General features: G+C 41.5%; 3 protein-coding genes and 1 long non-coding RNA gene across 9 annotated transcripts; 1 reads left to right on the forward strand and 3 right to left on the reverse strand.

Annotated features, from left to right (window-relative positions):
• Window positions 1-740: 740 nt before the first annotated feature.
• Window positions 741-336556, reverse strand: LOC110533514 (opioid-binding protein/cell adhesion molecule). Of its 2 annotated transcripts, XM_021617800.3 has the most exons (8): window positions 336190-336556; window positions 175290-175365; window positions 84933-85168; window positions 50038-50163; window positions 6491-6625; window positions 5543-5663; window positions 4153-4304; window positions 741-1274 (listed from the first exon to the last, which is right to left on the reverse strand). In XM_021617800.3, the coding sequence occupies exons 1-8, from the start codon at window positions 336248-336250 to the stop codon at window positions 1171-1173; spliced, it is 1011 nt and encodes a 336-aa protein (XP_021473475.1). In that variant the 5' UTR covers window positions 336251-336556; the 3' UTR covers window positions 741-1170. The 2 variants fall into 2 exon arrangements, with proteins under 2 accessions (XP_021473475.1, XP_021473474.1); XM_021617799.3 differs by lacking the exon at window positions 336190-336556 and having other exon boundaries at window positions 175290-176020.
• On the forward strand, window positions 330447-332153 carry LOC118966720 (uncharacterized). The gene is made up of 4 exons (XR_016483621.1): window positions 330447-330764; window positions 331017-331158; window positions 331360-331488; window positions 331642-332153. It is a non-coding gene; the product is annotated as an uncharacterized LOC118966720 (long non-coding RNA).
• Window positions 336557-439664: 103108 nt separating the features above from the next.
• panx3 (pannexin 3) lies at window positions 439665-454371 on the reverse strand. Of its 2 annotated transcripts, XM_036989919.2 has the most exons (6): window positions 454171-454371; window positions 453438-453629; window positions 451538-451680; window positions 444106-444320; window positions 440819-441567; window positions 439665-440320 (listed from the first exon to the last, which is right to left on the reverse strand). In XM_036989919.2, the coding sequence occupies exons 2-6, from the start codon at window positions 453619-453621 to the stop codon at window positions 440262-440264; spliced, it is 1350 nt and encodes a 449-aa protein (XP_036845814.1). In that variant the 5' UTR covers window positions 453622-453629; window positions 454171-454371; the 3' UTR covers window positions 439665-440261. The 2 variants fall into 2 exon arrangements, with proteins under 2 accessions (XP_036845814.1, XP_090042290.1); XM_090186164.1 differs by lacking the exon at window positions 439665-440320 and having other exon boundaries at window positions 440584-441567.
• Window positions 454372-456129: 1758 nt separating this feature from the next.
• On the reverse strand, window positions 456130-574545 carry LOC110533517 (homeobox protein PKNOX2). 4 transcript variants are annotated; one of them, XM_021617805.3, is made up of 12 exons: window positions 574445-574545; window positions 550373-550460; window positions 502818-502925; window positions 501563-501699; window positions 474972-475143; window positions 469978-470163; window positions 465748-465883; window positions 464622-464719; window positions 460843-460962; window positions 460125-460201; window positions 459629-459804; window positions 456130-459238 (listed from the first exon to the last, which is right to left on the reverse strand). In XM_021617805.3, exons 3-12 carry the CDS (start codon window positions 502902-502904, stop codon window positions 459009-459011), a joined length of 1419 nt encoding a protein of 472 aa, XP_021473480.1. In that variant the 5' UTR covers window positions 502905-502925; window positions 550373-550460; window positions 574445-574545; the 3' UTR covers window positions 456130-459008. The 4 variants fall into 4 exon arrangements, with proteins under 4 accessions (XP_021473480.1, XP_090042289.1, XP_021473481.1 ...); XM_090186163.1 differs by lacking the exon at window positions 574445-574545 and adding an exon at window positions 554422-555701; XM_021617806.3 differs by lacking the exon at window positions 550373-550460 and having other exon boundaries at window positions 574445-574528.
• Between the last annotated feature and the right edge of the window lie 1443 nt (window positions 574546-575988).

Below are 575988 nucleotides of genomic sequence, written 5' to 3' on the forward strand. Positions count from 1 at the left end.
GAGATGCACTGCAGTACTTAATGCAGCTGGTGGCCACACCAGATACTGACTGTTACTTCTGATTTTAACCCCTCCTTTGTTCAGGGACACATTATTCCATTTCTGTTTGTCACATCTGTTGAACCTGTTCAGTTTATGTCTCAGTTTTTGAATCTTGTTATGTTCATAAAAATATTTACACATGCTAAGTTTGCTAGAAATAAACGTAGTTGACAGTGATTTTTTTGCTGAGTTTATATCCTGTTGGCATCATGTTGTTTTTATTTAACCACTTGTGTTTTGTTTGTAGACACCAACATGAGCTAAATGGTATATTGTGGGATGACACTACAGTATATAGCCAGAGGGAAACCGAATTGTTTGTGCAATGAATAACCTGTTTTCATAGGACATTTCTGCCTGTGTATATCAGCCTTGTCATTCTCAACTTCCTTTCAAAAAGCTGTAAGCCAATTTCAGACAATGTACAGTCTTGGACTATGCAGTCCTTCTTAGTGACACCCCCCCCAAAAAATATATCAGTATTTTTTATGTTTTAATCATGTTTGTTTTGCAGTGCTTGGACTTCATTTGTGACAAAAATTCCATAAATATTTTATATTGTATTGTTCTGCCTCAGAAATGATAGCACACTATGTTACACTGAAGTTGACATTGTTTATATTGAATGGTCTGTTTTTGTTATTATTCTGTTGCATACAACTGTAAAAATACAGTAAATTCAACAATCACAATGTATGTTTTCATTTTTTTGTTGTTTACTTAAGAAAAACTTATGTTATTGTACAGAGATCAAACAGGACATGACACACCAGTAATCCGAATGTACACCTCAATATTTGGGTAAAACCAGTCAACTATCAACACATACATGAACTTTTTGTTTCCCTTTTTTACATATAAAAGTTTAGATTGACACAAACTCTGTAGTACTACCATCACCTCAGATCAGCATCCATGTCGACCCTCTCCCTCCCCACCACCCTAGACGTGTCCCGTCTTCTGGTTTTTGTCCAAATGAAGACATACCGCCAATGCACACAAAAAAAAAAAGAAGAAGGGTGAACCAACGATGTTATTGGTAGTTCCTTTTGTTACTTTTCTTCTTCTGGGACCAAGAGTCTTGTTGTTGTTCAGTGCTGAGTAAAGCTGAGGATGAACCGTGTTGCATCAAAACTTGAGCAGGAACAACAAGAAAACAGTCAGCAGGAGGCAAAAGGAGCAGTGGGTCGACAGGGCAGCCCTGTTCACATCATGCATCATAGTCCCAGGACCTGTTGGGAAAAATAGTTTGATATTAACGTCACTAAGGCATCTCAAGAGGCAGTGCTTCTTATACCTATCTTCCCCTCCACAACTAAACCAGTGCGGGTTCTATCGGCTTTAACTTACAACTTTAGATGCCTGATTGTTGGCTTTACAGCCCTCTCCTGAAATGTAATTTAGGGGATGGACTGCAAAGAGGTCATCATCAGCAGTAACGATAGGCATAGAACCAACAAGATGGATTCCTCCTGCACATTGAATAGGACTGGTTCCTTTGAAAACTGAACACAAGGTCCATCAGACACTGGTCATCTTAACAAAGCATAGCAAGGATCTCAAATAGCTTTTTCCACGCAAACACATCATTCATATCAGAGATGACATGGCATTCTATCCCCTTTGATGATCAAAAAGAAGAAAGCAGTACAAAACAAACATTCCCCCAAATCCCTTGGCATGTGAACTGAGGAGCACGACTAGGCTAGGCTAGATTTGATTTTTCATGATGGGCCTTTATAACGTTGAGAATAGAATAGTGTAGGATGACTAAAATGGCTTCTTAATGTGTTTTTCTTGCAGTCTGTTAGTCTTTGTAAACTGCTGGAACTGCAGTCAGAGGAAAAGTTGACCAAACATTGTGGATGACCTGAAATGCTACCCTAAGAACAAATTTGTATACTGAGCTATTGTATTCGCTCAATAGCTATTGTATCCAACGAGGCTCAGCTCTTTCACATTATATGCCCCTAGAGATAATCAAAATAAGTTGCTGCTTTTTGTCCTATTTATAGTAACAATGTTAATTTATGGCTTTATTCTACATTACATAACTGCAAGTTTGGTTCACTGTGGAGTATTCTCCCACAGATTAATAAGACCACTGACAAACAAAATGTATCTATTTGCATTACACCCCACCCCACAGACAGACACATCTACATTTAGGCCAAGATTGATTCAGATCAGCGTTAACCCGCAGTTACCGACAACTGCACAGCATATCATTGCTTTTGTTTAGGCGATGTTGGAGGTTTAACTGCAGCCGCAGCTGCTCTTGTGGTCATTGTCACAAAACCACACAATATACAGTTGAAGTCGGAAGTTTACATACACTTAGGTTGTAGTCATTAAAACTTGTTTTTCAACCACTCCACAAATGTCTTGTTAACAACCTATAATTTTGGCAAGTTGGTTAGGACATCGACTTTGTGCATGACACAAGTAATTTTTCCAACAATTGTTTACAGACAGATTATTTCACTTATTTCTCTGTATCACAATTCCAGTGGGTCAGAAGTTAACATACACTAAGTTGACTGTGCCTTTAAACATTTTGGAAAATTCCAGAAAATTATGTAATGTCTTTAGAGGCTTCTGATAGGCTAATTGAAATAATTTGAGTCAATTGGAGGTGTACCTGTGGATGTATTTCAAGGCATACCTTCAAACTTAGTGCCTCTTTGCTTGACATCATGGGAAAATCAAAAGAAATCAGCCAAGACCTCAGAAAAAAAATTGTAGACCTCCACAAGTCTGGTTTATCCTTGGGAGCAATTTTCAAATGCCTGAAGGTACCACATTCATCTGTACAAAAAATAGTACGCAAGTATAAACACCATGGGACCACACATCCGTCATACCGCTCAGGAAGGAGACATGTTGTCTCCTAGAGAAAAGTGCATCAATCCCAGAACAACAGCAAAGGACCTTGTGAAGATGCTGGAGGAAACAGGTACAAGAGTAACTCTATCCACAGTAAAACGAGTCCTATATCGACATAACCTGAAAGGCCGCTCAGCAAAGAAGAAGCCACTGCTTCAAAACCGCCATAAAAAGCGTGCAACTGCACATGGGAACAAAGATCGTACTTTTTGGAGAAATGTCCTCTGGTCTGATGAAACAAAAATAGCACTTTTTGGCCATAATGACCATCGTTATGTTTGGAGGAAAAAGGGGGAGGCTTGCAAGCCAAAGAACACCATCCCAACTGTGAAGCATGGGGGTGGCAGCATCATGTTGTGGGGGTGCTTTGTGGCAGGAGGGACTGGTGCACTTCACAAAATAGATGGCATCATGAGGCAGGAAAATGATGTGGATATATTGAAGCAACATCTCAAGACATCAGTCAGGAAGTTAAAGCTTGGTCGCAAATGGGTCTTCCAAATGGAAAGTGACCCCAAACATACTTCCAAAGTTGTTGAAAAATGGCTTAAGGACAACAAAGTCAAGGTATTGGAGTGGCCACCATAAAGTCCTGACTCAAACATATAGAACATTGGTGAGCAAAACAGAAAAAGCGTGTGCGAGCAAGGAGGCCTACAAACCTGACTCAGTTACACCAGCTCTGTCAGGAGGAGTGGGCCAAAATTCACCCAACTTATTGTGGGAAGCTTGTGGAAGGCTAACCAAAACGTTTGACCCAAGTTAAACAATTTAAAGGTAATGCTATCAAATACTAATTGAGTATATGTAAACTTCTGACCCACTGGGAATATGAGGAAAGCAATAAAAGTGGAAATAAATCTTTCTCTCTACTATTATTCTGATATTTCACATTCTTACAATAAAGTGGTGATCCTAACTGACCTAAGACAGTGAATTTTTACTAGGATTAATTAAAAACTGAGTTCAAATGTATTTGGCTAAGGTGTATGTAAACTTTTGACTTCAACTGTATATATAGATATTTTTAACTAGGCAAGTCAGTTAAGAACAAATTCTTAACCTTTTGGTTACTGGCCCAACGCTCTAACCACTAGGCTACCTGCCGCCCCAATAATATATTTATATTATTGCATCTATAATTGCTATAATTGCATCCCAGTGCACACAATAACATATATTACAGCGATATTGTTCTACAACAGTAACAGTAGGCAGTCTTACCATAGAGGATTATGCTTGCATTGGTGATCCCCATGGTGTTCATGGCCACACACGTGTAGTTTCCATAGTCCTCTTCAGAAACATTCAAAAACATAAGCATGGATTGTTTACCTTGGTTCTCTATCTTAATCCCATTCAGTCCATTTAGGAGTCTGTAAAGAAGAAAATACATTCTTAAAATATGAATTCTGTAATCCCATATCTATATGTTTATCAATAATAAATCCCCATACCCGTGAAATTGAAGGGTATATCTTATAACAATCAAATTTGGCCCGTTAGGCCAGCGAATCTCAACTGATGGGGGAGGTTTTGAATGGGTTGTGTCTGAGTAAAAAAACAGAGAGAAATAATAATTTAAAAAAAAGTTTATGAAAAATACTCCTGTCTGAACTTAAATTACTAAAACCAGTTAGAAAGTGTGTAGAAATTACAATGAACCTAAAATATATTTTTTAAATAATTTGACCTCTGAACTATTTTTCTTCAATCACAATATTTTCAATTTACTGTACAGTTGTTAGCAGCTGGTCTCAAGCCCGTGATCTTAACATTCATATGGGCAAAATTGAAATTGATTATCCTAATACCATAAAAAAATAGTTTTCCAGATTTCATTTTGGCCGCAGAAAAATGGGATGCGAATATTGGATCGCGACTGAGACAAACTGGTTAAATTTTGGTCATGAGGCAAAACCAGTTGAGAACCACTGCATTAGGGGATACGATTTGAAGGTGTAATCTGTAAACAATGTCAGTATAATCCAGTCAGGTTTGACTGAACAAGTGCCATTGAGGTCGTTGCTGTGTTGGCATTTGTGTATGTCCTTGAAGGGTTCAGCACAAGTACGAATGCTACAGTTGGTAAGGACTATTAGTCTCGGGAACTTATGGACAAAAATACTTTTGAAATAAGTCTCTAAAGCCCTAAAACCAAACACAGCTCATTAGGTCGTGCTGAGACGACTGCTCTGCATCGCTGTACAACAACCTGCGTTGTGTAACATTTTCTCTTTGGCTGCACTGCTAATATTCCCCACGCTTCACTGGCTTGTGCCAGTTCTTTGGGAAACAATAATTTTTTGAAGCGTAGTCATTCATTATAAAAAACCCTGTACTTTCTCAGAGGTTGTCCAAGCAACGCAGCCCATTGACAGAAACGAATTATGCAAAGAAATGCAACTCGCCTTTGGTGGCCATGATGGTTTAGATTAGAAATTGTTCTCCAAAGAAAGTACTTTTAATAGTCGGTTCTTAGTGAGACAAAATTACATTTTGCCAGTGGAGAATAAAAACAACTGTGGGATTTACATCTCCTTACAACCAACAAAGGCCAAAACTGAGACCCTTAAAACCTAGACTCTTTTCTAAAAGATCTATTAGGACTTACCTGCGGTCCTCTTTGTACCACTCAAAATCTGCACCAGGAACAGCAGAGGCCTCACATTGGAGCACCCCTTTTTGGCCCACTGGGGTACCTGTACTCCCAGCCTTCAAAATGAAGGGAGCATCTGTAAGATGTATGAAATTGAGGTTATTTAATGAGTTTTATAGCAGTGCATATACATTTATTAAAAATAGACTCAGCAACATGACATCATCACATACAGCAGGGCAACATCCTGCTTACAGAAATCAACAACAACAAAAATCTGCCACTATTGGGTCTTCCTAATGTGGGTATTCCTCACAGGAGGGAGCACATTGGAAATAGCCTGTTTTGGCAGTCTTGACAGATTGAAATTATGCTTTTGATTTCTGCAGGCAAGAATTATTTCCGCTGTGTATGATGTCATATTGCTGTGTCTAACTACCTGATAACCATTACTTTGATGTCCTTTAAAGTGAACTGTTTCAAACAGGTGAAGTATCTACTATCCTGAATAATCTGTAAGGTGCGTCAGTATATTTTCTGTTGATAACAATGTACACTCGAGCTAGCATGCTAAACTAACAAGAGGCATCTAAAATTATCTTAATAACACTAATTTAAAAAAAACTGGGCTCCTGAGTGGCGCAGCAGTCTAAGGAACTGCATCTCAGTGCAAGAGGTGTCACTACAGTCCCTGGTTTGAATCCAGGCTGTATCACATCCGGCTGTGATTTGGCCCGGTGTCATCTGGGTTTCACTGGGGTAGGCAGTCATTGTAAATAATAATGTGTTTTTAACTGATTTGCCTAGTTAAATACTTTTTTTATTATAAGCTTTTAAAACAAGCTTGGATCAACAACTTCCTGGGAAAACCATGTGGCTGATAAAATAGCAACAAATAAGATGACCATTTAGCTTTGTTTAAGTGTTGTGGTGCTTGGCATCATTGTTTGTTTTCATGCTTACAATTGACTGTGACTTTCACTGTCTTCACATCTGGGGCTGAGATGTCATTGGAGGAGATGCATTCATACGATCCCGACTGTTCTTTAGTGATCGCTGTCATATCAACATATTCCCCTTCAGTGACAAATTTGTGTCCTGAAAAATAACACAATAACATCTGTTTTTAAAAATAGAAAGCATACAGAGGTGCATAAAGTATTACCAAACCCCCCACGATTGAAGTGCAGTTTCTATATTTTTTTATATTTATTTTTCATCTAAAATATATCCCAAAAAGCCACATGACAAAGTTGGAAAGAAGTGGAGTGTGCTCAACTAAGGTGAGTCGAGGTGCAATTCAAAAATATAATCATAATTGAAAAGGAAAAGGTGCAACACTTGCTCACCATGAAACATTACTTGTTTTATTTAATGTTTCGCCTTCTGATGAAGGCCAATGAAGGCCGAAATGTCCATCTTTTAACATTGCCTAAATAAAACAAATAATTTGTAATGGTGTTGTTATGTTGTGCTTTTTATATTTTTATATTTTTAATATAACAAAGAACCATAATAGATTCATAGCAGCAGCAGCTCTTGAATTCGACACACACATATGCAAACATACTTCTGTTTTCTAACGGTCTAGCGAGCATGAAACATTACTTGCAACCAGGTTAAACAGGTGTGAGATTCAAGATGCATAGAAATCACCCTTTCAAATGGTCTGCAGCATTGACCAAGGTAGCGTGTAGGCTATACATCAGACACTACAACGTGATATTTCTACACCTGTTGGTTGAACATTTGAAAGAAGGAGCCACTCAAGGTGGAAATTCTCAAGAGTTACAGTAGCTGTGTCTTGTACACAACAGCAGCAGGTACCACATTACAGAAACACTGGCCCTCAATATGTTATCAAATGTCAACACACATCACATAAAATTAAATTTCCCCAGACATCAGCAGTACTGTGGTTTAATCTCTACCCACTGCTCCCGCGAGGGACATCATAAAGTCTCTAAGGTCTTGCTATTCAAAGAAACTTGCCGGTATCAGTTATTTCTCCTCTCTCTCTGTGTGTGTGTGTGTGTGTGTGTGTGTGTGTGTGTGTGTGTGTGTGTGTGTGTGTGTGTGTGTGTGTGTGTGTGTGTGTGTGTGTGTGTGTGTGTGTGTGTGTGTGTGTGTGTGTGTGTGTGTGTGTGTGAGAGAGAGAGAGAGAGCAGGAGGCAATGGGGCTGAGACTGAAATGGAGCGGCACCTTTACTTGGAGATAACCCATTCCCAATCAGCTGAAATGTCACATACAGCAATATCTCGACATTAGCATGATCTCATTACTTTCCCCAAGCCCTGGTCCCACCAACAGCTACTGCTGCTGCAGCTGACAAGGGACTGACTGGAAAGGTTGTCCTGGCTGGGTTGTTTCTTTTAACTTTAATGTGCTGGGCCATGGGAAATGGAAGTACAGATAATTTAACATTTTATAATGTGTTTCTATCTACATTATGCAGATTGAGGCGAAGAAGTGGAAATTGAGTTATTGGCCATTACTGTGTTATTTTATGGTTGCAGGCGGTGATCGGGTGAGTGATGGCAAGGTTAACCTATGATAATGCAGATGGCAGAATCGGTTATGCCTGTATTTTCAGTCAAGTCGATAAAATAATTAAAAGTTTGGGTAATGTCTTAAGATTCGTGATTCAGTCACTCCTTTGTATCTGCAAACCCAAGGAAACATGGCACCATTTACATGGTGCAGTGCCTTCAGAAAATATTCACACCCCATAACTTTTCCAAATAGTGTTGTGTTACAGCCTGAATTGTACAACTTAATAACACATTTAAAGCTGAAATGTCTTAAGTCTATAAGTATTCAACCCCTTTGCTACAGCAAGACTAAGTATGTTCAGGAGTAAAATGTGCTTAACAAGTCACATAATTATTTATTTTTTTATTTCACATTTATTTAACCAGGTAGGCAAGTTGAGAACAAGTTCTCATTACAATTGCGACCTGGCCAAGATAAAGCAAAGCAGTTCGACACATACAACGACACAGATTTACACATGGAGTAAAACAAACATACAGTCAATAATACAGTAGAAACAGGTCTATAAACGATGTGAGCAAATGAGGTGAGATAAGGGAGGTAAAGGCAAAAAAAGGCCATGGTGGCAAAGTAAATACAGTATAGCAAGTAAAACACTGGAATGGTAGATTTGCAGTGGAAGAATGTGCAAAGTAGAAATAAAAATAATGGGGTGCAAAAGAGCAAAATAAATAAATAAATAAATAAAATAAATACAGTAGGGAAAGAGGTAGTTGTTTGGGCTAAATTATAGGTGGGCTATGTACAGGTGCAGTAATCTGAGAGCTGCTCTGACAGCTGGTGCTTAAAGCTAGTGAGGGAGATAAGTGTTTCCAGTTTCAGAGATTTTTGTAGTTCGTTCCAGTCATTGGCAGCAGAAAACTGGAAGGAGAGGCGGCCAAAGAAAGAATTGGTTTTGGGGGTGACCAGAGCGATATACCTGCTGGAGCGCGTGCTACAGGTGGGTGATGCTATGGTGACCAGCGAGCTGAGATAAGGGGGGACTTTACCTAGCAGGGTCTTGTAGATGACATGGAGCCAGTGGGTTTGGCGACGAGTATGAAGCGAGGGCCAGCCAACGAGAGCGTAAAGGTCGCAATGGTGTGTAGTATATGGGGATTTGGTGACAAAACTGTGATAAGACTGCATCCAATTTGTTGAGTAGGGTATTGGAGGCTATTTTGTAAATGACATTGCCGAAGTCGAGGATTGGTAGGATGGTCAGTTTTACAAGGGTATGTTTGGCAGCATGAGTGAAGGATGCTTTGTTGCGAAATAGGAAGCCAATTCTAGATTTAACTTTGGATTGGAGATGTTTGATGTGGGTCTGGAAGGAGAGTTTACAGTCTAACCAGACACCTAGGTATTTGTAGTTGTCCACGTATTCTAAGTCAGAGCCGTCCAGAGTAGTGATGTTGGACAGGCGGACAGGTGCAGGCAGCGATCGGTTGAAGAGCATGCATTTAGTTTTACTTGTATTTAAGAGCGATTGGAGGCCACGGAAGAAGAGTTGCATGGCATTGATGCTTGCCTGGAGGGTTGTTAACACAGTGTCCAAAGAAGGGCCAGAAGTCTACAGAATGGTGTCGTCTGCGTCGAGGTGGATCAGAGACTCACCAGCAGCAAGAGTGACATCATTGATGTATACAGAGAAGAGAGTCGGTCCAATAATTGAACCCTGTGGCACCCCCATAGAGACTGCCAGAGGTCAGACACACTGAACTCTATCAGAGAAGTAGTTGGCGAACCAGGTGAGGCAATCATTTGAGAAACCAAGGCTGTCGAGTCTGTCGATGAGCATGTGGTTGACAGAGTTGACAGAGTCGAAAGCCTTGGCCAGATCAATGAATACGGCTGCACAGTAATGTTTCTTTTCGATGGCGGTTAAGATATCGTTTAGGACCTTGAGAGTGGCTGAGGTGCACCCATGACCAGCTCTGAAACCAGATTGCATAGCAGAGAGGGTATGGTGAGATTCGAAATGGTCGGCAATCTGTTTGTTGACTTGGCTTTCGAAGACCTTAGAAAGGCAGGGTAGGATAGATATAGGTCTGTAGCAGTTTGGGTCAAGAGTGTCCCCCCCTTTGAAGAGGGGGATGACCGCAGCTGCTTTCTAATCTTTGGGAATCTCAGACGACACAAAAGAGAGGTTGAACAGGCTAGTAATAGGGGTGGCAACAATTTCGGCAAATTTTAGAAATAAAAGGGTCCAGATTGTCTAGCCCGGCTGATTTGTAGGGGTCCAGATTTTGCAGCACTTTCAGAACATCAGCTGACTGGATTTGGGAGAAGGAGAAATGGGGAAGCCTTGGGCGAGTTGTTGTGGGGGGTGCAGTGCTGTTGACCGGGGTAGGGGTAGTCAGGTGGAAAGCATGGCCAGCCATACAAAAATGCTGTTTGAAATTCTCAATTATAGTGGATTTATCAGTGGTGACAGTGTTTCCTATCTTCAGTGCAGTGGGCAGCTGGGAGGAGGTGTTCTTATTCTCCATGGACTTTACAGTGTCCCAGAACTTTTTTGAGTTAGTGTTACAGGAAGCAAATTTCTGCTTGAAAAAGCTAGCCTTGGCCTTTCTAACTGCCTGTGTATAATGGTTTCTAGCTTCCCTGAAAAGCTGCATATACGGGCGGGGGCTGTTCGATGCTAATGCAGAACGCCATAGGATGTTTTTGTGTTGGTTAAGGGCAGTCAGTTCTGGGGAGAACCAAGGGCTATATCTGTTCCTGGTTCTACATTTCTTGAATGGGGCATGCTTATTTAAGATGGTTAGGAAGGCATTTAAAAAAAATAACCAGGCATCCTCTGACGGGATGAGATCAATATCCTTCCAGGATACCCCGGCCAGGTCGATTAGAAAGGCTTGCTCGCTGAAGTGTTTCAGGGAGCGTTTGACAGTGATGAGTGGAGGTCGTTGAAGACAGCAGAGGTGTATTTAGAGGGTAAGTTGGTTAGTATGATATCTATGAGGGTGCCCGTGTTTAAGGCTTTGGGGAGGTACCTGGTAGGTTCATTGATAATTTGTGTGAGATTTAGGGCATCAAGCTTAGATTGTAGGATGGCTGGGATGTTAAGCATGTTCCAGTTTAGGTCGCCTAGCAGCACGAGCTCTGAAGATAGATGGGGGGGCAATTAGTTCACATATGGTGTCCAGAGCACAGCTGGGGGCAGAGGGTGGTCTATAGCAGGCGGCAACGGTGAGAGACTTGTTTTTAGAGAGGTGGATTTTTAAAAGTAGAAGTTCAAATTGTTTGGGTACAGACCTGGATAGTAGGACAAAACTCTGCAGGCTATCGTTGCAGTAGATTGCAACACCGCCCCCTTTGGCAGTTCTATCTTGTCAGAATTTTTGGTGGTCTTCCTAAGCCAGGATTCAGACACAGCTAGAACATCCGGGTTGGCAGAGTGTGCTAAAGCAGTAAATAAAACAAACTTAGGGAGGAGGCTTCTAATGTTAACATGCATGAAACCAAGGCTATTACGGTTACAGAAGTCATCAAAAGAGAGCGCCTGGGAAATAGGAGTGAAGCTAGGCACTGCAGGGCCTGGATTCACCTCTACATCACCAGAGGAAAAGAGGAGGAGTAGGATAAGGGTACGGCGAAAAGCAATGAGAATTGGTCGTCTAGAACGTCTGGAACAGAGAGTAAAAGGAGGTTTCTGGGTGCGATAAAATAGCTTCAAGGTATAATGTACAGACAAAGATATGGTAGGATGTGAATACAGTGGAGGTAAACCTAGGTATTGAGTGATGATGAGAGAGATATTGTCTCTAGAAACATCATTGAAACCAGGAGATGTCATCGCATGTGTGGGTGGTGGAACTAATAGGTTGGATAAGGTATAGTGAGCAGGACTAGAGGCTCTACAGTGAAATAAGCCAATAAACACCAACCAGAACAGCAATGGACAAGGCATATTGACATTAAGGAGAGGCATGCTTAGTCGAGTGATCAAAAGGGTCCACTGAGTAGTGAGGTTGGTTAGGGTCATGATGATTCAGACAGCTAGCCGGGCCATCGGTAGCAAGCTGGCATAGGATGGAGGTCTGTTTTTAGCCACCTCATGCGTTTCCGTCGGTAGGATTAGTGGGGTTCTGTGTGGTAGAGGGGATCAATCCAATTCACAAAAAAAATAGTATAGTTTTAGAGGCCCAAGAAAAAAAATGGTCCGATAGGTCTATTCAGATAGCAGCCGATAAGACAGCTAACGATTAGCGAACCGCCGTTCAGGTAACGTTGCGACGGAGGAGCCAGCTGGATAACTCCCTCGGGCAGATAACGTCGGTAGTCCAGTTGAGAAGGCTCGGTGGGGCTCCGCCTTGGCAGTAAAACGGGTCCGGATAGGTGATTGTAGCCCAGGAGTGACTGATGGAACTCTTCAGCTGGCTAGCTCCAGAATAATTGATGTTTGCTCCGGGATCGACGTAAGCCGATAGTCACACGGATAGCAGCTAGCTAGCTGCGAGATCGAGGTATAAATGTCCAGAGCTTGCGGTTGAAATCCGGGGACATGGAGAGAAAAATAGGTCCGGAATGTTCCGGTCCGAGCCGCGCCGTACAAAACTGGCGATAGATTTTCGAGCTAAAGGATAGCTGATGACCACAAACCGTGGTTAGCTGAATACTAACGATTAGCCAGTAAAGAAGCTAACTAGCTTCTGGCTAGCTTCTGATTAGCTTCAGGCTAGCTTCTGGTTAGCTTCAGGCTAGCTTCTGGTTAGCTTCAGGCTAGCTTCTGGTTAGCTTCAGGCTAGCTTCTGGTTAGCTTCTATGGAGGATTACAGATTTGAGGTAAATAATACTTTCTTTTGAACAGGCTAGTTTTGAAGATGAGTTTATGGAAAATAAAAAATATATATAAAAAGGTATGCGAAGAAAGTTGTAAATATATATATATGGGACACGACAAGACGAGGACAAAAGACATCTGACTGCTATGCCATCTTGGTGACAAGAATGGGCAACAACAAAAAAGGATGATAATGAGTAGCATGGACTCACTCTGTGTGCGTTAATAGTGGTTAATATGATTTTTGAATGATTATCCCATCTCTGTACCACACACATACAATCATCTGTAAGGTCCCTCAGTCATGTAGTGAATATCAAGCACAGATTCAACCATGAAGACCAGAGTGGTTTTCCAATACCTCATAAAGAAGAACACCTTTACAATGCCTCGGAAAGAAGGACAAAGATGGCGCCAGAGGAGATGGATGGCGTTTTACGGACTCCTAACCAATTGTGCTATTGTGTGCTTTTTCGCGTTATTTGTAACTTATTTTGTACATAATGTGTCTGGATATCAGGACAGTGATTACTCACCTTGTACTAGACAAAGATTTTTTCTTTCTGGAGTCGAACACAAAGGATTTACTTCAGACACCCGACAAGGCCCAAATCCTCATGATTCGTATGAAGAAGAGGCAGAGATATTTGGGACGTAGGTCGGGGTGCCTTGTAAGGATCCGACGGCGAGTGAGTAATCCCCCTCTATCATCAGTCCTATTAGCCAATGTGCAATCATTGGATAACACAATGGATGAGCTCCAATCAAGACTATCCTACCAAGGAGACATTAAACATTGTAATATGATATGTTTCACAGAGTCGTGGTTGAACGACGACAAGGATAACATATAGCTGGCGGGGTTTTCGGTCCATCAGCAAGATAGAACAGCTGCCTCTGGTAAGACAAGGGGTGGTGGTCTGTGTCTATTTGTAAATAACAGGTGGTGCACGAAATCTAATATTAAGGAAGTCTCAAGGTTTAGCTCACCTGAGGTTGAGTATCTCATGATAATCTGTAGACCACACCATTTACCAATAGAGTTCTCATCTATATTTTTCGTAGCTCTCTATTTACCTACACAAACTGATGCTGTCATTAAGACGGCACTCAACGAGCTGTATAAGACAAGAAACAAACAAGAAAATGCTCATCCAGATGCAGCGCTCCTAGTGGCCGGGACCTTTAACCTAATTTCTACCAGAATGCTAAATGTGAAACCAGAGGGGAAAAAAACTCTAGACCATCTTTACTCCACACACAGAGACGCGTACAAAGTTCTCCCTCGCCCTCCATTTGGCAAATCTGACCATAACTCTATCCTCCTTACAAGAAAAAACGAAGCAGGAAGAACCAGTGACTCACTCGATAAGGACGTGGTCAGATGATACAGATGCTAAGCTACAGGACTGTTTTGATAGAACAGACTGGAATATGTTCTGGGATTCTTCCAATGACATTGAGGAGTACACCACACCAGTCACTGGCTTCATCAATCGATGACGTAGTCCCCACAGTCACCGACTGTACAGTACAAACCCCAACCAGAGCTAAAGCTAAAGGCTAGAGCGGGACTCTACCCCGGACGCTTAAAATAAATCCTGCTAAGCCTTCCGACAAACCATCAAACAGGCAAAGAATCAATACAGGACTAAGATTGAATCGAATTACACCGGCTCCAATGCTCGCCGGATGTGGCCGGGCTTGCAAACTATTACGGACTACAAAGGGGAACCCAGCCACGAGCTGCCCAGTTACGCGAGCCTACCAGACGGGCTAAATGCCATTTATAATCACTTCGAGACAAGCAACACTGAAGCATGCATGAGAACACCAGCTGTTCCGGACGACTGTCTGATCACGCCGATGTGAGTAAAACCTTTAAACAAGTCAACATTCACAAGGCCACGGTGCCAGACGGATTACCATGACGTGTACTCAGAGCATGTGCGGAGTGTGTCTTCACTGACATTTTCAACCTCTCCCTGACTGAGTCTGTAATAACGACAAATTTCAAGCAGACCATCATAGTCCCTGTGCTCAAAAACGCAAAGGTAATCTGCCCAAATGACTACCGCCCCGCCCCGTAGCACGCACGTCTGTAGCCATGAAGTGCTTTGAAAGGCTGGTTTTGGCTGACATCAACACCATCATCCCTAGAAAATTCAGAACCTCCTTCAGGAGAAACCTTCATGTGAAATATTCACATGGGTTTGTGTAGTGGTTCAAAACACTTATTTGTTTTATTTGACAGACGTCTTGAAAAGGGGGAATGATTTGTTATCTTGTATTTATCCAAGAAGTTAGTTTTTCCTTGTCGCTGTTCAAACAAGTATTCCTGAAGTAAGACAGTACTGGAGCAATCAAATTTGTTCACATCTGTGCAGCTGAACAGATATCCTCTGCGATAAAACTATTTGCTAGGGATCAGAAAAACCTCTGACACAGGCAGAATTACATACACAGCTTCTTTCTCAAAGGATAACTGAGAGGGCAACTTGTGCTTGTTTGCTGACACATAGTACCATAGCTAACTGTACATGTGAAGAAGGTTATTTAAGCCCAACACAAGTGCATGAAATGCATAGACATAACTACTAGACTGTAGGGCAGAGTTGCACTTTGCATCACTACCCATTCCAGGAATAGTTTTGAAGTTTCAATTGAATCACACCACACAAGGTCAGCCAGTGGCTATATGTAGGTTATCCAGCCCTTCACATTAAACGTTGAATGGTATGATGGAATAGAAATCCTAGCCAATACTACAAAAATATATTAAACACTAATAACATATTTCACCAAAAATGTATCACTGAATCATATATCAGTGATTGATAAACACATTCATACACTATATATACAAAAGTATGTGGACACACCTTCAAATTAGTGGATTCGGCTATTTCAGCCACACCTGTTGCTGACAAGTGTATAAAATCAAGCACACAGCCATGCAATCTACATAGACAAACAATGGCAGTAGAATGGCCTTACTGAAGAGCTCAGTGTCTTTCAACGTGGCACCATCATAGGATGCCACCTTTCCAAAATTCACCAAATTTCTGCTCTGCTAGAGCTGCCTAGGTCAACTGTAACTGATGTTTTTGTGAAGTAGAAATGTCTAGGAGCAACAATGCCTCAGCCATAAAGAAGCGCAATGCCAAGCGTCAGCTGGAGTGGTATAAAGCTCGCCGCCATTGGAATCTGGAGCAGTGGAAACGCATTCTCTGGACTGACAAATCAGGCTTCAATATCTGGCAGTCCGATGAACAAATCTGGGTTTGGCGGATGCCAGGCAACACTACCTGCCCGAACACATAGTGCCAACTGTAAAGTTTGGTAGAGGAGGAATAATGGTCTGGGGCTGTTTTTCATGGTTCAGGCAAGGCTCCTTAGTTCCAGTGAAGGGAAATCTTAACTCTACAGAATACAATGAGATTCTAGACTCTTCTGTGCTTCCAACTTTGTGGCAACAGTTTTGGGAAGGCCCTTTCCTGTTTCAGCATGACAATGCCCCTGTGCACAAAGCGAGGTCCATACAGAAATGGCTTGTCGAGATCGCTGTGGAAGAACTTGACTGGCCTACACAGAGTCCTGACCTGTGTAACCCCACCGAACACCTTTGGGATGAATTGGAACACAGACTGCTGGCCAGGCCTATTCGCCCAACATCAGTGGCCAACCTCACTAATGCTCTTGTGGCTGAATGGAAGCAAGTCCCCGCAGCAACATCTATTGGAAAACCTCTATATTTATGCCCATGATTTTGGAATGAGATGTTTGACGAGACTGTGTCCACATACTTTTGATCATGTAGTGTAGCATACATACAATATTCAACTAGAATGTAAAATTGCTAAATTAATCACACAAATAAAATAATCCCACTGGGATTGATAAACACATATTTAATCAAGTTTAATTTCAGTAACACATTCTTGATTTTCTTCAGAAGACAGCACTAAAACAGCATTGTGACTCAAACAATGACAACATTTCTTAAATGAAAAACTGTTTTTCCTTGAATACTCCATCAACAATAGAACTGTAAATGACTGGAAATTGTCAACAGCTGCACAATATCTTTAAAGTTCCTGCAAAAATGTATGACAACAAAACAAAACCACAAAGCCTCAATCTGTATAGATCAAATCTACTATTTTCACTTCAACATACATTGATAATCCTTCCTATTCTAATGTGCATGGTTCTATGTAGAACAAAGTGATTGCATTAACAGGGGAGATAGGTCATCTGTACATTGTAAAAGTAAACAAAAAACTTATAAATAAACACCTAACAGGATAATGCAGCTTTTCATTGACTCCGATGCGTGACTGATCGCTGATTTGAGTTTGGGAGATGGAAGTGCAAACAAAGCCGGAGGCCCATTGCAATTACAGCCAACAGCCTCCCTTATAATCCTGAGGCCATTATGGAACTGTCTGTCCACAGTGAGAGAAGGCTTATTAGATTGTTAAAGGGGGGGTAGCGACTAGGAGAGCATGAGGAAAAATTAATAATAGAGCCATCTCATCCCTCCCCCCTCTGGTTTAAAGCCCCAGAGATAAGCTAGGCCCTAGCAACATTATTGAGATTAGTATCGACAACAAAAGGCTCTCCACATTACACTTCACATGGACTTCTTTGCATCAACCAACGAGTTCTCAGAGGGGGATGGAATAGGTTGATGAGAGTGGAGAGTGAGTGCACATTTGCTGTTGTAACAAAGCACACCTTGGGGGAAAACATCAACACACACACACACCCAACCACCCAGAGATAGCATCAACATAGACAGAAACTGATCTGTGGCAATTTCACTGGGGCTGGGAGAATACCAGTATCGCAATATTTTTCCATTGCAAAAAAAGAAAACATGAAGCAGACCAAACACGTTGGTAATTTAAAAACAAGCTGCATGTAAAATATTGTGTGATATAACATAATGATGTTTGTTTCCAACATTAGGACTGTTTTCCTAAAGAAGTTAAGTTGTCAAGAAATGTCTTGTTTCCTTGTCATGATAGTAATGAGCAGTGGCATAAAGTACTTAAGTAGTACGTATAAGTATTTTTTACTTAAGTAGTTTGTTTTTGGTATCTGTACTTTACTTTACTATTGATATTTTTACAACTTTTACTTTTACTCCACTACATTCCTAAATAAAATAATGTACGTTTTACTCCTTACATTTTACCTGGCACCCAAAAGTACTCATTACATTTTGAATGCTTGCAGGACAGGAAAATTGTCTAATTCACACACTTATCAAGAGAACATACTTGGTCATCCCTACTGCCTCTGATCTGGCACACTCACTAAAAACAAATGCTTCATTTCTAAATTGTTTCTGAGTGTTGAACTGTGCCCCTGACTATCCGTATATTTAAAAAACAAGAAAATTGTGTCGTCTGGTTTGCTAAAAATAAATACATTTTAAATTATTTATACTTTTTATTTTGATACTTAAGTACATTTAAAACCAAATATTTTTAGATTTTTACTCAAGTAGTATTTTACTGGGCGACTTTCACTTTTACTTGAGTCATTTTCTTTTAAGGTATCTTCATTTTTACTCAAGTATGAAAATTGGGTACTTTTTCCACCACTGCTAATGAGTATTGCGATACTGGTATTGTCCCGGCCCTAAATTTAACCATATACAGTTGTTACGTCTGTCGTTAGTGGTAGAATGACCGGACCAAGGTGCAGCGTGGTAGGCGTACATTTTCTTTATTAAATGTTCCACAAAAAAAAACAATAAACAACACAACGAACGTAAAGCTTCGGAGTGCAACACATGCAACAAACAAAGACTGCCTATGGGGCTGCCTATGTATGATCCCCAATCAGAGACAATCAGAGACAACGATAGACAGCTGCCTCTGATTGGGAACCACACTCGGCCAAAAACAAAGAAAAATAAAACATAGAATGCCCACCCAAATCACACCCTGACCTAACCAAATAGAGAAATAAAAAGGCTCCGTGACAACAGTGGGGTCTGAAATTATTGGATCCCTTGATAAAGATGAAGCAAAAAAGACTGTATTAAATAAATAATACAAATACTGAGCTTTTAAAAACTGCTCAGCGAAAGAGATTTTGTTTAACAAGTAATGATATTCATTTTTTAAGATAAAAAAAAAATGGATTGAATCCCCTGTTTTCAATACTCCTGCACCCTCCCCTTGCAAGGATAACAACACTGAGCCTTTTTCTAAAATGTTTTATGAGATTAAAAAACACATTGGGAGGGATCTTAGACCATTCCTCCATACAGAATCTTTCCAGATCCTTGATATGGTCAGATGACATGAAAATAGAGCTTTTTGACCACACACGCCAATGGTGGGTTTGGCCTTTCAAAGAACAATGCATATACAAAATATGCATTATTCACTTTTTAGCCTAAAACCTGGTTGCCTCTAGTAGGAGGCTGAAACTTAGACACAAGTGAATCTTCCAGCAAGATAATAACCTCAAGCACGCCAAGCAATAACACCCGACCACAAAAGCAACATTTTGCAATAGCCATCTCAGTCTCCGGTATTGAACCCTATGGAAAACCTGTGGTTTGAATTGAAGAGGTTCTATTGAAAACCTGTGGTTTGAATTGAAGAGGTTCTATTGAAAACCTGTGGTTTGAATTGAAGAGGGCAGTTCACAAGTGCTGAAGAAGGATATCAAGGATCTGGAAAGATTCTGTATGGAGGAATGGTCTAAGATCCCTCCCAATGTGTTCTCCAATCTTATTTTTCTTTTTAAAGGTACAGTGTAGTTATTCTCACGAGGGGAGGATGCTGGTGTATTATAAACGGGATCCAATCATTTTGAACAATGCATTTTTAACTGATATGATTCCATTGGCTATTTGAATTCTCGGTGGAAATGGAACAACACCATTTAAGCATTTAAAGTCAATTACTCTCAATTCATCCGATTTCTGCCAGTATTCATTTCCAAAGATAACAGATCCACCTATGTGAATAACTGCAGTTGATTTGAACTTAATAGACAGGCCTCAAAGAACGCTAATCCTTTATCATGCAATATATCAGGGATGGACATAATTTGGTTTTGCATCAGCAGTTTTTCTCTTGTTATGCCACTCACTGATAGTCAGTCAATTAGCCCATGTCAGCAAAAAAATGTTTTTGATTGGTAAGTTAGTTTTGCGGTCAGCTCTCTAAACTTTTATCATGGTTGAATTACCGGCTGGGAGGCCTCCATTGATTCTGTTAGTCAGTCTCACTATTCTCACTTAGTCAGTCTCACTCATATTAAAAACTGCAAACATTTCTCTCCACCCTATTGCAAATGTGTAGAATTGTTTGTGGCCACCACCTCCATCAAAGTTGCCCTCCCTGTCATATATTATATACAGTACATCACAACACTTAACAATGTTTTATTGTTACACTTTTTAAGCTATACTGTTTAATGAGTACTTGACATTCTACTGTGTGTGTTTTAATGAGTTGGTGTGAATTCAGAACAGCAAGCATCACTTCATCTTCTGCTCCATCTTGAATCAACAGTCAAAGCCGTTCCCAGATGACCAACTATCCATAAATCACCAAAAACGACATAATATCCTCAAGTCAGTCTTGAACGGCCATCTATTATGCAGGGGTGTCTGTTTTATCAGGCTAAAAGTTGAGGTGGACATTGCCCTTCTGTTCCAAACTGCCATTGAATTCCTATATGAGTTCTGCCATATGCCCTTTCAAGCTCAAGTGGCCGTTTATTATGCACCCTAAATATTAACAACCATAGCCTCACCCAATTACCATCTGTCCCCAGAATTAAAGTGACAGAACACACTTTCACTTCAGTTTTTGGGAAACAGAGAGGTTGTCTTTGATGTCTTATAGTCGTGCCCTTTTCTCTAGAAACACATTATGAGAAATATCTCAAAAATGTATGTCAATAGATCACTAGCTAAAGCTACAATGCAGATTCCACCCTTCTCTCCATATAGGTGCATCATAGCTTTGTTTGTGCTGACAATGTCAAGTTCAGTGTTTTCTTTTGTTATGTCCTTGCCAAAGCAACATACAGTATGTCATTTTAAATCAGACAGACTGTACTGTACTCTGTCCTTAATAATGACCACCAGGTTGCCATGGAAATCTCTGAAGATAAACAGAGCAAATAGAGTGTAGAAATGGAAATGCACACATAGTATAAAATAACAGAGATGAGGAGGCTTGTTCAGGCATGGAAGCTGTCCAAGGATGTGTCTCAAATGACTATTGCCTGTATAGTGCACTACATTTGTTATATATGTGGCTCTGATGAAAAACGGCGAACTTTAAAGGGAATAGTAGGGTTTCTTTATAAGACGTCATCCCTTAGCTATGGGGTGAAATAAAGTATGGCCAGCTGTATGTATAAGACATGATGAATAATAGATCACTAAAGTGAAAGCATAATATGTTTATGATATTCCTAAACCAAACATGGTCCTGCTAAACTGCGTCAACAATATCTTACTCAGTCAGTTGAAATGGTCCTTCACATACTATAACACAAATCTGATCTGAAGTCTGTCCTATGATTAATGCCATGGTTTGCCTTGTTGTATGCTCTGTATTTCCATAGTCCATTCTGCTTGCTAAGCTGGCTAAGGGGAACAGGGTTGTCTGTAGCTTTAGCTCATTTCTGGCCCTGTGGTTCGCAGTAAATGAATATCAACGCATTATAGGATGACATTCCACTTATAATGAGATTTCCGAGTGCTAATGATTTCATAATAAACCATTGACCATTATTCATGTTTGTCAACACATCTAATTGTGATATGCAATCATTGCCAGATGGAATGGCCCCTAATAGGTTTCAAAGCGTTGATTATGACTTTTGTCTGCATAAACCAATTAGGAGCCTGCTGACACACTTGATAAGGAGTGGTTATATTGAAAATAATGAGAGTGCACTGGGGACTTAGCTACTACTGTATAGCAGAGAGAAGAAGACAACACATTCTCCTAGCAGGATAGAGGCATATTCACACACAGGCACACAGTAAACTCACGTCAAGTGATTTATACCCTGGTTCTTTCATAACCTCACTATTTAGATGTCATATTTTTGCAGGGCAGACTAGGACACTGGAAAATGGTGCAGTTAAGAGTTAGGTACAACATTACCTGGAAATGAAACCAGTAACTCTGAAGCAGTTTGGCATTTATTGATATGACTCATATACTGGAGGTAGCTCTGCACTAGTGGTCACTAGCTGGTCATAAAATCTGATTTTAAACCTAACCTTAACCACACGGCTAACCCTAATGCCTACACCTAACCTTAAATAAAGACCAAAAAGCACATTTTATTTTCATGAATTTTTACGATAATAGCCAATTTGTACTTTTAGCAGCTAGCCCATCTAGCGGAAACCACTCAATTCTTCCTCCAGGGCAAGACTCATGACAATAAACATCAGCCTGTAACTCTGAATCCACTTTGTAGCACTATTACATCACAAGTTGCTGTTTCACATAACCTCTGATGAACCAAGTCAAAAAAAATGTATTAGTTCTTTATTTAATAACCAATATGTACAATAAAAACCAACGTTTCTGAAAAGATTCCTCTCATTGAGAAGTCTGGCCTCAACTCAATGCTCTGGGCATCAATAACAATAGCACATGCAAGTGTACAGAAAATGTGATTCCTAGACAAGAAATCAACTGTCTGTAAGGGAGCCTTGTTAATCATACTGTACATCTCACCATGTTAATTGGAAACGTAGACACGTATAGCTGTATGCTGTCAAAGCCTGTCAACGCAGTTATCAATATTTGTTGGCTTAATATTGGCTAATATAAGGCTTAATGATGTAAGTACTGTGTGTAGTATAGATCAAGATAATCATGAATTGTGAATAAATTATGTCTATCACAGCTTTTCATCAAGAGCTATTGTATGGATGGATCTCTGTTGTTATTATATTGTATGGATCTCGGTTGTTATTATATTGTATGGATCTCGGTTGTCATTCTATTGTATGGATCTCTGTTGTCATTGGTAGAAGCATTCCCAATTATTATACCTCACTACGCACTATTCTGTCACTCCATTACCATGCAATGACTAAACAAGTCCAATCTGGGATCTGTTGTCATAAATAAAAATCATAAGACCTTTTTCAAATGACAGAAAAATACAAACAAGCTATATATTTGTCAGCTCTTGTTTAATGAATTTGACTCTAATGTATTAGATTGACTTGTAATTTCCCCACCTGTCCAATTTGGGGGATATTTTCAAAAGCCTTGTAAAGTGAAATTGCTCTCTCAATTATCCTCCTTATTTCATTAATAATAGGCCTACATTATGAGAACTGGTCACCAGTTCAATGACTTTTATTATATCCTAATGGACAAACCTTTTCCATAGAGGTCAGAGGCACATATTGTGATGGAAATGATATTGTTACAGCTAGTGGATAATTGGAGACCTGAGTTGTATTCAGTAGGCACTAGACAGGAGAAAACATTTTGAAACGGGGAGTGAAATGGGGATATAATACCTGAAAGTGTCCAGTAAGAAAACAGGCATTGGATAAATGCCTGAGCCCTACTGAACACCAGATGGTTACTGAATTGGTTTCGCTACACACTAGCCTACTACTTCACTGTATCTGTGAAGCTGTGCCAGTTGATAACCGAACCAATTAAAACAATCTCGGAGCAGAAACCAATCTTTACCACATCATACAATAAGACTGCAGTAAAAACAGTGTAATTAGTCAATGATTTCAGGGGTCATATGGTTCGGTATCACTTACTAATTGAGATTCCCTCTTGAATATTACAGTATATTGAATTATGAATGAGGCAATAAAGCTTAATACTATTTTTTGAACTACCAATGCATTAAGTAGGCCATTACTCTTCAAAATATTTATTCCTAGCAGTGTTAACTACAGAATCAGAGCATATTCTGATACTTCTTCGAACAGTGATATGACAGGGAAATTCACAGAACATTGTTTTTGCCTTTCAGAAGAAGGAAATTACTTATCAAGAGCCAATTTAGGGAATGACATCCGGATATTAAGGGACATTACTGCGCATAAAGAGAAAACTGAATGATTTTGATTGTGTATCGAGCAACCATTATAAAATGCCAATATAAAGCAGCTATGCTCTAGTCTTGCTCGCTCAATGTCATCTAGCACTGGGATGGGGCGGAATCCACCCCAATCAGCTTGCGGATAAGTAACGGGTCACCATGGTTACGCGGTTCTGCCTGACTTATCATCACATGCCTCCCTGAACCGCCTTCTGCATCCTGATCTTTAACGAGGATCTGGGAGATGAATCGCCTCAGCTCTTTACAGTACAAATATATCTTCATTAGGACAGTCATCGCCCAGACAGGGTCTAATTACTGAGAGGTTTTGATTACTGACTGCCAATCAATTACTCTGATATAATTCCTCACCCCTGAGATGGGCTGGAGTGATTACTGCTTCATTGGGTATTGGTCTTTCTGTCTGTCTGAAGTTGTTGTCTGGGGGTTTTGAGACAAAGATACATACCTGTCAGAGCTAAAGACTAGTGGCAGAGCCGATCCATTCCCTGGCTGGCTTTTCGTTCTCTTCCATATCTGATCAGAGCATTTGAAAACATCCTTTGTACCAGAACTAAGAGACGTCGATAAGATTTACACACATTTACACATAGAGTGGCAGGCTTGACTTTGCGAATTGTGGGCAGTTAGTTAAGCATGGAGTGTCAGCACTGAGGAATAATGCCTCTGAGGTATATTGCTATACCTGGCACGAGCAATAGCTACATATAATAGGTAATATTACTTGAGAAGCTTGTTCAATTTAAAAGTTGTTGATTACAATCAATAGGTCCCCAGGCAATGTTTTTTCATGTGCATTATCAAATCACACAACTGCCAAACATTTAGAATAATCTGATAATAAAGCCTATAGAAAAATAAATGCATGAAAAAACCTACCTCTATAAAAACCGATAACTATTGTGCATATCATTGTGAATATCAAGATGTATTATTTCACTACAGTCTACCTTCCTAAAATCAAGCTGGAAAACCCTTTTTGAATTGACCTAGTTTTGGCACCCATCACGTAACAAGGCACACTCGATTTCCTCACTTGTGGCAATAGCATGTTATTCTTGTCAAGAACATGCCCACCCTTATCAACTATAGAGTTGAGGCGCAGACATCATAGACGAGAGCTACACGGCAGGATGTGAAATTCCTGGGGTGGTGTTGCATCAGCCCGCTAATTGTACCTGATGATAATTAATAATGATCCTACCGGGAAGGCGTTCCAGAGCTCCCTCTCGACAGGAACGGTCGTGGAGTGTGACAATGCTCCATGTTGAGATAAGAAATCACACATCTAAGTTTGGAAATGAGAAGATGAGAGGGAACAGGGAAGTGATACAAACTGGGAATACATGTCTCGTTCAGGCTTCATCAGGTATGCGACTGGTTTAATAATGTGAGGATAGAGTGATTGTGCATGAAACACAGTGTAGCATGGCTAGTGTAGCATGGCTCGCTAATGATGTGGGAGGCCGATGTGAGATGGGAGAGATAGGTAATGTGGGAGAAGTTTGGTGGGTATAGTGGAGAGAGACACAAGCCATTAGCCATGGCATAGGGGACCAAAGAGAGACAGTGTATTGAACTGTTCATTAGTGTTTTTTGGTGGCCAACAGCCAAGTAACGCAGGACACTTATTTTTATTGTATTTTTATTTAACCTTTATTTTATCGCGGAGTCATACTGAGACCAAGGTCTCTTTTACAGAGGAGCCCTGAATATTGAACAAAACCTACAGTGGGGGAGTCAGGTTGATGGTGAAAACACAGAGCAATGTGAGCAAGAGCTGACTTCCATTACAAAAGGTGTAAAACCCACGCACAAATATTTAGGCCTACTCTCCCATTGATTCACACTGTAGGGCTGACCTGAACCGTTCTGCATGGCACAGATATTTTCTTTTCACATTGTTCTTTACAGCAGCCAATACAGCTCTGCTTGGCTTGGCTCGATTTGGCCTTAGGAGTGAATCGGACAAAATAGTGATGTTCTCAAAACATGTCAGTATGATGTTTACTCTAAGTGAGAGATTAAGCCAAACAGATCATTGATGTCAGGATCTATAACGGATGCTAGATGACTAAATCTTTTTAAAGCTAATATCTCAATGACACATTTGGGGCACTTGATTTGCCTGGTGCTTAAATGCACTGGTACACTCAAACACATGATTGAAGTGAGGATCCCTGAAAAAACTAATAGGCATAAAAAAAAAGACATATGATACTTCTGAAGCCAGCTGACAGACGAAATTTATCGACGTCCTGATTTGCTGCTTTGAATCACAATTTCCCTATTTAGTGGCAGCCTTGACGGAATGAAACATTTAAACATTCGACTGGCAGCAATTCCCCCAGCGTGGTAGACTGCAGCCTCCCACCTAAGTGACTGTATCCTGGGCATTTTACAAAAGTATGACAACCACTCAGCGTGTTCCCTTTTCACCTGTCTCTCTGGCGGCCTTGGGAAGCCATGTCATCCACAGAGGGGTACGAGGACACCTGTCAGAAGGGCCACAGCCATAAAGAAAGCCTTTACTTAGCGGGGACATGGGAAAATGGAAATACCACGGCGGCTGACGAACATCTCCACCTGACGCCACCCAATGCGGCACACCACACCGTCCTATCTGTAATCACAGCGTGTTGTCGCCACTGAAATACTGACATTCACAGGCCTATCAAGTCCAAGGGTGTAAATCAACAGCCGTGTTGCTAAAAGTAGTGGAGGAGAGCATTTTCCACCTCCCTGTAGCCTAATCTATAGTGATAGGGAACATCTTATGAATATCGACAGGAATATGTGTTAGTTTCATCACTTGTGAGGTTGGATAAAGTTTGAAACCGGCAGCCCCACCACTGCCAATGATGGGGAAGGGGACGCAACACGTGATCAAACCTCTATTATATATTACCTCCTATTCCTCAAAAACAGAACCTTTTCAATGAAAGGGTTGTTTTACATTTAATTGAATACTTTAAAAACCCTTCTCCGTTCCTTGTGGTAATTACTCATCTGTATGTAAGTGGATAAGTGAAAACAAAACATCCATCATATTACTTTCACTAATCAAACCTTGTCAGATCTGTAACATTCAAAGAGAGAAGGCTTCCTTCATACTGAGCCCCACATCTTCAACTACCGTGCTACAGCTGTTCCTGTAGCCTGTGTTTTTTCTATGTATAGATAAAGGCCCAGCCATCATTGCTAAACACATTCTGAGCAGGAAACTATAGCGGACGACTCGACGCTACACGTTTCACAGTGGCAGTGCTCTTAGTCATGAGCTGGAGGATTAATCATTGTCTGCTGACAACCCTGCATTGAGCTCTACAACCCATCTGACACAGTCCTGACACACAGACTTCCCTTAACTCTCTGGGTCACTCTGCTACATAGATAGGGTTAGTGAACACACAAAGACACACAAGCATGCGCACACATGCGTAATCAGGCACACACGTATGCACGCATACAAACACACATACACATCATAAGACACGCACTCTACACACACATACACATGGGTTACGTGATAGTGGAGTAGTGGCCTGAGGAAACACAATGTATTGGGTAAAGTGTTTTGACATGTAATGTCCTGTAATATGTTTAACTGTATATTACTTTCTTAATGTTGCTGGACCCCAGGAGGAGTAGCTGCTGCCGTGGCAGCATCTAATGGGGATCCTTGATAAATACAAATACACACACAAACACACACACTCAACAGCCCCCCACTGTGCGATTACATCTCTAAAGATACATAGGCAGTGTTCACTGTAGACAACACAGACAGTAACATGAAGATCATATATTTTTGACATACAGTACCAGTCAAAAGTTAAAACACACCTACTCTTTATTTAGACTATTTTCTACATTGTAGAATAATAGTGAAGACATCAAAACTATGAAATAACCAAAAGTAACCAAAAAACCAAAAGTGTTAAATAAATCAAAATATATGTAATATTTGAGATTCATCAAAGTAGCCACCCTTTGCCTTGATGACAGCTTTGCACACTCTTGGCATTATCTCAACCAGCTTCACCTGGAATGCTTTTCCAACAGTCTTGAAGGAGTTCCCACACATGATGAGAACTTGTTGGCTGCTTTTCCTTCACTCTGCGATCAAACTCATCCCAATCCATCTCAGTTGGGTTGAGTTTGGGTGATTGTGTAGGCCAGGTCATCTGATGCAGCACTCCATCAATCTCCTTCTTGGTCAAATAGCCCTTACACAGCCTGGAGGTGGGTTTTGGGTCATTGTCCTGTTGAAAAACAAATTATAGTCCCACACTAAGCGCAAACCAGATGGGATGGTGTAGAATGCTGTGGTAGCCATGCTGGTTAAGTGTGCTTTGAATTCTAAATAAATTACAGACAGTGTCACCAGCAAAGCACCCCCACACATCCTCCTCCATGCTTCACAGTGGGAACCACACACACGGAGATCATCCATTCACCTAGTCTTCGTCTCACAAAGACACGGCGGTTGGGACCAAAAATTTCAAATCAGACCAAATGACAGATTTTCAATGGTCTATTTCCATTGCTCGTGTTTCTTGGTCCAAGTAAGTATATTCCTCTTATTGGTGCCCTTTACTAGTGGTTTCTTTACAGCAATTTTACCACAAAGGCCTGATTCACACTGTCTCCTCTGAAGAGATGATGTTGAGATGTGTCTGTTAATTGAACTCTGTGAAGCTTTTATTTGGGCTGAAATTTCTGAGGCTGGTAACTCTAATGAACTTATCCTCTGCAGCAGAGGTAACTCTGGGTCTTCCTTTCCTGTGGCAGTCCTTATGAGAGACAGTTTCACCATAGTGGTTTATGGTTTTTGTGACTACACTTGAAGAAACGTTCAAGTTCTTGACATTTTCCAGATTGACTGACCTTCATGTCTTAAAGTAATGATGGACTGTTGTTTCTCTTTGCTTATTTGAGCTGTTCTTGCCATAAAATGGACTTGGTATTTTACCAAATAGGGCTATCTTCTGTATACCACCCCTACCTTGTCATAACACAACTGATTGGCTCAAACGCAATAAGAAGGAAAGGTATTCCACAAATTCACTTTTAACAAGGCACACCTGTTAATAGAAATGCATTCCAGGTGACAACCTCATGAAGCTGGTTGAGAGAATGAAAGAGTGTGCAAAGCTGTCAAGGTAAAGGGTGGCTACTTTGAAGAATCTCAAATATAAAATATATTTTGATTTGTTTAACACTTTATTGGTTGATTCCATATGTGTTATTTCATAGTTTTGATATTTCACTATTATTCTACAATGTAGGTGTGTCCAAAATTTTGACTGGTACTGTATGTGCATAATGTTGATCTACATGAACCTGCTCCTGTAACGGCTTTCTTCCGCTGAAGGAGAGGAGGACTAAAATGCAGCGTGGAGTAGTGTTCAACATCTTTAATATAGACGATCAACGAGAACACTACAAAATACAAAAAAATAAATGTGAAAACCGAAACAGTCCTATCTGGTGCAATGACACAAAGACAGAAGACAATCACCCACAAAATACCCACAGAATATGGCTGCCTAAATATGGTTCCCAATCAGAGACAACGATAGACAGCTGCCTCTAATTGAGAACCAATCTAGGCAACCATAGACCTACAAACTACCTAGAAAGGAAACAGCCCCATAAACAAACAAAAACCCCTAGACCGGACAAAACACATAAATCCCCCATGTCACACCCTGACCTAACCAAAATAATAAAGAAAACAAAGATAACTAAGGCCAGGGCGTGACAGCTCCCTAGTTTTAAATATCTTTTCAGAAAGAGATAGTGCACACTAAGTCCTAGTGGGGGTTATTGGATAGGAACAACTTAATAAAACTACATTTTACAAGCCAAGCATGTCTTCTCGAAGGAATGTATTTGTGAATATTTGTTATTGTACAGTCCGGGCCAAAAGTTTTTAGAATGACACAAATATTAATTTCCACAAAGCTTGCTGCTTCAGTGTTTTTAGATATTTTTGTCAGATGTTACTATGGAATACTGAAGTATAGTAACAAGCATTTCATAAGTGTCAACGTCATTTATTGACAATTACATGAACTTGATGCAAAGAGTCAATATTTGCAGTGTTGACCCTTCTTTTTCAAGACCTCTGCAATCCGCCCTGGCATGCTGTCAATTAACTTCTGGGCCACATCCTGACTGATGGAAGCCCATTCTTGCATAATCAATGCTTGGAGTTTGTCAGAATTTGTGGGTTTTTGTTTGTCCACCCGCCTCTTGAGGATTGACCACAAGTTCTCAATGGGATTAAGGCCTGGGGAGTTTCCTGGCCATAGACCCAAAATATTGATGTTTTCTTCCCTGAGCCGCTTAGTTATCACTTCTGCCCTATGGCAAGGTGCTCCATCATGCTGGAAAAGGCATTGTTTGTCACCAAACTGTTCCTGGATGGTTGGGAGGAGATGCTCTCGGAGGATGTTTTGGTACCATTCTTTATTCATGGCTGTGTTCTTAGGCAAAATTGTGAGTGAGCCCACTCCCTTGGCTGAGAAGCAACCCCACACATGAATGGTCTCAGGATGCTTTACTGTTGGCATGACACAGGACTGATGGTAGCGCTCACCTTGTCTTCTCTGGACAAGCTTTTTTCCGGATGCCCCAAACAATCGGAAAGGGGATTCATCAGAGAAAATTACTTTACCTCAGTCCTCAGCAGTCCAATCCCTGTACCTTTTGCAGAATATCAGTTTGTCCATGATGTTTTTCCTGGTGAGAAGTGGCTTCTTTGCTGCCCTTCTTGACACCAGGCCATCCTTCAAAAGTCTTCGCCTCACTGTGCGTGTAGATGCACTCACACCTGCCTGCTGCCATTCCTGAGCAAGCTCTGTACTGGTGGTGCCCCGATCCCGCAGCTGAATCAACTTTAGGAGACCTGGCGCCCTGAAGCCTTCTTCACAACAATTTAACCGCTCTCCTTGAAGTTCTTGATGATCCGATAAATGGTTGATTTAGGTGCAATCTTACTGGCAGCAATATCCTTGCCTGTGAAGCCCTTTTTGTGCAAAGCAACGATGGCGGCACGTGTTTCCTTGCAAGGAACCATGGTTGACAGAGGAAGAACAATGATTCCAGGCACCACCCTACTTTTGAAGCTTCCAGTCTGTTATTCGAACTCAATCAGCATGACAGAGTGATCTCAAGCCTTGTCCTCGTCAACCCTCACACCTGTGTTAACGAGAGAATCACTGACATGATGTCAGCTGGTCCTTTTGTGGCAGGGCTGAAATGCAGTGGAAATGTTTTTTGGGGGATTCAGTTCATTTGCATGGCAAAGAGGGACTTTCAATTAATTGCAATTCATCTGATCACTCTTCATAACATTCTGGAGTATATGCAAATTGCCATCATACAAACTGAGGCAGCAGTTTAAATATTTGTGTCATTCTCAAAACTTTTGGCCATGACTGTACGTACAGTTGAAGTCGGAAGTTTACATACACTTAGGGTGGAGTCATTAAAACTCGTTTTTCAACCACTCCACGAATTTCTTGTTAACAAACTATAGTTTTGGCAAGTCGGTTAGGACACCGACTTTGTGCATGACACAAGTAACTTTTCCAACGATTGTTTACAGACAATTGTTACAGATTATTTCACTTATAATTCACTGTATCACAATCCCAATGGGTCAGAAGTATACATACACTAAGTTGACAGTGCCTTAAACAGCTTGGAAAATTCCAGAAAATTATGTCATGGCTTTCGAGGCTTCTGGTAGGCTAATTGACATCATTTGAGTCAATTGGAAGTGTATCTGTGGATGTATGTCAAGGCCTACCTTCAAACTCAGTGCCTTTTTGCTTGACGTCATGGGAAAATCAAAAGAAATCAGTCAAGACCTCAGAAAAAAATTTAGACCTCCACAAGTCTGGTTCATCGAATTTCCAAAGGCCTGAAGGTACCACGTTCATCTGTACATACAATAGTACGCAAGTATAACCACCATGGGACCACACAGCCGTCATACCGCTCAGGAAGGAGATGCGTTCTGTCTCCTAGAGATTAACGTACTTTGGTGCAAAAAGTTCAAATCAATCCCAGAACAACAGCAAAGAACCTTGTGAAGATGCTGGAGGAAACAGGTACAATAGTATCTATATCCACAGTAAAACGAGTCCTGCTCCAAAACCGCCTTAAAAAAAGCCAGACTATGGTTTGCAACTGCACATTGGGACAAAGATCGTACTTTTTGGAGAAATGTCCTCTGGTCTGATGAAACAAAAATAGAACTGTTTGACCATAATGACCATCATTATGTTTGGAGGAAAACGGGGGAGGCTTGCAAGCCGAAGAAAACCATCCCAACCGTGAAGCACGGGGGTGGCAGCATCATGTTGTGGGAGGAATGGAACTCTGTCAGGAGTAATGGAACAAAATTCACCCAACTTATTGTGGGAAGCTTGTGGAAGGCTACCCGAAATGTTTGACCCACGTTAAACAATTTAAAGGCAATGCTACCAAATACTAATTGAGTGTATGTAAACTTCTGACCCACTGGGAATGTGATTCAATAAATAAAAGCTTAAATAAATCATTCTCTCTACTATTATTCTGACATTTCACATTCTTAAAATAAACTGGTGATCCTAACTGACCTAAGACAGGGAATTTTTACTAGGATTGTGAAAAACTGAGTTTAAATGTATTTGGCTAAGGTGTATGTAAACTTCCGACTTCAACTGTATTTAGGCTTCATCAGTAGGCAATATTCCATGTCATGTTATGGTTAGTTTACATACCAGAGAAAATTACAGACAGTGCATAACTTGATTCAATGTTTTGTGAACTGCTTGGTAAAAAAATGGAACTGGGTGAATATTCCGATGTTCTCGGACTAATTCCACAACTAATGCTAATATGGATTTCCATAACAAACATACTTGCCAGAGCAAGTATCAGAATCCAGGCAGTGAGGCATAAAGAATTGAAACAACCTCAGTACTCTTGTATAAATAGCTACACTGAAAACAAAAATACTGCAATTGCTGTTTATGGCTGGTCTCCTTAAGACAATATTTAACAGAATGTTTCCTGAAGGGGAGAAATGCAGACGTATAAAGAGCGTAGATTAAGCCATTTATTCGGTGGTTATATAATAACCTCAAGGTTATTTATAAACTGGCTGGGTCAAGCCCTGAATGCTGATTGGCTGACAGCTGTGGAAAATCAGGCCATATACCACGGATACGACAAAACATTTATTTGAAGTGCTCTAATTAAGTTGGCAAGCAGTTTATAATAGCAGTAAGGCACCTCAGGTGTTTGTGGTGTATGGCCAATACACCATGGTTAAATCCAGGTACTCTGCGTTGCGTCGTGTTTAAGAAGAGCCCTTAGCCATGGTATATTGGCCATATACAACACCCCCTCGTGCCTTATTACTTAATTAGGCAATAGGAACAATAAAGACCAAAAAAGCTGTCATACTGAACACAACTTAAACCCTCTCTTCTACCTCCCAAAATATGCACACACAACCTCCAAAAAACAACCTCCTTGCAGACATAGTAAAAGGAAGAGAAAGAGAGATAAACAAAAATGGTCTGTTCTTTTGGATGCGTCTAGTTTAAAGAGTACATCTACTTGGTCTTGCATTTGCTTTTGACCCACATCCTCCCTGAGCAAAAAAAAGCTAAGAAAAATACATTTGCAGCCAAGAAAGTACTTCTTGGCATGGCTTTCAAAGACATTGACAGAATGGGGACAGTTTAAATGTGATATATGGTGATACAAATCTTGCCTTGTCAGCAGCGCATAACAAAATGATATAAAAAAATGGTCACACTTCTATTTCCACAATGCCCTAATTACAGGGAAATAAAAGCACAATTAGGTGGAAACCATGTGTCACTTTGCAGCTAACTAGGTTGCTTTAAAGTTTGATGAATAACATAAGGATAAACAAAAGTAGTCAGAAGGTGGCAAGTCGTGGAATGCCCCAGAAAACAGCCTTGCAAAGCAAAAAATTAAGAAAAAAAAAAATTTACTTTCCTATTTGCTCTCTGAGAGAACTGAATACACTATAACCATCACCTTGTAGAACAGGAGGACAGAAAAACAAAGATTTTCACACCTGACTCAGCAAAACTATTTGGATTTTTGTGACTAAAATACACATACAGTCGAAGAGATGATAAATTGAGTTACCGCAGTCTCACTCCTGTGCACATTGTAAAAGCAATATCATCATCGTATAACTTTCTGATTGCTCCTGATGTGTACAAAGACAAAAAATCACATCCCTCCCCCATAAGTCTCCCCTCTCGGAGACATGAGTTACAAGGCGGATTTACATTCACAAACATCATCACTAATACCATTTGAATGATCTACTCATTCTACTGTACCTGATAATCACTACCGGCCTCACATAATGCCACTTTATAAGCACTGAGAATACCATATTCATGAGTGACCACAGACGACTTCTAATAAAAGAGTAAATGTCACATTTCAATAAAGATCCGTCTGGCAATCAGAACCATTGGTGAACAGACTCTGATACCATTAAGAGATTCTCTATAAGCAAAATGAATAACATTTGTATAGGAAGCTCACATTTTGGTTCTAGGCTGCTATAATGTCTGCCACAATCTAACATATTCTCATCTCACCTCTCCTCAAAATTTGACTTCCCTGACACTTCCAATAGAAACTAGCTTTAGAATTCTCAGTGCACACACACTGGCCACACAACACAATAAGCATTGTATAAGGCAGACCAGGCATACAATATATCTTTTCACATCTTCAATTCAGGGCTAGATTATAATCTGGACCACGGAAGATCTGTGTTGAAATGTGCCTACGTGGCTTCGATATTGATAGTAAACAATTGCACTAGTTGCAAAATTGACTAAGATGTGTAAGTGGTAGAAATTTAGTCAAATAGTATCTTCCAAAAAGGAGATTTGCGAGATTTATGTAATCTAAGGTATGAAACAATTTTCCTTGGGATGTGTTAAGATTTAAATCCTGTCCACATGCCCACTTCTGGAAGTACCCAAATAATAATTGATTCGGAGCACAGCTGCAGAATCATCCTACAGCCCACCCTTTTCTGGACAGAACGCAGAGCTAACCAATTGAGGCATTAGTACACAGCATCTTGGGACTACTTTGATTGACATAACATGAGACAACGTACAAAACATACATTGGCACCAATGTTATGTTGAAAGAACGAGAACTGTTACTTATAAACAGCTTCTTTTTTTGTCTAAGACCCTCGTGGTCTTGTCATATAGCCGTAATTTACCACTTACTACTATAATTGACTTGTGGTGTAATCCTGGAGATGGCGAGATACAACAGCTGTGAGTTCGAAACCCACAAGGTTTTTCTTTGAGGAAAAATGCTCCACTGCTTTGATTATCAGAACGTCCTGTTGGATGCTTTCATGGAAAAGTTTTGGATGACGTCCAACTACGTCAATGATTTTAATTGGCTTATATGGAATTTGTTACCGGACATAATCATGCTTCTCACCTGATCGTGTTAGCACAGCGCAGCGCAGCACAGCACAGCACAGCACAGCACAGCACAGACAGACAGACAGACAGACAGACAGACAGACAGACAGACAGACAGACAGACAGACAGACAGACAGAAATCTTACAGGAAGCCTGGGGATCCTCTAAGGAGAGATGCATTAATAATCAGCTATGTTAAAAACACAGCTGTGTCTGCACCTGGGCCCAGTTGAGAAGATTCCTAGAGGTCTGTTGATAGTGCCACCTTGCCTTCTGTGTCTGCAGATGAGGCATCTGCAAGCTGCACCACAGGTAAAGCTTTATCACTGCAGTGCAATCTGGGAGACTCATAAAGGAGAAGGATTGTTTTCTTTTATAAAGTTTCCAATCTTCATGACACCATATTCAACTTATTTTGTGTCATTCTTTCATCCGTAGCACTCAAGTTTGCATGGACATTGTTAATATTCCTTATTGGAGGAAACTGGGTGGTTTTTGGTTTACTATTAAATCATAATTTAAGTATGAAAATATTTATGGGTATTGGGTGGGGTAATTGCACCATGTAGTACCCACTGTATCTTCGCCCTAACAATTTTAAAGAAGAAATTAGTATGATCTGTGCAGCAATCCTCATTCCTAACCATTCAACTAGTGCAATTCTTTTAACAAACAGCTGTTATTGTGGAATGTCTCACCTCTCAATCCAGAAAAGCTATTGCTATCACCTATTCATTCAAAGTTACATTATCTTACAAATGCATTATCTTAAAAGGTGTTTCCTTACTGCTCAAGGTTAACCAATATATATAAAATTAATAGCGTCGCCATTCAATTTGTTCACAGGAAATGTTTCCTCGTGTTTTTACTGGTTCTGTTCCCATCAAAATTCAGCTGTGAAGTGTTTAGGGCTGAAGTACTTGACTGATGTAATATTGCCAGAACAACAAGAGCCTCATCAACAATCGTAACCCAACACAAATTGCAACAAATGCGACTACGTGAAATAAAGCCAAACAACGCAGACGTACACCATGAAAAGAAATTCATCCTTGATTTGTTTACACTTCTCTGTAAAAAGTCAAAGCATTCACAAAAAACATTGATGCTTTAGGAGAGCGAAGGCAGGAGAGAAATATGGGGTGGCAGCGTAGCCTAGTGGTTAGAGCGTTGGACTAGTAACCCCTTACTACAAATCCCCGAGCTGACAAGGTACAAATCTGTCATTCTTTCCCTGAAAAAGGCAGTTAACCCACTGTTCCTAGGCCGTCATTGAAAATAAGAATTTGTTCTTAACTGACCTGCCTAGTTAAATAAAGGTAAAAAAAATACAAATACAAGACTACTTGTTGAATCCTAAACAGAACTCTAATCATCTGTGTACACCGAGTAACAAGCCTTTATAACTCAACATACCACTAGCTTAATGATAGAGCAGCTATTTCCATGTTAAAATGTTATGGGATGCATTTTCTCCATAGTTTTTAATGGTAAACCACTTGGGTAGGCCTACATTATGATCAATTAGCCTGTTACGGTTTTCTTCCGATGAAGGAGAGGCGGACCAAAATGCAGCGTGGTAATTTTTATACATCTTTAATAAAGATGAAAAACGAACAATACAAAAACAAAAAACGTAACACGAAAACCTAAACAGCCTATACTGGTGCAAAACAGAGACAGGAACAATCACCCACGAAACACTCAAAAAATATGGCTGCCTAAATATGGTTCCCAATCAGAGACAACGATACACACCTGCCTCTGATTGAGAACCACTTCAGGCAACCATATACTTTCCTAGATAACCCCACTAAGCCACAATCCCAATGCCTAACAAAACCCCAAGACAAAACACACCACATAATAAACCCATTTTGGCCTGACCAAATTAATAAAGAAAACACAAAATACTAAGACCAGGGCGTGACATAGCCACAGGAGCCTACTTGGCCACTGTTAAAACTGTAACTTTAAGTGGGTACACCCTCAGTGTTCACAGTAAATGCACGCTGGAAGTTGCACAGAATTTGCGCTTAGCAGACCTGAAATTGTCAAAAAAAATTAGAGGGAACATTGGATGTGATGCTTGTAAGGGAAGTGAACTGTACAGACAAAACTACAGTACATGTGGCTTCTGTAGGTAAGCCAGCACACATTGTTTTGTGGTCGGGCCTACGTAAGGCTGCAATCCATTCTACATGGTCCCCAGAGTGAGCTGAGTAACACGGTCTATGCTCTAACGTGGGGTGTGAATCCATTAAGGCTTCCCTTTATCTAGTTGCATGTCGATATTTTAATCCAACACTGGCCATTTTCCCAGCACTGAGAACCACTGAAGGTTCGAATGACTGGATATACTCCCTCACACCCTACCTCACACCCAACCTTAGGTTGTGGGTGTCTCTCAGAAGGCGCTTGCTCTGAAAGATTAGGAATAACTTAGGTGAGAAAGGACATTTAAAATGAAACCTAAACCTGATACAATGTTGCTACTGGTATGTTGAGTTATAAAGGCTTGTTACCTGGTGTACACAGATGATTAGAGTTCTGTTTAGGATTACAGTAGCAGCCATTGTGTGGTGTTCAATGTAGGCCTACAGACTTAAAAAAACAAAAACATGCAGGGCTTGACATTAACCTGTTTATCCAACTGTCCTTCAGACAAGGAGGTGACTGAAGATGGTGTTGTGTTGTTTGACGCAAGAAAGCACTTTACAAAATATAATGCATTATACATTTCCATACCATTATTACAGAGAATCAGACAAATTATGCTACCCTAATTAGCTATTTCAACATTGATTATGTTAACTAACAGTGATCTTTACTCTGTGGGCTGATAAAGTATTTATTCTGCATGGCAGTCTACATAGTTAGTATTGTTTATCTTCCATGGTGTTATGACCATTATGAGTCTACGGTGTTCAAATCCGTGATTCTTACAAGTAGAGTGCACTAAATAAAGGTGTGTTTAAGACAAAGGACTTTACTTTTCCTACAAAAAGAACTCAACAGGAGAGAGAATACTGGGGAAAATGGGTTTCGTACTTGGAAAAGGTCTAATACAAAGATGTCAATGTAACTAATATGATGATATGATGATGAAGGTATGAAGTGCACTGTAACTGCCAGATCTTTAAAAAATATATATATATATTTTATTTGACTTTATTTGTAGTTTCTTTGTGTTCCTACAATAAAAACAAAGTATACATATTTTTTTTAAATGTCTTGCTCATTCCCCACATGTCTAATAACAGTGGAAGTAACTTCATTGATTCTAAAGTATTTGAGAAATAAAAATGTATCAAAAATGATCCTTATCTAAGACACAAAGAACAGTTCTTGAGATGTATAAAATGTCCTTCTTATCTTCCTCAAGTAACTTCTTAATTGTATTTCAGTGTCTTTAAAATCAAAGGGGTTTTGGCTGGCCTGGCTCTGAGCGCTGTCGAGGACGGACATACAGTGATGAATTAGCCACGTTTAAAGATTAGCTGGAGCTTCACTCGGAGGAATAACGTTAGATGACATGTTATTAAGCTGTAATGAAGAGCCTCTTGAAGCCTTGAGATGCCTGGGTGCTCTGGGGGGAGGGGTTTTTGCCTACACAGTGGATGGGAGGGTGGGTGTGGTTGGAGTGGTGGGGGGAGGTGGGGGTAGCTACCACCGCCACATGGAAACCCCCCAGTGAACTAATCATGTCAAGAGATGAAATGATGAACCCCCATCTCCTCATCCCCCCACCCTCACGTCCCTCCCTCGCTCCTCGAACGAAAGAGGGGGAAAAAGCAAACAGATGCAGACTGCGGTCTCCTCTTGTCCTCTCTCCATTATTAATGATTAAAGTTCATATAGAATTAGCCGAGTTTGTCGATGATTTACAGTACCAGTCAAAAGTTTGGACACACCTACTCATTCAAGGCTTTTTCTTTATTTTGGCTATTTTCTACATTGTAGAATAATAGTGAGACATCAAAACTATTAAATAACATATGGAATCATGTAGTAACCAAAAAAGTGTTAAACAAATCAAAAAATGTTTTATATTTGAGATTCTTCAAAGTAGCCACACTTTGCCTTGATGACAGGGGAGTGTGAAACTTGTCCAGTAGAGTACTGGTTGCACCTGTCTTCCTGCTTTGCACTCCTCACCTGAAGAAGGGTTTGGTGTCGACACTGTTGAAAGGGAACGCTATTTCTACTAGTACGCTAATTTCTCCTTTTAACCTCCACAAAACCTTACCCATAGGTGTTCCCTCTTTCAGTGAGTCCAATTTCTCACTGCCTTAAGGTGCTTCAGTTCGGCTGGCGGCTAGCTGAAGTTCGCTAGGCGGGACAAGCGAGTGTGCTCACATACTCCCTTAAAAGACCTTAGCTCGAAAAATGGAGAAAAAAAAAGGTGTCAATAGTATATTTGTCCATTTTGAGACACCCGTAGCCAGTATTCACTTCCTCAAATAGTGTGTATTAATCTAAGATAACTCAAGAAATCTGTAATACATTTTTGCAAAGATCTTAGTCACACAATTTTATATCTAACTAAGGTCTTTGGTGCAGATTTCTCAAAGAAAAAATGTGCATGAAAACAAGACTACTACTGAAGAATCCCTACTGTTGACCAATCAATGACTTCAGCTACCGACATTGGCTAGCCTCAAGAAAGAATGTTGTGTGCCCAAACAACCGAAAAACCCTTTCCGAAGTCCAAAACTAACAAACACATCACAAAATGTCAAACTCAATGTCACTCCAGTAGGTCATTCACAACTACTGTCGCAACATTCCCTCTGAAAATGATTCAGGAAATAATATGTAAGCTATTGTACTAGCACCATTCTACTATACTGAACAGTTACTACTAAAAGGTAGCCAGTACTTTATAGGCAATTGATTTATCTTGTTTCTTCAAGATCAAAGTTCTAAGTTTTAGAGGCATTGGCAAGCATATGTTTTGGATTTGCCCAAAGAAACTTCACATTTATTAAACTTTTCGAGGCAGAAGGTTTTTTTCCAATCCCCTTGGCTTTTTTTAAGGCACGGTCAAGCAGATATTAATGCTTGGGATATTGTCCGCCACAAAGCCACTCTTTTCAAACCATAATTGAAAAAGGTTCTGTCTAAAGCAGCTTTCACTGGCCTTTCCAATAGCAAGCTAATAATTTCTTACCTTGTGTGTGTGTGTAGTGGAAGAATGAGATAAGGTGATATTCGCAACTGGTGACACTAGCAACCGGCAACACTAGCAACTGGGGACTGGCTGGCATGGGAGCACAGCATAATGGCACTTTCGGTGGCCTAGCGGTTAAGGGTGTGGGGCCAGTAATCGAAAGATTGCTGGTTCGAATCCATGAGCCGACAAGGTGAAAAATCTGTTGATGTGCCCTTGAGAAAGGCACTTAACCCTAGTTGAACTGGATAAGAGCATCAGACAGAAAAAAATTGAAATCAAGATTTATGACCTTGTTTTGATGACTGACCATTTGTGGGCTTTCACAAGGGTCAAACACACCTTATCTGTGGTCTTCTCGGTTGAGGGACATTCCCGCAGAACCTTGAGAGCACGGACAGTGTTGGAGGTGTGAAATATTCAAAATTAATGTTACTGTTTGATTTAAATGGTCAGGTTTCAAGAGTTCATAAAGAGCTACAGTATGAATTTGTATTTGTTTTATTGTACTGTAAGTGCTATGGATTTATTGTTACAGGGAAACAGTGTTTTTTGTTGGTTGGACGGAGGATAGTTCAAAGAGGAGTGACACTGGTGTGCTCCCATCATTTAAATTGAGATGATTCGATTAGAATCTGGGTGGGTTGTTCTTGCCTTTTGTTTTTACTAGCAAAGTGCAAAGAAATGTTCATGCAGATTGGGGGTGAGTTCTTGCTTGAATTTGGTTAAAAGGACAGTGAATTCACTTATGCTTTCAGGACTTGTTACCAAGCTCTTGTGTGTATCACACAGATCGTTTTTTATGTGTGAGATTATTCTGAACTGAAGACACATGTAACCACGTTAAGTCTTAGCCTATTGGTGATAGTCATTTACTTGGAGTAGTCTGTAATGTTTCATGTATTTCATGTGCACTGTGGTCATTTGAGTGTTAATTATTTTGTGACTAATAAATTATATTAGTTGAAGTGGGTAAATGCATTCCTCATTTTACAGAGTAATTATTTGATTGACTATAGGCTTATAATTGATTAAGTCTATTTCTATAGTTGTTATATAAACTATACATTGCACATGCTTCGGTACAACCTTGACATCTTTGATCCGTTTGCCTCAATATATTAATGCTAGAATATTGGTCGCCAAGATTAGCTATTTGTATCTAGTCTTTTAATAATTGCATAACAGTGCAAGTAAGATACATGTTCATTATAGTCATACTGAGAGGTGATGTAAGGCTCGCTACCTTGACTAGATTCCTCCAGAGATGTACAAGGCTTGTTGCATTTATTCACATAAATTGGAGTCAGATTGATTAATGTAGTTAATTATTATATTCAACATAATTTCTACATAATGGTTGTATAATTTCCATCCACTACATGTGACCACCTAATCCGATAACAGTAGTGGATATTTGTTGGAACACATATTCTGATTCCTTTGGAGAGCAAAATTTAGATTGTGTATGGTGTCCATATTAGGATACATGTCAATCGAAGTTGGAATTGGATGTGTGACTGTCCTAACATGGAAACAGTATAGGTGTCCTAGATTGATGACATCATACCTGTCCTGATGTCAGCCTCTGACAAAAAACGTGAACAAGTTTACATAAATAAATAGAGGTGTCACAACTGGGTGAGGTTGTCACAAGTTGGAATAATGGCATAAAATGTCTGTCACAGACATTGAAAATGGTTATGACTGTATACTTACTTACTTCGAGCAATATGCAAATCTCATTTTGAGAATGAATGGGCCCTCTTATTTCCTCCCAGCATAGTTCAAAATCATTAGAGGGAAATTTGAAACTGGGGAAGGATTCTCTGTATTTAGCACATAAACAGTATAATTGATACATGGTAATCCTATGAACACTTCCTGATTACAACACAGTCACACTACTGTGATTTTCATTGAAAACTCTGCTTCATGGACCTATGGTTATACTGCCAATAACAACCAGAAAATGAGATTAAGGAGGAATATTGTCAATGAAGGAATTACTGAAATACTAGAATGTTTTATTTTTTTGATGGCTGTTACCTATCTTATCATTTAATCTTGATCTTGATATTTCAGTGTATTCTATTTTTCCCTTCTCAGAGTGTTGCCAATATTCATATTTCATTTTACAATGGATAACATTTCTGCAGAGAAAACAAGCAGAGAGGACCCAGTAAATTAAATCCTACAACAGCATGAGCTCCAGAATATGATTTCACGCAGCACTGCAAGTTCAATTCATCAGAGATGAATATGTCGCTCTGCTTATGTATCCTGTGGGCAATCACAAATTGCATATGAATTGTTGAGTGCCATTTTGTAAAGTGCCAAATGCTTCAATGTCAAAGGAAAAGGGACAAATCACATCCTGAGCCATATGCTGTGAATGAGGAGGTCTGCAAACAAATTACAACAGCTGGCTTCTTGAAAAATAGTGTTTTCACTGAGGCTTTGGATCATTTTGGCTCTGCCTAATTCAATGGTCATTACGGAATATGAGCTTTTTGTAATGCCTATGAACAAATACACACACACGCACACACACACACACACACACACACCACTCAGTGTTAGTAATGTCTAAGTGTTGGACAAATATATCAAAAGCCTTTTCTGTGATTCTGGCAAGCAACTGTTTCAACATGGACAATATTGCTTTTCAATTCTTGTTTGCAAAAGAGAACAAGGCCATATGAAACATTGGTGTCATCTCTGACCAAATGACCTTTAGCAGAAAGAATTGATTGAATTGTTTCACAACAAACAGAGTTACAGGAAAGTGATCATAAAGAAAGCGACCAGTGGGACTGCATGGAAACAAAGGCACCTTGCTTGCCAACCTCATTTGTCTTTTCAGAGAGATCAGATTTCAATGTTAGATGCTCTTGAACAAACCCCCAGATATTATTGAGGGTATTCGATTAAACTGGTCCGGGTTGCACCGGGTAAAGCCTTGCTCAAATGGAACAGTAATCTGCACTGCTCTGTCATATTGTTAACAATGCAGCATGATGCATCGTTCAGAAATGTACATCATAGTTTTTCTTTAAAATATTGTATATGTTTGAATTTTCAAACTAGTTTTTATTGGGAATGCAGATAAAGCATTTGTATGAAAATCAATGAATTTAGCATGTGAAAACACAGAATCCTACTCATTACTCCATGTGCTTAACCTTCGCAGAGATAAAGAGGCAAAGCGAGAGGATTACTTCTGCCCAAAATCTGTCCAGGTAAGATAAGCAGACCAAGTGACCAAGTTATTTTTTGTATGGAGGTCTATGGGAGAGTGTTAAATACGTCAGGCTTATTTGATCTTATAGAAGTTACGTAATGTTTAGGCTGTTACAAATGTACTGATGTAAGTGGATGCACGTGGCATTCTGGCAACTGAGAAAAACAACTTACTAGTAGCCTGTTGTTCACACGTGTATCTGCCCTCTCCTTCTCCCGCCTGCCTTCCATTTTTGCGTACATGTATTTCCATTGTTGGAGCAGTCACTCGACTATCTTGTCATTATATTTGATCATACTTGACCTATGTCACTTTTGTTTTGGCCAACTGGTTTTCTGTTCAACCTGATAATTAATTGCACCCACCTGGTGTCCCAGGTCTTACACAGTCCCTGATTAGAGGAGAACAATGAAAAAATACAGTGGAACTGACTTTGAGGGCCAGAGTTGAGTTTGAGAGGGCTAATGAGCAAATGCAATGCATTGTCTTCCAAGACATGGCCTTTTCCAATGACCTGCTAGCCCTACAATTATTTCAAAAGTAACTGATAACTCTAATATCAGATTTACTCTCAAGTGGTTTCCAAAAGCAGATTGAAAAAACACCCGTTTATGCCAGCGCTGCCCAAACCTACTGTATTCCTTGAGCTCTAACATCCTGTAGGTTTACAGTGAAACCCTAATTTAGCACACCTGATTCTACTTATTAGCTGCTCACCAAGACCTTAACTAGCTGAAACAGGTATGTTGGTCTGAAAACCTATAGGATGGTAGATCTCCAGGAAGAGGATTTGGCAGCCCTGCTTTATGCCTTTAAAAAAAACTTCTGTAAAAGCATGAGGCAAATTTGGTCATGCTCATCCAAGACAGCATCAATAACTACACCAGGTCAAACCGTTTAGCCAGTGGCAGACAGGACGTTGGCCAAACATCTTAACCCAAACCTTACAAGAAACCAATGCCCATCCAATGCCCCCCAGTGCTGTTTCCAGAACTTTCCTACACCACTGGGTAAGGTCCCCAGTGATTTTGCCATCACTCCACTGACAGTGCTAATAGAACATTATTCCCATTGATAGACGTATCACAGCAAATGGCATGCCATACGTTTCCCCTGTATAATAGTCTGATTGCCACTCATCACGAGAGCTGCCACCAGTCTACAACATCAGTCCACAATGCCATAGAGCTGTCAATCATCTGCTGACACTGCCAAATTAGAGTGCACAGACCTTCAAGACTCCAACAGGAACTTTCCTAACTGGCAATTTTTCTCCCCCAAGACACAAATTACAGCGCGATTCGGAAACAAAAGTGGATCGGGTCAACTGAGCTAGACAGCATGATTGATGGCCGCTGTCACATCTGTGTTGTCCGTGATGTTTTGCAGTGTAAAAGTATGAATCTTACCACAACATTGGATGGGAGAGTGAATGAGAGGGCAAAAAAAGTATAATTTCAAGACATAAGGGAGCAAAAAAATTATCAAGCTGTTGATAAGATTGACAGTCCTGCAAGCACGGTGTAGGCCGCACATTCATTTTCAAACTGCATAGTCTTTAGTATTTACCATCGTTTTTAATGACAAATGCCCAGTATGATGTTTCTGACAGTTTGACGAATGGACACTCGTAACCTCCTCCATATAATGTGTCTTTAATGGCCCACATTGATCCATTTGGCCCGGCAGTGCATTGTCCTCACCATGCACTGTTTTCTTCATTCATACTTCTTCTAATCCTTTTAGAGAGCCTGGCAGCCAAGGATGAAGTGGAAAGCGTTGAATAATTCATTCACAGTTGTCCCCAAATGAATTGAAGTGGGGACAGGCTTTTGGTGCACTAAATCTAGCTGAATCGTCAATTGATTGCGTCCATATATTAAGGTAACCAGTGATGTAGTAGTAAAAAAATAGGTGGGTACACTCCCTATACTTTCAATGCATTTTTTTGAAAAACATTTCCTCATGTTCCTGCCTGACATTGAATGTGAAGCACTAGATAGAATAATACCCATCTGATGCCTTGGCGGTTTTCTCACAGATTTTTAGTCATGCTTGTTGAGCTCAGTTCGTCATGTATAATTTGATTTGTTGGATTTATTTTCAAATATATTGTCTAAATATAGCCAAATCACTTAGCAGTCACTTTAATACAATTCTTGCAGGCATAAATGCTTTATTTTTGGGAGTGGTTCATAATCAGAAGCGAGAGAGATGGAGACAAACTGGGAAAACAGTGAAGAAATGTCACTCCAGAACACATTTAGGTTTTTACACACTCCGGTGAGAATGTCTTTCTGAGCAGCCAAACATCCCTCACATCTTCCTCCTTTCTTTCTTTCATTAGAGCTTGCACATTAATGCCAAGTAAGATAACCCGCCATCTTCGCATCTCCCTGACATTAACAGACACTCTCAGCCACAGACATCGCTTATTGGTTTTCACAGAAGTGATTTCATCCCTTCATATTGGCAGCTTTTGTTGCCGCTTAATGTCAGTCTATGGTGTCTGTTATGACAACTAAATTAATATACATTTCCTTTCTCTGTTATTCCCCGATTCAATAGAGTAGAGTTGGTAGATCAACATTGCCATCATAATGCATGCATTGCATTAGAATAGAGTGTGGTTTTAATTACACTCAATTCCAAACATGGATAATGACACCATCTGGTTTATGCATACAGGCATTTCATTAAACAGTTACCCTTTAACTATAATTGTGATGTGCACTTCATATAAAAGTTAGCAGGAAACAGATGATATTCAATGTAAATATTGAAAAATCAGGGCAGTTGTTTTAGTGCGGTTGTTAAAGAGTGTCTCCAGTACTTTGATATACTTTTTTAACCAGTAGTTCTGAAAGTTGTATTTTATTTTTAAAAAGGTGCTCACGGTCCCCAAAAATTATGTGCAGATATGTGCACCACATCATTGCTCTCCCTCTCACTCTGTGTGTGCATGATGTGCCTCATGCTAACTGTCACTCACATGGAAAGGGGCTGAAGCTCATTGGTTGAACTCGAATTGCTAGGGGGCTGGTCCACGTGGGGGAACATGTAGGGAAAATGGCACAGCACAGCTTCCAGAAAAACAGTTGCTCACAAACTAGGGATTTCGTGGCTAATTGAGGTAAAACAGTAATTCTGCTCATAGGTTATACATGTATGAACTACACATTGACACATCCAGGCCTAAGTGCAAGTGTCACGTTCTGACCATAGTTATTTTGTGTTTTCCTTGTTTTAGTGTTGGTCAGGATGTGAGCTGGGTGGGCATTCTATGTTGTGTGTCTGGCAGGAGCAGGAGAGGCAGCGATGTCAGGATTTCTGGACTATACTACTTGGGAAGAGATAGACAGGTGGGCGGTCGACCCAGGGAGAGTGCCAGAGCCCGCCTGGGATTCGCTGGAGCAGTGCGAGGAGGGTTACAGGAGAATGGAGTTGGCGAAACGAGCACGGCGGCGCGGTAGGAAGCCCGAGAGGCAGCCCCAAAAATGTCTTGGGGGGTGGCACACAGGGAGTATGGCAAAGCCAGGTAGGAGACATGCGCCAACTTCCTGTGCTTACCAGAGAGCGAGAGAGACCGGGCAGGCACCGTGTTATGCTGTGGAGCGCACGGTGTCTCCAATGCGGGTGCATAGCCCGGTGCGGTACATTCCAGCTCCTCGTATCGGCCGGGCTAGAGTGGGCATCGAGCCAGGTAAGGTTGGGCAGGCTCGGTGCTCAAGAGCTCCAGTGCGCCTGCACGGTCCGGTCTATCAAGTGCCACCTACACACACCAGCCCTCCGGTGGCAGCCCCCCGCACCAGGCTTCCTGTGTGTGTCCAGAGCCCAGTACTCCATGTTTCTCCTCCCCGCACTCGCCCTGAGGTGCGTGTCCTCGGCCCAGTACAACCAGTGCCGGCACCACGTACCAGGCCTACAGTGCGCCCCGCCTGTCCAGAGCTGCTAGAGTCTCCCGTCTGTCCAGAGCTGCTAGAGTCTCCCGTCTGTCATGAGCCGCCAGTCTGCAAGGAGCCGCCAGAGCCGCCAGTCAGCCAGGATCCGCCAGAGCCGCCAGTCAGCCAGGATCCGGCAGTCAGCCAGGATCCGGCAGAGCCGCCAGTCAGCCAGGATCCGCCAGAGCCGCCAGTCAGCCAGGCTCCGCCAGAGCCGTCAGTCAGCCAGAAGCTGCCAGAGCCGTCAACCAGCCTGAGCTATCTCTCAGTCTTGAGCTACCCCTCAGTACTGAGCTACCCCTCAGTCCTGAGCTACCCCTCAGTCCTGAGCTACCCCTCAGTCCTGAGCTACCCCTCAGTCCTGAGCTACACCTCGGTCATGAGCTACCCCTCGGTCATGAGCCACCTCTCGGTCATGAGCTACCTCTCAGTCATGAGCTACCTCTCAGTCATGAGCTACCTCTCAGTCATGAGCTGCCCTTCAGTCCGGGGCTGTCCCTCAGTCCGGAGGAGTTTCCTCAGTCATGAGGCACCCCTCAGTCCAGAGGTCGCATCTCTAAGGACAATAAGGAGATGGACAAAGACAATGGTGGAGTGGAGTCCACGTCCAGCGCCAGAGCCGCCACCGCGGACAGATGCCCACCCAGACCCTCCCCTATAGGTTTAGGTTGTGCGGACAGAGTCCGCACCTTGGGAGGGGTAATGTCACGTTCTGACCATAGTTCTTTTGTGTTTTCCTTGTTTTAGTGTTGGTCAGGACGTGAGCTGGGTGGGCATTCTATGTTGTGTGTCTAGTTTGTCCGTTTCTATGTTTGGCCTGATATGGTTCTCAATCAGAGGCAGGTGTTAGTCATTGTCTCTGATTGGGAACCATATTTAGGTAGCTTGTTTTGTGTTGGGGTTTGTGGGTGGTTGTTTCCTGTCTTTGTGTTCTCTTCACCAGATAGGACTGTTTCGGTTTTGCCACGTTTGTTATTTTGTATTTGTGTAGTGTTCACGTTATCGTCTTTCATTAAACATGTTGAACACGAACTACACTGCATTTTAGTCCTCCTCTCCTTCGACGGAAGAAAACCGTTACAGCAAGGTTTAAAAAAATACTTGGCAGTCGCCAAAGTTCCGGAGCATGTCTTAAAAAGGGGATATTGAAAATCCTGTACTGTGAAGAAGAATTGGCTCAGCCGACGACATGTAAATGAGAGACAAGCATCTGGACTGGATGCATTCATGTTGAGTGTTCCAGGCAAAAAGTGTGTGATCGTATTGAAGCAAGCGGCCCATGATTCTTGGAGCATGTTTGCTGGAAACCAAAGGGCTGCTTTTACACGTAATTAGAAGACAAAACACGTTTACACACACACACACACACACACACACACACACACACACACACACACACACACACACACACACGCACACACGCACGCACGCACGCACGCATGCATGCACGCTCTCGTGGCTTGTGGTTGCCAGCCCAAACAGAAAAATAACTAAACTTATCCAACATTGAATGGCCTATGGCCAAGCTATTAGTATATTTGGCTGCAGGTTGGACCTACCAGCATTGAGGTTGCACTGTCTATACAATGCTTTGGACTTACTAAATTGAGTAAAATCAAGCGTTGTATCACTCAAACTCCAGTTTGATGTTAAAATGCTAGGTACAGATGGGACAACAATTTCAAAACATCAATAAATTGCCCTTTTAATGTAAATTCATCAATATGGCTGACAGTACAGCTGTTCTGCTAGCCTGAAACAACTATTTAGCCTATATAATGCAGGCAATATTCATGTGAATCAAGTGATGTTCTTTTAGAAGGCAGGTTGACACAAGACATTACATTTTAGATGGATAAATTAGGTCAGGCTGTAACAGCTTTGTTCGTCAGCCAAGGACTCCATACTTATTACACGGTCATGGAGCATTACAACAGTATGGGCGGCAGGTTAAAGCGGTGTGCCAATAACCGAAAGGTGGCTGGTTTGACTACCCGAGCTGACAAGGTGGAAATCTGTTGATGTGCCCTTGAGCAAGGCACTTAACTCTCATTTGTTATACGCCAAGCTCTTAAAACATCAGCAACACAGGTAATTAGAATTTTGATGACTAGAGACGATACGCTTTTAGAATAGATACACTGCTCTATTATACTCATTGATTGATTGTATGTTTTGACCTCAAAGGTTTGCAGTCTTACCTTTTGCAGAGCGATGTTTCCATATGATGTTAGGCTCTGGTCGTCCAATGGCCAGACACATGAGAGTTACATTGCTGCCCTCGTTCACTGTGATGTCCGTCGATATGTTTGTGATCTTCGCAGGTACTAAGAAAAGAGGAAACATAAACAAATGGCAAATATACCATTTATATGGCAAATATACCATTTCAATGGTATATGTCACATTGAAATGGTCACATAATGTCACATTGGTCACATAATGTCACATTCACAAGTAAAGTGAAATGCCTTTCTTGCTAGCTCTAACCACAACAATGCAGTAATCAATACCAATGTAATACTAAAAATAACAAGGTAGAACATAAACACACAAGATATAAAAATAAGAAGAACACGATGAAGTAATAAGTAAGCATACTATATACATGGTCAGTTCCAGTATCATATTTACAATGTGCAGGGATACTGGATCGATAGAGGTAGATTTGTATGGGGGTAAGGTGACTAGGAATCAGGATATATGATAAACAGAGTAGTACCAGCACATATGATGATTGTATCCTATTGCAACAACACACACAGTAGGGTAAAACTAACCTGTCTCACGACGGGTGTGTAGAAACAGTATAAATGTATGTGCATATTATGTGTGTGAGTGTAACAGTTTAGCTTCCGTCCCTCTCCTCGCCCCTACCTGGGCTCAAACCAGGGACCCTCTGCACACATAGACAACAGCCACCATCGAAGCATCGTTACCCATCGCTCCACAAAAGCCGCAGCCCTTGCAGCACAAGGGGAACAACTACTTCAAGGTCTCAGAGCGAGTGACGTCACCGATTGAAATGCTATTAGCGCGCACCACCACTAACTAGCTAGTCATTTCACATCGGTTACATGAGCAAATGGTGGAGTGAGTGTTTGCCTGTGTGTTGGAGTATCCGTGTGCTTAGTGGGTAGGGCCTTGTTCCTAGCCCTTTGTCATGTTATATTGTGCGCATATAGCACAAATCCTGTGGTACCTTATTGATTTTACAAAGCAGTAACCAACATATTAAAACAATAAATTACATTGTTCGCCTAAATACTCACTTCTGATTTTTCAGAGGGTGTTGATTATTTCTCAGTAAATGCACAGCAAAAAAATATATTTAATGGGTAAAAAGTAGTTCTAACATAAAATTGTAAAAAATATTTTCCCACCTACAAAAAGAAAGGATGCAAGTGAATTTAGCTTGTGAGCCAGTATTCATTTAGCAAACTTTTATCCAGCGTTGTTGCATGTCATTTCCGGCTCATTTAGTGACCACTAGCTAGTAAAATGTTCCCAAGAGGCGAAACCAAAAGTGTTGTAAAACAGTGTTACAACTTTGAGTTGATCTTTCAAAAGTCAAATTTAGAACATTATTGGCATTGTTGAATTTGATTGTTATAAGAAGTTAGCTAACATTTAGCAGCGATGCATAGCTAGCTAGTATTTTCCCAAGAAAATGTGTTACCAAGGCAACAAGCTAGTGCTGTGTGAATTTTTATTTAGACATTAGACTGCTATGTGAATTTGAACTTACAGTACATGTAACAATTGTCACATCCATTATTATAGCTAATCATGGTTATTAGAATGGATAGGGCAGACAGATACAGTGATTTCAGAAAGTGTTCACACCCCTTTTTCCTCATTTTATTGTGTTACAGCCTGAATTTAAAATAATTGAATCTAAGATTATGTCACTGGCCTACACACAATTCCCCATAATGTCAAAGGGAAAATATGTTTTCAGAAACGTTTGGAAATTAATAAAACCTGAAAAGCTGTCTTGAGTCAATAAGAATTCAACCCGTTTGTTTTGGCAGGTCCAAATAAGTTCAGTAGTAAAAATTTGCTCAGCCAAAAGTTTGGACCCACCTACTCATTCAACCTACAAATTTTCTTTATTTTGTATATTTTCTACATTGTAGAATAATAGTGAAGACATCAAAACTATGAAATACCACATATGGAATGATAAAAAAAAAAATTGTTGAACAAAAAATATATATTTTATATTTGAGATTCTTCAAAGTAGCCACCCTTTGCCTTGATGACAGCTTGCACACTCTTGGCATTCTCTCAACCAGCTTCAACTGGAATGCTTTTCAACAGTCTTGAAGGAGTTCCCACATATGCTGAGCACATGTTGCCTGCTTTTCCTTCACTCTGCGGACCAACTCATCCCAAACAATCTCAATTGGGTTGAGATCGGGTGATTGGGAAGGCCAGGTCATCTAATGCAGCACTCCATCACTCTCCTTCTTGGTCAAATAGCCTAGAGGTGTGTTGGGTCAGTTTCCTGTTGAAAAACAAATGACAGTCCCACACTAAGCGCAAACCAGATGGGATGGCGTATCACTGCAGAATGCTGTGGAAGCCATGCTGGTTAAGTGTGCCTTGAAATCTAAATAAATCACTGACAGTGTCACCAGCAAAGCACCCCCATACCAACACAGCTCCTCCTCCATGCTTCATGGTGGGAACCACACATGCGGAGATCATCCGTTCACCTACTCTGCGTCTCACAAAGACACGGCGGTTGGAACCAAAAATCTCAAATTTCGACTCATCAGACCAAAGGACAGTTTTTCACTGGTCTAATATCCATTGCTTGTGTTTATTGGCCCAAGCAAGTCTCTTCTTATTAATGGTGTCCTTTAGTAGTGGTTTCTTTGCAGCAATTGAGGCCTGATTCACGCTGTCTCCTCTGAAAAGATGATGTTGAGATGTGTCTGTTACTTGAACCGTGTGAAGCATTTATTTGGGCTGCAATTTCTGAGGCTGGTAACTAATGAACTTATCCTCTGCAGCAGATGTAACTTTGGGTCTCCCTTTCCTGTGGTGGTCCTCATGAGAGCCAGTTTCATCATAGAGCTTGATGGTTTTTGCCACTGAACTTGAAGAAACGTTCAAGTTCTTGACATTTTCAGGATTGACTGACCTACATCACTTAAAGTAATGACGGCCTGTCATTTCTCTTTGCTTATTTGAGCTTATTTGACTTGGGTCTTTTACGAAATAGGGATATCTTCTGAAAACCACCCCTACCTTGTCACAACACAACTGATTGGCTCAAATGCATTAAGAAGGAAATATATTCCACAAATTAACATTTAACAACTGTTATTTGAAATGCATTCCAGGTGACTACCTCATGAAGCTGGTTGACAAAATGTCAAGAGTGTGAAAAGATGTCATCAAGGCAAAGTGTGGCTACTTTGAAGAATCTAAAATCTAAAATATATTTTGATTTGTTTAACACTTTTTTGGTTACTACATGATTTCTTATGTGTTATACGTGTTTTGATGTCTTCACTATTATTCTACATAGTAAAAAAAATAGTAAAAATTAAGAAAAACCTTTGAATGAGTACGTGGGTCCAAACTTTCAACTGGTATTGTATATATACACTACCTTACAAAAGTTTGGGGTCACTTAGAAATACCCTTGTTTTTGAAAGAAAAGCACATTTAATTTCCATTAAAATAACATCAAATTGATCAGAAATACAGCGTAGACATTGTTAATGTTGTAAATGACTATTGTAGCTGGAAACAGCTGATTTTTAAGCCCATTATCAGCAACCATCACTACTGTGTTCCAATGGCACGTTGTGTTAGCTAATCCAAGTTTATCATTTTAAAAAGTTAATTTGATCATTAGAAAAACATTTTGCAATTATTTTAGCAGAGCTGAAAACTGTTGTTCTGATTAAAGAAGCAATAAAACTGGCCTCCTTTAGACTAGTTGAGTATCTGAAGCATCAGCATTTGTGGGTTCGATTACAGGATCAAAATGGCCAGAAACAAAGATCTTTCTTCTGAAACATGTCAGTCTATTCTTGTTCTGAGAAATGAAGGCTATTCCATGTGAGAAATTGCCATGAAACTGAAGATCCCGTACAACGCTGTGTACTACTCCCTTCACAGAACAGCGCAAACTGTCTCTAAACAAAATAGAAAGAGGAGTGGGAGGCCCCGGTGCACAACTGAGCAAGAGGACAAGTACATTTGAGTGTCTAGTTTGAGAAACAGATGCCTCACAAGTCCTCAACTGGAAGCTTCATTAAATAATACCCGCATTACACCAGACTCAACGTCAACAGTGAAGAGCCAAATCTGGGATGCTGGCCTTCTAGGCAGAGTTGCAAAGAAAAAGCCATATCTCAGACTGGCCAATAAAAATAAAAGATTGGCCCCAGGGATTTACCGCACTACCCTCTGCAGCGCCTTAAGGTCGGATGTCGAGCAGTTGCCATACCAGGCGGTTATGCAACCATGCTCTCGATGGTGCAGCTGAATAACTTTTTGAGGATCTGGGGACCCATGCCAAATCTATTCAGTCTTCTTAGGTGGAAAAGGTGTTGTTGGGCCCTCTTCATGGCTGTCTTGGTGTGTTTGGACCATGATAGTTTGTAAGTGATGTGGACACCAAGGAACTTGAAGCTCTCGACCCGCTCCACTACAGCCACGTCGATGCTAGTAGGGGCCTATTTGGCCATGCTTTTCCTGTAGACGACGATCAGCTCCTTTGTCTTGCTCACATTAGTGGAGAGGTTGTTGACCTGGTACCACACTGCCTTAATGATGGTGTTGGAGTCGTGCTTGGCCACTCAGTCATGGGTGAAAAGGGAGTACAGGAGGAGACTAAGCACGAACCCCTGAGGGGCCCCAGTGTTGAGGATCAGCGAGGCAGATGTGTTGTTGCCTACCCTTTCCACCTGGGGCGCAGTTTATAAGGTGTTTATAAAATAGAAACATTTCCTCATCAATCACACACAATGCCACACAATGACAAAGCAAAAACAGGTTTTTAGAAATGTTTGCAATATATATATATTTACATAAGTATAGTATTGCTATGAGACTCGAAATTGAGCTCAAGTGCATCCTGCTTCCATTGATCATCCTTGAGATGTTTCTACAACTTGATTGGAGTCCACCTGTGGTAAATTCAATTGATTGGACATGATTTGCGTTGTCATTATAGGGTATTGTGTGTAGATTGATGAGGAAAAAAGAAACAATTTTATTGATTTTAGAACAAGGCTATAACGTAACAAAATGTGGAAAAAGTCAAGGGGTCCGAATGCACTGTATATATTTGATGGGATGTATAGACAATATGGACAGTATATGGATAGAATATGTAGTATATATGAAGAATAGTATATGTACAGCAATAGTTAAATAGGATAGACCTTGACTAGAATACAGTATTTACATATGAAGTGGGTAAAACAGTATATAAACATTATTTAAAGTGACCAGTGTTCCATGTACTGTACATAGGGGAAAGGGGAAACAGGGTTACCTAGTCAGTTGTACAACTGAATGCATTCAACTGAAATGTGTCTTCCGCATTTAACCCAACCCCTCAATCAGAGAGGTGCGGGGGGCTGCCATAATCGAAATCCATGTCTTCGGCGCCCGGGGAACAGCAGAACAACATATTTTTAATTTAATTTGTCAGCTCGGGGATTCGATCCAGCAACCTTTCAGTTACTGGCTGCTGCCTCTAAGGTACAAGGTAGAGTAATAAGTTGCATGGACTCACTCTGTGTGAAATAATAGTGCTTAACATGATTTTTGAATGACTACCTCATCTCTGTTTCCCACACATACAATTATCTATAAGGTCCCTCAGTCAAGCAGCGAATTTCAAACACAGATTCAACCACAAACACAAGGGAGGTTTTCCAATGCCTCGCAAAGAAGGGCCCATATTGGTAGATGGGTAAAAATGAGGGATGCACGATATACCGGTGAACATATCGTAATCGGTCGATATTAGCTAAAAATGCCAACATCGGTATTGGCCGATGTCTAGTTTAACGCCCGATTTGCTAAATCGATGTCAAAGCTGAAGTGCTTACCTACATAACGAAGGTACATGACGTAATCACGCCACGTAAAATTTTGCGCTATACATGCAACACAGCATACCTAAATTAGCCCACAATGTCTGCTACTGGTCGAGCACCGGTTAACATTACCATTAACATTAAGTGCGCTATTTTTCCGATGTTGCCCTACCAGAGTTACACAGTAATAGCTTCACGACATACAGACTATGGAACACCGTTTGAGTCTTTGCGTGTCAAAAAAAGATACAGTAGCACTGTCAAAGCTTTACAAAAAAGTCAGCAAACAAGCAAACACCGGCCACAAATTTCTGGGGTACCTACAGTAGCAAGCACCAATACAACCAGCCTGAAAACAATGACCAGTAAAAACTGAAGTCATTTTCATTATTCTTAGCAATGATTTAGGAATCCTTGTGAGTAAGTATTAGCTAGGTTGACACTTGTTCTTAGCCTATTGAAATTGAACTTCAGTTCATGAAAATAAATAGCTAGCCAGCTACTTAACCCTGTTTCCTAAAGCTAACGTTATAAGCAGCTGGCTTCATCTGGCTAGTGAGGCTCGACCGGACTGAGTTATGTGTTGTGAAGCTAGCCACAATAAGGATTAGGCATAATAGTGGAAATTGCGGTTTGCCTTCAAAATAAAAAAAGCTAGCTAACTATATAGCTACTGAAACAGATTATGTTGTGTTATTTGACATGCCAAATAGTGCACTAAATACTAATACTAATACTGCAAAACATTTTTTTGTCCTAAATACAAAGTGTTATGTTTGAGGCAAATCCAATACAACACATTACTGAGTACCACTCATATTTTCAAGCATAGTGGTGGCTGCATCATGTTATGTGCATGCTTGTAATCGTTAAGGACCTGAGAGTTTTTCAGGATAAAATAGAAACTGAATGGAGCTAAGCACAGGCAAAATCCTAGAGGAAAACCTGGTTCAGTCTGCTTTCCACCCGACATTGGGAGATGAATTCACCTTTCAGCAAGACAATAACCCACAAATCTACCATGGAGTTGCTTACCAAGAAGACTGAATTACTTAAATCTACTTGAAAATCTATGGCAAGGCTTAACAATTGTTGTCTAGCAATGACCTACAACCAATTTGACAGGAGCTTGAAGCTTTTTGAAAAGAATAATGGGCAAACGCTGCAAATCAAGATGTGTAAAGCTCTTAGAGACTTACATAGAAAGACATAGCTGTAATCTCTGCCAAATGTGTTTCTACAAAGTATTGACCTGGGGGTGTGAAAACTTCTGTAAATGAGATACAGTGGGGCAAAAAAGTATTTAGTCAGCCACCAATTTTGCAAGTTCTCCCACTTAAAAAGATGAGAGAGTCCTGTAATTTTAATCATAGGTACACTTAAACTATGACAGATAAAATGAGGGGGAAAAAGTCCATAAAATCACATTGTAGGATTTTTAATGAATTTATTTGCAAATTATGGTGGAAAATAAGTATTTGGTCACCTACAAACAGGCAAGATTTCTGGCTCTCACAGACCTGTAACATCTTCTTTAAGAGGCTCCTCTGTCCTCCACTCGTTACCTATATTAATGGCACCTGTTTGAACTTGTTATCAGTATAAAATACACCTGTCCACAACCTCAAACAGTCACACTCCAAACTCCACTATGGCCAAGACCAAAGAGCTGTCAAAGGACACCAGAAACAAAATTGTAGACCTGCACCAGGCGTGGAAGACTGAATCTGCAATAGGTAAGCAGCTTGGTTTGAAGAAATCAACTGTGGGAGCAATTATTAGGAAATGGAAGACATACAAGACCACTGATAATCTCCCTCGATCTGGGGCTCCACGCAAGATCTCACCCCGTGGGGTAAAAATGATCACAAGAACAGTGAGCAAAAATCCCAGAACCACAAGGGGGGACCTAGTGAATGACCTGCAGAGAGCTGGGACCAAAGTAACAAAGCCTACCATCAGTAACACACTACGCCGCCAGGGACTCAAATCCTGCAGTGCCAGACGTGTCCCCCTGCTTAAGCCAGTACATGTCCAGGCCCATCTGAAGTTTGCTAGAGAGCATTTGGATGACCCAGAAGAAGATTGGGAGAATGTCATATGGTCAGATGAAACCAAAATATAACTTGTGTATAACTCGTGTTTGGAGGACAAAGAATGCTGAGTTGCAGTCAAAGAACACCATACCTACTGTGAAGCATGGGGGTGGAAACATCATGCTTTGGGGCTGTTTTTCTGCAAAGGGACCAGGATGACTGATCCGTGTAAAGGAAAGAATGAATGGGGCCATGTATCGTGAGATTTTGAGACTGCCTGTTACGCGAATGCAGTAAACCAAGGTAAATTGCTAGCTGGCATTAAACTTATCTTATTAAAATACAATCAATCAATCATAATCACTAGTTAACTACATATGGTTGATGATATTACTAGATATTATCTAGTGTGTCATGCTGAGCATACAAGTATCTAAGTATCTGACTGAGCGGTGGTAGGCAGAAGCAGGTGTGTAAACATTCATTAAAACAGTACTTTCGTGCGTTTTGCCAGCAGCTCTTCGTTGTGTGTCAAGCATTGCGCTGTTTATGACTTCAAGCATATCAACTCCCGAGATGAGGCTGGTGTAACCGAAGTGAAATGTCTGGCTAGTTAGCACACGCTAATAGCGTTTCAAATGTCACTCGCTCGCTCTGAGCCTTGGAGTGGTTGTTTCCCTTGCTCTGCATGGGTAACGCTGCTTCGAGGGTGGCTGTTGTCGTTGTGTTCCTGGTTCGAGCCCAGGGAGGAGCGAGGAGAGGGACGGAAGCTATACTGTTACACTGGCAATACTAAAGTGCCTATAAGAACATCCAATAGTCAAAGGTTAATGAAATACAAATGGTATAGAGAGAAATAGTCTTATAATTCCTATAATAACTACAACCTAAAACGTCTTACCTGGGAACATTGAAGACTCATGTTAAAAGGAACCACCAGCTTTCATATGTTCTCATGTTTCTGAGCAAGGAACCTAAACGTTAGCTTTCTTACTTGACAAATATTGCACTTTTACTTTCTCCAACACTTTGTTTTTGCATTATTTCAACCAAATTGAACATGTTTCATTATTTACTTGAGGCTAAATAGATTTTATTGATGTATTATCTTAAGTTAAAATAAGTGTTCATTCAGTATTGTTGTAACTGTCATTATTACAAATAAAATAAAATTGGGTGATTAAATCGGTATTGGCTTTTTTGGTCCTCCAATAATCGGTATCGGTATCAGCGTTGAAAAATCATAATCGGTCGACCTCTAATATGTACATGTAAGTATATAGATAAGCGATGGCGAAGGTGCAATAGATGGTATAAAATGCAGTATATACATGTGATATGAGTAATATAAGGTATGCAAATATTAAAGTGGCATTATTTAGAGTGCATTGTATGAAGTGACTAGTGATCCATTTATTAAGGTGGCCAGTGATTGGGTCTCAATGCACGCAGCAGCCTTTCTGAGTTAGTGAGTTCCTCGGCCTACACATCACTGACAATCTGAAATGATCCACCCACACAGACAGTGTGGTGAAGAATGCACAATAGCACCTCTTCAACTTCAGGAGGCTGAAGAAATTTGGCATGGCCCCTAAGACCCTCACAAACTTTTACAGATGCACAACTGAGAGCATCCTGTCGGGCTGTAACACCGCCTGGTACGGCGACTGCACCGCCCGCAAACACAGGTCTCTCCAGAGGGTGGTGCGTCCTGCCCAACGCATCACCTGGGGCACACTGCCTGCCCTCCAGGTCACCTACAGCACCCGATGTCACAGGAAGGCCAAAAAGATCATCAATTACATTAACCACCGGAGCCACAGCCTGTTCACCCCGCTATCATCCAGAAGGCGAGGTCAGTACAGGTGCATCAAAGCTGGGACCGAGGGACTGAAAAACAGCTTCTATCTCAAGGCCATCAGACTGTCCAATAGCCATCATTAGCCGGCTACCACCCGGTTACTCAACCCTGCACCTTAGAGGCGCAGGCTTATATACATAGACATGGAATCACTGGCAACTTTAATAATGGAACACTAGTCACTCTAATATCTGTTTACATACGGCTTTGCTCATCTCATATGTATATACTGTATTCTATTCTACTGTATTTTAGGCAATTCCACTCAGACATTGCTCATTCTAATATCCGAATATTTCTGAATTCCATTCTGTTACTTTTAGATTTGTGTATTGTGAATTGTTAGATACTACTACACTGTTGGAGCTAGGAGAACAAGCATTTTGCTACACCCGCAATAACATCTTCTAAAAATGTGTATGTGACCAATACAATCTGATTTAATAAGTAGTTTCATTGTAATGTTACATCTTTGAAAACTGATCTGCAGCCTGCTGCCTGCCGTGCCTTTAGCTAGCTATGTGCTTTTAGTAGGACTAGAGGTTATAACTGTTTGAACAGTAACAATGGTTACTTGCTTGCTGTTGAGGGACAACTTCATATTTATCATTAGCCTAGTTAGCTAGCTAGCAACTTGTTGTAACCAGGGCTTTCAGTGTCGAACAATTCAGTGCAGTAAAAAAAGCTTTTGAATAAGTCATGCGGCCATAGTTAGCTCTCTTGCCACTGCACTATGCACTGTCACTAGCTATAGCTAACGTTAGTAATAGCTAACATTAGTAATGCCTACATTCCTATTTTCCACAGCGGTGCTGGTCCCAACACTTCTCTTTTCTTCTGCTTCTCCTGATTTGTCACATCAGTTTATCTGTGTTGAGCTGATTCTGATTGTAATTTTCATGCTATGCAATATTATTTTCTACCTGAACGGTTACAGGCTGAATGGGTCTACTTTAGCTAGTATCATTGCATATAACCTGTTATGAGTAAAGTAATGATAAGCTGCACTCGTTGCTGTTTTACCTTGGCACTCCAATTTGATAAAATATGTGGAATTCTAGGTATCTACTGAAAGTTCACAAAACTCTAATTTGCTCTTGTTTTGGTTAATATTGTACTTCATCTTGTGTATTTTCAGAATCTATGTGAAGGAGTGTGAGCCGGAGGGGCAGCAGCCACATGCATGGCTGAAGAAGAATATACACGGTATGCTACTGTATGTTATCTTGACGTTTTTTTCTCTGCTGTACTTAGCTAATAAAGTTTCCCCTTCCTCTGAGTGCAGCAACACGTTCCCATATTTCCTATGCTTCACCAGCAAATTCATGTACAGTGCCTTGCGAAAGTTTTCGCCCCCCTTGAACTTTGCGACCTTTTGCCAACAACAAGTCGGACACAATCATGAAGTGGAACGACATTTTTGGATATTTCAAACTTTTTTAACAAATCAAAAACTGAAAAATTGGGCGTGCAAAATTATTCAGCCCCTTTACTTTCAGTGCAGCAAACTCTCTCCAGAAGTTCAGTGAGGATCTCTGAATGATCCAATGTTGACCTAAATGACTAATGATGATAAATACAATCCACCTGTGTGTAATCAAGTCTCCGTATAAATGCACCTGCACTGTGATAGTCTCAGAGGTCCGTTAAAAGCGCAGAGAGCATCATGAAGAACAAGGAACACACCAGGCAGGTCCGAGATACTGTTGTGAAGAAGTTTAAAGCCGGATTTGGATACAAAAAGATTTCCCAAGCTTTAAACATCCCAAGGAGCACTGTGCAAGCGATAATATTGAAATGGAAGGAGTATCAGACCACTGCAAAACTACCAAGACCTGGCCGTCCCTCTAAACTTTCAGCTCATACAAGGAGAAGACTGATCAGAGATGCAGCCAAGAGGCCCATGATCACTCTGGATGAACTGCAGAGATCTACAGCTGAGGTGGGAGACTCTGTCCATAGGACAACAATCAGTTATATATTGCACAAATCTGGCCTTTATGGAAGAGTGGCAAGAAGAAAGCCATTTCTTAAAGATAGCCATAAAAAGTGTTGTTTAAAGTTTGCCACAAGCCACCTGGGAGACACACCAAACATGTGGAAGAAGGTGCTCTGGTCAGATGAAACCAAAATGTAACTTTTTGGCAACAATGCAAAACGTTATGTTTGGCGTAAAAGCAACACAGCTGAACACACCATCCCCACTGTCAAACATGGTGGTGGCAGCATCATGGTTTGGGCCTGCTTTACTTCAGCAGGGACAGGGAAGATGGTTAAAATTGATGGGAAGATGGATGGAGCCAAATACAGGACCATTCTGGAAGAAAACCTGATGGAGTCTGCAAAAGACCTGAGACTGGGACGGAGATTTGTCTTCCAACAAGACAATGATCCAAAACATAAAGCAAAATCTACAATGGAATGGTTCAAAAATAAACATATCCAGGTGTTAGAATGGCCAAGTCAAAGTCCAGACCTGAATCCAATCGAGAATCTGTGGAAAGAACTGAAAACTGCTGTTCACAAATGCTCTTCATCCAACCTCACTGAGCTCGAGCTGTTTTGCAAGGAGGAATGGGAAAAAATGTCGGTCTCTCGATGTGCAAAACTGATAGAGACATACCCCAAGCGACTTACAGCTGTAATCGCAGCAAAAGGTGGCGCTACAAAGTATTAACTTAAGGGGGCTGAATAATTTTGCACGCCCATTTTTTCAGTTTTTTATTTGTTAAAGAAGTTTGAAATATCCAATAAATGTCGTTCCGCTTCATGATTGTGTCCCACTTGTTGTAGATTCTTCACAAAAAAATACAGTTTTATATCTTTATGTTTGAAGCCTGAAATGTGGCAAAAGGTCGCAAAGTTCCAGGTGGGCCGAATACCTTCGCAAGGCACTGTACGTGTGAAGATATACTATAAGTGTTAGAAAGGAGCAAGTTTTCCAGAGAAATGTACTGCAATTGGCATAATACCTATTAATAATTAATAATACCTATTGATGTTGAAATCTGTCCTTTACAAGGAGTACCGGTACCGAGTCAATATGCAGGGGTACGAGGTAGTTAAGGTAATTTAGGTCATATGTAGGTAGTGGTAAAAGAGTAGCAACAGCAGTATATGTAAAGAGTGTGAAAGAGTATGAAAGTGTCTATGTGTGAGTGTTTGTGTGTGTGTGGCATCAATATGCATGTGTGTGTTTTTTGTTGTTGTGTGTGAGAGTACTGTATGTATTGTGTGTGTGTTGGGTTGTCAGTGTGATGTGGACACCGAGGAACTTGAAGCTCTCGACCCGCTCAACTACAGCCCAGTCAATGTGAATAGGGGCGGGCGTGCTCAGCTCCTTTGTCTTGCTGACGTTGAGGGAGAGGTTGTTGTCATGGCACCACACTGCCAAGGTTCTGATCTTCTTCCTATAGGCTCTCATCGTCATCTGTGATCAGGCCTTCCACCATTGTAACGTCTCCAAACTTAATGATGGTGTTGGAGTCGTACGTGGCCATGCAGTCGTGGATGAACAAATAGTATAGGAGCGGACTAAGCACACAACCGTGATTGAGGGTCAGCGTGGCAGATGTGTTGCTGCCTACCCTCACCACCTGGAGCGGCCCGTCAGGAAGTCCAAGATCCAGTTGTAGAGATTGGTTTTCAGTCCCAGGGTCCTTAGCTTAATGATGAGTTTGGAGGGCACTATGGTGTTGAACACTGAGCTGTAGTCTATGAACAGCATTCTTATGTACAGTTGAAGTCATAAGGTTACATACACCTTAGCCAAATACATTTAAACTCCGTTTTTCACAATTCCTGACATTTAATCCTAGTAAAAATTCCTGTCTTAGGTCATTTAGGATCACCACTATTTTAAGAATGTGAAATGTCAGAATAAAAGTAGAGACAATTATTTATTTCAGAATTAATTTTTTTTTTCATCACATTCCCAGTGGGTCAGAAGTTTACATACACTCAATTAGTATTTGGTAGCATTGCCTTTAAATTGTTTAACTTGGGTAAAACGTTTCAGGTAGCCTTCCACAAGCTTCCCACAATAAGTTGGGTGAATTTTGGCCCATTCTTCCTGACAGAGCTGGTGTAACTGAGTCAGTCCTACTTGCTAGCACACGCTTTTTCAGTTCTGCACCCAATATTTCCTATAGGATTGAGGTCAGGGCTTTGTGATGGCCACTCCAATACCTTGACTTTGTTGTCCTTAAAACGTATTATGACTTAGATCCCGTTAACGGGATCGATATGACAACAGCCAGTGAAAGTGCAGGGCACCATATTCAAAACAACAGAAATCTCATAATTAAAATTCCTCAAACATACAAGTATTTTACACCATTATAAAGATAAACGTGTTGTTAATCCCACCACAGTATCCAATTTCAAAAAGGCTTTACGACAAAAGCACTACAAACGATTATGTTAGGTCAGTACCTAGTCACAGAAAAACACATAAATTTTTCCATCCAAAGAGAGGAGTCACCAAAGGCAGAAATAGAGATAAAATTAATCACTAACCTTTGATGATCTTCATCAGATGACACTCATAGGACTTCATGTTACACAATACATGTATGTTTTGTTCGATAAAGTTCATATTTATATCCAAAAATCTCAGTTTACATTGGCGCGTTACGTTCAGTAATGTTTTGCTTCCAAAACATCCTGTGATTTTGCAGAGAGCCACATCAATTTACAGAAATACTCATCATAAATGTTGGTGAATATACAAGTGTTATGCATGGAACTTCAGATAAACGTCTCCTTAAAATGTAACCTCTGTGTCAGATTTAAAAAAAGCTTTACCGAAAAAGCACACCATGCAATAATCTGAGTACACCGCTCAGACAACAAAACAAGCCATACAGATATACGCCGTGTTGTGGAGTCAACATAAGTCAGAAATAGCATTATAAATATTCACTTACCTTTGATGATCTTCATCAGAATGCACTCCCAGGAATCCCAGTTCCACAATAAATGTTTGTTTTGTTTGATAAAGTCCATCATTTGTGTCCAAATACCTCCTTTTTGTTTGCGTGTTTAGTACACAATCCAAACTCACAACGCGCGGGCAAGTCCAGGCGAAAGTTCAGATGAAAAGTTATATTACAGTTCGTAGAAACATGTCAAACGAAGTATAGAATCCATCTTTAGGATGTTTTATCATAAATCTTCAATAATGTTCCAACCGGAGAATTCCTTTGTCTGTAGAAATGCAATAGAACAGAGCTAACTCACGTGAGCACGCGTGATCAGCTCATGCCACTCTGGCAGAGCCCTGACTCATTCAGCTCTCATTAGCCCCCACTTCACAGTAGAAGCATCAAACAAGGTTCTAAAGACTGTTGACATCTAGTGGAAGCCTTAGGAAGTGCAATATGACCCCATAGACACTGTATATTCGATAGACAGTGACTTGAAAAACTACAAACCTCTGATTTCCAACTTCCTGGTTGGATTGTTCTCAGGGTTTTGCCTGCCATATGAGTTCTGTTAAACTCACACACGTCATTCAAACAGTTGTATAAACTTCAGAGTGTTTTCTATCCGAATATACAAATACTATGCATATATAGGCAACTGGACCTGAGTAGCAGGCAGTTTACTCTGGGCACCTTTTTCAACCAAGCTACTCAATACTGCCCCCAGCCATAATAAGTATGCTTGTGGAAGTATGCTTGTGGTCACTGTCCATTTGGAAGACCCATTTGCGACCATGCTTTAACTTCCTGACTGATGTCTGCGATGTTGCTTCAATATATCCACATAATTGTCCTTAATCATGATGCCATCTATTATGTGAATTGCACCAGTCCCTCCTGCAGCAAAGCACCCCCACAACATGATGCTGCCACCCCCGTGCTTCACGGTTGGGATGGTGTTCTTTGGCTTGCAAGCCTCCCCCTTTTCCTCCAAACATAACGATGGTCTTTATGGCCAAACAGTTCCATTTTTGTTTCATCAGACCACAGGACATTTCTCCAAAAAGCACAATCTTTGCCCCCATGCGCATTTGCAAACCGTAGTCTGGCTTTTTTATGGCCGTTTTGGAGCTGTGGCTTCTTCCTTGCTGAGCAGCCTTTCAAGTTATGTTGATATAGGACTCATTTTACTGTGGATATATATACTTTTGTACCTGTTTCCTCCAGCATCTTCACAAGGTCATTTTCTGTTGTTCTGGGATTGATTTGCACCTTTTGCACCAAAGTACGTTCATCTCTAGGAGACAGAACGCGTCTCCTTCCTGAGCGGTATGACGCCTGCGTCATCCCATGGTGTTTATACTTGCATACTATTGTTTGTACAGATGAACGTGGTACCTTCAGGTGTTTGGAAATTGCTCCCAAGGATGAACCAGACATGTGCATGTCAAGCAAAGAGGCACAAAGTTTGAAGGTAGGTCTTGAAATACATCCACAGGTACACCTCCAATTGACTCAAATTATGTCAGTCTAACAGAAGCTTCTAAACATAATTTTCTGGAATTTTCCAAGCTGTTTAAAGTGTATGTAAACTTCTGACCCACTGGAATTGTAATACAGTGAATTATAGGTGAAATAATCTATCTGTAAACAATTGTTGGAAAAATTACTTGTGTCATGCACCTAAAATATAGTATGTTAACAAGAAATTTGTGGAGTGGTTTAAAAAACGAGTTTTAATGGCTCCAACCTAAGTGTATGTAAACTTCCGACTTCAACTGTAAGTGTTCCTTTTATTCAGCAGGGAAAAGACAGTGTGGAGTGCAATAGAGATTGCATCATCTGTGAGTCTCTTGGGGCGGTATGCGAATTGGAGTGGGTGCAGGGTGTCTGGGATGATGGTGTTGATGTGAGCCAGGACCAACCTTTCAAAGCATTTCATGGCTACAGATGTTAGTAGGCAGCTTTGTGGTGGTGTGTGTCTCTTTGTTAACACCAGCTGGTGCGCAATCTCTAATATTAAGGAAGTCTCAAAGTTCAGGTTGCCTGAGTTAGAATACCTCATACTAAGCTGGAGACCATACTATTTACCAAGATAGTTTTCGTAGCTGGCTACTTACCACCACAGACCGATGCTGGCACTATTATCGCCCTCAACAAGCTGTATAGGACCATAAGCAAACAAGAAAATGCAGTGTCAGAGGAAGGACGTAAACATTGTAAGACTCAGCCAGCCAGGTCATTTACTGTTCTCTCTGTTACCGCACGGCAAGAGGTACGGGAGCATCATCAGAGGAATGTGGTCAGGAGATGGTGGATGAAGATGGAGTCTGGTGACAATCTTGTAGAGGGCTAGCTACTCTGGGAACTCTGTAGCCACTGGACTTCTCCTTCATAATGTACGGCACCCACTTGGGGTGTATGGCACCTGAAAGCTCTGTTCCGAGTACGAACTAGCTAGCCAGTCGTCCTCATTACGAGCCCTCTGCCTTAGCACTGCATTCCTCTACTGTATTTCCCATTACTCTCATGCTTCAGGTGACTCTTCTATTGATATACTGTATGCTTAGGCCTACGGTTAACTCAAGTTTACTCCAAATGCTAGCTACTTATCTATCTAACGTTAACCCAAAGCAACAACACTCTGGCATTCTGCTATAGTGAAAGGTCACTGGGTGGGGCTACATACAATCCTTTCCAGTTCATATGCGAAACCGTTACTGATGGTGGTGACCTTTTGAACGATCATCCAACTCGGAATAACAAGTCAGAAACTTAGGCATCATCCCAAAGCTCTGACTTCTACGACTTGAAAATCACTGATGTCACAATTTTTCACAGTCTGAGTTGTTTCTAATTTCCCAGTTGTCTTGAATGCACCAAAAGTAGTATGTTGTGGCCATGGTATACTGCATACTTTTTACTAAACAGTATGTGATAAATAGTATGTGACGATGAGTACATACTACGCAGATTAAGTATGTACTACGCTAGTATGGTAGTACGGCCATTGTCTGGTGAATAGCAGGGGGCAGAGACTGCTAAGTAACTAGCATGAAGGACCAGGTGACCATGTTCCTCTAGCTTAATAATGGCAGTTGCCAAGCGATTAAAACATGCTAGGTCACAGGGCCCTGATGGTAGTCAGGAGTCCAAACCCCAGGACATAACTCACTCGGGTTCATGTCAGCACAGCAAGGGCTGGCGCTGGTAATTAATTGAAAAAGTAGAATCAAGGATGTTGTGGATGTTGGGAGGAGATTTCTTTAGGGTATTTATGTCACGATGGAGCCTTCGCCCTCCGTGAAGGTTTATCAGCCTTCTGTTCATAAATAAATGGCTCTAAATGAAATAATGTATGCACAATTTATCATTGGATAACCTAAAATGTGAGCATAAAACAAAACTATAGGTAGCAACTGTAGTGTAAAACATTTTTAGAAGTAAAACGTAGATGGATTCTCAAGCTTTGTAGAGACTATTCGAACGTCCCAGGTTTTATAGCAGGATGCTCTATCAAGAGTCAAATGGCAGAGGAAATTCTGATGAGGTCCCAGTGGATCTCATCTGTCAAGCTATTATCACTATGAAACATAATTCTTAGCATATAATTGAAAATACTTTTCACTATCCATGATGATGTAAGTGAAGGTAAAGTGCAACCGTGACTTTACATCAAGGAAAAGAGAAGTATGAAATACATGGTCACGTTAATGTTTCCTCAGAAAACTTGGCAGATAAAAATGTGTGTGTGTGCGTGCACGCAGGTGTGCTGTGCCATCATTGCAATATCTGTGCAACCTTGATTACTTTTTACAGTGGACACTCGCTACCTATAATAGACTCGAAATCTATCTATTTCGATCCAATTCATATTTAATTTGTATCCGACATGAATGGAATCTTTTCCCTTAAAAAAATGACCATGTACTTTTGGCTATTTTGATACATTGACATTTCACTGCACATCAAAGGCATTGTTCCAGCTATGTTCTGCGAATGTATAACGGATCTTTTATAACCGATTAACATCAAACAGATCACTCAAGCTTTTCCAGCCTTTCTACTTGTACACATAGTCCCCAAAAACATCAGAGCCAACTTCTAGGATCTCACCCACATATATACAGTGCATTCGGAAAGTATTCAGAACTCTTGACTTTTTGATGTTACGTTAAAGCCTTATTCTAAAATTGAATAAATTGTTCGTTTTTTCATCAATCTACACACAATACCACATAATGACAAAGCAAAAACAGATTTTTAGATATTTTTGCAAATTTATTTAAAATACAAAACTGAAATCACATTTACATAAGTATTGAGAACCTTTAGTCAGTACTTTGTTGAAGCACCTTTGGCAGCGATTACAGCCTTGAGTCTTCTTGGGTACTCCTGTATTTGGGGAGTTTCTCCCATTCTTCTCTTCAGATCTTCTCAAGCTCTGTCAGGTTGGATGGGGAGTGTCGCTGCACAGATATTTTCAGGTCTCTCCAGAGATGTCCGATCAGGTTAAAGTCTGGGCTCTAGCTGGGCCACTCAAGTGTTGTCTTGGCTGTGTGCTTAAGGTTGTTGTCCTGTTTGAAGGTCAACCTTCGCCCCAGTCTGAGGTCCTGAGTGCTCTGGAGTAGGTTTTCATCAATGGTCTCTTTGTACTTTGCTCCGTTCATCTTTCCTGTCTGACTAGTCTCCCAGTCCCTGCCGCTGAAAAACATCCCCACAGCATGATGTTGCCACCACCATGCTTCACCGTAGGGATGGTGCCAGGTTTCCTCCTGACATGACACTTTGTATTCAGTCCAAAGAGTTCAATCTTGGTTTCATCAGACCAGATAATCTTGTTTCTCATGGTCAGAGTCCTTTAGGTGCCTTTTGGCAAACTTCAAGCGAGCTGTCATGTGCCTTTTACTGAGGAGTGGCATCCGTCTGGTCACTCTACCATAAAGGCCTGATTGGTGGAGTGCTGCAGGGATGATTGTCCTTCTGGAAGGTTCTCCCATCTCCACAGAGGAACTCTGAAGCGCTGTCAGAGTGACCATTGGGTTCTTGGTCACCTCCTTGACCAAGGCCTTTCTCCCCCAATTGCTCAGTTTGGCTGGGCGGCCAGCTCTAGGAAGAGTCCTGGTGGTTCCAAACTTATTCCATTTAAGAGTGATGGAGGCCACTGAGTTCTTGGGGACCTTCAATGCTGCAGAAATGTTTTGGTACCCTTCCCTAGACCTGTACCGCGACACAATCCTGTCTCAGAGCTAGCTCTAAGGACAATTTCTTCCAACATCATGGCTTGGTTTTTGCTCTGACATGCACACATTCATTCCAATTAGACTAGTTTGGATTTCTCCCTGACCTATATGGCTGCCATATTCACCCCATTCTGGAACATTGAGGTTCTATGACAACACGTCTAGTAATTTAATATGATTTCTATGGTCTAACTGTACCCTGATGTGAAAGTGTATTTCTTTCTCATAAAACACATCTCTAATTTAGTTGTGTGTAAAATCCTTTAATTAGGATTGTGTTTTTTATATCAAATTGCCATGGAAACGTGAAAAAGCAGGGAGCTATTGAAGTAGTGATCGACAGCATCCACTTGAAAGCAAACAATTCTCTGAGACGCAAGCTAGTGAATTTCACTTCAATCCCTGTCTGCCCCTGAGAGATGCCACCAGAAACCTAGAGAATGAAAACTAACTAGACCCCTCAACATTGATATTAAATCTGTGCATAGGCGATAGATGTATTTGTGGAGTTTATTATAATTACTTGCCTATTACTACCTCCGGGGGATCATGGAAGCTAAGCTGTTTGTGCAGAACATGCTGAGTGAACATAACATTGGGTTTGTGTGGCAATTGCCACTTCCCCTACACTCTAATAATGTTATTAATGGGGCTGCGTTTATGGCAGTGGAATGGGCTGCTGCTTCATCACCCCCGTTAAAGTGGGTCATTTGGGCTGCTCTCACTTTATTAGAGGTTCAGGGAAAAGCCATCAGCATGGACTAGTTAATTGCATTTGCTGTCTTTGCTGTTGTAAACAGCACGTCGCCAGTCTGTTGTAGATGTGCAGGCATTTGTCTGTGAAAAAAATGCTGACATTTGTTTACAAAAATTTATGATTTGTCGAAGTCAACATGAAAACTGTTTTAATCTGTGCTAGACTTCTTTGAGTTGATTTTGCTTGGGGAAAATATTCAGCTGTGTGACATCCATATGCTGTACGTGCCTTGCAAAAGTAGTAAGACCCCTTGGATTTCTTCACATTTTATGGAATGTCATTTATTTATGTCAACCAGGAAGAAAAATTGGAAATATTTCTTTTGAAAGATTAACAAAAATGTAATAACAAAAAAATAGTAATTGAATAACTATGCAGTTCCCAGTTCCCATGTTAGAAACACCTTTGGCATCAATTATAGCTGTGAGTCTTTGGAAAGTCTAAGAGATTTGCACACTTGGATTGTGCAACATTTGCCCATTTATTATTTTCCGAATTCTTGAAACTCTGTCAATACGTAGGGATCATGGCTAGAGTCCAAAAAGTAACTTGGCCACTCAGGAACATTCACTGTCTTCTTGGTAAGCAACTCCAGTGTAGATTTTGTCTTGTAGGTTATTATCCTGTGGAAAGGTGAATTCCTTTCCCAGTTTCCGGTGTAAAGGAGACTGAAGGTTTTCCTATAGGATTGTGCCTGTGCATAGCTCCTCCCGTAAATTTTTATCCTGAAAAACTCCTCAGTATTTGCCGATGTTAAGCATACCCATACCATGATGCAGCCACCACTATGCTTGAAAATAAGGAGGCAGTTGTGTCGGATTTGCACCAAACACACGGCTTTGCATTTAGGCCAAAAGGTGTATTCCTTTCCATTTTTTTTGCAGTATTACTTTAGGGCCTTGTTGCATACAAGAATATTTGGAAAATTTCTGTATATTGGCCTCATAGTAACATCCCTGAGCAGTTGTATTCCTGTCCTGAAGCTCAGTTCAGAAGGACGAATGCATCTGCCAATCAGTGACCTTCTTAATGAGGATTTTGAAAATCTCCCCGGTCTTTGTAGTTGAATCTGTGCTTGAAATTCAATACTTGACTGAGGGACCTTACATATTTGTGTGGGGGACAGAGGAAGGGTTAGTCATAAAAAAATGTCAACCCCTATTATTTCACACAAAATATGTAATTTGTAAAGCCACATTTTACTCCTGAACTAATTTAGGCTTGCCTAAACAAAGGGGCTGAATACTTATGCAACAACTACATTTGTTATATTATTTTTGATCTGTGAATGAAATTCGAAACAATGCTAGATAAAAAGCTATTGGGTTTTTAAAAAGTGTATTATCTTAATTTAAAATGTTTCCAACACGCAATGTAATTGTTCTGAACAGCAAGCCGACCCACGGGTTGAAAGAATGTTTTCATTCAGACCGCCAGCAGATTTTTATGCAGCTCACCATCTGGGAACCGTTGGTATTCTACCCCAAGCAGGACCCTACTAATGATTAGCAGATAGGCTGAAGCATGGGATTGCCTCTTTACAGTGCATTCAGAAAGTATACACACCCCTTGACTTTTTACACATTTTGTTGTGTTACAGCGTGAATTGCAAATGGATTACATGTAGATTTTGTGTCACTGATCTACACACAATTCCACTTTGAGATAATGGTGTATTATGTTTTTAGAACGGGTTTACAAATTCATAAAAAATGAAAAGCTGAAATGTCTTAACCCCTTAGCACTCACACCTGTAATCATGAAATTCTTTGAAAGGCTGGTCAAGGCTCACATCAACACTGTCATCCCAGACACCCTGGACCCACTAAAATTTGCATACCTCCTCAACAGATCCACAGATGATGCAATCTGTATGGCACTCCACACTGCCGTTTCCCACTTGAACAAAAGGAAGACCTACGTGAGAATGCTGTTCATTGACTACAGCTCAGCATTCAACACCATAGTGCTCTACAAGCTCATCACTAAGAGTAAGACCCTGGGACTGAACACCTCCCTCTGTAACTGGATCCTGGACTTCCTGATGGGATTCCCCCAAGCGGTGAGGGTAGGCAACAACCCATCCGCCACACTGACACTCACCGCGGGGGCCACTCAGGGGTGCGTGCTTAGTCCCCTCCTGTACTCCCTGTTCACCCACGACCACATGGCTACGCATGACTCCAACCCCATTATTAAGTTTGCTGACAACACAACGGTGGTAGGCCTGATCACCGACGACGATGAGACAGCCTATAGGGAGGAGGTCAGACCTGGCAGTGTCGTGCCAGGACAACAACCTTTCCCTCAACGTCAGAAAGTCAAAGGAGCTGATCGTGGACTACAGGAAACGGATGGCCAAGTACGCCCCCATCCACATCACTATGGATCTATCATGGTCCAAATACACCAACACGGTTGTGAAGAGGGCACAACAACGCCTCTTCTCCCTTAGTAGGCTGTAAAGATTTGTCATGGGCCCTCAGATCCTCAAAAAGTTAAGTATTCACTCCCTTTATGGCAAGCTTAAAAAACATTGACTAAATTGTGCTTAACAATAAGTTTCATGGACTAACTATGTTCAATAATGGTGTTTAACATTATTTTTAAATGACTACCCCATCTCTGTACCCCACACATACAGTTACAGTGCTTTCAGAAACTATCCATACCCGTCACGTTGGCATCAAGGATCAGGAGACAGACGCAGGAATGTGTAGTAAGGGTTTTTATTAAGCCCAAATTACGGCGTGCCGTGTAAAGGCACAGGGACGAAGACCAAACAAACACAACAAAACAGTGTTGAACACCAAACAAAAGAGAGAGGAGTGTAATGAATACTCAGGGAGAAAAAGGTGTAGATTCACGAGCAGAGCGCGGCAGATGTTTATTAAGCCTTCGCAGAAGGCAGGAATCGTGGTCACAGGCAGGCAATGGTCAAACGCAGGTAGGCAGTCAAAAACAAACAATACCTCACAACCAAACAAACAGAAATAACTAAATAGGGAGCTGATGAGCTGATAGGAAAAGAAAAGCAGAACCTTACAGGAGTACCTCGAATAAATAACAGATGCACACAATGATTAACCCACGGGACGAGACCCGTAATCATCTGCTCAATCCACAATGGCACGAAAGCCAAAACACACAGCACAGGTACTCACACGCACCAACGGACATTGTAAAAATAGGAAACCAAAGGGCACACTTATACAAGTACTAATCAGTGGGAATAGGAGACAGGTGTGCGTAATGAATGTTCCGGAGGGATCCTGATTTTTTTGCAGTATTACTTTAGTGCTATGTTGCAAACAGGATGCATGCTTTGGAATATTTTGATTCTGTACAGGTGTCCTTCTTTTCACTGTCAATTAGGTTAGTATTGTGGAGAAACTACAATATTGTTGATCCATCCTCAGCAACTGTTTTAAAGACGCCGTTGATAAATCCATGAGCGGTTTCCTGCCTCTCCGGCAACTGAGTTAGGAAGGATGCCTGTATCTTTGTATTGACTAGGTGTATTGATAAACCATCCAAAGTGTAATTAATAACTTCATCCTGCTCAAAGGGATTTTCAATGTCTGCTTTTTTAATTTTTACCCATCTACCAATAGGCACCTTTCTTTGCAAGGCATTGGAAAACTTCCCTGGTCTTTGAGGTGTAATCCGTGTTGGAAATGTACTGCTCGATTTAGGGACCTTACAGATAATTGTGTGGGGTACAGAGATTAGGTAGTCATTCACAAATCATGTTAAACACTATTATGTTTAACATTGCACACAGAGTACGTCCATGCAACTGATTATTTCAATTGTTAAGTTTAACTTATTTAGGCTTGCTATAACAAAGGGGTTGAATACTACATTTAATACATTATAAATTCAGGCTGTTAAAGAACAAAATGTGGAAAAAGTTCAGGGTTGTGAATACTTTCTGAATGTACTGTAAGGTCCCTCAGTCAAGCAGTACATTTCATGCACAGATTCAATGACAAAGATCAGGGAGGTTTTCCGATGCCTCGCAAAGAAGGGCACCTATTGTTAGATGGGTGAAAAAAAAGCAGACATTGAATATCCCTTTGAGCATGTTGAAGTTACTATTTACACTTTGGATGGTGTATCAATACACCCAGTCACTACAAAGATACATTCGCCCTTCCTAACTCAGTTGACGGAGAGGAAGGAAACCGCTCAGGGATTTCACCATGATGCCAATGGTGATTTTAAACCAGTTACAGAGTTTAAATGGCTGTAATAGGATAAAACTGAGGATGGATCAACAACATTGTAGTTACTCCACTTCCGAAAGCAACTCACGTTTAAATTCTGTCAAGGCCGCTAGCATTTCTTAATGAACCACATCTAAAACGAGGCCAAATCAGGAAGTGCAGTTGCCCTTTAAGCTTTACATCTGTGCATTGCCATGTGCTCCTGGTGCACGCCCCCTCTAATATAGTCTTACTATGTAAATGTTAATGGGAAAGCAGTGAGAAGCAGACCAAATAGCCGAAGAACTCAGTAGGTGAGAAATTGATGAAGAGAGCACCTTTAATGTGTTACACAAGCAAAAGCTTAGAAGCAGGCTCCAATTTCTATTCTCCTAATGTTGCCTGAATATTTCGAATGCCTCATTACTTGCTTTTGATGGACTAGAGAAGAGGCTCCTCTCCATCCAATAATGAGTCCTAAAGCTTATTACGTCAATGTGCATTGAATTGAGAGGCCAATCCTTTTTCTTTTAGACACCCCTTATGCTAGAGAGGACTCAGGCCTAATCTAAAAACACAGTCACATCATTACATTTGAGGAAACCATAGAGGATCCAGTAGTCTGTTTAGAGGGCTTTATAATTGAATTGATTTACACCTGCCCTTTGACACATCATATTGTGCGTGACATTTTTCTCTGGAGAAAGCATACGTTTCGAGGCCACCCTGGAATGGCCATCAGAATGAAAGGCCTCCTCACTATGTCTAATATGAGCGGCCAGTGCCATGCCAAGCACCCCACGATCAGGGTCTATGCACATTCGCCACGTGGGCCACCACGGTTGGGAAGGCTTAACAGATTAGCGTTGTCTTGAAGCACTCACCAAATCCCATTTACAGGCAATTGAATCAACATGTAATTTCTGTCAGATTTCTACATACTCTTATCTAAATTATAAATATACTAACATGTAAAGTTAGAGAACATAGAGCTAGTAGGTGCCAGTTACATGGTTTTAACTAGACAGCACATGTTAATATAGTATCTATGGAAAAATTATTTGAGATCAAACAACAACCTCATAGACAAACATTCCAAAATGCACTTGCTCTGTATCACTTATTAATAACTCATATTTAACAAAACAACATAAATCATTCATGTTAAACCAACAGATTTAAATGGCAGTCCCATTTGATTTGTATGGATTGTAGGGGTGTAACGGTTCCCCAAACCCATTTGGGTTCACGGTTTGGTTTCAATACAGCGGGAAAATTCACAATGTTCACAATGTTCAGCATTCCCAATGTTTCTGGCATTGTCTGTTGTGACCGGATTGTTATGTTGGGCCTCAAGTTTCCACTCTGATGCTGCCTTTGTAACCATGTGGGAGGTGGGAATCTACCAGTTGTTAAGTTGTAAATATCAGTTGGATGCAGTCATGTGATTTGAACTCGTTGAGAAACGCCAATTTGCTAATGGCCAACAAGCTGTGTCAACCATAAACTAAAAGTACAGCTGTTATGGTTTTAAACAAATTATAGAAAGAACATTAGTAGATTGCGTTTTATAAATATTATTATTTTTTGCATTCAATTGCTGAAAATGCTGTTATAGAGTCCATTTCCATTTAGGGGATGTCAGAGGTCACCATGTGGGAGAAGTGGGTGCTCAGGTTGATAGACAAGTTTCCCACTAGTAATTACCAGTTTGAGGGCCGTTTAAGTGGATTTTTCCCAGTCGTATGTGGTACATCCCCATATCCCACTTGGTTACGAACACACCATGACACTGCCTCCTTCAGTGCCAGATGTACACTTATGACTCTCATAAAGGAGTCGTGTCTCTCCCACTGAGGGGTAATGTGATGGGCACTGTTAAGTAAGCGCAACACAGGGTGCATAGGCCAGTTCATTGAAAACTTGGTTTGCTTGCATTATATAGAGCGGGTACTACCTGTTTGCTGAAATAAGTGCAAGAGGGAAGTTCGTAACGTGGCCCGAGCACTTTCACGAGGTGCTGAAACCCCATATTTGCAGCTATAAACTAAAGACTGTAAATTTCTTGTAATTTCTTGTAATTTCTTTGGCCCGATCAGAGTCAGCTACCAAGGGCTGCTTGAATACAGAGGGGAGACATGTTGTGTTGTTCCAGTATACTGGGGTGATGTCAACGTAAATGTGTCGACATATTTGAGGTGTTGGCAGTTGCATAGGCTATTCCCCTTGAGCGTGGTGACTTGAGCGTGGTGACCCATTCTAAATGATTCGATGTGTGACCCATTCTAAATGATTCGATGTGTGACCCATTCTAAATGATTCCCATGGGCACTGTATTGAGCATATGGTCAGCAAACCTTATTCCCTTTTACTTATGAGTCACTGTCTGCACTGGTGTGAGGGCAGTACATCCCATGGTACCAAAAGGGAGTTAAACATAGCAAAACACACCTGGCCCGTCTCTGCACCACAACTCAGCCTCATTTTCTAGCTGCTATTACCATGATTTTAACAAATCTGAGAATCAGAATGCACTCAAATTTGTAGGGCTATCAATTGATCTCTTTTCCACTCCTCACATTCCAGCTCTTTTCCACTTACATCAACTCTAGTACTGGATATAAACTTAAGGTATGCAGCAAAGAGCTTTACTTTAGATAACATATTCCTTTTAGTAGTGTGTCTTGAATGCAGTTGGCTCAGGTTTAGCTTCTCCGTACAGTCACCATGGAAGCAGGTGCCTTATTCCTGGTGGTATCAGTGGACAAGGTCACTTGGCTGATTGACGTTTCCCGCTGGACTGGAGGCCTTCCCTCTGTGCAGGTTAACATGGAACTCAATTTCAGTGGCGGTGGTAGACGGGAGGGCCTGTGGGGGCCAGAAGGACCACTAAGGCAGTACTGTCCTTATGGACTTCCCAATCGTTCTCTCTCCTGGCGTAAAGCTGGGTTGCTACTTGGTTGGCTGACTACAGTTTTTATTACTACTAATCCTATTACGCTGGCTCTGACGCTTGACTGATGTGGCAGGGCTTGCAAACTATCACAGATTACAAAGGGAAGCCCAGCCACGAGCTGCCAAGCGATGCAAGCATACCAGACGAGCTAAATGCCTTCTATGCTCGCTTCGAGGCAAGCAACACTGGACGATGCATGACGGCACCAGCTGTTCCGGACGACTGTCTGAGCTTGTTCTCCATAGCCGATGTGAGTAAGACCTTTAAACAGGTTAACATTCCCAATGCCGTGGGGCCAGACGGAATACCAAGTGTCTTCAATTACATTTTCAACCTATCTGTGACCTGGTCTGTAATACCAACTTGTTTCAAGCAGACCACCATAGTCTCTGTGCCCAAGAATGCCAAAGTAACCTGCCTATTTGACTAATCACCCCGTAGCACTCACATCTATAGCCATGGAATGCTTTGAAAGTCTGGTCATAGCTGACATCAACACCATCATCCCAGTCACCCTGCCCATTCCAATTCATATATTGCTTTAACAGATCCACAGATAATGCAATTTCTATTGCGCTTCACACTGCCCCTCACCCACCTGGATGCTGTTTATTGACAACAGCTCAGCATTTAACACCATAGTTACCAAGCTCATCACCAAGCTCAGGACCCTGGGACTGAACACTTCCCTCTGCAACTGTGTCTGGGACTTCCTGACGGGCCGCCCCTAGGTGGTGAGGGTAGGCAACAATCCATCCGCCAAGCTGACCATCAGAGCATGACCCCCTCAGGGGTGTGTGCTTAGTCCCCTTCTGTACTACCTGTTTACCCATGACTGCGCCGCCACACACGACTCCAACACAATCATCAAGTTTGCTAACGACACAACGGTGATAGGACTGATCTACGGCGACGATGAGGCAGCCTATAGGGAGCAAGTCAGAAACTTGGCAGTGTGGTACCAGGACAACAACCTCTCCCTCATGGGTCATTCCATGTAATTTCAGCAAGCCATGTCAACCACCATTTCAGATTGTTCTGAAAGCGTTTCTGTAATTAGAAACAGATAAGATTAGTATTCCTGAAACATTATTTGGTTGAATTTATAATTTAATTAAGCTAAATTAATTGCACCCAAAATGACAATTTTAATTTATAGGATTTATTTAATCTTCAATAAATATAGTACATAACCTCTGATTTGGACCATCATTCGTCCTAACAATGAGTAAGACATGAGGAATCCAATAAAATTATCAATAGCCACCCACAGACCCCTCACGCCAATTCCACCCCAACAACCAGTATAAAGTATCAGTTCTCTATGTCTGACAAGTACTATGAAGCTGCTGCTTGGAGTTTTGCTTCTTCAACCTTTGTAATGTATTTCCTGTGAATCTGGTGATGTTTTATTCCCCTGTTCAGAGAAACCAGTCATTGAAGTCACTTGCATTCTTTACCATAAATTAGTGTGAAAGTACCCAGCTTTGCCTACTAGATGCTGCAGTTCTGGCTATTCCCTTATATTCATTTTGCTGGTCTCTTTATGTTTATTAAATGGATCACAACATTTTCTTTGCAACTTTGGGTAGAAAACCAATTGCTTTTGCTCATGATGAAAATAAATTGTGTGGTCAAGCCAGTTGTTGGGGTGGGAATGGGGGGTCTTTGGGTGGCTGATAATAAAGTGAAATAGACCATGTTGATGTATAGCCCTCCACCATTTATTTTCTTCATATAATTAATTAGACTACATTTGTGAATGCAAACTGAACTCATTTTCACATTTCTGAAACATCTAGAAGCACACTTTTCACTTGTTAGTAAGAGTTCATTGGGTTTTCTTATAAAGAGACTTACAGACAAGTTGATCAGGTATGGAGTGCATCTCAGTATGAAATGCCAATAAAATAGGTTCAGCATCTTTCAATGTAAGGGTCACATGATTGTAATGTAATAAAATGTCTATACAGTACAATGCTTATTGTAGTAGGGATAAATGCCTTTGTAGAATGGCTTTTGTTGATGATATTCCTGAGTTGAGCTATTTGGTAATCGTTCTATTCTGCCTTTGTGGATTTATGCTAAAAAGCCATATCAATGTTATAACTCACAATAGATATACGTGGCGAGGCTTAACATGACCATGCCTCTGAGCAGTGTACAGCTGTAGGGTACTCCCGTTTCTCCTATGTTAAATTGCCTAGTTTACTCATAACCCGACAATGGCTGTATTCTTTTTTTTAAATCATTCTATAAACATTTTGGATATGGTTGGTTGGTCATTTTTAAACATACTTCCATGTCGTCTTAACACACTACATCATGCTTAAAAACACTTTGAACAGATATAGCTTTGCATGGAATATACGTCACAATTACCAACCAAAGAGCCGATTCCGACTGACTTTCTTCAACTAGCTAGCTAACCCTGCTTTTAAGATGCCGAAAAGCTGTTGCGTACCATTTTGTCTGAACAATACTGGGAGAAAACACCACCAAATTAAGTTTTATCAACTGCCCAGGGACCAGGTTAGATGAACCTCATGGTTTCCGCAATGATGATGATGATGATGGAAAGCTGTGGGCTACGGTTACTCGATACATTTATGTGTGTTCGAAGCACTTCATCACTAGTAAGTCGCTAACACTCTTTTGTATCTAACTAGCTATGTGTATTGCATAAAGTTTGTTAGTTATCTTGTGAAAGATTATTGGAATCTGTGTGGGTAGCTGGACAGGTAGGATGACTAACAATAGTGAAAGTGAACAGGTGGTCACAGGTCAGGTGACAGAAGAATGGATGAGACTGAGGCAGGAATTCCTTTAACCACAAAGTGGTATATTTACTTGGTAGTTTGTGTTGATTCATAGAAGGCAGCAAGGTCGGGCGGTGGAGGTTTCCTCCATTTAATGAGTTGAGATCTGTCGGACATTTCCACCTGACCTAATTAAAGCGCTCCTGGCCCAGCTGAGAAAGTGTCCATGAATTAAAGGATGATTCCACCAACTCCATTCTACAGCTTGTAGTAAGGACTAGTGAGATGAATCTGTCCAAATAACAGCTATAATATTCTTCAACACTTGGATATTTATGCAAACCTGGAGATTCCACCAAATAGGTATAGATATTGCCTTAGTCTACTTAGCGCCATTTGGTAGGGTTGTCTCCCCAGCTGGTCTCCGGCAAGTTGAATGGCCATATAGGCAAGCCAACAAGAATCAACTTTTCTAAATACCTAGTCCGTTCAAGGGCAGGCAAAGACTGGAAGTAGTTACGCAACATTTCTAAGACTAGCGAATTAGATCGAGATTAACGTCAGCTAACCGGTGAAACAGCAAGGGCTAAACAACCAGTGACAGAAGTATAATGCGACAGATTTACTAGGTTTACTGTCAGTGTTAGTAGGTCGGGTAACACAGAGTGGCAGAATTTGCATCAAGTCAATAATTTGTTGGTGTGACAGCCAAGTATGTTAATAAAAGATGTCAGTAGTTTGCTTAGGATGGGTGTAACGGGAGTACCCTACGGCTGTACCCTACTTGGGGGCGTGTTCATGTTATGCCACGACTCGCCTTGTGCATCTATGTGAGATCAGGTTTGAGAAACAAGTTAGAATGACTAAGAATTTTTAAGATATAATAACTAATAGAGATTCCAGGTTGAAAAGTATGGATGAAGGTTACAGCTATAACATTTTATTAAGAAACAGAAGTGAATGTTATGAAATTCTGACAAAACTTTGCTTCCTATAAAGTCTGGCTTTTCTGTGAATGTGGCATTGATGTCTTGTGAATACAAACTGTGATTCTCTCACTTCTCTCAGTTTTAAATGGTTGAGAGACAATTGTAGTCAAATGCTGCTTCTGCAACGATCAAATGACCTTGGTCCCCTTATAAAACCCTATTACAATGCTTCTTTGTGTTCTCTACAAAATTAAAAGCTCAAAGTTTGAGGCAAAATCCAAGTTTAAGGTTTCTGTCTGGGGCTCCTGTACATTCTCCTTCATTACTTGTCCCCTATTGAATTACTTCTAATCAATATCACAGATGGATGTTTTGGAAGTGCATGCAGTTTTCGGAAAGATATGGTTTTCCAGTTGGCTTCATTCTAAACCAAAATAGATGCAGTTTTGACATTACAGCAATATCCAAGCAGATCATAATCCAAAACATCCATTTGCAGAAATACATGTGTTTTACTGTAACTCTGCATAAGGTATACAGTAATTGTAGAGAGACGAGAACAATTCTACTCCTATTTCTTCCTTGTGTTGTATAAGTAGGCAGGAAGGCAGAGAAATCAGTGCCGTGCCGTTTTGAGCTTGCAGGAGAGAAATGTGATAGCATTTTTTTGTGAAGCATTTCATGGCTAAACACAGCATGAAATATTAAAGGCTGAGGTGCAGTGAAGGGCTGCCGTGCTGTGTTGGTTTCCATGAACCCATGAGTCACCTTCGCTCTCACACAGCAATTCTCAAGAGTGCTGCTCTCCAGGAGAAGTCTCTTTGGATCTAACAATAAAAGCACCTGACAAATTCAGCCATGTTGTACACACCAACTTAAGAGTTGTGCAGTATCTTAGAGGGTCACGTTTAGGAAAATTAAAAGTGAAGGAAAAAGTCTCATCATAAAACATGGAGTGTTGTTTTTTTAATCTGATTTCTTGTGTGAGTTTTTCTTTCTTTATCCTAGACCAAACACCTTTACAATCTAATAGTGACGTGTGCGAAAATATGATGAGGAAGAATTAAAATCAGTCCGTGCAAAAAGCTTCCACTTCTAAACCACAATAAATCAAATAAAATTTGATTTGTCACATGCACCAAATACAGCAGGTGTAGAATTAACCGTGAAATGCTTGCTTATGAGCCTTTCTCAACGATGCAGAGTAAAAAAAAACATATACGCCACCGTTCAAATGTTTGGGGTCACTTAGAAATCTCCTTGTTTTTGAACGAAAAACTCATTTTTTGTCCATTAAAATAACATCAAATTGATCAGAAATACAGTGTAGACATTGTTTATGTTATAAAATGAATATTGTAGCTGGAAACAGAGGCCTACTGTCAGCAATCATGACTCCTGTGTTCCAATGGCACATTGTGTTAGCTAATCCAAGTTTGTTATTTTAAAAGGCTAAATGATCATTAGAAAACCCGTTGGTAATTATGTTAGCACAGCTGAAAACTGTTGTCCTGATTAAAGAAGCAATAAAACTGGCTTGACCTCTTGCTCAGTTGTGCACTGGGGCCTCCCACTCCTCTTGCTATTCTGGTTACAGACAGTTTGTGCTGTTCAATGAAGGGAGTAGTACACAGTGTTGGACGAGATCTTCAGTTTCTTGGCAATTTCTCGCAAGGAATAGCCTGCATTTCTCAGAACAAGACTCGGCTGACGAGTTTCAGACGAAAGTCTTTGTTTCTGGCCATTTTGAGCCTGTAATCAAACCCACAAATGCTGATTCTCCAGATACTCAATTAGTCTAAAGAAGGCCTGTTTTATTGCTTCTTTAATCAGAACAAGAGTTTCCAGCTGTGCTAACATAACTGCAAACAGGTTTTCTAATGATATATTAGCCTTTTAAAATGATAAACTTTGATTAGCTAACACAACGTGCCTTTGGAACACAGGAGTGATGGTTGCTGATAATGGGCCTCTGTACGCCTATGTAGAAATTCCATTAAATATCAGCCGTTTACAGCTACAATAGTCATTTACAACATTAACAATGTCTACACAGTATTTCTGATCAATTTGATGTTATTTTAATGGACCAAAAAATTGTTCTTCTTTAAAAAACAAGGACATTTCTATGTGACCCCAAACTTTTGAGCGGTAGTGTATATATTAATACAAGGAATAAAATACACAAGAATGGAGCTATATACAGGGAGTACCAGATCAATGTGCAGGGGTATGAGGTATTTGAGGTAGATATGCACATGAAGGCAAGGTAAAGTGACTAGGCATCAGGATAGATAATAATAAGAGTAAAATAAAGTACAGAGTAGCAGCAGCATGTAATAAATTAATGACATATTATGAAGAGTAATTATACAGAGTAGCCGGAATTCCTTCCAATGATCTGTTAATTACAGTTTGGAATAATGATTTAAGTACAGTAATTTGTTCTGTGTTCACAGACTGAACTATTTTTATATATATAAAGCCGCTGCTAATTTTTAAAGTAAATAATTGCCTTTTTTTTTTTTTTTTTCCAGTAATTAGTGTCAGGGCTAAATTCAATAGGTTAATGAGTAACATATTGTTTTCTTAGAAAAAAGTTGCATTTTCAAATAAGACAATAAAGAACCCTTGGGGACTCTGTTGCGCAAGAAATAGACATTGCCAAATGTCTAATGTCAATTATTTTATGATTACATGCATACTGTCGTTTGTTGTGGCATTAGTCCCATTCTGAATGCAAGATCTTACATTATAAAAACCTGTCTAGTCCGTAGTTAATCTTGTTCAGTTTTAATTAAACGTCAAATGAGTGTGTCTACATGATCTGTACCACTAAAGCCGACAAAAGGACAGTGGTGCTAATTGTTTTTGGAAACTGAGCGAGAAGAAAATTGAGTTCACTGTAAATGATAACAAAAGTCCAGGTATCGACAGCTGATTTAGTAAGCCCTTGCACTGAAACGGGGCCACGGTATTCTCCAACTTGCTGTGTCCCCAAATCAATATCTATCAACGATCTGAAATTAAACCTAGATTAAATCCCAATTTCATCTCAGGGAATCACGTTTGGCAAGTTTCAGATAATTAGATCATCCTGGCGAAGGCGACTAAGAAGTTTTCCTTCTCTCTATCTCTCATGCCTTCCCACTGGTTAAGTCAAAACAATCACAGTCCCGATTTTGAAATATAGCATCTGTAAACTTAACACTAAAGTCAGTCAGACTACCAAGCAAAGACAGTGATATCAATTCAGCCCTATGCGTCTAGAAGGAAAATTGACAAATCACAAACCACAAGTGAACTATGTAAATGGACAGAATCTGAGAGAAGAAGAAGTGCAGTACCTTGAACGATGAGATGCACTTTGGATGATTTGGGTTTGTTGCTTGTGAGGATGGAGCACACGTAGGGCCCCTCGTCGTGTACATTCACATTCTGGATCTTTATGCTGTACTCTGTCACGGGTGTGTTGTCCATTCGGACCACTCGAGGGTCCAGAGACCACTTGTCAGCCCCCGCGTAGAGAATGGTGGTGCGGTTGAGCCAAGCCACCCGCGATACCTTGCTATCCACAGTACATCTGTGAGGAAAACAGAAATAACAGAGAGAGGATGAGTGTTATGCAATTCCAGCATAGTTTTACAGTGTTCTATTGTGTCCATTCTGTTGTGAAGCACAATCGAGTGATGGTTGAGTGATGTCTGACCGACCAAATCAAATGTTATTTTTCACATGCGCCGAATACACCTTACAGTGAAATGCTTACTTAAAAGCCCTTAACCAACAATGCAGTTTTAAGAAAAGAAAAAAAAAGTAAGAGATAAGAATAACAAATCATTAAAGAGCAACAGTAAATAGCAATAACGGGGCTATATACAGGGGGTACTGGTACATAGTCAATGTGTCAATGTGCAGGGGCACCGGTGGAGAGGTAATTGAGGAAATTATGTACATGTAGGTAGAGTTATTAAAGTGGCTATGCATAGATAATAACAGAGTAGCAGCAGCGTGGGGGGGGGGGGGGGGGGGCAATGCAAATAGTCTGGGTAGCCACTTGATTAGCTGTTCAGGAGTCTTATGGCTTGGGGGGGGTAGAGCCTCTTGGACCTAGACTTGGCGCTCCGGTACCGCTTGCCGTGCGGTAGGAGAGAGGGCAGTCTATGACTAGGGTGGCTGGAGTCTTTGACTATTTTTAGGGCCTACCTCTGACACTGCCTGGTATAGAGGTCCTGGATGGCAGGAAGCTTGACACCGGTGAAGTACTTGGCCGTACGCACTACCCTCTGTAGTGCCTTGCGGTCAGAGGCCGAGCAGTTGCCATACCAGGCAGTGATGCAACCCGTCAGGATGCTCTCGATGGTGCAGCTGATGCTGCTATTGTGTGACGATGTGGCTTTTGTATGAAGTTTTTGATCAAGTAAGACCTCAGGATTTCTATTACAATATAGGTTAGGAGTGTTCTTCAATACTGTTGCTGGGGACCCACATGATGTACAGGCGTTTGTTCCAGACCAATAGCAACACATCTGATTCAACTAACCACCATGCCCTTGAGCATTTCAATCAAGTATGTTAGCACTGTAATGGAACAACAGCCTGTCCCCAGGACCTTGATAACATAACTGACTACTTTGAGCTCTCCCCGAGTACCCCAACTGCACACATTTATGTTGTAGCCCCAGACAAAAACACCTGAGGTCGAGTGATGAGGTGTGTTCAGTTCACTTGATGATCGTTTGCTACGTTGCGCAACGGTTTGTACTAAACGCGCTCCGGTACCGCTTACCGTGCGGTAGCAGAGAGAACTGTCTATGACTTGGGTGACTGGAGTCAAAGACTTCCTCTGACACCGCCTAGTATATAGGTCCTGGACGGCAGGAAGCTTGGCTTCAGTGATGTATTGAGCCGTACGCACTACCCTATGTAGAGCTTTATGGTCGGATGCTGAGCAGTTACCATACCAGGTGGTGATGCAAATGGTCCGGATGCTTTCGATGGTGCAGCTGTAGAACTTTTTTGAGGATCTGAGGAACCATGCCAAATGTTTTCAATCTCCTGAGGGGGAAACGGTGTTATTGTGCCCTCTTCTTGACTGTCTTGGAGTGTTTGGACCATGATAGCTAAAAAAAAATAGATTAGGGAGTGGATCAGCTTTAAAATTACAGATAGATTGTTGTTTCCATCAATGTAATTGGTCTGCATAATTTCCAATCCACCATATATTTTTGGGGTGAATATATATATATATATACATAAACATCCATACACACACACACACACACACACGTGTGTGTGTGAAAGCATCAGCCAATACACATATTGGCTGTATATATATATAAAAATATATATATATATATATAATATATATATGCCCCAAAAATATATGGTGGATTGGAAATGATGCAGACAATTACATTGATGGAAACAACAATCTATCCGTGTATATATACACAGATACATACACATACCATGATAATTTGTTGGTGATGTGGACACCAAGGAACTTGACACTCTTGACACGCTCCACTACAGCCCCGTCGATGTTAATGGGGGACAGTTCAGCTCTCCTTTTCCACGATCATCTCATTTGTCTTGCTCACATTGAGGGAGAGGTTGTTGTCCTGGCACCACACTGCAAGGTCTCTGACCTCCTCCTTATAGGCTGTTTCATCGTTGTCAGTGATCAGGCCTACCACTGTTGGGTCATCAGTAAACTTAATGATGGTGTTGGAGTCGTGCTTGGCAATGCAGTCGTGGGTGAACACGGAGTACAGGAGGGGACTAAGCACGCACCCGAGGGGCCGCGGTGTTGACGATCAGTGTGGCAGATGTGTTGTTGCCTACCATTACCACCTGGGGGCGGCCCGTCAGGAAGTCCAGGATCCAGTTGCAGAGGGAGGTGTTTAGTCCCAGGGTCCTTAGCTTAGTGTTGAGCTTTGTGGGCACAATGGTGTTGAACGCTGAGCTGTAGTCAATGAACAGCATTCTCACATAGAATGTGTCCAGGTGGGAAAGGGCAGTGTGGAGTGTGATTGAGGTTGCGTCATTTGTGGATCTCTTGGGGTGGTATGCGAATTGGAGTGGGTCTAGTTTTCTTGCTCTATCATACTGGGCACATAGCATGAGAGATACACAGATTAAATGAAAACACTAGCACTGCAAACACTCAGAACAAAGAGAGCATTAGTGCCTGGACTTTGCAGTCTCCCTCTTCAAGCTCCCCTTCCGAGACTGGCTGCCTGTTGAGAACAAGTGACAGGCTGAACCTCCCACAGCAACCACATCCTCAATATTCCACACACCAGAATTCAGTATTTTAGTCTATGATTGCCATGTGAGTTTACAAAAAATCTGTGAAAATAAAATAATGATTAACTGTACCAAAAAAACATCAAAGTTTATTTATTAAAAATCTTAAATATTGCCATGTTGGTTTTCACAGCTGTTTCACAAGGTGTTCATTATTGTACATTAAGGTATCCTTTGATGGTATTTATTTGTTTCACATTGTTCATTGTTGTATCCTAGGACCTACAATAGATACGTATATATTCAACCACAAAGGTGTACTAATGAGCTATGCGAGAGAAGAAAATGAATCATAATAGAGGACTACTGAAATTACATTATTATTCTATTCACTCTGTCAATTAGGTTAGTATTGTGGAGTAACTACTATGTTGATCCATCGTCAGTTTTCTCCTATCACAGCCATTAAACACTAGCTGTTTTAATGCCCATTGGCCTCATGGGGAAATCCCTGAGTGGTTTCCTTCCTCCCCGGCAACTAAGTTAGGAAGGACGCCTGTAGCTTTGTAGCGACTGCATGTATTGATACACCATCCAAAATGTAATTAATAACATCACCATGCTCAAAGGGATATTGAATGACCCCTTTTCGTTTTACCCATCTACCAATAGGTGCCCTACTTTGCGAGGCATTGGAAAACCTCCCTGGTCTTTGTGGTTGAATCTGTGTTTGAAATCCACTGCTCGACTGAGGGACCATACAGATAATTGTATCGGTGGGGTACAGAGATGTTAAAATTATGTTAAACACTATTATTGAAAACAGAGTGAGTCCATGCTACTTATTATGCGTCTTGTTTAGCACATTTTTACTCCTGAACTTATTTAGGCTTCCCATAACAAAGGCGTTGAATACTTATTGACACAAGACATTTAAGCTTTTATTTTTGTATTAATTTGTACACATTTAGAAAACATAATTCCACTTTGACATTATGGGGTTTTGTATGTAGGCCAGCGACAATACATCTCGATTTAATCCATTTTAAATTCAGGCTGTAACACAACAAAATGTTGAGGTGTGTGAATACTTTCTGGAGGCACTGTACATTAGCATCTATTTTCATACATTCAGTGTGTCTATTGATTGGTGGTAATATTTGGCTTATGAATTGATTTTATGCACACTCAACACCAAATGACATACATGAGGCTCATTAGAAATGATTCAAGCATTCCATGGAAACAAAATGTATGCTTAGTATTTTGCTAATTTATTCTGTCACAATTATCATGATACATTGATTTAAATGTCAGCACCTGTGCTAAATTTCAATTTACAATGAGAATGTGCGCCAAGTCCGATTTGCATATCCTTGGCATTCTCCAGTAGGCATGCTTTGTGGAAAATTCCAGTCAAACCATTTATTTGAAAAAGAGAGAAGCCTCAACTGATTTCTCTCTGAGTCCCCAAGAGAACTGGTGGTAACAAACATGTGATTTGTATTCAGGACAGATTATTGGATCCTAACCTCTTTGCCTAACCTTCAATCCAATGAACTTCAGTGGAGGAATATCATAATGCTCATAATACCAATTCGACTTCCAGCGCATACCAAACGGGGACAAGGAAGAGCGAGTCTCCGTGGGCATATATCAAAACTATTGGAGAACTGTACAATTTGTGATGCAAATCTAAGACTAATGGTTAACGTGAGTGACTGAGTTCTTCAAAAAAGTATTACCGAAGGAAAAGAGAAACAACAATATTCAACAGTAAAACAAAAAAAGTTATATTCATGACAAAAGACCAATAACCTTTGCTCTGTCCAGCAATACAGCCTATTGGAGTGTTTTAGTTCAGTGACCCTTTGTTCGCTTTGCAACAAAGAGGAAAGCTTGCCTTAAAGGTTGTTTTGAAAGATTGGTTGTGCTTTTCTTTATCTGACATGATAAATAACTTACCATGGATTGCCTTATGATCTGTAAATGGTCATACCATCAACACTACCCGCTACATTCATTAGTCAACTACCTCTCCTTGGCATGCAGTTACTAGGTTGTCTTAGTAATCAATGTTCACATGTCTTTCATTAAGTTAAAGAAGACCGATTAGATGGACAGAGAGAACAGTATAAATCCTCCCGCTTCCCTTAAACCAGTTACTACTACCTTTGCTGTAAAAGTTTGTTTCTTGTTGCAGTTGACAACAAAAGCCTAGTGGTTAGAGCGTTGGGCTAGTAACCGAAAGGTTGCATGTTCAAATCCCCAAACTGACAAGGTACAAATCTGTCGTTCTGCCCCTGAACAAGGCAGTTAACACACTGTTCCTAGGCCGTCATTGAAAATAAGAATTTGTTCTTAACTGACTTGCCTAGTTAAATAAAGGTAAAATAAAATAAAAACTGGCAGTAAGTTGAATATCTACAGAGCAGAGATGTCCAACACTGGTCCTGGAGAGCTACTGATGCCTTCAGTCTGGACCATGATGAGTTTAATCCCTCTTCTTGTAATTTAAATACTATAACCACTCAAGTAATAAAATATTTTGACTGAAATACTTACAGGAACATCACATATTTGTTGTTAATCTAAATAACGGAAATAATGTTAAATCACATCACACTGTGACCACTTTTGTCATGAAAATAGTGCTCTATTAATATTCATCATTGTTCCATGAGAAGGTCACGCGTGGTTGTGGCATGTGTATTACTTTTACTCCAAAAACAAGGCAGAAAAATAATACAACAAATAATTATGATGAATTATTCATTAGGTATTCATTTATTCAAGAGAAAGGTCAGCAGTGTTGAATGTGTACACAGTCTCGCTGCATGTTACTGTATTATCACAATTAATGATAGGGAATCTATGATAGCTGTCAGAGCCACTTGTAACCCGGTGTCAAGGCTTTTGCTTCACAATGGTGGGTGTCAATGTGAATCGCTGATAGCACAAACCGTTAGCTTTAACTGTGTTCACCACATTCAATCATTATTTCAACAGGATTAAATGGCTGTTACCAGGGTAAAACATGGAGATGTCAAAAGTGTATGGAATGTTTGTAACACAACAAATAACCCATAGTTTGGGAGTATTCTGAGCTTTAAACATTTAAATAAATGTTGCAAAAATATGCAAATATCGCTTAGTTCAGATCACATGATTCCAGTACAGGCCAGGTAGTACAATGCCTAGTTGAATTATGTTTCTGATGAACTACAGTACGAGTGCAAACCCTAGCAAACCCCTCCTTCACAGAAAAATTCAGACACATCACAAGGTCAAAAGAGGAAAGCTAGCCCTTAAAGAGTAGTTCACTATTTTACAACTTGATGTTAGATGGTTCCTCGCCCTGAAAGTAGTCTATGGGCCAGCAGAAGTGTAGGCAATGTATTGGAACTAGAGGTTGACCGATTAATCGGAATGGCCGATTAATTAGGGCCTATTTCAAGTTTTCATAACAACCGGAAATCGGTATTTTTGGGTGCCGATGTGCCGATTATTTTTTTAGATATATTTTTTTTACACCTTTATTTAATCTTTATTTAACGAGGCAAGTCAGTTAAGAACACATTCTTATTTTCAATGACGGCCTAGGAACGGTGGGTTAACTGCCTCATTCAGGGGCAGAAAGAAAGACTTTCACTTTGTCAGCCCAGGGGATCCAATCTTGCAACCTTACAGTTAACTAGTCCAACGCAATAACGACCTGCCTCTCTCTTGTTGCATTCCACAAGGAGACTGCCTGTTACGCGAATGCAGTAAGCCAAGGTAAGTTGCTAGCTAGCATTAAACTTCTCTAATAAAAAACAATCATAATCACTAGTTAACTACACGTTTGATGATATTACTAGATATTATCTAGCGTGTCCTGCGTTGCATATAATCTGACTGAGCATTGATGTATAATATTAAGTTAAAACAAGTGTTCATTCAGTATTGTTGTAATTGTCGTTATTACAAATAAAAATGTTATTTTTATTTTATAAATTGGCCGATGAATCGGTATCGGCTTTTTTGGTCCTCCAATAATTGGTATCGGATTTGAAAAGTCATAATCGGTTGACCTCTAATTGGAACCATTGACAACCACAAAATTAAGCAGTTCTCAATGATACCAAACACTCTGACGTCGCTTGGCAATGACTGCATTCACAAACAAAAGTCTTCCCTCCCTTTTTCCCTCTGCTTTCCTCAGCTCACACCCTCTTGTTTCTAAAATAACTGTCATTTTGAGATTGTGTTTCGACTGCTGCAGTGAGGACAGCCATGTCTGTACGCCATCCAGTGTTGCTGCCTCTCCATTCGTCCCTAATGACTACAGTATGCGCTCTTACACCATAAATCCTTTTAACTGGAGCGGACATCCAGCAGGTTTTTACTGAGCCTATCAATTCTGTATCCAGAGGCCTCCATCAAAAACATGGCGGTGAACTCGAGCAAACCTCCATGTGTCCCTTGATAATAAGTGTTACTTATTGTGCCCTCAACTCTTCATTCAGGAATCAAGGCTGAGACAGATACTTATAGAGAGCTCGCCTACTGCCACAGAGACCAAGTCGAACTTGGACACACACAGTTAAATAAACAGCCAACAAAATCATCTGTTCCAGGGGGACATTGAAAGGTGATAGATACCGCAGAATAACGAGTTGATAAAAAGTAGGGGAGTGATGTCTGTGCTTCAACGGTGTTTGCAGAAACCAGAAGGCCACTGTTTTGCACCCCAAGCAACATTCTCATTATTGACTACGTGGGCTGGGCTCTTGCCTTGGCCTCTAATTGTGAGGCCACATTGCCATCGTACACCCTGAGCTAACAAAGTGTCAGCCACCTGAGTGGGGGGATATTTAATAGAATAACAACTATTCTGCTCGAGATTCCATATCACCATCCAACAGACAGACGCCATATTTACAGTATACAAAATCATCCTTAACTCTTCCGTTCATCTAATAATCATATAAGTTATATTAGACACCGTACAGTATTTACTTTAATTCATACGTTATGCATTAAACAGTAAAACCCAGTAAGTTATGCAGTAGAGAACATTAAACTACAATTGAGCAAAGCTCCATGGGAGTACTTTGGTCTGGTACATCACTTAATGATGTCTTTCATGGTTTAATGATAGTGAGTTGAATTAAATACAATAACATTCATGTACTGTGTTTTTCCTTGAGAGAGCTGCAGGGAGAGAAATATTTAGAAATATTAACAATTAACATTCTATGAACCAGGATATTTAAATGTACTGTTTGTTGGCATGGCCACTCATTGATTCAACAGACAAAAAAATTGCCTAAATTGACACCCTTAATCATTACGGGAACACAGCATGTGGTCGGTCTTGAGTTGCCAGCGACAATAGTAGAAGCAATTGTTCAAAAACGCAGGTCTTACTTATGTAAATATTACAAGCAAATACTATCCGAATCGGTTTTGTGCTGCAATCACCTAAGTCTTAAAATGACCTAAAATGAACTCCAATGGCAATATATGGCAATAGAACTCCAATGGAAATAGTTAGTTAAATAGTTAACCAATTTCTGTATTTAACCTTTATGCACTAATCTCTTTTGACATATCACATACAGTGCCTTCAGAATGTATTCATACCCCTTGACTTAGTCCACATTTTGTCGTGTTATAGCCTGAATAGAAAGCCACTCCAGTGTAGATTTGGCCTTGTGTTTTAGGTTATTGTCCTGCTGAAAGGTGAATGTGTCTCCCAGTGTCTGGTCGAAAGCAGACTGAACCAGTTTTTCCTCTAGGGTTTTTCCTGGGTTTAGCTCCATTTCATAAATTCTTTATCCTGAAAAAGTCCCCAGTCCTTAACGATATACTATAACGTGATGCAGCCACGTGTTTTGAAATATGGAGAGTGGGACTTAGTAATATATTTGAGGCAAATTCAATACAACATAACACTTTGTATTCAGGTCAAAAAGTTTTTTGCAATATTACTTTAATGCCTTGTTGCAAACAGGATGCATGTTTTGGAATATGTTTCATTCTGTAGAGGCTTCCTTCTTTTCACTCTGTCAATTAGGTTAGTATTGTGGAGTCGGTAACTGTTTTAAAGTCACCACTGGCCTCGGTGAAATTCCTGAGCTGTTTCCTTCCTCTCTGGCAACTGAGTTAGGAAGGACGCCTGTATATTTTGTAATGACTGTGTGTACTGATCCAAAGTGTAATCAGTACCCGCAAAACACAAGCCTCAATGTCAGCAGTGAAGAGGCGACTCCGGGATGCTGGCCTTCTAGGCAGAGTTGCAAAGAAAAAGCCATATCTCAGACTGGCCAATAAAAATAAAAGATTAAGATGGGCAAAAGAACACAGACACTGGACAGAGGAACTCTGCCTAGAAGGCGAGCATCACGGAGTCATCTCTTCACTGTTGACATTGAGACTGGTGTTTTGCGGGTACTATTTAATGAAGCTGCCAGTTGAGGACTTATGAGAAATCTGTTTCTCAAACTAGACACTCAAATGTACTTGTCCTCTTGCTCAGTTGTGCACTGGGGCCTCCCACTCCTCTTTCTATTCTGGTTAGAGCCAGTTTTTGCTGTTCTGTGAAGGGAGTAGTACACAGTGTTGTATGAGATCTTTGGTTTCTTGGCAATTTCTCGCAAAGAATAACCTTCATTTCTCAGAACAAGAATAGACTGACGAGTTTTAAAAGAAGGTCTTTGTTTCTGGCCATTTTGAGCCTGTAATCAAACCCACAAATGCTGATGCTCCAGATACTCAACTAGACTAAAGATGGCCAGTTTGATTACTTCTTTAATCAGAACAACAGTTCTCAGTTGTGCTAACATAATTGCAAAAGGGTTTTCTAATGATCAATTAGCCTTTTAAAATTATAAACTTGGATTAGCTAACGCAACATGCCATTGGAACACAGGAGTGATGGTTGCTGATAATGGGCCTCTGTACGCCTATGTAGATATTCAATTAAATATCAGCCATTTCCAGCTACAATAGTCATTTACAGCATTAACAATGTCTACACTGTATTTCTGATCAATTTTATGTTATTTTAATGAACAAAACAAATTGCTTTTCTTTCAAAAACAAGGACATTTCTAAGTGAACCCAAACTTTTGAACAGTAGGCTATATATATATATATATATATATATATATATATATATATATATATATATATATATATATATATATATATATGTATGTATATATATATATACACATACCTTTGTCATATATATCTTTGAAATTATGTGTATAAAAGTACCATGTATGTAGTATGCAAAATGTAATATGTAAAATGTATGTATGTATACGTAACAAAAAAAAATAATTAAAACAAGAAATATATATTTTTGTCCTCGGAAGAGGGGGATATATTTGTTACTTGTATTTTTTCCTTGTCTTATTATTTTTCTATTAATTCGTTATTTTTCTATTTTTTTCTCTGCATTGTTGGGAAGCAAGCGTTTCACTCTTAGTCTACTACACCAGTTGTTTATGAAGCATGTGAACTCCAATGGCAACGCAACACTGTAGTGTAAAATGACCTGTCAAACTGTCCATTTACATTTCCTTTTGTTACATGGTTTTAGTACGTTATAAAGTCATATTACGCTTCAATGGTGTTTACTATGGAATTCTAAGCTGTAAATCAGTGTCTCTTACTCCTACAATATTGTTCCATCCTGATTTGAAAATCCGACTAGACAGCAGCATCAATTTGTGGTAATTTGCTTGCGAATAGACAGCATGAACTGATTTTTACAAAATGTTTAGACTGATTTCGGTGTCCTCACATTTTCATTTCCCTTGTGCCACTTTAATGTCAAGTTGCGGAACCTCCTTGCAGTTTAAACTTCCCAAACTGATTGACTTCAGCATGCTTCAGTAGGTTAATAGCACTACTGGGAAATCTAAATTGTTGAACATTATTAATGGCCAAATGCAGATCCAATTTGGAGAGGTCTTGAATAGATAACAAATAAAATAGAGAACCAACCTGGCACAGCAGTGGCATAAAACGTTAGGGTGCAAGCAAACATATTTGGTTGATAAAGATATAAATACCTTGTTGCTAGCATTATTATTATTATTATTATTGATGGGATATTGCTTCATAGCAACATCTTATGTGAAACCCAATGTAAAAAAAAAAGAAGAGGAATCTGGTCATTGAGAGTTACATATCTAGAAAACAACTCCAACACCTTAACATTTAAAAATAACAACATCACTATCAGGGATAATAACGAGAGTTATCCCAATTATATGTATCTGCAGGACATGGATACTGACAGCTGGAAATATGGTAATATTAGGAACAGGATGCATTAGAAAGATCTCCATTTACCTGCAAAAAAAGACGGAGTCAGACAAACAATGTCTTCCAGAGCCTCAGATCCTCTCTCACTAAATATCCTTGTACAAGAAATGTTTTCACTCCAGTACAATGAGTGTCCCTTTAATTGTTAATCATTAACATGATGTTGGAGAAATCTTTAAGCATAAGCCTCCGTCTCTGTCGGGCATGTTAAAAAGCTACATGTTTTCTCAAAATGATGTGTACTAGCCTTCTTCTTATTTATATGTGGACTACGGATCTAAGATATGGATAGTGGACTACGGATCTAAGATATGGATAGGTCACCAAGTCGCAGCAGAATACTTTTAGTGATTGCAGATCATTGTCAGGAGCCCAGGCTGCTCCAAGAGCCCCAGCAAAGAGATAAATGATAGCCTGGCTCTAGTTGCTAGGTGGATTGATGACCGTCATTACATTGGCTGCAACGTACGGTAGCAACTTTGTTGGGCTCCCTCAGACAAGAGAGACATATAAATGATCTCACAACTATCTGGCGAGACAAACATGATGGAGCCTGGGCTGTGTCTGAAAACATTACTAACCATCAAATCCTTGCTTCCTACATCCTTGTTTCCTTAATTCCTCTCAAAAGTCATTGGAGGAAAGGATCGAAAGTACCTCACTGGGACCACCTCTTCCAATGAGCTTTGAGAGGAATTAAGGAAACAAGGACAGAGGAAACAAGGATAATGTTTTTAGACACAGCCTGTCGGTCTTTGTAAGGGGAAGTTATAACATAGCCAGACAAAACAATGACAAAAAACAATCAGGTTAAATTAAATAGCAGTTTGCTAATCGAGAGCCTTCAATTCTGTTTAAAATAATTAGCTAATGTCAGAGTGGCTAATTACCAGCCCTGTCTATTGTAATATGTATTGAGGAGGAGGCAATGACAAGAGGTGCTTTAAAACATCAATACTCATTGTGAGCTTGATTTGGGCATTAGTTTGAACTGTAATTATAGTGTACCTGTGATTATCTCTGAACTCCCTGTGTTGGTCTGTAGCAGGCATTCCCAAACTGGGGGGTACGTGCAATGCCGTCGGGGGTACGCCAAATAAAAAAATGATTCACATTTCTAAAAAATAAATAAATATAATAATCTTCACATTTTGAAACAATACATTTATATTTTCCAACGGGGCTATACATTTGGGTTAGGTTTTTTTCTCATCTGAGCAGCCTCGTTTCACTGCCAAAAATAAAATTAAACCATCTAGTGTTCAGCGAAATAACAACACAATGTCAAATACAGGTAGCCTAGTCAAATAATTGACATCCGTTAACCGTTAACCGTTACTCTCTCAGCCAAATGTAGCTGCGGCTCATGTTGGTATCTGTACTGATGGCGCAAAAGCCATGACAGGGAGACATAGTGGAGTGGTAACGTTTGCGCAAGCAGTTTCTCCCGACGCCACTTTGGTACACTGCTGCATACACCGAGAGGTTCTTGCTGCCAAGGGAATGGCTGATAGCTTGAAAGAATTTTGGACATTACAGTGAAAATTGTTAACTTTGTTAAAACAAGGCCCCTGAACTCTCGTGTATTTTCTGCACTATGCAATGATATGGGCAGCGACCATGTAACGCTTTTACAACATATAGAACTGCGCTGGTTATCAAAGGGCAAAGTATTGACACGTTTTTTTTTTTTTAAATTGAGAGACAATCTTAGTTTTATTTACTGACTATAATTTTCACTTGTCTGACCACGAGTTTCTCACACGACTGGCCTATCTGGGTGATGTTTTTTCTCGCCTGAATGATCTGAAACTAGGATTACAGGGACTCTCTGCAACTATATTCAATGTGCGGGACAAACACACAGGTCTTTCCTTCATTGTATGTTTTTTTGTGTGCAAATGAACTCAAGCTGACGGACAATGTCAAATGTGATATAGCGAAGCACCTGAGTGAGTTGGGTGCACAATTATGCAGGTACTTATTCAAAACAGAAGACAAAAACAACTGGATTTGTTATCCCATTCATGCTTTGCCGCCAGTCCACTTACCGATATCTGAACAAGAGAGCATCATCGAAATTGCAACAAGAGGTTCTGTGAAAATTGAATTCAATCAGAAGCCACTAGCATATTTCTGGATTGGGCTGCGCTCAGATTATCCTGCCTTGGGAAATCGCGCTGTTAAGACACTGATGCCCTTTGCAACCACGTACTTATGGGAAAGTGGTTTCTCGGCCCTCACTAGCATGAAAACTAAATACAGGCACAGACTGTGTGTGGAAAATTATTTAAGACTGAGACTCCGTTATGTGCACCCTTTCAAGCACACCTTTCTCATTAACCTGTGGTGAGTTATTCACAATTTCGATGAACAAATAAGGTTTTATATGTAAAATGGTTAAATAAAGAGCAAAATTATTAATTATTATTATATTATTATTTGTGCCCTGGTCCTATAAGAGCTCTTTGTCACTTCCCACAAGCCGGTTTGTGACAAAAACTCACACTCATTCTTATGTTTAATAAATGTATATGTGTGCCATGCTTACAATTATGGCAAAAAACAACATTTGAAAGTGTGCTGACCCTGGTGCTAGAAGGGGTACGCAGCTGGAGGTTGAATGTTTGAAGAGGTACGGGACTATAAAAAGTTTGGGAACCACTGCTTTAGAGCATGACCCCAGAGTGTAGGGAACAGAGATTCTGTTTTCCATTACCAAACACAATACAACACACTAGACAAAAGCACACGGTTTCAATAGTAAACAGACACTAACTTCTTGGTGACTGGGGGGCAGTATTGAGTAGCTTGGATGAATAAGTTGCCCAGAGTAAACTGCCTGCTACTCAGCCATAAAATCTAGAATATGCATATAATCAGTATATTTGGATAGAAAAGACTCTGAAGTTTCTAAAACTGTTTGAATGATGTCTGTGAGTATAACAGAACTCATACCTACGTGTCTGGTTAGACTGTAAACTCTCCTTCCAGACTCACATCAAACATCTCCAATCCAAAGTTAAATCAAAATTGGCTTCCTATTTCGCAACAAAGCCTCCTTCACTCATGCTGCCAAACATACCCTTGTAAAACTGACCATCCTACCGATCCTCGACTTCGGCGACGTCATTTACAGAATAGCCTCCAATACCCTACTCAACAAATTGGATGCAGTCCATCACAGTGCCATCCGTTTTGTCACCAAAGGCCCATATACTACCCACCACTGCGAACTGTACGCTCTCGTTGGCTGGCCCTCGCTTCATACTCGTCGCCAAACCCACCGACTCCAGGTCATCTACAAGACCCTGCCAGGTAAAGTCCCCCTTATCTCACCTCGCTGGTCACCATAGCAGCACCCACCTGTAGCACACGCTCCAGCAAGTATATCTCTATGGTCAAACCCCAAAACCAATTCTTACTTTGGCCGTCTCTCCTTCCAGTTCTCTGCTGCCAATGACTGGAACGAACTACAAAAATCTCTGAAGCTGGAAACACGTATCCCTCTCACTAGCTTTAAGCACCAGCTGTCAGAGCAGCTCACAGATTTCTGCACCTGTACATAGCCTATCTATAATTTAGCCCAAACAACTACGTCTTCCCCTACTGTATTTATTTATTTATTTATTTTGCTCCTTTGTACCCCCATTATTTCTATCTCTACTTTGCACATTCTTCCACTGCAAATCAACCATTCGTGTTGATTATTATTTTTTATTTTTTTACTTGCTATATTGTATTTACTTCGCCACCATGGCCATTTTTGCCTTTACCTCCCTTATCTCCTCATTTGCTCACATTGCATATAGACTTATTATTCTACTATATTATTGACTGTATGTTTGTTTTACTCCATGTGTAACTCTGTGTTGTTGTACCTGTCAAACTGCTTTGCTTTATCTTAGCCAGGTCGCAATTGTAAATGAGAACTTGTTCTCAACTTGCCTACCTGGTTAAATAAAGGTGAAATAAATAAAATAAATAAAGAAATATGGCAGGCGAAAACCTGAGAAACAATCCAACCAGGAAGTGGGAAATATGAGGTTGGTCGTTTTTCAACTCATTCCCTATTGAAGAAACAGTGGGATATTGGTCATGTTGCACTTCCTAAGGCTTCCACTAGATGTCAACAGTCTTTAGAAACTTGTTTGAGGTTTCTACTGAAAAGGAGGGGCTCATAAGGGCTCTTTGAGTCAGTGGTCTGGCAGAGTGCCACAAACTCATGACGCTCGTTCACGTGAGAGGTAGCTCGTGTTCCATTGCTTTTCTACAGACAAAGGAATCCTCCGGTTGGAACATTATTGAAGATTTATGTTAAAAACATCCTAAAGATTGATTCTATACATCGTTTGACATGTTTCTACGGACTGTAACGGAACTTTTTGACATTTTGTCTGCTCCTAGTGAATGCGCTTCATGACTTTGGATTTAGCTATTTGGAAGTAGCTATTTGGACATAAATGGACATTATCGAACAAATCAAACATTTATTGTGGAACTGGGATTCCTGGGAGTGCATTCTGATGAAGATCATCAAAGGTAAGTGAATATTTATAATGCTATTTCTGACTAATGTTGACTACACAACATGGCGGATATCTCTTTGGCTGGTTTGGTCTCTGTTGTTTATCTAAAAGTTCCATGTATAATAGTTGTATCTTTTATCAATGTTTATTATGAGTATTTCTGTGAATTGATGTGGCTCTCTGCAAAATTACTGTATGTTTTGGAACAATAACACGCCAATGTAAAATGAGATTTTTGGATATAATATGCACTTTATCGAACAAAACATACATGAAGTCCTATGAGTGTCATCTGATGAAGATCATCAAAGGTTAGTGATTCATTTTATCGATATTTCTGCTTTTTGTGACTCCTCTCTTTGGCTGGAAAAATGGCTGTGTTTTTCTGTGACTTGGTGGTGACCTAACATAATTGTTTGTCGTGCTTTCGCTGTAAAGCCTTTTTGAAATCAGACACTGTGGCTGGATTAACGAGAATTGTTTCTTTAAAATGGTGTAAAATACTTGTATGCTTGAGGAATTTTAATTATGAGATTTTTGTTGTTTTGAATTTGGCGCCCTGCACTTTCACTGGCTGTTGGTGGGGTGGGACACTTCCGTCCCGAATATCCCAGAAAGGTTAAGGGTGGTCAAACCATGCATTACTACTTCAGGGCAAATGCCTTCTGAAGGTGAAGGTAACTGGCTTGTGGACTCTGAAAACAGAGCATCATTTTTAGTCCAAAGCAATGGTTTGTTTTAAAAGGTCTGTTCATAACTTCATCTGTGTACTATTTATGATAGAAGTAGGATTATTATATTCACTATACTGTATTTTCTATAATAAAAAATATTAAGTTGAAATTAAACAGAGTTGTGATTTTATTACAGAACCCTTCTTTCTCAAGGATGAATTATGGAGTGCCCTTTCCTAATTATGTAGAGTGAACACATGACACTGAGCATAACGACAGTGTCATTTGTCAAGTCCCGGACAAATCTAGTCCAATGGAAAATACTAGATATGTGCTCCACTGGTGGGCTGTCTGTAGGGAATACAGCTGAATGAGGAATTTTACAAGTGAAGCAAGAAAACCATCAAATCTTCAATACACCTTTTCACAGAATGATTGGCTTTTCTTGTAATGTGAAAATGGCAGTCCAATCCTAGTTCCCTCTAGATCTGTCAACAAAAGAAGGGGGTTTGAATTATCTTGTACGATATATCAAGCTATGAGGCCATGTGGGGGCTTTGAGTCTGTTTTGCTATACATGATGGCTAACTAAAACCTGTTTATGTTGAAGTGCTGGTCGAAGAAGTAGAATGTTTGTGTATGTTATAATATTTATATAGGTCAGGATTCAAACCTGCTACTTCACTATGGACAAAATCCTTAATTAGGATTTGGCTCTTATACAGTATGTGCACCCTCTAGTTCAGGGTTATTCAACTCTTACACTAAAAAGTCTGGAGCCTGCTGTTTTTCTGTTCTATCTGATAATTAATTGCACACACCTGGTGTCAAAGGTCTAAATCAGTCCCTGATTAGAGGGGAACAATGAAAAAATGCAGTGGAACTGGCTTTGAGGTCCAGAGTTGAGTTTAAGGGCTCTAGTTGCTAGCTTAGTGATTTGCTAGCTCTGTTACTTGCTAGTTGCTATCTAATTTACTTGCTAGTTCCTAGCTTAAAGGCTAGCAGACAGACCAGCCAGCTAACATCTGTTTTCAGGGTTCAGCTATTGCATTATCATCACAATAGACCAATGACAATCAAACCTCACAACCTTCACCTTTCTGTATTCTTACATAATGTGACAATCCATATATCTTGTCCTCAAACAGATGAAAATGTATTCAGGTATTTGTGATGATAGGAATTTGACAAAGAGAGATTAATTTTGTCACAAACATCTATAAACAGTCTATATTGGGTTTTGAAATTAGCCATCCTGGCAAAGCACGGAACACAATGGCTCTCCAGAATAAGCAGATAGTAAGTAGCTTTGGGATTTTCATGGCTCATGTGCACAATGGCTGCGTTCACACAGGCAGCCCAATTCTGATATTTTTTTCCCTAATTGGTATTTTGACCAATCAGATCAGCTCTGAAAAAGATCTGAAGTGATTGGTCAAAAGACCAATTAGTGCAAAAAATATCAGAATTGGCCTGCCTGTGCAAACGCAGCCATGGGGGCTCACAATATCCCAGTCTTTGAGCATCATAAGAATATGCTTTGACGCACGCCTGAAAAAGCAGCAGAAAAAAAGCATCTTAAGCATCCAAAAATGATTAACTATATGTAATGATAAAACATCTATTCAGCTGTGCCTTTAATTCAATGAAACTGTTTTTCACTGTTCAGCTACTGTAATTAACCAATTCCAGCTACATTGTGTACTGGAATCCCCCGCACTGCTCCAAAGCAAACTGAGAGTTTCAAGTGTAACCATTTTGTTTTTCCTTTCTCGCTGCTAGAAAATGGGGTCTCTGTTGTGTTTCACCAACATTGCTTAATGATTCTTAACTAAAACAGAAAGTTACAATGTCTGGAATTAAGGAGAAGCTGAACCAAGATTCAATGTGATTTAGATTATACATACACTGCTGGTGCTTGATTCTAATCTGCTTACATTTCATTGGCTGTCTGGGACTACTGATGCAGTAAATCTTCAAATAGCCTTGAAGAGTCATTGAATGTGTACTTAAACAAACCAATTGTATTTTTAGTTCCATGTGTACAGTTTTCAAGTCAAAATCTGTACCTAGTGTCAAGGTATAAGAATAAACTTTAAGGCTCATATATATATATATATATACAGTGTTTTTGGAAAGTATTCAGACCACTTCCCTTTTTCCACATTTTGTTACGTTACTCTAAAATGGATTACATTTGAATAAATCCTCTACACATGAATCTACACACAATACCCCATAATGACAAAGCAAAAACAGCTTTTAGAGATGTTGCAAATGTATCAAAAATAAAACTAATTGAAAAAGATGATTTACATAAGTATTCAGGCCCTTTGCTATGAGACTCGAAATTGAGCTCAGATGCATCCTGGTTCCATTGAAACTTGATTGGAGTCCACCTGTGGTAAATTCACTGAATTGGACATGAATGGAAAGGCACACACCTGTAAATATAAGGTCCCACAGTTGTCAGAGCAAAAGTCAAGACATGAGGTCAAAGGATTTGTCGTTAGAGCTCCAAGATAGGATTGTGTCAATGCACAGATCTGGGAAAGGGTACCAAAACATGTATGCAGCATTGCAGGTCCCCAAGAACACAGTGGCCTCAATCATTCTTAAATGGAAGAAGTTTGGAATCACCAAGACTCTTCCTATTGCTGGCAGCCTGGCCAAACTGGGCAATCGGGGGAGAAGGGCCTTGGTCAGGGACATGACTCTGACAGACCTCAAGAGATCCTCTGTGGAGATAGGAGAACCTTTCAGAAGGATAACCAATTCTTGTTGCACTCCATCAAGCAGGCCTTTACGGTAGAGTGGCCAGAAGGAAGCCGCTCCTCAGTAAATGGCACATAACAGCTCGCTTGGAGTTTGCCAAAAGGCACCTAACTCTCTCAGACCATGAGAAACAAGATTCTGTATACCTCCGGCCCTTCTTTGGACACCTTGTTAACTAACCTACAGACGAGCTTCAGTGCCATACAACTCTCCTTGTGTGGCCTCCAACTGCTCTTAAATGCACGTAAAACTAAATGCATGCTCTTCATGCTCTGCATGCTCCGATCGCTGCCCGCACCTGCCCGCCTGTGCAGCATCACTACTCTGGACGGTTCTGACTTAGAATATGTGGACAACTACAAATACCTAGGTGTCTGGCTAGACTGTAAACTCTCCTTCCAGACTCACATTAAGCATCTCCAATCCAAAATTAAATCTAGAATCGGCTTCCTATTTAGCAACAAAGCATCCTTCACTCATGCTGCCAAACATACCCTCGTAAAACGGACCATCCTACCGATTCTCGACTTCGGTGATGTCATTTCAATGTCATTTCCAAAAAAGTCTCCAACACTACTCAACAAATTGGATGCAGTCTATCACAGTGCCATCCATTTTGTCACCAAAGCCCCATATACTACCCACCACTGCGACCTGCTCATTGGCTGGCACTCGCTTCATACTCGTCGCCAAACCTACTGGCTCCAGGTCATCTACAGGGTAGCCTAGTGGTTAGAGCGTTAGACTAGTAACCGGAAGGTTGCAAGTTCAAACCCCTGAGCTGACAAAGTACAAATCTGTCATTCTGTCCCTGAACAAGGAACCCACTGTTCCTAGGCTGTCATTGAAAATAAGAATATGTTCTTAACTGACTTGCCTGGTTAAATAAAATTAAAAAGTCTCTGCTAGGTAAAGACCTGCCTTCTCAGCTCACTGGTCACCATAGCAGCACCAACCCATAGCACTTGCTCCAGCAGGTATATCTCACTGGTCACCCCCAAAGCCAATTCTTACTTTGGCCACCTTTCCTTCCAGGTCTCTAACACTAATGACTGGAACGACCTGCAAAACTCACTGAAGCTGGAGACTCATATCTCCCTCACTAGCTTTAAGCACCAGCTGTCAGAGCAGATCACTGCACCTATACATAGCCCATCCAACTACCTCATCCCCATACTGTATTTATTTATCTTGCTCCTTTGCACCCCAGTATCTCTACTTGCACATTCATCTTCTGCACATCTACCATTCCAGTGTTTAATTGCTATATTGTAATTACATCGCCACCATGGCCTATTTATTGCCTTGCCTCCCTTATCCTACCTCGTTTGCACACACTGTATATAGACTTTTTCTACTGTATTATTGACTGTATGTTTGTTTATTCCATGTGTAACTCTGTGTTGTTGTATGTTTTGAAATGCTTTGCTTTATCTTGGCCAGGTCGCAATTTTAAATGAGAACTTGTTCTCAACTAGCCTACATTGTTAAATAAAGATGAAATAAATCCAAATTTAAAAATGTAAAATCTGGTCTGATGAAATCAAGATTGAACTCTTTGGCCTGAATGCCAAGCGTCACATCTGGGGGAAACATGACACCACCCCTACGGTGAAGCATGGTGGTGGCAGCAGCACGCTGTGGGGATGTTTTTCATCAGCAGGGATTGGGAGATTAGTCAGGCTCAAGGAAAGATGAACGGAGCAAAGTACAGAGAGATCCTTGATGAAAACCTGCTCCAGAGCGCTCAGGATCTCAGACTGGGGTGAAGGTTCACCTTCCAACAGGACAATGACTCTAAGCACACAGCCAAGTCAATGCAGGAGTGGCCTTGGGACAAGTCTCAATGTCCTTAAGTGACCCAGTCAGAGCCCGTACTTGAACCCGATCAAACATCTTTTTAGAGACCTGAAAATAACTGTGCAGCGACGCTCCCCATCCAACCTGACAGAGCTTGAGATGATCTGCAGAGAAGAATGGGAGAAACTTCCCAAATACAGGTGTGTCAAACTTGTAGCATCATACCCAAGAAGATTCAAGGCTGTAATCGCTGCCAAAGGTGCTTCAACAAAGTACTGAGTAAAGGGTCTGAATACTTATGTAAATGTCATATTTCAGTTTTTTTATTTTATAAAATTGGCAAAAAAAATCTAAAAACCTGTTTTTTCTTTGTCATTATGGGGTATTGAGTGTAGATTGATGAGGGGGAAAAAACAATTTAATCAATTTTAGAAGGAAGCTGTAATGTAACAACATGTGGAATAAGTCAAGGGGTCTGAATACTTTCCAAATGCAGTGTATATCTTGTCTAAATGACCTACAGTAGAGCAATGATCATGAGAGCATCTACTGTAGATACAGTGTATGTGCTAAAGATGGAATCCACTGTAGGGGAAACAGCGCCACAGACCGAACCAAGGCCATTTACATTTTTGTAATAATAATCCATTGGATTTGATTGGCATTTTTTATTGGTGCTCCAAGTACTTTAAATTGTACGGAGAAAATCACCTCATCCACGACCAATATGCAACACCCACCAGCCATGGCATCCTTTTTGAGCTATCACATTGGAGAGGTGCAAAACAGTGTGGTTACTGCTGCCACTGATAGTTCAAATTAGATACATAATTGGTAACCACAATGGTATAAAAGTTCACAAAACAAAGCTGTCAAAACAGCTTAGATGGTGGACACAGAGCTATACTGTATGACTTTCTACTAAGTCAATATTTTGCTGGCTTGCCACCACTGCTGAATGCAGCCTATTGTTTGTTATTGCTCTGGGGTCTCGTCTATGCTTCATTCAGATTGGTGTCATGCAACTGCATGGCCACACCAATATATACACAATACATTTGCATACTGTATACAGTATCTAATCCTGACCGTGTAAAACAGTGGTATCCAAATTATTATTATATATCCACTACCGTTCAAAAGTTTGGGGTCACATAGAAATGTCCTTGTTTTTGAAAGAAAATGAAAAAAATTGTCCATTAAAATATAATAGATCAGAAATACAGTGTAGACATTGTTAATGTTGTAAATGACCATTGTAGCTGGAAACGGCTGATATTCCATAAAATATCTACATAGGCATACAGAGAGGCCCATTATCAGCAACGATCACTCCTGTGTTCCAATTGCACGGTGAGTTAGCTAATCCAAATGTATGTTATCTCCAGCATGCAACAATTTTTTTTTTAAATGCACCACAACATGAAATGTACACAGTACTTCCAATTGCAACATCATTACTTTGTTTTTACCACACAACCAGTGATCTAAAGTTTAAATAATATTTTACACAAAATTCTATGAATGCGATAGCAACAAAAAGCAAGCTGTAGAATAAAACAAAAAGTCCACTCACCATTATGATTATCCTTTAAAAACGAAATCCATTCTATTGTCCTTCTTTATGAAATGGGCAATGGCAGGTTCATATAGCTTGTCTTCTGATTTTAAATTCGAAAGAAGTAATTTTTCGATTGTGATCAAAGCCAGGGCTGACAGTCATGCCTGTCCAGTGGTGTTCCTGGAATATGTCTTGATCCTTTTTAGTGCAGAAAATGTTCCTTCTACTGATGCAGTGGACACTGGAATGGTACAAACTAGACAGGTAAGCAGATACAATTGGTGCATACTATCAATTAGTCTCTTCTGCTGGTGAAAGTGGAGCAGATCAGCCGGGCTCTTACCCTCGAAGTCAGACATTGAGTCTTGAGTTCGCGTTTCTCTAGATATTGGGAACTTTTGTGGGTCAAGGAGGGCAGGGAACATGAGCCTTTCATGTTATTGTACCTGTTTCTTCGCTGAGTGACAATGCTGTCGATGATCGCACTGTGTAGTTGTTGGTACTGCCCACGAACGTCTCCTTGCATATGTGTTCTGCGCCCCCTTGGAACTCCGGTCTCACTAACAGTGTCCTCGTAGATGGAATTGAATGTTCCTTTTTCCATCTCTGTGGTGTTGCAGGAGTCGTCCACCGTGGATAAGTAGAGCTGTGTGTCAAACTCCCTGTTCTGCAATATTCCAAACAGAGCATTGGTGTATGCAAATATGGAGTAGAACGCGGATAGCAGGAAGCAGAATTCGAAGCTTGTCAGGTGCATCATGTATCCATCTGAGCTGTGAACAGTGTCTTCATCAGTCATCGTGATGGTCCACTATGTATTCAAAGAGTCCAATGAGTTACGCCTATTTTTCATACACAGTGCAAACTAAGCGTGAGGAGAAGTTCCATCGTTGTGGCGCCACTCAGGGTAGTCTTTGCTGGCATATTTCATCCAGTAGTTTTGTTCGTTTGACAAATCTTGAGAAAAACGCTGCTAGGCCACAAAAATTAGAAAATAAATCTTGCATTCTTTTAGTTTACCGGTACCTTGTGACATCAACAGATTAAGAATGTGGGCATAGCAATGAATGAACAGAGCTTGCGGTTAGTTTATTTCATCTTGGCTTGTACTCCGTTTATACCAGAGGCCATGACTGCGTCCCAATCGTAACACTGTGCCACAACTTTGGCCGTGCATTCACACTCCTCTAAAAAGCTGATAATTAGGGCAGCAAACGCTTCTGCCTGTTTATCCTCAGTTACATCCTCACATTTGAAAAACCTTTCCTTCACACCACCATCGGTAGTGTAACGCAACACATTAGATATTTGAGTTACATTGCTGATGTCTGTCGTCTCGTCAACCATGATGGTTCCAAAGCGGGTTTTCTTCAATTCTTCCTTCATGACATCTGTCATTACATTCGCAACCGTGTGTACTAGGTCATTTTGGATTTTGCTGGAAGTGCCTGTGAACACGGTAGCCGTAGCCAAATGGCAGTTTAACGTGCTGTCATACTCAGCCATTAAATCCAGTATTTCCAAGAAGTTTCCCTTATTAGCTGATTCTTTACCCTCATCATGTCCTCTGAATGCTAATTATTGCTTTCCTAAAAACACAACTGTATGAATAAGGCGCTTTAGAATCTCCCTGATGTTCCTGACTTCATTATTGTGAGCAAGTGTCTCATTGCGCCGCTGCTCGTTAAGAAAGTCTACTCTTGTTTTCCCAAATGTTTTTAAACTTACTGTAGCACACAGGTGTGAAGTTGAGTTTTGTTGTCAAAGTGCTGACTTTGTCAAACAGGCAACATCTTTGAAACCAGTTGTTCAGGTTGAGCTATTATTGGTGCTAAAGAGTAGGCAATTCCAACAGTAAAGCTTCTTTGTCAGCTCACAGCCGGTTATCCACGGACAGTATTCATAATTATTAACTTGAAAATGCCTTTCAAAACTCTTTCTTCGTTGTCCCAAACCAGGCAGTGCAGGAGTTGGTCACCCGGTCTGTACAAGATGTAACTTTTCATTAAAAGTTAGTCTTGAAAAGGGTGATGTGCAACAGTACAGCTTCCGTCCCTGTCCTCGCCCCTACCTCGAACCAGGGACCCTCTGCACACATCAACAACAGCCACTCTCGAAGCATCGTTACCCACCACGCCACAAAAGCCGAAAGGCCCTTGCAGAGCAAGGGTAACAACTACTTCAAGGTCTCAGAGCGAGTGATGTCACCGATTGAAACGCTATTAGCGCACACCCCGCTAACTAGCTAGGAATTTCACATCGGCTACAGATGCTAACAATTTAGCCACCACACCGTTCTCGATTACTCTCTTTGCAGTTGCCATCGTTACATACACTCACGTTACACTGAGCGTTGAGCCCAGCTAGATTATTTCTACCAAGAGACGACAAAAGAAAAATTCTGATTAGATATTTTTTTCTCTTGGATAATAACCCTTCTTTTTCCAACATAAACTGAAGAAATGTAATAGGAAGATCATTACAATTGAGAAGCCCCTGACTGTAGTGTGCAGTTCGGGGCCGTTCTCAATGTGGGCGGAGTCAAACACGTTTAACTTTAACCCAAACCCTTCCCTTCTCCATCAAGGTCACCCAAATTGGAGGTAAACGTTGAAGGTTTCAACGTCAACGAAAGCAGATCTTATCGAACCTAACCTACATGGATAAAAATATAAAACATGGAAGTAAGTGAGACTCATTATCCATAATGTACTTTGTGATATATGTTATACCAGTGCAGTGGTATATTTTTATGACCAACTGCCGCACCGATGTTAGCGTTAATTAGCACCCATTTGCACGTCAGCTAGCTAATTGCTCACAATAGGGACTCTTATTTGGACAAAGTTTCTATTTGAGTAGTAAGCCTATACAGTTATGTAATCGATTTGATCGTTGATTTTCTGTGTTTCTTCAATGTATGCCTTGTTGTGTTTGGCTGGCTCTAAATGTGTATCGTTGATGCCGTTCCCTTAGTTACACATAGCGAGTCTACACAGCCTACACATAGTATATACAATAATGAAATCACCTGGTCCCAACATACATAGCAAGTTAAGAAAAGTCATTGTAACTTGTCCACACTGCAAACTGAAGTTAAATAAGAACAACTTCAAAACACATTTACGAGGAAAGCATACACATTGCTTTGAAACAGTGTCCAGGGAAAGATTGTTGGCATGTGAGTGCATTGATATGAGAAATGGTGTGTTTGCAGTCGAAAATACATTTTCTGGTCCAGCAAAACCCAAACATGTTGTGAAAAATACTTGGGCTAATTCAGTTCCAACTGTGTTCAAAACTGTTATTGCTCATAATTTTTCTTGTTTATTATTCTTGACACTTTTTGGGACCTATTTCCTACAGTTTTTACACTACATACAAAATGCATAGATCAAACTCCTGCAGAGCTGGATGCTGATGTGACAGTCTGTTTTCTACATCCTGAAATGTATTGGTATTATTTACTATTATCATTATTGTTGTTATCAAACTTAACAGCCTATTATTTCTTAACTTACAGTACATTGCAATGGGAGCACATTGTCATTTCACTGAGGTATGTATAAATTATGAAATAGTCATCACTAGTGGATATAATGTTTTTTGGGATCCCTATCCGATTGTGTGATTTTCTTTTTCAATTGAAAACATGCAGCAAATTAGGCGATGGTCGTGCCTGGTTCTCCTGCAGAATTTTCCCATGCTGTAAGTCTTGAACAGTATAAAAACTTTTCATTTGCATCCTTAAAATCACTTGTTTCACTGTAGCCAGACTGACCTGAATATATTTTCATATTGAATGTATGTAATTCACTCACTAAGGTCTGAAGAAGAGAGGTTGAATGATCGAAAAAGGCGGTGAAAAAAACAAACACTACAGGTAGGTGGCATGATGAGTGGTATAGTCTTAAACCAATGTTTAAAGACTTAACCCCCCCTCCAATATATTTCATTTTTACCCCCCCTCCCCCCGTCCCTAGAGGTTACCTTACATGACTTAATGACCACAATCTGTTTTCTTTCTAGACGATACGGAAAACAAAATGCACGGCTAACTGGGAGCTGTGAACTGGGTATGTAGTCTACTGTGTGTATTACTGATGGTTTGATGCATGGCAAGATATAATAGTTGTGATTACTTGTTGAGTAGTTATAGATATCACTGAAAATCCCTTTAGTAATATTGGCTTTTGTTTGCATTGTGCTATTATGAAAGTAGGGTGTAATTTAGCTTGATCACCCAATGAGGCACTACTCTTAATATTTATTATTCCTTTTTCTTCAAGGAAGCAGATGTTCTTCTAGGGGACACCCTAGAGGCAGCAAGGTGGTGTGAACTCCAAACATTTAAAAGCACTATTTCCCTCCCTAGTGTAATTGGAATGGACAGGGAAGACCGCATTACAACCTTTAAAGAACTACGGTTGTATGATGGCCTGGATGAAGAGGAACATATTATCCTCAAGGAACCATTCTCGTTCCATTTACAGAGAGATTATGAGATGTTCTATGTGGAGCCAGTTGACAACAAGACAATTACTGTCTTTGCCTCTTCTGAGGAGCAGGTGTGAAGCCATTTTTGAGGAGTGGTCAAACCTTGTTTTTGTCTGCTGTGTTAAATGTGTTATGTTGTTTAGTAAAGATGACGTAGAAGTCACCCGAGCCTCTGATCTCTTTACTGGAGCTAGTATAACTTAATGTACAAAACACATTCAGCTTGTCAGTATGTCTATATGGTATAGTCTGTCTCCATTCTCATGAGGAAAGTAAATAGCATTATAAGGATAGGTAGTAACTGTGTGTATGTGTGTGTGTATATATATATATATATGCTCAACATTTATCAACACAATTTTAACAGTACATGACATACATAACAAGTCTGATCACTGCAACAATATCAGTAGCTTGTCTCAAAAATAGCATGAAGCAAAAAGTGTTACAACACATCTGCTGATACTTTATATAATATTTCTTACGATCTTCAAAAATAAAATACTTTGTATTCAACGTGTGCCTTGCGCAAACATGTGTGTTTGTATTCAGTGTGACTGTCAAACCTCAGATGGACAACAAGGTGGGGTCAAATGTGGGCGGGTTCAAAAAATGGGCTCCGCCCACATTGAGCCCTGCCCTAATTGCACACTGCAGTCAGGGGTACTTGTTACAATTAAGACAAAAAAGATTAAATCAATAAAAACAAAATTACAAATTATATTAATATACAAAAATATATACAGATTGGTATCTATCCTTAGGCCCTCTGAGGGCGTAGAGGGCCCTGATTGTTCCCCACTGATGGCTAGCTGTTCCCTCACAAACATTAAATATGGTAAAGAGGATTTCAAAATGAGTTGAGCACGGTTTTTACCGATAGGGTAACAGTTGGGGAGATACATTACATCTGGAGTGTATTTGTATAATTACAGATAGTGATCACACTTTATGCTAAATGTCTCTAAAAACCTATAATGTGTTGTATTAAAACTGGCTATCTACTATAGTGTTATCTATAACACAAATTCCTCCCAAAAACGATAAGAAATGTTGCATTGAACTGCAATGTTAAAAAGGCATCTGACAACTGTCTCTGTGCCTCATCATTTGGCAGCTTTGTACAAATTAGACAAATGATTAACAAAATATCTGTAATTACGCCTTAATGACAGAATGATAAGGTCAAAACTGTATTCTCAAAAAATTTGCTCTAACCCAGCAGCTTTCACTGCTGGAACGCATTCTTCGTGAAGTTAACAATTATCTTTTTCTCAGGCAGGTGATAGAAGCCAGATGGCTTGCTTTGGCTCTGATGCATATTTAATAAGTTGCATCTTGCCTGTATTCCTTCAAAGCTCTATTGTATTCTCTGGGACCTATTTTCCCACCCAGCGAGAAAAGAACATCTTTAACACAAAATTCAGAACTAAATATTGAGAAATAGAATGGAAACATACCAATGGATAATTAATGCCTCAAGAAGTGGTTTACACTACAAATATGTGCACAGATGGACCAGAAGATCTCTTTTGCAAACAAACGTACACCAGAGTTATATCTTGGAGTCTGGGTTTTACCATTTTTGGATCCCTTTTCTATCTACCTGCCCAATGATTATTGGCACTATCATATTGTTATGGACAAAAAAAAGTTGACATGTAAAATAACATAATTACGGTAGCCTAAAACGAGATAAAGGTGTAATTCTGATTGGGAGTTTACCACGACAATGATTTTGATGTTTGTTTTGTATAAACATGTCAAACAAAGGACATTTGCTTTTCAGAACAAAGCCAAAAAACACAATGAACAGAGGAACTAATTAGAGCTAATTCATCTAATTGATAAAGAAACCAATAATAATATGACGGTGTATAATACCACAATGGTTTAGTTTGTCCTTGGACTTGATAAGGAAGTCTGATTGGTGCACATTTGCATAGCAAAATGACCCAAAAAGGGTTTAGCAGACCATGAAATGGCAACGGTCTCAGATTACAAATAGAGGTATAACTACCACGGCAGATGGACATGATTATAGATAGCTAAACAATATTCTGCAAAGTTCAATATCTCCCATAACTGCCAACGGTGACATTTAAAAAGATTGTCAGTTATGTCAGTGCTTTCATATCATTGTCAGGTGCTTTACACAAATTGTAATCATCCAATCATCCACTCGTCCGAATATCATCATAATAAGGAACAAATGCTGACAGACGAGCGATATCATCTGTGGTTTGTCTGTTTGCAAATATGCATCCATGAGTCGTCGCATCTGCTATTCCCATTGTGAATCTCTCAGGAACGTGTCCATTTATCAGTCCATTGCCATAGCAAATCAAATCAATCAGCCAGGGAAAGGCCTTCACTTCAAAAAATACATTTACATAATTTGAATGGCAAAGCCCTCAATACAGCCCGACCAAATGTTTCCCTCAGATACAGTATATAGCATGAATATAAAGGCCATGGAAGAAGACTAAAAAGCCATAAAATTATCTCAATTAATTAAATATTCTATGATTGAATATTGATTATTTAGATTTTCATACATTTATCATAATGCAGATGATTATATCCATTAGTGCCAGTTGATTGACACTTGAGTTCCCATTGACATGTTTTGTCATGACATGACACACAAGATTGCAAACCGATGTCACTTCCGTCCATATGGAACAGAATATTAGCATGGTTGAAGTCATGCATATGGCCATCACAGTTTCTTGGGTATTTTTCTCACATTTTGGCACTGATGAGCCCTAACCCTACATATTGTAGCACGTATACTACTTTCTGTAGTGAATAATGATGCATAATTAGAGGGGATGCATTCTCCCTTTCAAAAAACGTGCAGAGCACCAGACAATCAGTATTAATCACCAGAGCTTTTCACAAACGGCTTTATGTTGATCAGTCCCTTTAATTAGCCTTACACACAATTAGCCATTTTCTTACCATGAACTCACGGTTTTTCCCCTCTCAAAGTAGCAATAGTAATTTGGGAGTAACAAGCTGCACACTGTGCAGATCAGGACAAAATCCAACTGGAATTCAGATTCTGAGCTATTTTTCGAACAGAACTAACCGCACAGCATACACTACATGACCAAAAGTATGTGGAGACCTGCTGGTCGAACATCTCATTCCAAAATCATGGGCATTAATATGGAGTTGGTCCCCCCTTTGCTGCTATAATAGCCTCAACTCTTCTGGGAAGGCTTTCCACTAGATGTTGGAACATTGCTTCAGGGACTTGTTTCCATTCAGCCACAAGAGCATTAGTGAGGTCGGGCACTGATGTTGAGCGATTAGGCCTGGCTCGCAGTCGGCGTTCCAATTTATCCCAAAGGTGTTCGATGTGGTTGAAGTCAGGGCTCTGTGCAGGCCAGTCAAGTTCTTCCACACCGATCTTGACAAACCATTTCTGTATGGACCTCGCTTTGTGCACAGGGGCATCGTTATAATGAAACAGAAAAGGGTCTTCCCTAAACTGTTGCCACAAAATCGTCTAGAATGTCAATGTATGCTGTATCGTTAAAATGTCCCATCACTGGAACTAAGGGGCTACTCAGCCGTGGAAACCCATTTCATGAAGCTCCCAACGAACAGTTATTGTGCTGACGTTGCTTCCAGAGGCAATTTGGAACTCGGTAGTGAGTTTGTGTGCTCGGCGATCCCATTTTGTGAGCTTGTGTGGCCTACCACTTTGCGGCTGAGCCGTTGTTGCTCCTGGACATTTCCGCAATAACAGCACTTACAGTTGACCGGGGCAACTTTAGCTGGGCAGAAATTTGACAAACTGAATTGTTGAAAAGGTGACATCCTATGACAGTGCCTCGTTGAAAGTCACAGAGCACTTCTGTAAGGCCATTCTACTGGCAATGTTTGTCTATGGAGATTGCATGGTTGTGAGCTCAATTTTATACACCTGTCAGCAACGGGTGTGGCTGAAATAGCCGAATCCACTAATTTGAAGGGGTGTCCACATACCTTTGTATATATAGTGTACATTGGTGTGCCTGAGCATTTCTCTGCTGCATTTTTGGTGTCAACACAGTCAGGCTGAGTTCAATAGCATTCTATTTGTGTCAGCCTACAAAAGATGATGGCTAACTAGTCAAGTGGATGATTGACCCGCAAGAGAATGTGGCGATACGCCCCTCTTCTTCTGAAGCCAGTCCGTCAATTATAACAAGAAATGGAAAATGGCCTGCCAATGAATGGGTATGTGTCCACAAACTCTAAACCACTCACCAAATGGGGATGTTTCATCGCACCATAGACCAAAAGCATTCTTGGCAATAGAACTTGATGCTGTACAGCTATCACCACACAAAATGGGTTGATGATATTCCTTTACAATAACCTAACAATCAGAACCTAACAAAATGCAATGTTAAAACACAGCTATAGCACAGATTGGAAATAACCCTCAATAACCCTATTGCTGGTTGTGCAGATTGGAAATAACACTTAAATAGCTTAAGTCTGATTCCATTCTACAAAGGTATAGTTGAATACAGTGTGTGAAGGAATGTAAGGATGGGAACATCGTGTCTCCACTTCATTACCTCAAAATAGCAGCTTGATATGCAGATGACAGTGACACAGATTCCTACACTGTGTTCTATGGGATTACGTTGCATTTGAGAAACACATTCCAAAACATCCAGAAACAGTTAAACATTTAACTGTGCACATAATAGTATATATGTAGTATAATATATATGCCAGATTTGAATTGATGCATACACATACAGTTGAAGTCTGAAGTTTACATACACCTTAGCCAAATGAATTTGAACTCAGTTTTCACAATTCCTGACATTTAATCAGAGTAAAATGTCTCTGTTTTAGGTCAGTTAGGATCACCACTATTTTAAGAATGTGAAATGTCAGAATAATCGTAGAGATAATTATTTATTTCAGCTTTTATTTATTTCATCACATTCCCAGTGGGTCAGAAGTTTACATAGACTCAATTAGTATTTGGTAGCATTTCCTTTAAATTGTTTAACTTGGGTCAAATGTTTTGGGTAGCCTTCCACAAGCTTCCTACAATAAGTTGGGTGAATTTTGGCCCATTCCTCCTGACAGAGCTGGTGTAAGTGAGTCAGGTTTGTAGGCCTCCTTGCTTCCACACGCTTTTTCAGTTCTGCCCACACATTTTCTATAGGATTGAGATTGTCTTCGTGATAGCGACTCTAATACCTTGACTTTGTTGTCCTTAAGCCATTTTGCCACAACTTGGGAAGTATGCTTGTGGTCATTGTCCATTTGCGACCAAGCTTTAACTTCCTGACTGATGTCTAGAGATGTTGCTTCAATATATCCACATAATTTCCCTCCTCATGATGCCATCTATTTTGTGAAGTGCACCCGTCCCACCTGCAGCAAAGCACCCCCACAACATGATGCTGCCACCCCCATGCTTCACGGTTGGGGTGGTGTTCTTCGGGTTGCAAACCTCCCCCTTTTTCCTCCAAACATAACGATGGTCATTACGGTCAAACAGTTCTATTATTGTTTCATCAGACCAGAGGACATTTCTCCAAAAAGTACAATCTTAGTCCCCATGTGCAGTTGCAAACCGTAGTCTGGCTTTTTTATGGCGGTTTTGGAGCTGTGGCTTCTTCCTTGCTGAGCAGCCTTTCAGGTTATGTCGATATAGGACTCATTTTACTGTGGATATAGATACTTTTGTACCTGTTTCCTCCAGCATCTTCACAAGGTCCTTTTCTGTTGTTCTGGGATTGATTTGCACTTTTCACACTAAAGTACGTTCATCTTTAAGAGACAGAACATGTCTCCTTCCTGAGCGGTATGATGGCTGGGTGGTCCCATGGTGTTTATACTTGTGTACTATTGTTTGTACAGATGAACGTGGTACCTTCACGCATTTGGAAATTGCTCCCAAGGATGAACCAGACATGTGGAGGTCTACAAAACATCTCTGAGGTCTTGGCTGACTTCTTAACATTTTCCCATGATGTCAAGCAAATAGGCACTGAGTTTGAAGGTAGGCCTTGAAATACATCCACAGGTACACCTCCAATTGACACAAATTATGTAAATTAGCCTATCAGAAGCTTCTAAAGCCATGACATCATTTTCTGGAATTTTCCTAGCTGTTTAAAGGCACAGTCAACTTAGTGTATGTAAACTTCTGACCCACTGGAATTGTGATACAGTGAATTATAAGTGAAATAATCTGTCTGAAAACAATTGTTGGAAAAATGACTTGTGTCATGCACAAAGTAGATGTCCTAACCGTCTTGCCAAAAATAGTTTGTTAACAAGAAATTTGTGGAGTGGTTGAAAAACGAGTTTTAATGGCTCCAACCTAAGTGTATGTACACTTCCGACTTCAACTGTACACTATTAACTTTACAATCAGTAAGTGGGGATTGACAACACTTGCTCTGTGCATCAAGGCAGCATGTTTGAATATGCAAATGTATGCATTCTTGTTTTGAACTTTGTTGAATATAAAAACCCAAACTTACTGCCATAAATATTCCCTCAGTTGACCCCCTCTGTGTACAACAGGTGTTAAAGTAGTAGCTTAACATAAAATATTTATTTTATCAACAGTCTACTTGTTACACCCTGACCTTTTAAGTCTCTATCTTGGTTTAGTCAGGGCGTGAGTTGGGGTGGGCATTCTATGTTGTGGGTTCTATGTTTTCTATTTCTGTGTGTCTGGCCGGGTGTGGTTCTCAATCAGAGGCAGCTGTCTATCATTGTCTCTGATTGAGAACCATACTTAGGTAGCCTTTTCTCCATTTTCAACCTGCAAATTGATGTGCCTCGCAGAGTGAATTCTGACATTCGCATTGGCGATGCAATGTTACAATGCAATGCACCCTGGACCAAAGAGGCAGACAAATAGGAGAAATATGGTGGCCCTCTGTTAAAATTACAACATTCTTGCAAAAATATGATCAATGGTTCATTTGAGAAAAGACATCCTCCTGCGTTATGACATTGACCAGTATTGAAATCTGACATGTAAACGTTTTCATGATCGAAAAGTCATATTCATAATAACTTCAAGTGTAGTGCGAGCGGCTAATCACAATGCTCCGTCACACCAGACAACATTTCTGCCTGCTTGAACGGCAATTGCTGAAATACATATGAAAACATGACATAAACCCTGGAATCGATAGAAAATTGCTCAGATGCACAACAACAATATGGGTGAATCTTTCCTTTAAGATCTGACGGTGTCCAAATAAAACCAAAGAACACATGCAGTTAGTAATACAGTGGCGTTCAGAATCATGCCCTGAGCAAGTATCACTCGGTTATTGGAAATCCTTGTCATTGGAATTGAACTACTATCAGTCCATTCCGATATGGGAGCATTGAGGTGGAAAACAGCCTTCCTTATCCTGGTTGAGGTAAAATTGATGTTTTGGGGATTTCCAATGCAGATAAAAGAGGATGTGTCTCCTGGATATATGGTGCAGAAAAATACAATGCCTTGCAAAAGTATTCAGACCCCTTGGATTTCTTCAAATTTTATTGTGTTACAAATTGGGATTCAAATGGATTTAATTGTTTACATTAAAAATGCATAACTGAAATATAATTGTTGCATAAGTATTCAGCCCCTTTGTTTAGGCAAGCCTAAATTAGTTCAGGAGTAAAATGTGGCTTACCAAATCACTCACTTGGTGTGAAATAATTTTGGAATGACTAACCCTTCTTCTGTCCCCCATACAAACAACATCTGTAAGGTTCCTCGGTCAAGTGTTGAATTTCAAGCAGAGATTAAACTACAATGTCCAGGGAGCTTTTCGAAAGCCTCATAAAGAAGGGCAGTGATTGGTAGATGGGTAATAATAACCAATCAGACATGAAATATCTCTTTATGCATGGTCAAGTTAATAATGATAATGTGGATTATGTATTAAACCACCTAGACACATCAAATATACAGTTGTCCTTCTGAACTGAGCTGCAGGACAGGAATACAACTGCACAGGGATGGTACCATGGTGCCATTGTTGATTTTAAAACAGTTACAGAGTTCAATGCCTGTGATTGTAGAACACTGAGGATGGATCAAAAACACTGTACTGACTCCACAATAATGATCTACTGTAAATGAGTGAAAAGAAGAATACAAATATATAGAAAGAAAATATTCCCAAACACGAAAGTAAAACTGAAAAAAAACACAGCAAAGGTACACACTTTTGAGAGTAAATGCAAAGTCTTATGTTTAGGGCATATCCAACACAACACATACCTTCAAGCATGGTGGTGGCTGCATCATGGTAAGGGTATGCTTGACATCGTCAAACACTGGGGAGTTTTACAGGATAAAAAGAAACAGGATGGAGCTAAGCACAAGCAAAATCCTAGTGGAAAAACTGGGAGAGCAATGCCCCTTTCAGCAAGACTATAACGTACAACCAAAATATGCACGAGTTCCTTAGCAAGAAGACAGTGAATGTTCCTGAGTGGCAAATGTTTTACTTAAATCTGTTTGAAAATCTATGGCAAGACTTGAAAATTGCTGTCTAGCCATTATCCCCAACATCTTGACAGAGCTCGAAGAATTTTGTGTGAGAGAAAGCGTGTGTTAGAGAAAGCGGACAGCTGTTTGTTGTGGAAGTTTCTTGTATTACGAGTCACAGCATAATTTCCATACACATGCTCTAGATTCATTCCATTGATACAAACGTGCATTACAAATGACAAAAAGTCCAATAGCAATAGCATAAACACGCAAATTCATTTGGCAATAACAGCATCTCACATTCTGTGTATGGATGCCATATCAGATTGCTTAATAATGACTGTTTTTTGGGCCTCCTGAGTGTCGCAGCGGTCTAAGGCATCGTAGTGCTAAAGGCATCACTACAGACCCAGGTTCGATCCCAAGTTGTGCCGCAGCTGGCCGCGACTGTGAGACACATGAGGCTGCGCATAATTGTCATCAGGGTTAGGGGAACGTTTGGCTGGCCGGGATGTTCTTTTCCCATTGCGCTCTAGCAACTCCTTGTGGTGGGCCGAGCGCATGCACGCCGACTCATGTTGTACGGTGCTTCCTCCGACACATTGGTGTGGCTGGCTTCCGGGGTAGGCGGGCAGGTGTTAAGGAGTGTGAGTCATGTTTTGGAGAACACATGACTCGACCTCCGTTGGGGAGTTGCATCGATGAGACGAGATTGCAATAGGATATCACAAAATTGGGGAGAAAAGAGGTTAAAAAAAATATATATATAAAAAATAATGACTGTTTATTGCAGTGATATACAGGAAATTGGTATCGACTCTGTACATTCATTATACAGTGCATTCAGAAAGTATTCAGACCCCTACTTTTTTCAAATTTTTCTACGTTACAACCTTATTCTAAAATTGATTAAATATTTTTTTCCCTCATCAATCTACACACAGTACCCCATAATGACAAAGCAAAAACAGCTTTTTAGAAATGTTTGCAAATGTATTAAAAATAAAACAAAATGAAAAAGATTATTTACATAAGTATTCAGACCCTTTGCAATGAGACTCGAAATTGAGCTCAGGTGCATCCTGTTTCCATTGATCATCCTTGAGATGTTTCTACAACTTGATTGGAGTCCACCTGTGGCAAATTCAATTGATTGGACATGATTTGGTATCATAGTTGACAGTGCATGTCAGTGCAAAACTCAAGCCATGAGGTCGAAGGAGTTTGTCGAGGCACATATCTGGGGAAGGGAACCAAAACAATTCTGCAGCATTGAAGGTCCAAGAACACAGTGGCCTCCATCGTTCATAATCGAAGAAGTTTGGAACCACCAAGACTTACTAGAGCTGACCACCCAGCCAAACCGAGCAATCGGGGAGAAGGGCCTAGGTCAGGGAGGTGACCAAGAACCCAATGGTCACTCTGACAGAGTGTCTCTGTGGAGATAGGAGAAACTTCCAGAAGGAAAACCATCTCTGCAGCACTCCACCAATCAGGCCTTTATGGTAGCGTAGCCAGACAGAAGCCACTCCTCAGTAAAAGGGACATGCCAGCCCGCTTGGAGTTTACCAAAAGGCACCTAAAGGACTCTCAGACCATGAGAAACAAGATTCTCTGGTCTGATGAATCCAGGATGAATCTTTTTGGCCTGAATGCCAAGCGTCACGACCGGAGGAAACCTGGCACCATCCTTACGGTGAAGCATGGTGGTGGCAGGGAGACTAGTCAGGATTGAGGGAAAGATGAACAAAGTACAGAGAGACCATAAGCACACAGCCAAGACAACACAGGAGTGGCTTCTGGATAAATCTCTGAATGTCCTTGAGTGGCCCAGCCAGAGCCCGGACTTGAACTCAATTGAATATCTCTGGAAAGACCTGAAAATAGCTGTGCAGCGACACACCCCATTAAACCTGACAGAGCTTGAGAGGATCTGCAAAGAAGAATGGGAGAAACTCCCCAAGCTTGTAGTTCCATTCCCAAGAAGACTCGAGGATGTAATCGCTGCCAAAGGTGCTTCAACAAAGCACTGAGTAAAGGGTCTGAATATAAATGTTTTCAATTTCAATTTTGTATTTTTAATACATTTTCAAAAACTTCTACAAATCTGTTTTTGCTTCGTCATTATGATGTATTGTGTGTAGATGGGGTGGCAGGGTAGCCTAGTGGTTAGAGTGTTGAACTAGTAAACGAAAGGTTGCAAGTTCAAATCCCTGAGCTGACAAGTTACAAATCTGTTGTTCTGCTCCTGAACATGCAGGTAACCCACTGTTCCTAGGCTGTCATTGAAAATAAGAATTTGGGGCCTCCCGGGTGGCACTGTACTGCAGCTGCTGCAGTACAGTGCCACCCGGGAGGCCCCAAATTCCATGGGGCGACGCACAATTGGCCTAGCATAGTCCGGGTTAGGGAGGGCTTGGTCGGTAGGGATGTCCTTGTCTCATTGCGCACCAGCGACTCCTGTGCCGGGCTGGGCGCACAGTGTTTCCTCCGACACATTGGTGCGGCTGGCTTCCGGGTTGGATGCGCGCTGTGTTAAGAAGCAGTGCAGCTAGGTTGGGTTGTGTATCAGAGGACGCATGACTTTCAACCTTCGTCTCTCCCGAGCCCGTATGGGAGTTGTAGCGATGAGACAAGATAGTAGCTACTATAACAATTGGACACCAAGAAATTGCGGAGAAAAAGAGGTTAAATTATTTATTAAAAAAAAAATAATAAGAAGAATCTTAACTGACTTGTCTAGTTAAAAAAAAAAAAAAAAAGATTGATAAGGGGAAAAGACAATTTAATACATTTTAGAATAAGGCTGTGATGTATCAAAATGTGGAAAATGGGGTCCGAATGCACTGTATTCCATCACACCCAACAACAATTCCATGTACAAAGGTTAATCAAATATACAAATAGATACAGTAAAGAAAGACTAAATTAGGGTAAATACCAGAAGAAAAAAACGGCATAAATCCGGTGATTTCAAATTAAACTATATTGCATTATAACACACTTTTACATACAGAACAGTGCATTAACACTGTATACACATGTGGTGACCTGCATCCCCTTTACCCCTTAGGTATACTTATACATTTAATTTGCTTTTCCATAAGCCTTGAAACCTTTGTTGTTCTCTGTTTCAAGAATTGACATTATTTAACACACATTCCGTCAGAGCGCGGGGTCTTTGCTGCTTTCAATCAAGTGCAGAAAACATGTCGCAAACATGCGTAACGAGGCAGTATTTCTTGCAGCGTCTGCCATGAATAGAAGCTAATAGAAGCCAGACGGTGTCCCTCTGGTGAATGTGTGGCCCATTGGAGATAACCTGATCGACTTCTGATTCGTGGCTGTCCATCATCCGGACGATACCATCGCCTTTTCTTTATCTTTAATAAATCTGAATTAATACGGATGGAGAGAAGGGCTGATAACTAGCAGCCAAGCCTAGCCTCAGGACATCGAGGCTATGGCCTCTCATTCTATGAGGGTTCTCATTTCCACAATGGATGTAGCTAAAACTGATTTCTAGTCTGAGAAGTGTCAAAATTAGAGATTTATTAACCGGACCACCTATCATCAATCATGTGATTATAAATGACTTATGGAATCTAAATGTATAATGTTTTATCAAAAATCTAAATGTATAATCCACACTTGTCAAGAAATGTTATCTATGGATCATCTACACACCATGGGTCACCATGCAACTAAACATGATTTCATAACCATATACTCCTAAACTGGAGTTTTATCCTCTGAGGTTATATCTGAAGAAGAGGGCAAGCAAATACCAAAATGTGTGTACACAACATTGTTGTCATTCTTTAGTTAATCAAATTCACCCACTGCTGAACTATAATCATATCTCAATCACACCAGACACTCACAGGTACTCTGCGAAGAACACCCTGAACACGTGATAATGAGTTATGAGGTAGACAATTAGCTCTAGATACATAGCACAAAGACTGGTGAGGGAGCAAATGAGGATACAGACGGTACATAGCAAAATACAGGGCTAAACTGTCTGAGACGTCTTCAAAATGGTGAGAGACAGAAAGTGTCTGCACATCTCTGGCAGACTCCCTCCTTCATCTAAGCTGTATGATACTTGTTAGTATTGCTGATTAATCTTCATTCTTTCCAATGTCATCTCCAACTTTCATCGGAAGCCAGTTGCTCTAAAAACACTGTCTGTGAAACATCTGTGAAGCATCTGTGAATCAAATCATGAACAAAGCAGCAGCGATACAACCAAACTAGAGCACACGAGTTGGAGCTGAGGAAACAGAACACATCACAGTAACTGGACAGCCTCCTTCCTGATGAGAGAATACCAAGTGGCCTCCCTTTAAAATAAAATCAATCGCTGCACGACTCAAAACCCACAGCACAAGCAATTAACTTCACCATTCACCCCAACACAGATAGATGAATGACAAGCTAACAAACAAAGTGGAACAAGCTAAATCATTGGTACGGCCTGACAGTGTAGCTTGTTGTGAAGGTGTATTATCATGTTTAGAATATGTACAACCTTCAAACATATGTATTACTTCCCATTCAATGTTAATTAATCTTACTTCATTAAACCTGAATTAATTTCAATTAAAAGTTTGTCTAGTCATGATCATTAATTCAATTTCTAGAGATAACTATTTAATGGAGCAGGACAGAAACAAACAAACAATTAATATACCTTTTCATGTGATGAACTATTTCTACTCCCACTACTAACATATCAGCATCTATTACTTCAACGATCATTATGAACTTCAAGGCAAGTCAAAGCAATATAGCGGAGAGTTCCGGCAACCTTCCTTTCAACATCACTTAAAACATAACAAACATGCTTCTTTCTCTGAGTCACAGTGATATGGATATTTTGTGCAACTCCTAAAAGTCCTTTTAGCCTTCAAAGTGCTATGGGGTTTGAAGGGGGATTTCAATGAAGCAGTGTCAATATGTTACCTCAATTGCTGAAGAAATTCTATAGAGAGTGATTGCCGATGTAGGAGTGAAAACTGAGAAAGAGAGCACTGTAGGTTTATGAAAGTGCAAGATGAAATGTTGACTTCAAAGAGAAAGAAGGTCATAATATTCTATGACATACTGTACCTGAGCGGGAAAAGCTTTCATTATGACTTCCTTAATTAGGTTGTGAATCGTGCAGCATAGAGAACCTTGACAGCAGCATTCACATTCAATGCCGATTCCTGATTGCTTGGTTACAAAAATATTTGATTTATATTTCCTCCTAAATAATGTAAGAGACTTTCTTAGCAATGCTTTTGCTGTGGGGTCCAATTCATTGGAAGACACTGTGGTACTGTAGGTCCAATAAAAATGTTCTAAAAATTGTTCTCATGTTTGTTTCGTCTTTATACATGTATTTAACACCAGTTAGAACATGGGAAAATTGCTCGCAACTTTCAGACTTTAAAATGCAATTAACCCAGGGATTACCAATGTTTGATGATTTTGGCTTTTTTCAAGCTGCAAAATTGATGTTTTCCAGTATCAAACAAAATTAACTGCTTATTAATTTAAATAATCTTATCTCGTTGGCCAGGAGAAAAAAGGTAATTTTTAACTCATATCCCGGAAAAACTAGTTCTGTTTGAATAAGGCCCACACCCTCAAGTACGGTGCATTCGAAAAGTATTCAGACCACTTGACTTTTTCCACATTTTGTTATGTTACAGCCTTATTCTAAAATGTATTATATTGGTTTTTTTTCTCATCAATCAGCACATAATGACAAGCAAAAAACAGTTTTTAGAAATGTTTGCAAATGTATATAAAAAAAATGAATATTACATTTACAGAAGTTTCAGAGGGCGGCAGGTAGCCTAGTGGTTAGAGCGTTGGGCCAGTAATCGAAAGGTCTCAGAACCCCTGAGCAGACAAGGTAAAAATCTGTCGTTTTGCCCCTGAACAAGGCAGTTAACCCACTGTTCCCTAGTAGGCCATCCTTGTAAATAAGAATTTGTTCTTAACTGACTTGCCATGTTAAATAAAGATAAAATAAATTCAGACCCTTTACTCAGTACTTTGCTGAAGTACCTTTGGCAGTGATTGCAGCCTCAAGTCTTCTTGGGTATGACGCTACAAGTTTGGCACACCGGTATTTGGAGAGTTTCTCCCATTCTTCTCTGAAGATCCTCTCAAGCTCTGTCAGGTTGGATAGGGAGCGTCGCTGCACAACTATTTTCGGGTCTCTCCAGAGATGTTTGATCGGGTTCAAGTCCAGGCTCTGGTTGGGCCACTCAAGGACATTCAGACCTGTCCCGAAGCCACTCCAGTGTCGTCTTGGCTGTGTGCTGCTTAGGGTCGTTGTCCTGTTGAAACCTTCACCCCAATTTGAGGTCCTGAGCATTCTGGAGTAGGTATTCATCAAGGACCTCTCTGTACTTTGCTCCGTTCATCTTTCCCTCGATCCTGACTAGTCTCCCAGTCCCTGCCGCTGAAAAACATCCCCACAGCACGATGCTGCCACCACCATGTTTCGCCATAGGAATGGTGCCAGGTTTTCTCCAGACGTGACGCTTAGCATTCAGGCCAAATATTTCAATATTGGTTTCATCAGACCAGAAAATCTTGTTTCTCATGGTCTGGGAGTCCTTTAGGTACCTTTTGGCAAACTCCAAGCAGACTGTCATGTGCCTTTTACTGAGGAGTGGCTTCCGTCTGGCCACTCTACCATAAAAGCCTGATTGTAGAGTTCTGCAGAGATGGTTTTCCTTCTGGAAGGTTCCCCCATATCCACAGAGGAACTTCTGAGTTTAGAGTGTGACCATCAGATTCTTGGTCACCTCCCTAAACAAGGCCCTTCTTCCCCTATTGCTCGGTTTGGCCGGGTGGTCAGCTCTAGGAAGAGTCTAGGTGGTTCCAAACTTCTTCCATTTAAGAACGATGGAGGCCACTGAATTCTTGGGGACCTTCAGTGCTGCAGATCTTCCCAAGATCTGTTCCTTGACACAATCCTGCTGTTTTTTAAAATAAATTTGCAAACATTTCTAAAAACCTGTTTTCGCTTTGCCATTATGGGGTATTGTGTGTAGATTGACGAGGAAAAATGTATTTAATACATTTTAGAATAAGGCTGTAACGTAACAACATGTGAAAAAAGTGAAGGGGTCTGAATACACTGTACATGCACAAATACAGCAAATATCTTCCTCACAAACAGACACACACCTGCAAGTAATCATGAGTCCGTTTTTAAACGCCTGTGGACTTGCTGTCAGTCAAACCAATCCTTGATTGTGGACAATGGTGTGCCAACCAGGCCCTTTCAAGCAGTGAAACAGCAAGTGTGACTAGACTCCCTGAAAACAAGCCCACACTGATAAGAATCAACAATGCCTGGCCTTCTTCCCTACACCAGGTCCGATTTGCATGTTAATGTGGGGAGTCGGTCTTGTGTAGACAAAAAAAAGCCTCCACGGCTCAGCGACCATCCTCACAAACAACTGGTTAAATGGGCCTAGTTTTTTTTCTTAATGCCCCATTCTGCAAAATGGGGACCCAGCAATACTGTAATTCAAGCTTAATCAACGCAGCATCATACACAGCCCTTCTAACACGCAGGTGTAAGAGGATCGCTGGTGCCCTGCTGTGCTGCGAATCATATTGAAATAATACTGCCTTCCCTCCCAGGGACCCCCTGGCTTCACAAGCTGCCAATTTGTTCTGAGATGTTTCACATGAAATCCACAGGTAAATCTCTTGTAAGTTATTGTAAGGAGGGGGAATTTGTAACAGCGCTCCCTGTCCACTCAACTGCCATAACCCAGAATGTTGAACACGGAGTGAAATCCTTTCTAGTGTAATGAACACGATGGGAGACAAAGAGATGGTTTCAAGCGCAGGGCGCAGCAGGTGTTTATTTGTAAAGGACCACAGGAGGAGGCAGGTAGCTGGGTTCAGGGGCAGGCAGAAGGTCATACACAGGGGGTAAAAAAAGGCAACAGTACAGGCAGGGGAAATGCTAGTAACGTCGTCTGGGAGATCAGGCAATAGGTTGATAACAGAAAATTCGATAGGCTAAAGTACAGGCAGGGAATAGGCAAAAGGCACAGTTAGTGAGGCAGGCCAAAACTATCATACACGGGAGGATTCAATCACAGGAAAAACAGAGCTCTGAATAGAAGTGTCACAAAAAATAAATACCTCACAATGATGGGTGCAAAGAACTGAACTACATAGTGTGTGATAATGACATACAGGTGTGTGAACAGTTGATCAGAATTCAGGTGATTGGGATCTGGAGAGTGAGCTGTGCAGAGGGGATCTATGTGTTTGAGGGTGTGAGTTGGAAAGTGGGCTGGAAAGGGAGCTGCGTTCAGTGATCTATGTGTTTGAGAGTGTGAGTTGGAAGCAGACGTTACATTGAGTGCATTGTGGCGACATTTTGAAATAAAAAATTATTACTAGTGATTATGGTGTTAATTTTTTTCAAGTCAAATGCAACGCCAAACTGATGTACAGTCTCCATGCAAATGTGATGTAAAACTACAACAGTAAGAATAGTGACAGAGAGGAGTTGTTTTAATCAGTCAATCAATCAATCAATCAATCAATCAAATGTATTTTCTAAGGCCCTTTTTACATCAGCAGTTATCACTAAGTGCTTTACAGATACCCAGCCTAAAACCTCAAACAGCAAGCAATGCCGAGGCAGAAGCATAGCGGCTAGGAAAAACTCCCTACAAGGCAGGAACCTACGAAGAAACCTAAAGAGGAACAAGGCTCCGAGGGGTGGCTCATCCTCTTCCGGATGTTCCGGTGGGAGAAATAAGAGTACATGTGGCCATGTACTCTTACATGGTCACAGACTGACTGCAAGCACCTTCACTTGTCAAATATTAAGATTATCTGTTGTGAAGGAAAGGGTTTAATTACATTAATTCCAACTCTATTTATTAATTCCCTCAGGGGCAATTAAGAATGCGTTGACAGATCATAAATAATCACATGTAATCATTTCCTCCACATGTAATACAAGTACTTCACAGACATCTCATTACCCGAATACATACATATATATATTTTGATAATCCTAAATGGATGCTACACATCCTGGTGACATAACAGATTGAAAGTGATACGTGCCAAAAATTATCTTTACAAAGATAACTCAGTGTTCAAAATCAGATATCAGATAATTTATGCATATCCTGATAAACATTCTGCACCATGCCCCTGTGTCTACATCTGTTACCTGCCCAGATGTCAGACTCAGAGAGATTACCAGGTTAGTTCTCCAATTCATTTTGATGTTGTGACTAATAAAATGTTTATGTTATTGCTTTCCATGATATACTAAGGTCTTGGAAAAAAAGTAGTAATCTCAACATGACCTCCTAAATAAAAATAAAAATAATAACTACAGTATACCTTTTTAAAACAGGTAGTTCTGTGAATTCAGCCCAAAAACATAGATTTATATTCAATGCTCTTGTTTGACAGTTTTCTATTCAACACTTCATATAAAGGCAAAAATGTTCAATATCGTTCAGAAAAACATTGTGTGAAAAGGTGTGTATGTTCTTGTGATGCTTTCTGACAACAGAAAAGGTCTCTCCCTCAGAAGGCTGTAATAATAAAACTGGCTACTTCTCTGCTCTCTCAAAAATGAATGCATTGGGTTTCTACTAGAATTCTTTCCAAAGCAGAATGAGTATGTGATTGTCATCCGTATTGACAGCCCAAAACATAATCAACTTTTGAACACACTTTCTCCCTCAACCCCTATCTTTTTTTCTTTCACACACACACACACACACACACACGCACACGCACACGCACACACACACACACACACACACACACACACAGACACACACACACACACACACACACACACACACACACTTTTCTTAATTACAGGCCATGCCATTGTCGGGGACAGAACAGCTTTTTCCTGTGCTCAGCAGACAACCTGGGAGGCTCAAATTGAAGATGGTTTTACACTGAGCTAGGATTCCTCTAGCAGTCAAATGTCTGGTGCCCCAGTAATAGCTTATCATTGTGCAATAATAATGTCAGAGAAAATAGAGCACCTGAAGCCTTTATTGCAACCATCTTATGGAGCCCTATTGTTGATCATTGTGTTGAGCTCTATCGGGAGAAAACGCAGGCAATCGGATATGAATCTGTTCACCTTGAATTACAAAGCCTATTGCGTTTACAGAGATGTTGCAATTTGGTGTCTAGCTAACAGCTCTATGACATATTGAGCTGTAGCAGTACGACACGTTACAGGTCAAGAAAGCCAGCCTTGATCACTCTCATACAGTCCGCAACTTATGAGGGTTAGCGGCTTATCAGCAGTATCTAAGACAGTGGTCTCCAAATTCTGTCCTGGAGAGCTAGTTGTGCAGGCTTTTGTTCCAGCCCAGGACCAACACACTTGATTCAGACTGAGTTGCTTGCACCAGAGTTGGAAACACATAGTTTAAAGATTGGAGTCAGAAAAATACCAGTGACTGTAAAATCCAATACTATTACCATTCCTTTCTATCACCATAATTGTGTGTGATGGTCAGTGTGACACAATATGATGGTATGTGATGTACTGTATATAGCTAATTGAATGAGTCTGGTTGTGCGGATAGTCCTTGAACACACCCTCCTACTTATCATTGGCCCAGGTAGATGGCTCAACTGGCTGGTGAAGGGGCCCCAGCTGCACCCAATAGACTTATCAAGACAGATTGAACTAGGAGAATTAGCCACTACATCTTGAACTAAAAGGTGCTGCTTCTAGTCACTGAGGGGAGGATGGCTCATAATAATTAGAGGTCGACCGATTAAATCGGCATGGCCAATTAATTAGGGCCGATTTCAAGTTTTCATAACAATCGGTAATTGGCCTTTTTGGACTCTGATTATATTGCAATCCGTGAGGAAACTGCATGGCAGGCTGACCACCTGTTACTCGAGTGCAGCGTCAAAAGGACCTTGTGGCTGCAATGAGCCAAGGTAAGTTGCTAGCTAGCATTAAACTTATCTCGTAAAAACAATCAATCTTCACATAATCACTGGTTAACTACACATGGTTGATGGTATTTCTAGGTTAACTAGCTTGTTCTGTGTTGCATATAATCAAGGCAGGGCCTGTTAATTCATCATCAAATCACAGCCTACTTCAACTTTGCCAAACCGATGATTATTTAACAAAAGCACATCACAAAAAAAAGCACATTCGTTGAACAAATGTACCTAACCATAAAGATCAATTCCTTTCTCAAAATCAATACACAGAAGTATGTTTTTTTTTAACCTGCATATTTAGTTAAAATAAATGCATGTTAGCAGGCAATATTAACTAGGGAAATTGTGTCACTTCTCTTGCGTTCAGTGCAAGCAGAGTCAGGGTATATGCAACAGGTGGGCCTTCTGGCTCGTTGCAAAATGTGTTTCTTCGTAACAAAGACAAATTAATTTGCAAGAATTTTACATAATTATGACATAACATTGAAGGTTGTGCAATGTAACAGCAATATTTAGACTTAGGGTTGCCACCCGTTCGACAAAATACAGAATGGTTCCGTATTTCACTAAAAGAATAAACGTTTTATTTTCAAAATTATAGTTTCCGGATTTGAACATATTAATGACCAAAGGCTCGTATTTCTGTGTGTTTATTATAATTAAGTCTATGATTTTATATTTGATAGAGCAGTCTGACTGAGCGGCGAAAGGCAGCAGAACGCTTGTAAGCATTCATTCAAACAGCATTTGCGAGCAGCTCTTAGCAATGCTTGAAGCACAGCACTGTTTATGACTTCAAGCCTATCAACTCTCAAGATTAGGCTCTGGCAATACTAAAGTGACTATAAGAACATCCAATAGTCAAAGGTACAGTATGTGAAATACAAATGGTATAGAGAAATAGTCAACGTGTCATAATTCCTATAATAACTACAACCTAAAACTTCTTAACTTGGGAATATTGAAGAACTGGGAATATTGAACCACCAGCTTTCATGTTCTAAGCAAGGAACTTTAATGTTAGCTTTTTTACATGGCACATAATCCACTTTTACTTTCTTCTCCAACACTGTGTTTTTGCATTATTTAAACCAAATTGAACATGTTAATTTATTTGAGACTAATTCTATTTTATTTATGTATTATATTAAGTTAAAATAAAAGTGTTCATTCAGGATTGTTTTAATTGTCATTATGACAAATATATATACAGTTGAAGTCGGAAGTTTACATACCCCTTGGCCAAATACATTTTAACTCAGCTTTTCACAATTCCTGACATTTAATCCGAGTAAAAATTCCCTGTCTTAAGTCAGTTAGGATCACCACTTTATTTTAAGAATATGAAATGTCAGAATAATAGTAGAGAGAATGATTTATTTCATCACATTCCCAGTGGGTCAGAAGTGTACATAAACTCAATTAGATAGCAATTTGATAGCATTGCCTTTAAATTGTTTAACTTGGGTCAAACGTTTTGGGTAGCCTTCCACAAGCTTCCTTCAATAAGTTGAGTGAATTTTGGCCCATTCCTCCTGACAGAGCTGGTGTAACTGAGTCAGGTTTGTAGGCCTCCTTGCTGGCACATGCTTTTTCAGTTCTGCTCACAAATGTTCTACAGGATTGAGGCCAGGGCTTTGTGATGGACACTCCAATACCTTGACTTTGTTGTTCTTAAGCCATTTTGCCACACCTTTGGAAGTATGCTTGGGGTAATTGTCCATTTGGAAGAGCCATTTGTGACCAAGCCTTAACTGATCAAATCACATTTATTTATATAGCCCTTCGTACATCAGCTGATATCTCAAAGTGCTGTACAGAAATCCAGCCTAAAACCCCAAACAGCAAGCAATGCAGGTGTAGAAGCACGGTGGCTAGGAAAAACTCCCTAGAAAGGCCAAAACCCAGGAAGAAACCTAGAGAGGAACCAGGCTATGAGGCGTGGCCAGTCCTCTTCTGGCTGTGCCAGACTGATGTCTTGAGATGTTGCTTCAATATATTCACATCATTTTCCGCCTCATGATGCCATCTATTATGTGAAGTGCACCAGTCACTCCTGCAGCAAATCACCCTCACAACATGATGCTGCCACCCCTGTGCTTCACGGTTGGAATGGTGTTCTTTGGCTTGCAAGCCTCCTCCTTTTTCCTCCAAACATAACGATGGTCATTATGGCCAAACAGTTCTATTTTTTTTTCAGACCAGAGGACATTTCTCCAAAAAGTACAATCTTTGTCCCCATGTACAGTTGTAAACCGTAGTCTGGCTTTTTTATGGCTGTTTTGGAGAAGTGGCTTCTTCCTTACTGAGCGGCCTTTCAGGTTATGTTCATATAGGATTCATTTTACTGTGGATATGGATACTTTGTGCCTGTTTCCTCCAGCATCTTCACAAGGTCCTTTGCTGTTGTTCTGGGATTGATTTGCACATTTCGCACCAGAGTACATTCATCTCTAGGAGACAGAACACGTCTCCTTCCTGAGTGGTATGAAGGCTGAGTGATCCCATGGTGTTTATACTTGCGTATTATTGTTTATACAGATGAATGTGATACCTTCAGGCGTTTGGAAATTGCTCCGAAGGATGAACCAGACTTGTGGAGGTCTACAATTTTTTCTGAGGTCTTGGCTGATTTCTTTTGATTTTCCCATGATGTCAAGCAAAGAGACACTGAGTTTGAAGGTAGGCCTTGAAATACATCCACAGGTGCACCTCCAATTGACTCAAATGATGTCAATTTGCCTATCAGAAGCTTCTAAAGCCTTGTCATCATTTTCTGGAATTTTCCAAGCTGTTTAAAGGCACTGTCAACTTAGTGTTTGTAAACTTCTGACCCACTGGAATTGTGATACAGTGAATTATAAGTGAAATAATCTCTCTGTATACAATTGTTGAAAAAATTACTTGTGTCACGCACAAAGTAGATGTCCTAACCGTCTTGCCAAAACTATAGTTTTTTAACAAGAAATTTGTGGAGTGGTTGAAAAACAAGTTTTAATGACTCCAACCTAAGTGGATGTAAACTTCTGACTTCAACTGTTATATAAAAAAAAAATCTGATTAATCGGTATCGGCGTTGAAAAATCATAATCGGTCGACCTCTAATTATAATGGCTGGAATGGAGTCCAATAGAATAGAATGGTAACAACCCAATGGAAACCTTGTCTTTGATGTGTTTGATAACATTCCATTGACTCCATTCCAGTCACTATTATGAGCCATCCTCGCCTCAGCAGCCACTACTGCTACATACAGTGCCTTGCGAAAGTATTCGGCCCCCTTGAACTTTGCGACCTTTTGCCACATTTCAGGCTTCAAACATAAAGATATAAATCTGTATCTTTTTTTGAAGAATCAACAACAAGTGGGACACAATCATGAAGTGGAACGACATTTATTGGATATTTCAACCTTTTTAAACAAATCAAAAACTGAAAAATTGGGCGTGCAAAATTATTCAGCCCCCTTAAGTTAATACTTTGTAGCGCCACCTTTTGCTGCGATTACAGCTGTAAGTCGCTTGGGGTATGTCTCTATCAGTTTTTTGCACATCGAGAGACTGACATTTTTTCCCATTCCTCCTTGCAAAACAGCTCGAGCTCAGTGAGGTTGGATGGAGAGCATTTGTGAACAGCAGTTTTCAGTTCTTTCCACAGATTCTCGATTGGATTCAGGTCTGGACTTTGACTTGGCCATTCTAACAACTTGATATGTTTATTTTTGAACCATTCCATTGTAGATTTTGCTTTATGTTTTGGATCATTGTCTTGTTGGAAGACAAATCTCCGTCCCAGTCTCAGGTCTTTTGCAGACTCCATCAGGTTTTCTTCCAGAATGGTCCTGTATTTGGCTCCATCCATCTTCCCATCAATTTTAACCATCTTCCCTGTCCCTGCTGAAGAAAAGCTGGCCCAAACCATGATGCTGCCACCACCATGTTTGACAGTGGGGATGGTGGTTCAGGGTGATGAGCTGTGTTGCTTTTACGCCAAACATAACGTTTTGCATTGTTGCCAAAAAGTTCAATTTTGGTTTCATCTGACCAGAGCACCTTCTTCCACATGTTTGGTGTGTCTCCCAGGTGGCTTGTGGCAAACTTTAAACAACACTTTTTATGGATATCTTTAAGAAATGGCTTTCTTCTTGCCACTCTTCCATAAAGGCCAGATTTGTGCAATATACGACTGATTGTTGTCCTATGAACAGAGTCTCCCACCTCAGCTGTAGATCTCTGCAGTTCATCCAGAGTGATCATGGGCCTCTTGGCTGCATCTCTGATCAGTCTTCTCCTTGTATGAGCTGAAAGTTTAGAGGGACGGCCAGGTCTTGGTAGATTTGCAGTGGTCTGATACTCCTTCCATTTCAATATTATCGCTTGCACAGTGCTCCTTGGGATGTTTAAAGCTTGGGAAATCTTTTTGTATCCAAATCCGGCTTTAAACTTCTTCACAACAGTATCTCGGACGTGCCTGGTGTGTTCCTTGTTCTTCATGATGCTCTCTGCGCTTTTAACGGACCTCTGAGACTATCACAGTGCAGGTGCATTTATACGGAGACTTGATTACACACAGGTGGATTGTATTTATCATCATTAGTCATTTAGGTCAACATTGGATCATTCAGAGATCCTCACTGAACTTCTGGAGAGAGTTTGCTGCACTGAAAGTAAAGGGGCTGAATAATTTTGCACGCCCAATTTTTCAGTTTTTGATTTGTTAAAAAAGTTTGAAATATCCAATAAATGTCGTTCCACTTCATGATTGTGTCCCACTTGTTGTTGATTCTTTACAAAAAAATACAGTTTTATATCTTTATGTTTGAAGCCTGAAATGTGGCAAAAGGTCGCAAAGTTCAAGGGGGCCAAATACTTTCGCAAGGCACTGTACCATACATAAGGTATCTCCTTGTCTGGTGATTCATTGTTTGCTTAAACAAATGGCTGGTTCCTGAAAGTCAGCACTACCCCAGACCTCCAGGTTCAGATTAGAGTACTCTTGGTATCAGACCTCACTCTTTGCCTCTGAGGCTCCATACCTCAAGACCCCGCCTAGCTCTGGTCCGTGTCAATGGCCCTCACAATAAGATCCAGGGGCATCCAAGCAGGACGAAATGTTTCCAAATGTGATCGTTCTAAAATCTATCAACAAACCCACAAAATGTATCCTTCTTTCTCTCTGCAAAAAAAGCTGAAAAAACTCCAACAAGCAACCCAGTGAGGCCGAGGTAAAAGGCTGCCACTCAACGGGTTGCCTCTCGGAGAACTTCTTCTGTGGTCAATCAGAGATCCGCTCAACCTTGGAGTATAAGTTAATACCAGGCCCGGCACTTCTGTTGTGTGGCTTCAGGTAAGACTGACAGGGGTCCCTTCACTGGGCCTGTACAGCGCCCCCCCCCCCCCCCCACCAAACATTATCTTGCTGAGTGACCATCATGCTCTCTGCCTCTATTTAAGCTGTCAGCTTTGACAGTACAAAACGGCCCCAAAGGATTCACACAGCATTTGCATAGCAAGATTGATGACGGCGAGCACGGCCAATGGAGTGAAAAGGTATGCAGCGTGGGCCTTTGTGTATGTCTGTGTGTACACATCATTTTCGTCAATTCCACTGGAGGCTTTACGACGGCAGATTAAATGACAGAATTAATTTGCCGTCAACCCCGGTGGTGGGTACAAGTTAAAATTGAATTTGTTCATGTGGCTTTGTCAAATTATTCAATATTCCCAAGTACTAATCATGCACACTTTTATTGGTGAGATATAGTGGCATTCAGGTAGACAAGAAAATATAACTGACATCTTCATACAGACACAGCGGTATTGTCAGGGGTGGAATTAGAGGATAGCTTGAAGGATATTTTCCAACCTCACTCAGTTTTAGTCCCTCGCCGTTCCATGACCAGAGGGGTTGCCTTGAGAGTTAGACTACCTAAGTTTCATACATTATTCTATCAAATAAACTTTCCAGTTCCCATCACTACCAACCTGATGTTGTGATGACAGGTGGTTAGCGTTAGCTACAGCAATCCCTTCTCACTAATCTAGTCTATGTTAAACCAAACAGACGTATCTGTCATTTCAGTTTAGAGTACAAATACAATACTGGCAAAATGTCCAATGAAGTTATCTATTGACGCTATAAAACAAAACATGACTACTACTCCTTAGCAATCCCTTTTCATGACTCAGAGAGAGAGGTGCTATAGCCATTTGAATCATCCTCATTGCACTTCAGAATAGTTTTCAGAGTGGAGAGCCAAGTAAAAAATACATCATTTCCTTTCCACTGTAATGCTAGACATGACACACTGGGAAAAGTGCTCTTACTTGTACGAGTGGCCCATTGAATAGAGCTAACTGCTGTCATAGTCTCATTGAGATTCTTTCTCCTCACTCTGAGATGACGATGAACCGATTAAGCACAAGAAACCCCCTTGGCAATGGGAATACAGTTAAATCTCTCTCTGCTCAGAACTTTTCCCATCATGCTTAATTATCCGCTTCCTAATGCTTGCAGTCCATTAGACTGGCTCACAGATTCTGAAGGGAACGCCAGGGAAACATTAATAGTTACATTGATAGTCTGAACGGAGTCACACGTGCGCATGCAAAAGCAAAGCACTCATACAGCATGCAGAACACCCATCGTAACAGGCTTCGTTTAGGCGGGGGAAAGGGAGAGTTGCACAGAGACAGGACTGCGTTGTGAACATCTACACAAACTCTTATCTGAGACATGTTCTAAACCTCATTGTACCTGGCTGCACTTACTGTACACTCTTAGAAAAAAGGGTTACAAAAAGGTTATTCAGCTGTCCCCATAGGAAAACCATTTTTGGTTCCAGGTGGAACCCTTATGGTGGGCTCCATGTAGAACCGCCTGTGGAAAGGGTTCGACATGGAACCCAAAATGGTTTTTACCTGGCACCAATAACGGTTCTTCAAAGGGTTCTCCTATGGGTTCAGCCGAATAACCTTTTTTAGGTTCTACACTGTACCAAAATATAAACGCAACATGTAAAGTGTTGGTCCCATGTTTCATGAGGTGAAAGAAAATATCCCAGAAATGTTCCATTTGCACAAAAAGCTTATTACTCTCAAATGTTGTGCACAAATTTGTTTACATCCCTGTTAGTTAGCATTTCTCCTTTTCCAAGATAATCCATCCACCTGACAGGTGTGGCATATCAAGAAGCTGATTAAACAGTATGATCATTACATAGGTGCACCTTGTGCGGGGGGACAATAAAAGCCACCCTAAAATGTGCATTTTCGTCACACAACACATTGCCACATGTCTCAAGTTGAGGGAGCATGCAATTGGCATGCTGAAAGCAGGAATATCCACCAAAACCGTTGTCAGAGAATTCTGTTAATTTCTCAACCATAACCCGCCTCCAACGTCGTTTTGGAGACTAGTAGAAAAAGGAGGGAGGGAAGCGCTACTAAGGTACACAATAGTACATTTTGGTAGATAGAAGGTGCTCTTTTGTAAAAGGGGTAAATTGGTCATCAAAAAGAACGGAAAACCAAGGCACTCTTCACATAATTGATTAAAATGCCTTTATTAGTATGGCATGTTCAATAGAAACTACGTTTTTTTTTTTAACCGACGCGTTTCGGCAGCATGGCCTTCGTCAGGGAGTACAAAAAAAAGGAATACAAGGTCCTCTTTTTAACAGCTTTACAATTAGCCCTAATTGGAAAGAAGGAGTGGTTACACAATTGATTGGACACATCTAGTAAGCAATACTATACACATTAAAAGGTGAAATACTGTAGCAATGTTATCATAAAAATACAACTCCAAACTAGAAGTATCAGAACACTAAAAGGTAGTTCTAACCTTAAATATGACTGGGAGAGGTGTCAAGAATAAGAAAGCTATATATTCCATAGTACACTGGAACACAGCAAAACATGAACAACAGTCTGACCATAGCTGAGGGAAATAGAGCAAAATGTCCACTAGATGACAGCAAATGGACCCATCACGACCCTACAGGAAGGGTGAGAAATCCACATCTCGTTTTGGAGACATTGGCAGTACGTCCAACCGGCCTCACAACTGCAGACCATGTGTATGGCATCGTGTGGGCGAGCGGTTTGCTGATGTTAATGTTGTGAACAGAGCGCCCCAAGGTTGGAGATGGGGTTACGGGATGGGCAGGCATAAGCTACAACTAATGAAGACTTGTTGTATTTTATAGCGATACTGTGACGAGATCCTGAGGCCCATTGGCGTGCCATTTATCAGCCGCCATCACCTCATGTTTTAGCATGATAATGCATGGCCCCATGTCGCAAGGATCTGTACACAATTCCTGGAAGCTGAAAATGTCCCTGTCCTAGAAAACGGTCACACCAGATACTGACTGGTTTTCTACCTTTTTTAAGGTATCTGTGACCAACATATACAGTTGAAGTCAGAAGTTTACATACACCTTAGCCAAATAAATTTTACCTCAGTTTTTCACAATTTCTGACATTCAATCCTTGTAAAAATTCCCTCATATCTGTATTCCCAGTCATGTGAAATCCCTAGATTAGAGCCGAATGAATTTATTTCAATTGACTGATTTCTTTATATGAACTGTAACTCAGTAAAATCTTTGAAATTGTTGCATGTTGCGTGGTACAGTTTTGTTCAGTATAGATAGCACTTTTAAAAAAAAATAAAAGTGTAGTAACCTTCACAGTTTTGGGCACAAAAACAAAAAAGCCATTAACTAAAAGTGTAAAAGAATATACATATCAAGGGAGTTAGTGGATGTTTTTGAAGCACTGTTAAAAGTCTCTGGGGGTCAGAATGAGCAGATGAGCACCTTTTTGTGAATAACTGATGATAATGTAGGCTGATATTTGGCCAGACCCATCCAGCCGAGTGGAGAGTGATGGTGGTTTGCGATGTGGGGAGGTGTTGAGGATAGATTAGACAGACCTCTCTCCGTGAAGCAGGCCCTGCCAATCGATAAGACAAACTTTAACACAGCCCCCAACAGATATTTTATTTACAAAGTAAGAGCTCCTCTATACAAGCTGTAGGAAGGACTTTCCAGACTTAATGTAATGACCGTGAGATGTGCCAAGCAATGAGAACTTGGGCCAATACCATCTCTTATGTCCTCCATCTGTTCACATGAAGTTTGCAGATGCTAAGCAATGTACATCTGGATTTTTATGTTGCCCACTTGCCAAAACGCTGTAGCCAATTTGGCTAACCACTCAACAGCAGAAGAGTTTGTACCTAGAATCTGACCTTTAAGTGCCATATTTTACTTTCTAAACCGTTAATAATATAGATTAGTATAGGCTGGATAACACTTCCGTGATTTTTTTCCTCCATTTTTTCAAGTTGTAAAGTAAGCACATTTCTCACTGATGACATTGTTACTGCAAAGCATTACTGCACGAGGGACAGCAGATGTTGATGAGATTTGTGGACACCTGCTTGTCGAACTTGTCATTCCAAAATCATGAGCATTAATATGGACCTGGTCACCCCTTTGCAGCTAAAACAGCCTCCACTCTTCTGAGAAGGCTTTCCACTAGATGTTGAAACATTGGTGTGGGGACTTTTTTCCAATCAGCCACAAGAGCATTAGTGAGGTCGAGCACTGATGATGGGCGATAAGGCCTGGCTCGCAGTCGGCTTTACAATTAATCCCAAAGGTGTTCGTGGGGTTGAGGTCAGGGCTCTGTGCAGGCCAGTCAAGCACTTCCACACCGATCTCGACAAACCATTTCTGTATGGACTTCGCTTTGTGCACGAGGGCTGAAACAGGAAAGGGCCTTCCCCAAACTGTTGCCACCAAGTTGGAAGCACAGAATCATCTAGAATGTCATTGTATGCTGTAGCGTTAAGATTTTCCTTCACTGGATCTAAGGGGGCTAGCCCGAAACGTGAAAAACAGCCCCAGACCATTAATTCTCCCCACCAAACTTTACATTTGGCACTATGCATTCGGGCAGGTAGTGTTCTACTGGCATCCGTCAAACCCAGATTAGTCTGTTGGACTGCCAGATGGTGAAGCATGATTCATCACACCAGAGAAGGCGTTTCCAGAGCTCCAGAGTCCAATGGCGGCGAGCTTTACACCCCTCCCCTCCAGCCGATCCTTGGCATTGTGCATGGTGATCTTAAGCTTGTGTGGGGCTGCTTGGCTATGGAAAGCAATTTCATGAAGCTCCTGACGAATAGTTATTGTGCTGATGTTGCTTTCAGAGGCAGTGAGTGTTACAACCGAGGACAGACAATTTTTACACACTACGTGCTTCAGCACTCACCGGTCCCATTTTGTGAGCTTGTGTGGCCTACCACTTCGCAGCTGAGCCATTGTTGCTCCTAGACGTTTCCACTTCACAATAAATTACAGTTGACCGGGCAGATCTAGCAGGGCAGAAATTTGATGAACTGACTTGTTGGAAAGGTGGCATCCGATGACGGTGCCATGTTGAAATTCACTACCACAACTTTACTGTTTTTAAATAACCATTGAGAATTATTCTTACATACACTCCATTTTGACATTGACATCCTTGATAAGATCTCAAGCTAATACATGAGAGACACGTTTATTTTGTCTGCTCTGTTTTACTCTCACTGTGGGTCAAATGGACGAAATGGTGCTCCCGAACAGCAATACAATTCAGAACCATTTCAATTCTAGTATTAACAAATGTCATTCGCCATATAATTGCATTAGCAGAACCAATTCAACCACTTATTCTCTTTCGAGAGTTTTGAGATTAAAAAAGGATATATGATGATTTGAAAGTTTCCACTTGTCTAAAAAGACACTTCAGGAATATTCTGTGAAGCGTTACCTGTCGAGACTCCAAAAATAAACCCACATTTGAACACATTTCAGCCCACTACTGACACCAATTGGCTACTAAAAGATGAGGTGTTTCGGTGATTATGGGGGGGGGTTCATCTTTCAGTTTAAGACTTTATGCTGCTGAACAATTTCTTGTTAAGTTGAAAAAATGCCCTTCTACCCAAGCCAATGTTCTCATGACCCACTTACTCATGCAAGTTTTTAAATTACAAAGGGTTCCGAGAGGCTTAACCATTGAGGCATCCTCATAAATTAGTGACACTGAGCAATGACAACTGCATTTGAACAGCACTGCAAGGTGTGGTCATAAACGGAAGCATAAAATTAAAGTGTCAGACTCTACCATCGAGCATCAGTCACCGCCGCACCGATTCAATAGCCGTGGAGTTCATATTTCAAATGGCAGCGCATAATGTTTATACTGAAATTTAGAGCAGGTTGAAGTAGTATAACTTGAGATTTTTCTTTTTTGCAAGCATAGTATAACTTGAGATTTACAGTTGCGTATGACCCATCTAGGTAGGACCTGGTTGGTCGGACCTCGTTGGTACTTGGATGGGAGACCACTCTGTAAAATCTGGTTATTAATGGATCTAGTGTTGATGAGCAACTAGGGCAATCTTCCCTGTGCTTGAAGGAGATAGAAATCCCCTCAGGCAGGGATGGAAACACAACAATGTAATGCAGTAGTGGTGTTCCAGATCGCCTATTTTCAGTCGTGCTGCACATCTCAGAAGATGTCCATAGCAATTTAATGTGGCGAATGAGACATTCCACACTGATAATCTGTGCAACATGACCACCAAATGGACAACACCATTAGTTTCTACCTATCCATTCCTGGGGGACCACAAGGGGTGCACTTTTTGTTCTCGTCCAGATTCAACTACTCAACTAATCACCACACCGTTGAACTTGGAGCAAGAGAAAAACACTACTATGCCTACTAGTGATGTCACTTGCATGATGGGCGATTCCATAGCAGCTGCACATACCCTGTGGATCTTCCAACTAATGTAATGGTGTCATCCTTAGGATGAGGTATTAAACCAGTTCTGACTCTGTAGTCCCGAGTAGGAGTCTTATCCCAGATCGACGGTAGCTGAATTCCCAAACCTTCCCCTCTAACTAGCATGTCTTTCCATACAATTCGGCCAGCTTAAAAAATTAACACAATAACACCAACTCTCCACTGAAATAGCTGCTGTGTAGCAGCCAGTCAGCCAGCTAGCCAGCCAGCCAGCCGTTCTGGGGGCATATGACAGCAGCAGTGGGTGAGGTGAGTCACCAATGAACAGTGTGAGACGCAGCGAAAAAGCTCTATGCAAATGCATTCTTTTAAAGATTGAAATCTGGAACTAAAACATAAAAATCCAAGTGGCTAAACGCGCCAACGTATGTTTAATTTGACCTTCTTGGGTACTACTCGTTGATGTGGAATATAAATGGGCATGTGTGACAATGTATTTCCCTGATTTGGGATTTCGCTCTCATACCACATTCAACTAAGTTTAAAGTCTCCCTAAACAGCAGGAGAATGTGGCTTGCCACTTAGAGAGTTACTGTCCCCGGAAGATAAGGGGCACAAATTAGGCTCTGCACATGAGACTCGCATGTCAAGAGCCTGGCTTGTGCCCTTTACAAAGCGTTTTATTAATAATCAAATATTTATGATTATTATGTAAATGTGTAAAAGATGATCGCACATGTGGGTTATTATAAAAACTGCGTGGGAAATGAATACAAAGCATGCACAAGTCATGTAATGAACAATCTACTAATTTGGTTTTCTTTCCCTCACAGTATGAGATGTAAGTGTTCTGTATGATTTTATGGATATGCATATCATTTTCTAAAACTATTAATTAGCATACCAAAAAGGCAGTAACTGCTCTTTTGGTCTAAAATGAGTTAATGTCATTTTTACTACATTAAATACATGCTTAATCATGTGGAGAAGTATCCTGCCTCTACTGTGTTTTGTAGAAAATGAGGGTCATGTTAGCAGTAACTGCATAAAGTTACTGTGAAAACAAGATAAATAAAAGCATTTTTTCTCAGTTCCACACTATGAGCAATTACTGCCTTTTCGCTTGGTAGGGCAGTACAGTACATGCAATTTTGGGCAATTATTTCTAGTGAATGTCTTAACTTCCTAATACAACATTATTTAGTATATATTTGAATCTTACCAGGGAATAGAACAATTTTAATGTAATGTGCAGTTCAAAGTAATTGAAGAGTTTCTTTCCAAAACGCTATATCCACCAATCTTTCACATGTTTTTTCACCAGAAATGATTGCTTATAGGTACCTTCATTGTGTGTGTAAAATACTACTTTTCTGAGATTCATAGATTTTAAGTGTCTATTAAAATCAATTTTTTTTGCAAAACGCTCTAATATCCACTGTTTAGCTGGAATGTAATGTTTGTATACAGTATATTTGACTGTTATATGTGGTTGTCTCGCCTAGTTATATTCAAGGGATACCTTTGGATAAAAGCATCAGCTAAATAACTAAAATGTCAACTGTAAATAAGTAAAATGTCAAATGCAAATGTTTTACATACAGATCTCATAATTGTATTGATAACTCTATCAATGTCACAAATGTATCATTTGAATAGTTCTTTATTAAAAGTGTAGTTTAAAAAAAAAAAGTTTTACATTTTCCAGTGCAAAACATAGCAATACTACTTATTTCTCTGATAGTGAAGTGGATATGTAGTGGTTTGCAAAAAAAACGATAATTTGTCTCTCTGAAATTAAACCATCAAGTGATAGATTTCAAACAAATACATGCCTGTCATTAAACAAGCGCATGCCATGATTACACAAATCTCTTTCATAAGTTCTTTAAATTAAAAATAAAAGCTAATTGACCAACATTTCTGCAAATGCTTATATAGCGTTTTGGAAAGAAACTCTTCAATTGTAGATTTAGTTCAGTCCAATCATCACGTACCTTTAACCTAAAAACACTAATTGTGTAGTATTATGTTTTGTAATACAAGAGAACCACTACCACTTGTTATATCTGAACTTATTTAAAGTTGAAGGGGTCTGGAAAATGATTTGCTTCTGTAATATGTCTTATACATTGAAATGGATTACTGAGATGACATGAGATCAATACAAAACAATCATGTACAAATGTCAATATTTCTAAAGCTATGTTTTTTAACATGAGGGGTAGAACTAGCACATCAATGAAGGAATAGGAATTTTTGCATATTAGGCTACTACTACAAAGACTAATAAAACAATTACTTCTACAGTATGTTTTAAGAAGCCAATGAACCTTCTGCCAGTTGCCAACTAATGTATTTATAAGGTCACAATAGACTAAACTTCACTTCAATGAAAGTGTTTCCATAACAACAATAATAATGAATTCTGTTGATAAATCTAATCCAAGGACCACAGCTGAACTTTGGCTGTGTTGACAACAATATTTGCATAGCTTGCTCACCAAATATCATAACATAATGTGTGATAATGATTTGGCATATAATTTGGTCAAACATTAGTCATTGTTAACCACAATCCACAAAACAATGCCTGATCTGAAAACATTTGCCAGACTGTATAGTATCAGTGCTCCCATCACATCTGGCCAAATGGACTGTTTGTTCACTATTGTTTGAGCTATTTATGATCCCAACATCTGACGGTATTAATTATTAACAGATATTTGAGATACATCTCTGGACATGACATTGGCTTGTTTGTGCAGACTACATAAGGTCACTTTAAAGGGGCAATCCACATTTGAAACAATAACAAAGCGACACACCGCCACTCTTTCAGTAAAAAACTGAGGGACGGGGCAACAGAAATGGAAACATTCTCAAATTCATAGACACAGCCGTGGATGAAAGGACTGACCATTCATGATACAGTATCAACATTATAGTTTGAAGCATTTTGCTAGGCATGTTTTGTTTACATTTAGGTTTTTTACCAACATTGGAGTACAACAAGCTTATATTTTGGGTGCCGATGGGGTACGACAGTTGAACTAAGGTTATGAGGCATTTATAAGTTATATTCTTCAAGAATCAATGGGTACATATAATTAATTTAAGAAAAAAAAATGGATTTAGCAACTGCAGATTGACTTTAAGCAAACGTATAAATGAGATTTTTCCCTTGGATACCATCACAACCCAAACCCTTATATTTAGCTTGCACCTGCTGTAGCCAATATTTCATCAAAAATGAACTACTCCAACAGTCCATTGCATGGGTTGGCTATTGACAAACGCACAAACTACAGGAGGTGCAGGCTTTTTTTTTTTACCTAACCAGGAAGATTACTGGAGCAAGAGAAAAACACTACTATGCCTACTAGTGATGTCACTTGCATGATGGGCGATTCCATAGCAGCTGCACATACCCTGTGGATCTTCCAACTAATGTAATGGTGTCATCCTTAGGATGAGGTATTAAACCAGTTCTGACTCTGTAGTCCCGAGTAGGAGTCTTATCCCAGATCGACTAGCTGAATTCCCAAACCTTCCCCTCTAACTAGCATGAAGATTACTTGGGCTAGGGATGCAACCTACTAACTTGAAGTTTTTATCCAAAACTATGGATTTCAGCACGCAGTTACACATGACATTCATTTGATGTGACATCAGAGCTCCAGTCCGCCCACACTAGTCGCCGCTCAACTCCATCGTAAATCATGGAGTTGAGTTGTTGGCTAGGCATGATGCAGAGCATATATGAGTTGGCATCTATTTTTGACAAATGACATTACAGTCATTTAAATATTTCGATAGGCTAAAAGACTAATTTGATTATGTTAATAGTTGGTATTTACACTAAATCAAATCAGATGAGAAAGGTCTACAAAGGACACTTAAGTCTGCACAGTAGTCCCTAAATGCAATGAATACCATTATACATGGTATTTCGGACATCGAATCTGAATTGATTAAAGGCTAGGAAACATCTACCACCTTTTGAATGCTGTACAAAGAGATTGATGATGTTTATCATGAATCCTATAAAGCTCCAGAGGTGCCTTCACAGCTTATTCATACTGGCCCTCTAAATCGATACCTGTAAGACTAGTCAAAGCTGATAGAAGCATGATTTGAGTCCAATGTGTTTGCTTTTTATACATCTGGAATTGAAGCATCTGGTATGCCCTCCACATCTATCCTTTGTGGAAATGAGTTTGAAACAAACCAATCGGTTGGCTGTAAATGGACTAGCCAAACTGTGGCTGGATGCATTTGTATTGTTAACTCCGTTATAGCTGGGAGAGAAAAAAGGGATGTGAAATCATTCTGTGGATTTGGACCCGGGGCCCCATCTGGCCCTGTGTTTCCCATCTCAAATAAAAATGGGAGAGAAAAAAAATACACAACAAGGAAATACAGAATATATCACACCAGGAGTGTAGCCTATATTCAAATAATAAGGACCTACCTACCTTCAATTGATCTGACACGCTCACAGATCCCATTTCCTCCTGGAGAATGATGGGGCCGTAACACATATGTTGTCGGGTAAACAGAGCCTGGGTGTTTACATGCTTTTTGAGATAGAGAGCATGAACCTTAAATGAAGATTCCACTCAAAAACGATATTTGGTATTCGTTAACTGTTGATACAGTCCCAAAATGTTTTGCATGTCAGCAATCAAGTTTTCAAGATCTATAACTCTTAAAATACAGAAAGTGTCACAGTATGTGTTTTTCATCATATGATATGTTTGTTTCATAAATTCTTTAGCAAAATCAATAATTCTCCGCATATTATGCACAGACTTGAAATTTGACCAGTCACACACAATTTCCCATAAAACAGTCAAATCATCACAAAATTATCGCATAACACTGACCCATCACTGCAGAACAAAAAGAGGGCTAGCAATTTCAACCAACTACTGCACAATTACAGCATAATATGGTGATTCTTCCCTCGTCCGCGCTTTTCTGCAACAGATTTGACAAAATCATTGCATAATGCCATACAAAATGTCTGAATTGCCTCAGCAAAATCAACAATTTTTGCCTGCAAATATCACCAAACATCCCCAAAAAATCATAGAGGGACTGATATTTACTGACTGTGAGTCTGTAAATGAACAGTAACAACTGCCAGGAAAAGCATGGTGCCCCAGTAATATGCATCAGGTCATGTAGATAAAGATAAGGTTGACTCATTCCTTAAATGTCATATTTACTGCACATCATGGTTGTTTACTGTAAATCTAGCCTACTTCAGATAAGAGCCACACGTATTGTTTTGGAATCTAAGTAGATTTTATCCTTAAACATGGCTTTTATGTAACTGTTCGGCATTAATATACATTTTCCGTGCCGCTTTAAAGCTGAGAAAAAAATGACAAAGCCTGGAGATACAGACTGCTGACGACAGCGAAACCGAGCAGACTATTGACAAGCATGGTTATCTTTACCCCATCGCCAATGGTATCTTCAAGGATTTTGATATGCATCACTCTTCAAGAAACCTTGGAGGCCTTCCTGCCTTTAGGAAGAGTGACCTATACAACTTCAGACGGGTACAGTTTGAAGTCATTTGCAAGGGATAATAAATGTAATTTTGCACTTCTCCTTACCCCTTGTGCCTCCCAGTCTGTCACAGAGCGTGGGAAGTAAGATAAGGCTCTTCAGTGATGGATCTAAATGAACACTCATTCGCACATTCATTTCCCAAGTGCTGTATGGCAATGGAAGAAAGGGGCACTTTATCTTCAAATTGCAATCTGTACATAATGTGTGTACGTTTGGATCTCTAGAGAGCAAAGCTTCACTGGAACATAAGTTTCCTGTGTAAATAAAGCAAGGCTTTGCTTTCTGACTCTCCAGTTTGAAACGTGTGGAAAATACACAGCCTAGAACTTAGGAAGAATTCTAGGCAACATGGAGAGAGTTTCAAATATCAGGGACATTTTATTTTTACTATTCTTTAAATGCAATATTGTGTAGCTCTGGTACAGTAGTTATTTCAAATGAAACACATTGACTTGCTCTTTGCGAAGCCTTAGTGTGCAGTAAAGATTAAAGTGTATCGTAAAGTAGAAAGCCCAGTTGTTTTTCTCCTTTTGACAAAACGCCTGCGAGAGGCACTGACATCAGACATGCTCTATTTCACCGGAGACCGGGCTGTAGGATTGAGAGAGGGTGGGAGAGTTGGGGAAAAGTTAAAAGTTCATCAGTAAGACAGTACGCTACTGAGGTTTATGAAGGTGGAATTGCTCGTCCTTGCTCCTGAGCTAATTTTATCAGATGTACCGACACGGTCTGGAAGCATTCTATTATTTGCAGGACAAATGTGCCACCCCTTAGGCAGACAAATGAGCGCAACACACTCTACTGAGAACAACACCATTGACCCATGCACCCTCGCAGCCATAGATTCTCCTTCAATGCGAGCTCTTACATCCAACAGGCCACAAACACCAGCCCATCCAAACGATTAATTAAACCGCTATCAGTGCTTATTCTGATATTAATCTTTCGGAGGGCACCTTCCTAAAGCATTTCACATGTCAGCAAATTACCATGTTATTTATCTCGTTATCCTTCCAAAATGAGACGCTTATCATTTATTATTTTATATCTTCCCTGCGCCACGGTGTCCAAAAAGTAAGAAATATTTCAGATGAGTACTGAAACATTTCATCCTTTTTGTTCTTCCTTCTTGAACATCTGCAAGATAGGAACACCATCCAGGGAAGAAGTAAAAGCTCTGTCACGCGGCTGTTGATGTAGAGAGATCACACTTGTGGGGATGCTTTGGCAATCCTTCACACTGACACACAGGGCAGGGGTGGCCACTTAAAAGTACATCATCCTGGCTGGCTGCTGCAAAAAAAGGACCTTGAGTTGTTCCTGTTATTTTTCCGCCTTCACGAAACTGGTTCTGAAACGGACATCATAGGCTACAGTAGAGGTACTCAAGTACTTTTTGAGAAGGTCTGGTCACACATATTTCATATGTGGCAAAGGCCCAGATGGATAATGTAATTTATCGGCATAGTAACAAACACCCACCTCCCAAACCATGCAACCCCAAACTGTTCACACCCCTCTTGTTGGCAGAGAGAAAATGTATGTATCCATGCAAGGTAAAATCATTTACATTAGAGAATGACTTCTGCAAGCAGGAATCAGTATGAAATAGTTAGAGCGTAAAGTAACAGACAAAAAAATCTTAAAGTAAACACAATCTGCTCACAGAAAGCACAAAAAAGTGCATGATAGGACAGCACATACTTGCTGGCATTCCATAGCCTGCCCTGCAAACAGGCAATGTAATTTACGTCCAGACAAATCCTTCCACCACTCTGTGTATAACATCCCTCCCAGAGAGAGAATATGTTGAGGATGTTATGATTTATCTTGTGGGTAAATTAACAGAATCACTTGGCTTCTTCTGGCTAGCAACTCACTTAACGACACTGCCCTTGTCCAAACAAACACTCGCTTTCCCTCCCAATTATATCCCATTCATGTTTATTTTAAAACATAAAACAGATATTAAAAATAACCAGATGGGCTTGACTGTAGATTTCGAGTGATCGTTTTGGTGTGCCGTCGCTATCGCGGACTAAACAGACACCTCCGGGCTAATTAAACAGTGATGGACACAGTTCCTTCGACCTCAGAGGAAGGTCACGTCTCACCTCCGTGTGAGTGCTGTAAATGTAATATAGGAGTCGGAGGGGTCGCTGTAAACAACCTGCCTTTTATTGCTCTCATTATTTCCAATGGCAAGTGAGGGACAATGGATTCTGCAGTTGAGGAGGTAGACTAGAGGCGAGAGCAAAAACAAAGTCAATAGGCAATATTTGTACGTTATGCTATATGCACATATTGCTATTGCCAAATGACTCTCCTATCAGCTGCGTTGTTGTTAGCTTGTCACAGTTATAGAGTAGTCTCTGCAATTTAGAGGGAACAGTTTGCATGTACAAGTGTGGATTCATTAAAAGGTGCAATACAATGCGGTCTCAGATAAGAGTCGCAGCGTGTCATAATTATGCACTACTCCCAGTCAATATGGTGCTGAAAAGGCATATGCACTCTTTTTCATCCCCCCCAAGAACAAAGTGAAGGCAAATGTATAATAATGATATTGAAGTTCAATGGCTTAATTTCCTCCGATAGTCTTTAGTGCTATTAATTGGCCTTTATTTTGAGATAAGAGGTTTGGGTGTGCGGAAGATTCTGATAAAAGAGGTTAAAAGCGAGGCCGGCTCAGGTTTGTTTACACTTTTGTTATGTAGCTTGTCCAAGACACCCTTTTCATTTAATGCATTCATTTCTTGTGAAAAGATTATGTTTTCTCACCTCTGAAAGGGTGATATGACAGATGGAAATGGCTAATTACTTTCATTGGTGGCTCTGTTGTACTATATTTCGAAAGCCTTTGAAAATGACTGCACACACACACACACACACACGCACACACACACACACACGCATCAATGGGAGTTGTCCAACAAACATTAAGTATCTAGCAATTCATCATACTCCCAGGAAGACTCATCGGCTCCCAATGCTTTAGCACTCTCACAATGACACTGTGAGGGCTCTTGAACTTCGTCAAGGCTCTGTAAATGCAGCCAGCACTGTTGTCAGAAAGAAACCTCTTATGTTGAACAAGTCAAGCACACAAAGTCATATAGCTTTTAATTTTAATCACGCACAAAAACATTTCTATCACAATTTTTCTATTTCTATCTGGAATTATCCATCCAGCCAATGACTCATGACAATATAGCAGCTAGCAGAGAATTAAAGTCATAATTCTATTGGACTTGATTTAAGGTTCTACTATGACAACCATATTGGAAGATGGGGATGAAAAATTCAATATTTAGTTTGTCTTGAAACCTCTTGCTATTTCGAGCAGAACAAGTGGCTTGGCGAAAATCTGCTACACCTCATTTGCTTTGACAGGATTGAGATGGCTTTTCTTCAGGGAATGTATAAATCACGACAGCATCTCCAGGTCTACAAACGTACCAGTGAAAATGACATATCATGCTGCTGATTGAACCCACCATTGCTCATGAATGGATGTATACATCTGCCTCTATTCACCTCATATGTTCTACACTAAAGCACATATACACTGTAGTGGTTCAGCTAGGTTAAAATATAGAGCATTTCTATGAATTATTTGATCCATGCATGGTTATCAAATAGTGTATGGTTAAACTGATTTTAAAATGGAATACAGAGATGGGTCCAATTTTGGAATAGATGCATCTGATTTATTTTCTCATTCTATATCATAAACTCTGGCTGTAGCTCGTAGCATGACTAAGCATGCAAAATGGATGTTAACAGCCATTGGGTCAAAAAGTGTCTTAATTAATGCTTCGTAAAAAGGGTTTAGCAAAATAGAGCAAAGAACCTGTAAAATAAGGCAAAACACGGTGCAGTGGTTAGTCGGATTGGAAAATACAAGGGAAAATACATGTGTAATTTCATTATCTTTAACAGCAATGGTTTGACCAACTTTAGTGTACTAGATCTAGTCTAAATGCTATTAAAAAAAATCCTGAATATCCTGCAAATTTTTGAACACGATTTCCAAATGAGAGCGGTGATAAAAAAAAATGTTGATTCATAAAAGGTAAATAAATTAAATTTAACCTTTGCCTGCAGTCACTTATTTGTCTAATGTGGTTTGAAATCCTTCCCAGATAATTGACTTCCACATCCATTTACATACACATTATTGAGCAACACCGGCTGATACTTGTTTGAAATAATTTGCAAAGACAACACATCAGTTCGATGTGCCCATGCCAGTAAAGCCTAACTACGTGTATTCGCATGTGGTATTTATTATACAAAGTGAGTTTCTAAAGGCAGTGGCGACCCCTCATTCAGGGCAGGTGCCCCACCTGTTTTGAGACCCCATTTGTGTGACATATTCATTTGTGAACAATGTTTTTTCCTTGCGTTAATAAAGCTGCATACAAACACGGTCACTTTCTTGAGTAAAGCAGCTCCAAAATACAGGTTTTTCAGTCTAGCTCCGTGCTTTTTGTGGTGGAGGGGCAGCCAGAGCGTAGGCGTTGGTGATCATCTCTAGTTGCGCCATGATTGGCTCTGTGTTCTGTCACTCATGGGGACACTACATCACTGCAGAATCTACAGTTCAAGCCCCCATGCTGCGATAGATTTACAGTAGATTTATAGTAGAAGTGCCTGTCCAAAAAGGCTGAAGGTCATTGGCTACAGATAAAAATCACATCATATCTACCTTAGCTTTGATTGGACGGTTCCTGTCAACATCATACATTCAAAATCTTAGCTAGCAAGCTAGAAAAGCAGTCATCATTATGAATCATATCGACAACCTACTGGCAAATCCTTTTCAATCCATGTCATATGAAGATAAATTAAAAATAAAATGTCTCCGTCCTCATTGGCTATTGGACATAAACATTACACAGCAAGTCGTACTAAGTGTATGTTGTGTAGTAAGCTGTTAGTAGCCCATGTCTCTGCCCTCAGAATTTAGCTTACTGTTCTGACTTGCACATGTAGCCTAAAGCCTGTTTTAGAGAAATGTCATCATCCAATATTGTAAGAGCTTTCATTGTCTGCTTATATGCCCCCCGTTATTTATCCTACGGTGTACAGGGAGAACCCTGCAAGAACGGCCCGTCACTCGCTGTCCATTTCAAAAGTGCTGAACAAATAGGAATATCGACAACATCCGTCTTAGCTCGCTCAATGTCTTAATCGAAATGATGGCTTACTTGCTGTCACACCCTGACCATAGTTTGCTTTGTATGTTTCTATGTTTTGTTTGGTCAGGGTGTGATCTGAGTGGGCATTCTATGTTGTGTGTCTAGTTTGTCTATTTCTATGTTTGGCCTGATGTGGTTCTCAATCAGAGGCAGGTGCTGGTCATTGTCTCTGATTGGGAACCATATTTAGGTAGCCTGTTTTGTGTTGGGTTTTTGTGGGTGGTTGTTTCCTGTGTTAGTGTTTCTGCCACACGGGAATGTTTTTGGGTTTTCACTTTGTTGTTTTGGTTATGTGTTCATGTTCAGTTTTCTAATTAAAAAACCATGGACAACTACCGCGCTGCATTTTGGTCCTCCTCTCCTTCCCAGGAAGAATCCCATTACACTTGCCTCTTATCCGCTAATTGTTCCCTAATGCCATAGTTTGTACATCTCAATTGTTATATCTTGCTTATATAGGTTTATCTTATTAGTATCTTATTCATCAATTTAACCAATGTTATAATGATGCATGTCATTGTTTTGCTTACTTAGTGTATTATACATAGCTCATGGGGATACTATATAATGTTGATGGCTCTGTAACCATGCTTGCCAGTCACAGACTCTTCCCATTCCAAAAAAAAATGTCAACAAAAGGTTCAGTACGCTAATAGACCCACGTACAGTAATTTCAGTTGATATTGTGTGGGTCTGTGCATCAGTATATTGTCTATTAAAGCAGATCCTTGTGATTGTATTTTCCTTCCTTTTTAGACCACATAGGCCTAATAAAATGCTTCAAATGGTAGTCTCTCTCTCTCTGAATGAATAGGCCTACCTCGTCACAGCTCGTTAGTTTGCAGTGTTATAATGATATAACAAATATTATGAATTTACTGAACATAAATGTCATCTGGTTCAATAGTTGAATATGGTTCAATAGTCAAAAATCATAAGCAATGGTTATTGAAGGAGAATGTGGTTCTCATCGAGTTAATCAAATCCACAAGGAGTCAGTAGAAACCATATTTAAGCAAGCAAGTCAGCCATGTCACCTATGGTTTTTAAAAAGGCAGTAACTGAGGCTGAATGAACTGTTTCACTGTCAGACGAGGCTCCGCTGATAGCCAGGTGTAGCAGTGGTAAGGATTCATTCCTTTGTGCTGAAAGGAACACTCTGCTGTTGGGACAGCTTTATGTAGGCCCTAACAGTTTGTGGGCACCTTTTATCACCATTATAGTGCAATTAATGTATTATTTAGTGTTTGGTTGTGTCTTTGCTGGCAAGCATCTAAAACATTTGGGGGAGTTCGCACCACCAAGATTGACATGCTAAAATAGTCACTGCACTGGGATATTATATTCTTATATTTGGATGACATTCCACCTTGGACTATTTCCAACAAAAACAGTCAGGTGTTCAAGTGTTCATTTTACAGAGTGTCAGAGACTGTTAAAGGCACCAACAGAGAGTTGTGATGTGACAGTTCAAATGTTTTCTTTAGTTGATGACTTATCTTTTCCATATTGTGTAATTTTTTTCTACCGTTTTATTTTTTTCATTTTAGGATGGCAAGCTTTTTTTGACATTCAAACACTTATTCTCTTGACACTCTCTTTTTCAGAAAGTCCTTTGCTTTAGAAAGAACTCTTATTTGTTGAAGTAGACTATGTAGTCTTTCTAGCTAGGCAACCAATGGAAAATAACTGATTGTATCCACAACAAAAATGTCAATTTGACTTACTTTATTTAAAATAGTTGGCAGTCTACAAGTTTTGGGTGTGAAAGAGAATCTACATTATGTGCAGTGAGACACTCAACAAAGACAAATGTATGCTAAATGAGGACATTCCTATACTGATTGGAGAACCAGATACTGTAACATACAGTATCTAGCATACAAAATCATCCTGTATGTCCCTCTCATTTTTCATAAAATGTAGCCACAAATCAAATGTTCCTCTGTTGCATTGTTTTGAAATGACAGCCGCACCACCAGTGATGGGTAAGATGGGTAATTCACATATCCCATGGGGGAATACTTGTCAGTTCTCTTATGTTTGATTGAGTGTCTATTTCATCCAGTATCAATATGATTGTGCTCCTTGTTGTATCATATCACAATTACGTGTTGCTAATAAAGCACAAGGTTATCTGTGGACGACATGACACATTTAATTGGATAATATGTATGTCTATGTTTAGCTACTCATTTGTCAAACTAATACTTGGCTATACAAAATATTAGAGGAATAGAAGTTTGCTGTAAATTGCTTCACATATTAAACATTCTCAGAACATCTGAATTGAATTGAAAACATGCTGTTGATGCATGTGACAGCTAAGAGTAAATGAAGATGGTGTGAGATAGACAGTGTGCATCCAGATTCCTATTAGCACACCTGGCTTTTGAAATAAAAAATCTCTCTGCTTTCTCACACACAGCTAGGCCTAATGTACATAATGTGTGACATTATTTTTACTTGCTGGTTAGCAAAATGCATAGAATATAATAGAACATTTTTGTAATTAGCAACAGAAGTGTAATTTGTCATTTCCCTCTTCAAACACATTCAGTAACATCATACCAATGCATGTACAGTAAAGGAAACAGAAGTGAAATAATGCACAGGAACGGTTAGAAGATCAATAGATTCATTACTGTGGAGGGAGTTAATTGCAATCATGAATAATGATCCCATTGTCTTGACTTCCTGATTCTAACTACATGTACTAATTGTTATCATTACATGGCATGATGGGGGACTGAATTAAATGTGCCTGTAATCATTCCTCTGGTAAGTCAACATCCTTCCTCCATCTTGTCTCTCGGTCTGTAAGTGAACAGAGGACCGAAGTGTAACTGTATAAGGTAAAAAATAAAAATAAAATCTTTGGGCCTTTGGTCAATACATTTGCTGAGGGTGAGTGTTATTGTCATATAACCTTCTAATATAGTTTTTTGGTCCTTTGGTCAATACGTTAAATTTGCTGTGGATACAGTATGTGTCAATGTCATAACTGTCTAATATTGCAGTTTTAGCCTTTGGTCAATATGTTTGCTGTGGATGTGTCAATGTCATGTGCAGGGTTTAGGTGTCACGCGTGCTCCCTCTCCGGCCTTTAGGTCACCAGGCTGCTGGTTATGGCGCACACCTGTCACCATCGTTACATGCATTATGACACTTACATGGACTCCATTACCTCCTTGATTACCTGCCCTATATATGTCACTCCCTTTGGTTCCTTCCCCAGGCATTATTATTTCTGTTTCATGTCTGTGCGTTGTTTGTGTTTCTTGTTTTGTATTATGTTTCATTTGTTTATTAAAACACTCACTCCCTGAAAATGCTTCCTGACTCTCAGAGCACATTGTTACATTAGGAGTGTATTTTGATTGTTTCCGGAGAATTAATTCATGAAAAGACGTTCAAAGTATTGTTTCAATAAAGTTATTATGGTAATTTGATAACAGGGTTATATACTGCCCATGATTAAATAAATGATGATTAAATAAAATACTATGGATTGAAAACACAAATATACTGTACGACTGACTGACTGTAAGGTGAAAAGGCAAAAAGGTATTTTTATGGGTGACTATAACAAATAAAACATGCTTTACAGTTTTTGCCGGATCACAGCAAAGGAGGGGGTTGTACAGCGCAAAGGTGTAATGGTGTTACATTGGATTCTTACTGACACCTACTCAAACTTAAATTCTCTCTCAATTCATCTCGCCCAGAGCCATATCTCTATCGAACTCATCTTGAGTTGCAAAGATGTGGTAAAACATGTTGCATTGTACTGTACCTATTGAATTGAGATTATCACATGTAATGAATTCAGTCAACAGCCAGTATTTTGTAACACTGCCGCTGCACAGATAACAAGTTGTATACTATTAGCAGACATCCTTGTTTAACCACAATAGGCCTCTGTTCGACCATGAAAATTGGTCGTGTTACGTACAAAAGGTCAATAAAAGTCAGAAGAAAAAAAGTTGGGCAGAAAGTAAGTAAAAAAGTGCAGTGAGCCAACAAGGAGGAGAGTGCAGGTGGCGAAGAGAGACAATTAGCCGGGGGAAAGTGACATGACGGTGTTGCCACTAATGAGAATTAATTATGTTGGAAAGGTGCAACTAAACATGCAGTAGAAATGGGAAGCGAGGACAGGACATAATGGATGCGGGCTGGCATCGGAACAGGAGCGGCTAGGATTGCATTGTAGTGCATAGGTGCCCGGATATATAAAACATGTATGACTCGATCTCCGTGATTTACAACAACACGAAAAAGCTGAAACCTAACTTGTGTAAGATGGATGTCACAGTAGGCTCCAACAGAAGATTGATGTGTGCTCAGATTACTTGATGCTCTTTCAGAGATGTAAACCACATAAAAAGAGGCACTCCTAGATAATGTCTAATAACTGCTTGTACAGCATCTCCATATAAAGTTGATTTACCTTCCTTTGAACAAAACAGTTGAAGGTCGTTGGTTTCATTGATGCAAAACCCCTCAAAATGCAAAGAATGACGAAGGTAAGATATCACCACCATTTCTATTAACTTGGGTGATGCTGAGGCACCAGTAATGCACCATCAGTTCGGAGTACCTTAAACTGCTGCATAACACTGACTCCAACACATTTAGATGCAACTTTGGGTCATACTGTTTCACTATAATTGAAATATTTTGGTCCAGATAATGTCAAATAAGATTTAGAGCTAAAAACAGTATTGTCACTCTTCGTCAATGTAGAATGTAGCTTGATGTTTATCTTGACATGATTTTGCCTAACAACAGTTATGGGTAAGATAAATGGTGACTCAAGCTCTGTATCATATCCTTACAAATGTTTAATACGCATTTTCCATCCAATGTTCCTCACATATTTTCAACTATTTGTTTATTATGATGCAAATGTTATCCTTTCAAAAACTGTTTGATTGCCGACTCCTCAGCAACCAACATTAAAATCAAGCCTTTAGAGCCCAGCAGCTTAAGCTAATGACACCCTCATTTAAGCACCAGGGGGTGTGTGGTGCCTCTGCATGTTCAACACTTTATTTTGTTTAATACTCTGAGTAATTTGGCCTCATAAAAATGATAACTCATATCCAACCAAGCTAATAATGGCAACCGAAGCCCGGTGACCATCTGCTCGTTCCTTGGATCCAATGGACAGTGTGACCAAATTGAAGAGGATGTATACCTGGCCTGCATGTGTAAATGCCTCCAGCTGCCAATTCTCATTGGTCGATATTATCAAAAGGGACATTTTCTATTTTGTGCTCTGACATTCACAACACACAGACAGGGATAATAAGGGAATTCAGGGAGATATGTGAATCTACAAATGTAGTGTAATTTGAGTAGTGTAATTTGGTAAAATTACCAAATTATTAATTTCACCTAATTGTAACATTGTCATAAAAAACATGTTTTCCCATCTTAAGAGATTCAATTAGTAAAAGTGAATTTAAAAGTAACTATTAAAGTGACAGGCTTGACTGTAACAGGTTTGACGATTTCAATCCATAACTCCCCTTGTGACAGCCTACAAGACTGGCTAATCAGACATTGAGAATGCTAATGAATCTGATCAGCCTGCCAGGAATAGAGCTCACCCACTGGATCATATGCATCAGCCTATAAGGCACTTTAACAGCTAATATGCCTGCAATGAGCTTTGGTAATGAAACAGCCTACAAGGCAGCATCCTGATTTATCAGTCTCTGAGGTTGCTATTGAATCTCATCAAGCACTGAGGCTGAAAGAGAATATGATCAGCCTGTAAGGAGTGGAGCTCACCCCTCTTTAAATGTAAATGTTATCGACAAAACATGAAGTCTCCCTTATAAATATACTCTATACACATACAAATTATGCAGGCTAACAACCAGCATAGATAACTCACAAGACTACCTAGCTAGATCACAAGACTAGATTGCCGAGTTAGCATGCTAAGCATCCCTGCTGTGATTGGCTCAGGTCTTGGGGGCAGCACGCAGCCTGGCAGACCAACTGTCTGTCAGACGTTTTTCAGGGCTTAAATGCCCCGCTAGTCAAAAGCCTGGGTTTGGAAATGGCTACTGCCACATGTTGTTGGGCAGCCATTTTGATTCTTCACACATTGGTAGTTCTCGTTTGGGCAAAAGTCCATCCTTTGTCCTCTCTCCTCCCTGACCCGGAAACCGATAAGTGGTTGCGGATTGTGTCAATTCTTTTAATAGGCAAATGGAAGATGGTCCTCCCCTCCTTGATAACCTCCTTTTGGCAAAGAAGCACGAGCGTTTCCTACCGCAGAAGTTTTGATATAATATGTTTAAAAACAATATGCTACTTATTGCTTCATCTATAAAATGTATTGCACAACTAACTTAACTTGTTCTTATTACTTTACACATTTATTTTGTGATCCACCTCTGTAAACGTCATTGTCCTGATGACACGTGAGTAGAGGACCATCTCATTTCCAACAAGTGCATTTCCGTCCATGATCCTTCTCCTCGTCACCACACCTCAATTACATCTTTCAAAAGGAGGCAAGCCGAGGACAGAGGACAGTGGACTTAGCAAAACCAATTGAGAAAAGGTCATTGTCTGCTGCTAGTCTGACTGGAATGCTTTTTTGAAAGAGCAAGAGTCAATTAGGTTGAAATTATTATTTTCTGTCTTAACAATTGTACCAACCCAACCAGGTGAACTTGTGAGTACCAAACACTGCAGAAGGAAAATGCTAGGAGGCCATATTGTTGCATGTGATTTGAGTTACTTCTATCTTTCTGGAGAGGGAAATTCAGTTTATTGTAAAGTAATTTTTTTATACCTTCAAAACCATTTAAAAAGTAATTCCCTACAGTTTATATTGAAATCCCGATACTGGTTGTAAAAACAACAAAATGTCTAATATTCCATTTGATTTAATTTCTGGAATCGTCTCTAATGAGTGTCGTATTAATCTTGCACAATACAACAGGCTCCTCTTGGTAATTCCCTCGTATTTCTTCCAAAGGTTAATAGATTTTCGTTATATCATGAATATGAAGGCATAATGTTGAATTCTGCCATGGGCTTTACATCTCTGCAGGAAATTGGGCATGGGTGCTCCAGATGTATGTTTGTGTGAGGGCATGGGTGTTCCAGATGTATGTTTGTGTGAGGGCATGGGTGTTCCAGATGTATGTTTGTGTGAGGGCATGGATGTTCCAGATGTATGTTTGTGTGAGGGCATACGTGTCATACGAGGCTTTCAATGTATGTCCGTTACCTAACAAGTTTGACATGATGATCTGTACCAATTGTTTTAATCTGACTCCAATGCTGATGAACTTTTCTTACGGTTACAAGTCAATTATGGGCCAAAGTGAGGCCTGTGATATTGATTCTCACTCTTCCCTTGAACAATTATTTAATGTACTAAGGGTGTACTGCAGACCACATCTTTTGCAATGTTGAGGTTCAAAAGGTTTCAATCATAGAATGGTTGTTCATTTGGGTGAATTATATTCCTATTATACTGATTTCCGGTAACCTTTCTATCCTGTGTTCTCAACAGCAAGCATAACCCACTTTCCCAGAATATGATTCCATATTACAGCCTGTGTTGTAATCATTTTGTTGTTTGCTCTTTAACCTGTTTCCAACGTGATATATAGCCCTAAGGCTCAGACAATAAGAAGACACAGTGGAAGAATAAATTCAATCACACCTTTGTTTCATCACAAAACCGGAGAGCAGCCTCTGTCCGGTGAAGTCCACAAAGCATATTGCATGTAACAAATAGTTAGATGACTTACAACATGGTCAAGCAAGTACATTTTTCGCACATTTTCGGACTACTAAACAACTATTGATTTAGAACCACTGAGAGTTAACGCAAGTCGCAAAGAAAACAGGAGCTGCCTTCACTATTCCTGCACCATTTCAACTTCATCATAAAATCACCAATGCTTTGTCTAATACAGTGACAACTAAAAGATACCAAAATTAATTTAGTCCGATCAACGTAAGTAAGCTAAATATGATGTGGCTGTCCATGGTTCTGATATCTGTGTGTGCATGCGTGCAAGTAGAAAAAACATGTTGACTCACCCTACTTGTAGAGAAATGGCAACGCCATCCTCCTCTATTTCATGTTGTCATACAGTACAGGTTTTTCATTTATGTTGTCCTAGGTTACATGGCTAAAATGCTTGCTCGCTAGCCTAACTTCTGTGAAGGGAAATGTTATGTTTGTGCTTCTCTAATAACCAATTCGACTGGGTTCATGCAAGTGACTTACTGTGCTTGGGAGGAATCCTCACCATCAGTATAAGAAATTTGGCAGTATGCCCAGAACCTTGCTTTGAGAATGTAAAGGGATATCTCAGTTTCAATGTCTCAGCTTGGAGAGAAGAAGCCGTGTGAGGTATTGGTCGGTTACATACATGAACCAAACGTTAATTATGATATAATTATCAATAATGTAAATCATGCAAATATAACTTGTCTGTGTAAGCAATATATAAGGAAATGAATGGAACTGCCCCGTCGGAGCTCCTGACAGACGTGTACTGCTTGGTACATTAAGTTTGTTGGAACCTCTCCAGCTTGCTGATAATAAAGAATTATTCATTTAAGATTGACCTCCAGTGTCCCTGGTGGTAATTTCCACAACACTTCCTTTCATGGGCAACGATTAGCCAGCTAGTTAACATTAGCCTATTAAATCTAGCTACATATTGAACTTCCATCCTGTTAGGCCAGGGGCACAATATATTAATTTATGGTAGAATCCGAATCGCCGTTATAATCATTGGCCAGTATGGAAAATTAAGAAAAACCCGAAGTACAAATCCCTATCTTCATCCATGGTTAATTTAGGAGTGCCAATTTTAGCTAGATAGCCACTGGAGAACAATGGTACAACAAGATGCAACAATTTACGTTTTTTTTTTTACGTCAATGGCGTTTTGCTTTAGATGTGATGTGATCAAGGGAGGCCAAATGATTGCAAGCTTCCCTTGCATTCAATGCTACGGGTGGCAACAATGTCAGTCTTTTTTACCGGGCGAGAAAGAGGGGCGCTGTTTTTCTCTCTCGTATGCTTTCTCCGGTGAGATAGATTTAGCCTCTTTGAATTGAAGAAAAAATATTTAACACAGAGACGAAATGCACATTGTTTTTATATATTTTTGTCAATTTTTTGTGCTTCCCTTGGCATCTATGAATACACGCCGCTGATCATTGCATGTTGCAGGAGTCTAGGATAATATGGTTATTGTCCCACGCAGTGTTCACATCCATCTCAAAGGGTTTTCTCATCCTTTGAATTGCTATGCATTTGGTTAATAATCTATTTTCTGCTGTGCTTCCAGTTGTCTTATTGAATGGTCCTTTCAATTTCCAATGTCTTGTTGAATGTTTGATATAAAAAAGCATTGATTTTCTGGTTGTCTTTTTGTTCTTCAAGGAATGGTCGAATGAATGGTCCTTTGTTTCTAAACCATTACGAGATCATCAATGTCATGTGGAGAAAAATGTTTCCGATGTGATTGAAATGTGAGCTTTTAATTTCTGAATTGTGCAAGATGAATTCTACTGACCATTTGATTCCATTTTATTACAGAAGATGTGTTACTATCTGAGATTTCAACTACTGGTATATATTAATGCCGTAGATTGGACAGTGATTACAATTACCTGCAGCAGTTGCCTACTTTTACTTTTTGCTGCAGCAATATCCTGGTTAGCCCAGAATACAGACCTAGAATAAAACACAAGGCTGAACCTGTGACTGTACCAGTTAAGCAACACTTTTCCCACGCCGGAAGGTATGTCTAATCGGTAGACAGTTCTTACTAAATCGCCATCCTTTTAAATACCAAGCAGTGCACAAGAAAGTATTGAATCCAGTTAGATGCTACCTGCCTACCCAGAACAAAATCAGACAAGGATTACAAACACATGTTTGTCCTAGCTAATCAGCCTCAAAATATGGGCGTCATGCAGGAAGTCGAACGGAGCAAATTAGCACAAACATTGAAATCAAATACTATTTTCTCGTGCACTCCTTGGTTTTGTTGGTAATTCCAATACATGTATCACTGATACCACAGGAGGTTGTTGGCACCTTAATTGGGAGAATGGTATCAAATACATGGTTGCCATGTGTTTGATGCCATTCCATTTGCGTCGTTCCAGACATTATTATTAGCCATCCTTTGTTTGAACTTGTTATCATTATAAAAGACTCCTGTCCACAACCTCAAACAGTCACACTCCAAACTCCACTATGGCCAAGACCAAAGAGCTGTCAAAGGACACCAGAAACAAAATTGTAGACCTGCACCAGGCTGGGAAGACTGAATCTGCAATAGGTAAGCAGCTTGGTTTACCTATTATTAGGAAATGGAAGACATACAAGACCACTGATAATCTCCCTCGATCTGGGGCTCCACGCAAGATCTCACCCCGTGGGGTCAAAATGATCACAAGAACGGTGAGCAAAAATCCCATAACCACACGGGGGGTTGTGAATGACCTGCAGAGCTGGGACCAAAGTAACAAAGCCTACCATCAGTAACACACTACACCGCCAAGGACTCAAATCCTGCAGTGCCAGACGTGTCCCCCTGCTTAAGCCAGTACATGTCCAGGCCCGTCGGAAGTTTGCTAGAGAGCATTTGGATGATCCAGAAGAAGATTGGGAGAATGTCATATGGTCAGATGAAACCAAAATATAACTTTTTGGTAAAGACTCAACCCGTCGTGTTTGGAGGACAAAGAATGCTGAGTTGCATCCAAAGAACACCATACCTACTGTGAAGCATGGGGTGGAAACATCATGCTTTGGGCCTGTTTTTCTGCAAAGGGACCAGGACGACTGATCCGTGTAAAGGAAAGAATGAATGGGGCCATGTATCGTGAGATTTTGAGTGAAAACCTCCTTCCTTCAGCAAGGGCATTGAAGATGAAACGTGGCTGGGTCTTTCAGCATGACAATGATCCCAAACACACCCCCCGGGCAACGAAGGAATGGCTTCGTAAGAAGCATTTCAAGGTCCTGGAGTGACCTAGCCAGTCTCCAGATCTCAACCACATAGACAATCTTTGGAGGGAGTTGAAAGTCCGTATTGCCCAGCAACAGCCCCAAAACATCACTGCTCTAGAGGAAATCTGCATGGAGGAATGGGCCAAAATACCAGCAACAGTGTGTGAAAACCTTGTGAAGACTTACAGAAAATGTTTGACCTCTGTCATTGCCAACAAAGGGTATTGAGATAAACTTTTGTTATTGACCAAATACTTATTTTCCACCATAATTTGCAAATAAATTCATTAAAAAATCCTAAAATGTGATTTTCTGGATTTTTTATAGGCCTCTCTCATCTTTTTAAGTGGGAGAACTTGCACAATTGGTGGCTGACTAAATACTTTTTTCCCCCACTGTACATATATTGCTAGCATTACTTTGCCCTTTTCCTAGGCAGACACATTTGACCTCATATCTTCAGCCTTTTCTAATGGCTATTATGTTTTAGATGGCAATCTGAGTATGACTCTAATGCAGTAGTCACCAACCTTTTCAAGCATAACATCATCTCAAGTCCAAACGTAAACCAAGATCTACCACTTGCAAAAATTGACAAAAAAACAAGGCCACAATGTAGTTCCACTTTGACATTCTTTATTTTGTTACCTGTCAGTGACACGATAAGTATTAATTTAATGTTACAAATAGTATAATCAGAAGTGCAACTATCATTCAACATTTTATAACAGTCATATTTCATTTTTCAATATTTCCACAGGCCTATTAGTCATTCACCATTTATATATTACCTCAAATCAGTCATTTACAGGCCTAAGACAATCATGAACAGAACTGTTTCTCTGTCCCTTTTTGAGCAACATAAACTCAGCAAAAAAAGAAAAGTTCTCTCACTGTCAACTGCGTTTATTTTCAGAAAACTCAACATGTGCAAATATTTGTATGAACATAAGATTCAACAACTGAAACAAACGGAACGAGTTCCACAGACATGTGACTAACATAAATGGAATAAAGTGTCCCATAAGGTGGGGTCAAAATCAAAAGTAACAATCAGTATTTGGTGTGGCCACCAGCTGCAATAAGTACTGCAGTACTTAATCCACCTCATGGACTGCACCAGATTTGCCAGTTCTTGCTGTGACATGTTACCCCACTATTCCACCAAGGCACCAGCAAGTTCCCAGACATTTCTGGGGGGAAATGGCCCTAGCCCTTACCCTCTGATCCAGCAGGCCCCAGACGTGCTCAATGGGATTGAGATCCAGGCTCTTCGCTGGCCATGGCAGAACACTGACATTCATGTCTTGCAGGAAATCACGCACAGAACGAGCAGTACGGCTGGTGGCATTGTCATGCTAGGAGGGTCATGTCAGGATGAGCCTGCAGGAATGGTACCACATGAGGGAGGAGGATGTCTTCCCTGTAATGCACAGCATTGAGATTGCCTGCAATGACAACAAGCTCAGTCCGATGATGCTGTGACACATCGCCCCAGACCATGATGAACCCTCCACCTCCAAAGTACAGGCCTCTGTGTAACGCTCATTCCTTCGACGATAAACGCAAATCCGACCATCACCCCTGGTGAGACAAAACCGCGACTCGTCAGTGAAGAGCACTTTTTGCCAGTCCTGTCTGGTCCAGCGACGGTGGGTTTGTGCAATAGGCGACGTTGTTGCCGGTGATGTCTGGTGTGGACCTGCCTTACAACAGGACTACAAGCCCTCAGTCCAGCCTCTCTCAGCCTATTGCGGACAGTCTGAGCACTAATGGAGGGATTGTGCGTTCCTGGTGTAACTCGGGCAGTTGTTGCCATCCTTTTCCTGTCCCGCAGGTGTGATGTTCGGATGTACCGATCCTGTGCAGGTGTTGTTACACGTGGTCTGCGACTGCGAGGACGATCAGATGTCTGTCCTGTCTCCCTGTAGTGCTGTCTTAAGTGTCTCACAGTACGGACATTGCAATTTATTGCGCTGGTCACATCTGCAGTCCTCATGCTTCCTTACAGCATGCCTAAGGCACGTTCACGCAGATGACCAGGGCCCCTGGGCATCTTTCTTTTGGTGTTTTTCAGTCAGTAGAAAGGCCTCTTTAGTGTCCTAAGTTTTCACAACTGTGACCTTAATTGCCTACCATCAGTAAGCTGTTAGTGTCTTAACGACCGTTCCACAGGTGCATGTTCATGAATTGTTTATGGTTCATTGAACAAGCATGGGAAACCGCTTAAACTGTTTAAACCCTTTCAAATGAAGATCTGTGAAGTTCTTTGGATTTTTACGAATTATCTTTGAAAGACAGGGTCCTGAAAAAGGGATGTTTCTTTTTTTTGCTGACTTCACAACACAGATCATATCCTTTTGTAAACAATATAGCCTACAACAGATTTCAAACGGGCAATACTCACTCTGATGGCTGTGGATCCCCTCCCCGCACAATGTGGCGGCTGTGATTGCACACCGTCAGCAAGTGCTCTGTAGTCTGGCTCATAGTTTGACACAGCAAGTTTGACACTGTCTGTGAGAGGTCTATTAGTTAGACAAGACCTGTTCTTTGACTTTATTATTTTAATCTGTGAAAAGGCCATTCAGAGATATGGTGATCCAAAGTAGGCCTTCACCTTAAGTGCGCAGGATGAAAGGAGGGAAAATGTTTCAGTGTTTACCCCCAAAAGACCCTAAAAGTCACTTTCTCTTGCTTTCAACTCAATGTAATTTTGCAAGTCAATTATCTCCATGTCAACTCTGATTGGTAAAGAAAATACCAGCTGCAATCTGGCGCACACATCAATCTCAACGGGGAGGAAAGGGTTTGAGATAAATGTAACAACCTCCCCTATGTCATTTAACTCCTGAAAACGCCTGTTGAATTCGGATGCCAGTTTCTCCAGGTCGGCACAGAATTCTAGCGGGAGAAAAGCATCTTTGTTTCCGATGTTTTGCGACCTTTTCTCCAAGTTTGGAAAGTGCACCAGAATTCCATTCCTCAGCTGAGAGGCCCACACACCCACCTTGGCCACACACCCACCTTGGCATTAAAGGCATTGACAGGGCTGATCAAGCATTTCGCTACACTCGCATTAACATCTGCTAACCATGTGAATGTGACAAATAAAATTTGTTTTGATTTGATGTGTGCCACGTCTTTGTCTTTTCCTTGAAGCTCATAGTTGAGCTCGTTCAGTTTTGCTGTTATGTCCGTGAAGAAACCCAAAGTTGACGTCGGAAGTTTACATACACTTAGATTGGAGTCATTAAAACTTGTTTTTCAACCACTCCACAAATTTCTTGTTAACAACTATAGTTTTGGCAAGACGGTTAGGACATCTACTTTGTGCATGACACAAGTAATTTTTCCAACAATTGTTTACAGACAGATTATTTCACTACATCACAATTCCAGTTGGTCAGAAGTTTACATACACTAAGTTGACTGTGGCCTTAAACAGCTTGGAAAAATCCAGAAAATGATGTCATGGCTTTAGAAGCTTCTGATAGGCTAATTGACATAATTTGAGCCAATTGGAGGTGTACCCTTGGATGTATTTCAAGGCATACCTTCAAACTCAGTGCCTCTTTGCTTGACATCATGAGAAAATCAAAAGAAATCAACCAAGATCTCAACTAAAAAAAAATATAAACTCTGCAAGTCTGGTTCATCCTTGGGAGCAATTTCCAAACGCCTGAAGGTATCACATTCATCTGTACAAACAATAGTACGCAAGTATAAATACCATGGGACCACGCAGCCCTCATGCCGTGCAGGAAGGAGACATGTTCTGTCTCCTAGAGATGAACGTACTTTGGTGCAAAAAGTGCAAATCAATCGCACGACAACAACAAAGGACCTTGTGAATATGCGGAAGGGAACAGGTACAAAAGTATCTATATCCACAGTAAAACAAGTCCTATATCAACATAACCTGAAAGGCCGCTCAGCAAGGAAGAAGCCAATGTTCCAAAACCGCCATAAAAAAGCCAGACTATGATTTGCAACTGCACATGCGGACAAAGATTGTACTTTCTGGAGAAATGTCCTCTGGTCTGATGAAACAAAAATAGAACTGTTTGGCTGTAATGACCATCGTTATGTTTGGAGGAAAAAGGGGGAGGTTTGCAACCCGAAGAACACCATCCCAATGGTGAAGCACGGGGGTGGCAGCATCATGTTGTGGGGGTGCTTTGCTGCAGGAGGGACTGGTGCACTTCACAAAATAGATAGCTTCATGAAGGAGGAAAATTACATGGATATATTGAAGCAACATCTCGAGACAGCGGTCAGGAAGTCAAAGCTTGGTCGCAAATGGAACAATGACCCCAAGCATACTTCCAAAGTGGTGGCAAAATGGCTTAAGGACAACAAAGTCAAGGTATTGGAGTGGCCATCACAAAGCCCTGACCTCAATCCTATAGAAAATGTGTGGGTAGAACTGAAAAAGCGTGTGCGAGCAAGGAGGCCTACAAACCTGACTCAGTTACACCAGCACTGTCAGGAGGAAAGGGCCAAAATTCACCCAACTATTGTGGGAAGCTTGTGGAAGGCTACCCTAAACGTTTGACCCAAGTTAAACAATTTAAAGGCAATGCTACCAAGTACTAATTGAGTGTATGTAAACTTCTGACCCACTGGGAATGTAATGAAAGAAATAAAAGCTGAAATAAATTGTTCTCTCTACTATTATTCTTACATTTCACATTCTTAAATGTGATTTAAATTAATTACTTAAAAATCATAATGTGATTTTCTGGATTTTTGTTTTAGATTCCGTCTCTCACAGTTGAAGTGTACCTATAATAAAAATTACAGACCTCTGCATGCTTTTTAAGTAGGAAAACCTGCAAAATCGGCAGGGTATCAAATAATTGTTCTCCCCACTGTGCGTATATATATATATATATATATATATATATATATATATATATATATATATATATATATATATATATATATATAGATACATATATATACACATATATACAGTGGGGCAAAAAAGTATTTAGTCAGCCACCAATTGTGCAAGTTCTCCCACTTAAAAAGATGAGAGAGGCCAGTAATTGTCATCATAGGTACACTTCAATTATGACAGACAAAATGAGAAAAAAATATCCAGAAAATGACATTGTAGGATTTTTAATGAATTTATTTGCAAATTATGGTGGAAAATAACTTCAGACGGGCCTGGACATGCGCTGGCTTGAGCAGGGGGACCTTGCGTGCGCTGCAGGATTTTAATCTATGACGGCGTAGTGTGTTACTAATGGTTTTCTTTGAGACTGTGGTCCCAGCTCTCTTCAGGTCATTGACCAGGTCCTGCCGTGTAGTTCTGGGCTGATCCCTCACCTTCCACATGATCATTGATGCCCCACGAGGTGAGATCTTGCGTGGAGCCCCAGGCCGAGGGTGATTGACCGTCATCTTGAACTTCTTCCATTTTCTAATAAATGCGATGATGATTATTTTATCAAATCAATCAACTATGTTTAATTATAACGATGATTAAATTAATCATGTAACAATTAACTCATTAGAAATCTTGGGGCACCACGGAAAAGGTTTGTTTAATGAGTTAATGTTTCCCGAATTAACTCAAGAATATCAGAATATATTGTCCATATTAGTCATCCATTAATTATTATTACCTCATCAGTCTGAACGTCGCTTAATCCGTTAAATCTGCACGAACCCTAGTCTACATGATGACTCAGTGATACACAAATTGGCTTAATTATTTATTTACTAAATAACTAAATCACCCAGAATTACATAAACACACACACAGGATAGATTATACATTGATTACTACATAATGCAATGAAAAGTCCCTAGTGGACTAACCCGATATGACGGCTGGTTACACAATGAAGGGGTGGGGAAAGAAAGAGTGTGAGAAGGAGAGACAAAGCAATTTAAATGTGGATATTTAGCACCCTAACAACCACTCATTCGGATTTAGAAATGCAATGTACATATTTACGCTTGTATATCTTTGTCTCTCTCTGTTGAATTCGCCAGATCAGTCTATGACAAATAGTTTGACAGAAAATGTCTGGTTGTGTAAGTGTCTGGTTGTCCACCAGAGGTCACCATGTCCTTAGTAGTTGTAGTAGGTTTCCTTTGTTCTTGAAGTGTCTGTTAGAATGGATACATCAGACGTCCAATGGTCTTTGATAGGGAAATGTTCTTCTTTTCTCGTCTTCGGTCGAGTTTCTTACACTACGTTACATGCAGAGCTGCAGGCGGTGCATATCTAGTCTTCTTCTCTGTTGAGTTTCAGAGGGTCTTACCATTTGTCTGGTCTGGTACAGTCTAACCATTTTACACGTGTAGCCACAGCTCAACGCTTTCTGGTCTAGTAGTTTTAAACCATTTGTCCGGCTTACCGTCCGTATACTGGTCTTTAGTTTAAAACTATTTCTCAGCCGTGTAGCCACCGCTCCATGCTGTCTGGTCTAATGTACATTTCGTTACGAGTCCTTTTATAAGCAGTCTGGAAAAATGGCCGATCAATCCTTTTGGCATAATGTCTGTGCTCACGTGGGAGTGGTTACTGACTGGGTAAAACTTTACATGAAAAACAATTGTCATTTAAAGTCACATTGCATCTTCTCACAAATAGTTGTATATTTAATCATATAAGTTTTACAACATTTAGATGTAACTGACAAACATTGTGAAAGCTCTTAAAGTTCCAATGTTTCCATTATAATGTCTTTAATGATATTTTTAATTCAAACCTTTATTTAACTTCGCAAGTCAGTTAAGAACAAATTATTATTTACAATGATGGCCTACCAGGGAACAGTGGGTTAACTGCCTTGTTCAGGGGCAGAACGACAGATTTTTACCTTGTCAGCTCGGGGATTTGATCGAGAAACCTTTTGGTTACTGGCCCAACGCTCTAGGCTACCTGCTGCCCCCTAGGCTATCTGTCGATATCACCAAACAATACATTATCTGACATAATAGTTATTTAAGTCCCTCCCGACCATTTCCCACATTCTTTGTGTTGGAAATATTGTTCCATTGTCCATTTTTGGATGTTGTAGTTTTGGCAGGAGGAATCTCCTTGTAACAAAAGGGTTCTTTCCCCTCAATACTGCATGGTCAAGGAGAGATAGTTCCTGCAAGGTATTTACGACCGTCATAAAACTGGCCAACTCCCCCAGGAGGGGGCGTCTTGAAACCTTTGGTTAGCCGGCACCTTTGATCTCCATCCAGGATGGCAAGTCATGACAACTGTATGTTGTGGTGTGGGTGCATTTTCCTGGCATGGTTTGGGTCCACTTGTAGAATCTATGCCAAGGTGCATTGAAGCTGATCTGGCAGCTCCTGGTGGCCCAACACCTTTAAAGAGACTTTATGTTGGTGTTTCCTTTATTTTGGTATGTGCTTGTGATAAAAACTTAATCCACAGTTATTTTTTTTATATTGATTTTCTGTGGATAAAATATGCTGCCTGGTGTATATTAAAAACATTGAGAGCCTGCTCCTGTGATTGGATACAACATTATAATAATAAAAATATGTATATAATTTCTATATTTATGCCTTCCCTCTTGGGCCCTCTACAGGCTTGGGGCCAGCCCCTGACTCACACAGTTGACCAGTCACATTTATTTATTATGCAATTTATTTTATTAACCAGTTACCCAATTAAGCCTCAGTTACTTCCTCTCCTCTCCACATCTGATGATTAGCAGAGTGGCAACAGGAAGCAGCAGGCTGTCTACACTCATTGAGAGCAGGCTCCTGAGTCCTACTGTGGTTGGCGGTTGCAGTAAAGAATATTTAAAATATATACACTACATAGTCTACATGACCAAAAGTATGTGGACATCTGCTCTTGAAACATCTCCTTCCAAAATCATTTGTTCCATGTTATTGATTCAGTTAATGTCATTTAAATATTTTTAAGGATGCTGTGGGCTTCGATACTGATATCGATGTGTGGGTAGGAGGTGGGATGGGGTCGTCAGCTGATCATAATGCAATATTATATTAACTGTTGTGGTATTGTTGTACAAACATTTAGATTATCCAGTAACAGAATAGAAAACAATAGATTATTCCATTATTTGTAACCAATCATGTCTGGAACCCATACAAAATGTATACAGACAGCTCTGTCTGTCAGTGAGTGAGAGAGATGTGATCAAATCCTATCTGAATCTCCCAATTCATGAAAGATATAAGCTAAGGGGGCATAGCTGACAAAGTGTCTATTCATGTCTTGGGTGACTGAAGGAAAAGTGGATCTTATGTCACATTCCAGCCCGGTTTTGCTAAGAGCCTGGTACCATACAAAGTAGGAGCCATTCTGGAGAAAAAGAGAATTGCCTGTGGTGGCCACTCCTGGACTCTTGGAGAGCCATCCCTGAGAGAACTTCATTTTGACCATAGAACAAAGCTGTCAACCTAAAATGGTGTTAATCAGCAGGCACGGATGATTAGCTGGCCAGTAGGGTGTGAGGTCCAGGTTGGGAACTGGGGTTAAGACCTGTACTCTTGAGAGGTGCCATGAGTTAGCACAGATTGATCATCATCTGCATTAAAGTGCTACTCTTTGAGTTTGATAAATGCCATTGACACTTGTATTAGAACCGGGGGATATGGTCAGATGAGACGAAAAGAGAGCTTTGGTCACGCACACCAGTGATGTGTTTGGCCTCGAAAGAAGGATGCATATGCAGAAAAGTACCTCATACCTACTGTAAAGATAGATATGGTGGTGGATCTTTTATGCTATGGGGATATTTTGCTTAACCTGATCCTGGGGCTCTTGTTAAGGTCAACAGAATCATGAACTCTAATAAGTACCAGGATATTTTAGCTAACAACCTGGTTGCCTCTGTCAGGAGGCTGAAACTTGGCCACAAGTGGATCTTCCAGCAAGAGAATGACCCCAAGCATACAATAAAATCAACAAATAAATGGTTAATTAGCAGCAAAATCAACATTTTGGCCATCTCAGTCCCCAGACCCTATTGAAAACGTGTGGTTTGAATTGAAGAAGGCCTAAGAATATCAAGAATATCAGATCCCTCCCAAAGTGTTTTCAAATCTCATAAAACATTATAGAAAATGTTATATGAGAAAACATTATTGAAAAAGGCTAAGTGCTGTTATCCTCACAAGGGGTTAGTTAAGTGATGTTATCCTCACAGTATTGAGTATTGAAAACAGGGGTGCCAATAATTTTCACCGCTATCTTTTTTAGATTATTACTGTTGAACAAAATATTTTTCTCTGAGCAATTGTATTAGTCGCCTATATAAAAATACAACTTTCCCATTTTTGTAGCATTCAATATTGCTAGCGCAGTATTTGTATTATTTATGTTATACAGTCTTTATCAAAGGTGCCAATCATTTTAGGTTGACAGCTTTGTTCTATGGTCAAAATGAAGTTCTCTCAGGGATGCCTCTTCAAGACTCCAGTATGTGTCCAGGAGTGGCCACCACAGGCAATTCTCTCTTTCTCCAGAATGGCTCCTACTTTGTATGGTGCCAGGCTCTTAGCAAAACCGGGCTGGAATGTGACATAAGATCCACTTTTCCTTCAGTCACCCAAGACTTGAATAGACACTTTGTTAGCTATGCCCCCTTCGCTTATGTCTTTCATGAATTGGGAGATTCAGATAGGATTTGATCACATCTCTCTCACTCACTGACAGACAGAGCTGTATACATTTTGGATGGGTTACAAATAATGGAATAATCTAATGTCTTCTATTCTGTTACTGGATAGTCAAAATGTTTGCACAACAATACCACAACAGTTAATATATTATAATATTGCATTATGATCAGCTGACGAGCCTATCCCACCCACACATCGATATCAGTATCTATGCCCACAGCATCCTTAAAAATATTAAAATGACATTAACCTTATCAATAACATGGAACGACAAAACTAGAGGTAAGTCTGCGTTTTGCATGCTATAGTGCTTGCTTGAGATTATGAAAGAATGACGCAGTTAGAGTTAATTATATATTATAAATAATAACATATTGCACATCATGCTTGCGAAGGATATTTGTGGATATTAAGATCACTGTAATGAATTCCCCCCCAAAATTGGCACGTGTTTTCGACTGTTATAGTCCTCCAGCACGCAATATGGCACGATTCGCCGAACCAATGACTTTGAAAGCATTGAATTAAGGTACAAATGACATGACTTACTTTAAGACGGCACTGTCCCCTTGTCTGACAGTGATGTTGTCCTTAGAAAAAGAATCCCCGCTCCTCGCTGGCACTCCTGCAGGTACAAGGAATAACAGTCTTACACCGATGACAACAAGGCATTTCCAAGGCGCCACAAAATAACCACAAATGCCCATTTTCCGTCAGTGCGCAACTTCCACAAAAACTTGAATGTCAAATACTCCTTGCTCCGTGCGAAATAGTGATGCCCACAGAAATTCAACTCCACTCGAAATGCTGTTGTGGTTGGTGGTCGACCTCTATTTGCTTGCCTCAACTATAAGGTGAGAATATCAAAAAGTAAGCTATATCTGTGCCTCTAGTAACCTATCTCCAAGAAATTTCCAGCTACAACAAGCTTCAGAGGAAAAAAGCGATGTGTGTTTTCTGAAAGCTGACGTAGACAGTCTCCCCAGCTTTGTGTATGTTATTTGTAATCGCCAAGAGATGGATGCTCGCGCAAAGATGCATCAGCAAAGTCTCCACTTGGGTAGTTCTCCCGATACAGCACAACACTGCAGTGACTCTAGAAACAAGTATGCTCTAAAATCAGTTTTGTATCCTTATTTATCAAGATCATAAACTAAATCCACCAACCAGCCAGCACCGCGGAATCAGGTGAAAGCATTCCTTGATTCGAGTGTGTGCCTCGCGTACAGGCAAGTCTGCAGTTCTCTCCTGCGCAGGTTATAAAACCATGTGAGCCATCCGCGCAGCATCCCTACTCCCGCTATTTTTAATACCCCATTGGATGATCAAGCAAGTGATTTGTAGAGATACATCTATAGGCTAGGCTGTATATGCCATTTAAACTATATCTTAGTCTGCGTTATAATGACAATAACCACCACAATGAATTGGTCAATCGGGTTGCCTAAGGGAGTAAACGTTATTTATAATAATGTTTACATGGAGAAAATCGGACCTCTCTGAAATAAAAATGGATTACACTACCTCCAGCAAAATAGATTTTAGCTACTCTCCGTGAACGCTTGAAAAAAAGTGACCCTCCTATATACCCCAAATAACAATTTAAACAAGGGGGATAGCAGAGAACATGTCTACCATTTACGCTCACGTCTTGGACCGACTAGAGCCTTCTGCAGTGTTAGAAACTATTCCTGGTGTTGGAAGCATGACATGGTTACACGTGTATTTTGATAGCGCACAGGGCTGCGGGCCAGAAGGTTGTGGGTTCGCAGACCACCGTGGACAAGAGTAGGGGTAGAAAGATTTCCTTTATAGTGAAAGCATTACATTAATCTATCATCGTATTTGCAGGTCCGATTAACAAAAAAAGCATTTTATAAACATTTCATGCAATTCTACTCATTTTACATGTAAACCGAATCTTTTTTTAATTACACACAAATGCTCGCGCAACGAAACTACTCCCTTTGCATATAATAGGAATCTGAGCATAGTACTTTCAAAAAGTTATGCCTACCATTCTACACCAGACAAAGTAGTCCTACCAATGCAGAAAGAAATTTAAGCTTTCATTTCTGGCTACTCTTCATCCGTGGGTTAACCCAACGAGAGGTCACAAGTGTTTTCCTGAAAGCTGTCTGGGTTTAAACATATATTTTTAAATATATACACTACCGTTCAAAAGTTTGGGGTCACTTAGAAATGTCCTTGTTTTTGAAAGAAAAGCAAAAAAAAAAGTCCATTAAAATAACTTCAAATTGATCCGAAATACAGTTAAGGGAGTAGTACACAGCGTTGTACGATATCTTTGGTTCCTTGTCAATTTCTCACATGGAATAGCCATCATTTCTCAGAACAAGAATAGATTGAGGAGTTTCAGAAGAAAGTTCTTTGTTTCCGGCCACTTTGAGCCTGTAATCGAACCAGCAAATTCTGATGCTCCAGATACTCAATTAGTGTAAAGAAGGCCAGTTGTGTTGTTTCTTTAATCCGCCCAACAGTTTTCAGCTGTGCTAACATAATTGAAAAACGGGTTTCTAATGATCAATTAGCCTTTTAAAATTATAAACTTGGATTTGCTAACACAATGTGCCATTGGAACACAGGAGTGATGGTTGCTGATAATGGGCCTCTGTACGCCTATGTAGATATTCCATAGAAAATCATCAGTTTCCAGCTACAATAGTCATTTACAACATTAACAACGTCTACACTTTATTTCTGATATATTTGATGTTATATTAATGGTCAATTTTTTTTGCTTTTCTTTCAAAAAGAAGGAAATCTCTAAGTGACCCAAAACTTTTGAACGGTAGTGTGTACAGTTGAAGTCTGAAGTTTACATACACATTAGCCAAATACATTTAAACTCAGTTTTTCACAATTCCTGACATTTAATCCTAGTAAAAATTTTCCCTGTCTTAGGTCAGTTAGGATTGCCAGTTTATTTTAAGAATGTGAAATGTCAGAATAATAGTAGAGAGAATGATTTATTTCAGCTTTTATTTTTTTCATCACATTCCCAGTGAGTCAGAAGTTTACGCACACTCAATTAGTATTTGGTAGCATTGTTTACCTTGGGTCAAACATTTAGGGTAGCCTTCCACAAGCTTCCCATAATAAGTTGGGTGAATTTTGGCCCATTCCTCCTGACAGAGCTGGTGTAACTGAATCAGGTTTGTAGGCCTCCTTGCTCGCACACGCTTTTTCAGTTCTACCCACACATTTTCTATAGGATTGAGGTCAGGGGTTTGTGATGGCCACTCCAACACCTTGACTTTGTTGTCCTTAAGCTATTTTCTAACAACTTTGGAAGTTGACTTGGGGTAATTTTTCATGTTAAAGACCCATTTGCGACCAAGCTCTAACTTCCTGACTGATGTCTTGAGATGTTTCTTCAATATATCCACATATTTTTCCTCCTTCATTATGCCATCTATTTTGTGAAGTGCACCAGTCCCTCCTGCAGCAAAGCACCCCCACAACATGATGCTGCCACCCCTGTGCTTCACCGTTGGGATGGTCTTCTTCGGCTTAAAAGCCTCCCCCTTTTCCTCCAAACATAACGATGGTCATTACAGCCAAACAGTTCTATTTTTGTTTCATCAGACCAGAGGCCATTTCTCCGGAAAGTACAGTCTTTGTCCCCATGTGCAGTTGGAAACCGTTTTCTGTCTTTTTTATGGCGGTTTTGCGGCAGTGGCTTCTTCCTTGCTGAGCGGCCGTTCAGGTTATGTCGATATAGGACTTGTTTTACTGTGGACATAGATACTTTTGTATCTGTTTCCTTCAGCATCTTCACAAGGTCCTTTGTTGTTGTTGTGGGATTGATTTGCACTTTTCGCACCAAAGTACGTTCATCTCTAGGAGACAGAACACATCTCTTTCCTGAGCAGTATGACGGCTGCGTGGTCCCATGGTGTTTATACTTGCGTACTATTGTTTGTACAGATGAACGTGGTACCATCAGGCATTTTGGTCAGGCATCAGGCATTTGCTCCCAAGGATGAACCAGACTTGTGGAGGTCTACAATTTGGCTGATTTCATTTGATTTTCCCATGATGAAATAGTTCCACAGGCACACCCAATTGACTCAAATTATGTCAATTAGCCTATCAGAATCTTCTAAAGCCATGCCATAATTTTCTGGAAATTTCCAAGCAGTTTAAAGGCACAGTCAACTTAGTGTATGTAAACTTCTGACCCACTGGAATTGTGATACAGTGAATTATAAGTGAAATAATCTGTCTGTAAACAATTGTTGGAAAAATTACTTGTGTCATGCACAAAGTAGATGTCCTAACCGACTTGCCAAAATTATAGTTTGTTAATAAGAAATTTGTGGAGTGGTTTTAATGACTCCGACCTAAGTGTATGTAAACTTGCGCCTTCAATTGTATATATACACTGAACAAAAATATAAACACAACATGTAATTTATTGGTCCTACGTTTCATGAAATTAAAGATGCCAGAAATGTTCCATATGCACAAAAAACTTATTTCATTACTCAGGTGCACATTGTGCTGGGGACAATGAAAGGCCACTCTAAAATGTGAAGTTGTGTCACACAGCACAATGCCACAGATGCCTCAAGTTTGAGGGAGTGTGCAATTGGCATGCTGACTGCAGGAATGTCCACCAGAGCTGTTCCCTGAGAATTTAATATTAATTACTCTACCATAAGCTGCCTCCAACGTCATTTTAGAGAACCAGCCTCACAACCGCAGACCACGTGTAACCTGCCAGCCCAGGACCTCCACATCCGGCTTCTTCACCTGCGGGCTTCTTCACCTGAGACCAGTCACCCATTTATTCTGATTGGCTAGCTCCCCAGTGGGTGGGCCTATGACCTCCCAGGCCCACCCTTGGCTGCGCCCCTGCTCAGTCATGTGAAATCCATAGATTAGGGCCTAATTCATTTATTTTAATTGACTGATTTCCTATGAACTGTATATGAACTGTATATGAACTGTAACTGTAAAACCGTTGAAATTGTTGGATGTTGTGTTAATATTATTGTTCAGTATATTTCTATATACAGTGCCTTGCGAAAGTATTCGGCCCCCTTGAACTTTGCGACCTTTTGCCACATTTCAAGCTTCAAACATAAAGATATAAAACTGTATTTTTTTGTGAAGAATCAACAACAAGTGGGACACAATCATGAAGTGGAACGACATTTATTGGATATTTCAAACTTTTTTAACAAATCAAAAACTGAAAAATTGGGCGTGCAAAATTATTCAGCCCCCTTAAGTTAATACTTTGTAGCGCCACCTTTTGCTGCGATTACAGCTGTAAGTCGCTTGGGGTATGTCTCTATCAGTTTTGCACATTGAGAGACTGACATTTTTTCCCATTCCTCCTTGCAAAACAGCTCGAGCTCAGTGAGGTTGGATGGAGAGCATTTGTGAACATCAGTTTTCAGTTCTTTCCACAGATTCTCAATTGGATTCAGGTCTGGACTTTGACTTGGCCATTCTAACACCTGGATATGTTTATTTTTGAACCATTCCATTGTAGATTTTGCTTTATGTTTTGGATCATTGTCTTGTTGGAAGACAAATCTCCGTCCCAGTCTCAGGTCTTTTGCAGACTCCATCAGGTTTTCTTCCAGAATGGTCCTGTATTTGGCTCCATCCATCTTCCCATCAATTTTAACCATCTTCCCTGTCCCTGCTGAAGAAAAGCAGGCCCAACCCATGATGCTGCCAGGTGTGTCTCCCAGGTGGCTTGTGGCAAACTTTAAACAACACTTTTTATGGATATCTTTAAGAAATGGCTTTCTTCTTGCCACTCTTCCATAAAGGCCAGATTTGTGCAATATACGACTGATTGTTGTCCTATGGACAGAGTCTCCCACCTCAGCTGTAGATCTCTGCAGTTCATCCGGAGTGATCATGGGCCTCTTGGCTGCATCTCTGATCAGTCTTCTCCTTGTATGAGTTGAAAGTTTAGAGGGACAGCCAGGTCTTGGTAGATTTGCAGTGGTCTGATACTCCTTCCATTTCAATATTATCGCTTGCACAGTGCTCCTTGGGATGTTTAAAGCTTGGGAAATCTTTTTGTATCCAAATCCGGCTTTAAACTTCTTCACAACAGTGTCTCGGACCTGCCTGGTGTGTTCCTTGTTCTTCATGATGCTCTCTGCGCTTTTAACGGACCTCTGAGACTATCACAGTGCAGGTGCATTTATACAGAGACTTGATTACACACAGGTGGATTGTATTTATCATCATTAGTCATTTAGGTCAACATTGGATCATTCAGAGATCCTCACTGAACTTCTGGAGAGAGTTTGCTGCACTGAAAGTAAAGGGGCTGAATAATTTTGCACGCCCAATTTTTCAGTTTTTGATTTGTTAAAAAACGTTAGAATATCCAATAAATGTCATTCCACTTCATGATTGTGTCCCACTTGTTGTTGGTTCTTCACAAAAAAATACAGTTTTATATCTTTATGTTTGAAGCCTGAAATGTGGCAAAAGGTCGCAAAGTTCAAGGGGGCCGAATACTTTCGCAAGGCACTGTATATAAAGCGCTGTTATAGATCACTTAATACAATCAGATCCATTTTATATTCTTCAAAATCTTAAGATAAAAGGGGTAGGCCTCTGCTTTTTGCCATTTTCTTAAATGAAAGGTATGCCTATGGCGTAGCCTCTCCTACCCCCTCAATTCGATTCCTGGCTTTAACAGCCCTTCACTGACACCGAGGTACGCTATTTAAAGAGTGCATGGTGGGTGGAGGAATTGACCATCAAATAGCCACATTTTGTCTGTCAAACAGGTAGACCTACCTCTTATTTTATTTATAAAAAAGCTAGAAATAAGCTCCAACACAAAGCCCTCTTGTTGTTGTTAAAGTCTAATTAAAATGAAGATGATTGAATTATGCCTACTCGAATTTGCCTACTTTCAGCACCATGAGCTGTCCGTTTCCAATGGATTGTGCCGCAGCTGCTGTTTCAAGTTTCAGCACTACAATGTAAGTAACTACAATCTGGATTATTGTTAGGTCAATCAACCTTTGACTCTCCGCCTGAACTGCCACCGTAGAGCAGGTTAGGGCTCAGTGTTAGAATTTTCATTGCAGTGTGTAGTTTTATTTACACCATCCCAGCAGCTATATTAGAAACATAACTTTGCTCTGTGCTATTCCAAGCATGCATTTCATAGCCTATAGCCTCAAGGTTATAGAACATTTGATTGAGACCATGCTAAATAGCCAATAGGCGCACTTGATATTGCGAGCCCAGTGGAGAATCATAGATGAGGGGCGGCATCAGGCACACATCAATATATAGCCTAATAAGCAACTCATTCTAAAACACTGCGAAATATTGAAATTCCATCAATTACAAATTACATGACCCTCCCCTGGACAAGATAAAGAAAATACTAAAGCCTCCCCTTGACTGAAAAGTAAAAAGCATGACCCTCCCCCATTTTCCTCCAGGTAATCATTATGTACATTTCGATTTGTCCCTATATCATTAGGCCTACCATAATGCAGTCAATTATTATTTCAATACTGTGTATTGGGAATGCTTAGCTAATCATCTGAAACGTACCTTCCTGAACATATCAAGTTGGATCTATGCTCTGCTCAATAGTATAAGTGGTAGGCTATACTATTGTATATCAGAACTGTAGCCTAGTGTGTGTGCATGTGAGAGAAATATTTTCTAATAGTGATATACTATTTTTTGTTTTGTGTGTTCAGCTCATTGTAGGCCTCAATGTCAATGTGTAAATGACAAGATATTTAGTCCCACTAAAGTTTGTGAGTATGTATTGTATAACAATGTTTTAGTACATGTTTTTTAAAAAAAGTGTAATTATGATTATATTTTTAACCTTTATTTAACTAGGCAAGTCAGTTAGGAACAACTTCTTATTTATAATGACAGCCTACTCCGGACGACACTGGGCCAATTGTACGCCGCCCTATGGGACTCCCAATCACAGTCAGATGTGATACAGCCTGGATTTAAACCAGGGACTGTAGTGACACCTCTTGCACTGAGATGCAGTGCCTTAGACCGCTGCGCCACTCGGGAGCCCAAGAACCCTGTAAATACATTCTACCTATACCTACAGTAGCTACCATACATCATTGTTTTGCAATGTACAAAATGAGTACAGTATATAGTGTAAACAATAGAAGCTGGTTGGTGAATAGCTCTGCCGAGACATCTTTCCATGGCATTATCATAAGCACGTATGTGTCCTCAGCGTCTTAGCGCCATGCAGTGCACATTACTGTGCTAGGACAACTGAGCATTGTTATTGTAAGCATGTTATTTAATTCTGTCCTGCATAGACCTACATCCAAGGGCTCCCAGACCACATATTAAAAGACACGTTCCATTACTCTGGCGACTACGTACTGTAGTATCTTTTTAACCTCCCGCTTTGGGCTGGATGTGTCAATGTGTAGTTCATACATGCATAATCTATGAGCAGAATTACTGTTTTACCTCCATTGGCCATTAAATCCCTAGTTTGAAAGCTACTCGTTTCTAGAAGCTATGCAGCACCATTTTGAGTCCTGCAAGCTTGGCCCACTTGAGCCAGCCCCCTAGCAATTTGAGTTCCAGCCAATTTGAGTCCCAGTCCATCGCCATTTGAATGACAGCTAGCAAAATGCACATTGACGAGTCTCACAGTGAAAGAAGAGCGCTGGCCTAGCCTGCCCCGCGTTATCCAATGAGGTTGCAATGGCTCAGTGACACAGAAGAGAGAGAGAGAGAGACAGAGCAATGACGTAGTGCACATATCTGTACATATATGACATAACACATCCAATGCATTGTCCCCCTAATTGTATCCACTGAAATATGCATATTTGTATACATGAAAATTGATTGGGTGTGGACTGAACTGGGGATATAGGGGTCACTGTTTGTTTTGACATGCACGCAGCCTCTTGGATTTACAGAGGTGTTGTTCAATTTATTATTAGGGCGATAGTGGGGGAATTATGATGATGACCCGAGCTGGAAAAATTGGGCTAAGATAAGAGTTAATTAAAACTCTATCTAGCCTGTGGTGCAACCTGAGTAGGTCTTCGTGCACTACGTGCAAATCGAACTCAATGGCATTTTAATTAAAACCCCTCGTTCTGACCTCAGCAAATCTAAGATGTGTGGTCTTAATTAGCATTGGTTGCTAGGTGGGGGGGGGGGGGGGGGGTCTTGGTGAAACACTTGTTTCTGAAACACCCCCAGCAGATTAGGATGACAACATGTTGTTGACTATAGACTGCCTATAACATCAGACCTGTCTATCAGCTTGAACGACCTCATCTTATTTAAAGGCCTACTCTGTGATATTTACAGACATTTTTATTAATGTAAATTAATGATATATTCAAATATAACTCATAAATGCCCCATGTCAGGAGCTTTGATCAACTGTTTAACCCCACCATAACCCAAAATATAAGGACGTTTTACATCCCTCAGTTTTATAGGAACCCAAGTGGCAATGTTGCTGTTTTATTGATTTCAAATTAAGGAGTTGGCCTTTAAGCTACAATACATAGGGCTGTGGAACATTGCAATTTTCACTGTATGGCTGAGTCAACCATTTCAATTACCTGGGGATTAGGAGTAAATTCACAAGTGTATCTGGGGGATTTACATTACTTTGAAAGAGTCTTTAGTCACAATGAGACTGGAAACCGTGTAATATACATAATCGAGCCAACCTTCATTGTTTTGTCATGAGAGGGTCAGATGCAGTGGATGACCTTGCTTTGTTAGCCAGCGATGTGTTTATGAGAACTGGTGCTGCGCTCTGTGAAATGACTAATTAGACTGGCATTGTGTGCTAGACTCCATGCATGGATCATTTCCCCACTGTGTACTACAAACAAGAGTAGGAGGGGACCTTAGACTTAGTCTGGTGCCCAAAGAAGTAACATTTGCATTGAATAAGAGCACACTTACATTAGTATCTGTTGAGTTGGGTGTTGCTTTATTGTAACACATCAAGGAAGACAGTTTATACTGTAGATTCATGAAATTCTATAGTAGGCTATACTGTATCTATATCAACAGTTTATGATATATATATAACAATTCTAAGAAAGGAAGATAACTATTTTTCATAGAAATGATTGAAATGCCTTTCTTCTATTGATGCCTTTACATTGAATGTATTTATGCATGCACTGACATTCAGGCCCACACTGACACTAGTCATTCATACTCATCACAATCCAGCACAGTACATCTTGACACCTTAGAACAATGGGCATGACACTGGATTGAACTCTCACTGTTCTCTTTCTGCTTTAAAGTTTTACAGTACATAAATAGTACATAACTAAATCTTTCAAAGTAATCAATGTATTTAGACATATGGTGCCCTTAAATGAATTGAATGTGCAGACATCTATCTGAATAGTCAATAGCTCTAATATTCACTCAGTTCCCTGGAGAGATACTCAATGTAGATATGCTGATACAGTACCATGTATCAGGCATTGGTGACTTTTACATGACTTCCCAGGAGGAAATTAAATGCATGCTAATTACAGTATCATTGATACTAAGGCCATTCTAAGGTCTTGACCTTGAGCTCAACTCTGAATAAAATACACACATTTGTTTAATTGTCACATACTGTACAGTGGATAGGCGCAGTGAAATGTGTTGTTTTACAGCCATACTGTAGTAGTATGGCACCCCTGGACCAAATTAAGATTAAGTGCCTTGCTCAAGGGCACAGACACATTTTTCACTTTGTCGGCTCAGTTATTCAAACCAGCAACCATTTGGTTACTGGCCCAATGCTCTAACAACTAGGCTACCGGCCACCCTACTGTATAAATTAAGAATTTCCTCTCATTTAGACGAAACATGCAAGAAGCATGCTTTATGGCAACTGTCTGAAAATTAACATTTGTCTGCATATGTAACTTTTGAAGACTTAGTAATAAGGATGTACTTTTTCTGGACATGAAAAGGTTTTTGAAGGCTCTAGCTTATCTTCGAAGCCATGCGGTCTACATTTATTCTGACAGCAGGTAAAGCAAGAAATACATCAGCAAGCACCCCAGTGGTACACGGCCTGGTGGGCACTATGGCAAATCAAAGTACTTCTTTATTCCTAAGAAATCCGGGGACAGCGATAATGGTGGTGTTCTCTCACTCTGAAAGGGCCAGCAAACGGTTCTTATTAGTGCAACAATAAGTGGTGTTTTTCCGCATTTGCCATTGGCTAAATCCAAGAAAAAAAACGTATTGCATAACTTTAGGTCTATGATGGTAGAGCAAAGTTTATCTAACCTGATAGTAAGATTAACTTTGTTTCAATGTCAACAAACAATTCAGAGAGATTTCTTACAACTGTGTCATATCTGTGGTAAGACATGTCCTGGAATGATTTGGATGATGTCTTTAGAAGTGCATTTGGACATGTACAGTATCTAAGGGAAACATCATAGTACATTGAGTCAATTGAAATTAAGTACTGATGCTGGATTGCTATATTGTTTCTCAGTGCTTGGTAATGTTTTCCGAATTACACTCATTTAGCATTTTATCAGGTCTACACTAGAATCAGTATTTGATCCTTTAGACCAGGTATTCCCAAACTAGGGTACGCGTATACCCAGGGGTACGCACAATGCTGTCGGCGGTACGCCAAATAAAAATGTGATTCATATTTCTTTTAAATAATAGTTTAAATTTGTTTTTGTAATAAAAAATACAATTCTTCACCTTTTCAAACAGTCCATTTATATTTTCCAACGAGGCTATACATTTGGGTGAGTTTTTTTCTCTTGCCTGAGTAGCCTCATTTCACTGCCAAAAATAAAATGAAACCATCTAGTGTTCAGCGAAATAACAACACAATGTCAAATACATGTAGCCCATTCAAATAATTAACATCCAATCACATTAACTGTTACTCTCTCCCCTAACAGTCCGTATGTTTCCAAACGTATAGTTGCTGCTCAATTTGTTTACTCGAAAATGGATAAATGGTTAAAAAAAGCAAGGCCCACTTCCATAGAGACACACACCAGCTCTACTGGCAGTACTGCTACTACCAGCAGTATTACACCTGCACCTGCTGACAACACAAGTTGTTCTGCTTCCACAAGCACATCCAATGGTAGCATCAGTAATTCTACAATTGTTGTTAGCCCAGCTAGCATGGACAATGACAGTTGTGAATCTGATGCAGCCGAAGAGCTACTGCCCCCTTACCTGGGAAAGCACAGAACAACAGACAGGGACAGTGTGTTATATGTGCAGTGTGTTATATGTGCAAAAGTACTATCTCACAACTCGATGAAACCTTCACTCTTGTGCAGACATTTAGAAACAAAACATGCCAATTTGAAAAATAAACCACGGCAGTTTTTTGAGCGAGAATTAAGACAAGTTTCGACAAGCAACAGATACCATTATTAATAAGATAGGGCTAGATGCGTCTTATATGGTGAGCTACCGAGTGGCTAGGATAGGCAAGCCCCATACTATTGTGGAGGACTTAATTCTTCCTGTTGCTGCGTATATGGCTGGGTCAATGCTGGGGGAAAAGGCCATAAGAACTATACAGACAATCCCTTCATCAAACAACACTGTTTCACAACACATCAGTGACATGGCAGGAGATGTTTTGAAACAATTACTGCTTCGCATACAAGTCAGTGAATTCTATGCGTTACAGCTGGATGTGTCAACAAACGTGGCGCGCCTGGCACAGCTCCCGGTATATGTCCGTTACGTTTATGGGGGGTCAATTAAGGAGACGACATCTTCTGCAAACCACTAGAAACCAGGAGAACAGGAGAGGATATTTTTAAAGTACTGGACAGCCTTGTGACATCAAATGGACTTTGGTGGTCAAGATGTGTTGGTATCTGTACTGATGGCGTAAAAGCCATTACAGGGAGACATAGTGGAGTGGTAACGCGTGTGCAAGCAGTTGCTCCCGACACCACTTGGGCATTGCAGCATCCAATAGAGGCTATTGCTGCCAAGGGAATGCCTGACAGCTTGAAAGATGTTTTGGACACTATAGTGAAAATGGTTAACTTTATTAAAGCAAGGCCCCTGAACTCTTGTGTATTTTCAGATTTCTGGATCAGGCTGCGCTCAGATGATCCTGCCTTGGCAAATCGCGCTGTTAGACACTGATGCCCTGTGCAACCACGCACCTTTGTGAGAGTGGATTCTTGGCCCTCACTAGCATGAAAACTAAATACAGGTACAGACTGTGTGTGGAAATGATTTAAGACTGAGACTCTCTCCAATACAACCCAACATTGCAGAGTTATGAGCATATTTTCAAGCACACCCTTCTCATTAACCTGTGGTGAGTTTTTCACAATTTTTGATGAGCAAATAAGGTTTTATATTTAAGATGGTTAGAGAGCATTATTGATTATTGTTATATTATTATTTGTGCTCTGGTCCTATAATCTTTGTCACTTCTCATGAGCCGGGTTGTGACAAAAACTCACACTCACTCTTATGTTTAATAAATGTATCGTATAGTGTGTGTTTGGCAGGCTTAGAATGATGGCAAAAAACAAAATTTGAGAGTGCGCCGACCCTGGTGCTAGAGGGGGTACGCAGCTGGAGGTTGAATGTTTGAAGGGGTTCGGGACTATAAAACATTTGGGAACCACTGCTTTAGACAATCATATCACAAAATTATCTTTTACATTAGATAATAAAGCCTTTGAAACAGAGATGAAACTTAATAAGCCCATAAATTACATGTTAACTATGCCATCACAGAGAGACATGATGTCTGAAATAGATATAGAAAGCTATGAACTTATTGCATCTGTTTTACCAGATTGTTTCTAATAATATTATATATATGTTTATAGGGCTTTCATAGAATCTCAAAGTGCTTCACGAGCAAAAATCAAGCAAGCATGATATCATGACAGTTTTTTGAAAGCTGCATCCTCCAAAGATGGAGCGGGTCAGTTCATGGCTTGAGCGGAGAGAGCTGGTCAGAGGATGGTAGATGATGGTGATCGAGTTGGCTGATGGTCTTGTAGAGGCCAAGTCTGGGAACCAGCCTGAGTCTTATAGCTAGCCACTGGACTTCTCCTCTTCCACTCTGTGTAGCACCAACTTGGGTGATGCCTCAGCAGTTCTCCTCACTACGAGCCTTCTGCCTCAGCACTGCTGCATTCCTCTCTCTCCCATTCCTCTCACGCTTCAGGAAACTCCTCCAATGATGTTCTCAGAAGATCAGGAATTGGCAGCCAGGTGAAACAGAAAAGCTGGTACTGTGTCCAGATGCATTTATCAAACACATTTTTTTGCCATTTAGCTAGCTAACTAGCCAAGCCAAAAAGTGTTAACCTGTCAGTCAATCTGCAAATCCGTGGCTCAAAAGCACCAGATATATGCAATTAAAACTCAATATTATCAAAACAAAAGAGCTGATTAAAAATCAACAATTAAGGGGGACAAAATGGCGCCGTAGAGAGAACAATGTGTTTCAGCGAGCTCCCGTGGCATTCGTAAATTTATATTTTTACATTAATCTCCTAGCTTGAAAAAGTGGTAGAATTGGCTAAATAAGTTATCCTATAATGAGTCTTGACGGCTATTTCGTAAAAATCTCCGACAACATGCCCAACAGAACTACTAAGAAGTCGACCAAAACCACCACCCCTGTGGATGTGCATGAGGAGCTAGCTAACGTTAGCGAAGCTAACATCATTGCGGATCCAGGCACAATGGACCTGGTGATTCAAAAGATGACTGATAACATTACTAAAGTGATCGATGTTAAGATAAGAACGGTCTTAGAAACAATAGCTGGCCATTCAGCTGAACTACAGAGGGTTGTGAAATGTGTTGTTGAGGCGGAAGGAAGAATTGCTGCAGTGGAAACTTCAACTACATCTATGGGCGCTAAGATAAAAGCACTTGAGAAACAGGTGCGCGAAATGGCGGAGCACATTGACGACTTGGATAATCGAGGACGCAGATGCAATATTCGTTGTTGTGGGACTCCCGGAAAATTCTGAAGGGACACGTTCAGTAAAATTCTTTGAGGAATGGATCCCTGGCTACCTACAAATGGACACTAAGGCTGGTCATGTGAAGCTGGACAGAGCCCATCGCTCTCAAGCACTGATACCCGGTCCCAACCAGCGCCCACGGCCGGTGGTTATAAAGTTCCACAACTTCACCGACAAGCAGCGCATCATGGACACAGCTAGAAACATCGGCTCTGATGGTAGTCAACGTAAAAGTCCAAAGGTCTCATTCTTCAAAGATTATTCCACTGCGGTTGTACGAAGATGCAAAGCGTTTGATGAGGTGAAGGCTCGAGAATGAAGATGGACTACGCACTGTTGTACCCGGCCACATTGAAGGTTATGGTCAACGGATCGCCTAAAAAGCTCTACACACTTGAAGAGGCTGCTGCGTTTATTGACTCTCTCAGGTAAATAACTTTAAGCTGCACCTCCGCAGCATTGGATAACTTTGTTTATTTTTGGTTGAATCTGATCATGAAACAGTGGTGTGAGTCCTCACGTACTCCGGCTCAGTAATATTCGTATCTTTATTATTTTTCTTGCTAAAGTAATAGCCACTATAGCTCAGGCTGAGATATGTGTGAATCCATATTGGTGCCCAGGCTTGGTTTTAGGTGGAAGAGCCTCAATCTTCTTCTATTGATTTTCTTTTCCATACATATAAAGGATGAGGCTATTGAGCGGCAATGCGGACTTAAGAGTCTACATTGGAGAGTTGAAATCCCCTGCATGGGAAAACTCCCTTTTGGATCTTTACATGTTTCATTTTTGGGTTTAGTATAGTTCGAGTTCAGGGTTCATATCGTTTGTTTATGCTCAGTGAGATAGAGGAGAATTCAACACATGGAAAAAGGTACCACCCTACTTTTACAGTAGGATCCAGTCTGGATATTGAATGGTGAAGAACACAATGGCAGGTAACGGACTGCATGTATGTACATGGAACATTAGAGGAAGCCATAACCCCATTAAAAGGAAGAAGGTACTGTCTTTTTTGAAAATAGAAAATATTGATATTGCCCTGTTGCATGAAACTAATTTGGATGATAAGGAGCACCTGAAATTACAACAAGGGGGGTTTGGTCAAGTGTTTTTCTCATCATTTACATCCAGAAGTAGAGGTGTAGCAATTCTGGTGAAAAATAACTTACCACTTAAGGTCTTGAATTGTGTGAAAGATAAATTTGGTCTCTTTGTTATAATTAATGGTACGTTACAAGGGCAGAACATTTCCATAATTAATATTTACTTCCCCCCTGCTCACCCCTCTGATTTCCTCACTAAGGTATTTCTAGACTTTTCAGAATTAAACTCGGACACTGCAGTGGTTGGAGGAGATTTGAACTGCTTGTTGAACCCCCTTATTGATAAGTTTCCCAGCGGTATAGTTTCACTCTCTCCTCAAGCTAAGTCACTTAAAGCAATTTGTGATGATCTGGGGTATGCGGATGTCTGGAGAGCTTTTCACCCCTCCAACAGAGAGTTCACTTTTTCCTCTGCACCTCATGGATGTCAGACTAGAATAGATTATTTTTTTATGCCCAGGACGTCCTTGCAGTCTGTTTTATCCGCTAGGATAGGAAGCATAGTCATATCTGATCATGCTGGGGTGATCCTGGACATAAAACTCAACGGTCAAGACATTGGAGTTTGAACACAACCATTCTTAAAGACCAAACATTCACATCATATTTTATTACAGAGTTTAAAGCATTTTTCTCTATTAACTCTCAATCAACAGATAACCCCTCACTCCTTTGGGAGACCTGTAAAGCATATGCCAGGGGTCTGATTATGTCATACACAGCTACTAAGAGACGGAAAAAGCGTGAAAAGCAAAAAATGTTAGAGGGTGAATTAGGAACCAAAGAGAAGGACTACATTAAAACTCCCACTCCTGCCCTATTAAAGGAAATATCAGTCATTAGATCAACGTTAGACTCTCTCCTAACACAGGATGCTGAAAAGAAAATTAGATTTGTCAGGCAAAAGCTATATGAACATGGCGATAAGCCAGAAAAGTTCTTGGCATAGCTAGCTAAAAAGAGAGCTGACTCTCAGTCAATTGCTATTATTACTGATTCTGATGGTAATCATTTATATGAAAATAAATTGATAAGTGACTCATTTAAGACATTTTATACAAACTATGCCTCAGAACTGCCAAAGGATGCACCCAAATTAATGGAGAACTTATTTTGTAAGATTGAGCTCCCTACTATCTCCGAAGAACAGAGGTCTCTCCTTAATGCCCGCAATTAAGAATCTGCAAAATGGTAAGGCCCCAGGACCAGACGGGTTTTGTTGTGAGTTCCATGGCCTGATCCGTGAGCCATTGCGTGATATGTTTAACCACTCATTTTCAAATTCCTCGTACAGACCAATTTCCCTTCTGAATGTGGATAGAAAATTGCTTTCTAAAATTATAGCCACAAGATTAGAGGACTCACTGCCACTAATTGTGAAAGGAGACCAAACTGGCTTTATTAAGGGCCGTAAGTCATGCAACAATGTCAGGCGGCTTCTTAATGTAATTCAAGCCTACCAACAAAGTGCTATGGATGGTCTTGTACTCTCCCTAGATGCTGAGAAAGCATTTGATCGTATGGAGTGGTCTTACCTATTATTTGCTCTAAATAAATTTGGTCTAGGGGACAACTTTATAAAATGGGTGAAAGTTTTATATGATGATCCTCAGGCTGTCCTTACTAATGGGCTAAGGTCAAATAGCTTCTCTAGACACAGAGGTACCAGACAGGGCTGTCCTTTATCCCCTCTCCTCTTTGCTCTCGTTATGGAACCACTGGCCGAGGCTGCTCATTGGTGATGTTCACCATAAAATAAGCTTGTATGCTGATGATGTCCTTATATTCATCTCTAGTCCCGAGACTTCAATTACATCTCTTGTTAATATTATTGAATTATTCAGCGAATTCTCAGGCTACAAGATTAACCTAACTAAGTCAGAGGCTATGCCATATGGTAGCCTACACTCTGTACCTAATACTTCTCCCCCCTTCCCTTTTAAATGGTATCCCTCAGGTTTCATGTATCTGGGTATATTTGTAACTCCTAAATTCCAGCAAATGTACAAAGCCAATTTTGTTCCCTTGTTTGATACAATAAGACAGGATCTGAAGCGCTGGAACTCTCTCCCGATTTCTTGGTTGGGTAGAATATCCCTCTTGAAAATGAACATTTTACCTAGACTACTTTACCCAATCCAAATGATCCCAGTATTACTCTCCAATAAGGTAATAAAGGATGTAAATGGATGGCTAAGTTCCTTTATATGGAGTAAACGCAAGCCAAGACTTAAGATGGAAATATTGCAGCTGTCAAGTTCTATGGGCGTCTTGGACCTGCCCAATATCAGGTTATATCAATGGTGTGCCCATCTTTGTTATATTTCTGACTGGATCACAAATGATGACTCCTCTATTTGGTTAGAAATTGAGACTTCTCTTTCAAAATACCCCTTACAGGATCTTTTATTTTTCAGAAGTTTCAAGTCTGTAGAAGATCACTGCAATAATCCCGTTACACTTAACACACTCAAAGTATGGAGGTCAGTTCAACGCTTCCTGGGAAGGTCCAAACTAACCTCAATTCTTAACAACCCAGATTTCAGTCCAGGATTGCGGGATGCTGGCTTTAACTTTTGGCTTAATAAGGGCATACGTAGGCTAAATTACTTATTTGCTGATAATATTATATTGTAATTTGAGCAGATGGTCGAGAAATATAGACTCCCAAAGCAGGACTTTTTCCGCTTCCTACAAGTAAGACATTATATTCTGAAGAGCATCACCTTAATTGGTAACCCTGATGTGTCTGTCATTGAAATAATGCTTTTTTTCCCACAAAGGAAAATGTCTGTAAGTCTGTTTTATGATACTTTAAGGTCATTTTCTGCTGTCAACACACAGAGGGTGAAACAAGTGTGGGAGAAAGAATTGCCTGTTACTATTGACGAAGAGATGTGGGAGGACATTTGGAGATATGCAAAAACAATATCTATATGTAATCGTACTAGAGCAATTCAATTAAGAATAATACACAGATTGCATATATCCCCAAATCGCAGACATGCTTTTAGCCCCACTTCCTCTTCCCCTCAGTGTCTTAAATGCAAAACTGATACAGGCACCCTAACACATTGTTTATGGTCATGTACCAAAATACAAAGATACTGGTCTGGTGTTCTGCAAGAAATTGAAAAGATCCTAGGGGTTGATCTATAATTGGACCCAGTTTCTTTACTGTTAGGTCTCCCTATTAGGCATGTTACTTCTGTGGGTAAAAGGAGGCTTTACAACATCCTTACCTTCGCAGCGAGGAAAAACATCCTTTTACAGTGGATTAGTGATAAGGTTCCTTCTATTAAAGATTGGCATAAGATACTATTTGAATGGGTGCCTCTGGAATATCTGACATGTACATTGCATTCTAAAACAGACCAGTTCTACAAAGTATGGGAACCTTATCTAAATTACCTAGAACCTGAGGTATCAGCTATTATGCTGCAAGGATTATCTTAGAATGGCGGGTATCTATGTATTTCAGAACTACACTGTACGTTCCATGTGTGGAACCTAACCTCTTGGTTTAAACTGAGCTTTTTTGTTTAATTTCTGTTTGTAAGTTTGTTTAAAATGTATGTATTGAGAGAAGCAAAGATGGGGATGGGGTGAGAGAAGCACCGAGCGGGAAGAGGAAAATGGTGTACGTATGTATGGGTGTGTGTGGTATGTATGTATGTGTGTGTATGTGTGTGCGTACGCGTATATATGTGTATATGCATGAGTGTATGTATATGTATGTGTATGTGTATGTATATATATATGCGTAGATATGTGTAGGTGAGTGCTGTTTTTTGTGTGTGCTTTGTCTCTGTTGTTGTCTCTTAATATGGGTGAAAATTGTGAAATTCCAATAAAAATACAGGAGGGAGTTCAATTTTTGATCCCCACAGGATACAGCAAGACCCGGAGCCCAGAAGACGGTATCCCGGAGAGGGTCTCTTGGGGGAGACCTATTCTTTTCTTTTGGACTATTATTTTAATACACACCTTTGAAACTGAGCTAATCCTACTCTGTCCGTGTCTGATCTGTGTAAACGTTTAGACCCAACCCCTGGTCTGCCACAAGTGGTGGAGAATGCGGGCACTCTGATAATGTGGTCAGACCAGGGTTGACGTTTACGCAGCATCAGCGTGGACGAGTTGATAGCTCAGTTCATCCGGGCCCAACAAGCCCAACAGGCGATTCAGCAACGAACGCTGGAGGAACAGCGGCTACAAAACTTCCGCCTCATTTAGGAAATCAGGAGGCCCGTCTACTGAATAATATCCAAGCAAGTTTTTAATCAAGCTAACAGAAGATGATGACATCGAAACCTACCTCTGTACGTTGGAACCGACAGCACTAAAGGAAGGATGGCCAAGGCAAAAGTGGGCCAGTCTGCTGGCCCCGTTCCTCTCTGGGAATGCCCAAAAGGTATATTGGGACCTGAACGATGAACAGGCTGCTAACTACGACGGACTCAAACGGGAGCTACTCAGCCGCTACGGGTACAGCCTGGCCCATCGGGCTCAACTATTCCACGACTGGAGGTTCGTAGCCGACGCATCCCCCCGAGCCCAGATGAGCGACCTACTCCGCGTCACCAGGGAATGGCTCCTAACCGACATATCCACCCTCTCCATCCTAGACAAAGTGGTCCTGGATCGCTTCCTACAGGCACTACCCCACAACATGAAGAGGGCAGCGAGTCTATGTGCGGCCCAGACCTTGGAGGGCCTCCTGGAAGCAGTGTAGATGCATCAGAACACTCAGGCCCTGCTGAGTGGGAGCCGGGCCGAGTCGGCGCCCGTTCGAGAAGTCAGAAGGACAGCCCCACTGCTGTGTACCCCGAACCGACAGTCGGCAGGGCCAAAGGACCGCAAAACCATGGATAGACGTCTGGGGTAGGGCCGACCCACCACCCACCACCCCAGGTAGATGGAGAGCAAAGGAGGTGTTTTGAGTGTTGTGCCCGGGGGCACAATTGCCCGGCTCGAGAGGACTCGATGCCATCAGCAAGCCCCAGCAGACGATCTCATCCCACTAGGAGAGGTACCGACAACTCTGGTACTGCACCCACCATCATCTGGCAGTTCCCTTGTGGAGTCATGATATTGGCCCATACGGTTGGATACCGCTTTGTCCATTTCCTGTGTTCACGGGGACACATCTCCCCACTACGTTTAGTATCCTGGTTCAGCAGGCTCGTGGTTAGGAGGGTAACCATACTTCTGGAGTCTAATAGAGCTTCCGTGTCATGTCCGTCAACCTTCACCGGGACCATGGGTGCAGTTGATTGGTGGTGTGCCCAACAGGAGGTGACGTAGTTTACTGCGTGGTCCTGTGGAGGCACGAGCTGAGGAAGAAGGTACGAGCTGGCTGAAGACGAGAGTGAGGATGACCCATCGTCTGTGCAGGCCCGGAAGCAAACGTTTGATCAACCTGTATTGATGGGTCCGGAGACGAATGGGGGGGCCGGAACCCGACCCCCTGGGGAACCATGGGAGGAAGAGCCCAGCCTCCCCCTCCTCGATTTCGAGGGGCCAGTCAAGACACCCCCTGGGGCCCAACTCAGGGGACAATTCAGGATGGCCCAGTGGGAGGATCCTAACTTGAAAGCCACCGCAGCCCTAGTGATAGCGGTGGATGGACAGCTACTTCCGGGGGTGAGTGACTGGCCATACCCCCATTTCCAAATCAAGAATAACCTTTTGTATCGGGTGTCGTGCCAACAGGGGGAACTTCGAGAGGTATTGTTGCTGCCCCGACGGTACGTGGTAACCGTTCTTCAGCTGGCCCACACCCACCTGTTGGGGGCGCACCTGGGAATGGAGAAGACCCGGGAACGGATCGCCGCCCGGTTCCACTGGCCCGGGATGAGGAGGGTGGCTGAAGACTACTGTAACAGCTGCCCGGAGTGTCAAATGACCACCCCAAAGGCACACTTCCGAAACTCACGGGTCCCCCTACCGATCATTGGGGTGCCCTTTGAACGCGTCGCCATAGACTTAGTGGGACCCCTGGTAAAAACAGCACAAGGACACCGGTACATCCTGGTAATAGTGGACTATGCCACCCGGTATCCCGAGGCCATTCCCCTACTGTCAGCAGTATTCAAGGGAATCGCCCGGGAGCTGTTCCACCTCTTTAGCCGGGTGGGTATCCCGAAAAACATCCTGACAGACCAAGGCACTGAGTTTATGTCCCGCCTAATGAAAGATTTGTGTGCTCTCCTGCAGATTAAGCAGATCCGGACCTCTGTCTTCCACACGCAGATGGATGGGTTCATCGAGCGGTTCAATAAAATGCTTAAACAAATGCTGTGGAAGGTCATTGAGCAGGACGGGAAGAACTGGGACCAGCTACTACCCCACCTAATGTTCTCAATCCGAAACGTACCCCAGTCCTCCACTGGGTTTTCCCCTTTCGAACTCCTCTACGGGAGGAGGCCAACGGGGCCTAAAGGAACTCGTCAAGAAGGTGTGGGAAGCCAAACCAACCCCCTTATGCAGCGTGGTAGAGCACATGGAGACGATGAGGGAGCGGTGGACAGCCATATAGCCAGTTGTGAGTGAACTTATGGAGAAGGCTCAAAGCTCCCAAGCCCAAGTCTACAATTGGGGAGCCCATCCCCGAGAATTCCAGGTGGGAGACAGGGTATTGGTCTTAATTCTCACATCCGAAAGTAAGTTCCTGGCAACATGGCATGGGCCTTACGAGGTGATCGAGAAGCTGGGACCTGTCATTTACCGCGTACGGCTGCTGGGGAGACGGAAACCCCAACAGATTTACCATGTGAATCTGTTGAAGAAGTGGCACAAGAGGACAGCCTTGGCCGTGTTATGGTCGGGACCCAGGTCGCCAACGGTACCAGTGGTGGTCCCGAGCAATGAGGACCCAGAAGCAAGAGCTCAGGGAGCTCGTTGATCGGAACACGGCGGTGTTCTCAGAGAAGCCGGGCCGCGCGACCCTCATTGAACACCACATCCGAACACGGCATGGGGAAACAGTACGAAAGAGGCCACATCAGATTCCGGAGGCCAGAAGGAAGGACGTGAAACAGGAAGTGGAGGCTATGTGGAGGATGGGGGGTCATTGAAGAGTCTCACAGTGCATGGTGCAGCCCTATCGTGTTGGTGCCCAAACCGGACGGTAGCCAGTGCTTCTGTAATGGTTTCTGTGGTGTGAACGACATAAGCTTATTCGACGCCTACCCCATGCTGAGGGTGGACGAGCTCATTGACCGATTGGGAAAGGACGGTACATCAGCACCATTGACCTGACCAAAGGATATTGGCAGGTACCATTGGCAGTCTCTTCCCGGGAGAAGACTGTGTTTTCGAGGGCTGATTGCTCACCAGCTGTACAACTCCCATAAAGCTGCCAGAAGGGCAGCACACAGGGGAGAGACTGGGGGAAGAAAGGACTCCCGTATAGTTGGGGAAGGTGCCAGAGGTAACAGGAGGGAGTTCAGTTTTTGATCCCCACAGGAGCAAGACGCGGAGCCCAGAAGACGGTATCCCGGAGAGGGTCTCTAGGGGGAGACCTTATTTTTTTCTTTTGGACTATTATTTGAAACTGAGCTAATCCTACTCTGTCCATGTCTGATCTGTGTAAATGTTTTGACCCAACCCCCTGGTCTTCACACTTACAAGAGTTCTGTGCTTGGGCTGCTACAAGGCTGCCATGGCAACTATAGAACTATTATATATGTAAAGGATAAACGCTGATGTCTTGTACATTATCTTGGAAATAATGGACAATGCAGTGGGACGAGTCCCTTTGCGGAGTTCATTTTTCCAAGGTAATGTACAGAACAGAGGGATTTACCCGTTTATACCACAGTTGCCAAAAAAATCAATATGAAAGAGCACATTTAGCCGTATAAACTTTTTTTTCTTTGATATTTTCATTTTTATAAGCAAATTCATACTTTCTCATCTTTTGGATGCTAGAGGCGCATTCTTTCGATTAGTTTGATATTTATGGGGTGACCCAGTTATTTGTTTGCCAAATAAAATAATACTGTAAGCACACATTTACCTTTAGAACTAAAACATTTCCGTTCATATTTTCATTTACAGTATATAAGCAAATTAATACATTCTCATCTTTTGGTTGCTAGAGACGCAACCCATTCGATTAGTTATTTATGGACGCGACCAAGTCGTTCGTTCTTTATGTTCTATTGCCATGCTCACTGGCAACGTTCTAGTTACTGGTTAACACAGTCACGACCTCTGCAGCCAGAATAACTGCAAAGTAGCTGCTTTCTATTGACATTCATTTGGATATATCCATAACAATCAGCTGATAATGCCCGATTTTTCCTGGCACACCTAGAAAAGTTTGCTTTCTCATCAGAACACTTGACACTGTTCATTACAAGAAGATCACATTGCATAACAAACACTAGGCTAGAAGCTATCTAAATAGCTTGCTAGCAAACCTTCCACTATGACAATTGAATAAAAACGTACATTTCTGAAAACAGCTGGTCAAACTAGAAACGTGGGAGGATTTGACAACATAGAGCCTCTTGCGTCATGACTGCAACAGTTGCCGAGACCAGAGAAATTAATCTTCATTACTCACCACGTTAGGTCATCAGATGCTCAAAATAAAATTATTTGTAAAAACAAATCAATGCTAGCTAGCTATTTTTTTCCCTCATTTGTTCTGGGTAGCGCCTTTAATTGTCTGGAGGCTCCTGAACATCCTCAGTGTGTGCTTGCCTCATTATAGCTTCTGCTATAGCAACACCTTCATCAACACTTTCCCTTCTTTCAGCCTGGGGTTTCTTTGCACACCCACCGTCCTCTACAGTTCCCTGTGTGTCACTCTCAGGAGCTCTCTGTGCCTGTCCTCTCTCGATGTTGTCCATGGAATGCATTTGGTTAATGTGACACCACCACATTATGTCTGGGCTCACTTGAACCTGGTAAGTTCTGGGTCCCGTTTCTGTACGGTCCCTCTTGTCCATTTCCCTTCCCTTCTGTAGTCTCACACCATCACTTCCTGTTCTGTTTGGAGATGGTGCTCCCGGCCACCGGAGAGCGTCTTGGCTTGTTTGTTCAGCACTTCATTACGACTGTTTGGCTTCATGATGTCCAGCTGTGTGCGGAGAGGCCTCTCGAACATCAGTGCGGCTGGACTTTCATTTGTCGTGGCATGTGGGGTGTTTCGGTAGGAGGCCAGGAACTTGGCCAGTTTTGTTGGCAAATTCCCTTTGTGTCCTTTGCTGCACGGAGTCCTTGCTTTAGGGTTTGCACAAAGCGTTCTGCCAGCCCATTGGTGGCAGGGTGGTAGGGAGCTGAGGTTGAGTGTTTGATTTCATTTACTGACATGAATCCTGTAAACTCGTCACTTACAAAAGCTTGCGCTTTGTCACTTACCAGCTGCAGCGGCAATCCGAAGCATGCAAACGTTGTTCTGAGACACTCTATTGTCTGAGCTGAGGTGGAGGAGTCAGTACAAAACACCGCTGGCCATTTGGAATGGGCATCAACTATAACCAGAAACACGCTTTTCAAAGAGAATAGCGTAGTCCACATGAATTCTCTGCCATGGCTGTGTGGGCCATTCCCATGGGTAGACTGGGACAGGAGCAGGCATGTGAAGGGTTTCCAAACATCCGCTACAGTTCTTCTCCATGTTTTCTATCTATTGATCCAGACCTGGCCACCAGAAGTGGCTCCTTGCGAGCAACTTCATTTTGACAATTCCAACATGACCTTCATGTAGTTGCTGCAAAACCTGATGTTGGCATTTCTGGGGTATCACGACTTTGAAGAACTCACACTTCTGTAGGTTTTCCTGTAGACCATACTGTTTCAGTCTTTTCAGAACCTCTTCCAGGTTAGCCAGGTGCTCTTTGTTGGTGAGTCCTGTTATGATCATGTCATCCAGGATACACTGGGTTCCTGGGATTCCTTGCTAAATCTGGTCAATAGTTTGTTGCCAAATGACTGGGGCCAATGCAATGCCAAAAACCAGGCAGTTATACCTGTATAGACCTTTGTGTGTGTTTATTGTCACGTACTGTTTGGAGCTCTCTTCAACCGATAGCTGCAGGTAAGCCTGTTTCAGATCGATTTTACTGAAGTGTTTCCCACCAGCTAGTGCAGCAAAGATGTCATCCAGACGTGGCAGGGGGTATTGGTCCACATGCAACATTGAATTCACAGTTACCTTGAAGTCCCCACACATTCTAACAGACCCGTCTTTCTTTACAATAGGAACTATTGGTATGGCCCATTTGCTTCGGTCCACTTTCGTCAGTATCCCTGTATCCTGCAAGCAATCGATTTCCGGTTGATTTTGGTCTCAGAGAGTATGGAACAGATCTGGCTTTGCAGAATTTTACTGCTCCCATCTGATCACTGAAAACTGTGTTGTATTTCTTCCGCAAGTGTTCCAGTGTTTGGTCTGTGCCTTTCTCTTTGGACTGGAAAGTGTGGAGCATTTTCAAGTCACACCAGTTCAGCTTAATTTTTGAAAGCCATTCCCTGCCAAATAATGGGGGACCAGTTCCAGGCACCACATACAGCTGTAACTGTGTTTTCTCCCCATAACTCACTCTGACCTACAACACCCCATTGGACTCAATCTCTCTCCTGAGTAGGTCTTCAGCAACACATTTGTGTACTACAGCTTGATAGCCTTGAAGTGCTCATTGTAAACAGTTGTGTAAATTATGGACACTGCAGTTCCTGTGTCCAACTCCATTGTGAGGGGTTTGCCTTCGATTTCTGGTGTCACCCATATTATGCTACTGCTGAGAGAAGTCACTGTGTTTAACTCCATTGTACCAATTAATCGTTCATCTGAATCACTGCCACTGTTCTCTGCTAGTGCATTCACAGACCCTTTCATTTTCTCAGTTTTCCTGTTGTGACTGAATTTTGCACTGCATGCTCTTTGAATGTGCCTCCTTCTATTGCATTTGTGACAAATTTCGTCTTTGAAACAACAGTCCTCTGCTCTGTGACCATCTCTGTCGTGCCTGTTGCATTTTTCGGCCACACGGGGGCGGTGTCGGCTGTGTGAAAACTTGTGCAGAGAAGTTTGTGATAGGTCAGTATTCCTTTTACTTTGCAACTCAAATGCATCTTTAGTCGTGATTTCCATAGCCACAGCAATTTCAAAAGCCTTTGCAAACGTGAGATCTGATTCTGTGAGCAAACGTTTTTGAATGTGTTCATGTTTCAGTCCACAAACAAATCTATCCCTTAATGTGTCCTTTAGGTTCTCTCCAAACTGGCAATGTTCAGACAGTTTCTTCAACTCTGCTACATATGTACTAACACCCTCCCCCTCATTCTGATCTCTTGTGGAAATGAAAACGTTCCACGATGAGGAGTGGTTTAGGTGATTGGTGATTTTGCAATATCTCCACAATTTCTGTGAATGTTTTATTGGAGGGCTTCAGAGGGGCAGTCAGATCTCTTAGCAAACTGTACGTTTTTGGGCCAATTAAACTCAACAACGCTGGTACTCTCTTGTTATCAGCAATGTCGTTTGCAATAAAGTACTGTTCCAGTCGTTCAATGTAAGTTGCCCAGTTTTATTGCGTGTCATCAAACACATCTATTTTCCCGATGCTAGCCGTTCTCTTTACCTCAGGCTCCACAGGTCTTTGATCTGTCGCCTCGTTCTCGTCAGCTCTCCCCTCATCGTCACTGCTTGCTAGCTGTTGTGCTACTGGGTCAAAATCGTCCTCTTTTCCTACGAGCTCCATCTGCATTCGTGATGCACACTGCAGGTAATTATCCTCGTCGCCATTGTAGTATCTTAGCTCTTTTTACTTATTTATATAATAAGAAAGACTCTGAATACAAGGAATTGAACTGGAGCTTCACATTTACTAAAACGAGTTAGTACCAGAATAACATAGAACAACACTGCACATGACCAAGTGTGCTCCATTCTTAAAGGGGACATGAGTAATTAACATAACAATAATGTATCCAATTTCAGTTTGTGTGGTTGTTGGTTTATGATTGTGTAACTTTGTAGCAAGTACAGTCTGCATGTGTAGGAGCTAATTGAGACATGATTGCAAGGTGTCCTGATATTATTTCTAACTGTCCCATTATCTGGTTTTAATGTCCATTCTAAAATGCCCTTCTAGCCAATCAGAAACGATTATTCAACAATGCTGTGGTATAATTAGTTTTTACTTATCTATCAATTTCATCAGCATTAGCCAGTTCGTATACATGTATGTAAATAAGTAAATCTGTCTTTAACCCAAAGTCAAACGCAATTTGGAGAAGGCTACACTGGCAACAATGTGCAATCTAAAAAGGAGTGAACCAGCTTGTGGTTATACTTAGTTAGGTGTAAACTCAACTGTCATCCTAAGATGAATTCCACTCACTTCAAGGTGAATGGTTCTTAGTTCTGAATTTCCATCAGAATGTTACTCAAATGGAACTAATACCTCAGGATGGATGGAATCAACCATTCAGATCAAATTTAGAGCTGGCATATGGCAAAGTTTGCAAAAATATGCGTAAGGTGTCAAATATTTCAAAAGAGGTCAGGAATAATTTTAGATGCATAATCGTCCAATTTCAAGAGAGGACACCATTGCAGTTTTGGTGGCGGCTCAGCCAATTGGCAGAGACGTTCAATAATGAATGACCATTCTAGGCCAATATAATGACCCTATACTGGACCACACTCAAGGTCGTTTCTAGCCTTTTGGGGGCCCTAAGCGAGATTTGGTTTGGTGGGCCCCCCATCTCAAGGTAAAACATTTTGGTGGTCCCCCTCTTGACAACGGAGAGCAACATTTTAGTTTTAAAGGTAATTTCCTGCAATTCCACCCATTTTGCCATCGGGTGGAGAGAAACTTTTGCAATTTTAAATCTAATTTCGTACAATCCTACACATTTTTCCATGACTTATGTAATGTTAATATGATATCTGAGAGAGAATGACTAACACAATCAATGGGGGGCCCCTGGAGTTCAGGGCCCCTGGGCACGTGCCCTGCATGCCCGGTCGGTATTCGGCCAAGTTTACATCGCTGGCAAGACTAATAACCAATCTACAAATGTACATGGCTGATTGCCAGCTAGTTGAGGGACTGACATAACAAGAGAAACTGTTGATGCACAACCAAATTTTGAAATTACACTGTGTATTCTACAATTTTTACTCTCAAAAGTAAGTTGAGACCCTGACAGTTCCTAAAAAACACTTATGTCGCTTATGCTTGGAGCTTCCCCTGACCAAACTGACAACCACAGTGCACACCTACCTTTGCTGTTGCTGGTGTTGACTTTAGTGACTTAGTAGTTAATTTTGTTTCTCATATTCAGCAGAAACCTACTGCCATGGTAACCGTATGTAGCACGCCATGCTAGACCTGAAGGCACTAAAAATGTTGATGATGAATGATGAATAAGACTACACAATGTTATTTACTATACACTTGCTGTGGCCATGCTAATCTTGCAGCAGAACATCAGATTGTGTATAAAGGAACATTTGCATACCTGGCCTATGTGTGAAGGTAGTGTCTATTGAGAAGGGATTTCTTATTAGGACATCGTCAGAAATATGAACATAATCGCAACAACAAATTATGCAAGCGACAGCTTGTTGACTTCCATTGAAGTGTGAAATTAGAAGATTGCCAGGTTGGCCTCCAATGCTTCCTGTAGAAGACGTTTCTGTGTAAGATATTTTTCTTTTTGTAGCACTTTAGAACAGGTTTATGAACAGGTTTGAAAATACGACTTTTGGAAATAAAAAGATGGAAAGGTGACAGTCTTGGCATTACTGGCCAACATTAATTGCTGTTCTTTGCAGTTGAAGACCAAAACGTACTATACAAACACACATCCCACACTGTTTGTGTGGTATCAAAGCTGCCATGCTCCGAAGATATAATCACCATGTAGACAGACTATTTCCCTTTTAGTTCAGTAATTGACCTTTTCTAGTGAAATGGGTAGATCACGCGTGAGGAGGCTCATCTATGCCTATCAGACACACACTACTGACTACTCTGGCATTTCCACAGGTCTGACATGTTTCATCCCTCAACCACTCTCTCTGCCACTCTCACTGAGACAATAACAAAATCCCAACCAAAATACGTATGTCGTATACCAAATGACGTAAAAAGCCTAGAGAGCCCACAATGACATGCAATTTGTTTCACTATTCTTCCAGACAGTTATCCTTTTTGAAGAATGGCTAGTAACTCAGGTAATGAAATTATATCTTCTTTTCATTTTCCATGTTAAGTGTAAGTGGATAAAGTTATTTTCCAAAGTTTTAAGTTACTTGCCTATTAAGCCAAAACTACCTTTATCTCCTAGAGTCACTAATATTTCCATATTTGATTATATTAACTCAATAAAATAATATTGCTTTCTAGCATTTTTCACGGTATCACAGGCAAAATTGCCCACTGGGGCATTGTGATTTCCTCCCATGTTATTTTCTTAGACCAACCAACTGCAAAGCACTGTTATATGAAAGACTTGGAGGCATAATTACAATTGGCAATGGAAAGGAAAATGTTGGTGTTGAGAAGAATAATGGGTTTAAACCTCTCTCATTTTTCTTATCTCTGGACTAGTCCAAGAGGCCTGAGATAGTATATTACATGAGCTACCCTGATGGTATCATGATCTACTTCTATAAACACCATAGTACCATATTTTGTATTTTTCACTAGCCTATATTGTTATTTGTTAACACATTTTTCTGGTGAAAGAAAGTGCATTTTAGAAACACGACAAGAAATGTATTCATAAAAATCTGTTAAAAGGAGCTGTGGGCTGGAATCTTTATTATAAGTCTTCTGATGCACTATGGGGTGATAGAAGGCATTATAAATGTACTTCAGAATACATTATACACAGTGGCTCATAGAGAGTGTTACTGAAACACAGAAGTGTTACCGAAAGTGTTTCTGAATCCATTATGAAGTGGTGCAGAAATTCCAAACAATCTTTATGTTGAAGAGTGGTTGGAGAATGGTGACAGATAAGATCAATGAAGTTTACTAAAAATGTACTTCAGTCAAACCCTCTCATTTAGCTTAGCATGGCCATGTAGATTGCAGGAATGGTTTATTATCCTTATGAAAAGCAAAACTGCAAGTTAACCATTTTTATTTTTGCTGGCTCTCTTTCAGCAGAAATGCCAGAAGGAAGCAGTGAAAGTGGCAAGACGCAGATATCTGAGAGAGTATATTGGAGAAAAGGCAATAACATGGTTGCAAAATCATGATATAGTATATAAAAGATTACACTGTAGCAGTCATATTATAGTCTTTCATCAAAGGAAATCCCTGTTTAAGTGTCTAATAAGCCGTTATTTGATAAAACCTACAGTGGAAGACATCCAAGACATCAATGGTTGACAGTTTTTTTTGGTGTTATAGCCATAGCAATGTTCCAGAAGTTGTTAATTTGTCTTTATTAGTGTGCTCTACTTGCCATCACAGCCAGGTATGATCAAATCAAATCAAATCAAATTTTATTTGTCACATACACATGGTTAGCAGATGTTAATGCGAGTGTAGCGAAATGCTTGTGCTTCTAGTTCCGACAATGCAGTAATAACCAACAAGTAATCTAACTAACAATTCCAAAACTACTCTCTTGTACACAGTGTGAGGGGATAAAGAATATGTACATAAGGATATATGAATGAGTGATGGTACAGAGCAGCATAGGCAAGATACAGTAGATGGTATCGAGTACAGTATATACATATGAGATGAGTATGTAATCTGTAATATGTGATCTGCGCTAGATCAAACATGAGATAATTGAAGAAGTTATTTTTTCAGTCATATAAGTCATATACTCTGTTAAAGTCACATACATTGCCATGCAAAAGTATTCAGACCCCTTGGATTTCTTAAAAATTATATTAGAATTGATTTAATTGTCATTCTTTTTCAACAATCTACACAAAATACTCTGTAATGTCAAAGTAGAAGAAAAATGTGAAGATTTTTAAAGCTGAATAAAAATCAAATATAGTCATTGCATAGGTATTCCTCTCCCTGAGTTCATACATGTTAGAAACATCTTTGGCAGCGATTACAGCTGTGAGTCTTCTTAGGTACGTCTCTAAGAGCTTTACACACCTGGATTGCGCAACATTTGCCTATTATTCTTTTCAAAATTTTTCAAGCTCTGTCAAGATGTTGAGGATCGTGGCTAGAAAGGGATTACCAAGTCGTGCCATGGTATTTCATGCAGATTTAAGTCAAAACTGTAACTTGGCCACTTAATAACATTCACTGTCTTCTTAGTAAGCAACTCCAGTGTACAGTAGATTTGGACTTGCGTTGTGGGTGAATTTCACTCCCATTGTCTGGTGTAAAGCATATTGAAGCAGGTTTTCCTTTAGGATTTTGCCTGTGCTTAGCCCTATCTTATTTATTTTTATCCCAAGTATTTGCCTATGTCAAGCATACCCATACCATGATTTAGCCACCACCATGCTTGAAAATAATGAGGCATTTACTCAGTAATGTGTTGGATTTGCCCCAAACATAGAGCTTTACATTTAGGCCAAAAAGGGTATTCCTTTGTCATGTTTTTTTTTGTCTGTTGCAGTATTACTTTAGTGCCCTGTTGCATACAATATGCATGTTTTGGAATATTTTTGATTATGTATATTTGTGCTCTTCTTTTCATGGATCATTATTGTGTACAATGCTGTACAATGCTGTTGATCCATCCTCAGTTCTCTCCCATCACAGCCAATGAACTCTGTAGCTGTTTTAAAATCACCAATGGCCTCATGGTAACATCCCTGAGCAGTTTCATTCCTGTCCTGCAGCTCAGTTCAGAAGGACAACTGTATATTTGATGTGTCTGGGTGGTTTAATACATAATGCACAGCATAATTACTAACTAAACCAAGCTTAAATTGATATTCAATGTCTGATTTATATTGTTACCCACTGCCCCTTTTTATGAGGCATTCCAAAGCTTCCTGGTCTTTGTAGTTGAATCTGTGCTTGAAGTTCAATACTTAACTGAGGGACCTTACATATGTTGTATGTATGGTGGACAGAGGGTTAGTCATTTAAAAATCATGTCAACCCTTATTATTTCACACAGACTAAGTCCATGTAACTTTTTATGTTAAGCTAAATTTTACTCCTGAACTTATTTAGGCTTGCTTAAACAAAGGGACTGAATACTTACAGTATGCAATGATAATATTTTTGTTATACTGTTTTGTATTCATCTTTGACATTTTGTGTATATTATTGACCAAAAAACGACTATTAAATCAATTTTAATCCCACTTTATAACACAGCACAATTTGAAGAAATCCAATGGGTCTGAATACATTTATAAGTCACTGTATGCTGTATGTGTTGAAAATGATTATAAAGTATGACAACTCAGTGCTAAACTCAATCAGCGTTCTTGAGAAAAGACCTACCTAAAAGACCTACTCCAAATTGAACTTGGTAGATGTTCATCATTCCTTCCAATGTCAGCTCTACTCACTTCAAGATCAGCTCTGCTCTTTATCAAAATACAAGACTACACTCCCCTTTCATTGAAAAACGTTTTCTGGAATCTTGAAATTATTGCAGGGGTATGGCATTAGCCTAGCATTTCCCCTCGTTATCAACAAATTGCTGTTCCATTGATAAACAGTAGAATCAGAGAGGCTGCTCCATCGAAGGTGCAAAATAATTATGCTATGGACATGAAAGGTGACCTAATAGAGATGGCTGCCACACAGATTGAAGCCAATCCCCTCAGGTGTGGAAGAGAATTTCAGCTCTCTCACATTAATATGACAAGACATTCCCTCTTTTCTCCATTTCATTGGAAGGTCTGCTGTATTGTTAACCTACAGTTCTCCATCTTGAGAGCTAGAATCAAGAACTACCTTCACTGGGACCTTTTGACCTAAGCCAAAGGTTGTACTTAGAGGAGTATGAAGAGTATGTATTATTGACTATCGAACACCTCTAGCTGTTTAGTGAACAATTTGAAAAATACAGTACAATTTGGGAAGGTAAAAAAGTCTAACCTTGCCACAGACTGAGAAATGTTCCGGCTTCAACCAAGATCAGAGTTGGTAGGAAAAAATGTACTAGTCAATGTCTCTTACATAGCAGTATTGAATACCTCTGTTCGATATGAATTAACTATTTAATTCCCATATCAAATGTTGATTAGGTGTTCAAATGTAGTTATAATGTCATTACAACAATTTTTTTTTGTTCTGGTGTATATTTTGCAGGTCATTCCTATGACAACATGTTTCTTCTTAGAACAGGAAGGAAATGAATGCTTCACTTAGTTCCCAATGGTTTGCTCTTTAACACTATTAGGCACAGTACAGTTCAACCCCATCTTAATTTAAGCTTTAAATTGGGCCTCTGCTAAATTGGGAAAGTAGACCAAGGAAATGGGATATGACTCTTAAACATCTTACTTTAAACTGCCCTCATAGTCAAAATCAGGCAAACCCTATCCGATATGGTTTGGGTTTGGGATTAAAAACATCTCAAATTACCTTTCTTCATGTAAGTGCCTCTGAGGTTTAGGCAACATGGGAAGTGTTAAGTGAAATTAGGTTGTTCTGTTGTCCATCTTCTGCCTGTAGGCATGAATATTGGAAACAAATACAGGCAAAGAAAATTAGAATGTCTTGAAGATAAAAATATTTGTCTTGGAGGAAAGTGGTAATGTTAGAAAAATATTTGTCTTGGAGGAAAGTGGTAATATTAGAAAAATATTTGTCTTGGAGGAAAGTGGTAATATTATTTTGGTGCAAAATGCTGTGACATTGTTCCCAGAAGCTACCAGAAACCAAAAACATCACGACATCTGTGATGGAAATAGGATGTTTCGTTATAAAACGGGAGGCAGTCAGTGGTGATCTTTGATGGTGGTCATATGCATTTTTTCAAACAAGCTGGGGGATGTTGTGTAAAGGTTTTTATGACAAATTCTGTTGACACCATATAGTAAATTAAGATACTTGAAGTTTTATATCAGAGACATGACTGGTTTATTAAATGTTATAGCAGCGCAGGGAGTTGTAGAGAAGCCTGCCCCTCTCTCATGTGGGGGAATTGTAGAATTCTCTCTGAAGAAGATTCTCCACACTCTGCTTTCATTGGAGCATCTTATACATAGTTGTAATTATTGATTCTCATCTCTGACATAACTAGGTCACAAATATACTTAATTGGGTACTGGTTGCAAAATAGTGTTTAGAGAGGGGAAAAATACATGTCCAATTTAAATTACAAACTATGAACCTGTAATTCATTATGTATGCCTCAGATGAATAATTAGTGAAATAATGCTGTCATGACGACTTGTCAAATTAGCCCTTGTTGACATTCATTGGATACATTACCCAGCAGTAATTTCAATTTAAGCTTCTTGCTGTGTCCAAAGGTGTCTGAGGATGCAGGTTAATATTATTTACTCCCAAGATATGGTATTCAGTTCAATTGTCCCTATAGAAAGTTTCAATTGAATATGATAAATGAAGTTTTCACAATAGTTAAGCAGAGTATAATAAATGTAAGAGACTCTTATAAGTCATGAGTATGCGTTATGTGGCATTGTGTTTCTCGCTTCTCATTTCAAAGTCACATCATAACACACTTTTCATATACAGTACAATGCATTCAACTTTTCACATTTTGTTCCGTTACAGCCTTATTCTATAATTGATTAAATACATTTTTACCCTCATCAATCAACACACAATACCCCGTAATGACAAAGCGAAAACCGTTTTTTAGAATGTTTTGCAAATATATTAAAAAACTTAACAGAAATACCTTATTTACACAAGTATTCAGACCCTTTGCTATGAGACTTAAAATTGTGCTCAGGTGCATCCTTTTTCCATTGATCATCCTTGAGATGTTTCTACAACTTGATTGGAGTCCACCTGTGGTGAATTCAATTGATTGGACATGATTTTGAAAGGCACACACCTGTCTATAAAGGTCCCACATTTGACAGTGCATGTCAGAGCAAAAACCAAGCCATGAGGTCGAAGGAATTGTCCGTAGAGCTCCGAGACAGGATTGTGTCGAGGCACAGATCTGGGGAAGTTGCAAAAAATGTCTGCAGCATTGAAGGTCCCCAAGAACACAGTGGCCTCCATCATTCTTAAATGGAAGAAGTTTGGAACAACCAAGACAATTCTTAGAGCTGGCCACCCAGCCAAACTTAGCAATCGGGAGAGAAGGGCCTTGGTCTGGGAGGTGACCAAGAACCCTTTGGTCACTCTGACAGAGCTCCAGAGTTCCTCTGTGGATATGGGAGAACCTTCCAGAAGGACAACCATCTCTGCAGCACACACCAATCAGGCCTTTATGGTAGAGCGGCCAGACGGAAGCCACTCCTCAGTAAAAGGCACATGACAGACCACTTGGAGTTTGCCAAAAGGCATCTAAAGGACTCCCAGACCTTGAGAAACAAGATTTTTTGGTCTGATGAAACTAAGATTGAACTCTTTGGCCTGAATGCCAAGCATCACATCTGGAAGAAACCTGGCACAATCCCTATGGGGAAACATGGTGGTGGCAGCATCATGCTGTGGGGATGTTTTTCAGTGGCAGGGACTGGGAGACTAGTCAGGATCGAGGGAAAGATGAACGGAGCAAAGTATAGCGAGATCCTTGATGAAAACCTGCTCCAGAGCGCTCAGGACAGACTGGGGTGAAGGTTCACCTTCCAACAGGACAACGACCCTAAGCACACAGCCAAGACAATGCAGGAGTGTCCACGGGACAAGTTTCTGAATGTACTTGTGTGGCCGAGCCAGAGCCCGGACTTGAACCCGAACAAACATCTCTGGAGAAACCTGAAAAAAGCTGTGCAGTGGCGCTCCCTATCCAACTGGACATAGCTTGAGAGGATCTACAGAGAAGAATGGGATAAACTCCCCAAATACTTACGTAAAAAAAAACTGTTTTCACTTTGTCATTATGGGGCATTGTGTGTAGATTGATGAGGGGAAAAAAACATTTTAGAATAAGGCTGTAACGTAACAAAATGTGGAAAATGTGAAGGGGTCTGAATACCTTAATGCACTATTAATAAGCCAAGGCCATTATGGGTGGGCCATGACGCTATATAACTTTGAGCAAAAATGCTAGGCAACCTGCGATGAGAATAGGGTTGTGAGTGAAGGATGTTGAACTATATACTAGAGTTCTTGGGGTTGCAGTATCACCGATTTCGCCCTCGCAAAATGGACTGAAGTCTGCTCGGATAAGCAGCTGTCATAGTGGTGCTATCTACTGACAGTTTGCAAGGCTCAGAAAAAATAGGATGGGATGTTTGTGTTATTAGAGAGGAGTAATCTACTCCCTGCTATCAATGTCTGTAGAGATGGACAACTTGGCTGTGTTCAGATTAAGGGCCACAGTCAATCATTGACTGTGAGCACAACTTCAGAGTCCATAGTCACAGACTTGCTTTATTTGAGAGTAGAAACAAAACACATACCCACATTCAGCATCTACTATATTATCTACCAACCATGTCAGAGAAATGTTCTTCAAAGGCTACCATATAATTTTGATCAACACAATTGAAGAGCATTTATAAGGAAAAAAAACAATGCAGTGTAGACCGGTCCCCAGACAGAACCACAGATGCCTCAAGTGCAATGACCTTGGAGATACAATCAAGGGTAAACTGGTTGGCAGATTCTGTCTAATTCAATCAGCATCTTACAAGAAATCAAGGGCTCGCATTTCCCTCGCTGTTCAAGCATAACGCCGTTACCTCTGAAGCCAACAAGCTGAAGGGAAATATAAATAATACCAATAGTTGTATACACACATGCGATTGTAGCATGTGATTTCTGTGATTGAATCTAGCTGTCACGTTGGCATCAAGAGATTCGGGAGACAGACGCAGGAATGCGTAATATTTTTTTTTATTAAGCCCCAAATTATGGCGTGCCGTGTATAGGCACGGGGATGAAGACCGAACAAACACGTACACAAAACTAAGGGTTGAAACCCAAACAAAAGAGCAAGGAGTACCTCAAATAAATACACACACGGACAATGATTAATACATTGGACGAGACCCGTAATCATCTGCTCAATCCACAAGGGCACGAAAGCCCAAAACACACAGCACAGGTACTCACACGCACCAACAGACATTGTAACAATAATCGGCAGCCCAATGGAAACCAAAGGGCACACATATACAAGTAGTAATCAGTGGGAATAGGGGACAGATGTGCGTAATGAAAGTTCCGGAGGGATCCGTGACACCAGCCAAATTTTACCCATTAAAATAACCACATGGGACATATACGGAAATTGTATAGTGTTTATAGTTGTTGGACAATCTGTTTGAAACATTCACCGTTCTCAAAAAACATAACCTATATGATATGTTAAAATGGTGCCCGCAAGCTAAAATACTGCTGATTCAATAATTGTCATTTGTGGGGGTTAATATTTGTGGGGCGGCAGGGTAGCCTAGTGGTTAGAGCGTTGGACTGGTTGGACTGGAAGGTTGCAAGTTCAATCCCCCGTGCTGACAAGGTCGTTCTGCCCCTGAACAGGCAGTTAACCCACTGTTCCTAGGCCGTCATTGAAAATAAGAATTTGTTCTCAACTGACTTGCCTAGTTAAATAAAGGTAAATAAATATATTAGACATGTATTTTACAGGAAAACTGAAAGTACAACAGGTTATTAATGCAGGTTAATATCTTGATCAAATATCTAATTCAAACAAAGGAACAAAACAAATAAGGGCATGTGTACAGTGCATTCGGAAAGTATTCAGACCCCTTGACTTTTTCCACATTTTGTTACGTTACAGCCTTATTCTAAAATGGATTAAATTAATTGTTTTCCTCATCAATCTACACACAATACCCTATAATGACAAAGCCAAAACAAGTTTTTAGAAATGTTTGATCAAAACAGAAATACGTTATTTACATAAGTATACATACCCTTTGCTATGAGACTTGAAACTGGACTCAGGTGCATCCTGTTTCCACTGATCATCTTACAACTTCATTGGAGTCCACCTGTGGTAAACTGAATTGATTGGACATGATTTGGAAAGGCACACACCTATCTATATAAGGTCCTTCAGTTGACAGTGCATGTCTGAGCAAAAACCAAGCCATGAGTTCAAAGGAATTGTCTGTATAGCTCAGAGAGAGGATTTTTGCAGCATTAAGGTCCACGAACACACACAGTGGCCTCCATCATTCTTAAATGGAAGGAAAATGGAAAACGCAGACGACACCATTCTGTATACATCTGGCCCTTCTTTGGACACTGTGTTAACAAACCTCCAAACAAGCTTCAATGCCATACAACACTCCTTCCGTGGCCTCCAACTGCTCTTAAATGCTAGTAAAACCAAATGCATGCTTTTCAACCGTTCGCTGCCGACACCCGCCTTCCCGACAAGAATCACTACTCTGGACGGTTCTGACCTAGAATACGTGGACAACTACAAATACTTAGGTGTCTGGTTAGACTGTAAACTCTCCTTCCAGACCCACATCAAACATCTCCAATCCAAAATCAAATCTAGAATCTATTTCACAACAAAGCCTCCTTCACTCACGCCGCCAAACTTACCCTAGTAAAACTGACTATCCTACTGATTCTCGACCGATCCTTGATCTACAAAATAGCTTCCAATACTCTACTCAGCAAATTGGATGTAGTCTATCACAGTGCCATCCGTTTTGTTACCAAAGCGCCTTATACCACCCATCACTTCGACCTGCATGCTCTCGTTGGCTGGCCCTCGCTACATATTCGTCGCCAGAACCACTGGCGCCAGGTCATCTATAAGTCTATGCTAGGTAAAGCTCCTCCTTATCTCAGTTCACTGGTCACGATAACAACACCACCCATAGCACGGGCTCCAGCAGGTATATCTCACTGGTCATCCCCAAAGCCAACACCTCTTTTTGCCGCCTTTCCTTCCAGTTCTCTGCTGCCAGTTTCTGGAACGAATTGCAACAATCGCTGAAGCTGGAGACTCATATTTCTCTCACTAACTTTAAACATCAGCTATCTGAGCAGCTAACCGATCGTTTACCTACCTCATCCCCCATATTGTTTTTATTTACTTTGCTGCTCTTTTGCACACCAGTATCACTACTTACCACCATCATCTGCTCATCATCATCTGCTCATCTATCACTCCAGTGTTAATCTGCTAAATTGTAATTACTTTGCTACTATGGCCTATTTATTGCCTTACCTCCTTGTGCCATTTGCACACACTGTATATAGACTTTTTTTCCTATTGTGTTATTGACTGTACGCTTGTTTATTCCATGTGTAACTCTGTGTTGTTGTTTCTGTCACACTGCTTTGCTTTATCTTGGCCAGGTTGCAGTTGTAAATGAGAACTTGTTCTCAACTGGCCTACCTGGTTAAATAAAGGTGAAATATTTTTATTTTTTTTTAAATCCCAGGCAGAACAGGAAAGACAGTGTAGAGCTTGACCAGTGTGACATATGCCCATCTGATAAGACATTTAACCGTTCATGTAGGGGAAGGTAACACATGCTAACAGCAGATATTGGCTCAGGTCTATGTTTGGTTTATGAGGTTGCCTTTATGATACAATCATTCCATGTTTTACAATTTCTGCAAGGGTTTTACCACTGAGGCAGTGCTCAAATAAAATCTTTATTTTACCTTCAACTCAGGCATTGGTAATGGCATAGGTCAACGGTGATAGTGAGTGAGCGAGGGACGTTTACTGATTCGATCCCATTAAGTACCTGGTGGTATTATCAACAAACTTGTGTCTATCAATCTATATTTTCACATTACCAAAAAGATTTTGGTAAAAGTTAGAGGGATATTAGGACTCAAGGTTAAGGCGGTAAGGGACCTCAGACGTGGCTTAGGAACTTGAGCTGAATTCGTGATAGCAGTAGCTACTGAGTGGATGTAAGGACACAGATAATCATGCTGAGGCTTTCCATGCCCCTCACTTGAAAAATCTGTATTAGCTTTTCCCATGGGAGAATTCCCAAACTAAAATTCCTCTGGGTTGGGAGGGAATATCTTAAAATTCAGCATTTTATGTATAAATTAATCTAACCACGAAGCTGTCTCCCGCGCCTTTCAATTAAATTGGGAAACGTTTCCCGCCCTCCTCAAAAATGAATTTTCAACAGAAGCCCAAATCTAATGGGGCACACAATAAACCCTCCTGCCATATGGCAGAACTGAGTAGCTGTGGATGTGGACCTGTTGAGCAGGAACTTGTGAGCCTAGCAGTGATGCAAGGCTCCTTTGAAGGATGACTGTCTGTTATATTAGGTTTGGGAAATTGTGAAGCACTTGACAGATCCCCTTGATCTTCATTGACTTTCATCAAAGGTTGTGGACTGCATAGGAAGATTGGAGGGATTACTTCAGAGTGTTTGTAGGCTTTGGTGTTAAATTAGACATGGCTTAGAACACAGAGAGCCTTCCTGCCATTTAAAGCTACACTTGTTTGGATATCTAGGAGGCAGGCTGCTGCTGCTGGGGCAAGGGCTCTGTGGATGAACTTTCCTGTGTACGCATGAACTGAGATCATTATGGTTCCCTATAGAGCATGCACTGCTCTCCTCATATACACAACCAAAAGACGATCAGTATAATCAGATGGATGCTAAAGAAGTCAATGTGGGATTGAATTTGACAGAGTATTGAATAACAAAACACATTCCTAATATCGAGTTGCACCCCCCCCCCCCCCCCCCCACGGATGTCCTTTGGGTGGTGGACCATTCTTGATTCACACGGGAAGCTGTTGAGTGTGATAAACCCATCAACTTTGCAGTTCTTGACACAAACCAGTGCGCCTGGCACCTAGTACCATACCCCGTTCAAAGGCACTTCAATATTTTGTCTTGCTCATTCACCCTCTGAATGACACACATACACAATCCATGTCTCAATTGTTTCAAGGCTTAATAATCCTTCTTTAACCTGTCTCGCCCCTTCATCTACACTGATTTTGAAATGGATTTAACAAGTGACATCAATAAGAGATCATGGCTTTCAACTGGATTCACCTCGTCAGTCTGTCATGGAAAGAGCAGAACAATGCACTATTACATTTTGTTTTTTGCCATTATGATCTTTAAGCCTTGACATTACACCATTGAACACTGGAGCTGAGGACAAGGTTGTCCTAAAAGCATTTTTTTTAAAGGCATACTGTATTTCCTACTACACCCCCAGAACTATTGACAGGTGTGTTGTTTTGATGCTCTAAATAAATAAATGTTAATTATCTTTCCTCAGAAAATTCTATCAGAGGCGTATCGATAAAAATGCTGTTGTGCTCAAGAATGAGTAATGTTGTTTCCTCACAAAGCATAAATACAGTATTGATTACCCATCTCCAGAGCTTTTGCTGTCATTTTTCTCTCTGGACACAGTGGGACTACTACTGGACAGTAATCACTTGGCACTCCGCTGGCACTAATGTCAGTCATTAAGGCTATACCGAAATAACGAACAAAATATGCTACTCCATAAATCACACGCAGTCACTTCCAGCAGATCCAGCTGTCTCGCCGAAAGATTTACCAAGTAGTGCATGGAATGGTTGACTTCACTCTCATTTGCTGGCCTGAGGACGAGGTCAGAGGATAGTTTTTTGATGTATCAACTTTTGGGATGCCGCGTATCACATTTCTACTAAGTCTTGTCTGTTTTGGAGTGCTAATTCACTAATTTGCCACAAACCAAAAGTGCCCTTGTCACGCAGACAACAAGATTATACAAATAAAGGCCCATGAGTTCGATCACTGTTAATAGGGTCTTGAGGCTCTCTTTGAATGGGTGATTTAAAAGGGGGCTTAGTCTTGTAATGACTCCTGTATTTCCCAAAAAGAAACACATTTGTAAATAGAAAGTATAAATTGGGTCTGGCTGTGTCATTGTTGAAGCCAACTGGGAGCAGCCTCGCTCTGTCGGGGAACCTAGTCTGAGGAAGAATGAGATGCAAGCTTAACATGAATATCTAATGTAGCCTACATTGGGGCTGAGGAACTGCAGTTACGCAGACATTGAGGTTCCGATTATATAAATAGAACTACTGAATTCTGAGCTGCCTGCTTTTACTTCCTGGTATGGGACATTCAATATGGTCGCTGGTCCACCTTTCATGGAACATGGACTTGAATGTCTATTAATTCTATCTCTATGGTTTTGATTAGTAACCAGACAGACCAGTAGAGAGGGAAAAGTAGAGAGAGGGGAAAACAATGGTTAGTCATCCTGTACCTATCCAGGGAGTTGTATCCAATACAGATCTGTGCTGCTCTGACTGACGCTGGCAGCCACCATGACAGAACGGCACAAACATCTCACATTTAATGATGTCATATCTGCCATCTGGTGGCGCGTACGAAGTGTCATGGTCCCGCATACTGTAAACACTGTTGTTGTTAAATCCGTTATTACTGGAGGCCTACAGTACACGACACCATTTCACTTCTTCATGACTGTTGTGTGATGGTGGCGGGGGTGGTGATGCAATGTGATGAAATCTCATAAACTGTGTTTTCGATGTGGTATCAGCTAGCTGGACAGCTTGTGAGTCAAATGACTATGACCATCATTCCCCCTGGCCAAATGGGCATGTGGTCCATTTGTGCCCACTTAGCCTTTCTGCTAATCGTTTTGTTACTTTACTCATTGATGCAATTTTCGGTTGTATGTTTCCAAACTAAAATAGATTACAGAAGATTAAAGAATCAAGCCCAAATTATGCTGGGGGTAATCACAAGGATTTTGTCCTTGGAAGACTAGAGTAGACTTGGACGAATATGACACTTGGAGTACAAGCTCTTCTGTGGGTTAAAAGAGAACTTAATAACCATGACATAACAACGTTAATTGAAAATCCAAATGACCAGCTATATATAGGACTTTGTCAAAGACATGCATCATTCAGTATCAATTACATGATTTTAGTTCTTACTAATGAATCTTAAATCAGAAGTATGACATTTGCATACATTTTTATTCATATTACTGCCTATCAGGCTTTCCTATTTTACCATACATGATTGATCTTAACATAGGGAATTTTTGCATTCCTTTGTTACAGCCTTCAGTATAGGTTTTGCTTTTAAAGGATATTGTTGGCCTCTTATGTGCATATCTGGAGTGAGGCGCTCTTTGCTGCTCTATGTGAAAGCTATTTGAAACAGTAAAATAGACATGTATCTGGCCAGGAAAGTGGGGATTACCATATATCTATTCAATTAATCATGCCCATGATACTGTATGTGTTATGATCTGATGTCATTATGACATGTTATTTTATTAAATCCCTTTGTATAGCTCTCTGAATACATTTTTGATACATGGGAATAAGAGCTGCGAGGGGAGAAGAAAAGAAGGAGAAAATGATGAGAATAATAGCCTTTATAGAGAAGAGTAAACCAGAAAGAACCTAATTAGTCGTTGTTCTCGCTGCACCTGTATCCAATTCTCCCCGACAGTAGCGAATTCATCTCTCTTCTCCTTACCTACTTCAAAAGACTTTACACTTTATTCTAACCAACTGAAATCACATTGTTTGTGTGCTGCTGTTTTGAGTTGTAAGATAGTGTCTGCAGGGTTTTGTCATCCCCGACTGAGACAGAATTGCCTTCACAATAAACGAAATGGATGATTCAATGTATACAATACCCCAACTGAAGCATTCCCAGAGCCAGGCGCTCCATCTTCCATAGAGGGAGAATAACATGGCGTCCATAGTGAGTGAGTGGCGTGCAGACTTGACATCGTTTTTTGGTAAGTTGTAATTTCATTGCACTCATTAGATATACAGATACAGTAGCTCTATATTATGTGAGAGCTATCAACAAGTTTGTCATATCCAGTGGTGCATTTGAATTCCCTTATATTGGTTCTATTCCATGTGTGGTATCTACAGTTGTCACGCCCTGACCTTAGAGAGATTTTTTATTTCTCTATTTGGTTAGGTCAGGGTGTGATTGGGGTGGGCATTCTAGGTTTTCTGTCTCTATGCTGGTGTGTTTGATTCCCAATCGGAGGCAGCTGTCTATCGTTGTCTCTGATTGGGAATCAGATATAAGTTTTGTGGGACCTTGTCTTTGTTTGTTGCTTTATTGTATGACTAGCTTTATGGTCGGTTTCAAATAAAGCGTGAATGTACGCCTACCACGCTGCACCTTGGTCCGGTCATTTATCATCCGACGACGAGCGTAACAACAGTGCCTTCAGAAAATATTCACTCCCCTTGACTTTTTCCACAGCTTGAATTTCAAATTAATTACATTTAGATGTGGCATTGGCCTACACACAATACCCCATAATGTGAAAGTGGAATTATATTTCCAGATTTTATTTTTTACAAATAAATAAATTGAAATGTCTGAAAAGTCTTGAGTCAATAAGTATTCAAACCCTTTGTTATGGCAAACCTAAATACGTTCAGGAGTAAACATGTGCTAAACAAGACACATAATAAGTAGCATGGACACACTCTGTGTGCAATAATAGTGTTTAACATGATTTTTGAATGACTACCTCATCTCTGTACCCCACTCATACAATTATGTTGCTCAGTCTGCTGTCCCTCCCCACTTGCTTCAAGATGGCCACCATTGTTCCTGTACCCAAGAAAGCAAAGGTAACTGAACTGAATGACTATTGCCCATAACACTCCCTTCTGTCATCATGAAGTGCTTTGAGAGGCTAGTTAAGGATCATAATATCACCTCCACCTTACCTGACACCCTTGATCCACAAACATTTTCATAACGCCCCAAAAGATCAACAGACAATGCAATCGCCATTGCACTGCACACTGCTCTACCCCATCTGGACAAGAGGAATACCTATGTAAGAATGCTGTTTATTGACTACAGCTCAGCCTTCAACACCATAGTACCATCGAAGCTCATTAAGCTCGGTGCACTGGGTCTGAACCCTGCCCTCTGCAACTGGGTGCTGGACTTCCTGACGGAACGCCCCAAGGTGACCAAGATAAGAAACAACACCTCCACTACACTGATCCTCAACACAGAGGCCCCATAAGGGTGCATGCTCAGCCCCCTTCCTGTACTCCCTGTTCACCCATGACTGCGTGGCCACGCACGACTCCAACTCAATCATCAAGTTTGCAGATGACACAACAGTAGTAGTAGCTGATTAACAACAATGATGAGACAGCCTACAGAGAAGAGGTGAGGGCTCTGGTGGAGTGGTGCCTGGAAAATAACATCTCCCTCAATGTCAACAAAACGAAGGAGCTGATTGTGGACTTCAGGAGACAGCAGAGGGAGCACGCCACAATCCACATTGACGGGACCGCAGTGGAGAAGATGGAAAGCTTCAAATCCCTCGGCATACATATCACTGACAATCTGAAATGGTCCACCCGCACAGACAGTGTGGTGAAGAAAGCGCAACGGCGCCTCTTCAACGTCAGTAGGCTAAAGAAATTCAGGCAAATGTTTTGGGCAAATCCACAACACATCTCTGAGTACCATTCTTCATATTTTTAAGCAGGATGGTGGCTGCATCATATTATGGATATGCTTGTCATCGATAAGGACAAGGGAGTTTTTTGGGATAAAAATAAATGAAATTGAGGGAAACCTGGTTCAGTCTGCTTTCCAACAGACACTGGGAGATAAATTCACCTTTCAGCAGGACAATAACCTAGAACACAAGGCCAAATATACACTGGAGTTGCTTATCAAGATGACATTGAATGTTCCTGAGTGGCTTAGTTACAGTTTTGACTTAAATCGGCTTGAAAATCTATTGCAAGACTTCAAAATCGCTGTCAACAACCAAGTTGACAGAGCTTGAAGAATTTTTTAAATAATAATGTGCAAATATTGTACAATCCAGGTGTGCCAAGCTCTTCGAGACTTATTCAGAAAGACTCACACCTGTAATTTCTGCCAAAGGTGATTCTAACATGTATTGACTCAGGGTAGTGAATACTTATGTGAATAGGATATTTATGTATTTCATTTTCACTAAATTTGCAAACATTTCAAAAAATCTGTTTTCACTTTGTCATTATTAAGGTGTATTGTGTCTAGATGTGTGAAAAATAAAGTATGGAATCCATTTTGAATTGTAGAATAGGAGTATAAATACTTTCTGAAGCCACATGCTGTTTATATTACTGTTTTGCTATACATAGAAATATGCGCTGCAATATGTTTTTTCTATCCTACACTGTTTTAGTGATCAACACACTATGTCTCTGTACTTTTGCTGTCAAAGTACAACATACTCTGAGGATGAAGCTATGGGGCTGCAGGAAGAACAGCTGCAATGGGCTGCACTATTAGGGGTTTAGATGTTATTTGAGAAACCTAAAATTCCTACTGATCAAGCTCCTTCATTAGGACACCCTGGCCCTGTGTCTTAGTTGTGATGGTCGTTGATTGAATTCTTGACGGGATCATATACACAAAAAACATTTCTGCTCTCACTGTACTGTAAGTCACTTTGGATAAAAGTGTTTGCTTTAGTAGTAGACTCTATTACATTCTATTGAATGGGAAAAGTGGCCAAGGCAAAGACAGACCCATGATTTGCAACCAGGCAGACTGAGTGCTAGTGCTGCTGCCACAAATGTTTAATTAAACCCATTTTACAGTGAAGGGAGAAAGGGATGGAAATTTGACTAAAAGCCACTTGCGATGTAGAACAAATCCAGAATAGGTCAGCACAATTCAGGATGTCCTTGTGACATATTTCAAGGCCACTTGATTGTAGGGTTGCATCTCTCTTCAATGCACCAAAGCATATGAGCCAAATTGGGAAGTGCCATGCAGAGCGCAAGCCCTTCAAAATATAAACACCATGATATGATGTGTTTTCTATGGCATAACACTTTGCTCCTGTCGTAAAATCCCCTGCTTTGCGTTAAGGCTGATTAGTTTGAGTGGTGATTCAGCAAGCCTCTTGCCATTTTGGTGGTAGCCCCACACCACCCTTTCCCTAAACCCTGACAGTTTGTTCTCTAAGGAAAGAGGGATGGATGAAGGGAGAGAGGGGAGGGCAAACCTCTGTCTGCTGAAGCGACACATACCTAGCTCAGTGAGGGCTGTAAGCCTCTTTCAGTTTCTCTGGCATATCAAATCTAATTTCAATTTTATTCGTCATATGCCTCGTGAACAACAGGTGTAGACTAACAGTGAAATGCTTACTTACTTTCCAGCAATGCAGAGAGAAAGAAAATAGAGAAATGATAGAAAAGTAAAACACGTAATAATAAATACACAATGAGTAACGATAACTTGGCTGTATACACAGGGTACAAGGAACAGAGTCGATGTGCATGGGTACGAGGTAATTGATGTAAATATGTACATATAACGAAGAATAAGTGACTGATAAAAACAGTAGCGGCAGTGTACGTGTCAAAACAGTTTGTGCAAAAAGTCCATGTAGTTATTACAAATAGTCCATGTAGTTATTACAAAAAGTCCATGTAGTTATTACAAAAAGTCCATATAGTTATTACAAATAGTCCTTGTAGTTATTTGGTTAACCATTTAACTAACTATTTAGCAGTCTTATGGCTTGGGGGTAGAAGATGTTCAGGGTTCTGTTGGTTCCAGACTTGGTGCATTGGTAGCACTTGCCTTATGATAGCAGAGAGAACAGTCTATAACTTGGGTGGCTGGAGTCTTTGAAATGTTTAGGTTCTCCCTCTGACATCGCCTAGTATAGAGGTCCTGAAAGCTCGGTCTCAGAGATGTACTGGGCCGTACGTACTACCCTCTGCAGCGCCTTTCGGTTGGATGCAAAGCAGTTGCGATACCAGGCGGTGATGCAGCCAGTCAAGATGTTGGCAATGGTGAAGTTGTAAAACTTTTTGAGGATCTGATGCCCATGCAAAATATTTTTTGCCTCCTGAGTGAGGAGAAGTATTGTTGTGCCCTCTTCACGACTGTGTATGTTGTGTGTGGACCATGTTAAGTCCTTAGTGATGTGGACACAGAGGAACTTGAAGCTCTCAACCCGCTCCACTACAGCCCATCCGTTTCCTGTAGTCCAAGATCAGCTTTTTTGTCTTGCTGACGTTGAGGGAGAGGTTGTTGTCCTGGTACCACACTGCCAGGTCTCTGACCTCCTCCCTATAGGCTGTCTCATCGGCTACCCACTGGCTGCCTGATCGCAAACATGAACGTGTGTGTGAGATAAGTCATGCTCCTCAGTGATTATGTCACAACCATTGCCTCTTTCCCTGCTGCTTTTGGATGCCTCTTTCCCTGCTGCTTTTGGAGGCCTCTTTCCCTGCTGCTTTTGGATGCCTCTTTCCCTGCTGCTTTTGGATGCCTCTTTCCCTGCTGCTTTTGGATGCCTCTTTCCCTGCTGCTTTTGGATGCCTCTTTCCCTGCTGCTTTTGGATGCCTCTTTCCCTGCTGCTTTTGGATGCCTCTTTCCCTGCTGCTTTTGGATGCCTCTTTCCCTGCTGCTTTTGGATGCCTCTTTCCCTGCTGCTTTTGGATGCCGCTGCCTCTATTTTGTGCCAGCAACAGTTTTCTCCTCTTTTTTAGGAGAGTTAATTGCCAGACAGTAAAAGAAGGGGCACAGAGACGGTCACGATAGCTCCAATGCCAGTACAGCACATCTCACCATCACAATACGCCCACATTCAAATGATATGTTGTGAGAAAGCCTCAGCACTAGGGCTCACATTGTCAGGCCTCACAATGCTTTATCCGCAGTCAACTTGGAATGCTTCTCCACCTGCCCATGTTTAGAAAGCCCATTATTTAGCCAGATAGCTCATTTATGAGTCACTCAGAGGGCGTTAATAGTTTAAGAACATCCAACCCACACTTTTCTCTCTCTCCACGTCTCAGCCAGCCAGCCTGTATCTCTGGCCAGTCAATTAACCCCATGCTACAAGTGGAAGTGGGTTCTATGCGTTCCTTTGTTTACGAGCGAACTCCGAGTGGCTCTCCATCTCCTACTGCAGTGGCTGGAAGGACACTGAGGTCAGGCACGCCCAACCGTTTGGCTTGCAGTGCTCCCCAGCGCCCCAATCTTTATTCACAGCTAAAGCTAAGCACATTACTCACCAAGATAACACTCCTGTACTCTATCAGTGGGGGGCACCGGAAGTGCGCGCTGGATAATCACCTTCATTTTAAAACCATCCAAGTGAAATACGTTTAAAAAAAAGCTTCAGTTTCAAATCTCACTCAGTGGTGAAAGAACTGTATCTACATTTTTTTATAATGCCTGCAATATGCTTTTGGTATCTCTGAAGCTGGAGGTTTTAGTATTTGTTATGTTTGTTAAATGTTTGGACAAAACTGATTTCGACTGTACTGTTCAATGACAAATACAACGTATATTCATTCAAATAAATTAACAGGGCATATTTAATATATAAATCATTAATAAGGCACAACAAATAGATCACAATTGCCAAATGCAGTTGCTTCAGAACTGGTTGGCAGCCTATTACAGATCCGTAGGATACATTTGGTTTGATACGTACTGTCTTACAGTAACATATGTGCTACACTGATGTCGTGGCGAAAGTTGAAGATTTTTGTGTTGTTACACTGGAAGCATAACTTTTTACAGGTGTGAGCAGAGCACCAGGCACTTCATCATGTGTTCTCAGACATGAGCCACAAGTTGAATTCTTGAAAATAGAACTAGAGCTAGAATTTTAAACTTAGCTCCGTGACCCTCTTGCAGGGCTGCACTGCTTACGGACAGTTTTGGGAGCATCTCACGCCCGGCAAAAGTCACATGTCCAGTGTAGCAGGCCTGTAAGCAATGAAGCTAGTTGGAGGCCCTACATTGTCACTGTTATAGCAATGACAGTTAAAGCTGCAACATGACTGCCTTTACTTATTTATCTAAGAGAATAAATACCAAGCTAGAGGAGAAGTTACCGAGAGATGAGATTATTATTGTTCATATATTGTCTAAGCCTCAAAATATCCGCCAGTACAGCCAACAGAACATCTCAGATCAAATGCTTATTTAAAATATTGCAGCTACAGAAACCGAAAAAAATGTGCTCATTATAATCAAAGGGAACATTTTGCTGAGTGTGGCATGTGCCATAGATATTGTAGCGACTGCCAGGTTTAATCTTGTCTGGAGTCTGTGGCTATTACACAAAGAAAAACAACCAACATATTGATTATCTCGACACAATTTCCTAGACAGAGAGCCAAAGAGTTAAGTGGAAGAGCACCCAGTGTGAAATACTTTGCTAATTAGCCCACTGCGGTGCTATTGGGCTCCCATTCTCTGTGGCACCAATCTGCCAGAACTGAGCTGATTCAATGCCCGCAGGACTGTAGATGAAGGGTGGGCATTGTCCCTGCATGCTATACTGTAGCTAGCTACTTCTGTCTTTGACAATCACTCTCTCTCACACTCTCTCTCTCTTCTCACTGTCTTTGACAATCACTCTCTCTCTCTTCTCGCTGTCTGTCTCAGTCTCTCTCTCTCTCCCACCCCGCTTCTCTTTCTCTCCTTCTGTCTCTCCCTATCTCTCTCTTACCATGCCTCCTCTCTCTCTCGCTCAGTCTCTCTCTCTCCAACGCCGACATCCTCTCCCATTAGATTAGCGGCAGCTGGATCTGCCTCTCTCGTCCTCTCCCACCTTATAATTGCCCAGCGGGAGGTGATTGACATCTGAATCGAACGTGTCAGAAAACTCTGAATATTAATCTGGGGTGTAGGTGAGTGCTTGTAGGTGTCTTCTCATGTCACCTGCTAACTTTCATTACCCAAAATCATTCCAGAACCCTACCCTTTTGATCCCTCCAGGAATTATAAACAGCCTGTCATGTTTCATGAGAGATATTGCGAATATTCCTCTCTTGCTCCAGTCGTTTGAGGGATGTTTGAGAACCAAAGAAGCAATTTGGTGAGACTATAAACTACATTTTGCTCCTGTCTCCTGGAGATGTCAGCTGCTCAAAAGGCCTGGTTTCAATATTTAAAATATTTAGTACTAATGCGATGTAAGCTGACCATTTTGGATAGACTTCACTTGTTTATGTCGAGACTATTACTTTGACATGACTCATTAAGACTCACTGAACATTTTCTAAACAATGAAATACCCATACTCAATAAATTATAATGGTCAAACTCTACACTGGAACTCTACTGGTCTAGCTGTTTGCCAGTTTGTTTTGGTTTCAACCAACTCCTCACCATGTTGTTGTCTTGTAAAACAATCTGGCTACAGCAGAAACAACCAGGCTTCTGCAGTAGCCATGTACAGAAGTATGGAGGGACTGCTATATTAAGTCTATAAAGCAGCTTAGTATACATGCAATCATCCACTTCAGACAGGAAGACCTGAAAAGTGGAAGATATTACATGAGATGTGGGCAGCAGTTATGTTGATATGACGTGTGCATGGAGTATTGCACACATAACAACCATGCTGAATAGAAGTGCCACTATAGAGTAAGTTAATGAGGTCTGAGTCCTATGGATTGAACCTTAATGACACCAACACACAGTACAAAATATGAGACATGCTCACACTATAATATGTGCCACAGCCCTCAGATAGAAACAAGGATGAAGTTAAAAGTGATTTTGTTTGTCTCTATTGTAAAAATATACCCAATGGGACTTTCCTCTTGTCTTGTCTGTTTGTGAGAAGGCTATTTCCCAAGCTGTGAGTAAGTGAACTAAGTGTTTTGTTTACCTCTCAAACCTATCTCAATGGATTTAACAATATTGACTTGTCTAATTGTTCTCAGTGGCTGTAAAAAACACACAACGGAATGCTGTTGACTAGACGTCGAATTGAAGAGTAGGCCTATAAACCGCCAATGCCCGTGTATTTTCTTTTGTAAATTCATCTCTGGAACTGCAAAATTAGTTTTGGGGGTAAACAACCAACAGGCAGAGGCTATGATGATCTAATGCACCCTAAATCAGAGGTTGACATTTGTCCGTGAAGTCGACAGGCTGCTGCTGTCTGTGGGGCTGAGCGCCGATGCAGCAAAGATGACAGTTGGCAAAGCTAATCCTCTGAAAAATGTTGGTCGATTGCTTTTTTAAAACTTTAGCATTCTCTTCCTCCTCCTTCCCCAACGACTTAAACACCTAGGTCCGATTTAACATGTACATTTCAAGTCTAGAACATTCCAAATAAAAATGCTGTCGGACATTAAGGAATAGCCCTGTTTTTTGGCCCCGAGTTTAAATTTCTGTGATATGCCAGATGTGAGACGAGAATTATTCTTTGAGATCATGGAATTGTTTGGACAGGCTGAGGGAGCCAACGGGAGCTGAGCCACCGAGCCAGAATATGCTTGCAGAGCTACTTCTTTGGTTTCGAGGCATCAACTGGTGACGGTGGATGGCATTATTTACTGGTTACCCGTCAGTACACAAACATCACAACATCTTTATTTATTATGTTCCCTCAACACCTGCAAAGCTAGGGAGGGGAATTGTTGTTTGTCTAGTCAGGTGAGTAAATAAACACAGCATTTAAAGGCAAATAAGTGAGGATTTAATCTTGATTTGTATATCTTTATTGCAATCCATTTCAAATGGAAATAATACATGGATATAGTATTGTGTTGGAGAGGAGATGTGGCTGTGCTGCTATAGTAGGGAAGAGATATAAAATACAAAGACATTGCAGTTCTGTAATTTTGTTCATAATGTCTGTACATTATATTCTTCGGGAAGGGTAAGTATCACCTCTTTCCCCTTGTTGTGGGTCATCAGTATGTTTGCAGTATAAGTTAGAGCACAAGGACAAACCAAATAGATTTGTTTTAAATAAAAATCTAAAAATCAAGGAAATATGAATTTATACAACATACAATATGTTTGGGGGGCAAATTCAAAGGATGAATTAGTGTACGACCCAGCTAATGAATAGATGGATTAGTCAGTGAACCCGATGTACAACCTTCTCATTATATTTGATAAAGCTAGGGAACTGTACACAACATCTGCAATCATATTCTATTATAGCACTTTTCCAAGTAGTTGGTTTGATCTCCTGCTCTATGGTATTCAGCTAGTATTTCCTGCACTATGAATGCTGTCTTCTGCCAATGCCATTTATCTGTTTGGCTGAATTGCACTCCTATATACGGATGTGAATTCTCTTCTGTATCCACAAAAGCAGAAGTGGATTTCTTTTGACGTCTAGCTTTCCTGCTGGAGTGCATTATTTCCCTGCACCAGACAACTGACTGTAAACAAGAGAGCTCAACTCCAAAGCTCGTCTTTAAAGTGAAGTAGTAAAGATCTAGCCTGTTTTATTTCAAAATAATAATAATTTAAACAGGCAAGTCAGTTAAGAGCAAATTCTTATTTACAATGATGGCCTACCCCTGGCAAACCTGGACAATGCTGGGCCGATTGTATACCGCTTATGGGACTCCCAGTCACAGCCAGATGTGATACAGCCTTGATTTTTAAAGTGAAGTAGCCTGTCTTTTTTTTTACCTTGGCAAGTCAGTTATGAACAAATTCTTATTTACAATGACAGCCCAGGAACAGTGGGGTAACTGCCTTGTTCAGGTACAGAACGACAGATTTTTTACCTTGTCAGCTCAGGGATTTGATCTAGCAACCTTGCACTTACTGGCCCAATGCTCTAACCACTAGGCTACCTGCCAGCCCACTTCTTTGAAATGAAGTAGTACAGATCTAGCCTGTCTTTAAAGTGAAGTAGCAAAGATCTAGCCCGTATTTAAAGCGAAGCAGAAAAGATCTAGCCTGTCTTTAAAGCAAAGAAGCAAAGCACCAGTGCTTTGAGTCTCGAGGCAAGACTTTCTTAGGCTGTCTCGCACTATAGCACTGCATCACACTGCATCACACGTCACTTGCAGTCTGCCGCACTGTGTTTTCCCTTCACAAACACCAAGAAGTAGGCTAAGGCCTTGAGAAGTCCCCCAAGTTACTTATCTTAGCAGTATAGCTGAGGATGAGCCTCCCCCTTCCTGGGATGACTAAAGTTTTAATGTCACACCGCTGTCTTGCAACCTGCAGTGTGTTTGAGAATAGTTGCACAGATATTGTTTTTCTACAAAGCAGCAGCACATCCTACAGAGTACACGTCGCAAAGAAACTAGATTATAAATCACTTGAGTCTTTGGGAATGCATTATTTAAAAGCACATTTCTCTCACGGGTTTGCTCATTAACAAGGGTTCTAGTTCTTAAAAAAAAAAGATTGAATACTCGTGTTCATTTGTAATATATTCAATGTGTATTATTAATAAACTAACCAGTCTCTTTTTATTTGCATAGAAGAGACTATTATCTGCATAAAAAAAGAGTTGGCGAATCAGCTCCATTGGAACACTATGTTCTTTCAATAGACTGAACAGACCCCTCGTGTCCTAGAGTGACCCCCAGCGCCACCCTGACTTCCATTCAACAAGCAGCTAATTTTCCACACGCCCCAGGCGCCTTCCATCTCCTCTGTCTAATCTGGACTGCCCCTGGGTGGTCTTTTCTTGCCCCAGTTAATGCTCACACGTCCTCCTCTCCCCTCCGTCTGGGCTGCAGTAGAGCACAGCAGAGCAGGCTGCCTCTGAAGATTTCAGACAGTCAGTAGCCCCATTTAGGTGCTCGCTAGCTGGAACACATTTCAATTTGCCTGCTTCCGGGTGCTCATGTTCATCAAGATTTCATGGAGGACGCAAACAATTAGCCGCAAACAACCCTAGGGGACAACCTAGCACCCCACTGATAGTAAGCAAACATTAAGAGTGGAATAAACTTAGTCATATTAATAACCACTCTCTCTACCAAACTATTTATAGTCCTTTCCCCCCTCATTGAAAGCAAACATGCTCATCTTGAGCCTGCATCTCTTTGAAGTGTAAGAGGTGGATCCACTCGAGGTGGAATATTTACAGCCATGTAGTTTAAATCTAGTTAAGTATCCATAAATGATCTCCCAAGTACCCAACCAACTGGACATTAGAAGAAAAAAAGAAACCATCGGCATCCATTTTGATGTTGGTGTGTTAGTTACTGCAAATTCAGTAATCCGGTGCATAGACTTCTGAAAGCCTCTGCCCTCTCCTTCCCCCTGATGTTGGCTCTGTCTGTCCCCTCTATTGATGGCTCATCATGGAGTCTGTTTGTTCCTCAGCAGTGTTTGATGCAGGGGCATTGTTAATGACATGCTTGGCCTTTCTGCTATGACACAGCAGCATTCGTGCTTGCACAGAGGATATGGTAATGAAATTGTATGTTTATGTGCACATACATATTTTTGTTCAAAGAAGGACAAATGCCTGAGCTCTGAGCACAAAAGCGTATGAAAAATAGGTCATTTCCACAACTTCTCAAAGTGTCCGTGGCGCTACTTTGCCCTCCAGTGGCGCAAAAGCAAGCTGCAAGTACAGATTTAATTTTAATATCCTGCAGGCTGTTGACATTTTCTGTCTAAGACCCTATGAAGTGAAATAATACATTGTCTTGATTTCAGTGGTCAAATAGGATGTGTCGGCACTCATATTGAAAAAGAACTGGTATGTGTATTAATGTATGGTGGACCTAATTGGCAAAGTATTCTTAGTAAAGAAATTCCGAAAACCATAATGTATAGGTTCCCCAAGATAAAAGTTACTGTTGTTGCAACTATTTTGACCCCTATCTAGCTCATATTCTATGCAGGTGGTGTGGTAAACAACTGGTCCCTTTAGGATGACCACATAATATGTAGATAAGCAAATGCCAAGGAATTGGGAGAATTGATATGTACCTTATTTTATGTTTCACAACTCAAATAGTCAAGAGCGGATTATTTTGTGGAATGCTTTCCACTTCACAAAAGAACACCCTATGATAGCACAAACACATGAAAAGCTAAAGATAAATGATAACAATAATAAAAAATGGGTTTTAATGACAGATGCTGTCTACTCCATTATGACAAAATGTATTGCTTATTGTCCATCTAACTGAGATGAGTTTATTTTCGCCTGAATTGAAATTATGCCCGAAGCTTGAGGTACCGACCAGTAGCAATATTAGCATGTAAATCTTGATAGAGCCAAAAAAAATAAAATAATTATAAGCATGCCAGCAAAGCCACTACACAACACAACACAAAATAATACATGAATTGGACTATAACTGTGACAAACGGTGCCCACAAACTGTTAGGGCCTACATAAAGCTGTCCCAACAGCAGAGTCCCAACAGCAGTCCCAACACCTTACATCTGCTACACCTGGCTATCAGCGGAGCCTTGTCTGGAAGCAAAACAGTTAAATCAGCCTCATTTACTGCCTTGGAAAAAAACATAGCTGTTATGGCTGACTTGCTTAAACAAATGTGGTTTCACTGACCATTGAGATGTACAAACTATGGCATAAGGGGACGACGAGCGGATAAGAGGCAATCCATAATTTTGATTAAGACATTCATGAGTTAGCTAGCACGGATGTAGTCAGTATAACTATTGGTGCAGCACTTTTGAAATGTACTGCGACAGAATTCAGAACATGGGCTGTTCTCCCTGTACACCAAGTCAGAACTGTAGGATAAATAAAGGGGGCATATAAGCAGACAATGTAAGCTTTTCCAATATTCAATGATTACATTTCTCTAAAACAGGCTATAGGCTACTTGTGCATCACCAAGTCAGAACAGTAGGCTAAGTTATAAGGGGGAAACTGCTCGGCATCTGACCGTAAGGCTCTACAGAGGATAGTGCGTACGGCCCAGTACATCACTGGGGTCAAGCTTCCTGACATCCAGGACCTATATACTAGGGGGTGTCAGAGGAAGGCCCAAAAAATAAATTCTGTATATAGCCTTGTTATATAGCCTCTACTTCCTGAACTGCATTGTTGGTTAAGGGCTTGTAAGTAAGCATTTCAAGGCGCATGTTACAAATACAATTTTATTTTATTTGAAAGGGAATAAATTATTAGAGTGAGGCACATGGGCTACTAACAGCTTACTACACAACATACACTTTGTATTATTTTCTTAGCTACAGTATACATATCTCCCTGGCGTATTACATAATTTATGCAGCAGCTTATAAGATATATTTGTACTCACCTTGTTGTGCTGTGCTCACTTGAACAGGAAGGTGGTGCAGTGGTACTTGTGGGCAAATTTTGTCATCAAAGTCTGGCATTATCTGGATTCATGATGCTTTCAAGACAACTGGGAACTCTGAAAACAAGGTTGAATCATGACGTCAGTGATCTTCTGGTCGGAGCTATAGAAAGAGGCCGAGTTCCCGACTTGGAATTCCGAGTTGGATGACCGTTCTAACGTATTTTCCCAGTCGGCGCTCATTTTTTCCAGAGTTCCCAGTTGTCTTGAAAGCGGCAGAAGTAATGCTGGATTGACAGCATGGCCAATGTTGAATGTTTATCCTTTTAAGCTTGGAAAAGAGACTCTTAAGCCAAGACTTGGACCACATATCCACTCCACTGAATAGCAGACTAGTGATTGCTTTGCAATGCTTGCAGTTAGCCACTGCTTCCTCCAAACCACTCATTGTTGAATTTGCAATTTCCAACTTGTGAAATGTTTATGTCCAATGGCCGATGAGCATCGATACGTTTTATCTATAATTTCTCTTCTTATGACAAGGATTGAAAAGGATTTGCCAGTAGATTGCCAACTTAATTCATGATGATGACTGCTAGCTTGCTAGCTAAGATTTTGAAAGTACGATGTTGACATGATGAGTCCAATCAAAGCTACTGTAGATATAACGTAATTTTATCTGTGGCCAATGACCTTGAGCCTTCTTGAATGGGCACTTCTAAAGTAATTCTATGGCAGTACCCAAGGGGCTTGAACTTTCAAGCTCTCCTCGTAGATTTTGCGGTGACGTAGTGTCCCCATTCGTGACAGAACACTGAGCCAATCCTGGTGCAACTAGAGAACATTACCAACCCCTACAGTCCGTATGTTCCGCTGGCTAACCCACCACCACAGAAAGCACTGAGCTAGGCTGAAACACCTGCATTTTGGAGCTGCCTTACTCAAGATAGCAAAAAAGAGACCATATTTGTATGCGGCTTTATTAACTTGATTATGTACATATTTTTTTTTACATTGTTTGCAAATTGATATGTGACACGTATTAATGCCAAAATAACATGTAGAACAGGCACACACACGCACACACATATATATACATATATATATATATATATATATACATATATATATACATATATACATATATATATATATATATATATATATATAACCCGGAATTCCATTCATACCTATTTGAATGCCGTGCTCCCTTTAGGAGCAATGCCAGCCTTCAAGAAGCATGCCATTGCCATCTCTTATTCCCTCATATTCCAGCAACAAGTAAGATATTCACATATTCATTCCAAACCACATCATCTTCATTTCCATTCTACTCTCCTACAACCATTTGAGATTCACAATATGATTGTGTTGTCCAGTTTTAGTAACTCAATGAGGATGGCTATGGTGTTGGGTCTTGAGTACTGAATCTAATCCGTGCTCAGTTTGAGACAATTAGGCTGTTCCAGACTGCTGTTACCCACTGATGAAGGAGAGGGTGGAAATGATAGGTATGAAATTCAAATAAAATGGGGTCCTCGTTAGAGGTGGAAGAAGGCAATCTTGTGCTCTGTGATTTACATAACATTACTCCACAGCTGCTTGGTCAGACAATGAGACAGACCAGGGTGGGATGTAAGATGTGGAACACAGTAATAACATTCACAATATTGCTTAAAATGTAAGCAATGCAGGATGGTATTTGTAAAGCATAAGCATGTCATAAAAATGCAGACATGATGGTATTTAATATTGTATGTTCCGGTTGTACTTTCTACTAACAAAAATATTAACTAAAAAACATGAACAAAATGACTGTTGTGTTTTTTTTGCATTCTCATTTTATCAATGCCATAAAGGTTAGCATTGTGTGGGATTATCATGTTCAAATACTAGCAACAGCACAACAACCAAACCGGAAGCTCCGAGTGGAGACTTGCTGAAAGGACAGATAGATAGTGACTGCTGCACCTGGAGAATGCTTAGATTCCTAAACACTGTGTGTTTCACTGTGTGTATCCATCTGTAAGTACTGTGTCTGTTGGACAACATTTCATACTGATAATAGCATGGCAGCTAGCAGCAAAGCAAATGGAGTTGGTTACCGTGGGTGACGACATGAGGTGACCTTATCAGACAGTGATAAACTGGAATTGGGAAAGAGAAATCAAAATACCATCACATACAGACAGGCTACCTCAGTTGCTGGATGGGCTTTTTGCCGGGGAAAAATGAATTGCCTTGTTGAAAAATAGACTGTAGGACAGACTACACCGCCCCCCCTCCCTTTACACCGCTGATACTCTCTGTTGTCATCATCTATGCATAGGCACTTTAATAACTCTACCTAGAGTACATATACATATTACCTCAATTTCCTCGACTAACCGGTGCCCCCGCACATTGACTCTGTACCAGAACCCCCTGTATATAGTCTCGCTATTGTTATTTTACTGCTGCTCTGTAATTACTTGTTTGTATATTTTTTTTAAACTGCATTGTTGGTTAAGGGCTTGTAAGTAAGCATTTCACTGTAAGGTCTACACCTATTGTATTCGGTGCATGTGACTAATACAATTTGATTTGATTCAATTTTTTTATTCCATTGCCTACACCAACACTTTATAGACAACTTGATTAAATCTGTATTTTGCTGTAGTATGTAACAGGCTGCCAGCATATAACATTCAGATACCGTCAACATATTCAAAATCAGAAAAATAACACATGTAGTAACATTTTTAACAGTGTAGAAAAGCTTAACGGGACATTACACTCCAAAACCAAAGTTTGTTATATGTTGTTGCAATGCCAGGGTGATTAATAAGTAACCTAGCATTAAAGACACTGCTAAGACTGAGGCTGTCCTAATATGGACACCATATACAGTGGGGAGAACAGTTTTGTAGGTTTTCCCACTTACAAAGAGGTCTGTAATTTTTACCATAGGTACCCTTCAACTGTGAGAGATGGAATCTAAAACAAAAATCCAGAAAATCACATTGTATGATTTTTAAGTAATTAATTTGCATTTTATAAGTATTTGATCACCTATTAACCAGTAAGAATTACGGCTCTCACAGACCTGTTAATTTTTCTTTAAGAATCCCTCCTGTTATCCACCTGTATTAACTGCACCTGTTTGAACTTGTTACCTGTATAAAAGACACCTGTCCACACACTCAATCAAACAGACTCCAACCTCTCCATATTGGCCAAGACCAGACAGCTGTGTAAGGACATCAGGGTTAAAATTGTAGACCTGCACAAGGCTGGAATGGGCTACAGGACAATAGGCAAGCAGTTTGGTGAGAAGGCAACAACTGTTGGCGCAATTATTAGAAAATGGAAGAAGTTCAAGATGACGGTCAATCACCCTCGGTCTGGGGCTCCATGCAAGATCTCACCTTGTGGGGCATCAATGATCATGAGGAAGGTGAGGGATCAGCCCAGAACTACACGGCAGGACCTGGTCAATGACCTGAAGAGAGCTGGGACCACAGTCTCAAAGAAAACCATTAGTAACACACTACGCCGTCATGGATTAAAATCCTGCAGCGCACGCAAGGTCCCCCTGCTCAAGCCAGCGCATGTCCAGGCCCGTCTGAAGTTTGGCAATAACCATCTGGATGATCCAGAGGAGGAATGGGAGAAGGTCATGTGGTCTGATGAGACAAAAATAGAGCTTTTTGGTCTAAACTCCACTCACCGTGTTTGGAGGAAGAAGAAGGATGAGTACAACCCCAAGAACACCATCCCAACCGTGAAGCATGGAGATGGAAACAATTCTTTGGGGATGCTTTTCTGCAAAGGGGACAGGATGACTGCACCGTATTGAGGGGAGGATGAATGGGGCCATGTATCGCGAGATCTTGGCCAACAACCTCCTTCCCTCAGTAAGAGCATTGAAGATGGGTCGTGGCTGGGTCTTCCAGCATGACAACGACCCGAAACACACAGCCAGGGCAACTAAGGAGTGGCTCCGTCAGAAGCATCTCAAGGTCCTGGAGTGGCCTAGCCAGTCTCCAGACCTGAACCCAATAGAAAATCTTTGGAGGGAGCTGAAAGTCCGTATTGCCCAGCGACAGCCCCGAAACCTGAAGGATCTGGCGAAGGTCTGTATGGAGGAGTGGGCCAAAATCCCTGCTGCAGTGTGTGCAAACCTGGTAAAGAACTACAGGAACCATATGATCTCTGTAATTGCAAACAAAGGTTTCTGTACCAAATTTTAAGTTCTGCTTTTCTGATGTGTCATGCAATAAAATGCACATTAATTAGTTAAAAATCATACAATGTGATTTTCTGGGTTTTTGGTTTAGACTCCGTCTCTCACAGTTGAAGTGTACCTATTATAAAAATTACAGACCTCTACATGCTTTGTAAGTAGCAAAACCTGCAAAATCATCAGTGTATCAAATACTTGTTCTCCCCACTGTATTTGACTGGTAATAATCCATCTCAGGAGTTCTACACATTTTTAATATTGACACCCCTCAAGACTGCAGAAGTTCAAGTCACTTGATTGATGTGCTTGTTTTGCCTTGTTGGATTGATGTCCTTGTTGACAGCTAATATGTCATATCTCCAATTATTTTCTCCAGTCTAGCTGACAGATTTCAACAATCTGAGATATTATGGATTTATTTGTTGTCCTCCTTGAGACTGAATGACTGATCCAAACAGCAAATATCAGCTCTGACACTTTGATATAAAAATCTCAGCTCAAACACTTTACTATAAGTTATTAATTTGATTGTTCTTGAATTGCGGTGGCATTTCCTTTGCCTTTGCAACCATGAAAAACATGTAAACATTTCAAATAGTTACACATCAATCAGGGTTGGGTAGGTTACTTTCTAAATGTAATCCAGTTACTAGTTACCTGTCCGATTGTAACCACTAAAGTAACTTTTGGATTGCCCAAACTCAGTAACATAATCAGATTACATTCAGTTACTTTTAGATTACTTTCCCCTTAAGAAGCATTAGAAGAAGACAAAAATGTATGTTACCAAATGAACCACGTGTATTGCACGATAAATCAATGTTAATGTTTACATAGCTGGCCATATACGGATGTTACATTTTACTTTGTGGGTTGGTTAGGTAGGCGTCTTCTAACCCATCACTTTCTACTACTTATAATATTATGACTAAATGATGTATATACTGACATTAAAAAACAAATCCTATCAGAATTCCAGTCATTCCAATAAAATGTTATAACCCTTGATCTTCAAGAATAGGACTTGGAAATATGGAATATAGATTAGACAAATTGTTTTATCTGAGCATAACCCCAAAACTAAGGACTTATTAGCCAGCCCTAGTCTGTTGTTTATGATTTTGTTGTCATGAAGGAATGATTGAGCTCACTGCTAGCAAAGGCTAGCTTTTCAAACAGAAATGTTCATCCTGTAGCACAAACTCCAAAAAGTTCTGGGACACTGTAAAGTCCATGGAGAATAAGAGCACCTCCTCCCAGCTGCCCACTGCACTGAGGCTAGGAAACACTGTCACCACTGATAAATCCGTAATAACTGAGAATTTCAATAAGCATTTTTCTACGGCTGGCCATGCTTTCAACCTGGCTACCCCTACCCCGGTCAACAGCCCTGCACCCCCCACAGAAACTTGCCCAAGCCTCCCCCATTTCTCCTTCACCCAAATTCAGATGGGTAATGTTCTGAAAGAGCTGCAAAATCTGGACCCCTACAAAATCAGCAGGGCTAGACAATCTGGACCCTCTCTTTCTAAAATGATCTGCCGAAATTGTTGCAACCCCTATTACTAGCCTGTTCTACCTCTCTTTCTTATCGTCTGAGATCCCCAAAGATTGGAAAGCTGCCGCGGTCATCCCCCTCTTCAAAAGGGGAGACACTCTAGACCCAAACTGCTACAGACGTATATTGTATACCCTGCTTTTCCAAGGTTAACAAACAGATCACTGACCATTTAGAATCCCACCGTACCTTCTCCGCTATGCAATCTGGTTTCCGAGCTGGTCATGGGTGCACCTCAGCACGCTCAAGGTCCTAAACGTTATCATAACCACCATCGATAAGAGACAATACTGTGTAGCTGTATTCATCGACCTGGTCAAGGCTTTCGACTCTGTCAATCACCACATTCTTATCGGCAGACTCAACAGGCCTGGATTCTCTAATGACTGCCTCGCCTGGTTCACCAAATACTTCTCAGATAGTTTAGTGTGCCAAATCGGAGGGCCTGTTGTCCGGATCTCTGGCAGTCTCTATGGGGGTGTCACAGTGTTCAATTCTCTGGCCGACTATTTTCTCTATATACATCAATGATGTCGCTCTTGCTGCTGGAAACTCTCTGATCCACCTCTACGCAGACGACACCATTCTGTATACTACTGGCCCTTCTTTGGACACTGTGTTAACTAACCTCCAGACGAGATTCAATGCCATACAACACTCCTTCCGTGGTCTCCAACTGCTATTAAATGCTAGTAAAACTAAATAAATGCTCTTCAACCGATCACTGTCCGCACCCGCCTGCCCGCCCACTCAGCATCACTACTCTGGACGGTTCTGACTTAGAATATGTGGACAACTACAAATACCTAGGTGTCTGGTTAGACTGTAAACTCTCCTTCCAGACTCACATTAAGCATCTCCAATACAAAATTAAGTCTCGCTTCCAAACCAACTGGCTCCAGGTCATCTATAAGTCTGTGCTAGGTAAAGCCCTACCTTATCTAAGCTCACTGGTCACCATAGCAGCACCCACCCGTAGCACGCACTCCAGCAGGTATATTTCACTGGTCACCCCCAAAGCCAATTCCTCCTTCGGCCGCCTTTCCTTCCAGTTCTCTGCTGCCAGTGACTGGAACAAACTACAAAAATCACTGAAGCTGGAGACTCATATCTCCCTCACTAACTTTAAGCACCAGCTGTCAGAGCAGCTCATAGATCACTGCACTGTACATAGCCCATCTATAATTAGCCCATCCATCTACCTCATCCCCATACTGTTATCTATTTTTTTTATTTTGCTCCTTTGCACACCAGTATCTCTACTTGTACACTCATCTTCTGCACATCTATCATTCCAGTGTTTAATTTGTTATATTGTAATTATTTCGTCACTATGGCCTATTTATTGCCTTACCTCCCTTATCCTACCTCATTTGCACACACTGTATATAGACTTTTTCTATTGTATTATTGACTGTATGTTTGTTTATTCCATGTGTAACTCTGTGTTGCTGTTTGTGTTGCACTGCTTTGCTTTATCTTGGCCAGGTCACAGTTGTAAATGACAACTTCTTCTCAACTAGCCTATCTGTTTAAATACAGGGGAAATAAATTGATAATTTGTGGAACATTGATAATTTGTGGATTTCTTCCCTTCTTATTGCGTTTCAGCCAATCAGTTCTGTGTTGTGACAAGGTAGCGGTGGTATACAGAAGATAGCCATATTTGGTAAAATACCAAGTCCATAATATGGAAAGAACAGCTCACATAAGCAAAGATAAACTACAGTCCATCATTACGTTAACGGTCAGTCAAGAACGGAAAATTGAAAATGTATCAGTAAAAATGTTGATGTAGCAACGACAGATCGCCCCTTTACGTGTATCAAAAGTGTGTGAGTTTGATCATGTGTCCATTAGGTCTATGGATTACATTTTTATATCAGCATGAATTAGAGCAATAAAAGCCCCACTTTGACCAAACAAATCAAGGACAAGGTCACACCGTATGAACACCAGAGATATGTTTTAGCCCCAATACTTTGGCACCCACATTAGTATTCAGAATGGTAATGAACACCAGGAAAACAATTTAGATCTAATTGGGTCTTAATGGCACCTGAAAAAACACACACCCACACACTCACACACTCTCAGCAAACCAAAGCAGTAATAAACTCATTCAATTTTCATCTTTCAGGCCAACAACTAAGGTCAGAGATGACAGTCTCAGTAGTTCAGAATGAATTCTAAATTGCAGCGATGCAAATCTACAGAGGTGCACAGACATGAAATAAGCTTTAGGGAGCAATCAAAGAGCTTGTCAACCTCTCCCACTCCACCAAGAGGGAGATGTGGAATAATTCACCTTAATAATGATTGCTATGTTTAAAAATCAGCAGCTCCATCTTATTGTACAATAGCGTTCTTGGTTGATAACAGTTCCACTGCGGATATGGAGAAAGCTTTCTTACCTAAGAGTACAAAATATTACAATCGGAGCTGGGAAGTTTGAACACATAAGTAGTGGAATATGAATGAATTGATTTGTTTTGTATGGAACATTAACTATCAATCCTCACATCCTCATTGTAAACATGAAGATCATTACTATCTCAATTAAGTTGTTTTCCTTTTTTTTTGTTTCCATATTGTCCCAGCAGATGTCAGTATTACTCAAGGTAAGTACAACTTGAGTAGATTACACTACATCTGCATTCGTCAGAAAACAATAATACCCTTCTTATAATACTCTTCTGGTTCAATTTCCTATCCAATTTGTGCAACAAGAATGGCTCCAACATTCTAATCAATTTCACCAACATTAATATGGAAAGTAAGTATGTCACTGTAATTTTAATTAATTAATGATAAGATACACCAGCAGATTTTTGCAGTTAGCTGTCAACATAAGGGGACATTATATTTCAGCCAACTACAACTTGTACTGCCCTTTTAAAGGACTAAGTCGGAATGAAAAATGTGATTTAATGGGTCTCATCATTGAAATCCTTGTCAGATTTTAATGAATGAAGCTGTGATTAACTGGTCCTGGAATTTTTCAGTAGCCAAGAGGTCATCATTTGATTAAAGATAAAGGACACAAGACAGAGAAGGAAAATGGCTAGACTGTTACATTTCTATCATCGTGGTTATAGGTCTTCCTTCTCCATCTCAACGTAAAGGGTAGTTACTGTGCCAGACAGCCACAACAACGAACCAGCGATATACTCCGTCCCTACTTCAGTCTTTCATTGTTCGAATGAAATGTTTTACTCCATTAAAGTCCTGCTGTTCAGGGGTCGTTTCAATTAATGACATAAAAACATTGATTATTGAGGAATCCAACTTAATAAAACCATAAAAGTTAAGCTTTGTACAAGTGTCTTATATTAAACAAAGTGGCAGGGCAAGGCTGTTGAAATGACAAATTGTGCCTTTAAATGCTTTTTATTTTTCACAAGTGAATGATTTTACAGCTATTATTTGGTGGGTAGAATAATGAAGTCCCCGAAGGAAGTTGTCTTGACAAAGGTCTATGACCGTCACATTAGTTATTGAATGTTTCCTCCACAACAACAGTGTATGAGAGTCTACTCTGCATTCTCTCTAAGGAAAGTATGGCTGAAATGATAAAGTCAAGATAAAAATAATTTCCCTCGTACAGTGTTCAAGCTTTTCTTTCTTTCATACCGTGTAATCACGTCAGTCATAAGCACTTAAACAACAATACATCTCAAGTGTGTGCTCCGTGGTCTGTGCATTTGGGCATTCTCCTGCATACTGTTTAATTTATCTTCCATCTCTCTGTGTTTCATAAATTTCCTTCAATTCACAAGAGGCTGAATGTATCTCACCGGAGAAAGCATCCGAGAGAGCGAAAGAGCGCCCCACTGTCTCTGTACGTGTAGCTTACAGTATCTATCTAATGCTGTCTGGTCAAAAATGACATTGTTGCCGCAAGTAGCATTGCATGCAAGGAAAGCCAGTGAGCATTTGGCCTCCCTTGACAAAAAAAAAAAAAAGAAAATAATAACCAATCAGCATTAAGCTAAACTAAGTGATCTCATCTGTGAAGGGTCCTGGTGCACCCCAAAAAAGTGTCAAGGGAAGCCAGTTTGGATTTGACTTCAGACCAATCACATCAAATCAGAAGCCAAAGGTCATTGACAGAAAAAAAAAACTTGAATTGTTACATTTTGTTGTATCGTTGTCCTCTGGTGGCTAGCTAGCTATTTAAAATCATCCCTTTCCTAAATTAGTCATGATGGAGATTTTTTATCTTCACATTTTGTTTTTTATTTTACCTTATTTAACTAGGTAAGTCAGGGATTTGATAAGGATTTGAACTTGTTGTTTTCTTCATTCTCTGTACTGGCCAATGATTCTAAAAGTGATTCTGAATCCAACCATGCATTGTGCCCCTGGCCTGAGAGGACGGAAGTTCAACATGTAGGTAGATGTAGTATGCTAATGTTAACTAGCTAGCCTGGCGCATTGTTGACCTTGAAAGGAAGTTAGGCTAGAGAGCAGGCATTTTAGCTATGTAGCCTAGGACAACAAAAACTAAAAGCGTGTACTGTATGACAGAGTCGGAGACCGCGTAGGCAACATGAGGATGGCATTGGCGTCTCTCTACAAGTAGGGTGAGTCAACATGTTTTTTCTACTTGCACCCACACGCACACGCACACACACACACACACACACACACACACACACACACACACACAGCCACATCATATTTAGCTTACATCGATTGGACTAAATCATTTTTGGTATCTTTAGTTGTCACTGTATTAGACTAAGCATAGGGGATTAGATTATGTTGAAATGTTGAAGTTGAAATGGTGCTGGAATACTGGAGGCAGATCCTGTTTTGTTTGCAACTTGCAGTAACTCTCAGTGGTTCTAAATCTATAGTTGTTTAGTAGTCCAAAAATGTCTGAAACATTACCTTGCTTGACCATGCTGTAGGTCATGTAACTGTTCGTTATATGCAATATGCTTTGTGGACTTCACCGGACAGATGTTGCTCTCCGGTTTTGTGATGAAACAAAGGTGATGTTGAATGTATTCTTCCACTGTGTCTTCTTATTGTCTCGGCCTTTAGGCCTATATATCAAGGTGGTAAGGCATATATACTAACAGGTTACAGAGCAAACAACGCAATTATCACAACTCATAGGTTGTAATTTGGCTTTTTTGGGGGGCCTTGATTCCCCAGTAATTTTACCCACGCACTGCTACTGCATGATCATAATTTTGTTGCTCACACCAAATAACTTCTCAGCTAGGCCCACTGTCAGTACTGAACCAAACAACCCACGGGTCTGCCGATTTCTACATCATATGTCACTTCCCTTCCTCAGGGACATGTGGTTGTGCAAATCAAACACACTTCTGGAAGTGCAGTGGAGAAAATCCACAATCTGCTAAGAGTGAGTTAAAGCCTTAGTCTCCGCACAGCAAAGTCAGTGTATGCCCAAGGTCCCATTAGGGTGGCACTCTCCACTGCTTTTGCCATTTCACCCCTCAATAAACAATTGATTTAGGCCAAGGGAAAACCAGGTGAGGAGATTCTTTAACAACCAATTATTTTAATTAAATTAAAGTGCTGAAACACAGAAAATGAACATCCACTAATGCCAGGACCAAGAAGGACATTTATTCACTTCAAGTCTCTTTGTGGTGAATCATCAAGTATCTAGGTACATATTTAAATGTACAAAATATTAGGAACTCTATCCATGACATAGACTGACCAGGTGAATCCAGGTAAAAGCTATGATCCCTTATTGATGTGACTTGTAAAATCCACTTCAATCAGTTTAGATGAAGGGGGGAAGACAGCCCCTTAAAGAAGGATTTTTAAGCCTTGAGACATTGATTGTATATGTGTTGAATGGGCAAGACAAAAGATTTAAGTGGTATAGGGGTATAGTAGTAGGTCTAGGGGTATAGTAGTAGGTGGCAGGCACACCGGTTTGAGTGTGTCAAGAACTGCAACGCTGTTGGGTTTTTCACGCTCAACAGTTTCCTGTGTGTATCAAGAATGGTCCATCATTCAACATGGGCCAGCATCCCTGTGTAGGAAGGTGTTCCTAATGTTTTGTACACTCAGTCTATACGGGACTGAATGGCAAATCCACCTATACTACATCAATATGTATATACAGTGCCTTGCGAAAGTATTCTGCCCCCTTGAACTTTGCGACCTTTTGCCACATTTCAGGCTTCAAACATAAAGATATAAAACAGTATTTTTTTGTGAAGAATCAACAACAAGTGGGACACAATCATGAAGTGGAACGACATTTATTGGATATTTCAAACTTTTTTAACAAATCAAAAACTGAAAAATTGGGCGTGCAAAATTATTCAGCCCCTTTACTTTCAGTGCAGCAAACTCTCTCCAGAAGTTCAGTGAGGATCTCTGAATGATCCAATGTTGACCTAAATGACTAATGATGATAAATACAATCCACCTGTGTGTAATCAAGTCTCCGTATAAATGCACCTTCACTGTGATAGTCTCAGAGGTCCGTTAAAAGCGCAGAGAGCATCATGAAGAACAAGGAACACACCAGGCAGGTCCGAGATACTGTTGTGAAGAAGTTTAAAGCCGGATTTGGATACAAAAAGATTTCCCAAGCTTTAAACATCCCAAGGAGCACTGTGCAAGCGATAATATTGAAATGGAAGGAGTATCAGACCACTGCAAATCTACCAAGACCTGGCCGTCCCTCTAAACTTTCAGCTCATACAAGGAGAAGACTGATCAGAGATGCAGCCAAGAGGCCCATGATCACTCTGGATGAACTGCAGAGATCTACAGCTGAGGTGGGAGACTCTGTTCATAGGACAACAATCAGTCGTATATTGCACAAATCTGGCCTTTATGGAAGAGTGGCAAGAAGAAAGCCATTTCTTAAAGATATCCATAAAAAGTGTCGTTTAAAGTTTGCCACAAGCCACCTGGGAGACACACCAAACATGTGGAAGAAGGTGCTCTGGTCAGATGAAACCAAAATTGAACTTTTTGGCAACAATGCAAAACGTTATGTTTGGCGTAAAAGCAACACAGCTGAACACACCATCCCCACTGTCAAACATGGTGGTGGCAGCATCATGGTTTGGGCCTGCTTTTCTTCAGCAGGGACAGGGAAGATGGTTAAAATTGATGGGAAGATGGATGGAGCCAAATACAGGACCATTCTGGAAGAAAACCTGATGGAGTCTGCAAAAGACCTGAGACTGGGACAGAGATTTGTCTTCCAACAAGACAATGATCCAAAACATAAAGCAAAATCTACAATGGAATGGTTCAAAAATAAACATATCCAGGTGTTAGAATGGCCAAGTCAAAGTCCAGACCTGAATCCAATCGAGAATCTGTGGAAAGAACTGAAAACTGCTGTTCACAAATGCTCTCCATCCAACCTCACTGAGCTCGAGCTGTTTTGCAAGGAGGAATGGGAAAAAATGTCAGTCTCTCGATGTGCAAAACTGATAGAGACATACCCCAAGCGACTTACAGCTGTAATCGCAGCAAAAGGTGGCGCTACAAAGTATTAACTTAAGGGGGCTGAATCATTTTGCACGCCCAATTTTTCAGTTTTTGATTTGTTAAAAAAGTTTGAAATATCCAATAAATGTCGTTCCACTTCATGATTGTGTCCCACTTGTTGTTGATTCTTCACAAAAAAATACAGTTTTATATCTTTATGTTTGAAGCCTGAAATGTGGCAAAAGGTTGCAAAGTTCAAGGGGTCCGAAAACCTTCGCAAGGCACTGTATTTATAAAAGACACACTGCAGCTTGTAGTCTCTCAAGTATATTCAATGGCCTGACATTCTAGCAGTCCTTTACAAGGAAATAACCCCAAGGCTGTCATTTTTTACAAATTAAGCACATCTTTACAAACTGACAGTATTTTTAAGTCTGGTACAGGCCAATCGTTGGCCACAGTAGTTAGAGCTCTAACAACACCACAATCTCCTGACCCAGCATCACTGTTTGCTCTCTGTCTGACCCAGTCACAGTGTCTGTGACACTGGTACGAATGAGTACTGGTGTTCACTTCATGCTGCTAGGCTTTGGACCCCGGCCAGGTTGGGACGAATGCCGCGGCATGAATCACTTGGCACTTACATAACAAAAATAGCACCCATTGTCTATGACTAGTGGGAGACGTTGGTCTAATATGGTACAGTTTTTTTATGCATTGACAGGCAAATACAGGTACAGTCGTGGGAATAAGGACAAATGTTGCACTTCAGAATGTATTCACACCCACTGACTTCTTCCACATTTTGTTGTGTTACAAAGTGGGATTAAAATGGATTTAATTGTCATTTTTGGTCAACGATCTACACAAAGTACTCTGTAACGTCAAAGTTAATTAATAATTCTAGCATTTGTAAAAAAATGAAAAGGTTAAACACTAAAATATCTTGATTAGACAAGTAATCAACCCCCTGAGGCAATCCATTTTAGAATCACCTTTGGCAGAGATTACAGCTGTGAGTCTTTCTGGGTATGTCTCTAAGAGCTTTGCACACCTGGTTTGTACAATATTAGCAAATTATATATTTTTATTTTTCAAGCTCTGTCAAGTTGGTTGTTGATCATTGCTAGACAGCCATTTTCAAGTCTTGACATAGATTTTTAAGATGATTCAAATCAAAACTGTAACTAGGCCACTCAGGAACATTCAATGTCGTCTTGGTAAACAACTCTAGCGTATATTTGACCATGTGTTTTAGATTATTGTTTTGCTTGAAAGCGGAATTTGTCTCCCAGTGTTTGTTGGAAAGCAGACTGAACCAGGTTTTCCACTAGGATTTTGTCTGTGCTTAGCTTTATGCCATTTATTTTTATCATAAAAGCCTCCCTAGTCCTTGCCGATGACAAGCATACCCAGAACATGATGCAGCCACCACCATGGTTGAAAATATGAAGAGTGGAATTAAGCAATGTGTTGTGTTGGATTGGCCCCAAACATAATACTTTGTATTCATGACAAAAGTTAATTGTCAAATTTTTAGCAGTTTTACTTTAGTGCCTTATTGCAAGCAGGATGCATGTTTTAGAATATTTGTATTCTGTAAAGGATTCCTTCTTTTCACTATGTCATTTAGGTCAGTATTGTGAAGTAAGTACAGTGCCTTGCGAAAGTATTCGGCCCCCTTGAACTTTGCGACCTTTTGCCACATTTCAGGCTTCAAACATAAAGATATAAAACTGTATTTTTTGTGAAGAATCAACAACAAGTGGGACACAATCATGAAGTGGAACGACATTTATTGGATATTTCAAACTTTTTTAACAAATCAAAAACTGAAAAATTGGGCGTGCAAAATTATTCAGCCCCCTTAAGTTAATACTTTGCAGCGCCACCTTTTGCTGCGATTACAGCTGTAAGTCGCTTGGGGTATGTCTCTATCAGTTTTGCACATCAAGAGACTGACATTTTTTCCCATTCCTCCTTGCAAAACAGCTCGAGCTCAGTGAGGTTGGATGGAGAGCATTTGTGAACAGCAGTTTTAGGTTCTTTCCACAGATTCTCGATTGGATTCAGGTCTGGACTTTGACTTGGCCATTCTAACACCTGGATATGTTTATTTTTGAACCATTCCATTGTAGATTTTGCTTTATGTTTTGGATCATTGTCTTGTTGGAAGACAAATCTCCGTCCCAGTCTCAGGTCTTTTGCAGACTCCATCAGGTTTTCTTCCAGAATGGTCCTGTATTTGGCTCCATCCATCTTCCCATCAATTTTAACCATCTTCCCTGTCCCTGCTGAAGAAAAGCAGGCCCAAACCATGATGCTGCCACCACCATGTTTGACAGTGGGCATGGTGTGTTCAGGGTGATGAGCTGTGTTGCTTTTACGCCAAACATAACGTTTTGCATTGTTGCCAAAAAGTTCAATTTTGGTTTCATCTGACCAGAGCACCTTCTTCCACATGTTTGGTGTGTCTCCCAGGTGGCTTGTGGCAAACTTTAAACGACACTTTTTGTAGATATCTTTAAGAAATGGCTTTCTTCTTGCCACTCTTCCATAAAGGCCAGATTTGTGCAATATACGACTGATTGTTGTCCTATGGACAGAGTCTCCCACCTCAGCTGTAAATCTCTGCAGTTCATCCAGAGTGATCATGGGCCTCTTGGCTGCATCTCTGATCAGTCTTCTCCGTGTATGAGCTGAAAGTTTAGAGGGACGGCCAGGTCTTGGTAGATTTGCAGTGGTCTGATACTCCTTCCATTTCAATATTATCGCTTGCACAGTGCTCCTTGGGATGTTTAAAGCTTGGGAAATCTTTTTGTATCCAAATCCGGCTTTAAACTTCTTCACAACAGTATCTCGGACCTGCCTGGTGTGTTCCTTGTTCTTTATGATGCTCTCTGCGCTTTTAACGGACCTTTGAGACTATCACAGTGCAGGTGCATTTATACGAAGACTTGATTACACACAGGTGGATTGTATTTATCATCATTAGTCATTTAGGTCAACATTGGATCATTCAGAGATCCTCACTGAACTTCTGGAGAGAGTTTGCTGCACTGAAAGTAAAGGGGCTGAATAATTTTGCACGCCCAATTTTTCAGTTTTTGATTTGTTAAAAAAGTTTGAAATATCCAATAAATGTCGTTCCCCTTCATGATTGTGTCCCACTTGTTGTTGATTCTTCACAAAAAAATACAGTTTTATATCTTTATGTTTGAAGCCTGAAATGTGGAAAAAGGTCGCAAAGTTCAAGGGGGCCGAATACTTTCGCAAGGCACTGTACATTGTTGTTGATCCATCCTCAGTTTTCTTTTGTCACAGCCATTTAACTCTGTAACTGTTTTAAAGTAACCATTGTCCTCATGGTGAAATCCCTGAGTGGTTTCCTTCCCCTCCGGCAACTGAGCTAGGAAGGACACTTGTATCTTTGTAGAGACAGGGTCTATTGATACACCATCCAAAGTGTAATTAATAACTTCACCATGCTCAAAGGGATATTCAATATCTGCTTATTTTATTTTTACCCATCTACCAATAGGTGTCCTTCTTTGTGAGGCATTGGAAAACATCCCTGGTCTTTGTGGTTGAATTTGTTTGAAATTCACTATTCGACTGAGGGACCTTACAGATATAATTTTTTTTGTGCAGTACAGAGATGAGGTCGTCATTCAAAAATCATGTTACGCACTATTTTTGCACACAGAGTGAGTCCATGCAACTTATTATGTGACTTGTTAAGCACATTGTTATTCCTGAACTTACTTAGGCTTCAGCTTTTCATTTCATTTTTTTAAAATCTAAAAACATAATTCCACCTTGACATTATGAGGTATTGTGTATAGGCCCGTGACACAACAAAATGTGGAAAAAGTCAAGGGTTATGAATACTTTCTGAAGGCACTGTATGTGCAGTATAATGATGTAACATGTCAATAAACATCATAACACCCATTTGGTTGAAATGACGTCGTTGCAATGATTTTTGACAGCTGGAAAAGGTCTATCATGTTGAATGTGACAACACATGGTTATTTTTGCATTATGCTCACTCAGTAGGGCGTGTGCCTTGTGTACTTGTGGATGATTCCCAATGCTGCATATTTTAGCTGATCATAGCAGGATCTGGCCACCTGTACCAACACAGCTGTGTAGCGCTGCCAGAGAGAGTCTGATTAGATTTTCAGTTTTTCTTCCCAAATGGAATTATCAAAGGCTGCAATCTCCATATTCTCCCAAAAGTACATTTCAAGAAGTCTGTTTTCCTCTTTTCTTCTCTAAGGGGCAGCAATTGGAGGCAAGTTGCAATCTATACCACAATTACTGCTGATTGCAGTCTGGTCTTTGATTTATTTATAATTACAAAGGCATTCACTGCTAGTAGTGAAGAGTTAAAATTTTTCATCGGAAAGTCAGTGTTACTTTGAAAGCAACTATTTGATCAAAGCAAATGCATTTACAACATTGTTAGACATGCAGTAAACTCTTACAACCCAGTCTAATTGTTACTACAAAACAGTTCAATAGATACTACATTTCTGTGCGTTTACTTGTCAAAACACTAACTTAAAGACAGATGTATTTTCACCAAATTCATTCATACTCACAGCACTGCTTCTGTGACACATTCATTTCATACTCGTTATCAAAAGTACATTTTCAATCCCATTTTTCTAAGTCAGTCATCAAAATCCTAAATGAAATAGTCAAGCTGTTTAAAATTCTGATAAGACAACCGTAATATAATTGTTTCAGTCCCTGCTTCACTATTATGCAAAACCATGTCCTTCACTCCAGGCAATGTTGAAATAATATTCCCCCAACAATTTGTCCAAGCTGGAGTATATTTGACAGAGAAGCTGAGCCTTGGACTGACTGAGAGACAATAGATCTAGGAGAGAGAAAGTGCAACAAACCAGACTGGCCATTGGAATGAAGCAGGCTTCATCCACCCCACATTTCCTCTAACTGGCACCCAGTCATATCTCACAAATGGATAAAAGCATAATGAACTCCCCTGCCATCGCATGATAAAGGCCCAAAATTCAATAACAAAAAGGCAAACGGACTATGTAAACAGAAGCCAGAAGCCCAAATGTTGTATTTTTGACAATCAGACATTTCAAAAAACCTAATGATCAACTCCATTATACTCCACTCTGTCTATGTGACATCCCTTTTTCTTCCCTAAAGCCAAATTAATGCTATGACTGGTTTGGACTAGACAGAGACTGGAGCCGGCCCTTTGAATCGGCGCTGACACACACAGACAGCAAATGTAATGACGTTTGCAGTAGAGGGAGCAATTGATGTGTTGCTAAGTGACTCCACTTGGACGTCTCTGATTTGATGCACATTATCATCCCATCATACAGGTACAGGTTAAATGTCACCTGGGGCCTACTTGAGTTCATTCTGGCCATGCACCTCTAGTACTGAATGTGTCTTTCTTGATTTGTCAGTCTAGAATACTTTTCCTAAAGGAAGGGAGGGACTTGCACTTTAATTTGATGTAATGGTTAGACCAAGGAATGATTGTTCCTCAAAAGTATGCATTTGATAAGCCATAATTACGTAATGTACATGCAAATAATTTCAAATGCTACATTTGATGTAATTTCACCTATATAACTGGAGCAGGTCATTGAAAAGTAAGGTACCCTCTCCTATTATTGCACCTATTTTTAAAGCCCATGTTTCACGTTAAACCCTACCAACAATAATGAGTAATGCATATTTGTATGAATCTGATGTCACTTTGTTTTCATTCCAACATTGTATATTGGAGATATAATCGATTATATACTTCTGGGCTGCATGATAAAAATATTAAATAGAACGTTGTCCAGGCTTGAAGTAGACTCAAGTGAATACTTTTGGAACACTGAGCCATTAGCTACACCAGATGGTAGTGTGCGAGTGTTTCTTTTGAAAATGAAGCACCAGACTATAGCCATATTATTTTGAATCTAGAAGAAGACCTATAGACGGGAGTAGGAAAGAAGGAGTCGTAATGTCTAGTTGGTCAGAAAAATATGGTAAATTACCAAGTGAGTGTCTTTGATAACTGCCTAGTTGGTTAGCTAGCTATTTAGCTGCATTTTACACTTAGCCAGCTCATTAGCTAGCTAGATAATGAACTAACTGCAATTATCATAAACCATTGTTATCTAACTATCTACAGTAGCAGCTAAATATTTGTTAGATGTAAAGCTAGCAGGATTATGGCATGTCAGAAACAATGCATGTTGGTTAGCTGGCTCACATTTTAGGTTCCTGAGTGCTGCAGCGGTCTAAGGCACTGCAGCTCAGTGCAAGAGGTGTCACTGTATACCCTGGTTCAATTCCAAGCTGTATCACATCTTGCTGTGATTGGAAGTCGATAAGGTGGCGCACAATTGGCAGTCATTATAAATAAACATTTGTTCTTAACTGACTTGCCTAGTTAAATAAAGGTTAAATAAAAAAATGTAAAAAAATTGCTAGCTCACGAGTTAACGCCTCGAGCTAACGACATGTAATTTGTCATAACCATTATCACAAAATGGTGTGCATATTTTTTATCAGGGCTGTTTTTTTCCACTAGTTACCACAGCCTCAAAGTCTAAATTGGCCCAGATCGTAAAAAATCATGAAACAAACCTTAGATTTTTGGTCATAATTTAAGGTTTAAGGTTTGGTATTAGGTTCAGTGTGGTTAGGTTAAGCTTAGGTTTAAAATCTGATTTTAAGAAGAGAAATTGTAGAAATAGGCAGGATGTATGACTGTCAACAGGAACATGGAGCACTTCTTGGCAGTAAGTCATGATATATATTTTTCCTTTACACTGCATTATACCATTCAAGAGCTAATACTACACTCATATAAGATATGGAGAAGCCCTATGCACAAAACAACGGTCTACTTCTGGAGTAACTCCCTGTCAGATAGACTGCGATAAGAGGGTTAGGCAGGAGACCCTGGGCCAGTGGTAGGTCAGGAGTGAATTCCCTTTTTTCAAGCACACTCACTACCTCTATCCATCTCTCTCCAGGTGCTACAGAGACGGACTGGTCCAAGGATCTTCAGAGTCTTCTGACCGATTACCTGTGATCTCTCCAGAGCACAGACAAGTATGCGTCACTCATACTAGAATACTTGTTGCACTAGCAGTCTGCTTGTGTGATGCTAGCATATTATCCAGGGCCAAAGGTAGGATAGGATTTACTGTTCTCCAAAATTCATGCTCTGTCCTCCCCGTAAAAGTCTCCCAGACTTTTATAAAAACTGACATATGTCCCTCCCCCTTTCCTCTAGGGGAGTCTGCTGGGCTATGGAACTCTAGAGCATAAAACACATAAAAAAACCTAACACCCTGTTGTCAGCTATCCGCAGACTTTCAATGGCCACATTTTGGGGATGACCAAACGCAATAAAGTTTTGTATAAACTACTAATTTTCATTTTTTTATTGTAAGATTACAAAACAATAACTTTTTCATAGCATGTTTGTCATGTTGGTTTTAAAATGTTTGCTAACTTCTGTGATAACTTAATCAAGACAAATCCACTAATACAAGTCTCATGTCCAGAGTGAATATATTTGTATTAATGTATATCACACAGGTGTCTCAACTAAAATATATATCCCAGACAAGATTAAAGAATAGGACAAAGTGAATATACAGTAAGTCGGTGCTTGTGTCCATAGAAGTTTGTATGAATTTGAGTGGTTACATACAATACATGTTGACAGAACGGCTGTGAGACAGAGAGACTGTTGCTGTACTCCCAGGTAAGGCTGTTGCTTCTGGAACGACTGAAGACCCCAGTATTGCTTGAAGATGATGTGTAACCCTCTCCATTCAAGCCCATGTCACAGCACGCAGTGGCCTGATAGGGACATGACAATAAATGCATAATGTACCTTTCATCACCAAAGCCATGTTCACTGCACATGTTTCTGCCCAATTCAACCCTTTTGTTAGTGTCAACTGATATATGGAAATTCACATACAAATATTCAGTACATAAGCGTCGACTGCAATACCTCCAGGGTCTTGTATTGGGCAACAGCTTTCTTCCTGGGTTCGTATTCACAAAGTTTCTTCAGAGTAGGAATAGGGATCTAGTACCAGATCCCCCTTGTCAATGAAATAATTCATTGTGATATAAAAGGCTAAACTGATCCTAAATCAGTACTCATACTCTAGATGCTTTGTGAATAGGAGCCTTGGTCTGTCTGCATGCTGCTTTTCTGATGATCTAACTCCCTCTTCATCTGAAATGATACAACACCAAAAATATGAATAAGAATTAGTCTAGTCAGTCAGTAACCTAATGAAACACTAATGTAAATGTGCACAAGCCTATTCAGCCAAATTATACCAAAACAACAAATTTTTCAGTCAGCAGTACATCAATAAATATGCAGGGGAACAAAGCCCAGCTTAATCGGCCCAGAAGCAGCCCTCTTTCGGAGGGCCGGAACTGATTGAATCGGCCCGGTGTCGGACGCGGCCCGGAATCAAAATAATTGACTTCCCAGAATCGGCACAAGTACATTGGGCCGTTCCTGTCTACCGGAATTCAGTCGACTTTGCCGGCATCTTACCAGAATCCCCCCAGAAGCGGTCCGATTCATATTTAAATAAATGTATACAAAACACCCCATTTAGTCATTTTAAATATTACTATTATAAATTTTATTCATACAAATGATACCCATCCACCCCAAAAAAAATTAATGTCGGAGGAAACACAGTACACCTGGTGACTGTGTCAGCGTGCATGTGCCTGGCCCTCCACAGGAGTCGCTACAGTGTGATGGGACAAGGACATCCCGCCCAGCCAACCCTCCCCTAACTCAGACGACACTGTGCCAATTGTGTTCTTCTCCTGAGTATCGAACAAGCATCATTCTAAAATGTGCAGTTTTGTCACACCACAGTGCCACAGAGTGTGCAATTGTAATGCTGACTGCAGGAATGTCCACCAGAGCTGTTGCCAGAGAATTTACTGTCAATTTATCTACCATAAGCCGCCTCCAATGTCATTTTAGAGAATTTGGCAGCACATCCAACCGGCCTCACAACTCGGAGACCACGTGTATGACATCGTGTGGGCGAGCAGTTGGTGGCAGTGGGGTTATGGTATGGGCAGGCATTAGCTACGGACAATGAATACAATTGCATTTTATCGGTAGCAATTTGAATGCACAGTGATACCGTGACGAAATCCTGAGGCCCATTGTCATGCCATTTATCCACCGCCATCATCTCATATTTCTGCAATATAATACACCCCATGTTGCAAGGATCTGTACACAATTCCTGGAAGCTGAAAGTGTCCCAGTTCTTCCATGGCATGCATAATCACCAGACATGTCACACATTGAGCTTGTTTGGGGTGCTCTGGACCGACGTGTTCGACAGAGTGTTCCAGTTCCCGCCAATATCCAGCAACCATTGGATAGGACTGGAACAGCATATCACAGGCCACAATCAACAGCCTGATCAACTCTATGCGAAGGAAATGTGTCATGCTGCAAAAGGCAAATGGTGGTCACACCAGATGCCGATTCACGCCACTACCATTTATTTTAAGGTACAGTATCTATGACCAACAGATGCATGTCTGTATTCCCAGTCATGTGAAATCCATAGATTAAGGCCTAATGAATTTATTTAAATTGTCTGATTTTCTTATATGAACTGTAACTCAGTAAAATCTTTGGAATTGTTGCATTTAGTGTTTGTATTTTTATTCAATATAGCTATTCGTTTTCCCCTTGGATGTAATGCCGCCTGATACAGCTTGTCAGTTGCTCGTAAAGTAGCATGAATAAGTCAGCTAGCAACGCCAAGTTCATGCCTTTTACAAACAAAAATCATGTACACGTATAAAAGAGACAATTACCTTCAAGCAGATAATTTTCGTTTCATTCTGGGACTTCCGGCAGAGGAGTAATAGCTACTTGTTTGTAGAACTTCACTAGATGTTGTTCCCAGTCAGCTCCAGCGTCTTCACCTGAACGAACGTCACAGGCAAAATCACGGACTGCGTCACGCACTTGAGGGGGCACCGTTTACTAGCGCACGTGCTTAATGTCTTTTTAATTTAGCAGCCTGAAAAATGAAAAAACACGCCCGTTTTTGGATTGACATCTACAAGGGGTATATATTCTATTTATATGGGCAAATTAAATAGCAACATGGCCTGTAAATTTAAATTATTGTGCACTACTCCTATGCATGTGTACCGATTTCCATTGTTTTAATCGGTTCTCCATACATCCACTTTGTGATACCACTCTAATGCATTTTGTGGAAAAGCAGAGAGCAGATGTTAAATACGAAAATAGATGCCAAAATACTGTGTAGCAGGATTACTCTTCATACTTGTTTCTATATGCCAATCAACTGAACATTTCAGTCATTTAGCAGACACGCTTATCCAGAAACAATTAGGGTTTAGTGCCTTGCTCAAGGGCACATCGCCAGATATTTTACCTAGTCTTCTCAGGGATTTGAAAAGCAACCTTTAGGTTACTGGCCCAAAGCTCTTAACCGCGTGGCTACCTGCCAATCTACTAAATTGTGTCATATGTGTGAAGGGAAAAGGCACTCAGATGTCTATGTTATAAGATGGACAGAATGTTTTCTCCCATAAACAGAGGGCTGACTATAGGCCTTACATTTATAAACATTGCAGAGCCTCGCTTAAAGGACGACCCCTCCCCGTAATTGAAAAAACTTCTTGAGATTCCAGTACACCCTGGGAATATGAATAATTTATATATAGTCCAACCCTAAACATGAGATCGAGTTTTATGCTTCTTCAGCCCACGGTTGTAGAGTCGACATTTATTCATATTCTTTTACAGTTCACCAGTCATGGTTAAAGTTTCATTTATCGTCCCTGGAAGAAATGGAATGTCAGTTGAGAGAGGAATTTGTAGGTGACAGGGCTAGTTCACCGGTTCACTGGTTCAACCCACTTTAGCTGATTGTAGCCCAACACCTGTGATCCCTATTTCCATCACAGGAAGATCCAGCAAGGGGGCTTTTAGAACGTGATTACTGTACTGGTATGAATAATGTAACTGATGATGCCATGAGATCGGAAAAACATATTAGACTTAGACGTGACACCAATATGTCCAAGAAACAGAAAGTCAACCAATCTTGACAATACTGCTGGCAGAATACAGGTGATATTGGATATCAAACAATAAGTTCTTTAAAAAAAACAGAACCCTGAACTCCTGATTTGAACTGCCCATTTAATTCTGTCTTTTTTATTTGTGTGTCTTGTTGTGTGCAAGCGACAGAACCTACCGGTGCCGCAAAAAGTTAGATACACAACACTTTTCTGTGGATACCTTATCTCCACTTCTTACTGTTAAAAGGACCAACAGCACAGATAACCTTTAAAGTAAGTTTAAATATCATTTTATTCAACATTCTGGCTTGTAGAGACTCTTGCGTCTTTTTTCTTGTTTCAGGCTGAATAACCATGGGGTAACCATGGTGACAGTATGATGTTTGGGTGAACTAGATAAATATTGTTGTAATTTAGAGCACTTCATATGAAATTGTTCGTGCTCATGCATATTTAAAAAAATACTTTTTTATATTTATAAATAGAGTACTACGTGATGCATTTTAAAAGATCAAAAGTAGGGAAATTTCACTTCCTTTTGTTTTAAAATACATTTTTACCAAGCAAAATAAGATTTGTCATGTTCTGAATCTTTCTGTGGGGTCCTTCTCTAACATATCATTAACATTATATCAAAAAGTCAGATTTCGTACCCTAATACATCCACAAATAAGCACCGAGCTCTGTTGACAGAGTGGTTCCACTTTCTCACAATGACTTTTGAGGATTTTACATTTTGTGGTAGCCGTTGCAAATAGCAAAAGTAACATGACACGAGCTGGATTAAATGTAAACGCTTTGAAAATAAAAAACTTGTGGTACGCACAGAGCTCCATTGACTTTGCACAGAGATATGCTTATTATTTTTATTTTTGTGAAAATTGATATGTATCTTATATTGCTTTATGTCCTCTGGATTCGAGAAGAAAGATGAGTTCAAAGGTCTGTATGTCAGTTAACCTTAATTCTCGCACAGTATCCAGCCTAGCTAATGCAATGCTATTCTCCATTGATTTAGTCACCCTAATTCTGGCCATCCTACGAGGGTAAAAACTCTCAAAACCTTTTGAACGGATTATGATAGAGACATGAGGTTTGGACCATCGGTTTTCACAGAGGAGAATCTACCCAATTACCATATTATTTCACCCATTGTTGATTTGTTGTTGTTGATTGGACACCCTATTAAAAGGGTTTTGTCATTGTATTCATAGTGTCAAGTTAAAAAGAATGCTGATAGATAAAAATGCACTGAGCCATTGTAATTGATAAAAGTGACAATACTGGTTTACTGAACAATTTTATGAGCTATGTAATTAGAGATATTGTGCACTTGGAAAATATTATTTTTTGTACCTATGTTTATGGTTGATGATTTTCTGTACAATATGAATTACAATTTATTTGAAACTAAAGCTACCTCTGTCATGGTTTCCACCTGTCACCAGAGGGCGGAAGACTGTCCTAGGGACATTAACGACACTCAGGTGTGTCCAATTTACTCTTTATGATTTCCCTGTTAAAAGAGGTGTGTTTTCTGTTTACCTTGTGCATTCGAGTGAATTTGAGACTTAGTGTTTGTTGTTTTTTTGCAAGTGTACAGTGATCCTGTGGCTACTGTTTCTCAGTAAAGTATTGCAGATGCAAGAAACAGTATGTGAACCCTTTGGAAATACCTGGATTTCTGCATATATTGGTCATCAAATTTGATCTTCATCCAGGTCACAACAATAGACAAACACAATCTGCTTAAACTAATAACACACAAACAATTATTTTTCATGTCTTTATTGAACACACTGTGTAAACATTCAGAGTGCAGGGTGGAAAAAGTATGTGAACTCCTGGTTTACCCTACTTTGGTAACAATCTCAACCAAAAAAATTCTGTAGTTGTGGATCAGACCTGCGCAACGGTCAGGAGGAATTTACAAAACTGTTTCAGTTCAGCAATATTCTTGGGATGTCTGGTGTGAACTGCTCTCTTGAGGTCATGCCACAGCATCTCAATCAGGTTGAGGTCAGGACTCTGACTGGGCCACTCCGAAGGTGTTTTTCTTCTGTTGAAGCCATTCGGTTGTTGATTTACTTCTGTGTTTTGGGACGTTGTTCTGTTGCATCACCCAACTTCTGTTGTATTGGCTGACATATTCTCCTGCAAAATATTTTGATAAACTTGGGAATTCAAATCAAAGTGTATTTGTCACGTGTACCGAATACAACCTTACAGTGGAATGCTTACTTACAGGCTCTAACCAATAGTGCAAAAAAGGTATTAGGTGAACAATAGGTAAGTAAAGAAATAAAACAGTAAAAAGACAGGCTATATACAGTAGCGAGGCTATACAAGTAGCGAGGCTACATACAGACACCGGTTAGTCCGGTTGATTGAGGTGGTATGTACATCTAGATATGGTTAAAGTGACTATGCATATATGATGAACAGAGAGTAGCAGTAGCATAAAAGAGGGGTTGGCGGGACACAATGCAGATAGCCCGGTTAGCCAATGTGCGGGAGCACTGGTTGGTCCGCCCAATTGAGGTAGTATGTACATGAATGTATTGTTGAAGTGACTATGCATATATGATAAACAGAGAGTAGCAGCAGCTAAAAAGAGGGGGGAGCACACAATGCAAATAGTCCGGGTAGCCATTTGATTACCTGTTCAGGAGTCATATGGCTTGGGGGTAAAAACTGTTGAGAAGCCTTTTTGTCCTAGACTTGGCACTCCGGTACCGCTTGCCATGCGGTAGTAGAGAGAACAGTCTATGACTGGGGTGGCTGGGGTCTAAGACAATTTTTAGGGCCTTCCTCTGACACCGCCTGGTTTAGAGGTCCTGGATGGCAGGCAGCTTAGCCCCAGTGATGTACTGTGCCATACGCACTACCCTCTGTGGAGTTAGCTGAGCAATTGTCGTACCAGACAGTGATGCAACCAGTCAGGATGCTCTCGATGTTGCAGCTGTCAAACCTTTGAGGATCTCAGGACCCATGCCAAATCTTTTTTGTTTACTGAGGGGGAATAGGCTTTGTCATGCCCTCTTCACGACTGTCTTGGTGTGTTTGTACCATTCTAGTGTCGTGGAATAATTATTCTGTCGATGATAGCAAGCTGTCCAGGCCCTGAGGCAGCAAAGCACCCACAAACCATGATGCTTTCTCCACCATACTTTACAGTTGGGATGAGGTTTTGATGTTGGTGTGCTGTGCCTTTTTTTCTCCACACAGTGTTGTGTGTTCCTTCCAAACAACTCAACTGTAGTTTCATCTGTCCACAGAATATGTTGCCAGTAGTGCTGTGGAACATCCAGGTGCACTTTTGCAAACTTCAGACGTGCAGTAATGGTTTTTTTGGACAGCAGTGGCTTCTTCCGTGGTGTCCTCCCATGAACACCATTCTTGTTTAGTGCTTTACGTATCGTAGACTCGTCAATAGAGATTTTAGCATGTTCCAGAGATTTATGGAAGTCTTTAGCTGACACTCTAGGATTCTTCTTTAACCTCATAGCGCGCTGTGCTCCTCCAGTCATATTTGGAGGACAGCCACTCCCAGAGAGAGTAGCTACAGTGCTGAACTTTCTCCATTTATAGACAATTTGTCTTACCATGGACTGATGAACATCAAGGCTTTTAGAGATACTATTGTAACCCTTTCCAGCTTTATGCGAGTGAACAATTCTTAATCTTTGGTCTTCTGAGATCTCTTTTGGTCTTGGCATGGTTCACATCAGGCAATGCTTCTTGTGAATAGCAAACTCATTTTTTTTTTGTTTTTAATAGGGCAAGGCAGCTCTAAACAACATCTCCAATCTCGTCTCATTGATTGGACTCCAAGTTTAGCTGACTCCTGACTCCAATTAGCTTTTGGAGAAGTCATTAGCCTAGGGGTTCACATACTTTTTCCAACCGACACTGTGAATGTTTAAATTATGTATTCAATATAAACAAGAAAAATACAATCATTTGTATGTTATTAGTTTAAGCACACTATGTTCGTATATTGTTGTGACTTAGATGACGATCAGATCAAATTTGATGACCAATTTATGCAGAAATCCAGGTAATTCCGAAGGGTTCACATACTTTTTCTTGACACTGTATGTTTATCCTTAACCACTGATTCCTCAGCTGGTCTCTTCTCTGCACCAGGGTCCAACCTTACCACGTCACAACTTCTTAGTGTGAATCCTTTCTATAGGGGTGTCGTGTCTTTGGCTATGCCGGATTAATTGATATGACATGCTATTCTATAAAATCCTTTCTCTGTAATTCATATTACCTGTTTGAGCTAATCATGTAAATGTAATTAACTAGAACGTCGGGGCACCACGAAAGAGTGTTTATAGAGCTGTTATCTTCCGAATAAACTCTGAAAGACCTAATAATATTTTTACATCAATAGCAGTCAATATTTATCGTCACCTTACTTCAGCTTATCTGAAAGTTGTAAATTCTTGGTTATCTTCATAAACCCTGGCTAACAAGTTGAATCAGCAATACAAAATTGGGTTTAATTATTTATTGACTAAATACCTAACTAATCACACAGAATTACATATACACAGAATGCAAATTATGTTATACAGAAAACGTCCCTGGTGGACAGAGCCGACATAATTTCTGGTTACACAAAGGAAAGGGGGTTGGGTTTGAGTGAAAGAGTGCGGAAGACTGAGGAACAAAGGGAGAAGCCATGCTATCGTGAATGCATTCTAAATTACCGCCCATTTGGAAAAGGAAAATGCAATAAATATTTACTCTGAGCTGCGCTTCGGAAGGTTGGTCGTAGATGCTGGCCGTGTTGGTCAACAGAGATCTTCCTGTCCTCGGAAGAATGTCTCTGGAGGTAAATTGGATACGTTGTAGTATCGCCGTTGTGTGTTAGACTGGATACGTCCTCCGCTGCTAACTCAACGGCTAGGAGGTATCACTTCTGTAGTGAATAAGAGTTCAAAGTGCATACCATTCGCAACCAAAGCTCACGCTGAGATTGGCTTAGTTCTGTAGTTGACATGTTAGTCCTTTTTAACGTATGGACCGTCTTCCTTTCGTCCTCAGAACTGAAGGTTAAATTTTCGTCAAGGGCTTATATAGTGGAGGGAGAGAAGGGTGTGTTTCCTAGTTCTCTAACCCATGTCTCTTCACAGGGGCAGGCCACTGATTGAGCAGAGCTCTAACCTTATGAAAACCCAATTCTCTCATTTGGAAGCTACAATTACATTTAATCTTTTCACAAATAGTTTCATAGTCAAACATTTAAATTGCACAACAATTCCATGTGAATCTGATAACAAGAATGTGTAGACTTTCTCAGATACTGTTTATGTCGTCCTGTCATCAGTCATAATGTCTCAGATGACAACCTAACTGACATCATATTCATTAAGTACCAACGCATATTTTCAACTGGTTCTATTACCGAAATATGGTTCCTTTCCCCCCACTTGTTTGATGTTCCCATACTCTCTATGCTTAACAAATGCTATTCAAGAGTCCTTCAGTAGAGTTAGAGAGAGGGGTATTTATGGGGGGGTATAACTCTCTCACAATCTGACCCAATCTGAATCCATTACCATCCAGACTCACAGATGTAGAATTACCTTTAACATATTCTTCAATCCTCTTTGAACATCATGAAGGAAGACACCAGCATGGTGTGATAAATACTCTTTAAATAATGACATCATACAAAATATTTTCTAAAACCAAAACCAAACCCTTGCTATGGAGAAAATAAGTCATAGGCAGATCTATACGAAAGAGTCTCACCTTTCTGCAGACTGTCGGGATGTCTGGGTGAGCTTCATAAAACAATTCAGCAATCTCTTAGCATCCTGTTATCTCTGTCTGTCGCTATGGGGAGCAGAAGCCTTTAGATTGGAGTGCGCTAATTAAGACAGGATAATTCACACAAGGCTATAACAATCACCTACTGCACTATATGATAGTTCACCCATCAGAAAGTAAAGCCTCTCTGCACACTGCAATCTATACAAAAAAAATAAAACAACATTTCAACTGTTGTCTTTATCCAATAAAATTGTATTAGTCACATGCGGCAAATATAACATGTGTAGTAGACCTTACAGTGAAATGCTTACTTACACGCCCCTAACCAACAATCCAGTTTAAAAAATACGCATAAGAATAAAAAATAAAAGGAACAAGTAATAAAAGAGCAGCAGTAAAATAACAGTAGCAGAAGTCTTATGGCTTTGGGGTAGAAGCTGTTTAGAAGCCTCTTCAACCTCGACTTGACACGCCGGTACTGCTTGCCTTGTGGTAGCAGAGAGAACAGTCTATGACTAGGGTGGCTGGAGTCTTTGACAATTTTTAGGGCCTTCATCTGACACCGCCTGGTGTAGAGGTCTTGGATGACAGAAAGCTTGGCCCAAGTGATGTACTGGGCCATACGCACTACACTCTGTAGTGCCTTGATGTCGGAGGCAAAGCAGTTGCCATACCAGGCAGTGATGCAACCAGTCAGGATGCTCTCAATGGTGTAGCTGTTGAACCATTTGAGAATCTGAGGACCCATACCAAACCTTTTCAGTCTCCCGAGGGGGAATAGGTTTTGTTGTGCCTTCTTCACAAATGTCTTGGTGTGCTTGGACCATGTTAGTTTGTTGGTGATGTGAACGCCAAGGAACTTGAAGCTCTCAACCTGCTCCACTGCAGCCCGTCGATGAGAATGGGGGCGTGCTCGGTCCTCCTTTTCTTGTAGTCCACAATCATCTCCTTTATCTTGACCACGTTGAGGGAGAGGGTGTTGTCCTGGAACCACATGGCCAAGTCTCTGACCACTTCCCTATAGGCTGTCTTGTTGTTGTTGGTGATCAGGCCTGCCACTGTTGTGTCATCGGAAAACTTAATAATGGTGTTGGCCGTGCAGTCATGAGTGAACAGGGTGTACAGGAGGGGCTGAGCACGCACCCCTGAGGGGACCCTGTATTGAGGATCAGCGTGGGGGATGTTTTGTTACCTACCCTTACCGCCTGGGGGCAGCCAGTCAGGAAGTCCAGGATCCAGTTGCAGAGGGAGGTGTTTAGTCCCTGATGAGCTTTGAGGGCACTATGGTGTTGAACGCTGAGCTGTAGTCAATGACCATCATTCTCACATAGGTGTTCCTTTTGTCCAGGTGGGAAAGGGCAGTGTGGAGTGCAATAGAGATTGCATAATTTCTCGTTCTGTTAGGACGGTATGCAAGTTGGAGTGGGTCTAGGGTTTCTGGGATAATGGTGTTGATGTTAGCCATGACCAGCCTTTCAAAGCACTTCATGGCCTCAGACTTGAGTGCTACGAGTCGGTAGTCTTTTAGGCAGGTTACCTTAGTGATCTTGGACACAGGGATTATAGTGGTCTGCTTAAAACTTCTTGTGACTCTCAAATCCGGGTCCGGGAGCGTAATCATCGCCTGACACTAATTAGCATAACGCAACGGACATACATCTTCCTAGAAAATCTTCCTATTCATGAAAATCACAAGTTAAATATATTGGAACACAGCTTAGCCTTTTGTTAATCACCCTGTCATCTCAGATTTTCAAAATATGCTTTACAGCCAAAGCTAGACAAGCATTTGTGTAAGTTTATCATAGACTAGCGTAGCATTATGCCTTGCTAGCAGCAGGCAACCTTGTCACGAAAATCAGAAAAGCAATCAACTTAAATCGTTTACCTTTGATGAACTTCAGATGTTTTCACTCACGAGACTCCCAGGTAGATAGCCAAAGTTCATTTTTTCCCAAAATATTATTTTCGTAGGCGAAATAGCTCCGTTTGTTCTTCACGTTTGGCTGAGAAATCGCCCGGAAATTGCAGTCACAAAAATTGCGAAAAATATTCCAAATTAGCTCCATAATATCGACAGAAACATGGCAAACGTTGTATATAATCAATCCTCAAGGTGTTTTTCTAATATCTATTCGATAATATATCCGTCGGGCCAATTCGTTTTTCAGTAGGACCGATTGGAGTAATGGCTACCTCTGTATTTTACGCGAGAATCTCTCTCGGAGCCACCATGTGACCACTTACGCAATGTAGCCGCCTACGGCTATTCTTCAACATAAATGCGTAAAACTACGTCACAATGCTGTAGACACCTTGGGAAATACGTAGAAAACGTAAGCTTGTTGATGGCACAATCACAGCTCGATAGGGACTCATTGAAACGCAGCACTTTCAAAACCTGGGGCACTTCCGGATTGGATTTTTCTCAGGCTTTCGCCTGCAACATCAGTTCTGTTATACTCACAGACAATATCTTTACAGTTTTGGAAACGTTAGCGTGTTTTCTATCCAAAGCTGTCAATTATATGCATATTCTAGCATCTTGTCCTGACAAAATATCCCATTTAAAACGGGAACGTTTTTTTCCAAAAATGAAAATACTGCCCCCTAGTACCAACATGTTAAAACAAGTTGGTATTATAGATTCGGACAGGGAGAGGTTTAAAATGTCAGTGAAGACCCTTTCCAGTTGGTCAGTGTATGCTCGCAGTACACAGTCCGTCTTGTGAATGTTGACCTGTTTAAAGGTCTTACTCACATCGGCTGCAGAGAGCTCGTCCGGAACAGCTGGTGCTCTCATGCATGTTATCAAGTCCTAAGGGTCGAAATGTTGTTTGGTAAACCACATGAGAGCAATAGATCACAGTTGTCACGCCCTGACCTAAGTATTCTTTGTTTTCTTTATATATTTTGGTTAGGTCATGGTGTGACATGGGTGATGTATGTGTTTTGTATTGTCTAGGGGTTTTGTAGGTTTATGGGGTTGTTTACCATCTAGGTGTTTATGTATGTCTATGGTTGCCTAGATTGGTTCTCAATTAGAGGCAGCTGTTTATCGTTGTCTCTGATTGGGAACCATATTTAGGCAGCCATCCTCTTTGGGTATTTGGTGGGTTATTATCTATGTCTATGTGCTGTTGCATGTTAGCACTCATTTTCTATAGCGTTTGTCTGGTGAGTGAGTGAGTGAGTGAGTGAGTGAGTGAGTGAGTGAGTGAGTGAGTGAGTGAGTGAGTGAGTGAGTGAGTGAGTGAGTGAGTGTACTTTGTGTTTTTTCCGTCTTTTCATTAAATCATGCATTCACACCACGCTGCGCTTTGGTCTCCTCAATACGATGATCGTGACAACAGTGAGCTTAGTCTTCTTTTAATTTTGCCGAACATATTCTTCAACACCTACTAAACTACTCAATGTGTGTATATAATCATTTCCTATACTACTGTGTCACTTCAAAAAACACATTTGCATTAAATTCAACACAGAAATAGTCAAATATAGCACTGTGAAATGTCATGCTTTCATATAGTACCAATTTCCATGGTAAGGATAACTGGATTCCTCGTCTGCAACAGCTGACACTGTAATGGGTACTGTTAAGCTTTTAAACATGACAGCCCTTTTGCCTGCTTGTTCAACTACAGGCACCCTTTTAGCTAACGGTGCTGGCCATGAAAAGCCTGCAGCAGACACTGATAGCCCTGTCAAGCGTCTCTGCAGCAAAAACTGTGTATTTTTCCCTGTACAATAAGTGCACATCCGAAGGCTGAATGGGGTTATGTGGTGCGTGTTTTCTACTCTCAAATAATGTATACAGTCATTTAACTGACTCAATGAACCAATTCTGTTTGCACAAAGAATCTCTTCTGTTCCATGTTGGCAGTGTATAGGCTACAGTACTTGTTCATTTAAATGTAATGTGTCACCATAAATGGGAGACACTTTTCACTTGTGGATGACATTCCTAAGCCAAAAAACTGTATTTACGAAATACTTAACCCTCCATGGGAAGCATTTCTGTGTCTGTGCCTGTGTTAGATGTCTTAGTGAGATCTGTGATCCATTTTAAGCCAAGTCCACATTTGGCACATTAGAACACAATTCATACCCTCACTATAATCCGTTAGCCGTAACCAAACACCTTAAGTGGGAATATGATTGGCATATAAGAGAGCTGTTAGCTTGTTAGTGCTAAAATCACCTTTAGATTGCACTATGAACACTACAGAGGCTGCGTGGGAGTCTATTGGGCCTGTGTGGGAAACTATGAGCAGTGTGAGGAGTCTCACCACTTCTAGCATAACAGCCTTCCTGCTGTCTGCAGGCTGTTCAGAGAACAATAATGCTCCCCTGTTGGAGGAGCGTTATTATATGACAACCATCTGGCGTGTCATGTGAGATTTTGACTGAGAAAAGGTTGAGTTGTCTTTTCCGTCGCTGCATGTGTATTATATAATAGTGGGCTGCCGTGTTTTCTGTCTCAGGGTTCAGGGGATTTGAGTCATTGACTGTAAGGTTTCGACTATTGAAGCAACTATTGAAGAACACATTGTAGATTAGTAGTCCTGGAGTAGTCTTGAGTACAGATTTGTTTGTCGTAGCCCTGTTTCAACGAGTAAACTAATCACCAAGCCCTTGACTAGTTGAATCAGGTGTGTTTCTCCAGGGCTATAACAAAATATTACTTTTGGGGCTACTGCAGATGACAACCACCATGGAGCAAGAGATTAACCAGTCACTCCGGAAGCAAAAGCTGACCTATTTAGCAAAGGGAATCAACCATGAGAGAACCAATTAGCAATCTGCTTGAGTCCACCACATCTGATTGACAGTGTGTAGAATACTGTAAACAAAGACATTCTGGTAACATAGAACTGTGCCCATGCTGGCCAGGAGAAGATCACCGACCAAAACATCCAGATTTTCCTCTTCAAACACACACTACTTTTTTGGAGATAGTTTCTGATTTTAAACCATTGTAGAGGAAGCCTTCAACGGAACCATATAAAACATGCAAGAATGATGCTGAAAAATACCAAAACAGACTGTACTTTTGGACCAGATCTGGGCTGAGAACTCAGTTCCGGTCCTCAAGGGCAGCAGTAGCCTGAAAGCTCGGGTCTTTTTCAGCCAAATTCTTGATTGTTTCATGTCTTGACTTCCTCCCAAAAACAATCTCTAAAAAATGTGCAGGGTGTGTTTCAATTATCAGTCTAATTTCAGGTTAAACCAACCACAATCATGTTATGTGAGAAAGTGAGACATTTGCTGATATTGTTTTGTGCTAAGATTGTTTTGTGCATTTGTTTTATAAGGACACCTAGCTGTTCTCCTTCTGGGAAAGCTGTGGGGAGGTGTTATCTCCCAGTGGCACGCTGTTCCCAGCTCCTGGGGAGCTTCCTCACTTTTCTATCAAATAATGAATTACTGATTGTGAAACAGAGAAGCTCAGCAGGACTTACGCCGAGGCTGAGAGAGTGATAGAGTCATAAATCAATGGATGACGACCGTAAGATGTTTACTCAGAGGTAAAATGGAATCACATTCTTTGCCTTTTGAGCTATAAACACTTAAATACCCTAATTATGTGATGTTTATGTACAAGAGCATTATACATGATTACATTTTACTCCATAGAGAACTGAATTTGAGACACTAATTATTGATGAATCCTTCTTGACGCTACAGTATTAGTTGATAATGTCATCACAACATTCAATAATGATTGGTTGATATAAAATTCCTAAAAGATCTATGATCTCTACGTAGATTAGTCAATGTATTTTCAAAATGCATGTTACACCGAATCCTTACATGAGACATTCAAAGTTATCTGAACACCTTTTTAAAAGCGTTATGAAACTGCAAGGAAGCTGCAGGGCGAAATATTATTTCCTCAATGAACATTAAATTATTTCACAATGAGGACAATGATGCCTGATTGGGCTCTCTGACTCCAAATTGCATGTAATTGCTGTGTGTTACCTCATTAGGTCTAGCCACTGGTCACAGGCATAAAGGTAGACTATAATTTTTCGACCCAGGAAACATCAATACAAAAACCAGGCCATTTGAATCAAACCTCTTTCAGGCCACTTTGTCACAAATTATGATGATCTATAGAGGGAAACTCAATTTTTTGTGCATATAAAGAAAGTTGGCTCTATGGGTTTTAATGTAAAGTGACATCAAACTTAGTCATTATTTGAATTTGGCTAATTTAGTCATAAAGTCTTGCAGTTTAGTCTTACAATTTGAACCCCAAATCTCTTAGTTTGCCTCCTCAAATACCCCAAATTAGTAGTCACTATAATTACCTCCAAAAGCTCGCCTGTGTCAATCCCACTCCTGTCTTATCCTCTGGCAGCCACCCCTGCTGTCACGTCGCGCAGGTGCCCCTGAGATTACATTTGCAGACTTTTACTGCTGAATTGCAGGTGCATATGTTCTACTGGCACATTGCCAACAACCAGTGCAACCTATTTAGGAGGCTTATATGTATTGCCTAGAACTTCTCTAATCATGCAACACAATTATATGCATTTTCAGCAAACAATAAGAAGCATTCATTCCCAAATACCACATGTAGACACTACAAATGGTTAAATCAACTATGAGCACCCTCAGTGAGCTACTGCTACTGCACTCTACCATTGCAACAACTCTGGGATGCATTCAGTAGTTTAAACTGGTTTCCTCTCTGTGACTCCTCATCTGCACTGATGTAAAAAGACAGGATGAAAGCATTGGTCACCCACTAATGGATTTGCTTTCACCTGTCCAGTTCTTTTAGATCAGTTTATATTAAATTAAGCCACAAAGAAATAAAGCCATTTTGGACTATGGAGAAACCCACATGGGAAGTCAGTAATAGGTCATATCTAGAGAATATTGATACTCAATGATGGCTGTACTGTAGGTCAGTAGCTCTTGGGCTGTGGCCTCTCAACACCGCGGCAATCAACACTGGCCCTAATAGATAATGGAAGCAATTCATAAATGGTGTCCCATGACTTTTAGCAGAGGCATCTAATACGGTTATAATCAATCAACTTGTACAGTATGTCTCCTTGACATCTCATTACGCCCAGCATGAATTGAAACCTTGATGATCATACGATGACAAAGTGCGTCCCTAGCTGGCGCACCCTAAAAATGTGTCTTTCCCTTTTGAGTGTGTCATCACTGAAGACTGACAAAGACTGCTTTTTAAAAATATTTTCTCTCAGTATTCTTTAAAGTTTCACTTGGAAGGTGTTCTCTCTTTTCAGTGTCTGTCTTACCTTTACATTCGCTCACTAATGAGGTTTGGGTCTCAAAATGCTGAGAAAGGTTTTGTATTATTATCTTTGTTTAAGCAGACAATTGTCTCCAAGAGGATAAAATAATGTTTGACAAAAATTAACTGGCATATTTCTATAGTCTCTTCATTGTGTTTGGGCTGATTCAGGTGAATCAATGGGCAGCTATGGACACAGGTCTGTGTTTTGAGCTTCACCTGTACAGTCTGTTATTTAATAATGACTCATAAGATCATTCATAAGATTTTTAATATAGGTCCTTTATAAACCATTTACTAATAATTAGTTAAGTCTTTTTGCGTGGCCTCATCTAAAGTGTGGGCTATTTATACTATAAATATTTGATAAATGTTTTGAGTGACCAGTGTAATATGCCATTGGTTGATATAAGCTGGTTTTATGCCAATGTTTGTAAACAAAGTAAATGTTATACAAACACTATAGCCTCAAAACAATCATTTTGATATCATGCTTGGTCAGTCCATGCATCTATAGTTCTATTCATGAATTTGATAGTGGTTACATTTCTCCAGCCCATAACTCCACATAATAAAACATTTATAATGGATTAGTAAATATATACTAATTACTCCATTCATAAGATGTTTAAAGCGGTAATCAACAGTAAAAACAATAACAAAGCATTCTCCACACAGCTGTTTCGCTAGAAAGCTGAGGTAGGATTATAAAGTGCTGCTCATTAGGAAGCTATTATAATGCATTATGAAGGGGGTATTCATAGGAAGCTTTATTGACCTGTTGTCATAAATGAATAGTTAATGAATATTTCTTGGCACAAAATTATGAACAATTTTGCTCCTGGTGAGGACAGGAGTGAAAACACAGTTTCCTCAGAAAGGCATAGAGCCTGCACTGCACACATCTTTAGCAGAAAATAAATTGTTCCATCAAATAAACAGACATGTTTAATATGAGGTTGTATATCTACTGCTGTCATTTATGAGCTCGTAAATCCTCAAAATGTAATTTAGATTTCATTACGTTTTCATGAGAAGAATGAGATTGCAAAATGTGCTTATAAGGGTTAAATTTGGTTGATAGGAGTAGGCTACTGTATTACAATATCATAGTCATTTGCATTGTTGTCAATATGAAATATAATTATTTACTCATCATTTGAATATATTCGCCTGAATTCCCATTCCCAAATAATAATATACAATAACAGTTCACAAATAAAACAACTTTCTTTAACAGCTTTTAAGATCATTACAATAGTCACGAATTAATTCAGTAAACTCCCTAGCAATGTAACATTCACATGACACCTTCCAGGTTCTAAAGTTGGGAGGAAAGTTTCAGGCCTTAACCCAGACTCGGACTGTGGATTAAATTCACGGGTGTCACTACCATCTCCCGGTTGGGCGCCAGACTCTCGCTGCTAGATTTATTCATCCTGTATCACCGAGGCATTGGGGCTTGTTTGATTGCTCAAACATGGGCTTGATTTATGTTGAATTTCAAGTAACCCAGTAGCCTCTTTTCTTAAACATTGTGATGTTCTTTTTTTTTAGCATTTGATAAAGATCAAAGTCGATGTTTTCTTCTCAGTTGTCTGTCAGTACGTGTCTCCTAAGGTGGATGTTATAGTTCAGTAGATGATTCAAAATAAATTTTATTTAACCCGGAGATTGATTTATTATGCATCTTCCTGATAATTTGCCGAAAATAGCCACTAAGTAATGCATGAAGTAGCACTTACACTCTGAAATGACATGCTTTCTTTGATTACAGAGGTGTAATTATGACCAATTACACAATGTCTGAGTTTTGAGAGGCACCTTGTGTTTTCAAGGGCTTTCAGGTCAAAGCATGCTGCCTGACATTAGGGGATATGTTATTTCCCAACAAGCCTCTGGCTCTTAGTTACAAAGCTGTAGTCTCTTTGAAAGTACTCAAATCCTGTCAGTTATGGTCTGAAAGATTTCCCCATGTTGTTACAGTACTTCTTTAAACTTGTCCACACAGTTAATAATAATGTTCAGAGCCCTATACTACGAATCAGATTTGAGAAGTTACCAAGGTAACTTTGGTCAACTTGGGATAACCACCTTTTAGCCAGGCACCTTTCTGTGGCAACAAGCCTTTAGATGAATCTGCTCCGGGGCAGGCTAACTCAATTTATCCTGAATGAAGTGTCTGAGCCTCGAGTTGAGGACCAATTAAATCAGATTCCCTCGCTCTCATAACGATTGCGCCAACATCCTCTTCATTTGACGAAGACAACTGATTAATGAATATATTTATTCAATGTGTTCTTTTTTGTGTTAAAAAAAAGTTGTGTTAAAATACCTATCACATTACATGTTTGGTAATGACAGAATGCAATTGAAACTTCATTCAGAGTAAAAGTTTTGCATGACTTAATAGAAGTATTTTATCAATAGGAGTGGGAAAAAAGGTGCTTGTGCATTGATAACACCAAAGAAGGCATTAACGATGAGTAATAAAATAAAGACAGGACTTCTAAAAGCCTATTTCACAACATAGCCAGCTGAATTTGCAAGATAACATTTCTTTCATTTTGATTTCAGCACAAATGAAAATGTGGCAGTGACTCGCCCATGGGTTGATGTTTCAGCATTGTCTCAATGAAGAGTTCGGCATTTGACTAGCTATGTATGACATGCACGCACAGTTACAAGCCTGCTAGAGTTAGCGGTAGATGGACGAGCAATAGGCACCGTTGTAGTACGGATAAAGCCTGAGAAAGAATGTGAAGCCAACTGAAGCTGCCAAGCTTTAGAAAACCCAGAGTAGATCTAGCGCCCTTCATAGCATTACCCCCAGGTCTCTTTCCCTTTCCCTTCTTCATACCAGAATCTCCTCAGCCGCTCAAAATAACATTGAGAATACCCTACAGTTACATTTGTGATATTTTATCTAGTATGTGCATTTTTCTGCCTCTTCTATCAACGAGTGCATTACCCAGACTGTTAAACAGAACATAAAGACAATACTAGCAATCTCTTTGCTTACCAACCAGAACTGACAACCTCTCCAAACACCTTTTCCCTCTGATCAAAGTGGCTGTACAGGCGCTATACACAATACTATTTTGGCATTTTTGTATTTCTGTAGATAAGTGTATATTCTTGTGTTTGACAGTTACTGCAGCTGACAGCTATACTGAACTGCACGCACGGGGGTAGAATGGAAAACATGTTGTATGTCAATTATAATGCATCTATACGTTTTGAAATAATTGCAATTTCTGGGGGCATTCTTAACAAACAAATTTGTCCGATTGATTTTTTTACTAAATCCTCTTATGAATTTTGAAATCCCGATGTGGCACTCGAAACAAAATGATTGTCCACCCCTGAATTCGAGGCAGTAATCAGGGCTCACGCTGGTGCCACCAATCGGAGGGCACGGGTCCTCCCACGCCTAGGTCTGCATGCCCGCCTGCATGCCTTTCATGCCTGGGTCTGCCTGCCCATGTGTTTGACATTTACTGCATCTGACAGTAAATGTGATAGAGAAAATTAGGTTTATTTTCCTATATTGAAAGCTGCAAGCACGGGGGTTGAATGGAACATTTTTCGGATGGCTCTTATACTAGTAGTTTGTCTCGGCAAACATCAACTTCAGTTACTGTATACATTGTTTGGCAGTGTAATGGTTTCTCTGGAACAGCAAATAAGAATTTGTCTTCATACAATAGGCAGGGTACTGACAAATAGGTAATTATCTGGGAAAGAAAAAGTGAAGGCCACTGTATTCTAAAGCTCTGTAGTATACAGACAGCGAGACAGACAGAAACAGACAGAGACAAACAGACTGACTTAGTGACTGACTGACAGAACGCGAGAGAGAGAATAGGAATCTAAAAGACAAGAATTGTCAACATCTAGTTTCAATTTAACTACCCAGATTGCTTTTTGGATCACTGACACAAAATCCCTTTTTGGCAGTAATATTGCCCCCAGGACTGTAAAACTGAATGTTGTCCCAAGCAATTGGATTAGCTATAGGGACATTCATAAATGCTCCCTTGAGTCTATAAAATATGCTTCTTTAACAGTCAGTTGACTATTCCTTTAAACATTCAAAGCAAAGTATTCAGCATTGCTTACCCATTTGCATATGAGCACAAGCAGAAGATAGCCAGTAAGCCTCTAAGCTCATCCCTCAACCAACAAGAGATCTTTAAATGTCAGTATTCTGACACAGCCCTCTGACACAGCCCTTTGTGTGTATGTGTGTGATTTTGTCTAGTTGTCCATGCTGCCTCTAGCCCTGTAGTGTGTGTGTGTCCGCTCATACGGCTTCTTACCCTGAAGTTTGTGTCTGCCTGTGTGTATATAGCAGTGCTACCTTTAGCCCTGTGGTGTGTGAGCTTCGGCACAGGTTGTGTGTGCTGGGGCCTGCAGGAAAGGCCTGCACTCTGGCCTGCTGTCTAATTAGAGCAGGGGTAAGCAACATATTCAATCTGGCCTGTGGGAGTTTTTAGGTAGGGGGGATGATTATTTCGGGTTAAAAAACACTTCAGGCCACTCTTGAACATTTAACTCAACATAAAATATGTCGGAATTATAAATAACTGCAATTTTCTGGCATTTTTCTTAACAAACAAATTTGTCCAATTAATTTTTTTCAAAATCCTCTGCTGAATTTTGAAATCCCAATGTGGCCCTCGAGACAAAATGATTGTCCACCCCTGAATTAGAAACAGTAATCATGGCTCACGCTGGTGCCACCACTATGAGGGCCCAGGGCCTCCCACACCTGGGTCTGCCTGCCCTTCATGCCTGGGTCTGCCTGCCAATGAATCTGCCTGCCCGCCTGGCCCCCAAGCCTTGGCCCCACACCTGTATATGCATGTCCACCTGCCTGACTGCCCCCCATGCCTGGGTACGCTCGTCTTATACCAACTTCACACTGTAAATCTCAGGACACTTGCAACCCCCCAAAAAATATCTATCAATAACGCAACCAGGGGTATGTGTGTGCTGAGGGCTGTCTGTACCACCTTCCTTTAGTCAGTCTCAAGACACTTGCAAATTCTTGAAAGGATTGCAGTCAACCCAATGATTTCCAGTCCGAACAATGTGTTGATGGACGATGTAAATGAACGTAGCTTTTGGACACAATCAACCCTGAGGGGTGAATATGAGCAAAGGCCATTCTCAAGCCTCTATAGTCTCCGCCTCTTGGTTCTCTGGGAAATGTGATCCATCTCTGGGAAACGGGTTACACATCCACATTGCGAAGGGATTTTCCATTTCATTAAAGAAACAAAGCATTTCACACTAGGACACACAATTCTTTCTCGTCCACCTCCAGGGTTGGTCAGCCACATTCCTCCATAATCGGATTATAGGTCTTTGAGTCTGTCTCATACCTAGCCTGTATGATCAAATGTTGATGTAATCAGATCAAAGAACACATGTTAATGCAGGGTGTAGATGTGGCATGAATCCATCCAGATTACAGAGCCTAGCAAAGCGTTTATTTTTTACGATTGTGATCAGTACTCCAGACACTCTTCTTGTGCACGTCAAAGTTTGCATATGGCTGCATGAGGCTTGAGTTGACTGCTGTATGTTTTGGCCTTTCATCACTCCAGCAAATGTCTGCCACAGTGTCAAAACATTTCCCAGTTTGCTGATTGTGGCTCTGATCGAGATAACTTGTGTGAATGTTTGATGCCAAATGCCAATCTCTGTTGTCATCCTCTTCCAAAAAGCCCATGAATTCTATGTGCACACGCATACAAACGGACACACGCACACGCACACACACACACACAATTTGGAAATTACCCTCTGCTACTCCTAAAAGCTCTTCTTTCTTCAACAAAGCTACAGTTTGTGGTTTATATCACTCTGACTGCAAAGTAGGGACCCAACTACTGTCCCCAAAGTGAAGTTGAAAATGTCACTTGTACATAAAGATCACAGCAGTCAATATTGAGTGGCCTAACTATTAAGGATTCTACCGTCTTGGGAGAGTCATATTGTATATTTATTAGATTGGGAAAAGGGGACAGCTTACAGCTTAATCTAATTACAGTTTATACTTATAGACATTTTATTTCATTTTCGACAGTGTTCCCCAGATGGAGATTGCCACCGCCAACAGGGCAGGAATTGCCACATGGTCTACAGCCTTGGTTGTATTTTCTCCCACCTTGCAAAATGTATCCAGCCTGATATATTTTACTTAAACACTGTCTGAAAGAGCTGATTTCCCCCGAGTCATATTACAAAATCTGTTGAATTGTTTTGCAGCCCCTTGAGTAATAAACTACCTCTCCGTGCTATCTAAAGTCCGACCTATTGCTTCCTCCCCCTGACTTCTCCCCATCAGCATGCGGTCTTTCCAAACGTTAGCACACCACCGGGACTCCTCTCTTTCTCACCAGTGCCAACACAAGGGCATTTCAAGCACCAACAACTAGTGAGCAGGTGCTGTCGTACGACTTCTATGATAGTATTGCCAGTGCCTTTTATTTGTTTGATGACAGAGACATTTGAGCTTTGTTTTCATAGTGAGTTTATTGCAATATCAAGTGCAACTAAATCTCTGGCGTAAGTTTAATTTAACCCACTCCACTACTTTCCAATTAGATCATTTCCCAATCTCAATGAATACTACCACATTTGGGTCCATCCGGGTAAGCTCTACTGTATGTACATACATACAGTGTACATACAGTGCCTATATAATGTCTACATCCACCTTGGATTTATTCACATTTTATTGTGTTACAAATGAGATTAAAATGTATTTAATTGTATTTTCTACACAAAATACTCTAATGTCAAAGTGGAGGAAAAATTTTAATATTTTTTAAAGATAAATGAAAAATGAATCACTAATATACCTTGATTAGATAAGTATTCACCCCGAGTCAATGTTAGAAACACCTTTTCAAGTGATTACAGCTGTGAGTCTTCTTGGGTAAGTCTCATAAGAGCTTTGCACATCTGTATTGTGCAATATTTGCCCAATATTATTTTAAAAAATGATCATGGCTAGACAGCAATTTTCAAGTCTTGCAAAACATTTTCAAACAGATTTAAGTCAAAACTGTAACTTGGACACTCAGGAACATTCACTGTCTTCTTGGTAAGCAACTCCAGTGTAGATTTGGCTTCGTGTTGTAGGTTATTGTCCTGCTGAAAGGTTAATTCCTCTCCCAGGGTCTGGTGTAGAGCAAGACTTTCTCTATCCTGAAAAACTCCCCATTCTTTGCTGTTGTCAAGCATACCCATACCATGTTGCAGCCACCACCATGCTTGAAAATAAGGAGGCAGTTACTCAGTGATGTGTTGTGTTGGATTTTCCCCAAACATAACAATTTGCATTTAGGCCAAAAAGTGTATTCCTTTCCTTTGTTTTTTAGTTCCTTGTTGCTTCTGTAAAGGATGTCACGCTGCTTGCTAAGCAAGTACAAGTTTCTTCCAATTCAGCTCATACCTAGCACAAACTTGGAACCTTTGCTTCCCAAACATACGTGACCATCCTCCCTCAAGCGTCTTAGCCAATCGAGCCCCCTCAAAGCTAGCTAAGGAAGCGACGCAAGCGGGACACTTCAGACTGACGAGTAAGTTTTACACATCCCTATGTGCTACCAATACGTATGCATGTTTTGGAATATTTTTATCCTTTTCACTGTCATTTAGGTCATTATTGTGGAGTCACTATGATGTTGTTCTCAATTTCCTCCTATAACAACCATTGAATTCTTACTGTAGCTGTTTTAAAATCATGGTGACATCTCTTAGTAGTTTCCTTCCTATCCTGTAGCTTGATTCAGAGGGAAAACTGCATCTTTGATGTGTCTGGGTGGTTTAATACATCATCCACAGCATAATTATTAACTTGACCATGCTTAAAGATATATTCAATGTCTGATTTGTCATTGTTACCCATCTACCAATCACTGTACTTTTCTATGAGGCTTAAGAAAAGCTCCCTGGTAGTTGAATCCATGCTTGAAATTCAATACTTGACTAAAGTACCTAACACATGTTTTATGTATGTGGGACAGAGGAAGGGTTAGTCATAAAGTCATGTCAACCCCTGTTATTTCACACAGAGTGAGTCCATGTAACTATGTCATAATTGTTTTGTTTTTTAACGTTTTTGTAGGGGTAGATCAGCTTTAATATTGAGGATAGATTGTAACTTCCATCAATGTAATTGTCTGCATAATTTCCAATCCCCTGTATAAATATATATATGTACATACTGTATGTGGTCTGCGGTTGTGAGGCCATTTGGATGTACTTCCGAATGCTCTAAAACGATGAGGCGGTTTACAGTACAGAAATTAACATAACATTATCTGGCAACAGCTCTGGTGGACATTCCTGCAGTCAAGGTGCCAATAGCACGCTCGCTCAAAACTTGAGACATCTGTGGCATTGTGTTGTGTGACAAAACTGCACATTTTACAGTAGTCTTTTATTGTCCTCAGCACAAGGTGCACCTGTGTAATGATCATTCTTTTGAATTAGCTTCTTGATATACACCTGTCAGATGGATGGCTTATCTTGGCAAATGAGAAATGCTCACTAACAGGGATGTAATCACATTTCTCAGGGGGCTGAAGACATTGAGCTTGGCACCTAAAACCCTCACAAACATTTACAGACGCACAATTGAGAGCATCCTGTCGGGCTGTATCACCACCTGGTATGGCAACTGCATTGCCTGCAATCGCAGGGCTCTCCAGAGGGCGGTATAGTCTGTCCAAGGCATCACCGGGGGAAAACTGCCCTCCAGGACACCTACTGCATCCGATGTCACAGGAAGGCCAAAAAAATAATCACAGACAACAACCACCTAAGCCACTGTCTGTTCACCCCACTATCATCCAGAAGGCGAGGTCAGTACAGGTTTATCAAAGCTGCGACCGAGAGACTGAAAAACAGCTTCTATCTCAAGTCCATCAGCCTTTTAAATAGCCATCACTAGCACTTTTGAGGCTGCTGCCCTGTATACATATACTTGACATCACTGGCCACTTTAATAAATGGAACACTAGTCACTTATATATTTTGCATTACCCATCTCATATGTATATACTGTATTCAATTATTTTCTAATGTATTTTAGTCTATGCCGCTCTGACATTGCTCATCCAAATATTTATATATTCTTAATTCCATTACTTTACTTTAGATGTGTGTATTGTTGTGAAATTGTTATATATTACTTGTTAGATGTTACTGCACTGTTGGAGAAACACAAGCATTTCGCTACACCAAAAAGAACATCTGCTAAACATGTGTATGTGACCAATACAATTGGATTTGTGCACAACATTTGAGAGAAATAAGCTTTTTAATAAGCTTTTCTCTGCTCTTTTTTCATTTAGCATTTTCTATTTTTGTTCAGTATAATTTAGGCTTGCCCAAACAGAAGGGGTGAATACATATGCAATGACTATATTTTATATTTTATTTTATGAATAATATAAAAGAAGAATAAAACAAATCTGTTTTCACTGACATTATGGAGTATTTTGTGTAGAGCAATGATCCCAAAAAATGTTGGGACCATGATCTTAATTCTGCAAGAATTGTTGAGGTATCATTGTCCATAATTACTACCTCAACTGGCCAGTGTGATTTGTTAGAGAGGGCGGGAACACCGTGACCTTGACCAAATTTATACGCTTAAGTTGTCAGGATTCGTTTACACTTCATGACTATCCATACAAGAGGCGTCTTCAACTACCTCCGGAGGGGGTCAGGAAGATCTAATAACAATCAGGTCACAATGCGTCTTTTGATTGTCTACACCTGTTGACAAATGTGGGCACAATCAGAATGTGGACAAGATCAGGAAAACAGACACATGCTAGAACCCGGTATAAACAAGGTTTTAGTCGATTTTTGTCTTGATTTGATATTGTGTTAAATAGAGACTCCAATAGAGCATATTTTGAACTCCTATGTTTTGCCTATTCTTCTTGACATTTCAAACCTCACAATAATTTGAGTGACGCATGTGGCAACCCTCAACTCAATAAACAAATGTCCATTTTAAGTCAACAAAGACTTATTTTTTTCATTTTCCAAGTCATTTGCATAGTCAATCTGCGGGGACACAATACACTCCAGAAGAGTCTGGATCTCAATGAAGACAAGGAGAAATGAAGGACAGAAAGCAATTATGGAGTTAGGTGTTTGGCTTGTCTTTCAGTGTCATACAGTATAGTGTAGTGACCTTGAATAAACCCTTGACTGACTGACACAGCTCTCTTTCCCAAGAGCAAAAACACACACTTTAATTTTTGAATAGCACTTCTGTACTGTCTTCCTGCAGTTTGAGCCCAGCCACTCTCCTCTCTCCTGAGATAGTGATGGATGGCAAAAACTTCTGCCGTTTCTGACAAGGTTATATGGCTTAAGCATGAAACTAATGACAAGGGAGCCACATCCAATCAAAAATATAAATCTTACCATTCTTGAAGCTTTCATACCAATGTTAACAGAATATATTTTATTTTCTACTGTACACACAGACACATACTATCACATTTCAATGTAATATCCAAATGAAGACTGTTTCAAAGTAACAATGTTTATTACAGCAACAGGGGCAGGCAAATGACAGATCAGGGCAGGCCGGGGTCGGTAATCCAGAGTAGTGGGGCAAAGCTAGAGGACGTCAGGCAGGCTCAGGGTCAGGGTAGGCAGAAAAGGTCAAAACTGGGAAAGACAGGAACAATCAAGAGACAGAAACAGAGGGAAAAATGCTGGTAGGCTTGACAAAACAAAACAAACTGGCAAGAGACAAACAGAGAACACAAGTATATATACACAGGGGATAATGGGGAAGTTGGGCAACACCTGGAGGGGGTGGAGACAAGCACAAAGACAGGTGAAACATATCAGAGCATGACACATACTGTCATTTCGAAAGATGGACACATCTACCTGTGTGGGATGTCCACCTGGTAGTCAAAATATACACGTTTTACTGAACAAGATAAAACTTTAAAAACAATAAACAAAAACTCAAAGACTAAAACATGATTCTATTAGACCATGGAGAAAATAGCTACATTGTAGATATACTGTAGCTATGTGGGTTCAATTGAATAGAGACCATGGTCATAGAAAATGTAAAGTCATGTAATATATCTATTCTCAAACCATCAAACTTTGAATGGCCAAGGTTACAAACATCTCACCCCCTATTGTGCCATGTTAGAACTAAGTTCTCGAACACAATAAACCACTTCCCGGTGCATCTATAACTTCCAGTCAGTACTTGGCCGGGTGCCACTGGTGCTTCAGACCTCCACCAATCACGACCCCCTCCTGTGTAGATGTCTCCAATCAAACATGATTAATTAATCCACTTTTGACAACCATGACAGGTCTCAGTAACAAGTGATGTCTCCAAACGTTCTAAGCGGTCACCTTCAGGAGAAAGCTTGTCTTTGACATGGTCATGTGCCGATATCATCTAAGGACTCAGAGTATTTGGGGAAGAACAGTAGAGTTTAAATATACTGTACATAGTCTGGCACGCTTGATGCGTTCCAGACTGAAGGGTGTTAGATGTCAGCTTTTATTAGACTTTGAGATGCATTTGGTCATTGTTGTAGTCAAGATCTAATACCTAATTGGTTTTCCCTTACCTATGAGGTTGGCTAAAATACATTTTCTGAACAGTTTAGACTTAACAACTTTATACATGAATGCTGGGTAGAGTTCGTTCCAATAACTCAGACATAATGAGAGTGTATTCAGTTCATTAGCTACTGTATAAAGCATTGGGATGAAAGTATTTTTTCCATTCTGAATACTTTTGAGTTTTGAATAGCTCCTTCCAACTTTGATATACTGTTCTTCGGTGACCAACTACCCTCACTTCAGGACAAAGCCATGTCATTTGAAATACAACAACATAAGTATACTGTATACCATTATTGAACAGCAATACATCATGATAGCCTTGACACATAGAGCATAATGACACAGGCCCATGTAAATAAATGGCCACAAATCAACCATCCACCTTATGCTGTATATGTCTAGGCCTCACAGTCCACTTGTCTGCTACTCCACAGCGGTCTATTGTCATTGGAGAAAACTCTGTTGCATCCATCTACCCCTCCACCTTTGTCTGTGGTGTTATGATTGATTAATGGGTTCATGCTCAAAAGGAATCTTAAACTGAGAGGAGGACCCCAGACGATCCTTTGAAGAAGGAAAGCTGATAACAAGGGGATAGGAGATGATGTGGAAAAGACTAGTTGAATGAAAGCTAACATTGTAGGAGTCTGCATGAGGCTTTCATTGACATGGTCGGGAGCTTGATATTAGCAGGTTATGCTAGACTTGTTCACAGCAGTTACTTAGCCTCTAAGTAAGTAAGTAGGTACTAACTTCCACTTAAGTCAAATTTCACTGTCATACATTGATGTCAATGGAAAACTAAGTGAAAATGTTACTCAAGCGAAAGTTAAGATTCGCCTTAGTTAGATCTTACATCTCCTACATTCACCTGTAATAGTAGTTTCTAGAAAAAGCAGAGTAAGGAATTCATCCCCGGCATTACTTTTGTGCAACTGCATTGTATGCAAAGACATTACCAATGCAACCGAGTGTATGTGGGCATCAGAAACAGGTAATGCTCCATTAATATTCTACTGCACTGTTTCATTACCATGGTCTTTCACTCTTTCAACAAATCTCAGACTAATATTAATTTTAATTTGTTTTCAGCACACACCAGCATGCAACTGAGTATGCAGGCAGCAGCTAGTAGCCATTTATGTAAATGATCCACAATCCAGGATCATTGCATTGCTTGACTCTTACAACTGTACACTACCGTTCAAAAGTTTGGGGTCACTTAGAAATGTCCTTGTTTTTTAAAGAAAAGCACATGTTTTGTCCATTAAAATAACATCAAATTGATCAGAAATACAGTGTAGACATTGTTAATGTTGTAAATGACTATTGTAGCTAGAAACGGCAGATTTTTTATGTAATATCTACATAGGCGTACAGAGGCCCATTATCAGCAACCATCACTCCTGTGTTCCAATGGAATGTTGTGTTAGCTAATACAAAGTGTATCATTTTTAAGGCTAATTGATCATTAGAAAACCCTTTTGAAATTATGTTAGAACAGCTGAGAACGGTTGTTCTGAATAAAGAACAAACAAAACTTGCCTTTTAAAGACTAATTGAGAATCTGGAGCATCAGCATTTGTGGTTTGGATTACAGGCTCAAAATGGCCAGAAACAAAGGGCTTTCATCTTGTTCTAAATAATAAAGGCGATTCCATGTGAGAAATTGCCAAGTAACTAAAGATCCCTTCACAGATCAGCGCAAACTGTCTCTAACCAGAATAGAAAGAGGAGTGGGAGGCGCCGGTGCACAACTGAGCAAGAGTACAAGTACATTAGTGTCTAGTTTGAGAAACAGATGCCTCACAAATCCTAAACTGGCAGCTTCATTAAATAGTACCCCGCAAAACACCTCAAATGTCAACAGTGAAGAGGCGACTCCGGATGCTGGCCTTCTAGGCAGAGTTGCAAAGAAAAAGCAATATCTCTGAATGGCCAATAAAAATAAAATATTAAGATGGGCAAAAGAACATATACAGAGGACAGAGGAACTCTGCCTAGAAGGCCAGCATCCCGGAGTCGCCTCTTCGCTGTTGACGTTGAGACTCCAGATACTAAACTAGTCTAAAGAAGGACAGATTTATTGCTTCTTTAATTAATCAGACCAACAGTTTTAATCTGTGCTAACATAATTGTAAAAGGGTTTTCTAATGATCAATTAGCCTTAAAAATGATACACTTTGTATTAGCTAACACAACATTCCATTGGAACACAGGAGTGATGATTGCTGAAAATGGGCATCTGTATGCCTATGTAGATACAGTTGAAGCCCGAAGATTACATAGACTTAGGTTGGAGTCATTAAAATTCGTTTTTCAACCACTCCACAGATTTCTTGTTAACAAACTATAGTTTTGGCAAGTCAGTTAGGAAATCTACTTTGTGCATGACACAAGTCATTTTCCCAAAAATTGTTTACAGACAGATTATTTCACTTATAATTCACTGTATCATAATTCCAGTGGGTCAGACGTTTACATACACTAAGTTGACTGTGCATTTAAACAGCTTGGAAAATTCCAGAAAATTATGTCATGGCTTTAGAAGCTTCTGATGGGCTAATTGACATCATTTGAGTCAATTGGAGGTGTACCTGTGGATGTATTTCAAGGCCTACCTTCAAACTCAGTGCGTCTTTGCTTGACATCATGGGAAAATATAAAGAAATCAGTCAAGACCTCAGAAAAAAACATTTAGACCTCCACAAGTCTGGTTCATCCTTGGAGGCAATTTCCAAATGCCTGAAGGGACCATGTTCATCTGTACAAACAATAGTACACGTAATAACGTACAAGTATAAACACCATGGAACCACGCAGCCGTGGAAGGAAGGAGACTCATTCTGTCTTCTAGAGATTAACTTACTTTGGAGCGAAAATTGCAAATCAATCCCAGAACAACAGCAAAATACCTTGTGAAGATGCTGGAAGAAACAGGTACAAAAGTATTTATTTCCTCGGTAAAACGAGTCCTATATCGACATAACCTGAAAGGCCGCTCAGCAAGGAAGAAGCCACTGCTCCAAAAACCCCATAAAAAAAGCCAGACTGCACATGGGGACAAAGATCATACTTTTTGGAGAAATGTCCTCTGGTCTGATGATAGAAAAATGCCACTGTTTGGCCATAATGACCATCGTTATGTTTAGAGGAAAAAGGGGGAGGCTTGCAAGCCGAAGAACACCATCCCAACCGTGAAGCACGGGGGTGGCAGCATGTTGTGAGGGTGCTTTGCTGCAGGAGGGACTGGTGCACTTCACAAAATAGATGGCTTCATGGAAAGGAAAATTACGTGGATATTGTGAAGCAACATCTCAAGACATCAGTCAGGTAGCTAAAGCTTGGTCGCAAATGGGTCTTCCAAATGGACAATGACCCCAAGCATACTTCCAAAGTTGTGGCAAAATGGCTTAAGGACATTAAGGACACATGACCTCAATCCTATAGAAGATTTGTGGGCAGAACTGAAAAAGCGTGAGCGAGCAAGGAGGACTACAAACCTGACTCAGTTACACAAGCTCTGTCAGGAGGAATGGGCCAAAATTCACCCAACTTATTGTGGGAAACTTGTGGAAGGCTACCCAAAATGTTTGACCCAAGTGAAACTATTTAAAGGCAATGCTACCAAATACTAATTGAGTGTATGTAAACTTCTGACCCACAGGGATTGTGAAGAAAGTAAAGCTGAAATAAATAATTCTCTAGTATTATTCTGACATTTCACATTCTTACAATAAAGTGGTGATCCTAACTGACCTAAGACAGGGAATTTTTATTCGGATTAAATGTCAGGAATTGTGAAAAGGTGTATGGCTAAGGTGTATGCAAACTTCTGATTTCAACTGTATTCCATAAAAAAATTGGCCTTTTCCAGCTACAATAATCATGCCAACAATGTATTTCTGATCAATTTGATGTTATTTATATGGACAAAAAATGTGATTTTCTTTCAAAATAAGGACAATTCTAAGTGACCCCAAACTTTTGAACGGTAGCGTATGTTTATATGTAACTCAGCAAAAAAATAAACGTCCTCTCACTGTCAACTGCATTTATTTTCAGCAAACATAACATGTGTAAATATTTGTATGAACATAACAAGATTCAACAACTGAGACATAAACTGAACATTTTCCACAGACATGTAACTAACATAACTGGAATAATGTGTCCCTGAACAAAGGTGGGAGGGGTCAAAATCAAAAGTAACAGTCAGTATGGCCTGCATTAAGTACTGCAGTGCATCTCCTTGTCATGGACTGCACCAGATTTGCCAGTTCTTGCTGTGAGATGTTACCCTACTCTTCCTCCAAGGCACCTGCAAGTTCCCGGACATTTCTGGGGTGAATGGCCCTAGCCCTCACCCTCCATCCAACAGGTCCCAGACGTGCTCAATTGGATTAAGATCCGGGCTCTTTGCTGGCCATGTCAGAACACTGACATTCCAGGAAATCAGGCACAGAATGAGCAGTATGGCTGGTGGCATTGTCATGCTGGAGGGTCATGTCAGGATGAGCCTGCAGGAAGGGTACCACATGAGTAAAGAGGATGTCTTCCCTGTAACGCACAGCGTTGAGATTGCCTGCAATGACAACAAGCTCAGTCTGATGATGCTGTGACACACCACCTCAGACTATGACGGACCCTCCACCTCAAAATCGATCCCGCTCGAGAGTACAGGACTAGGTGTAACACTCTTTTTTCCCGATGATGAACGCAAATCCGACCATGACCCCTTGTGAGCCAAAACCGCGACTCGTCAGTGAAGATCACTTTTTGCCAGTCCTGTCTGGTCCAGAGACGGTGGGATTGTACCCATAGGTGACGTTGTTGCCGGTGATATCTGGTGAGGACCTGCCTTACAATAAGGCCTACAAGCCCTCAGTCCAACCTCTCTCAGCCTATTGTGGACAGTCTGAGCACTGATGGAGGGACTGGGCATACCTGGTGTAACTCGGGCACTTGATGTTACCATCCTGTATCTGTCCCGCAGGTGTGATGTTCGGATTTTTCCATCCTGTGCAGTTGTTGTTACACGTGGTCTACCACTGTGAGGACGTTCAGCTGTCCGTCCTGTCTCCCTGTAGTGCTGTCTTAGGCGTCTCACAGCACGAACATTGCAATTTATTACCCTGGCCACATCTGCAGTCCTCATGCCTCCTTGCAGCATGCCTAAGGCACGTTCACACAGATGAGCAGGGATCCTGAGCATCTTTCTTTTGGTGTTTTTCAGAGTCAGCGGAAAGGCTTCTTTAGTGTCCTAAGTTTTCATAACTGTGACCTTAAATGCCTACCGTCTGTAAGCTGTTAGTGTCTTAACAACCTTTCCACAGGTGCATGTTCATTAATTGTTTATGGTTCATTGACCAAGCATGGGAAACAGTGTTTAAACCCTTTAAAATGAAGATCTCTGAAGTTATTTGGATTTTTACGAATTATTTTTGAAAGACAGGGTCCTGAAAAAGGGACGTTTCTTTTTTTGCTGAGTTTTATATATATATATGTATATACTTTATTCTATTCTACTGGATTTTAGTCAATGCCACTCTGACATTGCTCAATTTAATATTCATATATTTAATTTACTTTAACATTTGTGTGTATCATTGTGAATTTTTAAATAGTACTGCCCTGTTGGAGCTAGGAACACAAACCTATCGCTACACCCATAATAACATCTCCTAAATATGTTTATGTGACCGATTTGATTTGATTATGCATTTCATAAAATGTATCACTGCAAGTCATTCTAATTTTGTCAAAGGTGGGCACAGATTGAAGACTATATCCACTATGGTGCTCAAGGCCTAATACCCATTTAGTTGTACTAATTCAACTAATAGAACAAAGACTTTAACAATGTTCTGAAGATGATATTAAACCTACCAGCCCACAGTACTCTTGATAGAGAACAATGAGACATAAACAAAGGCTGACTGCAGACTAGAGAACAAAGTAATATTTCTGAGCAGTAGAAAACACCCCAAAGCATTCCCACCTATGCATGTCACTGTTTCACTGGTTGAGCATGATCCGGTCGGACAGCAAAGGAGAAATGGACGTGCCAATGTCCTTCTTTCTATAAGCACCATTGGCAGGGGACCTGGACTCTCTCTACAACAGCTTCCCTGATGTAGAGTACAAGTTTACTCCACTCACTGCCATTGCTCTCTCTAGTGAGTTGTGGCGAGGAACACAATAATACATGATACACACATCTGTTCCCTAGTGCTAGCGGCTCTTCCTCATTTACTGGGCCTACTTGCATGTAAATATTCTTTGCTATTTATTATACATTTTTATATGTGATATGTTTCATGACTGCTGCAAAATGATTTGACTCTCTAAGGATATTCAAATTTTCTGAATCTGAATATACAGTGGGGCAAAAAAGTATTTAGTCAGTCACCAATTGTGCAAGTTCTCCCACTTAAAAGGATGAGAGAGGCCTGTAATTTTCATCATAGGTACACTTCAACTATGACAGACAACATGAGAAAAAAAAATCCAGACAATCACATTGTAGGATTTCTAATGAATTTATTTGCAAATTATGGTGGAAAATAAGTATTTGGTCACCTACAAACAAGCAAGATTTCTGGCTCTCACAGACCTGTAACTTCTTCTTTAAGAGGCTCCTCTGTCCTCCATTTGGAAGATGTCATATGGTCAGATGAAACCAAAATAGAACTTTTTGGTAAAAACTCAACTCGTCGTGTTTGGAGGACAAAGAATGCTGAGTTGCATCCAAAGAACACCATACCTACTGTGAAGCATGGGGGTGGAAACATCATGCTTTGGGGCTGTTTTTATTCAAAGGGACCAGGACGAATGATCCGTGTAAAGGAAAGAATGAATGGGGCCATGTACCGTGAGATTTTGAGTGAAAACCTCCTTCCACCAGCAAGGGCATTGAAGATGAAACGTGGCTGGGTCTTTCAGCGTGACAATGATCCCAAACACAACGAAGGAGTGGCTTCGTAAGAAGCATTTCAAGGTCCTGGAGTGGCCTAGCCAGTCTCCAGATCTCAACCCCATAGAAAGTCTTTGGAGGGAGTTGAAAGTCCGTGTTGCCCAGCAACAGCCCCAAAACATCACTGCTCTAGAGGAGATCTGCATGGAGGAATGGGCCAAAATACCAGCAACAGTGTGTGAAAACCTTGTGAAGACTTACAGAAAACGTTTGACCTCTGTCATTGCCAACAAAGGGTATATAACAAAGTATTGAGAAACTTTTGTTATTGACCAAATACTTATTTTCCACCATAATTTGCAAATAAATTCATTAAAAATCCTACAATGTGATTTTCTGGATTTTTTTTCTCATTTTGTCTGTCATAGTTGAAGTGTACCTATGATGAATATTACAGGCCTCTCTCATCTTTTTATGTGGGAGAACTTGCACAATTGGTGGCTGACTAAATACTTTTTTGCCCCACTGTATATCACCACCACGACATGGAAAAGCATGCAGAGTTTATAGTAACCCCATGGTTCGCCGAAGTATATGTTACCTGGTCTTTGGCATCCCAACTCTATTAGCACAGCTGGCAATACACTCCTAAACCCCCGCGACCAGTGAGTACATAAAACATCCTCCAACCAGGCTGAAAAAGCATGGAGGTGCTCCTTAACTAGCTTTAATGGTGTGCCTCTGAATTTTTTTTAGGTGGAAAAATATGCGTACCATCTTAATAAAATAAAATGTCCACCACCATGCTAAGCTGGCTAATCGGTTGAGTACAGCATTCAACCAATCAGGTTGCGCCAGTCTGTTATTTACCCCTGCTGTACACAATGTCCAGAAGTAGCTAGCCTTCTTCTTGTGTACAGAAGGAAAATTGTGATTTATTAAGACAGTATGCATATTTTCCCTTGTTTTTATGGAATGGCCCTCCATTAAATTGAGTTCATAAGGAAACCAATGCCATTGTAGCCTGATAGGACGATAATTTATGTACCAACTGGTCGCCGGGGGACATGAGTGTATTACCGGCTGGGCTGATTGGGTCGACACCTAGAGGTAATACACAACGTCACGAAAACTATGCCCTCTAGGGATCCCGGCGCTAAGTTTATAGGCAGATGGAATACGTTTCTTATAACGCACTGTGGTTAAGTGCACAGTGATGAGTTTCATGCAAATTTACAATAAATATCAAGGTTATCATTTGAATGATGCTGGTGACATGATGATCGCTGCTTGGCTGCCAATTCTAAAAAAGGATCTTGCTTTTAAGATAAAAACAAGGTAAAAAGCTATGCAGTGTATTGGGAAAAGTGTTGGACTTCTCAGTTTTTCAACTAGTGACGCACCATTTCCAATTATATTACATGTGATAAAGCACTCTGAGCAGGTTGTGAAAATGAAATTTGGGGGTAATTTGATGGCCCTTATCCAGATAGAGGAAAATGTGTCCCTCCGAGAGTATTGAAGGCAGACGAGACCGGTTTGCTGAACAACCGCTTCCTGATGGGAAAAAACAGTGCATGTACACACTTCAATTTGAAAACCACAATTGCTGCTGTCTGTATAGGTGAGCGATTCATAAGGATCGGTTAGCTGAATACCAATTGTTTGGATGGAAATACTCTACTCATCTCATTATCATATCACTGATATAAGTTATGCGAGGATCATCAATTTCCGCTATACGTTTTCTAGACAGTTTGGGTTCCATTTCGCAATACACAAAAATATGCAGCTATACCGAATAAAAATATAAACGCAACATGCAACAATTTCAAAGATTTTACGACGTTACAGTTCATATAAGGAAATATAAGGAAATCAGTCAATTGAAATAAATAAATTAGGCCCCAATCTATGGATTTCACATGACTGGGAATACAGATATGTATCTGTTGGTCACAGACCCCTTAAAAAAAGGTAGGGTTGTGGATCAGAAAACCAGTCAGTAACTGGTGTGACCACAATTTGCCTCATGCAGCACGACACATCTCCTGCACATAGAGTTGATCAGGCTGTTGATTGTAGCCTGTGGAATGTTGTCCCACTCTTCAATGGCTGTGCGAATTTGCTGAATATTGGCGGGAACTGAAACGCTCTGTCGTTCACATCGATCCAGAGCATCCCAAACTTGCTCAATTGGTGACATGTCTGGTGAGTATGCAGGCCAGGAAAGAACTGGGAAACGTTCAACTTTATTTCAGTACATCCATTCTCTGGCAATAGCTCTAGTGGAGGTGCACCTGTGTAATGATCAAGCTGTTAAATCAGCTTCTTGATATGCCACACCTGTCAGATGGATGGATTATTTTGGAAAAAGAGAAATGCTCACTAATAAAATTTGAGAGAAATACGTTTTTTTTCTGGGTGGAACATTTATGATATATTTTATTTCACCTAATGAAACATGGGACCAACACTTTATATGTTGCATTTATATTTTTGTTCAGTGTTCCCTTACGAAAAAGATTACAGTCAGAGTGCAGTATAACTGCAGTACACTGCAGTATAACAGTAGTTAGAGTGCAGTATCCAGCAAATACTGCATCCAAAATAACAAAATGTTTTTACTACAGTAATGTTGCAGTCTGTACTGGGTTTACCAGTACAGTGTTTTATTTCACTAAATGTAAAAGTTGCAGGTTTAAAATATTTTCGTTTTTTTCGGCATTAGCCCAAGTTATAGCTCTATAGTTTTCACAATGTCATCAACAACCACAATGCTTTCCCAAAAAGTGGAAAAACAGCATAAATAACTTAATCATTAATGCCACTGACCATAAACAATTTGCCCTATGCCCTGGCAATTTTAGTGTGTAAATCTTAGTGGGATGAACCCCAAAAAATGTTGATGCATGCCAGCAAAGCCACAACACTAAACAATACATGAATTGCACTAGAACAGTGACAAACGGTGCCCACAAACTGTTAGGGCCTACATAAAGCTGTCCCAACAGCAGAGTCCAAAACAACAGTCCCAACATCTGCTACACCTGGCTATCAGCGGTGCCTTGTCTGGCAGCGAAACAGTTAATTCAGCCTAATTCACTGCCTTTGAAAAACAACTAGTTGATATGGCTGACTTGCTTAATAAACAAATGTGGTTTCTACTGACAAATGAGATGTACAAACTATGGCATAAGTGGACGACGAGCGGATAAGAGGCAAGCTGTAATTTCGATTAAGACATTACTGAGTGAGCTAGGACAGACATAGTCAATATAACTATTTGTTCAGCACTTTTGAAACGTACACCATCAGAATTCAGAACATGGGCCGATCTTACAGTATTCTCCCTGTACACCAAGGCTGAACCATATGATAAATAAAGGGGGCATACAGTGCCTTGCGAAACTATTCGGCCCCCTTGAACTTTGCGACCTTTTGCCACATTTCAGGCTTCAAACATAAAGATATAAAACTGTATTTTTTTGTGAAGAATCAACAACAAGTGGGACACAATCATGAAGTGGAACGACATGTATTGGATATTTCAAACTTTTTTAACAAATCAAAAACTGAAAAATTGGGCGTGCAAAATTATTCAGCCCCCTTAAGTTAATACTTTGTAGCGCCACCTTTTGCTGCGATTACAGCTGTAAGTCGCTTGGGGTATGTCTCTATCAGTTTTGCACATCGAGAGACTGACATTTTTTCCCATTCCTCCTTGCAAAACAGCTCGAGCTCAGCGAGGTTGGATGGAGAGCATTTGTGAACAGCAGTTTTCAGTTCTTTCCACAGATTCTCGATTGGATTCAGGTCTGGACTTTGACTTGGCCATTCTAACACCTGGATATGTTTATTTTTGAACCATTCCATTGTAGATTTTGCTTTATGTTTTGGATCATTGTCTTGTTGGAAGACAAATCTCTGTCCCAGTCTCAGGTCTTTTGCAGACTCCATCAGGTTTTCTTCCAGAATGGTCCTGTATTTGGCTCCATCCATCTTCCCATCAATTTTAACCATCTTCCCTGTCCCTGCTGAAGAAAAGCAGGCCCAAACCACGATGCTGCCATCACCATGTTTGACAGTGGGGATGGTGTGTTCAGCGTGATGAGCTGTGTTGCTTTTACGCCAAACATAACGTTTTGCATTGTTGCCAAAAAGTTCAATTTTGGTTTCATCTGACCAGAGCACCTTCTTCCACATGTTTGGTGTGTCTCCCAGGTGGCTTGTGGCAAACTTTAAACAACACTTTTTTTTTGGATATCTTTAAGAAATGGCTTTCTTCTTACCACTCTTTCATAAAGGCCAGATTTGTGCAATATACAACTGATTGTTGTCCTATGAACAGAGTCTCCCACCTCAGCTGTAGATCTCTGCAGTTCATCCAGAGTGATCATGGGCCTCTTGGCTGCATCTCTGATCAGTCTTCTCCTTGTATGAGCTGAAAGTTTAGAGGGACGGCCAGGTCTTGGTAGATTTGCAGTGGTCTGATACTCCTTCCATTTCAATATTATCGCTTGCATAGTGCTCCTTGGGATGTTTAAAGCTTGGGAAATCTTTTTGTATCCAAATCCGGCTTTAAACTTCTTCACAACAGTATCTCGGACCTGCCTGGTGTGTTCCTTGTTCTTCATGATGCTCTCTGCGCTTTTGACGGACCTCTGAGACTATCACAGTGCAGGTGCATTTATAAGGAGACTTGATTACACACAGGTGGATTGTATTTATCATCATTAGTCATTTAGGTCAACATTGGATCATTCAGAGATCCTCACTGAACTTCTGGAGAGAGTTTGCTGCACTGAAAGTAAAGGGGCTGAATAATTTTGCACGCCCAATTTTTCAGTTTTTGATTTGTTAAAAAAGTTTGAAATATCCAATAAATGTCGTTCCACTTCATGATTGTGTCCCACTTGTTGTTGATTCTTCACAAAAAAATACAGTTTTATATCTTTATGTTTGAAGCCTGAAATGTGGCAAAAGGTCGCAAAGTTCAAGGGGGCCGAATACTTTCGCAAGGCACTGTATATGCAGACAATGAAAGCTCTTACAATATTTGATGATGACATTTCTCCAAAACAGGCTATAGGCTACATGTGCACCACCAAGTCAGAACAGTAGGCTAATTTATGAGGGAAAAGGGGACCATATGATTAGGGTGATGCACATGGCCTATTAACAGCTTACTACACAACTTTCTTAGCTACAGTATACATATCTCCCTGGCACATCACATAATTTATGCAGCAGCATACAACTTTTTTTACCTACCTTGTTTTGCCGTGCTCACTTAAACAGGAAGTTGGCGTGGCGGTCCTTCGTGGGCAAATTTTGTCATCAAAGTCTGGCATTCTCTGGATTTATGGTGCTTTCAACACAACTTCGAACTCAGAAAAAAACTCTAACTCTAAAAAGAGGCCAGAGTTCCCAACTTGGATTTCCGAGATGGATGACCGTTCAAAGCTTATTTTGCCTGTCAGGACTTGTTTCTTGACCTCACTGAAGTCTGAGATTTCCCAGTTGTGTGTTTCCAGTTGTTTTGAACACGGCAGAAGTCATGCTGGATTGACAGTATGGTCAATGTTGAATGTTTATCCTTTTAAGCTTGGAAAAAACCTTAAACCCAGACTTGGACCACACACCCACTCCACTGAATAGCAGACTAGTGATTGCTTTGCAATGCTTGCAGTTAGCCACGGATTCCTTCCAAACCACTCATTGTTGAATTTGCGATTTCCAACTTGTTGTATAATGTTTATGTCCAATGGCCGATGAGCACCGATACATTTTATCTATAATTTCTCATCATATGTCAAGGATTGAAAATGATTTTCCAGTAGATTGTCGACTTGATTCATGATGATGACTGCTAACTAGCTAGCTAAGATTTTGAAAGTATAATGTTGCCATGGTCAAAGCTACGGTAGATATAACATGATTTGGCATAATTTTTTCTGACTTTTAGCCTCCGTGGATGGGCACATCTAATGTAATTCTATGGCAGCACCCAAGGGACTTGAATTGTTTAGTTCTCTCCATAGATTTTGTGGTGACGTAGTGTCCCCATGAGTGACAAAACACTGAGCCGATCATGGCGCAACTAGAGAACATTACCAAACTCCTACGCTCCGTATTTTCCACTGACTGTCCCACCACCACAGAACGCACTGAGCTAGACTGAAACACCTGCATTTTGGAGCTGCCCAACTCAAGAAAGCAAATGTATGCAGCTTTATTAACTCAACATTTTACATTGTTTGCCAACTGATGATAACATGCAAAACAGACAGGTGGAGTTCAAAATGTTCAAAATGACAGGTCACCACTGACCAAATGTGCCACAAATTGAAACTTAATATATTTTGTGAAGAGCCATAACACAGCGTGAATTCCAAATCCATGGCAAATTCAATCTAGTTAATGCTGCATGTCCATACATAATGGTGTAATACTTGCTAGTGCACCAATGTGAGTCGGCGGTGTCGTGGAGGCAGGACACACCATGACAACAACCCAGAAAGGTCTCATAGACCCAACCCCCAACTATGACATTGCCCAATGGAAAATTTTCCTTTTAACAGGGATGACATAACCGCCCTGGAGAACAGCTGGCTCCACCAATCACAGAGCCTCTTTGCGCACGGTCTGTGAAAGCAACCCCAGAAGTTACACCACACCAAATGCAATCTGACAGCTGAAAACACAAACAGCCAGCTGATTTGGCCAAAAATGCGACTTCCCTCAATGCTAGAATATTGAGTACAATGCCAAAAACAAGTCATTATTTTTAAATACACAAAAGGGCAAATAATGTTTGTGTTTCGGTAGTTCAGAGACTAAATCAACCATGACTGGAATAGTGATACAAGAACACTTGATTAAATAAAATCCCATTGAATATACTGCTAATTGAGATTATTTTAGGCCCACCTACAGGGCTGTTCTGTTCGTTAGTTGATGCATTGTGTAATAGTTCTTATAGCCCAGTCTAGATAGTGTCCTTGAATAACCTTGCTTGTGTGATGCCTTGTACACCAGGCAGGTTTCACATTCCTAACAGGATTGTCTGTCGGCCAAGATGGGAGCGTTCTCCTTGATGTAAGGGGTGGCTCTCCGTGAAATTGTTGTTTCATCAATAAATAGTAAGAGGCGGAGCGCTGCTGTCCTGTTTTCAGACTGTTATATCCATACTGCCGTTATGTTCCCAGTTGTTGGTATTTTATAGATGTGAAGAGAAGTTTGTTTGGTACGGAATATGCCACAAGTTCAGGGGGAATTCCGACCTGAGTTAAGAGCGCGTAAAAGTAACATACAGTAATTCCTTTTTTATTAACTTTTTTCTCTATGAGTATTCTCTCTATGCATATTCTGACCTTGAATTTAAGCATGAGAATAGCATGTTATTCACCCTCTATTTTTGGGGGGGCAGAGATCTAATAAATTAAGTTATACATTGTTGGTTCAAATCCTGAATGCTGATTGGTTGAAACTGCATTCCAGCAGGTGTCTATTCCACAAGTTACCACCAGCACAATCTATGGCATTAAAATGCCTATTTCTCTGTCTCATCAGCCCAGCCAGGTAATTTATAAACTTTATCTCCACTAGACATTATCTCATATTTGTTTTAGTCTAACATTTAGCTTTTAACAGCTGAGATTTGTATAAACCTTGCGGTCTGTCTCTCCGACATTCATTTGATCTGTATTCATCCAGTAACAGTCAATCATTGAATATTCTCTTTTTTCAAATGCAATGCACTACATAACCTTAGTTTGTCTTCTCTTAATTTGTATGGTTATTGTGGGGATAACACTGACGATTTACATTTAGAGCAAAGTGGAATGTTGTCATTAAGTCAACGTTTTGCTATGATATTAGCATTGTGATTTCCTGATTTATTGAGCTTTAATAGACTAACCCAGTTCACCAGTCTTCACTATGGGCCCGATTCCGACCTGAGTTAAGCATGTGTAAATGGAATGAAATTCCCTTTTTATGTACTTTTCTCTCTATGCGTATTCTGATGAATTTAAGCATGAGAATAGAGTGCTATTCACCTGCTATTCCTTTTGGTTGGAGGTGGAAAAAATGAAGGTATGGTGGAGGTGAGTGTACAGATACGCCATATTCTGACCTTGCCTTAGTTCCCTAATAATTCTACCACCTTTACGCGCAAGTAAACCATGAATAAGGTCTAGCAAACCTACCGGTTCCAAGTAGAAAAAGCATCTACTTAATTTTTTTCAACAGAAATACTACCATTCTCCATGCACTGTAATTTACAACTTGATAAGAGCTATTGACAAGAGCTAGGTAAATGAGTCTTAAGTTGGGATAAGGGAATTACACTTTTTTAGGTTTATTTTACCATAAAACCACTGGAGACAAATGTGAAACCAGTCATATGGCAGCAAACTGAAGCATATCAACATATCAACTTTCCCACATTAAATTTTAGGAAATGCGGTGCCATTATGCAGAATTTAAATTATACGGCCTTTTAACTTGCAGGAATGGGCACTCTCGAATGTCTTAATTATAGGCTACCCCGACTTTCTCTGTTTTGTCTTTCTATCATGTTAAATATTAGCCACTATCAGTATCGATAGTGGCTAATACTTGGCCGTGTCATCACACAGTTCCATGGTTAGTGCAGGCAATAGATGAGGGTAGAGCCTACTATTGTACACTATTCTCCCTATCATAATGATATGTACACTATTCTCCCTATTATAATGATATGTAAACTATTCTTCCAACATTACCATGGGTTAAAGAATTGAATGTGGCCATTTTCAAAGTTATTTCATTAGTGCATCAAGGCTCACCAATCCTGTTCTTTATGATTCATAAATACTTTCCTAAACTTCAATAATCTAAAAGATGACAGTATTGTTTAAATCTACCAATTGGTGCTGAAATGGAGATTAATATGTATATATTAGATGGCTTTCTTTCACAGATCCCTAATATTTTGAACCCAAAATTAAAAATAAAATGTTCCACTGTATTTAAAGGGATTGCTAGAGATAAATGTACTGAAACCCCTATTGTATGAAGACTCCACAAAAATATGTTGGCCTGCAAGTGGGAGGCTTTCAGCAGTTGAATGAAATGTATTCAGAGTGCACATGGTAGCAACACCAGCAGAGAGCTTTACACAACTGAATAAGCTATGTCTCAATACCAAATACTGAGAAGTGGATAGACGTACATTCCTAAGTTGGAATCGGCCCCATGTGAATATTGGCATATCTTTATGAAGTCAGGCAATGATGTTTAGATATTTGGAATATCAAACTATCACATATAAATCACTGTATCCACATGCCACCATCGTACTGCAATTACAATGGCATCTGTTAGTGACTTGATTGGAACACTGAATGAAGAAAAAAAACATGTTTATTTTAACAGATCAATCAAAACACTTTGGTTACACACTGAAAGTCCTGATGAAGCAAATGTAAAATATGCACAAATAAAATATAATAGCTGAATATCTTTCAAAGCATGCCATGTTTCTGGAGGCTTAAATGTTGTTAGTGCATGATGTTTTGGTCAATTATCACCTACTACTTTACTATAGTTTATGAACAACAATTTCTTTCTTACTGTGTTCTTACAATTATTATTTATTATTTCTCACACATTTGAACAGAACATTATGTGGCAACTGATAATTTGTACAATGAGGGGACAATGTCTGGAATTCAAATCTCAGTAAAAGACAGCTATGTCACCTTTCATCTCATTTTTTATCATACAATGGTAGAAGTCAACAGACAGCCATAAGGATGACAGTGTAATGTGTGATGCCTTTTAGTTTCCTTACACTCCACTGAATCTCTTTCTCATTTTCTCTCTTCTTTTCTCTCACCCCCGCCCTCTCTGCATGAGGCAAGTTCTAAAACAAAGTTATTTTCCTTCACATTTCTCTTCAACCCAGCAAGCGATGACATCTCTGACCTTTCTATCTTTTCATACACTACACCACCATAAGGTCATTCATGCATGAACAAAATTCACCCACAAGGAACTCGCTATATTGCTCTTTTCTCATATCTATGCCTTGGTGCATTTAATTGTGATTCATATAATAAAAATGATACTATTCTTAAGGCTCCAGGTAAAGATGATGGATCATCCCATAACGACCTTTATCCAATCTTGAATAATAGTCTTCTACAACTGTAAGGACGATTTAGAACATCCACTGGTTGTGTAGAATATCAAAGCACTTGCTAACAAGGAGGTTTATTTAGTATGATTGTGAAGACAGGGTGCATTATGTTTTGTTTTTAAGTACTGTAATTCAGCATTTTGTACCATGCTGGAAGACTACAGTGGTAAATACATGACCAAAAAAACAAACTTACATATTTTTCAAAGGGAAGAATATAACTCGTAATCAGAGCATTTCAGTCATCTAACTTATACTGAACAAAAATATAAAGGCAACATGTAAAATGTTTCATGAGCTGAAATAATATAATACATCCACCTGACAGGTGTGGCATATCAAGAATCTGATTAAACAGCATGATAATTGCACAGGTGCACCTTGTGCTTGGGACAATAAAGGGCCACTCTAAAATGTGCAGTTTTGTCACACAACACAATGCAACGGATGTCTCAAGTTCTGAGGGAGGGTGTAATTTGCATGCAGGCTGCAGGATTGTCCACCAGAGTTGTTAGCAGAGAATTTAATGTTAATTTCTTGACCATAGGCCACCTCCAATGTTGTTTTAGAGAATTTGGAAGTACGTCCAACTGGCCTCACATCCGCAGACCACGTGTAACCACGCCAGCCCAAGATCTCAACATCCAGCTTCTTCACCTGTGGGATGGTCTGAGACTGTCTGAGACAGCTGATGATTCTGTTTGTTTGCAAAGCCGAAGAATTTCTGCTGTCAGGAGCCGTCACAGGGAAGCTGCTCTGAGTGCTCGTCTTGACTTCCAGGGTCTTGACCTATGTGCAATTCGGAATCGTAACCGACTTCAGTGGGAAAATGCTCACCTTCGATGGCCACTGGCATACTGGAGAAGGGTGCTCTTCACAGATGCATCCCGCTTTCAATTGTACCGGGCAGATGACAGACAGCCCGTGTGGCATCGATTGAGCGGTTTGCTGATGTCAACGTTGTGAACAGAGTGCCCCATGGTGGTTATGGTACAGTATGGGCAGGCATAAGCTACAGACAACGAACACAATTGCATTTTATTGATGGCAATTTGATTGCACAAAGATACCATGACGAGATCCTGAGGCCCATTGTCGTGCCATTCATCCGCCACCATCACTTGTTTCAGCATGATAATGTACTGCCCCATTTCGCAAGGATCTGTCCACAATTCCTGGAAGCTGAAAAATGTCCAGTTCTTCCACGGCCTGTTTATTCACCAGACATGTCACCCATTGAGCCTGCTTTGGATGCTCTGGATCGACGTGTACGACAATGTGTTGCAGATCCTGCCATTATCCAGCAACTCCGCACAGCTATTGAAGAGTGGGACAACATTCCACAGGCCACAATCAACAGTCTGATCAACTCTATGCGAAAGAGATGTGTCACGCTGCATGAGGCAAATGGTGGTCACACCAGATACTGATCCACTCCTTTTTTAAAAAGGTGTCTGTGACCAACATATGCATATCTGTATTCTAAGTCATGTGAACTCCATAGATTAGGGCCTAATGCATTTATTTCAATTGACTGATTTGAACTTTAACTCAGTAAAATCTTGAAATTGTTGCATTTTGCATTTATACATATATATATGTTTTCAGTGTAAATTAATATGTTAACCTGTGAGTAAACCTTCTTGTCAAATAGATATAAATGTAAAGTGAGTGTGGTGCCCTTTAAATTATGCCTCTAGGGCTGTTTTCTGTAACTAACTTCCTCTCTTATGAACTGTAAGAGGTATGTAATCACAGACACAGATGGTGGGGCCTAATAGGCATAATAGGCATCATTACACTTGTGTTGACTTTACTTCCTGAATCAGGTTGAATGTAAACACTTGACTTATTCTGAGAAAAGGGTGTCTACTAGTGATGTACAGGTTATATCTGCGGGCAGGCACTTTTAAGCTCACAAAATATTGTCTGGATGAAGGGGTGGGTGTGTGTCAGGCGAGTTGAATAAAGAGGAAACAATATACCTTATAAAAATTCCATAAATGTATAGCGTCGGATGTGGTCCTCAGATTTTCACTTTATCACATGTAGTTGGATGGTTGCCAATTGGTTATTTGAAATTGAGAGCCGATGCGGGTCAACAAACAGCTGGCCCGCGCACCACTAGTGTCAACAATGTAAGCTTTCTGTCTACAATGTAACCCTTCTGCCCTCATCTGGGAAAGAGACTGGCACTCAGTCTCTGGTATTAGTATGTTAGTCTAGTCTTATTATCAGCACTCTCAAGTCAATCTTGAGTCCTGGGTCTGATAGTGAAGCTAGCTCTAGAACCATAAACATATAGTATGCAAAGGTCTAAGATAAAACGTCCTACAACTACTCAATATCAATGCATTTCCAGTCAAAGAGAGCATATTGGGTAGCCATTTAACGCTAATAAATATGACCCATTATAATCAGGGATGTAGCTCTGATCGATCACTATCCCGAGAGAGCATGATAATGCCTTGGTAATGGCTTACTAATGAGTTAATCATGGATTTCATCTTAGCTGAACTAAATCATAACTTCGAAATGGATGTGTTTGCCTCTGCCATGTTTAGAATCCCAAATAAGACCTAGTGAAATAACAGTATTCAACTTCTATTCAGGACTTGTTCATTTAAATCCTACTAATTCAAATCCGTGTTCAAGAAATGATCTATGTAGCGTTGACAGATTTGTTCCCATCTAATTGCCAGTTGTTTGCATGTCTAACCTGGAAACTGTTGTTCTGTTTATTCCAATGACAAATCACTCACTTCTTCTTGAGCTGGCCTCGTTCCCACTGTCCTTGAATAATGCTACAGGCAGCAGATGTCAAGATTGCTGTTTGAACAAAACTAAAAATTCCTCCACTTTAAATAATGACATTTTCTACAGCGGGAGTGCTTTCTTATGAGCTCCCCACTGCATGTCATTCTATCTGGAAACAATGTCAACTGTTGGATATTAGTCTGAGCATATAATCAACAGAATTACACACACACAAAGAGAAGCATTTCAAATGCTTCATCTCTTGAAGGTACTGATTTTCTCCAGTTAGATACATAACATTTATGCAATTATGTCTGGATGTCATGGATGATATTTACATTCCTCATTTTTGCTGGTTGTGATAATTGATTTTAAACATGCATTTGCAAGTACAGTGGGGCAAAAAAGTATTTAGTCAGCCACCAATTGTGCAAGTTCTCCCACTTAAAAAGATGAGAGAGGCCTGTAATATTCATCATAGGTACACTTCAACTATGACAGACAAAATGAGAAAAAAATTCAGAAAATCACATTGTAGGATTTTTAATGAATTTATTTGCAAATTATGGTGGAAAATAAGTATTTGGTCACCTACAAACAAGCAAGATTTCTGGCTCTCACAGACCTGTAACTTCTTCTTTAAGAGGCTCCTCTGTCCTCCACTCGTTACCTGTATAAATGGCACCTGTTTGAACTTGTTATCAGTATAAAAGACACCTGTCCACAACCTCAAACAGTCACACTCCAAACTCCACTATGGAGGACCTGAAGTGGCTCCACTGGGCCCCATGAGGCAGAATGATAGCGTGTCTGAGTGGAACTCTTGAATGCTCCTCCATCCTTTCAGGCATATTGCCTTCTCAGTCTGTACCTCCATCACATCATCACCTCCCCATTAATCCAGCTACAGTTACCAGCAGTATGGACCTGTAACTAAGCTTATGAGATTTATTAGTGGCTATGTTGTGCATGTAATGCAAAGCTCACAAGGTATTATAAATGTTATTACGATTATAAAGAGAGTGTTCAAATGAAGTGTGAACAAAAATAGACTAGTGACAAAAAAACAATACATTTTGGGGGCTTGAATAGCAGAACATTTGCATGCACTAAGAGTGTGCATACTATACATACTCTAGTTATGCTTCCTTCTATATGCATCCCCGGTCAGGGATGAAAGCCCTGCATCCTCCATGCCTTTCCTCCAACCAGCAGCAAACGGCTGGTGCTCAACAAAGTGAGGTCCTTTTGAAGGGCACAGGGTGTACACAGTGGCATATGGGGCTTGGCATTGAGCTAGTGTGCCTGGCACTCACTCCAGCATTTCTGCCCCAGCCCTCTATAATCATTGGACCTTGCAAGGATGAGTGGACAAATGTGTGTAATTGTTTTAATCCTATTTGGACCCTAGGAAGAGTAGATTCTACCTTGGCAGCAGCTAATGGGGATCCTAATAAATACTAAATATTAAATGAGTAATTGTAGATGTATTTTGTCAGGGGCGCTTGACACTTGAGGCAAGGTCAGGCAACATCAGGACACGTGACATGTTGGACTTAGCCATTTCTCCATTTCTCTTTGAGGAGAGATTCAAAACAAGAAAAGGCTGCTTTCACTAGCATTTCCAGCAGTGCACAATTCCATTAACATTTCCAATGCCATTTTTAATACAATGGATGACTGGAGAAAATAACAACCCAGGCATAATACCATTATCTCACAGCCTGCTAAGTAAGATGAGTGTTTCACTTCATCACAACACACACTCAAAGTAGTACAAAATAATACAGTGCATTAACATGTGCATGATAAACCTTGTGTTCACTCTGGAATGAAACTGGGTACAGTGTGAAAGGGACTGCTATGTCATTGAAGTCATCGAAACAAAACTGAAGTATATGCTTTATGATTATCTTGGGAAAAAAATCTTTGGCACTGCATAAGCCAAAGTCAATATTTTTTCAAAGAGAAAGTGTGTTTGTGTGCCCGCACGTGTGTGTTTGTCTGTCTCTGTGTGATTTTGCTATACACATTGTCTGGCATTCTAGTATTATATTAAATAGGGTCTCTCTGGCATTATCACTTCAGTATTCTGTGATCCCACTTAATTTTTCTGATGGTGGCTTTGTTAAACTTTTGTGGACAGAAGTATTGTATCTGTCTATTGGGCCTACAACAGTAGCACAGCAGTGCGCTACACCTATTTTCTCAGTTGGTCGGTTGATAGAACAACAGTTGAGTTTTATCTCACTCTGACTCACATGATCAATTCTCCATTGAATGACGATGCATTATCACATTCATTCTCATAGTTGGGGCATTCACTGGTACCACTTTACATTATTGTCAAGCGCTAAGCCAGACATCTAAACTGTAACACTCATCGAGCTATGATGCAATAGGACATTGCCTTTTCTCTAGTCTGAAACACAAATAAATAAATGAATGGACTGTACTCTCTAAGAATGTTAGTCAATGGTGGACAATGTCCTTACAGTATCAACATCACCATTAGTACTGAATGATGTGTCCCTCCTCTTTGAGGATATTGCCATCCAAGTGTGTGTGCAGAGTTTGGAGTGTGTGTAAAGTCTTATACAGTAACCCATTGAGATGAACACATCTCTTAGCTGGTCGGCCCTTCCCAGTAGAGCTGAGACATTACAGCATTCCCAGAGGAAAGGCAAGTATGCATCACAGCATCTTAACCACATACAGTGGGGCAAAAAAGTATTTAGTCAGCCACCAATTGTGTAAGTTCTCCCACTTAAAAAGATGAGAGAGGCCGGTAATTTTCATCATAGGTACACTATAACTATGACAGACAAAATGAGAAAATTGTAGGATTTTTTATGAATTTATTTGCAAATTATAGTTATATACCCTTTGTTGGCAATGACAGATGTCAAACGTTTTCTGTAAGTCTTCACAAGGTTTTCACATACTGTTGCTCGTCTTTTGGCCCATCCCTCCATGCAGATCTCCTCTAGAGCAGTGATGTTTTGGGGCTGTTGCTGGGCAACACAGACTTTCAACTCCCTCCAAAGATTCTCTATGGGGTTGAGATATGGAGACTGGCCACTCCAGGACCTTGAAATGCATCTTACGAAGCCACTCCTTCGTTGCCCGGGCGTTGTGTTTGAGATCATTGTCATGCTGAAAGACCCAGCACGTTTCATCTTCAATGAAAGGAGGTTTTTACTCAAAATCTCACGATACATGGCCCCATTCATTCTTTCCTTTACACGTATCAGTCGTCCTGGTCCCTTTGCAGAAAAACAGCCCAAAGCATGATGTTTCCACCTCCATGCTTCACAGTAGGTATGGTGTTCTTTGGATGCAACTCAGCATTCTTTGTCCTCCAAACACGACGAGTTTAGTTTTTACCAAAAAGTTATATTTTGGTTTCATCTGAAGCTCTCTAGCAAACTTCAGACGGGCCTGGACATGTACTGGCTTAAGCAGGGGGACAAGTCTGGCACTGCAGGATTTGAGTCCCTGGCGGCGTAGTGTGTTACTGATGGTAGGCTTTGTTACTTTGGTCCCAGCACTCAGGTCATGCAGGTCATTCACTACGTCCCCCCGTGTGGTTCTGGGATTTTTGCTCACCGTTCTTGTGATCATTTTGACCCCACGGGGTGAGATCTTGCGTGGAGCCCCAGATCGAGGGAGATTATCAGTGGTCTTGTATGTCTTCCATTTCCTAATAATTGCTCCCACAGTTGATTTCTTCAAACCAAGCTGCTTACCTATTGCAGATTCAGTCTTTCCAGCCTGGTGCAGGTCTACAATTTTGTTTCTGGTGTCCTTTGACAGCTCTTTGGTCTTGGCCATAGTGGAGTTTGGAGTGTGACTGTTTGAGGTTGTGGACAGGTGTCTTTTATACTGATAACAAGTTCAAACAGGTGCCATTAATACAGGTAACGAGTGGAGGACAGAGGAGCCTCTTAAAGAAGAAGTTACAGGTCTGTGAGAGCCAGAAATCTTGCTTGTTTGTAGGTGACCAAATACTTATTTTCCACCATAATTTGCAAATAAATTCATAAAAAATCCTACAATGGGATTTTCTGGATTTTTCCCCCTCATTTTGCGTGTCATAGTTGAAGTGTACCTATGATGAAAATTACCGGCCTCTCTCATCTTTTTAAGTGGGAGAACTTGCACAATTGGTGGCTGACTAAATATTTTTTTGCCCCACTGTAGCTAGTTCACACGATGCCCATCTTAGGACAGCCTCATGAGACTGACACTGTCCAGCTGAGGCTAATGTAGACTGTACTGCTGAGAGAACATTTTATTTAGAAGTCATCGATAGCAAGACTACCCACTGAGACAGGCTAATGCCTTATAAAGAATATGAGATTATATGTTTACTTCCAATTTATTGTAATAAGCACAGTGTTGGATATGTGCTGACCGAGTTGAGTTGTCTGTCTTATTAAACTGCCTCTGTAACAATTCGTAGCTGTCAATTCTACCATTCAAATCTAAAACAAAAATTATTACAAGTGCATCTAAACATCTCGATACGCTTCACAGAACACTTAATTTCCAGTTCTCTCTAATGTGGGTATTTTTGTCTGTAATGTGGATGGATTTTACTTTATTTAAAGCTGTGTACTTTAGAGAGAATATGCTATTTTGACAGACTATATCAATACTAAATACAACAGGATGCATTCACATAATCAACAGCTAATAAACTGAAGCCTCATTTTCACAGCCAATTTGATCCCCTGATCATAGCAATCCATCATGTCGAACCTAGCTGATCAGTGAGTAGAAACAACCTGTACTGTGTGTTAAGAGTAACAGGCTCTGAGCGTGATATTTTGATTAATGATTCTCTCAATTGAAGCTTAGAAAACTGGGTGGTTTGTGGTTAGACAGAAAAAAATACTTTAAAAAGTTTTTTGCAACTATGTCACTTAAATCAGCAATGATCACCTGATTCAACAAACAAGAATGCATAGATAGATTGATAGATTAGATTTAGGTTTCTAGATCGAATCCCCAAGCTGACAAGGTAAAAATCTGTTGTTCCGCCCCTGAAAAAGGCAGTTTATCCACTGTTCCTAGGCCGTCATTGTAAATAAGAATTTGTTCTTACTGACTTGCCTAGTTAAATAAATAAAAATAAATGGTGGTTTACGTCATAGAGGTGAAATGGCTCCATTGACTACTTCATTTTTTGATTAATGACAACCCACCTGACAATTATGAAAATAGACATGGCCGTTTTGTTAGCTATAACTTTCCGTATTTTTTTAAATTTCACCTTTATTTAACCAGGTAGGCCAATTGAGAACAAGTTCTCATTTACAACTGTGACCTGGCCAAGATAAAGCAAAGCAGTGCGACAAAAAACGTCAATAAAGGCAATAAATAGGCCATAGTAGCGAAGTAATTACAATTTAGCAAATTAACACTGGAGGGATAGATGTGCAGATGTGCAAGTAGAAATACTGGTGTGCAAAAGAGCAAAAAAAAGTTAATAAAAACTATATGGGAATGAGGTAGGTAGTAAGCCTTGTGACAAGAACAAACTCAAAATGACAGTTTAACCTGCTTTTTTGCAATAGTCACTGATCTGTCTTTCAAGTCTATGAAAATTATATTTTTGTTTCAAATTTAACCAGAACCATGCACATCAACTAATAGTGATCAACTTCTTGTAGCAAGCATTACAGAAAATGAACACAGGTCTCATAAACAATCTCTCAAACACAAGCCCAAGTGCTAGTGAGTAGCTAATCTTTATATTTCAAGTCTAGCCACCTTGGATCTATTTTTTTGCTAACAAGGTAGAACAGTTGACCTGTTATGAATACATCTTCTAGTTCAAATCAAATCAAAATCTGTCTACAACTGTTTGAACAACATAGCCTGTTCACTTTGTTAAGATACTGAAATCAAGTGGCCTACCTGGACAAGACGATCCATTATTCTGAGAATGAGAATGAGTTGCCAATTCCTTATATACAGTAAATGCTAATTTTTATGCTCATTGCATATTTATAAAACACAGACTAGACAGCTAGCACTACAGTCTGTGGCTAAAATGCTGCTAAATGTCCTGTATGTGGTACAGAAATGTAGCATTAATTTTCCACAAGGTTAATTGATACTCTGGTTTTAGTAGGGTCTGCTCTGTTCTACATTTTGGGAGTTGAGACATAAAAGGTTGATCATTAGATGTTCTAGTCTATTTCAGGAAAATAATGTCTCTAAGTCTTTCTGTGTCAGTATGACAGATTCTGTTGGACCAAACTGAAAATGCAAATAGCGAGATTAAACTGCTTGTCAGAGAGGAAGTTATCTTCAGTGTTGCCAACTAGTTTTTAAGGAAAGTAGTTGCTCCATTTGTGCTAGAAGTCGAGATGACATATGACTTAATACTGACTTAGTAACATTAATTTGAGCATAAGCATTAAAACAATTTGTTTTGTGCTTATGCTGTCTCTCAGTCTCTCATGCAATGATACATTCTCCAAAGCAAAACTAAATAGAATGTTTGATGGAGAACAACAAGGAACCAATTAAATAATGAAACAGCACAGATAAAAACAGTATGGTAGATCACGTTTAGAGAAAATATATTTTTTTGTACCTTAAAAAAAGTATTATTATTGATTATGCTTTGGAGAACTGTGGTATCATTTAACAACAAGGAACCAATTTAATAAATCCACTTTGCTCACTGCAGCAGTGGGGAGAGGACCTAGAGATAAGAGGCGGAAGGGGTGCAAGTGATAGGTGCACACACCAGAATGTGTGAGCTGAGTTGAGCCCACTCATTACTCAAGGATCAGTCATTGCGCATAGCATAGCTCCAGCGAGTCCCTTCCGCACTTTGCTAAAAAAAAATCTCTCAGTGCTCAACCCCCCCCCCCCCCCCCCCCCACAAAATGCTACTCCAAATTCATAGGCTATAGTAGGAAGCTTCAACATTTCAACAACATGTGGAATTAAACAAGGACCTACTTGATGATAGGCCTATGCAACAACTGTGTTAAAAAACAACCTACTTTTTCAATCTATTGAAGATCAGATACTCAAGTTGTAACTGTGAGCCCATATTTTACAGTTGTTAAACAAATTCAGCGCTTTACAAACATCATTTTTTTAAACAATAGCCTATATAAAAACCTAAACTTCCCCAGTGCTGCTGCATGAGCGTATTCCTTATCTTGCTATCAATTACACAGGCTGTGTGACATATTTCTTGGTTGGCTCATACCTCTGCACATTAGTGGTGGGGTAGGCTAAATAAATACAAGAGAATTGGCCTAATTAAAGTAACAGTGATGAAGGAAATGAAAAATGCCAGGCAGCTTGTGGCTGAGTGGTACCAGAGCGAAATTGGAGTAAGAGAACATTTTTAAATCTGCTCCATGCTCCAGCCAAATTACACTCTCTTCTCTCCACTACAACTCCACTCCGCAAACATCCTCTGACAAATGCAGCAGCCTGCGGAGGAGGGAGCAGACTAGTGGTGCTCCAATCAGCTGTTAGTTCACCATCACCCACCTACAATTGCTAATAACACATCAGAAACCACCCAACTACATGTGATCAAGTAAAAAAGTCTTTAAAAAGGAAGGCACCAGACTCTAACCCGCTAATGCGCTCTAAGCTACAGTCAGAGACAGCAGAAAGAGTTTGTGTCAAGCGGTGCTGGATTTTTTTAGTTGTTGCCTGATTTAGATGTTTGTGCTTACAATTTTCTACATATTGGTAGGCTATTTGTTAGTCAACTCTTCTCTACTAGAAAAATGCAGCTTCTATTCTGTCATGATATGTTGCCTTAGAATACTGATAATATCATAGAATGGATGCTTTAATCTAGTTTATGTCGGTAAATTTCTCTGTGATCTCTGCTTCTTTCAAGAAGCAAAGTTTAGGGACCTGGGAAGAAAATGCAATAGGCTAACCCCCAAAAAAGTGGAAAGATATTTCACCCGAAGATTTTGGATCAGTTTGACAGGTTGTAACCAAATAGAATGCTGTGAAAAACAATCAGTTGATGCAATCCATACACAAATGATTTGCGCAAAACCTTTGTTTCCACAACTACTGATTGGGAGAGACAAAACTACGGTGACATCATCGACAGGCTTTTACGACTGGACAGAGACATCAATCAACCTAATAAACCGTCTGTCATTAGAGTTGGGCAGATTCCGAGTGAAACCAACAACATTACTTGTTCAACATTGTCATAATTGCGCAATTTCTGGTCACTGGCAACAAGAATGTCGGGAAAGAAAAAGTGTCTTCATAAGAAGTGGTCAGGAGAGGCAGGGTCCGTCTAAAGGAAAATGGAAACAGGACAACAGCCCCAACGACACAATGCTGATGTGGAAATTGAAGAAGCTCTCTCCGGCTCAGCAGCAGAGTTTGCTGGATGCCTTGGCGGTAAACTAACAGACTCCCTCTTAAGTCCCATCTCAGCTGGTATACATATGAAATTGGATGGATTATATGTGAACATGATGCTTAACAACTTTGCAGTGGATTTTTTAGTAGATATGGGTGCTGAAGTCACTGTATTGTCCATTTCTTATGAAAAACATAAAAACTCAGCAAAAAAAGAAACGTCCTCTCACTGTCAACTGTGTGAATGTGAATGTTCCTGAGTGGTCGGGTTACTGGTTTGACTTAAATATTCTTTAAAATTTATGCCAATATCTGTAAATGGTTGTCTAGCAATGATCAACAACCAATTTTACAGAACTTGAAGAATTCTGAAAAGATCAATGGGCAAGTGTTGCACAATCCAGGTGTGTGGCAAGCTTTTAGAGATTTACCAAGAAAGTCTCATAACTGTAATCTCTGGCAAAGGTGCTTCTACAAAGTATGTAAATTAGATAATCTCAGCAAAAATGAAACGTCTTCTCACTGTCAACTGCGTTTCTTTTCAGTAATGTGTAAATATTTGTATGAACATAAGATTCAACAACAGACATAAACTGAACAAGTTCCACAGACATGTGACTAAAATAAATGGAATAATGTCCCTGAACAAAGGGGGTCAAAATCAAAAGGAACAGTCAGTATCTGGTTTGGCCACCAGCTGCATTAAGTATTGCAGTGCATCTCCTCCTCATGGACTGCACCAGATTTGCCAGTTATTGCTGTGAGATGTTACCCCACTCTTCCACCAAGGCACCTGCAAGTTCCTGGACATTTCTGGGGTGAATGGCCCTAGCCCTCACCCTCCAATCCAACAGGTCCCAGACGTGCTCAATGGGATTGAGATCCGGGCTCTTCGCTGGATCCGGGCTCTTCACTGGCCATGGCAGAACACTGACATTCATGCCTTGCAGGAAATCACGCACAGAATGAGCAGTATGGCTGGTGGCGTTGTCATGCTGGAGGGTCATGTCAGGATGAGCCTGCAGGAAGGGTACCACATGAGGGAGGAGGATGTCTTCCCTGTAATGCAAAGCGTTGATATTGCCTGCAATGACAACAAGCTCAGTCCGATGATGCTGTGACACACCACCCGAGACCATGACGGACTCTCCACCTCCAAATCGATCCCGCCCCTGAGTATAGGCCTCGGTGTAACACTCATTCCTTTGGCGATAAATGCAAATCTGACCATCACCCCTGGTGAGACAAAACTGCGACTCGTCAGTGAAGAGCACTTTTGCCAGTCCTGTCTGGTCCAGCGACGGTGGGTTGGTGCCCATAGGTGACGTTGTCGGTGATGTCTGGTGAGGACCTGCCTTACAACAGGCCTGCAAGCCCTCAGTCACAGTCTATTGCGGACAGTCTGAGCACTGATGGAGGGATTGTGCGTTCCTGGTGTAACTCTGACAGTTGTTGTTGCCATCCTGTACCTGTCCCGCAGGTGTGATGTTCGGATGTACCGATCCTGTGCAGGTGTTGTTACACGTGTTCGTCCACTGCGAGGACGATCAGCTGTCCATCCTGTCTCCCTGTAGCGCTGTTTTAGGCATCTTACAGTACGGACATTGCAATCTATTGCCCTGGCCACATCTGCAGTCCTCATGTTTCCTTGCAGCATGCCTAAGACACATTCACGCAGATGACCAGGGACCCTGGGCATCTTTCTCATGGTGTTTTTCAGAGTCAGTAGAAAGGCCTCTTTAGTGTCCTAAGTTTTCATAACAAAACAGTGTTTAAACCCTTTACAATGAAGATCTTTGAAGTTATTTGGATTTTTACAAATTATCTTTGAAAGACAAGGTCCTGAAAAAGGGAGGTTTCTTTTTTTGTTGAGTTTATGTTCTCAGTACACGGACAAGAAGATGAGAGCAACAGGAGTGGTGGGTGGAAGACAGATGAAGCAGACAATTTTTTTTTATTTTTATATTTGTCCATTGAAGATTTATAGCAGGAGTGTGGATAGGCTCCTTTGAACAACTTATTTTAGGCCTTGACGTTATTATGCAACTTGACACTACACTGAACATCTCTGAAGGAAAGGTGACGGGGAAAATTAGACAATTGCAGGGATCTACAGTTTAGAATCATCCTATTTGGACATGGAACCACAAGGTTGAGTCCGTTTGAGGTCGTCACAGGTCGGCCCATGTCACTACCAGGCACGTTAGATTTGAGAAAGGCAGATGTAAACTTTATGAGTGACACAATACTTAACTATTACCTACAACTTTCTAATGCAGGAGGGGAAGCAGACAGAGAAGTAAAAGAGGCGTGGGTAATTAATCCAGAGGGGGGACATGACGTAGTGCCAGGCAGTGGGTAATGGTAAAAAAATATGTAAGAGACACATTAGAGCCAAAATGGGAAGGTCCTTATCAAGTTTTGCTCATAACGAGGTCAGCAGTGAAAGTGTCACGGTCTTCCCCCTCTTCATCTGAAGAGGAGAGGCGAGAAGGATCGGAGGACCAAAATGCGGCGTGGTATGTGTTCATGATGAATATTTAATTAAAGAAATTACTGAACACTGAATACAAAAACAATAAACAAATAACGACCGTGAAGCTATCATAAGGACTGTGCTGACACAAGCAACTAACATAGACAATCACCCACAAACAAACAGTGAAACCCAGGCTACCTAAGTATGACTCCCAATCAGAGACAACCAATGACACCTGCCTCTGATTGAGAACCATACTAGGCCGAAACATAGAAATCCCAAAATCATAGAAAAACAAACATAGACTGCCCACCCCAACTCACGCCTTGACCATACTAAATAATGACAAAAACAACAGAAATAAAGGTCAGAACGTGACAGAAAGTCCAGGGCAAATCATGATGATTACATGTTACTCATTGCAAGGTTGTCCATTTTGATGACAAAGCGGAGCCTGGAGAATAAATAATTTTTTGATTAGCAGTCGGGAGTCAATCTCGGGTGAAGAAGCATAGTAAAATGATCAGCTTGATAAGCCTGCCTGATAAGCTTCTATGTTGTACACCGTAGTCACCATATTAGGGATATCTAGGTGAAATGTCCAGCTTTTCCTGAAAATCAGGACATGCTTACTTAGGGAAATCTATGTGAAATATACATTTCTCTTGAAACCAGGACATGTTTTCTTTCATGTTTTGTTTCCTTCGTTACAGGATATGAGAATATACTGTCTGAAGCTGCAGCAATACCCCTTGACCCAAGACCTGTACCTGAAACGATACAAGATCGCCGGAGAAGTGTTCATTAGCAACGTCCTTATCAACCAGTGGAACGGAAGAAGAATTCCTCACTACCGGCAGACTGTCAGAACATAATCTCTAATAGTTATCTTTGTAGGACTGCTGGTCAACATACAGGACTCTGTGAATGATTACCTTGCCAATAGGACGATTGAATAGTATTGTCTTGCAGACAATCATTTTTTTTATGAGTTTCCTCCTTGTACAGGATGTGGTAGGAATCGTTAGGGACATCATCATCACACCTGTTAATACTTATTTTCTATAACTTTGTGGGAATCTTCTTACTGTAACGGCAAGTAAAAAATGCCCTTTGTGTTGTATTGAAATTGTGAGTGCGAAATTACAAGATTATGTTAAAATACTGTTATTGCATCAAATGGTTGTTTTATGGAGTAGAATATCATTTTTAGAACACTCTAATCTGTGTGTGGTCTTCTGAGTTGGGCCTCTGGGGGCTTAATGCTGACAATGGATTTAAGATGACTTTGGTGATAAAAACCTAAAATCCGCATTCCATAGCATGAGTTGATGTTTGTGTGCTGGAAGGTACCAGGGAGAGATGGCTCGAGTATGGGTTTCTACACAATGAGAACAGTCTTTACAGCAGATACTGCCTGCTGTGAATTATTAGTTTCTTTCATATGAATCCTAACCTTGTGATCCATTCCATACATCTATTGTTTGTCATGAACATTCAGGAGGATATACTTTGCTATAAAATACCGTGGCTCAATTCCGCTTGTTGGAGTCTCAACGAATCATCTAGGGGTGGTTTGTCGACAAGCTTCATTACTGAAATAATTAATCAATATTATTAATATGTTTTGAATAAAGTCATATCCTGATTGTCTCTCCTCATTATTGATTAGTATTTCCATGACAAGATCTGGGTAATTGGGATCTCAGAAATTGGGATCTCAGGATTAACCACACTCATTATTGAGCAGCTGGACCCACCTATGATCTGAGAGGTAGCTGGCATGGGTGGATACCAGATCTCAGACATAGTATTGAGAGAGGTGAGCTTGGACAATCTATCAATAAGTGATGAAAAGATAAGAAAACATTTAAATAATAAAAACATAAAAGCCGCTGAGGGTACACTCAGAGTGAGGTCTTCCTTAAGAGGGCCACAGCTGAGGGCCACAACTGCATTGAGTTAATAAGTGTTCTTAAGTGAGGTATCCTTGGATTAAATTGTTAATTGGCCAGTTGCGGGCCACCAAATGTCCAGATCTGTAGTACTGGGTTGATCACAGTAGGACTGGTGAGGTTAATGTATTGAACGAGGAACTAGAGTGCAGGTGGCACCTTGCGAGGGCATCTGGCTTGGCGAAGTTCAAATTATAGTGCGTAATGTGTTGATGAAGTGTTTTGATAAATGAGGTAAACAGGTAAGCCCTGCGTTACTATTGTTAGAGGTTATTGTGAGTGTTTTGTTTTGGGACCACTAATTAGGCAATATTTTGACAATGGCATGGGTTTCCCTGTTCATTTAGACAGGGTTTAAATCTAAAAACAGCGCTAAACGGAGTTACACGTCTGTCTCATTCCCCTCGATGTCATTTGTTTGTGTTTTCTGTGAATGTGATATGAGAGTATGTGAGGATAGAAATAAGTGTTCATCTTAAATTTGGATAATCAGATATAGAAATGTACTAAATAAGATGATTGAAAGTTAGATAATACATTTTGATATAACGTTATCTTGGGGATCCGTACATCACTGCCCATCATAGAATATCACGGGGTGGTATTGAGAACGGGATGTTCATTTAGATAGTAGCAGCAAGTCTATAGTTTCTGGGAGGCTAGACTTTGCCGTGGTTTTTGGGAGGATAGAGAACCATCTAGGATACCATGATAGGGCAGGGCAGTGTCCCGGAAACTTAATTTTTTTCCACTGGGAGAATGTTTGCTGAGCCAATGGATTGGTTGATGTGAGTTCCTAAGAATTTCTAACGTTCTATATGGATTCTGTGAAGATATGAAAATATGTTGAATTTTGTGTGTGTAATCGATTACTAGAGATTTTATGAAATAATAAATTGACTAATATTCATATACTAACTTGTGCACCCAGAAGTTTTCTGAGTTGGTCCCTTTTATGGATCATTTGATAAAGATGAGGTTTAAACATTATTAAAACAGTTTACAAAGTCTGGGCAATAGTCTCAGAAACTGATTGGAGTGTGTCCCCTTTTGGTTAATTTACCCTAAGGATGTAACTATAAAATGCTTTTGGGATTTTTTCAGTCCAGGTACTATATTTAACATGAAACTGCCCATAAGAGGAGTTGCTATATTTATTGAATAAACCTTTTTTCCATACAGTTAAGATGGCATCTCGACGTAACATACAGTGGGGCAAATAAGTATTTAGTCAGCCACCAATTGTGCAAGTTCTCCCACATAAAAAGATGAGGCCTGTAATTTTCATCATAGGTACACTTAAACTATGACAGACAAAATGAGAAAAAAAATCCAGAAAATCACATTGTAGGATTTTTTATGAATTTATTTGCAAATTATAGTGGAAAATAATGATTTGGTCAATAACAAAAGTTTATCTCAATACTTAGTTATATACCCTTTGTTGGCAATGACAGAGGTCAAACGTTTTCTGTAAGTCTTCGCAAGGTTTTCACACACTGTTGCTGGTATTTTGACCCATTCCTCCATGCAGATCTCCTCTAGAGCAGTGATGTTTTGGGGCTGTTGCTGGGCAACACGGACTTTCAACTCCCTCCAAAGATTTTCTATGGGGTTGAGATCTGGAGACTGGCTAGGCCACTCCAGGATCTTGAAATGCTTCTTACGAAGCCACTCCTTCGTTGCCCGGGCGGTGTGTTTGGGATCATTGTCATGCTGAAAGACCCAGCAGCATTTCATCTTCAATGCCTTTGCTGATGGAAGGAGGTTTTTTACTCAAAATCTCACGATACATGGCCCCATTCATTATTTCCTTTACACGGATCAGTCGTCCTGGTCATTTGCAGAAAAACAGCCCCAAAGCATGATATTTCCACCCCCATTCTTCACAGTAGGTATGGATGCAACTCAGCATTCTTTGTCCTCCAAACACGACGAGTTGAGTTTTTACCAAAAAGTTATATTTTGGTTTCATCTGACCATATGACATTCTCCCAATCTTCTTCTGGATCATCCAAATGCTCTCTAGCAAACTTCAGACGGGCCTGGACATGTACTGGCTTAAGCAGGGGGACACGTCTGCCACTGCAGGATTTGAGTCCCTGGCGGCGTAGTGTATTACTGATGGTAGGCTTTGTTACTTTGGTCCATGCTCTCTGCAGGTCATTCATTAGGTCCCCCCGTGTGGTTCTGGGATTTTTGCTCACCCCCGTGTGGTTCTGATCATTTTGACCCCACGGGGTGAGATCTTGCGTGGTGCCCCAGATCGAGGGAGATTATCAGTGGTCTTGTATGTCTTCCATTTCCTAATAATTTCTCCCACAGTTGATTTCTTCAAACCAAGCTACTTACCTATTGCAGATTCAGTCTTTCCAGCCTGGTGCAGGTCTACAATTTTGTTTCTGGTGTCCTTTGACAGCTCTTTGGTCTTGGCCATAGTGGAGTTTGGAGTGTGATTGTTTGAGGTTGTGGACAGGTGTCTTTTATACTGATAACAAATTCAAACAGGTGCCATTAATACAGGTAATGAGTGGAGGACAGAGGAGCCTCTTAAAGAAGAAGTTACAGGTCTGTGAGAGCCAGAAATTTTGCTTGTTTGTAGGTGACCAAATACTCATTTTCCACCATAATTTGCAAGTAAATTCATTAAATATCCTACAATGTGATTTTCTGGATTTTTTTTCTTCTCATTTTGTCTGTCATAGTTGAAGTGTACCTATGTTGAAAATACAGGCCTCTCTCATCTTTTTAAGTGGGAGAACTTGCACAATTGGTGGCTGACTAAATACTTTTTTGCCCCACTGTATAACCTCGTACGAAGCTTAACTTAGGGTTTTTCATCAAACTCATTTTGATTATGGAGCGAATGTGATGTAATAAAGTAATTTAAATATGTCGCATGAGAAAAGATAATCCGTTATTATTAAAAGGCGCAAAACTTGGTTTTACATCAATGGACTGCTATGATTGCGAATAAATCCCCTTTTGCGCATGTGAAAATCTCCGTGGAGAAACACTTGGAGACAACTTTAAGGCAATTGTCTGTGAATTGTGTCATTACTATGTGCCAGATGTTAAGACTACAGACCATTGTAATTGGGTTATTTCTGGAATTTCTTTGTCATTTCAATAGCATTTGGTCTATGGTTTTGACAAAAATTTGGGTTTCTAATTATAATTCAATTGTGGATATGAATTGAATATATGCTTGTCAACAACAGCAAGTGTTTGTCTTACCTGTAGCCTAATCCGAAGTGATAGTTACCTAAATCTAATGCATTTTAATAATAGAGGATAGGCAATTACGACATGGCTGTGACCTTGATCATAATTGATATCTAAACATGGGTATCAATTTTTGCACGATAATACAAGACCACAACAGAGACTGACTACAACAGTGATGAACTGAGGTTGTGGGCTGGGAAGAGGCTCTTGTATTGTGAATTATTTTCGCTCCCTGTGAAATGTGTCTTTTCTTTGAGAATTGGCTGATGTATTTTATACATTTGGCGCATTACAGGTTAATCTTAAAATAATATACGTTTGTGAAGTGTGATGCAGAGGTTGGTATTAAACATATAGAGTAATATTGTTAGGGTAGACTACAATGTAAATGTTGCCTTCTAGTAAGAAGAGAATAATCATGTTTGGTTTCTTTTATTTTTTTAAAACTTATTATGGGTGACAGTGGCGAAGACATTGATAGGGAGGATTGATGTAAACTTAATGAGTGTTGATAGTATGTGAATGGTAATATGTTATTAGTGTTTTTTTGGATAGCACTCTAATGATGCAATATTTTAGAAATGTGTTTATTTTTTATTTGTTTTTTTTACCTCCTTTTTCTCCCCAATTTCATGGTATTCAATTACAGTCTTGTCCCATCGCTGCAACTCCCGTACAGACTCGGGAGAGGCGAAGGTCGAGAGTCCTCCGAAACGCAACCCAGCTTCTTGACACAATGCCCTCTTAACCCTGAAGCCAGCCGCACCAAATGTGTTGGAGGAAACACTGTACACCTGGCAACCGTGTCAGCGTGCTTTGCACCCGGCCCGCCACAGGAGTCGCTAGTACGCAATGTGACAAGAACATTCCTGCTGGCCAAACCCTCCCCTAACCCGGATGACGATGGACCAATTGTGCGCCGCCGCATGGGTCTCCCGGCTGCGGCCCACTGCGACAGAGCCTAGACTCAAACCAGAATCTCTAGTGACACAGCTAGCACTGCAATGCAGTGCCTTAGACCAATACGCCACTCAGGGGGACCTTATTTTAGTAATTTGAAGAAGCTGAGGTTTCAATACAAGGTTTAATGATTGAGCCTTGAGGTTGTAAAATAGATTAGCTGCGGTTGACCTCTAGCAGGCTGTAAGGGACACAGTGAGACATATGCAGCAGAGGTCTGAATAGTTGAATTGGAAACGTACTTTGACAGTTTCTGATTACTGTTGCTGGGTTTTATAGTTTAGGTAAAACCAGTGAATTTGAGCAGGAAGTTGATGTATTCTAAAATTATAATCAGTTTCCATTACATGGAACGTTGTCAAGCAATTAAAGTACATTGAAATAAGTATTGAATATTAAGCTGATAAGACAGCACCAACTTTTTGAAGGTCTTAGATTTGTTAAACAACAGCAACAAACAACTAAATTAATGCAACAGGGTTTGTTTATTTTAGAAGGGGTCGATTCCACTTCATGAAACACTATTATCTGATGTGTTTAAGTAGGATCCTTTCTTCAAGGACTGAATGAGGTCCACAACAGTATGTATGTAGAGGGAGACATAGGAAACCACATCTCAAACAACCTTTTAAGAGATGCCTGGGATCAAATATAACTGATTCCTTATGCTAAAGAAATGTACACTTTCTCTTCCAGAAGAATGGGGGTAGCCATTTTCTCTCTCTTTTAAATGTTTCCTGATGCTATGGTCTTGGGAGAGCAGTTAGTGAAATTTTAGTGAAGAATAAAGTTAACAAATGAAATAAGGCCCATTTTTTTTTTACCACACACACACACACACACCAGCACGCACACCCAACTTACTGGTTATGAAGATGGGTTAGTGCCGAGGTATCTTCAAGGGGCACACACATGGAATTTTCTGAAGATTTTATTTTCTGAGTTTAATTACACCCGTGAATTTTGATAGGAAATGTACTGAAGACTTACTATAAACCTGGGATACAAAATGTATGAAATGTTTTACATGAATTAGTCTAATAATTAGTCTATAGTAAGAATCACTTCTTTTAACTTGTTGAGGATAGGGGGAAGTATTTTCACTTTGGATGAATTGGGCGCCCATAGTGAACTACATCCTACTCTGTCCTAGATTGCTAATATATGCATATTATTAATACTATTGGATAAGAAACACTCTGAAGTTTCTAAAACTGTTTGAATTATGTCTGTGAGTATAACAGAACTCATAGGACAGGCAATCTTCCAAACAAGAAGTGAAATTCTGAATGTGGGTCAACTTTGACGTCATCGCCCCTTCCTTTCCCATAAAGATATGGATCTGGTAGCACTTCCTACGCTTTCCACTAGATGTCCTCATTCAGTAGAACGTGGAATTGAGCTTTTGCTGTGAACTTTGACCGAATGGGAGGGGAAATAGTCACGGTCTTAGCAGAATGCAATTTCCCTGTGACGCATTTCTCTGTGGGTGCCACCGTCGTTCCATTTGGCTGCAGCTGAAAACGTATGATCCGGTTGGAACGTTTTTGGATATATGAAAATAACATCCTGAAGATTGATTCTCTACTTAGTTTGACCAGTTTATTTGACCTGGAATATATATTTTTGAAGTTTTCATGCGAGTTGTCCTGGACCAGTGTCAGCATTTGGGCACGTGAGCTGAAAGTGGTAGCAAATGCAGCTAATTGGACACTAGTATTGGACATTATGGAACAAAACAACGATTTATTGTGGAACTAGGACTCCTTGCACTGCATTCTGATGAAAGATCATCAAAGGTAAGGGAATATTTATGATGTAATTTTGTATTTCTGTTGACTCCAACATGGCGGAGAAATACTTTTACGCCTGAGCGCTGTCTCAGATTATTGCATGGTAGGCTTTTTCCGTAACGTTTAAAAAAAATCTGACACAGCGGTTGCATTAAGAACCAGTGTATCTTTAATTATATGTAGAACATGTATCTTTAGTCAAAGTTTATGATGAGTATTTCTGTTATCTGGCGTAGCTTTCTAAAATTCCTCCGGATATTTTGGAGGCATTTCTGAACATGGCGTCAATGTAAACCGAGATTTGTGGATATAAATATGCATATTATCCGAACAAAACATAAATGTATTGTGTAACATGTCATATGAGTGTCATCTGATGAAGATTTTCAAAAGGTTAGTGATTCATTTTATTTCTAATCCGGCTTTTGTGACTCTATCTTTGGCTGGAAAAATGGCTGCGTTTTTCCTTTGATTTGGTGGTGGTCTAACATAAATATGTTGTGTTTTCGCTGTAAAACATTTTAAAAATCGGACCTGATGGGTAGATGAACAAAATGTTTATCTTTCATTTGAGGTATTGGACTTGTTAACCAGTTATGCATTAGCAGGCGCTATTAAAGATTTTGGATGAAAAACGTTCCCGTTTTAAACAAGATATTTTGTCACGAAAAGATGCTCGACTATGCATATAATTGACAGCTTTGGAAAGAAAACACTCTGACATTTCCAAAACTGCAAGGATATTGTCTGTGAGTGCAACAGAACTGATGTTACAGGCGAAACCCAGATAAAAATCCAACCAGGAAATGCCGCATGTTTTTAAACCACCTCATGCCAATGACTCCTTCTATGGCTGTGAATGAGCTACGAATGAGCTTACGTTGTCCACGTATTTTTTAAATTTTTTTAATGAGTATCTCTGTTTTTTAATTTGGTGCTCTGCAATTTCACTGGATGTTGGCCAGGTGGGACGCTACCATCCCACACCCCCTAGAGAGGTTAAATAATGTCTTTGAGTATAATAGAACTGATATGGCTGTCACACCCTGACCATAGTTTACTTTGTATATTTCTATGTTGTGGTTGGTCAGGGTGTGATCTGAGTGGGCATTCTATGTTTCATGTCTAGTTTGTCTAGTTCTATGTTCGGCCTGATATGGTTCTCAATCAGAGGCAGGTGTTCGTCATTGTCTCTGATTGGGAACCATATTTAGGTAGCCTGGGTTTCACTGTGTGTTTGTGGGTGATTGTTCCTGTTTTTGTGTTTGCACCAGACAGGGCTGTTTTGAGTTCTCACGTTTCTTGTTTTTTCGTTAGTTTGTTCATGTATAGTGTCGTCAATAAATTACAATGAACAACCACCACGCTGCGCTTTGGTCCGCCTCTACTTCACAAGAAGAGAATCGTTACAGAATCACCCACCACAACAGGACCAAGCGGTGTGGTAATGGGCAAAGGAAAAAGCAGCAGCAGGAGCAGCGCGAGGAGGTATGGACATGGGAGGACGAATTAGACGGTAAAGGACCTTGGGCTCAGCCAGGAGAGTATCGCCGCCCCAAGGAAGAACGGGAGGCGGCGAAAGCGGAGAGGCGCTGGTATGAGGAGGCAGCGCGGCGTCGTGGATGGAAGCCCGGGAGTCAGCCCCAAAAATTTATTGGGGGGGGGCTAACAGGGAGTATGGCTACGCCAGGTAGGAGACCTGAGCCAACTTCCTGTGGTTACCGGTGGGCTAGAGAGACCGGGCAGGCACCGTGTTATGCTGTGGAGCGCACGGTGTCCCCAGTGCGGGTGCACAGCCCGGTGCGGTACATTCCAGCTCCGCGTATCGGCCGGGCTAGAGTGGGCATCGAGCCAAGTGCCATGAAGCCGGCTCTACGCATCTGGTCTCCAGTGCGTCTCCTTGGGCCGGCTTACATGGCACCAGCCTTGCGCACGGTGTCCCCGGTTCGCCTGCATAGCCCAGTGCGGGCTATTCCACCTCGCCGCACTGGCAGGGCGACCGGGACCATTCAACCGGGTAAGGTTGGGCAGGCTCGGTGCTCAAGAGCTCCAGTGCGCCTGCACGGCCCGGTCTATCCGTCACCACCTCCACACCCCAGCACTCCGGTGGCAGCTCCCCGTACCAGGCTGTCTCTCCGGCCCATCCGTCCAGAGCCTTCCTCCTCTCCAGCGCTGCCGGAGTCTCCCGCCTCTCCGGCGCTACCAGAGCCTTCCTCTCCAGCGCTGCCGGAGTCTCCCGTCTGTCCGGCGCCTCTGCCGGAGTCTCCCGTCTGTCCGGCGCCTCTGCCGGAGCCTCCCGCCTGTCCGGCGGCGCTGCCGGAGCCTCCCGCCTGTCCGGCACCTCTGCCGGAGCCTCCCGCCTGTCCGGCGCCTCTGCCGGAGCCTCCCGCCTGTCCGGCGCCTCTGCCGGAGCCTCCCGCCTGTCCGGCGCCTCTGCCGGAGCCTCCCGCCTGTCCGGCGCCTCTGCCGGAGCCTCCCGCCTGTCCGGCGCCTCTGCCGGAGCCTCCCGCCTGTCCGGCGCCTCTGCCGGAGCCTCCCGCCTGTCCGGCGCCTCTGCCGGAGCTTCCCGTCTGCCCGGCGCCTCTGCCGGAGCTTCCCGTCTGCCCGGCGCCATCGGAGCTTCCCGTCTGCCCAACGCTGCCAGCGCCGCCCGTCTGCCCAGCGCCGCCAGCGCCGCCAGCGCCGCCCGTCTGCCCAGCGCCGCCAGCGCCGCCCGTCTGCCCAGCGCCGCCAGCGCCGCCCGTCTGCCCAGCGCCGCCAGCGCCGCCCGTCTGCCCAGCGCCGCCAGCGCCGCCCGTCTGCCCAGCGCCGCCCGTCTGCCCAGCGCCGCCAGTGCCGCCCGTCTGCCAGGAGCCGCCAGTGCCGCCCGTCTGCCAGGGGCCGCCAGTGCCGCCCGTCTGCCAGGGGCCGCCAGTGCCGCCCGTCTGCCAGGGGCCGCCAGTGCCGCCAGTCAGCCAGGGGCCGCCAGTGCCGCCAGTCAGCCCAGCGCCAGCGCCGCCAGTCAACCAGGGGCCGCCAGTGCCGCCAGTCAGCCAGGGGCCGCCAGTCAGCCAGGGGCCGCCAGTGCCGCCAGTCAGCCAGGGGCCGCTAGAGCCCCTCCGCCCGGAGCAGCTGTCCCTCTGTCCCGAGCAGCTGTCCCTCTGTCCCGAGCAGCTGTCCCTCTGTCCCGAGCTGTCTCTTAGGAGGGTCACCTATCTAGGGACGCTAAGGAGGTGGACAAAGACTATTATGGATTGGGGTCCACGTCCAGCGCCAGAGCCGCCTCCGCGGACAGATGCCCACCCAGACCCTCCCCTATAGGTTCAGGTTTTGCGGCCGGAGTCCGCACCTTGGGGGGGGGGTACTGTCACACCCTGACCATAGTTTACTTTGTATATTTCTATGTTGTGGTTGGTCAGGGTGTGATCTGAGTGGGCATTCTATGTTTCATGTCTAGTTTGTCTAGTTCTATGTTCGGCCTGATATGGTTCTCAATCAGAGGCAGGTGTTCGTCATTGTCTCTGATTGGGAACCATATTTAGGTAGCCTGGGTTTCACTGTGTGTTTGTGGGTGATTGTTCCTGTTTTTGTGTTTGCACCAGACAGGGCTGTTTTGAGTTCTCACGTTTCTTTAGTTTGTTCATGTATAGTGTCGTCAATAAATTACAATGAACAACCACCACGCTGCGCTTTGGTCCGCCTCTACTTCACAAGAAGAGAATCGTTACAATGGCAGGCGAAAACAAATCATAAAAAATATAACCTCCCAGATTGCAGTTCCTAGGGCTTCCACTAGATGTCAACAGTCTTTAGAAAGAGTTTTAGGCTTGTTTTTGGAAAAATGAGCAAGAATGTAGTGGCTCCCATTTTGGCTGTAGTGTTTTCATGCGAGTGGATGAGAACGCGTTTTTTGTTGTTTATCGTTTATTCACATATAAGGGTACCTGAGGTTTGATTATAAACCTTGTTTGACTTGTTTTGAGAAGTTTATTGGTAATGTTTGGGATTCATTTTGTATGCATTTTAAAGGAGGGAAACCGAGTGGATTATTGAATTTGTTGAACAAAAGGACCCAAAGGACCATTTGTGATGTAGCTGGGACCTTTTGGAGTGCCAACAGAAGAAGATCTTCAAAGGTAAGGCATTTATTTTATCGCTATTTCTGACTTTCGTCGTGCACCTGCCTGGTTGAAATGTCTTTTTAATGCTTTTGTGTGCGCGGCGCTGTCCTCAGATTATCGCATGGTGTGCTTTCGCCGTAAGGCCTTTTTGAAATCTGACACAGCAGCTGGATTAACAAGGAGTTAAGTTTTATTTTGATGTTTGACACTTGTATTTTCATGAATGTTAAATATTACTATTTCTGTCATTTAATTTTGCGCTCTGCAATTTCACCGGATGTTGTCGAGGTCGGTCGCTAGCGGAACACCTGCGCCAGAAAGTTTGATCCTTTATATGTATTCTACGTGTGAATTCATGTTTTTAAATCTTGTAATTTACTTTTAAGTTGAGAGAATTCCCAAAATGGGGGAATGTGAGTGTGAAATTACAAGATTATGTTAACATAATTGCATCAAATGGTTGTTTTATGGGGTAGAATATGGTTTTTAGAACACTCATCTGTGTGTGGTCTTCTGAGTTGGGCCACTGGGGGCTTAATGCTGACAGTGGATTTTCGATGCCTTCGGTGATAAAAACCTAAAGACCGCATTCCATAGCATGAGTTGGTGTTTGTGTGCTGGAAGGTACCAGGGAGAGATGGCTTGGGTATGTGTTTCTACACAATGATAACAGTCTTTACAGCAGATACTGTCTGCTGTGAATTATTAGTATCTTTCATATGAATCCTAACCGTGTGATCTATTCCATACATCTATTGTTTGTCATGAACATTCAGGAGGATATACTTTGCTATAAAATGCTGTGGCTCAAAACCGCTCATTGGGCTCTCAACAAATCATCTAGGGGTGGTTCGTCGACCAGCTTCATTATTGCAATAATTAATCAATGTTATTAATAAGTTTTGAATAAAGTAATATTCTGATTGGTGATATTGGTGATATTCTGACCTTGTCTCTCCTCATAAGTGATTAGTATTTCCACGACAAAATGCAAGGTGTTTAATGTGAATGATTTTATATTTACAGCAAATTTTTTCATACTGTCTATATTTTTATGTTTTCTATTCTGTTTTCTAAAAATAAATTTTAAGTATATTTCTTTTTAAAATGGTTTAAGGGGAGTGTAAGAATATTTGATGATAAATACACAATGCAGAGGACTAAAGTCTAGAGGGAATTCATGATCAATGGAATTAGTTTTTCTGTAATCGGGAACTGAAGATAAATGGGGCAGGGACACGGGAAGTTCATAGCTACATGTGGCAAGTTCTCATTGGTCTGAATTGTCTATACATTAAGCCTGAAACGGGATACTTGTTATTTGGCCATGTTCCCAATTTTACTGTAAGGAATTATATTTGGTCAACCACAGGCTAGGGTTGGGGTATAAACTACATTCTGTCTCTTTGTTCTGGGGATAAACCATTGAGGACAGGGAAGAATGAACATCTGCCATCTACTTTCCAGCATAACAACTATGATTTGTTCTCTTTGAATAAAAATATTTTCTCCTCCTGATTTGCTTTGGGGTCTGTGTTATTGAAGAATAACATCAACTGCTAACAGTAGCCTACTTCAAGTACTACTTGACTTGCAGCTACCCTAGGTAGCTGTATTATTTTGGTTTGGCTTTTTGATATGTTTCAGATATGGACTGATTTAGCATCCTCTTGAACAAACAGTGTGCTTACTTTACTGCGGGAAGACATTGATCTGTTTGTTGCTACCCTCTGGACAGTAGACCATTCGATTAGCTAGTAGGCAAAGTTTTGTAACCTTATAAAGTCCTACCTGCTATGGTTGGTTTTACAGTGCCTTGCGAAAGTATTCGGCCCCCTTGAACTTTGCGACCTTTTGCCACATTTCAGGCTTCAAACATAAATATATAAAACTGTATTTTTTTGTGAAGAATCAACAACAAGTGGGACACAATCATGAAGTGGAACGACATTTATTGGATATTTCAAACTTTTTTAACAAATCAAAAACTGAAAAATTGGGCGTGCAAAATTATTCAGCCCCTTTACTTTCAGTGCAGCAAACTCTCTCCAGAAGTTCAGTGAGGATCTCTGAATGATCCAATGTTGACCTAAATGACTAATGATGATAAATACAATCCACCTGTGTGTAATCAAGTCTCCGTATAAATGCACCTGCACTGTGATAGTCTCAGAGGTCCGTCAAAAGCGCAGAGAGCATCATGAAGAACAAGGAACACACCAGGCAGGTCCGAGATACTGTTGTGAAGAAGTTTAAAGCCGGATTTGGATACAAAAAGATTTCCCAAGCTTTAAACATCCCAAGGAGCACTGTGCAAGCGATAATATTGAAATGGAAGGAGTATCAGACCACTGCAAATCTACCAAGACCTGGCCATCCCTCTAAACTTTCAGCTCATACAAGGAGGCCCATGATCACTCTGGATGAACTGCAGAGATCTACAGCTGAGGTGGGAGACTCTGTCCATAGGACAACAATCAGTCGTATATTGCACAAATCTGGCCTTTATGGAAGAGTGGCAAGAAGAAAGCCATTTCTTAAAGATATCCATAAAAAGTGTTGTTTAAAGTTTGCCACAAGCCACCTGGGAGACACACCAAACATGTGGAAGAAGGTGCTCTGGTCAGATGAAACCAAAATTGAACTTTTTGGCAACAATGCAAAACGTTATGTTTGGCGTAAAAGCAACACAGCTGAACACACCATCCTCACTGTCAAACATGGTGGTGGCAGCATCATGTTTTGGGCCTGCTTTTCAGGGAAGATGTTTCAAATTGATGGGAAGATGGATGGAGCCAAATACAGGACCATTCTGGAAGAACTGAGACTGGGACGGAGATTTGTCTTCCAACAAGACAATGATCCAAAACATAAAGCAAAATCTACAGTGGAATGGTTCAAAAATAAACATCTCCAGGTGTTAGAATGGCCAAGTCAAAGTCCAGACCTGAATCCAATCGAGAATCTGTGGAAAGAACTGAAAACTGCTGTTCACAAATGCTCTCCATCCAACCTCACTGAGCTCGAGCTGTTTTGCAAGGAGGAATGGGAAAAATGTCAGTCTCTCGATGTGCAAAACTGATAGAGACATAACCCAAGCGACTTACAGCTGTAATCGCAGCAAAAGGTGGCGCTACAAAGTAGGGGGCTGAATAATTTTGCACGCCCAATTTTTCAGTTTTTGATTTGTTAAAAAAGTTTGAAATATCCAATAAGTGTTGTTCCACTTCATGATTGTGTCCCACTTGTTGTTGATTCTTCACAAAAAAATACAGTTTTATATCTTTATGTTTGAAGCCTGAAATGTGGCAAAAGGTCGCAAAGTTCAAGGGGGCCGAATACTTTCGCAAGGCACTGTAAATGAATTGGTATGCACACGTTTGAGGTAGAATTACTGTGTTCAGGGAAAGGGGCGATACCTAGTGTCGTGTCTTTACTATCATAAAACTGAAGATTAATCTTTATCAAATAACTCTCTGTAATTATTGTTACGTGATTAAACTGATTAATCATGTAACTGTAATTAACTTGGAAGTCGAGGCACTAAGGAAAATATTCAGATTACAAAATTATAATTTTCCTAATACATCTTTTCAGATATTTTCATATCTGATCAAAAGTCTTCTGAATTAATGAATTATTCATTTTACCTCTCAATAGTCTCATTCCAAACGTCGTAAATTGTTGGTTATCTGCATGAACCCAGTCTTCACTATGAGTCATCCATACATCACTTGTCTTAAATCATTTATTTACTAACTAAGTAATTCACAGAAATGCTTAAACAAACAGTAAATAGTTACAAGGAAATGATAACAGAGTTTCCCTAGTGGGATAAACTGGCATCCCGGCTTGGTGTAAAAAAGGGAAGTGGGGGTCGACTGAGATAAGACAACACACAGTTCATAATTATTACAATTGAAATGCTAATCCTTTGCACATGAACGCTCACTCATCATTCGGGAACAATTGCAATCAATATATATATTTACGCTCAGTGTGTCATCGGGGTCTCTGTTGAAAAGTTTGTTTCTGTTTGTCACTCCCTGACCTTAGTATTCTTTGTTTTCTTTATTATTTTGTTTAGGTCAGGGTGTGACATGGGTGATATGTGTGTTTTTGTCTCATATAGGGTGTTTTTATTGCCTAGGGTTTTTTGTAGATTCATGGGGTTGTGTCCATCTAGGTGTTTATGTAGGTCTATGGTTGCCTAGATTGGTTCTCAATTAGAGGCAGGTGTTTATCGTTATCACTGATTGGGAACCATATTTAGGCAGCCATTGTTGTCGGTCTTCGCGTTCAATGATACCGAATTCCTAGCTGCAGACTTGTAATTAATATCAAAGACTTGTTTTTATTCTGTCGGTATCGATAGTCTAAGACTTTAACCATGTGGTATGGTCAAAGGATTCAGCCATCTACTCAAACCTTGCCCCTCTCGTTATCGAGGTAAGCTGGTCTGCAACCTTTGTCCTCTTGTAATTGAGGGAAACATGGTCTGTTGAGAAATTCTCAAAGTGGGGGTTTTATTCGGGAGTTGCAGAAAAGGGCCTGTCCCAGGATGCCCGACCCTAACTGGGCTCATGGGCGGTCCTCTGATTTAGTTAAACTCAAAAGGGAATTGTAGTTTCCTTCATTAAACAGTCCAAAATCACATTACACAATTTTACAAACAGTGTAATCCTCATTCATCTAATACAACAATTAGATGTAAACCTAATATCTGAGGCTATTATATAAACAGCGTTATGGTAATGTGGTCGTATTGCTTCCCCTGAGTTTCACCAAATTGTACCAAACGGACCAGTTCGTAGCTGGATTCTTCACCGATCTTTCAACATAAATGTTGTTCGGAAGAAATTCCTTTGTTCTCTATGAAAATTCACTCTGCCTCTATACTGTGGCCATGAGGAGATAATCTCCTCCAGGAATTTACGAGCTCTCTCTGACCACAGCAGCCTGTGTGTAGGAGAGGGGGGTGGGGCTTGCTGTACCCAAAGAGGGCAACGTCAAGACACTAGTCTGTCCAAATGAATGTATTCAACTGAAATGTGTCTTCTGCATTTAACCCAGCCCCTCCAAATCAGAGAGGTGCGGGGGGCTGCCTTAGTCAACTCACTGTTCAACGAAGATGTGGATGTCAACTGCCTTGCTCAGGGGCAGAACAAACATTTTTACCTTGTCAGCTCGGGATTCAATCCAGCAACCTTCCGGTTACTGGCCCAACGCTCTAACCAGTAGGCTACTGGCTATCTAATAATATAGAACGCACGCTCCACAACTTCTTAAGGTATAGGGGGCAGCATTTCCACTTTTGGATAAATAGCGTGCACAATTTCAACTTCCTGCTAGGAATATATTATATGCATATGATTAGTAGGTGTGGATAGAAAACACTCTGAAGTTTCTAAACCTAGTTCAATCATGTCTGTGACTATAACAGAACTTATGTAGCAGGCAAAACCCAGAGGAAAACTGTTCAGAATAGTTTTTTTCCCTTCTGACCGTTCCCTCAGTTGTCTTTGCCAAGGGAAATTTCATAGCGATTTTACAGTTCCTACGACTTCCACAGGATGTCACCAGTCTTTGGAATTGGGTTGAAGTTAATCATTGGTGAAACGAAGAAGAGGCACATCCTGGAACAACGTTACACTGTTGATAGTTACACAAGAGGGAAAATGGTGCATGTTTTGTTTACTTGCTCTATTGAATACAGATTGCCCGCCTACAATTTGATCGATTATTAACGTTTAAAAATACCTAAAGTTGTATTACAAAAGTAGTTTGAAATATTTTGGCAAAGTTTATAGGCAACTTTTGAAATGTTTTGTAGTAACGTTGTGTTTTGGAAAGCTGTTTTTTTCCGGATCAAACCTGCTTTATAAATGGACATTTTGGGTATACATGGACGGAATTAATCGAAAAAAAGGACCAATTGTGATGTTTATGGGACATATTGGAGTGCCAACAAAGAAGCTCTTCAAAGGTAATGCATGTTTTATATTTTATTTCAGCGTTTTGTGTAGCGCCTTTTACGCTAGTTCACAGCTGGTTCAGGTGGGTGCATGCTATCAGATAATAGCTTCTCATGCTTTCGCCGAAAAGCATTTTTTAAATCTGACATGTTGGCTGGATTCACAACGAGTGTAGCTTTAATTGAGCACCCTGCATGTGTGATTTAATGAAAGTTTGAGTTTTAACGCGTTTTATTTGAATTTGGCGCTCTGCATTTCCCGAGGCTATTGGCCACTTGGGACGCTAGCGTCTCACTATCCTCAAGTTGATCTTCTTGACTGATGCCAAGGCGGTGGCTGCTATTGGAGCAGCTGCTGACCAGAAAACTGCAGCCAAGGCAGCACTAGTCCACACCTGTCTGTCGAGTGAGTACTAATGGTTGGTACTGTATGCTCCTTTAGGTTCCTCTTGCTGTGTAGGGTATTGTACTGGCCTGTGTGTTACAGTCTTTCACATGTGCAGTAGTGTTTTGCATTGTATTGCTTAATTTATCATTTGTGTCAACTTTGAATTCAATCTAAGCCACAGATTGTTAACTTCCTCCATTTTGTACTTGACCTTTATAGACGCAGACCCCAAGACGTTCAAGGAGCAGTTTGAGAGCAAACATCCCAAATCTCCAATGATCCCAGTACTGGTTGATGTTCATCCTTAGGTGACCACACACTCTCTATTGGACCTACTGTACAGCTGGGGTAAGATTCTTTCATCATTCACACACGGTAGACTTTGTGTAAACCACCATGTTGTCAACAAAATGCTGTCCTCAATGCTAAAGTTGTATTGTTTATGGCTCAATTTTGGTAAATACTGTGATCACTCATCGTTTTAATTGTTGTGATTCACAGATACACGATGACCACGATTTCAATGCTTGCAACTGAGATGGAATGTGACCCCGAGTATGTGACCCCGAATATGACTGGACATGAAATATGTGACAATGACTGACCTTAAAAGGGGTGCAGAAGCACACCAGCACCCCATTTTATGTTTATCCATCATCCCTATAAACCCACCCTACCTTGTTTATTTTCCCTATTCTGCTTCTTTCACTTGTTCTTCTCCTGATTTGATAACATCTAGACTCAGTAACACATTTAAAAGTGTTATGGTGTAGTTTTTGTTACCTTTTCCCCCCATTGTATCTCTGTCATCCTCCTGCTTTTTCTGAGGTTCAGACAATGTACGGTAAATGTGCTGCTCACAATTGACAGCAGAAACATAGATCTGTTTAATATACAAGAAGGATGATGATATAGCTGCGTTTAGGCATGGCTTCCTTGTTTAGAGTCTGGTAAGTGTGTTTCTCAATCTGCTGGAGTTGACCTAGTATTTTATATTAAACCTACCTAAAACATCCAGTTGTTTCTCCATTTGTAACTCACCCACCGAAAATCACAATATGCTGTTTTATATTTTGTGTTATTTGAGCTGTTCTGATTCATAAAATGGAAAAGCAAAATAATCTCTGCGCTCTTGGATGGTAATAATAGTTCATATGGTGTTCTTCGATGTCGCAGGTTTGTGACATTAATAAATTAATGAATCATTTAATCTTTACTTCAAGTGAGATGTGTATATGTTATTTATGAAAGGCTGAAGGAGAAATGGATCTGGTAAAATAAGGGTATATTGCTAACATCATCTAGATAGCTAGCTAGCTATTTTCTTGGCAAAGATTTAGGATAGTATTCTATACAAGACAAGACCAAATGCATAATATAAGCCAACAATTATTATTTAAATAAAATATGAAACAGTAAATTAAAATGTTCAATATATATTTTGTTTTGGATCAAGGTAGAAATTACGTGCAGGAGCTTTTAGGGATTTGTAGCCTTGCATGATGTCAACTTTCCTGCTAATTCGCATGTTCAAATCTAAAGATAAATATAGATGAATATATTGATTAAAAGTCACCTTGTCCAAGAGAGATTTGCATGGTTATCAAAACGTTACACCAGGGAAAGCCTACATGAAACACAGACCTTATATGTGTTGAAAAAACGATTGGAACCATTTCCGTGTTTGCCTGCTAGGTTTTATGGGTATTATGACGTGTCCACTGTTGGGCTCTATACATCACCCTGTAATTGAGGCAAGGATGAATACGATGAACATATCTCTTAGTGTGTTCAAAATAATCAGTCAGACACATTTCTGAGTAAATGCGCACCGGAGAATTCCACACATGCCCTTTTAAAAGTCTTCATTAGATGTGTTTGTACATTTGAGACGCTGTTATTTCAAGGCTCATTATCTTACAAATAGCTGAGAGAACAAAACATTGTGCTCCAGTCGCACAGAGCTGTCGAAGATAATGAATTGCATCGAGTGTGCACAATTGATAAGAACGCTTTGTGAATCAGCCGGCAAGTCTATAGCATTACTTTATGAAAATTAACAAGAGAACCCCAAACTTTAATGGGATCATATTAATCTTCCCACTCATACATATTATGAAAGCTTCCTGCAAGGACCATATAGACAGGTGGTTTGCGAAACACTTACGAATGCACTGCGTGGCCCCTTATAGTCAGTCTGTAGTCATTTACTCAGGGCAGGGCGGTATAATGTATTTTACTATATACACCGGTATTGATCTACACACCGGTGTGTATTTTATCAACAGTACCTTCTATATAGTTATTTTAATGTTTGAATTGTTATATGAACAATTGTGTAATGAATCAACAAAACGTCAGTCATCTGTTTTTTCCAGTGGTAAAAGACTGCTAACAGCTGAGCACTGCTAGATTATGGAGGATTCTCTACCTTCTCTGTTGCTAGCACAACAAGTAAAAAAACAAGGCTAAAAAATTGTGACACCGTATGTAAATTAGAACAAATGAGTGCAGGAAATTAAGGAATTACAAGTGAATTCTGGAATTGAACCAATAACTATGCAAATGTCAACCATTGGGAAGCACCAGAGTTTGAGGCTCGATTCCTATGAAATGCTATACAAATAGGACTGAATACTTAATTGTCAGGTTTGCACTCCTATTATTTTTGGTTAAAGTTTGGATGACCACTATAAAACAAATCAGAATTGAAAAAGCCCATTAAAACCACTTACAATCCATTTGTTGCCGTCCTAGAGTTATGCACTACCCATAATGTATGTTTACAACTTTTTCTATTCAGAAACATAAAATACCATCTAATACCGTTATACCGTCAGAAATGAGAAAAGTACTGTAATATGATATTTTGGTCAGATTGTCCAGTCCTAATTTAAGTCATGTGGTCTCTCGTGTCTAATCACAGTTACTCGATATGACAGGTCCTGGATTCTACAGGAAATCACATCCATTTCCTTCAATCATTCTCATCTTGAGGGAAGTGACCAGTGTTTCCCACTAAGGTCTTCCAGGCAATATCCAATGCAACCAACATCAACATTATCAACATTATCAGCAGGATGGGGAGTGGGGAAAAGGAACATGGACAACTCCTAAAAATACTTACTAGGGTCAGTTTCATACATTGAGGGAGTATAGACTACATTTCAGTGTATTTCGGCTGAGATGTAGTATAAAACAAGTAGACACAGAGAAGCAATAGAAATCTATGCCAAATAATATACAGTACACAATACTATTGATTGAGTGCAAAAATACAAAATGGATGCCACATTGACCTTAGCAGACAGAATCCTTCATACATCTGTGAATGGCCCAGTGCGCTTGTACTGTTTATGAAGCTGGTTGATTTGATGAACTTTGACAAGGATGTAACCTGCTCTGGGCTGTGACGGAGAGAGTACAATAGTAATGGTACTGTAGGGACAGAGCACACAGATTTAGCTTATTCAGTGTTCCTACCAAAGTATGACCATACACATTTTTGACTACATCTCATTCAAAGATAGGGTCCTAGTTGAGTAGTTGAATTCATGTTAATCACAGTGTATTGACATTTAAATCTTTAATTTCTATAATACATGGGGGGCTATGGGTAGGTGTGCTGGCATTTGAAAGACCAGGACACTGTAGATTTTCCATAAGATTATGTCAGTAGCTTGTTGTTGGCCAGGAGTATAAAATATCCTGCTATTTCTGTAGGAGTCTTAGGGTTGATGGAGGAGTTTGAGGGTCCATGGAGGAGTCATAGGGTCCATGGAGAAGTCTTACAGTCCATGCCTTAGCGTATCATTCAACATCCAAAAATCAATAGCCATAGTTGCAGTGGCAATGAATAATCCACCCATTTGGCTAGAAGAGTATCAAAAAGGACCCTTCAATATTGTACAACACCTTACCCACATTGAGTCTCCATTTGAGTGACTGCACTGCCTAGACAGCAGTGTTCTCCTGATATCATTGTCCCAGTGGCGGGCAGGGCCCCTACTATAGGCCCTATGATGTCACCGTGGAACAGATGGAGTCTGTTAGTCATGCCGGATTGCTATTGACCCCAAAGCTCTCGGTGAGTAGGGCCACCACATGCCATCTGCATTGCTAACTGTCCTGGCTTTGCTGCGTCTTCATCCAGTGCAAGCTCGGACACACCCCTGCAATGTAACTGTTTCAGCTTGTGCATGACTTTTAGAAGTGTGTGTATGTGTGTGTGCGTGTGTGCTTGCATGAGGAAGTAGGTACAATGTGGTATATGAGGATTGTTTGCATAATGTACTACATTGGGCTAATCCTGAAAAATATGACCTACACAATTTTCAGAAATGTAGAATTTTGCTCCAGTAATATATCCAATAACAGAAGAACAGAAGAAATAGAAATGTGCCTCAAGCACTTTCCAATTGTAATCATAGACTCTCTTTCCCTGAACATCAATTATGAAACACTCACTCTCCTCTCTGTTGATTAACATGTCAAACGCTGCACGTCTAGCTGCGACCGACACAAATTATCCAGACCTTGAAGTCATGGTGTGAAAAAAGCGGTTCCGTTAGACATGGCCCCAGAATGATCAATATTAATTTGCTTGGCTAGGCTCAAAATGGGACAAAACTGGTTTTCTGCACTGTATGCTGTTGCCAAAGCAAGCTTTTCTTTACGTTAGTTTCTGTCTACATCAAAACCCAATGGAAGCAAGTTTTGGCAAAGCTGTGGGAGCTTGTGAGGACACAAAATTGAGCAAGTATCTCCTTGACCTAAGACCAAAGCTTTTTAGTAGAATCAACAATGCCTGGACCACTTTCCTCCACTGTATTTCATCTGAATATTTTACAACAGCATATATGGACAGTAACAGACCAATTCTTGGGAGAGAGAGAGAGAGGGGAGAGTGAGACAGAGTGTGTGATTGTCAAATGTAGCTCCCCGTAGAACTCTGTTGCTATGGTTTATCACTTTGCAACATTAGTACCAATACACGAGCAAGAAAGCTGTAGATGGTGAGAAAGAAAAAGAGAGGGAGAGTAGTCTTACCTGGGAACACGAGCAGAGCGAACACCCATGACAGGATGAGGAAACACATAGAATTATACATTCTTCCAATTTAATCTGTTGACACCGTTGAACACTTGTGCTTCTTCTTCGCCGTCTTCTTGTATTGTAGTAGTGTTTTTTCTAACAGGAACACAGACAACAAGACAGTGATGTTTTGCTCTCTTTCGTAAATCTACAATTTTGGAGTTTTTCCTTCGACTGGTGTTCTCTGTGCTGAAGGTTATTTAAATCCACTGCAAATTGTAGCAGCATGCAGCGACGGAGTCCTCATTCAGTATTCTCACTCACACATACACAGGGACCAAGCCGAGGGAGAGGGGTGGTCTGTCTCTGCTCTCCCTCTATTGGCCGAGGCTTTTGACTGTCAGTGCCATCTGGCTTGCTTAATCTAAGGAATGTGAAAAGATTTATACTTTCGATACTTAAGTATATTTTAGCGATTACATTTACTTTTGATACTTAAGTATATTTAAAACCAAATACTTTCAGACTTTTACTGAAGTGGTATTTTACTGGGTGAGTAATTTTCTATTAAAGTATCTTTTAATTTTACTAGACGACATGTGTACATCTTGTTATGAATTGATGCTGTAAAACAACGTTACATTGTTAAAACTGGATCAGCATTCCTTGCCCAGACTGACCAGTTTGTGTAACGAATCTCTTTGTCGTCTGAGGAGGAGTAGGAAGGATCGGACCAATATGCAGCGTGGTAAGTGTCCATGTTAATTTATTAGACTGAACACACGAAACAAAATAACAAAGTGAATGGAAGAAATGAAACAGTTCTGTCAGGTGAATACACAAAACAGAAAACAACTACCCCCAAATCATAGTGGGAACACAGGCTACCTAAGTATGGTTCTCAATCAGAGACAACGATTGACAGCTGCCTCTGATTGGGAACCATACCAGGCCAAAAGCACAAATACAAAACATAGAACAAAAACATTGAATGCCCATCCCAACTCACGCCCTGACCAAACTAAAACAGAGACATAAAAAAGAAACTAAGGTCAGGCGTGACATGTGTAACCTATTAATACATTTACAGGTCTCATCTGCCTTTAGTTTAATTGGGTATTTGAAATTAGCCATTCAATGTTGTGTGAGTGAAAGTCCCTGTTAGACCCCAAATTGATAATTCTATCCCTTTTCATTATATTCTGAGAATCTCTATTTATTGCAATTGAAGAACATAGTCATAAGCATACACTACAGAAAATGTATTTGATTTTGATCATGTTTAATTTCAAGCTATCCAATTACAGTGTAGTATGGACAGGGATTGAACCTGAGGATTTTACTCACTGGCAAGCTGCATTTTGTACTAGCCGAGGTCAAAAATCTGTGCCGTCCAAAATCTGTGCCATGCGATATTTGAAAAGACCAAATATCTCTAGCTGGTGGGCTGCTGAGGCACTTTCTAGCCCGGTCTGAAAAGTACTAGCAACGGGCTAGCTCGCTTTAATTTCCATCCCTGTGTATGGAGCCATCGCCCATCACCATCTCATGTCCCCTCAAGTTTAGAATAACAGTACACCTTCACCCACATATAATTTCCTCCTGTGTGTTAATATCCCGGTCGTTTGTTCTCTCTGTTTTTCCAAGAACAAATCCCTGAGCACTTTGTAGTGTGCCTTCAAAAAGAGCTTCCACAGATAGTCTGTCCTCGCTAACAACACAGACCTGATTCCCCAGACATCCATACATTCTTAGAGCAGTACTTGAACAAGCAGGGACTTCCTTGTGAGTTTCACAGTACAGTACATAATGCCCCTTGGATGACTGCATTTGGGCCTTGTATAAATGATTCCTTTATGAGGGCTCTCCCATGTTGCCGCAGGGTGAGACTCAGGCCAGGCTTTGGGATGAAAATACAGAGTGGCAGGTTACCGTGGGGAGCGTCATCTGTAACATTTCAGAATCCAGTCCCTCAAGATTACTCTTCTGTCGACTTTCTGATGTGTGCAGTAGAAGATGCAAGCCAAGGAAAGGGTTCTGTAAAAACCTACACAAACTCATTGGTCGTGCTCCGTGCTGCCTAGGTGTCTTTGCAGTAACGAAACTAGGTCACGGTTGGTTATTCAACAAAGTTTGAGAGGATCTTATTATAGCGGATACAACTACAAAGCTTGTTTTCTTTTTTTCTTTTTTTCTTTTCTGTAAAAACAGGCACAAAGGCCTATGAGAATATAGACCTTTTTTAAACAACCTTATGAAAGCCAATCGGTTATGTAAGGGTTTCTGGTAGACTGAGATTTTCCAATTAATGGGCATCAATTGTTCATGAGTCCTCTCTGACAGGAGGATTCTTTCCTGGTCAGAATTTAAAGCAAGACATCTTTAACTCCTGAAATGTAGTACTTTCATGGCAGCAGATATCAGATGTTTTTAGAACCCCTAACAATGGTCCTCAGTGTATTGTTTCGCTACTGTATATCCTGAAAACGCTATTGTTACAATAAACGTGAAACTATTTCCTTGGGGGTGGAAAAATAGTAAGGCACACAGTTGCTAGTAAGGCCTAAAGTTGGAGAATAGTTTTAAGTTCCCAAACCCACGTAGTTCCTCTAAGTAAACTGTAATTACTGACCTGTTCTTGGTAGCAGCAGATAAGATTTAAAAAAAGATGAATTGCGTTATAATGAAAGAAAACTTACCTTAGAAAATGCAGATTAAGCAACTCAAAGAGTACTAATTGATCACCATAAGAACAATGTAATAAAACATGTTTATGTTTAAGCTATTTGCTCTTAAAGCCTGACTGCCATTAGGTACCGAGATGAGATCCTCAGACCCCTTGTGAGACCATATGCTGGTGCGGTTGGCCCTGGGTTCCTACTAATGCAAGACAATGCTAGACCTCATGTGGCTGGAGTGTGTCAGCAGTTCCTGCAAGAGGAAGGCATTGATGCTATGGACTGGCCCGCCCGTTCCCCAGACCTGAATCCAATTGAGCACATCTGGGACATCATGTCTCGCTCCATCCACCAACGCCACGTTGCACCACAGACTGTCCAGGAGTTGGTGGATGCTTTAGTCCAGGTCTGGGAGGAGATCCCTCAGGAGACCATCCAACACCTCATCAGGAGCATGCCCAGGCGTTGTAGGGAGGTCATACAGGCACGTGGAGGCCACACACACTACTGAGCCTCATTTTGACTTGTTGACATTACATCAAAGTTGGATCAGCCTGTTGTGTGGTTTTCCACTTTAATTTTGAGTGTGACTCCAAATCCAGACATCCATGGGTTGATAAATTGGATTTACATTGATAATTTTAGTGTGATTTTGTTGTCAGCACATTCAACTATGTAAAGAGAAAAGTATTTAATAAGAATACTTCATTCATTCAGATCTAGGATGTGTTATTTTAGTGTTCCCTTTATTTTTTGAGTAGTGTATATTTGGAGATTTCTGTTGACTCTAACTATTGTTTAAGGCAGAACAATGAATTTGATTATAGATCCAAATGTTGTAGATATCTATATACCAATCTATAGTTGGTATGGTCTGATCAGGGCCGCCTCTAGCAGTTTGGGGGGCCTAAGCGAGATTTGGTTGCCTTTCGTGGCTGGTCAGTAATCCAGCCTTGATTTCTACAAGGTTAAGTTAGCTGGCTAGACTAACTTACCTAGTAATCTATAAAATGTTAGCTAACATGGGCTAATTGATTGACTGTCAGTGACTGACATAATAAGAGGAAAACTATATTGCATGTTGCGTATTCTACTATGATATCTCTCAACAGTAAGTTGAGGAAATACGAGTCCCCGGCTGACTTCCTAACTCCAACTAATGGGCACAGAAAATACCCCGCTGTAAAAGAATGCCATTTTTGTCACGGCCGTCAAAAGAAGTGGACCAAAGTGCAGCGTGGTGGGTGTACATTTTATTTTATTTCAAAATGTAGCCAAAAAACTACAAACGAAAGAAACAACCGTGATGCTTACAGGGCAAAGTGCCACAAACAAAGCTAACTACCCACACTGAAAGGAGGGAAAAAGGGCTACCTAAGTTTGATTCCCAATCAGAGACAATGATAGACAGCTGTCCCTGATTGAGAACCATACCAGGCCAAAACATAGAAATAAAGAAACCTAGAAAACAAAAATGAGAATGCCTACCCCACATCACACCCTGACCTAACCAAATAGAGAAATACACGTCTCTCTAAGGTTAGGGCGTGACAATTTTTTTACCTGCAAGATAAGACCCAGGGCCTCCTAGTGGTTGGGAGCCATACGCTCAGCACATAGTCTGCGTATAGGCACTGGGTTTAATCTTACAGGTTAAAAAATGCCCATTCATTTTCTGCGGGGTATGTTCTGTGCCTATTAGTTGGAGTTAGGAAGTCAGACAGGAACTCGTATTTCCTTTGTAATTAATCAGTGAATATCAGACATTCATAATTAGGAGTAACACAATTTGTTCTACCGTTTGGAAATGACAGATGTTTTTAGTTTTTTTTTACCAAATGTGCATAATAATGAAATCAGATGTTTCCTGTTTTGTTCCCTGTCTAAATTGGATAAATAGATTTGAGGGGGATGATGTAAACTGTAGGTTTGAACCGAGGAGTCAACATGATTTTTTACCCTTAATTAACTTGCTTTTGTTTTTAACACTATCAAAAAAGTGGCAAGGGAAATCTAGCAGTAAGCCATTCTAGCTGATTGCAGGACTGTGTTTAGAGAAATTGATAATTACTAATCACAGGGGACAATCGGCTTGCACCTTAACTAGATTAGAGAATATGGGCTGCTTACAAATTGTTAGATGGGCAGAACTCCCATCTAATTCATCGCTAAACAAGTTTGCATAACATATTTATCATCTGATTGCTTTTCTGGGTCAGACGAACCAGAATGCGACTGAACTGTAGGGAATTTAATCAGCAAAGCACTCGTCGTTTCTCATTGAATTTGTGCGAAGATGGTGTTTGTTTTTGCTCAAATTGTCAAGATGTCTTGGATGTGACATTACACGCAGTCCAACAGTTTTCACAAATTGCAGAACGATTAGTGGGGAAATATCTAATATGTAAGAAAGAGAGGATCCTTGTTACACATCTGTGATCGTTTGCCAATTCTTTCCCTCTTGTCACTCAGCATTCTTTCATTATGTTAAGGCATTCTCTGCCTGTCTTGTCTAGTCTGTTCAATTTTGCCAGTACTATTCTGTCTCCTTATTATCTCTCAGATAGAAGAGAAAATATACCGTGTCTGCTCCCCATTATTGAGTTCAGGGAGGTTTTGTATGAAGTGGAAGTTGATCCAAGGTGATTGTTGAAGAGTCAGACCTTATGAATTATTAAAGATAATTAAAGTGCATGCGCTCATAATGCAGAGATGTGGGAAATCAAGTTGTCATCATTTTGACAGATGGGGTTTGCATATCAAATATCACATATGTTAATGCTGACAATATTCTAACCTCTTGTCTGATGAACATAGTTTTCTAATATTTCAGTAACTTGGCTCACAGCAGTAATGATCATGACAGAGGCAGTCACCTATGGCCTTCACTTAGGTGGCAATACATCTGTCAATACCAGTGGTGGGAAAAGTACCCAATTGTCATATTTGAGTAAAGGTAAAGATACCTTAATAGAAAATGACTCAAGCAAAAGTGAAAGTCACACAGTAAAATACTACTTGAGTAAAAGTCTAAAAGTATTTGGTTTTAAATATACTTAAGTATCAAAAGTAAATTTAATTGCGAAAATATACTTAAGTATCAAAAGTAAAAGAAAAAGTATGAAAAATGTCAAATTGCTTATATTAAGCAAACAGACGGCTGTCACGACTTCCGCCGAAGTTGGTGCCTCTCGACAGTCGTCGTCACCGGCTTTCAAGCCACCAACAATCCACATTTCTTTTTCCCATTTGTTATATTTTGATTGTACACACCCGGTTCCCATTACGTTATTTTTTCCCTATTTAACCCTCTATGTGCGTGATTGTTCCTGGTTTTGTGTTAGTCCTTTGTGTTAGGTTTTGTTATCCCTGCGTGGATTTATTGGCTGATTACTTTTTCAGAGTAAAGTACGTTATTTTACTCAGTTCTGTGTCCTGCGCCTGACTATGTCCTCACCTCTGCACAACTGACACTTGACAACGGCACAATTCTTTTCTATTTTTACTTATGGCGTTTTTTACTTAACACTTATTTTTCTTAACTTATTAAAGCATTTTTGGTTAAGAGTTTGTAAGTAAACATTTCACTGTTGCATTCGGCTTATGTGACATACAATTTGATTTAGATTTGAATTGTATTGTTGTAAATTGCTTACGGATAGCCAGGGGCACACTCCAATACTCAGACATCATTTACAAACAAAGATTTTGTGTTTAGTGTGTCCGCCAGATAAGAGGCAGTGGGGATGACAAGGGATGTGCTCTTGGTAAGTGCGTGAATTGGACCATTTTCCTGACCTGCTAAGCATTCAAACTGTAACGAGTACTTTGGGTGTTAAAGAAAATGTATGGAGTAAAAAGTACATCATTTTCTTTAGGAATGTAGTAAAGTAAAAGTAGTCAAAAGTATAAATAGTAAAGTAAAATACTACTTAAGTCATTTTGGGGGGTATCTGTAAAGTACTTTGCACCACTGGTCAATACACATGCATCCCAATGGCAGAGGAACCGAAGTGACAATTTGAAACAGTGCCATTTGAAATGTGCTACAGGGCCTTTGCTCACCGTATAGCAACGAACATGATTACATAGTCCAAGACAAGCTGGGTTAGCATAATTACAAATACAAACATTGTTTTGAGACACTTTCAGAATTGGGTTTTGTCAAGGGCTAGCACAGGAAGTGGTGCACCTTGGGAAAATGGTTTTCCTTTGGGAAGGTGAGAGGTTTCCTCGGAGATACGACACAATGGGAAGTATTTAAACAAGGCTGTAGCAAGTGAAGCCTAAAGCAGAAGATTTTTCATTTGCAATGAATATTACTCATCCAAGATAAATATTTACGCAAGGAGGGTGTAACACTGGGGATCAAATTAATGTCCTGGGTATATGTGAGAAGTTGCATGATGCACAAACAGTCCTAACATATTGCACTGGGAGCGATGTTGTATTCCCACACCATAGTCCAAAAAATAATTACATAATTCAAACTTGCCTCAAGTAGTCTAGATCTTGTCTTGCCACCATGTAAATAGTGTGTTATGTGGAGGATTTTAATTACACTTTTATTAAACAGAAGCTCATTGATGTTGTCTTTTTATTCAACATTCAATACACATTGTTTGTGACATTGGGATAATTAACCCATATAGAAGAAAGTAGCTCCAGTCTGGTCTGCTCAAAACATGAGAGATTAGATTGTTGCAGATACATGGTCTCATTGCACATGCCAGAAAAAGTGATTTCAGGATCCAAGTGTAACGGGCTACTGGTGACTTGATGTGCCTTACTCTGTGTCAGCACAGCAACATCTATTAGCAAGCCCTGGGGGAGGTGGTCCACTAGCAGTTTGAAAAGCTTGTGTAACAGTGTAATGATGTAATTGTATTACATGATTCTTCTGCAGGAACAAGTAGATTATACATTATCAACAGAACGGGTGGGTCTAACCCGGAATGCTGATTGGTTGAAACCGCATTCCAGTCTGTGCCTATTCCACACGTTACCACCGGCTAAATCTATGACATTAAAATGCCTATTTACTCTTCCATTTGACTGTGAAATCCACTTTCTCACCAACTCAGCCAGGCACTTTATAAACTTTATCTCCACTATAGACTAACATTTAGTTTTCAACAGCAGAGATTTGTATTAACCATGCGGTCTATCTCTCCGACATTTGCAACATTGTTTCAATATTCAAATTTGATCTCCTGCTGTCCCATAGTAATGAACGTGTCGGTAGTTGGGACGAGACAGAAAGGCAGGCAGCGTTTCTCAGCCAGTCTAAATCATGAATTAGGTGGTATCATTTTTATGGATATATACAAAAAAATGTAAATTGAAAAAAGGTCAAATGAAACACAGCTAATTTGTAGTTTTTTCAGCTTCAGTTTGAAGTGATCGTGTTACTGTAGCTGTGTTGTTGGCTAGCTCGTTTGAACAACAGTGTCCTTACGAGTGAGCACATTCTCGATACCAGGCGAAATCTCACCTCAATAGTTCATTGTTATGGATGTTTTCAAGTAAATGTCACTAGAAAACAGCTTAAACAAATGCAAATGCAGCTGCTTTGCTGTTATTCAGGCAAAACTTTTTGACGTGACCTAAGTTAGCCGTAGCTGGCTAGCTAGCAAGCAAGTAATAAGAACGTTGCCAGCCAGTATGGCATTGGAACATTTAGAACAAACAACTGGGTCCCGTCCATAGATACAGAGTACAAAAACTGAACGACTGTAACGGCTGTCTTGGGTGGAAGAAGGAGAGGACCAAAGCGCAGCGTGGTTAGGGTTAATCTTTTTAATAAACAACTGAACACTTCAAAACAACAAAGTGACAACTGAAACAGTTCTATCTGGTGCAGACACAAAGACTGAAAATAACCACCCACAACACAAAGGATAACAGGCTACCTAAATATGGTTCTCAATCAGGGACAACGATAGACAGTTGCCTCTGATTGAGAACCATATCAGGCCAAACACAGAAATAGAAAATATAGAAAAACTAACAGACTGCCCACCCCAACTCAGGCCCTGACCATACTAAATAAAGACAAAACAAAGGAATAAAGGTCAGAACGTGACAATGACTGTTTCTAGCAACCATAGATTTGTGTCAGGACTGTATCTTGTGGAAGGATGAAATTGTATGAATAAATTCATCGAAATAATGTTAATGAAAATATGTCAATTATTATTTGAATATGTTGATAACCCGTTGTATAAAAGTTATTATGCCCTCGAAGCCAGTAAAACAACACCCATGCAAATATATACTCCAAACACCGGAATCTCCAAGATAGCATAGCAGTCAGACGTCTTTGTCTTGTCTTGTCCCATGTATATATCTTTTATATATTTTTCTTCGCATTCTTTTTAATATTTTTCCTAAACCTCAACTTTAAAATACTCTTCTGCAACCCGCCTCACCCAATGTGGTGTGGATCTGTTTTTTTCCCGAAAGTATTTCTATTTACCTCCGAACTGCAATACCTCAACTGATGCTAGCTAGCTAACTAGCTACCAGCTAACCACTGCTAGCGGTCATCAGCTAACCTTTAGCTCGGAAAGCTCTCATCAGTTCATACAACGCGTTTCAAACCAGAGCATACCGGACCTACTTTTCTCTCCATATCCCCGGATTCCTACCGCAAACTCTGAACCTTATCATCTGGATCACCGCAGCTAGCTAACCGTAACCCGGTTGACTACTCCTGGCTAACGTTTCCGTCCCGGAGCTAGCACCAACTAGCCTGGAGCTAGCCCATGCTAGATCCATCTCCCGGCTAGGGCTCCTGGGCTACTCCCGAAGCCCACTCCTCGGCTACAATATCCAGACCCCTTCCACTGCCGGTATGGGGCACGGAACCCTGCCGATCCTTCATGACTGGAATATCGACATAATCTACCCGAGGATCGCAACAGGCCCCTCAGGTGCGACGTCCCCTGAAGGCCCATTCTGCTAACCATTAGCTGATCCATCGGCCAGTTTCCTGGTCCACTATACCCATTTTGCCAATTGGACTTGGACCCCTCTGCTACTTGGAACCCTACTAATTCCGCGACTGTTCTATCGACGTCACCGCACGAGGAGGCAAAAACGGACTTTCCACCATCGCGACGTCCGAATCGCCGTGTCCCCAGCCAGCCCAACCACTCACTGGACCCATACGATCACTTGGCTATGCATGCCTCTCCCTAATATCAATATGCCTTGCCCATTACTGTCCTGGTTAGTGATTACTGTCTTAATTGAGCAGAGCCTCTAGCCCTGCTCAATATGCCTTAACCAACCATGTTGATTCACCTCCCACATATGCGATGACATTGCCTGGTTTAAACGTCTCTAGAGACTTTATCTCTCTCATCATTACTCAATGCTTAGGCTTACCTCCAATGTACTCTCTTCCTACCATACCTTTGTTTGTACATTATGCCTTGAATCTATGCTATCGTGCCCAGAAACCTGCTCCTTTTACTCTCTGTTCCAAACGTCCCTAAGTTTGCTTTATTCACTGTTTTAGCACATTCTGCCAATCCGGATGTCTTAGCCCTGTCTGAATCCTGGCTTAGGGTAACCACCAAAAACCCTGAAATTTCCATCCCTAACTGTAACATTTTCCGATAAGATAGAGCTGCCAAAGGAGGTGGTGTTGCAATCAACTGCAGAGATAGCCTGCAGAGTTCTATCTTACTATCCAGGTCTGTACCAAAACAATTCGAGCTTATAGTTCTAAAAATGCACCTTTCCAGAAACAAGTCTCTCACCGTTGCCGCTTGCTATAGACCACCCTCTACCCCCTGCTGTGCCCTGGACACCATATGTGAATTGATTGCCCCCCATCTATCTTCTGAGCTCGTGCTGCTAGATTACCTAAACTGGGACATGCTTAACATCCCGGCCATCCTACAATCTAAGCTTGATGCCCTCAATCTCACACAAATGATCTATGAACCTACCAGGTACAACCCCAAATCCATAAACACGGGCACCCTCATAGATATCATCCTAACTAACTCGCCCTCCAAATACACCTCTGCTGTTTTCAACCAAGATCTCAGCGATCACTGCTTCATTGCCTGCATCCATAATGGGTCTGCGGTCAAACAAACACCCCTCATCACTGTCAAACGCTTCCTAAAACACTTCAGAGAATAAGCCTTTCTAATCGACCTGGCCGGGGTATCCTGGAATGACCTCATCCCGTCAGTAGAGGATGCCTGGTTATTCTTTAAAAGTGTCTTCCTCACCATCTTAAATAAGCATGCTCTGTTCAAAAAATTTAGAACCAGGAATAGATATAGCCCTTGGTTCACTCCAGACCTGTCTGCCCTTGACCAGCACAAAAAACATCCTGTGGCGTTCTGCATTAGCATCGAATAGCCCCGGTGATATGAAACTTTTCAAGAAAGTTAGGAACCAATATACACAGGCTGTTAGGAAAGCTAAGGCTAGCTTTTTCAAACAGAAATGTGCATCCTGTAGTACAAACTCAAAAAAGTTCTGGGACACTAAAGTCCATGGAGAATAAGAGCACCTCACTACCGATAAATCCACAATAATTGAGAATTTCAATAAGCATTTTTCTAAGGCTGGCCATGCTTTCCACCTGGCTACCCCTACCCCGGTCAACAGCCCTGCGCTCGCCACAGCAACTCGCCCAAACCTCCCCCATTTCTCCTTCACCCAAATCCAGATAGCTGATGTTCTGAAAGAGTTACAAAATCTGGACCCCGACAAATCAGCCGAGCAAGACAATCTGGACCCTCTCTTTCTAAAATTATCTGCTGAAATTGTTGCAATTTATTACTAGCCTGTTCAACCTCTCTTTCGTATTGTCTGAGATTCCCAAAGATTGGAAAGCTGCGGTCATCCCCCTCTTCAAAGGGGGAGACACTCTAGACCCAAACTGCTACCTTCTCCTCTATGCAATCTGGTTTCAGAGCTGTAGACATTACTGTGCAGCCATAGTCATCGACCTGGCTAGGGCTTTCGACTCTGTCAATCACAACATTCTTATTGGCAGACTCAACAGCCTTGGTTTCTCAAATGATTGCCGCGCCTGGTTCCCCAACTACTCCGATAGAGTTCAGTATGTCAAATCGGAGGGCCTGTTGTCCGGACCTCTGGCAGTTTCTATGGGGCTGCCATAAGGTTAAATTCTCAGGCCGACTCTCTTCTCAGTATACATCAATGATGTCACTCTCACTGCTGGTGATTCTCTGATTCATCTCGACACCATTCTGTTGACCTCTGGCCCTTTGTTGGACAATCTGTTAGTATCCTTGCCTGTTTTTAAGACTGATCGACAGCACTGTGTGATAACTGCATCTGTAACTTGTGACACGTTCTGTATTATTTTATGGACTGGCTGCTATTTCCCTGTTTTGCCTTCTTGCCAGGTCACTATCGCAAAATAGGTTTTTAACCTCAATGGAATGTACCTGGTTAAATAAAAATGGTACAAATGTTTTTTTTTTCAAACGTAGCTCTCATGCTCATACTGCTCTAATGAATGTGTTACATTCTGTTGCAGTTTCCCAGACCCGTACTGAACTCCCGGACTAAACATCTCTATAAAATAAAGATCCTCCATTGAGCAGTTTTTTGTACAAGGGTCTCAATCTGGGCCTGGAAAGCCAGACACGTGTGTGTGTGTGTGTGGGCATTAGCTATTAGGCATTTATTATATTATATTATTTTTTGTAATAGTCAGTCTCCTTCACAGTAATAGTCAGTCTTCTTCAATGTGACAAACACTAAAGATATGTGTAATGATATCAGGCATCAACCCCTCAGAACACTATTATCAACTGCCAGGTGGTAAACACTATAGCCAATTACAAGTATCTTTGCAACATGATTGATAATACGTTTAGAGTAGAGAACACTAATATGTTCTGTAAGAAGGGTCAGTAATGCTTTCTTTGTCACAGGAAAACTGGCAAAGTGGGAGGTTGACAGGACATTGATGGCTTTATTTTCTAAATGCACTTACTAGAATAGTATAAATGGTTACAGGGTAAGGATTGCTCTGTTACAAGTAGTCATTTTGAATAATTATAATCAATCAATCAAATGTATTTATAAAGGTCTTTTTACATCAGCCGATGTCACAAAGAGCTATACAGAAACCCAGCCTAAAACCCCAAAACAGCAAGCAATGCAGATGTAGAATCATGGTGGCTAGGAAAAACTCCCTAGAAAGGCAGGAACCTAGGAAGAAACCTAGAGAGGAAGGCTCTGAGGGGTGGCCAGTCCTATTCTGGCTGTGCCGGGTTGAGATCATAACAATACATGGCCAAGATGGTCAAACGTTCATAGATGACCACCAGGGTCAAATAATAATCACAGTGGTTGTAGAGGGTGCAAGAGGTCAGCACCTCAGAAGTAAATGTCAGTTGGCTTTTCATAGCCGAGCCTAACCCTAACACTTACACAGCGGGAGACAGCGGGTGCGGTAGAGAGTCGAAAACAGCAGGTCCGGGAAAAGGTAGCATGTTCGGTGAACAGGTCAGGGTTCCATAGCCGCAGGCAGAACAGTTGAAACTGGAGCAACAGCATGACCAAGTGGACTGTTGACAGCAAGGAGTCATCAGGACAGATTAAAAGGGGCATGGTCCCAGGGCTCAGGTCCTCAAAGAGGGAAAGGAGAGGAGAGAATTAGAGGGAGTATACTTAAATTCACACAAGACACCGGATAAGACAGGATAAATTCTCCAGACAACAGACTGATCCTAGCCCCCCAACACATAAACTATGACAGCATAAATACCGGAGGCTGAGACAGGAAGAGTCGGGAGACACCGTGGCCCCATCTGACAATACCTCCAGACAGGGCCACCCAGGCAGGATATAACCCCACCCACTTGGCCAAAGCAGAGCCCCCACACCACTAGAGAGATATCTTCAAACCACCAACTTACTACCCTGAGACAAGGCTGAGGATAGCCCTCGAAGATCTCCCCACGACACGAACCCGGGGGGATGCCAAAACCAGACAGGATTCAGTGACTCAACCTACTCAAGTGACGCACCCCTACTAGGGATGGGATGGAAGAGGACCAGTAAGCCAGTGACTCAGCCCCTGTAATAGGGTTAGAGGCAGAGAATCCCGGTTGAGAGCGGGTAACCGGCCAGGCAGAGACAGCAAGGGCGGTTCGTTGCTCCAGTGCCTTTCCGTTCACCTTCACACCCCTGGCCAGACTACACTCAATCATAGGACCTACTGAAGAGATGAGTCTTCAATAATGACTTAAGGGTCGAGACCGAGTCTGCGTCTCTCACATGGATAGGCAGACCATTCCATAAAAATTGAGCTCTATAGGAGAAAGCCTTAGCTTAGAAATTCTAGGGACAATAAAGAGGCCTGCGTCTTGTGACCATAGTGTACTTGTAGGTATGTACGGCAGGACCAAATCGGAGAGATAGGTAGGAGCAAGCCCATGTAAATCCGCTCTAGCCCTAACAGGACGCCAGTGTAGAGGCTAGCACTGGAGTAATATGATCAAATGTTTTGGTTCTAGTCAAGATTCTAGCAGCCATGTTTAGCCCTACCTGAAGTGTATTTAGTGGTAGCCAGAAAGTAGAGCACTGCAGTAGTCTAATCTAGAAGTGACAAAAGCACGGATTAACTTTTCTGCATCATTTTTTAACAGAAAGTTTCTGATTTTTGCAATGTTACAAAGATGGAAAAAAGCTGTCCTTGAAATAGTCTTGATATGTTCATCAAAAGATCAGGGTCCATAGTAATGCTGAGGTCCACAGTTCTATTTGAGACGACTGTACAACCATCAATATTAATTGTCTGATCCAACAGAAGATCTCTTTGTTTCTTGGGACCTAGAACTAGCATCTCTGTTTTGTCCGAGTTTAAAAGTAAGAATTTGCCGCCATCCACTTCCTAATGTCTGAAACGCATGCTTCCAGGGAGGGCAATTTTGGGACTTCACCATGTTTCATCGAAATGTACAGCTGTGTATCATCCAGTGAAAATGAACATTATGTTTCTGAATTACATCACCAAGAGGTAAAATATATAGTGAAAACAATAGCGGTCCTACAACGGAACCTTGAGGAACACCGAAATGTACAGTTGATTTGTCAGAGGACAAACCATCGACAGATAAGATCAAAACCAGGCCAGAAGTTGTAGACCAATTTGGATTTCCAATCTCTCCAAAATAATGTGGTGATAGTGCTGCTTTTGACACCATCTAAGATCTAGGAGCACGAGGACAGATGCAGAGCCTTGGTCTGACATCACTAACTCCCTTAACTTTAACACTTTGATTGCTTTGATCCTGTAGGATTTTAGATTTTGCCTGTTGTTTAATGACAACTCTCGCAGCCTATAACTGTTTTGCTATGTTATAAAACTTGTAAATCTTAAAACACACTTGAAACACAGTGTGACACAACACTGCTACCATCTGATTCGAACGTGGTTGCGAGCTACTCATTTATTTATTGTCAGATAGGCATTATCTTCCATGCATCTCTTCCCCAGGTCCTTGCTACACAAGATACCGTTGAAGTCGAAAGTTTACAATACACTTCTTGTTAACGAACTATAGTTTTGGCAAGTCGGTTAGGACATCTACTTTGTGCATGACACAAGTCATTTTTCCAACAATTGTTTACAGGCAGAGTATTTCACTTATAATTCACTGTATCACAATTCCAGTGGGTCAGAGGTTTACATACACTAAGTTGACTGTGCCTTTAAACAAATTGGAAAATTCCAGAAAATGATGTCATGGCTTTAGAAGCTTCTGATAGGCTAATTGACATCATTTGAGTCAATTGGAGGTGTACCTGTGGATGTATTTTAAAGCCTACCTTCAAACTCAGTGCCACTTTGCTTGACATCATGGGAAAATCAAAAGAAATCATCCAAGAATTCAGAAAAATAATTGTAGACCTCCACAAGGCTGGTTCATCCTTGGGAGCAATTTCCAAATTCCTGAAGGTACCACGTTCATCTGTACAAACAATAGTACGCAAGTATAAACACCATGGGACCACACAGCCTTCATACCGCTCAGGAAGGAGACGCGTTCAGTCTCTTAGAGATGAACGTACTTGTAACGGCTGTTGGTGGAAGAAGGTGAGGACCAAAGCGCAGTGTGGTACGTGTTCATCATTTATTAAATAGAACTGAACACTAAATACAAAACAACAAAAGAACAACCGAAACAGCTCCGTCAGATGCAAAACACACTAAACAGAAAATAACTACCCACAAAACCCATGTGGGCAAGAGCTACCTAAGTATGGTTCTCAGAGACAACGACAGACAGCTGTCCATGATTGAGAACCACACCCGGACAAAAACATAGAAAAAAGAACATAGAACGCCCACCCTAGTCACACCCTGGCCTAACCAAAATAGAGAAAAAAAAGCCTCTCTATGGCCAGGGCGTGACAGTACTTTGGTGTGAAAAGTGCAAATCAATCCCAGAACAACAGGACCTTGTGAAGATACTGGAGGAAACAGGTTCAGAAGTTTATATATCCACAGTAAAACGAGTCCTATATCGACATAACCTGAGAGGCCGCTCAGCAAGGAAGAAGTCACTGCTCCAAAACCGCCATAAAAAAGCCAGACTACAGTTTGCAACTGCACATGGGGACAAAGATTGTACTTTTTGCAGAAATGTCCTCTGGTCTGATAGAACTGTTTGGCCATAATGACCATCGTTATGTTTGGAGGAAAAGGGGGGATGCTTGTAAGCCCAAAAACACCATCCCAACCTTGAAGCACGGGAGTGGCAGCATCATGTTGTGGGGGTGCTTTGCTGTGGGAGGGACTGGTGCACTTCACAAAATAGATGGCTGCATGAGGAGGAAAATTATGTGGATATATTGAAGCAACATCTCAAGACATCAGTCAGGAAGTTAAAGCTTGGTCGCAAATGGGTCTTCCAAGTGGACAATGACCCCAAGCATACTACCAAAGTTGTTGCAAAATGGCTTAAGGACAACAAAGTCAAGGTATTGGATTGGCCATCACAAAGCCCTGACCTCAATCCTATAGAAAATATGTGGGCAGAACTGAAAAAGCATGTGCGAGCAAGGAGGCCTACAAACCTGACTCAGTTACACCAGCTCTGTCAGGAGGAATGGGCCAAAATTCACCCAACTTATTGTGGGAAGCTGGTGGAAGGCTACCCTAAATGTTTGACCGAAATTAAACAATTTAAAGGCAATACTAATTGAGTGCATGTAAACTTCTCTAGTATTATTCTAACATTTCACATTCTTAAAATGAAGTGGTTATCCTAACTGACCTAAAACAGGACATTTTTACTCTGATTAAATGTCAGGAATTGTGAAACACTGAGTTTAAATGTGTTTGGCTAAGGTGTATGTATTCTTCTGACTTCAACTGTCCATGTTTTCAGTTTTATTTAAAAATAGTAATAATTTAGATTTAATTTTCTATCAAATTCAGTTGTTGAGTAGGCTCTTTTGGAGAGTTTTTCCGACAACAGAATGTATACAAATAAAAGCTCTGACAGAGAAACAACCAAATTCGATTCTTTGAGTCCACGTCAATGCTTAAATCACATCAGAAGATAATTTTTTAGGTCTGAAAAAATCTAAGACATTTGTAATTCAACTAGCAAGAGAGTAATGTGTTTGGCTAGCAATGTTTCTGTACTGCTACTGCACATGTGATGGCAGATTTTGCAAACAAATGCCCACCCGATTAATACAAATAATCATGATAATATTTTGTCAGGTAAGCATATATTTAGTACTTCATATTTAATAGAGTTTAGACGAATGCCTTCTGTCTACCAACAATGACGGTTATCACTAGCATCGCTAGCTGGCTTCACAAAGTGATAATTAAACGCATGTACCACACAGACAGACAGGGCAATGTTGATGGAAATTAATTGTGTATATTGTGTTACTTTTGGCTTTATAAGCCAAGTGTGGCTAACCAGGGATGGGAAAATGTAAATTTGGCTTTGATTGGCTAGTAGTCGGGAGTTTGTGGTGTCTGATATTTGTTAGATTTGTTTAAGAAAGTTTGCGGTGGAACACGTTAAAAATGTATTTCCTTTCCGAATTGTTTGCCAAGATACTCATAGGTGGGCTGCGAGCTACTGGTAGACCAGTTGCAGACCCCAACCATAGCTGTTTATACTTGGGTTGCATCTCAAATGGCACCCAGGGCTCTGGTCAAAAGTAGTGCACTATGTAGGGAATAGGATGAAATGTGGGACTCACAATAGATCTCCCACATGATGGCCTGTTTGTATTGACGATATATTACATAATCTGATGTTATTTCCAACAATGGTGCTTTCATGTCCCCTATGGGGCTGATTGGAGTCTAAATAGAGCCATCCACAACAATCATTCGTTTGATGTGACGGGTGATCATTGTCAGTGTGTATGTGTGTGTGTGAACACAAAATAATAGGACCCACTCACCAGCCCAGACAGATCAGAGCCTTCAATGGCGTTGAGCTTGCAATTATTTTTCTCCTGTAATTGTTGTGGTCTAATTTCCACCCGGCAATCCCTGCGCAGAGAAAGGACTCCCTCTGACAACTGTAGTTTTCTTGAAATCCATTGTGGGGCTCTATTACTTGAATGAGGAGCAGTAAGATGTTGACGATAAAAAGAGCAAAACGGAGAGGCCGTAGGGTTAATACATGCACAATAGCACTTTTATTAAATTCTGTACTTGTTCTATTAGACAATGCAAGATTCCATCTACAACCATGATACAAATCTGTGTGGTACAGCTCATGCCCAACCTACACAGAGGCATTGTTCTCAACAACAAAGGATTAAGACAAAGCATGACAACAACACATTTGGCACCTTACTCCCTCTCTGTCGGTTCAAAGATTATTAATGTTGGAAAACAACAAACGGAGGATGGAGAGGGCAACAAAAGGGTGGAACATTAATTATCTCAGTGTGTGAACATTAAAGTGAAACGCAGAACAACTGAACTGTCCCCTCTGCTGTTCGCCGTAACCTGCCCACAGCCATAACTGATGCAGCAAGTCCATTTATAAACCATCCCCTCCTCTTCATCCCTCCATCCCCCCCATCCCTCCCTCAGGGAAACAAAACAACTCAACAGAAATCATCTCCCACCACCACCACCTCTCCTGTCTGCCTGGAAAGAATTACTGCCGACATCAAGAGGACCGGACATGTCCACTCCAAGGTTAACGGAAAGGTCAGATGTCATGTGATTGGAGCTCCTGTGATGATTTGCTGTACATGGCCATATCTCCAGATCTGCTGATGGGCGTTTGTGTTTCAATCCAAAAAAATTGACATGATATTACAGTGCCCCTCATATAAGCACTACACTTTGGTATCTCTGTTGTGAGACCTACTGTATATACACATCTGATGATTGTTGACGTGAGCTGACTGAAATAGCTGAGACTGCTTTAAAAATCTAATGAATTGTATATCATGAATAGCCTACGCTTGAATTTTCTGTTTTTACATGCTATCCTTGACATTGATCATTGCCATTTCATAGGCATATCTCAGTGAATTATTTATCATGGTCTGATTGGCATGCAGTTTATATTGACATTTTATGGAATACGTTGAAAGAAAAAGCATGTAGTCAAATACTATAAACAGTTGTATGGCATTGAAGCTCATCTGGAGGTTAGTTAAAAGGTAATTTACCACCTTCACGAGTGCAGACTCAATGCTACAGTATGATGGTGTATAAAACCAGACTGAAGTGTTTCGTATACATTGTTTGTCTTCAGGAAGGCAGTGAGTTGCTGTGCAACAGCTTTTTCAAAATGGGAGTTTCGATGTAGGCCGATAGTTTTTTACATTTTCTGGGTCAAGTTTTGGCATTTTCAAGAGAGGCTTTATTACTGCCACTTTTAGTGAGTTTGGTACACATCCGGTGGAGAGGGAGCCGTTTATTATGTTCAACATAGGAGGGCCAAGCACAGGAAGCAGCTCATTCAGTAATCTGTGTTTGCATGATGCCTTTCTATGGCATGGTACCCAGTTCAAGTCTATATTGGCTCCTCCCTATCCTTGCAACATGTGGGTGTTATATCTGGCGTAGTTGGCAGGATAGGGAACTGGGTACAGGTCTGGAAACATGTCAAAAGTGCAGCAGCAGCAGGAGGAGCCCCCCTCCGGTTGGTTCAATTTGCTTGTTTTTTTATTCAGACAACATTATTGCATGGTTTGTTTGGTGTTTGTATACAAAATTGCATGAACTGTTTGTGTTGCCCCTCTATCCCTGTATGAATGTGTATGTGTGAGTGAGTGAGTCAGTAAAATACATCATGTGTCTGCAGCACCATGAGATCCATGGCTTTCCGTGAAGTAAACAGACATGTGAGGGAGGCTTGGGGAGCTCATTATGTGGGTCTACCGCCCCTGGTTAGACTCTCCTTTCCACTGGCCTCTGGAAATGGGTTGAGAGGGAGAGAGAGGTCTTGGTGCAAGTTGGTGTTGGCCACACCTGCGAGGGCACAAACGTTGCTCCAGCCCATGCGTGCCCCGAGGTATGCTGCCACCTCTGAAGGAGGGGACCCACGGTGACCAGCGGCAATATGGGCGCTGGTGCCATAGGCTATCAACTCGGTTCCAATTGCATCTGAAATATATAGTCTGTTTTTGTTATAGTGGCTGCCATGCCCCCCAGTGGCCAAATCTGGGGTGGCTCCATATCCATATCTTTTCGGGGTACAAAGAGCTATACAGAAACCCAGCCTAAAACCCCAAAATAGCAAGCAATGCAGATGTAGAATCATGGTGGCTAGGAAAAGTAGCACTAAGGTCTATGGTGTGGACAAATTTGGTGCTCTGGTCACAAAGTGCGCTATTGAGTCAACATTCGATGATGATTATGTTGATAATGATGATGGTGGTGGTAATGTGATGATGATGATGATGATGATAATAATGGTGACATTACTGATTATGATTGTCATTTTCTCGATGATGTTGACGTGATGATTTGAGAATGTGCACAGCACACTTTACTAATTATGTAACCTGTACCAATGTTGATCATTAGTATTGTATCAATGGCTGTCACCCCATGACTGACATACTAGCCCATTGTTATTAAGAATAATTTGTGTTCCATGTGTTTTTTATTTGTGTTTTTATGTCTAATGTGCTCACCTGCTGCAAAAAAAGTTTAAACTTGATTTGATATTACAAGGAGCTATAGTGTTAACAGCTCATATTGAATAAGGTCCTTGTTTTTAATCTCGGAGAAATATCTCTCGGCAACAAGAAAATACGATCCAGCTCAGTGACACAATTGATTACTATGATTAATTGTATCATCAGTTAATGATGCATGTGAGTATAATACATATTTAATCTCCTGTTTGCTCTAATAATGTATTGTATTGTAAATTATTTAGTTTAAAGATTATTTAGATTATCATTGAAGTGGCCAAGATGTACACCAATCCATAATGTCAAGGAAGTGTATATTCAACTGGCAGAAAAACGTTACTTTAGGTTTAGGACAAAATCAATTAATTTCTTAGGGTTAAAGTTAGGTTAAGGAATGAGGGTTAGGTTAAGATTAGGTATAATATCAGTGTTACAGCTATTTCTTAGTGTGGTTGGATCATCTAAGACGATGATGAATCATCAGATGGCAACTCAAATGATGTCACAGACTTTCCCTTGGCAGAAATGTGATAATATTCCGTATGACAAGCACATGCTCCGTTGGGACATTCGGTGAGCATTTATGCATTATTAATGCTAATTCATAAGAGGCAAAGCCTTTTCAATGGAATCAGAATATATTAAATACATGTTATTAAGCCTAGAATTGATTTATCTTGGACCATGGTAACATTAATCGTTGACTTGCCCTTAAAACATCTCGAGATACATACTTGTCCTCCATTTAAGTATGCCTCAGTTATACTACTGTAGGTATTTCATGAGGGAGCTCTTGCTCTCGTTTTATGATACATTCATGTGACTACAAGCATTTTCTACATGTGTTTTAAATATCAAAGTTAAAAAAAATATACTGTCTTGCATATTACAAGCCGTGGAAAGGGGAAAAACAACACTTAACTACATAACCAAAGGTAAACAAATGTCAACGCCACACCAAATTGCTCTCGCACTTAACTTAGTCTGGTCTGACACATCGTTGCCTCATCACTCTCCTACCCTGGATAATTTGCTCAGTGATTTGGCAGCGCCCCTTAAGCGGTGTGGCTTAGATGATGGGCCTCGCAATCTCTCCCCGCCTGCTCCCCGTAAGAGGCTTGTCTGATGTTGACTCCTTGGGGGAGAGGCTGGCCTGATTTCCACAACACTAGTCCACTCTGTAGTTTATCCAGGGGGCAGACTTCACCTGAGCTCTAATCCCCACTCCCCATCCTACTCTGCTGTCTTCAGATATGCTCCTTGTACACAGAGTCGTTGACCAGGTGGTGGAGGGCCAGTTGCTATGCTGGTGATGACGCCTTGGCTGTGTCTGAATTCTCTTCTAGTCTACTTCTTACTAAAAGTATTTAAAATTACAAGTTATCGAACCCGTTCACAGGGTTGGTTAATTCTGGAGACTCCTTTGGTGTCTTCAGAGTCAGGTTTTTCTACTCCATATGTAGAAAAGCAGTACACATACTAAAGAGGCATTAGTGAACCTTGGGCAGTTTAGAGAGTGGACACAATTTTATAATGAAGAATATGTTTGTTTTAGTTGATTTTGTTTAGTGTATATTTGTTTGTGTGTACAATTTGTGTCTTGCTGTACTTTACTTGTTTTATATTGTTTTTGATTATTTTGTTCTATGAAATTGTATATGCAGGGCTCCCGTGAAAAATAGACACTGGTCTCAATGGTGACTCCCTGCTAAAATAAAGAAAAACAAAATCTAATGATGTTATTCCCTGCCACTTGTTAATTTTTGTACAGCCCATCCCTTTATCTGATTATCAGCTGTTGTCAAACACATGTGGGTCTGAAAAGACAATTCATTAATGTGCTGCAAATTCATACCAAAGCGTACTCAATTTGTGAATTTCACACCCTATAACATTTTCTATTTTTGCATACCCAAAAAGTGGTAGAGTGGCCAGACGAAAGCCACACCTCAGTAAAAGGCACATGACAGCCCTCTTGGAGTTTGCCAAAAGGCACCTAAAGACTCTCAGACCATGAGAAACAAGCTTCTCTGGTCTGATGAAACCAAGATTGAATGCCAAACGTCACATCTGGAGGAAACCTGGCACCATCCCTATGGTGATGCATGATGATGTCAGAAAGTGCTCAGGACCTTAAACTGGGGTGAAGGTTCACCTTCCAACAGGACAACGACCCTAAGCACACAGCCAAGACAACGCAGGAGGGGCTTCGGGACAAGTCTCTAAATGTCCTTAAGTGTCCCAGCCAGAGGCCGGACTTGAACCTGATCGAAGATCTCTGGAGAGACCTGAAAATACCTGTGCAGCAACGCTCCCAATCCGATCTGCAGAGAAGAATGGGAGAAACTCCCCATATGCAAGTGTGACAAGCTTGTAGCATCATACCCAAGAAGACTCAAGGCTGTAATCACAGCCAAAAGGTGCTACAACAAAGTACTGAGTAAAGAGTCTGAATACATACAGTTCAAATAAAAAGTTTCTGAACCCTTTGCAATTTCCTGGATTTCTGCATTGATTACTCATAAAATGTGGTCTGATCTAAGTCAAAATAATAGACAAACATAATCTGTGTTACGGTGAGTGAATGAGGACCCAAAAGCGAACTAACTTAAACAGAGCTTCTTTAATAACCAAACATAGGTAGGCTCAGATAGACCGGCAGATTCGGACAGGACAGGACAAGGTTACAGCAAACATGACGATAGTCTGGCTCAGGCATGAAACACAACAAACAAGAATCCGACAAGGACAGGAACAGAAACAGAGAGAGATATAGGGACCTAATCAGAGGGAAAAAGGGAACAGGTGGGAAACGGGGTGAATGGGTAGTCAGAGGAGACAAGGAACAGCTGGTGGAAAGCGGGGGAGAAAAGGTAACCTAACAACGACCAGCAGAGGGAGACAGGGTGAAGGGAAAGGACAGAGACAAGACACAACATGACAGTACATGACAGTACCCCCCCACTCACCGAGCGCCTCCTAGCGCACTCGAGGAGGAAACCTGGCGGCAACGGAGGAAATCCTCGATCAGCGCACGGTCCAGCACGTCCCGAGAGGGAACCCAACTCCTCTCCTCAGGACCGTACCCCTCCCAATCTACGAGGTACTGGTGACCACGGCCCCGAGGACGCATGTCCAAAATTCTACGGACCCTGTAGATGGGTGCGCCCTCGACAAGGATGGGGGGGGGGGGGAAGACGAGCGGGGGCGCGAAGGACGGGCTTGATGCAGGAGACATGGAAGACCGGGTGGACGCGACGAAGGTATCGCGGAAGAAGAAGTCGAACTGCGACAGGATTAATGACCCGAGAAATACGGAACGGACCAATGAACCGCAGGGTCAACTTGCGAGAAGCCGTCTTAAGGGGAAGGTTCTGAGTGGAGAGCCAAACTCTCTGACCGCGACAATATCTAGGACTCTTAGTTCTACGCTTATTAGCAGCCCTCACAGTCTGCGTCCTATAACGGCAAAGTGCAGACCTGACCCTCTTCCAGGTGCGCTCGCAACGTTGGACAAAAGCCTGAGCGGAGGGGACGCTGGACTCGGCGAACTGAGATGAGAACAGCGGAGGCTGGTACCCGAGGCTACTCTGAAAAGGAGATAGCCCGGTCGCAGACGAAGGAAGCGAGTTGTGGGCGTATTCTGCCCAGGGGAGCTGTTCTGACCAAGACGCAGGGTTACGAAAAGAAAGACTGCGTAAGATGCGACCAATAGTCTGATTGGCCCGTTCTGCTTGACCGTTAGACTGGGGGTGAAAGCCGGAAGAGAGACTGACGGAAGCCCCAATCAAACGGCAAAACTCCCTCCAAAATTGAGACGTGAATTGCGGACCTCTGTCCGAAACGACGTCTGACGGAAGGCCATGAATTCTGAAAACATTCTCGATGATGATTTGTGCCGTCTCTTTAGCAGAAGGAAGCTTAGCAAGGGGAATGAAATGAGCCGCCTTAGAGAACCTATCGACAACCGTAAGAATAACAGTCTTCCCCGCTGACGAAGGCAGTCCGGTGACAAAATCTAAGGCGATGTGAGACCACGGTCGAGAGGGAATAGGAAGCGGCCTGAGACGGCCGGCAGGAGGAGAGTTACCGGACTTAGTCTGCGCGCAGACCGAACAAGCAGCCACGAAACGACGCGTGTCATGCTCCCGGGTGGGCCACCAAAAACGCTGGCGAATGGAAGCAAGCGTACCCCGAACGCCAGGGTGGCCGGCTAACTTGGCAGAGTGAGCCCACTGAAGAACGGCCAGACGAGTAGGAACGGGAACGAAAAGAAGGTTCCTAGGACAAGCGCGCGGCGACGGAGTGTGAGTGAGCGCTTGTTTTACCTGCCTCTCAATTCCCCAGACAGTCAACCCGACAACACGCCCCTCAGGGAGAATCCCCTCGGGGTCAGTGGAGGCTACTGAAGAACTGAAGAGACGAGACAAAGCATCAGGCTTGGTGTTCTTAGAGCCCGGACGATAAGAAATCACGAACTCGAAACGAGCGAAAAACAGCGCCCAACGCGCCTGACGCGCATTAAGTCGTTTGGCAGAACGGATGTACTCAAGGTTCCTATGGTCAGTCCAAACGACAAAAGGAACGGTCGCCCCCTCCAACCACTGTCGCCATTCGCCTAGGGCTAACCGGATGGCGAGCAGTTCGCGGTTACCCACATCATAGTTACGTTCCGACGGCGACAGGCGATGAGAAAAATACGCGCATGGGTGGACCTTGTCGTCAGAGAGGGAGCGCTGAGAAAGGATGGCTCCCACGCCCACCTCTGACGCGTCAACCTCGACAACGAACTGTCTAGAGACGTCAGGTGTAACAAGGATAGGAGCGGATGTAAAACGATTCTTGAGGAGATCAAAAGCTCCCTGGGCGGAAACGGACCACTTAAAGCACGTCTTGACAGAAGTAAGGGCTGTGAGAGGAGCTGCCACCTGACCGAAATTACGGATGAAACGACGATAGAAGTTCGCGAAGCCGAGAAAGCGCTGCAGCTCGACGCGTGACTTAGGGACGGGCCAATCAATGACAGCTTGGACCTTAGCGGGATCCATCTTAATGCCTTCAGCGGAAATAACAGAACCGAGAAATGTGACGGAGGAGGCATGAAAAGTGCACTTCTCAGCCTTCACAAAAAGACAATTCTCTAAAAGGCGCTGGAGGACACGTCGAACGTGCTGAACATGAATCTGGAGTGACGGTGAAAAAATCAGGATATCGTCAAGGTAAACGAAAACAAAGATGTTCAGCATGTCTCTCAGGACATCATTGACTAATGCCTGAAAGACAGCTGGAGCGTTAGCGAGGCCGAAAGGAAGAACCCGGTATTCAAAGTGCCCTAACGGAGTGTTAAACGCCGTCTTCCACTCGTCCCCCTCCCTGATGCGCACGAGATGGTAAGCGTTACGAAGGTCCAACTTAGTGAAAAACCTGGCTCCCTGCAGGATCTCGAAGGCTGAAGACATAAGAGGAAGCGGATAACGATTCTTCACTGTTATGTCATTCAGCCCTCGATAATCTATGCAGGGGCGCAGAGACCCGTCCTTCTTCTTGACAAAAAAAAACCCCGCTCCGGCGGGAGAGGAGGAGGGGACTATGGTACCGGCGTCAAGAGCTACAGACAAATAATCTTCGAGAGCCTTACGTTCGGGAGCCGACAGAGAGTATAGTCTACCCCGGGGGGGGGTGGTTCCCGGAAGGAGATCAATACTACAATCATACGACCGGTGTGGAGGAAGAGAGGTGGCCCTGGACCGACTGAACACCGTGCGCAGATCGTGATATTCCTCCGGCACCCCTGTCAAATCACCAGGCTCCTCCTGTGAAGAAGAGACAGAGGAAACAGGAGGGATAGCAGACATTAAACATTTCACATGACAAGAGACGTTCCAGGAGAGGATAGAATTACTAGACCAATTAATGGAAGGATTATGACAAACTAGCCAGGGATGGCCCAAAACAACAGGTGTAAAAGGTGAACGAAAAATTAAAAAAGAAATGGTTTCACTATGATTACCAGAAACAGTGAGGGTTAAAGGTAGCGTCTCACGCTGAATCCTGGGGAGAGGACTACCATCCAGGGCGAACAAGGCCGTGGGCTCCTTTAACTGTCTGAGAGGAATGTCATGTTCCCGAGCCCAGGTCTCGTCCATAAAACAGCCCTCCGCCCCAGAGTCTATTAAGGCACTGCAGGAAGCTGACGAACCGGTCCAGCGTAGATGGACCGACAAGGTAGTGCAGGATCTTGAAGGAGAGACAGGAGTAGTAGCGCTCACCAGTAGCCCTCCGCTTACTGATGAGCTCTGGCCTTTTACTGGACATGAAGTGACAAAATGACCAGCGGAACCGCAATAGAGACAGAGGCGGTTGGTGATTCTCCGTTCCCTCTCCTTAGTCGAGATGCGGATACCTCCCAGCTGCATGGGCTCAGCACCCGAGCCGGCAGAGGAAGATGGTAGTGATGCGGAGAGGGGGGCGACGGAGAGCGCGAGCTCCTTTCCACGAGCTCGGTGACGAAGATCAACCCGTCGCTCAATGCGAATAGCGAGTTCAATCAAGGAATCCACGCTGGAAGGAACCTCCCGGGAGAGAATCTCATCCTTTACCTCTGCGCGGAGACCCTCCAGAAGACGAGCGAGCAAGGCCGGCTCGTTCCAGCCACTGGAGACAGCAAGAGTGCGAAACTCAATAGAGTAGTCTGTTATGGATCGATTGCCTTGACATAGGGAAGACAGGGCCCTGGAAGCCTCCTCCCCAAAAACAGATCGATCAAAAACCCGTATCATCTCCTCCTTAAAGTCCTGATACTGGTTAGTACACTCAGCCCTTGCCTCCCAGATTGCCGTGCCCCACTCACGAGCCCGTCCAATAAGGAGAGATATGACGTAGGCGACACGAGCAGTGCTCCTGGAGTAAGTGTTGGGCTGGAGAGAAAACACAATATCACACTGGGTGAGGAACGAGCGGCATTCAGTGGGCTCCCCAGAGTAACACGGCGGGTTATTGATTCTGGGCTCCGGAGATTCGAAAGCCCTGGAAGTGGCCGGTGGATCGAGGCGGAGATGGTGAACCTGTTCTGTGAGGTTGGAGACTTGGGTGGCCAGGGTCTCAACGGCATGTCGAGCAGCAGTCACTTCCTGCTCGTGTCTGCCTAGCATCGCTCCCTGGATCCCGACGGCTGAGTGGAGAGGATCCGAAGTCGCTGGGTCCATTCTTGGTCGGATTCTTCTGTTACGGTGAGTGAATGAGGACCCAAAAGCGAACTAACTTAAACAGAGCTTCTTTAATAACCAAACATAGGTAGGCTCAGATAGACCGGCAGATTCGGACAGGACAGGACAAGGTTACAGCAAACATGACGATAGTCTGGCTCAGGCATGAAACACAACAAACAAGAATCCGACAAGGACAGGAACAGAAACAGAGAGAGATATAGGGACCTAATCAGAGGGAAAAAGGGAACAGGTGGGAAACGGGGTGAATGGGTAGTCAGAGGAGACAAGGAACAGCTGGTGGAAAGCGGGGGAGAAAAGGTAACCTAACAACGACCAGCAGAGGGAGACAGGGTGAAGGGAAAGGACAGAGACAAGACACAACATGACAGTACATGACAATCTGACTAAACTAACACACAAACGGTTTTCACATTTTCATTGAAGACATTGCGTAATCATTCACAGTGCCAGCTGGAAAAGGTAAGTGAATCCTTGAATTTAGTAACTTGTAAATCCTCCTTTAGCAGCAACAACCTCCACCAAACATTTCCTTTAGCTGCTTATAAGACTTGCACAATGTTGAAGAGGAATTTTGAACCATTCCTCCCTACAAATCTGTTTCAGTTCATCAATATTTCTGCGTTGTCTTGATTACACAGCACTCTTCAGGTCATGCCACAGCAGCTCAATTGGGTTAAGGTCAGGATTCTGACTTGGCCTTTCCAAAACACTAATCTTCTTCATTTTCAGGCATTCTTTAGTTGATTTACTTGTGTGCTTTGGGTCATCGTCTTGTTGTATCACTCAACCTCTCTTAAGCTTGATGTCTTGGACTGCCGCCCTGACATTCTCCTGTAAAATGTCCTGATACACTTTTGAATTCATTGTTCCCTCAATGATTGCAAGGCGTCCAGGCCTTGAGGCAGCAGAGCAGCCCCAAATCCTGATGCTCCCTCCACCATGCTTCACAGCTTGGATGAGGTTTTGGTGTGCAGTGCACTTTTTCCTCCACACATAGCGTTGTGCATTTTTCCCAAAAAGTTCAACTTTTGTCTCGTTTGTCCACAGCACATTTTCCTAGAAGCGTTGTGGAACATCCAGGTGGTCTCAGGCAAACTTGAGACGTCCTGCAATGTTTTTTAGACATCAGTGGTTTTCTTCGTGGTGTCCTTCCATGAACACCGTTGTTGTTCAGTGTTTTTCTGATAGTGGACACATGAACACAGACTTTCGTTGTTTGTAGAGTTTTCTGGAGGTCTTTGCTGTTACCCTTGGGTTCTTTCACACCTCTTTCAGAATTGACTTTTGTGCTCTTGGAGTGATCGCGGTACAACTGTTTGTGTTATTAGTTTAGTCAGATTGTGTTTGTCTATTATTGTGACTTCGATGAAGATCAGACCTCATTTTATGAATAATCAATGCAGAATTCCAGGTAATTTCAAAGGGTTAACAAACTTTCTTGTAACTGTATGTAAATGTGATATTTCATTATTTAAAAAAAAGTTTTTGCTTAGTCATTGTGGGTATTGTATGGGGTATTGTTTGTAGATTAATGAGGGGGAAAAATGTAATACATTTTAGAATAAGGCTGTAACCTAACAATGTGGAAAAGGTCAAGGGGTCTGAATACCTTCCAAAGGCACTGTTGACAATTGTGGAACTGGCTGCTACACTAAATAAATGTGTTGGGTGTTAAAAAAATACACATTTCATGGTATAACGGAAATAGAGCCGGGAATCGCTTTTGAACCTATTCTCTTTCATTTTGTCTCACTTGCAGGTCCAAGGTTGTTAGCTCCCTTGACAATAGCATGGTCTGCATAGGAGCTGCACACAAGCAAGCAGCTACTTCATAGCAATTTGGGGTGCCCACGTTAAGCTTGCTTTCACATTTAAGCACATTCACATTGCTTTTTTGACTCCTCAGGGGACACATTAACCGTAAACGCCATGGCCAAGGTAAAAGGCAATGCAGGCAGGTCCGTTAGTATCATCTCCTCAAGGGGTTAAGTGTGATGAGCTTTTGATCCGTTGTGGAACTATTAGCCTTCCTCTTCTCCAGCTTTTCTAGCTGCACAGATGGCACTGTGCACTTAATTCTCATTCTGCCCCTGAGATGCAGGCGGGCAGGTGGGCAGGCGGGCGGGTGAGCAGACAAGGCAGGGACATAGAGACATGAAAGGAGATGAGGTGGTGGAGTGAGCTATACCCTGGCTGTGTGTGCTTGACAAGTGATTTCTCTTCTGCTTTAACATCTTGCAGCTCCCCCCCTACTTTGTGCAATTTCCGCCTGAAGACATACCCAGATCTAACAGCCTGTAGCTCAGGCACAGAAGCAAGGATATGCATATTCTTGGTACCATTTGAAAGAAAACACTCTGAAGTTTGTGTAAATGTGAAATGAATGTAGGAGAATAACACACAATAGATCTGGTTTAGATAAAACAATGAAAAAAAACATACGTGTTTTATTTTTATTTTTGTATCATCTTTAAAATGAACAAGATAAAACAAACATTCAGATAGGATGATGGAGACCATTTCAGTGACAAATATAAGAGGGCAACAGTACTTGTGCAAAGTTTCAGAATGATAACTTCCAAAATGAGTGTGCTACATGACATTTATCATAAAGTCACCCAGGTGTCCCACACAAGTAGCCCAAATGTACCCAAGTGGCCAAATTGGTGAAGGTATACATTTTGAAACAAATAACTATATACAAAATACCAAAATGGTATTCTAACACACCCCCCCCCCCAAAAAAAAAAAATGGAGGAAAAAAAATGAAAAACAAGTAAAAAAAATGAAGAAAAAATAATAATTATTGATAAAAAAATATATATATATACATGTACAAAATAACATGGGTAACTATTTACACACTTTCAACATTTGGAAGACCCTCAGTCCTCTATCAAATCTATTTATATAGCCCCAGCCTAAAACCCCAAACAGCAAGCAATGCAGGTGTAGAAGCACGGTGGCTAGGAAAAACTCCCTAGAGAGGCAAAAACCTAGGAAGAGACCTAGAGAGGAACCAGGCTATGAGGGGTGGCCAGTCCTCTTCTGGCTGTGCCGGGTGGAGATCACAGTGGTTGTAGAGGGTGCAACAGGACAGCACCTCGAGTAAAAATGAACAGTTTAGGGTTCCATAGCCGCAGGCAGAACAGTTGAAACTGGAACAGCGGCAAGGCCAGGTGGACTGGGGACAGCAAGGAGTCATCATGCCAGGTACTCCTGACGCATGGTCCTAGGGCTCAGGTCCTCTGAGAGAGAGAATTAGAGAGAGCATACTTAAATTCACACAGGACACCGGATAAGACTCCCATTCAGAGTCAGTGTTACTGTGAAAGAAAATGTTCAGTTAGAATAGTTTCACATATGAGCCCTGTATCAACAGGTATAATAAACAGATATATATAGAGAGTTGAAGGTTGAATATATTATTATTACCTGCTAGATCTACTGTCTCTATTATATTATGACAGACCAGCTAGTTCTACTGTCTTTATTATATTACAACAGACCAGCTGTATCTACTGTCTCCATTTCACTTTCGCCATTGATGTGGTCCTGCCCTCTCCTCAACAGCCTCAAATAGGCTATTTCATGTGGGTTGGGGTGGGGCGGCAGACACACGCATCTCACATTTCATGACATTAAATGTTTATATATTGCTTCTAAAATAAATAAAAAATCACAAATATTTTATATTATTAATTTCAAACAAGGACATTAGCATGATAAGAACTTACCAGTCCAAAACGATGTCCTCTCCCGTTCAAAAAATATTCCTCCACAATCGCTAAATGAAGCGTCCTACAACAATCTCTGTCTCACCTTCCCAATCAATTTATTCTAAAGTTGTGTGTACATCTGTATATCTAGACTTGACTTAGTCGCCATAATGATTGATATTTAAACAGCTGAATCTGTGCGTTCACCAAACAATGCAATGCGTAATATGTGTTTCTCCTTCCGGTATGAAAATTCAATAGCCATGACTCTTACGCTGGAGCTTGCAACACATAAACATGGCGTATTGCCGTTTAGCTCATTGGCTATCTACCCAGCTAGATTTCAAGACGATCAGTGGTCATTGGGTTAACAGACAGTCAATCAACGAAACAGCGGGCAAATCATTGGTGCACACCATTACTTGTTGTCTTCAAATTGGTTTCTTTCAATACGTCCCGCGAAATGGCCCATCAGGTTTGATTGTGTTACAAACAAACCAGTTGATTGCAGTGAAACCAAACATGACTGGAACAGTCACGTTCTGTGTGGGTGATTTACCTGGAATGTGTCGTTGAAAATGGAATGAGACGGAATTCACTACACAAGCGGTTCACAAAATGTTTCCTGTTAGACTATAAAAACGGATTTTATCAAACAAAAGATCATTCATTGTGTAACAATGAGCATTGGAATTGCAAACAGACGAAGATCGTCAGAGGTAAACGATTTATTTTAATGCAGTTTGTGATTATGTTACCCTGTGCTGGTTTAAAAAAAAAATATGGGGCTCTATGCTCAGATAATCGCATGGTATTCTTTCGCAGTAAATCCTTTTTTGAATCTGACAACGCAGTTGGATTTGCAAGATTCTAGGCTTTCGATACATGTGAGACACTTGTATTTTCATGAATGTTTAATATGACTATTTATGTAGCGATCATCGTATGTTTTGGAATTTCAGCCCGCTACTGGGTTCCGTGCGCAGAGAGGTTAATAAGAGAGAGACTCCAACTGGAGGCAGTCGTGTGTCATTTACAGGTGGGTTCGAAGAGTACTTCAAACTCCCGACGTCTGCATTCAATGAATTTCTTTCCAACTCTCTTTCCCCTCTTTGCCTCTTTTGACCTCAACCTTTCCCAATCCCCTCCAACTCACAAGGCAGGCAATATGCTTGACCTCATCTTTACTACTTTGTTTCCTTTTCTGTCTCCCTTTCCTCCAAACCTAACCACTCAGCCCCTACCCAGATGGTCATGCACCGTCACAATCGTTGCTCTCTCTCTCCCAGTACTCCCTCCTCTTGAGGAAAACTAAACTTCCGGAGGACCTATCATCCTTTCACTCCCTCCTTTCTACCTTCTCTTTCTCTGTATCCACTGCAAAGCCACTTTCTACCACTAAATTTCAAGCTTCTGCCTCTAACCCTAGGAAACTTGTCCACCTTCTCCTCCCTCTCTGCGGACAACTTTGTCAACCACTTTGAAAAAAAGGTTGACGACATTCGCTACTCATTCACTCAGCCTATTGAGTCCACTGGACTCACTCACACAGAACTACCCTACGCCTTGACCTTTTTTTCCCCTCACTCTCCAGATAACATCCTGCTACTAGTGAGGTCCGGCCGCCCAACAACCCATCCACTCGACCCCCACCCATCCCTTATCCAGACCCTCACTGCTCTTCTCTGTGTCACAGAGGCTCTCCGCACTGCCAAAGCTGACTCTCTCTCCTCTGTTCTCATCCTCCTAGATATATCTGTGCCTTCAACATCGCAAATCATCAGATCCTCCTCTTCACCCTCTCAGGGTTGGGCATCTCAGGCTCTGAACACTCTTGTATTGCATTCTACCTGGCAGGCCATCAGGTGATGTGGAGAGGATCTGTGTTTGCACCGCGTACTCTCACTACTGGTGTCCCCCAGGGCCCGATTCATTCAGTTTAATGTCACCAATTGGCCTTGGATTCCTGCCATCCTGCCATCCTGACTATATGGTAATCAAAGCACTAAGATGACAAACAAGCAACGTTTCACTTCCACAGAAAGAGCCTTATACCTTTTAGTTCTTTGCAGGAGAGCAACAACCCCATTGTTAGCTGACTGCTCTCAGCTGGGGCTTGTTATCCAGTGAGAGGTCCTCAGGCAGGCTAAGTCTAATAGTGGAGCTTTATTTTTTATTTTATTTTATCTTTATTTAAATAGGCAAGTCAGTTAAGAACAAATTCTTATTTTCAATGACGGCCTAGGAACAGTGGCAGTGCCTTGTTCAGGGGCAGAACGTGAGTGGCATAGAGGTCACTGCACCACACCACCACCCGTTACAGATTTACTTGATAAAAATAATCTTGTCAGAAGTAAAACCACTCAGACAGAAAACCCTGCCTTACTCAAGTTTACCCAATCTTTAGAGACTTCATAGGTTTTTTCATTGAATGAAATATAAAATGGCTGCCTTCCAGCACTGTATGAAAAAGAGAATCGATAAACCAAAAAGTTAACTATTTTATACTAAGTCTCCTCCCTTGGTACATCAAGATCTATATCAATGCTCTAAGGGTGAATATCAAAAATGTTATTGACCAGCATAATGCCTAATCATGTATTCCATTTTATGCAGTCGCACCAAAGGTATTACTCTTTAGCAGAAACATCAATACTATGATATTCCTTTAGGTGGTCAGTGTTTTTGCTGCTACTTCAACACAAATCCCTATGAAAATCTTAAACTGAATGAAATTACACCACAGGACTAATACAGGGTTTGCAAAAACACCTCAATTGTCAACAGTTTGTGACACCTGGTGCACTTGCATGAGATAACAGACATACTTGCATCGATCTCACAGAAAGTTATGAATGTGTTTTGTATCAGCCACAAAAATGTCAAAGCGGAACTTTACCACCATAGAAACTCTCATTGCTATAGCCTTGAAGTCATTGCACCACGTAATGGAACATGCTATAAAATGCACTTATAAATCTAAATCTTTATGGGGATATGCAGACAATATGGCATTACATATACTGGAGTGAGTCGGAGACGGTCCTTACATAATTTGCTCGAGCTAGTTTGGCCAATGAATGGTTTATGCAAAACCACAACTAGCCATTATTAATTAGGCCTCAGAAAGGGAGGCAGATGGAGCGAGAAATTGTAAAGTCAGTGACTTGGAAGGCTCAATAGAATGTTTAAGGGTTTAAAATTGGATTTATTTCCATTGCCAATTAATCTTATTTGGACTCCCCATAATATCCCTTTCTTCCTTAATTGTCATTGTTGTCAGTTTGGTAGTTCCACAATGATTACAGGGGCGCATACAGTACATACAGGTAACGGACAAAATAATGGAAACACTTGAATAAATAAGGGATACAAAGTATATTGAAAGCAGGTGCTTCCACACAGGTGTGGTTCCTGAGTTAATTAAGCAAGTACCATCCCATCATGCTTTGGTGCATGTATAAAAACGCTGGTTAGGCCATTATTTTGTAAAGAACGGGAAAGCCCGCACACTGTTTATACTCCCAATTCACCTTATTATTGATAATAATGTTTAGATCCAAAACTGATCCTCATCAGGTCAAACAGACTGAGTGCTCATGTAAAGGACGTCACGCTGCTTGCTTAGCGAGTACCACTTCCTCCCAATTCGGCCCAAAGACGCGCAGTGACTCTTTTCAAAAACAACTTGCATACCTATAATAATTTGATATCAATGAGATGGGAATATGCAGAACTTACAGAAATTGTCATGCAAATGTAAATGCTCTGTTCTACTGTTCACTCGTCGTCCAATCAAAATGCAGTTAAGAACATTAGTGTTTTATTTTAGTGTGAATATAGAAGTTTGATATCGTGTGTAGTGGAAAGCAAAGCTTTTTGTTGATGATCAGACCTGAAATTGCTTCATTGTATACATACACGTCAAAAAATGGTAACTAAGGGCTTACCCCAACAACAAAATGGTTGTTTCACCCCCCCACCCACCCACACCACAATTTTTCTCAGGCTACAGATCCTGCATTTGCGACTGCATTGGCTGATAGGGAAGCTCTATTTCAGGGGTGCAGGGTGTAAGCTCTGTGTAAAAATGAATTCCTGTCTGTAGGCTTTCAGTGTTATCTCCATCTCTACATTCAAAGACTCAATCATGTATTGTTTTCTATACATTTTTGCCTTGTTGCTGTTGCCTGTGCCAAACAATGTTTGTACCATGTTTGTGCAGCTACCACGTTGTGCTGCTGCCATGTTGTGTTGCTACCATGTTGTTACCGTGTTGTTGTCATGTTGTGTTACTATCATGCTGTGTTGTCTTAGGTCTCTATTTATGTAGTATTGTGGTCTCTTGTCGTAATGTGTGTTTTGTCCTACATTTTTAATCCCAGCCTCTGTCCCCGCAGGAGGCCTTTTGCCTCTTGGAAGGCTTTTATTGTAAATAAGAATTTGTTCTTAATTGACTTGCCTAGTTAAATAAAGGTTACATGCAGATTGGCATAATCCAGTGCCATTTTACTACCCATAGCAGTTCCCTTCTGTTTGAATGAACATGTAATTTCTATACTCCCCACTTCGCAAACAGTTCGACCATTTCATTGAAAATGTAACGATTCTCTTCTTGTGAAGTAGAGGCGGACCAAAGCGCAGCGTGGTGGTTGTTCATTGTACTTATTTACGACACTATACAAGAACAAACTAACGAAAAAACAAGAAACGTGAGAACTCAAAACCTAATACAGCCTATCTGGTGAACACTACACAAAGACAGGAACAATCACCCACAAACACAGTGAAACCCAGGCTACCTAAATATGGTTCCCAATCAGAGACAATGACGAACACCTGCCTCTGATTGAGAACCATATCAGGCCGAACATAGAACTAGACAAACTAGACATGAAACATAGAATGCCCACTCAGATCACACCCTGACCAACCACAACATAGAAATATACAAAGTAAACTATGGTCAGGGTGTGACAGTACCCCCCCCCCAAGGTGCGGACTCCGGCCGCAAAACCTGAACCTATAGGGGAGGGTCTGGGTGGGCATCTGTCCGCGGAGGCGGCTCTGGCGCTGGACGTGGACCCCACTCCATAATAGTCTTTGTCCACCTCCTTAGCGTCCCTAGATAGGTGACCCTCCTAAGAGACAGCTCGGGACAGAGGGACAGCTGCTCGGGACAGAGGGACAGCTGCTCGGGACAGAGGGACAGCTGCTCCGGGCGGAGGGGCTCTAGCGGCCCCTGGCTGACTGGCGGCACTGGCGGCCCCTGGCTGACTGGCGGCCCCTGGCTGACTGGCGGCACTGGCGGCCCCTGGTTGACTGGCGGCACTGGCGGCCCCTGGCTGACTGGCGGCACTGGCGGCCCCTGGCAGACGGGCGGCACTGGCGGCCCCTGGCAGACGGGCGGCACTGGCGGCCCCTGGCAGACGGGCGGCGCCGGCGGCCCCTGGCAGACGGGCGGCATTGGCGGCCCCTGGCAGACGGGCGGCGCCGGCGGCGCTGGGCAGACGGGCGGCGCCGGGCAGACGGGCGGCGCCGGGCAGACGGGCGGCGCCGGGCAGTCGGGCGGCGCCGGCGGCGCTGGGCAGACGGGCGGCGCCGGCGGCGCTGGGCAGACGGGCGGCGCTGGCAGCGTTGGGCAGACGGGAAGCTCCGATGGCGCCGGGCAGACGGGAAGCTCCGGCAGAGGCGCCGGGCAGACGGGAAGCTCCGGCAGAGGCGCCGGGCAGACGGGAGGCTCCGGCAGAGGCGCCAGACAGGCGGGAGGCTCCGGCAGAGGCGCCGGACAGGCGGGAGGCTCCGGCAGAGGCGCCGGACAGGCGGGAGGCTCCGGCAGAGGCGCCGGACAGGCGGGAGGCTCCGGCAGAGGCGCCGGACAGGCGGGAGGCTCCGGCAGAGGCGCCGGACAGGCGGGAGGCTCCGGCAGAGGCGCCGGACAGGCGGGAGGCTCCGGCAGAGGCGCCGGACAGACGGGAGACTCCGGCAGAGGCGCCGGACAGACGGGAGACTCCGGCAGCGCTGGAGAGGAGGAAGGCTCTGGTAGCGCCAGAGAGGCGGGAGACTCCGGCAGCGCTGGAGAGGAGGAAGGCTCTGGACGGATGGGCCGGAGAGACAGCCTGGTACGGGGAGCTGCCACCGGAGGGCTGGGGTGTGGAGGTGGTGACGGATAGACCGGGCCGTGCAGGCGCACTGGAGCTCTTGAGCACCGAGCCTGCCCAACCTTACCTGGTTGAATGCTCACGGTCGCCCTGTCAGTGCGGCGTGGTGGAATAGCCCGCACTGGGCTATGCAGGCGAACCGGAGACACCGAGCGCAAGGCTGGTGCCATGTAAGCCGGCCCAAGGAGACGCACTGGGGACCAGCTGCGTAGAGCCGGCTTCATGGCATTAGGCTCGACGCTCAATCTAGCCCGGCCGACACGCGGAGCTGGAATATACCGCACCGGGCTATGCACCCGCACTGGAGACACCGTGCGCACCACTGCATAACACGGTGCCTGCCCGGTCTCTCTAGCCCCCCGGTAAGCACAGGGAGTCTGCCCAGGTCTCCTACCTGGCGTAGCCATACTCCCTGTTAGCCCCCCCCCAAGAAATTTTTGGGGCTGCCTCTCGGGCTTCCTTCCGCGCCGCCGTGCCTGCTTCGCCAACTCCATTCTCTGATAGCCTTCCGCGCACTGCTCCATCGAATCCCAGGCGGGCTCCGGCACTCTCCCTGGGTCGGCCGCCCACCTGTCGATCTCCTCCCAAGTAGTATAACCCATGCCATTGCTGTCCATAACGTCCTCCCATGTCCATACCTCCTCGCGCTGCTCCTGCTTTCTCCGTTGCCCATTACCACACCGCTTGGTCCTGTTGTGGTGGGTGATTCTGTAACGATTCTCTTCTTGTGAAGTAGAGGCGGACCAAAGCGCAGCGTGGTGGTTGTTCATTGTACTAATTTACGACACTATACAAGAACAAACTAACGAACAAACAAGAAACGTGAGAACTCAAAACCTAATACAGCCTATCTGGTGAACACTACACAAAGACAGGAACAATCACCCACAAACACAGTGAAACCCAGGCTACCTAAATATGGTTCCCAATCAGAGACAATGACGAACACCTGCCTCTGATTGAGAACCATATCAGGCCGAACATAGAACTAGACAAACTAGACATGAAACATAGAATGCCCACTCAGATCACACCCTGACCAACCACAACATAGAAATATACAAAGTAAACTATGGTCAGGGTGTGACAGAAAAACACTGGTACATCTTGAGCACTGGCACACAACTGGAAAATATCTTTAAAGATCTCCCACTGGTAGTCTTCAGACGCACCCCCAACATCAGTCAAATTGTGGGGAGGTCTGATTTCCCACCGATGCCATGTAGCACCTTCCTGAACAATGTGCCGGACTGTAATTATAGATGTGGCCGATATACCCAGTGTAACTTTACGAATAAATGCACAATGTTCAATCACCCCATCACGGGCAAGTCCATTAAGATTAAGGGTATCATTAAGTGAAAAAAAAAAAAAAGGTGGTACACCTGATCGAGTGTATTTATGGTCTATGTTATGTAGGAAAAACTAAACGAGCTCTGAAAAGGTAACCATGATTGACAGAGGAAGAACAATGATTTCAAACACCACCCTCCTTTTGAAGCTTCCAGTCTGTTATTCGAACTCAATCAGCATGGCAGAGTGATCTCCAGCCTTGTCCTCATCAACACTCACACCTGTGTTAACGAGAGAATCACTGACATGATGTCAGCTGGTCCTTTTGTGGCAGGGCTGAAATGCAGTGGTAATGTTTTTGGGGGATTCAGTTCATTTGCATGGCAAAGAGGGACATTGCAATTAATTGCAATTCATCTTTTCACTCTTCATAACATTCTGGAGTATATGCAAATTGACATCATACAAACTGAGGCAACTGTCACGGCTGTCGTCGGATGAAGAAGGAGACCAAGGTGCAGCGTGGTAAGTGTTCATGATAAATTTAATACTCAAAACAATTCAAACAAAATAACAAAGAGGGAAAACCGAAACAGTCCTGTCAGGTGCAGACACTAAACAGAAAACATAGAAATAAAGAAACTAGAATGCCCACCCTAGTCACACCCTGGCCTAACCAAAATAGTGAATAAAAGCCTCTCTATGGCCAGGGCGTGACAGCAACAGACTTTGTGAAAATGTATATTTCTGTCATTGTCAAAACTTTTGGCCACGACTGTACAGTACGTATTACATTTTATGTAACTACTACATGTGCACATCTTAATGATATCAAATTATAAGAGGTAAGCAAGTTGTTTTAAAAAAATAGGTCACTGTAATTATATCTATGGCCAGCACGCGTCCTGAGCATAACGGTGATATGGGCAGGTATTCCAACAGTTTCCAATTTCCAGTAATCCTTTTATACTGTTGCCTACAGTAGGTTTTAACCCGGACCGATTTGTATGTATATAATCCTTTATGATCATATGTACCTCTGATTAATTATTATTGACTATGCGCAAAAGTGAATTGAATTGTTTCCACACCCACCATGGTGTCATGTACGTAATGGTCATGTGAGTTGAAATGTGTATATTTTGGGATGTGTGTGTAGCACCTGCAGAGTGTGAAACTTACTCCTCAGCCTGAAGTGACCCCACCTGCGCCAGAGAATAGCTAGCAACATTTCGATCCATTTTGGATCGAAATGTCAATAAAGATGTGAATCGGCAGCATAAACAGTGTGCAGTCCTTCCTGTTCTTCTTTATTTTTTATATTCCTGACATTGTAGATAATAGTAAAGACATCAAAACTATGAAATAACACATTTAATAATATATAATGTTTACATACCCTACATTACTCATCTCATATGTACAGTATATACTGTACTCGATACCATCTACTGCATCTAGCCTATGCCGTTCTGTACCATCACTCATTCATATCTTTATGTACATATTCTTTATCCCTTTACACTTGTGTGTATAAGGTAGTAGTTTTGGAATTGTTAGATTAGATTACTCATTGGTTATTACTGCATTGTCGGAACTAGAAGCACAAGCATTTCGCTACACTCGCATTAACATCTGCTAACCATGTGTATGTGACAAATACATTTGATTTGATTTGATGGAATCAGGTAGTATCCAAAAAAATGATCAATCTAAATATATTTGAGATTCTTCAAATAGCCACCCTTTGCCTTGATGACAGGTTTGCAAACTCTTGGCATTCTCTCAACCAGCTCACAGTCTTGAAGGAGTTCCCACATAAGCTGAGCACTTGTTGGCTCTTTTCCTGATAGTCCTACTAAGCCCCAACCTGATGTGTTGGTGTATCGCTGCAGAATGCTGTGGTAGTCATGCTGGTTAAGTGTGCCATGAATTCTAAATAAATCACAGACAGTGTCACTCTCAAAGCACCATAACACCTCGTCCTTGCTTTACGGTGGGAAAGACACATCATCCGTTCACCCACACCGCGTCTTACAAAGACACGTCAGTTTAGAACCAAAAATCTCACATTTGGACAGATTTCCACGTCTCTTCTTATTATTGGTGTCCTTTAGTAGTGGTTTCTTTGCAGAAATTCAACCAAGAAGGCCTGATTCACGCAGTCTCTGAATAATTTCTGAGGTTGATACCACTAATGAACTTCTCTCCATCAGAGTTAACTCTGGGTCTTCCTTTCCTGTGGCGGTCCTCATGAGAGCCAGTTTCATCATAGCGCTTGAAGAAACTTTCAAAGTTCTTGAAATTGACTGACCATGTCTTAAAGAAATGATGGACTGTCGTTTATCTTTGCTTATTTGAGCTGTTCTTGCCATAATATGGACTTGGCCTATTACCAAATAGGGCTATCTTCTGAATGCCACCCCTAACTTGTCACAACACAACTGATTGGCTCAAACACAATAAGAAGGGAAGAAATTCCACTATTTAACTTTTAATAACAAGGCACACCTGTTAATTAAAATGCATTTTGACTGGCACTGTATAACATAAGGTACTAGTCAAAGTGTATACACACATACTGAGTGCATCTATTGTGTGTGTGTGGTAAACTACTGACTGAGATATACTGTACAATGATTTATGTTTTTCATCACTTGATGTATTTCGGAAATAAATAGCTTGACTAGCACTTAGTGGAGCAGTCAATGGAGTGGCAGGATAATTAACTAGTCATTTCAGCACTCAACACACGAGTCAATGATGCGCAGACTCATAAGTCCAGACATATCTGCTGCCGATGGATAAGCAGTGTCCAAGATCTGAAAGGATTTATTCTGTAGTTTTATAAATTGATAATATCCTTTAGCTGGTTGAGAATATTATAAGAAAAATTTGCACACTGTATCTAATGCAAAAAATATGAGAAGTAGGGAGATTTCTATGGAGATGTGCAAAACATATGGCATACATTTTAAAGTACTATGGAAGCCAACAAAGCATTACTCTTCTCAAGGCAATCACTCAGACTCATCATCAACAACCTGCCCATACAAAACGTATTATTATAATAATTTGGAGACAACTTTGCTACTTTGGAATATAGCTCTACTTTCACTTTAACACTTACAGGAGGGATGCTATGACAAAGTGATGTCAGACCAAGTGTGATTGAATAAGCATTGCAGATGTCATTATTTTTCAGCTATGCAGTTTTTAAATCGTCTCTTTTAGAGAATAATGAATTAAGGGGATTTGCCAGCTAGGAATGGTACCGACTTCTGAGGGCCCTCGGAGGGAGGGCCCTCGGAGTGTGGTGTCAGGAAAATAACCTCACACTCAATGTCAACAAAACAAAGGAGATGATCGTGGACTTAAGGAAACAGCAGAGGGAGCAGCCCCTTATCCACATCGATGGACAGTAGTGGAGAAGGTGGAAAGTTCCTCGGTGTACACATCACGGACAAACTGAAATGGTCCACCCACACAGACAGCGTGGGGAAGAAGGCGCAGCAGAGCCTCTTCTACCTCAGGAGGCTGAAGAAATTTGGCTTGTCACCGAGAACACTCACAAACTTTTACAGATGCACAATCGAGAGCATCCTGTTGGGCTGTATCACCGGATGGTACAGCAACTGCTCCACCCACAACAGTACGGCTCTCCAGAGGGTAGTGAGGTCTGCACAACACATCACTGGGGGCAACCTACCTGCCCTACAGGACACCTACACCACCCGATGTCACAGGGAGGCCAAAAAGATAATCAAGGATAACAACCACCCGAGCCACTGCCTGTTCACCTCGCTATCATCCAGATGGCGAGGTCAGTACAGGTGCATTAAAAGCGGGGACCGAGAGACTGAAAAACAGCTTCTATCTCAAGGCCATCAGACTGTTAAACAGCCATCACTAACATTGAGTGGCTGCTGCCAATATACTGACTCATCTCTAGACACTTTAATAATGAAAAAATGTATGTAATAAATATATCACTAGCCACTTTAAACAATGCCACTTTATACACTGCTCAAAAAAATAAAGGGAACACTTAAACAACACAATGTAACTCCAAGTCAATCACACTTCTGTGAAATCAAACTGTCCACTTAGGAAGCAACACTGATTGACAATACATTTCACATGCTGTTGTGCAAATGGAATAGACAACAGGTGGAAATTATAGGCAATTAGCAAGACACCCCCAATAAAGGAGTAGTTCTGCAGGTGATAAGCACAGACCACTTCTCAGTTCCTATGCATCCTGGCTGATGTTTTGGTCACTTTTGAATGCTGCCGGAGCTTTCACTCTAGTGGTAGCATGAGACGGTGTCTACAACCCACACAAGTGGCTCAGGTAGTGCAGCTCATCCAGGATGACACATCAATGCGAGCTGTGGCAAGAAGGTTCGCTGTGTCTGTCAGCGTAGTGTCCAGAGCATGGAAGCGCTACCAGGAGACAGGCCAGTACAACAGGAGACGTGGAGGAGGCCGTAGGAGGGCAACAACCCAGCAGCAGGACCGCTACCTCCGCCTTTGTGCAAGGAGGAGCAGGAGGAGCACTGCCAGAGCCCTGCAAAATTACCTCCAGCATGCCACAAATGTGCATGTGTCTGCTCAAACGGTCAGAAACAGACTCCATGAGGGTGGTATGAGGGCCCGACATCCACAGGTGGGGGTTGTGCTTACAGCCCAACACCGTGCAGGACGTTTGGCATTTGCCAGAGAACAACAATATTGGCAAATTCGCCACTGGTGCCCTGTGCTCTTCACAGTTGAAAGCAGGTTCACACTGAGCACATGTGATATTTAGGTAGCCTGTTTGGTGTTGGGGTTTGTGGGTGATTGTTCCTGTCTTTGTGTTTGTTACACCAGATAGGGCTGTTTTCGGTTTTTCACGTTTCTTGTTTTTGTATATTGTTCATTTTATCATCTTCATTAAAGCTGTATCTAAATAACCACGCTGCGTTTTGGTCCACCTCTCCTTCAACAGAAGAAAGCCGTGACAGATGCTATGGACTGAGCACATCTCGGACATCATGTCTCGCTCCATCCACCAACGCCACGTTGCACCACAGACTGTCCAGGTCTGGGAGGAGATCCCTCAGGAGACCATCCGCCACCTCATCAAAAGCATACCCAGGTGTTGTAGGGAGGTCATACAGGCACGTGGAGGCCACACACACTACTGAGCCTCATTTTGACTTGTTTTAAGGACATTACATCAAAGTTGGATCAGCCTGTAGTGTGGTTTTCCACTTTAATTTTGAGTGTGACTCCAAATCCAGACCTCCATGGGTTGATAAATTTGATTTCCATTGATAATTTGTGTGATTTTGTTGTCAGCACATTCAACTATGTAAAGAGAAAAGTATTTAATAAGAATCTTTCATTCATTCAGATCTAGGATGTGTTATTTTAGTGTTCCCTTTATTTTTTTGAGCAGTGTATAATACCCTACATTACTCATCTCATATGTATATACTGTACTCTATACCATCTACTGCATCTTGCCTATGCCGTTCGGCCATCGCTCATTCATATATTTTTATGTACATATTCTTATTCATTCCTTTATACTTGTGTGTATAAGGTAGTTGTTCTGAAATTGTTAGGTTAGATTACTTAGATATTACTGCATGGTCGTAACTAGAAGCACAAGCATTTTGCTACACTCGCATTAACATCTGCTAACCATGTGTATGTGACAAATAAAATTGGATTTGATTTGATTTCACATGGCCCTAAAGCGATGTCAGCCCAAGTGTGATTGATTGAGCATTGCAGATGTAATTATTTTTTTAAGTCATCTCTTTTAGAGAATAATGACTTAAGGGGATTTGCCAGCTAGGAATGGTACAGACTTCTGCCTACCACATTTCACATGGCCCTAAGGTAGACATTGTGCAATTGAAATGCGACAGGAGCAGGAAAAATAAACATCCACCCGTTTTCTTTTTTAATGGGGTTCCTTTTTTCCCACAACAGGTGAATACATCTCTCAAAACGGTTGGATTGGGATTGGGGCTAGACTAGTTCTGTTATTTTTTTAAAACCAAGACAGTCAGCAATCACAGCAGTCCCAAAATAAATATTTTAGTCTAAGCAGCCTAAACCATCTCCAGTCGCACTTCTGAATTAAAGGTTCTCAACTGATTGTGATTGTCGGTCACAGGAGTGCCAATCTGAAAGTTGAATTCATCTCAACACAACAAATGCTGAACGACATTGACATACAGTAATGTGATAATAAACTATTTTCACTTTGAAGAGGGGAAAATAATGATGGTTCCAGGCCAACCATTGGATAAACAAAAGGCAAACAAATCCAATTATGTGGGCCTTTTATGAAAGATGAAAGGCACTCAATGAAAAGATTTGTTAATTACTCACACAACAGCCTCTCACACAACAAACCCTAATTAAGGCAGACAGTTGGGATATGACCCATTTATCTTAAACATCTGCAACCGGTCGGAATCGCTCCTATTCAACTGCCGTTTGAAAGCCCAAATTGTGACAGACAAGAAGATAGAATAAGCGAGACGGTTAGATTACTGAGTGCTTGGCTTTGTGGAAGAAGGAACTGTTGGTAGCTACAGTGTGGGTGGACACAAGCGCCTGGATTCCTGTCCGCCTGCCCGCCTGTCCGGGTCATGCTCATGAAGATTCTTTTTTTGAAATGCCCCTCCTCGCAAACACATGTCAGCTGCCCATTAAATGAAGATTGTAATTAGTAGGCGTATGGAATGACAGACTGCCCATAATCACAAACATTCCCTGGCAAGGCCCTCTGGGGAAACGGCAGGACAGGCAATCCAGGAAAAGAAAGAGGGTTTGGGAAACGGGCCCAGACCGAACTAAACTCATCTTTGAAATGGTGCCCTCATAGTCTGAATCGATATTTCGCGCAGACATTTGCATAATTTGGTTGAACTTCGCATTCCCACCTCTTAATATGAAATGTGTTATGATTGTGTCGGCTGCAGTCTGGGATGGTGATGATGCACACTGAAGCATTACTCAAACACTGTCAGTATTACTAATAGTATAAGAGACTAGAGATGTAGGATGATAATTTGATCACCCTGTTGCAGGATAACTTTTCTGCAGGGCATTTTTTACTTGTGGTGTATTTTGAGGTTTAAAAATACTTTTGAACTTCCACTTTGACAACTCAGACTTGATTTTACCTGAAGAAAAATACATCAACCCTGTCAAAAATGCCACCTGATCTTTCCATGTCATAGACTGACCAGGAAATCCAGGTGAAAGCTATGCTCACTTATTGATGTCACTTGTTAAATCCAATTCAAATCAGTGTAGATGAAGGGGAGGAGAGGCTTGAGACATTTTTTTAAGCCTTGAAACAATTGAGACAGATTGTGTATGTGTGCCATTCAGAGGGTGACTGGGCAAGACAAAAAATGTAAGTGCCTTTGAACGGGGAATGTTAGTAGGTGCCAGGCGCACAGATTTGAATCAATAATTACAACGTTGCTGTGTTTTTCACGCTGAACAGTTTCCATGTGGATCAAAAATGGTCTATCACCCAACGGACATCCAACCAACTTCACACAAATGTGGGAATAATTGGAGTCAACACGGGCCAGCATCCCTGTTGAACACTTTCGACACCTTGTAGAGTCCATGTCCCGAAGGGAGGAAGGTGTTCTTATTTTGTATAATCCATAAAACAATTTACATTTACTGTGGCTAGAGGAATTTTTTTCTGCTGTAGCAAACTGTCTCAAGTTAAGATCCTACACCTGTAGACATTAGTTTAGAGCTATAGCTTAGAGCTAAAGTGGGGCAAAAAAGTATTTAGTCAGTCACCAATTGTGCAAGTTCTCCCACTTAAAAAGATGAGAGGCCTGTAATTTTCATCATAGGTACACTTCAACTATGACAGACAAAATGAGAAAAAAAAATCCAGAAAATGTATTTGCAAATTATGGTGGAAAATAAGTATTTGGTTAAAAACAAAAGTTTATCTCAATACTTTGTTGGCAATGACAGAGGTCAAACATTTTCTGTAAGTCTTCACAAGGTTTTCACACACTGTTGCTGGTATTTTGGCCCATTCCTCCATGCAGATCTCCTCTAGAGCAGTGATGTTTTGGGGCTGTTACTGGGCAACACGGACTTTCAACTCCCTCCAAAGATTTTCTATGAGGTTGAGATCTGGAGACTGGCTAGGCCACTCCAGGACCTTGAAATGCTTCTTACGAAGCCACTCCTTCATTGCCCGGGCGGTGTGTTTGGGATCATTGTCATGCTGAAAGACCCAGCCACGTTTCATCTTCAATGCCCTTGCTGATGGAAGGAGGTTTTCACTCAAAATCTCACGATACATGGCCCCATTCATTCTTTCCTTTACACGGATCAGTCGTCCTGGTCCCTTTGCAGAAATACAGCCCCAAAGCATGATATTTCCACCCCATGCTTCACAGTAGGTATGGTGTTCTTTGGATGCAACTCAGCATTCTTTGTCCTCCAAACACGACGAGTTGAGTTCTATTTTGGTTTCATCTGACCATATGACATTCTCCCAATCTTCTTCTGGATCATCCAAATGCTCTCTAGCAAACTTCAGACGATCCTGGACATGTACTGGCTTAAGCAGGGGGACGCGTCTGGCACTGCAGGATTTGAGTCCCTGGCGGCGTAGTGTGTTACTGATGGTAGGCTTTGTTACTTTGGTCCCAGCTCTCTGCAGGTCATTCACTAGCTCCCCCCGTGTGGTTCTGGGATTTTGCTTACCGTTCTTGTGATCATTTTGACCCCACAGGGTGAGATCTTGCTTGGAGCCCCAGATCGAGGGAGATTATCAGTGGTCTTGTATCTCTTCCATTTCCTAATAATTGCTCCCACAGTTGATTTCTTCAACCCAAGCTGCTTACCTATTGCAGATTCAGTCTTCCCAGCCTGGTGCAGGTCTACAATTTTGTTTCTGGTGTCCTTTGACAGCTCTTTGGTCTTGGCCATAGTGGAGTTTGGAGTGTGACTGTTTGAGGTTGTGGACAGCTGTCTTTGATACTGATAACAAGTTCAAACAGGTGCCATTAATACAGGTAACGAGTGGAGGCCAGAGGAGCCTCTTAAAGAAGAAGGTCTGTGAGAGCCAGAAATCTTGCTTGTTTGTAGGTGACCAAATACTTATTTTCCACCATAATTTGCAAATAAATTCATAAAAAATCCTACAATGTGATTTTCTGGATTTATTTTTTCTAATTTTGTCTGTCATATTTGAAGTGTACCTGTGATGAAAATCACAGGCCTCTCTCATCTTTTTAAGTGGGAGAGCTTGCACAATTGGTGGCTGACTAAATACTTTTTTGCCCCACTGTACATGAGATTCCGAGGGGTATTAACCCTTCTTTTGTCAGTGAACTTCACATTACCTGGTGCCACCTTATTTTCCTTTCTCTGTGTACTGAGGATGTGTTAGGAGTATTCACAGAGACCGAGCAGACTGTATTGACTGTTGCTCCCTCTCTGGGGGATAGTGTTTGCTCTCAGCCCTCAGCTAATGCCTTCTCCCCCCCCCCCTCTCTCTTGCTATGATTACTGCCATGTGAGAGTGACAGAAATGAAATGTCTTCTTCGTGGAGACCCCTAGCACTCTAGTGCCGTTTGTTCACACATGCCTCATTGTTGGCAGCGTAAGGCATCTGCCATGTCAATAATTCAAGCCATGTTAGTGTTAGCATGATGCCCCATCCAGATAATTTGCATGTGGTTGAGTGATGGCTCAAAATCACAATGAGCATGATCTCTCTTTGTGCCTGTAATGCCTCATCGCCTTACAAATGTTGCCAGCCAGACTATGGAATAGTCTTAACTTTGTAAAATGTAATACACTTTTTTTAAATTTTTAATAAGACCCCATGAGTTTAAAAATCACAGTATCAGCTTTCGGTCTGTTTCTTAGATAATGTCAGCATATTAGGGGGAATTGTTGCAAAAAAATCAAAAAGGAGTCCATGTTAACAAGGTAACATAATTAAAATAATCTGTCAGTTTAACACTTCTGTGGTGTTCATGTTTTTGTTATTCACCCTATGTTTGTGGGTCTGATCGACCCACAGCATTGGGTTTTTAAAGCCATAACAATTTACGTAAAAATACTTTGTTGTATACAAAAATCAATTATAATCAAGACATGGGTGGAATAAATAATGTTTATCTTGAACAAATATAAATGTAACAAGGTTATCACTATTGATGTTCATTGCTTTGAACTGAACAAATTGGAAGGACACATTTTACATATAGTATTTTATGTAAATGATAAATGAACACAAATGGCCTGTCTACACACCACATGAAGAACAGAGTTTTACTGTGTGTGCATTGCAAATGTATTTCTTGCACTTGATACATGTGCACTGTGTCTTCCTGTCCTTCTTGTGTCCACACACATCGCAGCGCTTCTTCTGATTGCTACCAGCTGCAATCTAGAATGATGAAAACACTTAGTTCAGGAATTAACATCTGACACACACACACACACACTACCGTTCAAAAGTTTGGGGTCACTTAGAAATGTCCTTGTTTTTGAAAGAAAAGCACATTTTTTGTCCATTAAAATAACATAAAATTGATCAGAATTACAGTGTAGACATTGTTAATGTTGTAAGTTACTATTGTAGCTGGAAACGACAGATTTTTTTAATGGAATATCTACATAGGCGTACAGACACATTATCAGCAACCATCACTCCTGTGTTCCAATGACACGTTGTGTTAGCTAATCCAAGTTTATAATTTTAAAAAGGTGAATTGATCATTAGAAAACCCTTTTGCAATTACGTTAGCACAGCTGAAAACTGTTGTGCTGATTAAAGAAGCAATTAAACTGGCTTTCTTTAGATGAGTTGCATATCTGGAGAAAACTGGCTCTAACAATAGAAAGAGTGGGAGGCGCCGGTGCACAACTGAGCAAGAGGACAAGGATATCTGAGTGTCTAGTTTGAGAAACAAACACCTCACAAATCCTCAACTGTCAGCTTCATTAAATTGTGCCCGCAAAACACCTGTCTCAACATCAGTGAAGAGGTGACTCCGGGATGCTGGTCTTCTAGGCAGAGTTGCAAAGAAAAAGCAATATCTCAGACTGGCCAATAAAAAGAAAAGATGGGCAAAAGAACATACACTGGACAGAGGAACTCTGCCTGGACGGCCAGCATCCCGGATTCGCCTCTTCACTGTCGACGTTGAGACTGGTGTTTTGCGGGTACTATTTAATGAAGCTGCCAGTTGATGATTTCTGAGGCATTTGTTTCTCAAACTAGATAATCTAATGTACTTGTCCTCTTTCTCAGTTGTGCACCAGGGCCTCCCACTCTTTCTATTCTGGTTAGAGCCAGTTTGCTCTGTTCTGTGAACGGAGTAGTACACAGCGTTGTACGAGATTCCGTTTCTTGACAATTTCTCACATTGGAATAGCCGTCATTTCTCAGAAAAAGAATAGACTGACGAGTTTCAGAAAAGTTTTGTTTCTGGCCATTTTGAGGCTGTAATTGAACCCACAAATGCTGATGCTCCAGATACTCAACTAGTCCAAAAGAAGGCCAGTTTTAATGCTTCTTTAAATCAGCACAACTGTTTTCAGCTGTGCTAACATAACTGCAAAAGGTTTTTCTAATGATCAGTTAGCCTTTTAAAATGATAATCTTGGATTAGCTATCAGAACGTGCCATTGGAACACCGGACTGATGGTTGCTGATGTAGATATTCCATAAAAAATCTGCCATTTCCAGCTACAATAGTCATTTATAAACATTAACAATGTCTCCACTGTATTTCTGATCAATTTTATGTTATTTTCCTACCGATCCTCGACTTCGGCAATGTCATCTACAAAATAGCTTCCAATACTCTACTCAGCAAACTGGATGCAGTTTATCACAGTGCCATCCGTTTTGTTACTAAAGCACCTTATACCACCCACCACTGCGACCTGTATGCTCTAGTCGGCTGGCCCTCGCTACATGTTCGTCGCCAGACCCACTGGCTCCAGGTCATCTACAAGTCTATGCTAGGTAAAGCTCCGCCTTATCGCAGTTCACTGGTCACGATGGCAACACCCACCTGTAGCACTCGCTCCAGCAGGTGTATCTCACTGATCATCCCTAAAGCCAAAACCTAATTTGGCCGCCTTTCCTTCCGGTTCTCTGCTGCCTGCGACTGGAACGAATTGCAAAAATCTCTGAAGATGGAGACTTTTATCTCCCTCACCAATTTTAAACCTCAGCCCCATACTGTTTTTATTTTATTTACTTTTCTGCTCTTTTGCACACCAGTATTTCTACCTGCACATGTTCATCTGATCATTTATCACTCCAGTGTTAATCTGCTAAATTGTAATTATTCACTCCTATGGCCTATTTATTGCCTACCTCCTCATGCCTTTTGCATACAATGTATATAGATGATTTCTTTTCTACTATGTTATTGACTTGTTTATTGTTTACTCCATGTGTAACTCTGTGTTGTTGTCTGTTCACACTGCTATACTTTATCTTGGCCAGGTCGCAGGTGCAAATGAGAACTTGTCCTCAACTAGCCTACCTGGTTAAATAAAGGTGAAAAAAAATACACAAAAAAAGGTGTATTTTCCTTAAAAAACAAGGACATTTCTAAGTGACCCCCCCCACACACACACACACACACACACCAGGCCTAGGTAGGAGGGGGCACCAGCATCCTCCTCCTGAATCCTCCTCACAATGGCTGCAGAAACTGGGGTCCTTGGGATATGTTGCCTCCTATGGATTTTAGGTCTTACCAATGCCTTGCCCAGCTCCTCGAGAAATAGCTGTCTCCTCTGGAGCTTCCCTCTGTTCCAATCTGGGTTCAACACTATCCAGATGACAAATGCATTGTACCCTGAGATGCCCGAGATGTTGAAGAATATCACAAGTGGCCAGGGTAGGGTTCTTCTTTTGCAGCTGTAGACAGTCACCAGCTTGTCTAAATTGTCCACCCCTCCTTTTGAGGCATTTTAATCCATTATGATTTCTGGTTGAGATAATCCTGGCCACAGATTCTGCCATCCCTATGCAGCATACTCATGAGTACCACATTTTTGCCTTTCTTTGGCACGTAAGACACTAGGGACGTGTCAGCCGTGAACAAACTTATAGGAATTGATAGGCCTGTTCAGTGCATTCAACAGCTGAGGTGGGAGCTCTGGCTTATTTTTTTCATACTGTTCCTACCATCGTCAGCTTCCTCTTGAGGAGCTCCTGTCCCAGCTTGTGCGAAGTTAACCTCTCTGGGGTAGGCGGGACGCTTGCGTCCCACATGGCCAATAGCCAGGGAAAATGCAGAGTGCCAAATTCAATAAATAAATAAATAAAAATCTAACTTTCAATAAATTACACATTCAAGATAGCAAATTAAAAGCTACACTTGTTGTGAATCCAGCCAACATGTCAGATTTCTAAAAGGCTTGCCTTACCTTTGACAAGCTTCATTTGTTGCCACTCCTACATGTCCCATAAACATCACCAATGGTCCTTTTGTTCGATTAATTCCGTCGATATATATCCAAAATGTCAATTTATTTGGCGCGTTTGATCCAGAAAAACACTGCTACAAAATATCTCAAAAGTTTCCTGTAAACTTTGCCAAAACATTTCAAACTACTTTTGTAATACAACTTTAGGTATTTCTAAACGTATATAATCGATCAAATTGAAGACGGGATGATCTGTGTTCAATACAGGAGCAAAACAAACTGACGCTACTTTTCTGGTTACGCGCCTCTATCAAAAAGGTACACATGAAGAGACGTTCGTTCTGAGCTATGGTACTTCTTCATTACACAAAGGAAAAACCTCAACCAATTTCTACAAACTGGTGACATCCAGTGGAAGCGGTAGGAACTGCAGGAATTCTGGATTCCCCATGAAAACGTATTGAAAAGACAGTGACTTAAAAAAAAAAATAGGAATGGTTTGTCCTCGGCGTTTCGCCTGCTAAATAAGTTCTGTTATACTCACAGACATGATTCAAACAGTTTTAGTTAGTTGCTCCAGTGCCTTTCCGTTCACCTTCACACCTCTGGGCCAGACCACACTCAATCATAGGAGCTACTGAAGAAATGAGTCTTCAAGAAAGACTTAAAAGTTGAGACGGAGTCTGTCTCTCTCACATGGGTAGGCAGACGATTCCATAACAATTGAGCGCTATAGGAGGAGGCCCTGCCTCCAGCTGTTTGCTTAGAAATTCTAGAGACAGTTACGAGGCCTGCGTCTTGTGACCGTAGAGTGTGTGTGACCGTAGCGTACGTGTATGTATGTACGGCAGGACCAAAATCAGAAAGATAGACAGGAGCAAGCCCATATAATGCTTTGTAGGTTAGCAGTAAAACCTTGAAATCAGCCCTTGCCTTAACAGGAAGCCAGTGTAGAGAGCACTGGAGTAATATGATCACATGTTTTGGTTCTAGTCACGATTCTAGCAGCTGTGTTTAGCACTAACTGAAGTTTATTTAGTGGTAGCCAGAAAGTAGAGCATTGTAGTAGTCTAACCTAGAAGTGGCAAAAGCATGGATTAATTTTTCTGCATCATTTTTGGACAGAAAATGTCTGATTTTTGCAGTGTTACGTAGATGGAAAAAAGCTGTCCTTGAAACAGATATGGTCGTCAAAAGAGAGATCAGGGTCCAGAGTAACGCAGAGGTCCTTCACAGAGACGACTGTATAACCATCAAGATTAATTGTCAGATTCAACAGAAGATCTTAGTTTCTTGGGACCTAGAACAAGGATCTCTGTTTTGTCCAAGTTTAAAAGTAGAACATTTTCAGCCATCCACTTCCTTGTGTCTGAAACACAGGCATCTAGCGAGGGCAATTTTGGGGCTTCACCATGTTTCATCGAAATGTACAGCTGTGTATCATCCGCATAGCAGTGAAAGTTAACATTATGTTTCCGAATGACATCACCAAGAGGTAAAATATATAGTGAAAACAATAGTGGTCCCAAAACGGAACCTTGAGGAACACCACAGAGACAAACTGATATCTTTCCGACAGATAAGACCTAAACGTGTCCGTGTAGACCAATTTCGTTTTCCAATTTCTCTAAAAAATTTGCTGATTGATGGTATCAAAAGTAGCACTAAGGTCTAGGAGCACGAGAACAGATGCAGAGCCTCGGTCTGGCACCATTAAAAGGTAATTTACCACCTTCAAGTGTAGTCTCAGTGCTATGATGGGGTCTAAAACCAGACTGAAGCATTTCGTATACACTGTCTTCAGGAATGCAGTGAGTTGCTTCGCAACAGCTTTTTCAAAAACTTGAGAGGAAAGGGAGATTTGATATAGGCTGATAGTTTTTTATATTTTCTGGGTCAAGGTTTGGCTTTTTCAAGAGAGGCTTTATTACTGCCACTTTTAGTGAGTTCACATCCGGTGGATAGAAAGCCATTTATGTTCAACAAAGGAGGGCCAAGCACATGAAGCAGCTCTTTCAGTAGTTTAGTTGGAATAGGGTCCAGTATGCAGCGTGAAGGTTAAGGCCATGATTATTTTCCTCATTGTGTCAAGAGATTTACTACTAAAACACTTGAGTGTCTCCCTTGATCCTAGGTCCTGGCAGAGTTGTGCACACTCAGGACAACTGAGTTTTGGAGGATTACGCAGATTTAGGAATCCGTCATTTGCTTTCTAATGATCATGATCTTTTCCTCAAAGAAGTTCATGAATTTATCACTGCTGAAGAGAAAGTCATCCTCTCTTGAGGAATGCTGCTTTTTAGTTAGCTTTGCGGCAATATCAAAAATGAATGTTGGATTGTTCATATTTTTACAACTTAATTGAGGAAAATAAGATGATCGAGCAGCAGTGAGAGCTCTTCGATACTGCATGGTACTGTCTTTCCAAGCTAGTCAGAAGACTTCCAGTTTGGTGTGGTCCCATTTCTGTTCCAATTTTCTGGAAGCTTGCTTCAGAGCTCGGGTATTTTCTGTATACCATGGAGCGAGTTTCTTATGACAAATGTTTTTTAATTTTAGGGGTGCGACTGCATCTAGGGTATTGCGCAAGGTTACATTGATCCTCAGTTAGGTGGTTAACTGATTTTTGTACTCTGATGTCCTTGGGTAGGTGGAGGGAGTCTGGAAGGGCATCTAGGAATCGTTGGGTTGTCTGAGAATTTAAAGCACGGCTTTTGATGATCCTTGGTTGGAGTCTGAGCAGATTATTTGTTGCGATTGCAAACGTAATAAAATTGTGGTCCGATAATCCTGGACTATGAGGAAAAACCTTAAGATCCACAACATTTATTCCACGGGACAAAACTAGGTCCAGAGTATGTCCGGAGACCTGTTGGACAAAACCCATCGTTGATGGCTCTGAAAGCCTTTTGGAGTGGGTCTGTGGACTTTTCCATGTGTCACCAAAAGTCACCAAAAAGTTGAATATTATCTGCCATGACTACAAGGTCCACTAGGAATTCAGGGAACTCCGTGAGGAACGCTGTATATGGCCCAGGTGGCCTGTAAACAGTAGCTATAAAAAGTGATTGAGTATTCTACATAGATTTCATGCTTAGAAGCTCAAAATATATATATTTTTTGTATTTTTTTGTAAATTGAAACTTGCTATCATAAATGTTGGCAACACCTCCGCCTTTGTATGATGCGTTGGGGATACGGTCACTAGTGTAACCAGGAGATGAGGCCTCATTCAACACAGTAAATTCATCAGGCTTAAGCCATGTTTCAGTCAGGCCAATCACATCAAGATTTTGATCAGTGATTAGTTCATTGACTGTAACTGCCTTGGAAGTGAGGGATCTAACATTAAGTAGCCCTATTTTGAGATGTGAGGTATCACAATCTTTCAATAATGGCAGGAATGGAGGTGGTCTTTATTCCAGTGAGATTGCAAAGGCGAACACCACCATGTTTAGTTTTGCCCAACACTTCTGATTGGCTCAAACGCATTAAGGAAAGAAATTCCACAAATTAAGACACACCTGTTAATTGAAATTCATTCCAGGTGACTACCTCATGAAGCTGGTTGAGAGGATGCCAAGTGTGCAAAGCTGTCATCAAGGCAAAGGGTGGCTATTTGAAGAATCTCAAATATATTTTGATTTGTTTTACACTTTTTTGGTTACTACATGATTCCATGTGCGTTATTTCATAGGTTTGATGTCGTCACTATTATTATACAATGTAGAAAATAGTAAAAATAAAGAAAAACCCTACGATGAAAAACCCTAGAATGAATAAAACGTTTGGCCGGTAGCGTATGTGTCACGTCCTGACCTTAGTTCCCTTTTTTATGTCTCTGTTTTAGTGTGGTCAGGGCGTGAGTTGGGATGGGCATTCTATGTTTTTGTTCTAGGTTTTGTATTTCTATGTTTGGCCTGGTATGGTTCCCAATCAGAGGCAGCTGTCGACCGTTGTCTCTGATTGAGAACCATACTTAGGTTGCCTGTTTTCCCACTATGTTTTGTGGGTAGTTGTTTTCTGTTGTATGTCTGCACCAGCCAGAACTGTTTCGGTCGTTCGAGTTGTTATTTTTGTGATTCCAGTGTTCATTAAATAAATATGGACACATACCACGCTGCACCTTGGTCCTCTCCTTCCAACAGCCATTACAGTATGGTTGGAACAGAATCACTGTTATAGTCATAGGCCAGTATGGAAAATTAAGTAAAGCCATATGTCAAAATCCCTATCTTCATCCATGGCTAATTTAGGAAAGGGACAATTTTAGCTATCTAGCCAGCCACCGGAGGACAATAACACAATGAGAAGCAACAATTCAAGTTTTTTTCTATAAATGAGGTTCTGCTTTTGATATGATGTGCTGTGCTTGGTATGAAGCCAAATCCATGTGCCAGGATCATTCACAGTTTAGCTCAATGCTGACTGGCTATTATTTGTATATATATATATATTTGCATATTTTTTGTCATCAAGGCAGGCCAAATGCTTGCTGACTTCCCTTGCATTCAATGCTAAAGGCAGCAATAATGTCATACTCTTTTTGACCAGACAGCATCAGATAGATGGGCTACAAATAATCTCAGCAAAAAAATAAACGTCCTCTCACTGTCAACGGTGTTTATTTTCAGCAAACTTAACGTGTGTAAATATTTGTATGAACATAAAGATTCAACAAACTGAACAAGTTCCACACACATGTGACTAACAGAAATGGAATAATGTGCCCCTGAATAAAGGGAGGGTCAAAATCAAAAGTAACAGTCAGTATCTGGTGTGGCCACCAGCTGCAATAAGTACTGCAGTGCATCTCCTCATGGACTGCACCAGATTTGCCAGTTCTTACTGTGAGATGTTACCCCACTCTTGCACCAAGGCACCTGCAAGTTCCCGTACATTTCTGTGGGGGGGGGGGGGGGGCGGATGAATGGCCCTAGCCCTCACCCTCCAATCCAACAGGTCCCAGATGTGCTCAATGAGATTGAGATCCAGGTTCTTCACTGGCCACGGCAGAACACTGACATTCATGTCTTGCAGGAAATCACACACAGAACGAGCAGTATGGCTGGTGGCATTGTCATGCTGTGGATGGTCATGTCAGAATGAGCCTACAGGAAGGGTACAACAAAGGAGGAGGATGTCTTCCCTGTAATGCACAGCGTTAAGATTACATGCAATGACAACAAGCGCAGTCCGATGATGCTGTGACACACCGCCCCAGTCAATGACCGACCCTCCACCTCCAAATCAATCCTCCAGGGTACAGGCCTCGGTGTAACGCTCATTCCTTCGATGATAAACGTGAATCCGACCAGCACCCCTGGTGAGACAAAACCGTGTCATGACGTTGGCCTGGGGATAGGTTTATGACAGTCATAAATACCTCTTCCCCCCCTTTTCCTCTCTCTACCCTACTGATGTGAAATTTGAAAACGCTGTGGTTAACATAGAGATTCTGGGAACATCAGAAGGTGGGGGGAAATGAACTATATTCTGGTAATCCGACCAATTGAACATATGAATATGATGTCAGTTTGGTTGTCATCTGAGACATTCTCCTCAATGATAGGGTGACATAAACTCTACAGTGGAAAGTCTACACATCAGAGTTATCGGATTCACATGGAGTTGTTGTTCAATTTAAATGTTTGAATATAAAATTATTGGTGAAGAGATTAAATGTAATTTTAGCTTCCAAATGAGAGATTTGGGTTTTCATAAGGTTAGGGCTCTGCTCAATCAGTGGCCCGCCCCTGTGAAGGGACATTGGTTATAAAACTTCAAACACGCCCTCCTCTCCCTTCCTATATAAAGCCTTGACGACAATATAACCTCCTGTTCCAAGTACGTGAGGTCTGCAGCCTCTGCGTTAAAAGGACTAACATGTCAACTACAGAACTAAGCCAACCTCAGAGCTTTGGTTGCGAATGGTATGAACTTTGAACTCTTATTCACTACAGAAGTGATACCTCCTAGCCGTTGAGTTAGCAACAGCAGCTGCAAACGCGGACTAGGAAAGAACAGACCGAGTATCCGGTCTACCACACAATGACATTACTACAACGTATCCAATTGACAACCAGAGACATTCTTCAAAGGACAAAGGACTCGGTTTAGCAACACGGCCTTCCATCTACCACCAACCTACCGAAGCGCAGCTCAGAGTAAATATTTATTGCATTTGCCTTTTCCAAATGGGCGGTAATTTAGAATGCATAAGATACTGTATTTATGATAGCTTCTCCCTTTGTCCCTCAGTCTTCCCGCTCTTTCACTCAAACCCAGCCCTTTTCTTTTGTGTAACCAGCTGTCATATCTGTTCCCTCCGCAAGGGACATTTTCCTTTATGATGTAATTTATAATCAAGGTATGATTCATTCTTTGTATATGCAATTCTGTGTGATTAGTTAGGTATTAAGTAAATAAATAATTAACCTTTTGCGATGAGCAAACCCGTATCCGGGAGCGTAATCATAGCCTCAAAAGCATTAGCATAACGCAACGGACATAAACACCCCTATAAACTTTTCCTATTCATGAAAATTGCAAAAAATCTCAGATTTTCTAAATATGCGTTACAGCCAACGCTAGACAAGCATTTGTGTAAGTTTATCATGGCATAATGCTATGCTACGCTCTGCTGAGAGCAGGCAACATTTTCATGAAAATAAGAAAAGCAAACAAATTAAATAATTTACCTTTGAAGAACTTCAGATGCTTTCACTCAGAAGACTCCCAGTTAGATAGCAAAATATTATTTTTGTAGGGGAAATAGCTCCCGTTTGTTCATCATGCTTGGCTGAGAAATCGACCCTAAAATGCTACAATTATAACGCCAAACTTTTCAAAATTTGCTCCATAATATCGACAGAAACACGGCAAACGTTGTTTAGGATCCATCCTCAAGGTGTTTTTAACAAATATATTAGATAATATATCCATCAAGGCAGTTGGTTTCTCATAAGAAGCAATTGGAAAAATGGCTACCTCAGTATTTTACGCAAGGTTTTCTGCAGGAGACGCCATATATGGTCCCTTACAGCCATTCTTCAAGGGAAATGCCTAAAAAGATGTCACAATGCTGTACACACCTTGGGGAAAACGTGGAAAACGTAAGCTCATTCGTAGCTCATTCACAGCCATATAAGGAGTCATTGGCATGAGGCGGTTTCAAAAAATGCGGCACTTCCTGGTTGGATTTTTATCTGGGTTTCACATGTAACATCAGTTCTGTGGCACTCACAGACAATATCTTTGTAGTTTTGGAAACGTCAAAGTGTCTTCTTTCCAAAGCTGTCAATTATATGCATAGTCGAGCATCTTTTCGTGACAAAATATCTTGTTTAAAACGGGAACATTTTTCATCAAAAAATGTAAATAGCGCCCCCTAAATCCAACTGGTTAAACCCAATTTTGTATTGCTGATTCAACTTGTTACCCAGGGTGTCGTGAAGATAACCAAGAATTTATCACTTTCAGATGAGACTGAATTAAGGTGACGATTAATATTGACTGCTATTGATGAAAAATATTACTAGGTCTTTAAGAGTTTATTCGGAAGATAACAGCTCTATAAATATTATTTTGTGGTGCCCCGACTCTCTAGTTAATTACATTTACATGATTAGCTCAATCAGGTAATATTAATTACGGAGAAAGGATTTTATAGAATAGCATGTCATATCACTTAATCCGGCATAGCCAAAGACACGACAACCGCGTCTCATCAGCGAAGAGCACTTTTTACCAGTCCTGTCTGGTCCAGCGACGGTGGGTTTGTGCCCATAGGCGACATTGTTGCCGGTGATGTCTGGTGAGGACTTGCCTTACAACAGGCCTACAAGCATTCAGTCCAGCCTCTCTCAGCCTAATGCGGACAGTCTGAGAACTGATGGAGGGATTGTGCGTTCCTGGTGTAACTCGGGCAGTACCCATCCTGTACCTGTCCCGCTGGTGTGATGTTCAGATGTACCGATCCTGTGCAGGTTTTACGTGGTCTGCCACTGCTAGGACGATCAGCTGTCCATCCTGTAGCGCCCTCTTAGGCGTCTCACAGTACGAACATTGCAATTTATTGCCCTGGCTACATTTGCAGTCCTCATGCTTCCTTGCAGTATGCCTAAGGCACGTTCACGCAGATGAGCAGGGACTCTGTTTTTCAGAGTCAGTAGAAAGGCCTCTTTAGTGTCCTATGTTTTCATAACTGTGACCTTAATTTCCTACCGTCTGTAAGCTGTTAGTGTCTTAACAGGTGCCACAGGTGCATGTTCCACAGGTGCATGTTCATTAATTGTTTATGGTTCATTGAAGCATGGGAAACAGTGTTTAAACCCTTTACAATGAAGATCTGTGAAGTTTTTTGGATTTTTATGAATCATCTTTGAAAGGCAGGGTCCTGAAAAAGGAGGTTTCTTTTTTTGCTGAGTTTACTAAGGAAGAGGGATGCTTGTTTCACTCGATTAGATGCTTCTTCTGGTGAGATATGTACAGCCTTTTACGAATTGAAGGAAAATTATGAAACAGAGACTAAAGTTTTTTGGTTTTTTTTGGCTTACCTATGCATCCACTGTAATGAACATTTATAATGATTTAAGTTGATTATTTAGATTGCATATTTTCTGCAATCATTGCATTCCTAGTTGAATTCACCTTATTTTTGTTAAAACACCTAGGGCATGTTTTGTAGTAACATTACTTCAGGTGTTTGAGCTGCTTGCAGAGCTATAACTGGTTGGTTGATGCCTGTATTAAAACTTCTTAGGGCTGCAATCCCGTTAACGGGATCGATATGACAACAGCCAGTAAAAGTGCAGGGCACCAAATTCAAAACAGAAATCCCGTAATTAAAATTACTCAAACTACTTAAAGTTAATCTGGTTGTTTATCCCATCACAGTGTCCGATTTCAAATAGGCTTTACAGAGAAAGCACCACAAACGATAATGTTAGGTCACCACCAACTGACAGAAAAACACAGCCATTTTTCCAGCCAAAGAGAGGAGTCACAAAAAGCACAAATAGAGGAATTGCAGAGAGCCACATAATTTTACAGAAATACTAATTATAAATGTTGATAAATACAATTGTTAGACATGGAAATATAGATATACCTCTCCTTAATGCAACTGCTGTGTCAGATTTTCAAAGAAAAAGCAAACCATGCAATAATCTGAGATGGCGCTCAGAAAATACAATTATCTGCCATGTTGGAGTCAACAGAAATCAGAAATCACATTATAAATATTCCCTTACCTTTGCTCTCCCAGGAATCCTAGTTCCACAATAAATGCTTAATTTGTTCGATAATGTCCATTATTTATGTCCAAGTAGCTACTTTTGTTAGCCCGTTTAGTACACAAATACAAACGTCGGACGAAAATTTCTAAAAGTTATATTACAGGTCGAAGAAACTTGTCAAACTAAGTATAGAATCAATCTTTAGGATGTTATTACAAATCTTAAATAAAGTGCCAACCGGAGAATTCCTATGTCTGTAGAGAAGCCATGGAACGCAGGTCGCCATCATGTGAAATGTGCGTGACCAGAACCTGGCTCTCTGCCAGACCACTGACTCAAAGAGCTCCTATTCAGCTCCACAACACAGTAGAAGCCTCATTCAAGTTTCTAAAGATGGTTGACATCTAGTGGCAGCCTTAGGAAGTTCAACTTTATCCATATCCTACTATGTATTCAATAGGGTCTGGGCTGACAATCGACCATCCTCAGATTTTCACTTCCTGTTTTGATTTCTTCTCAGGTTTTTGCCTGCCATATGAGTTCTGTTATACACAGACATCATTCAAACAGTTTTAGAAACGTCAAAGTGTTTTCTATCCAATACTAATAATAATATGCATATAGTAGCACCTGGGACTGAGGAGCAGGCCGTTTACTCTGGGCATCTTTCATCCAAGCTACTCAATACTGCCCCTGCAGCCATAAGAAGTTTTAACTTCTTAAGTGTTGAAGGACTGTCTCCCACAAGCTAACATAATAACTTAAGTCTACAGCTACTAACAAACCTAACCTGTCCATTCAATATCTGCAGACACAGGAAAATGGACATACCATCAGTTTATGGCATTAATGTTAAGAGTGTTGATGACCATACGACTCTTGCTTGAAGGACTACATTCAGAGATATTACAATGAGCCTAGAGATACATTTGGAGGGAAGGCAGATTAAAATAAGGGTAGAACACGGACAGCAGATGCAGAAGGACAAATGAAGCCTCCTCCCTCAGTCGTAATGGAATTTTCCGCTTACTCCTTTGGCAACATCAAGCTTTCATCATCTGCCAGGATATTTTCTGTTGTATAATTTAGTGAGAGTAAGCAAAGTAGATGGGTCAATATGCACAATGCTCAGCTGCAGTACACATCAAAACTTAATGGGTTGTGTTTTGCAAGTAGTTATTTTTACTCTTGTAAAGCTATGTATACATTGTTGAGTGATGGGGGCATATACAATTCTTACTATGAATGAAAGGTGTTAAATGTCACAGGTGCTACAGTCTTTAAACAGAATGGTAAAACGTTATACAAACATATTACAGCTCGTCTTAAGACAATTTATTTGTAACTACTCTACATAGCAAATCACCACCAATTTGACCCATTTACCAATATGAACAACTAGCCTCATGAATAGTTTGTTTTAATAGTTAAGCCTTGTGTTGTCTTAAGGGTCAAAAATGACCCACCACTATGTTTAACAGCAGAGAAATCCCCTAAAATGATATTTTTTTTAACGTGAAATTTGATGACTTTTCCTAGTGACCCCAACATTAGAAAAAGTGAAACATCGCCTTTGTTCATATTTCCATGAAAGCTGTACACCACCAGGGTACAAAGATCGCCTTAGAGTCTGTAACGATCGTCGTAATGATGAGACCAAGGAGCAACGTGAATAGAGCTCCACATTTTTTTTATGAACTGAAACTCACCAAAAAGAAAACAACAAACAACCAAATGAAACATGAATATGCTAGTGTGCACACAGGCACCTAACTGTAGACAAGATCCCACACCAGAAAGTGGGAAAAAGGGCTGCCAAAATATGATCCCCAATTAGAGACAACGACAAACAGCTGTCTCTGATTGGGAACCATATCAGGCCAACATAGACATACAAAATCAGTAGAGTATGCCTGGTTATTTTTTTTAAATGCCTTCCTCACCATCTTAAATAAACATGCCCCATTCAAGAAATTTAGAACCAGGAACATATATAGCCCTTGGTTCTCTCCAGACCTGACTGCCCTTAACCAACACAAAAACATCCTATATAATTGAGAATTTCAATAAGCATTTTTCTACGGCTGGCCATGCTTTCCACCTTGCTACCCCTACCCCAGTCAACAGCACTGCACCCCCCAAAGCAACTCGCCCAAGCCTTCCCCATTTCTCCTTCTCCCAAATCCAGTCAGCTGATGTTCTGAAAGAGCTGCAAAATCTGGACCCCTACAAATCAGCCGGGCTAGACAATCTGGACCCTTTCTTTCGAAAATTATCTGCCGAAATTGTTGACACCTCTATTACTAGCCTGTTCAACCTCTCTCTTGTGTCGTCTGAGATTCCCAAACATTGGAAAGCAGCTGCGGCCATCCCCTCTTCAAAGGGGGGGACACTCTTGACCCAAACTGCTACAGACCTATGTCTATCCTTCCCTGCCTTTCTAAGGTCTTCGAAAGCCAAGTCAACAACCCGATTACCGACCATTTCGAATACCACAATACCTTCTCCGCTATGCAATCTGGATTCAGAGCTGGTCATGGGTGCACCTCAGCCACGCTCAAGGTCCTAAACGATATCTTAACCGCCATCGATAAGAAACAATACGGTGCAGCCGTATTCATTGACCTGGCCATGGCTTTCGACTCTGTCAATCACCACATCCTCATCGGCAGACTCAACAGCCTTGGTTTCTCAAATGATTACCTCGCCTGGTTCACCAACTACTTCTCTGATAGAGTTAAGTGTGTCAAATCGGAGGGTCTGTTGTCCGGGCCTCTGGCAGTCTCTATGGGGGTGCCACAGGGTTCAATTCTTGGACCGACTCTCTTCTCTGTATACATCAATGATGTCGCTCTTGCTGCTGGTGGGTCTCAGATCCACCTCTACGCAGACGACACCATTCTGTATACTTCTGGCCCTTCTTTGGACACTGTTAACAACCCTCCAGGCGAGCTTCAATGCCATACAACTCTCCTTCCGTGGCCTCCAATTGCTCTTAAATACAAGTAAAACTAAACTATGCATGCTCTTCAACCGATCGCTGCCTGCACCTGCCCGCCTGTCCAACATCACTACTCTGGACGGCTTTGACTTCGAATATGTGGACAACTACCAATACCTAGGTGTCTGTTTAGACTGTAAACTCTCCTTCCAGACTCACATCAAACATCTCCAATCCAAAGTTAAATCTAGAATTGGCTTCCTACTTTGCAACAAAGTATCCTTCACTCATGCTGCCAAACATACCCTTGTAAAACTGAACATCCTACCAATCCTCAACTTCAGCGAGGTAATTTACAAAATAGCCTCCACTACCCTACTCAATAAATTGGATGCAGTCTATCACAGTGCCATCAGTTTTGTCACCAAAGCCCCATATACTACCCACCACTGCGACCTGTACGCTCTCGTTGGCTGGCCCTCGCTTCATACTCGTCGCTGCCAATGACTGGAACGAACTACAATAATCTCTGAAACTGGAAACACTTATCTCCCTCATTAGCGTTAATCCCCAGCTGTCAGAGCAGCTCACAGATTACTGCACCTGTACATAGCCCATCTATACTTTTGCCCAAACAACTACCTCTTTCCCTACTGTATTTATTTATTTAGCTCCTTTGCACCCCATTATTTCTCTCTACTTTGCACATTCTTCCACTGCAAATCAACCATTTCAGTGTTTTACTTGCTATGTTGTATTTACTTCGCCACCATGGCCTTTTTTTGCTTTTACCTCCCTTATCTCACCTCACTTGCTCACATTGTATTGTACTCATTCTTCTACTGTATTATTGACTGTGTGTTTGTTTTACTCCATGTGTAACTCTGTTGTTGTATGTGTCAAACTGCTTTGCTTTATCTTGGCCAGGTCGCAATTGTAAATGAGAACTTGTTCTCAACTTGCCTACCTGGTTAAATAAAAGTGAAATAAAAAAAATAAAAAATTGACATTACATAAGAATATCTCACTATGTTGCCAAAAAAAGTTCCAGACTGCATTTTATTGAAGGGAAACAACATTCAAAACTACTTTCTGCACATTTCTGCTACTTTCTTTTGGCGCTTTTGCTAAAAATGTAATGTTTACACCTATACAGTATCCCCAGCAATAATAATAATAATAAACCTCTACTTTAGTAAATAAAACAATTATGACAGGTGTGTTATAATAAAAACGAGTGGTGTCCACTGATTAAATCTAGTCTTAGTTTGTGGGCGGCAAGGGATACGTTAGTCCTAAATATTTCTAAAACTAAAAGCATTGTATTTGGGACAAAACATTCACTTAACCCTAAACCTCAACAGAAAATGTAAAATTGAGCAAGTTGAGATGACTAAACTGCTCGGAGTGACCCTAGATTGTAAACTGTCATGGTCAAAACATATTGATACAGTAGTAGCTAAGATGGGGAGAAGACTATCATTAATAAAGCAATACTCTGCCTTCTTAACAACACTATCAACAAGACAGGTCCTACAGGCCCTAGTTTTATCGCACCTTGACTACTGCTCAGTCGTGTGGTCAAGTGCCACAAAAAAAGGACTTAGGAAAATTGCAATTGGCTCAGAACAGGGCAGCACGGCTAGCGCTTGGATGTACACAGAGAAATAATATGAATAATATACTTGTCAATCGCTCCTGGCTCAAAGTGGAGGAGAGATTGACTTCATCACTACTTGTTTTTATGAGAGGTATTGACATGTTGAATGCACCGACCTGTCTGTCTAAACTACTGGCACACAGCTCGGACACCCATGCATACCACACAAGACATGTCACAAGAGGTCTCTTCACAGTCCCCAAGTCCAAAGCAAACTATGGGAGGCGCACAGTACTGCAAAGTGCCATGACTACATGGAACTCTATTCCACATCAAGTAAATGATGCAAGCAGTTAAATAAAAAAATTTAACACCTTATGAAACAGCTGGTACTTTGAAGTAACAAACATTGGCAAAGACACATGCACACACGATTTAGTACTGTAGATGTGGTAGCGGTGGCGTAAGGGCCTGAGGGCACACCGTGTGATGTGAAATCTGTGAATGTATTGTCATGTTTTTAAAATGGTATAAACTGCCTTGGCAGCAGCTAATGGGGTTCCATAATAAATACAAGCCACAACTAAAATTGCATTACAGCTGCTTTGTGTTACCCAAGCCTAAGACCAACACCATCACAGAGAATATTGAAACCCTAACATAACAGCTTCAGATACTTGTATAAAGCAACCCAAAGATGTTCTGCTTGAGTGTGTGGTTTGCAGTAATGCTGAATTAGACTTATTATACACAGCCGACCCCATCGGTCTGATGTGACAAGCACACTCAGAAATAGAGGAGCACTTCCCTTGTGTTGTGCCATCCACAGACTAGAATTAATTTCACCCTGACCAGTAAGGTATGTTTTGCTGGGATGGGAATACATGTGTTCATTACACATGTGCCATGGCTGATTTCCTCCTCTTCGTCTGAAGATGCAGCGTAGTTCGTGCTCAACATGTTTTAATGAAAGACGAATAACTTGAACACTACACAAATACAAGGCAAAGGCAAAACCAAAACAGTCCTATCTGGTGCAGAGAACACAAAGACAGGAAACAATCACCCACAAAGTACCCACAGAATATGGCTGCCTAAATATGGTTCCCAATCAGAGACAACGATAGACAGCTGCCTCTAATTGAGAACCAATCTAGGCAACAATAGACATACAAAATACCTAGAAAGGCGACAGCCCTATAAACATACAAAACCCCTAGACAAGATGAAAAACATATATATCACCCATGTCACACCCTGACCTAACCAAAAATAACAAGGAAAACAAAGAATACTAAGGTCAGGGTGTGACAACATGCAATAATTTTAATTAAATTAAAGTCCTGAATTATCTGTGATGAGATATGCTAATTATGTAAGTATGTTTAGTGAGACAATTATACATGTGTATAATAAAAGTAAGGTGGACTTAATGAGTTGTATGGGGGCTTTGAAGCAATCATTCATATAATGTTTTTGATCTTTGAACAAATAAAGAGGTCCTCCCATGGTACTTTTTTTAAAGTCTCAAGTTGACTTTGTCCAAAATAATTGAATGTCTACAAGTTACTGTACAAAACATTTGATCATACTGTATTTTTTGGTCCTGTTTTCTCTGATTACCTGGTCTTTACTGGGAAATAGTATCGCAGCAATGATTTAATTCAACATTCTGTTTCTTACATCAAAGAGCTCAACAAAGGTGCTTGTTTCAATTCATCCTAAAGAAACAAAACAAGTAATATATACATTATTACTATGTAAATGCCATGTTACCAACTAAATACCAGGTGAACATAATTAAGTGAAACCAAATTATTTCCCCTCTCATTTCTCAGAAATCTTTCAAATCACACCAGCTACACACTTGTGTTCACGATAACATCACTAAAAGTGAAAGATGGTATTGGCAGAGATAGTGTTATCTGATTACACTGCAGTGGGGAGCTGCTACAAAGAAATGCCTGGGAAGTCCAGGCTCCAGCCCAGTACAGCACTCTATAGCTGGCTCTGGCTCGGTCCAGGGAAGCTATGACACTCTCACTACTAAAACGGAAATGTGTCCCCCAGCGATGTGAAATTCAACAATAATCCCTCAATGGGGACATCTGACCTTCAGCGGAGGAACAAACGTTATTACAAGGTCTACTCCGGAGACTGCACAGAGGCTTCTCGCTCTTATAATAATAGAAAGTGTAGCTCTACTATATACAAATTACCCTCTTCACGCTTTTTCATTTGAATGTGGGGGAGTTGGAGAAGAAAGTGTACAGAGAAATGGTATAATGGAGCTGCGAATTGCTTCGGTCAAGCTAATGTCAATGATTCATGCTTGGGGATAGTTGAATAGACAAAACTATTTACATCAGCTCAGGGGAAAGCAGAGGACCAAGTAAAAATATACTGTAATGTATACAGTGCTGAACAACTGTTTGAATATAACAGAGCGACCCCCCCCCCCCACGATGATTTTTTTTTTCTGCTCTCAGAGAAAAATAGATTTGTGCAAACTTTTTTTTTAAACTAATTTTGTGAAATTCCAAGGAATTAAAATTCATTCCACTGAACTTGACAATAACTGAATGACACTAAACACACATTTTCACATTAACTGACATAAAAATCATACAATTCCAAGAAGATCCTATTATAGAAAAATAGCTGGAGTATAATTCCTCCTCAGCTGGTACAGAAAATATGAATATGATAGGAAACAATACAAGCGCCAGCTTTCAAAGTAAGCTTCTTAGCTAACACACTCAATTAGGATGGCAAAGGGATTAAATTGCCTTTGTGTCCTTCTTATGCATAGGCATCGTGCCCATAAGGGGCACGTGCCCCCTCACATTTGTCCTGTAAAAGAAAATAGAACAAAAAGAAAATTGTTTCTCTGTAATACTACTACTTTATGAAGTTGGCTTTAGCTAGCCCAGATGCCAGTCTCCCAACCTCATAAGTAGCTAACAAGAAAACATTTCAAGCTAGCAAGTTAGAGTAGGTAGCTGGTCTAACTGCAGGCAACTAGCAAAATAAAAGGAAACTCGAACATAAAGTGTCTTAATAGTGCATTGGGCCACCACGAGCCCCCAGAGCAGCTTCAATGCACCTTGACAGGTTCTGCAAGTGTCTGGAATGTTATTGGAGGACTGTGATCACTGTTCTTTCAAGACAAATTCAATCATTTGGCATTTTGACGATGGTAGAAAACAATGTCTCAGGTACTGCATAAATCTGCAACTACCACCCTCCGGACCATCCCCAAGCCATCCTCATGAACATTGTGCCACCTCAGATTTTTGGGGTGCATGATGCCCCTATTCTTACAGTATGTAATGGCTGTAAATTCGCTTACGTCAGGTCTTCTTGCCAAGGAATTATTACGAGTAAATAGTCCACGTCAATGACTTGGGTATCAATGACACCTTCTATAACTACACTGAACAAATAGTTACAGTTCATATACAGAAATCAGTCAAATGAAATAAATTCATTAGGCCCTAGTCTATGCATTTCACATATGCATCTGTTGGTCACAGATACACTATAAAATACACACACACAAAAGTATATGGACACCCCTTCAAATTAGTGGCGTCAGCTATTTCAGCCAAACCCATTGCTGACAGGTGTATAAAAATCGAGCACACACCCATGCAAACTCCATAGACTAACATTGGCAGTAGAACGGCCTTACAGAAGAGCTCAGTGACTTTCAACGTGACACTGTCATAGGATGCCACCTTTCCAATAAGTCAGTTCGTCAAATGTCTGCCATGCTAGAGCTGCCCCAGTCAACTGTTAGTGCTGTTATTGTGAAGTGGAAAAGTTAAGGAGCAACAATGACTCAGATGAAGTGGTAGGCCACACAAGCTCACAGAATGGGACCAAATAGTCTGGAGCTGTTTTTCATGGTTTGGGCTAGGCTATTTGGTTCCAGTGAAGGGAAATCTTAACGCTAGAGCATACAGTGACATTCCACACAAACTATGTGGCAACAGTTTTGGGAAGGTGCTTTCCTGTTTCAGCATGACAATGCCTCCATGCACAAAGCGAGGTCCATTCACAAATGGTTTGTTGAGATCGGTGTAGAAGATCTTGACTGGCCTACACAGATCCCTGACCTCAACCCTGACGAACACCTTTGGGATGAACTGGAAGTGACCTCAAGCCAGGCCTAATCGCCACAACAGTGGCTGAACTCACTAATACTCGTGGCTGAAAGTCCCCGCAGCAATGTTCCAAAATCTAGTGGAAAGCCTTCCCAGAAGAGAGGAGGCTGTTATAGCATCAAAATGGGGATTAACTCCATAGTAATGCCTATGATTTTGGAATGAGATTTCCACATACTTTTGGTCATGTAGTGTACCTTCAAGTATGGGCATGGATAAGAAAACCAGTCACTATCTGATGTGACCACCATTTGCCTCAAGTAGTGCGACATCTCCTTTGCATAGAGTTGATCAGGCTGTTGAATGTGGCCTGTGGAATGTTGTCTCACTCCTCGTCAATGAATGTGCAAAGTTGCTGGATCTTGGCTGGAACATGCTGTTGTACAAGTCGATCCAGAGCATCCAAAACATGCTCAATGAGTGACTGGTGTGTATGCAGGTCCTGGAAGAACTGGGACATGTTTAGCTTCCAGGGATTGTGTACAGAACCTTGTGACATGGGGCCATGCATGATCATGCTGAAACATGACTAGGCAAGTCAGTTGAGAACAAATTCTTATTTACAATGACGGCCTACCCCTGCCAATGCCAGACGACGCTAGGCCAATTGTGCGCAGCCGGGACTCCCAATTACGGCCGGATGTGATACAGCCTGGATTCAAACCAGGGACTGTAGTGATGCTGCTAGCACTGAGATGCAGTGCCTTAGACCACTGCGCCACTCGGGAGCCCATGATGTGATGGCAGTGGATGACAACAATGGGCTTCAGGATCTCACTGCGGTATCTCTGTATATTCAAATGCCATCGATTAAATGCAATTGTGTTCGTTGTCCATAGCTTATACCGGCCCATACCATAACCCCACCATAGGGCACTCTTCACAACAATGACATTAGCAAACCCCTCGCCCACACGATGCCATCTACCCGGGACAGTTGAAACTGGAATCCATCCGTGAAGAGCACACTTCTCCAGCATGCCAGTTGCCATTGAAGGTGAGCATTTGCCTCACTGAAGTCACTTATGATGCCGAAATGCAGTCAGGGCAAGACCCTTGTGAGGACAATGAGCATGCAGAAGAGCTTCCTTGAGACAGAATTTCTGCACAAACTGTCAGAAACGTAGGTTGTGCAAACCCACAGTTTCATCAGCTGTCCAGGTGGCTGGTCTCAGACGATCTCACAGGTGAAGAAACCGGATGTGGAGGTCCTTTGCATGTGTGGTTATACATGGTCTGCGGTTGTGAGGCCAGTTGGACATACTGCCAAATTCTCTAAAATGACTTTGGTGGATAAATGAACATTCAATCCTCTGGCAAAAGTTCAAGTGGACATTCCTGCAGTCAGCATAACAATTACACACTCTCTCAAAACTTGAGACATCTGTGGCATTGTGTTGTGTGACAAAACTGCACATTTTAGAGTGGCCTTTTGTCCCCAGCACAAGGTGCACCTGTGTAATGATCATGCTGTTTAATAATCTCCTTGATATGCCATACCTATCAGGTACATGGATTATCTTGGCAAAGGAGAAATACTCAGGGATGTAAACAAATTTGTGCACAACATTTTAGAAAAATAAGCCTTCTGTGAGTACGAAAAATTTATGTGGCCTTTTTTTTAATCTCATGAAACAAACCCTTTACATGTTGCCTTTATATATTTTTTTTGTGTAGATTGGCCAATCTTATGAAACGCAGCAGCCTATATTGTTGTGTGTTGATGACTTGACACACTCATTTTCCATGTATGCGATATTGGTGAATCTCTACTTGGCCAGTAGTTCGTTGATAGTAAAAATAAGAGGAAAAAAATTAATATATCACAAATCTATTTGGGCTATGGCCTATAAGGCCAAATAGTGGGGTAGATATTTCTCATGATGCTAAAGTTCAGATACGGTATGTGTGAAATGCACTTCCAGGGAAACTGAATCGACTTAATGACATCTTTGATAGTGACATATTTCATAGCGCTATACCGCTCCCTTGCATCACATTCAAACATGCATTTGCTCATTCAGGAAATGCCATCATTTTTTGAATAATCTTTGGTGAGACGAGTAGCCTATAAAGCATTTAGCTTATTTTCCCGATCTGATGGACAATGCCCATCACTCACTGATACCATCAATAGCGCAAACGCCAGAATTCCTCATTCATTCTCAATCTCCCACTCAGTCAAGGCATGCCTCACCCTAGGTATCCACGCTAGGATCCCCAGCCTTGAAGAAGCTTATTGGTATGCAGGTTTTGGATGGTTCAAGTAGAGATGGAGGAGAGGAGAGTTCTCTCAGCTTACATGGACGAGATTAGAAGCTCTCGTTGCTGATGAGATGAGGCAATTCACAACACCACAGTACATGTTCCCACCTGAACACTTGTGTATCGGTTCGATTCGATGTCTGTTTCGCCATCTTGTGTTCTACTTAAACACGTCAGGCCTGCTCAGAAAAAGCTGTGTTTGCATAAGTCTCGACTCCTTCGCTTGATTTTTCTTATTAGGACCTCTTATTCAGAGCATAGTGGTGTTTTGAAACTTGTCAGCTGAAGCGACACCGAGAAGTTCTACTTTCACAGAGATTTTCACGGTTTCAGTAAGCCTCCATGCTCGAACTTCTGGAGCTGGAAAGCCAACTGCGAAACTAATTGTTGCTCTGACGTGAATTACATGACTAAAACCAACTGATTTCAGATGTACAATGAAGGTGCAATGCTATCATGCCTCCACAGAAGGAATCGCTGTGGCGGACCAGAAGTGTAATCAATACAGCCATTTTACTTACCTACCAATTTAACATACAAAATAAGGAGTTGGCAGTGGTGCTGTCTTGTAGGGGGATTTCCTCAGAGACTCAAAGAGGACTGGGTAATCATGCATTCTGTGTCCAATGGCAGGGAAGACCATGAGAGAGAAAGGCTGTTATTTGTTCACGCCGGAGCTCCCTCTGTATAAATCAGCATTGCTAATATATTTTTTACCGAGTGTTCTGTAGAAATGTCCTGCCATACAGAGCCTAATGGCTCTCTGCACTCGCACCCCCATATTGCTGTTCGGGAATGGCAAATTGCATTAGTGTTTTTGAAGAGGAGCTTTCGTAAGAAATGCAGTTGTGCTTCCTGCTTGAAATCTGATTGTATGGCAAAATAAGGGAATCGAAATTGTACTAATTAGACACAACCAACTCAATATTGTTTATACAGCACATACACACTACCTGATCTGAAATCCCTTGTCAAGTGAAATCAACTTGGTGGAAGGCTACACGTATAGGCTGGGTGGAGTTGCCACCATATTCTGTCCCTCATCATTTTGTTTTTGAGTTGGAGGAAACCAGTCATTTGAATTGTCTCCAGTTCACGCTATCAGTCTGCTCTTGGTGACACTTTACTCAGTTGTAAAGTACCTCAGGCATTATCAATCAAACCCTGCTTTAGCTCAATGGGTAGGATTTCAAAAGCCATCTGCAGAAGTAATTCATATGTTTAATTATTCCTTCTTTTGCTTTGTTTACATAATCTCCCCCTGGCACTATTGGTTCTGTGAACAAAGCTTGGCACAGCCCAAAGTCTCACAATATGTGTGGCCATTTCTTGTCAAGCACGTTGTTCAGGACATCCAACTAGATTGAGAAATAATAATTTTCTTCGGGACTTTAGATAACCGGCAGCTATTTTAGACAAAGTAAATGAACATGCAGTATTTGACTAGAGGAACTGGGTTGAAATGTCAACAAAGTGGTTTGTTAGTGAAATTGGAATACGAGCGAACGGCGGCTCCTCAACATTTGCTCTCAGAAGTGAGGCCATTGTTCCACTCGAGTTATCAAAGCCAAAAGAAGGGTGCATTAGCATAGTCGTTAATAAAAGGCACATCATTTATGTAAGTCATGCTGATGGACTATTGATTTAAATTAATGCCCATGCTTTTGGGAATGAGCCATAAAACAACCTATTATGTCGGGTAATTGATAATTTAAAAAAAAATCTAATCCATTTCTAGGCCAGAATTAATTACTCTAATATTTATCAGGACTCTGGACAATTATTTATTCACTGGTAAAGTAGTTGAAGTTCTTCCAGGGCAAAAAGGAAAGTTAGGAGGCTCTGGAGAAAAACTGCCATTTGTTTTTAGTACACATTCACTCCCACAAGCCCTCCACATTAATTTTGGATGAGTATAATCAACAAGAGCTCCTGGGTTGTTAGGGTTGGAGTATAGGTTAGGTTTAGGCATGCTAGCAAATGGTTAGGGTTGGATTTTAGGTTAAGTTGAGGAATTCTAGTGAGGTGGTTAAAATTAATCTACGTGGCTTGAAAACTACCTTATTTTTAAAACCTCCTGTTTTGTACTCAACGTGTCAATGTATGGCTCATATAGTGCATTCGGAAAGAATTCAGACCCCTTAACTTTTTCCACATTTTGTTACAGCCTTATTCTAAAAGGGATTCAATAAAACATTTTAAGCAAACATTTATTTAGAAATGTTTGCAAATTAAAAAGCTTATTTACATAAGTATTCAGACACCTTTGCTAGGAGACTCGAAATGTAGCTCAGGTGCATCCTGTTTCCATGGATCATCCTTGAGATGTTTCTACAACTTGATTAGAGTCCACGTGGTAAATTCAATTGATTGGATTTGGAAAGGCACACACCTGTCTATATAAGGTCTCACAGTTGACAGTGCATGTCAGAACAAAATCCAAACCATGAGGTCGAAGGAATTGTTCGTAAAGCTCCGAGACATGATTGTTTCGAGGCACAGAGCTGGTGAAGGGTAGCAAAAATAAAAATTCTGCAGCATTGAAGGTCCCCAAGAACACTGTGGCCTCCATTCTTAAATGGAAGAAATTTGGACCCACCAAGACTATTCCTAGAGCTGGCCGCTCGGCCAAACTGAGCAATCAGGGGAGGAGGGTTCTTGGTCAGGGAGGTGACCAAGAACCTGATGGTCACTCTGGCAGAGCTCCAGAGTTCCTTTGTGGAGATGGGAGAACCTTCCAGAAGGACAACCATCTCTGCAGAACTCCACCAAGCAGGCCTTTATGGTAGATTGGCCGGATGGAAGCCACTCCTCAGTAAAAAGCACAGGACAGCCCGCTTGGAGTTTGCCAAAAGGCACCTAAAGGACTCTCAGAACATGAAAAACAAGATTCTCTGGTCTGATGAAACCAAAATTATACTCTTTGGCCTGGGTTAAAGGTTCACCGTCCAACAGGACAACGACCCTAAACACACAGCCAAGACAACGCAGCAGTGGCTTCGGGATAAGTCTCTGAATGTCCTGGAGTGGCCCAGCCAGAGACTGGACTTGAACCTGATCGAACATCTCTGGAGAGCCATGAAAATAGCTGTGGAGTGAAATTCAAATCAAATTTTATTTGTCATGTGCCAAATACAACAGTGAAAGGCTTACTTACAAGCCCTTAACCAACAATGCTTTAAGAAGTTAAGACAAAAAACATGTTAAGTAAAAATGAAAACAGTAACAAATAATTTAACAGCAGCAGCAAAATAACTATAGCGAGGCTATATACAGAGGGTACCAGTACAGATTCAATGTGTGAGGCACTGGTTAGTTGAGGTAATATGTACATGTAAGCAGAGTTAAAGTGACCATGCATAGATAGAGAGAAGCAGCAGCGTAAAAGAGTGGTCTGCGTCGCCCTTTGATTAGCTTTTCAAAAGACTTGGGTCTTGGGGGTAGAAGCTGTTGAGAAGCCTTTTGGACCTAGACTTGGCACTACGGTACTGCTTGCCGTGCGGTAGCAGAGACAACAGTCTATGACTAGGATGACTGGGGACTCTGACAATTTTTATGGCCTTCCTTTGAGCAGTTGCCATACCAGGCAGTGATGCAACCAGTGCAGCTGTAGAACCTTGAGGATCTGAGGACCCATGCCAAATCTTTTCAGTCTCCTGAGAGGGAATAGGCTTTGTTGTGCCCTCTTCACGACTGTCTTCGTGTGTTTGGAACATGTTCGTTTGTTGGTGATGCGGACACCAAGGAACTTGAAGCTCTCAACCTGCTCCACTGCAGCCTCGTTGATGAGAATGGGGGCGTGCTCGGTCCTCCATTTCCCGTCGTCCACAATCATCTCCTTTGTCTCACTTTGAGGGAGAGGTTGTTGTTCTGGCACCACACGGCCAGATCGCGGACCTCCCTATAATAGGTTGTCTCATCGTTGTTGGTGATCAGGCCTACCACTGTTGTGTCATTGGCAAACTTGATGATGGTGTTGCAGTCATGCCTGGCCATGCAGTCATGAGTGAACAGGGAGTACAGGAGGGGATTGAGTACGCACCCCTGAGGGGCACCCCTGTGTTCAAGATCAGCGTGGCGGATCTTTGTGGTTACCTACCCATCCAAACATGACCGAGCTTGAGAGGATCTGCAGAGAAGAATGGGAGAAACTCCCCAAATACAGATGTGCCAAGCTTGTAGCATCATACCAAAGAAGACTCGAGGCTGCAATCGCTGCTAAGGTGCTTCAACAAAGTAAAAGGTCTTAAAACCTATGTAAACTTACATTTTTTTTGCTTTGTCATTATGGGGTATTGTGTGTAGACTGATGAGGGGGAAAAACGATTGAATCCATTTTAGAATAAATCTGTAATGTAACAAAATGTGGAAAAAGTGAAGGAGTCTGAATACTTTCTGAATGCACTGTACATGCATATTAAACCATCTGCAGTCTTGTTCCAGCCAAGGAAGTCAGAGAATCCCTACATTGTAACCTAGCATCATTTGGTTCCTTAGACCTGCACGCTCGTTCCTGTCTTGTAGAGAATGTACTCTGAAGCAAGAGGGATTCACTGCCTGCATGCACATTCATTATTTTGATAACAACCAAACTATAGGGAATACATTGATCAAATACACACATCTTATGTTAGAAAGCATCCGAAATAGTTTGATCTATTAGATTTCAGTAGTAGTTTAATTTCTCTCAATCAGAAAATTATGTGCACTAAAGATGGCATTGTAGCTAGACATATACAGATAACTGCCAAAGGTAACTGGTGTATATTGTTTGAATTTCTGAATAATTTACGCAATAGGCTAAAAGGTTTTTACCAGGTGCGGATCAATCCATTTATCCCATTTGTGAATTGTGATATACAATAAATATTACTTTCATGCGCTTGAGAAATTTAGACTGCAAACTATCCTGCCTAGAAGGCCAGCATTCCGGAGTCGCCTCTTCACTGTTGACGTTGAGACTGGTGTTTTGCACGTACTATTCAATGAATCAGCCAGTTGAGGACTTGTGAGGTGTCTGTTTCTCAAACTAGACTCTAATGTACTTGTCCTCTTGCTTAGTTGTGCACTGGGGCCTCCCACTCTTTCCATTCTTGTTAGAGCCAGTTTGCGATTTAACCTTTAAAATGAGAGAATTGTCTTACCTGTAAAGTTTAAGTCAGTAGCCATGCCCAAGTGAATATACATTCTTTTAAACATTTCTATAACAGCCCTGTGACCGAATGTCACCTCAGCTCCAAATAACAGGAGGTCTTGTCCTCCACGTTGAAAAGGGATAATTTCAACTCTACAGGCCAGGAAATGTGAGAACTTGCTCCACACGTGAAATAGTATGAACACTGAACTATTGATCACCTAAAGAAGTTATGCATACTAAACTAGCATATATCAGACTGCAGCTGAACATTCGCGCAGATCTAGAATGAGAACACTGACCAACGAGGAAGCATTTCCAGAGTGAGATGAACCCTTCAGACCACGTGAACCTCTCACAGAACGACCCGGAATAATCTACAAAGGACAATGGCGACCTCAACTGGGCAAGCCAGAGCCTCACATAACCAGCTCAACTCTCGTAGCCAGCTTCACGTAAATACAATGCATTGCTTTTCCGAAGAGCGATCGTTAGTGACATATGTATGTGAGAATAACTTCCCAGGTCTGATAGAGACCCATTTTCCTTAGTCTTCCTTCCAAACCCCCTTATCTTCACTTTGAATCTATTGTGTAATAACCAAACTGTTATATTTAGTCCACTCGGGACAGTATTTACTATATATTCTGTAATTGTTTAATTAGTTAGTAAGTAAATAATTGAGCCAATTGATGGATGGATGATTCATAAGTAAAGGCTGGGTTCGTGCAGATAACCAAGAATTTTATGACCTTTGGAATGAGAACCGATGAGGTAATAATTAATTATTAGAAAACTACTCAATAAGATATGAAAATATCTTTAATCGGGAAATAGACTAAACATTTCCCGTGGTGCCCCGACTTTAGTTAAAGTTTACATGATTAGTTTAATCACATAATAATTACATAGAGAATTGATTTGATACAGTCTTCACATTTAATGACAAGTCAGAGACACGACAGCGGTGTCAGAGGAAGGCCCCAAAATTTGTCAAAGACTGCGGTCTCCCAAGTCAGCTTCTACCCCCAAGCCATAAGACTGCTGAACAATTAATCAAATGGCCACCCATACTATTTACATTGACGACCCCCCCCCCCCCCCCCCCCCCCCTTTGTTTTTACAGTGCGGCTACTCTCTGTTAATAATCTATGTATAGTCAGTCACATTACCCCTACCTACATGTACAAATTATCTCGACTAACCTGTACCCCCACACATTGACTTGGTACTGGTACCCCCTGTATATAGCCTAGTTATTGTTCTTTTATTGTGTTATTTTTTATTTTATACTTTTGTTTATTTTGTTAACTATTTCTTAAACCGCATTTTTGGTTAAGGATTTGTAAATATGCATTTCACGGTAAGGTCTACCCCTGTAGTATTCAGCGCATGTGACAAATACATTTGATTTTAAGGGACCCTTTCAGGCTCGAGCGCTACTATCAGACCTACTGGCTTAAAAGTATACAAAACTTCTGTTCAATGTCTGAGGTTCGGGTACATTTTAGAAATCAAAAACAAGCCTCCCCAACAAAACAAATAAATAAAACGCAGCTGGGATTTAACTCCTACATAATTTTCCGCCTCTCACATTTAAAATCCCCACGACTATTTCATAGACATGAAGCACTATTTAAATTTACACATACTACAGATTACACTTTCAAGTTTCCTTTTTGGCCCATTTCCCCTATTCATTCAACTGTATGCAGGTTTTCTATCGACTACTTTTAAGTGCCCCACACAAGTGCAACAATTCATGTGTCAGTTTAACAAATTACGTGACCTGGCAAGGTCGGGCCTCTGATGCAACATGAACATAATCTTGGGTCGCTGTGGCCATGTTTTGCTCTGGCAGTGATGAGGCATTTACACGATGCACTACCCTTAGATGTTACTTGCTTAAAATATTTCCTCACAATAATATTACAAATAATAAATTGGATAGTGCTTTCCCAGGTGCTCAAAGCACTTTACATTTTCACATTATGGGGAAAAACTCACCTCATCCACTATGAATGTGAATCCTCCATCTCCGGTTTTTCATACAGGTTATGTTGATGCTGGCGATATTATGACACGTCTGTTTGAAGGCCTGCACGTAGGAGTAGGGAGTGCATTATGCATAAGTGAAGGGGGAAAATTCCATTCATAGCTTAGTCAGTGATTCATTTAGCTGGCCAGACAAGCAGTATAATTGGACTGGGGAGTCAGAACCAGGGTAATATATATATATATATATATATATATATATATATATATATATATATATATATATATATATATATATTTATTTATTTATTTTAATTAGACTATCCAGGGGTGAATATTTCCTAATTAGGAGTAAACCACGCTAACACTTAAATTTTTCCATGTGAATAGATTAATGGAACATTGTGTGGCCGATCAGGGATTGAGCCCAGGTCAATAGCACAACTCAAGACCATGTTAGACATCTGAGCTAAAGCCTAAGATTTGGCTCTGTAAGCGAATGTGTCTCGGTCAAGGGCAAAGTCACTTATGTGAGGCTGGCTCTGTGAACTACCTCTGCTACACTTGCCTTGTTTCAGTTGTTTACTACAGGATCTTTGTTATTGAATAAAATGCAGAAAAGCAGCCTTCATTTACTGTTAATTAAATCACAGCTTTAAACTTCTCTGCCTATCATAATGCACTGCTGGAATAATAAGCTGTATAAATTATATATAGTTTACAATTGATTTGAAAGTGACTTTGATGATTCATAATGCATGGTTGAGATGTATTATACTGAGTCCTACATTCCCCTTAAAGGCCCAGTGCAGTCAAACACTTGAATTCCTCTGTTTTAGATCACCTACTACCACAACCTGTTCAAAGGCACTTAAATATTTTGTCTTGACATACACAATCTAGGTCCCAATTGTCTCAAGCCTTAAAAATATTTTTTTAAACTGTCTCCTTTCCTTCATTCAACCTGATTTGAAGTGGATTTAACAAGTGACATCAATAAGGGACCATAGCCTTCACCTGGATTAACCTGGTCAGTCCATGTCATGGAAAGAGCAGCTGTTCATAATATTCTGTACACAATATTCTGTACACTCAGTGTATCTTTCCACACTATTAGGTTGGAATACTACTGTGAAAATTATGATAATGCCATTTTAGTGTAAAAGCTGTTGGAAAAGACCACCTGAAATTTCAGCCCGTTTTGGTGGGATGGAGTTCTGGACTTCCATGGTGACCATACCATGAGGTAAATTAGTTAATGGACCAATAGAGTTCCAAACCTTTTATAATGGTCTGCTTAAGTGTGCAGCTCCTTTTATTGCTGGCTCAGTAGCCCCCGTTTTTTATTTAAACATTGTTATCAGGATGTATTCCAAAGCATGGAAATCCACCTATGCACTACCACTCCATAAAGGTTGGGATACAAATAATCTTATCTATTGCCCCATTTCAAGATTACCTTGTTTAGGTAAGATACTTGAATCCTTGGTTAAGGTACAACTTTGTTCCTTTCTCTGAAAATTGTATTTTTAATATAAACCAAGTCAAGGTTTAGGCCTGGGCATAGTACTACCACAGCAACCACGCTAGGATGCCTAAAAGATTTGTGCTGCCTTGTTTATACTTGTATTAAAACACTCATTTAAGAGATTTTTGAATTGAATCAGTCATGCTGAAGTTCACGAATGGCCTTCTGCACCAAGGTGGCACAGGAATACAAAACTGTTATCTGCATAGAGATGAATGTTACAAGTATTAACACTGTTTCCTATGTCATGAATCTACAACGTGAACAATAAATGGACCCAAAATCAAACCCTGAGGAACATATTTTTGAATCTGAAGAAATTCAGAATTAAACCCTTCTGTCAAGATGGCCTGAGTTCTTTCGCTAAGATAATTCTGAACCATAAACAGGCGGTATATCCCAAGACTAATTCTTGATAACTTCAGCAAAACAAAATGATCAACACTGTCGAACGCCTTTGTCAAGTCAATGTGATTGTTTTTATTAAATATTATTTTTGTTATTGCATGCTAATTTATATTGTTTCATACACATACAGTACCAGTCAGTTTATTTGTACTATTTTCTACATTGTAAAACAATAGTGAAGACCTCAAAACTATGAAATAACACATATGGAATCATGTAGTAACAAAAAAAGTGTTAAAGAATTGAGATTCCTTAAAGTAGCCACCCTTTGCCTTGATGACAGCTTTGCAAACACTTGGCATTCTCTCAACCAGCTTCATGAGGTAGTCACCTGGAATGCATTTCAATTAACAGGTTTGCCTTGTTAAAAGTTCATTTGTGGAATTTATTTCCTTCTTAATAATAAGTTTGAGCCAATCAGTTGTGTTGTGACAAGGTAGGGGTGGTTTACAGAAGATAGCCCTATTTGGTGAAAGACCAAGTCCATATTATGGCAAAAACCAAGCTCTATGATGAAACTGTCTCAGGAAAGGAAAGGAAGACCCAGAGTCTTGCTGCAGAGGATAAATTAATTTAGAGTTACCAGCATCAGAAATTGCAGCCCAAATAAATTCTTCACAGAGTTCAAGTAACAGACATCTCAACATCAACTGTTCAGTGGAGACTGTGTGAATCAGGCCTTCATGGTTGAATTGCTGCAAAGAAACCACTACTAAAGGACACCAATAAGAAGGAGAGACTTAGCATGCAATAACAAAAAGCATGTGTATAAAACAATATAATTTAGCATGCAATAACAAAAATAATATTTAATAAAAACAATGGAAATTAAACCAGTGGTAATCTGTCTTTCGGTCCAAATTTGAGATTTTTGATTCCGACCGCTGTGTCTTTGTGAGACGCAAATTAGGTGAACAGATTCTCTCTCTCCACATGTGTGGTTCCCACCATGAAGCATGGAGGTGGTGTGATGGTACTTTGCTGGTGACACCGTCAGTGCTCTATTTAGAATTCAAGGCACACTTAACCAGCATGGCTACCACAGCCTTCTGTAGTTATACACCATCCCATCTGGTTTGCACTTAGTGGGACTATTATTTGTTTTTCAATGGGACAATGACCCAACACACCTCCAGGCTGTGTAAGGGCTATTTGACCAATAAGGAGAGTGATCTAGGGCTGCATCAGATGACCTGGCCTCCACAATCACCCGACCTCAACCCCATTGAGATGGTTTGGGATGAGTTGGACTGCAGAGTTAAGGAAAAGTAGCCAACAAGTGCTCAGCATGTGGGAACTCCTTCAAGACTGTTGGAAAAGCATTCCAGGTGAAGCTGATTCAGAGAATGCTAAGAGTGTGCAAAGTTGTCAAAGCGTGGCTACTTTGAAGAATCTAAAATATATTTAGATTTGTTTAACTCTTTTGGTCACTACATGATTTCATGTGATATTTCATAGTTTTGATGTCTTCACTATTATTCTGCAATGTAGAAAACAGTAAAATATATACAAAACCTTGAATGAGTAGGTGTGTCCAAAGATTTGACTGGTACTGTATATGCGTTTTACTATTATGTACAGGGCTCTTATAAAATTTTCAATCATAGTTTTCAATCTCAATGAGACTCCCTGTTTAAATATAAGGTTAAAAAAAACAACAGATAAATGGCTGCATTGGACCTTTAAAAGCAAATGAATTAGCATACACAGTATGACAAGCTGCGGAAATGATACTTAGTTATCTGACAGCTTACAAAGAAATCCGACAGTTCACAGAGAATCAAAATGATTCATTTCATAATGATACTACTTTGACCAACCACACGCATCTTGTTACCAAGGTGACCACCGTGAGACACCTACACACAATTCTATTTATGAAGACAATAACTTAGGAAAAACCCATTATTGCTCTGTAAACATGAAATCATACTAGTCAGTATGAAGAATTCAAATGTGCACCAGTGTTGTATTACGATCACCAATAGTTTATTGCACCCGCCTACTTTTCCTCCCTTTCTGTACCTCCCTACATCCCCTTCTCTTTAATCATCTGACTTTGACTTTTTCCACATTCTTTCTGTCCAGACAAGGTCATAAATACATACATTATAGGACCTGACTGAAGATGAACGTTTGAACATCCATCAAGTCTGGGTGGTGTCAGTAGACAAATCCCTTTTGACAGATTGCACTAAGGACATGCCAGGCTGGTGCTTCGGTAGCACCAACCTGGCATGTGCTTAGTCAACAGTGGTGTGGTGGCTTGGCAGTGTGTGCAAAAGTGATCTTTCTCCATGTGAAACACCACCCTCTGGTGGTCAGGAGTAGTAATTAATGCATTATCAAGAGCTGAGCCATACATTATTTCCCACAGTTGTTGTAGGGAAAGTGTGAGTGACTCAATATTATGACAAGGAAGTCAAAACTTACTATAAGACATGAATTGAAATTAAATATGCTGTAAAGTGATCGGTAGCCTAACTTGAGATTGACACCCCTAACTTAAGTTTCCACCCAAATCTTCCATTGACATCAATACATGATTTACGCAAACGTCAAGGTTCAGCATGCGCATAAAATCAAGTTAAAATTCAGTCCCATAATGAGTGCATGCATTAACCATTGCTCAAAACAAAAAGAGAACTATTTGGCCTTCCGCTGTGACATTAGTAAACCATTATTGTACATTGGACACACGACTTTGAGCTTAACACACATCGAAATGACCTGCAGCAACAGTGAAAGACGCAGTGTGGCCAATGTGACCGTCCAGTCTAACGTGTGCTATATCGAGAGCTTGCTTTAAATAGGGATTAAGTCCTATCCCAAAACTCACATGTATATGTTTGAACATCTGGCAGATAGGAATAATTAAATAGTTGAAAATCCCAACAATGGCAACCTTTAAAAATGTATCATTTCAGACTTGAATGATTCATCTGAGAGGCATGCTCATATTCAATATCAACACGATTACTGTCCCAAGACACTAGCAAATAAGAAACTCTTGCAAGAAAGCATTACCATTGGACTTAGGCAAAATTATTTAAGGACAAATATGTTTTTTGATTAACCAATGTAATTTAGCTTGAAGAGGACACAGTCCCTGAAGCTCAGAGTATGTGGTGGACATAGTGCATTAGTACAAGAATTGGAACTATGCCATTGCCTTTGCTTCAGCATGAGCTAAAATCACTTAAAGGGATAGTTTTCCAAAATGTTAACCCAATCTTAATAGTTTTCTTACCTTGAGAGGTGGTTATTTATTTTCAATTGTAATACAAGCTCCACAGGCCTCAAACTCAACTCTGGACCTCAAAACCAGTTCCACTGCATTTTTTTATTGTTCCCCTCTAATCAGGAACTGATTTAGACCTGGGACATGGGTGGGTGCAATTCCTTATCAGGAACAGGAAACCAGCAGGCTCTGGACCTTGCAGGGCAAGAGTTGAATACTGCAGCTCTGAAGAAAGCCCTGTGAAGCAATGAATGGAATGTTTGTAAAAAAAACTTGGAATTTGTTCATTTGTGTTTAGCCTGAGTTTTATCTTTAGCCGGTATTCCAATTCAGACCATACCAACTCACTACTACTACTAATAATAATACATGTAATTTGTTTCGCAATTTTCAGCTCTACTAAGAAAAACAACATACATTGACAATCAAGGCAGGTAAAATAGCAATAGTAGGCTAGGTGCTAAAAATGTATTTAAGGAATAAGATAGTCTGAAGAAGTGTTTTTTAAGGCCTGTTTGAAAAGTTCTGAGTGATGGAACTGCTCTCAGATGGTCAGGGAGCAAATTTCATAGGCGAGGGGCAAGGGAGCCGAAAGCTCGTTCCTCCATAGTTCAGAGACATGTCTTGGGGACTTGAAGCAGTAGTAGCAGTAGTGGCTGAAGCGGAGAGTGCGAGGTTCCTCACTGATTGAAATGAGGTCGCTGATGTAGGTGGGGTTTAATCCTTTTAAGGCTTTCAACACGAGCAGGAGGATTTCTAAGTTGTGTAGTTGACCAGTAGCCAGTTGTGTAGTTGACCAGTAGCCAGTTGTGTAGTTGACCAGTAGCCAGTGTAGTTGACCAGTAGCCAGTTGTGTAGTTGACCAGTAGCCAATTGTGTAGTTGACCAGTAGCCAGTTGTGTAGTTGACCAGTAGCCAGTTGTGTAGTTGACCAGTAGCCAGTTGTGTAGTTGACCAGTAGCCAGTTGTGTAGTTGACCAGTAGCCAGTTGTGTAGTTGACCAGTAGCCAGTGTAGTTGGGGTGATGTGGTCTGACTTCTTGGTCCTAGTCAGGACCCTGGGAGCACTATTCTGGATTGGTTGGAGTCTCTGCAGTGATTTGGCTTGGAGGCCCCCAAACAGCGTTGCCGTAGTCGATCCGAGAGAGGAGTGATGGAGAGTGATGGAGAGTGATGGAGAGTGATGGAGAGTGATGGAGAGTGATGGAGAGTGATGGTACTGTATGCCCTGGGCAAAGTTTTTTAGGTGGAAAAATAATGGGGGAAAGAATTAAGTTTTAAATGTATTTTTATGTATCATCAGCCTCTGCACAAACGGATTCAATCTTTACCTTAGTGTTACATCTACTATAAGTCACCAGTGCCTGTTCACAGCCGTTTACCTCATTGTCATACTAACTGTGTGCTTCAGGTGCCTGGTATGCAGGCTCGGTGGCAGCTGCTTGTTTCACGTGCACACACACACACACACACACACACACACACACACACACACACACACACACACACACACACACACACAGTGTCAGTTTCCACACTGACAGATGAAAGCGAGACAGACAAGCACACTCTACCATTTATATCCTCCCATCTCAGCTCTAACGCCTAAATCAAGACATCAATCTGGTCAGGTATCTTCAGTCTTCAGCTGCTGCAGACAGGCAGGTGCTGTGATATCTGCACCTTGGAGGGCTCTGTGACTTTAATAAAGTAGTAGACCCTGCCTGCTCTCTGTTTTGCTCTGGGTGGGGTATTTATTTTAGATTTTTACCTGGTGCTATTTTTATATGCCCATTCAGATAGCGTCACTGACGCTTATTCAGAAAAGATGGAGTGTGAGGGGTTTGTGGTAGGCAAAAGAGGATGCTACAGTCCAGGAGTGCATGAGAAGACTTCAATAATTGACGGCTACAGTGTCTGTGCTATAGATCAAAATATTTGTCCATGAGTCAGTGAACTTGAATACAGCTGTTGCCCAACAAACCATCTCAGAGCATTACTTGTGTAAGTGTGTTACTCTAGCAAGCCATGATTTCACATTCCTTGTAGAAGCAGCCAGAGCAGGATTAATGCAGGGGCTTACTGGAAATATATACTGTGTATATTATATATGTAGTATATATTGTATATTTTTCACTGCAACCGCCAACCAAAGGAAGACTCTGTAGCCCGCTCTCAATGAGTGTAGACAGCCTGCTGCTGCCTGCTGCCACTCTGCTAATCATCAGATGGGGGGAGGACAGGTGGTAGGGGGCCCACGTGATTAACTGGGGGGCCCTGCCTTGATTGGGTAACTGATTAATACAAATAAATAAGCATAGTAAATAAATGTGACTGGTCAATTGTGTGAGTCAAGGGCTGGACAAAAAAAACAACAACATATAAATACATATTTTTTATTCATTTTTTTTGTAATTCAACCACATGAGCTCACTCTCAATATTGTGATTAAGTTTTATCACAAGCACATACAGGTGTCTGACTAAATGAACGAACATAAAGTGTTTTAAAAGGGTGTTGGGCCACCATGAATTGCCAGAACAGTTTCAATTAACTTTGGCATATACTTTAAGACATGAAGGTCAGTCAATCCAGAAAATGTCAAGAACTTTTAAAGTTTATTGAAGTGCAGTCGCAAAAACCATCAAGTGCTATGATGAAACTGGCTCTCATGAGTACCGCCACAGGAAAGGAAGACACAGAGGATGAATTTATTAGAGTTACCAGCCTCAGAAATTGCAGCCCAAATAAATGCTTCACTGAGTTCAAGTAACAGACACACTCAACATCAGCTGTTCAGAGGAGACTACATGAATCTGTCATGTACTGTCATGTTGTGTCTTGTTTCTGTCCTTTCCCTTCACCCTGTCTCCCTCTGCTGGTCGTTGTTAGGTTACCTTTTCTCCCCCTCTTTCCCCCAGCTGTGCCTTGTCTCCTCCTAACTACCTCGTCACCCCTTTTCCCACCTGTTCCCTTTTTCCCTCTGATTAGTCCTCTATATCTCTCTCTGTTTCTGCTCCTGTCTTTGTCGGATTCTTGTTTGTGTTGTTCATGCCTGAACCAGACTATCGTCATGTTTGCTGCAACCTTGTCCTGTCCTGTCGGAACCTGCCGGTCCATCTGAGCCTACGTTTTGTTTTGTTATTAAAGAAGCTCTGTTTACGTTAATTCGCTTTTGGGTCCTCATTCACGCACCGTAACAGAATCGGGCCTTCATGGTTGAATTGCTGCAAAGAAACCACTATTAAAGGACACCAATATGTAGAAGAGGCTTGCTTGGGCCAAGAAACATTAGCAATGAACATTAGACCGGTGGAAATCTGTCCTTTTTGTTAAGAAACTGCCATGTTTTTGTGAGACGCAAAGTTGGTGAACAGATGTTCTCTGCGCTGTTATTCTACAATGTAGAAAATAGTCAAATAAAATTAAAACCGTGAATGAGTAGGTGTGTCCAAACTTTTGACTGGTACAGTTCTTTGTATCCCTTGTTTCCTCAAGTTTTGCCTTGTCCGGAAGGCCGCAGTTTGGGGAGAAAGTGGGCCAAATATAGACTAGAGCTTGTTGCCTTGTTTCCATAGACACACAGTATCATCTTGACTGTTAAACATATGGGAACACTAGGCAATGGATGCCAGTCCTAACTTCAATGGGAACTGCCATCTATATTTCTATGGTTGGTTGGGGATGTCATTTTGCATTTTGCAGATTTCAAAATACAATTGTGGGGAAAATGGAAAGTTTGGCAAGCAAATGCCTACTTCTGAAAAGAGAAGACTAATCTGTCTGTAGAGCCAATTTAAAAAATGCTTCTCAACAACTCCCAATATGTAGGTAACTGCACTATTTTTCAAAGTAGCTCATCTTGAGATTGCCACGATGCGGGCATCGGCCATCAGCCTTCATCTTCATCATTGGGGTGGCAGGGTAGCCTAGTGGTTAGAGCGTTGGACTAGTAACTGAAAGTTTGCAAGTTCAAATCCCCGAGTTGACAAGGTACACATCTGTCTTTCTGCCCCTGAACAGGCACTGTTCCTAGGCTGTTATTGAAAATAAGAATTTGTTCTTAACTGACTTGCCTAGTTAAACAAAGGTAAAAAAAATACAAATTAGGTGAGTCAGTGTGCTGCTGAAGAAAAAAAGAGTTATACAGTGTGCCGTTCAAAAGTTTGGGGTCACTTTGAAAGGCCTTGTTTTTGAAAGAAAATCAAAAAAAAATTCCATTAAAATAACATCAAATTGATCAGAAACACAGTGGAGACATTGTTAATGTTCTGTGGAGGGAGTAGTACACAGCGTTGAACAAATCTTCAGTTTCTTGGCAATTTCTCTCATGGAATAGCCTTAATTTCTCAGAACAAGAATAGACTCTACGTAGATGGTGTCACGAACCGGCTCGAAGTTCGTAACAAAAAGGGAGACAACGTGGAGATAAGTAATAACAAAATATATTTATTAACTTAAGTAAACTAAATACAATTAACAATGGTGTGTGTAGTCAGTAGTGTAAGTGAGTGTTTGCGTGTATAGATGTGATGAAAAGATGCCAAAGCAAGCCGGCCGTCCACAAAGCTGCCACAGCCAAAATCAAACAGCGTGTCTGCATGGAGAGTCTCCTCAATGAATGGGGAAGAGGTGTATTTATCCCGGGACACATCTGAGCCCAGGTGTCTCCCTTTTCGCCGACGACCCTCCATAAACAAAAACAAGAACAAAGAGTAAGAATACGGCAGACAGAGTGGGAGGGTCATCACAATGGCGCCGAAGAACATGGCTGACGTTTTACATTCTCCCAACCAATTGTGCTATTTTGTTCGTTTTTTTGTGTTTTGTATAAGTTATTTTTTTACTTATTGTGTACATAATGTTGCTGCTACCGTCTCTTATGACCGAAAATAACTTCTGGACGAGGGGTGGTGTGTGTGTTTATTTGTCAAATATAGCTGGTGCGCGATGTCTAATATTATAGAAGTCTCAAAGTATTGCTCGCCTGAGGTAGAGTACCTTATGATAAGCTGTAGACCACTCTATCTATTAAGAGAGATCTCATCTATATTATTTGTAGCCATCTATTTACCACCACAGAACAAAGCTGGAACTAAGACCGCTCTCAACCAACTCTATAAGGAAGAAAAGAAGAAAATGTTCACCCAGTAGTGGTGCTCCTAGTAGCCTGGGACTTTAATGCAGGCCAAGTAAATCAGTTTTACCAAATTTTTACCAGCATGTCACATGTCCAACGAGAGAAAAGTAAATCCTAGACCGCCTTTACTCCACACACAGAGATGAATACAAAACTCTCCCCCACCCTCCATTTGGCAAATCTGACCATAATTCTATTCTCCTGATTCCTGTTTACAAGCAAAAAATAAACCAGGAAGTAGCAGTGACTTGCTCAATACGGAAGTTGTCAGATTTATTTTATTTTTATTTCACCTTTATTTAACCAGGTAGGCCAGTTGAAAACAAGTTATCATTTACAATTGCGGCCGTGGCCAATATAAAGCAAAGCAGTGCATCAAAAACAACAACAGAGTTACACAAACAAACATACAGTCAATAACACAATATAAAATATATATTTACAGTGTGTGCAAATGTAGAAGAGTAGGGAGGAAAATCAATAAATAGGCCATAGAGGCGAAATAATTACAATGTAGCATTAACACTGTGGTGACAGGTGTGCAGATGATGATGTGCAGGTAGCGATACTGGGGTGCAAAAGAGCAGAAAAGTAAATAAAAGGGTAAGAAATAATATGGGGATGAGGTAGTTGGGTGTGCTATTTACAGATTGGCTGTGTACAGGTATAGTGAGCTTTTGTAAACTGCTCTGACAGCTGATGCTTAAAGTTAGAGAGGGAGATATGACTCCAGCTTTCCAGCTTCAGAGATTTTTGCAATTCGTTCCAGTCATTGGAAGCAGAGAACTGGAAGGAAAGGCGGTCAAAAGTAGGCTTGGCTTTGGGGATGACCAGTGAAATATACCTGCTGGAGTGCATGCTACGGGTAGGTGTTGCTATGGTGAACAGTGAGCTGAGAGCAAAGGCTCATAGCCAGTGGGTTTGGTGATGAATATGTAGTGAGGGCCAGCCAACGAGAGAGTACAGGTCACAGTGGAGAGTTGTATATGGGGCTTTGGTGACAAAACGGATGGCACAGTGAGTGTTGGAGGCTATTTTGTAAATTATAATGCCGAAGTCAATCATTGACAGGATAGTTTTACGAAAGGTATGTTTGGCAGCATGAGTGAAGGAGGCATTGTTGCCAAATAGGAAGCTGATTCTAGATTTAAATCTGGATTTGAGATGCTTAATATGAGTTTGTAAGGAGAGTTTACAGTCTAACCAGACACCTACAGTTGAATTCGAAAGTTTACCAGCCATGGATCCAGGCTGAACACTTTGTCTGGACTGGGCATCGGCGCAGGGGAAGGCTCTCGCCATGGAGCGGGACTGGACGCTGTGCCTGGACTGGGCACCAATGCAGAAGAAGACTCTGGCCTTGGAGCTAGACTGGACATCGGCGCAGGGGAAGGCTCCGGCCATGGAGCTGGAGGTTTCGAACCGTTGTCCGTCGCAGGAGGTTCCAGACCGAGGACGGTCTCAGGAGGTGCCGGACCATGGACGGTCTCAGGAGGTTCCGGACCGTGGACGGTCTCAGGAGGTTCCGGACCGTGGACGGTCTCAGGAGGCTCCGGACCGTGGAACCGTCTCAGGAAGTTCCGGACCGTGGAACCGTCTCAGGAAGTTCCGGACCGTGGAACCGTCTCAGGAAGTTCCGGACCGTGTCACTGTCGCCGGATGTTCTGGACCGTGGACCGTCTCAGGAGGTTCCCGGACCGTGGACCGTCTCAGGAGGTTCCGGACCGTGGACCGTCTCAGGAGGTTCCGGAACGTGGACGGTCTCAGGAGGTTCCGGACCGTGGACGGTCTCAGGAGGTTCCGGACCGTGGACGTTCTCAGGAGGTTCCGGACCGTGGAACCGTCTCAGGAAGTTCCGGACCGTGGAACCGTCTCAGGAAGTTCCGGACCGTGTCACTGTCGCCGGACATTCTGGACCGTGGACCGTCTCAGGAGGTTCCGGACCGTGGACCGTCTCAGGAAGTTCCGGACCGTGTCACTGTCCCCGGAGGTTCCGGACTGTGGCACTGTCGCCGGAAGCTCTGGACTGTGGCACTGTCGCCGGAAGCTCTGGACTGGGAACTGTTGCTGGAAGCTCTGAACTGGGAACTGTCGCTGGAAGCTCTGAACTGGGAACTGGGAACTGCAGCTTGGTGCCTGGGGCCGGCACTGTTGGTACCGGGCTGGTGACACGCACCTCAGGGCGAGCGTGAGGAGCAGGCACAGGACGCACCTGACTGGGAAAGCACACTTGAGGGAAAGTGCGAGGAGCAGGACAGGACACACCTGACTGGGAAAGTACACTTGAACTTTAACACACTTCTCAGGACGAGTACGGGGAGCTGACTCAGGTGGCACCAAACTGACAACACGTTCCTTTAGTCCAAATCCGTGCATCCTCCACCAACTCAACAACTCTCCCATTTCTCTCTCCTCCAAATTCTCCTTCTTCTCCCAGACTGGCTCTGGTTCACTCCTCGGCTCTGCCGACTGCTCCAGCTTCGTCGCTGTCCCTCCTTCGCTGCTTTCTCCTGCTTCCATGGCAGGCTTTTCTCTCCTGCCATTATGTCATCCCAAGTCCAGGATATTCTCTCCCTAATCTCCTCCAAAGACAAGGATGCCATTACCTCCCAGGCACGCTGCATGGTCCTTTGTAGATGGGATATTCTGTCACGATGTTTGTAATAATAATGGTCGGACCAAGGAGCAGCATATGTTGAGTTCCACATATTTTAATGAAAGTGAAACTTTAAGCAAATACAAAACAAAATAAAGAATTAACGAACCGTGTTGACAATGCAGTGCTAACCAACAACTGAACATAAACAATATCCCATAACCCACAGGTGGAAAAAATGCAACATAAGTATAATCCCCAGCTGCCTCTAATTGGGAAACATACACAAACACCAACATAGAAAAATAAACCTAGAACCCAACATAGAATGAACTTATTGAACTTATATGTCTATCCAGCTGGACAATCTGCTTGCTTCCCGTGGGCGTTCGGAGAGGGTCCTGTGCGTTCCACCACCCAGCGCCCCCGCTCCCATTCCTATGGAGTTGGGAGGGGCCGTGCCGAGGGTTACCGGAGGAGGAAAGTCGAGATGGCAGGCGGAACGCTTCTCGGTCACCCCAGGTGAGTCAGCACCAAACTCACCCAGAACCCCCTGTTGGTCACATGTTTGTCTTGCTTTTTTTCCTTGATTTTTCCTCCTCTTCCCAGCATAAGGCGCTAGTCGATTCAGGTGCAGCTGGGAACTTTATGGATCGCGGACTCGCCATCAAGCTGGGTGTTCCGCTCATGCCGATAGATTCTCCCTTCCCCGTGCACTCCCTAGATAGCCGGCCATTAGGGTCAGGGTTGGTCCGGGGGGCCACGGTTCCACTGGACATGGTGACGCAGGGGAATCATAGGGGGCATATAAGTCTCTTCATTATCAATTCGCCTGTGTTTCCAGTGGTGCTGGGGATTCCCTGACTGGCTAGTCACAATCTCAAGATTTCGTGGAGACAGGTGGTTTTCCAGGGGTGGTCAGATGGGTGTTCTGGAAGGTGTCTGGGAGTTTCCATCGGTGCCACGTCGGTGGAGAGTCCAGACCAGGGTTCCATGGTGCGCATCCCCCCGAATATGCCGATTTGGCAATCGCTTTCAGTAAAAAGAGAGCGACTAAATTACCACCTCATCGACCGGGAGGAGATTGTGCGATAGATCTCCACGTGTACCCATTGTCCCAGGAGCAGACGTTGTCTATGGAGACATATGTCACGGAGTCTCTGGGACAGGGGTACATTCGGCCCTCCATCTCACCCGTCTCCTCGAGTTTCTTTTTGTGAGGTTTGCGTCCGTGCATTGATTATAGAGGTCTAAATGCCATCACAGTGGGGTTTAGTTACCCACTACCTCTCATCGCTACGGCGATGGAATCATTTCACGGAGCACAGTTCTTCACAAAACTGGATCTCAGGAGAGCGTATAGTCTGGTGCGTATTCGGGATGGAGACTAATGGAAAACCGCGTTTAGTACCACATCGAGTACCTCGTCATGCCGTATGGGTTAAAGAATGCTCCAGCCGTCTTTCAATCCTTTGTAGATGAGATTCTCAGGGACCTGCACGGGCAGGGCGTGATTGTTTATATCGATGATATTCTGATCTATTCCGCCACCCGCGCCACGCATGTGTCTCTGGTATGCAAGGTGCTTGGTAGACTGCTGGAGCATGACCTATATGTCAAGGCTGAGAAGTGTGTTTTCTCCAAACGAGCCTTCTCCTTCCTGGGTTATCGCATTTCCACCTCGGGGGTGGTGATGGAGTGTGACCGCATTAAAGCCGTGCGTAATTGGCCGGCTCCTACCACAGCGAAGGAGGTGCAGCGGTTTTGGGGGTTTGCCAATTACTACCGGAGGTTTAGCCGGAGTTTTGGCCAGGTAGCGGCCCCCATTACCTCACTGCTGAAGAGGGGCCCGGTGCATTTGCGGTGGTCAGCAGAGGCGGACAGAGCCTTCAATAGGTTGAAGGCGCTGTTCACGGATGCACCCGTGTTGCACCCGGACCCATCTCTAGAATTCATAGTGGAGGTGGACGCGTCCGAGGCTGGGGTGGGTGCCGTGCTATCACAGCGCTTGGGTATGCCACCAAAACTCCGCCCCTGCGCTTTCTTTTCGAGGAAGGCGCTTTCTTTTCGAGGAATTGTTATCGGTGGTCAAGGCCCTGAGGGTGTGGAGACACTGGCTTGAGGGGGCTAAGCACCCCTTTCTCATCTGGACCGACCACCAGAACCTGGAGTATATTCGGGCAGCTAGGAGACTGAATCCACGTCAGGCAAGCTGGGCCATGTTCTTCGCCCAATTCCGGTTTACTCTGTCGTATAGACCAGGCTCCCAGAACGTAAAGGCTGATGCACTGTCCCGTCTTTATGACATGGAGGATCGATCCACCAAGCCTACTCCCATCCTTCCCGCCTCGAGGCTGATGGCACCAGTGGTATGGGAGGTGGACTCGGACATCGAGCGGGCGTTACGGGCGGAGCCTGCGCCTCCTCAGTGTCCGGCTGGGCGTAAGTACATGCCGCTTGGTGTTCGGGACCAACTGATTTGGTGGGCTCACACCCTACCCTCCTTGGGTCACCCTGGGGTGGCGAGGACAGTGCGGGGCCTCCGCGAGAAGTATTGGTGGCACACCTTGGCTAGGGACGTTGTCTCTTCCTGTTCGGTGTGCGCCCAGACTAAGGCTCCTAGGCACCTTCCTAGAGGGAAGTTACAAGCCCGCCCCATTCCACAACGGCCATGGTCTCACCTATCAGTAGATTTCTTGACCGATCTCCCCCCGTCTCATGGGAACACTACGGTTTTGGTGATTGTGGATTGGTTCTCTAAGTCCTGCAGTCTCCTCCTGTTGCCCGGTCTCCCTACAGCCCTACAGACTGCGGAGGAGTTATTCACCCACGATCAGGACATCGTCTCTGATCGGGGTCCCCAGTTCACGTCCCGGGTATGGAGGGCGTTCATGGAGTGTCTGGGGGTCTCGGTCAGCCTGACCTCCGGTTACCACCCCGAGAGTAATGGGCAGGTGGAGAGAGTGAACCAGGAGGTGGGTAGGTTTCTGCGGTTGTATTGCCAGGACCGGCCCAGCGAGTGGTCTAGGTACGTCCCATGGGCGGAGTTGGCCCTAAACTTACTCCGTCACTCCTCGACAAACCTATCTCCGTTCCAGTGTGTGTTGGGGCTACCAGCCGGTCCTGGCACCTTGGCATACGAGTCAGACCGAGGCTCCTGCGGTGGAAGAGTGGGTGCAGCGCTCCAAGGAGACCTGGAGGGCCGTCCAGGAATCCTTCAAGCAAGCCAGTGGACGGCAGAAGAGGAGTGCTGACCACCACCGCAGTGAGTCCCCCGTGTTTGTACCGGGGGACAGGGTCTGGCTCTCGACCCGAAACCTATCCCTCCGCTTGCCCTGCCGGAAACTGGGGCCGAAGTGTGTAGGGCCCTTCAAAGTCCTGAGGAGAATAAACGAGGTGTGTTATTGATTACAACTCCCTTCCTATTATCGTAATAACCCCTCGTTTCATGTGTCTCTCCTCAGGCCGGTGGTAGCTGGTCCCCTGCAGGACGGTGAGGTGCCGGAGGACATCGAGGGGTCCCCGGCGTACACGATACGGGCCATTCTGGACTCGAGACGCCGGGTGAGGGGCCTGCAGCACCTCGTGGACTGGGAGGGGTACGGTCCGGAGGAGAGGTGCTGGGTACCGGTGGGGGACATTTTGTATCCGTCAATGTTGAGGGATTTCCATTGCCTCCATCCGGATCGCCCTGCGCCTCGCCCTCCGGGTCGCCCTCGAGGCCGGTGTCAGCGCGCTGCGGGAGCCGCGCGTCAGGGGGGGTGGGTACTGTCACGACTCCTACCGAAGGTGGCTCCCCTTCCTGTTCGGGTGGCGCTCGGCGGTCAGCGTCACCGGCCTACTAGCTGCCACTGATCTTTTCCTCCCCCTCCTTGTCTGTTTATTAGTTACACCTGTTTTTAGTTAGGTTAATTAGTTGGGCTTTATTATCCAGCCGGCCCGACTGCTGGGTGTGCGGGATTGTTTTATGTGTACTCGTGTACACGCCTGTAAGTCACGGTTGTTCATGTAAGTGAGGTATTTTCGGGACTGTTTAGTTCCCCTGTGTTTTGGGGCATTTGTTTTGAGTGGCGTCATTTTCACCTGTGTGGTGAATAAAGAAGTAGCGATACTCTGAACTCTTTGTCTCCTGCGTCTGACTTCTTCCTCCACTACACCCCGGGCATTACAGCTTTCTATGGTCAGGACGTCACACCTCAAACCTATAGAAAACTTGTGGGCAGAACTGAAAACGTGTGTGCGAGCAAGGAGGCCTATAAACCTGATTCAGTAACACCAGTTCTGTCAGGAGGAATGGGCCAAAATTCACCCAAGTTATTGTGGGAAGCTTGTGGAAGGCTACCCAAAACATTTCACCCAAGTTAAACAATTTAAAGGCAATGCTACCAAATACTAATTGAGTATATGTGAACTTCTGACCAACTGGGAATGTGATGAAAGAAACAAAGGCTGAAATAAATAATTTTCTCTACTATTATTCTGACATTTCACATTCTTAAAATAAAGGGGTGATCCTAACTGACCTAAGAGAGGGGATTTTTCCTCTGATTAAATGTCAGGAATTGTGGAAAAACCGAGTTTAAATGTATTTGGCTAAGGTGCATGTAAACTTCCGACTTCAACTGTATATATATATACAGTATATAATGTGCCTATGCCACAGGCAAGGCAAACGTTATTATGGTTTCTAAATGCATTTTTAAAAGGCAGATTTTTTTCAGACCTTGCTAAAAATGAAAATCCCCATGAATGGAAATGCTAAAAATGCTTGTGCTCAGCTATAGCCTATGCCACAGTCAAGGCAAACGTTATTATGGTTTCATTATGAAGGGACTTTTTCTTCAACAGTAAAATGACCACACATCAAATTGCATCTTGGTGCAAGGACAAAACCCCAAGGCCTATGATTTCTTAATACGGCCCTGGAGGCAACCATGTCAAGATCATCTGTCAGGTTTGTTGACATGACCTTAACCAAGTCCTTGTGCTTACATGGCAGCAGCTACATTTCCTTTGGAGCTCTCGTGTTGTTATCAATCAATGGGGGTCAGGCGAACGCCAAAACAGAGGGAAGAGGGGATAGGGAAACATTCTCACCTTTCAGAGACATGCTTAACAGCTTGCGTTATCTGTGTCACGCCTGTCAATTGTTGATTTACTGCAAGGTCAGAGTATTTTCTTACACGCTAACCACTAACTGACGTCGGCCATCTTAGCAGCTTAGGCGGTGATAGTTGTGCTTTGCTTTGACACTTGAAGGTACTTCAGCCTCCGCAAGCTAATGCTAGAGTCACAAAGCGTCTGGTGTTCTGACAGTTGAGATCAGATTGGGAGTAGCAGACGGTAACCAAATCTCACCTCAGGCTGAGATTTTGAGGGTAGTTTTTACTTTGCCCCTGAGCCACCGTGAGTTGTTGGCAGATGTACAGCTCTTAACCCCCCCCCCCCCTCCCCCCCTCTGATACATTGAAGGGTTAACAAACAACAGTTTTCTGTACTCACTAAGTACTGAATTAATATTGAAAGTGTTGTGAGTCGTCCGGTCTGTTTTGTGAGTACCCCAACTACTCCTTTAATTTGGGGATCTGTCTTCATTTAGCAGTTTCCTGGAAACGAGGTGAGTTGTATTGATTTGGTCAGAAGCTGGAGCTGGAAGTCCCTGCGGCTGTGGCTCCAGACTGCAGTACTTAACGTTTCACTACATCACCCACTGTTTCACCTCGCCATGCAGGCATTAAGCAGCAAAATAAATGTTTTAGGATCTGTAGTGGACCTTGACTGTGATTCTCCCATCCTCTTTCCCTTCCTCTCCCTCACCCCAACTGTAATAATAGTGGATTAAGGGACCATTACAGAAATCTAGCCGTAGCAACAGAAAAGAGTGACAGAGTGCATTCGTCGTTTGAATCCTCACTCAACCTGAAGGCAGCATCCATCATTCCCATTGGCTTGTTATTAAGCCTCCCTCACCGCCTGACCTAAAACATCAATCTTAATTGGACTTTAGCGTGACCACTTGCGACGCTCGCCCCCAGAAAACATAGATCATTGCCACACACAAAAGCAACAAACAGACGATGAGAGAAAATATATGGCCGGTGTTATCCCCTCTCAGCGTTTGTGACACGATGGATTGCTTGCTCTGCGTTGAGAGAGGAAAGATAGGCCAGTGAGATTTGGCCTAACATTGATTGTCTAATGGCACACATTCAATCAAAGGCTTTTCGAGCAAGTGTTTGGTTCAATGTGATTGTGCTGGTATACTGCAAGCTATATTAGAGCTGGTATGGAATGATCATTTATCTTTGTGCTCAGTGGGATCTAGCCCCATGTCAAAACAAGCTTATCCGTGATGCAAGTTGCTATCCTGGAGCTTTAGAAACCAACTTGCAATCATCCTCCCTATTCAACTCAACTGTGCCCCCCAGTGGTATGGTGTCAATCAAACAGCTGATGCCTTAAGTCAGAAAAACAGAAATACCCACAACAACTGTACAAACATATCTTTGTCCGTTTGTGTGAATACAAAAAGCCATATTATTATCCCAGGAAACATCAGATAGTCTTTATCTCTTCCTCTCCTGTAGCACTCTAAGACTCCCCACCTGGTTTTTCGAAGAAGAAACTCCTAATGATCCATCTTTACAAAGAAAAACTTCAGCAGAATGGAGGCCATCATTTATAATTGGACTTCCACAAGTGCACTTGTCCACGGTTGATGTTGCATTAGTTTACCTGCTTACCTCCAAAAGAGACCCAATATGCCAAAAAGCCTCCAGGCAACCTGTCTTGCCTTTTGTCTTCCATCAAATTAATAGTGTTATTTGCTGTGCCGCCCCTATATGTGCTCGTTCATAGCTGTGTAACTGGCTTCCAATGGTGTGAAAAGGCCAACACATGGCATCTGATTGAGCCTAGCTTGCTTTGGCATCTTAAAGACTGTGGATTGTGGTCCAAGAGCTTCAGTTGGAATGTTAGATCAATTTTATGAATTTCTCTCTTTGTTTTCTGTCTTGCTCTCTCTACCTCAGCAGTTACAACGTCAGTCCTCCAAGGTTGTAATTCTGCATGGTTTGTTTTCCTTCCTGACACTTAATTGATTAATTAGAACACGGTTTGACCAGAGAATGCCCACACCTGGTTTCCAAAGTCTATACTGTATCAGTCGCTGATTTTAAAAGTCTAGCACAAAATCCAGTGGACCCTGTGACTTTCAATAATGTTTTTTAACCCATAAGAGTCTATACCCTGTCCAAGCTGGGGGTGGGGTTCTACTAAGCTAAATGGAATTATTTTAAGAAGGTCATACCAAGGATCATTTTTTCTATTTGAAATTGAATTTTAAGATCCCTTGAAGTATCAAAAAAACACATAATAACATTATTTTTGGCCTATTAGCCCATGCAAACGCAATTAAGAACATATTTTCTAGTACATGGAATAATAGATAGTCCCCCCCAAATATCTAAAGGATGTTTGTTCTGAAGTCTCTGTCCTATATCTGAGAGATATACAGTACCAGTCAAAAGTTTGGACACATCTACTCATTCAAGGGTTTCTCTTTATTTTTACTATTTTCTACAATATTTAACCAGGCAAGTCAGTTAAGAACAAATTCTTATTTACAATGACAGCCCAAGTCCTAACCCGGACGATGCTGGGCCAATTGTGCACAGCCCTATGGGACTCCCAATCACAGCCAGTTGTGATACATCCCAGAATCAAACCAGGGTCTGTAGTAATGCTTCTAGCACTAAGATGCAGTGACATAGACCGCTGCGCCACTCAGAAGCCCAAACATATGGAATCATGAAGTAACCAAAAAAGTGTTATACAAATCTAAATATACATTTTTATTTGAGATTCTTCAAAGTAGCCACCCTTTGCCTTGATGACAGCTTTGCACACTCTTGGCATTCTTTCAACCAGCTTCATGACTTAGTCACCTGAAATGCATTTCAATTAACAGGTGTGCTTTGTTAATGTTAATTTGTGGAATTTCTTTCCTTCTTAATGCATTTGAGCCAATCAGCTGTGTTGTGACAAGTTAGGGGTGGTATACAGAAGAAAGCCCTATTTGGTAAAATACCAATATTATGGCAAGAACAGCTCAAATAAGAAAAGGGAAATGACAGTCCATCATTACTTTAAGACATGAAGGTCAGTAAATGCGGAAAAATTCAAGAACTTTTAAAGTTTCTTCAGGTAATGTCGCAAAAACCATCAAGTGCTATGAAGAAATTGGCTCTCACGAGGACCGCCTCAGGAAAGGAACACCCAGAGTTACCTCTACTGCAGAGGATAAGTTCATCAGAGTTAACTGCACCTCAGATTGCAGCCCACTAAATGCTTTGCAGAGTTTAAGTAACAGACACATCTCAACATCAACTGTTCAGAGGAGACTGTGAATCAGGCCTTCATGATCGAATTGCTGCAAAGAAACCACTACTAAAGGACACCAATAAGAAGAAGAGACTTGTGTGGTCCAAGAAACACGAGAAATGGACATTAGACCATTGGAAATCTGTCCTTTGGTCTGATGAGTCCAAATTTGACATTTTTGGTTCCAACTGCAGTGTCTTTGTGAGACGCAGAGTATGTGAACGTAGGATCTCCACATGTGTTGTTCCCACTCTGAAGCATGGAGAAGGAGGTGTGATGGTGTGGGTGTGCTTTGCTAGTGACACTGTCTTTGATTTAGAATTCAAGGCACGCTGAACCAGCATGGGTACCACAGCATTCTGCAGCGAAACGCCAGCCCATCTGGTTTGCGCTTAATGGGACTATCATTTGTTTTTCAACAGGACAATGACCCAAAACACACCTCCAGTTTTTGAATTAATCAATATGGACACTTACCACGCTGCGTTTTGGTCCGATCCTTACTCAGACGAAGAGGAGGAAATCTGTTACAAGCAGCATATGTGATGAGTAAAAAAAGCATGCCTATTCGTACAGATTTCAGAGCGTAATCCATTAAAGGTCAGATATGTTTTGTACTGACAGTTCATGAACTTGGGCATCAAAACCCAGTGTAACCCTGAGTGGTGATGGATAGTACTGTACAGGTCTCTAACTGACTGTGAGTGATTATTCTCAATATTTCAGAGGCTTTCTGAAAAGGACAAACTGATTTTATAAGCTACAGTGACACATGCCTTAAGTTGAGAAGTAAACAAGTTTTCATTATGGAAAACTTTTGATGAATCCAATGCAGGTTGGTTGTTATATTGATTTATTGGCTAATTGATTGATTTGTTTTAATTTATTCATTTGTTTGTTCATTTGGAAATGTAATCATGACATTCCAAAGATCATGTCTCTTGTTTAATTCTGTTTATCATTCCAAAAAGGATTTAGGGATTTATGGACAGATACATTATGGAGAGTTTGTGAGGATTTTCAACAAGATGTGTGATATGAAACAATACAAGTCTATACCAGCCCGAGTTGAAATAGATTAAAGTGAGCAGCTCAATTTACAGTGTCAATTCATGAGTAATAATGAAGGTCTCTGGCTCATTTATGGTGTCTGATGTCTTTGCCATGGCTAATATGAGGAATTGTATTCAAACACAAAAAACAGAGCGAGGTGCTTGAGGGAGAGGATTCCGAAATTGTATCACTACACAGTAGACACACTAGGTAACTATTTTGAAACACACTACATGTGGGCAGTTTATTTTCATTACCTACATATTTCAATAATCATTACCTACAGTTGCCATGTACAGCTGAGGAATTATGGTTACCAAAGTAATGTAGAGTCTCACTCACCAGCATGTGTCTATAGCCTATACGCCTGGAACACAAGGCTATATTATCTGAATCAGGGCAACATATTGTAGTTTCCACACTTTGAACTTAGTGGTGGTTTTATGTGTGAGTAGGTCAGCAAGGATCTTTAGGTATGTAGCTACATAGTAGCGCTAGTAGTCCGCTATGCTTTTCTTTTCTAAGAGTGTTGACCTAAAGCAGAGTCTTTGCAGGACATCTGACATTGCAGCTCAAAATGTTATCTCAGCACTCCAAACCACATTGGGCAGCAAATATGTGAAACTTTCTTCAACCCCTACATTATCAACCCTGTTTTCCCAACCCTGGTTTTCCCAACCCAACCCTGGGTCATTTTTTAACCCTGTTTTCCCAACCCTGGTTTTCCCAACCCAACCCTGGGTCATTTCTTAAACCTGTTTTCCCAACCCTGGTTTTCCCAACCCAACCCTGGGTCATTTCTTAACCCTGTTTTCCCAACCCTGGTTTTCCCAACCCAACCCTGGGTCATTTCTTAACCCAGTAACTATAAATGTGTGAATGTTGAAGGTGTAATTTTGGTGGCCCTTTCAGTCAGGACTGGGTGTAGGATAAGAATTTGAATGTAATATAATTTTATTACAATTTAGTAAAGAGGAGAATAAGAGTCTGTGTTTATCTTTCTAGTAAATAGCAGATGTGGGGTGCGTAAGAGAAGAAGAATCCAGTTTAGAGTTTCAAAGTGTAAGCGCTCAAAACATCAGTGAAGACAAGATACATAAATGTTTCTTATTTTAATTACAAAAGGTACTCAAAGTGCAGCAAATGTTTCAGCTCAGAATGTTTACATAAAAGAAGCATTTTGTGGAGAGTCAGCACTTTTACAATGTATTTTATTCAATTAAATAATCACATATATTTTCAGAGGCAATTCATTTACAATGTGATTCACAAGTGGTGAGGGAAATGTTGCACTTGAGCCATTCAACACAACAGTCATAAAAATAACTTTATTCATTACATTGGTATCTGTTGACATAGAACAAACAAAATGTTACTGGTTGACATTTAACACAAACAACTTTCCTTGCTCATAAATCACAAAATCAAGTACAGTAAAACGCATAACCATAAAGAAAAGTAGGAAATCTGAGGTTGAAATTAAGATGAGTCACAACGACCTAGAAGCTCAGTCATACATAAAGAAACTACATCGCTCAAGTTAACCACCAAGCTTTTCATTCTAATGGAGGCTTTTTGGAACAACTTCTCTGGATACAGAACCCCTTCCCTCGCTTCTCTCCCAGGTTATCTTTTTGACCCCCCCCCCCCCTCAATTGGTGTCACATTGATGGTTCAGTCAATTGGTGGTTTAGTAACGATTACATGATGCAGTCTCCTTCAACTCATGGTACCCCTGGTGGTTTGGCTCTGTAAGGAGACAGAGAGGGGAGTTAGGAGTGGGAACTAATTGTATCTGCTCTCTTGCTGTAGTTCCTAAAAAAAGCCGCTTTTAGAATTATAGGCTTTCCAGTCCTGAGGAAAAACTCTCTAACATGTAATACTTATTTATATTAGGCCTACTGGTATAGTAGTACATGTATAAGAAAACTATTTGTGGACAGTTAATGTTTGTGGAACGCATTTTTGTATCACAGTGTAGATGGAAAAGTTTGAATCAAAACTGCCATCTCAAGTGAAGTCCATTACTACTATTGCCTCCTCATCCAATATTCAGTATTCAGTAAGAGTAGAGTGGCTATTCAATGAAAACTGCTTTCACCCCCGTCCATTATTTAATTTGAACATGATCTGCATTCTCGCAGAGAAAGCTCCCTCACTTTATAATTTTCTGAACATCCCAAACAATATAGGCGAACAATCCCACAAGCAGAATACGTTTGAGAGTGTAGATAAGAGTTACAGTACCCAGACTCATATTCTCCTCCACCAGAGGCCTGGAATCGGTGCAGTTGACCGCGTTTCCCCGGGCCGCTCCTAAAATGGTCATGATATCCACCAGGTTGAGCTTCCCTTCCTCCTGCAGCTCCTCCACTTCCTCCTCCAGCTCCTGTGCTGCCTCGGCCCTCTCCTCAATTTCCTCTGCCGTCAGCATCCCTGCGCCCTTCACGCCATTCCCCTTCCCGATCTGCGGGGATGCCAGCGAGCATACGGCCCTCAGCCTGCCATAAGACTGCAGATGCGCCACGTTAGCTCGCAAAAACAGTAGAAGAACATTGAGGTCGTTGAGCGGGCAGCCCAGCTTGCGACCGCTGTTAAGTCCCAATGCGGGTAGAACCTCGTAGACCGACAATAGAGTCGTATCCCAACAGAAGAGGCGGACCAAGCTGAACAGCACGATAGGTACCAGAAGGACGTAGATAGCGCCGTTGGCCACGCTAATAACCTGGAAGACCAGTTGGCCGGTCATTTTGCACTGGACCAGTTCTGGGACCCAGTTTTGGTCGCGCAGCAAGCCGGTGCGGACAAAGCAGCTAAACTCATCCTGGAGAAAGGCGGATAGGTGGAAGTAGACGAGGTAGAGGCAGGCGGCAGACATGAAGGTGAGCAAGAGGAAGCCGCGCAGAAAGAGCATGCTGACCAGGAAGTAGGAGCCGTGTTTGCTCTGCATGTACCTCTCCAACAGGGGATACTCGAAGTAACGCTTCCGCTTGGCCCTGAAAAGAGACCATGGAAGAGATCGGGTTAGAGGACAGTTGGCTCAAACACACTCATGTTATTGGCTCTGATGTTTGGAAATGGAGGTTGTGTGAGGATCTAAAGCATTTATCATAGTATTCAAGATTTAAATAGTCAGTCACATAACTGTAGTTGAAGCCTAAATAGAGTCTTGTTTTCAGTTTCCATTTCAGATACTTTTAGCTGTAATTAGCTTACTGGACCTTTTGTTTTTTTCCCTAGCACCACACAGCGGATTCAAATAGGTAGAGATTCACACAAAGAAAAAAAACATGATGGATCAGAGGGAAAAAAATGAAGAAAATGAGTAATTGAATGAATAGTCCAGTAGATATATTTTCATTTTGCATTTGAAGGAGTTGAAGCTGTTGCAGTGCTTGAGGTAGTCCAGGAGACAGTACAAAACAGATGTAAATAGTGCCTTCGGAAAGTATTCAGACACCTTGAATTTTTCCACATTTTATTACGTTACAGCCTTATTCTAAAATTTATTAAATGTTTTTTCCCTCAATCTACACACATTACCCAATAATGACAAGCAAAAACACGTTTTTAGAAATGTTTGATCATTTATTTTTTTTTAAACTAAAAAAACTGTAATATCAGATTTACATAAGTATTCAGACCCTTACTCAGTACTTTGTTGAAGCGCCTTTGACAGAGATTACAGCCTTGAGTCTTTTTGGGTATGATGCTACAAGCTGGACACACCTGTATTTGGTGAGTTTCTACCATTCTTCTCTGTAGATCCTCTCAAGCTCTGTCAGGTTGGATGGGGAGCGTTGCTGCACAGCTATTTTCAGGTCGCTCCAGAGATGTTTGGTCGGGTTCAAGTCCGGGCTCTGGCTGGGCCACTCAAGAACATTCACAGACTTGTCCCAAAGCCACTCCTGGGTTGTCTTGGCTGTGTGCTTGGGTCATTGTCCTGTTGGAAAGTGAACCTTCACCCCAGTTTAAGGTCCTGAGCACTCTGAAGCATGTTTTCATTTCGGATCTCTCTGTACTTTGCTCCGTTCATCTTTGCCTCGATCCTGACAAGTCTCCCAGTCCCTGCCGCTGAAAAACATCCCCACAGCATGATGTTGCCACCACCATGCTTCACCGTAGGGATGTTGCCAGGAATGGTGCCAGTTTTCCTCCAGATGTGACACTTCCTCCACATTTCCACCAGATGTGACACACAAAAAAATTCAATCTTGGTTTCATCAGACCAGAGAATCTTGTTTCACATGGTCTGAGAGTCTTTAGATGCCTTTTGGCAAACTCCAAGTAGGCTGTCATGTGCCTTTTACTGAGGAGTGGCTTCCGTCTGGTCACTCTACCATAAAGGCCTGATTGGTGGAGTGCTGCAGAGATGGTTGTCCTTCTGGAAGGATCTCTCATCTCCACAGAGGAACTCTAGAGCTCTGTCAGAGTGACCATCGGGTTCTTGGTCCCCTCCTTGACTGAGACCCTTCTCCCCCGATTGCTCAGTTTGGCCGGGCGGCCAGTTCTAGGAAGAGTCTTGGTTGTTCCAAATTTCTTCCAATTGAGAATGATGGAGGCCACTGTGTTCTTGGTGACCTTCAATGTTGCAGAAATGTTTTGGTACCCTTCTACCCACTGTCAACTGTGGGACCTTATATAGACAGGTGTGTACCTTTCGAGTCTCATAGCAAAGTCTGAATACTTATGTAAATACAGTATTTGTTTTTAATTGTTAATAGATTTGCAAAAATGTCAAAAAACCTGTCATTGTGGGGTATTGTTTGTAGGTTGATGAAAGAAAAAAAAATGTCATCAATTTTAGAATAAGGCTGTAATGTACCAAAATGTAGAAAAAGTCAAGGGGTCTGAATACTTTCCGAAGGGCCTGCAAGTAATGGAAAATGTACCAAATCTTGTACGGAAAAAAAGGGTGTGGAGATCTTGTAGAATAATGATGAAACGTATTGAGTTTGAAATGAGTTTGAAAAGAAACAGGGATTAGATTTATTTTGAATTGGAATACAAATAAACAGACTTGAAGTTGATCGATATCATAAATATTGAGGATTTGAACGAGATGAAAGAGTGGAGAGGAACTGGCACGACTGTCGGAGTGTGTTGCCATTCTCACAAAACACTTGAAGAATTCAAATGTTATTGAGGTTGCTTATTTAAGTACTTACTATATTGCAATATGACATGACTGGATAGATGAAGTTGTAGTATACATTCAAAATGATGTTATGATCAATGTAATTGGATATACGGAATATTGTTTCTTTTTAAAAAATAATTTACGTCTACCTAGGACAATGTATTTGCTTTGAAGCAATTGTCTCAGGTATTTTTTTTTACCTCTCCTCAACATGGTCTCTTAATTTGCATTTAAACGTCATCATATTGTTTAACATTTTCCTGTGTGCAAATGAATCAAAATAGACATCAATTTTAAGCCTGCTTACTTCCCCTCTTCCCCAGTCCAAAATTCCTGCCTCAACCAATCTGTCTGGATCTATCTCTGCCATAATCTTTGCCACACCCGCTCTCACCTCTCAAGCTCGGCCTGGAAGGTGAAGGGGTTCTGGGTGTTCTGGCGCATCTCCAGGATGCTCTGAGCCAATCGCACGGAGCGGTTGTAGGATTTGTCCAGCTCGTCAATGATGAAGAGCAGGTCGGAGCCCAACGACGGCATGACCAGGAAACGCCAGATGAGGGCAGGCAGGTACATCATCATGGCCATAGCCAACAGAGAGTACGGGAACATCTGAGAGGGAGGGAGGGAGAGAGGAAAGAAAGAAGGAAGGTGATGAAGAAATGAAGAGGAAGGGAGGGGACGGAGCGGTAGAGAGAAAGAGAAGAGAACAGAAAAAATAGTGAGAGAGTGAAAGTATAAGAGAAAAGAAGAGAACGAGAGAGTGATTTACAGTCAACATTTTACATTTTTAATCAGAAAGATTAATGACTTTTAATGGATCCTCCTCATTGTGACATTAAGGAAGCAAGAGGCACTTTTCATTCGAAAGTAATGACGATTACTGTACAAACAAATTATACAAATACAGCGCTCCATATCTCTCTCCATATCTACTCACAATCTTGCCTAATTTACCATGTTGAATACCTAAAACTCCATAAATGTGTACTGTACAACTGAGAAACACACACACACACAGGCGCTACGCACAAGCTTGTGACACAGCTCCTTACCCTCATCTGAACAGACTGTCCACCAAATACATCAAAATACACAAATGGACACAGCAAACTCCATCATTATACCCATGAGCATGAGATTCATGTCTTACTTAGGCAGCCCAGTATTTATATAACTACTTATTACATATTTATAGAACCCATCTAAAATGACACGTCTGAGCTTTGAAATGAATTGCTAATGCCCTCAGTAACAGAAACCTCAGGTCTTGTCACAGTGTTTTTATTGTGTTACTTTTTATTATTTTAAACTTTAGTTTATTTGGTAAATATTTTTGAACTGCACTGTTGGTAAGTCAGCATTTCACGGTAAGGTCTACAATTGTTGCATGCATGTGACAAATAAAGTTTGATTTGATTTTAATAATGTTATGTCTGGAGAAATCTTTAACCGTCCCTTTTAATAAGATATATACATTATTTTCTTTCTTTTCTATTTCACCTTTATTTTATTTAACCAGGTAGGCCAGTTGAGAACAAGTTCTCATTTACAACTGCGACCTGGCCAAGTTAAAGCAAAGCAGTGCGACAAAAAACGAAAATAAAACCTAACATAACTCAAACGGAAAGCATTTGCATTTTTGCGCAGTCCAGGCAGTGCTGAGAGGGATAGTGTGCACAGAGTTACACATGGGATAAAAAAAGTACAGTCAATAACACAATAGTAAAATCTATATACAGTGTGTGCAAATGGAGTAAGGAGGTAAGGCAATAAATAGGCCAAAAGTAGCGAAGTAATTACAATTTAGCAAATTAACACTGGAGTGACAGATGTGCGGATGATGATGTGCTAGTAGAAATACTGGTGTGCAAAAGAGCAAAAAAAAGTAAATAAAAACAAAATGGGCTGTGTGCAGCTGCAGCGATCGGCAAGCTGCTCTGACAGCTGACGCTTAAAGTTAGTGAGGGAGATATGTCTCGATTTTTGCAATTCGTTACAGTCATTGGCAGCAGAGAACTGGAAGGAAAGGCGGCCAAAGGAGGTGTTGGCTTTGGGGATGACAAGTGAGATATACCTGCTGGAGCGCGTGCTAGAGGTGGTTGTTGTTTTCGTGACCAGTGAGATGAGATAAGACGGTACTTTACATAGCAAAGACTTATCGATGACCTGGAGCCAGTGGGTTTGGCGACGAGTATGTAGCAAGGGCCAGCAACCTCATAGGTTTCTATCTTAAGAATGTATTGGTAATGCTTGTTTTTAAATTGGGAATCTTCCAACAACACCGCCAAATACCAGTATAGCACACAAAATGCCTCCAGTATACCATTGACTCTTCATCCACTTCAGTCAATGCCTTTAAGATGAGGGAGGACGATTTTGTTTTTTCATGAGCATGACCTTATTTCTATTGCAGCATATTGGATGACTGTCATTCATATTCCATTCACCCAGTTCAATGCAACAGCGATAGGTTTGGGCTAGTACACGACACTCAAATTTCCACTGTACCCATCATGAGGTTGCTGCGGATTGAATACAGTCCTAATCAAGCCTAAACACAGTTCACTTTCATAACAGCCACGTTGTATTCCTTCATGCATCTATGCACTCTCCTCTCACCTTTTACCTTTGCTTGTTGACTTCAATGCACAACACATCAGCTGTATGTGACCAGGCAAAAAAACTTTCCAAGCTAAACATATCATAACTGCAAAACAATTGAAATTTGATTTTAAAGAACTGACTTTAGCATTAAAAGACTGAAAAAACAGCCAATAATTTCAGGGCCAGTTCCATAGTTGGGCCGCGTGAAAGATTCAGCAGACGGCTGGCATTGCACATCTGGCTAAAATACTACCTTCTGGAAACAGAAGATACTCTACAGGAATGACGGAGTCGATCCAAATCATCTTGGCTCCTGGACACGCATTTCAAGTCTGCGTTGAAACAATGACTGGTAAATGATCCAAGACCAGCTCAGTTAATCCCTACCATTGTGACAATGAGTTGTCATAGTGCTGCATCAAATGTACATGATCTTAGGGGCATTGGCATTCACAATGTAATTCATTTAGTTTATGTACCCCTAATTGCACCGAATACATCTGTTTATCCTGCAGCTATTGTAAGCGGTAATCATGAGCCTATAAACCAGAGTTACACTTTTAGCACTAAGGCGGTGTGCAATCGTAGGAAGACCACTTTATGCAGCTCACCCTGCACTATCAGCTCCAATGTAAATAACATCAGTAAGTCTACCTCTGATAAACTTCCCAGTAAAGCATTAAAAACAATCAAGCAACCCAGAAAAGTGGTAAAAATATCCCATATTTAAAATATAGGAACAAGGACAATGAAGTCAATAACTTGCTTGTAACAGATTACATTCATATTCTCTGAAATTCACCAAGGTAATACCTTTGATGATAATACAGTGGTAGAAATACATGGTTATAAAATCTACCGAAAAGACAGAAATTCCAACGGAGGTGATGTTGCGGTCTATATTCAGAACCACATTCCTGTAAAGCTTAGAGACGATCTATTGTTAAATACTGTTGAAGTAATATGGCTACAGGTTAATCTGCCTCACCTAAAGCCCATTCTCGATGGGAAGCTGCCATTGACCATTAAGTGCTAACGGTCAGTATATTTTCTGGGTGATTTAAATATTGCCCGGCTATCATCATCGACTCTTTTCTCTGTATATATCAATGATGTCTTTCTTTCTACCTCTACACAGACGACACCATTCTGGCCCTTCTTTGGACACTGTATTAACAAACGTCAAAATGAGCTTCAATGTCATACAACACTCCTTCCGTGGCCTCCAACTGCTCTTAAATGCAAGTAAAACTAAATGCATGCTCTTCAACCGATCGCTGCCCGCACCCGCCCGCCCGACTAGCATCACTACTCTGGATGGCTCTGACTTAGAATATGTGGACTACAATAAATACCTAGGTGTCTGGCTAGACTGTAAACTCTCCTTCCAGACCCACATTAAGCAACTCCAATCCAAAGTTAAATCTAGAATTGGCTTTGTATTTCACAACAAAGCCTTCTTCACTCATGCTGCCAAACATACCCTCGTAAACTGACTATCCTACCGATCCTTGACTTCGGCAATGTCATTTACAAAATAGCCTCCAACACTCTTCTCTAAATTGGATGCAGTCTATCACAGTGCCATCCATTTTGTCACCACAGCCCCATATACAACCCATCACTGCAACCTCGTGCAGTGCTCTCGTTGGCTGGTCCTGACTACATATTCGTTGCTAAACACACTGGCTCCAGGTCATCTACAAGTCTTTGCTAGGTAAAGCTCCGCCTTATCTCAGCTCACTGGTCACCATAGCACCATTCACCCATAGCACGCGCTCCAGCAGGTATATTTCACTAGTCATCCCCAAAGCCAACACCTCCTTTGGCCGCATTACCTTCCAGTTCTCTGATGCCAATGACTGGAACGAATTGCAAAAATCGAGACATATCTCCCTCACTAACTTTAAGCGTCAGCTGTCAGAGCAGCTTGCCGATCGCTGCAGCTGCACACAGCCCATCTGTAAATAGCCCATCCAACCAACTACCTACCTCATCCACATATTTGTTTTTGTTTTTCTGCTCTTTTGCACAAGAGTATTTCCTGCACATCTGCACAAGTGTCACTCCAGTGTAAATTGCTAAATTGTAACTACTTCACCACTATTGGCCTATGTATTGCCTTACCTTCTTACTTAATTTGCTCACACTGTATACATATTTTTCAATTGTGTTATTGACTGTACGTTTGTTTATCCCATGTGACAGAGTTACTGTGTTGTTGTTTTTGCTTTATCTTGGCCAGGTTGCAGTTGTAAATGAGAACTTGTTCTCAACTGGCCTACCTGGTTAAATAAAGGTTAAATACATTTAATTTAAAAATCAAGCTGTCCACTCAGGAATAAACTTCAAACTGTAACCAGTGCCTGCAACCTGGATGAGGTTGTCAGTTAACCTACCAGGGTAGTTAAAAACAACACAGGAATTAAATCATCAACATGTATTGATCACATCTTTACTTGTGCTGCAAATGTTTGCTTTAAAGCAGTATCCAAATACAGAGGATGTAGTGATCACAATATAATAGCCATATCTAGGAAAACCAAAGTTCCAAAGGCTGGGCCTAATATAGTACATAAGAGGTCATACAATAAGTTTTGTAGTGATTCATATGTTGATGATGTAAAGAATATTTGCTGGTCTGTGGTGTGTAAAGAGGAGCAAACAGACACTGCACTTGACACATTTATGAAACTGCTTATTCCAGTTACTAATAAGCACGCACCCATTAAGAAAATGATTGTAAAAACTGATAAATCCCCTTGGATTGATGATGAATTGAAAAATTGTGTGGTTGAGAGAGATAAGGCAAAAGGTATGGCAATTAAGAAATCATGTGAATCAGCTAAATAAAAATAAAAATAAACTACACTATGAAGCAAAGAAAAATTATATAAAGAATGATAGTAAAAAGCTTTGGGGCAACTAAAATGAAATTTTGGGAAAAATAGCCAACTCGGCTCCTTCATTCATTAAATCAGATGGCTCATTCATCACAAAGCCCACTGATATTGCAAACTACTTTAATACTTTAATGACTTTCTCATTGGCAAGATAAGCGAACTTAGGGATGACATGCCAGCAATAAACGCTGACACTACACATCCAAGTATATCGGACCAAATTATGAAAGACCAGAATTATACTTTTGAATTTCGTGAAGTCAGTGTGGAAGAGGTAAAAAGATTATTGTTGTCTATCAGCAATGACAAGCCACCGGAGTCTGACAATCTGGAAGGAAAATTACTGAGGATAATTCCACTCCTATTTGCCACATCTTCAATTTAAGCCTACTAGAGAGCATGTGACCTCAGACCTGGAGGGAAGCTAAAGTCATTCCGCTATCCAAGAATAGTAAAGCCCCCTTTACTGGCTCAATTAGCCGACCAATAAGCCTGTTACCAACCCTTAGTAAACTTCTGAAAAAAATGGTGTTTGACCAGTAAACAGTAAACAAATTGACAACAGACTTTCAGCATGCTTACAGGTAAGGACACTCAACAAGCACAGCACTTACACAAATGACTGATGATTGGCTGAGAGAAATTGATCAAATGATTGTGGGTGCTGTCTTGTTAGACTTCAGTGCAGCTATTGACATTATCAAACCTAGTCTGCTGCTGGAAAAACGTATGTGTTATGGCTTTACACCCCATGTGGGGTGTGGATGTGGATAAAGAGTTACTTGTCTAACGGAACACATAGGGTGTTCTTTAATGGAAGCCTCTCAAATATAGTCCAGTTAGAATCAGGAATTCACCAGGGAAGCTGTTTAGGCCCCTTGCTTTTTTCAATTTGAGTAAAGCCAGAGTGTCTATGTATGTGGATGACTCAACACTATACACATCAGCTACTACAGCGACTGAAACACTCAACAGAGAGCTGCAGTTAGTTTCAGAGTGGGTGGCAAGGAATAAGTTATCCCTAAATATTTCTAAAACTAAAAGCATTGTATTTGGAACAAAACACTCACTAAACCCTAAACCTCAACTAAATCTTGTAATAAATATTGTGGAAATTGAGCGAGTTGAGATGACTACTTATAATACTTATTTTCCACCATAATTTGCAAATAAATTCATAAAAAAGTCCTACAATGTGATTTTCTGGATTTTTTTTTCTCATTTTGTCTGTCATAGTTGAAGTGTACCTATGATGACAATTACAGGCCTCTCTCATCTTTTTAAGTGGGAGAACTTGCACAATTGGTGGCTGACTAAATACTTTTTTGCCCCACTGTATGTGGTAGTGGTGGAGTAGGGCCTGAGGGCAGACAGTGTGTTGTGAAATTTGTGAATGTATTGTAATGTTTTTAAAATGGTATAAACTGCCTTAATTTGCTGGACACCAGGAAGAGTAGCTGCTGCTTTGGCAGCAGCTAATGGGGATCCATAATAAATACAAATACAAATACAGCCTACATCAATGTCACCATATTAGCTAAAGTAACACCATAGTCAACATAGCTAGTTAGTAAACCCGCTACAATCATACAGTAACGTTACAGTGTACAGTCAGTAAGCAGTTCAGCACTTACACAGGCGGGCCCCAGTGGCAATAAATTAGTAAAACCAAAAGCTTACCTTGACTTGGAAGAGTTCCAGTGTCGTGTTGGATACTCATAGCCAGCTAGCTATATCCCTCTGTTTGAGCAGGGTGTTTGAGTAAGCTAAAATAGGTAGCTGCATTTGCTAGCTAAGTAAGTGAGAAAAAAAATGGCAATCTCTTTGTCTATATATATTGCTTCTCCTTCATTTTGGAAGAAATTAATTTGTTAAAAACTGTTCAACTATTGTCTTTCTCTCTCTTTGAGTCAACTACTCACCACATGTTATGCACTGCATTGCTAGCTAGCTGTAGCTTATGCTTTCAGTACTAAAATAATTAGAGAAATATAACCTGATTTAAACATTTCTTATAAAGTTGGTTTAGTAGCATAAACTGGGAATTTGATATTTATGACTGATACTATGATCGTTTGTTTCATTTTATTATATATATATATATTTTTTTATTTAACCTTTATTTAACTAGGCAAGTCAGTTAAGAACAAATTCTTTACAATGACGGCCTACCCCGGCCAAACCCGGACGACGCTGGGCCAATTGTGCGCCGCCCGATGAGCATATCTGCATATTCATATCTGCAAAGTAGTTAAAACGCTGTCAGCTCCACTTTAAGGTGTGTGTCTCTCGTTCCATCATGACAGAACAGAGCCTTACCTTGTGCACCCAGAGGGATCGCTCCTCAAAGTTTCCATCTGTGTCAAACTCATGGTGCATCAGGGAGTCCCAGCAGTATGTGTCCACATAGGCTGCCTGCTTGGCTGTAAAGTTATTGGGGGGGAAACAGCTGATCTGTGGGCCTAGAGGAAAAACATTAACTATTTTGTAAAGGTATCACGATGACATAAAGATGCATGCATGTGCACACACAACATACTTGCATGCATAGGCATAAACACACGAGAGAGAGAGAGAGAGAGAGAGAGAGAGAGACTTTAAAGTGCAAGTGTCCCTTTTCCAGAAGCAGAAATGTAAAAAAAATCTAAATCATATGTTTCTAAATGGAAAAATGGGTTTTAAAACAGGGTGGTATTACTCTCCTAATGTGTGGGTGTTTTTCAGGACCGAGCCCAGCCCGCTCCACCATACAGATGGTTGAACCACAGAGACAGGGGTCCACACCCTTCCCTTCAGTCTATCTCCCCTACAGCAGTGCTGGGAGGGCAGGGTAGGGCGACGGGCGTGCCCCTTGCACTTCAGAGGAAACCCTGAGTTAAACGCAGGACGCCTATTTTTATAGACAGCCTCCACATCTCCACATTCGTGAGAGTCTCCTAACGCAACCATAAACTCTTATATTGAGAGTTTTCTCATGCAACCATAAATTTACTGACAGGACATGCAGAAGGCTTATGTTGCACCCATACTGTTAGTATGTTATTATGTCATTACTGTTCATGGACAGATTACATGTAACACAATGTAGATGTGAAAGTGTGTGTGTGTGTGTGTGTGTGTGTGTGTGTGTGTGTGTGTGTGTGCGTGCGTGCGCGCGCGCGCGTGCGCATGTCTTTTAGTAAATTGAGATCGCTGGGGACATACTGTATCTGAAATGGACTATTTAACAAGACCGTTGGGTTACAAGGTAACACAGACAGCAACAAAGCATGTTCCTTCTACCACAGACAGTTTGACAAAGAACCCCTATTGCCATCCCTATCTTGCTTGTTACACATTTTACAACAAGGGCTCCTTCTCACCCAGCTATTTGTAGCTGTGGCAGAAATCTTGTCTGCAGCCGCAGGTGCACACAACACACACAACCAACACCACACACAAAACAGACACCACCCAGACAATCAACGAAAGATAAAGCAGAAAACAAACTAGATAAGAAGGGCCAAGATCCATCAACTGTTCCTAGACTGTTTTCCGTTTTGCAACATCTTCCAGGTAATTAACATGTCCTATCATTTGACTTCGATAGAGAGCTGCAAAAACAGCAGGTTGCCTGTAATTACCGAGCAATGCGGCGGCGGCGAACGCTGCTCTCAATCATCCCCCTTCCTATAAGCATCTGTAGCGGCTGATTATAGGCCAGCTCCGTAGGAAGACGATCGTTAGCTCAATGTCAATAAAACGAGGAAATAAGCTTGTCTGTACGTAGCCTGTTATGGCTGCCGCTACCACACACATTGTTGGGTATTAGTGTTATTGCTGCAGTTGACCAAGGTTGGGGTCCAGTACATGTCAACTCAAATCAGGAAACAAATGTAAATGCTATGAATACATGTAAAGACTTCATTGAAAATAATAGGATACTCCTGCAATTCATGAGAGCCGTTAGAATTAAGTTTTTGAATAGTTAATCGAATAGCCTAAACACAGGTTCTCACCCCAACACAGTAAAGGGAAAAGACTAGAGAGAGAAATGTGAGGCAAAGGAAACGATAATGAGGCAGATGACACAATGATACATGGGACAAAAGAGGCGTGAGAAAAGAGAAAATAACACAGAAAAGGGAAAGACAGGCAAAAAGAGAGGAAAGAAAATGAATATCTCATAATGGGCCAAATGTGCAGCAAAACAAGGGGAGGGAGAGAGAGACAGACTGACCGATGGAGATTTCTCGAGCGAAGGCCATGGACACTAGCAGTAAGGGCAGCCCCACGGACACAAACTTGATGACCCTGTCAAGTGGCAGCTCCAGCTCCAGGTGACCGATGCGGTTGCCCCCAGCGCCGTCGCGTAGCAGGGCGTCTGACAGCATGGCCTGGGCAGCCGCATTAGCGATGGACATCTTGGGGCCTAGAAAGGGACAGGAAAATGTTGAATTTAACCAACATCACCAACCTGAGTCCACTGAGACTTGATAGCACTAAGCCCTATAGTGCACAAAGAGTTTTTAGACTGGGCAGGATCTAATCCCAACTGACAACCAAGAGTTAGCTAGGGAAAATAGATGTCCTACCCTGTAGCATATTAGAATGTACTTTGTATTCAGTTGTGTTAATCTTTTTCTTTAATTATTGATACATATTTCAGATTGCCCGTGTAATGTTATTAAACACCTGGAATTATAGTTTTGATGTCCAATTTGAGAAATTAAACTGGATTTCTATGTGTGACGGAATCATAACTGTATGCAAAACTATGGCTAAGGATGAGAAGAGAAAAATGGTATCAGATATTTCTCTTCAGTTGACAATACTGCGTCACCATAAGGTAAATACCAAACATACATCAGTCATTTAAACCATTGATATAAATACCACTTATTCTACACACCTCTAGCTCCCTAAATGTCAACAGCCTTTAAATCATGATAATAAAAAAGCCTCCACGTTACCTTCAACCTGCTTGCTCTTTCCAGTGACCAGTGACTGCAGGGTGGAAATCCAGAAATTAAATGCAGTGAGACAACTGAACCAAACGGACCTCTGAAGACCAGAGCTGTGTTGGCGAGGCCCTTAAGTAGTCCAGGAGGGCCCTGCTAAATGAGAGGCTGGGACTGGGCTGGACTGGGCCTGGCTCCTGGGTCTATGGGTCTAATTACAAGGGACCACTGTTGCTGTATGCTGGAGCCCAGATGGCAGTGGGGAGCGGGGGTGACGGTGTGTGTGTGTGTGTGTGTGTGTGTGTGTATGTGTGTGTGTGTGTAGACTTACGTGTGCATGTGTGTGCCTATGAGACACTGCCCTTGCTATCCACTGATGTCCCAACCACGCTCTCGACTGCCATGGCAGCAGCCCACTTCAAACAAGGCCCCAGCACCAGTGGCTTTTCCTGCCTCTGTCATTTCCCTTCCTATTTATACCTCAGGTTGGCTCAAGAGATGCTGCTTCTAGCACATAGTATGGAGGATGGCAGTTACAGTTAGGCTTTGCCTGCTACAGCTATTTCAGTACTGCTGATGGGACTGGTAACATTATGCTCCTTTCTACACTAATGTATACACCCCTATGTTATGCTGTGGAACTTGTGTTTCCATAGCTAGGGCTGACAGTGAAGACTTGTGAAGAGCAGAATCAACAACCTCTGCAGAATCAAAAAAGTTACTTTGCTAGAAGCCATTAGCCTCTGTGTAAAAACAAAAAAGTAAAAGTTCACAGTTAGTCATTGTTATGTAAATGCCAGCTAAAAAGTGCCAATGACGGCAGGTTCGCTGGTGCCATTGCCCAGTGAGACACAGGTGCCAGCCCGCTTACGTGAAAAAAGAAAGTCTGAGCCTTTTGGGTAAAACACTGGGGTAAAAGTGTGTGTATGTGTGTGTGTGTGTGTGTGTGTGTGTGTGTGTGTGTGTGTGTGTGTGTGTGTGTGTGTGTGTGTGTGTGTGTGTGTGTGTGTGTGTGTGTGTTGATATGGATGCAGTACCAATCAAAAAATTGGACATACCTACTCATTCAAGGGTTTTTCTTTATTTTTACTATTTTCATTGTAGAATAATGCTGTGTCCAAACTTGTTGTCCAAACAAGTTTGTGTGTGTGTGCATGTATGTGTGTCCATACCAGTGATAAACTGCAGAATGTCTGAAATCAATATATAATGGCGATCTACAGAAGATCTTAGTTGTATCATATTCAGCAAATGTGAAGTGATAATCTGTATTTATATGGATCACACAAATGAAAAGCTGGGAAGACATCTGTGTGGTACTCCAGCAAGGAATAATCATAGGCTTGATTAACAACTGGTGAGTGGGATATTAGACAAAGAAAAGGTTTCTCTACATTGAGGCCGTTTGGTCTGAGAGTCATCTTTAATTTGGGTAGTTCGTTTACGGGAGGATTCAGTTAAAAACATGGAGAACTGTGGTTATTCTCTAATACTTGGAAGTTGAACTCTTGTGGTCTTTCTTGTTTGCAAAGTTGGGTTACTGTCAGCCTGCAACAGGTAGTGTGGCTGGGGTGAACTTTTCTGACAGGAGCAATAGAGCAGGACTTAACAATGAGCAACAGGCACACATTCATGACAACATGTGGGGTTATCTTTAGTGCTTTCACGTTGTGCTTCCTCTGAGTGAGGCAGATAGAACAACCACCACAGCAGTTAAGGGTACTGAAATATGACATCATCATTCACAGCTATTTGGATTGTATTTCCTAATCTGGAGACAGGGAGGAGGGCTGTGGCTATTACACTGTCAAGATGCTGTTATGATGTATAATGACACAAAACTTCACACATTCACTGTGTCATACTCATACAGTTTCTATAATAGACTCAGACTAAGCCTGTCCTAATATGTACACTGTATGCTCAATATGTGCAATCAAAGTCATATGCACACAAATGGAACTGTACACATTTTTCTGCCTCAAAAGGATACTCAAACGAGTAGCTTTATATCTTTAATTATTAAAAATGGTCTATTGAAACAGAATAGATAATGACATTAATGTGTACAAACTAAAAAAAATGTTTCCCTATTGTCACCTGCGCTGGAAGAACCATTAAAAAAAATAAGCAATCAAGAAAATGAATAATGAAGAACATACTTCACAAAGACCAAGGAAAATTCAAGAACAGGTTTTTCTTTTCAAGACATCACATCAGAAATGGGTGACTCCATTTTGTGGATTTCATTTAGCACAAAAAGAGAGCTGAGATTAGTTTTCACAGTTTCTTCAAATCCTTCACGTAAAAGATATGGCAGGAATTTAACTATTCTCTTTAAATCTCCAGGCTTCCGCTTCAAATTGCATTTTTCTTGTAAAGGCTGTCAGTTAATATGAATTGAGGACATCACCTCTCTCCATGTTGGTGTGTTTTTCGTTAACTCATTGAGACACTGTTACCAGGGCAGTGTTTTGTTTGTCATGTGAATTCTCAATGTGACATTTTCTACAGTCTAGAGATTTTGTCAGCTTGACTGGCCATCAGTTACTTCGATAACTCAGATTCACGCAAGACCTCCAGAACGTCACAACAGTAACTTTGTGCCTTCTACAAAGAAGGTTCCGCTTGGACCGCCTTCTGAGAGCTCTAAGAAATATGCAAGCCTTCAACAACATAACACAAATGTTAAAAATCGAATATACATACTTTGTGCTGTCAGGTTACTGAAAACGTTTTTGCTCATGGATACAAATAATTCAATGTTTTTTTTTTACTGAGTGGCTGCGGATCCGACTTTTACTGGATTTTTCTTCCTGGGGGTTTAAGGTCCTACAGCTTAGGAGCATGTGAGGGATCCTCTATTTACGCACAATCTCTGCAGGCTGCTTTACTTCTAGAGAACAGGCTACTCTGGCGAACGGTGCTAATTTAATACATTTAAATCAAAGCTGAATAAATGTCCGCAAGATCACATAATGATAGTATTGTATATAACATAATGGTTGCATTTTTCTCTAATAAACAGCGTGCGCCTCTTGGCAAAATATGTGCTTTATTTGAAACAAAACAAAGATATGCTACAGTTTGTTAACTCCATCTGTTCTAAAATTCACTCACTGTACATAATTCGAAACAACACTGTACATAACTAAGAAGATCTAAATGCATATTCCCATGAAACTGATTGAGATCAAATGATTGGCATGCAGATGCTGCATGGACGTTTCACCGTTCACGACTGACAGTGAGAAATATCAACGGAGGATGACCACAAAAATGTGTGCGTAAATTAGAGGTAAAGAAAAACATGTGCAGAACATGGTACAGATCTTTCCTTGGGATCCAGCGGGGTGGGGCAGGGCGGGGCAGGGCGGGGCAGGGAAGGGCAGGGGTGAGACGGGGGCGGTTACCTACGGATCCGCAGCCTCAGCCTTTTTTTATCATACCTGAAAACATCAATTTTGTTGCAGCAAATAATCCCTCATCATCAATGTCATGAAAACTTGTGTGGAAAACTGTATGACAATGTCGTGCTTATGGAGTCAATGGAGTCAACCTGAGAACCAAAGAGTCATTTAAACGGACTACGGCATGGATGATACCAAAGCATGGAACCCAACGTGATGGCCAGGTATAGACCTACAGTACAGCTTACAAGCAACTCACATACAGCAACTCATAGTTTTCTTCATAGTTTTCTTCATTGTCATTGTCATCAATTTTGTCTGTAATAAAACATAAGAGGATTGGGGTGACCCACTAGTCCACATAGTATGGTGTCCATTTTAGGACACCTTCAGCCTCATATAGGCTCTTCAGTCTTAAGAGTTCTGATGGGAAGGATCTGTAGTTTCTATACAGACATCCATGGTAGAAAAAACAAAAGGCCCATTCGAGGTGTGTCTATGGCCTGAATCTAGGGGCTGGTCAAGGGGTGACTTTGAATGGAGGTGTGGGTTGTAGCGGGAGAGTACACTCTAAATAATTCTGGGTTAAAAACAACCCAATTTGGGTTATTTGGTAACCCAGCACTGGGTAAATATTATTTTTAATTTTTTTGACCCAGCCAGTTGGGTTGCGTGAATAACCAAACATGTTTGGTTGTTGGGATTACCCTAACATGGGTTAATTTGACCATAAATTTGTTTTTTTATTCACTTTCATACTGGGTTGACCCAGTAGCTGTGTGTTTTTTTCTGGAGGGGGGGGGGGCTTATTACGGGGCGTGGCTTTCAGATAGTTATTTTTGGCCACCTATGAGTAACTTTATTACCTGTTCATCATGTTATGTTTGCACATGTCTATTTTACTTGACTATTTTTGCAAAGTACATATTCTAAAATGTTATTTACATATTGTAACAAAGTGGTAACTATCTTACCATTGGAATTTGCATAAGCTCTTAAGGAACTCATGCACTTTTGTAAGCCTCATTAAAGCTACAAAACTGTCCGTGTTCAACCTTAACATGTGATAACAGAACAGATGAACGAGAATGACATTTACTCTCACGGGTGCCCAAAAATAACTATATGAAGGCTACGCCCCCAGTCTTCTGATCTGACCCGCTGGGTTATATCTTAATAACCCAGCATCAACAACCCAATATTTGTATTTTCAAAGAAAACAACCAAACTATGTGACCCAATGCCTGCAACCCTGAGGTTGGGTCATCCAAACAACCCAGAATTTTATTTTGTGTATGGGCTGGGTTGTGTGCATTAGAGCAACAGAAATTGAAAATGACTGTTTCTTATTGGAGAAATTAGTCAAAATGTTCTTCCATTTGGTGACTAATGAACACAACCCAGGTGTCAAAAGGTCACGTAGTCCTCTAACATCTCTCATTACTCGAGTCCCTCTCTATGCTCCATGCCCAGATCTCTCCTTCCTCCCTCACTCTCTTCTTCCTCCTCATCCTCCTCTTCCTCCTCCTCTTCCATCCCTTCCTCTTCTTCCTCTTCCTCTTCCTCTGTGCCATCCATGGAGTCATCGGTTCCCCCGAGCATGGCTTGCTGCATGGACAGTGTGGCTGAGACAGAAGACAGGGGTTGGAGGCTGTCAAAGTTTAGGGGGTCTGTATGAGAAGGAGGAGAAACAGGCAACACAGGGTTAACACACTTTAACTGCCTTCGATTCTAAACCCTTCTCATCTAAGTGATGAACTCATTTAATCCCCCTCATGGGTTTAAAAATAATGGAATGGTCTAATGTGGTGGAATCTATATAGCCCATGCCAATATTGACTGTATTTCGCCGATCCATTGCTTTAAAAATCAATGACTATTGAGTGTGTATGTGCACATTAACTATGCACATTGACGCAAAATGATTCCCTTGATAAAGTAGGTTGAAATAACGAGGAAACTATGTTGGAATTACAAGAGAACCATGTTGACTCAACCAATCTTTGTCTAGAGTGTTGAAACAGACATGGACAGAACGTTTGAATGGTTTAGTGACGTACTGTCGGCGTTATTAGAGTGAGGTCCATGTGTCTGCAAGACTCCAGCCACAATGGAGTCTGGCCAGAAGCGCTGGGTTGGACGGTGTTGGGACTTCATCTTCTTAGCCTTGGGGGCTGGGTCTGGGTTACTGGCATCCAGCATGGGCTGGAGGATGCGCCTGCGAGCGTTGATAAACCTAGAGATTGTGAGAGAGAGAGAGAAAATGAGAGAGGGACAGAGAGAGAGATGGAGAGGGGAGGGAGAGGGAAGGAAAATAGAAAAATAAGTGTAAGAGAAACATAGAGACAGACATTTTTTCTCTGTTAGGGTTTTGTACTCTGATACTGAGAGCATTTTTAGACCAGTAGATGGCGCCAATATGTTGTGAATCACCATTAGGTGGTAGAGCAAAGGACTGAGGTTAGAACTCATCATTCACTATTAATTTCATCCATACGTTTAGCCAGTTGATTTTCATGTCATATTGCATTGGCAGTAGTAGTATTACAATCTTACCAGTTGTTGACCTGTAATAAGGTGAGATTGGTTTGTCCTGCAATCTGTCTTTTCTCATCCTCTGTTGGGTAGGGATGCTACAAAAGGGAAAGATATAAGATATTTAGAGTGCCATCAGTAAAGTTGAATCAATTTCAATTAGAATTGTTGTGAATGAATAGTTCAAACCCTCCACTCGCACCTCTCATCCCTAACCCTTACCATCTTCACGCTGACTTCTCAATCTAACCTGTTAACCTTTTTTCACACATTACAAAAATCCTCACAGCCTATCAGACAGGGTGGAACTACCATCTTGCTTATACCTACTCAATTCATTCAGATCCCTAGTGCCTATTGGTGTAGAAGCTATAGGAGCTGTTTCTAGATGGGCCCTCAGTCATACACAGCTATAACCCTAACATTTTCAGCTCTAAACCCCTCACCCCACTTTTCCTCCATAGCTCGACCCTTCTCAATATCTTCCTCCATAGCTTAACCCATGGACTACATATGAATATAGGCTCTGTTACCAGCTTCAGCAGCACATCAGAAAAAAAATGTGATGGTTCAGCACTCAGAAATATGTTGCATGAATTTACTTTTCCATCAAATGTTTTGCTTATCTGGATACAACGGTTTTACGCTCCAAACAAACTTTTTGAGAGTGTGATGGCCCTCTTTTGAACAACTCCAACACATTAACATTGATATGAACACTGAAATGTTGCTAGCTCACCATGAGGTGCTGGAAGAGCCAGGAGCGCATGATGTTGGTGGCATGCTTGGGCAGGACCCCTCTCTTGTTTTTGTGCTTCTTGTCGTCACTGTCCAAGAGTGAAGCCAAGTCCAGGTTTACCTTGGATGGAAGAGAGGGATGGAAAGAGGGATGGGGTGTTATTGTTGCCATAGTAACAAAGGGAGAGTGCCAATTACTCGTCTCTTTGGCAAATGCAGAACCGCCCTCTTCACCATTGCCATAGCAACCCAATTTGAGTAATGATACTTAAAATAAAAGGCGAGGAAGGAATGTCGATTCGCAACACCCTTGACTCAGAGGAATCTGCGAGGCCGGTCTGATCTAAAATAGAGAGCTCAGATGAGAAATCTGCCTCAAAAACCTGGCAACGTGTGGTGGGAAATCAAGAGAGTACAAGTAGAACGCTTGTAATTAAAACTTTGGCTTTGATAAGAGTTTTGTGCCAACTCAGTGGGTGGTTGAGAAAATTGTGAAAAAGCACTTCTTCAATAAATCGCTGATTTCTGTTTTACAGTATAGATGATAATTAACTGTTCCAGTGTCCTAGTTTAAACAGCAATGTGTTAGAGGCTTTCGTTTGCATGTCCCCACAGATAGAAAATAGAAGCATTGTGTGTGTGTGTGTGTGTGTGTGTGTGTGTGTGTGTGTGTGTGTGTGTGTGTGTGTGTGTGTGTGTGTGTGTGTGTGTGTGTGTGTGTGTGTGTGTGTGTGTGTGTGTGTGTGTGTGTGTGTGTGTGTGTGTGTGTGTGTGTGTGTGTGAAGACCAAGACATCTACAGTGGCATGAGATCACTATGCATGAAATCTCAAAATGTCCATCTCTGGTCCACACACAAAACAAATAGTTTCTGTGTCATTGGCGCAAACATCATCAAAGTGGAGATCCTTCATTCATATTTAACAACACATTTGAAATGGTTAAAACATACCAAGAATATGAACATTTTATCTGGATCATGAAAACATTGGCAGGACAAAATGCAAAAATAAATAAACAAATACATAAATATACTCAGCTAAAAATGCATGTGATTAATTTCATGCAGACACTGGCATTGTAAAGTCATTAAAAAGAAACGGCTCCCAACTGATTCTGATATAAATATATAAAACACACAAAACAAGCCTCATTACAGTTGCAGCTGGGGTATGGAAATCCCTCCCCCATCCCCCTCGGCCCAGGGAATGCGTGTTCCGGGAAAGCGGGGTTGAATTAATTGGCGGCACCAAGCCGGGGTATCATAACCGGGAGTTTGCCGGTGGTGTAGCTACAGGGATGCACTTTATTCCCAGCCCACGTGTAGAGCGCTGCCTCGGCTGGGTCTTGGATATTCACAGAGGCCGCCGCTGTCTGTCAAATACAGAATTTCCTGCCTGGCTGATACAGCCGCAGAGTACCGCACTAAACAGTCTACTTCATAGCGGAGCATACGGGTGGTCTGACAGTCTGATTCAGATATGGACCTCCTGTGTGAGGTTCTTCAGAACTTGGGGAATGCATGGGTTTAAAGGGACATGCACTCGCCCACTCGGACATCTAGAGCTTTCTTTGCAGGTGTGTTAGACTTCAAATAAAATAAACAAGTGCACATTTCATCAAGGAGAACATTTTAGCACATAGGCTAAAGAATGAAACGTTACCATAAAAAACAAGTGATACTTCGCAAACACAGTGTGCCGAATTTCTTAGGTATACCAATGACACCTTTGCTATTATGCTATTACTCTAATATTCATATTTCATGCTAGTAGTGCCGTCACATGTTCATAACAGATAGGCTTGCAATCTGGTGACAGCTAATGGCAAGAAAAAATGAATATACTGCATGACATTGAGAGTATTTGGAGTTTGTCAGTCATAATCTTAAGGCAGGATATATTTGATTCTTATGACAGTGATACGATATGATAAAGACTATATCTCAAATAAAGTGTTATCAATTAACTAAATATATTTTACTACTGTTCTTCTAACTGGGTCAAGAGCTTCAAGTTCCTCGGTGTCCACATTACTAAGGAATTAACACGGTCCACGTAACACCAACACAGTGTTGAAGAAGGCACGACAATGCCTCTTCCCCCTCAGGAGGCTGAAAAGATTTGGCATGGGCCCACAGATCCTCAAAAAGATCTACAGCTGCACCATTGAGAGCATATTGACAGGCTGCATCACCGCTTGGTATGGCAATTGCTTGGCATCCGACTGCAAGGCGCTACAGTGGGTAGTACGTATGGCTCAGTACATCACTGGGACAGATCTCCCTGCCATCCAGGACGTCTATACCAGGCGGTGTCAGAGGAAGGCCCTAAAAATTGTTAAAGACTCCATCCACGCAAGTCATAGACTGTTCTCTCTACTACCGCATGGCAAGTGGTATCGATGCACCAAGTCTGGAACCAACAGGACCCTGAACAGCTTCTACTTCCATACCCATAACCCTGCTATATACAGTACATTCAGAAAGTATTCAAACCCCTTGACTTTTTCCACATTTTGTTATGCTACGGCCTAATTTTAAAATTGATTCAATTGTTTTGTTCCCCCTCATCAAACTACACACAATACTCCATAATGACAAAGGAAAAACAGATGTATTTTTCTTCTCAAATGTATTAAAAATACTAAACTTAAATATCACATTTACATAAGTATTCAGACCCTTTACTCAGTACTTTGTTGAAGCACCTTTGACAGCAAATACAGACTCAAGTCTTCATGGGTATGATGCTAGAAGCTTGGCAGACTTGTATTTGGGGAGTTTCTCCCATTCTTCTCTGCTGATCCTCTCAAGCTCTGCCAGGTTGGATGGGGGAATGTTGCTGCACAGCTATTTTCAGGTCTCTCCAGAGATGTTTGATCGGGTTCAAGTCTGGGCTCTGGCTGGGTCACTCAAGGATATTCAGACTTGTCCCGAACCCCTTCCTCTGTTGTCTTGGCTGTGTGCTTAGGGTTGATGTCTTGTTGGAAGGTACCAACAAATGGTTCACCTTCCAACAGGACAATGACCCTAAGCACAGCCAAGACAACACAGGAGTGCCTTCGGGACATGTCTCTGAATGTCCTTGAGTGGCCCAGGCAGAGCCTGGACTTGAGAGACCTGAAAATGTGCAGCAACTTATGTAAATGTAATATGGATAATTATGTAAATGTGATATTTCAGTTTTTTTGTTTGCAATAAATTTGCAAACATTTCTAAAAACCTGTTTTTCTTTGTCATTATGGTGTATTGTGTATAGATTGATGAGCGGAAAAACAATTTAATCCATTTCAGATTAAGGATGTAACGTAACAAAATGTGGAAAAAGTCAAGGGGTCTGAATACTTTCTCAATGCACTGTGGGTACATATCTACCTCAATTACCTCGTAACCCTGTACATCGACTCGGTACTAGTATATAGCCAAGTTATCATTACTCATTGTGTATTTATTCCTCATGCTACTATCTTTCTATTATTTCAAAAAATGTCTCTCTGCAAAAAAGTTGATTTGACATGATTTAAATTGGTTCCTCACAAGCATTGAAATAAGTGTGCCTATAACAACAACACGTTTTGGTGAGAAGAATGGTTTTGAATCTTGAATAGAGGGAACAGCAGGGATTCCAGGGACAAGATCGATTGTGGGTACAGCAGGGATTGTGGGGACAAGATGGATTGTGGGGACAGCAAGGATAATGGGGACAGCAGGGATTGTGGGGCGACTGGATTGCGGGGACAGCAGGGAGGGATATGCTAGGTAAGCAGCTGGTGTCCTCACCTGTGAATTCTGGATCTGGATGGTCCCCTGGGAGAGTCCCTGGGTTAACACCTGCCCTTGCGATGTCACCATGGCAACCGGCTGATACAAGGTTCCACCTGAGGGTATAATCTGCGGTTATGAAAGTCAAGTGGCTTCTTCTTCTGTGAAAAGCAGTCGGCCTCGCGCAGGTTCGACTCGAGACATATATTATCTCACCCTAACACAACAATAACAACAACAACACGTAAACACGGACGGCGCGAATAAAGCACGAAACAAAAGGTGTATTCTTTCACCTCTAAGGTCCTTGAGGAAGGAGTTGTTGTTTTGTTACTAATTACCACTAATTTAGATTCTCTGATTATGGGTGTTAAATTTGAGTTCATCTGAGTGTTGTGATCAAAGAGAAAGCTGGAATGAGATTGATTATTCTAGGTTGAAAGGGATTTCCGGAGGGTAGGGGTAACATTCCGCCTTACATAATAACAAGAAACCCATAGTTTCTTGAGTGATATAGAACACCTTCATTAACACAAAATGTTTATTCTTAATTATATGTCAACAGCCTGTTTTACATAGGATATGCCCTAACTTACCAGCATGCTGTTGCTGAAAAAAGCAATGATAAAAACATCTATTGTGGCTAAACCTTCTCTCACCCTGTTGTTGTTTTTAGATAATTCTGTTGTAAGTCCATTTTGTGCATGCAAGGTAGAACACTGTACAATTTGTACATGAACTGCAACTGTTCTTGCCTATGTATCTAAAATGTATATGCAAAAGGGGTAGTTGTTATAAAGTACCATGTAAAGATGTAATATTAGCAGGTTAGCGTTTTTCATCATGAATCTTGTTATTGAGGCAGCTCTGAGAGTGGTCACTAGCTGGCACAGCCACAAAGTCATAAAATCTGACTTTAACTCTAACCTTAACCACACTGTTAACCCTAATGCCTAACTCTAACATTAAATTTTGACCAAAATGCTCATTTTGTTTTCATAACATATAAAAAATATAGACAATTTTTAATCTCTCAGTTCTGCTTCCAGGACAAGACTCATCCCAATAACTGATAACAAGCATAATATTAGGGAAGGTGTGGTACCCATACAATTGGCTTGTGGAAGGTGGAAAGGCTTCTCACCTGACACCACCTGGGAGTTGATGGTAGTCATGGCAATGTTGCCCTGTTGCAGGGTCCCGGTGGGCACCATGATTCCCGAGGAGTTGACGGAGCTGGAGACTGATGTCATGGACGGAGAGGACGTCTGGAGGAGGTCCTGGTGAGGTCAGAGGTCATAAGAAGAGAGGGAACCAGTGAGGGATCTGAGAAGGGCAGTTGAGGACTTACTGAATGTTTCAGATAGAAATGCCATGAATAGAGCTGACAGGACTCATTATTGCAACATGTAGGAGACAAATGTCTGTTCTTCAAAATGTACTTCTATCAAAACATTCCACAATGTTGTACACTACTGAATATGACTCAGACGTTTGGACACAAGTATAATGGCCTTTCAGAAAAACAAAACAGTCTTGGCAGTAAAGTCAACAGATAAAATCATGTTTGAATGTAATTGTTCTTAGAAATTGCAAGGATGTCCATTCCAAAAACCACCTGGCATCCAGGGTGTATAAAATACAAGGTGACTACACCTTCCGTTAAGGAAAAAGATTTGAAGATGAATATACAAGAATGCAATGGAAAAAGGTGCAGATTTTTTTATTTTAATGTACAGAGTCTTAAACACAAATGGTTCAGTATAATATATTGAATATAACTTGTTGGACTCCCTCTAAAATGTACAAGGCAAAAATGACAATCGACAGCAAATATTGGAGATTTAAATCAGATGATCCTGTGCTTGTACATACAGTATGTTGGTCAAGTGTCCTAAGTTGGTCAAGTGTCCTAATAATGAAAGAAAAGCATTGTAAGTTAGAATTTTGTAAAGTTAGTGTGGGAGAAGTGGAAAAACTATTGTTGTCGATCAATAATGATAAACCTCCTGGCATTGACAACTTAGATGGAAAGCTACTGGTAGCTGACTCTATATCCACTTGTATCTGTCATACATTTAATCTGAGTGTAGAGGAAAGTGTTTGTCCTCAGATCTGGAGGGAAGCCAAAGTAATTCCGCTACTTTAAAGTGGTAAAGCAGACCTATCAGCTTTCTGCCAGCTCTTAGCAAACTGTTGGGAAAAATGGTGTTTGACCAAATACAATGTTATTTCTCTGTAAACAAATTAACAACAGACTTTCAGAATGCTTTAAAAAAATGTATTTAACTAGGCAAGTCAGTTAAGAACAAATTCTTATTTACAATGGCGGCCTAGGAGCAGTGGTTAACTGCCTTGTTCAGAGACAGAACGACAGATTTGTACCCTGTCAGCTCAGGGATTCAATCTAGCAACCTTTCGGTTACTGGCCCAACGCTATATCCACTAGACTACCTGCCACCCCAGATAGCTTAGTGAGCACTCAACATGATGATTACTGATAATTGGTTGAAAGTAATTGATAATAAGAATATTGTGGGAGCTGTACTGTTAGATTTCAGTGCAGCCTTTGATATTATTGACAACGTATGTGTTATGGCTTTTCAATCGCTGCCAAATAGTGGATTCAAAGCTATCTATCTAATGGAATCTTTTCTAATGTCAAACTTGTAAAGCGTTGTGTACCACAGGGAAGCTCTTAAAGCCCTCTACACTTTTCTATTTTTACCAATGACCTGCCACTGGCAATAAACAAAGCCTGTGTGTCCATGTATGCTGATGATTCAACCATATACCATATACATCTAATGAAGTCACTGAAACCCTTAACAAAGAGTTGCAGTCAGTTTATGAATGGGTGGCCAGTAATAAACTGCTTCTGAACACACAAGTTTTAGACCTCAGCTGAATCTGGTAATGAATTGTGTGGCTGTTGAACAAGTTGAGGAGACTAAATTATTTGGTTTTACCTTAGATTGTAAACTGTTATGGACAAAATATATATATATTCAATGGTTGTAAGACGGGGAAAGGTCTGTCCATAATAAAGAGATGATCTGCTTTTTTGAAACCACACTCAACAAAGCAAGTCTGCAGTCTCCAGTCTTGATAGTCTCCATCTTGATATTGTCTACTCATAGGGATGTAAAAAAATACCTAGTGAAGCTGCAGCTGGCCCAGAAAAGAGCAGAATGTTTTGCCTTTCATTGAAATAAGAAGGCTAATATCAATAGTATACATGCCAGTCTCTCTAGGCTAAGAGTTGAGGTAAGACTGACTGCATCACTTCTTGTTTTATAAGAAACATTGTGTTGGAAATTCCAATTGTTTTTGCATAGTCAACTTACACACAGCACTGACACACTTACCCCACCAGACATGCCACCAGGGCAGTCCCCAGATCCAGAACAAATTCAAGGAAACGTACAGTATTACACATGCATGGGACTCCCTTCGATCTCATATAGTGCAAGTAAACAGCAAACCTGGTTTAAAAAAACAAATAAAGCAACACCTCACTGCACAACGCCTCTCCCCCATCTGACCTACTTGTTGTTTGTATGTACTGACATTTAACTGATAGATGCACACACACGCACAGTACATGTTCATGTTTTTAAATGTACACTATCATTCAAAAGTTCGGGGTCACTTAGAAATGTCCTTGTTTTTGAAAGAAAAGCAAAAATGTCGTCCTTTAAAATAACATCAAATTGATCAGAAATACAATGTAGACATTGTTCATGTTGTAAATGTCAATTGTAGCTGTAAACGGCTGATTTTTAATGGAATATAGGCGTAGGCGTACAGAGGCCCATTATCAGCAACCATCACTCCTGTGTTCCAATGGCACATTGTGTTAGCTAATCCAAGTGTATAATTTTAAAAGGCTAATTGATCATTAGAAAACCCTTTTGCAATTAAGTTAGCACCACTGAAACCTGTAGTTCTGATTAAAGAAGCAATAAAACTGGCCTTTTTAGACTAGTTGAGTATCTGGAGCATCAGCATTTGTGGGTTCGATTACAGGCTCAAAATGGCCAGAAACAAAGCACTTTCTTCTGAAACTCATCAGTCTATTTTTGTTCTGAGAAATTAAGGCTATTCCAAGCGAGAAATTGCCAAGAAACTGAAGATCTCGTACAAAGCTGTGTACTACTCCCTTCACAGAACAGAGCAAACTGGCTCTAACCAGAATAGAAAGAGAAGTGGGAGCCCCCGGTGCATATCTGAGCAAGACGGCAAGTACATCAGAGTGTCTAGTTTGAGAAACAGGTGCCTCACAAGTCCTCAACTGGCAGCTTCATTAAATAGTACCCGCATAACACCAGTCTCATCAACAGTGAAGAGGCGACTCCGGGATGCTGGCCTTCTAGGCAAAGTTGCAAAGAAAAAAACATATCTCAGACTGGCAAATAAAAAGAAAAGAGTAAGATGGGCAAAAGAACACAGACACAGGACAGAGGAACTCTGCCTAGAAGGCCAGCATCCCGGAGTCGCCTCCTCGCTGTTGACGTTGAGACAGGTGTTTTGCGGGTACTATTTAATGAGGCTGCCAGTTGACGACTGGTGAGGCGTCTGTTTTATATTTTTGTTCAGTATGAATTGTAAAGCATTTTGTCTGTAATATCTTTTTTGTTATGTGTAGGAACGCAGTAACACTACCTGTCACCATTGGCGTTGGCTAATTGGGCTCCTAATAAGTCAAACCCTATTGGAAAATAATATTCTCTCTATTTCAAGGTGCAATAAAAATGTAATACACACAAATGCAGCCTTTATCTTGCTGGGAATTAACCTCCCGGAGAATACACCAAATGCTTCCATGCACAGGACACTAACTCTCACTGCTAAAAGGGTCATTGTAAGGGATTGGAAAGAGGAGCAGCTGCCCTCATTTGCAGAATGGCTCCAACTGTCTCTGTCAAATTTGAGATAACTATTGCAAATATAAATGGAGAGTCAAAAGAAAAAGATATGGGTCATGCTTGAAGTTACTTCCTTAAAGTGAATGAAAACAGGGGGAAATTTATGTAATTTGTATTAACATAAAAAATAAAAAGACAAAACAGATGAAACAGTTGGCCCTTTCTAAGTGCATACCAGAGACATTCTGTTTAGAGTGCATATACCATGTCATTTCAAAGTCTAGTTTTGATTTAATTTTGGTTGTCTTGTCAACTAACGTTAAATGTGAAATTAGCTACAAAAATTCACCATGTCAATGGATTTAGGTAAAAAATATTAAATTAAAATATGATGACTTGTTGCAAATCCAATCCGTTAATTCAATGTCATCACATACATTTTTTTGCAGTTGAAATTACATGGAAACAATGTTGATTCAATGAGTTTTTGTTTGTCTGTCTCTTACCTGCTGCAGGCTAAGTGAGGTGTGCGAGGGCGAGTAGGGTCCGCCCAGGTCATTGCGGAGCAGGTTGTCGCTGTGCATCTTGGTCTTGAGGCAGGTGATGTAGCGGTTGCAAAAGTCCTTGCAGAGCTCATTAACCTTCTCCAGTTCCAGCAGGTGGATCCTCAGCACCTGGATGGCCTTCACCATCTGAGGAGAGAGAGAGGAAAATAAGCAGGCTCAATGACTGAGGAAAGAAGGAGGCTATATGCTAGCCTTCATGCTAGTCTGAGCTAGCTCGACAGACCCCTTGTGTGCCTTATAGATGATGTGATTGCCCTAGTCTGTCAGTCCCTGAACATTCTCAGATAGCCCTTGACATAACACTTGCTAATCCATGACCCTCTCAAAATTCTTAACCGTGGTCCAATCCTTTTCCCAACCAGGCTTCCCATTCCTGTGCTCACTCTCTCAAAGTCAGCACTCAAGGGCACCAGAATGGGGTGGAAAAGTGCTTGGCCAAGGAGGATCATTTTTTTTTAGTTTATTTGTTACAATTCATTGGTGTTAGATGTAAAAGATGATCAAATTGCTTCTGTATTGTAATGTCGTTAATGCATTTCTTTTGAATAAATATTTATTTAATGTACAAGTGAATAGGTTGGTTTACTTTTAAGTTTTGACCAATTAGGTAGCTTGTTCAGCTGTGGTCAATGGGAGAGTTGACCTGGTTAACAGGAGGACTGGTAAAGAGACGTTGATGAAAGAGGAAGAGACATTTTTATTTATTTTATATCACCTTTATTTAAGCAGGTAGGCCATTTGAGAACAAGTTCTCATTTACAACTGCGACCTGGCCAAGATAAAGGAAAGCAGTAGGACAAAAACAACAACACACATAAACAAACGCATAGTCATTAAGACAATAGAACCATCTATGTACAGTATGTGCAAATGTAGAAGAGTAGGGAGGTAAGGCAATAAATAGGCCATAGAGGCGAAATAATGACAACTTAGCATTAACACTGAAGTGATTGATGTGCAGATGATGATGTGCAACTAGAGGTAAGAGCAAGAGAAAGAGGATAAAGAACAATATGGGGATGAGGTAGTCGGGTGTGCTATTTACAGATTGGCTGTGTACATCTACAGTGATCGGTAAGCTGCTCTGACAGCTGATGCTTAAAGTTAAAGAGGGACATATAAGACTCTAGCTTCAGTGATTTTTGCAATTCGTTGAAGTCATTGGCAGCGGAGAACTGGAAGGAAAGGCAGACAAAGGAAGTATTGGCTTTGGGGATGACCAGTGAAATATACCTGCTGGAGCGTGTGCTATGGGTGGGTGTTGCTATGGTGACCAGTGAGCTGAGATAAGGTGGGGCTTTACCGAGCAAAGACTTATAGATGACCTGGAGAAAGTGGGTTTGGCGACGAATATGTAGTAAGGACCAGCCAACGAGAGGTCGCAGTGGTGGGTAGAATATGGGGCTTTGGTGACAAAACAGACTATATCCAGTTTGCTGAGTAGAGTGTTGGAGGCTATTTTGTAAATGGCATCGCCGAAGTCAAGGATCGGTAGGATAGTCAGTTTTATGAGGGTATGTTTGGCAGCATGAGTGAAGGAGGCTTTGTTGCGAAATATGAAGCTGATTCTAGATTTATTTTTGGATTGGAGATGCATAATTTGAGTCTGGAAGGAGAGTTTACAGTCTAACCAGTCACATAGGTATTTGTAGTTGTTCACATGTTCTAAGTCAAAACCGTCCAGAGTAGTGATGCTAGTCGAGCGGGCGGGTACGGGCAACAATCGGTTGAAGAGCATGCATTTAGTTTTACTTGCATTTAAATGCAGTTGGAGGCCACGGAAGGAGTGTTGTATGGCATTGAAGCTGGTTTGGAGATTTGTTAACACAGTGTCCAAAGAAGGGCCAGAGGTATACAGAATGGTGTTGTCTGCGTAGAGGTGGATCAAAGAATCACCAGCAGCAAGATTGACATAATTGATGTATACAGAAAAAAAAGTCGGCCTGAGAATTGAAGCCTGTGACACCACCATAGAGACTGCCAGAGGTCCGGACAACAGGCCCTCCGATTTGACACACTGAACTCTATCTGAGAAGTAGTTGGTGAACCAGGCGAGGCAGTCATTTGAGAAACTAAGGCTATTGAGTCTACCAATAAGAATGTGGTGATTGACAGAGTTGAAAGCCTTGGCCAGGTCCATGAAGACGGCTGCACAGTACTCCCTTATATTGATGCTGGTTATGATGTCGTTTAAGACCTTGAGCGTGGCTGAGGTGCACCCATGACCAGCTCGTAAACCAGATTGCATAGTGGAGAAGGTATGGTGGGATTCGAAATGGTCGGTATTCTGTTTGTTAACTTGGCTTTCGAAGATTTTAGAAAGGCCGGGCAGGATGGATATAGGTCTATAGCAGTTTGGGTCTAGAGTGTCGGACCCTTTGAAAAGGGGGAGGACCGTGGCAGCTTTCAAATCTTTGGGGATCTCAGACGATACGAAAGAGAGGGTGAACAGGCTGGTAATAGGGGTTGCAACAATTTCGGCTGATCATTTTAGAGAGGGTCCAGATTGTCTATCCCAGCTGGTTTGTAGGGATCCAGATTTTGCCACTCTTTCAGAACATCAACTGTCTGGATTTGGGTGAAGGATAAGCTTGGGCAAGTTGCTGCAGGGGGTGTTAAGCTGTTGCCCTGGGTAGGGGTAGCCAGGTGGAAAGCATGGCCAGCTGTAGAAAAATGCTTATTGAAATGATTAGTTATCGTAGATTTATTGGTGGTGACAGTGTTTCATAGCCTCAGTGCAGTGGGCAGCTGGGAGGAGGTGCTCTTATTCTCCATGGACTTTACAGTGCCCCAAAACTTTTTGGAATTAGTGCTACAGGATGCAAATTTCTGTTTGAAAAAGTTAGCCTTAGCTTTCCTAACTGACTGAGTATATTGGTTCCTGACTTCCCTGAAAAGTTGCATATCGCGATATGGGGGCTATTTGATGCTAATGCAGAACGCCAGAGGATGTTTTTGTGCTGGTCAAGGTCAGTCAAGTCTGGGGTGAACCAATGGCTATATCCAATTTGTTCTTGCAAGCGTATTTAAGGAAAGCACTTTTAAAGAGCAACCAGGCATCCTCTACTGATGGGACGAGGTCAGTATCCTTCCAGGATACCCGGGCCAGGTCGATTAGATAGGCTTGCTTGCTGAAGTGTTTTAGAGAGCGTTTGACAGTGATGAGGGGTTGTCGTTTGACCGCGGACCCATTATGCACACAGGCAATGAGGCAATGATCGCTGAGATCCTGGTTGAAGACAGCAGACGTGTATTTAGAGGGTACGTTTTTCAGGATGATATCTAAGAGGATGCCCATGGTTACAGATTTAGGGTTGTTCCTTAATAATTTGTGTGAGATTGAGGGCATCTATCATAGAATGTAGGACTGCCAGGGTGTTAAGCATATCCCAGTTTAGGTCACCTAACAGTATGAACTCTGAAGATAGATGGGGGGGGGGGGCAATCAATTCACATATGGTGAACATTATCAGTGTTGGTGAAGAAAAACTATGAAAGAAGATGATAAAAATAGAACAAAACACGTATCTACCGAGTTTTGAAGGGAAATACTGATTTTATTTTATAAGAGAGTATTATTATTTTGTTAAAAAATACTTAGTAGAGACTGAATCTACCGTCTCATCGTGGCGGTATTTGACAGCCTCGAGGTCAGCCTAGCATCGTGCGAGACCTGGAGAGAATTGCTTGTGGAAGATTAACGAGTTCATGTTTCCATGGCATATCTGTTGCTGTTAATGAGTACTGTCTGCATTGATAGCTGTGCTTGCTGTGGATCTTGTGAGGACAGCTGCACGGAAATGTTATACTTCGCTGAGGAAATATCTACGAGTAACATTAGTGAGTAACCACAGCGATGGGGTGCTTCGGGACTTTATTTTTTTTCAGCTCGAACGCGTGCTAACGAGTTTAAGCAATCTTGCAAGTAATTTGGACACGGGTTCTGAAAAATCTTTGGTGTTTATTATTTGAATTTATTTTGGTGTGGTACATTAAAAATGTGACAAAATACATCTTGAACCTTACGTCTGTTGCATTGGTGGAGTCATTTACTGTTTCATCTTAATTTAAATGCATGAAAGCATATCCTTATATAATAACAAATCTATAAGCATTCTACCTGAAGTTAATACCCTAGTTGTCATCACCCTAGCAAGTTTACAATAGGGATTCTTATTTGAGATGTCCCTCTCACCTAATATCCCATGCTGTTGAGATATTCTACGGTAATATCGTAAAAGTCAAATTCGAGCCGGTTGAGATGTTACATGACCATTACCGCTGCTTGTTTAGTCGGGGCCTTGTGCCATCTCAGATGTAAGCTCACATCTTCAGCTTACTGTACTGTGGAATAGTTAGTGTGTGCTGGGTCCAGCCCCCGACCAGCACCTCGTAAAGCACACAGATGCGGGGTTAATTGACTGCCGCACCACTTGTCGCCGAGCACCCACATAATGATTTCTCGCTCTCTAATTACTGCTAGCTGTCATAGGATGGTAGGAGGGAGAGATCATGAGAAAGGGGAAGAGAGAGAAAGGGTGAATAGAATAGAAACAGATATTGAGAGAGACAAAGGAGGAAAGTAAGAGGTACTAGAGGGAGGGGGTAGAGGTCGACGTGTGTGAGGGAGCAAGAGAGAGAGCTAATTGAAGAGAGAACTGTGTACATGAGAAAGGGTGAGAGAGAAAATAAGACAACTTTATTGTGGGTGGGACATGAAAGGGATATTTAACAGAGCTTCCTTACGCTGAGGAGGCATCTCACTAGTCCAGGGTGGCTTACTAATGTTGAGGATGATTTGCTCTCTCTACTGGTGGAGGAAGTCATCACAGTATGACTATGACTACTGCTCAATATTAGGAAGCCATGTTAGACTTTGAGATGTTTCAAATCCACGTTAAACTATTTAGATGGCCCCCAGGCGGGGTACTAACCAGGTTGTCCAGCTCAGGGTCCTCGCTGAAGAACGGCTTGTGGTCCTGCTCCTGCTGGTGGACAAAGTTTTCGATGTCCACATCGAAGCTGGCAGAGGTGATGCACTCGGAGCCCTGGGTGGCCTGCTCACACTTCTCAAACAGCAGGGCCAGCAGTGGGAATAGAGGGTGTCTGGAAGGATAGGAGAAGACAGGAAGTAGTTAAACTTTATAACTGCTCTAGCTGTATCTTGATTGCCGTATAAATAGTAGTTCTAGGTACAAAGAGGAAAAAATAAATCTGTTTGAGAAGGTTGCCTCGGTATTGGCGTATTTGAGGTATGTATCATGTTAACAGACTGAGGCCGGTATTCAATCCGATCGCGCTTTTTAGACAATGGTCCTTTTAAAGGCAATGTTTCTGTGTTCGCTGAGACCACATTCACAGTAAACACTGCATATGTCGGCTCAATCGGAAATTACCTAAATGGCGCATTGTCCCAATGTGCAATCAGATTCAATCCCGGCTTTAGAGGGAAGTTTAGTTGTGCATTGTGTGTTAACTACAGCATGTTGTACTGCAACAATGCTCTATTTGACACCCAGGAACTGCATTAGCAAGATAACTTGATCGTTAACTCAATAGACAAATACAACAGACAAAGAAAACGGTAGACAATGAGATCCGACTGGGCACAAACTAGTTGTTTCAATGTAATTTGTCAACATATTGTGATGTTGAATCTCTGTTTGAAACACATTTGGATTTGCAAAAAGTAATCAACCAGTAGTGTTTTCATATAATTTCAACCTGCGTTGCAAACATTGAAATACAATTACTTAACCTAACTTCACCATAATCATCAAAACTACAGTGCCTTGCGAAAGTATTCGGCCCCCTTGAACTTTGCGACCTTTTGCCACATTTCAGGCTTCAAACAAAGATATAAAACTGTATTTTTTTGTGAAGAATCAACAACAAGTGGGACACAATCATGAAGTGGAACGACATTTATTGGATATTTCAAACTTTTTTAACAAATCAAAAACTGAAAAATTGGGCGTGCAAAATTATTCAGCCCCTTTACTTTCAGTGCAGCAAACTCTCTCCAGAAGTTCAGTGAGGATCTCTGAATGATCCAATGTTGACCTAAATGACTAATGATGATAAATACAATCCACCTGTGTGTAATCAAGTCTCCGTATAAATGCGCCTGCACTGTGATAGTCTCAGAGGTCCGTTAAAAGCGCAGAGAGCATCATGAAGAACAAGGAACACACCAGGCAGGTCCGAGATACTGTTGTGAAGAAGTTTAAAGCCGGATTTGGATGCAAAAAGATTTCCCAAGCTTTAAACATCCCAAGGAGCACTGTGCAAGCGATAATATTGAAATGGAAGGAGTATCAGACCACTGCAAATCTACCAAGACCTGGCCGTCCCTCTAAACTTTCAGCTCCTACAAGGAGAAGACTGATCAGAGATGCAGCCAAGAGGCCCATGATCACTCTGGATGAACTGCAGAGATCTACAGCTGAGGTGGGAGACTCTGTCCATAGGACAACAATCAGTCGGATATTGCACAAATCTGGCCTTTATGGAAGAGTGGCAAGAAGAAAGCCATTTCTTAAAGATATCCATAAAAAGTGTCGTTTAAAGTTTGCCACAAGCCACCTGGGAGACACACCAAACATGTGGAAGAAGGTGCTCTGGTCAGATGAAACCAAAATTGAACTTTTTGGCAACAATGCAAAACGTTATGTTTGGCGTAAAAGCAACACAGCTGAACACACCATCCCCACTGTCAAACATGGTGGTGGCAGCATCATGGTTTGGGCCTGCTTTTCTTCAGCAGGGACAGGGAAGATGGTTAAAATTGATGGGAAGATGGATGGAGCCAAATACAGGACCATTCTGGAAGAACCTGATGGAGTCTGCAAAAGACCTGAGACTGGGACGGAGATTTGTCTTCCAACAAGACAATGATCCAAAACATAAAGCAAAATCTACAATGGAATGGTTCAAAAATAAACATATCCAGGTGTTAGAATGGCCAAGTCAAAGTCCAGACCTGAATCCAATCGAGAATCTGTGGAAAGAACTGAAAACTGCTGTTCACAAATGCTCTCCCATCCAACCTCACTGAGCTCGAGCTGTTTTGCAAGGAGGAATGGGAAAAAATGTCAGTCTCTCGATGTGCAAAACTGATAGAGACATACCCCAAGCGACTTACAGCTGTAATCGCAGCAAAAGGTGGCGCTACAAAGTATTAACTTAAGGGGGCTGAATAATTTTGCACGCCCAATTTTTCAGTTTTTGATTTGTTAAAAAAGTTTGAAATATCCAATAAATGTCGTTCCACTTCATAATTGTGTCCCACTTGTTGTTGATTCTTTACAAAAAAATACAGTTTTATATCTTTATGTTTGAAGCCTGAAATGTGGCAAAAGGTCGCAAAGTTCAAGGGGGCAGAATACTTCGCAAGGCACTGTAGGCTACATTCAATGTAGTACATTGACATCTGATTTGCCCAAAGGACACCATCATTTCAATGTATAGCTAGGTATACTATCATTAACTTATGATTGATTGCTATAAATTTAGAAGTATTTACGATTAGCCCTATAAATAGGATGCCACATGAATTATATTAATAATACACTTTTACCTTTGGAAATTGTATTTGACAAATATGTTATTCATAATACTCTGAACAAAAATATAAATGCAACATGCAACAATTTTAATGAGTTACAGTTCATATAAAGAAATCAGTCAATTTAAATAAATAAATTAAGCCGAAATCTATTTCACATGACTGGGCAGGGGCACACCCACGTGTGAGCCTGGGAGGGTATAGGCCCACCCACTTGGGAGACTGGTCCACCCACTGGGGAGCAAGGCCCAGCCAATCAGAATTAGTTTTACCCACAAAAGGGCTTTATTACAGACGGAAATACTCCTCAATTTCATCAGCTGTCCGGGTGGCTAGTCTCAGACAATCCCGCAGGTGAAGAAGCCGGTTGTGGAGGTCCTGGGCTGGCGTGGTTACATGTGGTCTGCAGTTGAGACTGGTTGGACATACTGCCAAATTTTCTAAAATGACATTGGTGGAGAAATGAACATTAAATTCTCTGGCAACAGCTCTGGTGGACATTCTTGCAGTCAGCATGCCAATTGTACACTCCCTCAAAACTTGAGACATCTGTGGCATTGTGTTGTGACAGAGTTGATATTTTTGTTCAGTATATATATATATATATATATATATATATATTGATAAGACTATTATTAATATAATGAATTTGGCATTCTATTTATAGGGCTATATTTTCATATGATATTTTGTGATTGACATTGCAAGAAATGTTGCCACACTGGTGAAAAAGGTACTGTTTGATGCCGACTGACACCTGCACCCAATTGACCTGATTGCCTTTAGTATGAGAAGCCTACGATAATTAACACAAAGCACAACCAATTTCAAGCTAAACAAGCCCTGTGGAGAAGAAGATGATTGCTGAAGAGGTAAGACAATAATTTTATCACCTATAGACTTATTTTGATTGTTTGTTGGACTATTGCAATTGAGCTGTGACTTATCATCAACGGTGGCGTAAATGCCATGCAGCTGTTTTAGCTCTTGTAGAGTCTAGCGATAATGGAAAATCTGACATTTTGACTGAAACTAGTGTAGATGGTAACGTGAGTGACACCTCCAGTGTTACAACAAGTGATCGTACTGAAAGGTTGTTTGATAGGGATGAGAATAAGAGGTTGCCTGATTGTGTGAAGCAGGATCCTCTCAAACTGCAACAAAGGGTGGTATATGTGTGAAGCTGGGATCTTGGGCTAATGAAAATAACCTCACCAGGGGTGGAATAAATAGTTTCAGATTAAAGGCTCTTGGAACGGAAGGTTAGAGTTACACTCCGAGGGGACACATCGAGAGAGAAAGTATGAATTCAATAACTTGGCCTACATGGCTACCCATCAAGTAGCTACATCTCCATTAGTAGACTCTGGAGTTTCTTGTATTTCATGGTTTCTATTAGATTATATGCATATGGTGTGCTTGGGCGTCATGATTTTCCTTAAATGAGGCCCTAAAACATGCACTGTCCTTCTGTCAGAAAATCAAGTTGTCAGAGGCTCTGATCTCCTTTCAAAGGCTTATTGCCAAAATAATTTGCCTGACAACCTCTGTGACTGGCAGGACTCGACTGACGAAAGGCCACGGAGTACAGGATATTTTTGCTTTACACTGGTCCCATAGTATTGAAGGATGTTTCCAAAAAGGTCTAACCTGGACGATGCTGTGTTGCATGGCCTTGTCCCATGCACTCTGACTTCGGTTGCCAGCTGTACGGTGTTTCCTCCAACACATTGTTGCGGGTGCCTTTCAGGCAAGCAGTGTGTCAAGAAGCAGTGTGGCTTGCGTCCGTACGGGAGTTGCAGTGATGGGACAAGACTGTAACTACCAATTGGACATCATGAAAAAGGGGTGAAAATAAATAAAAGCCCACATAATCTATTGGTACAAGAGACAAGGCGACTGTCTGAATAAAGCCAAGTGAAACATACTGCCAAGAACATCCAACCATCATCACCGTTGGTAGGATAATCATAATCGTAGGTCATCAATTTTATTTTCCAATGATTGCATGTTAGCAAGTAGAATGGATGGCAGTGGGACTTCACTCGCTCGTCTAAGGATTCTCAGAAGACAGCCCGATCTGTGCCCTCTTTTCCTCCATATTTTCTTAAGTAAAAAGCTTCTTCCAGTTCATGGTGAGGAATCGCTGTTCTGATGTACTGTCACGCTCGTCGAAATGAGTAGACCAAGGTGCAGCGTGCATAGAGTTCCACATAATTGTAATAAACCAAAACTCACTGAACAAACAACCAAACGAAAAGTGAAGCTACTGTTGTGCACTCAGGCAACTAAATGTAGACAAGATCCCACAAACACAAATGAGGAAATGGCTACCTAAATATGATCCCCAATCAGAGACAACGATAAACAGCTGTCTCTGATTGGGAACCATATCAGGCCAACATAGACATACAAAACACCTAGATGACCCACCCTAGTCACTATCACGCCCCAACCAACATAGTAAGCTGTTTATTCTCTATGGTCAGGGCATGACATGTACAGAAGTTACTACCAAGAAGTCTCAAATGCAGCACAAGCCACAAGGTAATGACGACCCCTTTTTCTCCCCAATTTCGTAATATCCAATTACAGTCCCATCGCTGCAACTCCTGTACGGACTCGGGAGAGGCGAAGGATGAGAGCCGTGCGTCCTCCAAAACATGACCCTGCCAAGCTCGCTTATCTCGGAAGCCAGCCGCACCGACGTATCTGAGGAAACACTGTACAACTAGTGACCGAAGTCAGCTTGCAGGCTCCCGGCTGCCACAAGGAGTTGCTAGAGTGCAATGGGACAAGGAATCTCAGCCGGCCAAACCCTCCCCTAACCCAGACGACGCTGGGCCAATTGTGCGCTGCCTCATGGGTCTCCCGGTTACGGTCTGCTGTAATGCCTCAAGCACTGCGATGCAGTGCCTTAGACCGCTGTGCCACTCGGGAGGCCCCAACATCTTATACTTGATCATTGTATTTGATAAAGGTATTCCATTTGTAAAAACAATTGGCATGATGTTGTCTAATCTATTATTTCAGAGAATCATCTTGGTCTCTCACATGGCTTAACCCTGGAGCATGAGGGCTCGAGGTTTCTTTCTGCCTTCTTAATTGAGGGTTCCCCCTCACCAAATCGATGCAAAGGATCAGACACAAGTATGAAACTCTCCATTTAGAATTTTGGTTTAAAGTTTAATAGAAATTATAATGTGTTTAGGTTGCCTTTCAGGTTGCATTTTAGGTTTCCTTTTAATACTTTTACACTTGCATGTGTTTTTTGGTGGGAGAGGACCTACCCAAGCGCCATAACCTGTACCACTGCCACTGAGAAGCAAAAGGATAAAACACCATGCAAGCCACCAAGTGTGTGGATAGGGAAACAGCAAACTAAAACATTGTGCATGTCCCAACCCAGCGATTTATAATGCGGTGGACCCTTCACAAAATAAGCCAACCCCTTATTCTCATTCTTGATCGATGTATTTGGGAAATGTATTCTAATTTTACCAAGAATTGCCATGTGGTTCAATATTTTCCAGCAGAGAATCTTGAGCATTCATGCGCCAAGGACAGGTCATGTGGGAGACCGAGGTCTCCTTCTGCCTCTTCAGATGAGATCCCCCCCCCCCCCCCACCAAAGCACTACAAAGGCTCAGACCCTTTTCTATAACGGAAGCAAGTATAACACATTTCATTTGTGTGAGTGCAACCATATCCGTAGGCTAGCTGGATTTCCGAATAACAAGAAGTGATTAATGTTTTTAATATTCTCTTCTATTTAATTTGTTTCCGGTTATAGTCTTGTCCAGTTAATTATATGCAAGTATCCATAAACTTTGCTATTTTCTGACAAAACATTGATATATATTTTCTCCTTTACATTGACACCAAGAATAAAGATACTGCAGTGAACAGTCAAAACAGAGGGGGCTTTGCAGATGGATCATTTCCATATCATTCCCACTTAACGTCTTCGTATTGATTCATACCATAGCTGAATGTCCTAGGCAACATGAGTAAACGATCCAAACTAGGGTTGCACAACTTCTCCAAAATCCCCAAGTTTTCATTATTCCTGGATTGAAGATTCACAGAATCAGAAGGGAATAAGTAGGGTGTCAGAAATCCTTCAACCAGGTTTTTTAAAACCCTCGTCCAAACTATTGATAACACAGTGATACGGGGTAGCGTCAAACAATTTGTTCGTTATTTTGTTTACTTGTCAGGCGGTGAAAAAGGAATCTCTGAACACTTCAATCAGATGCAATTTGAGTTTGAATTGCGTCTGATTAAAGTGTGTGTAGGCTGCTTTTTCACTCAATCATATGCATTTACTCCTGCATCTTTACTTAGCCTGCCACTGGATGTGCGGCAGATCATTTCACTGGACACGTCATTTCAACACAGAAATATGGGTCATATTAGGTTGAGACGATGATCAATAAGATTTCAACCTTTATTCTCCCATTCAAAAGACAGGCAACAGTTATTTTATTTCGGTACTATAGTTTGAAAACTATACTTAATTAATAATCAACTATTGCAGTGAAGTTGAGAACACATTGTGATCTGATTTGACCAAGACACACCATGAATTCAACAGGGATTGTCACCAATCCATGAAGTGTGTTGATTAGACGTTTAGAAGTAGTTGCCATTTTATGATGTAGGCTTATTTACATAAGGATAAGAGCCTAAGATAAGAATAGGAAAACAGACTATCAACCAGGACCTTTGATGTTGCACGCTCTTGAAAACCACAATACAATTGTACTCGTGGTGCAAAATGGATCTTCCAGACATAGGGTCTATAGTACTGTTGGCTATTTTCATTCTGTGTAACACAATTAGAGCAGTGACCTCGAACAGCATTGTGTAAATCTTTGTCCATGTAAAAACCTTTTGTCAGTCAATGGTTGAAATGGTAAACAAGTGAGCAACTATGTACATACATTCTGGTCATGTTGAAAGTGTATTGGGATGATGATTATTCAGCTTTAAATGAGGTGTACCATGTAGAAACACCACAACACTCCTTGGTGGCTATCCTGGGGGTGATTCCAGAGTGCATAGAGGGAAGGGGTCAGAACTGTCTTTTGCAGATTTTGCTCACAGCAATTCTATTAAATGGTTAAAACCCAACCCTCCAACATATAACGTGTGGCTGCAAAAGGTTTGGGAGCTGTATGAGATGGAATAAATGACACATTCACTTAAATGAAAAATACCTACATTAATTAAGATGGAGCCCAGTATTGAGACTTAACATTGTATTTGTGCTATTTTGTGTGTGGGTTTGGGTGTCTTTTTCTATTGCTCTTTTTGTTTATAATAATTATTATCTCTGGCTGGAAATGTGCCACCTTACATATTCACTTATTTTACCATGTAGCATGAACTGGACCAATCTGTATTAATATTTGTTTATATGAATCTGCTTTTTAAAATTGTTAAAAAAAAAGAACAGTTGAAATAATGTATTGCACCCCAAAATGGATTAAAGTTTAAAAAAAAAGTACAAATCTGGCACAGGCTTCTGGAAACACAGATAAGATATACAATAAACAAAAAAAACTCTCATCCCTTTACTTACTGGCCCTTGCGGTCAGGTGCATATTTCAGACAGGTTGACACCGCCTGTAGTATTTCTGCCTCCGTAGCCTTTGGTTTTGTCACGTGCGTGTGTCGATCTGTGCCTGCGTGTAGGCATGCATGAATCCATCTGCGTATGTACGAACAAACGTGTGCATGTGGGTGGTGTGAGGGAGTCGGTAGTTAGGGGGAAAGCAGGCATGCAGCACACAGGAATACTGTAGGATGCTGGGAGAGTGGGCCTCTGCTCTGGCTCTAACCTATGGCTCTCATTTGCAGCCTTTAATAGCCCGCTATATTAGACTGTAATCTACCTGATCCCGATTTAATGTGGCTCCCTCGGCCAGACGTGAGACGAATACTAAACAGGCAGCCATGCGCAGATCACCGAGCTGCAGTCCCCACGGCCTCGTCCATTGGGTGTGTGTGTGTGTGTGTATGGGGGGGAATCAGTATAAGTGCCAACCACTTCCTCCCTCTGGCTGCAAAGGTGTATTATGTTCATTAGGGCCTGTTTTTCAGGTTCTATTCTATGGCAGGTGTTCAACTGGACTAGTTATTACTTAACTTGCTGCTCATCTAAGAAAATAAAGTGTTGTAGACAGTTATTTTCTTATGAGATAATATAGCAATTTGTCATGTTGTTGATTCCAACAGCTGCCTTTCTCACAAGTGATGATTTACAGCTTTGGAGTGGAATGTTTGTTTTGCCTTTCGTCAGTGGTGTTCTCTGTAAACACACAGACACACACAAAAACTGGTGTAATGGAAATATGACACCATGTGGCAGGGCTGGATTGGCCATCTGGCAATTCTGGCAGATGCCAGAAGGGCTGGACCATTTTTTTAGCTGGGTCAGAATTGACACACACAAATTAAAAAAGTGACATTGCCTGCAGAAATGGCTGGCCCCTCTACCAAGAAGGGCCAGCCCGGTTTTCTCTCCCGGATGAGGCGGCCCGAAACCTATTTTGATTACGTCAAGAAGAATCCAGTAGTGTGGCAGATTACGCGGTAGACTTTCGCACGTTGGCAGCCAAGAATGCCTGGAGCCCGGAGTCTCCGTTCGATGCTTTTCGTCATGGACTATCGGAGGAGATTAAAGATGAGCTTGCAGCTCGGGAGTTACCCCTGGACCTTGACTCCATCATAGCCTTAACTATAAGGATTGATGGACGTCTACGGGAATGCAAGGGGGAGAGGTCTGTTTTCAGCTCCTCTCATTTGTCCACGGCTGCTTGCTCGCCCCCGAAGAACCCCGAGAGTCCCCGACGCCTGCATTTCTGAGAGGATTCGAAGTCACCCGAGTGCCCTCGGGAATCATCGGGAACGGGCAACTCGTTTTCTACTGTGCTTATGCAACAGGGCAGAGCTAAATTGTCACCTCAGGAACAATTACAATTACAGAGTTTTATGGACCCTACTCTGGTATCGGAGCTGGGTATCTCCACGCAACTTCTCTCCGTTCCCATGGACACCAGAGTACTAAACGGACCCACCATTGGCAATGTCACTTATAATACGGTGCCCATTTGCCTGACACAGGCTGGTTATCACAGTGAGTCCATACAGCTTCTTCTCATTGAATCTCCCTATGTTCCTGTTGTTTTGGGATTTTCATGGCTACAGAGGCACAACCCTGTTATTGACTGGACCACTGGTTCTATCCTGGGATGGAGCCTGTTCTGCCACTCACATTGTCTTAAGACGGGCAGCCTGCCCCGGGATGTCCTCCTGCGGGCTCTGTTAAAAGCCTCTAATTTTGCCGCCACTCCCGAGTACCAGGACATCTTGAAGCTTTTCAGCAAGACTCGCGCCACCTCCCTCTCTCCGCATCGACCCTACGATTGCGCTATTGATCTCCTCCCATGCACAACACTGCCTCATGGACGGCTAGATTCCCTGTCTGGCCCTGAGACCAAGGCCATAGAGGAGTACATTGAGGACTCTCTGGCTGCTGGGAGCATTTGTCCTTCTTCCTCCCCTGCCAGCGCAGGGTTTCTCTTTGTGGAAAAAAGGACAAGACCCTAAGTCCATGTATCGACTACCGGGGCCTCAATGACATCCCGGTTAAGAATCGTTACCCTCTACCACTCCTCCTCGGCTTTCGTACCTCTCCAGGGGGCAACCATCTTTTCCAAGTTGGACCTTCGGAATGCCTACCATCTAGTTCGGATACACAAAGAAGACGAGTGGAAGATGGCCTTTAACACAGCTAGTGGACACTATGAGTACCTGGTCATGCCATTTGGACTCACCAACGCTCCCGCAGTGTTCCAGGCCTTGGTCAACAATATGCTCTGTGACATGTTGAATTGATTTGTGTTTGTATACCTCGACAACGTCATTATTTTCTACCGTTCTGCTCAAGAATATGTCCTCCATGTCTGACAAGTCCTTCAGCACCTCTTAGAGAACCATTTGTTCGTGAAAGCAGAGAAGTGCAAATTCCACCGCTCCACTATCTCCTTTCTGGCATATATCATCAATGAAGGGAATGTTCAGATGGATCCTAAAAGATGAGAGTGGTGATGGATTGGGCCCAACCCACATCCAGAGTGCAGCTGCAATGTTTCCTGGGATTTGCTCATTTCTACCGCCGGCTTCATTCGGGGCTACAGCACTCTGGTGGCTCTCCTCTCTGCACTCACTTCTCCCAAGGTGCCGGTCACATGGTCCCCCAGCTGTTGACAAGGCGTTTTTGGCCCTTAAGCATTGGCTTACTACAGCCCCCATACTTATCCATCCGGAGCCGTCCTGTCCGTTCGTGGTTGAGGTTGACGCTTCGGACGTTGGAGTGGGAGCCATCCTGTCCCAGCAGTCAGGCCAGGACCAAAAGCTGCATCCCTGTGCCTTTCTGTCCCATCGTCTCAACCCCGCTGAGAGAAACTACGACGTAGGAAATCGGGAACTCCTGGCGGTCAACATGGCTGGAGTAGTGGTTGGAAGGGGCGGCTCTCGTGCTCCATGGGGTATCTACCCCTGCTCTTCCCAGAGCAAGAAGAAGATCTCAACATACCCTCGGCCCAGATGTTTGTCCATCGCTGTCGGCATACCTGGAAAAGAGCTTGTCTGCTCTTCTCAAGACCACCTCCAGGTATGGTCGACAAGCGGACCGCTACCGGACTCCGGCCCCGTACCCTCCGTATACATCCCACTTTTCATGCTTCCAGGATTATGCCCTTGTCTTACAGCCCTTTGTCTCCTGTTTCCAATTAAACGGATGGCCGTTTCATTGACAGCGTACACGGTGTGACGCCTCCTGTGTGTTCGACCTCGGAGCATGGGTTTCCAGTACCTGGTTGACTGGGAGGGTTATGGCCCGGAGGAGTGGTGCTGGATCCCCGCTAAGGATATTCTGGACCCGGCCGTCATCGCCGACTTTCACCACTGGCACCCCGGTCAACCAGGTATGTGCCCAGATGGGAAGGGTGGGGGTATGGCGCCCCTGGGGGGGGTGGTACTGTCACACCCTAATCCTGTTCACCTGGCTTTGTGCTTATCCCCAGTGTATTTATACTTGTGTTCTCTGTTTGTCTGTCGCCAGTTCGTCTTGTCTCGTCAAGCCTACCAGGGTGTTTTTCCGTGCTCCTGTTTTTCCTAGTCTCTGTTTTCTAGCCCTCTCGGTTCCAACCTTTTTTGCCTGCCCTGACACTGAGCGCGCCTGCCGACCTGTACCTTTCGGACTCTGACCTGGTTAATGAACTTCTGCCTGTCCTCGACCTGCCTATTGCCTGCCCCTTGTATTTTAATAAATAACAGAGACTCTAACCATCTGCCTCCTGTGTCTGCATCTGGGTCTTGCCCTGTGTCGTTATAAAGATATTTGATATAGTAAATGTGTTTTGAGGGTTTTGAACCCCAAATTAATTAGCCTCTGATATCAAGATAAAATGCCAGGGCCAAATTATTGTCCCAGTTCACCCCTGCCATGGAGCTTCTTCTAATAACCCTAGACATTATGGGTATGCACAGCAAGTTTTATTTGCTGACTGGCCCACACCTCCAACACCACAGTATGAGGACAAACAAAGGAGTAAATAATAAACAACAGCAGTAATTACCAGTGGTGTAAAGTAGTTAAGTAAAAATACTTTAAAGTACTTCTTAAGTAGTTTTTTTGGGTATCTGTACTTTACTATTTATATTTTTGTTAACTTTTACTTCACTACATTCCTAAAGAAAACAATCTACTTTGTACGACACACCCTTTTCTTGACACCCAAAAGTACTCGTGACATTTTGAATGCTTAGCAGGACATGAAAATCGTCAAATTCACACACATATCAAGAGAACATCCCTAGTCATCCCTACTGCCTCTGATCTGGTGGACTCACTAACACAAATACTTTGTTTGTAAAGATGTCTGAGTGTTGGAGTGTGCCCCTGGCTTTCCGTAAATAAATAAAAACATTTTAAAATTGGTGCAGTCTGGTTTGCTTACTATAAGGAATGTGAAATGTGTGTCAAATCGGAGGGCATGCTGTCCGGTCCTCTAGCAGTCTCTATGGGGGTGCCACAGGGTTCAATTCTCGGGCCGACTCTTTTCTCTGTATATATCAATGATGTTTCTCATGCTGCGGGCGATTCCCTGATCCACCTCTACGCAGACGACACCATTCTATATACTTCCGGCCCGTCCTTGGACACTGTGCTATCTAACCTCCAAACGAGCTTCAATGCCATACAGCACTCCTTCCGTGGCCTCCAACTGCTCTTAAACGCTAGTAAAACCAAATGCATGCTTTTCAACCGTTCGCTGCCTGCACCCGCACGCCTGACCAGCATCACCACCCTGGATGGTTCCGACCTTGAATATGTGGACATCTATAAGTACCTAGGTGTCTGGCTAGACTCTAAACTCTCCTTCCAGACCCATATCAAACATCTCCAATCGAAAATCAAATCAAGAGTCGGCTTTCTATTCCGCAACAAAGCCTCCTTCACTCACGCCGCCAAACTTACCCTAGTAAAACTGACTATCCTACCGATCCTCGACTTCGGCGATGTCATCTACAAAATTGCTTCCAACACTCTACTCAGCAAACTGGATGCAGTTTATCACAGTGCCATCAGTTTTGTCACTAAAGCACCTTATACCACCCACCACTGCGACTTGTATGCTCTAGTCGGCTGGCCCTCGCTACATATTCGTCGCCAGACCCACTGGCTCCAGGTCATCTACAAGTCCATGCTAGGTAAAGCTCCGCCTTATCTCAGTTCACTGGTTACGATGGCAACACCCATCCGTAGCACGCGCTCCAGCAGGTGTATCTCACTGATCATCCCTAAAGCCAACACCTCATTTGGCCGCCTTTCGTTCCAGTTCTCTGCTGCCTGTGATTGGAACGAATTGCAAAAATCGCTGAAGTTGGAGACTTTTATCTCCCTCACCAACTTCAAACATCTGCTATCTGAGCAGCTAACCGATCGCTGCAGCTGTACATAGTCTATTGGTAAATAGCCCACCCATTTTCACCTACCTCATCCCCATACTGTTTTTATTTATTTATTTTTCTGCTCTTTTGCACACCAATATCTCTATCTCTACCTTTACATAACCATCTGATCATTTATCACTCCAGTGTTAATCTGCATAATTGTAATTATTTGCCTACCTTCTCATGCCTTTTGCACACAATGTGTATATATAGACTCCCCTTTTTTCTACTGTGTTATTGACTTGTTAATTGTTTACTCCATGTGTAACTCTGTGTTGTCTGTTCACACTGCTATGCCTTATCTTGGCCAGGTCGCAGTTGCAAATGAGAACTTGTTCTCAACTAGCCTACCTGGTTAAATAAAGGTGAAATAAAAATAAAAAATAAAAAAAATGACTTATACTTATATGTTTGATACTTAAGTATATTTAAAACCAAATACTTTAACGGGTGTATTTTTAAGGTATCTTTACTTTTACTCAAGTATGACAATTGGATACTTTCTCCACCACTGGTGAATACATGATTTCATCCATATTTTAGAGGGAATTATTCAACAGTACTGTAAGGTTCCAGACATATTACAGCCATTGATTGACCTTTTACCAGATTAGATTTTTTCCCCCTGGTTTTGGACCTTTTTCCTGGTTTTGAACATTTTACTTTCATTGAGCTGCTCAGCTCGGAGCATGTAAGTGTACCATGTTAATTAACATGAAAATGTTTCTCAGTTCTATAATGTTTCACATTTATCTTCACTCGATTTAATGTTCACTATTTCAGTACTTCTGTATGAATATATCGCCCCATGCTTATGTAACAGACCAGAGATGTGCATGGTTAATCCAATATTCGGATATCCGAATGCTGCGAATATGTTAGTATTCAAATACTTGTGTGAGTATTCATTTTGGGCCCCCCCATAAATTCTAGGCCTATTTTAACACAAAGGCTTTTTCTAACTTAAATAAAAATATCCATGTGACATTTTTACATTCAACGATATATAATAAAAAAAAGTATTATTAATTGAATAAAAAGATTGGTAGCCTTCATGTGTGTAGCTTGTTGTTTATGTTGGCCAATCAATGTGGCAAAGAGGCTCAGTGTGTAGCAAGTAGGGTGAGAGTTCCCTAATGCAATGCAAATTGGAATAAAATAACAGAATTAAAAGTTAGAGAAATGAGAAGACGTAAGCTACAACACGCAGCCAAAAGGTAGGCTGTTGTTTTATCTGAATGGGATTTGGGAGAAAACACAGCATGTGGCCTCAATTAGCCTAGCTAGAGAGGCACTGATATATGAGATGATAAATAACACTGTGGCTGCTACAAGTTAGTTAGTCTTGGCTGTAGCCCGAGTTGCCTTGGCGTCTCTCTCTCTCCCTCTGTCTGCTCAGCTCACTCATCTCATACACACCGCCCCCTCTGCAGCTGCAGCAATAGAGTGCCAGTCTCTCCCTCGCGCAGCAGTACTTAGGTTAGAAACTTAAGTTTAAAAAAGCACATGTATTTCGAATATCTGCATATCTGTCAAAAATGTATGATACTATTCAAATAGGGAAATTATTTCAAACCCTCGTCCCTAGAACAGACAGTGATAAATCCGAGAGTGGATCGGACTGAGGAGATTGCACCCTTTACCTGTACAAGTCCTGCTGAGTCAAAGGCTGTCTTAATATGGACACTGTTTACCTGGACAGCCTAAGGTGTGTGTAGGAAGTCAGATGTGTGCACATGCATGTGTGTCCAGGCCTGCCTGCACTGCATTAGAGTGGGACCTCCCAACCCACCACCATCACATTGAGCACAAAAAACAGCCAGGCTCTATCTGCAGTGCGACGGAGTGGAGACGGCCGACAGGGGGATCGTTACTCAGGCCATAAAAGAGCCATTTACAGGATGGAGAAGCGAGCGGGGAGTCAGTAAGCATGAAGTCTCTCCTCCTGCACCATCCGGGCCACAACAACACACCACAATGAAACGTTCCTCCATGAATCATAGGTGCAGGATACGTGATGACTTAAACATGGATGGGGAATGATTATAAAAAACAGACAATTTTTCTGCAATTTCGTAGGTAAATCAAAGGCACTGTGTGCGTCCAAAATGGCACCCTATTTACCTTTATTTGCCTTTGTTCATTTTTATTTAACCTTTAGGCAAGTCAGTTAAGAACAATTTCTTATTTATAATGACGGCCTAACCCGGACGACGCTGGGCCAATTGTGCGCTGCCCTATGGGACTCTGCCCTATGGGACTCCCAATCGTGGCTGGATGTGATACAGCCTACATACCTACTGTATATAATGGTCAAAAGTAGCGTAACTTTGGAGTTGAAATGTCTTGGCTTATTGATCTGTACTTATAACTGGGACTTATTTATTCATTAGTTATAGAAAAATCATCCAATCAGAAAATTGTTAAATCAAATGATTTACACAAATTTTACAAAACAGTGCTTCCCCTCAAAAGAGCAACCATTTGTTGCTATTCCACATTTTTTTTCTCTGCCATTGTTTTTGTTGGGCGCTTTATGCACAGGCCAGGGGAGGAAGGGGGGAGGGAGGCGGTGAGGGAGGTGGCTCTCTCTGTATGTTCACCGTGTTTGCCTTCCTAATCAGTCCTGCCGTATGCCCGGGCGCTTTATTAGAACCTAGTCTGTAGCAGGAACCATGCTGTGTCTCCTCTTGACAAGGCCCTCTCCCCCAGGTTATGTGTCTGAAGCACACCCTGTGCAGGGGGCACACACGCACACACACACACACTCTTTCCCCCTCCACCCTCTTTCTCTGTCTCTCCTACTCTCTCTTTTTTCCCTCATCCATCCTCCCTTCATCGCCTGCAATGCGGGGTAGATGGGCAAAGCTGGCACAGGGTGCAGTGTCTGCTGTATGGAACATCTGAAGTGTGTGTGTGTGTGTGTGTCTGCCTATGTCCTTGTCAGTCTCTGTCACAGTCAGATTGTAGAGAGCAAGTGGGCCCATGGGAGACGGAGGCAGATGGGATGGTGTCACCTTCCTTTCATTGGAGCGTGACACTGTCATCAATTCAGTTTTTTGCCAGTTTCCTCTTTCCATGTTACTCCTTTCAAGCTGTACTCTGTATTCACCATTCAAACTGTCCAGTCAGTTTGAATCTATTCAGTCATATCAGCTGTGATTGTTAATGTATAAGAGTTAGATTACCTGCAGTTGACGTTATCGAAGATGATTACTTTCAAAAGTACCTATATCAAAGTTCTTGTCAGTCTTATCATTGGATTACCCAGATTATTTGACGTTAACAAATATTTCCACAAGTTCTCTGTATCCATAACAATATCAAAGTTCACATCGCTGGTTAACCTCCCTCACAAATATCCGACAGCCCTTCCTCTCTCCACCTCAGTCAAGTAATATGGCAAAAACCCCATAAAAAACAACCAGATATTGGACTGACCGAGCCAATAAACCACAGGGCTCTGACACAAACTCTTCTAACTCCTCCATCTCGTGGCAATTTAGCGCCAGGCAGCTGACTTCGCGAAGGGATGCCTTTTAAAAGAACACGGGAGGCTAGCTTTGTGCCATCAAACAGTGCTGGTCGTTAGGATGTCGGAAGCCGATGGGAGCCGAAATGGCAGCGAGAGTTTCACAGCGGCGATAGTAAACAGACTTTATGGTGCATTACCGAGGCCCAAGAGCAGACAGCCTGCATGGCGTACCTCATCCCAGCGCACAGTCAAATTAAAAGCGTTCCCGCCGTGTATGATATGGGATGCCTTTGCCTCGCTGCTGCGCCTCAAAGTCTTTGCTCTATGGAAACACATGCCTGTGCATGCTAACACACACACACACACTCAAATACACAAGCACACACACACACACACACACACACACACACACACACACACACACACACACACACACACATACATACAGTTGAAGTTGGAAGTTTACATACACCTTAGACAAATACATTTGAGACTTGTGAAGGTCTACAAATTTTTTTCTGAGTTCTTGGCTGATTTCTTTAGATTTTCCCATGATGTCAAGCAAAGAGGCACTGCGTTTGAAGGTAGGCCTTGAAATACATCCACAGGTACACCTCCAATTGACTCAAATAATGTCAGAAGCTTCTAAAGCCATGACATACTTTTTTGGATTTTTCCAAGCTGTTTAAAGGCAGCTTAGTGTATGTAAACTTCTGACCAACTGGAATTGTGATACATTGAATTATAAGTGAAATAATCTGTCTGTAAACAATTGTTGGAAAAATTACTTGTGTCATGCACGAAGTAAATGTCCTAACCGACTTGCCAAAACGATAGTTTGTTAACAAGAAATTTGTGGAGTGGTTGAATAACGAGTTTAATGACTCCAACCTAAGTGTATGTAAACTTCTGACTTCAACTTTACATACACACATCCAACCTACACAGGGTTCTAATCCGATATCAATGCAAAACACTCGGGTGAACCAGCATAAGAGAAGCTTTCAGCATAGGCCCACTACGGAGGAGAGTAAATCATAATACACCACATGCAGGGCTTTGCACTGCAATTTGGGCCATTTAAAAAAAGGATGGCATTGGCACCAATGTCAAGGGAAAGGAAAAATATATGTATTTACTGTTGAAAATAAGCATGTTATAGCATGTAAGGCTGTTTACTTTCCATTTTGAGATTTAAGATGTATGACAAGTATGTGACTTTTGTGTGAAACAGAGTGGTCCATTTTGTCAACCATTATGTAGGTTTCAAGTTTATAGCACGTCCGTTATTTTCTCTATCTACAGAACAGAGACACTGTACCTCAATATCTCAATAACCCATATATGCCCATATATGCAAAAATAGTTGCCACATTGATTCTGTGAGATACGTTCCTGTTTTCCTTTTTTTACTACAGCTTTACAAATCAAAACAACGTAGCTAAATTCTCCCCATCCCACATTTCACTTACATTTATAACCACAACAAATTAAAAAACGCCTCTCGTTCAACCGCCGACGTGTTTCCATCTAAAAGTGGGCCGAACTTCCATCATTTGGGCATAGTGGAGAGACTGCTGGAAAACAGACCCCCTGCTAGCTCGCTAATAAGACAAGCCCAATCCAGCGCTTCTTCATCAGAAGCTTCATAACTCGTTAGGGTAATTACAACTATCACACGTTGATTCCACCGGTAGTAATTAAGAGACAACTTGTCAAAGAGAATAGAGGAGCTAGACAGCTCTTCCGCACACAACAAACTTCAGTCATATAAAAGTTATACTTAAATCCGAACTGGTTCTCTAGTAGATTATTAAGAATGTCTCAACCTGTGTTCAAGAATGTCCCTTTTCCCTTTATTCAGATTACAACCTCTCACTCAGTTATTTGAAAATGAAATCATCTCCAAATCATCCCATACAGAGTTGGTTGCAATGTCAGTTTAATCCACTGGAAAAGACAGAACAAATATTACAACAAAAAAAAGACTATATTTCTGGAAGAAATGTTTACAAATGTCATAATCTTTGTAAATGATATCATAAATACACGCAGCTATCAAAAATGTATGGAAATAACCTAAGAAATGGAAGAGGCAAGTGGATGGGGTGTCACGTTCTGACATTTATTCCTTTGTTTTGTCTTTATTTAGTATGGTCAGGGCGTGAGTTGGGGTGGGCAGTCTGTTAGTTTTTCTATTTCTGTGTTTGGCCTGATATGGTTCTCAATCAGAGGCTGTCTATCGTTGTCCCTGATTGAGAACCATATTTAGGTAGCCTGTTATCCTTTGTGTTGTGGGTGGTTATTTTCAGTCTTTGTGTGTCTGCACCAGATAGAACTGTTTCAGTTGTCACTTTGTTGTTTTGTATTTTTGAAGTGTTAAGTTAAAAAGATGAATCCTAACCACGCTGCGCTTTGGTCCTCTCCTTCTTCCACCGACGTCAACCATTACATGGGGGAGAAATTAAGGAACTTGTCTGTCAGCCCTGAATTAAAGACCAGTATTGGTTAAAGAAATAGTTACATAAAAAAATATACCAGTTTCATTTAAGGACAAAAAAATTGACAGCTGTGCCATACAGATTGCAAAATAGTTGAGAAGCGATTTTCGATGTACCGATTCCATGGTTTATGAACTGATACACAAAACGACGCTGGATTCAAAACAGAGTTTTTCTATTTAAATGATTATACAAAGTTCTTGCAATCAATAGAATGTTATATACAGTATATGGGGAATACAACCATCCCAACTCTGTAGATTTTGCTGCGATTATTTGTTTTGTACTGTCCATAAGTAATTTGTTTTTGGTCGCAGGTTCAGGAGTGGCTGAAGAATTGCAACATTTACATGGCTTTTTCTTTGCAATTCTGCCAAGAAGGCCAGCATCCCGTAGTCGCCTCTTTACTGTTGACGTTAAGACTGGTGTTTTGTGGGTAGTATTTAATGAAGCTGCCAGTTGAGGACTTGTGAGGTGTCTGTTTCTCAAACTAGACACTCTAATGTACTTTTCTTCTTGCTCAGTTGTGCACCGGGGCCTCCCAATCCTATTTCTATTCTGGTTAGAGACAGTTTACGCTGTTCTGTGAAGGGAGTAGTACACGGCATTGTACGAGATCTACAGTTTCTTGGCAATTTCTCGCATGGAATAGCGTTCATTTCTCAGAACAAGAATACACTGACGAGTTTCAGAAAAAAGGTCTTTGTTTCTGGTCATTTTGAGCTTTTAATCGAACCCACAAATGCTGATGCTCCAGATACACAACTAGTCTAAAAGAAGGCCAGTTTTATTGCTTCTTTAATCAGAACTACAGTTTTTAGCTGTGCTAACATAATTGCAAAAGGGTTTTCTAATGATCAATTAGCCTTTTAAATGATAAACTTGGATTAGCTAACACAATGTGTCATTGGAACACAGGAGTGATGGTTGCTGATAATGGGCCTCTGTACGCCTATGTAGATATTCCATAAAAAATCTGCCATTTCCAGCTACAATAGTCATTTACAACATTAACAATGTCTACACTGTTTTTCTGATCAATTTGATGTTATTTTAATGGACGAAAAAATAGCTTTTCTTTCAAAAACATGGACATTTCTATGTGACCCCAAACTTTTGAATGGCAGTGTAAAAAATAAATAAAAAATTAAAATCCAGCACTTCTTAGGCTAATTACAACTATCACACATTGAGTCTGCTGGTAATAATTAAGAGACGACTCATCAAAGAGAATAGAGGAGCTAGACAGCTCTTCCGCACACAACAATCTCACTATGCAAGCAATTAGCGAAAAGAACTGACGTGTGCACAAACATTAATAATAAAGAGATGCTGCTGACTAAATTCCTGGATAAATTACAGCGATTCTAATTCAAACTTTTGGCTCGCTTTGAAACTTCTCAACCCCCAAATGGCGGCAGGGAACTGGAACAGTGCCTAACAGGGGAGGAGCAGCTTTCTGGAATTGAGAACGTATTTGCTTCCTTTGCATCATTCGACAGTCGTGGGAGGGAGGCAAGACAGTGGCTTTGAAGGCTACTCATTGAACATGCTTTAAAGTTGTGTATAAAAGCATTTGATTAATTATAGCACAGTCTTTTGTCATAAAGGCCATCCAAATAAGAAAACAAGACAAAGATGGGAGTAGTCTGTCTTTAATCCAAGAAGGTTTCCAACAATTTGTTCATCAATTGGCACAGAGTCTGTTCATGTCAGATTTGATTTAACCAAAAATGACTAGTTACAGTATACTGTATTCAATGTACAGTATGTGTCAAGTTAGCTGTTGGCATTGCAGTAGCATGTGTTGTGTGTTGTGCTGCTGCATGGTGTGAGCGCACTATAGGAGATGATCAATGTAGCGGAAGACAGGAAACTGTCTGCTTTGTCTGTCAATGTTTAGAATGTTGTGAGAATATTTAGAAGTGTCGGAGAGGATGAAAAGGCAACGTTTTGAAGCCCCTTTGCTTTCAGTTTCATACCCTTCAAGTGATAGGGTTAGGTGTGTGTGTGTGTGTGTGTGTGTGTGTGTGTGTGTGTGTGTGTGTGTGTGTGTGTGTGTGTGTGTGTGTGTGTGTGTGTATACAGTACATCCATTTGTGTATGTGTGTGTGAGCACGACGGCGAGCCCGCCTGTGAGTGTGTGTTTTCAGGAGGGAACTGTAGTGAGTGAACAGGCAGCAAGGGGCTGGGGCTGAGTCTGTCTTTTTCTGCGCTCACAGCCCCCCTCAGGCTGGCTGCTCACATCAAAGAGCAGCCTTGTATCTCAGAGGAGCTTAGAAATTCAGCCCCAGGCTTGGCGAGGCCTTCACAGCTCTCGCCTAAGGGGCCTGAGCAGCCAACCAAGGGCCAAGAGCACTCAGACAAAAGCAGTGGATAACCGCACTAGGGGAGAGCCAAGGAGCCAGGACAGTGAGCCGAGCAAAGAGTATGCAGTGTCATCCTAGAGCTTGCTAAAGACGGTATAGGGGAGAATATAAATTCTTCTAGGTAGCACAAACTAGTGGTTTCTTGCTGGAGCATGATTTCTCGCTCTGCGATTGCTGAACATATAAAAAAAAATGTGTTCTATGAATAATTTACTTCATAAATAGATAATATTAGCCCATTATGAAAGTACATTAATATTCAAGTGATGAGTTGGGACAGGAGGGTGTTTTTAAGAATCTATGTTTAGTTTTCAGTTGGCAGCAACTGTCTATTCCCTTCATTACTCTTACAAGTTACAAGCAGAGGCTTGTAAAAAAAAAAAGGTAAAACAAATATATAACATTCTGTTATAAACAGCAGTGCCCATAGGGGGAACAAAGGCACGTGCCCCCTCAGATTTGTCCTGTTTTTAAATTTGTCAGATGTTAAATTAATGTTAACGTTGAAGGAATTACTAATACATGTTTAAGCCCTCGTTTTATCATAATTATTTATAAAAAAGATCTATCGGCATTATTTTGGGGAGGGGGCACACTGACTGGACCAGGAAAAGAGTACCCTGTTCTCAGCAGTAAGTGGTTCGTTCCAATGTGCACCACGGAGCAAGAGAGACAGAGTAGAGTGACACACAGCATTTGATTTTAGCTGCCGTTGATTGGCAGGACTCGCAGGAGGTATATTTGTAAATTAATTTGATCAAGCTATGTAGCCTATTGATTTCATCTTGATGAATAAATGTAAAATGTTGTTGTTTCCCTGTAATACTAGCCACCTAGCAATTTTATAAAGTTGGCTTTATCTAGCCAGTGTCACGATCGTTGTTCGAAATGGACCAAGGCGCAGCGTACTTAGAGTTCCACATGTTTAATAAATATAATGAAACTCACCAAGAACAATAAAGAAGCAAACGAAACGTGACGTTCTGTGCTACTCACAGGCAGCTACACAAAAACAAGATCCCACAAACAACAGGTGGGGAAAGGCTGCCTAAATATGATCCCCAATCAGAGACAACAATAGACAGCTGCCTGTGATTGGGAACCATACCAGGCCAACAAAGACATAGAAAACATAGACTACCCACCCTAGTCACACCCTAGGGTGGGTAGTCTCTAAGGTCAGGGCATGACAGCCAGCTAGATATGTTCCCAATCTCCCGACCTCATAACTAGAAACCAAGCCGTTTCAGACTATCAATCCAGTTAGAGGAGCTTGTCTAACTATCTTAGCTGGCATGCCTGCTGGCAAGGTTGGAAAACTTTAGAAAAGCAATCAATTACTAAATGTACTGAATAAGACTCACATTCCTTTCAACCTTTTACCCAGATTTTAGCAGAGATGCAGAGAAGCATATTACGTTTTTTTTCTCCAAAGAACCACCAGTCAAAAGGATACAGACAGCTCAAGAGGTATACTTAAATATGCAGAAAAATGCTTGGTTTAAATTTAATTTATTGTGATAATATCATGATATTTTGTCTATTAATTATGATAATATGATATGTTCCTGTATTGATGATGTGTGTTACGATCCCATGTACTGTGTTGTAATGTAAATATAATATCCTAGACATGGTAGTGCAGTATACAGTGTTAAGATATTTTTATTTTATTTTTTATTTCACCTTTATTTAACCAGGTAGGCAAGTTGAGAACAAGTTCTCATTTACAATTGCGACCTGGCCAAGATAAAGCAAAGCAGTTCGACACATACAACGACACAGAGTTACACATGGAGTAAAACAAACATACAGTCAATAATACAGTAGAAACAAGTCTATATACGATGTGAGCAAATGAGGTGAGAAAAGGGAGGTAAAGGCAAAAAAAGGCCATGGTGGCAAAGTAAATACAATATAGCAAGTAAAACACTGGAATGGTAGATTTGCAGTGGAAGAATGTGCAAAGTAGAAATAAAAATAATGGGGTGCAAATAAAATAAAATAAATACAGTAGGGAAAGAGGTAGTTGTTTGGGCTAAATTATAGGTGGGCTATGTACAGATGCAGTAATCTGTGAGCTGCTCTGGCAGCTGGTGCTTAAAGCTAGTGAGGGAGATAAGTGTTTCCAGTTTCAGGTATTTTTGTAGTTCGTTCCAGTCATTGGCAGCAGAGAACTGGAAGGAGAGGCGGCCAAAGAAAGAATTGGTTTTGGGGGTGACCAGAGAGATATACCTGCTGGAGCGCGTGCTACAGGTGGGTGATGCTATGGTGACCAGCGAGCTGAGATAAGGGGGGACTTTACCTAGCAGGGTCTTGTAGATGACATGGAGCCAGTGGGTTTGGCGACGAGTATGAAGCGAGGGCCAGCCAACGAGAGCGTACAGGTCGCAATGGTGGGTAGTATATGGGTGACAAAACTTTGGTGACAAAACGGATGACACTGTGATAGACTGCATCCAATTTGTTGAGTAGGGTATTGGAGGCTATTTTGTAAATGACATCGCCGAAGTCGAGGATTGGTAGGATGGTCAGTTTTACAAGGGTATGTTTGGCAGCATGAGTGAAGGATGCTTTGTTGCGAAATAGGAAGCCAATTCTAGATTTAACTTTGGATTGGAGATGTTTGATGTGGGTCTGGAAGGAGAGTTTACAGTCTAACCAGACGCCTAGGTATTTGTAGTTGTCCACGTATTCTAAGTCAGAGCAGGCCAAAGTGGTGATGTTGGACAGGTGGGCAGGTGCAGGCAGCGATTGGTTGAAGAGCATGAATTTAGTTTTACTTGTATTTAAGAGCAATTGGATGCCACGGAAGGAGAGTTGTATGGCATTGAAGCTTGCCTGGAGAGTGTCCAAAGAAGTGCCAGAAGTATACAGAATGGTGTTGTCTGCGTAGAGGTGGATCAGAGACTCACCAGCAGCTAGAGCGACATCATTGATGTATACAGAGAAGAGAGTCGGTCCAAGAATTGAACCATGTGGCACCCCCATAGAGACTGCCAGAGGTCCGGACAACAGACCTTCCGATTTGACACACTGAACTCTATCAAAGTAGTTGGTGAACCAGGCGAGGCAATCATTTGAGAAACCAAGGCTGTCGAGTCTGCCGATGAGGATGTGGTGATTGACAGAGTCGAAAGCCTTGGCCAAATCATTGAATACAGCTGCACAGTAATGTTTCTTATCGATGGCGGTTAAGATATCGTTTAGGACCTTGAGCGTAGCTGAGGTGCACCCATGACCAGCTCTGAAACCAGATTGTATAGCAGAGAAGGTATAGTGAGATTCGAAATGGTCGGTAATCTGTTTGTTGACTTGGCTTTCGAAGACCTTAGAAAGGCAGAGTAGGATATATATAGGTCTGTAGCAGTTTGGGTCAAGAGTGTCCCCCCCTTTGAAGAGGGGGATGACCGCAGCTGCTTTCCAATCTTTGGGAATCTCAGACGACACGAATTGAGGTTGAACAGGCTAGTAATAGGGGTGGCAACAATTTCGGCAGATCATTTTAGAAAGAAAGGGTCCAGATTGTCTAGCCCGGCTGATGTGTAGGGGTCCAGATTTTGCAGATCTTTCAGAACATCAGCTGACTGGATTTGGGAGAAGGAGAAATGGGGAAGGCTTGGGAGAGTTGCTGTGGGGGGTGCAGTGCTGTTGACCGGGGTAGGGGTAGCCAGGTGGAAAGCATGGCCACCCATAGAAAAATGCTTATTGAAATTCTCAATTATAGTGGATTTATCAGTGGTGACAGTGTTTCCTATCTTCAGTGCAGTGGGCAACTGGGAGGAGGTGTTCTTATTCTCCATGGACTGTACAGTGTCCCAGAACTTTTTTGAGTTAGTGTTGCAGGAAGCAAATTTCTGCTTGAAAAAGCTAGCCTTGGCTTTCTAACTGCCTGTGTATAATGGTTTCTAGCTTCCCTGAAAAGCTGCATATCACGGGGGCTGTTCGATGCTAATGCAGAATGCTTTTGTGTTGGTTAAGGGCAGTCAGGTCTGGGGAGAACCAAGGGCGTGATTGTGTGATTTACAACCGTCAGAATTGCACCCTAATTAAAATGACAATTAAACATGTAACAAGGTATGCTTGGATAACATATGCAGACAAATATACATATTTTTGACATAGAATTAGGCATAATGATTATAGCTCTAGATTGCAGGAGAAAAGCTGTTTCAGGTGTTTAAAAATGCAAAAATTCTCCAACCACTCCAACCAATTCTCCAACCACCAAAATAATGTGTGCCTGACACCCCTGCTTACAAGGACTTCTTAATTGCAATACTGCATTTTTAAAGGGCATTCCATTCAGAAGTTAAACAAATAAAGTGCTTGAAAATGGAGAAAACCAACTGTTGTTATGTAGCATTGGGCGTGCGTGTTTGTGTTTGCGTGCTTGTGTGTGTGTCAGACCAATCAAACAGAAGAGGACAGGTGTTCCCTTCAATGCCTGATTCTTCTCAAGGTTAGTTCAAAGGAGTTTTGCCTTACCACTTTTTGGAGAAGTTTGCTGAATTAACAGAGAGAATTTACAGTATGGCACAAAGAGCTTTACATTGTAAATGTATTTTTTGAGACCACATCTTACCTGTACACGGCCCGCTTGTCTGACTCCAGCTGGGCCTGGGGGTCAAGGGTCACACTGACGGGGGTGTTCCCAGCCGCCGAGGATGCTGTGATGTGGACCTGCTGGGCCTTGGAGTTCTGTTGGGTGGTGCCTGTCATCTGAGGGCACAGCAAACAGACCCACAGTGAACTACAATACATAGACTGGTAGCCCTGGTCCCAGATCTGTATGTGAATAAGCCCTCTTTTGAATGGGCTTTTGACTTAGAAGACTGGGTTTGTGTTCCACTATCTTATCTCTATCGTGCAGACACACACCTTATCAGATTCTGTGAACTACATGAGAGTGGATAGACAACTGGCTTGATCTTTCTACAAGGCCTATAAAAGATGAGTGTGTAACTGTGATGTGACAGTCTGGATGTGTACAGTGCCTCTCTTCAATTGTGTTGGTCCCCTACCCCCACCTCTCTCTCTTTCTCATTCTCCCCCTTCATCCTCTCTCTCCCCTCAGCCTTTGGAGAGAAGGAAATTAGGCCCCTCCTCCCCCCTCCAAATCCCTACTTCCCCACCCCCTCTGTGTTGGTTTGGGGAGGAAGCTTCAAGTCTTAATCCCAGCTCCAAATGGGAAATAAATTAGCTTCTTCACACTTAACTAGCTCTCATTTGCATTTTGTTGCCAGCGCTGACTGAGACTCGGGAGATCTCCCCTGGCACTAATCCTCCGGGTGAAAGGAAAGAGTGGTAGAGAGGAGAAAAGGAGGGGAGTGGTAAGGTGCTCTGGCAAACCTGCTCTACTTCCTTCTCTAGGATAGCTAGGATGAGGTTGAGGTTGAACTGTTTGTCTAAGGTCATTTTGTCTCCTAATGACGGTGGTTGAGATTGAGGTAGGGTAAGTCCTAGATCACAGGAGGCTGCTGATGGAAGGACGGCTGATAATAATGGACGGAATGGTGTGAATGGAATGGTATCAAACACGTGTTTGATGTGTTCGATACCATTCCATTTATTCTGTTCTAGCCATTACTGTACTTTGAGCCCGACCCCCCCCATTTAAGGTGCTATCGGCAGCATGTGTCCTAGATATACAGTTTGGGCTAGCCTCTACTTCAAACTCTTATAACAATGTTTGTTTGGAAGTGCACTTGACTAAAGACAAATAAGATACTCAGGATTTTTCAATTGATGAACTGAATTTCAATACATTTCCTGGATTGACTGAAATAAAAAACTGTCTTGGACCCCAACCCTGAGCTGACCACTAGTGGTGTACTGACCTGTTGGCTCTCCTGGTACGATGGTGGAGGAACGCTCTGGGTGGCCATCATTGTCAGTGCTGGTGCTGGGGACACATGTTGCATCATGGGACAGCTTCACATGGAGACCTGCAGGGGGATACAAACACACATGGTGTTAGGAGTACATTACATGCATTTTTGTAGAGTACTGAACTACATGTAGTTCAACTAGTAAGTTTACTACATTTTGCAGTAGCTTGGTGGTAGTTGAACTAAAGTCTAAACTAGGTTGTGTTTTCAGTAGTTAATTACTTTTTTGCCATGTAGCTGTGTAGCTAACTACTGGAACTACACACAACTCTTTTTGCAAAAACAAAAGAAGATATGGGTGAAGTAGGCAATCATTTACTTTATTTTTCAGCATCAGACCTGCCTAATTTTTACTTGAAAAATACTGTCGTTTTTTTTGTTTAATAGGCTAAATTACACACAACGTTAACCCCAAAGTTATCTCTTCTTGCAATTTGTAGTCATTGACATTTCAGATTTACATATGATCATTTTTCACAAAGTAGTTTGGATGTGAACTACTTTTTGAAAATAACTTTAGTTAAGTAAACTATATTTTTCTTAAGGTTAGCTTTAGTGTACCTTAACTTCTTACAGTGTAAAGTAATTGGTAGCTTGATAATCTTTTCAGATGAGCTTCCCCAACACTGATTATACTGTATGTAAACATCAGGTGTTGTGTTGTGATAGAAGTGGCCTCTAACTGCTGGTCCAGGGTCAGAGCCCGTATTTATAAAGTGTCTCAGAGTAGTAGAGCTTATCTACAGTTATGCTTTTTACAATAGACCATGATGAAGAAGAGCTTGTTTCAATCCATATCGCAGAAGTTCAGCGCTATAGCGTGTTTGAAATTTAAAGGCGATGAATGCAGTCTCCACATTTCACGGTAAACCCTGTATATGTCGGTTCAATTCCGAAATTACCTTTAAATATCAATTACTCTAAAGCACTGAACATCCATTATACGGATTGAATCCAGCCCTAAGACTAGATCAACACCCCTCTGGGAAGCTTTATGAATAGGCCTGTGTATTTACTTATCCTCCTAATCAGCTTTAGTTGGTGTTTTTCCTTGCTACTCTCAATACCTTGCTTGGTGCATTTTAATGTACATTAATAAAATACTTGATTGTTTGGATATAACAGGGTGATAACACATTTTTATTAAAAACATTTAAAAGCATTTAATGACTTGAATAAATATGCTTATGCAGCAATTGCCACATTTTGACAAAGGTAAGCAGAAAACTCCCTTTCACTAAATCCACAAAATTATTAACTTGCTGTACAGTATGTAAAATGTATCTGGTGTTGAGAATGACTGAGCAGCAGTTGTCTGGTTTATTACTGTGCAAGGCAGCCACCAGGTGCTGCTATGATTAAGTAATGGGAGAGGGGAAGAATACTGAACTATCTGTTATTTTTCTCCTCCCTGTGTTTTCCGTCTGTCACTCCTACATTCTCTGTCTCTCTCTCAATTCAAAGGGCTTTATTGTCATAGGAAATATATGTTTACAAGTGAAATAGATAATAAACAAAGTGAGGAAAAAAAATATGAACAGTAAACTTTACAATCACAAAAGTTCCAAAGGAATAGAGACGTTCCAAATGTCATATTATGGCTATGTGCATTGTTATAACGATGTTAAAATAGTTAAAGTACAAAAAGGAAAATAAATAAACAGAAATATGGGTTTTATTTACAATTGTTTTGTTCTTCACTGGTTTCCCTTTTCTTGTGGCAACAGGTCACAAATATTGCTGCTGTGATGACACACTGTGGTATTCCACCCAAAAGATACTGTATGGGAGAATATCAAAATTTGATTTGTTTTTGAGTTCTTTGTGGGTCTGTGTAATCTGATGAAAACGTGTGTTTCTAATATGGTTATACATTTGGCAGGAGGTTAGGAAGTGCAGCTCAGTTTCCACCTCATTTTGTAGGTAGTGTGCACATAGCCTGTCTTCTCTTGAGAACCAGGTCTGCCTATGGCGGCCTCTCTCAATAACAAGGCTATGCTCACTGAGTCTGTACATAGTCAAAGCTTTCCTTAATTTTGGGTCAGCCACAGTGGTCAGGTATTCTGCCACTGTGTACTCTCTGTTTATGACCAAATACCATTCTAGTTAGCTTTTCTTAATTCTTTCCAATGTGTCAAGTAATTATCTTCTTGTTTTCTCATGATTTGGTTGAGTCTAATTGTGTTGCTATCCTGGGATTCTGTGGGGTCTTTTTGTGTTTGTGAACAGAGCCTCAGGACCAGCTTGCTTATGGGACTCTTCTCCAGGTTCATCTCTCTATAGGTGATAGCTTTGTTATGGAAGGTTTGGAAATTGCTTCTTTTTAGGTGATTGTAGAATTTAACAGCTATTTTCTGGATTCTGATCATTAGTGGGTATCGGCCTAATTCTGCTCTGCATGCAATATTTGGTGTTTTACATTGTACACTGAGGTTATTTTTTGCAGAATTCTGCATGCAGAGTTTCAATTTGGTGTTTGTACCATTTTGTGAATTCTTGGTTTCACCCCAGACCTCACAACCATGAAGGGCAATGGATTCTATAACTGATTCCAGAATATCAAGTATGTATCAAGTTTAATTGATATATCGAATGTTATGTTCCTTTTGATGGCGTAGAAGGCCCTTCTTGCCTTGTCTCTCAGATCTATTACAGCTTTGTGGAAGTTAACTGTGACACAGATGTTTAGGCTGAGGTATGTATAGTTTGTTGTGTACTCTAGGGCAACCATGTCTAGATGGAATTTGTATTTGTGGTCCTGGCAACTGGACCTTTTTTGGAACACCATTATATTTTGTCTTACTCAGATTTACTGCCTGGGCCCAGGTCTGACAGAATCTGTGCAGTAGATATATGTGTTGCTGTAGGCCCTCCCTGGTTGGGGACAGAAGCACCAGATCATCAGCAAACAGTAGACATTTGACTTCAGATTCAAGTAGCATGAGGCCGGATGCTGCAGACTGTCCTATCTCTCTCTCTCTCTCTCTCTCTCTCTCTCTCTCTCTCTCTCTCTCTCTCTCTCTCTCTCTCTCTCATACATATGATACATTGTAGACATGTATACCATAGCTTCTAAATAAGTCCACAAACAATGTAGCATCACAGAATAAGTGACATTGTAATAAGAAAACAACATTACACACAAAAGGGAATCAGTGCCCTTGTTTTTCCCATGTAGTGGGTAGTAGGTTATACTTATGACACCAATCTAATCAGTGTCCAATTAAAGCTCCAGTCAGTGGACTAATTGCTAATATCCAGAGCTGGAGGAATCTGCAGGGTTGTCTACTGTACCAAGTGGAGTTCCCTGGGGAGCTCATTGGCTTATAGGGTCTCTGGAGTTGACACACACACACACACACACACTCACACAAACACAGGGACCCAATACCTGCATCACAACCTGTTACGTAAACACAGCAGGCTCACCTCAGTGTGTTTCTAATGGTCTATCTATGTGACTGTGGGCTATATGTATATACTGACTACACAATACCTAACTTTTTGATACAATCATATTAACCTCATAGTAAGTCAAAAAATGTATCCTAGTATATACACTGCTCAAAAAATAAAGGGAACACTTAAACAACACAATGTAACTCCAAGTCAATCACACTTCTGTGAAATCAAACTGTCCACTTAGGAAGCAACACTGATTGACAATAAATTTCACATGCTGTTGTGCAAATGGAATAGACAACAGGTGGAAATTATAGGCAATTAAAAAGACACCCCCAATAAAGGAGTGATTCTGCAAAGGGTGACCACAGACCACTTCTCAGTTCCTAAGCTTCCTGGCTGATGTTTTGGTCACTTTTGAATGCTGGCGGTGCTTTCACTGTAGTGGTAGCATGAGACGGTGTCTACAACCCACACAAGTGGCTCGGGTAGTGCAGCTCATCCAGGATGGCACATCAATGCGAGCTGTGGCAAGAAGGTTTGCCGTGTCTGTCAGCATAGTGTCCAGAGCATGGAGGCGCTACCAGGAGACAGGCCAGTACATCAGGAGACATGGAGGAGGCCGTAGGAGGGCAACAACCCAGCAGCAGGACCGCTTCCTCTGCCTTTGTGCAAGGAGGAGCAGGAGGAGCACTGCCAGAGCCCTGCAAAATGACCTCCAGCAGGCCACAAATGTGCATGTGTCTGCTCAAACGGTCAGAAACAGACTCCATGAGGGTGGTATGAGGACCTGACGTCCACAGGTGGGGGTTATGCTTACAGCCCAACACCGTGCAGGACGTTTGGCATTTGCCAGAGAACACCAAGATTGGCAAATTTGCCACTGGTGCCCTGTGCTCTTCACAGATGAAAGCAGGTTCACAATGAGCACGTGACAGACGTGACAGAGTCTGGAGACGCCGTGGAGAATGCCTGCAACATCCTCCAGCATGACCGGTTTGGCGGTGGGTCAGTCATAGTGTGGGGTGGCATTTCTTTGGGGGGCCGCACAGCCCTCCATGTGCTCGCCAGAGGTAGGTACCAAGATGAGATCCTCAGACCCCTTGTGAGACCATATGCTGGTGCGGTTGGTCCTGGGTTCCTCCTAATGCAAAACAATGCTAGACCTCATGTGGCTGGAGTGTGTCAGCAGTTCCTGCAAGAGGAAGGCATTGATGCTATGGACTGGCCCGCCCGTTCCCCAGACCTGAATCCAATTGAGCACATTTGGGACATCATGTCTCGCTCCATCCACCAACGCCACGTTGCACCACAGACTGTCCAGGAGTTGGCGGATGCTTTAGTCCAGGTCTGGGAGGAGATCCCTCAGGAGACCATCCACCACCTCATCAGGAGCATAACCAGGTGTTGTAGGGAGGTCATACAGGCACGTGGAGGCCACACACACTACTGAGCCTCATTTTGACTTGTTTTAAGGACATTACATCAAAGTTGGATCAGCCTGTAGTGTGGTTTTCCACTTTAATTTTGAGTGTGAATCAAATTTGATTTCCATTGATAATTTTTGTGTGATTTTGTTGTCAGCACATTCAACTATGTAAAGAAAAAAGTATTTAATAAGAATATTTCATTCATTCAGATCTAGGATGTGTTATTTTAGTGTTCCCTTTATTTCTTTGAGCAGTGTATAAAACAACATTCCGGCTACCTAATCCTATTGGCCGAGGAGCATTCCTTAATATAACCCTGGAACCCTGACATTGTGATAAATGTCAAGTGTATTGCATTGTTAAAACCTCTTAAGTATCCACCCCTTTATTTCAATTTCTTGACATACCTAAATCTAACTGCCTATAGCTCAAGACCTGAAGCAAGGACATGCATATTCTTGATACCATTTGAAAGGAAACACTTTGAAGTTTGTTTAAATGTGAAATGAATGTATGAGAATATAACGCATTAGATCTGGTAAAAGATAATACAAAGAAAAAAAACGTCATCTTTGAAATGCAAGAGAAAGGCCATAATGTATTATTCAAGCCCAGGCAAAATTTAGATTTTGATGGCAGCAGTGTGTGTGCAACGTTTTAGACTGATCCAAGGAACCATTGCATTTCTGCTCAAAATTTTGCCAAAATGGGCCTAATTGGTTTATTAATAACTTTTCAAGTTCATAACTGTGCAATCTTCTCAAACAATAGCATGGTATTCTTTCACTGTAATAGCTACAGTAAATTGGACAGTGCAGTTAGAGTAAATTCTTGTTAATTAATCTTTCTGCCAATATCAGATATGTCTATGTCATGGGAAATGTTCCTGTTACTTACAACCTCATGCTAATCGCATTAGCGCAAATTATCTCAACCGTCCCGTGGAAGGGACACCTATCTGTAGAGATCCGTAAGAGGTTGCATTTTGAATACAGTTTAATTTGAGCTTGATCTCTAGTATTGTCGAGTGTGGTACCAGCAAGTGGTTTCTCTATGTAGACCAATACATATATTGACATGTCTTTCTGTGCATATACACCAATACAAATGTTGACCTGTCTGTCTGTGTATACGGTACACACCAATACACATGTTGACCTGTCTGTCTGTATATACAGTATACACATGTTGACCACTCTTTCTGTGTATACGGTATACACCAATACACATGTTGACCTGTCTGTCTGTGTATACAGTATACACATGTTGACCTGTCTTTCTGTGTACTGTATATACACCAATACACATGTTGACCTGTCTGTCTGTGTATACAGTATACACCAATACCCACAGTGACCTGTCTGTCTTTGTATGTACAGTGCCTTCAGAAAGTATTCATAACCCTTGACTTATTCCACATGTTGTTATGTTACAGCCTGAATTCAAAATTGATTAAATATATCTCAGCGCAAGTGACGTCACCGATTGAAATGCTACTAGCATGCATAGCTAACTAGTTAGCCATTTCATACCGGATACACCCACATTCATACATACACACACAAACACACGCATATTCATCCATGCACGCATGTACACACACACACATGCACACACACACAGAGTGTCTATCCCCTCTTGCTGACAATACTGTATGCTCCTCACCCCCCACACATCCCTGTTCAGCACATTCAGACCTAACCAACTCCTCACCCCCCCCCCACACACCCCTGTTCAACACACGCAGACCTGACACACTTGGTTTGACCTCTTGAAAGCTACCCTCCTCTACAACACATCTTTTGAACACACACAGACACACACATGCATGCACAGACACACACATACACACACAAAAAAAACATGCTAACACACACACACACACACTTTTCCCATGCAAAGCACAACATCAGTGAATCAGCATGTCTAGTCATGAGCATGAAGGTCCCTCAGGATGCTATGGTATGAATCACAGTAATTGCTTGTGTGTTTACAGAAAGATTGGGAGCGGTACTGTGGAATAGATTATATTTGTCATCCTTACTAAGAAGGCTGAACTTGTATGGTAATTGTTAACAATCAGAGGTGCCCAGAAGTTAAGTCATATTGACATTGTGAGTCATACCAAAGCAAGGCAGAGAGTTGCTTTGGACTGCACAATTTCAACTGTATTTTACAGGCAGAAAAGCCTAAAAGCAGGGCACAAATTCCGATACGTCCATGCAAATAACAGAGACATTATAAAATGTTCTTTAAAAACAGCTGTATAGCATACCCAGTAACCATTTAGCATAAATCATGTGCCTGCTCTACTCTGAATAGAAACAGTGTCTTTGAGTTTGAGGGGTCACAAGTGCACAAGACAGCACATAGATCCAGACAGACAGAAGGGACAGGAAGTGATGCGAACGGCTGCTCAACTCTGACACAGACAGGATGACACAGAGGACAGGCGTGCTACACCAGTGAGCTCATCCCATCCTATCCTAGGACCTGGGCCTGACACCAACATGAGTGGAAAAGTGCCAGGGAGGCCAAAAACATAACACCCCCTCAACTCAGCCCTCCACTCAACACAGCTTTGGAAAGGATCCTGGCTCACATTTTTTATTACATCTGACGAGCTCCGTTCCAAATCATACAAATTGAGGATGTTGTGTGTGTTAGTGTGACTGTGATTTCTATACTGATTGCTATTCCTGGCTTGTGTTTTCATTCCAAGTGGAATCAGCTAAAAGGCATCTTCTCTGTTATCAGTGCTCATTTTAATTGCAAATGCAGAGAGCGAGTTAGTAATTAAATGGAAAATTGCAAATTAACCGATGAGTCTAAAAGATAAAGCAATTCCAATTATTGCACAGTATTTTAGGTGGCCTCTCAAGTCTCCCATCCCTCGAAGGAATGCAGTAGGCTACCTAACTGTGTTTCTAACACAACCACATTGATGTACAGGCAAATACACACAGACCTACAGTGCCTTCAGTAAGTATTCACACCCCTTGACTTTTTCCACATTGTGTTGTGTTACAGCCTGAATTTAAAATTGATTAAATTGAGATTTGTTTATCACTGGACTACACACCCCATAAAGTCGAAGTGGAATCATGTTTTTAGACATTTTTACTAATTCATTAACAATGAAAAAGCTGAAATGTCTTCTGTCAATAAGTATTTACTGTAATCCCTTTGTTATGGCAAGCCTAAATACATTTCAGGAGTAAAACATTTCTCAACAAGTCCCAACAACAAGTTGCATGGACTCACTTGTGTGCAATAATAGTTTTTAACATCATTTTTAAATGACTGCCTTGTCTCCCCACCCCACAAATAGAATTAAGGTCCATCAGTCAAGCAGCGAATTTCATACCCAGATTCAGCCACAAAGACCAGGGAGTTTTTCCAAGGCCTCGCAAAGAAGGGCACCTATTGGTAGATGAGCATGGTGAAGTTATTAATTACACTTAGGATGGTGTATCAATACACACATTCACCACAAAGATACAGGCGTCTTTCCTAACTCAGTTGCCGGACAAGAAGGAAATAACTCAGGGATTTCACCATGAGGCCAAATGGTGACTTTAAAACAGTTACAGAGTTTAATGGCTGTGATAGGAGAAAACTGAGGATGGATCAACAACATTGTAGTTACTCCACAATACTAACCTAATTGACAGACTGAAAAGGAATCCTTCAATCAATAAAAATATTCCAAAACATGCATCCTGTTTGCAGCAGTTGTAAATGAGAGATTCTATTGGACAAATTCAGGGATGTTTATCCCCATGTTGTTCCGTTTGCTTCTGTTTAAGAAACATTTTTCAACAGAATCGGCAGAATGAATACACCCCTGATCACACGTAAACACAGTTCACAGTTTCATAGCAGCCATGTTGCATTCCTTCTCGCATCTACATTATGCACTCTCCTCCTTTCACCTCTTCCCTTCGCTTGTGTACTTCAATGCATAATAAATCAGCTGTATGTGACCAGGCGGGAAAACCTTTCCAAGCCAAACCACTACACACAGCCTATATTGTTGTCACCATATTAGCTAAAGTAAGGCGGCAGGGTAGCCTAGTGGTTAGAGCGTTGGACTAGTAACCGAAAGGTTGCAAGAGTGAATCCCTGACCTGACAAGGTAAAAATCTGTCATTCTGCCCCTGAACAAGGCAGTTAACCCACTGTTCCTAGGCCGTCATTGAAAATAAGAATTTGTTCTTAACTGACTTGCCTGGTAAAATAAAGGTAAAATAAAACAAAAAAATAAAAAACATCATAGTCAGCGTAGCTAATAGAACTAGCGTATTAGTAAACCCACAAAATCATACTTTCTGATTTATGATCCCTTGATTGGGTGGACAGCATGTCAGTTCATGCAGCAAGAGCTCTGATAGGTTGGAGAACGTCCTCCAGAAGATGTTATAATTGCTGTGTAAGTCTATGGAAGGGGGTGAGAACCATGAGCCTCCTAGGTTTTGTAATGAAGTCAATGTACTCAGAGGAGGACGGAAGCTAGCTGTCCTCTGGCTACACCATGGTGCTAGCCTACAGAGTGCTGTTGAGGCTACTATAGACCTTCTTTGCAAAATAGTGTGTTTTAATTAATTATTTGGTGACATGATTATATTTAGTATAGTTTTATCTGAAAATGATAACTTTTTTCATGTTTTAACATATTTATTTTTCTGTAATTCACTGAGGAGGATGGTCCTCCCCTTCCTCATCTGAGGAGCCTCCACTGTTGTCTAGCAATGATCAACAAACATCTGACAGAGCTTGAAGAATTTTGAAAGAGACTTACCCAGGAACACTCACAGCTGTAATCACTGCCAAATGTGCTTTTAAGCATTGACTCAAGGGTGTGAATACTTATGTAAATGAGATACACTACATGACCAAAAGTATGTGGACACCTGCTCGTCGAACATCTCATTCCGAAATCATGGATTTTAATATGGAGTTGGTCCCCCCTTTGCTGCTATAACAGTCTCCATTCTTCTAGGAAGGCTTTCTACTAGATGTTGGAACATTGCTGCAGGGACTTGCTTCCATTGTTCCACAAGAGCATTGGTGAGGTTGGACACTGATGTTGGGCGATTAGGCCTGGCTCTCAGTCGACATTCCAATTCAAGGTGTTCGATGGAGTTGAGGTCAGGGCTCTGTGCAGGCCAGTCAAGGTCTTCCACACCAATCTTGATACACCATTTCTGTATGGACCTCACTTTGTGCACGGGGCATTGTCATGCTGAAACGGAAAGTGCCTTCCCCAAACTGTTCTCACATAGTTGGAAGCACAGAATCGTCTAGAATGTCCTTGAATGCTGTAGCGTTAAGATTTCCCTTCACTGGAACTAAGTGGCTAAGCCTGAAACATGAAAACAGCCCCAGACTATTATTCCTCCTCCACCCAACATTACAGTTGGCACTATGCATTGAGGCAGATAGCGTTCTCCTGGCATTTGTCCATTGGAAGCTTGATCTCTTCTCCAGAGAACGTGCTTCCACTGCTCCAGAGTCCAATGGCGGCAAGTTTTACACAACTCCAGCCGGTGCTGGGCATTGCACATGGTGATCTTAGGCTTGGGTGTGGCTGCTCGGCCATGGAAAGCCATTTCAGCTCCCAATGAACAGATCTTGTGCTGACGTTGCTGCCTGAGGCAGTTTGGAACTCGGTGGTATGTTGCAACCGAGGACTGTCACAGCAGCCTCCTGTCCAGCTCAGGTGTTCGGCGTCGCCGGCCTTCTAGTTGCTGCCAAACCTGCTGCTGGCAAATGCCCTTCACTCACCAACCTCGGACATGTCTCGTCATCATTACACACATCTGGTTCCAATCCCCACTCTATCACTGTATATATACAGCGACAGGCCGAGCACTGCTCCTGCACCTTCCCAGGTAGGCGTGGACGTGCCTTGCTCCTCTCTGTCCACCCAGACCAGGCCACCCACGTCCCTATCCCGGAGGAATACCGGGACCTACAGGTGGATTTTTCAAAGACTCGTGCCATGTAACTTCCCCCTCATCGCCCATGGGACTGCACTATTGACCTACTGCCTGGTTCTACCCTCCCGCGGAGGCACATCTACCCTCTCTCGCATGCAGAGACTGAAGCCATGGAGGTCTAAGTCCAGCAGGCGCTGGCCCAAGGATTATGCCCATTGGCGCCGCCCTAGTTTCAATCCCCACTTTATCCCTGTATATACTGTATACTCCCTCTGTCATACTGTATGTCTTTGTCTATCATTGTAGATGTTGCTTGTTTTCCTGGGAGGAATCTCTCCTGCTATTTCTTGAGAACTTTATTATTTTACGCTTTGGGATTCATCCCGCTTTTATATACGGTGCTATATACGGTGCTACGGTGGGAATTTTGGATGAAAAGCGTGCCCAAATTAAACTGCCTGCTACTCAGCCATAAAAGCATAGAATTACTAGATTTGGATAGAATACACTCTGAAGTTTCTAAAACTGTTTGAATGATGTCTGTGAGTATAACAGAACTCATATGGCAGGCAAAAATCTGAGAAAAAAACAACCAGGAAGTGGGAAATCTGAGGTTTGTAGTTTTTCAACTCTTGGCCTATCGAATACACAGTGTCTATGGGGTAATACTTCCACTAGATGTCAACAGTCTTTAGAACCTTGTTTGATGCTTCTACTGTGAGGTGGGGGCGAATGAGAGGGGAAGGAGTCAGAGGTCTGCCAGAGAGCCACGAGCTCAGTGTCGCGCGTTCACGTGATAGTTAGCTCTGTTCCATTGCATTTCTACAGACAAAGGAATTCTCCGGTTGGAACATTATTGAAGATTTATGTTAAAAACATCCTAAAGATTGATTATATACATCGTTTGACATGTTTCTACGGACTGTAACGGAACTTTTTGACTTTTCGTCTGCTCCTAGTGATCGCGCATCGTGAGTTTGGATTGTGTACTGAACAAGCGAACAAGGTATTTGGACATAAATGATGGACATTATCGAACAAAACAAACATTTATTGTGGAACTGGGATTCCTGGGAGTGCATTCTGATGAAAATCATCAAAGGTAAGTAAATATTTATAATGCTATTTCTGACTTCTGTTGACTCCACAACATGGTGGATATCTGTATGGCTTGCTTTTGTGTCTGAGCGCTGTACTCAGATTATTGCATGTTGTGCTTTTTCCGTAAAGTTTTTTTGAAATCTGACACAGCGGTTGCATTAAGGAGAAGTAGATCTAAAATTCCATGCATAACAGTTGTATCTTTTAGCAATGTTTATTATGAGTATTTCTGTAAATTGATGTGGCTCTCTGCAAAATCACTGGATGTTTTGGAACTACTGAACATAACGCACCAATGTAAACTCAGATTTTTGGATATAAATATGAACTTTACCGAACAAAACATACATGTATTGTGTAACATGAAGTCCTATGAGTGTCATCTGATGAAGATCATCAAAGGTTAGTGATTAATTTGATCTATATTTCTGCTTTTTGTGACTCCTCCCTTTGGCTGGAAAAATGGCTGTGTTTTTCTGTGACTTGGCTCTGACCTGACATAATTGTTTGGTTTGCTTTAGTCGTAAAGCCTTTTTGAAATCAGACACTGTGGCTGGATTTACAACAAGTGTATCTTTAAAATGGTGTAAAATACATGTATGTTTGAGGAATTTTAATTATGGGATTTCTGTTGTTTTGAATTTCGTGCCCTGCAGGTTTCACTGGCTGTTGACGAGGTGGGACGCTACGTCCCACATACCCTAGAGAGGTTTATAAATTCAGTAGTTCTAAATCTGCGACTGCCTCCTCCTCTCTACACTTGTGACAAGAACAGACAATTTTTACAAGATACGCGCTTCAGCACTCTGTGATCCTGTTCTGCTAGCTTGTGTGGCCTACCACTTCGCAGCTGAGTTGTTGTTGCTGCTTGTAGTTTCCACTTCACAAAAACAGCACTTATGTTTTGATGTTTTGCATCATTGAGTGCTGAAGTCATTTCCTGTCACAACTTGTGGACTTGTTTACATACTGCTGTGCGTTTTGTTGCTATCGTTACTTTGCTTCCTGCCAACATTACGGTTTTTACTTTTAATTAACATTTTATGTATATTTTTTTGTTTTTTCCCCCCTCGCTCGACTTTATCATTCAACTTTTTCACTCCAGACGTTTTATCTGGACATGGTTTTACAGGACCTTCACCAGCCGAAGCTAAGTAGTAGCATTAACATTATGCCTTCTAATTGCAGTCACTGTACTCATAATATACAGGAGAACGAGCCTGGTACGCAGGCTCGAGGTCGGGGCAGCCCAACCAAGGATTATCAAAAGCCGTGCTATAAATTCTCAGACAACCCAAAGATTCCTAGATGCCCTTCCAGACTCCCTCCACCTACCCAAGGACATCAGAGTACAACAATCGGTTAACCACCTAACTGAGGAACTTAATTTAACCTTGCGTAATACCCTAGATGCAGTCGCACCCCTAAAAACAAAAACATTTGTCATAAGAAACTAGCTCCCTGGTATACAGAAAATACCCGAGCCCTGAAGCAAGCTTCCAGAAAATTGGAACGGAAATGGCGCTACACCAAACTGGAAGTCTTCTGAATAGTTTGGAAAGACAGTACCTTGCAGTATCGAAGAGCCCTCACTGCAGCTAGATCATCCTACTTATTTGAGGAGAATAACAACAATCCTAGATTTAATTTTGATACTGTCAACAAAGCTAACTAAAAAGCAGCATTCCCCAAGAGAATATGCCTTTCACTTCAGCAGTGATAAATTCATGAACATCTTTGACGAAAATCATCATTAGAAATAAAATCCTCTTTAAATCTGCGTATTTCGTCAAAGCTCAGTTGTCCTGAGTCAAGTTTTTTAATACTATATCTCTTGACACACTGATGAAAATAGTCATGGCATGTAAACCTTCAAACTGCAGACTGGACCCTATTCCAACTAAACTACTGAAAGAGCTGCTTCCTCTGCTTGGCCCTCCTATGTTGAACATAATAAATGGCTCCAGATCCCCCGGATGTGTACCAAACTCACTAAAAGCGGCAGTAATAAAGCATCTCTTGAAAAAGCGAAACCTTGACCCAGGCCTATATCAAATCTCCCATTCCTCTCAAAAAAATTGGAAAAAGCTGTCTGCCTTCCTGAAGACTAACAATGTATACAAAACGCTTCAGTCTGGTTTTAGACCCCATCATAGCACTGAGACTGCACTCGTGAAGGTGGTAAATTACCTTTTAGTGGTGTCAGACCAAGGCTCTGCATCTGTCCTCGTGCTCCTAGACCTTAGTGCTGCTTTTGATAGCATCAATAACCACATTCTTTTGGAGAGATTGGAAACCCAAAATGGTCTACACGGACAGGTTCTGGCCTGGATTAGATCTTATCTGTCGGAAAGATATCACTTTTATGGTTTGTCCTCTGACAAATCAACTGTAAATGTTGGTGTTCCTCAAGGTTCCGTTTTAGGGCCTCTAATGTTTTCACTATATATTTTACCTCTTGGTGATATCATTCAGAAACATAATGTTAACTTTCACTGCTATGAGGATGATACACAGCTGTACATTTTGATGAAACATGGTGAAGCCCCAAAATTGCCCTCCCTGGAAGCCTGTGTTTCAGACGTTAGGAAGTCGATGGCGGCAAATGTTTTACTTTTAAACTCGGACAAAACGTAGATGCTAGTTCTAGGTCCCAAGAAACAAAGAGATATTCTGTTGGATCTGACAATTAATATTGACGGTTGTACAGTCATCTCAAATAAAACTGTAAAGGACATTGGCGTTACTCTGAACCCTGATCCCTCTTTTGACGAACATATCAAGACTGTTTCAAGGACAGCTTTTTCCATCTATGTAACATTGCAAAAATCTGAAACTTTCTGTTCAAAAATGTATCCATGCTTTTGTCACTTCTAGATTAGACTACTGCAATGCTCTACTTTACGGCTACCCGGATAAAGCACTAAATAAACTTCAGTTAGTGCTAAACACAGCTGCAAGAATATTGACTAGAACCAAAACATTTGATCATATTACTCCAGTGCTAGCCTCTCCTGTTCAGGCTAGGGCTGAGTTAAAGGTTTTACTGCTAACCTACAAAGCATTACATGGGCTTGCTCCTATCTACCTTTCCGATTTGGTCCTGCCGTACATACCTATACATATGCTACGGTCACAAGACACGGGCCTGCTTATTGTGCCTAGAATTTCTAAGCAAACAGCTGGAGGCAGGGCTTTCTCCTATAGAGTTCCATTTTTATGCAATGGTCTGCCTATCCATGTGAGAGACGCAGACTCAGTCTCAACCTTTAAGTCTTTATTGAAGACTCATTTCTTCAGTAGGTCCTATGATTGAGTGTAGTCTGGCCCAGGGGTGTGAAGGTGAATGGAAAGGCACTGGAGCGATGGACCACCCTTGCTGTCTCTGCCTGGCCAGTTCCCCTCTCTCCACTGGGATTCTCTGCCTCTAACCCTATTATGGGGGCTGAGTCACTGGCATACTGGTGCTCTTCCATGCCATCCCTAGGAGGGATGCGTCACTTGAGTGGGTTGAGTCTCTGACATGATCTTACGGTCCTGGTTGGCACCGTCCTCGGGTTCGTGCCGTGGGGAAGAACTTTGCGGGCTACACTCGGCCTTGTCTCAGGGTAGTAAATTGGTGGTTGAAGATATCCCTCTAGTGGTGTGGGGGCTGTGTTTGGTAAAGTGGGTGGGGTTATATCCTGCCTGGTTGGCCCTGTCCGGGGGTACAGTCAGACAGGGCCGCAGTGTCTCCCGACCCCTCCTGCCTCAGCCTCCAGTAATTATGCTGCAATAGTTTGTGTTGGGGGCTAGGGTCAGACTGTTATATCTGGAGTATTTCTCAAGTCTTATCCGGTGTCCTGTGTGAATTTAAGTATGCTCCCTCTAATTCTAATTCTCTCACTTTCTCTCTTTCTTTCTCCCTCTCCCTCTCTCTCCCGCGTTCTCTATCTCTTCTCTCAGAGGACCTGAGCCCGAGGACCATGCCTCAGGACTACATGGCCTGATGACTCCTTGCTGTCCCCACTCCACCTAGTCATGCTGCTGCTCCAGTTTCAACTGTTCTGCCTGTGGCTATGGACCCCTGACCTGTTCACCCGAAGTGCTACCTTGTCCCGGACCTGCTGTTTCCAACTCTATTTCTCTACCACATCTGCTGTCTCAAACTCTGAATGATCGGCTATGAAAAGCCAACTGACATTCACTCCTGAGGTGCTGACCTGTTGCACACTCTACAACCACTGTGCTTATTATTACTTGACCCTGCTGGTCATCTATGAATGTTTTAACTTCTTGGCCATGTACTGTTATAATCTCCATCCGTCACAGCCAGAAGAGGACTGGCCACCCCTCAGAGCCTGTTTCCTCTCTAGGTTTCTTTCTAGGTTTCTGCCTTCCTAGGGAGTTTTTCGTAGCCACTGTGCTTTTACATCTGCATTGCTTGCTGTTTGGGGTTTTAGGCTGGGTTTCTGTATAGCTCTTTGTGACATTGGCCGATGTAAAAAGGCCTTTATAAATAAATTTGCTGTAGCAAGGCAGAAATTTGACGAACTGCCACGTTGAAAGTCATTGAGCTCTCCAGTAAGGCCATTCTACCGCCAATGTTTGTCAATGGAGATTGATATACACGGCTGTGATTATAATCAAAGAGAATTCTCTTGGTAGATAATGAGGTCGGCATTTGATTGTAAGGAATTCTAGGTCAGGTGAACAAAAGGAATTGAGTTCCTGTATGTTGTTATTGTTACGGTGCGTGAATGAGGACCCAAAAGCGAATTAACGTAAACAGAGCTTCTTTAATAACAAAACATAGGTAGGCTCAGATGGACCGGCAGATTCCGACAGGACAGGACAAGGTTGCAGCAAACATGACGATAGTCTGGTTCAGGCATGAATAACACAAACAAGAATCCGACAAAGACAGGAACAAAAACAGAGAGAGATATAGAGGACTAATCAGAGGGAAAAAGGGAACAGGTGGGAAAAGGGGTGACGAGGTAGTTAGGAGGAGACAAGGAACAGCTGGGGGAAAGAGGGGGAGAAAAGGTAACCTAATAACGACCAGCAGAGGGAGACAGGGTGAAGGGAAAGGACAGAAACAAGACACAACATGACAATACATGACAGTACCCCCCCACTCACCGAGCGCCTCCTGGCGCACTCGAGGAGGAAACCTGGCGGCAACGGAGGAAATCATCGATCAGCGCACGGTCCAGCACGTCCCGAGAGGGAACCCAACTCCTCTCCTCAGGACCGTACCCCTCCCAATCTACTAGGTACTGATGACCACGGCCCCGAGGACGCATGTCCAAAATCCTACGGACCCTGTAGATGGGTGCGCCCTCGACAAGGATGGGGGGGGGGGGAAGACGAGCGGGGGCGCGAAGAACGGGCTTGACACAGGAGACATGGAAGACCGGGTGGACGCGACGAAGATATCGCGGAAGAAGAAGTCGCACTGCGACAGGATTAATGATCCGAGAAATACGGAACGGACCAATGAACCGCGGGGTCAACTTGCGAGAAGCGGTCTTAAGGGGAAGGTTCTGAGTGGAGAGCCAAACTCTCTGACCGCGACAATATCTAGGACTCTTAGTTCTACGCTTATTAGCAGCTCTCACAGTCTGCGCCCTATAACGGCAAAGTGCAGACCTGACCCTCTTCCAGGTGCGCTCGCAACGTTGGACAAAAGCCTGAGCGGAGGGGACACTGGACTCGGCGAACTGAGATGAGAACAGCGGAGGCTGGTACCCGAGGCTACTCTGAAAAGGAGATAGCCCGGTCGCAGACGAAGGAAGCGAGTTGTGGGCGTATTCTGCCCAGGGGAGCTGTTCTGACCAAGACGCAGGGTTGCGAAAAGAAAGACTGCGTAAGATGCGACCAATAGTCTGATTGGCCCGTTCTGCTTGACCGTTAGACTGGGGGTGAAAGCCGGAAGAGAGACTGACGGAAGCCCCAATCAAACGACAAAACTCCCTCCAAAATTGAGACGTGAATTGCGGACCTCTGTCCGAAACGACGTCTGACGGAAGGCCATGAATTCTGAAAACATTCTCGATGATGATTTGTGCCGTCTCTTTAGCAAAGGAAGCTTAGCAAGGGGAATAAAATGAGCCGCCTTAGAGAACCTGTCGACAACCGTAAGAATAACAGTCTTCCCCGCTGACGAAGGCAGTCCGGTGACAAAATCTAAGGCGATGTGAGACCACGGTCGAGAGGGAATGGGAAGCGGCCTGAGACGGCCGGCAGGAGGGGAGTTACCGGACTTAGTCTGCGCGCAGACCGAACAAGCAGCCACGAAGCGACGCGTGTCATGCTCCTGGGTGGGCCACCAAAAGCGCTTGCGAATGGAAGCAAGCGTACCCCGAACGCCAGGGTGGCCGGCTAACTTGGCAGAGTGAGCCCACTGAAGAACGGCCAGACGAGTAGGAACGGGAACGAAAAGAAGGTTCCTAGGACAAGCGCGCGGCGACGGAGTGTGAGTGAGTGCTTGCTTTACCTGCCTCTCAATTCCCCAGACAGTCAACCCGACAACACGCCCCTCAGGGAGAATCCCCTCGGGGTCAGTGGAGGCTACTGAAGAACTGAAGAGACGAGATAAAGCATCAGGCTTGGTGTTCTTAGAGCCCGGACGATAAGAAATCACGAACTCGAAACGAGCGAAAAACAGCGCCCAGCGCGCCTGACGCGCATTAAGTCGTTTGGCAGAACGGATGTACTCAAGGTTCCTATGGTCAGTCCAAACGACAAAAGGAACGTTCGCCCCCTCCAACCACTGTCGCCATTCGCCTAGGGCTAAGCGGATGGCGAGCAGTTCGCGGTTTCCCACATCATAGTTACGTTCCGACGGCGACAGGCGATGAGAAAAATACGCGCAAGGGTGGACCTTGTCGTCAGAGAGGGAGCGCTGAGAAAGAATGGCTCCCACGCCCACCTCTGACGCGTCAACCTCGACAACGAACTGTCTAGTGACGTCAGGTGTAACAAGGATAGGTGCGGATGTAAAACGATTCTTGAGGAGATCAAAAGCTCCCTGGGCGGAAACGGACCACTTAAAGCACGTCTTGACAGAAGTAAGGGCTGTGAGAGGAGCTGCCACCTGACCGAAATTACGGATGAAACGACGATAGAAGTTCGCGAAGCCGAGAAAGCGCTGCAGCTCGACGCGTGACTTAGGGACGGGCCAATCAATGACAGCTTGGACCTTAGCGGGATCCATCTTAATGCCTTCAGCGGAAATAACAGAACCGAGAAATGTGACGGAGGAGGCGTGAAAAGAGCACTTCTCAGCCTTCACAAAAAGACAATTCTCTAAAAGGCGCTGGAGGACACGTCGAACGTGCTGAACATGAATCTGGAGTGACGGTGAAAAAATCAGGATATCGTCAAGGTAAACGAAAACAAAGATGTTCAGCATGTCTCTCAGGACATCATTGACTAATGCCTGAAAGACAGCTGGAGCGTTAGCGAGGCCGAAAGGAAGAACCCGGTATTCAAAGTGCCCTAACGGAGTGTTAAACGCCGTCTTCCACTCGTCCCCCTCCCTGATGCGCACGAGATGGTAAGCGTTACGAAGGTCCAACTTAGTGAAAAACCTGGCTCCCTGCAGGATCTCGAAGGCTGAAGACATAAGAGGAAGCGGATAACGATTCTTCACTGTTATGTCATTCAGCCCTCGATAATCTATGCAGGGGCGCAGGGACCCGTCCTTCTTCTTAACAAAAAAAAACCCCGCTCCGGCGGGAGAGGAGGAGGGGACTATGGTACCGGCGGCAAGAGCTACAGACAAATAATCTTTGAGAGCCTTACGTTCGGGAGCCGACAGAGAGTATAGTCTACCCCGGGGGGGAGTGGTTCCCGGAAGGAGATCAATACTACAATCATACGACCGGTGTGGAGGAAGAGAGGTGGCCCTGGACCGACTGAACACCGTGCGCAGATCGTGATATTCCTCCGGCACCCCTGTCAAATCACCAGGCTCCTCCTGTGAAGAAGAGACAGAGGAAACAGGAGGGATAGCAGACATTAAACATTTCACATGACAAGAGACGTTCCAGGAGAGGATAGAATTACTAGACCAATTAATGGAAGGATTATGACAAACTAGCCAGGGATGGCCCAAAACAACAGGTGTAAAAGGTGAACGAAAAATTAAAAAAGAAATGGTTTCGCTATGATTACCAGAAACAGTGAGGGTTAAAGGTAGCGTCTCACGCTGAATCCTGGGGAGAGGACTACCATCCAGGGCGAACAAGGCCGTGGACTCCCTTAACTGTCTGAGAGGAATGTCATGTTCCCGAGCCCAGGTCTCGTCCATAAAACAGCCCTCCGCCCCAGAGTCTATTAAGGCACTACAGGAAGCTGACGAACCGGTCCAGCGTAGATGGACCGACAAGGTAGTGCAGGATCTTGAAGGAGAGACAGGAGTAGTAGCGCTCACCAGTAGCCCTCCGCTTACTGATGAGCTCTGGCTTTTACTGGACATGAAGTGACAAAATGACCAGCAGAACCGCAATAGAGACAGAGGCGGTTGGTGATTCTCCGTTCCCTCTCCTTAGTCGAGATGCGGATACCTCCCAGCTGCATAGGCTCAGCACCCGAGCCGGCAGAGGAAGATGGTAGTGATGCGGAGAGGGGGGCAACGGAGAACGCGAGCTCCTTTCCACGAGCTCGGTGACGAAGATCAACCCGTCGCTCAATGCGAATAGCGAGTTCAATCAAGGAATCCACGCTGGAAGGAACCTCCCGGGAGAGAATCTCATCCTTTACCTCTGCGCGGAGACCCTCCAGAAAACGAGCGAGCAAAGCCGGCTCGTTCCAGCCACTGGAGGCAGCAAGAGTGCGAAACTCAATAGAGTAGTCTGTTATGGATCGATTACCTTGACATAGGGAAGACAGGACCCTGGAAGCCTCCTCCCCAAAAACAGATCGATCAAAAACCCGTATCATCTCCTCCTTAAAGTCCTGATACTGGTTAGTACACTCAGCCCTTGCCTCCCAGATTGCCGTGCCCCACTCACGAGCCCGTCCAGTAAGGAGAGATATGACGTAGGCGACACGAGCAGTGCTCCTGGAGTAAGTGTTGGGCTGGAGAGAAAACACAATATCACACTGGGTGAGGAACGAGCGGCATTCAGTGGGCTCCCCAGAGTAACACGGCGGGTTATTGATTCTGGGCTCCGGAGATTCGAAAGCCCTGGAAGTGGCCGGTGGATCGAGGCGGAGATGGTGAACCTGTTCTGTGAGGTTGGAGACTTGGGTGGCCAGGGTCTCAACGGCATGTCGAGCAGCAGACAATTCCTGCTCGTGTCTGCCTAGCATCGCTCCCTGGATCTCGACGGCTGAGTGGAGAGTATCCGAAGTCGCTGGGTCCATTCTTGGTCGGATTCTTCTGTTACGGTGCGTGAATGAGGACCCAAAAGTGAATTAACGTAAACAGAGCTTCTTTAATAACAAAACATAGGTAGGCTCAGATGGACCGGCAGATTCCGACAGGACAGGACAAGGTTGCAGCAAACATGACGATAGTCTGGTTCAGGCATGAATAACACAAACAAGAATCCAACAAAGACAGGAACAAAAACAGAGAGAGATATAGAGGACTAATCAGAGGAAAAAGGGAACAGGTGGGAAAAGGGGTGACGAGGTAGTTAGGAGGAGACAAGGAACAGCTGGGGGAAAGAGGGGGAGAAAAGGTAACCTAATAACGACCAGCAGAGGGAGACAGGGTGAAGGGAAAGGACAGAAACAAGACACAACATGACAATACATGACAGTTATGATCACAGCACGACAGGCCCCCCCCCCCAGTGGGCGATGTGCCCGAGCCTGACCAGAAGACCGCTCCATCTGCCACTTCTGCGGTGACGTTGTTTTGGGACGTCTGCTGGGATCCGATCCATTGTCCTGGGTGGTGGACCAAACAGAAGATCCGCTTCGGGAAAGTTGTATTCCTGGTCGTAATGTTGGTAAATTGACGTTGCTCTTATATCCAATAGTTCCTCCTGGCTGTATGTAATAAGACTTAAGATTTCCTGGGGTAACAGTGTAAGAAATTATACATAAAAAAACGAAATACTGCATAGTTTCCTAATGAAGCGAGGCGGCCATCTCTGTCAGAGCCGGATGTGAAAGACAGAAACTAAAACAGGAAAATCTCGTGCTCAGGTCTGTTCAACGCTGGTCCGACCAATCTGATTCCACACTTCAAGATTGCTTCGATCACGTGGACTGGGATATGTTCCGGATAGCGTTGGACAACAAAATTGATGTATACGCTGATTCGGTGAGCGAGTTTATTAGCAAGGTGATGTTGTACCCACGGCGACTATTAAAACCTTCCCCAACCAGAAACCGTGGATTGATGGCAGCATTTGCGCAAAATTGAAAGTGCGAACCACTGCTTTTAATCATGGCAAGGCAACCAGAAACATGACTGAATACAAACAGTGTAGCTATTCCCTCCGCAAGGCAATCAAACAAGCTAAGCGTCAGTATAGAGACAAAGTAGAGTCGCAATTCAATGGCTCAGACACGAGAGGTATGTGGCAGGGTCTACAGTCAATCACGGACTACAAAAATAAAACCAGCCCCATCGCGGAAACTGATGTCTTCCTCCCAGACAAACTAAACAACTCCTTTTCTCGCTTTAAGGACAATACAGTGCCACTGTCACAGCCCGCCACCAAAACCAGCGGGCTCTCCTTCAACGCAGCCAATGTGAATAAAACATTTAAACGTGTTAACCCTCGCAAGGCTGCCGGCCCAGACGGCATCCCTAGCCGCATCATCAGAGCATGCACAGACCAGCTGGCTGGTGTGTTTACGGACATATTCAATCAATCCCTATACCAGTCTGCTGTTCCCACATACTTCAAGAGGGCCACCATTGTTCCTATTTTCAAGAAAGCTAAGGTAACTGAGCTAGGTCCACAGACGACGCAATCGCAATCACACTGCACACTGCCGTAACCCACCTGGACAAGAGGAATACCTATGTAAGAATGCTGTTCATCGACTACAACTCAGCATTTAACACCATAGTACCCTCCAAACTCGTCATTAACCTCGAGCCTGGGTCTCAACCCCGCCCTGTGCAACTGGGTCCTGGACTTTCTGACGGGCCTCCCCCAGGTGGTGAAGGTAGGAAACAACATCTCCACCCCGCTGATCCTCAACACTGGGGCCCCACAAGGGTGCGTTCTCAGCTCTCTCCTGTACTCCCTGTTCACCCATGACTGTGTGGCCATGCACGCCTCCAACTCAATCATCAAGTTTGCAGACGACACTACAGTGGTAGGCTTGATTACCAACAACGACGAGACGGCCTACAGGGAGGAAGTGAGGGCCCTCGGAATGTGGTGTCAGGAAAATAACCTCACAAAACAAAGGAGATGACTGTGGACTAAACAAAACAAAGGAGATGAATGTGGACTTCAGGAAACAGCAGAGGGAGCAGCCCCATTTCCACATCAACGGGACAGTAGTGGAGAAGGTGGAAGTTTTAAGTTCCTCGGCGTACACATCATGGACAAACTGAAATGGTCCACCCACACAGACAGCGTGGTGAAGAAGGTGCAGCAGCGCCTCTTCAACCTCAGGAGGCTGAAGAAATTTGGCTTGTCACCAAAAACACTCACAAACTTCTACAGATGCACAATCGAGAGCATCCTGTCGGGCTGTATTATCGCCTGGTGCTCCAGAGGGTAGTGAGGTCTGCACAACGCATCACCGGGGGCAAAATACCTGCCCTCCAGGACACCTGGAAGGCCAAAAAGATCATCAAGGACAACAACCACCCGAGCCACTGCCTGGTCACCCCACTATCATTCATAAGGCGAGGTCAGTACAGGCGCATCAAAGCTGGGACCGAGAGACTGAAAAACAGCTTCTTTCTCAAGGCCATCAGACTGTTAAACAGTCATCAGTAACATTGAGTGGCTGCTGCCAACATACTGACTCAAATCTCTAGCCACTTTAATAATTAAAAATGGGATGTAATAAATGTATCACTAGTCACTTTAAACAATACCACTTTATATAATGTTTACATACCCTACATTACTCATCTCATATGTATATACTGTACTCTATACCATCTACTGCATCTTGCCTATGCCATTCGGCCATCGATATTCCATATTGTATATATGTATATATTCTTATTCATTCCATTACACTCGTGTGTATAAGGTAGTTGTTGTGAAATTGTTAGATTACTTGTTAGATGTTACTGCATGGTCGGAACTAGAAGCACAAGCATTTCACTACACTCGCATTAACATCTGCTAACCATCTGTATGTGACCAATAAAATTTGATTTGATTTGAGATTGCATGGCTTTGTGCTCGATTCTATACACCTGTCAACAACGGGTGTGGCTGAAATAGCCAAATCCACTAATTTAAAGGGTTGTCCACATACTTTCTTATACAAAGTGTATTTGTGTTTTTCATTTTCAATAAATGCACTTTTTCATGGGGTATTGTGGGTAGATGGGTTAGAGAAAATATATTTAATCCATTTTGAATTCAGGCTGTAACACAACAAAATGTGGACTAAGTAAAGGGGTATGAACACTTTCTGAAGTCACTGTACATACACACAAACACAGACACAAACAAACACAAACACACACAGTGTCACGTTCTGACCTTAGTTCCTTTGTGATGTCTTTGTTTTAGTATGGTCAGGGCGTGAGTTGGGTGGGCAGTCTATGTTCTTTTTTCTATGATTTGGTATTTCTGTGTTTGGACTGGTATGGTTCTCAATCAGAGGCAGCTGTCAATTGTTGTCCCTGATTGAGAACCCTACTTAGGCAGCCTGTTTTCACCCTTGAGTTGTGGGTGATTATTTTCTGTTTCGTATCTGTACCAGACAGAACTGTTTCGGGTTCATTTCGGTCTCTTGTTGGTTTTTGTATTTTAGTGTTCTGAGTTCTATCAAAGAATATGAACATTTACCACGCTGCGCTTTGGTTCTCACCTTCTTCCACCACAGACAACCATTACACACAGAGGGACAACAAAGGGCCAATTAATATCAGGACCTGTATTTTTATGGAGTTGAAATATAACACCCAAATGGACAACAAAACTAGCCTGGTAGAATGGTAGGGACAAAATGCCCCTGTCCCAAAGCAACACTGATCAGTGCATGTCAATTATTGCAATACAAGACCAAATACTCACTGGACCAACTAAGAGGAATATGGCTACACCATAAACCATAAAATACGTGCCAGTTGGTTGAGAACCCAATGTCCGAAAGATTTTTGTATTTAACAAAGAGCACCCCTCAAATATTCTAGAATGCACAATGCATATCAGTGGAGAATTGCCTGTAGTCAATGCGAAAATACAAAGGCAAGCATAAAAATAATCATAAAAAGTAATACAATTATTCAATAAACATCAAAGGCTTTTCTAAATGTGGAGGAGCGTGGCGGCAAAGGGTGACAATTATACTATTTAATCAGATTCAGGGAAGTGTATAATACTACTGTAAAGACCACTCCTTTTTCAAATTCAATTTTCCAACCAGGTTAATTTCTATTATGAGCCGTAAAATCGGCCTACATCATATTGACTCAGCCAGTTAGTGGCTGAATCCCAATTTGACACCATTTACCCCTAGTACAGATATGAAATCCATATCCGGTCACATTTGATGCGATTGAGTCCTATACCATCCACAGTTGACCTGATAGTACAATGTGAGCCATAACCATCCCATATCTGCATTGTGATCAGATGATTGTTTTGGAATGTGTTTAAATGTCACACAGTCAGCTCACTGTCAAATCTAACAAATCTACTACGTGACCTGATACAGTATGTCCATATTTGACATCATAATAGCCCCGATACACCCTAGACCACCACATCGTCAAATGAAATGTTAATCAAATCAAACAGTCGAATCCACCATGTGTTGCGTGCGTGTGTGTGTGTGCGTGTGTGTATGTGTTGGAGTGTCAGTGTAAGTATGTGTGTGTGTGTGGGTAGAGTCCATTGTGTGTGCATAGAGTGCAAAAAGGTTCAATACAGATAGTCTGGGTTAATTTGGTTAATTCTTATGGCTTGGGGGTAGAAGCTATTCATGGTCCTGTTGGTTCTAGACTTAGCCTCATGGTCAAGTCACTATGTGGTCAGAAAAAAACTAGGCTCCGGTCATAACCTTTATTTGTTTTCAGGTAATCAGGGAATTTGGGGAAAAGTGTAAGCTGTATAAGCATATGACTCAATTCCTTGAGGTAAGCACAAATCTACAAGTGATTAAACTTTTACCAATCCAACCATTTCAGGGTAGTGGTTACTTTTCAGAAGCATTCGAACAGGGCCAATGTCTAGCTATTTGGCCAACCAGGTATCACAGGTTGACTTGAGAGTTGATGTTTGTCCACCTTCTTCCAAATGTCTATCGATGAAATTAAGTTAAACACCAGTTTTTGACATTAAAGTTGAGATACTGTTACCAAAAACACTTGAGTCGGGCTGGGGTTTTCAAATTTCGTTATGTTATGGGATACGTTTTAAAATAGGGTTACGTTTAGGAATGAATTCCGAGAAGTTAAGGGTTGGTTTAGGAAAGGCTTAAAACAGAAGAAAAAAATATTGCCTAGCACTGGGATTGAACACAGAACCCTCGGCACCGGAGCGCTCCACCATCCCTGTCAACAACGCACTAGCAAGCCGCCAGCTTACTTGAAGGTAATAGGGCTCAGAGTTGCCCCTAGTGGCTGGTTTTGAAGGGAATTCTAGAGCTTCTATGGACCTGGATGGATGTCTAACTTCGACTTCAAACTAGAGTGATCTCCCTGATGTGGCAGGAACTTTGGGTTCGATCGCTGAGCCTTCCCACCAGGGGCTTCATGCTCCTTGAGAGCCCTGGCTGAGGAAAGGCTAAAGATGTCATCGATAATTCTCGACATGAACCCGGGCAGCAATCGTTAGCTCGTCTGATAACAGTGGCTAATTTATACAAGCGTCTAGGGAGTCCAGGCTATTGATGAGGCTGGCTGGGGAGGGGGAAAGCACCGTGGTGTCTAGCTGCTCATGTAGCTGGCTGGCTCCGAATCTCTCAGATTCTGTGTCTTACTCAATGTGACTGAAAACAGATACACATAGCCATGTCTGTCACACTCTCTCTTTCTCTCTCTCTTTTTCTCTAACACATGCACCCAAACACGTACACACACACACACACACACACACACACACACACACACACACACACACACACACACACACACACACACACACACACACACACACACACACACACACACACACACACACACACACACACAAACACACACATACACATTCTTATTCCTCTTTTGCTAATACTAGGCCCGGGTCAGATTTCTACCAAATGTGAGTTGCAGTATTTAAACAATTAACTCCCCCACCAAAAACAAACAGTGAGAAGAAGTGTTAGTAAAAAATGAGTGTGAATGTTTGAAGTTGAAAGACATCTCCATTGATGTGTCTGACACACAGTGATTCGGCGCACTTGAACAGTGCTCAGCTAGGTTTCCCAGCAAACAGAAAACAGGTGATGCCTGCAGTCAAGGGGATGTGGTCAGATGAGTGTTTACAGCACACACTTCATCCAAATACTCTTTGGCTTTACGAAAAAGGCTGGGAAGGAATTAAGGAAACCATGTGTTGGAGGATGTTGCGTGAGTCTTTCCAACACACACATACTGAGAAACTATCAACAGCACAACACAGACTTACTTCAAGATCGATCCCACATATGATTGTTTCATGCTGCACAATGCCAGACTCTGATGTCAAGAAGAACATGTTGGAATGTGGCAGTTTAAAAGGGATTTTGAAGTCAGTGCGCCATGCTCCGATTTCAACTGCGCATTCAGGATCATAAAGGAGAAAACCACTCTGCGAGGCAACCACCACAACATTTGTTTGAGCCAAAGGGCTGCCATTTCAGATACTGAAATCCCCCCCTTTTCCCATTTGAGTTTCCTGGTGACGGAGATGAATAACATTTGTATCGGAGGTCACACCTAGCCTAAATATCATGCATCTTAATGTCCTGAGTTATAGCAATAGCACAGATGAAGAAATAAATGAGGTATTCTGAATATGGGTATCCAATCACTGCTCATTCGTAGGGGTAGATTTGCAATGCAAAGGGAAGAGAAGGGGAGGCCTTGGTGGGTATTCAACGTGTTAGAGGGAAGGCCTTGGCAGGTGGTAATGATGGGTACCACACACACACACAAACGCACATACACCACACCGTAGAGCCCGAGGCGGGTGGGCTCAACAGTGGTCCTCTGGCCACATGGCCCCAGGCTAGGAAGAGGCTCACACATCACAGGGCCCAGCCTTCTTCTCCCAATCCACCTCATTAACCTGGCCAAGCAGCAGGTAGAGCCACGTCAACCAGCACCTCTACCCGCCGCCCACGCTCCTCTCTATCCATAACTATACTCATCAACCTCTCCTAGTCTCCTTACTTAGCATTCATCTTACTATCCTTCACACAGACATAATCCCTGGCTGTGTATTGGCGCTTTCCATGTTATCTGTTATTTGTAGCTTGTGAGTTGTGGAAACACTTTGTTGTTTTTATGTATTTTTGTTTTGTTGCTTTTTGCACGTAGCACACTTTTCTGCGTGCTACGTGTTGCTAGTCCTATGTTGCTCTGCATGTGCTCACTGCTATTTTGTTATTGGAATTGTTTTTAATAACTTGCCCAGGGACTGCGGTTGAAACTTTGACTGAAAAGTTGATAAACGTCCCTGTAAAATGTTTAAATATACTCAAATACAAACACAGAAACATACACAGACAAACACACGCACCTCAATTGGGATGGTTTCGATGCTGTGGCTTGGTGAAGGCCACTCATAGACATTGTTATAGACATAAGTTCGGCAGAGGTCACTGCACAGATACTCCTGAGGGAGAGACTCTGTTGCAGATTGATTTATAGTGAGAATACCATCGTTTTGATTTGTTTTTGCTTTAAATGGTGATATTGTACCGATCAATTAACTATGTCTGAAAAGTTTGCAAAGTTTCCATTTGAATTTTGGGAATGTTGGGCAGATGAGATGTAGTCGGTGTTTGTTGTTGTTGTTTGTATTATTATAAACAAAAATGATGAATGATGGGTAACACTATCTTTGAACAACTTGTTTATAATGCCACATAGTGCAACATAAATCTTCCCATACACATTAATAATATCTCACATCTCCTTTTAACATTTTTTAGAAATGCATTAAGGCTATAGATTCCTTCACGCATCACACACAAGTACTATAATGCATAAAGATGAATAGATCCTTATAAGGCCCTATACGAATGCATAAGTGTGCATAAATGCATTTATAAGTCCGGTGACTCACAGAAAGTGTTTCTGAATGTTTACTCCTCACTCTTTCATACAAACCAGTCAAAATGACCTTATTTAGTAGATTTTGTGATAATGTCCTTCATATATTTAAATGTGCCAAATAAACATACATAACACACTACCATTTCCCAGGAGTACAGGAGTGTTGAACACACACACAGCTTTTTCCATCCACATTCAACCGCATCAGTCGCCCAATCTGACTCCAATTCATGATTTATTTGTTTTTATACAAATTATTGTTTGGATTTTACAGATTACAGTACAGGGGGGGGGGGCAGAGATGTTGGGCTGGAGGGAATGGGGAGTTGGGGGTGTAGGCCCAAATCTATTTTTTATTCTTTTTTTTATATACTGTACAATTGTATTATTACAAAATAAACAAATAAAAAGAGCAATAAATGAGTTCCAAATCTCTCTGCTAATAACTGCACATTTTCAGTTTCCCCCTCCCCACTCAGACCACTCCCAGACAGTCCTAACAAAATTCTTGCTTGAGAAATTGCCATTTGCTAAGAAGCTATTTTTGTTTATTTTTGACCATTCAATTCTTTTATTGAAACAATCACAGTAAGGTATTTAATTGTTACCCAGAAAGGATTTGATATTTAGATTTTAAAAAATGGCTGCATTGGACCTTTAAAAAGGTTTTCCACAGTTTTTTGACTGACAGGTCAAATATTTATTTGTTTCTTCAGCGGCAAAGCTTATGGAGAGAATATCATAAAATATTGATATACTGTATCTAGCAGGTGAACTACGGTATGAGAACAATGTAATTCCAGAGCTCTGTTGATGACACTAATCAAAATAGCCTGATTATATTAGAAAAGATTGCCATTTTCAATCAGACTTCCTGTGCTCTGTCTGTCAGACCGAAATAAATGCATGCATTAGCCAGCCTAATAACGACTGATCTAATTGGTGTTCATTGTGCATTGACATTATTTTCCAGGTGAACTGGAAAACATTCAGTATAGCCTATTTCCCTTTCTGTTTTGAAACTCTAAAGCACTAAGGCTTCTTCCTTGTATTTGTAGGCAATTGCTTTTTCCTCCCTCCCTTGCTCCCTCAAATACTTTCAGATCCAGTCAAACTTTGATGGACTTCCATTTGGAGACCTTCATTGCATCCTCCTACACACCACAAAACTTTTATTCTGTGCGTTGTGCTAAGCCGTCTCTTGATGTTATTAGCCCAATGCAGGGCAGGGTAGAGCAGATGAGAGCAAGCAGTGTATCGCACATTTGACACACATTAGTTGTATTTCCTATTTGAGCTGATAAAAATTGGGATATTGAAGGCTGAAAATTGTGCCTGAAATTGGAACTCCTGAGCTTGGCGAGAGGAGAGTAATCTTCAAGAGTTTGCTGTCGTCTAATGGTTTCCGCGGCCCTCTCTCTCTTCTTCCATTCTCATGTTCACCAGCGATACGCCGATGGGAACATTGTGTTGCTTATCTGCTATTGCATCTGCAAGGCCTTTTTAAAATGGATACTTCCTTATCGGTGGACGTGTGAGTGAGTGAGGTCTGTGTCACTCCAGTTAAACTTTAGGCTGTGGTTGTGGTACATGATTTCCACTGAGGATTTACCCAGGTGTTTTACCCAAAAGGCTCAGACTTTTATGTTTCCATCTACATGGGCCGGCACCCGTGTTTAACTGGGCCATGGTTCTGGCAGACCTGCTCCTGAGAGGGAGAGGCGAATCGGGAGGGTTTACTCCACCCAAAACCTGTCCACGTTAAGCAGATCATTAATTATTAAACAAGTGAGGAGTTTTTGTATGGGGGCAATAAAAGTGTTGAATTTAGTCTATGTTGGTAGAACCAGGACGAAAGTAACACTTCGTTTTTTTCCTAATTACTCAGAGATCGATAAAGCTAGATTCACCATATTTTATGACACACAACTTACATGTATATACTGTATGTCCTCTAACATTAGCAACTGTAATTTCATTACTAGGGTAAATTAGTTGAAATTAAATAGACAAAGAACTGAACTAACACAACATTACTTGTGTACCTACCAGCAGTAACACTGCCTTGGGACAGAAGTAACAGCTGGCAAGAAGGGCACAATATCAGTCTTATCTCCATGTTTCTGGTTTGTAATGCTCATTACTTTCAACAAATGTACTATCAGCCATAATTTCATGTTTGTGTCGATTTGAATAATTAATGCTGTAGGTTCGTAATTTATGAAAATAACCCATGCGTCAACATCGCAATGTTCCACAACCACAATATTTTGGATTTACAATATTAATCTGACTAAATGGATCACATAATAGCTATATTAACCATCATTTGCTCATCTCACTTTAATGGGAATGTAGTAGATGTTATTAACCATTTTTAATGACTGTTCATGCTTAGCTCTACCAATCAGGTGTGCTCCAGCTGTTCTTGTCATGCGCGCTCCTCATGTCTTGATAGAATAAACGTCATTATTCTCTTCACAAATGACAAACTCATCATGCTTATCACGTTTCCATGGCTTGACATAAGGTAATTGACCACCAGAATCATGAAGATAAATATGTTTAACCACTAACCTGTCAATAAAAGCTTAGCATGTGAGAAGCTGATCCATCAAATCAATTGATTAAGGCATGATTCTAATGATGTCATATCTACTTTTCAAACATTCAGCTACTTGTTGATATTTTTCTAACATTATAAAAGCAATGTGAACTATATGTTTTAGCCTGTGCTTAAACATATTTTTATATTTTTATTCCAGGTCATGAGTTTACATTGTTTTACTTTCGTCCCACCCATCTCTCATGTAACTTCTCCCAGCTAAAACCCAAGACAAGCTAGTTAGCATGACACTTGAAACTTATTATTTAGTCACTAGATGAAAATGACAATGTATGTTTCGAACATTAAACAACTGAATACAACTCTACAACCGAAAAACACTTCCGGGTCATATTTTTCTTACTCAAATCGCTCAAAACCATGTTTTGTTGATAACTGGGCAAAACATGGTCAGACTGCAGTTTTTTTGCAGGGAGGTCGTCCTCCATGTTAGGAACGTGCTGACTTCACTACGTCATTCTAGCTTCTGTGTTATCTGAGAAAATGGGGGTGTTACTTTTGCTCGTGTTACTTTCGTCCCAGCTCTCCCCTAATGATATAGTTTTTTTAGGTTTTATTTATTCGCACCAAAGAAAAGAAGTGAAAGAAAAAACATGTAAAAGTGGGAAGATGAGGTTAGAAGCCCAAAAGAGCTTATATGAAAACCACAAGTACATAAAAAAAGATGGTTCATTCAGTTAAACAAAGCAAATTATTTATAATTGAACATGATTTACTCAGTAAACAATAAAAAAAAACATGTTTTGATTATGAGTGTGTCCATGTGTGTGTGAGAGTTAGGCTACATGGAGGGGATTATTGGGTAGTCTGGCTCATCAGGCTGACCCCCAGTCTTCACTTGAAGTTATTGAGGGATGAGGTTTTGGCAATGTGAAGATAAAAATTCTAGAGTATGGTACCTCTGTATCTGATAGAAAATGTGTTGGTGCGAAGATTTAGAAGGTGAAGGTTATTACAGTGTCTTGTGTTATATAGATGGATTTCAGAATGAACCTGGAAGGATCCATTGAAGGGTTTAGGTAAACTGTCTGGGAGGTATGAGTATTTGTAGATGAAAGTGCATAATTGGCTTACATTAGTGTCGTAAATAGACACGATATTGAGTTTCTTAAACAAAGGTGCAGATGGAGCCAGGTAATTAGAGGAGGTAGCTAGACTTTGTATTTGTATTTTTTATGATGAGTAATTTGAGTAGGTAGGAGGCAAATGTACTGGCCCAGACAATATTACAACACGTGAGATATGGGTATAGAGTCAGGAAGCAAGCCTGATGAACCAAACCACTAATCTTTCTGTTGATACCAACATATTTCATCTCTTTGCTAGAGACTAATTCAATATGATCTTTCCAGTATAACTTTTCATCAATTAGAACTCTGAAGAATCTGTAGATGTGACTCGTTCCATTTCTGCAAGGTCCTTGATATTGATTAGGAATAACAAAGGTCCAATGTAAGTGTGATGAACGTGACATCCCGGCAACTTTGAGAAAAATAGCAGACACCTAATTTGCATAGGGAGTGATACGTCACATTTTCTGGCCTATCAAGACAGGATCAAACTCCCTTGGCTGTGAACCTCGCAGCTCTGCTTATAAAGGGGGGGACTAGCGAATGCAGCAAACCCAGTCTCATCTCGTTGAAATATTCTCCAATTGATTCAGAGCTGTCAACAAGAAACAATAGAAAATAATTTTGTAGAACTGAAACGAGCCATTTCTCTTGGTCACAGAGGGACGAAATGACCTCGTGCTTAAAGCTGAAGTTATAACGAGTCAGCAGGCATGCGTCGCTCAGAAGATGCTGGCTAAAAAATACTCTGTCATCAATTATATGAAATTATGCCAATTTTGTACTGTCACTAAGAAATATCATATTTATTTTACAGTTATAAGAACGGTGAAATAGTCATTTATAATTTGATTATTACTACATTTAGAAAGCTTTTAAATCATTTCAAGTCCTATTCCCCCAGTTTTGTTGAATAGGGGAAAACATCTATATATGACTGTTCATATTTTCATGTTTTTAAAATATTTGTATTTGAGCTTGTGTCCTCAAAAGTGACTACACCTCAGCAATTTATTAAAAAATAAATACATTAAAGGTGAGATTTTAATCTTTCTGGCAGTATAAGCATTACTAGGTTTTGTTTATGGCCCTCTCATGATAAAACATTGATTTTCGGCATGTCTATTTAGCCAGAAATCTACATTTTGACTTTTAACATTTAACACCTCAAAAAGCAACTGTTTTGATGATGCAGAGGTTGTTGATTCTGTTCTTCACCAGTCCTCACTGTCCGTCCTAGCTATGGAAACACAATTTCCCTAGTATAACATAGGGGTGTATACACTAGTGTAACACTGGTGTTACAGTTGAAAAGCAGCACAATGCATGACTCCATGTCCTGTGCCCTTAGTTCAACAGGTTTTAGAGTGTATATTAGCTATGCATCACCTAACATTGACACTGAGGGTAAATCCAGAGTTTACAAGGTTGGTGAGAGTCTCATAGTTTGAGTCTCTTAGATAGCTTTTAATAGTTTGTTGTTCAAACCATTCTGCCTTTACAGACGTTTTTGTAAAAAAGACCCCGCTCTAGCTCAGCCCCCGTTAATCACACAGACTGATACCAACTGATAGAATAGACGGATCCAATGGAACAACCCAGAAGTCTGAAGACCAAACAGACAATGTTTAAAAGGGGTTAGAAGTCCTAAATCATGCCAGTGCGATGGTGGGACTCATTGGGTTTAGAACACCTAGTCATCTGTATGCAGAGGATTCCATCTCTCTATCCCTCTATCCCTCCCTCTATCCCCCCCCCTACAAAGGAAAGGACAGGCGAGGGGGAATATTTGAGGAGAACAGAGGGGGGCTAATGAGTGGGGGGATTAACAGGTGGGGGGGTGTAGAGAAGGTAAAAGGGTTGGACGGGCAGCCGTGATTGTCAGTAGATTCCTGGCAGAGAGGGTTCAGGGAGGCGGGGAGGGGTTTAGGGGGGTTCCATTTCAAAAAGGACGCTTGAGAGTAGAGAGGGGCGGGAGTGAGGGGATGCTGGGGTAGGGACTTAGCCTGGGATGAGGACCCCTCGTCAGAGTCTGGTAGAACCGCAGAGGGCAGTCATACTAATATAGCATGTGGAGGAACCAGGGCAAGGTGGATGACATGTGGAGAGGTGGTCGGAAGATAGACCTTCACCTCATGAGGGTGTTCCTTTACAATGTGGGTTTGGACCTGTGAGGAAACCGAAGGGTAACCAATTCTGGGTTGAGTTAAAGGGGGGACTGATGCACAGTCTAAAAACTGTCTGAAAGATACAGTAGCTAGGCTACGGAATATGCTAGCTAATTGAAAACCAGTTCATAGATGCTTCCTTCAGAATTATTGGAAAGTGAACGACTATTATCCCTATCTCCAGTTTCATCCCCTGCAAAAATGAACCGCTTCCCTAATTTGATCTCTTAATCCAGATGTATTTTTCCCATAAAATGGAAATCTGATAACTGTTCCAAACTGTTCCCAATTTAACTTGCTGATTGATACCCTAAAAAAATTACTTTGTGACCATTATTAGAAACGATTGTAGTGGGTATACAGTAATGTCGAGTGGAGTGTCAGGGCATATGGAGAGCTGGGAGAGATGTCTCGAACACAAACCAAGCAATAGGGCTCTGAAATGAGAGGGGCCACTAATGAGGGAGATGCTGGTGTTTGCTGCTCTTGGCAACGACAGCTGATGTTTGCCTTTGTGTCGGGGCAGGAGCCAAGCCGAATGGAATCCTTGGAAACACCAAACAATCCAATATTACATTTCCTCTCTCAAATGCCACAGGGAGTGGAGGGGAGCATGTGTGGGAGATAGAGGCGGAGCGAGATAGAGAGAACTAGAGAAAGAGAGAGAAAGGTAGTGGGAGAGGAAAAGAGTAGTAGATAAAGAAAGAAAGCGAGGGTAAGCGATGTAAAGACAGTAGTCAGGAGATAAAAAAGAGAGGACAGCACCCAACACCAGAGAGAACAGAGAGGATGAGGACTCAGTATTACCAATGTTGTTTTAAAATGTAAAAAATAAAAACTCCCACAGAGCTCCTTGCTCTGCTATCATGAGCCAACGATCAAAACTGAATTGGCGAGCTGCTGCAGGTGCATCAACAAGTCTCTCCATCTGCCTCAGCCTCCGCCGAGGATAATACGTATGTGAGCCAATCCATAGGAGAGTCCCAAATTAAATGTTGCCAACATCCCCTTCCACTACCTTCAAGTCTGCAAAGTCAAAACTCCCTCCTTTCTCTGCAACGCATAACTATTTACTTTGCCGAAATGCTCATCAAGGCTAGTATGTCTGCATCGAAGCCAGAGCTGTGTGATCCCGGTTACATGTGTAGCCTAGCCTCCGTGGCTGGCGGTGCAGGTGGGAATGGTATAAGCACACAGACAGAAATTACAGTCTAAATACCCTGTGTGATGGAGACTCGGGGTTGTCTGTTTCAAACATATATGGGCTTAGTCCAGGGTATAACCTAGAAATCTTATCTCTCCTCGGGGCTTTTAGAAGCATTTGGAAGGTGATGAAATAGGGCCTTTCCCAGGCCGTCACCAGGGTCCTATTTATTGTGCACAACGTAGCAAAAACGTTTTACAACGGAAAGCGAAAAACAAGCGTTTCTTATTGGCCAAGTTCAGGTAGTTTCTCCCCGTTTCGGTCCATTTTCTTCAGTTTGGTGCCTAATGAACTCTATCCACTGCTGCCCATAGCTCCATAATTTTCCTTCTTTCCCTGTAGCCCAGGCCCAGGCCCAGCCAAAAGGACATGTGGAGTGCATTAGAGCTCTGAGGACATTGGATCTCCCCCGAGTGGCAAGGCTGGATGGGTGGCCCACTGCAGCCCCCTTTCAGCAACAGGCCCGGCCCTTTGTGATTGATAGGGGGCCCGCCAGGAGGAGTCCTTGCCTACTTAACACTTACACACACCGTGCATGCCACAAACTGCACACACTAAACACTCAAGTACAATACACTGCATACACCACATTATACATTGAGGGTACATACATGTTATGTAAATGTACTATTATATTTATCACACAATTAAGTGAACACTGCAAATGGCAGAAAGTGTGCAGTTAACACCCATGGGCACATTGCACACAGTTAACACTTTTACAGTGTTGCACGTATCACTCATTGCTCCATTCCTGCTCTCTCACCTCTCATGCACACAATACAACACAAAAAACTTGAAATAAAGTATTATTATTAAGAGATTAGACATTCTTCACAATGTTGCAAAACCATATTTTAGAGTCTTAATCTGAGTTCAACTGCACCTACTCTTGACTAGAACTTCGGGGTCATTATTCGTCACATACAATATATACAGTACCAGTCAAAAGTTTGGACAAACCTACTCATTCCAGGGATTTCTTTATTTTGACTATTTTCTACATTGTAAAATAATAGTGAAGACTATAAAACGATAAAATAACACATACGGAATCATGTAGTAACCAAAAAAGTGTTAAACAAAGAGTATGCAAAGCTGTTATCAAGGCAAAGGATGGCTACTTCTTAGAATCTCAAATATTAAATATATTTTGATTTGTTTAACACTTTTTGGTTTACTACATATGGGTTGTTTCATAGTTTTGATGTCTTCACTATTATTCTACGATGTAGAAAATAGTCAAATGAAAGAAAAAATGTTGAATGATTGGTGTGTCTAAACTTTTGACTGGTTCTGTATAAATAATCCATCTCTACATATGGAAGCAATGTGAAATTATTTTGAGAAACAACATACAATTGATTCACTTCGAGATCATCAAAGCAGTGCCTACATCACTGACACTATCATAAAGCATCATCAATGATTCTTAAGCTATTGTAAAATGTCTTCCCTATAAGTTTTCAGTATTCTTGACAGTGAGAACTTTTTTCAAATAGGAATAAATTGCCCTCGCCTGATTTGCCATTTAAAATAAATTGCAGCGTCGGCCCAAATTTGCAATTCACAGGAACTTCTCTGCGGTGTGCCACGCACGACACAGACAAGGTTAATCCATATTTTACATTTAAATATAAGATGGAAGCGAAAGAGAGATAGAAGAGAGGAGGGGAGGTAGGTGGCTCCATCAGCCTCCATGCGAGAAGATGAGGGGAGAAAGGTAGACTGAGACAGACCAAGGCATACCGAGAAGAAAGGAAAGAAACAGCCGACATTTAGAGTAAATGGCATCCAAAACCCACTCCAATTATCTTTGCCAGCCATGCCAGCGAGACTGACTTAATTAAATGACTTGAGAGGGACGGGAACGGAAGGAGCCGCTAGTGATTAAGGGGGCAAGGCAGGTACGTATCAGCTGCGAGCACAAAGCTTGGTTGGCAGTCGACTGCCGACCACACTCCCTTTTCAATTCTGACATCATAAGAAAATAAAGAAATCATAAGAAAAAAGAGAGGCCCTTGTCGTTTGGAGCCATGTAATTGCACTATTCAAATCAAATGTTTCTATCATCGTTCACATATTCTAAAGAAGAAATGTATTTATATATTTTTTTTAAACTGATTTTATTCCCCCTCCAAATCCCCCATAATCCTCGTGCCTTTCTGAGGCTGCCTCTGACGGTGACCTTTTCACAGGGAGCCTGTTACCATAGAAACCTGACAGTGCAACCCCGCCGTTCTTTCTGTGTTTCTGTCACTGTTTGGGCAAAAAGTGTTGACCTTGAGGTAAAAAACAAGCATTATTTTCCCCTCCCTCTAAGTCAAGTGTTGTTTGTGTGTCTTACATGTCAAGCTACAGGTGAAGCTTGGTGGACTCTACATGTAGAACAGAACAATAATGTCCTGAAAATGTTTCATGTACCATAAAAATAGATGGTTTGATTCTCAATTTCCCTTTGTCTTAAACTGATTTACATGTATTATCATCAGAAGGTCCACAAAGCATGCCAAGCATTTCTCCTTTCACTTAAAGCGAAACCTTGATCAGCAGATACGGTGGTTCAAGTGGCACTGCATCTTCGCTAACACCTGTTACTCTTTCCGTTACTGTTTCTATTGTCTCCTGTGCTGATTTGAATCTTGGAGATGTTGTTTGTACATAAGGATGGTGGGTGGAAGCTTTATTCTTATGTTTTTGTGTGAACACAGAAATATATAACAATTAACAAGTCGATAGCCATTGCCTACCACAGTGTACATAGCTTTGATGTGGTCTGCAGTTTGAGAATAACAGTGTAGGCATAACCTCCTTACTGAAGTTAGAGCAACAAACTTATCTGAACCAGCAGAAATCAAATGAAATAACCTTACTTTGCATGAAAAGACAGAGTTTATTGAATTACAACATATCATAAAGTAGCATTTATTTTCATAGAATATAGCTTGCTCGGTGCTTGTGTAATATAACAAAAATCCTCAACATTTTGGCAAAGGGATAGGGATTTTTTGTTCTAATCATCACTGGTTGGACTGTTGAATGCAAGACGGCACCCAGGGACATTTTTTAAGTCTTACATATAGTGTTTCAGTCATTCGAACGCTGCCTCTGAGTTCTGGAGGCGGAAGATCAGGCTCCCACCATAGCCTCACTCCCTGTGGGGAATAACTGAGCTAGGTGAAGGGTTGAAGAGAGATTGAAAGAGAGAAGGAAGGGGAGAAGGAGGAGGGGGTTGGGTTAACATGACAACTGCTGTTTTGTCAGGGCTAAAACCAAGCTTCTCTCTCACTCCCTCCCTCCCTCCACCCGCCTCTCCGGATCCTCTTTCTCTCCCTCTCTCCCTCCTCTCCCCATCCCTCACTCCCTTCTATCCACTTCTCTCTCTCTCTCCCTGTCTCCCCGCTCGGGAGCGCTCGCATTCCCCTGTTTTGTGCTCAGAGGCGAGCCATAGCGCTTCTCTCATCTCAGTGGCAGGATTTTTCTCAGGGCTCTAGATCCTCCGCCAGTTGCCGTGGAGACCGCCATACCACAGCTCTGACCCTGGAGGTTTGGGCCTGTTTTACTCCCAGCAGGAGCTACTGGCAGCTGGAGAACAGCTGTTACTACCAGGACCAGGGCTAAATCGGCTGCAGGACCCAGCACAGGCCTACAACCACCCAGAACAAACACTGGGTACACACACTGAGTACACTGTCTTGTGTGGATGAAGACAAGGAATATGTGGAAGAAAAGCAAGAGAGTAAAGTTGGACTGGAAGTTTTTCAGGAGGCCAGGAAACTTTGAATCGTTCAATTGTCTTTTGAGAGACTTTGCTTAGGACAAGTCAGTCAGTTAGAAACATGTCGTTTATGATCCCAAACAGTTGTGTATTTTGTGCAAATCACGATTTCTCATTTCCTGTGAATGAGTAGCCGAGATATTTGAATGGCGACAGAATGGAGCAAAGTCAGATTAGTAGCTGATGTTCACTTTACAGTATCCATTACACACTGGGTCTAAATGCTCCTGCAGGTGAACACTTAGCTTTATTCACCGTGTAATAGATTTTGGCAGGACCCTCTTACAGAGGAGCCAAAAGGCCCATTGAGCTGAATCCCACAGCAGGCCAACCGTAGCAGAATTAAGATGGCGCAGAGGATTAAAGTATGGGCAACTGATCCGCAACCGCAAGCTTCACAATGTAGCAATTCCTATAGGGGTTCTCCAAAATGGTGGACAAACTTTACATGCATACCAAGGGCAGACTGATGACAGACGAGGGAATATTCAAATCCATTTCATTGGCATCTGTACCAAATACATACATACTGTATACATTCTGTACATGTCTGGGTTGGAAAACATCTTAACACGAGATGCATCACATTGCTGCCCATCGGCAGTGATTGGCTATCTCACTCATCTCCATTCCATAGATATCATCTGCACATTGAAGAAGTTATCATATCTTTTTCCCCTATAAAATACATAAACCCAACACTTGCAAACGTATTTTAACAATATGTACAAAACCAAACGTTGCTGCTGTTAAATTCTTGTAGCACTTTGTGTGCCCTCTTTTTGAGTTGAGCACTTTCCTTGTTTCAGAGTGCATCAAGCACGGCCATATCCCCCACTGCACAGATATACGAATGCTAACTGAATCTCAGCGCAGCACGTTTGATGCCTCAACTGGGTTAAAACCAGGGCATTGTCTGTCTGGAAGTTTCACCAGTACTATTTTTTTAAATGAGTTAATATACTGAATTAGTTAGTATCTGTATTTGTTGTACATATAGCTGATAAAAAAATTAACTGTGATATTACCAACTTGACTCGGTATTGATCTGCTTAAAATCGAGAGAGAAGATTGCAAGTGAAATAATGTTTTTTTCTGTGTTAAGTGCTACATAATTACAGGCTAGAATTATTTTTAACAAAGACAAATAAACATTCTGAAAAAAACGTTTTACTATAATTGAAATACAATGACACAAGTGGTAGCCTACAGACTTTCTATAAAACCTTCCACCCTCCAGGCCTTTCAATAACGCTATAATGTTTTACAGGGATGGGGTGGGGGGTTGATGGTGTGGTGAGGTGAGGTGAGGTTATAGTTGTAGTGTTTTGCTGCCTACGCAGGGAGCTCCGTCGCAGAGTCTTTCGGCTCTTCCTCTCCATCTGTTTTGTTTTCCTTCCATCGTCCCTTTATGATGAGCTGGGTCTTCAGTCCCCCCAATAAAATCCCATTAGCTCTTAATGAAGTCGGTTTCGCAGCCTCTCAGCCTCACCTCATTTAGCACGATTGTCTGGCGGCCATTAGCATGGAGGCAATTACAGCCGCGCGGTGAGAGTAATTGGAAATGCCGACAGGGACCCCAAGAAAAGGGGAATAATAAAAAAAAATCCAACTAATAAGCTTCCATTCAGATGGAGGTTTGGATGGAGGAGGGGGCTGTGGCTAAGTTAAATCAACATAATTAGAATTAGGGTTGCTGGGTAGGTGGGGTAACAAGAGCAGGGTTGGGTATCTAGCAGGGTGAGGGTTGAGATGGCAAGAAAGATGGGATGGGAGCTAGCGGGGTAGCTAGTGTGCTAACAGTTATGATAAAAGGCATACAGGTTAACTTGAGATTGCTCAACAAAAAGTTGCAGGACTATATTTACAGGCGTACTCCAATTTGTTACCTTTTTCCGTTTTTCGTTCCATTATCGAAATGACAGCTAAATCGTTTAATACATTTGGAAAATGCGCCTACGCGGCACCTAGGCCTACGCGGCACCCTAGGCTCACAGTTTTACAGATTATCCACTAATATGGCTTGGTATGTATGGAGGCAGTGCAGGCTAAATTACTTTCTCGAGGGTTTACATTGGATTTCCTTGTGGGATTGGAAATGGCAACGTACACTATGTAATTGTCTGTAAAGACAGTGGGAGGTGTCAGGTGCTTCAATCTAAAATAAGCTTAGTTGACTCACCTGAGAGTGAGCATTTTAGATGTTATCTATTTAATGGCTTCCCTCTCCAAATTCAAATCAAATTGTATTTGTCACATGCGTCGATTACAACCTTACAGTGAAATGCTTACTTACAAACCCTTAACCAACAATGCAGTTGTAAGAAAAATAAGTGTTAAGTAAAAAATAGCTAAGTGAAAAATAAATAAATAAATAACAAATCAATAAAGAGCAGCAGTAAAATAACATTAGTGAGGCTATATACAGGGGTACCGGTACTATGCTATGCTAACCTTGCTATGCATGTGCTAGATACTTCATATGCTAGATACAATTTTGTGAGCAGGAAACTGTACACAAGGTACTCATCGGAGTCCTAATGGCATTCCTTAAACACTTGTATTGACATATCAAAACATTAAACACACAGCTTTGATTCCAACAATGCAACATTAGCTGTAACTAACCTCTGGCTTTGAGATGCTAGTCATTAGCCACATGCTAACACTAATGCTAACAATACAATTCCCTACCACCATTTATTTTGTCTTCCTTGATAAAGAACTTCACAGTGGAGAAATTAAATTAAATGAGATTAAATGAAAGGTCCAGAACATTGGATCCAGTACTTTTGGCACATGGCAAGCCCCGCTTGGTGCCAGATACCTGGGCATCTCCCCTGGCTCCCTCCCTCCATCCCCTCCCTCCCTAAGCTGAGCGACAGGTGGAAGAAACCTGATCACCAAGCACAGGCCTTTACCAGGGGACACCTCTGCCAGGACCGGGCAGCCTGCCCACACCACCGACAATGGTGACAGAGGTGGCAGAGGTCTGGATAGAACCGAACCAAAGAGGGACTTAGGGTGATGCAGGCATGGAGGGGAAGAGGAGACTAGAGGTAGGAGGTGGAAGGGGGTTACAATGGAGCCTTTGGCTAGAGAGACTGCGAGGCCTGGCACTGGGTGTGCAGGGCCTAAGCGGGAAACAGGAGGTCTGCTCCCACAATAGTCGGGGAGAGCCTCCTGAGGGGGAATCCACAATAGCAGGACAAATGGCTGCTGTCAACAACGCTCTCAAGGCCCCTTCCAGGCATCGCCTATGTTTAGACTTGGGCCCACCCGGTGACACTTCCCCTAGAACACCACAACACAGTGCTATACAATGCAGGGAGACTTCTTGAGATATACACTGGGACTGATAGGGACATTTTGGTTACTGAAACCCCTTTTTAGTGCATGTAGTTTTACAGGCTGTTTCCTTGTTAGGAATGACAACAAAGGGAACTACAGGAGAGAAAGACAATATTTGTATTCTTATGCATCTATCCATCTTAGAATTGGTCATACTATATGTGCATATGAAAGCATATATCAATGTCAAAAGGTTTTCTATTAATCCATACAGACCGGTGTGGATTGGGTGAACGGCTGTGCTTATCAGGATAGTAAAAGCTGCATGATCGCTGCTCATTTATCGATAAAATAACACGTTGATGTGAAGGAATGGAAAGAGCTAGAAAGCCATTGACAGGGTTCATAAGAGACTATCATCAAATATGTTTTATAACTAACCCAAGATAAACCACAGCCTGTCATTTACAATGGGAGCAAATTAATCATAGTGGGCAGAACAAGCAAGGAGGTGGGCAGAGCCAAGCATGAGCTAGCGAGATCCTATTGGTGTGTTCTAGCATGTATTTGCATATTTCTGTTAGGGAAAGCCTACTTTGTGAAGTGCACGTGTGCAATAACTCATTTCACCCCTTGCACTCCTTCTAAACAATGTATTTTTTTACTTTTGGCAAAGAGTAAAGTCTACAAAATGTAGTCCACTCTGTTCGTAACAGATTCTATACGTACAAAAATCTAAACGCAACATGAGAACTGTTGGTCCCATGTTTCATGAACTGAAATGATCCATACGCACAAAAACCTTATTTCTCTAAAATGTTGTGCACAGTTTTGAGGGAGCGTGCAATTAGCATGCTGACTGCAGGAATGTCTACCAGAGCTGTTGCCAGATAATTGAATGTTCATTTTTTTCTACCATAAGCAGCTTCCAACGTTGTTTTAGAGAATTTCGCAGTACATCCAACTGGCCTCCCAACCACAGACCATATGTCTGGCGTCGTGTGGGTGAGCGGCTTGCTGATGTCACCGTTGTGAACAGAGTGCCCAATGGTGGCGGTGGGGTTATGGTAGGGGCAGGCATAAGCTAATGACAATGAACACAATTGCATTTTATTTAAGGCAAATTGAATGCACAAATAAACCATGATGAGATCTTGAGGCCCAATGTGAGGCCCATTTTTTGTAAGGTATCTGTGACCAACAGATGCATATCTGTATTCCCATTCATGTGAAATCCATAGATTAAGGCCTAATAAATATATTTCAATTGACTGATTTCTTCATATGAAGTGTTACTTTAGTTTATTTAGTAAATATTTTCTTAACTCTTTCTTGAACTGCATTGTAAGGGCTTGTAAGTAAGCATTTCACAGGAAGGTCTACCTAAACCTGTTGTATTCGGCACATGTGACAAATAAAATTTGATTTGATTTGATGTTGCGTTTATATTTTTGTTCAGTATAGTTTTGGGAACAGAGAAAATGTGCAGAATGTCGCCCAAAATCCATCTCGCTCCATCTCCTCCCACTACCGGCCACTGGGCTTCTTCTCATTGCCATTTGGTGGTGAGTGGAAATGCCAACCGGATGCTTCAGATGTATACAACCGGTGAAACATCTGGCTTATTGTTCTATCTGTGCTATCATCTCATGGCTGCCATTCCACTGAGGAGAGACAGTGGTACCTGGTGCGGATGGCTGCCTCTTCCCTCACACTGAATCCTGGGTAAAAGCCTATAAGGACTATCAGAAATGCAGTCAAGCAGCTTGGCGCAAAATAGGAGGAGCGGAAAGAGCAACACAGGCCTCATCCCGTCAACACCCCCCTCCTCTCCTCTCCCCCTGCCTTCGGAATGAAAATGTTTGTTTGTCTAAAAAGATCTATACAAACAATCGCTCTGTACGATAGGCGAGATGGTGACTCCAGCCATGAGGAGATTTAATTAGCGAAATCTTGTTAGGTCTAACAAAATCAAGCGTAAGACAATCCTCGACAGGGCTTCGAAGGATCCAGGCAGGAGAGGAGAGGCTGGAGAGAGGAAGCAGGGGCTGGGAGCGATTAGGGCTAGGATGATATGGAAACGGGTAGCACCAATGCACCACTGCTGTGGCGGGAAATGGCTCGGAATACCCAGCTGCTTTCACACTCAATTAAAGAGACTTCCCTCTCTTTCTGCCCTCCACCCTCCCTTCTCATCCTATTCCCCCCTTGATAAAAAATGAGTTCACCTCACTGCTGCCTGTCATTATAGTGTCACGGTAAAGCCCTCGTCTCGAACTCCCCCCACAGCTTCTCTTAGAACTCGTCAACTCCAGTCAATTCCATCCTGGCCCGCTCAGCCATTAAAGACATAAATAGTGTTTTTAGAGTGTATCTGACTGCTATTAAAAACAAGATGGGAAAAGGCTGCATCCAAACTTAGGGAAATGAACTCCCTGTGAAAAGTAAAGACAACTTTAAAAAGTCCAATTTGGAAATACAATTTAGCCGGCGTAATTAGGAAGAGGCCTTAAATGATTGATGTTGTGCTACCTCAACCGAACCACGAAGGAGTTGAGTAAATCAAAGAGATTGAACTACTCTTGCATGGCAGTTTGTTTAAGGTAGGAGTTACAATTAATTGTGTGCTCTTAGTCTTAAGAGGCAATTCGACAGAATTAGATATAACAGATGTTAGTCATGCATATACAACACTTAAACACCTAAACACCTAAACACTACACTTAGGCCCTGCTAAATAAACCTCTTCTCTAATGGTGCTGTAAACAAACATACAGTATGTAAACATCAGCTTTAATTAAGAAGACTTCAAGAGTTAAGGGTCACACACATTGCACCTAATGTGGATCTCCCATTTTCTACCGACATTTTCATGAGACTCTATACTGAACAAAAATTAACGCATCATGCAACAAAACAATGTCAAAGCTGTTACTGAGTAACAGTTCATATAAGGAAATCAAAATGTTTTAATGAATTCATTAGGCCCTGATCCATGGATTTCACATGACTGGGAATACAGATATGCATCTGTTGGTCATGGATACCTTAAAAACAATAGGGCCGTGGATCAGAAAACCAGTCAGTATCTGGTGTGACCACCATTTGCCTCATGCAGCGCGACTCATCTCCTTCGCATAGTTGATCAGGCTGTTGATTGTGGCCTGTGGAATGTTGTCCCACTCCTTTTCAGAGGCTGTGCAAAGTTGCCGGATATTGGCGGGAGCTGGAACACGGTGTCATACACGTCGATCCAGAGCATCGCAAATAGGCTCAAAGAGTGACATGTCTGGTGAGTATGCAGGCCGTGGAAGAACTGGGACGTTTTTAGCTTCCAGAAATTTTGTACAGATCCTTGCGACACGGGGCTGTGCATTATCATGCTGAAACATGAGGTGATGGAGGCGGATGAATGGCACGACAATGGGCCTCAGGACCTCGTTACGGTATCTCTGTGCATTCAAATTGCCATTGATAAAACGCAATCGTCCGAGGCTCATGCATGCCCATACCATAACCCCACCACCACCATGGTGCACTCTGTTCACAATGTTGACATCAGCAAACCGCTCGCCCACACAAACCGCTCGCCTCTAAAACAACATTGGAGGCGGCTTATGGTAGAGAAATGAACATTCAATTATCTGGCAACAGGTTTTGTGGATATTCCTGCAGTCCGCATGCCAATTGCACGCTCCCTCAAATCTTGAGACATCTGTAGCACTGTGTTATGTGACAAAAGTTCACATTTTAGAGTGGCCATTTATTGTCCCCAGCACAAGGTGCTGTAATGATCATGCTGTTTAATCAACTTCTTGATATGCCACACCTGTCAGGTGGATGGATTATCTACGCAAATGAGAAATGCTCACTAACCAGGATGTAAACACAATTGTGTTAAACATTTTCGATAAATAAGCTTTTGTGCATATGGAACATTTCTGGGATCTTTTATTCCAGCTCATGAAACATGGGACCAACACTTTACATGTTGTTTTTACATTGGTTTGTAATCGGTTCGCAAATTACATCTGGCACTCTGTTCAGAGGTCCTAAGTGCTCTTGGCAGGCAAACACTATTGGTGTGTTACTTCCCTATTTCAGGACTGTGAAAAGGTGATGGAAAAACTTACAGTTAGTTTGCCCTCTGCAACAAAGCAGTAGTCAATGTTGTCGTTGTCTGCTCTTCCACGCCTTAGTGTCCGGTCCTCCACACAAAGTCTACAAAACAGGAAATAGTGTTGTGTGGGTACACATGTATAAAGCCACTTCTTAACATACAGTATATCCCACATACTGTACACATGAGTAAGCAAAGTATTTTATTGTAATTTTGCAATGATAGTGGTCCACGGATATTTCTTATCTTTACAGTATTGTCATGAAAATACCCTCATATTATGTGTGTAAATATGTTGAATGTAGAATTTCTTGGCTGTAAGGACCCTTTGTCTCTGTGAGAAACTCCTTTGTGCCTAGTACTTCCATAGGCTCTTGGACTCCCCAAGTTTCAAGGAGTTATGGTGCAGTGCAGTCAGTTAATGTGCACAGATTTAAGTTCAATCATCCATTTAGGGTTGGGCACATGATCTTTTGCTTGACCGGCTAGTCGTGTCTCCTGTCAGTGGGAGTGTGGTGGTCCTCCCAGTAGGCTAGCGACTCCAGCAGCTACCTGCTAACACCGGAGCTCTGAACGGCCTACGTTTACCAAGACCTGTATTTACTTTTATTTCACCTTTATTTAACCAGGTAGGCCAGTTGAGAACAAGCTCTCATTTACAACTGCGACCTGGCCAAGATAAAGCAAAGCAGTGCGACAAAAAACAACATGGGATAAACAAAGTACAGTCAGTAACAACAGCAAAATCTATATACAGTGTGTGCAAATGGAGTAAGGAGGTAAAGCAATAAATAGGCCACAGCACCGAAGTAATTACAATTTAGCAAATTAACACTGGAGTGATAGATGTGCAGATGATGATGTGCAAGTAGAAATACTGGTGTGCAAAAGAGCAAAAAAAAGTAAATAAAAACAATATGGGGATGTTGGATTGGCTATTTACAGATGGGCTGTGTACAGCTTCAGAAATTGGTGAGCTGCTCAGCTAGCTGATGCTTAAAGTTAGTGAAGGAGATAAAAGTCTCCAACTGGAAGGAAAGGCGGCCAAAGCAGTTGTTGGCTTTGGGGATGATGAGTGAGATATACCTGTTGGAGCGCGTGCTACGGGTGGGTGTTGCTATGGTGACCAGTGAGCTGAGAAAAGGCGGAGCTTTACCTAGCAAATACTTTTAGATGACCTTTAGCCAGTGGGTCTGGCGACAAATATGTAGCAAGGGCCAGCCGACGAGAGCATACAGGTTGCAGTGGTGGGTGGTATATGGGGCTTTGGTGACAAAACGGATGGCACTGTGATAGACTGCATCCAGTTTGCTGAGTAGAGTGTTGGAGGCTATTTTGTAAATGACATCGCCGAAGTCGAGGACCGGTAGGATAGACAGTTTTACGAGGGTATGTTTGTCACGACTTCTACCGAAGGTAGCTCCTCTCCCTGTTCAGGCGGCGCTCGGCGTCGCCAGTCTACTAGCCATCACCGATCCCTTTTTCCTTTTCTGTTTGTTTTGTCTTTGGTTATTTTTCACACCTGGTTTCATTTGCGTTAATTTCTGTGTGTATATACTGTATGTACCCTGTTGCCTGCCTCACTCCCGAGAGAGTACAATGGGATGGCGGCGGGTGCCAGGGGTTCTTAATCCAGATGGAATTATACCTGGCAACCGTTCACCCGACTCCGTAAGGGAGGCCCTGGAGTGGGCCAACGCGGTATGGGACGATCCTGACTCGGCGAGGGACCTCTATTCAGAGTTCACCCGCCGCTTTCGGGCCGTGTTCGACCAGGCGTGGGACGGAACAACATGGCCCTGCTCGATCACTATAGGTGCAGTTTGCGCGAGGACGTCCGTAGGGAGCTAGCCTGTAGAGACACCACCCTCCCCTTGGACCAGCTGATAGACATGTCAATTCGTTTGGACAACTTGATGGCGACCCGCGGACGTCCAGAACGTGTCCTGTCAGTTTCATCCCCCAGCTCCTCCACTCCAACGGCCATGGAGCTAGGAGGTGCTGCAGCGAGGGCGACCGGGGGAGAGGGCCTTTCCTGTACCAGCTGTGGTCGTAGAATTGGCCGACTCCAACCACGGTAAAGGAGGTGCAGCGGTTCTTAGGGTTTGCCAATTACTATCGGAGGTTTATCCAGGGTTTTGGGCAGGTGGCTGCTCCCATTACGTCACTGCTGAAGGGGGGGTGCGGTGCGTCTGGCGAGCTTGGCTGAGGCGGACAGGGCTTTTGGTCGCCTGAAGGCTCTTTTCACCTCTGCTCCCGTGTTAGTGCATCCGAATCCCTCTTTGGCATTCATAGTGGAGGTGGACACGTTCGAGGCTGGGATTGGAGCCGTGCTCTCACAGCGCTCGGGTACGCCACCGAAACTATGACGTGGGGGATCGGGAGTTGCTGGCTGTCGTCAGGGCCCTGAAGGTGTGTAGACATTGGCTTGAGGGAGCTCAACACCCTTTTCTTATCTGGACTGACCACCGTAATCTAGAGTACATTCGGGCAGCGAGGAGACTGAACCCTCAGGCAAGGTGGGCTATGTTTTTCACCCGATTTATGGTCACCATCTCCTATAGACCAGGCTCCCAGAACACTAAGGCAGACGCACTGTCCTGACTGTATGATACGGAGGAGCGGGCCATCGATCCTACTCCCATCCTCCCGGCCTCTTGTCTGGTGGCACCGGTGAGGTGGGAGGTGGACGCAGACATCGAGTGAGCATCGCATGTAGAGGCTACTCCACCACAGTGTCCAGCTGGACGGGTGTACGTTTCGCTGGAGGTTCGAGACAGGCTGATTTGGTGGGCTCACACGTCCCCCTCCTCTGGTCATCTGTGGATCGGTAGGACGGTGCGATGTCTTAGTGGGAAGTATTGGTGGTCCATTTTAGCCAAGGGCGTGAGGGTTTGTGTCCTCCTGCTCGGTGTGCGCTCAGTGCAAGGCTCCTAGGCACCTGCCCAGAGACAACCTCTTCCCGTTCCACAGCGGCTGTGGTCACACCTGTCGGTTGACTTCCTAACCGATCTGCCTCCGTCACAGGGCAACACCACGTTCCTGGTCGTTGAGGATCGGTTTTCTAAGTCCTGTCTCATCCCTTTGCCCGGTCTCCCTACGGCCCTACAGACTGCGGAGGCCCTGTTTACTCACGTCTTCCGGCACTACAGGGTGCCTGAGGACATTGTTTCTGATCGGGGTCCCCAGTTCACGTCCAGGGTATGGAAGGCGTTAATGGAACATTTGGGGGTCTAAGTCAGCCTTACCTCGTGCTTTCACCCCGAGAGTAATGGGCAGGTGGAGAGAATGAACCAGGATGTGGGTAGGTTTCTGCGGTCGTATTGCCAGGACCGGCCAAGGGAGTGGGCGAAGTATATCCCCTGGGCAGAGATGGCCCAGAACTCACTCCGCCACTCCTCTACTAACCTATCGCCCTTCCAGTGCGTGTTGGGCTATCAGCCGGTTCTGGTACCATGGCATCAGAGCCAGACCGAGGCTCCTGTGGTGGACGATTGGGTGAGGCACTCAAGGGAGACCTGGGAGGCCGCCCACGGGTACCTTAAATGGGCTGAGGGGCGGCAGAAGGCAAGTGCTGACCACCACCGCAGCGAGGCCCAGGTTTTCGCACTGGGGGACATCCCTGCTCTCCTGCGCCTGACTCCTATACCTACCACCTAGACGCAACATTATCACAATGTTTGGCTGTGAGAGTGAAGGAGGCTTGTTGCGAAATAGCCAATTCTAGATTAGATTTTTGATTGGAGATGCTTAACTTCTTGGCGCAACCATCCCGTTAGCGGGATCATTTTCGTCAACATCCTCTGAATTGCAGTGCGCCAAATTCAAATTAAATTACTAAAAATATTTAATTTTCATGAAATCACAAGTGCAATATAGCAAAACACAGCTTAGCTTGTTGTTAATCCACCTGGCGTGTCAGATTTCAAAAAAGCTTTACAGCTAAAGCAAACCAAGCGTTTGTGTAAGGACATCTCTCTCATTAGACAAAACATTACAAACAGCTAGCAGCAAAGTAGATTGGTCACGGAAGTCAGAAAAGCAATAAAATGAATCGTTTACCTTCAATGATCTTCGGATGTATGCACTCACGAGACTCCCAGTTGCACAATAAATGTTCCTTTTGTTCCATAAAGATTATTTTAATATCCAAAAAAACTCCAGTTGGTTGGAGCGTTTTGTTCAGAAATCCACAGGCTCGAGCAGTCACAACGGGGTAGACACAAATTCCAAATAGTATCCGTAAAGGTTGTAGAAACATGTCAAACGTTTTTATAATCAATCCTCGGGTTGTTTTAACAATAAATAATCAATGATATTTCAACCGGACCGTAACTTTTTCAATGGAAGAGAGAGAGAAAATGTCTGCTCCAAGCTGTTGTGCATGCAAAACTTTGCTGGCACCCAGCCATCCACTGACGCGATGTGATCGTTCTCGCTCATTTTTCAGAATAAAAGGCTGAAACTATTTCTAAAGACTGTTCACACCATGTGGAAGCCATAGAGAAAGGAATCTGGTTGATATCCCTTTAAATGGAGGGAAGGCATGCAATGGAACAGGAAGCTTTCAAAATAAGAGGCACTTCCTAGTTGGAAGTGTTAAACTCACAGACAATATTTAAACAGTTTTGGAAACTTTAGAGTGTTTTCTATCCTAATCTGACAATTATATGCATATTCTAGCTTCTGAGCCTGAGAAATAGGCAGTTTAATTTGGGTCCGTTTTTCATCCAAACATCAAAATACTGCCCCCTACACTCAACAGGTTAATATGAGTCTGGAAGGAGAGTTTACAGTCTAGCAAGACACCTAGGTATTTGTAGTTGTCCACATATTGTAAGTCAGAACCATCCAGAGTAGTGATGCTAGTCGGGCGGGCGGGCGGGTGAGGGCAGCAATCGGTTGAAGAGCATGCATTTAGTTTTACTAGCGTTTCAGGGCAGTTGGAGGCCACGGAAGGAGTGTTGTATGGCATTGAAGCTCGTTTGGAGGTTTGTTAACACAGTGTAAAAGAAGGGCCAGATGTATACAGAATGATATCGTCTGAGTAGAGGTGGATCAAGGAATTACCCGCAGCAAGAGCGACATTTTGTTACCAAAGCCCCATATACCACTCACCACTGCGACCTGTATGCTCTTGTCGGCTGGCCCTCGCTACATATTCGTCGCCAGACCCACTGGCTCCAGCTCATCTATAAGTCTTTGCTAGGTAAAGCTCCGCCTTATCTCAGCTCACTGGTCACGATAACAACACCCACCCGTAGCACGCGCTCCAGCAGGTATATTTCACTCATCATCCTCAAAGCCAACACCTCCTTTGGCTGCCTTTCCTTCCAGTTCTCTACTGCCAATGACTGGAACGAATTGCAAAAATCACTGAAGCTGGAGACTTATATTTTCCTCACTAACTTTAAACATCAGCTATCTGAGCAACTAACCGATCGCTGCAGCTGTACATAGTCCATCTGTAAATAGCCCACCCAATCTACCTACCTCATCCCCATATTGTTTTTATTTACTTTTCTGCTCTTTTGCACACCAGTATCACTACTTGCACATCATCATCTGCTCATTTATCACTCCAGTGTTAATCTGCTAAATTGTTATTGCTTCGCTACCATGGCCTATTTATTGCATACCTCCTCACGCCATTTGCACACACTGTATATAGACTTTCTTTTTTCTATTGTGTTATTGACTGTACACTTGTTTATCCCATGTGTAACTCTGTGTTGTTGTTTGTGTCGCACTACTTTGCTTTATCTTGGCCAGGTCGCAGTTGTAAATGAGAACTTGTTCTCAACTAGCTTACCTGGTAAATAAAGGTGAAATAAAAAACAGAAAAAATAAAAAAAGATCCTGATTGAAAACAGCAGAGGTGTATTTGGAGGGCAAGTTGGTCAGGATAATATCTATGAGGGTGCCCATGTTTATGGATTTAGGGTTGTACCTGGTGGGTTCCTTGATATTTTGTGTGAGATTGAGGGCATCTAGCTTAGAATGTAGGACGGCCGGGGTGTTAAGCATGTCCCAGTTTAGGTCACCTAGCAGAACGAACTCTGAAGATGGCTCAATGGGGACTGTGTGAGGTACTGGCTAGGGAGCTTGAAGAATGGAGATATAACAGACAGGGGGAGGATGGATGTATAGACTGTAGCAGTTATATGGCTTCTTTGTTTACTTTACTTCAAGACCACTAACAAGTGATAGATCTGGATAGAACTGGATAGAACTTTATTCCACCATATACCATTTAGGTTCAATGTAAAAAAAAATCAATACCATTTAGGTTCATGTCAGACCAATGCTCATGAAAGGAGATGAGGAGAGGAGGCTTTTTCAAATAAAATTGTGATGTAGCCTCTAGTCTGGGTCATTCACTTCACCAACACTACTGTCACCCAAGGAAGATGGGGGGGGGGGCATTTCTCAGGTTTCCTCTAGCTACAAAGAAAACATTTTAGCCTGGTCTGTAATCCCTCTAGAAGCCTCCTCTAAGCTCAAGGGCCAACAGTGGCCTTCCTCTCTGGCCGCTCAGCCGCCAGGCCTGCCCAGGCCCAAGAGTCCCCCCAGTCTTCCTCCAGGACGACCCCCCTGGGGCCCTGGACCGGCCTTCCTGTTGACGGCAAAGTGAATTAGAGTGGGGCTGAAGCAGCAGAGGCTCCCCCTGGGGGGCTGGAGGGCTAATCACCGTGTTTCTCACAAACCACAGAGGAAGCAGGAAGCATTAGCATTCCTGCAGCAGCAGACCACCACACCGGCCCCACTAAGGCCTGTCAGCCCGGCCGGCTGGCTGGGCCCCTAAACAGACATGGAGAGAAGAGAGTGGGCCTGCCTGACTTGGGAGGGGGGAGGTGGGGTGTTTGATTTTTCTCACATACAATCACTGTCTCGGTCTCAGAGTCTCAAGGAGTTTGGCACGTCGCCTCATGCGAGCAGGCCTAGCACACATGCTCACGCACACATGCACAGTCCCCCAGTCGAGGAATTCTTCATTCAAGCGAACAGTGGGAGGATGGGGTGCTGCTCTCGGGTTACGCTTTGACTTGATTAATGCTGAAGGAATTGGACAAGTTGTGCTTCCTGCAAGTGAGTTTTTATCGCAGCCGTGTACAACATTTGCTCTCGAATAACGAGATGCATTCGAATGCTTCAAACTCATTTGCGGCCCCACGTTACGAGACAATCCAGCTCATTTGCTCCACTTTTTTTTACCATTCATTTTGTGGAGTACGTAGTTTGTTATAGTTTCAGGCAAACATGTTCAGAGAAGATAGCATTATTATGCATTCTGAACGTTCAATAAATATCCTATAACCATACACAGACTCAGTACACAGTGGAATATTCCAGATGGACCTCTTTAAGATCCCCAAACTCTCCTCTTCGGAGGAGGAGGGAGGTCAAGGTGAGCAGGGAGGACCAAAAGACTCATTTCCCACAATCCCTTGCCAGCAATAGCCCCCCAGCTGTTCAAAGCCTGCCATAACAACAGCTGCTCCAAGGTTTAGTGCTTCATGTTACTATGACAACAGTAGACTGATTCATATGCACAGTCTCTCTGTTCTAATAACGAAAGTGGCATTATGCCATAATTTAATTTCCATAAAACAAGAAAAGTTTGCTTGGTTGTTCTACACTAAGACGCAGGGCATGAAGAAGCTAATTCATTTTGTATAATGCCGAGTTCTGTAGCACATGCACCCAAACTCAAAAACCCAATGCATAAACTTGACCCCCCATGCTTGCAACAAACACCAAACTGAATCTATCTGTATCTATAAAATGAACTCAATATAAAATCCTTACAGTGGTATCTGCACACACAAAATGGGACCTAAATATGTCTGTCATCCCTTACAGCTGTACACCAGAATATCACACAGATCACTGTCAAGCAGGATGTACAATTATAAATGTTTCTTTATTCTGGCCAAACAGGAAGTGAGGTAACTTGGCCATCTACAGGGTGCAATAAGAAACAAAGAATGGTACTTCCACATTTACAGTATAAAGCCTATACATTAACAATTCATCTCTTTCCATTGTCTTAACAAAATCATACACACACACATATATATATATATATACATAATACAAACACTGAATGACACCCTATATATATGATATATATATATATATATATATATATATATATATATATATATATATATATATATATATATATATATATATATATATATATAGGGTGTCATTCAGTGTTTGTATTATGTTACCCCTATGGGAATACCTACAATGTTATAGAGGCATATATAGAGTATATCTTCAAAATGTAATATGACATTAACTATGTAGGTGATGATTATTTCAGGGAAGGAACGTATTTTGGCCATAATCAATAGCAGTAATCAAGCATTTTGACAGAAATAGAACCCGTACAGTGCAAACAATTTCCTCTTTCACCATCACACAGTTTGCAGGGTTCTTTTGAAACACAGACTATGTACTTAACATTTGGAATAGCATAGAATACATTTGTAGGTTTATAAGTTATTCTAAGCTCAACATTTGGGACTAGGCCTACTTTCAGGTCAGTATGGCTAAGACTGTTGTTTAAGGATAACAACTGTAGAATTCCAGGGAGTTAAGGAAGCTTTGGATGACAATTGTAGGTATTCCCATAGGGGTAACAGGACACTGCATGGTGTCACGAGGGGTTTACACCCAACGTTTAACGAGCAAGCAGCTGATATAGGCAGCTGTAGCAGACAAAGCACGGGACACACACGGACATAAACACACATAATACAAACACAGAATGACACCCTATCCACCCTTACATGCACACACAAAACAATACACACATGCATATACAAACACACACACACAATGATCCATATACTATATATCCATACTTTACACCCACAATTTTACTCTTACAAATGTGAGTGAACACCATACAACCCATACTACATATACAATCTTTGTACTTTTTATTAGTCACTGCTACACTGCTGTGTCAGTTGATTATTTCGAACATAGATTTCCCCTCTGCTCCAGTCAGATCTGACAGAAGAAGAATATTCCACTCCTCTCCTCATGAGCAAACAGGGGAAAGCCAAACAGGAAAAGGAAATAACTGGCTATAAATATCTCTGAGCAAAGTGGTGAGTCAGGTTGGATGAAAAAAAAGGAAATACCAAAAAATAAAATCTACCTCTTTCTCTCTATACCTCTTATCTTTTTCATAAAGCCCTGAAAACACATTCAATCCATTTAAAACGGACACGCTGCTTCTGTATCGGCAATTGATTCTTTGCATCATGGTCATGGAAGCAACGTTTGTCCAATGTTTGTAAATTATTCAGTGATTCCAAATAGCTACTTCTATCTCTGTGATGGGCAGATATTTGTTTTTATTTAAACTTACAGTCAACTAAATACATTTTATCCAACAAATCTTTAAACCTAACACTTTGATATACGATCACATTGTCACTCATTTGCAGTTTATACATAGGTATGTTTGCTAATTAGGCATTTATTCAGTGTGTGAATAAGAAAACATTGATAAATTGTCAATAATACCTAATAACTTAGCTATGAATATAAAATTAGCATATACAATGTGATTCCTACTAAAGAGTTAGCAAATTGCTACCTTTATTTTCAGTGGTGGGAGATGTAGAGGGTAAAGCAAAAGGAAGTACAAAGACGGAGCATTTGAAAGTAACATTGAGTGTGTGGTCACTGGTTCGTCAGTTTGTCCTAATGCACTGCAACACTAAGTGACTTCCATCTTCCATTCTATATTTTCCAAATGGTTTGATTCTAGAAAACGTTATATTAAATACGATTAGCATTAAAACATTACTCAAACTAGTGTTTAGCAATGTTGTCTACACTAGTGATAACTAAGGTCCTTTGGCCAGTAAGACCAAACTCAACCCAGCAGCGCCCAATGATACATGTCCATTTTACAATTTTTGTCAATACTATTTAACGACATGAAAACGTGTTAAAAATGCTACTCGATATGACGAGTCGTAACACGTCCGTGCAGTTTATGCTATTCCATCACCCTCCCCAATCTCATAAAACTGAAGGAGCTCTCTAGCTAGCACACATAACTTGTATGACCTGAACCATGCTCCTCAGGCCCCCACGGGTCTAGTGAGGCCAACCAATAGTGCATCTTCTGCTCTTTTGCTAAGATCAGATCTGAGCACCAGGCCCCAGTCCCCCAGCCTCAGCTCTATAGAAGTAGCTCCAGCCTCAGCTCTATTGACGTAGCTCCAGCCTCAGCTCTATAGAAGTAGCTCCAGCCTCAGCTCTATCGAAGTAGCTCCAGCCTCAGCTCTATCGAAGTAGCTCCAGCCTCAGCTCTATTGATTTAGCTCCAGCCTCAGCGCTATAGAAGTTGCTACAGCCTCAGCTCTATAGAAGTAGCTACAGCCTCAGCTCTATAGAAGTAGCTCCAGCCTTAGCTCTATAGAAGTAGCTCCAGCCCCAGCTCTGTAGAAGTAGCTCTTAGCCCCATGAGCCATATTCCTATCCACTGCCCCTTAGTCCCACCCCAATAGCCTCATCCCTAGTCCTAGCCCCAAACCCAGCTCCAACCTGTGTCATCCCAGCACACCCGGGTGGAGCTGAGGGGAAGGAAGGAGGGAAGAGAGGTAACGGAGGGGAATAGACTGAGACACGGAGGTTTTACAGCAGATTCCTCAGGCTTGGGGATGAATTCAGTGGAGGGTGGATGGAACCTCACTAGCGAATGCTAGGCTGGCTGATCTAATGGACGCTGGGGGACACTAAAACTATCTTCCCCTGGTGGTGTCTTCCCTATTTTTGGAGGGTCACATACAGACATGCCTGTTTTATATTACTCCATTGGGCCTCCAATGGGCCCACAACGTCTCCCAGAAGTTAATTTGTTGTCTCTCTGTCTAGCAGAAGGGAGATAGGGTGGAGGGAAGAGGGAACACAATGAACTTGGCAGAAGAAGGGCAAGGGTCTGAATTCAAGACAGTGTGGAATTCTCTGTCTGTGTCTGAAGTCAGTCTGGCTAGCTGACCTTTAGCCAGTTTTTTTCCAGACTCCTCTCTCTTTCTCTAAGTAGGAAGGAAAATGTTAACCCTTTCTGAAGCACATAGTTCATAAATGTTTTATACTGTTTTAATTTAGCTGTACAAGGGTCAATATTTTAGAAGCAATATTCTATAAGATGTGCTGGTACTCAAGCATTAGAACATTTGAGGTGCCGGTAATCAGTACCAGTGTGCACCAGCTAATTTCAAACTCTGGATAGATGTATCATGTATGTGCTTGTCTGTATGTTTCTGAGTACAAAATGTATTTAAGAGAACAGGGAAAGCTGAGAGGTGTGCTGCTATCTGTATTAAATGTCTTCAACCGTTTATAAATACCACCACAGCAGGAAACCAGGGACAACAGCCAGCCTGTTAAATGGCTGTTACACACACACACACACACACACACACACACACACACACACACACACACACACACACACACACACACACACACACACACACACACACACACACACACACACACACACACACACACACACACACACACACACACACACACACTGGAATCAAGACGAAGGTGCAAGTGATCCTACACAATCCTGCTCTTTACTGGGGACATCTCACCTCCAGAAAACGCTGCACTGACAGACAGTTCCACAGCCCTGGTCTCGGATCAGCTTTCCCTTCCCGATCCCTAACCTTACTCATTAAGATTAAACAAACACACCTGACCCCAGATCAGCACTCAGGGGCTACAATGTCCATTTACACATAACTGACCCTGGCCCGAGCCAACCCGGGGAGTGTGCCATGTATTTGCCACAGGGGAGTTTGACCGGGCAGACACCGAACAGAACTGCCAGAACTTCTGGCGGTGTGGAAAGGCTTCTCACCTCACCTCAGGCCTTGTCATTCTACTGCCGACATGACAGCGAACCACAGACCCACTGGCTGCTGTGTTCAGCCCCACACCGGTCGCTCTACGCTACACAACAGCTGTTTACATTTCACTTTTAGCACAGAGCTGTCATCAACCTTTTGAGGGACACCATTATAAAATTAGATATTTAAAGTAAGTGGCGGGGGAGGGGGGTGGCTGAAGTCAAGTGGAAGACGGCGGACAGGGGTTCACTATTAGGTGACATAGTCTGGTGTTCTCCGATGTACAGTGCTGCGCCTTTTGTGAACCCACTGTGGCTCGTTATAGGTGTCCTGTTTCAACTCTGACCTTGGGGAAGCAGGTTGGTTGGTTGGTCAATAGTCACTGTCTTTAGAATGGTATGGTGGTGGAGACAGGCGGTTATGTGGTTATGACTCTGGTAAGCTCGCTGGATCAGCCACAGGCATTAAACCTGTTAACGTTCTGACATGACTAGTCTCTTGTAAATTTGGTTCTGGGTGTCCAGATGATGCCATGACAGGCCCGTCCAAACCACCCAATGAAATATGATGAAACTAGACAAGTCTATTGTTACTATGAGTTAGTGGTGGAGCAGGTTGCAGGGAGGTTATAAACCATTTGCAGTGGGGTTTTATAAATGGATATAAACAGTATATGTGGTATTTTATGGCCATTGAAAAGACATGTAGTTGTTCATTAAAGCATCTGGAGAAAACCTCCATGTTCATAGGCTGGTTATCAGTGTTTTGTGTGTTATGAATTGGGGAAAATCAGGGTTGGGGTCAATTCGAATTTAAGGCAGTCAGTTCTGGAAGTGATTTGAATAAAAGATTTAGAAATTGAAAAGCTTAAAAAATAAATAGCTTTGACGTTTCATTTATTCAGAAGTCATTGAAAAAAATGTCATTTTTTTAGAATGGAAGAAGAGTTTATATCCAAAATGCTATATCCACCAATTTTTCACATTTCAGTTTTTTTTATCAGAAATGATTGCTTATGGATACCTTCATACTGTACTGTGTGTGTGTAAAATATGTTCTCAGACGTTTAATTAAAATATTTTAGATGTGTATTAAAATGTGTTTTTCCGATAAATGCTATATATCTGTTGTTTAGCTGGAATGGAATGGTTCGCATCCTGTATATTTGACTGTGATATGTGGTTGTCTCACCTAGCTTTCTTAAGATGAATGCACTCACTGTAAGTCGTTCTGGCTGAGAGCATCGGCTAAAACCTAGCAGGAATACTTATTTCTCTGAGAGTGAGGCGGATATAACATTTAGTAAAATGATTTGTCTCTCTGAAATGAAACCATCAAGAGATAGATTTTAAACAAATACATGTCTGTCATTGAACAACCCCATCCCTTGATTAAACAGTGAAAAGTCACACAAATATCTTTAGGAATTTATTTAAACAATAAAAGCTAATTTACCAACATTTCTTGAAAATAGATATATAGCGTTTTGGAATTAAACTATTTTCAGTTTACTCCCTTCAATTTGAATTGACCCCACCATGGGAAAAATAAAATATTTACCACAAGAGGGGGAAAAGAGGATTTAAAATCCCTATTTTTTGGACTCTGATTGTTCTGGACTATAGATTATTCATCCAGTCATTCATGACAAGATGATTACAGTGCAGAGTGCAGAAAATAGAAAACATTAGCTTAAATTCTGTTGACAAAAGCTGATGTACAAATTAGCTCAACTAACCTGGACCCCCGCACACTGGCTCGGTACCGGTACCCCCAGTATATAGCCTCGTTACTGTATTTTATTGTGTTACTTTTTATTATTTTTTACTTTGGTTTTTTGGTAAATATTTTCTTAACTCTTCTTGAACTGCACTGTTGGTTAAGGGCTTGTAAGTAAGCATTTCACGGAAAGGTCTACACTTGTTGTATTCGGCCCATGTGACAAATACAGTTTGATTTGATTTGTTATCAGCAGGCCCAAAATCCCCACGTCTTTTTGTCTGTTAGACCTCTACAGAGAACTGTACTCTTCTCTTCCTAAAAACCTTAACATGTCTGCCAAGAAACAGCCGAAAGTGATCATTCTAAAAGTCAGTTTAGTGTTAAGCCACTGGGCCTTAACTTGCCAAGAAGTTCCAAACCTGTATGAAAACCATGCAGTTCAATGCATTGCAAATTCCACAGACCAGAGTGGAGCTATCAACACATAAAATGTCAAAGGACTCTTTCTTTGTGAATGGACTCTAGCACATCTGTGATTTAAATCGACTTATATCTATCTACCAGAAACCAGAATCAAATCATGCCTATCGCTCTCTGTAATATTTCTTTAGTATCTTTTTCTACTTGCTGGAGCATCCAAGAAGAGCAAAGTGTAGAGAAAGAAAACGGTATGCTGAAATACATTGCTTATTCAACCGTGCCAAATTTGTATCAGTAACTCACACTTTTCAGAGACAGAAGGAACAATAGGGTCGTTAGAAAAGCAAAGCTCATATCGCGGCACATATCCTAACATACTAATTACCTGGCACACAGTTTGAATCTGTTTATTATGCATGAAATAATCTAATGTGATGACTGCAATAATGATGCGCACACAGATAATAAGATAAAAGAGTGGTAACCAATTATGGACAGGAGTCACAAAAGTCTTTGTAGTGGAGAAAAGCTCAGTGATAGACTAGGTTGAAAATGAGTACTGTCTCTACATACTACTCTACATAATGTACTGCCAAGCTTGAATTAACATCTATAAAATGTCTGTACGACAATACATTTAGACATTTTATTACAATTCATATTTTCTTTATTTACTGCTATAAAGCAACCCTGGTAAGATGAGGTTAGTCACGTAATTTAAAGACAATGGTAAATGTCTAAATGTTTTACTCTATGGAAAGTGTTCATTCTATTGTATGTTGATAGTTGGATAATTGGAAAATAGGAACTAGGGCCATTGTTTTAAGACACATAGTCTGAGTAAAATACATAGGTGTTCTCTCAATCGCTTGGTACAATGGGTATAAGGAAGACAGGGGAACTCTAACATGGACAATAAAACTACGACCATTCTTTTGTCGCCAACTGTTCTGTGTGCAGATTCCTTTAGAGTTTGTGTCTGTTATGATAATATTTCCCAGAGCCTCTGCATCCACTTTATGCATCTGCCATCTTCTTGTTTACATTCTGACTTGAAAGTCAACAACTTGATGCCTTGGGTCCAATAAAACGTAACAAATGTGAAAGAACATAAAATAAGGATTGGCGTGTGTGGTTTGGAACAGCCAGTGGGAAGTAAGATGAATGTTGAGTCATAAAAATGCAACCACTTCTTAAATCAGAACTGGCATTAGCCTAAAAAGTCTTACAAACACACAGCTTTCATTCACGTGGTGTGTGTGTGTGCCATTAAGAATCAAGGCATAAGAGTACCCACATTCATACACAGTCGTTTAATTTATGTTTCACTGTTTTTAAGGTTTAGATTTCATATTAACTCCCTTTTTTCAAGTCTGAATGAAATTCCTGGACACAAAGTTCAATGGGATCTCCATAAACATGTCACTGAGCATTTCCTGTTGAGGAGTGAAAACCTGTAACCTGTAGTCATCCTTAGATTGCACAGATCTCAGATCAGCTTACCCTACCCAAAACCTTAATCATTAGAGGTTAGGGATGCAAAACGGACCTTAGATCAGTGTCTCGGGCCTACTCTATACTATTTCTAAGAAACCTTGTCCTTGCTCACAAACCACCCTGGCCCCTTTGGGCTCTAGCCCTCCAGCAATACAGGAGCATGCTCTCTTGTAGGGAGGCTAAAGTAACACAGGCTAGGGCTAAACATGATCTGCTTGCAAAGGAACTGAAAGAGCAGTGAGCTATTCAGACATTTCTAACCTATCCTGCAGGGCAACTGGCCACAACTTTACATTCTCACATTAACTGTGAGTGATGTCACAACAAGTCTACTTCGCTTCTCTATACAAGAACTAGAATGTGCAGAGGAATTGTGCAAGCATACTCTGTGACTGAGCAAGGGAAGCAGCTGTTGAAATTCCAAACAAAATCTAAAAACTTGAATGAGGAAAACAGCAAAACAATCCAGTCTAACTGACTAAAAGCGAAGTGCGAAGGGACTGATTCTCAACGCAATCCTGTAGCTTTAACATTAACGTCAGTGTTTTTCTTACTCACTTATTGTTTTCTCACACACCCTCACTGAGTGCCAGAGTGCCAGACTCATAATTTTCTGAAACTAATGGGGTGAGAACAAGAGAGGGGAAAGTAATGATTGAATTATCTGAATATGGCAGACACGGCCTTCTTGGTATACTGTGCACTTTGCGAGTTGACGTTTTCTCAATTTTGGTTTCAATAAAAATTGTCAAAGACCATTAAAGTAACTTGAGGAAGCATGTGTATGAATCACCCACAGTTATCTGAGGCTCATCAATTAGGAAGGAGATTATTTTCTTAATTAACTTCTCTATTTAAGGATTAGGGAACAGAATGGGAAAACGTCCACAAACTTTACTTTGAACAAAAGTGTATTTCAGATTCTTACATTTTGGACAACGTGAAATAAGTACAGTATCAACTATCAAGTACATCTTAACATGTGGATCAGCTGAATGTAAAAAATGCTCACTTCCATCCCCAAACTAGACTGAAGAGGATCTTTAGAGGGACCTATGTTTTTCAAAGACCTACATTGCCTAGAACCCCTAAATCATCTAATATGTCAAAGCCGAGAGAAGCTGGGAGCTTTACAGTCTCCCTACGGCCAAAAGGCATCAATGCACTATATTGCGGAGATGAAACGGTACTCCTTAAAGTATTTTGGAGAGTAAAAGTCTAGTAAAACACAAGACATAACATTACCAGGGAGAAATAAAATGCACTCCCACTAGTCAACGTCAGCATAAAATCATGGTGCTTTTTTACAAGGAATTGGACCACATTGAGGAAGTCATTTGTATAAGTGTAATAAGTGAAATTTCCACTAAAATGCAATACAATAAATTATTCTGTCATTGCCGCTTAAGCAATGCTTTCAGTCCTTTGATCCACTGCTTCTGCTATAACAAAGCCCATCAGGAAAATGTCCTTGATTTCCTATGTCAGACGTTGCATCTGGCTTTTGATAATAAACCTCTATGGACATCATAGGGAGAACAAAAACAAGATGTACAGATGGATTTGCAGGGAAGGAAACTCAATTATAGACTAATGTTAAAAAGCCAGGAGGTGAGAGTACAGAGGGAAAATATTGTCCTCCAAACCAGAGATGTCCTGTAATACAATACACTGAGAAATACACAGGAAGTATACAGTAAGGCAGAAAGGGCGGAGTGATGTCATTCCAGCAAATTGTGAGAGATGGCACTTCTTAGGACAAAATGGCACTTAGGAGATTGCACCCATTCAATGGACCTGTGTACTGTTTTTCTAAGTACAGTCTACTACTGTCTAGTGCCAATCATCAACATAAGGAAATGGCCAACCAGATTCCATTAAGACAACTGTAGGCACATGGTTACCACCAAGGAGTAGTACTCTCTCCACGCCCTCTGTGTCTCGGCCAATGCTTTGTAACACAGCCAGTCAAAATGTCTAGGAAACTCGAGAATGACATTTCACACCTCCAAACTAATTGTGGAAATATGAATGGTAGCTCTAGCTGTAGTTTTAACCTACGTTCCAAGAGTCTCCCACTAAGGGTGTATGTTTTTATCCAACTGTAGGGTTATCATATTGCTGCCCATACATGTACAGTGAGGGGGAAAAGTATTTGATCCCCTGCTGAGTTTGTACGTTTGCCCACTGACAAAGAAATTATCAGTCTATAATTTTAATGGTAGGTTTATTTGAACAGTGAGAGACAGAATAACAACAAAAATATCCAGAAAAACACATGTCAAAAATGTTATTAATTGATTTCCATTTTAATGAGGGAAATAAGTATTTGACCCCCTCTCAATCAGAAAGATTTCTGGCTCCCAAGTGTCTTTTATACAGGTAACAAACTGAGATTAGGAGCACACTCTTAAAGGGAGTGCTCCTAATCTCAGCTTGTTACCTGTATAAAAGACACCTGTCCACAGAAGCAATCAATCAATCAGATTCCAAACTCTCCACCATGGCCAAGACCAAAGAGCTCTCCAGGGAAGTCAGGGACAAGATTGTAGACCTACACAAGGCTGGATTGGGCTACAAGACCATCGCCAAGCAGCTTGGTGAGAAGGTGACAACAGTTGGTGCGATTATTCTCAAATGGAAGAAACACAAAAGAACTGCCTATCTCCCTCGGCCTGGGGCTCCATGCAAGATCTCACCTCGTGGAGTTGCAATGATCATGAGAGCGGTGAGGAATCAGCCCAGAACTACAATGAACATCTGAATGATTCAGAGGACAACTGGGTGAAAGTGTTGTGGTCAGATGAGACCAAAATAGAGCTTTTTGGCATCAACTCAACTTGCTGTGTTTGGAGGAGGAATGCTGCCTATGACCCCAAGAACACCATCCCCACTGGCAGGGTAGCCTAGTGGTTAGAGTGTTGGACTAGTAACTGGAAGGTTGCAAGTTCAAACCCCCAAGCTGACAAGGTACAAATCTGTCGTTCTGCCCCTGAACAGGCAGTTAACCCACTGTTCCTAGGCCGTCATTGAAAATAAGAATTTGTTCTTAACTGACTTGCCTAGTTAAATAAAGGTAAAATAAATAAAAAATTAAAAACATGGAGGTGGAAACATTATGCTTTAGAGGTGTTTTTCTGCTAAGGGGACAGGACAACTTCACCGCATCAAAGGGACGATGGACAGGGCCATGTACCGTCAAATCTTGGGTGAGAACCTCCTTCCCTCAGCCAGGGCATTGAAAATTGGTCGTGGATGGGTATTCCAGCATGACAATGACCCAAAACACACAGCCAAGGCAACAAAGGAGTGGCTCAAGAAGAAGCACATTAAGGTCCTGGAGTGGCCTAGCCAGTCTTCAGACCTTAATCCCATAGAAAATCTGTGGAGGGAGCTGAAGGTTCAATTTGCCAAGCGTCAGCCTCGAAACCTTAATGACTTGGAGAAGATCTGCAAAGAGGAGAGGGACTAAATCCATCCTGAGATGTGTGTAAACCTGGTGGCCAACTAGAAGAAACGTCTGACCTCTGTGATTGCCAACAAGGGTTTTGCCACCAAGTACTAAATCATGTTTTGCAGAGGGGTCAAATACTTTTTTCCCTCATTAAAATGCAAATCAATTTATAACATTTTTGACATGCGTTTTTCTGGATTTTTTTGTTGTTATTCTGTCTCTCACTGTTCAAATAAACCTACCATTAAAATTATAGACTGATAATTTCTTTGTCAGCGGGAAAACATACAAAATCAGCAGGGGATCAAATATTTTTTTCCCTCACTGTATGTATTTTTGGAGAAGGGAGTTTACAAATATGCGGCATCCATAACGGTTGGTGTGATTTTCTCTGCTTTGATCTGCTGTTGAATCAAAATCAAATATTTCTAACCTCACCCTGCTCAGCTGTTACCAGGGCGGTTGAATATAATACATTCAGGATTTACTGGCAGGCTTCATATTTCTCTCTGTGAGGCTGTATTAATTTATTAGGATTATCTGCATTCCACCAGAGATAAAAAGCAAAAGCACAAAGAGGTTTGCAGTCTTGTTAAAGGTCTTTAAATGCAGAATTAATAATAAGCTGCTACTAATTTGATTTAGCTTTTGATCCTTGAATAATCATTTTTACAGAAAAAAACAACTTGATTTTGGGGTGAATAATAATCATCCTCATCACCATCATATTGTAAAGAAGTTGAAATGTACTTTCAATAAACGTTATTGTCATTATTGCCAATAAATAGCTGTATTCACAGCCTGACTATGATCTATCACACTATAATTACATCCACTTCAACAAAACACAATTAAAAACATCAGCCTTTTGTTTAGTGAGTTTTGTTTAGTTTCAGGAATGTCTCCCTGCTGTTACTTCATTTCCTCATTCTAAAAAAGGGCAATACGATCAAAGTGTTGATGCTAAAATCATTAGCAAATTACTAAATATTTTATTCAATGCTATGACATGCTGTGCTCTTTTATAGTTATAGACTCATATCCAGATCTCCAACCATGAGGGTTGTCTGGACAACCTCTACAGAAGCATAAAGATCTTGCCTAGTATACTTGGTGATTTGATGATTTTGGAAAGCATATTGTTATTAAAGTAATAGGAACTAAATCCATTCACTTCTGCTGGTTGCTATTCAAATGTAGTGGCTTTGGAAAAAACCTTGAAAACATCTCAGAGAGTTCTAATGCATTTTCATGACCCTATCTATTTTCAGTCCTTCTGCAGACTGAGCAAGCAGCAGCGAAGGATCAGCCAATTGCACATGACACAAACAACATGGCAGATCGTTAAATACATCCACTGCTCCTCCAGAGCATAAATCAAGCAAATTTGTTTCCTCTCCATGTCGCTCCCCGGTGACGGACTTAGAGTTAGAGCAATGCCAACGCAGCAGTAGTGGGATAATGGGGCGAGGGATAAGGTATAAAAGCATCCAGGGTCGTCCTTACACTGAGCCCTCCGACGGTTGAAGCAGGCCTCGTCCCTCCTCAAGAGAGCAATAGGGATCAAGCAAGCTTAGTGGACCTGGCCGGTGAGGGCCCCTGATGTGGGGGCCACAACATGCATCCCAATCATCTCGAGGTCTGCTGGTGTACTGCACTATGGAGGCCTGTACAGCAGAGAAAAAGGCCCAAATGTTCCCGGGGATAGAACAAGATCTTGGTGCACTCCAACGCGATACACCCAGCAGACTAAGTCCTCATGAATGATTTCAAACAAAACGACTTTCTCTCTCTCTCCCTCCATCTGACTGCTAAAACAAAGATTATGAAATGGGGAATTAGTTAGAATGACACCTGAAAAACCTTGATGGTTTTCTCAGAGAAAATTATGTATTTGTTACTTTGGCACAGTGAAGGAGGTGGTATTAGGGGCTAAGGCAAGGAAATAGCAGGCATTTGTACATCGCTTAAATTTTCTCAATCACTTTATGGCAACACATAAATGCACAAATTGGCTTATAACATATGCTTTTCTCGCTCTGCTTATTTCCTTCATTTATGCGACTGAATTACTTTATTAGTGATTATCCCCAAAAAGCTGCAGGAGAGCACAGCATTGCACATAATAATGTAATTGACCCATAAACTGGGGAATGGGAATATGCAAATAATGTCTGGGTGTTTTGTATCTGCAGTTTTGCCCCTGGGCTGCTTGTCCCATGACACAAATCAGCAATTAGGATCCCAGCAGGGTTTTGGAGCATCTAAATTGTCAATACCCCGATCTACCAACATTTGGAGTCATGTGGGGTACACAACAACATGGCACAAGCACTAAGGGTGAGTAGTTTGTGACAAAATGAAGATTATAGTGTGTGTGTGTGTGTGTGTGTGTGTGTGTGTGTGTGTGTGTGTGTGTGTGTGTGTGCTATTTGACTCTCTTATTTTCCACAACTAACTTTTGAATTATTTGCTTGGATCATGAGTCTGATATTTATTTTACAGACACAAAAGTTACATTAATTATTTCACTCATATTCTTCTGTCAACACAAATAAAGACACATTAAGAAAATGCATTGTTTATGTTCATAGTCAAAGTTCAAACAAATCTGGTCCATTGAAGTGTTTACGACTGTCCCATATGTAGTAGATACCTAAGGGGACTAAATGCCTGAGTCACTAGCTTTTGTTATGTGACTTGTGAATACATTGCCGCAGCAATTTTATTACCATTGTGTGCTTGGTAATGTGAGTACAACATGCAAAGACATCAGATGTTGTATTTATAAAGGGATAAGGGTCACTGTGCACAATACTGACCCTGCATCATGTTCAACACTATGCCACAAGGACTTTCAGCCTTCTTGAAAGTTGATTGAACAGGGCCCTTTAGTTGAATGAGGCCTAAAGATTAGCTTTCAATATTACATGTTTTACATATTATGTTTCTTTACAGTAGTTTTACACGTTTCATGTCTACAATTACTTGGCATGTACATGGCTTTTTTTTGCAATTTCCAAATAAGATGCAGATTCCGATTTTGCTCTAAATATAAACTGCTTTGAATTATGCTCTCTGAATATAACTATCATCAGAATCTGAGCGGTTGTATGGGGTACTCCTTCAAAGGGAGTTTATATAATCATTTTTGTGGTAATACCTTGTATGTATATATCAGTTTAGTTTAAATATAAATAACCAAAGTGAGTTCATATCAGATGCTGGGTTATACACAATAATGCCTCAACTACTGCGACTAAATAAAACCATAATGGAAGACCAAACATTGCAAATGGGCACATATTGAATGCATGAATTGTGAATCAGAACTCACTATAATGTTCGACAACTTTGAAGCTTAGAGGGAGAGAGACAAAATAGCTTGATTCTTTCTAATCTATACGTGGCAATAAATTGTGAATACAACTCCAAATTATGTGACATTTTGAGAGTGTTCATGTCAAATGCCCAGCCCACTAAAAGCCCAGTCCTGGAATAGACAAGTAATCCAAAATAGAAAGTATATATAGCGACTAGGCATTGAGTCGTGCCACACAAAGAGCGCTAATGTTCAGTCTGGAGAGGTCTTGCAAGGTATGCCCCAGCAATGAAAAGCAAACATTGTAGTCACTGAGTTGATGACAGCCACAAGCCATTCACTTATAATGATAGAAAGATAGAAATACAGTAGATAATAAAGTGCCAAACTGAATGTATTTTGATACATGGATTAAAGTCATCCGACTTGTTGACTAGGGCAATTAAATATCTATAACAATATTTTACATGATGCTATTTCAGATTAATTCAAACTAAAACACTGACTATAATGCATAAAAATAGGGCAGTGGGTTGGATTGCTTTGTTGGAGCGCCAAGTGCCAAGATTTCAAATAATCTAATCCAAACCACATAGCGAGCGCTACAATCAAATCTTTCAAACTCTTTGTCATGCTCAGGCTATTGCAAGATTTGACTGACAAGCCATAACCTACGTAAAATGTGTAGTTTTGACAAATTGGAAATGATTAGGCTACAATGACTAGCATAACGCATAACCTATGTGCCGTAAACGCAAAATAATGCGCCTCAATTGCCTATACGTGAAAAGATTATTAATGTAGTCCATGTGTCACTTATAAACAATTTTGTTGACTTTCATCCTCTTATATTTATGTTACATACATTAGCAGTTATTTACAGTGAATTTGGGATAGCTTATTGATGCCAAACGGGACTATTTGTAGCCTAAAGTTAGTCCTATACTATTACTTATTTTACTAGCCAGGTCTGACTGCAAAACGTGTTTTTTTTTTCCATAGAGAAAAGGATATATTTCTTCCACCTATAGCCCATCTATAACAATAAGCTTATGAAAATGATCAGATCGAATACAATTAAGTTTTAAGATAATCATCCAGCTGAAAATCTATGAAAATTATAGACGACTCGATGTAAATATAAATAAAATCCATATCCAATAAATAGGTATATCATGTAGGCTATGCCAGTCAAAACATATATGCAAATACAATTAATAAAACAAATAAATATATACATGCATATTAATTAATTAAGAAATAATTATTCAATGAGCATGAATCCACCGTCGGAAAGCACGTTCAGGTGCAGTGTCTAAAAATGTCTAGTACAGTCTTCGATAATTCTCTCTTCTCCATATCCCTTGAAAACTAAAGTGTCCACGCAAAACGAAAACGCCTAATGCCATTATCTGAAACATATACATAGACTATTTTATTAATCCAAACGCTGCATCAAGCAAAAATCCTCGTCTTTCCATCCAGTACAAAAATGTATCACCCTTCTCTGTTCTCTCTTTCCTCTCCTCTTCCCTCCCTTTCGCACATGCACTCTCTCCCTCCTCCCCTCTCTCCCTGTCTATCTTGTTCTCTTCCCCTCGCTCTCTCTCTCTCTCTCTCTCTCTCTCACTTCCTCCCCCTCGCTCTCTCTCTCGCTCTCTCTCTCTTTCCCTAGCATGGCCATGTCTGTATGAATAATGTGCTGCCTTTTGTAATGACGCTGGAGTGTTAGCCTGCTCCATGCTCTGACATTGAAAATGAATGACAGCTTACCTGAATGCCAATCTTCATCAGACTGACACTAGGCTGACAACACAGCCTATACTCCCCTGCACAAGCAGTGACGTGTACCATGTAAGACCCCTCCCACCCCCCCACCCCACCACCACCCCCGCCTCCTCGTAGCCCCCCTCCCATCACCTCCACTGGTCTCCCACCACACAAACCCCGGCCCTGCGCATCTCCATATATTCAAACCGCGGAGTCTGCCGGCCCCCTGTCGGCGCAAATAAAAAATTACATATTGACGGTGAGACAAGCAAGTGATGGGCTACATTAATTGGAAACATTGTAGCAGACATCCTAGTATGAGGATGGATACATTGCATAACTTCACAATGATAACACACCAGTGAAAAAAAAGAGCTAGGCTTTAGGTCTGGGTCTGCGCTATTCATTATTCATAATTATATATTATTCCAATATTACAGTGGCAATAGGCTACAAATAATATTATGACCATAATTTCTAAGATGTATCATGTTCAGTACGTGTACTTAGTCCCCTCCTTTATACCCTGTTCACCCACGACCGTGTGTCCAAACACGACTCCAACACCATCATTAAGTTTGCTGACGACACAACACAACAGCCTGATCACCGACAATGATGAGAGGGTCTATAGGGAGGTCAGAGAACTGGCAGTGTGGTGCCAGGACAACAACCTCTCCCTCAATGTGAGCAAGACAAAGGAGCTGATGGTGGACTACAGGAAAAGGCGGGTGGAGCGGGTCGAGACTTTCAAGTTCCTTGGTGTCCACATCACCAACAAACTATCATGGTCCAAACATACCAAGACAGTCGTGAAGAGGGCACGAGAATACCTTTTCCTCATCAGGCGACTGAAAAGATTTGGCATCGAGAGCATCTTGACCGGTTGCATCACCGCCTTGTATGGCAACTGCTCGGCATCTGACCGTAAGGCGCTACAGAGGGTAGTGCGTACAGCCCAGTACATCACTGGGGCCAAGCTTCCTGCCATCCAGGACCTATGTAATAGGCGGTGTCAGAGGAAAACCCATAAAATTGTCAGAGACTCCAGTCATCCAAGTTATAGACTGTTTTCTCTGCTACCGCACGGCAAGTGGTACCGGAGCGCCAAGTCTAGGACCAAAAGTCTTCTCAACAGCTTCTACCTCCAAGCCATTAGACTGCTGAACAATTCATAAAAATCGCCACTGGACAATTTACATTGACCCCCCCCCCCCCCCCCCCCCCCCCACACACACACACCCTCTTGTACACTGCTGCTACTCGCTGTTTGTTTGTTACCTATGCATAGTCACTTCGTCCCCACCTGCATGTAGATTCCCTCAACTAACCTGTGCAAATGCACACTGACTCGGTACCCGTGCCCCCTGTTTATATCCTCGTTATTGTTGTTATTATTGTATTCCTTTAATTATTACTTTTTATTTTAGCCTACTTGGTAAAAAAAATATTATTATTGAACTGCACTGTTGGTTAAGGGCTTGTAAGTAAGCATTTCACGGTAAAGTATACACTTGTTGTATTCGGCGCATGTGCCAAATAAAGTT

Source organism: Oncorhynchus mykiss, chromosome 10 (assembly GCF_057628025.1).
Source record: "Oncorhynchus mykiss isolate SJ-2025 chromosome 10, ASM5762802v1, whole genome shotgun sequence".
NCBI classification, from domain to species: Eukaryota; Metazoa; Chordata; class Actinopteri; order Salmoniformes; family Salmonidae; genus Oncorhynchus; species Oncorhynchus mykiss.

Bases quoted from the DNA above. Each gene is read 5' to 3' on its own strand.
- LOC110533514 (XM_021617799.3), bottom strand. From the start codon at position 175,447: ATGGGCATTTGTGGTTATTTTGTGGCGCCTTGGAAATGCCTTGTTGTC. The intron at 5,664-6,490 runs GTAAGCATGAAA...TACATCTTACAG, and splicing joins AGTGAAAGTCACAGTCAATT to ATGCTCCCTTCATTTTGAAG. The intron at 4,305-5,542 runs GTAAGTCCTAAT...TCTTCTTTACAG, and splicing joins TGGTACAAAGAGGACCGCAG to ACTCCTAAATGGACTGAATG.
- panx3 (XM_090186164.1), bottom strand. From the start codon at position 453,621: ATGTCCATCGCTAATGCGGCTGCCCAGGCCATGCTGTCAGACGCCCTG. The intron at 451,681-453,437 runs GTCAGTCTGTCT...TTTTTCCTCTAG, and splicing joins CGCTCGAGAAATCTCCATCG to GCCCACAGATCAGCTGTTTC. The intron at 444,321-451,537 runs GTAAGGCTCTGT...CCTCCCTCTCAG, and splicing joins GATCCCTCTGGGTGCACAAG to ATGTTCCCGTACTCTCTGTT.
- LOC110533517 (XM_021617805.3), bottom strand. From the start codon at position 502,904: ATGATGCAACATGTGTCCCCAGCACCAGCACTGACAATGATGGCCACC. The intron at 460,202-460,842 runs GTGAGCTAGCAA...TCCCTTTTGTAG, and splicing joins GGCTCTTCCAGCACCTCATG to CATCCCTACCCAACAGAGGA. The intron at 459,805-460,124 runs GTAAGATTGTAA...CACAATCTCTAG, and splicing joins TTATTACAGGTCAACAACTG to GTTTATCAACGCTCGCAGGC.